At 46.0% G+C, this 576,716-nt stretch overlaps 2 protein-coding genes and 1 long non-coding RNA gene across 3 annotated transcripts in view; 1 reads left to right on the forward strand and 2 right to left on the reverse strand.

The window, feature by feature from the left end:
• The first annotated feature begins 67,846 nt into the window (after nt 1–67,846).
• Nucleotides 67,847–433,113, forward strand: LOC144762123 (cystine/glutamate transporter-like). Its single transcript, XM_078647254.1, has 11 exons — nt 67,847–68,255; nt 106,485–106,613; nt 108,378–108,503; nt 215,130–215,229; nt 275,697–275,741; nt 355,141–355,264; nt 359,997–360,100; nt 368,436–368,532; nt 383,263–383,412; nt 388,474–388,651; nt 430,438–433,113. Exons 1-11 carry the CDS (start codon nt 67,847–67,849, stop codon nt 430,500–430,502), a joined length of 1,527 nt encoding a protein of 508 aa, XP_078503380.1. The 3' UTR covers nt 430,503–433,113.
• On the reverse strand, nt 283,425–336,758 carry LOC144792818 (uncharacterized). Its single transcript, XR_013602634.1, has 3 exons — nt 336,654–336,758; nt 322,336–322,465; nt 283,425–283,855 (listed from the first exon to the last, which is right to left on the reverse strand). It is a non-coding gene; the product is annotated as an uncharacterized LOC144792818 (long non-coding RNA).
• Nucleotides 433,114–508,416: 75,303 nt separating the features above from the next.
• KDM7A (lysine demethylase 7A) overlaps nt 508,417–576,716 on the reverse strand; it is a 351,499-nt gene continuing 283,199 nt past the window's right edge. The window contains exons 13-20 of the mRNA XM_078668115.1: nt 554,840–554,961; nt 544,437–544,594; nt 543,084–543,181; nt 541,641–541,762; nt 541,356–541,558; nt 539,926–540,011; nt 509,712–510,060; nt 508,417–508,649 (exon numbers count right to left, since the gene is read on the reverse strand). Of these exons, the coding sequence (XP_078524241.1) occupies nt 508,555–508,649; nt 509,712–510,060; nt 539,926–540,011; nt 541,356–541,558; nt 541,641–541,762; nt 543,084–543,181; nt 544,437–544,594; nt 554,840–554,961 (1,233 nt within the window). The 3' untranslated portion in view covers nt 508,417–508,554. The remainder of the gene's footprint in view (nt 508,650–509,711; nt 510,061–539,925; nt 540,012–541,355; nt 541,559–541,640; nt 541,763–543,083; nt 543,182–544,436; nt 544,595–554,839; nt 554,962–576,716) is intronic.

The raw sequence follows: 576,716 nt of genomic DNA on the forward strand, positions 1-576,716 counted from the left end.
AAAGTGCTCACCTCACATGTGAATAAAGTGTTAAATATGAATATAGCTTAATTCGTTGTAGCGTGTTGGAGTCCTAGTTGCCAGAACGGGGCTAGGACACTTTCATTGTTATAATCAGTTCTACCCCATGCTATTCCACCAGGTAGAGGAACGGCTGTGATGTTCACCGATGACAGGTCTCGTTGGTCACAATGAGATGATTTGTGTGGCTTCAGTAGCAAGTTGATGTTCTTACTTCCTGTGTCCATTTTACTATATTTTCCATCTATCAGCTTTCCCAAACTTAAAACAAGAATGAGCCATAGTAGGAGATAAAATACGCCTAACCCAATACAAAATTCAACCCATGGGGAAACCAGATATGTGTTTGCAAGCTGGTGAAAAAGTTTTGTTACTTGTTCCTTGAAAGTTTTGTTTGTTGGCGTTGTTTCAGGTTCACTGGGATCCTCAGAAAAGGTATCGAAGTTGAAGAAATGGCCAGATGCAGTTCTGTCAATTGTTGGTATCGCATCCAGATTATTTGAAATCGCTGGAGCTGCTTGTTCCCTCGACATGTTTGTATAGTCAGATGCTACATCATTGTAGACGGGAGTTTCTTGATGAACTGTTAATTGGGTTTCAAGAGTCACAAGTTCCATGGCTTTGTTGCATAGTCCTTCTTTTCTTACTGCAGATTCTTCAAAGGTGATGAGTCTTTCAGTTTGAACCTCTTGGATAGTAGCAAGATTTGGTCATCTGCTACATCTTGGGAATTCACTGGGCCTACTACTTATTATTGGCCACATGATGTGGTTTTACTAGGTCAATTGATACAGACCGGTTCTCCTTTCTTCCAGCAAGGGGCGGCAGTAACACTTTTCTTGATCCGTGAACCGCTAGTACAGGTACTTGTTTTCTGTAAGAAGGCCCAAATTCCTTCTTATCCGCTATTTTCTCGCTGACCAGATCACCAATCTTTGGAATCCAGACAGGTCTTCCTGGCACAGGTGGTTTTTCTTCAGTGGTCGTTGGCTTTTGTATTATGTTGCTCAGACTTCTTCTTGTTTCATTTAAGTACTGTAAAACAGCCAAACGATCTTTGATATCAAAGGGTTTTTGTTCTACCACTGAAGTATGACGATCGAGGTCTTCAAACATCATTCTAGTACCAAAAAGGATTTTATATGGAGTGATTCCACCCAGAGAATTTCTTGGTAGGTTAAAAAGACTACGTTGGACACTTATTAGATGTTTGACCCAACTGTCACCCGAACCTAATACCCTAGCTGTTATAGATTGCTTTATGTCACTTTTTTTCTTTCCACAACCGAATTTCCCTCAGGATGGAATGGACTCGAAAACCGCAATGCAACGCCCAAGCTGGCCATGGCCTCCTTGTAAGCCCGAGAGCTAAAAGCAGGACCCTGGTCAGAATGTAGCGTGCCGATTGCGTATGTGCCGATAAAGACTCGCAAATCTTTTATAACAGTTTGGGCGTCAGCCGAGCGCTGGGGCCACATCCAAATGAATCTTGTCCTAGTATTTGTGGGACCGCTTTTGTCCATGGGGACGTTTGAGATTGGATAGTCTAATGCTATCTAACAATGGTGTCTGTACTGGGCTGGCTACACTGTAGTCAGGAATCTGGTGGCCTTCCAAGCTGTGATCTCTGTAACAGTCATCGCAATTAATTCCGAATTTGTAAATGTGGGCTTTCATCCCTGGCCACCAGTACATCTCTTGTAATTTTAATAGAGATTTTGAGATCCCTTGATGTATCAGACCCTCTCCCATATGTGCTTCGTGAATCAAAGCACCTCTCCGAATCCTGTTTGGGATTACCCTATCCCCCACTCCAGGGATTCGAGCAAAAGGAACAGAGTTGGCATCAATTATGTATGTATATTTATTTATTTATTTATTTATTTATTTATTTTTTTGGGACTGTGTCTCCTGAGGCGGAAAGCCGGGAGAAGTAGCATTTTGTATTTTAATTGTGTGTACAACCTTGTTTTTAAAAAACCTGCAATCAGCACTTTTGGGCGCCGTGCAGCGGAGCTGTCGCTGTCACGGGACCCACCTTCTACTCGGCACCTATCGCCGACGCACAGCTGCTGACCACGCCCACTTTTAGGCCACGTCCCCTTCCCGCCCTCTCAAATCCTTACTTCAATGCGCAACTTTAGGACGCAAGCCCGTCTGCGCCCGTCCGGTATCAGGACGCGACAAGCGCGGACCACTCTGCTCGGTTTCTCTCAAGGCTTTGTGTCCCCCCCCGCTTTATACTCGTGAGACCTTGCTCAATCTGAGTATGCGCACGAAGGTCATCTTACTTTTACTGACACTGCCTTCCCACTGCATGACTTCGCCAGTAGGAGTCTGCTCCTGGGAGGACTTCTCAATGTCAGATCATTGCCAAAGCACGCCAATGAAATTCAATTACTAATTGACACCCATCACTTAGACGTCCTTTTTCTAACCGAGGCATGGACCCATGCCAACTGTGACATCGAACTAGACTGGGCCTGGCCACAGGATTTTAAAATCTTGCATCTCCCGAGACCCAAAGGACGCGGTGGTGGAGTAGGTATTATCTACAGAGCCTTGTGGCGCGTCACCACCTTAGACATGGATTCGGTCGCTGGGATCGAGCTCCTCGGCCTCTCTATAAACAGTCACACTGGAGCTACTTTCACGGCAATTATCTGTTACCGCCCTCCGGGGACTTTTAACTCCCAACAACAACAATTGCTACTCACCTCGTTCAGCAACATGGCGACCTCCCACAACAAGCTAATCATCTTAGGTGATTTCAATCTTTGGCCAAACGGTATTTTAGATACCGGACTGCACAACCTTTTGCTCTCTTGTGAAAGCGTGGGACACCATCAACTGGTCAAGGAACCCACTCATAAAGCAGGGCACCGACTCGACCTTATCTTCTCTACCCCTCAGTTAGTACACCTTAATGATATCCTGCCTATGGGCTGGACCGATCATGCTCTTCTCAAATTCTTTATCACCAGTAAGGGGGCTAGAATGCCGGCACACAGCACCTCTTCGGAATTCATGTACAGAGATTGGAAAGCTCTGGAAAAGCTGAGTACTACTGGTGCCGTGTTCCAAGTGGAAGACAGTTTTTCCCCCGATAATCCGGTAGAGAAAACTACGAGGCCTTTTGTATGAGGATATACTCAACTACTGACTCCCATGTTCCCTTAAAAAGATGTAAGCCTAAGGGCAGAGTATCAGCCCCCTGGTTCGATGACTCTCTGAAAGCCCTTAAATTAGCCTGTAAAGAGGCTGAGAGGAAATGGAGGCAAGGATACTCCGATACCAATAAGCTACTCTGGAAAAACAAACTCCTGGAATACAAATCTGCGATTATTAAATGTAAATCTACCTACTTCTGTTCCACTATAGTTACTGCCGCCAACAGCTCCAAAAGCATTTTCCATATCCTTAATAACCTCATCCACCCAGAATGTGCCAAAAAAACAATCCCTCCTTCTCAAGCACTCTGCGATAATCTCGCACTGTTTTTCAAGGACAAAATTGAGACCATTATCCATAACCTGAACACCTCTCCCTCACTGGGCCGTCTCAACGGCCCCGGGGCTGTCACTACTGACTTTGATTCGGTGAACCCAGGGTGCCAATCCATGGATTGTTTGCGGGAATTTCCCCCCATCTTGGAAGCGGACTTCGATGGATTGGCGCATCGGATCTCTTCGGGTTTCCCTCTCGACCATTTGCCCCCTAAAACCTGGAAAGCTTTCGGAACAGAACTCTTCTGCACTCTTTGCAGGATCTGCAATCAATCCCTGCGTTGCGGATTTGTTCCGACTCCCTGGAAGCAGGCTCTTATCACTCCGCTGTTGAAGAAACCCTCCTTGAACCCCGAGTGTTTATTGAACTATCGGCCTATCTCTCTGTTACTATTCCCGGCGAAAGTTGCCGAGCGCTGGGTGAGCTCTTGTCTCTCTAAACATCTGGAGCAGAATCGCATCCTGGACGAAATACAATTTGGCTTTCGTCCAGTCCATGGCACCGAAACAGCTGTTCTCACGGCCATGGAGGATCTTCGTATGCGTGCAGACAGGGGCCAGGCAGTAGCTTTGATCTTACTGGACTTGTCTGCCGCATTCGATACGGTCAATCATGTGATTCTGCTGAAGAGACTAGGGGAGGCTGGGGTTGACGGCACCGCCCTGCTTTGGTTTCAGTCCTACCTGCGGGATAGGAAGCAGGCTGTGTCCCTTCCCCCGTTTCAATCTGCCTTCTCCTTAGTACCCCACGGGGTGCCTCAAGGCTCGTCCATCAGCCCCATTCTTTTTAACGTTTACCTTAAACCTTTGGTTACGTTAATAAAATCCCATGGGCTAAAAGCCATAAACTACGCGGATGACACCCAGCTCATCCTCTCCTGGGAGGGGGAAGAATCGATTCCTTTGGAATCGTTTCATGACTGTCTGAGAGATACAGCCGGTTGGCTGCACAAAAACTCTCTGCAATTTAACTCCTCCAAAACCGAGGTTCTGTTTTGTGCTGGAAGCCGGATTCCTCGCCTGTTCCCAGCCGAATTTTGGCCCCCGGAAGCCCCGGAAAAGCCACAGCCGGTCACCACTGTCCGCAACCTGGGTGTCATGATGGACAATAAGCTTAGCATGGAAACTCAGGTTGCGAAAACAGTGTCCACTTGCTCGGCTTTATTGCGCTCCCTACGCAAGATCATGCCACTCCTCCCCTCACAGGCCCGAGCGTTAGTAGTCAGGTGTACTATTCTTAGTCGCCTTGACTATTGCAACGCTATGCTGCTCGAGGCCCCAGCTGTACTGTTAGACCGACTCCAAAGAGTTCAGTCGGCCGCTGCCAAATTGGCCCTTGGCTGGACTAGGAGATCTTCGGCCACAGCGGCCTTGGCCGAGCTGCACTGTCTCCCTTTGAGGCAGCGAGTGGCTTTTAAATCACTCTGTCTTGTTTTTAAAGCAGTGCATGGAGTCGGGCCCAGATCCTTGCAAGCCATGTTCACCTGGTACATCCCAACCAGAGCTCTCCGTTCCTCCTCAGCCTGCCTTGTCACAGTACCTAGATTCAACAAGGTCAGGATTGGGGGAAGATCCTTTAGAGTTGTAGCTGCAAAACTGTGGAATAGCTTGCCCCTTGACATTCGCCAAACATCGCAACTTCTTCCTTTAAGAAAGCGGATTAAAACCTGGCTTTTCCCTTAATTGTTTACTCTGGCTTCCTGCTCTCAGTTGTTCCCCACTGCCTTCCACCTTAGGAGAAATTTCCAGCGCCAGGATACCTGCAAGGTGACAGCCGCGCTATATAAGTGTTTTAAATAAATAAATAAATTAAATAAATAAATAATATTCGAGTGGACAGTTTAGAGGTAACGCAGCTCCGCTGCCTTTCCTTGTGGCATTGACAGCTAGCAATGTTTCACCGTCTATTTCTGTTTTTGAACGAGTGATTGCAGCTACGGAAGCCATTTGCACAGCTGCCTTCACGGCTTCATCAGCCAATGAATTCCCTTCAACGTAAACGCCATCACGCTGATGACTCAGTGTATGGATCATGTGAGTCTTTTGTAGTTCTCTCTGTAAAAGAACTACTTGTTCCCAAAGCATTTTATGCTTGATTGTGCCACCTTTTGTGTCTTTTAATCCATTTTGAAACCAGTTCTGCAGATATCCATTGTAAGACTGGACGCAGTAATACGAATCGCACACTATGAGTGTGGGGAATTCGCAATCAGTATTTCCAAGCGCCATCTTGAAAGCCTGTAGTTCAGCTCGCTGAGCCGTACAGTCCCCTAGGCATTGAGTTTTTGTTACCATAGGTCTGAATTTACCATCTCGCCAGCGACCTTTAACAATCGCGCACGCTGCACTATACGCTTGTTTTCCCCCAATTGCGGGCTGTGCTGATCCGTCTGTATATACTATACAGCCGTAATGTTCTAGAGGCAGAATTTCAGTGGGCAGAGGACATTCTTATTTGTATTGGAGAAATTCTTGTGTCTTCAAGTAAGGGTCAAAAACGTATACAACATCCGTTACAGCAAGAGAAATAATGTTATGTTATGTTATGTTATGTTATTTATTCTTTTGTATAGCGCAACGGTTACTCAAAAAGAGTGTCCCGGCGCTTTAGGTAAGGAGAACTGATTCACAATAACATAACACAGTAAAAAGAGAGTACAGAGCAAACAAGTAAAAAAGGAACTGCTGGGAGGCCTACTGGGTGAACAACCAGGTTTTAAGACCTCTCCTAAAGTCAAGAAGACTAGTAGCCCCCCGAAGTGGGAGCGGAAGCGAGTTCCACATCTGTGGAGCCAGCAAGCTGAAGGAACGGCCGCCCAGGCGCGCTCTCTTCACTCGAGGGACAACCGCCAGGAGTAGAGATTCTGACCTCAGAGAGCGAGCCGGATGGTAAAAGGCCAGCCTCTTTTGGAGATGCTTTGCTCCCACAGCGTGGAGAGCCTTGTAGGCCAAAGTCATAGCCTTAAAGGCGATCCGTTTGCGGATGGGTAGCCAGTGCAGCGTCAGCAATAGACCCGAAACGCTGGCACGTCTATTTAGACCAAAAATGGCCCTGGCCGCCGCATTCTGCGCGACTTGAAGCCGCTGCAACAGGTACTCTGGTAGGCCCAGGTAAAGAATGTTGGCATAATCCAACCTGGAGCCTATCAGAGCCTGCACAGTCAGCTTCCTATGCTCCTCCGACAAAAGAGGCAAGAACCTCCGCAGCATCTTTAATAGACCGAAACAGGTGCCGGTGACCCCAAGGATCTGGGCTTTCATCGTCAGCCCCTTGTCCATCTTGACCCCCAAGTTCTTAGCCATAGGGGAAGAGCAGGACGGAAGGAACATATCGATGGGCCACCAGGCCTGCCAGCTGGGCTCCGTGTCGCACCCGAAGAAGAGTACCTCGGACTTATCGGAATTGCACTTGAGGCTGTTCAGTTGGAACCATGTGAACACAGCCCCAAGGCAATTCCGGATACTCTCCCCGTCAAAGTCTGCCCCTCTCTCACAAGAAAAGAGGAGCTGGGTGTCGTCGGCATAAGATACGATCCGGGCACCAAACGACTCCGCCACCTCCGCCAAAGGGGTCATGAAGATGTTAAAGAGGGTCAGGCTCAATATAGAGCCCTGAGGGACCCCGACTCCCAAAGGCGGCATCACGGCGGTGTCAGGCGATGTCCAGACCGTTTGCCGGCGGCCAGCTAGAAAGGACGAAAACCAGCTGAGCACCGTCCCCCGAAGGCCAATCTCATAGAGTCTTGCGAGAAGGCCATCATGGGGGACGGTGTCAAAAGCCACCGACAAGTCCAACAACACCAACATGACTTTGCCCCCGGTATCCAACACCCCTTTGATGGTTTCAGAAACCTCAAGGAGCGCGGTCTCGGTGCTACGATTTGAGCGGAAGCCGGACTGGGTGTCATGTAGGATCTCGTGGGTCTCCAAAAAGTTGGAGAGCACCGACTGAACGTGTTTCTCCAAAATTTTTACGAGAGCCGGCAACAAAGAAATCGGCCTATAATTGGCTGGGACCTTCGGGTCAAGACCCGGTTTTTTAAGCAGCGGGATGACCAACATAACATAACATAACATAACAAGATAATGCCTCATCATCGTACGTTTGTAGTAACTCTGTTACTCTGACTGAAAATAACCCAGGACTTTTCTTGAATCCCAGGGGGAGACAACAAAAGTGTCATTATGTCCCCATTATTGAGAAAGCTGTCAAATACCTGCTTTCATGTGCAATGTTTTGACAGAAGAAACCGTTCAAAATATCTAATGTAATTTTGTATTTTTTGCGCACAATGTTATTCATCAGTGCTGCACTACGTGCATTTTGTACTGCAAACATTTTGCAACAAGAATTTAAATGTCTGTAGTCCAAAACTAGACGATAGGTATTGTCTGGTTTGGAGACAGGAAACAAAGGATTGTTCATGGACGAGGTGCATGTTTCAATCACCCCTTGGTATTCAAGTTGATCTAGGATCTCCCTGACCTGTTTCTTTGATTCTTGTTTAACTGGATACTGCTTGTGAGCAGTTGGTTGATTTTTTAACTGGATTTTGTGGTGAGGAGAATCCTCATCCCATCCCACATGATTTTTATATAATGCTGGAGCCTGGGCCACAGCCCATTTTCTGTCATGAGTGTATTTTTTATGAATAGAAATATGATTTGAGAAGGCTGGCATAATGATCTCTTCGCCATGTGGGCACTCCCTGACAAATTCAGGTGGACAGTCTTTGTCAGCCAGAAGTATGTCATAACCCTTAGATAGTTTTTACCAAAACAGTGCTTTTATTTTCCTAGTTACGTCCCCCTCTATCCGGAGTGTGGCTTCATATAACTTATGTGGTACATGAACCCTGGTATCTGCTGTTTCAACCTGAATGCATTCATTCAGGTCTACTGTCCCCAGATGATCCTTCAGGATCTTGCGAGCCATGGTAACCTCTGCTGCGCTGTCCAGCATTGTCTGGGCCCACTCCCCGTTCTTGAGTTGTGTCCTCAAGATCCTCGGCATGTCTGATTTTTAGACTTGCTGCCTTATTTTTGGTGAATTCAGTTTTCTTATTTTTACGGAACGTGTTGATCGTCTTTGGACTTCACGTGCTCTTCCTTGTGTTCTTTTGTTCTTTTGGATTTCTGCGAGGAAGTCTGAAAGGTACGAGAGGAACGTGTATCAGTATCTTGATATCTATCAGGTTTTCTCAAATTATCCCTGTTTCTGAGGTTATACCTCTTTTCAGAGGGCTCCTTTTGCAGAGACCTACCTCTGGATTGAGAATTCTTCTCTTTAGGAAGTGTTTGTCTAGTATTTTCCCATTTCTTTTTAGGAGTGGTGAGAATGTTTTTTTTCTGTTAGTTCGGGCTTTACAGGTTTCCCTTCCAAACTATCTCTTCCTAGTTCTTCATAGGATTTTTCTATTATTCCACTACTGCCCCAGCTGTGGCCAAGGCCCTCCTTTGTATCTTTACATGGGTTGGTTTTCCTAAGGAGGTAGTATCAGACAGAGGAACAAACTTCATGTCTGCATACTTAAACACACATATAGGTGGAGTGTGGAGTGACGTATTAGTTCACTCCCCCCTAACACTCACAAACCAATTTCCTGGTTGAAAGATTTAACCAAATATTGAAAGACATGATTGGAGGACTCCCTGAAAATCTCAGAAGGAGATAGGATGTTTTACTTCCATGCCTGCTTTTCACCTACAGGGAAGCTCCACAGAAGGGAGTGGGGTTCCTCCCTTTTAAACTTCTGTTTGGGCATCTTGTTAGATGTCCCATTAGTCTTGTGAAGGAAGGATGGGTAAAACCTCTCAACGAGCCAAAATAAGAGATAGTGGATTATGTGCTTGGTCTACATTATAATATCGCTGAGTACATGGAAAAAACAATCCAAAACTTTCAGATCAGCTACAAGATTAAAAAGCAGTGGAATTACCAAAAGATTGCGATGGTTGAGTTGCAATGTATTGAAGCCTGTGGCCCCCAGGGCCCTCCAAGACAAGTGGAGTGGACCCTACACTGTCCTTAAAATAAAGGGGGAGGTCACCTATCTGGTGGACCTTGGTAGTTGCAAATATCCCAGAAGGGTTATGCATGTCAACCGCCTGAAGCTCTACAATGACAGAGCTGATGTGACCATGCTCACTAAACAACTGCAGGCTGATTGCAGGCAAGTCCTCAATCAGTATGCTAAGCTCTTCTCTCTCACCCCTGGTCAGACTAGCTGGTGTACCAATGATGTGGACACTGGTGACAGCCTGCCTGGCAAAAACAAAATGTACAGGCAGTCTGAACATGTCAGAGAAAGACTCCAATCTGAAGTATGCAAGATTTTGGATTTAGTTCTCATTGAACCCTCAGAGAGCCCCGGGGCCAGTCCAGTTGCCTGAGTCCCCAAACCTCATTCCAAGGATGAAAAGAAAGAAATTATGTCTATGTGGACCATAGGGGGTCTCAACGCTACTATAAAGATGGATGCAGATTAAATTCCTGGAGCATACAAATTGAATTACAGATTAGGGGTAGCCAAGTATCTGAGTACCTTTGATCTCACATCAGGGTACTAGCAGATAGGTCTGATCCCCTGGAGCAAAAGAAAAATGTGCGATCTCCCCTTTTATTGCACACATCCAGTTTACTGTAATGGCCTTTGGCATAAAAAAATGCCTCTGCCACCTTCCAGAGGTTGGTGACTAAAGTCCCTGCTAGATTACAATCCTTTTGTGCAGCCTATCCAGATGATATTGCTGTCTACAGCACCACCTGGCAGGATCACTCCGTCCACCTTGAGAAGGTCCTTGAAGCTCTGAGAAGTGCACGCCTCGCTAGCAAGGCAAGCAAGTGCCAGATAGGGGAGGGAAGGGTTGTATACTTGGGCCACCTGGGAGGTTGAGGTCAAGTTCAGCCACTCCAACCCAAGATCCAGAAAATCCAGGACTGGGAGACTCCAATACTCCAGACCCAAGTCAGGGCATTCCTTGGTTTGAATGGGCATTACAGGAGGTTTGTCAAGAATTTTGTATCCAAGGTGACCCGAATATGCCCAAGAAAGTGAACTGGACAGGGAGCTCTCTAAAAGCTTTTGACACTCTGGAGGATGCAATGTGCTCTGCCCCGGTCCTGAAAGCTCCAGATTACTCCAAGTTGTTCATTGTGCGTAGACAGATGTCTCTTAACATGGCATTGGTACAGTCCTAGCCTAAACCAATGATGAGTGACATGACCAACCTGTTGCTTTCATAAGCAGGAGACTACTCCCCAGAGAGCAACATTGGAGAGAGGGAAGCCTTTTCTGTGGTCTGGGCCCTGAAGAAGTTGAGGCCATACCTGTGTGGCACTCACTTCCGAGTTCAGACATACCATAGCAAAATCTTTAAGCAACACGTCAGGGGTTGCTTTTATGCATTTCAGGTTGGCGTGGGTGGTATTTTACAAATCCAAAGCTGTAATAGTGTGCCTGAAGTTGTAAAAGGCTTTTGTCATATTATAGCTTGGCATAGATAGCATCATGCTAATCCTATGCTCAAATATTTTGCTATATGAGTGGCAAAAGGATTTGTCCCTTTTTAGCTCGGCGTGGATGGCACTGTGCTAATAGAATGCTTACCAACATTGCTAGAAAAACAAACATTTGAGGTGATCAGATTCCGAGTGTTGCTGATGTTGACGGGTGCTCTATGTAGGAGCTGCTGTTCACCTAAATTTGGGAACTCCCCAGAGTTCTCCTCTTCCTATTTTGCGTTAACTTAATCGGCACTCTAAGCCTGAAAGGGTATTCTTTTGACTTATACTGGGAGCCCCCTTGTGTCTGGACAAAATTATACCACTCTGAAGAGCTATAAAGAGAGTGCAACATTTGTCAGGGGTTGCTTTAATGCATTCTAGGTTGGCTTGAATGGTATTTTACCAATCCAAAACTGTAATACCGTGCCAGGAGCAGTAAAAGGTTTTTGTCATTTTACAGCTCAGCATGCCTAGCGCTTTGTAATCCAATGCTTAAAGGTTTTGTGCATAAAAGTCATGAGGCTTTGTCCCTTTCTAGCTCAGTGTGGCTGGCACTCTGCTAATCCTATGCTTAAAAACTTTTCTAGAAAAACAGACATTTGAGGTCAGCAGTTTCGGTGTTGCATGTGTTGCAAGGTGCTCAATATAGGACCTGCTATCCACCTACATTTGGGAAATACCCAGAGCTCTCTGCCTCCTATTTTGCATACACACACATATGTATATATATAAAACCTTTTCATTATGATGATTTATTTAGAACATAAGCCTATTCAGACAGCTAAAACATTAGAAAACGGTCTGAAGGCCAAATCTAAAAAAGTCATCAAAAATTGGAAACATTATGCAATGTACTGCCCACCTATCGCTTCTGCTCCTCTTTTGATTATTTTTTATATGTTTAAGGATAGCATTCTTCTTTGTATCTGCTCTACTGGTGCTTTTATCCTACCTTCTTTAATCAACTCTCTTCCATTTGTCACACCAAAGACTTGTAGACCTGCAACAATTTTGGGCTAAAAATTTATTTTTGAATTTCTTGTTTAGGTGCTCTTTCTTATGCAGATCTTGGAACAACTATCAAAAAGTCCGGGGGGCCTTATATCTACATCTTGGAAACCTTGGGGCCGCTGCCAGCCTTCCTTAGAGTGTGGCAGGAATTTATCTTGATACGGTAAGAAAAATATTAGCACCACATGATTGCGTAACCAATTTTCCAGTTCCAGAGAGGGAGCAGTGCCAAACAAAGAATTGTATGCAGTTGGAGAATCTAGGAAGAATCAATTTCTGATGGGAATGGATGAAAAACAGCACCAGTTTTAGGGTTCTATTGGAATCTAGCTTCCTGAATCTATTCTACCATTTCAGTGCTTATGTACTAGACTCTACACATTTGCAGAAATCCACCTACACTCACCATCACCATTTCTGTGCTTTGATAAAGCAGAGCGATCAATCTTTTTCATATCACAATGTAAACTTTTGGAAATATTTGCCAGAGCTCTGTTCTGTTTTCCTCATTCTTTCCTAGGCTGCACAGATCACTAACTTCCCAATCCCTGTGGCAAGCAAGATGTCTTCTTTCCTCACCCTGCTTAAATACTTTTCTTCAGCATGGTTTCCTCTTCAGGAAAACCCATTTGTGATATAGCCTTTTCATTCAAACCTGTTCCTCTGATCAAACTCCATGTTAGCTAGTTTCCTTGACCACACGTGCTCTACGCCTCTTTTGGTGAACTTTCAGTCAGATATCTTATTTGACCAAATAACAATACACACATGGCCTTGGCCCCAACCCTCTCAGTGTTTTATTCATCTTATTCCTTTTCCTCAACAGGAATTTCCTCTGCAAATAATATGAACAGACATATGAGTAAGGGGCAACTGAAAGAACAGACTGATGGCAACACATGTTTGAAATTATAATGTAACTTTTTGTGACTTGTCTTGTATTTTGCAATAGGTTACAATTCAGACTTTCTAGTCACAGTGGTTTAGAGAATGACCTCTCTAATTAATATTAATTAGGCATGTCACTATTTTCAACCTCCTGTGATTGGTTATAAACATGGGCTTGTGGCCTGTCAGAAACAGCAGGCCATCTCTGAGTGTGCATTAGTAGATGGGATTTTTTTTCAATTGGCTTATGTTCCGAAAATAAACCAAAGCTATATTACAAACTGTTTTCCTTTGACCACTGCTTGCTCCCCACAAGGCTGCACAACCTGATTCACAAAGGGAGAACGAGTCCAAAGTGATACCTTCCCTTTTGTACCACCACCGTCTTCCAGTTGTCACAACTGATCCATGGCTTGCAGCTGTGATATCAGTTGAAACCATTATTGGAACATTGGAATTTTTGGAGCTTCATTGAAAACAATAGAGTGCTCCGGGCTTCTAATGGCCTGTAGAAGCCCGGAGCTCCAACATTCCAATATTTGTTCACAGCTTTCAGATTTCAGTCCCTTGGGGCTCTGTGAGGTCTTTGTTTTACAAAATAGAACATTCTGTCCTCTAGGGGTGGAATGTTCTAACAGCCTTCGAGCCCCCCGTAGGGGAATGTTGAGCTCGCAATTGAAAACAATGGAGCAAAAGAGGTTTATATAGACTGGTAGAGACCCGCCAATCTCAGAATTATAATGCCCTAATGTCCTCTGCCTTTCTCTTTACCCTGTCTCTCCAAAATATATGGATTGGGCAGGGGAATGGCAGAGTCTGTGCAGCAGGACACATCACCCTTCCCTCCTCCTGTAGCTCAATGTCACTGGGGCTTCAGGAAGAGAAAGGTGTGAATGCATCTAAGCCCCTGGGTCCCCCTGTCTTGGCTGATCTATGAAAAAGCAGTTTATCTGAGCCAGAGAGACCCAGGGGCTAATTTCTGATAGAGTGCTTTCATAGCTCTTCCTGTGAATGATCAACAGTTATCAGCTGTGGCCCGCACACAGTAGTTAATACTTAAACATTCAAAGCAAGAGCTGTGAGACAAAGGCTTCGGAGCCAAGGGTCATTTCAAACCCTTCATGGGATGGAATTTTCGAACAGCTTTATAGCCTGCTGTAAGAGGACTACACGAGGCACTAAAGGTCAACTCACTTGTTAAAACCCTCATCTTTGACTCAAGCCTTTAACACTGGGGTGGGCCTTTCATAACTGATAAAGCCTGCTACAGAATGCAATAAGTCTAAAGTTGCAACTCATAGTTAAGAGAGGATGCCCCTTTTGCACTCCCTACCAATTCAAATTCTGAAAGGTCGCAAAACCAATTATGCGAGTTGGTAAGGCTTTTCCAACTTGTTACTGTGTTAAGTACATTGCAACTGCATAAGTCTTACGCTCAAACCAAATGGTTTTGTGAATTGCAGGGTTTGCAAATGCAAAAGTTTTTATTACATTGGGCCTTAATTTTCTAATGACTGTGTAGTACTTTCATTTTTCTTACAACCAACAACACTTCTACAGTACAATTTATTGCGTTGTAGCTCTCGCATGCCCATCTCTTGTGGCAGAAATTATCCTAAACATGGTGCTCTACTTGTATTATGGTAGCTCTGCCTTAATAATAATAATAATAATACTGAGTTTATAAAGCGCCTGGTTACACTTGTCAGTGTGTCCCCGCACTATACGTGGTCAGGCATCATTCAAATAGTAGCCCGGGCAGGCAGCACTTAACATTTTGGGAACAGGAAAGTTTTCCTTCCGGAACACCAGCTCAGAGGTCTCCGTGCGGAGTCTGACTGGAAGAGTGTTCCAACTACGGGCAGCCAGTGAGCGGAAAGATCTTCCACCCATTCTAGCCCTGCTAAACCTGGGGACATGCATCAGACACGCACCCTGAGACCGCAAGAGCCGGTATTTGATCTAATTTGAGCAACATGACTTACATTTCCTTGCCATTAAAAATACAGTGTTCCTTGCACCACACTTCAGGTAGTAATTTGATTGTAGCTGTAATTTGAGTAAACAATTACTTCATGTTTAATACATTAAATTGAATTAAAAATATTTTTTCAAGTTCAAATTGAAAAATAAATTCTCCCTAGTTTAAACAAATATATTTTTATGGAATAATATTTATTAAAAATGGTGCATAGAATCATCTAACATTAGTTTAATTATAGTTAATATTTGTATTGTTACATTATTTTTTAAATGCAAAATGGTATTAAAATGTGTTATAATCAAATACAATTATGTATTAGTTTTATATTTTTAATATTAAATAATACTTACTTATAATTTTAGATAATCTAATTAATCTACTTTAAAAATAATTCCTAATTTTTCCTAAATTTTATGTCCCTACCGCAATTGATTTCTATAGGAAGGTGTTGCAGTATTAGTGGTTGGCAACGTGTGGTGCTGCACTTACTTCAGCTCTGTGCATGAGTAATTTACTACTGTTTAGGCTCCCCTTTTGGCTGTAGAAACTTCAGAAGTGCAGTTTGTGAATTGCAGTGGGCTGTACACTTCCCTTTCTAAACATCTCCTTAACCCTCCCGTAAACACTCCTTACTCCTTCCTAATGCTCTCTCGTTTGATAGTAAGTATTCCCAATTATCCTGCCACTCTTCTCTGTCCCTGCCACATTTTCTACTAAAATGCATTATTACATAAATGAAGATGCCAAAGTTGGGATGAAGATCTCTGTGTAGTAAAAGAGAAGAGTAGCAGAGGTGTAAATTCTACATAAAGGTTTGTGAATAGCATTTTGTAGAATGTGTGTGGTCCTATTGTAGTACTACAAAATGCAGTTCATGGACCCCCATATCCATTGCTGTGTCCCAAATAAAGGATCAATAGAGAAAACTAAAGTTGATCTGTGACATTTTTTGGTGTCTTTCAGACCTGCAAGTGCTGCTATTGTGTCATTGGCTTTTGGACGTTATGTAATCGAACCTCTTTTTACCCCCTGCCATGCATCTATCTTGGCTGTAAAGCTCATCACTGCTCTAGCAGTCTGTAAGTATGTCTGTAGACGTGCTTGTTTGTGTCTGTGTGTTTGTGTGCATAACATTACACACCCTTAACACTTGCGTTACAACTGATCTAGCTAAGTATACCAGATCACTACAAATTATAGGTAGCAATTAAATGAGGACAAAGTTAATTAGGTCACCCTCTAACTTGAGCCAATTTAGCATTCATTGTGATTGGCTCAGTTTGCAAAGGTTGAAGAGTTTACCAACATCGCTAACATGCTTGCATTAGTAATATGCCACCATTTTCTGAGGATGACATCTGCTGTAGTTAAGGACAGCACTAAAGCATACATAAAAAGTGATTGATGGAATGCTTTAAATAATCTCAGCCTCTGGTAATTACTCAGGCCGCATCCTATTTGATTGTTATTTGGAACTCCTCGCCACCGCAGTTTTGACCAAACTATATGCAACTCAGTATTGATTTTGTTCCAATGGAAATTATCCAGACCGAATGCATAGGCCAGGTCCTCCCTAAAACAAAACATAAGCAACCCAGGACAGGTTTTGGCCAAGTTAAGGCTTTTCAGCCAGGTATAGCTTGGTTTCAGTGGCCTAGTGTGCACATGACTCCCATCTGGGCATACCCATCACTCTTAGGGCAACACCCTAAAGTAGAAAAAAAGTGATAGATGGAATGCTTGCACTAATCTCAACCGCTGGTAATTACTCGGGTCACATGTCAGTCCATTGTTATTTTAAACACCAAGCCACCTCCGTTTGGTTCCAGCCATACACAAATCAGACTTGATCAGCTCAAATGGAAACAGTCCAGCCCAAATAGCCTTCCAGGTGGTGAATGCCAGTAACAGGACCAACACTGTGTGAGTCTTTGATTTTAACAGGATATTCTTGACTAAGTTGGGATGGTTCCTAAATTTATGGTGGAGGACATGGCCTTTAGGTGTAAAAGGGTCAGCTCTTGCTTGAAGAGAGCAACAGCTTCTCCAAATGGATCTCATGCACAACTGATTTGATTGTATTTATTTATATCGAAAAATGCATATGAAGCATGACAATGGCACAGCGATGTACATTGGGTGAAGACAGGGAATTGAGGATGGAAGAAGTGAAGGTCAGCGATGCTGAGAGGATGGCAATATGGTATCTCAGTACTGGAGACACTGGGATGACAATCATGTTAGATTAGCAGGTAAAGCCAATGCTTGATATAGTGTCACCATTGTGGGAGCCAAAGATTGGACACCATAAAATGTACCATATTTTGTTTTCCACCAGTTTACTGGATCGGAGACAGTGTTAAGCCTAAATTTTTATGAGGCAGTGTGCCCCTGCATTTAATCCAGAACATCAAATTAGCAGAGTAAACATTTTTCAATAATGAATGAGGTCCACTCCAAGTTCTAGATCGATGAAAAGTTAAAGGTTCTTACTACAAACATTCAAAGCAGTACATAGTCAATGCCATAAAGGCTCTCAAATGGAAATGTATTCAGAGTCTGTTGAATTGGAAAATATTCTAAGTTAAAATAAGCAAAAAATCTAAATTTGGAAAGAATCCATAGTAGAAGAGGAACGTCTTCTGATTAACCCCCCGTCAAGGGTTTCCTGTACACAAATCTTGCTTAGCAAATTATTAATTTAGCAAAATCATCATGCCGTGAGCAAAAGTAGCATTTCTTTAGCAAATCAGAGGACAAAACTAATACATGTCTTTATCTTACCACATAAGCACCGCCACAATTCTAAAAAACTAATTCAACTCCCTCTGTGCTAATGTCATCCGGAAATGTTTGAACAAATATGAAATATTAGACAAAAAGACATTCTATTAGTGAATGTTTCCAGTGAAGAAACAAATGCGATAGATATGTGTTGCAATGTTACAGTGGCACCATACAAAGTTCCTTGTGAGCAAAACAATTCAGCTATTAAATAAATTAATATAACCTCAATTTTAACTGTGCTGCGAAGCCTGTGGGGTGAAGATGTAGGTAGAGAGGAAAACACAAGAGTGAGTGATAGATATGGTTTCCATTTTGTCCAAAATGGCTGCTAACATGGGAATGTGGAATAAATAAAACATATTAATAAATGCACTTCTACACATTAATTTTGTTTCAATTGCAATTGTTAATTTAGTCTGTATATGTAAAATCACATGCAAAAGGAATACATATCATAATTTTTAATGTACAGATTATAAACTCTGGAAAATCATTCCACAAATCTGTGTTCTGATTATTTTATAATCACTAACAAAAATGAATAAACTTTCTTAATCAGGAATTCGTTCAGTCCGCATCTCTTTCTACTTCTTTCTAGAACTCTCCTCCACCACCTTTAACTGGTTGTAAACACTATCCTTGATGTGGTCCATCTCAAAACTTTCAGACCACTTCCTCTTTAATGGTCTAGTCTCAATTTTTAGCCAGACACTGAGAGAATTTTAACAAGTAAAACAAAATAACTGCCCAATTCATTATAATTATTATAGGGGCGAATATATTATGTAAGGCCTCCCCACCCAAATTATTGATCAACTCACCAACGTTACCAAAAACGCTTTCCATTATTACTAACCCAGGAACATATAACTTCCCACAAGCCATGCTCTTCAAAAGATTGAAGTTCACAAAAGTTGGTAGTCCGGTTTATGATCTAAGAATAAATAACATACCTATTATCAGGAATGCAGTAGCTTTAATCTTTCAGGATGATGGAAGCAATCCTTCGTGAGGAGGTTATCTAATCTGAAGCAATTCATTTGAATAAGCACTCCAGCCCTACTTAAGTCAAGTCTGTCCACCAATGTAGATAACTGTCTAAATTTCACATTATTGATTGCCCCACCCATAGGAGGAATAATAGCTCCTGATTTATCTAGAACAATCTGTCAAAGCCTTATTTCACTCTTTTCAAACCTAATGCCTCATTTCTTTCACTCATCCAATAAACTCCAGGAAATTCTAAAGCAAGATAAAAAGATCCATCCCAATTATGCAGAAAATGAAGATAGGAATTCTTACCAATCAGATCATAAATTCCTCTAAGAATCAGCTCTCCACCAATGAAATAATCTTAACTGTCACCATAACTCCATGGACACTCACTCTCTCCCATATATTTAGACTTACCACATTTAAGAGGTTCACAACACACCATACACACTTCACCTCTCCTTTCTTGTTCTTGTTCTATTCTCAATCTAAGATGTAGATTTGACAATCTAAATTCTTCTCCTTTAATTTGTTTTGGTATTGCCTTTTCATCTTTCTAATCTATTTATTTATGTATTTATTTAAGAGTTTTGCGCTGGCCAGACCTGAAGGTATCAGAGCACTGTACAACATTGTCACGGCGAAAGTCAGACTAAAATAAGTTCATAAAACATCAGTGTTGGTAATAAAAACTGGAGATGACCTAGAGGGAAACACAGACAGAGGAACCAACAGACTGGGGTGTAGAAGACAACATGCGCAGGGCAATTGTTCTCCATCTGGATGAGATGCTGGTAGTATGGGCGATTGCTGATCTGTTGGTTGTGGTGCTGATTAAGGAGGAGATCTTTTAACTGTCTCTTGAAGTTTATGAAAGATGGGTTAGTCCTGATTATACTGGGATAGAGTTCTAGATATTAAGGGCATTGCCTCAGAAGGAGCATTCCAGTGTTCATTGTTTGTGATTTTTTGGATGAATAAGAAGCAGGGTGTTGGTGCTTCTTAGGTTTCTTGTTTGACCGGCCTTTTTTAGTTTGGACGCAGAGTATGCTGGTTTACCAATGTGAAGGACTTTGTGAGTGAGGCATGCAGTTCTGAAGCTGCATCAGGCTTCAATTGGGAGCCACTTTAAATCTTTGAAGGAGAGGGAGATGTGATTGAATTTTTTTATTCCTGTGACGATCGTCACTGCTGCATTTAGATAGGGTGTTAGGGGGGCTAAGTGGGACGTTGATGTACCTGTTATGTTATGTTATGTTAATTATATTTTTATAGCGCACAGATGCCCCAGCCAAGGGGCGTCCTGGCGCTCTAGACAGGTACTATAACATAACACACAAAGGGAAGGAAAGAACAGGGGGCGGCTACTCGGAAGCGGGGAACAGGAAAGTTTTAATAGCCCGCCTAAAGGTGGATAAATCATTCAGAGCTCGGATGTGTACCGGGAGCGAGTTCCACAGTCCTGCAGCAAGCACCCGGTACGAGCGACCACCCATTCTGCTAAGTTTAAAACGGGGGCAGACTGCTAGGTGAAGAGCCTCTGATCTTAGTGATCTCGGAGGGATATAGGGACTGAGCAGGTTGGCAAGTGCCGGCGGCAAAGAAAGTTTCATAATTTTAAAGGCCAGACAGAGCACCTTAAACTTGATCCGCTGTCTGACCGATAGCCAATGTAGGGCCGAGATGGTACCCGACACAGAACAATGTCTGGGAAGACCCACAATGGCCCGCGCCGCGGCATTTTGAGGGTGTCAATTCTGTAGTCCATTCTGGACAGAAATAGTGCTTGCGTTGCAGATTAGAGATCATTTGGTAGGATGAAGGGTTTGATTTTGTTCAGACGTTTTAGGTTGTAGAAGGCACTATGTGCAGAATACTTTATTTGTTTGTTCAGGTTCAATCATGGGTCCTTTGTGATTCCCAGAGTTTTGGCAGAATCAGCGAGGGTTAGATTTCAGTTTAGAGCATCAATTGAGTTTAGTCATTCTTGCATATGAGAGGTCAGTTCATTTTTATTTGTTGCAAGCGGTTTTGCAGAAAAGATTTGATCTATTAAAGGACCACCCCGTTTGCTCTGATCTTTTTTGGTAGGGAGCTTGAGGGAAGCTCATGGTGGACCGTGTCAAAGGCTGCCGATTGGTCTATCTCCCATTGGATAACATTGCTCCTCAGCACCCTGCACCCGGCCACCCTAGTGCCTCTGAGGGTGCTTTGAGAGTGCATCCTTGACACTGGGGAAACCCTTGTTCTAACCCCAGAGAAACAACTCGAAAACCTAAGTACTTACCGTTAAACAGATAACCTAGTTTTCTCCCATAGAACTGCATTGACTGCTTTCTTGTGAAAACTTTTCAGTGTGGAGTTGGTTTGTATAAAACCTTAAGAAACTGCATATGTGCAAAAACGTATTGACTTACCTTTTATCTAGAAATGTCCCAGTGTGATATCTGGGCATATCGCACTGAGCAGAAAAAGTAACTTAAAATGTAATCTGAAAAGTAACTTGAAAAGTAATCTGAAAAGTAACTGAAAAGTAATTTGAACTGGTTTTATAAACAAATGACTTGCATTCCACCAATTCAACTGCCTTTAAACTGTATTTAACTGCACAATTAATGCAAAGTATTATTATACTTACCTGTACCAGGACTGGCTTGATTCTAGAAAAATGAAATACAACTAAATGATATCTTTATACACATAAAATGGTCAGAGTCCAGTCTTTGAGTGTGTGAATTCATTTCTTGCCTGAATGTGTACAATAAATGCTTAACACTACCCTCCGATAAACCCTTACTGCTCGCCCATACTACCACAAATTGAGAGTAAGGTATTATCTACTTTTACCTCTGCCTACCGTTTGGGTTCCACTGGACTCTGCACACTATATCTTACTTTGGTATAGCATATACAAAGCCAGATTCTTACAACTACTACTTAAAACAATCTTTTTCAATGCAATAGAACTCGCATTTTTGAGAGTTAGAGCTAATGGTGTTGAAATGACAATCTATTTTGGTTTGGAGTGTAGTATATGTAGGAACATAGATTCAGATGCAGCACTGTCCATGAATAAGGAATTAACACTGGGACCAGAGAAGCAGCTGCAGCACTGCCTAGACAACTTAGAATGAGGAAGTACCTATGCGACCAGAGAAGCAGCTGTAGCACTGCCTAGAAGACTTAGAATGGGGAAGTATTGACGGGACCTGAGAAGCAGCTAGCAGCACTGTCTAGAGGACTAAGAATGATGAATTACCACTAGGAGCAGACACAGCTGCAGCACTGCCACGAGGACTTAGAATGAGGAATTACCACTGGGACCAAAGAAGCAACTGCAGCACTTTCTAGAGGACTTAGAATGAGGAATTATCAACGAGACAAGATAAGCAGGCAGCTGCACAGTTTAGAGGTCTTAAAATGTGTGAATTACCGACGGGACCAGAAAAGCACCTGCATCATAGAATGAGGAATTACTGATGAGACCAGAGAAGCAGCTAGCAATACTGTATAGAGGACTTAGAATGAGGAATTACCATTGGGACCAGAGAAGCAGCTAGCATCACTGGCTAGAGGACTTAGAATAAGGAATTACCACTGACAACCGAGACGTAATTGCAGCACTGCCTTGTAGACGTAGAATGAGTAATTACTGATGAGACCAGAAAAGCAGCTATCAGCACTGTGTAGAGGACTTAGAATGAGGAATTACCACTTTGACCAGAGAAGCAGCTGCAGCACTCTCTAGAGGGCTAAGAATGAAGAATTAGCAATGGGACCAGAGAAGAAGCTAGCAGCACTGCCTAGACAACTTAGAATGAGGAAGTACCAATGTGACCAGAGAAGCACCTGCAGCACTGCTTAGAGGACCAAGAATGACGTAGCTGCAGCACCGCCTATCAGATGTAGAATGAGGAATTACTGATGAGACCAGAGAAGCAGCTAGCAGTACTGTATAGAGGACTTAGAATGAAGAATTACCAACGGGCCCTAAGAAGCAGCTAGCATCACTTCCTAGAGGACTAAGAATGACGCCTTATCACTGGGACCAAAGAAGGAGCTAGCAGCACTGCCTAGATGACCTAGAATGAGGAAGTACCGATGGCATCAGAGAAGTATAGGGAACTATATTCCTTATAGCTTGAACAAACCTACAGCCAATACATGGGATATAGCCACTCAGCTGCGGCAGATTTTTACCTTCCAATACCCGACATCTCTGGATAAATGTGAGTAGGGGGGTCTTAGAGAAAGCATGACTGAACTACTCAGATTTGACCTTTAAATAAGAACCAAACCAACGTTGGTGGCACCAAGTTGTGTAGTTCCTACAGATCTATAAAGGATCTATATAGGATCTGCAAGTTTAGAAAACATGAACTAAGGGATTGGTGTCCAGACTGAGTCCAGACACCCCCAGAGTAAATGTTAGTCTGTAGACCAGCTAGCTCACAGTGCCACTATGAGTCCCTCTTACCAAGGGGCAAATAGTTTCTGGCAACTATCGAACATGACAACCTGGACCCTTCAGGGAACTTGGAAACAGTACAATACTTTCGCTCAGTCACCCATGCTCTCTTTGTCTCAGAGATATACACAGAGTAAACAGTGGGGATGTTTTCAATAATTATTTATTGAACCAGCGTCATTCTGATATAATACACATGTGCTGCAACAACCATGAGACAGATACAGATATATACGGTTATGAGCACCTGCAGAGTAAAGAAAAGATAGGATTCTACCATAGTGCTAAAACAGTGAATATATGCAGGCATATAGATACATGACAATAATATTGCACACCTCTACGATGCAACCCTAACTAGAGGTACCTAAGTGTACCTAGCATATTTGTAGGTGAATAGCCAAGAATACCCTTAGGATAGAGTCAACCCCATTACCTGATGTGGGAGAGCGTAGGTCCCCGTCTTGGTTTCGGGATGGACATCCATCCGAGGGATGTCAGACCACTGCATGCTGGAGTGTCTGCTTGTAGGGACCTCAGCCTCTCATGTCAGCACGGAAGTCTTTCTCCACTTGTCTGCTCAGCAAATATGTGGTGCTTATATACCCATAAAGGGAACCTCAGGGGTTCTACCTAGATGTGTCCTGGTACTCTGGGCATGTCAGCCAAAGACGATGATAGTGATGACCCTTACATAGTGCTATTATGAAGAAGATGTTAATACTGCTGTCATACTGAGAATCCTCATGCATAATACCTGGGGCTAGTTTTCGGAGAAAACCACACAACATTTTTGAACCGCCTAATTAGGTAAAAGGACAGCACCAAGCCTGTTATGTAGAACAATGATAGGGCAAATGTAGGCCTATATTGGGGTACACTGGGGTTCAAAACAGGAAGTTGTAGTTGGGAATTCACATTTAAAAAACCTTAGAAATTCACTGAAAAAAAACAAAGGTTACAGGCATGTTATAGTTTGGCTCAGGTTTCACTCATACAAAACCAGTGAAATTCAGCTGTTATAGTTAGTGACTATAACTTGCAGCCCAACAATGTACCCCTTATGACCTCATATGTTAAATTACTCATATCATGGTCACTTACATCGCTGATGAGATACCCACTGTCACCCTATATAACCATTAATACACCAACTCTAACTTCCACACTACCGTTCTCAAACCCATTCATATGCCCTTTCCAGTACTTACACAACCACTCACTGATTCATAGATCAACATATACATCGACCTACTTACCCATACAGCAACTCATACACCCACTCACTCCCTAATATAACCACTGACAAATCTACTCAAACACCCACACAGCCACTCACACACTGAGTCAATCACCCATAGATCTACTCATACACCTACTCACTCACCCATACAGTCAATCCCTCAGCCACTTACTCCCCCACATAGTTACATACAAACTCACTCACTTACGCTTACAAATACTAACACATATTTATTCACCTATACAAGCACTGACACAAGCACACACTCACCCATGAATGTGTGATGTTATATTTCATACTCTACAATGCATGCTATTACAAAGTAGTTGTTACAATGACCACGTTGTTACAACGCAAGCCATTACATCGCAAGTCATTTCAACGACTTGCTGTAGGGGGTGCGCTGGACTTAGGAATAGTATAATTTACTATTCCATCTCCAGCATGTGTAACAGTAGGGAAGGTGTTGGAATAGTAAATTATACTATTTATTTATAATTCCTTAGTTTTGCGCGCCCCCTACAGCAAGTCGTAGAAATGACTTGTGATGTAATCGCATGCGTTGTAGTGCATTTGATGTAAATGCTGTTTCCTGTCACCCATACAGCCACTCTCACAGTCACTAGCTCACCCATACAGTCACTAACATACCCCATCACTTACCTATGCTGCCTTTCACATACCCAGTTACTCACCCATACGCCTCTGACACATGAATTCCTTCACCAACACAGTCATACATATACTCACTCACCCATTCATTCCCTCACAAATGCACTAACTAACCCATACAGATACTTACTCACCAACTCACTCATCCATACAGGCTGTCACATATCCCCTCATGCACCCACACAGACACCAATAGAGGTACTCAGACAACCAATCTCTTATCCATGCAGAAACTCATGTACCCATTCGCACACCCATTCTGCCACTTAGACACCAAGTGACAGACTATTACAGATATTCACACAACCAGTCACTCAGCCATGCATTCACTGAGACACCTAATTTTCACTTATACAGTTAGTCGTAAACCCACTGAATCATACCTACAGGCACTCGTTCATCCACTAATTCACCAGTACACCTTTGTATATATATTTAACAGTCATAAACCTTCACTTAGCATGTCATATGTAAGGTCATAAGCAGTGCACCCTGACCCTCTTGGGATTGCTGGGAGGAACATGGCGGCGGGCTGACGCCGGCCGCGGGAGCTCCGTTCAGGCTGGGAAATGTCGTAGATGCTCGCATTTAGTTAGGAAAACGGTGAGAACGGAAAAATTATGTGCCGCAAGTGAGTTTGTCTAAATACTTACCCCAAGTGTGCTGTTTATCTTTCCCTGACTGAAAAAACGGTATCGCTGAGCTGCGGGACCCAGGGGCAGTCTCGGATGAGCGCTGGGACGCCTGCGCTGACGGAGGGGAAGGAGGAGGAGGAGGGGCTCGGTGAAGGAGTCGGAGCCTGTTGTGCACGAAGACGAGCAAGGCTCTGGTGCAGAATCCGGGCGGCTGCAGCGAGGATTAATTTCCGACCAGCGAATGGGGCCGTGAGTCGGGTTCAAGTCGGGACTTCTGATTAAGCATGGGCGGGTCTAGCGGATCTCGCGTACGCGAATTTGCGGATTTACGGATTCGCAATCCGCGAAGATACACGAACTCTCACGGATTTGCGGATTTTCCCGTTTTTTGTGTTGGCGAGCGTTCGCGCCGATTTTGGGACAATTTCGCAATTGCGAACTTACTTTTCGGCTCGCAACGGCCGCGACTATGTTGTTTCTACGTCTGGTTTATCATCACAGGTTCACAGCACCCTCTGTTTCACCACTGCCACCCTCTGGGACACCCATGCCACCCTCTGGTACATCCTCACTGCCACCCATTAGGTTTGTTTATCACTGTAGTTTATGGGGGGTGAAAAAAGCAAGCACACCTCCCCTACTTCAACTGCCATGAATTAATTTGGGGTTGATTAATGTGTCAGTTATTTAGAAAGTTCCAGTCTGGCTGGCACTTGCTTCCTTCCTTATCTGTAATTTGCTTTCTGTTGCAGTGAAATTTTTTTCACAGGACCTTATTGGTCTACTTGTAGCTATTCTATGAGCCTGCTGTTTGGGTCATAGCAGGGTCATAGAAATAGTTGCAAACTCTGGAGGGGCCCCTCAGGAAGCACTACAGTGAATGTTACTAATGTTAAGTTTGAACTTTTGCACCTGCTCATTGCTTTCAGTTTATCAAAAATCGCTTTTTCTGCAATTTCGCTCGTTTTTTGGGGCGCGAATCCGTACGAGATCGATTTCGGAAGCCGCGAATGCTTGCGAATACACAAATTTTTTTTTTGCGACGTGTATGTTCGCGTGATTTTGTGCGTGTTCGCGAGGCGCTTGTAGCTATACGTTTGCCAAGTTACCCTAGCGGTCGTACACGGGCGCGGCCATCTTGTTTGCGTGACGTAATTCCGTTTCCGGCCGCTATGTGTAATCTCGCAAAGTGTGCTGCTCGCTAGTACAATTTCGCGCGTGCTCGCGAGGAAAATCTCGCGCGAACTTACCCACGCGGTCGTGAACGGGCGCGGCCATCTTGTTTCTCATTCATTGCTATGGTTCTGGGCATGCTTTCTGTATCCTCTCTGAATCTCTGCCATCCTTTGCTTGTTTGAAGTTTATTTAATCTGTTTTACTTATTATCTATCCCTCTATTTTTCTAGCTGTATATTTTTGTGTTTTCTGCTACTTTTAGTTACTTTTAAACTACTTTTTTAAACTCTTTTCTTTTCTTCTTCACTATTCTATTTCTTCTTTATCATTTAACTTTATTTCTGCCCAGACCATGGTAAAGGGAGCCGGGAAGCACCCTGAGAAGGGGAAGGGTCCCGCACCCCGTGCCCGGCTCCCGTGCGGGCGTTTGAGGGGGGAGCAAGTGGTGCCACGGGAGATCTTTAGTGCGGAGGAGGTGGCCGCACTCATCTTCCACGTCCAGCGCCGCCTCCCCAAGACGATCCTGGGAGGCGGCAAGATCGCAACCGGCTATGGCATCCGGGAGCGCCGGAAGCGGTGGGAGAAGGTGTGCCGGGCCATGTATAAGCTCTCTGGGGTCCGGCGCACATATAACCAGGCCACCCACCGCTGGACAGATGTCATGGACCGGGAACGGGACTTGCTGGACGCGCTCGGCGTAGAGGTCCCCGGGCTTGGTGAGTAGTAGTAGCTATTCATCACTACTCTGTTTTATCCGGCTCTGTTATTTGCAAATCTTTGTTCTTTACCAAGAGCAATAATGCTGCCGATTACATTGTAGGTAAATTATATTTCAAAATCTTCTACGCATTTCAGGTGCACTGCTCTCCTTCTCAGTAGCCTTGCTTGCTACTATGCTTATTTGTTTTGTAAATTGTGTTCATTTCATTGGCCTGAGAAATTATGTATGAGTGTAGTGTAAAGATAAGAACTGCGTAATGCTAGACACTAAGGGTCATATTTTCAATTACCGGCGCATCCCTGCAAAGTAGCAGGGATGCGGCAGTAATTGTGTGCCATGCCACCACCACCCATTGGCCCAAAACGTCACAGAAGCCTTACGCATCTGTGCCGTAAAGGTGGCGCATTGCTGGAGTTGCGTGCCAACGATGGCGCAGCTCCAGCAATGCTCTGGGGTACCCTATCTCCCCAATGCTGCATCAAGCCGTATGTCGGCTTCAAGCGCGCAGGGTTTGAGTCATGCATCATTGTCTTAAAAGTGACTGATTGACATCTTGTAGATTTCCCTCAGCCACTTTTAGGATTCGTTCCTGCGCAGGTACGCCCTCCCTTGCGCCGGAACGCCCCCTGATGGCGCAGGGCTTTACAACGTGATGCATCGCCCATAATTTTTTTTTTTAATATATACGCCGCACCAACACCATGGCGAGTCTTTTGTTCTGCCGCTGCGTCACAAAAGTCACGCAACAATGGAGGAAAATGAGCCGCAAGGGACTTCTAAATCAGCCCCAACAGACTGAAGTCCAGTCCTTCCTTTAGACACATGGCTATAAGAAGAAATAGTGGTGGTGGTGGGTGGATTGATAGTTTGAGTATTCACTGATCTGCAAGCAGGATGGACTTTGTCTGTCACTTCGCGTGCTGCGGACTGCTGCCTGCCAGGCCTAGGCAAACCTCTTTAGTAGTCTGTTTATTGAGTTACATAGGAACTTTCTAAGTCAACGGTCCGCAAATCAGGCAATACGAATAACGTAGTATACCACATGAGATAGATCCCGTGGAATAGTTGTCTATCTATTTGCTATTTCTCCAAAATATTTTGTTATTGTTGTTTTGAAATGGTTGATTTGGTTGACAAATCTCATCCATGTTTTCTGGTCTTTCTTTCTTTCATGTTGTACATCAGCTCCCCCCAAGGGCAAGAGGACACAGGAGGAGGAGGGTGCTGTTCAGGAGGATGCAGGCCAGGATCGGGCAGGCGAGGGCTCCTTTGCTGGCCCCAGTAAGTTTTAATTGTAATAAAGAGTACCTATTTTTTCCTAGCGTTCCTCATTCGATTTTTTCTAAATCGTCTTTGATCTTCTTGTAGACTGGATATAAATTCTTATCCTGCCTCGAATATGACTCCCTGTGGTATTACTAGATTATTCTTATTAGTCTGTCTGTGTAGCTAACTAAGATTGGACATTTGGCAATTCCATTGGACTCCCATTCTATTCAGCAATAGCTCTATGCACTGTCTCCTTACTGACTAGATAGTGTGGCAGAGTCATTTAGCTCCCGAAGTCACCGATGATTGATCCCCAATGATCTCTAGATTATCGTACGCAGGACAAGAGTACGGAGTCACAGTCAAGAAGTGTCAGAGGCACTCATGCTTGCAAAAATTCCAAAACCTTTAGCTCATACACTCTAGTCTGGAGGACCAAAAACCACAGAGTCTATTTAAGTTTAAAAGCTTTATTAAAAGTAAACACATTTATTAAAATCTACTTTGTCATAAAACTATTTAACTGAAAACGGAAAAGTGCTTAGTGCTGACGATTAATTGGACACATTTCTTGTGGTCGAGCCGAGCTCTCACCTGGTTTGAACTTGATCCTGGTCGTGTTCTTAGGAGTCAAGCTTCTGTCTGTTAGGAGAAAAAGTGGTGCGTGTTAAAAATAAAAAGCAAGCATTCATCAGTTGTGCATAAAAGTACAGCAAGACAACAGCCTTCCCTGGAAAAAGGGACATTTTTACTTTAGAGTAGACAGTCACAAATTATTACATTGTATTCTGTTTTTTTAACATTTCTTTATTACTCCTAGACCAAATATTATATAGTAGTGAGTGGTGTATTCTAACATTCTTAAATGTACTTTGTAGGTGGAACATCTGGTGACGGGGCCAGCGCGGAGGTGGCGGTGTTGGGCGAGGACTCGGAGGACTCTGGGGAGGAGGCGGTGCAAGAGCCGGCGGACGGTCCTGTGGGGGTTCGCACGGTGGTGGCGGGAACAGGTAAGCTATATATTCCTTACTTATTGAGATTGAAGACTGCATAGTGTGCTTTCTGCACGGGTGTATTACAAATCAACCAGGTAGTAGCCTCCTCGAAATGTACTTCGACTTAGCTGTGAGGTTTTTGGTGAGAAGAATCCCAATAAGTTCTTAGATGAACGTGATGGATGGGATGAACGAAAAGCGAAAGAAGGGTGTAAGTAAGTGGGACGCGAAATTGTATGATGGCTGGCAAAGAAGAACGATATGTGTTTGCTTGGCCCCCAAGGTGGCTGGGAAGGAAAGAATATGGTATGGTGCATGGCTGGGTCAATGATGAAGCAAGGATGGGTGGAAGGACAGCAGCCTGGGTGGGTGAAACAGAAACTGTATGTGTGCGTATACTTTGAATGAATGGATGCCTGGAGCATGGTATTCTCTGACTCTTAGATAGCACATGTGTATCTAAAGAGAGTAGATGGTCGCTGGATGAACTAAGTGTTACCTTGAAGAGCATGTACCACCGCACCCGCACGTCCGTTCCAGTGTAGGGAAGGCAAGGAAAAGAAATTGTAAATGTGTCCAATACTACCATGAATAGTAGCAGTACTTTGTATTGCAACTGCAAGCACAGCATATATCTGGTTATTACGGTGGACACTCCGTACCTCTCTTAATAACTTTAGTTTAGTTGTAGTACGTCATTCATGTGTGGGTGTATCACTGTTCACTCAATATTAAGCAAAGCACCTAAAGTCATCCCATATGTCATCAAATACGTCCCATGTGAAGTGATAGATAATCAAATTATTTAGCTTCTTCATTTTCCTTTTCTAGTACTCATTTGCACTGTAGGGTGAAAGGTAAATTAATTAAGCAGTAGCCCTTGTAACAGAGGCATTCTCAGTGCCACCCGTAATAGAAAAGTAATAGCTTCACCACCTGCATGTACTGGACCGGTACAGTAACGCAAGTCTGTCTCACTGCAACTGTTTTTCTCGGGTGCAAGTTCACTGTGCTGCCATTCTGCCGGCTTGCATAAGATAACGTACCAATTTTCCTAAACAAGAGAGAAGAAGAAGAATAAGACTGGTGTACTGTCATAGTCGACTGTAATGGAAGTCCATAGTGGTCGTAGAATTTGTTCATTAAACTACCACTAATGTTAGAGCAAGGATGCAGAAGTGGGAGGTTACATAGATACTGTCCTCAATAGTTATGTACTGTGCTTTCAATTTGCTACTTGTACTGTGACCCAACTTTCGGCTCAATCACTTTGTGTTATTAATGCTAAGGAGCATTGGTTACAGACTATGTCTTTCTTTCTTCATATAGTTGCTCCTTCCAAATCGACATCACGGAGGGAGCAGGCTCGAATGGCCCGGCAACGGAGGCTGGATGCCACTGTCGCCGAATATCGGTGGCTGGTGGCCCTGGAGGAGGAGGAGGACACGCAGTCGACTGGTGCAACAACAACATCCTCGACTGGGACAGCTGCATCCTCCTCCGTGACCCCACGGGACGCCAGCATGCGCAGTGCTCCAGCGGGACCGAGCCGGGCTAACAAAGCCAACCGCCACCGCCAAGCAACAGAAAGACCAGCTGCCCCCCACAGGAGCTGCAAGGCACGCCAACGCCGCCTAGGAGTCCGAATGTCCTACCTGGAGCAGGAGGTCCATAACTATAAGAACTTGGTGGAGGGCCTCCGCTTCGAGCTTGCCACCCTCCGCAAGGAGTATGATGCCCATGCCGCAAAATGCACCAGCACCCTCCAGTAGTGGAGTGTCCCTTGCCCTTTTTTTAGAGACTTTTGGGGGGTGGGATTTGGGAGTTGGGTTCTTTTTGGGACTTTTCAAAGACAATTGTTGGGGTTAGGGTTGGTCTTGAGGGAGATTATTTTGTTAGGGCTACATAAATATACATTTTTAAACTTTATCTGACCATACCTGTTTTTTACTGCTTTTCAGTCTGGTGGGTGGGGGACGGGGGTGTAACAGTAAGTTTGTTTTCCTGAACAGTCGTAGGACTTTAGTAGTACTACCGTCAATCTCTCGTCTAGTCCTAAATAATACTCCATTATACTACCTCCCACCAAACGCTTATCTTACCTGTAATTTGTGTTTGAAATTAGGGCTAGGCCCAGGGCTGGCTCCACGTGAAATGGGGATTAACGTTGGCAATCCTGGGCGGGTGAAATTTCCTCATTGCGGTGGTACTAGTGGTGTGACACAGTGGCAGTTGCATGCCTATGGAAAAAAAGAAAACGAAACCTGGTTTGTCCTTACTGTAGCATTACAACGGTTACGGTACGATCGAGAATATAGCAGGTGACAGTACACTAGAACAGTGCCATAATGTAGCCTAACAAATGGTAAAGTATTTGCTTGCAAGTATAACTAGTACTTGCGTTGAATTTATTTGACATTGGCTCCTACTACTAGAAGATATAGTACTGAAGCTGAGTAAGTCTAGAAGATATCCTCGTATTCCTTCACCAGCCTGTTGCTATGACCTTATCCTCCCCAGCAAGTGTGTGGAATTATTGATGTCATTTTAGTCAGACATCAAGCAAAACAACACAGCCCGGGGGAAGAGGGTTAGGGTTTTAAAAATGGATGGGAATGGGGGTTTCTTTTTGGGTAGGTTTTGTTGAGAGAAGAAAAAAAAAGCACAGCCTGGACAAACAATAATTGAAGATAAAGAAATCTTTGGGTACAAACTAAAGCTAAGCACATGCAGTCACACTCATAGAAGAAAACAATGGATACTGTATCTGTATTCTGTATGTTGTTGGAGTTGTCCTGTTGAATTTGGTAAGTAAGTTGCATGCAGCAAACAATTCCTCTTATTAGCGGCACTCCTCCATTCCAGCTGACGCTTCGTCCATCAATGTTGGTGACCACTGACAGAAGACACCCTGTCCACTGCCTGCCTGGCGGATGTTGACTGAAACCCGGCCTGTAATTATTGAACGGAAAACAGGAAGTGCTATTACAATACCACTGATAAATAAATGAAAGGTATGCACGCTGTGTGGTGCAAAAAGTCACACTTTGATTTCCCTAATAGACAGTAGAATATTTTTGAAATTGCGTGCTCTGTCTGAGTCACCTTTTTTTTTTGTTCAAATCTGTTTTTTATTGTGAACACAGCGATAAGCCTACAACCCCGTTTCGGGGCCGGCCGCGCAGAGAAAAGCCAGTAGGTAGTACTAACCAGGGGAGGTGGAACCGTTAACACAGCGCCCTGCCTACAACCCCCGGAGGGGGCCGGCCGCGTGGCTTAGGGGAGAGTATAGCAAGAGGCGGCCATATGCTGGCAATGCGTCGTTGTGCGGGGGAGGCGCGTATGTGAGGGAGAGCAATGGTGTCACATTTTCAAAGGCCCAACAGGGACCAAACTGCCCCAAAGAGGGGCGGAAGCCAGAGTGGCAAGTAGGAAAGAAGAAAAAGTCGGAAGAGGAATGAGCAGTGGCGAGGTGGAGAGGGGTCTGGGGGGTGCGTCTGCAGTCGCCAATAGGAGATGGAAAATGCAAATCGGCACTGGGGGAAGTGACTAAGAGCCTAGCCTGCTCGGGTCAGCAGGGATGAGGGCATCCTCGAACAATTTCAGGGCGCGAAGCCTGGGAGGCATGTGGCGGGCATAGCTGATGGAGCACAGGTAGCGCACGAGAGGGTCCCACACTGCCTTGAAGCGTACCCCCCTTGATTGTATCCGCGCCGTGAGCAGCTCCATAGTCAGGACTTGCCAGAGGCGCACGAACCAGGATGCTATCGGCGGTGCCTCAGCCCGCTTCCAGTAGAGAGCAATGAGTTGCCTGGCAGCACCTAACATGTGAAGGGTGAGGATCCAGTCGCTGCGCGTGAGGGCCCTAAGTGTGGGGGGTCGAATGCCCAGCAGGAGTGTGCAAACCTCTTCAGGGAGGGGAAAACCCAACACCTTCTTAATGTGACTAAGGACCTCCTTCCAAAAGACAGCTAGGGTAGGGCACGACCACCAGATGTGTACGAAGTCACCAGTCGCAGTGCCACACCTCCAGCACAGCGGCGAGGAAGTGGGGAACATTTTGCTGAGTCTCAGGGGAGTGTAGTACCATTGCGTTAGCATCTTGTACGCGTTTTCCCTCTGCGGGATGCTGCGGTAGATTTTGGGGATGTCGTTCCAGAGCCGAGTCCATTGAGATGGCGTGATATCAGCGCCAGTCGCCGACTGCCACTGCCTCTGATAGGGATGTGCGGGCGGAGCGATGGGGTGTTGCAATATGTTGTAGATCTGGGAGATGAGCCGTTTCAGTCCCCCGAGGGAGCGCGCCAACTTCTCAAATGGGGTATATGCCCTGGTAGCAGCCTGATACATGTCGTCTCCCGAGATCCAGTGGCGCAGCTGCGCATACTGTAAGCTAGCAGTTAAAGGGAGGCTAAATTCTTCCCTGCAGTCCAGCCATGATTTAGGCGACCCACCAAGAAAAAGATCTCCTGCAACCCTGCAGTCACCTTGTGTCCAGCTCTCGAAAGCTCGGGTCTGGGCAGCGGGGGGAAAGTGCGGGTTACCTGCAATGGGGGTGTGTGGAGAGGGGAACGTGGTTAGACCCTTGGACACTGCCACTCTGTCCCATACTTCAAGAACCGTCCTCGTGGGGACCGCCATATATGCACTTCTGGAGCACGCCACACGCGGTAACCAAGGTAGGTCCCATATGGTGCGCCCCGTGACCACTCGGTCCATGTGGAACCAGTGCTTGTCGCTTTCGCGTGCACCCCATTCTATCACGAACCGGAGATGCACCGCCCAATAGTAGTGGAGGAGATTCGGGCAGGCCAGGCCACCTCTGTCTCTCGGCTCCATGAGGACTTTCTGCGAGAACCGGGGCCGTTTGCCCCCCCATATGAAGGACGTGAGGTCGCGTTGGAGGGTTCTGATGCAGTGAATCGGGATCGGGGTGGGGAGGCACTGGAAAACATACAGAATGCGGGGGAGGACCGACATCTTGACAGCGTTGAGCCGCCCCAGCCAGGAAATCATCAAGGGTTTCCATTTCCGCAGGTCCGCCAGAACTTCCTTGCGGCAAGAGGCCCAGTTCCTCGAGGACCACGAGTCAAGGTGGGGTGTGAGGTCCAGACCCAGGTATTGAATGTGGTCATCCGCCCAACGGTAGGGTGTGACCCCCTTCAGGAAGGAGACCTCCTCATCGGGGATGGTGAGGTTAAGCGCCCAAGATTTGGTGTGGTTAATTTTAAGGCCGGACGCCTGCTCAAACAGTGAGAGGGCTTTGTGCACCGCTGGGAGGGAGACCCGAGGGTTCGTAAGAGTAAGAATCAGGTCGTCCGCAAACAGCGCTACCTTGTTAGTGCGCCCTCCGTGGGGGATACCATGAATGTCAGGAGCGCGCCTAATCAGCTCCGCCAGTGGCTCGACCGCAAGAGCGAACAGGAGCGGCGAAAGCGGGCATCCCTGCCTCGTGCCCCTGTGAATCGAGAGCGGCGATGTCAGTTGGCCGTTGACCCGAATTCTGGCCTGCGGCCCAAGGTAAGGGGCCATGCACCTGGAGATCATGGTAGGGCCAAGACCTAGTTTCTTGAGGACCGCCCGCAGGAAGGTCCAGTCGACCCGGTCGAAGGCCTTTTCTGCGTCCAGCGAGAGGAGGCAGGCCGGGATTTTCCAGTGGTGCACCTTTCCCACTAAGTGCGCCAGCCTGCGAACATTGTCGGCTCCCTGACGGTCCCGTATAAATCCCACCTGGTCCGGGTTCACCAATCCCGGCATGTGCGGGTCCAGCCGCTTGGCCAGGATCTTAGTGTAGATCTTGAGATCGGTGTTAAGGAGGGCGATGGGGCGGTAGGAGGCACATAGGTCGGGGTCCTTCCCAGGCTTGGGGATCAGGGCAATTTCTGCCAGGCCCATATCAGGGGATGGGCCAACGGTGTCAGAGAAGGAGCTGTAGAGCCGCAGCAGATGCGGGTGGAGCTGGGTCAGGAACAGGCGATAGAAGGTCAACGGCAGGACGTCCGGCCCCGGGGTTTTCCCCACGGGGAGGTCTTTGACAGCTTCTGTTATTTCCTCCTCCTGCAAGGGGCCCTCTAGCGTGGCTGCACACGCCGGGGACAGTGGAGACCCCCCGAAGTCCGCGAGGACGGCCTCTCGTGCCTCCGCAGAGGTGGGCTCCTCAGCATACAGGGAGGAGTAGTAAGCGACAAATGCGGCCTGCTTGGCCGTCTCAGAGGTGGCACTGGTGCCATCCTGCCGCTTGACATTGGCAATGTGGGCCCTAGCGGCACGTGCCCGCAGCCTGCCGGCCAGTAGACGACCAACCTTGTCCCCTCCCTCGTAATACCGTTGCTTGAGCGCTAGTAGGGTTTGTCCTGCCTTGTTGGTGCGCAGGGCGCGGAGTTGCCCCCTGAGATTGGCGAGAGTTCTCTTTGACGCCCGTGAAGGGGAGTCCAGGTCCCGGGCCTCCGCCAGTTTGATCTCGCTAGCCAGGTCGGTTTCCATCTTGAACGCTTCCTTCCTCCGCGCCGCCGCCAGGGAGGTGATGTGGCCCCGAATGGTGGCCTTGAAGGCATCCCAGACCGTGTGAAAGGGCAGGTCAGGGGTGTCGTTAACGGCGAAATACGAGTCTATGGCGTCACGGATGCTGGCGACGTCATCCGGGTCCCGGAGGACCCTCGGCGGGAGCGCCCACCTGCGTTCACGAGCGGTACGGGCCAGGGGGTCCTGCAACAAAAGCTCCACGTGAGCGTGGTCCGACAGGGAAATGTCGGAGATAGCGGCAGCTAAGGAGTCTCGGGCCAATTCAAGGGAGGTGAAGAGATAGTCGATTCGGGAGTATGTCCGATGGGAATGTGAATAGAAGGAGTAGTCCCGGGCCCCCGGGTTGTGGTAGCGCCACACGTCCACGAGTCCCAGGTCTGTAAGCTGCGTTCTAAGGGTAGAGGACATTGCTCCCGCGCCGTTAAAGGGGGCTCCCGCGCGATCTAGCGCAGGGTCCCAAACAAGATTGAAGTCGCCGCCCAGGATCACATTAGTGTCGCCCGATGGGAACTGCTCCCGCAGAAGTGCCTGGAGGTATTTGTCCTGCGACTGGTTGGGTGCGTATACACACCCTAGAGTGAACTGTGCACGTCCCATCTGTACCGTGGCTCGGAGGAAACGCCCGTCAGCGCTTTTGAAGGGTTTCACGGATCCCCGCCTAATGCCAGCCCTGCAGAGGATCGCCACCCCCGCTGTCTTGGTGTCAGAGGATGCCCAGAACTGTGTAGGGTATCTAGGGTGCGCCATGCGTTTGATGTCTCCCCTGAGAAGGTGTGTCTCCTGGAGGAGGATAATGTCAGGGGAGTGGTGTAGGAGGTAGCGCCATATCTGCTTCCGCTTGTTGGGGGAGTTGAGCCCTTTGACGTTGAGGGAGAGGACCTTCAAGGGTGTAGGGATGTTCGCTGTCATAGCACTAAGGGGGAGTGGAGTCGCGCAAGACCCAACATAGCAGACCCTCCCGCAGACAGGACAGCGGCAGCCTCAGCTCGCCTCCAGCGCGCCAACCCCCGCAGGACCCACCCCGCCACCCCTTCGCAGGCGCGGGGAGAGAATAATGAGAGAGGGCAGCGTAAGGGGAAAGTAGGAAGAGGAGAGAGAGAAAAAAGAGAAAAGGCGCAGAGAAGAAACAGAACCAAAACAGGCCAACAGGGCCAGTGTACATTGTCCCAGGTACCGGACATCCTCTACCCAAGGGTTTGGATGAACTCAGGAATGTCACTTCCTACGGGACAAAGGGGGGGAGCGGAGATCTGGGTAAGTGGAATAAGATCAAGTCGTCTCAGAGCCCATCCACCCCGCTGCTTCAAGGTAGTCCGGGGGTGCGTCGGGCCGTGGGGTCCACATGGTCCGTTCAGGCGCCGATGGGGCGCTGGGGCTCCGTGATGCAGTACATGGCCTGGAGGAGGCAAAGGGTGTCGTCCATTCCTTCAGACCCCCGCGGGTGGGGGGGGGGAGAGCCACGGATGCGGCCCGCCAGTGAGAGGGGGGAGCCCCTCCCCCAAGAACAGTGGGGTGAGGTCCCCATGGTGCATGAGGACACATCAAAGTGCCCAGTGGGCGAGCGTGTGCTCAGGGCAGCTGGAGGCAGCTGGAGGCACAGTAGCAATGGTCAGCGTCCTTCCGGAGTCGAGGGGCGATCCCCACCCCCAGATCCAGAAGCGATGAGCTGGGAGGCCTGTTCCTCACGGTCGCCCTCAAGGGAGCGGATGTGTGCGATGATGTCCTGTTTGGTCTGTGAGGCAGAGAGTGCGTCCACCGGAGGGGACCATCGACGTTTGCGCACAGTGGACCATTCTGAGCGTGGAGGGGCCTTCTCCGGGTGGGGAGGGTGGGTTGGACTGTGATCCGGGGACTCCGGCATGCCTAGCAGTTGTGCCGCTTCTTGGTAGGACCTGAGTGCCCTGCGCTTGCCCTCCCACCTGAAGATGAGCGCAAAGGGATGGCCCCACTGATAAGAGATGTTGAGGGTCCGGAGTCTCTCTGTGATCGGGCGGAAGACCCTTCGTCTGTAGAGGGTGGTGGGGGCCAAGTCCTGGAAGATCTGGATCTTGTGGCCGTCGTACCTCAGGTCCGGGTTGTCCCTAGCCGCCTTCAAAATGGCCTCCTTCTCAGTGAAATAATGAAGCCTGGTGACGATGTCGGGCAGGAGACCCGCTTTTCCTCCCGCTCCAAAGACTCGGTGTGCGCGGTCGAGGCGCGGCGGGGGGGCGTCTTCCTCGCCCCACACCGCTTGCAGGAGTAGGGCCACATAGGCCATGGTATTAGTCCCCTCTTCTCCAAGTGGCACACCCCGTATGCGGAGGTTGTTGCGGCGTCCCCTATTTTCCAGGTCCTCCTGCTTGATCTGGAGCTGGATATGTTGTTCTTCGAGGGTCGCCACTCTCCGCCAGATCTGCTCTAGGTCTTCGGTGCGGGAATCGACCGTTTTTTCCAGGCCGTCGACCCGGTCGCCGAGGTCGGTGACTTCCTTGCGAAGTTCTTTGACGCACGTATGGACCTCCGACCTGAGGGATCCAATCTCAGTCTTTAGATCAGCCATGAAGGAGGACATGAAGGCCTGTGTCACCGGTGGAGAGTCGGCTGGCGGTGGGGGTTTCCCCCCTGATGATGATGGGGGGCCCCCGGAGGATGATGGCGATCCCGCCTTGCCCCACATGGAAGCCACTGATGCTCCTCTGGTCGTCGTGGGCGGGGGGTCCAGCTTGGTCCCCTTGCCGCGGGTCATGGTCCACTCAGGGCGGCAAAGGGCAGTGGGGGGCAGGGCCAGTTGCTGTGCACGACCCCTGGTCTGTGGCGGGTGATATGCTGTGGGAGGCCGCGCTGGCGCCCTGTGATCCAGCTGCCCGGGTCCCACGATCAGGGGCTCAAGACCACGAGGCAGGAGATGGCGGTGCGCGCCGTGGCCCTCACGAGCCCGAAGCCGGATCGGTCCGCCAACAGAACGCGGGGCACACTCAAGCAAGAGAAGTCCAGGATGTGAAGGGGCCGCTGGAGCGGGGGTAGATGGCGCAGCCGGGGAGGCAAGGCAGCGTGTAGGTAGAGGAGGCGCCAGGGAGGCGATGGCAGCAGGTGTTCCACGGCAGGCAGGGCCTGGGGCCGACAGGCGGAGGGCCTCCGATGGCTCGTGGCGTGGCGCAGCCTCCCGGTCCCGTCTGGGTCAGGGCCTACCCCCAGCGCGGCGCCCAGCCAGCCCCGCAGCGACGGCCGAGGAGTGTCCAGGAGGGCCCTCCCTAGTGTCCCAGCGTCTCAGTAGCAAGAGGCCCAGGGTCAGGGGGTAGACGATGGCGGAGGCCCCCGGGGTCCCTGTATGCTCGCGGCAGGGTCGTCCAGTCTGCAGCCCACCAGGCTCGGCAGGGCCGGGTTGTAGCGGAGAGGCGGCCAGGGGATGCGTCCTGTTGAGCTGGGGCCCACCGAGGCTCAGGTCTCGCCAACACGCAGCATCTGGTCCGCTCCCCGGATCGCTGCCTATGTGTCCAGGGCAGCAGGGAGCACTCAAGTAGGGGCCGTCTGCACGTGAGAGTCTGTCCTCCACCGAGGGGGGAAGATGGCGGGCAGACCAGCGGTCGAGCCCCGCTATCGCCGGGCCCCTCCGGGAGATGGAAAGGGGGGGAGGGTGGCGCGCTGCAGCTCACCAGATGGATCCAGCGACGGGCGATGGAGCCGTGGTCAGGGCTCGTGGGCAGGGGGCCTCCGGCGACCCCTCCGGTCTGGGCCTGCTGTTCCCGCCAAAGCCGGGGGCTCTCGTAGATGCGGCGTCCAGGCCGCTGCTGTGCGCCCCGCCGGTGGCAGCCCGGCTCCGGCAGCTTCAGCGCGTCGCAGCTGGTGCCAGGCTGGTTCCGCTGGTGGATTGGAGCCGCAGGCGGGATCAGGGGTGCTCCGGAGACTCACCCGGGTCGCAGTGCCGGTCCCCTCCTTGAGAGCCAGTCCAGATGTCTCGGCAGCGGACCCCGCGGCAAGATGGCGGCCAGCGGCCGAGCTCGGGGACCCCGGAGCTTTGTGCTGCGACCGCGTGAGTTCTCACAGCCGCGGTCCGCCGCCAGGAAGGATCACCAGCAGGGTCGGCAGTGCACCGGGGGTCCCCAGGAGTGGATGACCCCCGAAACTACGCTTAAACAGGCTTAATAGAGCAGCGGGGCAACGGAGCTCGCTCGAGACACGTCTGCTCACATCGCTGTCTCGGCCACGCCCCCTGAGTCACCTTTTTAAGGATGAATAAGTATGGCCAAAATATTATAGCGGATCTTTCCCCTCAAGGTAGGTGTACTGTAAACTGTGTTTTAGAACAAAATTTGACCTTCCCAGCAATGCTCCCACCAAGACCCTTACTAAAGCCAGTCGCAAAAATGTAGAAGACCCCCAATCAGATCTCCAAAAACGATGCCTAGCAGAAAAATGGAGACAAAACGTACTTTGAAAGTAACAGTAGGCCCAAATACAGACCGTGGATTGTATTCAAACCACTTGCAAGCAAGCAAAAGTATCCATAGCCAGCATCGCTCCAACAGTGCTCTAAAACCCCAGAACTGCGTTGCAATAGAACACCCCGAAACACATGCAAACCTGCTGCTAGGGCTAACCCTAACGAACCCTAACTTACAAAAAGTGCCAAAACTGGTGTTTCCTTTTGGATTTTGTCCAAAACACTTCTATCCGGTATTAGACCTTCCCAGGAATGCCCCAGGCAAGACCCGCCAACCCACCCGCAAAAAGCCACGCGACAACACCCCCAAACAGCGATCATCAATCATCATAACTCCTGTTTTCCACCACGGATTTCCTGAAAAGCAAATGCAATCAAGATTAGACTGTCGCAGCAGTGCTTCGACAGAGACCCCGGCCGCAACCCACCCACGAACAGCAGGAAGCCCCCCAAAACGCTACATTGAGCAAGATGTCAGAAGAAATAGCAAAAAAAAGGCTTTTCCTTAAGGATTTTGTCCAAAACACTTCTATCCGGCATTAGACCTTCCCAGGAATACCCCAGGAATGCCCCAGCCAAGACCCCCCAACCCACCCGCAAAAAACCACGCGACAACACCCCCAAACAGCGAAAAAGCTAAATCTCATACTTACAATATCTCTCGGCCTTCGGTCCAAACGCGCTGTGCAGCTAGGTCATCATCAATCATCATAACTCCTGTTTTCCACCACGGATTTCCTGAAAAGCAAATGCAATCAAGATTAGACTGTCGCAGCAGTGCTCCCAGACCCCAAAACTCACCCACAAACACCCGGAACCCCGCCAAAGAGCACCTCAAAGGCAAGCAAGTCAGCAAAAACGGCAAGAAATTTCCACCTCATATTTGGTCCAAAACACTTTTATCCATTATTAGAGCTTCACAGCAATGGGCCCAAATCCGTCAACTCACCCGCAAAGAAGTAGAACACCCCCACAAGTGCTGAGTCTTTCTTCATTGGGCGTAATCCAGCACTCTGCTTTGAGGGAAATCGCAGTCTGGAGGAGGAGGATAGAGGAGCATGTTCTTCAGAACTTGTGAACCTGAGGAATGTAGACTGCGGCACCTTCAAATCAATAAGCAAACAAGTGAAGACAGTTCTGCTGATGGTCTTGTTTTTGGGATTAGGTGATTAAAGTTTGAATTAAATTAACTGTGCAAAACAAAGAAAGAGAGACACACAGGAATAAAAGTGAATAAGGACGAAAAAGAAAGTTATTGATTCATTGTCTCATTTTCAGGGCTCGGTGTCAGGGAATAAGAAGAAGATTTCGTCATCATACTCTGCGAATTCAGGCAGGATGAGGTCAGTGCCACCGAACAGAGAACAAATCCCCTCATCTACGTTGCCGTCCTCCTCGTCTTCATGCGGCGTGCTTTCTTGTACTTTGTAATCTGGTGGTATGAGGTGCTGATTCATCTTGATCATTGTCAGCCGCTCCACATTTTTGGGCGAGAGGCGGCTCCGTTTGGGAGTTACAATGCCACCAGCAGCACTGAAAACACGTTCAGAAGACACACTTGCGAGTGGGCAAGACAAATAGTTTATAGCCAGGTTGGAGAGCTCTGGCCACAATTGTTTTTTCCCATGCCAATACTGCAATGGCTCATCATTAAGAAAGACCTCTGTTGAGTCATTCAGATAGTCCTGCACCATCGACTCAAGGTCCTCAACGGTTCCTCCACTTTGCTTACTTTTTGCTGTGCCTGTGACCTTTTTTCGAGTACCATACCCAAGCAAACTTAGCCAATCCTCTTCAGCAGCCACTGTTACTCTTGTGTGTGGTGCAGATGATCCGGTTGCCGGTGTCTTTAACGGCTGAGAGGTCACTTGTGCCCCAGCCACAGGTGCAGAAGTGGATTCTTGTGACTGGGGATGGCCTGCTGATGCTGATGCTGATGTACTGTCTTCTCCTTCAATAACCTGCCGTTCTTTTTCAAACCTCTTGGCTGACCAGGCTAACCAATGTTTGTACTTTTGAACATCTGCATCAGCAAAAGGAAAGAATGCTTCGCCTGCCAGCGCCTTTTTGTAGCGTGGATCCAGAATAGTAGCACAAATGTAATGCTGTTCTGACTTGATCTTTTGAAGACGTTCATCACCACGTAGGCGCTCTAATAATTTCTCAGACAAAATAAAATGGTCTTTTTTTTTTTCATCTTTTTCAAACTCAGAAGACACAGTTGGTGCTCCAGCATGCACAACAATGGGATAGCTTTTCCCAAATTGCAGTCCTCCTGGCTGACTGCACGCGTGAAGAACTCAAAAGGACGAAGCATGTCTGTCAGGCTTTTAACTATGTCCCATTGCGCCGCACCCATCCGCATGTCCTCCTTCTGAGATGTACCCTCTGTGAAGAAATAGTGATCGAGTACCGTATACTGCTCATACAGACGCTCAAGCATGTAGAAGGTTGAGTTCCAACGTGTTGCCACCTCCTGGATGAGTGCTTTCACTGGTATTCGACTTTGAAGTAGCAGCCTCCTCAGATGCTTCCGGGCTTTAAAAGAATGGCTGAAATGGTTGCACATTTTGCGGCAGGTGGCCATTACCGCGAACGCTGCACTGTCTCTATCACTCAAGAATTTTTGAACTACCAGGTTGATACAGTGCGCCAAACACGGCACTCTAAAATAGCGACCCAGCGCCATGGCCTTAACTACATTGGCGCCATTATCCGTGGAAACATAACCAATCTGGCGTTTTTTGGGGGATAGCATTTTCAAGACCTTTTTGTCAAACTCGTCCAAAATGTTTTGGGATGTGTGACTTTTCTCCAAGCCAAACATGGCTAGTGTTGCATGTTTCCGAGCAGCTTTGAAAACTTTGTCCGGGTCAACACCTGCGTTTAGCTTTGTTTTAACACCTGAAAAAGAGACCCAGTGTGCAGTGATGCACATGTAATCAGCGCCTGCGCCACTGGTCCACATGTCTGTTGTCAGATGTATTGTGTGAACAGCACTCTTCTGCAAAGCTGCCCCAATCGCCTCCAGCACATCTTCATGTAGTGCTGGAACCGCAACTCTGGCAAAATAGAACCGGCTAGGAACCTTCCATTTAGGGCAGAGCGTTGCCACTAATTCTAGAAAACCTACCGCTTCTACAAAAGAAAAAGGGAGAAGGTCCACAGCTAGCATTTTAGCCAGCTTAGTGTTATACAGACGCGTCAGTGGGTGGTTGCGTTCATATGGCACGTCTGAAGTAAGCATTGTTCTAATGTTGCCCTGGACCAAGCATTTACGGGCTGATAATGACTTCGTTGACCCAATTTTGCTCGCTGGTGAACTTTTGTGCGTTGGTGTCTCACTCGCTCCAACACTCTTAGTGTGCCTCACATTGGGTGTGCTGCTGACAGGGGTACTGGGTGTAAGGGAAGTGTTTGACACGTCTTCTTCCTCCTCGTCATCATCAGATGCAACATCAACTTTTCCTTGAATTCGGCCTTCCTTGATCGCATCTAGGTGCGCAAACCATTGGACAGTGTGCTGTCTCCTAAGATGACCTCTCTGGCCTCCGGTACCATAGTTGGTACCTGGCTTACCACGACTAACTGCAAGCTTACAAAGGGTACAAATGGCAAACTTTGGATTTTTTTGACAAACAGTAAAGAAGTCCCAAACTGGGGACTTGAAGTGTCTGTGGGACCTGGAGGAGGCGGCGATACTGGTGGTGGTGGTCATGAAGCTAATGCCAGATGAAGTGGAGGATCTGGATTGCCCAACTTTTGTACGTTGTGCACTTTCACCGCCACTAATTAAGGTCGAGGTGGATGGAGGTCTCTTCTTGCCAGAAAGAAATATGGAAGCGGGACGAGTTGGTGTACTACTTAACTCCAATGATTGTGGTGTTTCCACTGCCTCCTCATCGACAACATCATCATCATCACGCTCAGCAGCTCTTCGGGCTAGGGTCAAAATGTCTGTTTGCTGCATGCCCGCTGGGGCTGCAGTGACCTTTATGATGACTGGGTCGTCGTTGGCAGAGTCTTCATCAGCAGCAGTATCCGCCACTTCTTGTTGAGCCTCATCACACTCCATAACTCTGAGACTTTGGACGAGCTTCCTTTTACGCTTAACTACCTTTGTCGGATCATGGTGTGCCTCACTCTCAGACGGCAGTGGTGCTGGTTCCCAAGTTTGATCCGTATCATCAGAAGGAGGTGTGCTTGAAGAAGATGTAGACACCACCCTTGATCTCTTCCTTGCTAGGGGTGTGGAAGACAATGAAGGATCATCAGGAGGAGTGGCTTCCTCAAATGATACCTCGCCTTGATTGTCGATTTCCTGATGTGCCCCTACTTCGGGAGGAACAACTATTGTGGGCACTTGTGACCCTCCATGCACCTCTGCTTGCGCATCTCCTTGCGCTGCCTCTCCTTCCACATGTACTTGGGCTTGTACTTGCACATGTGATTGTTGTTGCGGCTGTGGTTGTTCAACACTCGTCAGATGAGCTACAACAACCTGTGTTGATTGAGGGACATTGCTGCTGCTTTCTTGCGATGAGCCAACATCACTGGTCGATGGTGATTGAAGAACTATACTGGCTGCCTCTGCAGCACTCAAGGGCTTGGACTTAAGTTGGCGTGGTGGTGGTGGTGGCACTGAGCCCAATGGAGCGGGGGTGCTGCTGCCAGCTTGGTCCCCAGCAGATCCCGCTGCTGCTGCAGGCATACTTTTTTTGTTTACTCCCAAAAAAAGGGGCGGGTGGCACACCAGTCTCCTTGGTAACTTGCTTCTTCTGCTCCTTACTGGCACCTTTCTTGCTAGAGGAGCTACGGGTTACTTTTTTTGGGGCCATCTTCTTCAGAGCAGGTCAGAACAGCAGGCAGCAGTTGCACGAGTTGCAGAGTTGTCTGTGTCCAGACGTGACGTCGCGTGACGTTATGCTGCACACACACACCGCTGCAGGACTTCTTCCTGGCACTGGTGGTTCTCTTGAGTCTTGTGCACCTAAAAGCAATGGAAGACAGAGGAACATCAGTTCAGTTATACACCCCAAAAAATCGACAAAACACAGAAAAATGAGCACAATCCCATGCCATCCATGATGTTTATATTGAAGACACCCCACAGAAAGACTAGGGCCATGCAAGTATGCAACACTCACTACCCCTGGGCATAATGGATGAAAAGTAGGCAAAATAAGTGCAGGCCTCAGACACTGCCTCTCTTCAAAATGGCCCCTTACACCCCAAGCACATGTTGCCTGTACCAGCCAGGACTCAAGATGGCCACCACCACCACCCACATGGCCAGTCCACATCAACAGTACACCCCCAAAAAACAGAAAACCAGCCAGAAATCACCACAATCCAATGCCATCCATGATGTTTACATTAAAGAGAGTGAAACCACACTACAGGCACACTCAGTCCATGCACCACTACCCCTTGGCAAAAGGCCCCACCAGCAGCCCCAAAAAAACGACAAAAAACAATAAAATCAGCACAATCCCAGCCCATCCATGGCCTCAATGGTGTTTAAATTCAAGAAGACACCCCTCAGAAACACTAGGCCCATGCAACACTCACTACCCCTGGGCATAATGGATGAAAAGTAGGCAAAATAGGTGCAGGCCTCAGACACTGCCTCTCTTCAAAATGGCCCCTTACACCCCAAGCACATGTTGCCTGTACCAGCCAGGACTCAAGATGGCCACCACCACCACCCACATGGCCACAGTCCACATCAACAGTACACCCCCAAAAAACAGAAAAACAGCCAGAAATCACCACAATCCAATGCCATCCATGATGTTTACATTAAAGAGAGTGAGACCACACTACAGGCACACTCAGTCCATGCACCACTACCCCTTGGCAAAAGGCCCCACCAGCAGCCCCAAAGAAACGACAAAAAACAATAAAATCAGCACAATCCCAGCCCATCCATGGCCTCAATGGTGTTTAAATTCAAGAAGACACCCCTCAGAAACACTAGGCCCATGCAACACTCACTACCCCTGGGCATAATGGATGAAAAGTAGGCAAAATAAGTGCAGGCCTCAGACACTGCCTCTCTTCAAAATGGCCCCTTACACCCCAAGCACATGTTGCCTGTACCAGCCAGGACTCAAGATGGCCACCACCACCACCCACATGGCCACAGTCCACATCAACAGTACACCCCCAAAAAACAGAAAACCAGCCAGAAATCACCACAATCCAATGCCATCCATGATGTTTACATTAAAGAGAGTGAGACCACACTACAGGCACACTCAGTCCATGCACCACTACCCCTTGGCAAAAGGCCCCACCAGCAGCCCCAAAAAAACGACAAAAAACAATAAAATCAGCACAATCCCAGCCCATCCATGGCCTCAATGGTGTTTAAATTCAAGAAGACACCCCTCAGAAACACTAGGCCCATGCAACACTCACTACCCCTGGGCACAATGGATGAAAAGTAGGCAAAATAAGTGCAGGCCTCAGACACTGCCTCTCTTCAAAATGGCCCCTTACACCCCAAGCACATGTTGCCTGTACCAGCCAGGACTCAAGATGGCCACCACCACCACCCACATGGCCACAGTCCACATCAACAGTACACCCCCAAAAAACAGAAAACCAGCCAGAAATCACCACAATCCAATGCCATCCATGATGTTTACATTAAAGAGAGTGAGACCACACTACAGGCACACTCAGTCCATGCACCACTACCCCTTGGCAAAAGGCCCCACCAGCAGCCCCAAAAAAACGACAAAAAACAATAAAATCAGCACAATCCCAGCCCATCCATGGCCTCAATGGTGTTTAAATTCAAGAAGACACCCCTCAGAAACACTAGGCCCATGCAACACTCACTACCCCTGGGCATAATGGATGAAAAGTAGGCAAAATAAGTGCAGGCCTCAGACACTGCCTCTCTTCAAAATGGCCCCTTACACCCCAAGCACATGATGCCTGTACCAGCCAGGACTCAAGATGGCCACCACCACCACCCACATGGCCACAGTCCACATCAACAGTACACCCCCAAAAAACAGAAAACCAGCCAGAAATCACCACAATCCAATGCCATCCATGATGTTTATATTAAAGAGAGTGAGACCACACTACAGGCACACTCAGTCCATGCACCACTACCCCTTGGCAAAAGGCCCCACCAGCAGCCCCAAAAAAACGACAAAAAACAATAAAATCAGCACAATCCCAGCCCATCCATGGCCTCAATGGTGTTTAAATTCAACAAAACAGTTGTATCATGCACCCCACACCAACCCTGGTCCTACTGGATACTGTGGCTACCAACAATATAATTTATTTAATGTTCTGAAAAAGTTCCAAAATTGTACTTGCAGCAACTGTAATGCCCCAACAAACTTACTTGTGAAAGTTGATTTCTAATCCAAAAGTGATCCAAAGACAGTCAAAAAGGCCTCAAATCCAAATATCCAGCAGCACCCACAAAAAGTAATCCTTCCAGCTCCAGATCCAAATGAAAGTGACCAGGAGATGGACAAAGCACTGGGAGGAGCCTGCTGGACAGGAACAGGAAGTTGGAGACTGTGGGGCACTTCCTTCCCCCCCCCCCAAAAATGGACTCCTTGCAAAAAAAAAAGGCCATGCAAATGTCAACCTGAGGAGTGATTCTGATAAAAATCATAATTTTCTGAAGGTTTATCCTGTTTGCTGGTGATTTTCTTGTGCAGAATTGCAAAATCTCTATTTCGCGAGTGCGAGATTGTTCCTTTCCGCCGCAACTACGTGTTCGCAATTGCGAACTCTCGCGAGGTATGCTGTGCAAGGTGGCAAGCCGCGATTACGTATTCGCGGGCGCCAAACTCCCGCGGGATCACGCAGCAAGATCCAAAATGGCGCGGCACTCGCTAAATATGATCGAGAAAAACAACTCGGCAAACGCTTAATGACGGAAAGTGAACGCCGTGCACCACGCCGCGCGCCGCAACCAAGCAAAAAATCCGCCGCGAGCGGATTCACGGATTTTCGACAAATTCGCGAGAGTTCGCGGATTGCGAATTTGCCAAAAAAACGAAAAATCCGCGATCGGAGCGGATTTTACGCCCATGCTTACTTCTGATGCACGGTCAGTGACGGGGGGTCGGAGGTGGAGAGGCGAACATCGCATTGTAGGAGTTGCTGGTGTCAGTGCTTTTGAGGCCAATAGGAACTGTGGAGGACTTGTTGGGTGCTGGTTCAAGGTTACTGTGTGGCGTGGTAGCAAGAAGAGCGAAGGGATGGACATTGATTTAGAGCAGGTCAACACAACTACCTCTGAAGAGCGCTCCATTAGGCAGAAAGTATATCAGAGGGGGAAAGTAGCAGGGGAGGATATTGGAGGGAGTGAAGGTGAAAAACAGCCATCTGATGTACACTCCGCCCCCCCCAGTGGTAAGAAACAGATATCTCCTCCGCTCACAGGCTGAGAAAGAACAGCTATTCCCTTCTACCGGTAGCACAGGAGGGGTGGTCCCTCTAACTCCACGACAAAAAAGGAGGGAAAGGAGAGACAGAAGCAAGACAGGGGAGGTGAAGAAACTGAACAATTGCCTAAATCTATTAAAACCTGCCCCCTCACTTAAGTCTTACTTTAAAATAATGGAGAAAGTGACTGCTCCCAAGACCCCCCTACTACCATTACCCCTGTCCTCAAGACCCCCTAACACCACTACTCCTGCCCCCACTGTAAGTGCAGATATGGTAGGCAGGCAGTTGGGTAAGCAGGCGCCTCCCCTCGTAGCCCCTCATGTATCAGTCCTACTTGAGAATAGGAATTCCCCATTGCTTTGAGAGCCGGAGGCAGATCTAGGTGTAGATTCTACGTCTGCTGTGGAGGCAGAGGAAGGTTCTCTATCCCAGCCATCACCCCAGGTATTACCAGTGCATAGTCCCCAGCTCACGGCTAGGTCTTCTTGTGATAATTCTGCAACAGACTCTCTGGGGGCTCAAGCGACAGGGAAGGGGTCTAATCAGTTCCAGCTCGAACTACTCCCCCAATCCTTACGTGAAGACTTGCTCTCGAAATTACTCCCCAAATTTGAAATCTCTGAGGGGAATCAGAAAGAGATCAACGAGAAATGCACCAGTCTGGAGAATAAATTAGACGAGATCTGTACTAGGACGGAGGTGTTAGAAGGGGAAGTCGCTACCCTCTCCCGAGTCTCCCAGGCCCACTCTAGGGATATAACGGAGTTAAAAGCACAAAATAAGTCATTGCAAATGGACATGGAAAGATTAGAGATCCATGCCAGAAGGAACAATTTAAAATTTCTGAAAATTCCTGAGGGAGCAGAAAATGGTGATGTAAAATCCCTGGTGTGTAAACTATTGAGAGGAGTGTGGAAAGACAAACCAGATATCGATCTTGAGGGGGAAATCCAGTGGGCACATTGGGACCCATTGAGGCAACACCCAGATAGGAAAGATCCAAGAAAAATATTGGTTAATTTTCACACCTACGCCATAAAAGAGCTGATACTGGGTAGGGCCCTAGTGGATCCCTCTCTCCAGATAGACTCCACTAAATATCTCATTCGCTCTGATGTAGGTAGAGTTACAGCACAGAGGCAGTGAGAGTTGGGGTCTCGGATGTAGACCTGAGAAGTCAGGGAGCCCAGGTGATGGTGAAATTTCCAGCAGCATTGAAGGTGGTGTGGAGAAATAAAACATACAATTTCACCTCCCCTCAGGAAGTCGATACATTCCTAATCAGTATGAAGGAGACTCAACGCTGAACTTCATGTCCTGATTGGGCACTAATAGGATCTCTCAGATTATACTTTTTTTTTTTTGCACCTTGCCCACTTAGTCCACCACTGCCTATCTCCCTGAGGAAAAAAAATTAAAATAGGGGGCAGCGTGATAAGACTCGGAGTGGTAAGCACTATAGGGTATAACAGGCTAAATATTGGTTTAGTACACAAGGGGTAGTCATACATTCAAGTAACTAAGTAACTAAATTAAAGAAAGGGGAAAAAAAGAAAATGGCGTGTTATTCATTTCTTTTTCTTTTCAGACGTAGCGAGTAGAGAGCACAGTTAGACCTATAGGTTTCCTTATATCTTTTTGACACAGAGGCAGATCCCAAGCCGGAACCAAGGATTCCCAACGGGCGACAAGATCGCCAAGGTTCACAAGGGGGGGTTCCTCAAGGGTGGTGGATGGGAGCAGGGGGGTGGGGGTAATAAAGGGAAAAAATATTCCTCATGTAACCATGAAGGCTAAGAAAAACAAGGCGCAACTTCCCAACAGGAAAAAGATCCGGGATAATTTTGAGTTCTCTTCTGGATTCCCTTACCCATGACAAGTACAATCAATAAAATAGAAATAGTAAGCTGGAATGTTAATGGGTTGAGGGAAGCTAGGAAACTCTCCAGAGTCTGCGAATTTCTGAATATATCAAAAGCTGACATTTGTCTTCTAGAAGAAACCCACTTAGAGCCACAAGAGTGCATGGCAGCATTTAGGAACCAAAGATAGATTCAGGATCTCCTTTGTTCTAATCAGAGAGGAAATACAAGGGGAGTGGCAATCATAATCCGTACAAATAGCAGGATTAGGGTAGAGAAGTTCGAGACGGATTGTTCAGGCAGATGGCTGACTACATCCCTGGTTGTGGATAGTTCACAGTTGGCATTATGGGCCCAATAACGATTTCCCAGGGGCACTGTTAAGTCTAAAAACTAGCCTCTTGGATTTGGAAATACCCATTATAATGGGAGGAGATTTCAACCTGATCTTCGATGCAACTTTGGATCGCACTTCTAGGGCCAAGTTTACCCCTCCACGTAAGTCACAAATTGAGCTTAAAAATATCATGAAATATTTAAATTTACTGGATATCTGGAAGGTTAAAAATGGCAATGGAAGAGATTACTCTTTTTATAGTCACAGATATAGGCATCACTCAAGAATTGACTTCTTTCTCCAAGTCCAAGCATTACTGCCTACTGTCGACACCATATTATACACTCCAGCCCCTCTATCGGACCATTCTATGGTGGAATTAACAATCAAGCTCAAGCAGAGGGATCAACTTAGAAGATAGACTCTTGATAGATCAATACTTTTGAAAGAGGAGGTGAAAGCCGATCTGGAGGTACAGGTAGCCGAGTAGTTTAGGATAAATTACGGTACCGCAACTGATCGAACTGTATGGGTGGCCTTTAAGCCTGTGTGAGAGGATTTCTAACTACTCTAATGATTAGGGGAAATAGATCTAGAAAAAAAGCGGAAGAAGATTCTCTCTTTAAAATAAAACAAAAAGAAGAGCAGCTACAGAGGGCCTCGTTAGACTAGCAGGTTAAGCTACCTGTTATACAGAGTGAGCTAGATTCCCTTCAGGCTGAATATCAGGCCAATCTTGATAAAATAATTAAAGATAGGTGGGATGCAAGTAAATTGCAAAATTTCTCCTATGGGGAAAAATGTGGACGATTTCTTGCATGGAAGGCAAGGTCTGACAGGGTAAGAAACCAGATCAAGGGTGTGATCGTGCGTAGTACTGGGACCATCTCCCATGATTATGTTGTGATCTCTGATGAGGCTAAACTGTTCATGCAAAATCTTTATACAGAAGAGAATGACCGTCCAGCTCAAAGAGCAGAAGACTGGCTAAATCAGCTCGAACTACCACAGTTAACAGAGGCAGATAGAGCATTCCTGAGTTCAAACATTAAAGAGGGAGAAGTCCATAATCAGATAGAAAAATGGCCAAGGGAAAGGCAGCCGGCCCAGATGGGCTCCCGGTAGAGATTTATTAAATAACCTTGCTTAATAAGATACATATGTCAGGTGAGACTATTCCACAAACCTGGTCAGAAGCCACAGTCACTGTGATCTTAAAACCTAATAAGGACCCTCTTATTATTGAGTCCTATAGGCCAATCTCATTGCTAAACACCGACTATAAAATCTTTGCAGGAGTTTTAGCGGCGAGATTGGCTAAAGTCATTAAATCTATAGTTCATAAAGATCAGAGAGGCTTCATCCCGGGCAGACAGCTGAATGAACTAACTTACCAAGCTATTGCTGCCATAGATTTTGTCACTGATAAAAAACTCCCCTTGATCATCGTAGCTATTGATGCCGCTAAGGCCTTTGATCAAGTAAATTGGCCATACTTATGGTCGGCACTATCTGGCTTTGGAATTCCAGAGAATATTATAACATCAATTAGATTACTCTATTCCAGACCTAGGGCAAAAATTCTTATAAACGGACTCCTTACAGACTGGGTCCGTATATCGCGTGGAACTAGGCAGGGGTGCCCCCTTTACCCGCTTTTGTTCAACTTGTATATTGAACCCTTTGTCTGTCAGCTAAGATCAGACCCCCTAATTAAATCTTTTAACATCGCAGATCAGGCTTTAAAATTTGCCCTATACGCAGATGACCTCTTAATGTTTACCTCTAATCCTGAAGTGGCTATCCCCAGGTTATTTGATCAGGCGGAGTCCTTTGGGGAAATTTCAGGATATAAAATAAAGAAAGAAAAAACTGAGATCATGCAATGGAACCAGGAGGTGGTGGCCCCGGGTGTGAAGTCAAGTATGAGATACCTTGGAATATATTTGGCTCAGGATATCTCAGAGATATCAAAAATAAATCTAAATAGAGTTTATAAGGATGTCTGTGGCCTTCTGCAACGCTGGTCAGGCCTCCGGCTGAACATCTTTGGAAGAGTGAATCTAATTAAAATGATCATCCTACCCAAAATCACTTTCCTTTTCACTCAATACCATTAATGTTTAGTCCCGTTGACATAGCCAAAGTACAGGGGAAAATTGGTTCTTTCATCTGGAACACAAAGACACCAAGAATCTCTTGGAAAAAATTGAGGGGAAATCTAAAAACTGGAGGGTTAGCTCTGCCGGATCTACTCACCTATTGTCATTCTTTTCACTTTAAGAACTTTAGACTTTTGGCAGATAAGGCTGTTACATCCTCCTTAGGTCTATTTTTCCAGGCACTACTCCATGGTATTCCACAAGGGCATGAATACTTTTTGTTTAAGTACGGCGATCCGAGGTTCTATAAGAAGGTGAGGTTGAAGATCCTGGGTGCGGCCCTGAAAAATTGGATATTTATTAGGAAAAGGCTGGGAATTCCCTACATTGCGCCTCAGGCCCCGAAATGGGACTCCCCAGGGACGCCAGATTGTCTCAATGATCAGCTATCACGCCCTCTTAAATTAGCAGGAATAACACTCTGGCGTGACTTGCAAAATAATTAATTGCTTTTGGATTGGGAATCACTATCTGGACTGACAGGCGGGACGCTTACTAGGTTCAAGTACTATCAGCTGTCAGGTTGGTGGGCAACTATGTCATGGGATTCTAACGCACCAGAGGTAGTGACAGGACCTGAACTCCAAAGATTGTGGGGCAGTGTTATTGATTTAAGCCCTGATAATCTAACGGACCTTTGGGTGGACTCTTTACTATGCTGAATGCAGTGGTCAAGCCAGCCCCTCTTAAAAGAAATCATCTTTTTGCAATGCACAGAGTGTACATATCACCCAAAAAGTTAGTTAAAATCACGAGTCTAGAACATCATTGCCCAAGATGCAAACTCTTGGCCGCGGAAGATTTCTACATGTTTGTAGAATGCCCAATGCTAAAATATTACTGGTCTAAAATACAGGATTTTCTGGTTGATGTATTGGGTATACAACTGGTGGTTACCCCAGGGTTGATTCTGTATGGGCTAGCCACAGATTACCATCTCAATGAGATGGCGACCAAATTAATTTTTTATGTTATCATACTGGCAAGGCGAGAAATATGTAGGGCCTGGAAGGATGAGAATTCCCCCACTTTTGCAGAGTTCCTGAAATACATTATCTACACAAGCAAGTCTGACATGGCCTGTGATAGTACAAGCTATGGAAAGATCTGGGCACTGTTGGTTCTATGCCTCCAAATCACCATATGGTTATCCAGATAGAGGGGAATGGAGTGGATTAAAAAAAAACAGTAGCTACTGGAGGGGTTTTCCCTTTCTCTCTCTCCGCGGGCCACAAAACAACGGAACTGGAAAATCTCGAGTAGAGGAGAGAGGTTGGGATTCTCTACCCAGAATGCCCATATTGGTATATGAGGAATACAAAGAAAAATAAGCAGTGCACTGCAGGGCGTGATTTATAGTTTCCCACTAACTATACAAGCTAATTTTCACTTGTTTTATATGAGTGAAACCTGAGCTCAACTTTAACATCCCTGTAAACTTTACTTTTTTCGGTAATTATGTATATTTCCTACCTACTGGAGGTCTCCAGTAGGTAGTTATAGGTAGGATCTAGTTCAGATAGGAAAAGCATTTTTTCACTTGCCATGATTTATGGGACCAACCAAACACATCTCTCACGTCAAGTGTCAGCGATAACATTCCTTGTTCCCAATTGACTTTTACAATTTTTCTTAAAAAGTCTCCCATATCCTGCACATAGGAGGGTAATGATTGAACATACGGTCTTAAAAAATAATCAATATACTTTGAAGTATTTTCATACATGCTTCCTATAGAAGACACAATTGGCCTACCAGGAGGATTACACTTATCCTTAAGGACTTTAGGCAATAAGTACATTGGAGACAACTTTGGGTAGTCACAGTTTAAAAATTTAAACTCATCATTAGATAATAGTTGTTCATTTTTCCATTTCACAACACGTTCCGTGTAATTTCCATTGCTTGCCTCATAGGTTTTTCTGTCACTTTTGACATAGCTTGCGTTATCACTTAGTTGTCTTTTACCTTCATCTAAATACATTTTGAGTGACCAAACAACTACATTGCCTCCCTTGTCTGATTTTTTGATGACCAGGTCTCTATTATTCTGCAGTTCTTTAAGAGCTGCTTGTTGGCCTGAAGTAAGATTGCTAAAAAAATTACTTTCCGACTTGCTAGTTTTAAAAATTCGTTTTGCACCCCCTTCTCAAATACATCAATAGCTTCATAGTGTATCTGTGGGAGAAAGCTCGACTTGGATTTAAAACCACTTGAGCTTGCCAGATCAATGATAACGTCTTTTTGGGCTAGACTTATTAATGGGTCATCTACCCAATTATCTTCTCCACCCAATTCTCTAAGTGTGTGCAAAGTCTCAATGTCTTCAATGGCTAAGTTAGAATCTATGTCTTGAAATCAAACATTTTGGTGGGACAGAAAGCTAAACCTAGGGATAAAACATTGGTTTGATCACCAGTTAACAGAATATTAGAAAAGTTCAATACCGTGAATTTGTACTTCATTTTGATGCTGTTTTTCCTCTTGTTTTCATTCCCATGAAGGTTTGTATACTGCTCTGTTGCTTTGCGCCTTGCTTTGTGCCTCTGGCGCCGCGACCTCAACCTCTTGCTGCTTGGAGACTTGCTGATTCCTGTCTCCCTCTCGCAATGATGTTGAATTCTTTTAGAAATGCTGGATTTTACCACTGTTGATTCATCCTTCTCTGGGGTTCTATCACCTAAAGTCCCGGCAGGTGCTGCTTCTACCCGCACCATCAGTGATGTGGTGGCCACTTCATTCGCACCAACAGGATTTCTGTTAACTGTATCTTGTACTGTCACCGGATGTATGACAATACAAATGTAAATGTAAATGTATTGCGACTTATATAGCGCACGTATCACCCGAAGGCATCAAGGCGCTTGCTTAGGGAACCCGTCCTGGTATTCCCCTGTGAGATACCCCGGCAGGGTATCCACAAGGTGAAAGCCAGGCATCCCGCCGCGAGGGGCCGTAGTGGAGATTAAGCAAGCTATTGCCCAGAGTCGCAGAGTGTGACCCCGTGAGTCGAGTAGGCACCGGAGCGAGAATTGTCGAGTCCGTGGAATTTTTGAGCCCGAGACCCTCCGAGGTGGGGAATCGAACCCTGGTCCACGGCCGATCTCAGCTTCCGGGTCTGCCGCCTCTAACCACTGAGCCACGCTTCTCCACTCCACAACGCATGCTATTACAATGCATGCCATTACAATGCATTTCTTACAACTCGTATACTGTTACAATGCAATATTTTACAACGAAAATCATTACTACGCAACATATATATGAAGCATTAAAAGAACCATTGCAACGCAATACAATACTACGCATAACATTACAACACATTTTTTAATAACAATATATATATAAAATAACTCTTGGCATGGGATGCAGGGAAATTAGGGGTTTTGGGTGGGTAAGTGTATTAAAATGTGTAGAGAAACATACCTTAAAGAAACATAATTTTTAAAAAAAGACTTCATAATCTAATTGAAGCAGAGCACCATATGTTGACCTAGGGTCAAAAACAAGTCCTACTTCTGTTTCAATGACATGAAATACATCAACTACGAAACAAAATGGAGGACAAAACAAACATAAACCATTGAAACAAGCATTTTCTACAACGATAATTAAAATACATGCTTCCACACGATTTTATCAAATAAAAAATTAGAAACACCATAGTTATTTTATTTCCAATTATGGTTATACACTAGAAAATGTATAAATAGAAGCCGACCACCATTTTGAAAACAATGGTCAACTGACTACCAATGAGAGCAGACGCTGTTAATGCCGACTCTCTCACTGCGACTGAGAAACTTGCTTCGAAACAACATTAGAGCCTCAGATAAACAAAAAGTAAGTATAATAAAATGAAAATTAATATATAGTGAATTAATTTTAACCCCTTGCATGCTGCTGCGATTCTGCGCCTGTGCGTCAGAATCGCAAGTGGGCGGGTTAATGACAGCCCCCAGCCGTCATCAGCACGCGAGCCCCATAGTGCATGACGGATGGGGGCCGTCCTCAGCATGCAAGGGGTTAAAAAATAAACAGTAATTTTAAATATGTTTTACAATTTTCAGTCAAATACAAACGATAAATATCTATTGCCAAGATAAGTCTTCAAGCAATACAAGCCCAAAAAATCATTCACCGTATTTGCACAATAGTATTTCTAGGTGAGTTACATTTTTAAAAAAAAGATTTCCTCCAAATAATAAGCACAATATGAACATAGAACATTTAATTTTTTTTTAATTAATCAAACGGAACTGAAGAAAAAAGAAACTCTTCCTTTTAACACGAAGGAAAAGACAGTTTATAAAAAAAGGTAATATTCTCGAATAATTATTCGTAATATAATCTGTCTTTTATTGAAATGTATATATTTGAATATGATAATGGCTTGCAATTTGATTTTAAAATGATTGTTGAAGTACCACATATTTTAAACAGTATTGAAAATAATATTCCCTTCCTAATCGTATTTTTTTCAAGATCATGTGCAAAGTAAAAAAGGTATATATGTGTGATGTTCTTCATTTTTGGAACATATCTCTCTCTTTTTGATAAGTTATCAATTTATGATGAGAAGGCAAATAATGAAACTTGTAATGAATAAAACAATGAAAATTAATGCATTATTTCTTTAAAAAAACACATTTGTACATTTGAAAATTTTGATAATTTATGTTTGTTTCAGTAATTCAGTATTCTTAACTATTTTATTTTTCTTTTGCGTTATTAATGCATTTTTTAAAATATAAAAGAAATTCCAAATTCCAAATCTTATAAAAGGTATGTTTCATACCTTCCCACAGATTTCAAGCATAAAAAATAAATCAACTACTTCTCCAAGCCTTCCTTCTAAATTTTCATCCTCTTCATAACCTCTAAAAGAATTAATAAAGGTAAGTTCTTAATTATAATGTATATTTAAAAATAAATTAACACCATTGTCTCCTTAACAACCAACATATATAAAATATGACTAATAGATGTACGAAACATATATTCTTTTCGATTCCAGATTTAAAAAATCAAGACAATACCAACCTAAAAAAATAACAACAGATACCAAGTAGAAACCAAAACAACAAAAGCAAAAGGTATATTCTGCATAATCCAAAACTATAAGATATTTTTTGTAAATTAATCAGTTTGCATTTTCATAAGCAGGTAAAAATCAATGAAACTATGTAATGTTCCAACTTCACTAAAATTATTTTCATTAAAAAAAATGTCATTTGTAAAAGTTAATGAATGAAGTAAAATATATTTAAACGTACGACATACTTTTTAAAATCTTTTCAGAAAATGTCAACAATTCAAGTAAATGACATGACAGCACATTACATCTCTTCCAGCAAAGGACACCGCCTTTTAAAACATGCAGGGTACATTTATTGCAAGGAGAGACTAACAGAACCCAGGTGTCATTGGAGGTGTGTGCAATTCTACTCATCTCATTGCACAGGCAGAGCGGTTACTCTGGGTGACTCAGTTTTAAGAACCACAGACCATAACCAATCTGCCTCTGCAATGGAGATTGAGGGAAGAGAAACTATAAATGAAATGAAGATTATTGCATGCACCTGCAATGACAGCTGTGGTTCTATTTTGAGAGAGGTTGCATAACATGTTCCAAGTCATGTTGCCAACAGTATGCCCATTATACCCAATCTGAGACGAATTATACAACGAAAAAAACAGGCAAGTAACCCACAAAGAGTTGCTCCCCAAACCTTTTCTGACATTCTTATTCCTCCTGAGCTCTCTGTATCTATTTCTAACGAACCTTTCTTACTACATGACAACCAAAACCCTCATAAACGAATACTCATCTTTAGTACTCCATGTAACCTATTTAAATTGGATAATAGTGATATTTGGATGATGGATGGGTTGTTTAAAAGTGCGCCCCATCCTTTCATCCAAATATACACTATTCATGCCAAAATTTCTAATACATTATTCCCCTTAGTATACAGTTTGCTACCTGATAAGCAACCCTCAACTTACACTGAACTTTTAACAGTGTTAAAATCTAAAACATCCAACAAAAGTCCTAAGAAAATTATTATTGATTTTGAATTTGCAATGATTAATGTTATTTCCAAAACGTACGCTGGTATCCAAATTCAAGGATGCTTTTTCCACGTGATGCATATGGTGGAATACTCCTGTTTATTTCGGCCATCTTAGAGTGGTGTTTAGCGGCTATATATGTTATATCTACTATTATTCCTATATTTGAAGAATTGTTTTCCACCATATGCATCACGTGACTAACAAAGTGAAATCTTGTGACCGATCCAGAACTCTTTAAAATCAGGCAGCGAGAGAAAATCGGTTTACTTGACACCGACCGCGGCACCTACAAACAAGGAAGCACCAGGTAAGGAGGGGAAGGACTCTGGGTTTAGTTTAACCTTAGGAGAAATAGGCGGGAGACTCTATGCGTCAAAGAGGGTTTTTTTTAAAAGTGAAAACTCTCTGTGAAAAAAGTGTAAAACTCCATAGCGAGAATAATAAGAAGTAGCTCGCACCACGGAGTAAGAGACTAGACCGAAATTATAACCAGAATAGAGGTCGCTTAACGCTGTATATTAAGTACATAGAGATCTTAACTTCAGTTTATGATGACCAACATCTTACGAAGTTTGTATTCAGTTTAACAGACTGGATAAAAGCAGCGATTATTAAAAACATGAAACACTCGATTTATAAAAATGAGAGAGCTTTTGATGAAGAATGAAAAATTTGGAATAAGCAAAACCACATCATGTTAATAATAGTTTGTGCAAAACGATGTGGAGATAAATAAGGCTTTTGTAACTAGTCAGCAAAGATATTATTAGAAAAAACAGTGCCACAACCAAAGGCTATGACACATGTTCTTTATCCAATTTCCTTTGAACATCAGAACGCTAATTTTGGGATAATTGAGGAAGTCCCGAGAGAAAGCGTGAAAAGAAATGGAATAACTGCCCGACAGGAGGAATGACAGATTGAAAAATACTCTGAATTAATACTGGTAAGCTCTAGCGATTGCTATATATAGAAACAAATGTGGAAATAATGTAATAGCAATATCCTGAAAATCCTGTGTACTGTCTTTTTATAAAAAAGGTGCCAGTAGGTACTCCTAAGGAGAAGAAAAGCGTGCCCATATTGTAGAACAACACTGGAAATGGAATAAAGGTTTTTAATAAAAACACACCATAATCTATCCAGTAAGTATAATGCACAAGAATAGTGAGGTGCATATGAAAGATTAGAACAAGAGTGAAATAAATGTGATCTCTATCTTACTTCAACATAGGATAAAGAAAATTCAACTGGTTGGAATCGGCCTCCTATTAATCAACGGGCCAATAAGTGAATACACTAAAGGTACGCACACTGAATAGGGTTATACACTGTGTATGGATGAACGTGAATCACAGTGTGAATGAGGATACTTTAATATGGATGTCCCGCACCTGGAACACAAAACCAGCACAGGGAAAATGCCTAGTATAACCATAAAGACCTATGCTAGAATAATAATCTGAGGATGTAAGACATCAAGTCATAAAGAATCCATATTCGCACTTTCGAGTATGATGTTTGAACTATCAAAGCAATATGCAGTATAAGTCCCCTCAAGATGGTAACTAACCCCCCTATATAGAGGTTTTAAATTGTTTTAACATGTTTTTAAGGTTTTGTAAACGTATGCCGAGGATGGGTAGTGACATTGGTTTTTTAAAATTATTTCCACAGAATTGATTTTAATTGTCCTGAGGAAGGTGGTGCGCATTGCAAGATCCACCGAAACGCGTCGACTTGGATTTGATTGTATTTTTAAGTGTATTTTGAATATATGGTGCAAATTTATAATTTTTGTGAGTGTTATGACAATAGGCATGTATATCTTTGAATAACTGTATGCAAATATACATATGAACATCCACGAAGCAGAGATATATATATTTGTTTTTAAATGTAAAAATTGTTTCTTATAAATTCTGAATTTCTTTTATACAAATAAAATATTTTGGAAATAATACATACACCTTGGCTACCTAGTATATATAATTTTAGAATGTAAGTGCTCTTTTGATGGTTCCACTTGAGACAGAAGTTGTGAGTGCATGGAAGATTATGACGGTTGAAACACAGTAAGCTTTCTAGTGAATACGTTTGGAGATCTTTTAACTAAATTTAGAACTCCATAAAAACTTAGAGTTAGGAACTCAAGGGAACTTTTTGCATTTGTTGAGGGACAATTCCTCCACCATAGGGGACTCCAGGAGATGGTGAGGGCGACTTGGCTGCAGTTCCCGGAGGCGCCTCCGATGTCTCACACCCTCAACATCCTCCTTTCTTGCGGCCGAGGACGACGGCTGATCACATTGCTGTATCCGGCCATGCGGCGGGACTCCAACCCGCCGGTTTCAGCATCCTGGGCGGGCTGGGTAGCGGATCTCGGTGTTGCCCTGGAGCCCGGACGCGCAAACGCATCGGAGCTCTCACCCGTAAGGTATCGTGCAACGCGAGGTTTAAATTAATTCATTTCAATTTTGTACATCGCACCTATAGCACCCGGTCTCCTTGCGGCGCATCTCTGGAGACAGACGGGACGACTGCCCTAGGTGTGGGGTGGAGGGGGCGGGATTTCTGCACTTGGTCTGGGAGTGCCCGCTGGTCGGGGACTTCTGGAGGCAGGTGGTGGAGCACATTCGGAATGTTACGGAACTCCGGATCACCTTGACCCCTCTTTATTGTTTGTTAGCTTTGGTCCCCAAGCCCAAAAAGAGAAATTTATCCTGTAAGATGTTGCAGCTGCTCCTGGTGTTAGCACGGCAAAGGGTGGCTATTACCTGGATGCGACAAAGAGCCCCTGAGATATCATTGTGGCTTAGGGATGTCAGGGAATGGTCCTTAGCTGAGGAGACACACATGCAGCACACCCGTAGGGATGAAAAGCTGCAGGAGGACCTGCTTGCATGGAGGATGATGTGTGCAGTGGGGTCATCCTGTAGTGACTCGGACGCCACCAGCGCTGAACTATTCACCCCGGAGGAGTCGGAATCCGAGGGAGAGGGAGGCGGGAGCGGGGATGGGGGGACTGTCCTGGGGTAGTGCCCTGCTGATAACGCATGTATAATCACTGTTGCAATTGTGATTTGCTTTGTTTCCCAAAAGTTTGCTTAGGATTCTGCTGCCTGTGCTCGAATGGGCCCTGATGAGATGAACGTACTGTACACACATGTTTTGCTAATGATGCCTGGTTTGGGGGGGGGCTGTTTCGATGTTCCTAAAAGTTTTTTACCGATAAAAATTTCAAAACGTGATGATACCATCTCCTGTATGTTAAGTGGTTATGGATGCGGAGCTCCTTAGCTCATTACCATATTGCCGCCCGGCCCTCGGGATGTGGGCTGAATGGCTGTGCTTTATCTAGGTCTTTGGACCAAGTCCCATTGTGTGCTGTGACCTCGTTCCACTGTATATTTTTCATCACAATAAAACCAAATTAAAAAAAAAAGTATCATTCCTGATTCCAGCTGTCTTAACAACACAACCTTTCTCTAACCCCTCCTCTCCGAAGTTTGGGAATGGCAAGCCACAGGATACATCATTATTTACAATGGCTCACAGATGGTGCAGTATTCTGACATGCACCTGCAGCTTTGTACTTCCCACATATCTCAAGCCAGTGGTGCATGTCAGAACATAGACCGCAAACTGATATCTGCAGTTGAAGCTGCCCTTGATGATAATCATATCAGGGCTGAAGGCGGTCTAGTTGTGTGTGGTGTTCTCTCCAAACTAGCATGCTCTGCATAAAGAGCTTTTAGAGAACCCTTGTCTAGGTTGTAACCACATTTTCGCTGCTGCTAACTCTGGAATGTTCTTAACAATCTGTGTTCTCATAGAAGGACCTTTCCTGTATATGAAAGTAGGTTGCGCAGGGAGTCTTGGAGCAAGCACTCCATCCGTTTGCACTATTGGCCAATTCTGCCGTATTATTGACCTAATCTTCCTTTCTTGTTGCTTTATATGCATTTATCAATCTGGGGGCATTATTAGCAAGGTTGGATGCTCCTTTTATCAAATTGGTGATAAACAGGTACCACATTTTAATCTCATCGACAAGCATGATCGAACAGCCTAGTGCGATAACAGGTAACAGAGCCGATCTTCAACACAATCAAAATTGGGGGAAATCCCTAATTAGTACATTGGACCAGGCAATAAAGGCACTAAACTTCCAATCAGACAAAATGGAAGTACAAATAGATTTGATAAACATCATTGCCGAGCACATTTCCAAAATAAGCTCTAAAGTCGACACAATACTAACCACATTATCCAAAAAAGAAAATGGGGGTACCAACGTAAACAAAAGCAGAAATCGTACAAACTCAGGAAACGGACCCCAAACAAAAAATGAGACAAAACTTAGTCGCTGTAACTGTGGCAGCATAATTGAAAAACTGGCCACCCTACCAGAGATACTAACTGATATCCTGGGTGTAGTTAAATCAACCGGCGAACTAAACAGAAACCGGGAACAAACGAACGGTACACACAAGGAAAGAACTCCAATCGGTCAACCCGGAAGACAAACCCAGGAACAACCCCCCAATAGGGTAGAGAAGAAAATAGCTAATGGACAAGACAAAGGGTTGTTGGAAAGCCAAGAAGAGCAAATTAACGAAGGCTTGCCAACCCTTTTGACCGAACATCAGGATAAATTAACAAAACGTCAACGAAAAAGAGCAAGGAAGGCTCGGCCCAAACAAAACAAAAAAATCTACCGGTGCCCTGGACCATATCTTTCCAATGTTTAGAAAGAGACCAAGCCAAGATTCTGAAGAACAAAAAGACAGGCACAAAAACCCGGAAAGTACTCTAGACCAACAAAACCCGGAAAGGGTAAGCTTTTCCTTTAAAAATTCCGCAAAGACGGAAGAAACACAAAAAACAGAATCAAAAACTCCTAACGGGCCAACAAGACCCAAACAACCAATTGAAGACAAAACCAAACCCAGACGCAATACCAAAGAATCCCCAGGAATAGTATCTTATGCTGACCACGGCCTAATTGCCAGGGACAAAGATAAGGTCATCCATACCATCATTGGCAACTTACATCCCACTTTTTCAGTATCCGAATCAAAAGAGGATGAGGAAACAAGTAAACTGGATAAAAAGCACCAGATCAAAAACGCAAGCATGGCCGTAAGAGAACAAAAAACCTTACAACACGATCATGATCTGAGAGCTTTAATGATTACGACTAACGCAATAGGCAGGTGGGTCACAACAAAACAAGATCTTCGCGAACCTGTGGAACCAGCTCAATGTACAGGAATCAGATTAAAGAAGCAAACAAAAACCAGTAGGGAGACATTAATAGTCCACGAAACAGAAAGTGACCTAAAAGTAGGGACCCCAAGTGCAAAAAATACCACAGAACCTCAATCGAACAACATGAGATTAACATCAGAGGAAATTGAAGCAGTAATAACATTCATGCCAGAATTTGAAACAAAGGGAAAACACGACATCCTCAACAGAGGAAACATCTTAAAATTGTTCAAGGAAATTCCAGCCCTAAAGGGAATTGTTTCCCAAGACATGGAAACTGTAGAGTTCCAGCAAAATAGAGCAAGGCCAGGAATAGAAAACTCAGTTACCACTTGGAAATCAAAAGAGTTAGCAGCACAAATCTACGCACACAAAGAAACATTTGAGAACTGGGGAATTAAAATATTTCAACACAAGCAACCAAAATACCCTTATCCTTTACAAAACCGCTTGGATTATCAAAAGGTCAAGGAGCCCCAAAGGCCTCAAATGAAATCATGTTTACAAGCAGCTAGAGCAACCTCCCCAGAAAAAGGAACAAACACAAAAACCAGATTAAAAAATCAGACACTCATTTACCGGCACCAAGGCGGTATCCAAGACTGGTCTTGGATTCCATCTGTACTAAGCGAAAAGGGCTCCTAGAACTGACAAAACAACTATACTCAGAAAACAAGTAACTGGCAGACAAAAGTATAATACAAGTGGAGACCAAATTAAACAACTCTAACATTTTTCGACAAGTCGGACATAATACTTTTACAAGAAACATGGAACTTATCACAAATAGGAATCCCAGGTTTCACGGACCATCATATACTAGCAGAAAAGCATGCGAAATATGGTCATCCCCGGGGAGGATTATCAATCCTCATCTCACAGAAATAAACTGGATTCAAGAAATAATGGATGTTGGACTAAACTGGGTTCAAGCCATAAAAATCACAACACAGCCCCGGCAACAACTGCTAATACTAAACATTTACATACATCCAGATCAGAAAACAAAAAAGGAAAAAATGGAAACACTGTTAGCCCTGATCAAAACCTTACAAAAAACCACTAAACAATGCTCCATGATAATTTCAACCAAAACTTACACAACACCAAAACGACCAAAACGAACAGAGATAAAGGGGCAGCAGAAGCGACCACTCAAATTAACCAGAGGAAAATAGAAAAAATGGGCCTATCAATATTAAAAAGTAAAAAAAAGGAAGGACTGACTCAACAGTGCATCACCTATGTGAGCGGTAACGTTAAATCAGTACTGGACTTTACACTAGTAACAACGTACCTGACAAACTTAAATGTAAATGTAAATGTGCTGGATTTGTAGAGCGCACGGCTGCCCGTAAGCGTCCCGGCGCTTGCTTAGGGAACCCGTCCTGGTATTCCCCTGTGAGAAACCCCGGCAGGGTGTCCACAAGGTGAAAGCCAGGCATCCCGCCGCGAGGGGCAGTAGTGGAGATTAAGCAAGCTATTGCCCAGAGTCGCTGTGTGTGACCCCCGTGAGTTGAGTAGGCACCAGAGCGAGAATTGTCGAGTCTGTGGAATTTTTGAGCCCGAGACCCGCCGTGGAATACACAATAGTCCAGCGCCTGGAAAGTGATCATTATCCGCAAATTCTCAGGTTGAATATCACTGCACCCAGAGCCGAGAGAACGAGGTCACTAAACCAAGAAACAGAAAAATTCAACCTACGAAAAATAAAATGGAGGGGCGAGGACACACAAAAAATCATGACTACGGCTACCAACTTCATGCTGCAACACGGGAGCCTTGACAACGGTGATCCAATAAAAATCTGGGAAAATTTGTTGGAGGTTTTAACTGAAAACCACTCCGTGCATCCGAGAGGTAATAGAAAGCAAACAAGAGCACCAGCGCCCTGGTTTAACAAGGATCTAAAACAAGAAAAAAAGAAACTAGCAAGGGTCCAGCGAACAGCAGTAAAGAGCCAATATACAAACATAGTAGACCTCAGAAATATGAGAAAGGAATACCGGCGAAAACTATGGGCAGCAAAAGGCCTATATAAAGAACAGTTATGGACAAGGCTACTGATTTCCACCAAAAAACCCTTCTCCAGAGAGTTCTGAGTAATCATTAATGAACTAAATCTGGGACAATCACTACAACAGGATCCCGGGATCAGCAACATTGAATGGGAGAACTATGTAAAGAATCTCTACCTAACAAAGGATCCCAAAAGAACAAAAAAAAAAGAACAAGGGAGCCTAAGGGAGAGCGAGGATTATAGTACAAACCCACTCGTCAGTGTCACCACAGAACCAAATTTTAACCAGGAAGAACCAACGATAACCCAAGCCCAAATAAGAAGGCTACTACAGAAATTAAAACCAGAAGGGTCCCCGGGGCCAAATGGCATCCCAACCGCAGTCTACAAAACAGACATGGATTTCTGGGCGGATCTATTAACTACACTATTCAATAACATCTTGAAAAAAGGAATCCTTCCAGAAACATGGAGAGGTAACATCATCCAGCCAATTCACAAGAAAGGGGATCGGAAGGAGCCTGGAAACTATCGTTTAATTTCATTAATTGACGTAGAAGCAAAGCTGTATGCCTCATGCCTGTTGAAAGAACTGCAGGACTGGGAATCCTCATCAAAAATAATACCAAGGTTTCAAATCGGATTCAGAACGGGGATGGGGACAACAACCAACCTGGTTACCCTGTGCTTACTAACCGACAACGCCAAAAAAAGAAAACACAACCTATATGCGTGTTTCGTCGACATAAAATCAGCATTCGACCACGTAAGCAGGCCCTGATTGTGGCGCAAATTAAGAGGTTGGGGGATGCCGGAATATCTAATAAACGCAATTTCAAGACTATACAGAGAGACATGGGCCATGGTCAAACTAGGTAACGGTAGCAGCCTTTCCAACAAAATTGAAACACAAGACGGACTAAAACAAGGCTGCGTCCTCGCACCCAGTCTCTTTAACCTATATCTTGCCGACATCGGAAGAAAAATAGATGGAATAGAAAGCCATGCACCGAAACTAGGCAACGTTCCGGTACCTATTATGCAGTACGCCGACGATATAGTCTTACTAAGCAAAACACCGGTCGGGCTGCAACGCCTAGTGAATATGCTGGTAACGTACTTAACTGAGGAAAACCTGGAGCTGAACAAAAACAAAACCAAAGTGCTTCGAATTACGGAGCGTAAGAAATTGAAATACACATGGACAATTAATAATTCTCTCCTCGAAGAAGAGGACTCGTACAAATACCTGGGGATGACCATCGAGCGGGGTAATACAAAAAAGAAGCACATTCACGTACTAAGAGGGAAAGCGCAATCTTTAATATACGCATACAGGGAACTGCAAAAGACTGTGGGTGGTCCAAACTATACCCACTTACTAAAAGTCATGGCCGCCCAAATAATCCCTACTTTGTCTTACAGACTAATCGGATGGCTTGGGAGCGAATCGGTAATCTTAAACAGCCTTCAAAACAAAATATATAAAGTGGTGTTTGGGTTGCCAAAAACAGCATCTGCAGCCCAAGTTCGACTAGAATTTGGTTTACAAAACCAAGACATTAGGTCAAACTCCACATTTGTAAAATGTTGCCATAAGATCCGATCCGCACCCAGTGACTCCTTGGACAACATGTGCTGGGAGGAAATAAACCTTTTAGTAGAAATGCCTAACACCACACATTGGGGAGAATTCCTTAACCAGAGTTTGTTAACCTTGGGACTCCATGAAGTGTGGAAAAAAAACATCGATCACAAGCAGTTTTGCAAAATAGCAAATGGTGCGGCAAAAAAGATCTCCCTGGTCAAAGACAAAATAATTCTAAGCAAACGGAGACACGCCTGGACAGTAATAAACTCTTATTCCATCCAAAAACCACAAGTTTACTTAGGCCAACACTACTGTCTGCACTTAAAAAACCTCTAATAGCGTACCGTCTGGGCATGCATTTCACAAAAGACCTAATGCCTTCCTGGAAACGAAAAAAAAGAAAGTGCAAAATGCAGACTATGCGGATACAAGAACGAAACAGTGCAACACATACTATGTGTATGTCCCGCACTGCAAGCCTTAAGAAGAAGATATCTGCGGGCAATCTTCAACACACTGAAAATCCGCACATGCAGACAGGCGGTCATACGATGGTTAAGGGGTGCCTCCCCCACACTATCATGTCGGGGAATCAAATTTATGGCCATGGCAACAAAACAGATATTAGAAAAGGAACAGACTTAAGGAATAAATAATGACTAAACTGAAACCAACAGACTTAATACGCTGTGTCCGGGGACCATGACAACCATAAAGACTATTGATAGACAATTTTCAGACTCTACGACATTTTTTAACTCGTATTTTAAAACCTGTTGCGGTACTGTTGTTTTTATTATCTGTAAACATTGTAAAGATTTTAATTAATCTAGCAATAAAATCATGATGATGATGATGGTGATAAAAAGGGATTCCCTAGATCTCTCATTCATGGATGCATGTCATTACATCACATAGTAATACCACCCGTGCCATTACAACGCGGGTATTACTACGCAATGTCAATGACAACAACATGCCATAACATCGCATACTTTTACCACGAGTAGGCCTTTACCACGCATGCCATTACAACGCAAAGGCATATGTGGTAAAGCTATACTTGTAGTTAAAGTTTGCAAGGTAAGTGACAGCCCTACCCCTACACCTGTACAACACACTACTCCCAAACCCTACACTACCCCTACCCCAAAACACTACGATACTACAACACTACCCACACTACTACCACCCCTACACTGCCCTAAACCCTAAAACACTACTACACTACCCACACTACTCCCACCCCTACACTGCCCTAAACCCTAAAACACTACTACACTACAACACTACCCAACTACTCCCACCCCTACACTACCTTAAACCCTAAAACACTACGACACTACAACACTACCCACACTAATCCCTCCCCTACACTACCCCTAACCCTAAACCACTACTACCCTACCAAAACCACTACCCACACTACTCCCACCCTTACACTACCCTTAACACTACTACATTACAACACTACTCCCAACCCTACACTACCCTAAACCCTAAAACACTACAACATTACCCACACTACTCCCACCCCTGCACTACCCTAAACCCTAAAACACTACAACACTACACTAAACACTAAAACACTACACTACACAAACACTACTATACTACACTAAAACCTAAAACACTACATTAAACCCTAAAACACTACACAAACCCTACTACACTATCCTAAACCCTAAAACGCTACACACACTACTACGCTACCCTTAGACACTACACAAACACTATTATACAACACTAAACCCTGAAACACTACACTACCCTAAACCCTAAAACACAACACTACATAAACACTACTACACTACCCTAAACCCTAAAACACTACACTACCCTAAATCCTAAAACACTACACTACACAAACACTACTACACTACCATAAACCCTAAAACACTACACTACCCTAAACCCTAAAACACTACACTACACAAACACTACTACATTACCCTAAAACCTAAATCACTACACTAAACAAACGTTAGAACACTACTTTTACACTACCCTAAACCCTACAAAAGTAACCCCCACCCCAAGCTCAAACCTCCTTACCTCCCTCTTCTCCAGCATCACCGTCTCTGCTCCCGGTTACTGCTTCATCCTACCTGCTTGGTGCACGTAGTTGTGAGGAAACAGCCTAAGTTTACTCATAATTACTTGGATAGCCGCCGCCGCCATTACACATTACATCGCATGTGTTGTAAAAGTGCATGCGATGTAATGGTATGCATAGTTTTTACCACGCATTGTAACATTGCATGCGTTGTAACGCATGCAGTGTAATAGCAGCGCGTGGTAAAAACCTTGGTGTAATGCCTGTTCCCCCAAATTCACTTTGCTGACTGCCTCCTTAAGAATTGCCTCACTGTATCCTCTCTTTTTAAATCTAGTGAGAGCCTTCTGGATACAAATATTGAGGTCCTCCTCTGTACTGCAGATTCTTTTGAGGCATAAAAGTTCACCAAATGGAATGTTGTTGATAAGATGTTTCGGGTGTGCACTGCTGGCATGGAGTGTAGAATAGCCAGCAATGACTTTTCTATGTAGCTTAGTAGCTATTTTTCCATCTTTCATGTACACTTTTACATCCAAAAACTCAATGCTCTATTTGCTGATCTGCGAAGTAAATTTGGGGTTCGCAGTATTTGTATTGATGTTGTGAATAAAATCAATGGCACTCTTTTCGTCCCTTCTCCACATAATAAAAACATCATCTATATACCTTGTTCTACATGATTAGCATACTCAGTGGAGTGTCTGCGCTTAAGGACCTGTTCCTCCCACCAGCCAACATGCAAACACGCAGAGCTGGGGGAGAAACAGGTCCCCATTGCCACTCCCCTCATTTATAGGGAAATGTTGTTGCCAAATGAAAAATAGTTGTTATAGAGACACCATGAGACTAATCTTAACCACATCATATTGTGGTTATAGCCGTCTTTGGGCTAGTGTTTAGAAAATGTTCGGCTGCATTTAAACCTGTAGCATGTTCGATACTTGTATAAAGTGATTCGATGTCCAGAGTAATGAACATCAAAACTTCTGTCCACTGGACATCATGCACTTTTTTAAGAAAGCCCCCTGTGTCCTTTACATATGTAGGGAGCTGTTTTACAAAGTCCTGCAAAAAGAAGTCCACATATTGCATCGCTTGTTCCCCCACACTATTTATGGCTGAAATAATCGGTCTGCCAGGTGTTGGTGAGGTCTTTTTGTGGACTTTTGGAATAAAATATAGCCTCGGTAGTATCGGATGTTCAACATTTAAAAATCTGTATTCTTCCATGGAAATGGCCCCCTTTCTTTTCTATTCAAGAAGATTCTTTTTTAACGTTTCTTTGGCTAGATTGTATTGCTTATAGTTGGTTCTTTCATAGTAGGACTGATCATCAAGGTGTCTGCGGGCTTCCAATAAGTAATCTTTTTGTGGCCAGATCACTATATTGCCACCCTTGTCGGATTTTGCAACAACTACCTCATGGTTGGCACTTAATTTTTTCGTCAACGTGGCATATTGTAATTCTTGGTATCTTTTATAATGTTTTCTATGTTTGACTTGATGATGTAACTTTTTGATATCCTCCGTGACCACCTCATGGGAGATATCTATTGCATCCTTTGTCATGGCTGGAATTAAATTGGATTTGGGCTTGAAAGGGCTCATACCGGCTCCTCGTTGTCTGATTTGGCATTAGACAATCTTTCTTGTGTTGACTGTCCAAATATAGAATCCTGATCCATCATGCTGTTATTGCTGCTGAGATCATGCAGAGCGAGCAAAGTTAGAACATCAGATACTAGGAGTTCTGTACTTAGTTGCATTACTTTGTTATGTTACTTTACGTTCTCCTTTGATGGCAAAGAACTTTTTAGGTCGAGCCTAGAGCAGCGCATGCACTGCTTGCTCGACTTTAGTAAGGAGCTTTTCAAAGTCCTACCTGCCAGCCACCAGCTTGGGGTTACGTGCACAAGCACTCACGCCTCGCTCCGCCTCTCCAATCATTGATGCGTGTGCATCCCTCGCATGCTTAGCACGTCATCGCAATCACTTTTGTTTTTACCGCGATCGCGATGATGTGCTAAGCACGCAGGGATGTGCACGCAGCAATGTCCCCTGAAATTGCTTTACATTGTTAGAAGGCATAACAATGGTATACGCGGGGAGCTGTGTATTTTTAGGGACGTCTCGCCGTTCGTGGCAGGTGACATGCGCCAAGATGTAACCTGCTGCAAGGGTTGGAGCCCTTTTGTGTTTATTTAGCAATGTGCAGCGATGACGTCACTGTTACACACGTCAGGACATCTGAGGTGGCCTAGGGAATACGAGCACTTGTACAGGACTCAGTGTACTGTTCTGTCATTAGCGGACACCGTGTACCTTTAAGTACGGTTATTACTTAGACAAATAAATAAAAGTGCTGGGGCCCAACGTATTTCTTAGAAGTCTGCTGCTGGTGCCGCCGACTGAAAAAATTACCAACTTGATTTCTTTCACACTACCCTACACTTCCCGTCTGTATCACTGGTGCAAGTTCTCCCTCCCCCTCCTTATCCCTTAGTCAATATTTTTCTATATTTCTGTTACTCTATTTTCCGTCATTCACACTCTTGGTCGGGATCAAAGTCTGATGATGAAAAATAAGTCCAAGTGCCACCTTCCACGCCCCCCCAAAAGGGCGGTGCCCATCTCCGGCATCAACAAGGACTTACTAACCAATACTCGAGGAAGCACATTTCATAAGAAACACATGCTGGCCACTGTTAATGCTCACATTTGATTACGAAATCTAGTTACCGACTTGGATGAACCAGTTTATTTTCTCCTTCCTGATAACACCGCTGCAAATATATATATTTTTTAATATAGTGCTTGATATGATAGAAGGGATGAGGTGGGGTTCCTAACAGCACACACATTTCAGGGATGAACCAGCTGAGGTATAAGAAACCAGAGTCACACAGATCTAATCTAGTATGGCATTAGTGCCAGAACTCGTGTCTGTTGGCTCTAAAGGCAACAGCTCACATCTCCTCTCACATGTGGGTACAAAAATTGTACGCAAACTACGAAGCTTGTGCAATAAAGGCATTTTTTTGATGATCCATTTCTGCCACTCACACAGACCTCCTCAATGTCCATCCTAAGAAGGGCTGGTGTAATCAGCAGCAATGGATCAGCCCAGCAAAAGGCAATTCATTTCAATAGCTCTGTGTAGTGATGAAAACATCAATTCAGCTAATTTGCATGAATGGTAGTTGAGACAGACAGCAAGCAGCTCACTTCCTGCACAGATCCCGAAACCCACATGTGCTTCAGACATTCAAGCCCAGATGTGAGACCGACCAGAAGATGTACAAGGGTACGTAAATCAGCTGGATGTGAACATGGCTCAGGAAATGCACCCAGAAACAGAATTCACACAGACTTTGCTGTCAACGGTGCAGCTGGTGCAGTGGCACCAGAGTTCAAAGCCCCACTGCACCCCAGTTACGAACATACCAGGGACACATTTACCCTACTCCAGCCAAGGCCTCCGGATGCCTTGCTAGGCTACTGGCTGAGCGCATTGATCCTTTTGTTTCCCCTTTGTCAATATTAATCTGTAGCGCAGCAGGAGAGGGAGGTTCCAAAATGAGCATTTGCTTTTTTTTTAATATTACCTTTTGAAGTTGTGTTTCATGTTACTAATTAAATACAGCGCAGTCGCTTTCAGTTTTGCAGCCACGCTTTGTCTTTTTCTTGTTTTGCCTGCAAAGAACACACCTCCCAGGCAGCATCGAGCAGCGCTTGCTGTTTGCCTTTTAGCAGCGCCAGTATGCTTTCGTTTTCTTCTTTTGCTTTTTATTGGTCAGTGCATATGAATTTTACTTTGCCTTCATGTGTTTCTCCCTCAATGGAGCATGGAGTAAGTACTGATTAATTGCTGCGTTGAACACCTGGTCAGACATAAAATAACGATAAAATGGCGCAGGTGACATGACACTTAACTGAAGATCGGGGGTGTTTGCATTTTTACTACATTATTATCCTGAAGCTCGGCTCCTGTGTTTATATTCCGATCCAACTCTGGCACCAAAATGGTTTATGCCGAGCGCGCTGCTTAGCACAATGATTCCAACGTATTTCCTCTACGAATAGCTGTTTACAGGCCGCTGCACACCCGTCAGATGGTATTTTGACTATAACAAGCAGAAAAGGACCTGTATTGTGTTCCTTTCACATTCCGCTATAGTCTAAGAAAATACATTAAAACTTTTGAAATAAAAAAATGTAAATAATGTAGGACTTTTTTACATGTCTCACACAGTGGGTTGGGAGCCCCACGTACTCATGCTGGAGCGTTCAACAAAGAAATGCTTTCTGGGATTTGTAGTATCCGGTACTTTTGAAGAAAATTAGCACACTTGAAAGAATAGGTTGGGAACTGAGTGCCTTGCGACATGGAGTGATCTGGTGGCTTTACTCACAATTCACATCCGACATCCCAAGAGCTCTGCTGTGAAGCCCTTATTTTTTTGTTGGATGACAGCCAGGGATAGACACATCTTGTGAGGATTTATCTCTGGCCTCCCATGCAAGCATATATATATGTGTGTGTGTGTGTATATATATATTCACTGAAAAAAACGTAGGTTTCAGGGGTGTTATAGTTTCACTCGTCCAAAACCATAGAAATTCCACCGTTATAGTTAGTTCAGCTAACTATAACTTGGGCTCCCGCAATTCACTGCTGATGATGTCACATATTATATCATTCATGACATGGTCAGTGACATCACTGATGACATGGGACTGACAAGAGGATTCCTAGGCTGCATGGGTACTACTTCAGTATTTAGTGCAATGTACCAATTGTATGTATCTGGTTAGAGGTCTGCAGGCATTGTGCACAGAACATTTTAGGTGTACTTGTGTTAGTAGCTAGGCCACTCAATAAGTACAACACTAGTAATTGGAATAATTACAGTGCTGCAAACAGATTGCATGGTCAAGTTATAAGTGGTTAGGTATTGGCGTAGTGATAGGATAAGAAGATCATGCTGGATGGGTGATTGAGAAAGTGTATGGGAGTGACAGGCGGATTGCTAGGCTACATGGGTACTAAGTGGGTATTAGCAAGAGTGTAGCAATAGTATGTACCTGGTTAGAGGTCTGCATGCATAGTGCATAGAATATTGTAGATGTACTTGTGTTAGTGGCTAGGCCATTCCATAAGTACATAACTAGTAACTAAAATGATTACTGTGCTGCAAACAGAGTGCGTGGTGAATATATAAGTGCTTAGGTATTGTCAGAGTGATAGGATAAGTAGATAGTGCTGGATGAGTGATTGGAGAAGTGCATGGGACTGACAGGAAGATTCCTAGACTGTATGACTACTACCTGGATATTTACAGGAGTGTACCAATAGTATGCACCCGGTTAGAGGTCTGCATGCATTTTGCACAGAATATTGTAGGTGTACTTGTGTTACTGGCTACACCATTCCATCAGTCCATCACTAGTCACTAGAATGATTACAGTGCTGCAAAAAGAGTGCATGGTAAATTTATAAGTGTGTAGTGTGTAGTTACTGGTGGAGTAGTAGGATAAGTAGATAGTGGTGGATAAGTGATTGGAGAAGTGCATGGGATAGACAGGAGGATACCTAGACGGCATAGTTAGAGTGTTGGTAGTTGACAGCAGTGTGAGTATTTAGTGCTTATGTTTTAGCACAGTGATTAGATAAGGACATGGTCTTTCTGGATGATAGCAGGAGTGGACAGAGAGTGACAGTGTGATTGATGAACTGCATGGCTACTACCTTCGTTTTTGCAGAAGTGAATCAGTAGTCTACAGGGGGTTCGGGGACCACATAGATTATGCAAATTTGACTGTAGAACAGCGTGTCTTAATGCCTGAGTCATTGTACAAGTGCATGGACAGTGACTGGCTAGTTAGAGTGCTGGTAGTTGACAGCAGTGTGAGTTTATAAGTGTTGTGTTACAGCGCAGTGATTAGATAAGGACATGGATCTGTCAGGGTAATTGCAGGAGTGGAGAGAGAGTAACAGTATGATTGCTGACTTGCATGGCTACTTCCTTCATTTTTGCAGGGCTGAATCAGTAGTCTGCAGGGGGTTAAGGGAGCACATAGATTGTATACATTTTACTGTAGCACTGCATGTCTTAATGCCTGAGTCATTGTACAAGTGCATGGACAGTGACTGGATAGGAAGAGTGCTGGTAGTTCACAGCAGGTTGAGTTTATAAGTGCTTATGTTTCAGCTCAGGAATTAGATAAGTACATTGTTCTGTCAGGATGATTGCAGGAGTGGACTGAGAGTGACTGTGTGGTTGCTGACTTGCATGGCTTCTACCTGGATTTTTGCAGGAGTGAATCAGTAGTCTGCAGGGTGTTAGGGGACCAGATAGATTGTGCATATTTGGCTGTAGCACTGTGTCTCTCAATTCCTGAGGCATTGTACAAGTGCATGGACAGTGACTGGGTACCTAGAGTGCAGGTAGTTGACAGCAGGGTGAGTTTATAGGTGCTTATGTTTCAGCACAGTGATTAGATAAGGACATGCTTCTGTGAGGATGATAGCAGGAGCAGACAGAGAGTAACAGTATGATTGCTGACTTGCATGGCTACTACCTGGATTTTTGAAGGAGTGATTCAGTAGTCTGCACGGGTTAGGGGACCACATAGATTGTGTACATTGACTGTAGCACTGCGTGTCTTCATGCCTGAGTCATTATACAAGTGCATGGACAGTGAGTGGATAGGAATAGTGCTAGTAGTTCACAGCAGTGTCAGTTTATAGGCGCCTATGGTTCAGCTCAGGAATTAGATAAGTACATTGTTCTGTCAGGATGATTGCAGGAGTGGACAGAGTGACAGTGTGATTGCTGACTTGCATGGCTACTACCTGGAATTTGGCTGTAGCAGTGATTATCTTACTGACTTGTTGTATATTGTTTTAGATTCCGAATGGATTTTCCTGATTCATGCCCTTATATAGGTACAATTCACGTTGCATAGAAATCAAGCCCTTATTTAGGCATAGTCCATGCTACCCAAATACAGACATGGCTACTTCCATCCATTCACCAAACGTCACAACGATTTCTTGGAAAACCAGCTGAAGCCGTTAGGGACTTCCCCTTGCTTGAATATTGATTCCTCCAACAACTTCGTTAGTTTTACAATGAACAACTTCCCCAGGGGTTTATTCATGACGTTTGTATGCCCGACTTTTCGTCAACTATGGCATTCCTAAACACCTTCAAGATATAAATATACCTTCACTTGCTATAGCAAACTATGGTGTTCGGAGCAGTTTGACAAACTACTTGCCCGACGCAGCTCGCTACAGCAAGTGCCGAAGGAAGCCGACTCTCCAGCTGACGCACTGATCAGGAAGCTGCCCTGCTCTGCTGAGAAATCCAGCTCCAGTGTTTCTGACTTCCCTTACGGGGTGTTGGGAAATCGAGTCCCGAGAAAGAGATACCAGACCTCCTTCATTCTAAAGGTATGGAGCTGATTAGAACCTAGAGAAACCTTTGGTAGATTCATGGCAAAACTAAACCTATGCAAAAGATAATACTTACTTCTTCCCACTTAATCCCACCCAATCCCTACCTACACATCTGAAACCCCACAGCCTGAGCTCATACACTATTAACTTCCCTCCCCACCCCTCTACTAAAATTAGACGAAACTTCAAAAAGAAACTAATCCGACAACACCGAGAAACCCTATTTACAGACATCTACCACTCCTCCTCCAAAGGTCTCATCAAGATGGGCATAATTTTCCACACGGAGAGACCAGAAGACTGGAGCCCAACTTTACATCGCCAAAACCAAATCCACACCTCACAGCAGCAAATTAACATCCCTGCTCCCTAATCGCCCATCTAGAAGAGGGACCACATTCCTGACCATCTTCACTAATGGCACTATACTCATTCAGGCAAACAACGAGAACCTCAAAGCTTTTGACTCCCTCTTCCCCTCACTCCGATCCGCTCTCCCCCACCTGCCTCGACCCGCCTCAACAACTAATCAGCCCCAACAGGAAACAAAACCCACACCACCACATGCCCACATTGTCCACCCATCCCGAGTCTCCACACAACACAGCACCCCTATCAAGAATGCGCCACAGCTCCCTAAGGAAAACACAACCTCACTCCCCTATTTGATCCACCCACCGCAATCTCACGAACGAGCCCCGCCGACAGTGACCCCTATCCTCACTAGCTCCGGCACAGATCTCAGAAACTCTAATTCTTTTCTCGACCCAGTCCACCCCCTCCCAGGATTTAAAAAAGGGGCAACTTGTCCTACACAATGAGTAAGAGCCAACACTCCATCAACCCGACCTACACCACACAAGGCGAACCTCCTAAGATGGCCCCAACTCCTCCCACGACTCAGTGGCGCAGTGACTCACCTCACTAGAAAACCAGGTAGACTCGATCTCCCGGGGCCTGACCGACATCCTCTCCAATCTAGATAAAGCACGCAGACCCCACCAATCCCCTCCCCGGGTTCCCCCACTGCCAACACCAACAGCTACAAGAGCCCCTCCTGGCCATCAGAAACCCATGAAACTCAACCTCAGAGACCCCCAAGACTGGTCACGGAACCCTGGCCACAAAAAGCCACAAGAATCGCAGCCCTTCCCACTAGGGCGCAGAGACGCTCCAATACTGATACAAAACCCTTGATCTCAAGACCCACTAGAACAGAAGCAGCCATGTCCGACAATGAAACAACCGTTCCAGCCTCCTCCTACGACACACCCTTCTTTGACACCCGTAAATTCAAAATCCAAGTGATCACGGGCCTCCAAAAAGACCCTCCCTGCACAAAACCCCTGAGACCGCGCATCCTTACCAGCCTACATAGAGCCCCCATAGAAAAGACCACCAGCAACAAAGAGTTTTTCACCAACTGATTGCTCGTCAACTGCAGGTCGGCTTCTCTGCATGCAACTGAACTAGCAGAGGCCATCCTCTCACATGACATTGACATTGCGTTCCTCATTGAAACCTTGCTCAATGAGTTATCCCCACCATGCTTAGACATGCTTGTACCTCCAGGTTTCGCCCTCATAACTAAAGACAGAAAAGACCAGCGAGGGGGAGGGGTAGCTATCATCCATAAAGACAACACGGTCATTACGGAAATAAATTCATACGACTACAACACATTGAATGTCTCTCAACCAACATTAAGACCAAAGATAATGGATCTTTACATTGTCACCTTCTCTATCATCCTCCAGGCAAATTCGCATCATTCGGAGAACAATTATCTGACATGATAGCTCACGGGGCACTCGGTGATGCCAACAATCTAATTCTAGGCGACCTGAACCTACGATGGAACGAGACCAACAACCCGATAATCCAATCGCTATCCAGTCTCCTCGGTGATAAGAATCTAACCCAGTGCTTCACAGAGGAGACGCACTATAAAGGAGCCACCTTGGATGCCATCATCGCTCAAAGAAACACCATCACTATCAATCATATACTCCTCGTCGACTGACCACCCCATGATCCTATTTCACGTCAACCGACTAACTCTCTCTCAAACTCCTTTGCATGACCCCCCAAATAGTTGAGAAACTTCTCTCAGGTTCCCATAGGAGCCCTTGAAGAAAAGATAAGCTGACTTATCCCCGACACCAATGACCACTTCTCCCTTAATGACCTCACCGAATGTTACACCGCAAAACTATTGTCCATGCTTGACAAAATAGCTCCTCTAAAGCACAAAAAGAGTAGAGCCATTCATCCAGATCATGATTCAACCCCGACCTCAACTCTGAAAGGAGAGAAATAAGAGCCAAAGAAAGAAAGTGGAGAAATAACCCTACCTCCATCCTCCGGGATCAACTCAAATCCGCCAGTAGGAAGTACAACAATCACATCAAAAACAAGAAATCCAGCTTTTTCCACTCGGCACTAGACAGTGCCAAAAACAGACCCAAGGAACTATATAGCATCATCAGACAACAAACCTCCAAGCCCGTGCCCTCCCCCGTACAGGCGTCCAAAGAACTATGCGATAACTTCGCCTACTTCTTCTATGATAAGATCACAAAAATTGAACTCTCACTGGACGTCAACAACATGCACCCCATGAAGAGCATCGCAGCTGGGTCGCTTGATCTCTCTCCTGATTCCTCTCCCAATTCCTGGCTTACTTTCCGACCCATTCAAGAAACTGAGATAGTCACGTTGATCTCCACTTCCAAACCCTCAGCTCATGTCCTAGACCCCATTCCTCCCCTACTGACCAAAAAACTGAAGCACGCCTTAGCCCCGCTTTGGAGCACAATCATAAATAGTTCCTTAAAAAATGGAGTGGTCCCAGACTGCCTTAAAATGGGTCAAGTTACCCCCTGTTGAAAAAACCCAGCCTAGACGCGACGGATCTGAACAATTTTAGACCTGTGTCAAACCTCCCCCTTCTTTCAAAAACTCTAGAAAGATGTGTACTACATCAGCTAACCCAGCACCTGGACAACATCAACCTCCTAGACCCCCATCAGTCTGGTTTCAGAAAAGGCTGTAGCACAGAAACCGCGATTCTTAACATCATCGACTATATCCATGGATCACTAGACTCTGGCCAATGCTGCCTCTTCAGTCTCCTTGACCTCTGCAGCATTTTCATACTGTAGATCACAAACTCCTCATAAGGGCTCTCCAAGAAAGCGCTGGTTTTGGCGAGGTAGTCCTCAAATGGTTCTCCTCCTTTCTACACAATCGCACACACAAAATAAAAATCAAAAGCTTCACTTCGACCTCCAGCAAGTCAACAAGGGTGTCCCTCAGGGCTCGGTGCTATCACCACAACTCTTTAACATCTACATGGAACTACTCTCCAAACTTCTCAGAAAAGCCAACATCCGCTTCAATCTCTACACTGATGATACTCTGATCTATCTGGAAACTACCTCTCTCAAAGACATACTAAGACTTAATGATGTACTGAAAGATGTCCAACACTGGTTGACAAGCAATCACCTGAAACTAAATCCTGATAAGACGGCGACTCTCCTCATCTTGAATAAGGAAGATAACCCGCAAATTGCCGAATGGTTAAAGGCCATCAATGCGCTCAACAGGAATCTCACTCTAGCAGACTCTGTCAAATCTCTAGGCATCACTCTAGACTCAAAACTGAACATGACAAGACACATTAAGAACTCGGCCAAAAGTGCTTTCCTTAACCTCAGACTACTGAACAAAATGAAACCCTACTTTGCGTCCAATGATCTCAAACAGGCCATCCAATCTCTGGTACTCTCAAGACTGTACTATGGGAACGCAGTCCTCTCAGGAATTCCAAAATCACACCTGGCTCCCATAAAAACAACATTGCATGCGGCCGCCAGAATGATCACCGGTATCAAGAAATTCAATCATATCTCTCCTGCACTCAAGGAACTTAAGTGGCTTCCAGTCGAAACGCGGATTAGCTTCTGAACAGCCTGCCTCCCCCATAGAGCCCTTCACACCGGCAGTCCTGAGTACTTGGCGAAAAAACTCATAAAAGCCGGCCAGACCAGGAACCTCAGAAGTTCTAACTCCCTACTACTCATCCCACCAATAACTAAACAAAAAAAAACTGTGGACTGATCTTTCACTGGAAGCGCTCCCAAAATTTGGAACTCATTCCCCCTCACATCAGAACCATTACCTCCTTTGTAGAATTTAAAAGCCAACTCAAAACCCTGTTCCTCAACCGCTCCGTAGGGAATGGATAGCTCGGGCAACTACCGGACTTTGTGCTCAGCTCCAGCACTAAGACTCCGAAGGACTCGGAAGGAAAAAACTGTCCTGCACTACAATATGTTGCTCTTTATTTTTGGGTGCTTATGTTGATATGTCACTCTTCTATCTTGTATCTGATGATTATCTGTTATGTTCCCATTGTAAAGACCTCCGGTGCCCCTGGGTCTGGCCAGCGCTATAGAAACCTTTTTAAATAAAATAAAAAATAAATAAAATAAAAAACTTAGGTTAGGTACGTTGGGGTAGGCATATTTTAGAAGCACCAGTTGAGTATTTTAGTCTGTGTATTTATGTATGTATTTTAATATGGCTTAGAAACCATATGTGAGAAGTTGGCCTGATAGGTGATGTTTCCAATTCTGGAACCACCTATTATCAGACCAAACAATCCCTTATGGTGTCAGGTTGTAAATCAACCTTGTTAGACAAGCTATCCTAGGGGTAGCATGGACTAAGCAGCCTAAAGGCTTAACTTAAGAGGTCGTGTTAAGCGAGCTGTTTTACCACATACAATCCTGTAATATCAAATGAAAGGACACCACACAAGTATATATTATAAAAATATATGTGTTTATTACTAAAAACAATCCCCAGTATTCTTTATGAATAAAGGGGCACAAGCGTTAAATCAAAAGCACAGTTTAAACATACAAGTTGCACAATTATGGATGAGGGCGGGTGGCCACTCAAACCATATACTAAACAAGTGGTATAAGAGATACCAATCGAACAGTGGTTAGGCCTAGGGCCTAGGGAATCGCTGGGAGCAGTCAGGACAAGCAGTGCTGAAGTCGGGAGAGGCCCACGGGATTCAGGAGCAGTGCGGAAAGCGCACGCCTGCACCAATGTTAACCAATGGTGCGTAAAAGTTACAAAGTTAAAGTTTAAGGACACTTCCGCTGAACCTAGAGGAACAAAACTTAAGACACAGACCCTAGAGATGTGTACCAGTGTGGGAACACCGGCGGAGCAAAGTTACCTCACCCACAGGAAGCGGGTGCACAGGGTCGAAGTTGAGTCGGGTTTCGTCACGCAGGCTCTTGGTGCTTGAAGCTGAAAGGGCTGCAGGCGGGGTGAAAGAGAAGTGTCCGGTGGAGTCCAAGGGTGGACTCAAGTCGAAAAGTACCTGAAAGCAGAGGGGACAGAGTCTGGGTCACTCAGCAGTGACCAGGGTGGAACCAGGACGGAACCAGGCAATGTCGGGCGCAATCAGGTCGCTGTCGAGGTGCTTCTCTCCGCTGTCACGTGGGCTCTGGGGCATCTACGACGTCCAGGAGCAGGTCACGATCTGTCCCACGCAGGCTCTCGCCGCCGGCGCTGTCGGCTTCAAGATTGGAGCAAACAACACTTGGCAAAAGCAATCCACGCGGAACCGGGAGATTGCTTCTCACTCAAACCAGGAGGGTCAGGGTGGGGGCTCCTTTTCAGGGGAGCTGGTGTAAATCTGGAGCAACCAGATTCACAAGTCGATTTCAAGTTTTCGTCGGCACAGGGGCCACTAGCCGGCTGGCAAGTGACCGGGCCAACGCGTTGAGCCAAAAGTAGCAGAAGGGCCCCACGCAGCACTCGATGAGTGTAGAGGGGTGAGCTTCGGTGCAAGAGTGGCTCAGGGTTGGGGCTTCTCAAACCCCGGTGTACAGCTTCGAGGGTCACTCGTGGGCTGCACAGTCAGCGTCTCGTGGTCAATTCAAGATGGCGTGCCCCACGCTTCCGGTCGCCTCCACGGGTCTCAGCTCTGCAGGGACTGTGGATCGGGCTGTTGGAAAGCAGGCAGGCTTGATCTCGTCGATCTCTGTCGCTCGAGTTCCGGCGGGAACTGCAACAAAGTAGACGTCGATAGCTGGATGGTGCCTGTTTGCACAGGGTGGTCACTCCTTGACCACAAGGGAGATTCTTCGGGCTTCTACGTCGAGTAGGATGTCGAAGGGTCCAGAATTTCGTTTCTTATGTTTCTTCAGGATAATCTGAAGTGCATTGGCACTGCTCCCACTCTTATTCGAATCTGGGGGGCGTGATTACCTGCTAGGTCCCCCCCATGGGTGGGACCCAGGAAGGGGGTGGATACACCCCTTTCCTTTGATCCAGGCCGCCCTGGCATGAGGGCTGGAGTGCCCCAGAACCGGTTTGGCCGGATTATGCAAGGGGCAGCCTTGTGCGCCCCAGGCAGTGTCTGGTTTCTTTCAGACCTCCCTGCTACAATCCACTATCCCCTGTCTGGAGGGTGGTGACACCCTCCTGCGACAGGAAACCCTTTGTCCAGGCCCCATTTGGCTGAGTTTCGGTCAGCTGCAGGGGTCCAGACTCTTGTCTGTGGCAGAGGCATCCATTTTGTGGATCTAAGGCCCTTTTAGAAATTAACCGCATTTAAGTAAAGTAACATGTCTTACCCCTCTAGAGGGGTGGAATGCTATCCCCGTCGCCAGAACTGGCGAGGGGATAGTATTCCAAATCGTATGACACCTTACACAACATGTTTTGATAAAGCCAAACCAGAGTTGCTATATAACCGCGAGGATTATAAGGCACTTAAGAGTATATGGTATGGCATTATCCTGAAACAGCTTAGGGAGTTGTTCCCGACAGCTGCAGACAGGCTCAGCTCATGCTAGAGCTCCATCTCACATGAAACCACGCACTCTGCCTCCAGGATTAATGAGGCCTTCCATAGGAGTGGCTCACAGGTTAATATGTGTCCAGATATAGGTTTAGATATAGGTATACTATATCTAAGCAAGGGGTGATTGCACCACCTTACCCCAGCTGAGTGATCAGCCAGTTGTGTCAATTTAAGAACCAGCCAGGGGTGGCAAAAGATATGCTGCAGCCCCTGGTAGGCCTTGGTGGCCCCTATGCCCTGGGCACCTATAGTGCATTATACAGGGGCTGACAAGGAGTCCATTTCCAATTGTGGTATGTACCTAGGGTACATGGAATCCATTTTACAGAGAGAGCAGATGGCCTGGGGCCCTGATTAGCAGGGAACCAGGTCAACTAAGTCAAAACACCAGCTAAACACAGGCAAAAAAATCTGGGGTAACCATAGTCAGGTAGCCACCTTCCTACATAACCCCCCCCCCCCAAACGAAAGGAGATAAGGCTATCCTTGGCCAGGTAAGCCTATATTGCCTGAGTGGCCATATAAGGAAGTACCTGCACTAGCATGGGTACCCCCTGTCTCATGGTCTACTAAGCAGTCCCTCACCCTTGGGGTATTAGAGGGTCTCCACCATAGGGAATCACTACCGTGGGTGTGTTTATGCAAAGTTAAAGGCTGGTTTGGATATGGAGTATTGAAGTGAGGCTCTACTAAATTAGGGCTTAGCTTCCTCCAATTATCTTCCACCATGTGTGCCTTTCTTTCTTTAACTGAGTTGCACTGTGCTCTCAGGGTCAACCTCTGGCTACCTAAAGCTGGAGACTGGGTCCCTCTGTTTGGCTTGCTGGGGGGACAGTTCAGGTTTGGGCCCTTTGGGTCCCAGGTTTGGCTGTGCCCAACAGAATCCATCTGTGGGAGGTCCCTAACTGTTTTTAAGGGGGCTCCCTCAGGAGTTTTTAAAGTTTTCACCTCACTAGGGCTACTAGTTTTGGTGCCCCTAATCTGTTGATGGGGGTACTTTATTTGACAGGGGGCCCTCTGGGTCTCACTGTCCTTCTTGTCCTCTGCAGCCCTGGGCTGGCTAAGGCAAGGGAGAGAGGGGCAGGTTACCTGCTCCAGACTGGGTCCCACCTGAGAAGGGTCCACCGCCATCAGAGGCTCTGTCAGGCCAGGCCTAACAACCTCTGGGGCAGTTCCTTCATCAGGGGTAAGATCAGTTCCCTGAGGAGGCTGATCCTGTCCTAAAGTCTGGTGAGGGGGAGATTTCTCTTCCTCCTCCATGCTCTCAGTTTGTGTGGAGTTATCCATCATTTCAGGCTTCACAACGCACATATCGGTTTGAGTTTGGGCTGTGGCCATCACAGCCCCACCAACCTTTTCAGGAGGAGACTCGGTTTGGGTTTCTGCTGTTATCATAACAGCTTTGCTATTCTGTTCAGGAAGAGCTTTTGCTAAAGATGGGGCAGAGAGTTTCTCAGCCCTACCAACCTTTTCAGGAAGGACATCTTGGATTGGGGCTGTAGCCATTACAGCCCCACTAACCTTTCCATTGGAATTTACCATTCTAGAATGGATTTCCTGTTCAACCTCAGCCCAGGCTGAGATTTCCAAATCATTACCAAGTAGGCAGTCTACAGGCAAGTTTGGTGACACTGCCACTCTCTTTGGGCCAATGACACTGTTGCAGGGTTTCTGTACTCACACAGAACTGTGCACAGAGGAGTGGAACCTCGGCAAATTAGGGTGTCCCAAAACTTACCTTAGCAACCAACTCACCCCTTACCGAGCTAGCTGCAGTGTCTCATTGGACATATCAAACTCCCAATGTTTAGACAAACCAGAACATGAACTTACAGTACCTCAGGGTACGTGGGACTCATGAACACTCTTTCGTTATATTATCATTACAAACCAGAACATGGAGTAAAGAAGACACATGTGCATTTGAAATGTTTATTTACTAATGCCGTCTTCTCAGGCGCAGTATCTTAGATAATACAAGTATACTTATTATCAGTATCAAAAATATCAGCATAGTTACTAAGACATAAAAAGCGAATGGTGACAGCATGTTAACATGCTGTAATGAATAAGAGTTAACAACACTTATATCTCACCCTCCCTAACACATATATTATATTATTAGCTAAGAAGGTCTCTTTGGGTTGTTTTAGGGCGGGCCCATACCTTAGTGTCCTAGCATGAAGGAATCACATCAGCATACACCAGCTCTCTCTGCATGTGCACCGCATCAAGTGTGTTAACAATTCTCGTGCAAAGCAATATCAATCCCGCCTCAACCCCAAGTTGGCAAAGGCTGCACTTGTGTTATGACTATGAAGGCGTGGAGATCAGACCTCATAACAATTTCATATCGTGTTGCTCCTGAAACTTCAGCACTCTCCGTGCAGACATGGTTTAACAAACAAAACTGATATCAGAGCAATAACATATTATTCTCACATACACCACGGCAAACCACTAGGTTGAAAGCTAAGTCAACAATTAAGGGTCGTGTGCAGAAGTTGCAAGAAAGGAAAAATGGCGTTTAAATCTCAAATGTACCTATGCTAACTTAACACGATATAAGGATATATAGGAGCTATACAACACCCCCCCATGATCCGAGAACGGACTAAATAAGATAACAGAAGTGCCATCACATGAGAGCAGAATCCAATTATAAACGAGCATGAATAAAAATTCAATTTTAAAAACTAATGCTAAAAAATAGCCCACAAGTATAAGTGGCTCAAGCCAATAGGCAAGAAAAAAAATGTCTTGACTAAAAGTCAATAAAATCAAGGAAATGCTATCAATCAGCATGTCAATTTGAGGCAGTGTCTATGATAAGACTGTATATGAAAAGTAAGCTGCAACAGCCTCCAGGAGGAAGTCACTGTCCTCATCCGAAAACAGTTCAGCCATCCAATTTAAAAGATGAAAGGAACATACGTGATCTTCCAGCACCGGATCCTCTATAACCATCAGAGGACAGCTCGGTGGGGTTTCAAGAAAACTTCATTCCAAGAAATTTTGCGCTGCCGACAACACATCCCAGGGACCCATTAGTCCATGTGCCACCGCCAAGGCCATAATCCTTTCGTCAGAACAAACCAACTCGTGAGCAATGATAGGACTCATCAGTTGATCAAAATCGACGTCAGAAGATATTGGTCCGCAGAGACACAAATCAATGGCCCAAAGGAAATCACAGGTCAGGCAGCGAAATACAGGCTGGACACAGGTGAAATAGGAGAACCGAAAAGATAATCCAAACGCCGTGCTTAGAGTCGCCAACGGCAGTGTGCCATAATAATCAAGCATGCGGTTGCGAAACCGCGTCAGTAGCAGCTGAGCGTGGTCTTGCACAGGAAGGGCATCCATATTTAAAAAGGCAGAAAACCACCAATGCGCCAGCCGCTAATGCAAGTAAAAACGGGAACCCTCCAAATAAGGATGAAAAAATAGAATGGAAGAAGGCAGGGATGACTCCAAAAATCTTCTCAAAGGAAGTCACGAGACCACCGCTAACAACTTTAAAAAAATGTGCTAGGCCCGTTGTGGAGGATGCGTTAAAGATAGAACGGACCATGGCTCCGAAATGCAAAGGCAAATCAGTATTTAAAAGAGCCTGAACCTCCGTACGGGTGTTAGCAATGTGAAGCACGAAAGTTTCATGGGCCGAGCTCAAGGCCACCTCTTTCTGGGACAATAGAGCTCTTATTCTAGCCATGCCGCTGAATTCTGCTCCCAAGGTCGGTATCTGTGGCCAAATGGAAGACTCCCTATGTTCACGTGTGGGAGGATAAAGAACATTTCTGCAGCAAATAACTCGCTCACTAACTGTTACTATGAAAGCTATACCTTTAATTAAACCACAACAGTTTTCATTATTGAGCATTAAATAACTACCATTCTCTAACAATTTAAACGTGGGGATGATAGCAGGAACTGGCGTGCCCTGTAAAACGCAAGCCATATTCGGTCGGTCCTTGTTACATGAACCGTGTAACTGTATGTGTCTGCACATTAAAGAATGATCTGGCGTCTCAGTACACTCATCCCCTGTTAGATAAACTTCTTGTTCATCCTTGAAACATCTGTATGTGTATGGGAGTGACCAGACCTCATGAAGGAAACCGCTACCTAAGGGTTCAAAACGACCTATTGGCACATATTTCATACAATTTGAAAACTTATATAAAGCAAAAGGCAGTGTTATTAAACCGTGGATAAGCCACGTAGCAGTAGTGGCTTCTGCCACAGAAAAAGGTAAAGATTCCAACCTTTCAATATGGAGCATAGAAAAGGAAGCATCACGCATTGAAAGCAAGCGTTGTTTGTCTGTCAAATTAAACGGTGAAAATAAAGAGGAAACGTTCATGTATCCCCAGGGAACTTTACCCATTTTCAGAGTCTGAAGTGTCCATGCAAACTGCATGATTGACCGTAATTGATTTTGACCATGGTATAATACTGACACTTCATCATGCACAATATCAACAACAGAAGACACAATATTATCTAATGTGTAAATTCTAGAGGAAAGCACGTTAATGCTATTGTCAACAACTGCAAGCACTTTCTCAAGATTTGCCTGATCAATAGCCCTAAGGCGTGAAGCAGCCTCAATCTGTGAGAGTTTCCAAATTTCATTGTAAACCCCATATAACCACCTTTTCGACCTGCCACTAGCTGGGCCTTTAATGAAATCATTCAAATCCACGTCTGCATTCAGTTTGGAAAGGTGATACTTAACCGCAGGTAAAGTTGAATGTTTCAGCCAAGCTTGACACAACTTGCCCACAGAGTAAGAGGTGACAGTATGACTCAAATCAAACCGGGGATCAGATCTAACAGTCTTAAAGCCGTCAGATATATTTAAAAATCTTTTTTGGCAAGAATCAGCACTACGGTGCCAAAGCAGCCAACCCTTGGGATTCATACTGGAAATGTTAAAGGAGGAATTAAGAAGCAGAGCCTGTATATCTTTAATGGACAACCGAGTAAAATTACTCCAATTCTCATATTCCTCCAACTCCGGGAAAGACGGGGTGTTTAACCTTTTAGATGTAGCCAATCCAAAGCATGTGGTCTGGGAAATGGTGTCATTTAAAAACAACATATGATTCGGGATGAGACATGCACGGTGCAAAGCCTCAGTGCCTCGTACCTGCCAGGCCCTTGAACCCCAAACCGATTTAAGGTCTATTGTTTCCTTCCATAACTCATAGCCCCCAGTAACTAATTGATCTAGGAAGGCCTTTGAGTACAACAATTTGGTATCGGTAAGTCTAACCTTGGACAGTGGCTGTTTGTGAAATTTAAAATAAAAGGACTCGGGATTGGACTGGTTAAAGTCAGTGAAATAAGTATACTTTTTAAGAAACGTTTCTGAACTCCCTTGTGTAGGAGCTGGGCAATGTTCCCACTGAGTAAAATTAACAGCATCCCTTCGGGAAGATGTTTTGTGTAAGAAGTGATTGCCATAATGTTGGTAACAGAACAATTCACCATAATTAGCAGATTCTAAATATAAATCCTCAGCATCAAAAGCAGCATAGTATTTCAAATCAGAAAACAAACTTTCCACAGCATTAACATCCCAATCATCAGAACGAATGTTTTGTTTCACCACATCCCCCATATTAACTCTTAGTACATTAGGAACATTAACGACTTCCGTTGGGCCATGAATCTGAAAACGAACTGCATCCCACGCGATTCCATCCAGAACAGGCCATGCTGTGATGTTAACCAAAGTCAAGTCTCTTTTTAATCTGTGTGTAGAATGTGAAGAGGAAAGTGGGGCCAATGTTCCATTTAAATGAGTAATGCAAGTTCTCTCCTCGACATAGTGTCCATTCATAATCCGAAAAAAATAAAACACAAAACCAATTGACATAAAAAGGTAAACCGAAAAAAGGACCAGCCAAATGTATATCCAAGGAGGAATCAAAAAATGTTTTTTAAACAGGCTAGCATATACCGCAATTTGAGAGGGTTTTTTCGAGGCAAGGGAAGCAGAGTCAAATGAAAATCTGGATTCCGTGGCTAAACGAGCTTGCAGGTCAGGCATGGACAAATCAGTGGGGTATGTATAGTCTGTCTCATCAAGATTAGTTCCGGGCATATTATTTAATAATGGACTGGAAACAGCAGGTAATTCGATGGCCACTTCAGGTTCAATATTAGAGGCAGTGGGCATAATTGAATTTCTCACAATGGAAGGACAGGAAACAGCCGGTGTCATGCTAAGAAGAATCGGCCACTCTGTGTATCTTGACATTGTCAATAGAAATAAACCTGTTTTCCTTACGACCTGGAAGTGGTGGTAAAATGACTGTTCTTGTGCCCTTCACTCCAAGCACTGGGACTGGAGCTCGATAGGAGGGACCAAACTCTTTCTTGTTGTCGATCTTCTCTCGAACCAGTTCTCCAACTTGGGGTAGCCAGCCAACTACCGGGATCTGCAACGCATCATCCGATGTGGAGGGCAAATGTTCCTTTGTAAGACTGTCTCTGGTCTTTTGTAGATTCTGTAAAACATTGCAATGTTCATCTGCGTCAAAGGAAGTGGCGCGAACCACAGAGTCTAGACCGTCAAGGTCAGGGACGTACATCTTGATGCCAAAGAGCATTTCGTATGGGGTCCGCCCACCCAGAGACCTTCTAGGGAGATTATTAAGAGCACGCTGCATGCCATAGAGGTGAGCCAGCCAGTTTCTGCCAGTGCCTATAACTCGGGCTGTCAAAGATTGCTTTAAATCACGGTTCATTCGTTCAACTACACTATTACCCTCAGGTCTGTAAGGTGACGAAAACTTGACTTGGACCCCCATCGAAGTCATGGCATCCTTATACGCCTTAGAGGCGAAAGCCGGACCCTGATCCGAATGGAAGGTACCACAGGCAAAAATCCCTATAAAGATACGCAAATCTCTAATGACAGTCCGTGAATCAGCGCTGCGATGTGGCCATACCCACACAAAGCGTGTGCATGAGTCAACTGCTACTAAGATGTACTTATACGCAGTATCAGATGAAAAAGGACCGCAGTGATCTAAATAAACACAGCCTAGTGGTTTATTAGAAATGTACAACTGAGTCTGTGGCGGACGCGTAGCAGTTGAAGGTTTAATCTGCTGGCATATGTCACAAAGAAGGACATAATCACGCGTCTGTTTGTACAGTCCCCGCCACCAGAAACGTTGTTGTAGCTGCGTTACAGTGGCTGAGACGCCCGCATGCGCAGACGCCACACCTTCATGAGCCGCTGTAATCAAGTCTGTTCTGCGATCCGAGTTGGGAATCAGCCGTTCCCCAACATCAGGAATTGTCACAAAAGGAACCTTTTCGGGACTTAAGTGGTATTTATACTTCGAAGGGAATCCCGCAGGATGTTTACTTCCCTTCTCAGAGGCAGCAATCGCTGCCAAGATGTCGCTATCAATCTTGGTTTTAGACCTAGTAACTGCTGCAACTAAGTATGTAGATACTGCTGATTTCGCTGCTTCATCAGCAAGCGAGTTGCCAACAGCGTGAACTCCTACGCGCTGATGACCGAGAGTATGAATCACATAAACGAGTGGCAACATAGCCTTAAGCTCTGCCACTCGAACCCAGATCATTTTATGTTTTATTGTGCTACCCTTGGAATCATGAAAATCATTTTGAATCCAAAAGAACAAGTTTTCATTGTAAGATTGGACACAGTAGTAAGAATCACTTACAATTAGAGTAGTAACACTTGGATCTGCGTACTCCAAAGCTAGTAAGAGAGCACGAAGCTCTGCCAATTGTGCGGTGCAATCGCCCAGGGGCAACGTGTGTACCTCCCTGGAAATGAACTCATCATTCAACATAGCACCGACCACAATGGCGCATGCGGAAACGTAGGCATGTTTAGAGCCATGCGCAACCTGCGCCGACCCATCAGTGTAAATGATGCAATGGAAGTCCTCTAAAGGTCGCAACGCCAGAGGAGCAGGAAGAACGAACTCATACTGCAAGTACTCCTGCGACCGTAAGGAAGCGTCAAAAATAAACATGACATCCGTGGATGACAATGACGCAGCCCACTGAATCCACCGAGGGTGCAAAGCCTTTGAATTTGGTACACTGGCTTTCGTGACTGCCTCCAAATGAGGACAGGGTGTTACCACTAGCATGCGTTTCCCCTGAGACAGTGCTCGTTCTTTTAGAATTGCCATCTGTACAGCAGTTAAAACTTTTTCCACTGTGGGAAACCGCATCTCAGCCGAAGTGTACAAGTGTGACTTGTAAGCGATAGGTACTGTGTCACCTTCATTAAAAGTGAGGTATGTGAAACCCACCGTCCCGGGAATTATTCTTATTACCAGGTTGGTGTGGTTATCACGAGTCAGTAAATATTTAGAAGCGAGCAGATCAGCCTGCAAGGATTGCAAAATGGCTGAATGCTCAGGCAGCCAGCATGATTTTGAGAAAGTTGGTTGTATCAAAGCATACAAAGGCTTGATACGCTGGGCATAATCCGGAATGTAAGTTCTGCCGAAATTCAAAAAGCCCAGTAAAGATTGTAATTTTTTCAGTGTTGTTGGAGCGCGCAATTGTGCGCACTTCTCTAAGAAGTGAGGAGCCAAACCTCTACCTTCATTGTTGAGCTCATAGCCCAAAAACAACACTGTGTGTTCTGCAATGTGCGATTTAGCAAAATTAAATTTGTAACCCATGTCTGCAAAGGTACAAATTATGGAATTCACTCGACACAGATGCATCCAAATTTCGTCGTCTGTGAGATAAATATCATCCACATAAGAACATGCATCCGGATCGATTCCCTCCAATAGTGTGACTATTCTGGAGGTGAAGACCCCAGGACTATTTTTGTAGCCCATTGGGAGTCGCCGGAAGCATTTTTGCACACCAGCGGACGTAAAACTTGTCCATTGGGAGCTAAAGCCATCCAGTCTGTGGGCATAAAAACCATTGGAAATGTCAAGCGTTGTCTTGAAACGCTTACGCACTAGACTATCCACTAGGGCAGAGCCGTGAGTATTCTGTACTGCACAGTTACGGCAATGCGAGTTCAAATGCCGGTAATCCAATACCAAACGATATGATCCGTCAGGTTTGGTCACAGTAAAAAGGGGATTATTCATTGGTGACACACACGTTTCAATAACTCCCTGATATTCCAATTGTTCAAGGATTTCTGCGACGGCCGCTTTAGCTTCACGCCGTATGGGATATTGAGGCTGAGGCTGCGGCTCAGACCGCAAAGGAATTTCGTGGCATGGGGACAATTTGTCCCAACCACATTGGTTGCGGTAGAGAGCCGGTGCAAGAGCACGAGCCCACTCTTCTGCAAAATGCTGCGCATGCTCAGTTGAGACAGTGTGCGCGAAACTGGGAAGGATTACCTCCTCCCCTCGCGGCGCTGCGAGCACAAAAGGTGGGGGCCAGTCAGCCTCGGAAAGCAAAATGTCGTACGTAGACGAAAGGTTCTCCCAAAATACCCCTCTGACAGTACGCTGTATGTCACCTTCAATTAACAGGACAATTTCAAAAAGTCTTTCAGGGGGAGCCAATCTCGTATCGGCTGTTTCTATAACAACAAAAACTTCAGTCGCTGTCACCCTCAGTAGTGGACGGAGCGCCTCTCTGACTATGGTAATCTCCGCCGCGCTGTCCAGCAAGGTCAGAGCCCACGTCAGATTCCGAAGCCGCGTTCTCACTATCTGTGGCATATCTATGCGCTGTTAAGGCCACGACTTTCTTCTTCGCAAACTGCGGGCGCTTAGGCGTAGAATCCTCCTGCTTCACTGCGCCGTCTGTCTGGCGGGACTGACCACGTCCTTGCTGGCCACCACGTCCACGTCCACCCCCTCCTCCACCACCGGTCTTCTGTGCCGATGTTTCCTGAAAGGAACGAGGAGAGCGTTGATCAGAACCCTGAAAACGATCAGGTGATTTAATCATCGCGCGATCGCGCAAATCATAAACTCTGTCTGCCGGCGCAGGAGCTTGTATTGCAGGAACAGAATCCTGAGTTTGCCTAGTCTGCTTCCCCTGTGTCTGTTTTTTAGGCCAATTCTGTTTTTTGGACTTGGGCTGGACATCTGTCACTGCAGATTGTCCCTGAGGTTGTTTTTTATCCATCACTGGAAAATATTTCAGACCTCTACTTGTGCGGCCAATTGTCTTATAAGCGGCCACCACAATCTTTGCTAACTGGCGGGGTTTGTCGGCATCGGGCAGAGCAGCCAAAGCATTCGACACCTGAAAGTTAACTGCATCTCCTTTAACATTGGAGAGAATGAGATCACTTACAATCTCAAAAGAACCACACAGGCGCATACCCAATTCAACCGCTGCCTCTGGACCGTGATCATTCTGAACACGTCTAATGATTTCAGGCAGAGCATTCATAGACGGGGTGCCGAAGCACCTCGTATAAACTGCCGCAAAAGTTTTTCCCCAGCTTTCACAGTCAGCAAGTTCAGGAGTAATATCCTTCGGTAGAGTAATCGTTAACATTCTATGTTTATCAGCAGGAGTAGAATTCGGAAAAACCGCCTCCAGTTGATCAAACTTCTCTGCTAGCCAGAATGGGAAGTCATCGTTGTCAACAGGACGCGCACCAAAAACCGAATTAACCATCACTGGATTGAGACGCATTCCGCCTCGTTCCATGGGAGCGGCCGCACCCCCCTGGGGACCACCAGGAAGATGTCGACCGATGTATTGCACTAAAGCACGAATCACGGAAATGGAAACAACATGTAGCCTGCGAATTTCTGCCAGAGTACAAGCCCCGTGATTCGGGTGCGGGGTAAAGCCACCCAACGCAGGCCAATTTGTACCTGGAATTGAGAGTGGACCTAACCTCGCAGCGGACAAAGAGTGGGGGAGGGCGCCATCAAACCAAACTCGATGCTGCCAATGATCAATAGGTATTTCCAATGCCCTGTACGGCGTATATTCAGCCGGGACATCCGAGGCGGTGTAGGAGTGGAACAAACCAGAATTAGCGTCCACAGCCGGAAACGTAACCCAAGAGTAAAACAACTCGTAAGGAAACGCCGGATCTGCACATACCACGAAAATCACAGCCATCCCATCTACTGGGACTTGGTACGTCTGAAGATGATTGCGTACCGCTACGCGACTATGCTGCGCAATAGCCACCGCCGCCATGTCAATACTGGAAACAAGAACACACAAAGAATACTTTGTAGCACAACTGGGTAGTAATTCAAAGAAACCGTTTGAGAAAGAATCAAGCTTGAATAAAGACCTATTTCAAAAAATAGGTAGGTTTCACCGACACCCCGTTTTCCGGAAACGGATGTGAAGGGGTTAAGGCATGAACGATAAACTACTCGAGTGTCATGATTTAAGACCACCGAAACCGTTGGGCGCCATGTTGCAGGGTTTCTGTACTCACACAGAACTGTGCACAGAGGAGTGGAACCTCGGCAAATTAGGGTGTCCCAAAACTTACCTTAGCAACCAACTCACCCCTTACCGAGCTAGCTGCAGTGTCTCATTGGACATATCAAACTCCCAATGTTTAGACAAACCAGAACATGAACTTACAGTACCTCAGGGTACGTGGGACTCATGAACACTCTTTCGTTATATTATCATTACAAACCAGAACATGGAGTAAAGAAGACACATGTGCATTTGAAATGTTTATTTACTAATGCCGTCTTCTCAGGCGCAGTATCTTAGATAATACAAGTATACTTATTATCAGTATCAAAAATATCAGCATAGTTACTAAGACATAAAAAGCGAATGGTGACAGCATGTTAACATGCTGTAATGAATAAGAGTTAACAACACTTATATCTCACCCTCCCTAACACATATATTATATTATTAGCTAAGAAGGTCTCTTTGGGTTGTTTTAGGGCGGGCCCATACCTTAGTGTCCTAGCATGAAGGAATCACATCAGCATACACCAGCTCTCTCTGCATGTGCACCGCATCAAGTGTGTTAACAATTCTCGTGCAAAGCAATATCAATCCCGCCTCAACCCCAAGTTGGCAAAGGCTGCACTTGTGTTATGACTATGAAGGCGTGGAGATCAGACCTCATAACAATTTCATATCGTGTTGCTCCTGAAACTTCAGCACTCTCCGTGCAGACATGGTTTAACAAACAAAACTGATATCAGAGCAATAACATATTATTCTCACATACACCACGGCAAACCACTAGGTTGAAAGCTAAGTCAACAATTAAGGGTCGTGTGCAGAAGTTGCAAGAAAGGAAAAATGGCGTTTAAATCTCAAATGTACCTATGCTAACTTAACACGATATAAGGATATATAGGAGCTATACAACAACACCTCCCCAGCTGAGACTTACTACTGCCATGGGATGATTTGTTTGGATTCCATCAATGTTTGTAACCTGGTATGTGACACCAGGTAAAAGTTGCTTAGAGGGGACTATGCCATCAGCCACCATGGTGATGCTAGCGCCTGTGTCTCTAAAAGCTTCAACTTTCAAACCATTGATGATGGGTTCTTGTCTATATTTGCTCAAAGTATTTGGGCAATCAGAGAAGTTGGCAAACCCCATGCCAGTCTCATAAACAAGATTATTTGGGGAGGGGGACCTGGATAGGCCAGGGTCCTCCTGGGCTCCAAAAGTAAACCCACCCAGATTCCTGGGTGTGCTCCCACTTCCTGGGGGATTACTGCTGACAGTAACAGGAGGTGTTGGAGCTGGCTTTGGAGGTATATTCTCTTTATTGTTATTCTTGGGACAACAGTTGTCTGTTTTGTAATGCCCAACCTGTTTACAGGCATAACAATAAGGCTTTTTCTCAGTTGAAGAAGTGTCTTGGGACCCACCCCCATTCTTGGAGTTTTGGGGCCCTGGGGAAGTCTTTTCTTTATTTTTATCCCCACCCTTATCTTGAGGCTTGGTAGACTCCTTCTTCTGGTTACTGTCCTGATTCTTAGGCCTAATCCTGGTTCTGACCCACTTGTCTGCCTTCCTTCCCAATTCTTGGGGAGAGGTTAGATCAGAGTCCACCAGGTGCTGGTGTAAGAGCTGGTTCTGACAATTACTTAGGATCTGCTCCCTCATAATCAAATTACACAATCCTGTAAAGTCATGTACTTTGCTGCCATGTAGCCAACCCTCCAGAGCCTTAGTAGCACAATCTACAAAATCAGTCCAGTCCTGTGTCTGTGTCTTCTGGGTGTCTCTGAACTTCAACCTGTACTGTTCAGTGGTTAAGCCAAACCCATCTATTAAGACACTCTTCAGGACTTTGTAATTGTTTGCATCCTCATGTCTGACAGTGAGGAGCCTATCTCTCCCTTTCTCTGAAAAGGAGTACCATAAGATTGCTGCCCACTGTTCCTCAGGAACCTGCTGTACCATGCAGGCTCTCTCAAGAGCAGTTATCCACTTGTGGATGTCATCCCCTTCCTTGTAGGGGGGCACAATCTTTGTCAGGTTTCTACTATCATAGGACCTGGGTTTCTCTTTAGGAATATTGCTGCCACCAGTGGCATCTAAGCCACACAATGTTTGCTCTCTTGCCAAGGCAAGTCTAGCTTGAGCCAAGGTAAGTTTAGCTTGAGCCAGGGCTACCTCCTCCCTCTCTATTTGGAGCTTGACAGCCCTCATTCTGGCCCTATGCTCTGTCTTCTGAGAAGCAGTCATGCCTCTCTGAGATTCTCTAGAGGCACTAGAAATATGAGAGTCCCCTGAGGGAGATCTCACTCTTCTGTTGCCTGGGAGAATGACATGGTTGGATCTGGGGAGGTGCTGGCCCTCTCCATTTCCCAGTAGGTCTAAGTTGGCCTGGTTAAGCCGGGCAACTTGAACCTGGCTACCCCTCTGATCCTGATTCTCTGGGTCCTCTACATCTGAGTCCTCCTCCTCCTCCTCTTCTTCCTCTTCTTCTTCCTCCTCTGGAGTGGTATCAGTTACAGGGGGGTTCACTCCTTCTCCTGATTCTAAGGGGGGTTCATTTCCCTTCTCTAAGTCATCCTGCTCTAGAATGGCTATCAGGATAGGACATGTGGGACTTCTGCCCCTTTTTAACCCTCTTGATATGCACAAGGCTATCAAGTCCTTTCGGGTTAGTTTGTCATAGCTGGAAGTTGCCTTGGTAAGGTCAACTGTCACAGGAGCAGACCCTGAGGCTTTTCCTGTGTCAGACATGACTGCTAGTGAGGTGTAAGTGGTGCACTTACCTACACTAAGTGTTTTCCTACTGTACCTTGCTAGTGAGTTGTAGTCAGGGTGTGCTAATCCCTTTAATCTACAACTACTAAGTTCAGTAGAACTTAATATGCTAAGCTTTTGATTTATATGTACCTAGAGGTACTTGATGTGATCTTTCAATTTGATAAAAGATTGCAATGGTAAAACAACAGCAAGCTCAAATCCGCACCGCTGCTCACCAATGTGAGAAGTTGGCCTGATAGGTGATGTTTCCAATTCTGGAACCACCTATTATCAGACCAAACAATCCCTTATGGTGTCAGGTTGTAAGTCAACCTTGTTAGACAAGCTATCCTAGGGGTAGCATGGACTAAGCAGCCTAAAGGCTTAACTTAAGAGGTCGTGTTAAGCGAGCTGTTTTACCACATACAATCCTGTAATATCAAATGAAAGGACACCACACAAGTATATATTATAAAAATATATGTGTTTATTACTAAAAACAATCCCCAGTATTCTTTATGAATAAAGGGGCACAAGCGTTAAATCAAAAGCACAGTTTAAACATACAAGTTGCACAATTATGGATGAGGGCGGGTGGCCACTCAAACCATATACTAAACAAGTGGTATAAGAGATACCAATCGAACAGTGGTTAGGCCTAGGGCCTAGGGAATCGCTGGGAGCAGTCAGGACAAGCAGTGCTGAAGTCGGGAGAGGCCCACGGGATTCGGGAGCAGTGTGGAAAGCGCACGCATGCACCAATGTTAACCAATGGTGCGTAAAAGTTACAAAGTTAAAGTTTAAGGACACTTCCCCTGAACCTAGAGGAACAAAACTTAAGACACAGACCCTAGAGATGTGTACCAGTGTGGGAACACCGGCGGAGCAAAGTTACCTCACCCACAGGAAGCGGGTGCACAGGGTCGAAGTTGAGTCGGGTTTCGTCACGCAGGCTCTTGGTGCTTGAAGCTGAAAGGGCTGCAGGCGGGGTGAAAGAGAAGTGTCCAGTGGAGTCCAAGGGTGGACTCAAGTCGAAAAGTACCTGAAAGCAGAGGGGACAGAGTCTGGGTCACTCAGCAGTGACCAGGGTGGAACCAGGACGGAACCAGGCAATGTCGGGCGCAATCAGGTCGCTGTCGAGGTGCTTCTCTCCGCTGTCACGTAGGCTCTGGGGCATCTACGACGTCCAGGAGCAGGTCACGATCTGTCCCACGCAGGCTCTCGCCGTCGGCGCTGTCGGCTTCAAGATTGGAGCAAACAACACTTGGCAAAAGCAATCCACGCGGAACCGGGAGATTGCTTCTCACTCGAACCAGGAGGGTCAGAGTGGGGGCTCCTTTTCAGGGGAGCTGGTGTAAATCTGGAGCAACCAGATTCACAAGTCGATTTCAAGTTTTCGTCGGCACAGGGGCCACTAGCCGGCTGGCAAGTGACCGGGCCAATGCGTTGAGCCAAAAATAGCAGAAGGGCCCCGCGCAGCACTCGATGAGTGTAAAGGGGTGAGCTTCGGTGCAAGAGTGGCTCAGGGTTGGGGCTTCTCAAACCCCAGTGTACAGCTTCGAGGGTCACTCGTGGGCTGCACAGTCAGCGTCTCGTGGTCAATTCAAGATGGCGTGCCCCACGCTTCCGGTCACTTCCACGGGTCTCAGCTCTGCAGGGACTGTGGATCGGGCTGTTGGAAAGCAGGCAGGCTTGATCTCGTCGATCTCTGTCGCTCGAGTTCCGGCGGGAACTGCAACAAAGTAGACATCGATAGCTGGATGGTGCCTGTTTGCACAGGGTGGTCACTCCTTGACCACAAGGGAGATTCTTCGGGCTTCTACGTTGAGTAGGATGTCGAAGGGTCCAGAATTTCGTTTCTTATGTTTCTTCAGGATAATCTGAAGTGCATTGGCACTGCTCCCACTCTTATTCGAATCTGGGGGGCGTGATTACCTGCTAGGTCCCCCCCTATGGGTGGGACCCAGGAAGGGGGTGGATACACCCCTTCCCTTTGATCCAGGCCGCCCTGGCACGAGGGCTGGAGTGCCCCAGAACCGGTTTGGCCGGATTATGCAAGGGGCAGCCTTGTGCGCCCCAGGCAGTGTCTGGTTTCTTTCAGACCTCCCTGCTACAATCCACTATCCCCTGTCTGGAGGGTGGTGACACCCTCCTGCGACAGGAAACCCTTTGTCCAGGCCCCATTTGGCTGAGTTTCGGTCAGCTGCAGGGGTCCAGACTCTTGTCTGTGGCAGAGGCATCCATTTTGTGGCTCTAAGGCCCTTTTAGAAATTAACCGCATTTAAGTAAAGTAACATGTCTTACCCCTCTAGAGGGGTGGAATGCTATCCCCGTCGCCAGAACTGGTGAGGGGATAGTATTCCAAATCGTATGACACCTTACACGACATGTTTTGATAAAGCCAAACCAGAGTTGCTATATAACCGCGAGGATTATAAGGCACTTAAGAGTATATGGTATGGCATTATCCTGAAACAGCTCAGGGAGTTATTCCCGACAGCTGCAGACAGGCTCAGCTCATGCTAGAGCTCCATCTCACATGAAACCACGCACTCTGCCTCCAGGATTAATGAGGCCTTCCATAGGAGTGGCTCACAGGTTAATATGTGTCCAGATATAGGTTTAGATATAGGTATACTATATCTAAGCAAGGGGTGATTACACCACCTTACCCCAGCTGAGTGATCAGCCAGTTGTGTCAATTTAAGAACCAGCCAGGGGTGGCAAAAGATATGCTGCAGCCCCTGGTAGGCCTTGGTGGCCCCTATGCCCTGGGCACCTATAGTGCATTATACAGGGGCTGACAAGGAGTCCATTTCCAATTGTGGTATGTACCTAGGGTACATGGAATCCATTTTACAGAGAGAGCAGATGGCCTGGGGCCCTGATTAGCAGGGAACCAGGTCAACTAAGTCAAAAAACCAGCTAAACACAGGCAAAAAAATCTGGGGTAACCATAGTCAGGTAGCCACCTTCCTACACCATACAATGCCCTTGCAGTATTATTTTATACTACTATTCTCGCTGTACGCATTGCAGTCTGCCTAACGATTGTAGCAGTTCAATTCTTTTGCATGAGAAAGAAGACTGTTCAATAAACCTTTCATTGAGAAACACCCGTCTCTCTATTTCTCTGCAACTCTGTAGAAACTAAGCATGCACGATTGACTGAGAGAAATACTTATCTATTGTTTCCATGACTCTGAAGTTACATTTTATACTTGGGGAAACAAAGATGTCATGTTTATGCGGTTGTCAGAAACGAATCCCTTCTTGTGAATTCGAGAATGTTTCTAGTGACCTCTGAGCTAGCTAGCACTCACAATTAAGTTTAGTATATTCGATAGAGACCTAGTTGACCTAAGTCCTACATCAAATCTATAGGATATATTATTCCAATGCGCAGAGCATATTGGGAATATAGGAACTACACTACATGGTGCCCAACGTTTGGTAAGGCACTAATTTAACACTAGATACTAAAGTAACTCAGTTGTGCTTTTCTCAGAGAGCCCTTTTTCCATAATACTCCAATAGACGTTTGGAGTGGGTTAAGGGATAGAATATCCGCCATAGCTGAGTAGGACGAAAATCCTACATATTAGCTTTTTGGTTTAATCAACATTGAAGGATACAGTGTTCCAAAATATTGTGCAGCTTATCTTTGTTTCCTTGAAACTTGCTCTGCAATTTTAATTTCACAATGACTGAAAACGAGGACAACAACTCGATTGGAGCTGCAGACAACAACACCGTACAAGCTTTTGACACAACAGGCTTTAATGAAGCAGACGTGGATGCTATAAGCATTCCTGAAAATTTAAGGAAAGCCATCACTATAAAACGTATACGATATGGCCTATCAGCAAGAGGTGGTAGGGTAGTTTTTGTGATAGAGGCACACGAATATCACCAGACACAGGTATTATTTATGGATAGTCTTCCCTGAAGCAAATCCAGTAACAAAAGTGTTTCACTTCTATGAAGAAGATGAACCACCAGAGGAATACATTCCTTGCGAGGATATTGAAATTCCAATAACATACCAAGAGCATGAGCTCTGGTTCAAAAGTGCCCTAAAACGTATAAATCACATTACCAGGCTCGGTCCACTAGGTAGACCAGGAGCAACATGGCCGGTATTAGCCAGCTATACACCACACTCTGAAATTAATATAATGACAGATGCGGAACTACGAGCTCATCTCAAAGAACTAATCAAAATCTATAGACAATTGGTCCAATATGTCATGTGGACACTAACAGTCCAACCGGCAATTAGGATTCCACAACACGCCCCTTATCAGGAGAACATAAAAACAATTACACCACAGACTCTATATTCAGTCGTTGGTAAATTACCCACAAAACGGGAACAAATTCCATTCTGGATAGCTCAAAAAATTGCATAAATCGAAGCAGTATTTCCTGATACTACCCCTCATGAGAAACACAGAATTCTAACAATCTGTTTACCAATGGGAATCGCACCACATCTAGAGGACTGCGACACAAGGGGTACAGTCTTTGCTGCAAATCTACATCAAAACACATGGAGTTCCGTCTATGGCGGTAATACCAGATGTCCTAGAACAGATTCAAAATGAATACGGGGCAGAGCCTGCTTTAAATCTAGGTATGAAGTTACTGAAAGATTTCAAACAGGTCTCAACAATAATATTAGCTAATATTAAAGGTGAAGCAGCATCCATGGCGATCCGCCAGAAATTATGGGAATTCGATGTAACTGAGCAACCTCAAGAACTTGGCAGACTAATTAAAAAATACTATGAAGAATTAGGCAGGAACGGTTTGGGTGATAAACCAGTTAAACCCCAACTGACTGAAAATCCTGAAAAGGACTTTAATAAAAACACTCCTACTCTTCCTAAAAAGAAGTGGGAGAACACTAAACAATCTTCTAAAGAGAAGCGTTCTCATTCCAGGGGTATGTCTCCTCAAAAGGAGCCCTCTGAAAGGAGGTATAACCTCAGGAATAGGGATAATTTGAGAAAACCTGATAGATATCAAGATACTGATACACGTTCCTCTCGTACGATTCAGACTTCGTCACAGAAATCCGAAAGGAGAGGACTGTCAGTACATAAGGAAGAACGCGTGAAGTCCAAAGACAATCAACACGTTCCGTAAAGCAAGATAACTCAATTCACCAAAAAGAAGGTAGCAGGTCTAAAAATCAGACATGCGAGGATCTTGAGGAAACAACTCAAGAACGGGGAATGGGCTCAGGCAATTTTGGACAGCGCAGCAGAAGTCACCATAGCTCGCAAGAACTTGAAGGATCATCTGGAGACAGTGGACTTGAATGAATACATTCAAGTTCAAACTGCAGATACCAGGGTTAGTAATCCACATAAGTTGTATGAAGTAACTCTCCGGATGGAGGGAGATATAACAAGAAAAATAAGAGTACTCTTTTGGAGCGACTCTCTCAGGGTTATGACATTCTTCTCGTTGAACAAGACTGGCCACCAGAATTTGTCAGGGAGTGCCCACATGGCGTAGACCTCATTATGCCAGCATTCTCCAACCACATTCCAATTCATTTAAAATATACCCATGCCAGGAAATGGGCAGTATCCCAGGCTCCAGCATTATACAAAAATCATGTAGGATGGGATGAGGATTCTCCTTGCCATAAAATCCAATTGAAAACTCAACCAACTACACAAAGGTAGTATCCAGTTAAGCAAAAAGCTAAAAAACAGGTCAGGGAGATATTAGATCAACTTGAATACCAAGGGGTGATTGAAACATGCACCTCGTCAATGGACAATCCTTTGTTTCCTGTCTCCAAACCAGTCAATACATATCATCTAGTTTTGGACTACAGACACTTAAACTCTTGTTGCAAAACATTTGCAGTACAAAATGCACATAGTGCAGCATTATTGAATAACATTGTGTGTAAAAAATATAAAACCACGTTAGATATTTCTAACGGTTTCTAAAAGCAGATATTTGACCGCTTTCTCAATTATGGGGACACAGCATCACTTCTGTCGTCTCCCTCAGGGATTCAAGAATAGTCCTGGGTATTTTCAGCAAGGTTAACAGAGTTACTACAAACATATGATGACGAAGCTTTGTCATATGTAGATGACATCTATCTAACAAACGATGACTTGGACAGGCACTTGAACAGAGTGAACACCATTATACTTGGCTTCGCCTATGAAGGTTATAAGTTAAATTTCAAGAAATCGAGAATTGCCCGTCTCAATGTCCTTTTCCTCGGATACGAATTATCAAGTGAAAGCAAAAGCCTGGCAGCCAACTTTTTAGAAAAGTGTGCGCTGCTCCAACCTCCAACAATGCTGAAAAACTTACAGTCGATTCTAGGGTTCCTGAACTTCTTAAAAACATACATTCTAAATTACGCAGAAAGGGTTAACCCTCTCAACGAATTAATCAAACCTGATTTCAAAACAGTTAATTGGACTCAAAAACACACAGAAATGTTGCGTCCAGTCCAAACAGATATGTTTGCAACTAAACACTTGTAAACTAGCGTAAACATAAGCAACTTAGTGATCCGAATCATTCCAGGACGATGCGGATTCACATACTTAACCTTTAGCGAAGGGGAAAAAGTACCAATAGCTTACAAATCACACTTGTACACACAAGCAAAAATGAAATTCACTTCTACAGAAAAAATTCTGACAGTGGTTCAAACTGCAATTGCAAAAGAGAGAGCCCTTGCACAGGGTAAGCGCATAATGGTCGTTACACCTGTACCTGCCTTAGAGGCAGTGACGAAAACGAGCATTCCAAATGCTAAGGCGTTACATCCAAGATGGATACAATAGGTTAATTCTCTTGCTGCAACAGACGTTGAATACATTTTTTACCCATATCTGAAAACACAAAAAATTCTACAATATGAGCAAGAATATCCTCTGCCTACTGAAATTCTGCCTAGAGAAGTTTGAATGTATAATTTATACTGACGGATCAGCACAGCCCGCTACGGATGGTGAACAAGCATATAGTGCTGCATGCGCGATCATTAAAGATCCCTGGCAAGATGGCAAATTTCGACCAATGGTCACTAAAACTCAATCTCTAGTAGACCGTACAGCTCAGCGAGCTGAACTCCAAGCATTTAAGATGGTGCTTGAAAATACTGATCGCGAATTCCCCACACTTGTAGTGTGCGATTCGTATTACTGTGTTCAATCTTACAATGAATACTTACAGAACTGGATTCAATACGGCTTCAAAAATGCAAAAGGACAACAAAACACTCATGTGATAAATACAGTCATCAACGTTATGGCATTCACGTTGCAGGGAATTCATTGGCTGATGAAGCTGTGAAGGCATCTGTGCAAACAGCTTACGTAGCTGCAATCACTCGTTCAAAAACTAAAATAGACGGTGAAATAATACAAGCTGTCAAAGCCACAAGCAAAAACTGTGGTAAAACATTACCAAAAGGCTTTCCACTCAAATACTCATACATAACTGATGCAAATATTGTTCTGTTTGCTCGAATCCCTGGAGTGGGGGATAGAGTAATTCCAAATATGGAACATAGATTAGGACTAATCCTAGCAGCACATGAAGTGCTTGCCTCTGCACACGCAGGTATTTCCGCCATAGTGTCATTATTAAAACAGAGATACTGGTGGCCGCGCATGAGGAAACAACAAGAAACTATGTTTTGGAATGTGAAATATGCCAAAAGATGAAAGTCTCTGTGATACGTCCTGCACAGATGCCCCTGTTAATTTCAGATAAACCATTAGCTTGTGTTATCCTGGACCACTGTGGTCCCTTACAGAAGGATGGTAACTAAAAATATATCATGGTCGCAGTGGATTCGTGTTCAAGATTCATTTGGATGTGGCCTCAGCGCTCAGCTGACATTCGAACTGTTATAAAAAATTTGAGAGTCTTTATCCGCACATACGCAGTCGGCACGCTTCATTCTGGCCAGGGTCCTGCGTTTAGCTCTCGAGCTTACAAGGAGGCCATGGCCAAGGCCAATCTGGGTGTTGCAGTGTGGTATTGTAGTCCATTCCACCCTGAGGGAAATTCGGTAGTGGAGAGAAAAAAAAGCAATCTATAACAGCTAGGGTTTAAGGCTCGGGTGACGGGTGGGTCAAACATCTAATAAGAGTCCAACGTAGTCTTAACAATCTGTCAAGAAGTTCTCTAGGGGGTATCACTCCATATGAAGTCCTTTTTGGGACCAGAATGATAATATCGGACATTGATTGCCATGATTTCAGTGGTAGAACAAAAACCCTTTGATATCAAAGATCGTTTGGCTGTTTTGCAGGACTTCAATGAAATAAGGAAAAGACTAGGGGGCATATGTAGTTAATTTCCATTTTGCGATTCTCAAATAGCGATTTTTAAGGAATCGCTATTTGAGAATTTGAGAATTGCAAAATGGAATGTAGGTAATAATTAGCAATTTTTTTGCTAATCTCTAACATTCCTTAATTGCGATTAGCAAATTGCAAATCGCAATTAAGGAATGAGTGTCCCATTCATTCCTATGAGCCAAGAGGTAAACCAAATTAGAAGAAAAAGCACACCCAACTCAATCCAAAGTTCAATCCATGGTGAAACCAGCTAAGTCTTTTCCAGGTTGCTGCTACTGGCTGATATGTGGACAAAATGTAGACATTAAGGGAGATAGATTTGTGGTGTGTGTGAGTGAATGGAATTCAGATTGAAAAGTTGATGACTTTATCAAGGGAAGACAAGGTGTACTTGATAAAGCCGATCGTTCATACTATAGTAGTACATCAGGCTTCTCCTGATGTTTGTACTAATGATGCTTTTGTAATGTTGGGCGAAAGATCAGGTGGATTTATATTTAGCAGCAGTCATTGAGAAGCAATGGCCAGGGTGAATGACCCTGGTATAATTTGGCATCAAAGAGTACACTCAGAATATAGGAATAAGGATGTGCGATGCTATAGAGATTGGGTTGTTTAGTAAAGGAGGCTGAAATGTGATGTTGCTGCAGCAATTGTCATTTCGGAAAGACTGTGGTTCTATTATTAATTGAATTTTGCATCTTTTTTCTTGAAACACTATGTTCCTATGTTTTAAGTGATTAATAGTTCTTCGAAAGTGAAAATATATTTAAAGTGGTATTGAAGCTCTTAACGTCAGTCCATCATGGAAGCTCTGTCAGATCTGAACCATCTCTCTATTTACCCACAGGTCTAGTTATAGCATTGAATTGCTGGAGCGTTAGCTGGGCTGCCAACCTACAAACTGCTCTTATGTTTCTAAAACTTGTGACCATCACTCTGATTATTGTTCCTGGAATGGTGGCTCTCTTTTTAGGTAAGACAAATAGGATAAATGTGTGCACATTGAGAGAGTGGAAAGAATAGCAGGGGTCTGAGGAATTCCTCCTGCTATGAGAGTTTGCTCTAGTTATTTTATTTTATTTGTTACATGAGCTCTCTATTTTTTATTGTATTTATTATTATGTAATGCTCTTGTCATAAGGTGGTTGGAATATCTGTCTCATATGTGATGGAGTATTCCGTCTAAATCGGGCCCTTCATTGCCTCTGAAACTTCTAAATGAACCCAGAGATATGAGTAACCTCTCTGTCCCTCAGCACCTCTTGAGTAGCAGGGAAACAAACGGCTTCCTACATTTTGGTTGCCAAATACTCACTGCGAAAACATTGCGCATTAATTGCACCCGGGCGAGTAGCTTGATTATTAATGCATCCGCATTGGTGTGGGAAAGTAAGTCAAATGTTCTCCTCCCTATAATGTGTCATATATTCAGGATATGTGCCTAGTCTGGCAACAATGCTGCATCGCACTTTCCTTATATGGTTATTGCCAAAAAAAAACTTCTGTGTTAGTGATAACTATATGAATTTTGTCTGCGTCCACTAATTTGTCACTAGACAGGGTCCACATTTGCAAAGAAAGCTTTTCTGACTAGTTTGATGTCAGAGCAATGAAAGACAGTACAATTTCCTTGTTTTTTAGTTAGGTTAAAAGGTATATATGGCTGTCTGTGAGAAGAAGATCTTAATTATCCACTGTGTTCTATTTTCCCTGATTTATACTCCTAAATATCAATGTAAATTGTGTGTGTGTGTGTGTGTGTGTGTGTGAGTGGGTGTGCGTGTGTGTGTGTGTGTGTGTGTGTGTGCGTGTGTGCGTGTGTGCGTGTGTGTGTGTGTGTGCGTGTGTTCGTGTGTGGGTGTGTGTGTGTGGGTGTGTGTGTGTGAGTGTGTGTGAGTGTGTGTGTGTGTGTGTGTGTGTGTGTGTGTGTGTGTGAAAACAATTCCCTTGCTGGCATAGAGTGATGCATACATTATGCAAAAAAGAAGGTCATAACTCTTGGTAGTTCCCAAGTTTACGTGGAAGGCAGCTCCTGTATAGAGCACCCTCAAAACCAGCGACACACTAAATTTGCTCCTCCCAAATGTTTGCTTTTCCATCAGAGTTTTTAAGCATAGGATTAGCACAGTGCTATCCACGCCAAGCTGTAAAATTACAAAAGCCATTTAGCAGGAGTGTTAGTGGAGATGATGTTTACCAGAACCTACTATTTTCACCCATCAGGTTGGGAGGAGTTCTAAGCAGAGAGTTAAGTTTCTCCCCACACTCTTCTACAAACACCTGTCACACAACTGAGGGATCTCAGCAGAAAGGTCAGTCCCTCCCCACTCCCTATCATGCAAATCCATCTTCTGAGAGAGAAGTCTGAAAGGAGAGGCCAGTTCCTCCTCACACGCTACTACACACATCTGTCATCTGAGAGAGGGGTCTGAAGGAGAGGCCAGTCCCTCCCCACACACTACAACACACATCTGTCAAATAAGCGAGAGGTCTGAAAGGAAAAGCGAGTCCCTCCACACACACTACTATGCGCACCTGTCATCTATAGGAGAGGTCTGAAAGGAGAGGCCAGTCCCTCCCCACACCCTACTTCACACACCCATCATCTGAGAGGGTTAGAAATGAGAGGCCAGTCCCTCCCAACACCCTACTATGCACACCCACCATCTGAGAGAGAGGTCTGAAAGAAGAGGTCAGTCCCAATCCATACCCTATTACATACCCCCATTATTTGAGAGAGAGGTATGAAGGGAGAGGCTAGTCAATTTCAGTGAAAAGAAACAATGGTTAAATTAAATGTATAGTTAAGTGTGATAGCAAGATCTCTTTTATATATAAAAAACTTTTTAAAATCTCTGAAAAAGCCCAAGGTTAAAGTAGCTTTATAGTTAGGTGAATTTGTCTTAACAACTTTAACGTTTGAACTAAAAAAATAAAGTCACAGAATTTCACCAGTTATAGTTAGGAGTGCCTGCAATGTCATGTCAAGTCAAGTCAAAAGTGCTTTATTCGAGTTGTTACTCATAAAAGCATAATATACACCAGAATTTTAAAAACTAATTAAATTTACAATCCAGCACATTGACACAACACTATAGGTTACATATAAAAATACATTCGGTTAAAAAGGATTAAAACATTTGATAAAAATAATTTTCAAGATGTGAAACGCCGGAGTCTAAAAGCAATTATACAAATGCAAAAAATCAATTGATCCAGACAGAGAATAGTTAATTATCTAGCAATCTCTATCTTGATACAAGGTCATTAATAAATAAAAAGCAGTAATGTCAAATTCATGAGGACCAATTTGTCACACAGAGAATAGTTATTTAACTAGCAGTCTCTGTCTAAATTGTCAGGCAGAGAATAGTTATTTAACTAGCAGTCTCTGCCTGAGCATCCATGCCCAACCCAGGTATTTTGCTGTAGCTATCAGGATCCAAGAAACTTGAGTCGTACAAATAATTCGCATAGCTACAGAACTACTTGATGTCCCAAGGTTCCTACACATAGGAGCTAACCATACTCGTCTTGGAATAGCATATGATCTGCATGAAAACAGAAAGTGACCCAGAGACTCATCCCCCAACCCACAAGCTGGGCAGGTGTTATTTCCACCTGAACCCCATTTAGCTGTCAATATTTTTATAGGAAGTGCACCAGCTCTCAGTTGGAATAAGAGCTTCCTATCACCTGGTTTGGAGATGATATCCCAATATGGTTCCAAGACTGGATACATTTTAGCCTCAAGAAAATGCGAAGACATGGACCCAGAGCTTGAAGCATTTAAAGTTTTAGTAGCAATCCATTCCCAAAAAATATCTTTTAAGACACGCTTAGAAGGGAAAGATGCCCCAGCAGGGTCCTGCCATAAAGAACTCAACCCTAGCTCAAACAATATAGTTTTCAATGATTTAAGCCAGCTTATCTTGTGAAAGCCATCAGCCTTGATCACATCCACAAAACCCGCGGCATAATGTGAGAGCTCAGGAGTGGTCCAGAGTCTGCGCCAATACAAGATCGGGCGTAATCTGGCCAAGTCCTTGATTTGTTTCCTTCCTAGATCGTATCGGAGAGGCAACAACGGAGTACTTTTAGGTGTACCGGTAAGAGTTCTTAAAAATTTATTTTCAGAGGCTTGCAGAGATGTAAGATTTTCAAAGCCCCACATTTCAGCGCCGTAAAGTGCAGACCCAATAGCCTTTGCTTCATATACCAATAGGGCTGGTTTAACAGGTTTGGTTAGCGACTTCCTGTGTTCAGAATTAATTGTGCCAGCTATTTGTTTGTGTCGCAGAATAGCAATATTTATATGCTGGCTCCACCTGTGGTCATCAGCTATTTGGATACCTAGGTATGTGAATGATTTAACTAACTCTAAAGGCCCACCACTCATCATAATTTTGGACTTAAAGCTACGCTGCGGCTTGAAGCTCATTAGTTTAGTTTTCGTAGTATTCACCTCCAGTCCATGTTCCCCACAAAAGTTCTCAAAAATTGTCAGAGCACGCTGTAGTCCACTAGGGGTTTTTGATAAAATTAGCGTGTCATCCGCAAACATTAGTATGGGGATTTTTAGTCCTGCAAGAGAAGGAGCATCAACATTCGCAGTTACCAATCGAGAAACTACCCCGTTTATGAACAATGTAAATAGAGTAGGAGCCATTGAGCACCCTTGTCTGACCCCTTTTTCAACACGGAAATCAGGAGTGACCATCCCGTGACCGCCCCACTGAATTTTTGCATAGTTAGACTCGTGGAGGCGCAGTATCAGGGTTAGCAACTCATCGGAAACCCCCAAGCTATGCAAGACCTGCCACAGTTTTGCACGCGGGACCAGGTCGAATGCAGCCCGCAAGTCGACAAATGCCGCGTACAGGCTACACCCCCCCAGAACCACGGTTTTCCACTGTAATAATTGGAAGTGGAACACTTGATCGATCGTGCTTGTTGCCCTTCTAAAACCTGCTTGGAATGGAGATAGGATATTAAAATCCTCAGCCCAGTCGAGAAGCCTATTGACCACCACGCGACCCACGATTTTTTGCACAGTGTCAATGAGGCTGATAGGCCTATAGTTACAGGGCTGAGCTCGGTCCCCCTTCTTGTACACGGGGATAATAACTGCTCCCCTCCATGAATCAGGGACAACTGCTCCTTGAGCAATTGAATTAATAAGCAAATGTATATATTTGCACCAGCGTTCACTATCGTTTAAGAATATATCGGCGGGCACTCCATCTTGACCTGGAGCTCGCCCACATTTTACTGCACAAATTGCAGACATAATCTCTTTATAATTAAAATTATCATCTTCAAAAAACTTCATAACCGTACTGTCCTCAACTGAGACCCGGGTATTAAGAGTGTATTACGAACTAAAGAATTTAACCCATGCCTCCTGTGAGACGTTATTACTTGGTGACTCTTCAGCTCTCTCAGAACCCCATTTTACAATATTCCAGAATACTCTGGAATCCTTCCTGTCACTGGCCATTTTCAGTTTGCACCAGTGTTGCTCGTCCCAATCCTTCTTAGCCTTAGCAATGCATACTTTATATTCTTTCCTAGCTAGAGGAACAGACACACAGTCTCGCTTCTTGATTGCCCGGCCAAGGTCGAGTCTTGCCTTCCTACAATCAGAGTTATACCATCTAGCATCTTTTCTGGTAATAACCCCCTTATGCTTATCAGGTCTTAGAAAGTGCACCTTGATCTTACCAAAGAGGGTATCATGTATTTTGACCACTTCCCCCAGATCCTTAGGAGAGGCATTAGCCAGTTCCATAGCTTGAATGGCTTGATCAGTTTCACTGTTGATAATATCAATAGCCTGCTGATTTCTCGCTACAGTGTCCCAACGTAGCCTACGCATATTGTTCTCGGGGATAATGGATGGAGGAACTAATTCTTTCGTGCAGCTAGAGTTTGATTCAGCAGGCCACCATTTGTGAGTCACACATAGGGGGTTATGGTCACTCTCAGATCTTATAATGACTTCCATATCACAAAGGGCAGGCCACAAATGCAAACTGCAGATCACATAGTCAATTCGAGTTTTGTGCCTCCCATTGTCGAAAGTTGGTGAACCAATTCTATCCCTAGCTGTTCTCCCGTTCGTAGCTCTCAAGCCTTTTTCAAGACACAGTGCATTAATAGCTATAATGTCCTCTGTCCAACGGGAGACTGGTTTCAGTTGCAGTTCAGGGATGCCCCAAAAGGAATCCTCATCAGCACCAGTGAAAGCATCTCCCGCAACCAATGGCTCAAACGTCCTATTAAGGTCTCCTGCTATAACAATGTTATTTTTGATGGAGTGCTCCTCGATAAGGTCGGCCAAGGTTAATAATGTTTCAGATCGACCTTTGGAACTCCTAATATAAATATTGTAAATATCAAGTGACCCTGTTCTATCATTAGAAATCCTAATAAGCAGGATATCATTATGTCCAATAGCTATGTTTTTAACTGAGAGATTTAGTGCCTGTCGAATCCAGATAGTAAGCCCCCCCATAGGTCTGCCTTTCGGACCCTTGACGGCTGACACATAAAAATTCAAATAGCTTAATACAAAGACAGGATCGCATGCCCAAGTCTCCTGGAATATACAAATATCAAATTGGGTAACAAAACCAAGCCAGTCCCCACAATCGAGCTTGGATGTCAGACCAGCTATATTCCAGGAGAGTAGGTTAGCAACCCCTGACAGACGACCCTGGTGTAATCCAGGAAAAAAGTTTGGTACACCAGCCTCACCATCTGCTTGGACTAACGAGTTATTCAACAAATCATTGGTAAGGCAATTAACATTCTGAGTAGGTAAGCTATCCAAATTTTGATCCCCATTAGCTAGTGGTACTGGGCTTAGTTTTATAGAGAGTCAATCACAGTCATCAAGATTGGAAAAGGCTGAAAATCTATTCTCTAGATTTAGACCCCACTCTGGCTGCTTCACTTCCCTCCGCCCTTTTGTTGGGACAACGTTCCACTTAGTTTTTAGCATTGTTTTATTAGAGACCCTCCCACTACACTGATAGAAAAAGTCTAAAGTGAGTGGAATGATTTCAGTCGATCTCCGCTGCGGGGGTAGAAGGTTAGGTAGAATATTGGTCAAAACCTCTGGGTCAGAAAAATGTAGGATGACACAGTCACCCAAAAACTTCTTTGTGCTATTACCTATCCACCTCACCCTTCTAGCCTTTACTATTTCGTCAGCCAATTGGTGCTTACCCCTAGAAGTTATTACCATATTATTTGTTAACCAATAAAGTGCTTTAGACAATAGGGATGAGGTAGATTCTTCCTGACCAGACTGCAAGAGAGGAACATTGGCTAAAACCAAGACCAAAGGAGAGGCCTCAACTATCAGCTCTACCGCACCATTTACAGATTCTGGAGCGGAGGATGCATCTGGAGGAACATCTTTATTCTCTGCACTATCTAATATGGATATCAAGGGAGCCACCGAAGGATCTGGTAGTGAGGAAGCCCCACCACCCACCAAAGAAGAAGAGGCCTTACTGGACTCAACCCTACTAGAAACAGCATCTGGTAGTTTGCCTACCTCAGATAAGGTTTGATTCAGTAAACCCCCAAGGCGATTCACTTCTTTAGTGAGTTTATCAATTCTGCCTAACAGCGGATTAACAATGTCCTTTATCTTAGTGTCTATCATACTCAATAAATTCTTAAATTGACCACTAGTAAGAGACAAAGAAACGTCATCCAGAGTGTCATTTTCTTCCCTAGCGGATTTGCTAGGGGGCGATGCAATCTTTTTGCGGCTTGATCTGAGCCCAAATCGTTTTGGCTGTGGCTGTGGCTTTTTAGCCCCTCTGGTGGAGCGTGGAGCAGGCACCGGAGTGGGGGCTTTATCCTCAGGTAGTTGTTGATCAGTCTCCGTCTCACTCTCGCTGTCTAGCTCAATCAGAACCGACCGGTTCATTACAGCGGTATCTGCTTGATCAGATTCACTTACAGGTGGACAGCAGGAGCTAGGTTGCTCTGAGGACTCGGCAAAAACTGAAACCGGCGAAGTTGGTGAACTCAGGGCAGACGGTGAACTCAGGCCAAGTGAAGATCTCCTGTCACTATTGATTTTGGCAACTACCTGAAAGATATAGTTGTCCATAGTGTTTTTTGCAGGGGATAACTTTTTGCCGGGCATATTTCACAAACAAAACAATGCTTTTCAGAAGCACGGGGTAAAACAGGTGCTCCAAGAGTCAACAATTCAATTCAGTAAATAACCCCCAGCTATAGCACAGGCTCACCTCCTTAGATCAGGTTTTCGAGCAGAGTAACGGGCCCAACCCAACCTTGTCCAGCCTCGGACGGCCTCAGACGGCCCGCCCTTTGTCCGGGCTTCGTCCGGGCGTCCCGCTCGCGTCCCGCGACGCGGAGGGAGCAGCGTTTTTCTAGCGCCTCAGGGCGCGGTGACCCCGCTGGAGTGGGTCCGGGTCGCTGGGCAGGCTGGGAGTTGTAGTCTCCCTCCGCTCGGCGGCCGCTAAGGTAACTACAGCGGCGGCGGGAGGGAGACCGGGGCACAGCAAAGCAGGAAGAGATGTCAAGTCAGGAACGACCAGCAGCGAAGAAGTCTCCTCTCGAAGGACAGAACACCCGCTCCGCCGAGGGAGCAGCGTTTTTCTAGCGCCTCAGGGCGCGGTGACCCCGCTGGAGTGGGTCCGGGTCGCTGGGCAGGCTGGGAGTTGTAGTCTCCCTCCGCTCGGCGGCCGCTAAGGTAACTACAGCGGCGGCGGGAGGGAGACCGGGGCACAGCAAAGCAGGAAGAGATGTCAAGTCAGGAACGACCAGCAGCGAAGAAGTCTCCTCTCGAAGGACAGAACACCCGCTCCGCCGAGGGAGCAGCGTTTTTCTAGCGCCTCAGGGCGCGGTGACCCCGCTGGAGTGGGTCCGGGTCGCTGGGCAGGCTGGGAGTTGTAGTCTCCCTCCGCTCGGCGGCCGCTAAGGTAACTACAGCGGCGGCGGGAGGGAGACCGGGGCACAGCAAAGCAGGAAGAGATGTCAAGTCAGGAACGACCAGCAGCGAAGAAGTCTCCTCTCGAAGGACAGAACAATGTTTATATGTGTAAGTGCTTCCAGTTGAGTTTCAATGTAAACCTCATTTTTTCCAAGAAGAGTTCACAGTTTTGCCAAAAATGTCTAAGCAACTGGAGTATTTTCTACTGGTTAATTAGTAAGTGCTATCTTGTTTGGTAAATGGCAAGTACATATTCATCACTACAGATGTGTAAAGGACCACAGGATAATGTCTCCTGTGAATTTGTGTGCATGTAATTTTGGAAATGTGATTGTTCATGCAACGTCTTCATCCAAAAATCTGTGAAAACATGAATCCTCATCATAGGGTAGAAGGACAAGACTACAAAGGGGTGACTCTCCACAAAACAAAGGTACTACCTGTTAACTATATGAAGTTAGTGCTTGGTTGTTCGGTGGAGTAGTTCTCATATTCATCTTCATGAAGAATGCATCACAAAAATCAGTGGAAAAAGCCCTTGGGGTCCTTTTAGTAAGCTGTCCATTAATGTGATAAAAAGCGGGAAGACCTGCATACTAGTAAGGTAAACTGGGTGGGGCCAAGCAAGCAGAGCTTGTGGGCATTTGCATACTGAGGGTAATTGAAAGAGAGAACTATGCTCTCTTGTTTTGTTATGTTTCAAGGGGAGGTTCGATTTTAACCTCAAGGCCCCCGGTGCACAGTTGTTGCTTATGAGGGGGTCCCCACCCCGCCAATATATTTATAAAGCCCTGGGGAGGTGGTGCTTGCCCTCGAATTTAAATAAGAAACAGCCTTCCCCGGAGAGGTGGCAGTCCCCGGGTAAAAGATTGGCCATGTGGAGGGGGTCCCCATGCTCCCACTCACCATAATATTTACAAAAATAAACCCCTGGCACCTGGCCTAAGCTGGGGCTCAACTAGCAACACACGTGTTTTTTTTCTTCAATTTTGCTTATAAATTCGCTAATCCATAGCGAAATTGCTGCAAACTTGAAAAAAAAGCCATTTTTACCCAGGTGCCTCGGGGACCCAGCATCAGGGCATTTAGGTATTCCTACAATGCCCCTTCTCTTATGCTTAGCTTTTTGTTTGAAACTCGACTGAGACCAAGTCTGAAGATGGCTACTAACCTAACACTTCCTGGTTGAACGGTTGCAGCCAATCAGATCTCTGCACAAGATTGAAAGGGTTCGCCTTTAGATATATAAATGTGTTTTTTTAATTTCTCCAAAACTACAGAACAGATTTCTAGCTCATAACAAAAAGGCTCTTTCTGCACCAGGAGCTATCGTTCTGCCAAAGCCATAGTCGTGTTCAAAATCCCTATGGGAATTAACATGGGAAACACGCTTTTTTTTACCCCCCTTCTTGTCAGGCCCCTGCTTGACGGACAACCAGAATCTTTCCATGCACAATAAGACACAGCAGCCTACTTGTTTTGGGAAATTATATAAAGATTCGTCAAACGACACAAAAGTTTTGGGCAAGTTAAAAACTTTTCTGATGGAAACTAGGTCCTGACTATCAGCGACCACCAGAAGTATATATATATTTTATGTATATATTGATGACATTTTTTTTTTTACAGAGACGTTTTTAGAAAATAGAATTAAAAAAACAAAGACGTGCCAGTTTGAAAAAACTGAGATGGGATATTTGGAGCATGTATCCCACAACAAGAAGCTAGCCTGACTAGGGGGCCTACTAGGATGGCGATCGGAAAACCACCCAGACTGACATGGAAGCGGAAAGCAACCGCCCGCCGGTACCATGGAAAAACTGGCGGTCAAATTAGGATCAACCACCAAAGAACTCTGACAACGGCAGGACGGAGCCAAGAAAAACTGCCCCGTAGCGGGTGGGGATGGCCAAAACCCTTCCGCGGCAGGATTCACGGTGGAAAAACACCAACCCGCCACAAGTATAGCAGAGACACCGCATGGAAAATTATTATATCCCCGATGGTCCTGCGGTATGTTACGCTGTTTCCGACCGCCGCTGTCACATACAGTCAAGAATGGGAAAGCCGGCGGAAGAGCTGAATCATGACCACCGCTGCGGATGCTCAGTGACAAATACAGCGTCCGAATGAAAAACACCACAATAAGGCCACAAAGTGCACACAGCAAACTAGCCATGCCCCCCAAAAACACAAAACACACCACAATGACACAACCACATGGCAAAAATAAAAATCCCAGGATAACCCACAGAACACACCTGATAACACTCCCCCATTTGGACAAACCCACATAGCTGAGTATAAAACCAGACCCTTCCCTGACCAGAATCCTTTGCAATACTCCAGAAATGAAGGGACATACACAACAGCAGCTGAAAGGAGAGACAAATAACACAACATCACTAGCCACACCACACACAGCACCACCAGCACTTCCACACCTGCACTACTAACTCCCCTGCACATCACACACCATACACATCACTACCACACCCACCACTCACACCCCTGCACCGACAACAACTTTGTACACCACACACCATGGCAACACATAAAATGCCCAAATTTACAGGGAGTGAGTTTAAGGTTATAGTAGATGAGATAGTCAGAGTGGAACCACAATTGTTTGGTAGTCTGTTCCAACAGAACCGCAGGAACCGAGAGACCTCACAGACGGGCTTGGACAGATGCCTGCATGCTGTCGTTCTGCCTGATCACCGCCAGAGGCCTTCACAATGGGGGCCCAATGCTGACCTGGGTAGGCGGGGACTACGGCCTGGTTGAGATCTCCAGTACCTGACCTAGCCCCCGGGCCTCACCGCGGCTGCCTCGGGGAATGCTGACGGCTCTTTCCGGATCTGGAGGTGCGGCGGCTTAGTCACTGAAAGAGGTTTGCAGGTGATGCGCCGGCCGGGGGACACCCGGTCGTCTGCGGACACACCCGCCATTTTGTCTCTCCGGGCCGCTGCCACCCCAGAGAGGCGGACATTGCTATTGCATCGGTCTCGCTGCCCTGATTCTGCTGGGGACTCTTGTTGCCTCCTGGCGCACCCTGCAAGTGAGGTGCTGGGGGCAGCATGGGGCTACGGCTGCTTCCTGAGGGGGACCTGCCTTGCTGGTTTCCTACTCAGTAGCCATCACAGGACTACGTGGGACTTCTCTGGCCCCTAAATCGGCGGGGTGCCCGAGGTGGGAGCGGCCCCTCTGACTTTTAGCCCTGCAACCTTAAGCATGCTGCAGCGCTTCCTGTGGACTCCCTGCTCCGGCAAGAACCGCCAGCCTCCTTGGACGCCGACTGCCCCAGGGAAGGAGAACCACATAAGTAGGGGCCTGTGCTGCTGCTCAAACGGTTGGGCTCCCGGTGGGAAGCAAGTGGGGTGTACTTGTACTTGTACTTGTAAAGCGCACTGCGACTCCATGGAGTATCTTGGCGCTGAAGACCGCTGGGGAACCCGTCCTGGTTTTCCCTGTGAGATGGTCCCTTTCTGGGTATCTCCAAGGTGAAACCAGGCATCCCCGGCATCTGTGGGGGGCCGTTGTAGAGATGAGGCAAGCTTAATGCCCAGAGTTGCCGAGTGTGTTCCCTGGTTAGAGTAGGCACCGAGGCGAGAATTATCGAGTCCGTTTTGACCCAGGTCCACGACCCTGCCGCGTCGGGAATTGAACCCTGGTCCCGGGCCGTTCTCTGCTTACGGGTCTGCCGCCTCTAACCAGTGAGCCCCACCACTCCACTCCCAAGTGCACCCGCCCGCCATCTTGTGACCTTGGAGTGGGGAGGGATCCCGGACACACGGCGCTGTCTACTTCTTGCCACATTGAGACTGCGACACGCGTCTGGTGCTAGTCTGGGCGGCGGACGTGTGGGGGCCCGGGACGCAACGGCCGTGGTGGTGGTGGTGTGCTGGAGCCACGGAGAGGCCCCCACGGCAAGCGCAGCAGCATTCACGCAGCCCTGGGGACAGCGGGCCCCCAGCACAGGTGCGACAAGGCCGGCCATAGAGACAGTGGGCTGCCCTGAATGGTGGAAGGCTATTGGCGGGGCTCCGCCGGTGAGTGCGGGGGACTGGCCCTGAGATGCGTGCGCTGCGGAGGATTGCCCTGAGGTGTCTGGTGGGTGCACGGCCTGTGTGGCTCTTTCAGGACTGTGGTGGGTTCAGGCAGTGGATGCGTTCCCTTCTACGGCCTGCACTGTGGTCTCCTGGGGCCTGGAACTGATGACTGGAATCCCGCTTGCTCCGTGAGACTCCTGTGGGGCGGGCGGTGGACAAACTTGTGGCAGGGACCCAATACGCATGCCCCCACCCACTGAGACATCGAGCCTGGGTTGTGCCCAGGACATTGTGCTCCCCATCAACGAAGAGCGTCTTGGCCCATCGGGGGTCTTGGGCAACGGATACCTTGGCCGCTGTGATTCCTCCTGGTGGCCCTTAAGTTGGATGCCCCACAAACTCCCTGGTCGCCAAACATTATTGTGGACACTGTTGCGGACCCTAGCCGCTTTGGATCATTGGCACACTGAAGGGGGCCTACCGACTCACAATGACACACTCTAAAGGGGGCAAGGACGCCCTGGAGCGATCCCCAAGGACAACTCAGTTGCAGCAATGTGGGGCAAGGCGAGCGTGTCTGCTCCGGCCGAGGTGGCCCCGCCGCCCTGGGGGGACTAGCCGCCAGCAACGCAAGCATTTATGGCCTCATTTATGTCCGAGCTGAAGACCAAAATTGGCTCCCTACGCTCCGAGATGCACTCCTGCATCCGGGAACTCAGAAAGGAAGTAACTGACCTGGGCAAACGGGTGGATGGGCTGGAAAAGACTGTTGGTGCCCTGCATGGAGGACCAGGAGCAACTTTGGTAATGCTTGGCCACCTTAGAAGAGCAACATATAGAACTGCAACTAAAACAGGAGGACCTAGAGAATCGGGCCGCCGGAATAACCTCTGTATCAGGGGGATTCCTCTCGGAGCGGAGGGGAAAGACATCATGACATATGTGTCCCAGCTCCTACATGAAGTATAGGGGGATGACGATGCCTCACCGCCGACCCTGGACTTAGTTCATCGGGTGTCGGGACCCGCCGGGAGCCCAGGAGTTCTACCGGACATCCTCACCAGAGTCCACTTCTTCACAGAAAAGGAAGCCATCCTTAAGGCGGCTCGAGCTAAGCAGGACCTCACATATGATGAGCACAAGATCCAGATTTTCCAGGATTTGGCACCCAACACCCTGCGAACACGACGGGCCTTCAAGCCCGTAACGGACAAGCTGCAGGGCATGGACATCCCTTATCAATGGGGACACCCGTTTGCCCTCATCTTTGCGTGGGAGTCCAAGCGCAGGGTGATGCAGTCCTACAGAGAGGCAGTTCAACTACTCTGACTGCCGTCCTTGCCGCTGGCCAGCCCCACCCGATCCCCAGCTTTGGCACGGATACCTGCTAAACTGACATGGTCCACTGTGCGTCGCCGCAGACGATCCCCTCCCCTCCCCTCGACGAGCAATCAGCATCGCAGGCCAAGCAGGACATTATAGAACACATTAGGACTCTGGAGGGGGACACAACTGAGTCTGCTCAGCGTCCATCAACTTCCTGATAGCCGTCTCATGCATCCACACTGTGCTCTTTGACCTGCCTCGGGGGCCAATCCCGCCCCTGCCGGGTTGGAGGATTTAATTAACGCTCCAGACATTGTACTAGCCACCTGATTGCAACGTAGGCGGTGCCGGAGCTATTCTCCCAGATGAACTCGTAAGCAGTTGCAGGCCTACCCCCAACTGTTCTTGTGAGAGTGACATCTCTGGGACTATCCAAACCTTGGGGTGTACGATGTCCCGTTCCTGCAACAGGACCTCATGGCCCGGTTGGCCACTGTTGGGTTTTTCTTCTTTTTCTCTCTGCCTTCTCCCCTTTCTAGCCTTTCTTTCCTACCTTTTGTTGTCTCTTGGGTGTGGCAGGTGGGTGGTCCTGTGGCTGCTGCGCGTTCTCTTGGCTGAAATAGATAGGCCTTCCTGTGCCCTTGCACCACCTCCGAACTCGCTTATAGGGTGGCAGGGCGGACTAATTTGGACTCAGACATGACTGCGACTCTCCCTAGCCACTTGGAAAGTCTTATCACTTAATGTTAAGGGCCTCAATTCTCCCAATAAATGGCGGCAAACATGGCGCTACCTTCTCCAGCACAACCCTGACATCATATTCCTCCAAGAAACCCACCTCCTAAAAGTTGATGTGCAGCGCATGGTGCATCCTAAATACCCCCTTCAAGTTTGGGCCGCAGCGGACACCAAAACGGCAGGAGTGGCAATTTTGTGCAGAAATTGCATTAGGCCGGGAGGCCAAACCCTTTCGGAGCTCGGATGGATGCTTCATTAGAGCGAGTGTTGGGATTGGGAGACGCCTCTCCACATTGTGTAATGTTTATGCGCCCAACCAGATGCAGGACAGCTACCTCCGGACACTCATGCGGGATTACATGCCGCAGAGTGATGCCTCAATGAGCTTGGCGGGGAGGATTTTAACCTGGTATGGGCCTCTAGAGTAGATGACAGCGAAGCCTCCTTGAGTGGGACGGGGCCCATGTCCTCAACAGTTCGGAAGCAGATAACGGATTTAGGCCTACTGGCTACATGACGGTACCACTCTCCAGAGGTGCCGGACTATTTGTACTATTCCCATGTCCGCCGCTGGTACTCGCGCATCAATTATCTGTTTATCTCTCATGCATTGATACGGGACATGCTGGTGGCATCTATGTCTACCATATCACTCTCTGACCATGCCCATATTGAGCTTCTCCTGCAGGATCCGGCCGCTTGCCCCACCTGTGTCCCGTGGTGGCTTTTGCCACCTAGAATCCTCTGGGACCCAGCTGATGTGGAAAGCATACGGTCTGCCGTTGACTCTTACTTTGTAAGTAATGATATCTAAGAGATGCCCTTTCCTGTGGGGTTTGATGCCTTCAAGGCCACGATCCGTGGGCACATCACCTCTCTTTCGATTGCGAGGGCATGGGAGGCTCGGCTCCTTGAGGACAACCTCTCCAAAGACATAAAACTAGTAGAAAAACAGGATCAGGAATATTCTTTGCTTGCGTCTCGGCGGCGGCTTGCGAACCTCCGGGGGCAACTCCGCATCCTGCGTACTAACGAGTTTGAAAAGTCCCTGTTGGCTTGAACAGAGATAATTTGAAGGGGGAGATAAGGTGGGCAGGCTACTGGCGAAACGTCTGAGAGCGAGGGCAGCAAACACCCACATAGCTTATTTTAAAAGGCCAGATGGAACAAGCATTACATCGGAGCGGGACAAATGCGAGGCGTTTAGGGCCTATTATGCCGCCCTTTATTCGGCGGAGGCGCCATAGCCAGGCCTAATAGCGGACGTTCTGACCCAGTGGACGCCAGAACCCTAGAAGGCCCTCTAACTGCGGAGGAACTACCAAAGGCCCTAAGAAACCTCCCTATTGGGAAGACGCCAGGCCCGGATGGCCTGCCCATGTCCTTCTACCGCATGTTTCAAACACAACTCCGGCCTTATCTTTTGCTGCTGTACAACTCCTTCTCTGACACGGATTGATCAACGCCCTCCATGGGTAAGGCAGAGATAGCACTTATACCTAAGCCAGGCAAGGACCCAACGCTTTGTGCTTCCTACCATCCCATAGCCCTGTTAAATACAGACCTGAAAATTTATACCAAAATACTTGCAAAACATCTAGATCCCCACATGCCTGATCTGGTGGAGCCGGACCAAGTTGGCTTCATCCGCAACCGCCAGGGAGCATATAATGGGTGTAGAATTGCACACTTGGTGGGGAAGGCACACCACTGGAACATACCAGCCTGCCTTCTGTCACTTGACGTGGAGAAGGCGTGCAACTGGGTGGACTGGACTTTCCTCCGGGCGGTCCTATAAAAAGTCAGGCTAGACCAGAATATGGTCCCTAGGATCATGGCCCCATTTCTCGCCCCACAGGCAAGGATTAGGGTAAACGGGTAACTTACTGAACCCTTCTCCATCCATAGGGGTAGTCATCAGGGTTGCCCTGTGTCACCCTTGTTGTTCGCCCTTGTGGTAGAACCCCTTGCAGAGTTGATCAGGCAGACAGCGGACATACATGGCATCTCGCTTGGGGGCCGGCAGAACAAGGTGGCTCTCTTTGCAGATGACCTCATCCTCACACTATCGCACCCCCAAGTGTCCCTCCCAGCACTTCCCTCTCTGCTGCAGACTTTTGAGCGGGCCTCTGCCTTAAAATCAATCACGATGAATCTTGGGCCCTCAACCTTACCATTCCACAGGAGGAGATACCACTTTTAGAGAAGCTCACCCCATATCAATGGGCCCCAAACGACATCCGGTACCTCGGCCTCCAGTTGACTCCCTCCTTAGATACATGGACCCAGGTAAACTGGTGAGAATGTAGGAAAGCTGTCCTAGAAGAACTGAGGGGGTGGAAGCTGGAAGCCCTTGATGATGTCATGGCTAGGCAGAATTAATGCCATCAAGATGTCGATCCTCCCTAAAATTTTATATTTATTTCAATGCTTCCTCACTTCTATTCTGCAGCATCAGATACAAGGCCTCCAGCGTGAGGTCACCATGTTTATATGGGGCGGGAGTGTTCTCCTAAGATCCATATTTTACCACAAGACTGGGGGGGCTGGCCTGTCCCAACCTCATGGACTACTACTGGGCCTCCCACCTCCGCTTTGTGGTTGAATGGACAACAACTGAGAATGAGTAGCTCTGGCTGCATATGGACAGGATGGTAATTGGGCGTACTATTTGGGAACTCACATGGCTCCATCGAGCGGCACGCTCCAGGAGCGCCTATGTAGTGGTGCCCACTAAAACGGTCGTGGATATCTGGGACAAGGTGCCTGTGCGCAGCGGTCTCACGACATTCCCCTCACCACATGCTCCACTAGAAGGGAATCCATTATTCCCTCTGGCTTACCACACACAAGCCTTTGTTAAATGGGCGCAAGGGGGTGCAGAGTGATCGGTGATCTGTACGAGGGGGGCACGCTCAAGACATTTGCTCAGTGCAGAGAGGAGTTCCGTCTCCCACTGGGGCAGGAATACAATACCCGCAATTACAGCATTGGGTTTTTGAGTTGGAGATGCAACAGGCGCCTACCCGCCCATTCACCCCCTTTGAGCGGTTGGTCCGCTCCTTCGACGAGTCAAAGGGCCTCATATCTCAGATTTACCAGATCCTACAACACCCCCCGACAACACCCTCCCACCCATACCAACGTCAATTGGAATTGACATCCACCGCGGAAATCACGCCCTCGCAGTGGAATCGCTTATGGCAGGATATCCCCAAGATCTATTGTAGTATCCTAAACAGGAGAATGCATACAAAATTATGACACAATGGTACTATACGCCCGAACGACTGCACAAGATGTTCCCTGCCTCTTCCCCCTTGTACTGGAGGTGTTTGACTGCAGCTGGAGATTTTATGCACCTTTGGTGAGCCTGCCCATCCCTGACCCTGTTCTGGAAGGAGGTCCTTAGCCATAATAAAGGGGTGTTGGGGTTCCCCCTGCCTGAAGCCACAAGTACCATCCTTCTGGGCATTAGGCCTGCCAGCTTAAAGGCACCGCAGTGACGGGACTCTAGCGCTTCATATGCTTGGAGCTGCTAAACACCTCATAGAGTTATACTGGAAGACAACTGAGGCCCCTCCAATTGCTGCTTGGTTTGTGTGCTTATGGCATGTCATAACCATGGAACTCTTTACAGCGCGGCTGCAAGCGCGCAACACTTGTTTTAAGCCTGTCTGGCAACCTCTGATTAAATTCCTTTGCGCAATAGAGCATGCGCGTTACATGCCCGTCAAGCTTAGGACTCTGCGACTCTTTGACGATGCTATAATTACACATGACACCGGCAGATTACTCCCATAACTTGATCACCTGCACGCGTAACCCCCCCATAGATAACAGGTCTTTCACTAATATGTGCTGATATGCCCTTCTTCCCTGCCCGCACACACCACCCTTACTCTACCTGCTCTTTACTTGCCCTTCCTCCTACTCTCTTTTTTTTCCACGTCTCCCTATCCACTCATCTCTGTATGTTTGTTTTTTGGGCCTCTTGCCTGTGATATCAAGTTACTGTTTTTCAGAGGTCTTGTGCAATCCCACACCAAACCGATATAATGCTATATAATATGCTATGCGGCCGCCCGCCCAGGGGTTGTAGGCGACATGCTGTGTTCATACTTGCCCCTCATGTTGCCTCCCTATGTAACCAGAGAAACACCTGCAAACGTGGCCGGCCCTATATAGGGTTGTGGGCTTAACTCTGTGTACATCTGGACCTATATTCTGTGTTTTAAGTTGAAAATAAAACAGAATTTCAACCAAAAAAAAAAGGGAAATCATGAAGCGGTGGCATGACTTGAAGAGGTTATCAAAGAGAGGAGGTGCAAGAACCGTGAGCTGGCTGACAGGACTCTCGATAGCCCTCCCATTCCACCAAAACCATTCACCCCATGGAAGGAGAAGGTGCTTGCCATACTGCATCCAGAGAGTCTCACAGGAGTACCCGGGAGAGTGGAGGCTGGTAAGTACAAACAAATGACTAACACCACACTGCTATGTACTGTCTTGCATATCTGCAAAGCTACACCACCTAAGACAAATTCCATTCATCTGTACCATACACTCCCAAAAACAAGTTTCACATATCCAACATTCACTCCCTCCCACTCACCCCAAACGTAGCTAGCAACATTACCATGGGGGCATGTTTACAGGCAGCCAGCACTACAACTCCCACCAGGTCCCCTTGTCCCACAGCATCGGGTAGGTAGGTAGCCATCTTCCCTGGGAGGGCTGTTTGGGGGTGGGAGGCCTGTACCACTACTACCACCATGCACCCTTGTCCCACAGCCTAGCAAGATGGAGCCCTCACCCCACCCCACCCAGAAGCATGTGCCAGCCATTACATTACCCTCATCAAACTAACAGGTAGGTAGCCATCCTGCCATGTAGGGCTGTTTGGGGGAGGGAGGCCTGTACCACTACTCCCACTATGCCCCCTGCCCCACACCTGCTTAGGATGGAGCACTCCCCCACCCAGAAGCAGTTGGAAGCCATTGCAGTTCACCAAACAACCTGACAGGTAGATAGCCATCTTCCCTGGGAGGACTGTTTGGGGGTGGGAGGCCTGTACCACTACTCCCACCATGCACCCTGTCCCACACCTGAGCAGGATGGAGCACTCCCCCAACCAGAAGCAGTTTGAAGCCATTGCAATACACCAAACAAACTTACAGGTAGGTAGCCTGGGAGGGTGTTTGTCGGAGGCCTGCAACACTACCGCCACCATGCACCCTTGTCCCCCAGTACAGCAAGATGGAGATCTCTATACCACCCAGATGCATGTGGCATCTAATGTATCACTACAAATAAACTAACAGGTAGGTAGTCATATTATTCTGTCTTGTGCCACGACTGAGCAGGAAAGCCTCCACCATGCACACACAGATGTGTCACATAACAAAGTCAAATGTGAAAACGTAACAGGTAAGTAGCCAGTATGTGCACCTAGCCATTCATCACAAAAACATGGTGCAATATGACATCAGCCCTCTCATTGCACAAATATGCATACCGATCCTATTGCCACGCACAGTGTGCACACAGCTAAGCAAAGGAAACTGTTCCCAGCAACCAAAGTGTGACACACCAATGCACATGTAGAAGAAAGTCTGTACACAATCATGCACAGCACTGACATGAACAGTGCCATGGGGCCAGACAAACAAAGACCATTCGAAAAATAAGAAAGCATGGTTGGTGGTACATATCCAGATATGCACATGACAAGACAAAGGTATGCAGGAGATGACACTGGCCAGTCCATGCCCAGATGTGACGTCTGCCAGGTCAGACAAATCAACAAAGAGTCCTCACTGAAATAATATGTTGCGCTAGTCCCTAGATATAAACATGTCCGTGTAATCACAAATTATGCATGTGGCGCATGGTATGTATTGACACCTCACACCATAGACAAGTAATGCATGTACCACAGCATCATGTCAGGAGGCACAGTAGCGCACAATAGAAAACAATGTGATCAGTCAACTGTGTAGTATACAAACAGTGAATGGCACACAGCTAACACAAAGCTTGCGGGGTGCACTACAATGACCATTTCCCATCTGACCCACAGGTGACCAAGAACTGGCTGCTGAGGACAATACCAGCAACCTGCAGAGCCAGTCTCCCTCCCCCCCCCTCCCGGAACATCGACTCTCGGATGTTGACTCCCAGGATCCTTTGGACGAGGAGTCCAAAGCCGGCCCATCTGTGTTTCAGGGCGCACTAGGTCCCAGGACCCCATCGTCCCCCATCACATCTGCTGCTTCAATAACCTCCATGCAGACCCCTGCTGCTACGGCCACTGCGTCCACCACCACTACCAGAGCAGCCTGCTACACTCTCCATGTCCCACAGGATGACCACCCTACCCCACTGACTGAGGAGGGCAGAGAGAAGATGAGGGTTCCGACAATGGAGAGGCAATATTTCCATGGCAGCAGGGCAGGTGGGAGGGGCAGGGTCACCCACAGATGACCAGAGCCTGGGACCGAATCCCTGGAGCACATACACAGAGTTCTTGGGGCATATGAACGGGCCCAGGGACAAATGAGCCGGTCAGAACAAGATTCTCGTGAGGTACTCCTGCTGATGAGGTCCATGGACACCCGCATGGGACAAATTGCGGCCCTTTCGGGCCAGCTAGTGGCCGTACTGAGGGACAGGCCTGCGCCACAACCAACACCTCCCCCACCCACTGATGGGCCGCAGAATGACAGTTCACCATCCTCCCCTCCGGCCACAGAGAGGGGTGAGTCCTCGGACCCCACTAGCCCCCCAGCAGAGGCGCCGCCTGCCAAGCGGCAAAGGGGCCATCCGAAGAAAACCCTGGGAGTATCTGTTGGCAAAGCACCTGCCAAATGGCAGTCAAGGAGCCAGCCATGATGGCAACCCTCTTCCCCACTGCATTGACTTTTTGGACTGTCCTTCACCATACTGCCTTGTGAATGGCATCTGTCTGGTGGACTGGGTCACCATATCTATGTGGTGACTCCTCGATTATCTCATGTACCATAATTGTCAACTCACAGCTGCACTAATCACCTCACTGTAAATGTTCACCCCCTCACATGTCACCATTTCAAATAAATAACTCATTACACACATGTTGTAGTACCTGCTCCGTCTTTATTCCAGGATCTTCAGTCTTCACCATGATTACAATGTACCAGGAGTCTGGAGCGTATGTAGACAAGGAGAGGTTGAAGGCACCTAGGAAAATACAACAGAACGATATTCACTAGTCTGGGTGGGGCATCACAGATGTTGGACTTGGCCCTTCTGGCAGTTCACCCCTAAACTTTTTCTTTTAATTGTGACCTGGTGTTAGTGATTTTTGGCTTCTGCGCACTTTACCACTGGGTCCCAGGTTAAAGTGCGTGCGTGTGGTAAGGTTGGCCTGCCCTCACATAGGAATGCATTGGGGAATGTATGTGTTCCTGGTAGTTCCTGATGCGTGGATAATGCAGGGTCGAGTTTGGTATGTGCGGACTCGTGTAATTAAATGCTGCGTGATGATGTGTAAGGTGTTCATGTGTCAAGTGTGGAAGTGCCACTTCTAGAAGTTGGCATGTCTGTGTAATTTATGTGAATTGGCTGTCTGGCTTGTGATTGGCTGAAGCTGGCTGGTGAGCATGGCTCCAGGAGTCTGGATGGGTCTGTCCCGGTGGTGAGTGGAGAGATCTGCATGAATGATGTGAGGGAGGAGTGCACCTGGGACCTGAATAGGGCTGGGCTTTCCCCACACAATGCTGGCTCCGCCCCCTGTGGTGCGACTGATGACCCTAGCCTGGCCAGTGAATGGGAAGAGGGGCGAGCACATCAGAGTGCTCCAAAACCAGCTGCGACTGGTTTTTCCTCCACCCTGCAGACACAGACAAAGGATTTGTATGTATAAAAAGGGGCTGTGACCCCTTGAAAGATGTTCTCTTCCTGATCCTAACTTGAGGGGGGCCTGCTGCTGCTGGGCGCCAGGAGGAACCGCCACTGGGGACTGCCTCCCTGCCTGGAGGGCCCTGTGAGCTGGCCCCTGGGCCCAGCCTTTGCCCCCCCACCTTCTTAAGGACTTTGCTTGGACTGGTGACTTTGCTTTTTGTAGTGCCTAGGGAGCGCTGAATCTTCACCTCCAGGGGAGCGCTTTATTTTGTGGTGCATAAAGAGGATTGCGCTGTCCTGAAGGGCCGCGCTTCTGATTCCCCGCATCTTTGCCAACTTTGAAATCCCTGGCGAGTGCCCACCCCGCCAGGGACTTTATGCCGAGTTTTGACCCCTGACGGGTGCCCACCCCGCCAGGGACATCGTAATTACACGGGAGCCCACCCCGTTTATTTGCCGTACTCTTTAAACCTTTTTAGCAGGTGCCCACCCTGCAGAAATTGCCGCGCTACATTTAAATTCCTTCGAGGGAGTCTACCCCTCATTTTGTGGCCGATTCCCCGCCGCATCCCGGGACAGCAGTAAATGACCGCCGCCGGCCCGGGGGCTCAAAGTGAGGGCTGCGCTGCCATTGGTGGAGGCATTACAGAGCCGAAGGCTCGACGCCTGGGCCCGCGCTGCTATTGGCTGCCACCAGGAGAGGTGAACAGGAAGTGGACGGGAGCCCACCCGGCGCTCCTGTGGTCGAAAGCAGCTTGCCGCGCCCTGACCCGGACTCCCAAGTGCGAGGGGGAGCCCCGGACTGCCTGCGTGAGCCGGTGAAGCAGCCTGTGAAGAGCCCCGCCCAGCCAAACCCCGAGAAGAGCACCGGCACCGAGAGAAAGCAGCCGGTGAGTGTCGACGGGCCGGAAGGGAAGCTCCCTGCCTGTTCGTAGTGCCTGAGAGGCACCCTTGTAGTTAGAGCCCACGAGGGCTCCGGGGGCCATTGGTTCCGAGTCCCCAGAGGGGGGACTCCAACGAGGGGCACAGTCATATTCAGAGCCCACGAGAGGCTCCTGGGGGCATTGTTGTGGCAAACCCACAAGGGCTCAGAGGGGCCATTATTTCACGAGTCCGAGTGGGACTCCAACGATTCTGGGGCATTGTAGAGGGTAGAGCGGCCCCGGTTGGCAACAGGCCGCTCCTCCAGTTTGGAGGGCACCTTTCATTTGAGCCCACAAGGCTCCTGAGGCCCCAGTTGTTTGTTTAGAGCCCATGAGGCTCCCAGGCTCCCACGTTCTTTTGGCCCTATTGGTTATTGGGACCCTCAGAAGAGAGCCAGGAGGCACGCTGGTGCCAGGCTCCCTGCTACAGCTGCCCAGCACTTAGTGGGCAGCAGCTACGTTTAGGCTTGTCCCTCTGGAGCATTTCTGTTGGGTGCCCGCACAGCCTGCCCTAACATTTTGGACACAGGGCGTTTCAGCCCCTGAGAGGCCAGTTGGCCTGGGGGACAGTTCCATGTGTTGTGCCCTTGCGTGGGGTACATGTTTTGGCCCTATGTGATCTTTTGCGCAAATGTGATAACCTGCCTAATGTGATTTCTGCATCATGTATAATGCTTTATGCCTATACCTCTGAATGTATGTTTATGCTTAGGAGGTTGTTTTTCCTAGTATAGGTTATGCTAGTGAGTTCATGGTTCCCTGCGTGATATTTGCCTAAGGTGTTAAAGATTGCATAGGTGGTACTTACCTTCTGCCAGTGGTTACTGGTTGTGTGTTACATTTGCTATTTGGTGCTACAGTTATTATATGTTCTATGTGCTAAGCGTTATTCCTACAAAGTGCTAACTCTACCAAGTGCTAGTTCTAAAAGTGCATATTCCTGACAGTGGCCCACGTGGCCCTGTCCCATGTATATAGTCTCTGTAAATTCTGCCCGTGCCTATGGCACATTGTAAAGTGTGTGTTTATTATCTAATGTGTTTGGTATAATACACAGGCTATTTTTATATAATACCTTGTGTGGAGTTTCCTTTTGTGGGGGGGCCTGGGATGTTGTTGCTGGTGGGTGCGTGCGCAAAAACGTAACTTACATTGCCTCCGGGATAAGCGTTACTGCTCGTGTCACGTTACCTAGAGGGTGAGCAGGGGTCATCTTTAACGTGTAACTCCCTTGCGCTGACTAGAGTGGTGGTTTCTGCCTGGCTTTTGAGCAAGCCTTAGCCAACCGGAAATCCCATTTCTAACAACAGACATCACACAACACTTCACAACAAGAGAATCCCACATGCACACATCACAATGGGCAACAAGTGCCAACATACACACCCTGTAGATGTTCCTAAATGAACTGTCCCAGAAACATTGTCAGCCACCACTGAGTCTACAACCAGCTGCTGTCACAAATCTCACATACACCTTCACAACAACAGCAACATCATCAGACAATGGGTACGTTGTATATTGTCACCCACCTTCAAGTGAAGTAGCGGGTGATGAGCTGTTGACAGGTCAACACCTTCCTCCTCTCCACTATCCTCATCACTGGACACGGGTTGGTTTGCAGGCAAGGGCCTTGGCTGCTCATCATCATCCAGGATCAGGGGAATCTCCTTGCGAATGGCTAGGTTGTGGAGCATGCAACATGCCACTCTAATCTGACACACCTTCCTGGGCGAGTACATCAGTGCACCTTTGATCTTTTCCAGGCAGCGGAAACGTGACTTCAGCAGACCAAAACTACGCTCCACCACACGACGTGTCATCCCATGGGCATCATTGTAGCGGACTTCAGCCGGGGTACTGGGATTCTGCAGTGGGCTCAGCAACTGAGGACGGTTGGGTTTGGAGAATCACCTAGGTATGACAAACGCTAATGAACATTGCAATGTCGCTGTGGCAAAGGGCAGCAAGTCACACACAGAGCACACCAATCCGTGTATACTCACCCACAATCCATGCACGCTCTGAGAGCAGATTAGCCATTAGCTGGGGTACAATGCTGTTATGCAGGATGTATGAGTCATGGGCTGAGCCTGGGAATTTGGCACACACGTGTGAGATGATCATATCTGCCTGACACACCTCTTACACATTTATGGAGTGGTAATGTTTACGATTCCTCTAGATGTGCTCAAGTACCTGTGGTGGCACAAGCCCAACATGGGAGCAATCAATGGCACAAACAACATGGGGGATGTGTTCGAGGGGATAGAAATCTCCCTTCACAGGTGCCAATTCAGGCCACCTGGGGAAAGCAATATATCTGTCCTTGTAGATCATCCTAGCAGACAGAACGTCACGCATTCCAAGCTGAACATAGGTTGTGATATCCCACCTGTGCTGGACACTGTGTGCTGGAAAGATCCAGTGGCAAAAAAATGCAGGGCCGCCATCACCTTATACGTCGGTGTGAAAGCTGTTGGATATGTTCTGCGAGGCTGCAGGTGGGGCTCCAACATCTCACAAAAGATTTGTAGGGTGGCTCTATCCAGATGGCATTTACGGATGATTGCCTCATCCTCCATGTGTGCCAGCACTGTCAAGTGACAAAGCAGATTTGGTCTCCTCCTAGTTGAGATGAAAGTGGACAAATGTCAATGCAAGACATCATGAGATGAGCACAGCACCTTGCATTCTAGCTGACACAACGCCAACAATGACTGTCATCAAACTTGACTTTTGAAAAAGGGAAATATAGCAAACAATCAATTAATTAAGCATGAGCGCAAAATCCGCTCCGATCGCGGATTTTGCGGATTTTCGGTAAATTCGCGATCCGCGAACTCTCGCGAATTTACCGAAAATCCGCAATCCGCGAGCGGCGGATTCCTGGGTCAAAAGTTGAAGCCTAATTTACTATGGCGCCGGCAAGCTGCCAGCGCCATCCTCAAATAGTTACTTAATTAGCTTCAACAGGAAGCTCTAATAGATAAGATAAAGCAGGGGCTCGAGCGCCTGCTTTATTTTACCAATTGAAGCTTCCTGTTGAAGCTAATTAAGTAACTTTTTTACGATGGCGCTGGCAGCTTGCCGGCGCCATCGTAAATTATTTACAGCAGGGGCACAAAACGGTGGTGTCTTCTTGAATAAATATGAAGGGCAGGGTTCATTCTGGCACGATGGTCCCGGCACAAAAATTAAACCTCAACAGGAAGCACTTACAGATATCAGTACAGCACGTGCCCAAAAACAATCGTGAGTGTCAGTTCAATGGGATGAAATTTACCCTTCAATACCAATTGATTTTCTTTTCTGGCCTCTTTTGGAAAATGACAATAAGATGCCAGCAGAAGGCAAATAAGCTGAAATTGTAGCTAAAAGACATGAGAGATTTCCAATTCAAACCCTTTTCACCTCCAGTGCAAGTCATAATTGTTCCACAATCGCAAATCTCTTAACAGCCTTAAAGTATGCCAGGAAAAATAACTTATTAATTTTATGCATCTTCTAGTGTAGAAAGGCTGCAGCACACTCTAGGAAGGTTCAATTTGTTTAACCGAGGATTAATTGGCTGACAGATTTAGACGATATAACTCATGCATTTCATTCTCAGTAAATCTAAACGAACCTCGATTCAGAAAAAGAAAGCCTTAGCAGAAAAGGAGTTTTCAGATCTAACACAAGGGGGAAGAGAGGACTCACAGCGGAGACGAAATGGAAGTATGAATGCAGATTGTGTTGTTGAGCTTTAAATTCGCATATCTCAAAAGTTTCTCTCTCAGGCGCCGTTGCATTTGTCACGAAATTGTCAGGGCCGAAATCACCTATTCTGTGTGCGGTGGTACCTGTAGTATTTGACTTTGATACACTGGAAAAGATAGGGCTGGGGAAGCGTCCACGAGCACGTATACACCTCCCCCCAAAATATTGGTATTGCCCATTCAGGGCATTATCTAATGCAAGACATGGGGTTATATGGGTTCTAGAACACTGCTATTTAACATTAGAGAACACCCTACATACCCATACGCTCTTCCTCACCTTCTGCGAGTACTCTTTGATTGCCCATTCACGGCGTGATTATGTAAGGACATGGGAGAATAATTCTTTATATTGGAGAATTTGCAAGATATGACATTGCCATATAACTGTGAGCGTTGTGGAGGCTGGGCAGCTGTGCCCTCTTCCCAAATATACCGTCGAAAATCAGCTGTGACGCTGGACAAAGGCCTTTGCATCTTTGACCTTCACGAGCGCAATCCCCGTGCTGTTATGTGACCACTGAGCTTCTGTCTCTACATCTACTGCTCTGATCAGTCTCTGACCTTTTATACACACAAGAGGCATGTGCACTCGCATGGAAGCCCCGTCCGTTTGGCCCCGCCCACACACTCGACGAAGCCCCGCCCCCAAATCCGCCGATCCGCAAAATCCGCGGATTTTGCGGATCCACGATCCGTGAATTCGCAAATTCGTGAATCGTGGATCCGCAAAATCCGCCCATGCTTACAATTAATAGATGCCATCTCTCTCAGAAAAAAACGGTTATAAATTACATTAAATATGTATCTTCTGCGACCATTAATGTACTATTATTGATATAGCGACACATTTGTATCTTGATGTATCAAAAATTATTTTTTATTTATTGATTTGTTTAGTTAAGTGATTATATCGCATATTCTTATTACATTTGATATATTTAATTACAATTTTAGTAGCAATTCAAATGAAAATACATTCATCATATACAATTCACAAAAAAAGACATGAAACTCAAAAACATAATTACAACAAGTCACACTGGACCGGTCAAGGTTTTATAGTAGTAGGCAAAGCGGTTGGTTTTGACTACGCGCGTTTCGGCAGGTTGCCTTCATCAGGTGACCGTCATTCGCACAACAAACTGGACAGAAAATGCTTTAAGAAAAAATGGAAATACAAAAAATATATATATATATATGTACATATAATTTAAAAACAAGGGCATAATAAGGTCGCAAATTGATATGTTACATTCTTATATACAACTATAAATGAGAGAGAACAGGTCATTCATTATATACAAAATTTAACACTATATACAATGCAGCTCAGTTTTAATATCTAATGATATATATCCACAGAAAACCAGATACCTAATTTCAGTGTATATCAATTCATAATGCTCCGCATATTTTAACATTCTACTGATTGACCTATGTCTATTATATATATATAGACAGACTGACCTAGATCGTTTTGTTAAATACAGTTCGTTGAACATGACATAATACGACATCTACTCTTATATTTTATGTCTTTCATATGTACAGACCGACTAACCATACTTGGTTTCTGCAAGGCAGTTCGGTGGACATGACATGAGATGGTATATCTGCAATTGTTTTCTCAATCATATTTGACTCTGTATAGTTTGATAAAATTCTGGAGACACTAAAACAACATTGTTGAAGTTATCTAATAATGGGTATAGTTACTGTCAACTATATTTTGATACGTCATAAGAAAGCATGTCCTTACAGCCAATGGGAACCTTAATCGCAGTAGCATGATGCAATTTTGAAAATTGCGGTTGGCGTGCTCCGCCACTGCGGAGCCGGTTATTGGATGCATTTGAAAAAGGCAGGACTGTTACACCAATTGCTGCTGCTTGGCACTTTTGAAACAACCCTTGGTGTCTATATATGTGTGGGAGGGAGCCTCACATTCCCACTGCTCACAGAGCCTGCTGCCAGAGACTCCTCACCTGCTGCTGCCTCCAAGGACTGCTGCCAGAGACCCCTCTTCTGCTGCTGCCTCCAGCGACTGCTGCCAGAGACCCCTCACCTGCTGCTGCCTCCAGGGACTACTGCCAGAGACCCCTCATCTGCTGCTACCCCCAGGGACTGCTGCCAGGGAGCCCTCACCTGCTGCTGCCTCCAGGGACTGGTGCCAGAGATCCCTCACCTGCTGCTGCCTCCAGGGACTGCTGCCAGGGACCCCTCACTTGCTGCTGCCTCCAGGGACTGCTGCCAGAGACCCCTCATCTGCTCCTGCCCCCAGGGACTGCTGCCAGAGACCCCTCACCACCCAATTCAGCTGCTGTTGTCTCATGTCCAAAGTGATGGCAAGGACTGAGAAGATCTGTGCCAGTCCGTTCACAAGGGAGGAGCTGGAGGTCTTGGTGGACGAGGTGCTCACACAGTACCCAAGGCTATATGGTACGCCAAATGTTGTGGTAAGTCCTCAACAGTGGGAGGGAGTGCAGGGGGGCACGCATGTAGTTGGACAGATGCAGTATGTGCCTGCAAGTGTGGGGTTGTGTCATGCACTGCCTAACATGCTGTCTCCAGGGGGAAGGTGGGTGTACCCTATGCCACAGGTTTCCCTGCCTGCACATGTATGTTTGAGCGACCTGTGTTGTGTAGTCATCCATACAGTGACGCAGCGAGTTGTTCATGCAGGAGTCACGACAGTGATTGCTTGGCTAAATGGCTGTGTGTGCCCCTGTTGTCCATCTCAGTGTGAGTCCAGCTGGCCTGCACAGTCCCCGCCCAAAAATAAAGGACACATCACTTCACTTACAGAGTATTACATGTGTCTTTTCTCATTGCACTCCAGCTATGAGCCATCTCAGCACTGTAGATTGCACATGACTGGCCTTATGAGAAGGAATTATTGATTTATGAAATCATGCCCCTCAATGTGACATCCATGACACAGTTACGCATTCACAGGGCAGGGGCATTGAGGGCTGCGCAGTCTTGGACACAGTGAGTCTAACCCCAAACACAAGTTGATATGTGGTGTATGTCTTGCTCAACCTAAAAATGGACTGGAGATGTGGGCATGCTACACAGGGCTTTCAGTGCTGGCATCCTGCATGTGTGTGAGATGTGCAGGGACTGTGTTCCCCCTCACAACTGCATGCATTTACATTAGCCTTTCACAGGCAGATGTACCATGTGAGATGTATTCTTGTCTCTGTTAGACATATCTGTGGATTTGGGATGAGTTTGTATCATGCTACTGTACTGAGAGATGTAGGTACATAACAATGTCACTGATCATTTCCCCCTCATGTGTCCCATGCCTGCAGCTCAAGGTATACCAGCGTAAGGCCGTGTGGAGGGCCATTGCAGACAAGGTGCGGGCTTTGGGTGTCTCAAACCGACGGCGCACCCACTGCCACAAGAGGTGGGATGACATCAGCCGGCTGGCAAAGAACGTGGCAGAGATGACCTTGGGGCTGATTCCTCACACTGGGCGGTTGGCACGGCGCAACATGACACCACTCATAGGCTGAATATTGGCCGTGACACAGCCTGAGCTGGATGCACGTTTGAAGGAGCATCAGCAGCAAGCCAGGGGTGAGCATTCTGGGATGAATTTGGCAGGGAGTGGCTGCATGTGTACAGAGCCTGTGCCAGCGCTGGCCTATGTGATGTTGGTGGTGTGATGCAGTGGCTTGTAAGTGGCTGCTGGGCTGTGTGCAGGTGTTTTGCATTTGCCCTACTTGTACTTACTAAGGTAATTTGAGTACTGTGCATTCCCATTCCATTCTGAGTCTTGGTCTTCAGGTATAATCTGCATTGGGGTAGTCTGGGGAATCCCAGGGGAGGGAACGGCAGTGTGCCAGATCTGAGTGTGGCCTTCATCAATGCGTCGATTGCCTAAACTCAGATTTAGGAGGCTTAGACATCTGACACCAATGTGCACCTGTCGTTGGGCCCCAAAGTACAACATGGTGGCTGCCATGGGCTCATGGCCATTGTAGAATGTCTTGTTGTAGTCTGTGTCTGTGTTGTCCACTCCTGCTTCATCCAGAGCTGTCAGTGGCAACAAGTAGTGTGCCTCCATCATGGCCCTAGGTGTGCTCAGATCTAGTTGTGTGTCTGGTTGAACAGAGCCACTATCATGGTGTAGTGCTGTATGGCATTGCATGGCTCACTTATGCCTAAATTTCCAGTTTCCACTCAGTGTTTGAGTCATTATAGGGAGTTAGCACAATGTGATTGCACAGGGTGGTGTGCAACATGTAGATTTAGTCATCTTTTGTGATCCTTTGCTTGCATATGTTTGTTATGTTGCTGGCACTGAACTGACCCTACATTTCTCTCTCTCATGCAGCATCTCGTGTGGTCACGGAGGGATAGGAGACAGACACCAGTAGGGGTGAAACAAGCACAACAGCTGCACAGGAGCCCAGTGACACAGATGTCACCAGCGCCTCAGAGGGGAACAGGAGTCTGCTGGAGGAATCCCAGCCTGAGACGCAAAGTCCCATGTCTTCTGATGCCAGCGGTGATACATCCATGCTGGCGGGCACAGGGGCTCTACATCATCGTCTACCACACAGCGGCCAGTGCCCACCCTCCCAGCCACTTCCTCTGGTGCTGCCTGTGTTTGCCCCAGTAAGAGGGGAAGAGTGTCCTTCACCCCGGGCACCACTGCCCCTGTGCCCCCTGCTGCCATCAGTGATGAGGCCCGTGGACCTTTTGCGCCAGCTGTGTGTAGGCCAGACAGCTCTCCTCTATGCCTTAATTGACCACGACAAAAAATTGGCGCAGGTGGTTGCTTTCATGGAGGATATTTATACAGACGTGGGTGGGCTGCATCGGCCTGTCCAGTCTTTGTCCTCCACAGTGACGGCAGCCCTTCAACAGGCACATACTCACAGTCCAGCTCCGGTCCCTTTGTCCACCCCCTGGCAGTGGCCATGTCTGACTATAGTGACCACGCTCCAAAGACCTCAAAGTCACAATACAGCACACGAAGCACACAGCAGCAACAACCCAAGCAGTCCCGGCCGCAGACACCACCCCCACAGCAGACCAAAGCCACCCCAGAGTGCAAAGACAAAAGCCTGTCAGGCGACACCAAGGGCCAAAAAGCAAAGAAGCAGACCTCAGGCTCACATGACTCAGAGGCATCCCCAGCCAAGGACTCTCCTGTCCCTAAAGCATCTCACAAAGAGAAGCATACAGTTTATGTGCCCACTGAGAAGGAGGTGCATGCCAATGGGAACACCTAAGAAGGGCTCCAAGGCTGATCCACCCACCACCTCGACTCCCATTCCAAGCCCAGTGAATCAAGGGAAGGAGGGCGCTAAAGGGGTAACACCTAGTAAACAAGGGATGGAGGGGCAAAGGCAAAGCCAGGTGAAGCGTTCCGCTAGATCCAGCACATCCCCAGAGGGAGTGCCAGCGTCTGCACCTAATGCAGCTTTGGTGGTGAGTGTGCCTGTTGTGTCCACAACACTTGTAATTGACCCCAAGGCAGGGAAGCCACTTAGGATCCCCAAGAAGTGGAAAGGCAGCCCTCTACAATCTCCCAGCCACACTGCATGAATCCGGCTCCAAGTGCCACTACACCACCTGGTCCAAACAGCACTGCCAAGCCACTGATAGCTCTACCTCAGCTGGGCCTCTCTCTCCCCGGTCAAGTGCTCCGACTGTCCCCGACACACAGCCAACTCCAAGTCTGCCTGACAGCCAAAACTAAGTGGTAGTCACCATTACACACCTGTCTCTCACACAGGTGGGCCTGTACTGCACATTGTTACCCCCTGACTGTGTTGCTGACCATGGAAAGGTACAGTCACACATATTCCCTGTGCAGCTTCACATGTACTCACTCTGCACTTTGCCCTGCCCAATGGCCTTGTCCTTCACTGCTGTGTGGCCCTTGCCTGTGCAGCTTCTCATGTCCTCACTCTGCACCCTGAATTGGCCTCTAGCCTAGCTGCTTTGTCCTTGCCTGTGCAGCTTCTCATGGACATACACTTCACTTTGCCCTGCCCATTGGCCTTGTCCTTCACTGCTGTGTGCCCCTTGCCTGTGCAGCTTCTCGTGTATTTACTCTGCACTTTGCCCTGCCCACTGGCCTTGTCCTTCACTGCTGTGTGCCACTTGCCTGTGCAGCTTCTCATGTACTCACTCTGCACTTTGCCCTGCCCACTGGCCTTGTCCTTCACTGCTGTGTGCCCTTTCCCTGTGCAACTTCTCATGTCCTCACTCTGCAACCTGGACTGGCCACTGGCCTTGCTGTTTTGCCCTTGCCTGTACAGCTTATCATGGACATACTCTGCACTTCGTGTTGGTCACTGGCCTTGTTGCTCTTTGCTGTGTTCAACTATTCCCTGTGCAGCTTCTCATGAACATACTCTGCACCCTGGACTGGCAACTGGCCTTGCTGTTTTTCCCTTGCCTCTGCCCATTGGCCTTGTTCTTCACTTCTGTGTGCCCCTTGCCTGTGCAGCTTCTCATGTATTTACTATGCACTTTGCCCTGCCCACTGGCCTTGTCCTTCACTGCTGTGTGCCACTTGCCTGTGCAGCTTCACATTGACATACTCTGCACTTTGCCCTGCCTACTGGCCTTGTCATTCACTGCTGTGTGCCCCTTGTCTGTGCAGCTTCTCATGGACATACTGTGCACTCTGGACTGGCCACTGGCCTTGCTGTTTTGCCCTTACCTGTGCAGCTTCTCATGGACATGCTCTGCATTTTGTTCCTTGCTCTTCTCTACTCTTGGTGCCTATCTGTGCAATATGTGAATAAAGACAGTTGCTCCTGTTGCCTGTTTTGTCAGTGTCCTTACTGAATAACGTTCTTTTGTTGTGTATAAGTGGGTTACTGTGCCACATGCTCTGTGTGCCACTTCAACATGGCCAATGTCTTGGCTCACTTACTCTATTTTTTAGAGGGGTGACAGGGACTTCAGTTCTTCCTGAACCTGATACTTGTGAGGGCAATGCTGTCAATTTTAAATGGACTGCTATTGTCATTTTCTTAATTTGTCCATGTTAGCTATATTGTACACGTCAGGTTGGGTGGCACTGCCAGCACAGAGTGGGATTCTAGCCACAGAATTGCAGGCAAGCTGGCCAGGGTCATCATGTATGTGTGTTGTTCCTTAATATGTGCCCAGTAGTAGTGTATGTGTGTGGTCATCTTGTGATGGCCAGTCATCCTTGTCCCATGGCTTACTTTCAATGCTTGCTCTTGGGTGGTCAAAACGTGTGCAGTGTGAAGGGGTGACTTTGTCGGGAGTGTTGATGTGTGTGTGCCCCTGCATTGTCAACTGCACACATGTGTCACCCAGGGGTTGAGTGCCTGTTGTTTGGATTGTTCAGCCCTGTGGATGTGGTTGTATGCACATGTGTGCATTGTATGTTGTCCACTGTGCAGTGTGTTGGTGTGTACTTGCAGTTCTGGCTGACTCCTACTTGTTGATTTTGTCACTTGTGTGTATGCTCCATGTGTGACTGGCAAGTCAGTGTTTTGTTTTGTTGATCATCCATGTGTCTTAATACTGTTTGTGGAGACTGTGCAAACCTGATGCTCCACACTGCCATTGTGGTTGTGTTTTCTCATGCATTGCTGTCACTAGGTGCCTTTTTGCCTCCAGTATGGCATGTTGTGTGTGGTGCTATTCCATCCCATATCTGTGCTTTAGATGCCCACCAATTGTGAGTCTGCACTCCCTCTATTTGTATATGGTACACTCCTGCCATGTCCCCTACTGACATGCAAACCACTTCAATGTGATGTCAGCTGTCTCCTTGGTTTACATGTGAGTGTGCCTCCCCATCACTTCATTTGTGACACTGTGCGTTGTGGTGCAGTTCTTTGGCCAGGAGCAACGTGTCACTCAGGACATTTCCCCAATGGGTATATGTGATGTTCTTGTGCTGTTTGGCAGTCATGGTTGCTCATATGCACTTCAACTGTGTGTGCTGCCCAGTCCTTTGGTCAAGTTGTTTTGTCCTTTCTGTCCCAGACTTGTCCATCTGTTGGTGTTGTGGTGGATGTATGTGTGTTTGCTGTGGTACTGCTTCACTTCCTTGGTAGGATGTTGTCTTGATGCTGTGCTGATTGGTGTTGTGTGGGTTAATGTTATGACACTCATATCTGTGTGGGGATGGTATGCTTGGTGTGCACTCACTGCTTGTTGTGCTGTGGGTGTATGTTACCTTGTCATTGCCTGGTGTGCATCCGCTGATGTTTACTATGTGATTTTTTTGCCTGCACATCTGTTGTTTATTTGATGTGACTGTGTTTTTCTGTTATCGTGCACTTCTTGTCTGTGTTGTGGTATGTTGTCTGTGCATTGTTCCTGACTGATGAGGTTGTGCACTCCTGTTGTGTCTGTGCTCCCATTGCCTTTCCACAGTTTGGCTGCACCGGGATGTCTGTTCTTGTTGTGGTCTTGTGTGTGTTTCTGTTGGCTTATGTGTTTGTCTGTTGTTTTTGTGCAGACATTTGTTCTGGCATCCCTGTGCATGTGTGATGTTTGTGGCTACCTCCAGGGTGTTTGATTGTATGTCTGTGTATTGACTGGAAAATACTGCCACCATGCAGTGTGTTTGACATTGGTATTGTGTGCTGCTGGTGTGAGGGGGGTATGTGTGTAGATTCCTACCAGTGTTTGACAGTCATGGAGTGTGTCAATGGGCCCCGTGTGTTGTGCTGCTGGCATTCTCCTGTGAAGTAGCTGTATACATATGTGTTGCTGTTCACAGTTTGACTTCAGGGTCTTCCTTCCATCCTTGTGCCTACACATGGGTTGCCTTGCGGTCTCCCTGGGTTGTTGCACTGCACTGTCCGTGGTTTGACTCCACTCACTGTGCCAGCCATGTGTGCTTTGATGGGCTGAAGGTGTTTTTCTATGTTCCTTGTCTTGCATGTGATGTACACATGCTTGGTGGTTGTCTCCATGGCCTTCCATTTAGGTGCACCTCACTTTGGCTTTCCTGTTTGTTGTGCTGCATTGCTGGTGGCATGTGGTCTGTGTATGTGTCAGTATGGGGTATGTCTGTGTGGCAGGTTGTGTATCCAGTAGGATGTTTGTTCCTTGTATGTGTGTGTGCTAATTTAGTGTTTGTACTTGTGTTGCGCTGGCACTGTGCTTCTGTGCTGTGTGTTCCTCTGCATCCACTCCTGCTGTGGCTGTCTCCCTGGTTGTTTGGTGTATGCTGCAGGGTGTGGATTGACCTGTCTTTTTGTTGTGCATGGGGCTGCACAGAAGGGGCACATGGCATGTCCCTTCGGGGGCGGGCTAGTGTGTGGAGGGTGGAGGTGTGGTCCTGTGGTTTTTGTGCCCTGCCCATGCCTTTGGCTGGCCCTGCCTTCTGCATTGTGCGCATGTGTTACCTTGTCTTCACCACTGCGGTGAAGTGACCGGGACATTGCTGCATGATCGCGGAAAATGTGTGTCCTGGATACGGAGGGGTGACTTGGTACCAGGTGGGTCATGTTTGGGTACACTTGTGGATGTGTTCCTGTCCCCATCAGGGTGTCTGATGTGGATTTGGACCCTGTATCAGCCCATGAGTTGTGTGTTGTGGTTGTGTTATTGCGTACCTGCGGTGGTGTCCGTGGCGGTCCATGAGTTGTTGGTGATGTATCAGGTACAGCACCGGAAAATATGTAGGGCTGGGTCCATTGCGGTCGTGTCCGGGTGGTGTGGACCGGGACTCTGGTTTTGTGCTTCGCTGTCGCGCTTCTGCCATCTCTGATTGGGTGGTTTCTCCGCTGCGTTGCGACTGCTTGTTTGGGGCATCCTAATTTGTGGAATGGGGCGGACTTCATTCTGATGAAAGTAGGTGAGCAGAAGAGGAAAGACATAGAACAAAAATGAATCACGGTATTTGCCCTGCTAAAGGAAAAGAATAATGCTAGATTATGTAGGTACATCAATCGCCTGAGCTCTCAACCCAGGAGCAAGGAGAAAAATATTGAAAGCAACGAGTGGGAAGAGTACGATAGGGGATTAAATACCAAAGGTACACTAGTTACCCAGCACGACCCTCTGAACATTCGGGAAACAGACTCCCACATAGCCACTCTCCCTAGGCACACAGAAGAGGGAGGACAAAGGATGCTTGAGGACGAGGGATTTATGGAAGCCGAAATAATGATGGAGATTAAGAAAATTAGGAATGACGGGACGCCAGGCCCAAACGGCATTCCAACCATGGCCTTTAAAACAGCCCAATCATTATTTTACCCCCTTATACAACTTTTCTTATGCAACTGCAACAATTCCACACTCATGGAAAGGATCCATCCTCTTCCCCATTCACAAGAAAGGCGACCACTCTAACCATGCATACTACAGGCTAGTAGCCCTGCTGGATGTAGAAGCCAAAGCGTTTGCCAAACTACTACTGAGAGAGCTAGAGGACTTGGATAATAACAAAGAAATTCTTTCAGAATGGCTTCAGGAAAAACAGTGCAATAACTGATAACATCATGGTCCTAGCCTACCTCTCAAAACGTGCTGTGAAAGTCAGGCATCCTCCACTGTTCTGCTGTTTTATTGACTACAGTACGGCTTTTGATAAAGTCGATAGGGGCAAACTCTGGGGAAAATGTTATCCTGGGGGGTACCTCCCAAGTTATTGAAAGCCATCATATCCCTTCACGAGGGGACCTGGGTACAAGTCAAATTAAGCCCCACAGCTCTATCTGCAAAAGTTGAAACCAACAACTGACTGAAGCAGGGCTGCGTCCTGGCCCCCCTATTATTTAATCTTTATACAGCAGATATGGGGGGAGCCCTGAAAAAGGCAAGCCTAGTTCCACCGAGACTGGGCACAGTGAGAATGGCAATTCTACAATACGCAGACAATACCTAGTGATGGACCACACAAGAGTGGGCCTCCAAAGAGCACTTAAAGAGTTGGGGGAGTACAACAAGGAGAATCATGTGACAGTTAATCAACGCAAACGAAGATAATGATATTTGGCAGATACCCGCACAAAAAACAAGCAGTCTGGAAGTTGGGAGCTCACTAAATCGGGACCGCTACAGCCTATAACTATCTTGGTGTTTGGCTAAATGAGAGGCCAACATCGGCAGCTCATTCAAAACATCTAATCAACAGTGTAATTTTTATCAATGAAACACCTGAGTCAATGCTGGACCAGCCCCACAGCAGACTTGACTGCTCAAGGTCCTCAGGGCAAACTAATCCCGGCCGATAACTACGGTCACTTGGTATTTCTAGGAGCTTTAGATAAATTTATAGCAGCAGCGCAGGTCAAAGCCCACAAGATTGTGCTGCAAGCACCAAGGAATGCAAGGAACACGAGATTACAGCTGGACCCAAACTGGCCCTCCAGGCAGATCTAATAAAATACTATATCAGAGTCCTCAAAGCACCGCACAACTTTCTAAAACACCATCTTATAACAATTTTGTAGTGTTCTGAGTTTAGTGTTTATATTACTGCACTTCTCTGCATCTAGCTACTCAGCCAGTGTGAGTGTTCCAGGTTAGAATGTGAGTGTGATTGACATGGATGGAATGCTTGGGTGACTGGTGTGAGGTTTGACAGTTGGAGTATGGGCTGAGTAGCTAAGAGGCTGCTCCTGGTGGGGCTGCTTGTTCCAGCATAATACTTCTTGTAAAGCTACTTATGATTAAATAAACCTACTTCTCAACTCTACCTCATCTGCCTCGGCTACATCTCTTCATGTATGTATGACTTAAATACTACATTATTCTTGGCGACGATCTGGAGACTTTCCTGCGCAAAATCTGGCTATTTACAAGAGTTGGGAGTATCCTGCAACTGAAGAGGAACAAGCATCTATCATCTAAAAAGTAAGGAACCTCTACAAGCACGTGAAGTAGCCCCACCAGTGCCGAACACACCAGGCAGCCCTAGCAAAAGTGTTCTGTCAAGTCATCTTTATCAAGGTTTCTGCGTAGAAAATCATCACTCAAGCTGCCTATGTTACGCAGAAGAAACAACGTTTAACACAGTGCCTTGGAAGCAACAACCTTCAAAGACACAAGAAACCCAATGCTACTATAAGAAAAGTTTGCTGACTTAAAGTAAAGAAGGTAAACAGGGGCTTTGTGTGTGATATTGCCACCTGTTAAGAGTTAAAAAGTAGTTTTTGGGTGGAAGGCATCCACTTTACAAGTTGTTGATTGTACATAAAATAGACTGTCAACCCGGGATCAAAGATTAAATGGAAGCGTGTGAAGTAAAGAAAATATCTAACTACAAATCTGAGCTTTACTGAAGTCGAGTGATTATTCATGGATGATACTGTTAAGAATTATCACAGTTAAATACAATAATAGCGCTCGAGCAGCCAAGTGTGAAAAGTATGAGCAAGCTCAGTGGAAAAGAAACTGTCATTTAATACTTAACAAGCGTGAAAGAAACCAGAGGCAAATCGGAAAGTGAACTCAAGCTGTCAAGCATGAGAGTAATGTCTTTGTGAAAGAGAATTGTCATTTCATGTTTTTACACCTTTTAAAATATACAAGCCTCATGCTGCAAGCATTGACGTGTTGTTTCTGCTTCGTTTTTGCCGTTTCTGAGCCAAGGCGATTAGTTATGTTTCGAATGACACACAAACTGTAACATACCGCGGAATGCCAGAGTTTCTGCTTAACTTTGTGAGGAACATTAATTATCATTTTTTCCTTATGCCTAATTGGAATTTCAGTTACTCATTGAATTCATATTTGAAATTGGCTCGCGCATCTTACCTTCTCAGTTGCGTCAGCCATCAGCCTCACATGACGTCTTCGAGTCTTCTGGAACTACTATGCTGCTTAAGGACGTCTTGATGCGTGTGCGCGCCGAGAGCCACTCGGTATGCGTCCTCCGTACGTCCTGTCATTTTGTCTCCTGCTCACCGTGAAAGGTTATTCCTTCAACGTCGGAAGGTCGATTTCTCCCTCGAGTGTTTGTGCTTTCAACTAACTGTCATGGCTTTACACAAAAATCACCTTTTATTTAATAACCAACATGTTTGTGTCGATTTCGTTTTTACAATCCTACAGTCTGCAAGATATGTAAAAAAACCTTCATCTCTGCTTCACTCATCGTCCGACACAGTGACAGACTGGAATGTCTTTTCAACAAATCTTGCCTGTCTGCAGCTTTACTCGGTGACAGGCACACCTATGACTGTGATACATTTTTGTGCAAATTTTTTTTAAGATACAGTATGTTCATTTTTGAAATGTACAAGAAATGTATTGTTTAATTTATGATGGGTTTTCTCACCCTTATGTCTACACTGGATTATGCTGGTGTCACTTTTCATGTGTTTACGCATAAGTTGTTTAGGGTTCTCTCACCCTCATTTCACTGCTTTGGTTTGGTACATGTGTTCTCCTACACATGTTTACGCAAGTTTTTGTTGAGGGTTCTCTCACTCTCATTTGCATTTTTGTATCCCTGTGCTTGGGATGGGTTTAGATTGTGATCCTATTTCCCCTCATGGTTTTACCATATGTTAACCCTTATGTCTGGGTTATAGGGTTCTAGTCTTTGTTTAGGACTTTTACCTTCTCTACCTGTGTTGGACACCTTATGTACGTTATTGTGTGCATGTCGCACTGTGCGAATCTCTTTTTAGTGTCCAGTTTTGGTTATGGGTAACCCCATATTTTCTCGGTTCCTCTCATGAGTAGTGGAAATTTTGCCACATTGTGCTGCACCTGTTCGTGCCGCGGGTGTTTTAGGGTTTGTCCTTTTAATACTTTCTTTCATGGGTAGCCCCATATTTTCTATGTTCCTCACATGAGGAGTGGAATTGTTTTGCCACATTGTGCTGCACCCTTCCGTGCTGCGTGTGTTTTCTTGGGTTTGTCCCTCGTTACACCTTCACTTATGGGTGAATCCCATGTTTTCTTAGTTCCTCTCTTGAGGAGTGGCTTTTATTTGCCACTGTCTACCTTCGTGAAGACGTTTTCTTCATGTTAGGTCTTTATTTTCTTTCTCTTCAGTATTGAAGGAGGAGGATGGTGTCAGTGCTAGTAGTTACTGTCTCTTTCTTCCTTCTTCCCTGGTTTTTGTCTGTTTACCCTCTCGTGGTGTGAAGTCCTTCTCATCCCTGGGTTCACGGATAAATATTACTACTATATATTTTGACTGTAGATAGTTTTCAAATATTACTACTGTATACTTTGATTGTGAGTAGTTTTCTTCTTCACTCTCTGATTTTCTTTTGTTTTCAATTTGGAGAGGGAGAGGATGTGTAGTGTTCTGAGTTTAGTGTTTATATTACTGCACTTCTCTGCATCTAGCTACTCAGCCAGTGTGAGTGTTCCAGGTTAGAATGTGAGTGTGATTGACATGGATGGAATGCTTGGGTGACTGGTGTGAGGTTTGACAGTTGGAGTATGGGCTGAGTAGCTAAGAGGCTGCTCCTGGTGGGGCTGCTTGTTCCAGCATAATACTTCTTGTAAAGCTACTTATGATTAAATAAACCTACTTCTCAACTCTACCTCATCTGCCTCGGCTACATCTCTTCATGTATGTATGACTTAAATACTACAAATTTTCAGAGAAGAGGACTCCCCCTGGTTTACCAACCTGGGTAAAGCAACAGAGACCCTAAACATAGATTCCAACAATCTTTCCCTAACAGACATCCCGCTTAAGGCTTGGTCAAACATTATGAGACGGAAGGTCTGCTCCATTTTGTTTGAAATGGATCTAACTGCACTCCGACACCACACCTGTACGAAGGCATTGGACGAATCTTACATCTTGGGGAAAGACCAACCATACCTAAGAGAAGCACTAGGGGCCCAGGCACGCAAAAAAATCCTTTTTACGAGGCTAACGTCACTTAGAATTGGGGGCTTCAATCCAGCATGGGCACGAACAGATGGAGTCCGTTTTGTGCCGCCTATGCAATTACCAACGGGAATCCAGGCTCCACTTACTATGCTGTTGCCCCAAACTCACCTGCAACTGACAGAGGCTGCTTCGTCTCATTTTCGGAGCTCTTGGCATTAGAACTTGCAAAGAGGCATCAGACTGGTGCTTTTCAGAAATAAAAACACACCGCCTGGCAAGAGCGGCAAAATTTACTTACCAGATTGGTCAAGCACTAGACACTAGAGTATAATCATTTCCTCAAGCCCATGAAAGTCAGAGACAGATTAATGTGCCATCAAGGTGTCACTGTAACATTCATGAGCAAAGAAGATCTTGGCCGCCACCTCAAGTACTATAACTGGAACATCGCCACACTAAAATTAAGCTCCTTGACTAATGGCAGAAAGTTCCCTGCAACACAAGTTTGACTGTTGGAAATGGGGTTTTTAAATTTCACAGGAGGCCATGGGAGGTGGTGGGGGGGAACAGGTGGGAGGGTAAGGAGGGCTGGGTTTTAATTTTAGATTTTACTGTAATGGTTTTAAATAATCGAACGGTCAAAAATAAAAGCAATCAATCAATCATTCCGCACGGTGATGAGTCTCCATTGGCTCACACCGCCGCTGTAGCGAGCGCACTTTGATGGCGGTTCATGTCGCACCGCGGCAGACGAGAAATGGGCTATGTTTGGCCTTACTAATATGGCGAGCATGAAGTCCGCTGCTCGCGGGCAGTAAAATTCATTTTTCTGCACCACTAGAGCTGCGGTAGTGCCACTGCCCGCCATCCTAATGGACCCATTGGTATCCGATTCTCAGTGAGATATGAGGTGCCAATAAATTATGTTGTGTTGGGCATAACAAAAAAATTTAAGGACTGTCCTCACACACTAGCTGGTGTCATGCGTCCTCGCTCTTTAAAAACCGTGTTTAATAAAGAGCAGGCCTGGAGACAGGGAGGTGCTTCTATAACTAAGTGCGGGCCCGTGCTAAGAAAGTGAGTGAGTGATGTTAAAAACTGATGCAAATAACTGCATGTGAACTTCAATAATGCAGAATGTGCCCAGTATTAGGTGTCTAGGGGAATTAGTACTTCATCTCCAACTGTGTTGCCAACATGTTTCTGCCGTGTCGGCCAGGAGGGTCCATGGCATTCATCTGGGCTTGACAGAAAAGGCTCCTATCTTGTCTCTAAGAGATTAAGATTAATCCACTTGGGTAAATTGACCTCTTTCCAACTCTACCATCAAATTTCAGAAAAACCTGTTAAGATAAATATAGCACAGCATAAGTGAAAAATCTGACTCACACTGGCAAGGAAATAATCAGACTGAAAACATGCCTGGAGTACATTGAGGCGCATGTGGTTGTGACCACATATGTCGCTACATATGTGGTGCTCTAAAGAATAAAACAGATGTGGGACCAGCTCATATGCTTACCCCGGGTGAGGGGTAGGGATGTCCCATGGGAAGGGAGGATTTAAGGAAACCCTGTAGTCACACTTTACAGACCAGGTTTGAAAGAGATCACAAAACAAAAGTAAATAAAACATGTATCTGTGCAAGATTTCAATGAAGCTTATGATACTGGAGACGGCAGCCTGGCCGGGACACGTGGGCTCCGAGACTGAGACAGGCCCAGTGGTGAATGGCGTGCACGGCCCTCGCAGCGAGGCAGCAGTAGGCGGCCCCCCGGTGAGCGCCTGTTTGCTCCCGCACTGCTACTGCTTGCGGACGAGGTACCAGGTCCCAGTTCAGCTGAGGTTAGGTGCGATGGGGCGGCGGCCATCTGGGTACGGGACTCGGCATGTGTATCGGCGGGCGGTGTGGAGAGGGGGGCCTTGCTGACTGACTGTGTTGCCGTCTGCAGCGGTGCCCGCGCTGCTCCCCATTTGACAGGGGACCAGTGCTTTAGAGCTGTGGACTGGGCCTTTCTCTTCTATGCTGGATTTCACTGGGAAGGCCGCGCTGCGAGACTCCCTTTTAGCGGGAGGGCCTGAGGAGCTGAGGTGAACGTGGGCGCCCCCCTGAGCAGCCGTTGACTGGGCCCTGTTGTGGAGCTGGGGAGAGGAGCTGCTGAGTGACTTGGGCCTGCCCTCGGCCCGTGAGTCGGCGGGCGGCAGGTTTATACCCCAGTGCTGCACTCTGACCCGCCTCTGTGCTTCGGCGGGCCGCAGCGCTGCCTCAGGTGGGGCCTGATAGCACGCTTTCCTGTGTGCGCTGTGGAGGGGGAAGGTAGCGGAGGCCTTTCACCCACCCTTCGGGGGTGTTAGTTGGTCCGTATATCGGCGGACAGAGTGGTGCGATGTGGTGTGGTGCGGAGGGCAGTGGCAGCGGTGATAGCCGGGGGACCCAACTGTGAACATTGTGGGGTGCTCCCTATCTGTGGTGCCCCCTTCCCTCCCTCCACTCTATTGCACCTCAGGGACTGTATTCCTCGTGTGGTTTTCCTGGATATTAGAGGGGGGCCTTGGATCGTCAGAGCAGTGGAGGCCTTGGATTGGTTGGTGGAGGCCTGGCCTGCCTCAAGCCAGCGCGCGAGGCGTAATTCTGATGGTGAGTCTGGCACTCTAGCTTCCCCTTGATAGCCACTTTAGCCGTGAGGTGCTGGCGGCCTGTGGCTCGCTGCCTGGAGGGTGGTCCCTAATCCCACCATGGACAGATCCCATTTGTGTCCCTCGTGGGGCCTGACGCGGCCCTGCCTTTGTGACGCGCAGCTGCAAGCAGGCCCCTGCCTGAAGCGCCATGTCTTCCTCCAGGAATAGGAAGGACAAGCCCCTGAAAGATCTCCTGCAGAAGCCAACGCAACAATCCGCCTCTCAGCAGGAATCTAAATCGCCACAACCTGAGGACAATGATGCACCGGCGACCAAAGCCTTTATGATCGAGCTGTTCTCAGCCATAAAGGAAGACATCTGAAGCTTTGCTCCCAGCTCTCTTCCGACCTCAGAGAAGTCTGTCATGATGTGGACGCCATCGGAGAGCGTGTGGAGACCTTGGAAGAGCACAATTTAGGATGGGAGGACGACCTCCATCAACTCCAGCAGGATGTGATCTGCCTCAGGGAGCAGAACCTGGATCTACAGGCCCATGCTGAGGACCTAGAAAAGCGATCCAGGCGAAACAATATCAGAATCCGGGTGGTTCCTTGGAAGGGAGAAGGCGATAACCTTCGTGCATACGTCTGCAACCTCTTTCGTCAGATCTTGGATGAAGACGGGGATCAGGAAATACAGATGGATCGTATTCACCGTGTAGGCTTGCCACGTGGTGCTAAGGCTCCACCTCCGGACATACTTGTCTGTGTCCACGACTTTCAACTTAAGGAGCGAATACTGCGCAAGGCCTGGGATCTCCATCCGGTGCAGTTCTGTGGGCATCAGCCGGTACTGTTCCAGGATTTGGCGGCCTCCACCTTGACCAGACTTTAAGCCCATCACTAACCATCTTTGGGAGCAAGGCATTTACTACTCATGGAGCCATCCATTTCGCCTCATCTTCAAGCACAATGGCAAGCTTCTCCAGGTCCACTCCTTGGAAGTTGCTTACGATGTATTGGGACTGGAGCAACCTTCTCCTCAGCCTGGGACCAACGGCTCTCCTGCACGGCGGCGCAGGTGCTCCACTGACTGACAGCGTGTCGGAAGATCTCCGTCCGTCAAAACCGGACACGTCCACTAGACTGTTGGAGAGATTGTGGCACAGGTGATGAATAATTCAAACGTCACCTTGATCTGCACACGATTGGCATCGGTTCGGCTCATTTTTTGGTGGGGATCTGTCTGGTGGGGAGTTGTGCCATCACTCACCTTTGTGCGGTGGACTTGCTCTGCACCAGGCACGTGACTTGATCCAGGATGGTGCCATGGCCCCCTAACCATTTGACTTACAAGACAGACTGTTGTCGCGGTGTTCGACTTTCGAGTTTTCTTTCCTTTTCTGGTTTATTGCATTATATGTTAGGGGATTGGGTACTGTGGGTTTTCTGGCGTTGTTTTTGGGGCTCTGCACCTGGTCTCAGGCAGGCAGGGCAGGTATCCGGTCCGAGGTCAGTGACTCCTTATGGTCCTAGTATTATTGGTGTTGGGCAGCTAGATGTCTCTTTCCCCCTCCCTTGGATGCTATGGGTAGGGATTTAAAAAATGTAAGCCTGCATGTCAGAGGGTTAAATAGCTCAGTCAAGCGCTCTGCAATTCTTCCACTCTTAGAAAATGCTGAGGGCGATATATGACTGCTTCAGGAAACCCAGTTTTATCCAGTTTAGTGGTTTGGTATAGGCTAACTGGCGCCACTTAGACAGTCTCACAGTTTTATCCAGATGCAAATGTTTATCTTTCACGGTGCTACAAGGTAGAAGGAACCACCTAATCCTTCCAATAACGAGCTTAGGCTTCAAATAGAAACAGACTTCTTAGCACACGTATATCACAATATAGTTCTATATTGGTGTTGCCACCTCAATTGACACAATTACAATATGTAGTCCTTGGTAATACAGGTATTCAATTTTATTCTTCTGTTATAATGTCCACTCTATTATGTCCAATGGACTCCACTTCACACTTTGGTTAAGTTTGGCTGAAAGAAAGTTCAGTATCCTGTATTAGTATATATTAAGATGCCATTAATATTAAGTAAACTCTTTTATTTCCTTGTACTATTTAAATGGAAAAGATTCCACCCATTCCCGGAAGGATCCCCTCCTTAATATTCCATCTCCTGACAGGTTATCGATATTTACCCGAATAACATAGCATTCGCTAAAACCCATATATAGTTATCTGTAACAATAACTATTTTTACAGTGTTTCCCTATTATACTTCGGCCTTATGAGAAATGTCCACTGGAGTGTTAACACGCACTTGTCCTTATTTAACAGTATTGGTGCCACTAGTTTCTTTTCACCCGCTAAGGAGTATCCATTTTATATATTTAAACACCCAAGTCACTGCGGTGTATAAGCGCATTCTTCCCTTAGTACTCGCTCCGTTCCGCTTACCTTTCGCCTCGATAATTTTTTTTCTCCGGTGCCCCCGTTCAGGATTAGCGTGTTCGCTCAATCATTATTCTTTTCGAATGCCCCGCGTCTTTATTTAGAAACACTTCCGTGTTTCAAGCAGAGGTACCCGATTGGTTGTTACGGGTCATATGATCCCCGTTTCACACATCTCTATCAATTGGTCCAGAGTAGTCTCGTGGGTCTATCTAAACATAACTTTCCGTGGTGAATTAAGGCGCCATCTTATAATATTCTTTTTGAATAGAATTTTGATTGTAGACATGTAGTTAATAGAATATATCAGTAGTTATGAGGTTTTTCGAGACATACCTCATAGTTTCTATTAGATATTCTCAATTATCCTATCCATCAGATTTATTTAAATGGTTTGATCGTTTAAAACGAGTTTTAGTTTATACTTATTCGTTTTCTTATTGTACCCAATTTATATGTAGCACCACTCATTTTTATGAAAGACATTTTGGCGACTAATTTAATTAAACTAAACGGATTTATTTAGGTTGTTCTTTTAAGTTCAGTCAGAAAATTTATTTATTCCTTTGGTTCATGCGGGCCTAATTAGAGCTATTAATTATTTTGTACATTGGATCAGTTTTCGTGTTCTATAGAAACATTGAGTTGTCATATTCTTCGGGTTTCACAGAAGCACGCAATCGTGTCCCGTGCAGTAAAACATATTATGAGAGGCCACGTCCCGGTTGATAAATGAGATGAATTACGGACCGCTTATTTTTATGTCATGCATATTACCCACGTCGCCCCTATAATTAGTGTGCTATTGTGAGTGTTTTGTTTGGGTGATGCTACTTCCATTCAATACTTACCAGTATTCTCAAACGTGTATGATTAAAACAAGTCGTAAAATGTGCCCATATGTGTTCATAAGTGTTTCTTAGTGAACTATTGATCTCTCCAACATGTAGGGTCAGTACATGGTCATGGTACTCACATTACCGGATAGTTATTTTGTCACATCTCATATACATACATCATCAGGAATACATTTTTTATATACATTGGAAACATAAGTGACATTATCAGGAATCATCTTCTATTTTATACTGTCCCCATATATCTATTATGTCCCTAGAAAGTAGTGTAGCTCATGGTCAATATTTAAACCATGTTCCACACTGCGCATTTTCATGATCCAGAGAGCCTCTCTCTGTCTCAGTGTTAGCTCCCTATTTCCGCCTCTAGGGTGTCTAGGTGTATGCTCTATTCCAAAGAATTCAAACATTCGATGTGTTTTTTGTGCGGGGCAGATTGACATATGGGCAGCCACAGGGTATCGCATATCCCCCTGTTTAACCGCCCTGATGTGTTCATTGATTCTTTCATTTAACATCCGTATAGTACTGCCAATTTATTTTTTACCACATTTGCAGACAAGGATGTATGTCACGAATTTTGTCATACAGTTGATATTGGTGTGAATGAGGTATTTTCTCCCAAAAGGACCCTCAAATTCTGTCACTTTTTTGCAGGCCCATTTACACGCACTGCAGTTGTTACAACCATAAAATCCTTTTGAATGTTTATCCAACCAACTGTCTTGGGTTTTTACATTTGGATAACTTGGGCTTAGTAAGTTTCTGATTGTTCTCCCTTTTCTATAAGTCAGTGTTGGTCTTTCAGATATGTAATCCTTGACGACAGTATCTGTTCTAAGCAGATGCCAGTGTTTGGTCAAGCTTTTCATTAGTATTCCAGACCAGTTGTTATAGCCTGTTACTAGTCTTATCTTGTCATCTTTCTTTGTGTTCCTTGACTGTTCTTTTAAAGTATCTGCTCTTTTGATTTTATTTATCCTTAGTTTGGCTTTTTTTAAGATTTTCATATTATAGCCACGGTTCTTGAATCTGTTCAGAACTCCCTTTTTATTGTGTTCAAATTCCTCATCTTTACTGCAGTTGCGTCTGGTTCGAATAAGCTCACCATACGGAATAGCTCTTATTTGGTGTGCAGGATGAGCACTAGACGCATGCAGGAGTGAGTTGCACGCTGTCGGTTTTCGAAATAGTCTGCTGTGGATTTTGTCATTGTCAGCAAAGAGTTCTATATCTAAAAAAGGTATTTTAGTGTTACTTGATTCCATTGTGAACTTGATGTTAAACTCATTGCTGTTTAGATACACATGAAATTCAAGTAGTTTGTCTGGAGTTCCCGTCCAGATCATGATACAGTCGTCTATGTACCTGCCCCAGTAAAGAATTGAGTCATTCTATTCTGTGCCCAATGAGCCCCAGATCATCAACTCCTCGAACCAACCCATTACTAGGTTCGCATACGAGGGTGAAAACCTGGAGCCCATTGCTACACCTTGTTTTTGTCTGTACCACTTATCTTTGTATAGGAACACATTATTGTCCAGTATAAGTTCTATCATTTCTACAAGCATCTCGGTATGTAACCAAGAGCTGGCAGATCTTTTGCTTAACATTTTCTTAACTGCCGTTAAGCCTATTTCTCTTTTGATGCATGTATATAATGATACCACATCTAAGGTAACTAATGACATGGTATCTTCCCAGGCTAAGTCGGCCATTATACCTAAAATATGTTTTGTATCCCTGATGTGGGATGGGAGATTCCCTACCAGTGGTTTAAAAAAAATATCTACATATTCAGATAACCTTTCTGTGGGTCCACCAATACCTGATATGATCGGTCTACCCGGGGGAAATTTGTCTGTTTTATGTACTTTGGGGAGGGTATATATACACGGGTACCTTGGACGGTCAACTCTAAGGTACATGTGTTCATTATCGTCCAGGAGACCTGAACCATGCCATTTTTTTAGATGTAAGTTGATGTAGTCAGTGAGTTTCCACATAGGGTTATGTGATAATTCTTCATAGCATTCAGGGTTAGCTAATTGTGATAATATTTCTGTTTCGTAGTCACTAGTACTCATGACCACCATGTTGCCCCCTTTGTCTGCTTCCCTGATCGTTAGAGTTTCGTTCTCACTCAGTTCCTTTAATGCTATTCTTTCCCTATGTGTTAAGTTGTCTCTTTGTATGTGTGATGCTGTTTCTTCGACTTCATGTTTATCCAAATCTGCAGATACGAGCTTGTGAAATACATCAATGCTATTTCCCGCAGTTATAGTCGGTGTCCACTTGGACTTATCTTTAAGATTGCTTGATATATTGTAATCCATATGTATGTCTAAATCTCTCATTACCATTTCCATTGTGTTAACCTCATCCTCACAATTAGCAATGGATAACAGTAATCTAGTGTTTTGAATATCCTCAATTGATTGATCATTACATATCAATACACCAAGATTTGGTTGCAGATCTTTATTTGTAGTCTTATTCAAATCAAAATGTTTCTTTAGTTTAAGACGTCGGATAAATTTAAACAAATCTATTTTAGTGGTACACAGATCCCCAATACTATTAGGACAAAAGCTCATACCCTTCTGCAATACAGAGATCATATCCTCAGTCAAAACAGCATCACTTAGATTCATTACAGTAACATTGTCTATTTCTTCTGATTCGCATTCCATGACCTGGTTCTCATTCCTGGTCGACCTGTATTTGTTTCCCCCTCTCCTGCCTCTCCTTGTCTTCCTGGGGTAGCCTGTCTGCGGTTTTTCTGTTCCCTGTTTTTATTCTGCGTATCTCCAATAAAAAATTATTGGTTTCATTGTTGGTGTTACTAGCACCACCTGCATCTTCTTGTTCACTTCCACTAATATGTACAGTGTTTAAAGATGAAGTACTAGAGCTGGCAGATCTATTTGCTCCTACATTTTGGGTGGTAGATTTGCTGACTAAATGATCATACTTTTTTGCGAAGGTAAATATTCGACCACTGGTATAGTCTTTCTCATCCCTTCTTAATTTCCTGCTCTTACGTTCCTTAATGTCAGCAACATGACGCTGTAAAATATCTTTTAAGATTGCATAGTTTTTTTCAGTTGCGTCAGGTAAGTTTAAATCTTTAATCTCTGACTCCAGTTTCTCTATATCCTTCTGTAAAAGAGTGACTTTTCTTTCACAGTTAGTAATCAGTATATTCATTAATCTGTTAGAATTGTCCGTGAGTTCCTTTTCCCAATCTAGAAGGAGGTCAGGCTCCAAATCTTCGTATGTGGGGATAATTTGAGATCTTAGCCCTCTAGGGATGCGTTTAACTTTAAAGTATTGTTTCAAGGTAGCCGCATCCCCCCACCTTGACAACTCGTTCATTCTGAGTCTCTCTAATCTGATGAATTTTTGTTTTAGACCTTCATTTCTTGTAGATTGTCCTCCCTGTGCTGATGTACTCGGGCCACGTTGGTCTATATTATTAAACAGATCCTCCGCTTCCTTGTCTCTCTGGTTCTTATCATTGCTGAAGCTATTCATCGTGATTCTAGGGCTGCCACCTATTGATACACAGTTTTATCCAGTTTAGTGGTTTGGTATAGGCTAACTGGTGCCACTTAGTCAGTCTCACAGTTTTATCCAGATGCAAATGTTTATCTTTCACGGTGCTACAAGGTAGAAGGAACCACCTAATCCTTCCAATAACGAGCTTACGCTTCAAATAGAAACAGACTCCTTAGCACACGTATATCACAATATAGTTCTATATTGGTGTTGCCACCTCAATTGACACAATTACAATATGTAGTCCTTGGTAATACAGGTATTCAATTTTATTCTTGAATGTTGCACGTTCTCCACACAGCCGACACGTGTTTCGTCGTGACCGGGAGTATAACCCAACGACTTTTTCAAGGCTGTAGAAGTTCAAAATAAACAAATATGTAGCCATTTCAAGTACACTTCCTTTAACATACGTTATACTATTATACCAAAATTGCACAACTCATGTGGCCCTTGTCATGCAAATTTCTGCTCTTAAGTGTCCAGTTTGGTACCTTACAAGCCGTATTATACACATTTTTTCTCCTCAGTGAATAAGTGTGATCCACATCTTGATAAGGTGTCACATTGACAATGTCCATATATCCACATATCTTTGGAATAAAATCATTTTTTGTTTGAGTATCATTTGAGTAATAGTTAACACATAAAGTACCTCATTATCTTTATAGAGGTCTATGATCCCGTATGATCTGGAGAGATCTAATATCTATAAACCTTATTAAGGCGTGGGTTTCATATCTAAATTTGTGTCGTGACCGTCATGCTCTTGATGTGTATTTAGAAACACCCCGGACCTACACCATGTGTCAGGTATTCTCTTCTAAAGTACCGTGAGGTGATTCGTGCCTATGGTTGTCTTAAGTTTACACAACATGTGGTGGTATGTGATTGATATTCCAACCATAAATACCTATTTTCAAATCCGTTTTCTTTTACTGTAAAATAAAGTCATTATTTTGAATTATATATATCAATTTTATAGATGAGTAGCATATTACCATTAATTTTACATTTATTCGCAATGATTAACTTACTTAGTATGCGGTGATAATTCCAACCCGCATAGGGGTTCTACGGGGGTCTTCTGTTATAATGTCCACTCTATTATGTCCAATGGACTCCACTTCACACTTTGGTTAAGTTTGGCTGAAAGGAAGTTCAGTATCCTGTATTAGTATATATTAAGATGCCATTAATATTAAGTAAACTCTTTTATTTCCTTGTACTATTTAAATGGAAAAGATTCCACCCGTTCCCGGAAGGATCCCCTCCTTAATATTCCATCTCCTGACAGGTTATCGATATTTACCCGAATAACATAGCATTCGCTAAAACCCATATATAGTTATCTGTAACAATAACTATTTTTACAGTGTTTCCCTATTATACTTCGGCCTTATGAGAAATGTCCACTGGAGTGTTAACACGCACTTGTCCTTCTTTAACAGTATTGGTGCCACTAGTTTCTTTCCACCCGCTAAGGAGTATCCATTTTATATATTTAAACACCCAAGTCACTGCGGTGTATAAGCGCATTCTTCCCTTAGTACTCGCTCCGTTCCGCTTACCTTTCGCCTCGATAATTTTTTTTCTCCGGTGCCCCCGTTCAGGATTAGCGTGTTCGCTCAATCATTATTCTTTTCGAATGCCCCGCGTCTTTATTTAGAAACACTTCCGTGTTTCAAGCAGAGGTACCCGATTGGTTGTTACGGGTCATATGATCCCCGTTTCACACATCTCTATCAATTGGTCCAGAGTAGTCTCGTGGGTCTATCTAAACATAACTTTCCGTGGTGAATTAAGGCGCCATCTTATAATATTCTTTTTGAATAGAATTTTGATTGTAGACATGTAGTTAATAGAATATATCAGTAGTTATGAGGTTTTTCGAGACATACCTCATAGTTTCTATTAGATATTCTCAATTATCCTATCCATCAGATTTATTTAAATGGTTTGATCGTTTAAAACGAGTTTTAGTTTATACTTATTCGTTTTCTTATTGTACCCAATTTATATGTAGCACCACTCATTTTTATGAAAGACATTTTGGCGACTAATTTAATTAAACTAAACGGATTTATTTAGGTTGTTCTTTTAAGTTCAGTCAGAAAATTTATTTATTCCTTTGGTTCATGCGGGCCTAATTAGAGCTATTAATTATTTTGTACATTGGATCAGTTTTCGTGTTCTATAGAAACATTGAGTTGTCATATTCTTCGGGTTTCACAGAAGCACGCAATCGTGTCCCGTGCAGTAAAACATATTATGAGAGGCCACGTCCCGGTTGATAAATGAGATGAATTACGGACCGCTTATTTTTATGTCATGCATATTACCCACGTCGCCCCTATAATTAGTGTGCTATTGTGAGTGTTTTGTTTAGGTGATGCTACTTCCATTCAATACTTACCAGTATTCTCAAACGTGTATGATTAAAACAAGTCGTAAAATGTGCCCATATGTGTTCATAAGTGTTTCTTAGTGAACTATTGATCTCTCCAACATGTAGGGTCAGTACATGGTCATGGTACTCACATTACCGGATAGTTATTTTGTCACATTTAATAAATCTGATGGATAGGATAATTGAGAATATCTAATAGAAACTATGAGGTATGTCTCGAAAAACCTCATAACTACTGATATATTCTATTAACTACATGTCTACAATCAAAATTCTATTCAAAAAGAATATTATAAGATGGCGCCTTAATTCACCACGGAAAGTTATGTTTAGATAGACCCACGAGACTACTCTGGACCAATTGATAGAGATGTGTGAAACGGGGATCATATGACCCGTAACAACCAATCGGGTACCTCTGCTTGAAACACGGAATTGTTTCTAAATAAAGACGCGGGGCATTCGAAAAGAATAATGATTGAGCGAACACGCTAATCCTGAACGGGGGGCACCGGAGAAAAAAAATTATCGAGGCGAAAGGTAAGCGGAACGGAGCGAGTACTAAGGGAAGAATGCGCTTATACACCGCAGTGACTTGGGTGTTTAAATATATAAAATGGATACTCCTTAGCGGGTGGAAAGAAACTAGTGGCACCAATACTGTTAAATAAGGACAAGTGCGTGTTAACACTCCAGTGGACATTTCTCATAAGGCCGAAGTATAATAGGGAAACACTGTAAAAATAGTTATTGTTACAGATAACTATATATGGGTTTTAGCGAATGCTATGTTATTCGGGTAAATATCGATAACCTGTCAGGAGATGGAATATTAAGGAGGGGATCCTTCCGGGAACGGGTGGAATCTTTTCCATTTAAATAGTACAAGGAAATAAAAGAGTTTACTTAATATTAATGGCATCTTAATATATACTAATACAGGATACTGAACTTCCTTTCAGCCAAACTTAACCAAAGTGTGAAGTGGAGTCCATTGGACATAATAGAGTGGACATTATAACAGAAGACCCCCGTAGAACCCCTATGCGGGTTGGAATTATCACCGCATACTAAGTAAGTTAATCATTGCGAATAAATGTAAAATTAATGGTAATATGCTACTCATCTATAAAATTGATATATATAATTCAAAATAATGACTTTATTTTACAGTAAAAGAAAACGGATTTGAAAATAGGTATTTATGGTTGGAATATCAATCACATACCACCACATGTTGTGTAAACTTAAGACAACCATAGGCACGAATCACCTCACGGTACTTTAGAAGAGAATACCTGACACATGGTGTAGGTCCAGGGTGTTTCTAAATACACATCAAGAGCATGACGGTCACGACACAAATTTAGATATGAAACCCACGCCTTAATAAGGTTTATAGATATTAGATCTCTCCAGATCATACGGGATCATAGACCTCTATAAAGATAATGAGGTACTTTATGTGTTAACTATTACTCAAATGATACTCAAACAAAAAATGATTTTATTCCAAAGATATGTGGATATATGGACATTGTCAATGTGACACCTTATCAAGATGTGGATCACACTTATTCACTGAGGAGAAAAAATGTGTATAATACGGCTTGTAATGTACCAAACTGGACACTTAAGAGCAGAAATTTGCATGACAAGGGCCACATGAGTTGTGCAATTTTGGTATAATAGTATAACGTATGTTAAAGGAAGTGTACTTGAAATGGCTACATATTTGTTTATTTTGAACTTCTACAGCCTTGAAAAAGTCGTTGGGTTATACTCCCGGTCACGACGAAACACGTGTCGGCTGTGTGGAGAACGTGCAACATTCAAGAATAAAATTGAATACCTGTATTACCAAGGACTACATATTGTAATTGTGTCAATTGAGGTGGCAACACCAATATAGAACTATATTGTGATATACGTGTGCTAAGGAGTCTGTTTCTATTTGAAGCGTAAGCTCGTTATTGGAAGGATTAGGTGGTTCCTTCTACCTTGTAGCACCGTGAAAGATAAACATTTGCATCTGGATAAAACTGTGAGACTGTCTAAGTGGCGCCAGTTAGCCTATACCAAACCACTAAACTGGATAAAACTGTGTATCAATAGGTGGCAGCCCTAGAATCACGATGAATAGCTTCAGCAATGATAAGAACCAGAGAGACAAGGAAGCGGAGGATCTGTTTAATAATATAGACCAACGTGGCCCGAGTACATCAGCACAGGGAGGACAATCTACAAGAAATGAAGGTCTAAAACAAAAATTCATCAGATTAGAGAGACTCAGAATGAACGAGTTGTCAAGGTGGTGGGATGCGGCTACCTTGAAACAATACTTTAAAGTTAAACGCATCCCTAGAGGGCTAAGATCTCAAATTATCCCCACATACGAAGATTTGGAGCCTGACCTCCTTCTAGATTGGGAAAAGGAACTCACGGACAATTCTAACAGATTAATGAATATACTGATTACTAATTGTGAGAGAAAAGTCACTCTTTTACAGAAGGATATAGAGAAACTGGAGTCAGAGATTAAAGATTTAAACTTACCTGGCGCAACTGAAAAAAACTATGCAATCTTAAAAGATATTTTACAGCGTCATGTTGCTGACATTAAGGAACGTAAGAGCAGGAAATTAAGAAGGGATGAGAAAGACTATACCAGTGGTCGAATATTTACCTTCGCAAAAAAGTATGATCATTTAGTCAGCAAATCTACCACCCAAAATGTAGGAGCAAATAGATCTGCCAGCTCTAGTACTTCATCTTTAAACACTGTACATACTAGTGGAAGTGAACAAGAAGATGCAGGTGGTGCTAGTAACACCAACAATGAAACCAATAATTTTTTATTGGAGAAACGCAGAATAAAAACAGGGAACAGAGAAAACCGCAGACAGGCTACCCCTGGAAGACAAGGAGAGGCAGGAGAGGGGGAAACAAATACAGGTCGACCAGGAATGAGAACCAGGTCATGGAATGCGAATCAGAAGAAATAGACAATGTTACTGTAATGAATCTAAGTGATGCTGTTTTGACTGAGGATATGATCTCTGTATTGCAGAAGGGTATGAGCTTTTGTCCTAATAGTATTGGGGATCTGTGTACCACTAAAATAGATTTGTTTAAATTTATCCGACGTCTTAAACTAAAGAAACATTTGGATTTGAATAAGACTACAAATAAAGATCAGCAACCAAATCTTGGTGTATTGATATGTAATGATCAATCAATTGAGGATATTCAAAACACTAGATTACTGTTATCCATTGCTAATTGTGAGGATGAGGTTAACACAATGGAAATGGTAATGAGAAATTTAGACATACATATGGATTACAATATATCAAGCAATCTTAAAGATAAGTCCAAGTGGACACCGACTATAACTGCGGGAAATAGCATTGATGTATTTCACAAGCTCGTATCTGCAGATTTGGATAAACATGAAGTTGAAGAAACAGCATCACACATACAAAGAGACAACTTAACACATAGGGAAAGAATAGCATTAAAGGAACTGAGTGAGAACGAAACTCTAACGATCAGGGAAGCAGACAAAGGGGGCAACATGGTGGTCATGAGTACTAGTGACTACGAAACAGAAATATTATCACAATTAGCTAACCCTGAATGCTATGAAGAATTATCACATAACCCTATGTGGAAACTCACTGACTACATCAACTTACATCTAAAAAAATGGCATGGTTCAGGTCTCCTGGACGATAATGAACACATGTACCTTAGAGTTGACCGTCCAAGGTACCCGTGTATATATACCCTCCCCAAAGTACATAAAACAGACAAATTTCCCCCGGGTAGACCGATCATATCAGGTATTGGTGGACCCACGGAAAGGTTATCTGAATATGTAGATATTTTTTTTAAACCACTGGTAGGGAATCTCCCATCCCACATCAGGGATACAAAACATATTTTAGGTATAATGGCCGACTTAGCCTGGGAAGATACCATGTCATTAGTTACCTTAGATGTGGTATCATTATATACATGCATCAAAAGAGAAATAGGCTTAACGGCAGTTAAGAAAATGTTAAGCAAAAGATCTGCCAGCTCTTGGTTACATACCGAGATGCTTGTAGAAATGATAGAACTTATACTGGACAATAATGTGTTCCTATACAAAGATAAGTGGTACAGACAAAAACAAGGTGTAGCAATGGGCTTCAGGTTTTCACCCTCGTATGCGAACCTAGTAATGGGTTGGTTCGAGGAGTTGATGATCTGGGGCCCATTGGGCACAGAATGGAATGACTCAATTCTTTACTGGGGCAGGTACATAGACGACTGTATCATGATATGGACGGGAACTCCAGACAAACTACTTGAATTTCATGTGTATCTAAACAGCAATGAGTTTAACATCAAGTTCACAATGGAATCAAGTAACACTAAAATACCTTTTTTAGATATAGAACTCTTTGCTGACAATGACAAAATCCACAGCAGACTATTTCGAAAACCGACAGCGTGCAACTCACTCCTGCATGCGTCTAGTGCTCATCCTGCACACCAAATAAGAGCTATTCCGTATGGTGAGCTTATACGAACCAGACGCAACTGCAGTAAAGATGAGGAATTTGAACACAATAAAAAGGGAGTTCTGAACAGATTCAAGAACCGTGGCTATGATATGAAAATCTTTAAAAAAGCCGAACTAAGGATAAATAAAATCAAAAGAGCAGATACTTTAAAAGAACAGTCAAGGAACAAAAAGAAAGATGACAAGATAAGACTAGTAACAGGCTATAACAACTGGTCTGGAATACTAATGAAAAGCTTGACCAAACACTGGCATCTGCTTAGAACAGATACTGTCGTCAAGGATTACATATCTGAAAGACCAACACTAACTTATAGAAAAGGGAGAACAATCAGAAACTTACTAAGCCCAAGTTATCCAAATGTAAAAAGCCAAGACAGTTGGTTGGATAAACATTCAAAAGGATTTTATGGTTGTAACAACTGCAGTGCGTGTAAATGGGCCTGCAAAAAAGTGACAGAATTTGAGGGTCCTTTTTGGAGAAAATACCTCATTCACACCAATATCAACTGTATGACAAAATTTGTGACATACATCCTTGTCTGCAAATGTGGTAAAAAATACATTGGCAGTGCTATACGGATGTTAAGGGAAAGAATCAATGAACACATCAGGGCGGTTAAACAGGGGGATATGCGATACCCTGTGGCTGCCCATATGTCAATCTGCCCCGCACAAAAAACACATCGAATGTTTGAATTCTTTGGAATAGAGCATACACCTAGACACCCTAGAGGCGGAAATAGGGAGCTAACACTGAGACAGAGAGAGGCTCTCTGGATCATGAAAATGTGCAGTGTGGAACATGGTTTAAATATTGACCATGAGCTACACTACTTTCTAGGGACATAATAGATACATGGGGACAGTATAAAATAGAAGATGATTCCTGATAATGTCACTTATGTTTCCAATGTATATAAAAAATGTATTCCTGATGATGTATGTATATGAGATGTGACAAAATAACTATCCGGTAATGTGAGTACCATGACCATGTACTGACCCTACATGTTGGAGAGATCAATAGTTCACTAAGAAACACTTATGAACACATATGGGCACATTTTACGACTTGTTTTAATCATACACGTTTGAGAATACTGGTAAGTATTGAATGGAAGTAGCATCACCCAAACAAAACACTCACAATAGCACACTAATTATAGGGGCGACGTGGGTAATATGCATGACATAAAAATAAGCGGTCCGTAATTCATCTCATTTATCAACCGGGACGTGGCCTCTCATAATATGTTTTACTGCACGGGACACGATTGCGTGCTTCTGTGAAACCCGAAGAATATGACAACTCAATGTTTCTATAGAACACGAAAACTGATCCAATGTACAAAATAATTAATAGCTCTAATTAGGCCCGCATGAACCAAAGGAATAAATAAATTTTCTGACTGAACTTAAAAGAACAACCTAAATAAATCCGTTTAGTTTAATTAAATTAGTCGCCAAAATGTCTTTCATAAAAATGAGTGGTGCTACATATAAATTGGGTACAATAAGAAAACGAATAAGTATAAACTAAAACTCGTTTTAAACGATCAAACCATTTAAATAAATCTGATGGATAGGATAATTGAGAATATCTAATAGAAACTATGAGGTATGTCTCGAAAAACCTCATAACTACTGATATATTCTATTAACTACATGTCTACAATCAAAATTCTATTCAAAAAGAATATCATAAGATGGCGCCTTAATTCACCACGGAAAGTTATGTTTAGATAGACCCACGAGACTACTCTGGACCAATTGATAGAGATGTGTGAAACGGGGATCATATGACCCGTAACAACCAATCGGGTACCTCTGCTTGAAACACGGAAGTGTTTCTAAATAAAGACGCGGGGCATTCGAAAAGAATAATGATTGAGCGAACACGCTAATCCTGAACGGGGGCACCGGAGAAAAAAAATTATCGAGGCGAAAGGTAAGCGGAACGGAGCGAGTACTAAGGGAAGAATGCGCTTATACACCGCAGTGACTTGGGTGTTTAAATATATAAAATGGATACTCCTTAGCGGGTGGAAAGAAACTAGTGGCACCAATACTGTTAAATAAGGACAAGTGCGTGTTAACACTCCAGTGGACATTTCTCATAAGGCCGAAGTATAATAGGGAAACACTGTAAAAATAGTTATTGTTACAGATAACTATATATGGGTTTTAGCGAATGCTATGTTATTCGGGTAAATATCGATAACCTGTCAGGAGATGGAATATTAAGGAGGGGATCCTTCCGGGAACGGGTGGAATCTTTTCCATTTAAATAGTACAAGGAAATAAAAGAGTTTACTTAATATTAATGGCATCTTAATATATACTAATACAGGATACTGAACTTCCTTTCAGCCAAACTTAACCAAAGTGTGAAGTGGAGTCCATTGGACATAATAGAGTGGACATTATAACAGAAGACCCCCGTAGAACCCCTATGCGGGTTGGAATTATCACCGCATACTAAGTAAGTTAATCATTGCGAATAAATGTAAAATTAATGGTAATATGCTACTCATCTATAAAATTGATATATATAATTCAAAATAATGACTTTATTTTACAGTAAAAGAAAACGGATTTGAAAATAGGTATTTATGGTTGGAATATCAATCACATACCACCACATGTTGTGTAAACTTAAGACAACCATAGGCACGAATCACCTCACGGTACTTTAGAAGAGAATACCTGACACATGGTGTAGGTCCGGGGTGTTTCTAAATACACATCAAGAGCATGACGGTCACGACACAAATTTAGATATGAAACCCACGCCTTAATAAGGTTTATAGATATTAGATCTCTCCAGATCATACGGGATCATAGACCTCTATAAAGATAATGAGGTACTTTATGTGTTAACTATTACTCAAATGATACTCAAACAAAAAATGATTTTATTCCAAAGATATGTGGATATATGGACATTGTCAATGTGACACCTTATCAAGATGTGGATCACACTTATTCACTGAGGAGAAAAAATGTGTATAATACGGCTTGTAAGGTACCAAACTGGACACTTAAGAGCAGAAATTTGCATGACAAGGGCCACATGAGTTGTGCAATTTTGGTATAATAGTATAACGTATGTTAAAGGAAGTGTACTTGAAATGGCTACATATTTGTTTATTTTGAACTTCTACAGCCTTGAAAAAGTCGTTGGGTTATACTCCCGGTCACGACGAAACACGTGTCGGCTGTGTGGAGAACGTGCAACATTCAAGAATAAAATTGAATACCTGTATTACCAAGGACTACATATTGTAATTGTGTCAATTGAGGTGGCAACACCAATATAGAACTATATTGTGATATACGTGTGCTAAGGAGTCTGTTTCTGCTTCAGGAAACCCATCTGATCTCCAAAGATACTAAGCGGATGAAGGATAAGCGCTTCCCGCTGCAACTATGGTCCTCAGGTCCGGTGAGGAAACATAGGGTGGCAATCCTTTTTAGCGCACGCGCACACTGCAAAGTACTCTCTCCTGTGGTAGACATTAAAGGCATGTTCTTGGCTGTCCGTATTCAATGGGGGGACACGCAAATGACAGTGGGACTTTCATACACCCCGAACGAACGACAAGAATCCTTCCTGCGCTTGGCCCTTTCTGAAGTTCTTGCATCTCCAGATGCGTCGATTTTGGTGGGTGGGGACATGAACATAGAGATGGATCCACGGATGGACAGGTCAGAGCAATGTTCACATCATACAGGCACGCTATCGCAGGGTGGGAAACAATGGTTGACTGATGGTGGATTGAGCGATGTGTGGCGCGCTCAGCACCCTAACAAACGCGATTATACCTACTACTCCGCAGCGCACAAAACCTATGCACGCTTAGATCACTTTTTAGCAACATCTTCTCTTCTCCCCCACTTGCATACAGCGGAGATTACCCCCCGGTCCCTGTCAGATCATGCCCTTATATTGGTTCTGCTTACCTCCCACGGCAAGTGTCCGCCACCGCCTGGCTGGCGCCTTCATGACTCCCTGCTACACTCGGAATCAGTCGTCACTCGAATCCGGGACACTATAGTTAACTATCTTGCAGATAATGATCAAGAGGGCACGTCTCTTGCGGCGGTGTGGGAAGCCTTGAAGCTGGTAGTGCGAGGCGAGTTCATTGCACGGCGGCATCCTTTACGCGGCTATAAAAAGAAAAGCGTGCAGAGTTGGAGAGGGAGGGGGAGCCCTAGAAGCAGTGCATGAGCGGACGGGGGCCCCAAGAGTGTGGAGGGACTTGGAAACAAAGCGGCTTATGCTGAAACATTTAGATCTAGATAGGGCAGAACACGCCCTACTGTGCTTACGTCACAAGTTTTACCTTAGCGGGGATTAGGGAGGGAGGATGTTGGCGCACAGACTGAGGGCTCGAGCACAGATGTCAGCTATCCAATCCATTCAAGATTCGCAGGTCCTTCAATATTTGGTCAGACATAGAGTAGACATTGCTGTCTTGCAGGAAACGCACCTCCCACTAGATAGCCCCATCCTTAGATATAGAGGGCTCCAGAATAATATACATGCAGCAGGCTTTACCACTCACGCCAGGGGGGTCCTCAGCTAGTTCAATCCAAAGACTTCCTTAACATGGTCGCCGCTAGTGATAGACAGTGATGGTCGATTTGCTATCATGGGCTGCCACGGCAAGGGCGCAGACTTGTGTATTGTGAACACTTATGGCCCCGACTTTGATTTCCCTACCTTCTACACAGACTTAGCGGCAAAGATCCTTCCGTAGGCTGACAAGATCATTTATTGGGGAGGGGATTTCAACCTGACTCGACATCCTGGGCTGGACAGATCGGACGGCCCAACGCGGTCTCCCTCGGCATCTGCACGGACTCTATCCATGCAGCTGCTAAATTTAGACTTGGTTGATGTCTGGCGACATAGACACCCGTCGCAGGGCGGGTTTACGCACTACTCAGCCCCACATAATATATATATACGAGAATAGACTACTGGTTTGTGGCCTCTCGATTTCTCCAGAACGTGCGAGCATGCGAAGTTTTGCCCCGAACCTACTCGGCCGTTTGCCAATCCTGGTTACTTGCTCCATGCCTGCACGATGGATTACGCCTTTTGCCTGGCGCTTTCCCCCGTACTCTTTGCTGGATCCTCTCTTTAAAGAGGAACTGCTGAAGGCTTTGGAGATCTTCTTCGATACAAATGTGGGCTCTGTCGATGAGTTTCAATCGGTCTGGGAGGCATTTAAACTATACACCAGAGGGGTTACCATCTTCAAGCAAGCAGGGGTACTGAAGTCTATCAGGGGCCGACTACAGTTGTTGGAGGGCAAACTTAAGGATCTGGAGGCCTTGAGGGCGCAGACCGGTGACGATTCAATTGATCAGGAAATAGCGAGGGTCCTACGAGACTATAATGACGAGGCAGATTCGGAAATCAAGCACCTAGGGAAGTATGCCACGGCCCGGAGCTACTGTGAAGGTGAGTGCCCGGGTGCTGAGCTGGCCCGTCTGGCTAAACGCGGCAGAGATAACACCTCGATACCGATGCTGCGTTCGGAGGACTTCGATGTTCCGCTTCCAAATGAATCTATTGCGGTACGGTTCCAAGAGTATTACGCAAAGTTGTACGCGTTGAGAAGTCCTGCTCCTGAGGAGCGTATTGTGGACTACCTGGCACATATCGAGCTCCCGTGGCTCTCAGACTTACATCGGGACTGCCTAGCTCGTCCATTTGAGCGTGACGAGGTAGCCCTGGCTTTGTCGTCCATGAAGAGTGGAAGCGCGCTGGGCAGTGATGGGCTCACAGTCGCCTTTTATAAGGCTTTCTCTGAACTTTTGATACCACACTTGCTTACTCTGTTTGACGACATGGCCAATTCGGGTATCATGCCACCTTCTATGAGAGAGGCAATCATTGTAGCGATCCTTAAACCTGGCAAGGACCCGAGTGACTGTGCCTCGTATCGTCCACTTTCTCTCATGAACGTTGACACAAAAATCTTCGCCAAGCTCCTCTCTAACCGCCTCCAACCCTTGGTCACAACTCTGGTAGCCCCGGAGCAATCTGGCTTTGTCCCAACGCACAACCTCACATATAACATTAGAACTGCATTTGCTGCGTTTCAACATACGCTTTTGGAGGTATCAGCTGTCGTAGTCTTCCTGGACATGGAGAAGGCATTCGATTCAGTGGAATGGGTGTTCCTCCATCAGGTGCTGAACAGAATGGGTGTGGGGCAGCTATTCTTGCAACTTCTGGCGATTTTGTACTCTTTTCCGACGGCACGCATCCGCATTGGCCCGCTGGTCTCAGAACCCATTGCTATTGGAAGAGGCACGAGGCAGGGCTGCCCCCTCTCTCCGATACTTTATGCGTTGGCCGCCACTGGCGTGTGCTCTTCCGGAGTATCATAGTCATCGCGGTATCCGCTTCCCGTCATATAACCTTATTGTTTCCACCTACGCGGAAGACACACTGCTTTACATTAGGGACCCCTCTACACACCTCTCTACGGTTCTGCGGGAGGTGGTTCTCTTTGGTTCACTCTCAGGCATACAGGTCAACTGGGCTAAGTCCATTATGTTCCCTTTGACGCCCTCCACAGCACAGTTTGAACCGGAGTATCCACTACAGTGGACTACTGATGCGGTCCGATATCTTGGAATACCCCTCCATACGGATTCCGAGATAGTTATTAGCGAAAACTATAGGCGCGCCATATCGAAATTGGAGGACGATGTAGAGAAATGGATTTCCCTCCCGCTATCACCTCTGGGACGTATTTCCCTGATAAAAACAGTGATTGTCCCGCGATTTCTCTTCTTATTCTGTAATATCCCGATGACCCTATCCTCCCACTTCTTTCGCAGGCTACTCTCCCTATTAATACACCTTGCCTGGGCGGGTAAGCAACCTAGGACGACCATATGCAGCGGGAGGCCTGAACGCTCCAGACATGGAACTCTACTATCGCGCTGCGCAGTGTGCTCATGCTTACTTCTGAATACATGGCCCGAGTGACGCCCCCCACGTCCGTATTGAGAAGATAGTCGCGGACCCGACTCCTTTGCCGGCACTGTTGACGTTATTTCGAGATCGCCACACAGGCATATTAGATTCCTTAAACTCTGTTATCCATGCTTGGCATCGCATGATGGAAATCCAGGCGTGCACTTTACTGTACTCCCCAAGGGCGGAGATTGAATGGTGCCATTGGCTAGCACCATGTCGAGTGAGAGGGGTTATTCTAGCCCTTCATCAACTTGGACTGCGCACCATGGGCAACTTATTTGCGGGTGGCATGGCGCGAACCTGGGACGAGGTTAATGCTACTGAGATGAACCCCACTCTGATATCACGTTTTCAGTTCCACAGGGTGCGACATGCTTTGCGAGAGCTTCTTGGCGATGACATGGAGGAGCCGGTAACGGTTCCCGCATTTGACTACGTGGTGGCTGCAAAGTCCCCTATGAAATTAACGACTAACCTCTATAGGATAGCCCAAACTGAGAAATACACTGAATACACGAAGCTGAGATTAGCCTGGCAGCGTGATTTGGGTACCGAACTGAACGAGGAACTGTGGCAGTATTGCTGCACTAGCACTATAAAGATCTCCCTAAATGGGCGCCACAGACTCATACACTTTAAATACCTGAACAGGACTTATTACACTCCAGAGAGACTTCACAGGTACCACCTGCAGGAGTCATCGGAGTACGAAACATGCAGAGCCCCAATGGCGGATTTTCTGCATATAGCTTGGACTTGTCCTGCTGTCTCCCCTTTCTGGCAGGTGATATATGGTGAAATTAACAGAGTACTGTCTCTAACCCTGGACCCGGACCCTCTGCTAGCCCTTCTGGGATATTCAAAACCCTTACGCCCAGCCCTGAGGAGATTAGTTGACATGGCGTTTCTAATAGCTAAATGGTGCATTGCTAGAACCTGGATGAGATGCCCTCCCCCTTCCCTTAATTTATGGAAGAGAGAATTAATATTCTGCTGTACTCAAACTGAATTATATAGTGATCTGATGCCCCCGAAGAATAGACCTAAGAACTTCTGGTCCCTAATACTAGATGGTACGTTAATGTCAAGTGCACAAGACAGGGATGATGCAGATGATGGAGACATGCAAAATTGTGAGCAGGGGATGACTGGGGTTGACTGTTATGACAGCACTGACATGCCTAACAGGATGGCTGCGACGAACGCTGTGACACCTCCTTAGTTTGAGCTGCTTTCTCAGCGAGGTTGGGGCGTTGGGTACTAGTCACGGTGGTCGGCTTAATTTTGTCAATAGACCGGCCTACATTGCGTGGATCTTTGTCATTTCATTTTGCTGATAACATTATGTTACTGCCCTCTTGATATCCTGAAAGATGTAACTATTCTTACGAAACTGCTGACTTTGATAGATGTAACCACTCTCATGAATGTGCTGATTGATGCTTGTGATTTGCCAACTTTTTCTGTTTTGTTGTATCTTGTTTCTTTTACCTTTGAAATTGCAATAAACAAATTAATATAAAAAAACTTTGTCCGATGTGTCCAGTGTCTCTACGCAGCCCCTCAGGCGGCGGTGCAGGTGAACAGGTGTAAATCAGCCCTCTTCCCCATTTCCAGGGGAACACGGCAGGGGTGTCCCTTGTCCCCACTGCTTTTTGTGCTCTATATGGAGCCTTTTGCCCAGCGCATACAGTCGAATCCGGTCATTGTAGGTGTCCAATATGGCGCTGACGCAAATAAATTTAAGCATGTATGTGGACGATGTTATCCTGACTCTTACACAACCTAACTCCACGTTGCGGTGCCTGGCGGGAGAGCTCCTCGAATTTTTTTAAAGGTCGCCGGGTTTAAAGTAAAACTTTTTGAAATCACAGATTCTCAATATCTCTGTCCCTGACGCTGAAGTCCGGGACCTGCAGCAGGGTTTTGGCTTCCAATGGGTGCACACTGACATTACGTATTTGGGCGTTCAGTTGACTTCATCTAACGCTATAACATCCACCCTCAAATATAAATTACTGGTGGATCAAACTACCAAAGCATTGTCTGATTGGTCCCGCCTTAACTTGGTGTGGTATGGGAGGTTAGCGGCAGTAAAAATGACTGTGCTCCCACGTATCCTCTACCTGTTTCAGATGCTCCCTCTGAGCCCTCGGCCAGGCACCCTCCGGAAGCTCCAGGGGCTCCTTAACAAATTTTTGTGGGGCAACAAAAAGCCGCGGCTCGCATTACGGAGTGGAATAGGCCCTTGTCCGGCAGGCACTGGAACATTATGGACCAAACAGTAGCTGGTTGGAATATATGGTGTGAACTTTGGCTTCCACAAAAACATAGAGCGTGGGGACTTTACTCTTCTCCGGTGACCTTGCCAACTCTTAGAGCATGGGATCAGTTAGCGCAACACAGAGGCTGGACTACGTTTCCCACCCCTATGACTCCTATCGTGGATAACCCTGATTTCCCACAAGGGTGCGCATCTGCTGATCTCCAGTCTTTCACCACTGGAGGGAGAAGAGTTGTAAAAGGGTGGGATCCCTCTTTGACCTGGATGGATTGATTCCCTTCCCTCGTAAGGATTATTATGATCTACCAGAATCAGACGTTTTTCACTACTCACAGCTTGCACACTGGGTGACCCAACCCTCCAATTTTGCTCTGATGTCCCGCCCCCTGACCACTTTTGAAAAGTGAATGGTCTGCAAAAAAGATGACCGCAAGCTCATATCTGAATTATATGCGATTATCATGGCGCACCCCAAGAAGCAGCGTACAAAGGCACAGGTCCGCTGGGAGACTGAATTAGGGCGCCCTTTGACGCACAAAGAATGGGAGCACATCTTTTACCGATCACACCACACTGCCTCCAATGCCGCAGGTGCGGAATCTGACTATAAAGTAGTTACTTCTTGGTATTATACCCCAGCGCGCATCAAAACCTGGGATGGAACTAAGTCAGGCTTATGCTGGCGGTGGTGTGGTCTCCCTGGCACCCTGGTTCATTTACTGTGGCATATTGAAATTGGTGCGATATTGGGCATCAGTTTTTGATGACCTTGATGCCTCCTTTCAGATTACATTCCCACGGGCCCCTGAGCAGGTGCTGTTGGGCCTCCCCCATACTAAGTCCTTTCCTTTGCGCTCACTGAGGGATAAATAGATAGCCTTAACTTTGCTTGCAGCGCGACAGGTGCTTCTAGCGCTTTGGGGCTCCCCGGCCACCCCTGATCCGCGGGATTGGATACAGAGGCTTTGGCACCTTTTGGCAATGGAGAGCCTCTCGCTTAGCATTGATGGGAAAGGTTTGGAATATGTAAAACTATGGGGCCCATTCCTGCAATTTCTTTCCAAAGAAATGAGGGAGGTCACGTGTCCAAAATACCTTCAAATTCTACAACTCATTCCTTTGGAACCGCTGGGGCCTCAAATGTAGCCTGAATGATTCTGGACTGAGACCAGCAGCACTGGGGCAGTAGGAGGGATGGTTAGAGACTGATGCCTAGAGGAGAGGGGGTGGAGGGATTAAGGGGTGGAAGGGTTGGGGGTTTGCTTACTTTTCTGTTCCCTTTTGTTCTGTAAAAGTGGTATCTTAGCCAGTCTGTATTTTATCGCGGGGTCGTCCTGCGGGCTGTAGACCTACAAGCTGTGTATTGACCATAACATAACGCTCTGCCGGCATCTGGATTTAGGCAGCTAAGCCTAAATCCAGATGCCTCATAATAAAACATGATTGTTTCTAAACATGTACAGCCCCGTGGGTCATGTCATGTATTTTACCAAACTATCAGGGCGCAATCCTTCTGTCTGCTTCAGAAGTTTGAGCCCATGTGGAGCCAAGGGATTTTTAATTCAGACCCTGATCACATGATTTCAGGCAGTAAACTCATCTCTGTTCACAGATGGGTAATTTCCTTTGTATATTCGGGATGCTAGGGTGCATTTTCTCCAACACTACCCACTCTAGGTCTTTGTCACAGTGTCCTAGCTCCAAGAAATGTTGTGTTAATTTTGTGTTGTTCATTTTGCACCCGATAGTGCTCTGGTGTTCGTTGATTCTTGTTTTAACTTTACAGAGTGTCACAACTATGTAAAATAGATTGCAGTGGCATTTTATTAGATATACCACATTCAGACTGTTGGAGTTTGTTAGGTTTTTAAGGACCTGTGGTCTGCCTGTGTGTATGTCGACTTCCTTGGTATGATGGGTATGCTGACATGCCACACAATTACCGCAAAAGTAGTTAGCCGACCAGTCTGTTATGGTCCCATAGGGTTGTCTGGGTCTGTGTTTCTTGTGGAGTATTTTTAGAATGGACCAGTTTGTCTTGGATGTTCGACTTTCTTTTGAAAGCGAACATCGGTGCAGGCCATTGTTTCCCTGCCCTGTTGAGTATGCGTCAGTGTTTTCGGATGTTCTGGACTTTGTTGGAAATTGAGGGGTATGTAGTAACCCATACTACTTTGTCACTTTCTTGTTTCTCATTGTGTTCCTATAATGTCTCCCGGTTGTTGTTGCAGGTTCTTTACCTTGCCCTCGTGACCATCCTTCTCGGGTAGTGCTGTTGGATTGATTTGTTTTCCAGGGATTGGGCTTGGTTGTAGTATGTTTCTAGCGATGAATAGTTCCTCCTCATGCGGAGGAACTGACACACCAGGAGATTCTGTCTCAGTGCTCTCGAGTGCAAGCTCTCGTACATAAGAAGACTGTTTTTGTCTGTAGGTTTGTTATGAACCTTCATTTTTAACCCCTCCTGATCTAGGGTGATCACAAGGTCCAAAAAGACTTTCATTCTTGTTGATGTTGTGTGTAAATTTAAGGTGCTGATCCCTCGTGTTGACCCTTTAAAGAGCAAGGACTGTCGATAATGAAGCATTACACCAGGAGGTGTGTGAGGACAGTCCTTGCATTTTTTTTATATGCCCAACACCACATAATTTATTGGCATAGACTGCCTCATATCTCACTAAGAATCAGACACGTAGTCAGGGTAGCTTCTTTTTGTGTGCTTTATGTACATTGGCGGCCAGCTTACCCTGACAGCCGCATAGCCTCTTGTTCCCTCCACCTTTTGAACAAAAGGGTTTTTGTGTGTATATATATTTGGGGCAATACCTCTCTGAAAATGTATTGTCAGTGGGCCCCTTTTAATAACTTTGGCATCTTAGACTAGCCATCTCTAAGTCCAAAGAGATCCAGAACTTCTTGGGACTGTCTAACCTTTACAGGTAGTTCATTCATACCGTTACCGATATTAGTTGGCATATATCTGCCACTTTATTAAAGGAGAATCTGACCGAAGGTGTTAATTAAGGAGAATTTGACTGAAGATTGTATTTGGACTCCTAAAGCCGAGGGGGCTTTTGTCAGTCTCAAGACGGCTTTTACATGATCCCCTATTTTCAGGCACCTTGATACATCCAGGAAATGTATTGTTCTTACAGTCACTTTGATATAATACTGATGAATGGAAAAAATATTCAAGTTCTTGAGCACAAGCTCTTGGCCCTCAACTATGTCTGTATGGAGTGATGGCATCTTTTGTGGGAGTAGTCAAACGTTTTGTGGTCCAGACAGACCATTGAAATCTCTAATTTTTGTAGAACATGCAGTGTAGAAACAGCAGATAAATTCACTGGTCCTGTTTCCTTTCGCTGTATGATTTGTATATCACTCACATCCCTAGCACACAGAATGTTCTTTTCAATGCCGTGTCTAAATGATAAATTATGGTTGATGATTCCTAGACTCCTATTCTTTTGCTATCTGATAATGTTATTTGTTTAGCAAGATTTCTTTGCAGTGCTTAAGAGGCACTTACACCGACATTTCTCCAAAATACCTTGATGACCTGCAGAGCAAAGTACCAGCAGAATCCATATTTTCCCCAACTGGACCTGCTGATCCCTGCCAAGGACCTTCAGACCAAAGACCTCAGAATGTGTCATGTCACTGCAGTGGATTTAAGTCAACTTTAGAGTTAGTCTTATGTTGTTTGGGGTGGCCTGATGTTTGCCAGGATTTAGAGTTATATACTAAGACCTGTCCTGTCTGTGTACAATGCAACACAGTCCACAATAAACCTTTTGAGTTTATCTAGCCTTTGCCTATTCCTCCACCTCCATGTCACTCTATTCCTAATGACAATATTGTAGATTTACTGCCTTCTGGACAAATCAAGTGATCATGGCAACTGTAGCCATCTCTTCAAAGATGGATGATTTTCCCTTGTTCAGGGAACTTCCATGTACCAATGGGATAGCAAGGAGGTTTTGGATTGATATATCTGCCTTCTTGGGAGCCCTGATACCAAATACATTTCAATATTCTGGTGCTCAGTTCATCCAACCCTGGGAACTCAGCAAGCTCTGTCCTGAAACCAGTAAATTAAGAAGACTAATTCTGGACTATAAGATGGAAGATAAAACGTGGTTTTCTTCAAGATACTATCCCACTCTAAAAATAAGAGTCTGGTTTCATCCTTGATATTCTGGTCCCTGTGTGATAACCAAACAGACTCTGTCTTCCTAATTCTTGGAAGATTCTCCCCACTTTTCATGTCTCCCAGCTGAAACCTTTTGTGCCTGACCCTTGTCATTGGAGTTCTGCTCCTCCTCCTGTTATGGTGGATGTGGAATCAGAATACAAGGTTAGTGATATCTGTGAGTCTTGGATTTTCAGAGGATGATTACAGTTCTTTCACTGGAAAGGCTATCATGCACGTCCACTACCATCAACCTCTCAGTCTGCACATGGAACCATCGCATGCTTCCTCAGACAGCCCTCATCAGGCCCTCACATTTGTGTTGCACAACCAACCAATTGACCATCGACCTCTTCCAGATCTGTGCTACTGCGGCAGACGTACCTGCTCATGCAGGAGTGGCCGCTCCACGTGGTAGTCTTGAGTGCCACCAGTCACTCATCTACAGCATGTGGCATTACTCTACTGCTGGTCTCCCTGGTGAGTGGGTCCCCTTTATTTCCTGAGGATTGCTCCACCCGAACAGTGTGCCCACACATTTGGAGAGCAGCGGCACCCTGGGGCTTGGTGGGGGGCTTGAAGAAACTAGAACTATTGTCCATGGATTGGAGGGGGCCAAGAGGTTCTGAAGTCATGCACCACTGAAGCACCCTCCCTGTTCTCTAATTGGTAGCCTATCTATGCACTGTCCACTACTGTTCAAGACCTCCACAAATCCCCACATATCCCTATTTCCTTAACACTGTGCCTGCTGCCTGACACAACATCCCACCTGGTTGGCCAGTGTTCCCCAGTGGCTGCTGCTGCTCCTTGTGAGGGGTGACTGGACGGATTTAACTGGAGCCCCTCCATCCTGATGTACCTGGGGGTCGATGGACGGGCCAATGTTGTGATCTCACCCCTCGGACTCTGAGGCATCACCATTGTGCTGGATCTTACCTCTTTTGACCATCAGCAACTGTACTACACAGCACATCACTGCCAAAGAGATGTCTACAACAACATGTACCAGTCAAAAACCTTCCTTGCCGCTCCAGGCACTGGACTTTACCTCTGCACCAGGCCAGGTTCAACCATCCTGAGCTCCTTCCACTAATAACCTGGATTTGATTCTTACGGCAGCCCAAGAATCAAAACAAAAATGGATACACTCTCCATAGTCATTATTCGACTCCGTGAAGATGACAGCAAAACTAAGGACAGAGTTGCACTTACTGAACAGGCCCTACTGGAGCTGTGCCCTCAGCACGTCGACGCGATTGCCGATAGTGGTTAATCGCTTGAACTACAAGGCCCACATTCTGCAACAGGCCAGAGAAAGACACGCCATCCGTAGTATCGGTTTTCCTATTATTATCTTAAGTGGTTGAGCAAAGCTGGGCATTGTTCCTAGTGGTCAAGAAGAAACTCTGAGTATTGTCCTTAAATTATGCACTATTATTACCCACTCACCCGAAAGTTATAACTGGGGATCAAACTCTCTTCTTTGTAAATGCTAATGATGCCCAGGCCTGGGTAGCCAAGGCACAAGGCCCTGAGGATCTCCCGACTACCCAAGAAACAGATGCTGGTAGGCAAAAGTGGCTGGGATGCCACAAGAGGTCCCGGCCTTTTTGAATAACCTCCCCTCACATGCTTAGGCAGGATGCCAGGGCGTCATCATCAAAACTGCTGCTGCACTTTACAATATCTTCTCCTGACTCATCATCTAGTAAAAAAATCAATGGACAAGTCCTCTATAGTGAGCTCGGCCCGGTGTCCAAGCCTTGACTCAGAACTGCCTTAATGTTATAACCAATTAATTACATGGATGATGCAGGATGGCCAGTGGCAAGCTCCCCTTCTTGTTACTGCATGCCTCCCAGCAGCAAAAAGGATTTCCTTTCTTATCTGCTTTCTGATCTGCAACTTCTTAGCTGTGTTCACCCTAATTGGAAGTTAGTGGTAATGTGGTTTAATGACTGATTTGTTACCGGCTGCAAAGTTTTTTCCCCAAAGAGTGGGCCTTAACAGGAGAAGGTCATCTTCCTTGTCTCCAGAGTCCCTGTCCATAATTCTCATGTGCCATTATTGTTCGGAGGCATATGGTCGTCCCCAGATTCTCCTGTAACTTCATCACTCATGGCCACCACAGAAATATGGGGTAAATACACACTCCTCACATGTAATGTGCATGGAGTGGGTAGTACTAAGGAATATAGCATAGTCTGATGTGAATATTACACATATTATATTGAATATGAATGGTGTTGAAATGAATTGAATTGAATTGAATTGGCATTTATATAGTGCATGGCTACCCGGGAGCATCCCAGCGCTAAGACCGTAACAAGAGGACAAATACCCTCAGGGAAAAGCCAGGTCTTTAGTTGTTTTCGGAACATCAGGTGATTTGGCTCCCTATGGAGGTTCGGCGGCAGGGCATTCCAATGTCTGGAGGCAGTGAATGAAAAAAGCTGTCCGCCAATTCTGGCTTTCTTAATCCTAGGGACCACAGCAAGGTGAAGTTCATCTGAGCAGTTTCCTGTTTGCCTTGTAGGGGCGAATCATGGCTTTGTTAATGGGGGTCCACGCCCGTCCAACAACTTATGCTCTATGCAGAGAGCCTTAAAGTTGATTCTCTCTTGCACCGGGAGCCAGTGGAGAGAGCGTAGACGTATTGAGCATCGAAAGGGGGTCTCAGTAAGTAGTCTTTATGCGCAATTTAGTACGACCTGCAGTTTTGCGGTCACTGTGTTCGGTGCGCCCAAATAAAGGGCATTTCCGTAGTCTATCTTCGATAAAATTAGAGCCTGGATCAGTAATTTTATTGCTTGGAAGGGAAGGAGAGGAAGAATGTTGAGGATCGTTCTCACCAGGCCATAGCATGTAGCAACAGTCTTCCTAGCCTGTACGATAAAGGTAAGGCCCTGGTCTAGCCAAATTCTTAGGCTTTTAATCTCTGTCCTCAGGAATTGGTACAGGATCCATGAAGGGAGGCCATATGCTGCTTGAAGGCAGACTTCGAGAGTTACCGAGGATCATGAGCTCGGTCTTTTCCCCATTAAGTTTCAAGTGGGAAAGACTCATCCCCTTGGTGATGTTAGAGCGCGCGAGGTCACCCAGCCAATAATTTCGCCGTTTCCGGCTTCAGGGCCCATATACTTTCAATTTACCATATACATTGATCGGGCGACTTCACGGGCTCTACCAATTTGTGTGAATTTCCCTACTGTTATTACTCAGCGTACCCGACTTACCATCCACCGACACGGGTACCTATGACCTCAACGGATCAGGGAGCTAGCTGTAAAAGGAAAGGCAGCAAAATACCAACCCAAAATGACATTCAATACTGTTTGTAAATGACCACGGACAACTGGAAGTTTTAAAAGCTTTATCTAAAGTTCGTTTTCGTTGAGCATTAAGTTTAAAAGAATGAGACAATCAATAATCAAAATAATGAAGAGTACATAACTATACAGAAATAAAGTCAGGGTAATCATGGAAATTGCTAATATGAGATGCAACAGGAAACGCTATGCATTTTAGGGCAAAAGATTTTTAGACAATTTAAGTAAGGCCGTTCTAGACCATATCAGAAAATGACAAACTGCAATGCAAAATATGATTTCTAAAAGGTAGGATAACATAGGAACAAGTTAAGAAAATATGCAATTGACTTTACGTTTCAATAGCTGCGGCAAAAAGCATGGAAAAATCAACATGTGCAAAGGTGTCTCTTTATTGCAGCAAAGACAGAAAAATAGAAAGGTGCAAGTTTAAAGAGTTTAGAGCAATATTTACCTAGACTGGTGTGAAAACCAAACCCTGGCCACGGGTCAGTTAAGAACAGGAAACCCTCAAGGAAGGATACCCCTCAATGGACAGCAGGTGCAGAATGGACACCCAGGACAGGACAGGATACCCTCAGATTAGGAATCAGGACAGGACCCTCAGGACAGGACAGCAAACCCTCAGGACAGGACCGCTCAGGACAGGACCACACCCGCAGTTTGGAAGCAACGCCTGCGCTCCACCCTCTCTGCAGCTATCGATCAGGACCCCGATTGGATCCGCGAACTCCCAGCAAAGTGCTTCGCCAGCACTTTAAGGTTCAGTAGAACCTTAGTCTATGGTCAATTTCGGACAGAGTGCTCCGCAGCGCTCTGTATCTTCAGTCACCTATTGAGTATGATGGGTCAGTGACAGGTCAGCTAAACCAGACAAGTCGGACAATTTCCCTAGGTGAACCCAGGGTAGATATACAGTTTGGGGACGGTGTACCACCCCCCAATGTTGCAAAGTGTCAGAATCCCTCAATTTGGATTGGTCCTAAGGTAGGCTTTGGGTAACACACCAATCATAACACACTATTTGGATGCCTAATTTGCATCTTTGGGTACCGCCTAGCAAGATTGGGGTTCCCATGAGAAACTGCAGAGAAATACAATTGACAATTAACATTGTTGCCGAGTAGGGACACATGGCTCCATTTTCCTGGGTTTTCAGGTCAGTTCTCAGGAGCATCTTGCCCATCTCTGCCAGCTGGCCAAGTTCCACCAGTCAAGGCTGTCAGTTCCCCAGATGGAGGAGCATGCGCAGAAAGGCCCTCCAAGATGGCATTCAGTTCAGTCAGACCCCCATTCCCCGCGGTACATGAAAAGTAAGCGAGAACAAATTAATACATAGAAATAACATTATGAAAACACATCACAGGGTTTGTACTTTCAACTTATCACTATAAAATATACTAATGCAACCTAAATGTATAAACAGGCACAAGAGCAGTGGCACGAGCAGTACCACGTTACTGGCAAAGCTATGTATTACGCATGCGCATCTATTTCCCTCCAACTCTGCAAACACATCAGGACACGTGAGTGTGGCTGACGCATGCGCAGTAACTAAATACAAGCAGCGGCCATATTAAGTAACTCGAGTAAATTATTTTTAGTAAAACACATAGGCAAGCGTCGGGCAACTTCGTTTAAACACAGAATAAACGTTAGTAAGACGTACAACTTATTACTGGATTACACATAGACGAGGTTCATGAATTCGGCAAGTCGCAAAATATGCGAAGCTTTGCTTCATCAATCCCCTCTTTGATGATATTTACTATCATCACAAAATAAATGGAACCAGATGCCAACTTCTCACACCTTATACATCTCTATCTCTTCCAACAATTTGCTCAACTTTTCTTTCTCATCTTTAGTAGGGTGAGAATTCTTCACCCTTTTGTATATCTGATTATTCATTTCCTCTAATTCAAGATCATCCACACTTCGTTTCACTCCTCTGGCATTCACTTGATGCTTTCCGGTGTGTTTGCGACATTTGCAACAGGCAAATATGAAAAATAGGATAAGACCTATAATTCCAATTGGCATCAGTATCTTAAACAATAAGCTTTTACCTATGCTAGCAAACCAATGACCTACATTTGAGAGACCATCTACCAGTCTCTTCCAGGCACTGTCAACCTCGAGTGGTTTGAGTTCCCTTTCCAAATTAGTAATGTTTTTCACATATCTTTTGAGCTGCACACTTTTGTCCGGAATATAAGTGCAACAATGTTGCGCCTTCAACATCCGGCAGACTCCGCCCTCCTTTGCTAATAAGGTATCAAGAGCAAGTCTGTTCTGCAAAACCATTGATCTGATCGCAACCATTTCGGTATTGACCAGCAGAAATCCATGAGCTGTGTCAGTAGACAACGCATCCACTATAGTGGACAATTTGCAAATTCTGTGAGTGTTCAGAACCACTCCCACTCCAGGTATCAGTGCACTGAAAATACTACCCATTATTTCACCTATACTTTCTCTTTTACTACGCACTAAGCCATTAGTATTTTCACTGCTTCCAGCAACTCCATTCACATGGTATATTTTCGGGAAGACAATGCCAAAATAGCAACTTCCATACCAGTGATCCGGCAATTTGAAATAAGCCTTGTCCCCACAAATATAATAAATTCCAGGAAACACAGGCTCTGACCCATTTTTGAAACCCCAACCTCCAATTACCTTGTAATTATGTTCGCATTCACTGGAACCAATGAAAATGTTATTATAATAGCTAGTCTTCTCGCGGTGAAGACATAGCTTGCCTTTCTTTTCAAAATCCAGCAACAGAGCAGGACCCGCCCCACCAGTTGAGGTGCCTTCCATGTTCTCTGCCCACCTTGGTCTTTTCTGACTTTCGTCATTTGCTTTCTTTTGTATTTTAATTCTCCTTTTCTCTGCCATGTTCAGGAACATCTTTTCCTGCTCACGCAAAGAACAAGTCAAGTTATCTCTGTGTGCGTCACCTATGTCAATATCACCAATAGTCAGAAAGTAGTCTCCCATATATCGTATTATGTCGCTTTTGGTATGTACAGGATTCAAGTTCCCACGTATAGGAAGCTCAGAAAAGATCACATCATTATTAGAGTAATAGTATTGTAACGGTCCTCTTTTGTAAAATAAACTAGCTAAAATGCTACAGGAGATTCCGTATGTCAGCGGCAAGTGATGGTATGTCACGCCTTCAGCTACAGAGGTAGGTAGCTTCATGCAGACATAGCAATCTTCAATTTCCATAGTCTCTACATAGTGTATTAACAAGTTTGCGAAAACATTTAAGCGCGTCTTATTTTTAATTCCATGATAATGTAGTTCTCCCTCATCTGATGCTTCTAAGTCTTGTTTTGTTTGTCTCAGTGCTCTCTCATGTCTGGCTACACTCTGTGTTGTCAGCTCCTCACTGTCAGTATTTACAATATCAGTAGGGACAATATTAGTATTTTTGCTCACCGCAAAAGGAATGAAAACTGTTAGTCCTATCCAGAGTAATATCAGTATAACTATACTACATACACATACCTTGCAGCATGTTCTGCAACGACTGCAACTAGGTCTACCATTCACATTTGAATCAGACATTTTGGCTCAGAAGAAGTTTCTCGACCCCTCTTTGTGTCTTTACACCAGTAGCTTACTTTGTGCAAATTCACGGTGGCTCGTCTTCTTCTTCGGCAGAGTACTCAGGGACGGGTTCTCCGTCGCTCTCGTCAGTTAGATCAAGATCTTCAAATTCTTCCAACACAAGTGTCCATTCAGGTGACTTGTACTTTTTGTTTTGTCTCTTTATTCGATCACTCCTTCTTTTGGAAGTGTCTTCTGGTTGTCCTGCTATGCGAGCACTTCTCCTTTCTTCTGCACGTTTTTCTTCTACCGTTTTTATTCTCAGTCTCAATTTCTTTATGTATCCAGGCTCAATGTGCTTTCTTTTCTTGAGTCTTTTAGTTGGTACTTGGACTTCGTTTTCTTCTCTTGCCCTTTTGTTTTCATTAGTTTGTGGCAATTCTGTTTCAGTTTCTTCCTCTTCTATCTGACTATTTCCAGGGCTAGCATCTATTTCTTCTGCCTGGTTACTATTCTGGCCTTGTTCAGGAGAATTTTGTTTTTGCTTTTCAAATGTCTCTGTTTCTGTTTCCTGAACACGTTCTTCTAATCCTATCTGATCCTGTTCAAGCACTTCGATCTCTGGACTTTCTTCTGCTCGAACTATTACGCTATGTCTAGTCTGTCCCTTCCCGATATCAGGAGTCAGTGGAGGAGTATCAATCACTTGCTCTGTATCCTTCACTTGTTCAGTCTCGAGTACTTGCTCCGTATTATTCACTTGTTCTGTATCAATCACTTGTTCTGTCCCTGTCTGACCTTCTCCTTCCTCAGTTTTGATGTGAATCTCAAGATTCTGAGGTTCTTCGCCTGTGCCTTGCTTTTCCTCTCTAGTCAACTCTCTACCTTCCCAAAGTCGCTCACTTGTTCGAATGGGGTCCTCCGTGAGATCAATCAATGCAATCCACTCCTCTGGCCATATGCTCGGCAGCTCGTCTTCAGCTACTTCTGGCTCAGCTTCTTGGACCCCTTCAGCAGGCTGGGCTCCTGGTAGTTCGTTATCAACTATTCTTGGGCCAACATTTGCTGATTCTGCAGTTCGACTGGTACTGGGCTGTACGTCGTCAGCTACTTCTGGTCTGGCTCCTGCAGAGTCCTCTGCTGGACGCCCTTCTTCTTCAGGCTCCTCGTCTGGTAATACCTTCTGAGTGTGGCTGGCGTGTACCCAGCGTGGAACCCCTGCACACTTTACTGCTGTGGTAGTTACCAGGATCACCTGACGTTTCTCTCCCCACCTTGGCTCCAGGCAGCTCTTCCGAGTATGTTTCTTTATCTTCACCCAGTCCCCCGGGACCAGTTTGTGGAGGGGAGTCGTTGGATTGAGGATGGCGTCTTCTCCGATCTGGCGAGAGATAGAACGCACTTGGTCACCCAATCTCTTGCAGTATTCAAGCACCAAATCATCAGTAATACTCAACAGTTTGCTTCCTGGCACCCATGCTTGTCTCTTCACTCTTCCCATAATGATTTCATGGGGACTTAGGCCTGTCTTGCGGTCCGGAACACTTCTGAGTCCCATCAGGACCAGGGGCAGGGCCTTCACCCAGGTCAATTTAGATGCATCACACAGTTTTGCTAGTCTGTTTTTGATAGTTCCATTTATTTGTTCCACAACTCCAGAAGCCTCTGGACGGTAGGCACAGTGAAGCTTTTGTGAAATTCCAAAGGCCTTACAGAGTTCATCGATCACTTCATTATGAAAATGTGAGCCTTGGTCTGATTCAATAGTGACTGGAACCCCGAACCTAGGTATCAGTTCTTTCAATAAACACTTAGCTACTGTTTTTGCGTCATTTTGGGGAGTAGGGAAAGCTTCCACCCACTTTGAAAATAAACAGACCATGACAAGGACATATCGCTTCCCTTCACAACGGGGCATGGTGATGAAATCAACCTGTATTCTCACAAAGGGACCCCCGGACCTCCCAATTTTCCCCAGTTCCACCACAGTCTTCTTCCCTGGGTTCATCTTTTGACATGACAGGCACCTCTGGCAGAGGGACTCTGCTACTTTCCTGAACTTTTTACTGTACCAAGTCTGTTGGAACACTAGAATCATGGCGTCCCTACCAATGTGTGATCCTTCATGTATCAACCTCGCCATTGTGCTAAGTAAGTGTCTAGGTAACACAGGCATACCAGTTGGACCTAAGATGACACCATCCACACGTCTTGGTCTACACCCATCTTCCTTCCACTTCTCTCTCTCTTGCCAAGGTGCCGCCTGCTGCCACTCTTTCACTTCATCCCATGTAGGCACTTCTTCAAACACCTGAAGTTGGCAGCTGGTTCCTGGCCCCCCTCGTTTTGGATTTACGATATACCGATCTCTGGCGCACCATTGGGCCACTCGATCACCAAAATCATTTCCCAGTGATACAGTGTCCATGCTCTTCTTATGAGCAACACACTTCACCACTGCCAGTTCCTTTGGTAACTGGATTGCCTCTAAAAGGTCTTGAACAACTTTTCCATTTCGAATTGGGGTACCTGATGAAGTCAGGAACTCCCTCTGTAGCCACAACTGGCCAAAGTCATGCACAACCCCATAACAGTACTGACTGTCAGTATACACTGTTATGCGTAGGTTCTTCCCAATTTGGCAAGCTTTTATCATAGCAATCAATTCAGCTACTTGTGCAGACTTTATGTGATATAGATAACCTGCTTCTTCAATTTTGGTTAAGGAGACTACCGCATAGGCAGCACTCAGGCCTCCTTGTTCATGTCTCAGACATGAACCATCCACAAATAATTCCTTGTCATGCACAGGCAATGGTGTTTCTTTAATGTCTGGACGTGGCTTGGTATTGAATTCTGTTAAATCAATGCAATCATGCTCATCATCCACCCCACCTTCCATATCCGTTGGGTCGGGCAGTAAGGTGGCAGGGTTCAGAATACTGCACCTAACAATGTTTACATTTGCAGCACCCACAAGAATCCTCTCGTATTTAGTCAGCCGACTAGGGGTGAGATACTGAGTTTTTGTTCTGGTCAGTAAAATTACCACTCCATGTGGGACATACACAGTTACCGGATGTCCCATGACAATGGATTCACTCTGCTCTAAACTTGCGCAGGTAGCAGCTACTGCTTTCAGACAACCTGGTAATCCAGCAGCTACTGGATCCAGGGTGGCAGAGAAATATGCCACAGGCCTTCTCGTTGTGCCATGATCTTGTGTCAGGACTGACAATGCACAATTATCACGAGTGTCACAGAATAGGGCAAATTCTTTGGAATAGTCTGGCATTCCCAATGCAGGGGCTGTACACAGACAATCTCGCAGTTTGGTGAAGGCTGTTAAGCTTTCATCATCCCATTCTACAACATCTGGTGTTCCTCTCTTGGTCATTTTTATCAAGGGCCTAGCTAGGACTGCAAATCCCAGAATCCACTGCCTGCAGTATCCTATCACACCCAGGAACATTCTGATCTCTTTCTGAGTATGGGGTAACTGCATCTTTTGTATTATTCTCACTCTTTCTGACGTCACTTTCCTGACCCCTTTCTCTATCTGGTGCCCCAGATATTTCACTGATTTTGCACAGAACTGTAATTTGTCAGGGGCCACTTTATGTCCTTTCTCACTCAGATGATTCAGGAGGGCAATGGTGTCAATCACACAATCCCTATGACTTTTAGACGCCACCAAGAGGTCGTCTATGTATTGCACTAGGACAGAGTTTCCAGGTAAGACCAAAGTTTCCAAACATTTTTTCAAGATCTGATTAAAGATAGAGGGGCTCTCTGTGTACCCTTGAGGGACCCTGTTCCAGACATACACGTGACCATTGAAGGCAAATGAGAAAAGAAATTTGCTACCTGGATGCAAGGGAATGGAAAAGAATGCATGACACAGGTCTATCACAGTGAACCACTCAGCATCCCAGGGAATCTGATACAGAATCACTGCTGGGTTCGGGACAATAGGGCAGCAGGGGACTACTATCTTGTTGACTTTTCGTAGGTCCTGCACTACTCTGTACTTGCCACTAGGCTTCTTGATGCCCATAATCGGTGAGTTACATGGGCTACTCATTACTTCCTGTATGATGTTTCCTTCTAGCAATTTCTGTATTTCCAGAGGGACACCTGCTCTCACTTCTGCATTCATCCTGTAGGGTTTAGTATTGGGGTATACTGCATTGTCCTTGATTGCTATCTGGATGGGGTCCACGTTTTTCATTAACCCTACATCTGTCCCAGTAAAGTCCCATACCTCTGGCTTCACTGCTTCTTGGAGTTCTTTGGGCAAATCTTGCATGGTCATTCGTTTAATTTCTGAGTCAGGTCTGATTAACATTAATTTATAAATGCCGTCTTCATCTGGGGTCTGAATTTCAACACCCTTTGGTGTGCAAAAGATGGTACAGTTCATTTTGCACAGCAAATCACGTCCCAGTAAATTCACTGGACTGGTGTCGCAAACGACAAATCTATGCATTTCCTTAAAGTTTCCAATTGAGATCTCCATGGGCTTGGTAACAGGAGTACTAATCAATTGATTAGATACACCCACTACTTGGATGGCTTCTCCCGAGAGGGGTAGGTTTGGAACGTCCACTGTTCTCACAGTAGAACGGGTAGCGCCAGTGTCCAACAGAAAAGTGACATCATTTCCGTCAACCTTTCCTTCAATGTATGGTCCGGACTGGTCTACCGGCAAGGAGGCGGCAAGTACGCACTCCTCGTCCTCCCCTCTCAGGCCCCGTCAGTACTGGTCATCACAAAGGAAGGTATCATTCAACAGATACTGCGAAGTTGCTGCATTTCTGTTCTCATTGCTTTCCCAGACTTCTATCTCATCACCCTCTGCGCCTTTTCCCCTATGTACTTGCTTAGGAGCTCGGGGCACCTGAACCGTTTTTACCTGTGGTTGAGTCTTTCTTGGTCTTTCTTTCTGCGTCTGTGGAGTTAAATCAGGTGTTTTGGGGTTATCGTCAGGTAAATAAGGACACTCGTTACGTCAGTGTCCAATTTCTCCGCACTGGTGACAGGGAAATTTCTTCATAGCCTCCTCCCTGCTCATTTTGGGCCGGGGCTTACCTCCTCCCCCACCCCCAGGACTTTGGTTCTGAGTGTTTTTGACCATGTTACTCAACTGTTTTTCCTGCTGTTCTGCGAGCTTCACCTGAGCCCACATGACCTTTTCCTTGAGAGCCTTTTTCTTTTCTGCCATCTCGTCCTCGCAGTACTTTGCGTACCGCAGAACCTCGTCTACCTTTTTGGTATGCCAACAGATTTTATTATCCTTTATCCACTGACAAATTTCGGGTCTTAAACCGTTTACAAACCTGTAAATGAAATGCGTCATATCCTTCATCTCGATGTTATCTATACCACTGTATGTTTTAAACACCTGCAACAGGCTTTCATAATAGGAGTGCACTGTCTCGTCCCTCTCCTGCGTGGTTCTATCTATCCTGGTCCAATCAGTTTCCTTTGCTGGCACCTTATTTTTCAAATGCAGCATTACTTGTTCGTATTTTTTCATCACTTCAATCGACGGCTCCCCTGTGCTAGAGTCCCTCGGGTACTCCTCACTAGGCCAGCCTATGGCAATTTTACACTCGGTCCATAGATCTACCGGGACCACAATGTCGAAAAATCCATCCAGGTCTTTCCACAGGCATTTTTGCACTTTTACGAACCTTTCCACTTGCCGGTACCAGTCAACTGGCTTCTCACGTAATTTCGGGAAATCGTTAGTAAAAGACACAATATCCTGTCTGGACCATGGAACGTGCACATACCTCCCACCTGGCACTTCACGCATGGGGCATAATGTTTCGCGCTTGTCTACTTCTCTCAAAGGGAACTCAGGGGTGGCTTGTCTGGATCGAGCCTCATCTTTCTTTCGTGCCCACCTGCTTCTCCATTTTTCCACATCTCCCCATTTCTGCAAAACTGCAATCAACTCTTTAATATGCAACTTTTTCCCTGACACATTCAAGTTCTCTATATCTTTGTCTGAGAATTCAGCTCTGTAAGGTTTTTGCAAGGGCTTGGATCTTGAAATATCTACCCCCATACTAGCTGCAGTGTCTGTCAACTTTTCGTGGAGCACCCTAGTACTTCTGGTAAGGCTTTTACACATAAACAGCAACTCTTCTTCAGAATAGGTGTTTAATCTGTCTAATCCCACATTTCCTGCCATCAATTCCTCTATTTCTACCCTCAGCTTGTAGAGGTCTAAAGGTTTCGTTTGCGGAGTCTGTTTTTCTAATTCACGACTCCAATTCTCAATTTCTTCCGGAGTTACCAAAGAAACACTCCTAGTACCTGACGTTGATTCTAATTTAATTTCTTTCGCATTAAAAGGATTATGCCTCTTCTGCACTCCCTTCCCGGTCTGTTTGTTTGGCAGGTCCAAAAACGCAACTTCGGACTCGCACTCACTGGACTGATCGTCTATCAGTAGGGGCTCCTGCCTCGGCGGGGCCATGATTGGGTTCATATCTGGAGGGTTTGGACTTCCTTGATTATTCCCATACAACGGAACCACTGGTCCGATTGTTACCGGAATAGTCAAAGCCTCAGGACTGGTATTTAACTGGGAGATTTTCTGAATTATTTCTGTCCTCTGTCTAGCTAGGGCCTCTTGCTTCCTTTCATCTAGTACTCTTCCTAATGTCCGGTCAGGTATCATCTGTGGGGTCAGGTGAGGGGTAAGACTCGGGGCAGTAGGATGCGTTTCACTTGGTCCCCCACCATAATTTGGTTTTGGGAACAAAGTTCCTGTGCCAAATGACCTGCGCTCCTCCCCATATGGAGGCTGCAAAAAGGGCATTCCTGAACTTAATGGCTTTTCTTCGTTTTCATAAAGAGGTCCGGGGAAAAAGGCTCTTTCACGGGAATATTTTTCCTCCGGGCTCACGGGCACTCTAGGATATATATCTCGTACCTCCGCGGGTCCAGGATTCTCAAAATGGGGCAATACTTGACCACCTCCCCCCCTACTTAGGGATCTGTCCTCCTCCTTAATAGATGGACGCTGGGGATTCCCTCCTGTACTGGAAAGTCGGGTTCCCTCATCATAAGGGGGCGGACTTCTCGTAAAGATGTCATCTAACAATTCATCATCTGACTCTCCAAGCGCTCCCCAATGCTTACTCTTTTCTGTCTTTTTCTCTCCCGCAGAAGGGGTACCTGCTGGCATCATGGGAAACAGACCCTCAACAATCATGCTCTGCCTCCACTGTTTCATCCTTTTATCCCTGGTCTCTTGTTTCAGCCTTGGGTACCACTTGGTCAGACCTTTGTCCATTCGGGGTTTCTCTCTTTCGAAAGCCTCAATCTCCCATTCCTCTAATGCCTCATACTGCGTTAGTCTCGGTCTGGGATGCAATTCATTCATGCGGGTTCTCAAATTAAATAAAATCCTGCCATTGAAAGTACCGTCTAACGGAAAAGCCAATATTCCGTCATCTTTTGTGTACTTTACCCAATTTTCCAACCACACACAGGTATTGTACCCTCGGTCAAACATCATGAACGAGGCGGGAGTATTCGGTGGCGGGACAATAACGCCCTCTCTGGACTTAATTGGTTTGTCCGTTTTGAAATAATTCTTTACCCTATTTACAAGGGACATCTTTCTCTTAGCTCCGTACATAATATCGTATCTATTGGCTTTCCACTGATCCCTTTCAAACCCTTGGTTTCTTGGATCGGGTCTAGTCTCTGGACAATACGAGTGCCACATACGATTTCTATGCTTAACTCTGTTTACAAAGTCACCTCCAATCAGACTGCGCCTTGTAGTTCCGTGCGACCAATGAGGTGCACGCGTTCAAAGAATCTCGGCCAATGGGTGCGCGGCCCCTTCGTGAGACTGTCCTCACGCTCCGGCGCTTCACCCCTCCTTTACAATTCCAGCCCCGCTACCCCCCCGCTGCTTCTACCAATCCCAGCGCGGCACGGAGTGACGTCAGAGACGCTTCGCGGCTGACTCCCTCCCTTCACAAGGTAACGGAAACTTTCTTTCTTTCTAAAGTGCTAGTGCTTGGTTATTTAACAACGAATACACATTCGCCACAGTGCTCAAGTGTCTAGACAGGATAGCGTTGTTTTACTGCAAGTAAACTACTTCCATTTACTTTTCACTCGCTGCGGGTAGATCTCTTCCGCCTACCCTTCACTCTAGCATCGGTGAACCTGTTATTCCCCTAAACTCATCCACTCTTCCGGGATATATCCGAGTCTAAGGTTTCCCAGCGGACCCCTCTGCTTTCACCCAAGCTTCGAGGAACCTGCTACTCTTCCGATGTGACCCTTACTAGGTTACGCCACTATGGGAATTTTGCCAATGAACCTCGTTACTGACATTTATTCACACACGTATTCAGAAAAACCCTAGTTAGTGCTTCCCGGTTATCCTAACCTGCACCTAACTTTTCCTTAAGCCTGTGACCTCAAGACAATGGATTCTATTCACCACTTGCCTTTTCAATTCCCCGGGGAGTTCGGACAACACTGACTGACACGATTTACAAATGCATGGATTAATACATATAACAATATAAGAACAAGAATAACAATGATAAAACAATTCATGCGTATTCATAAGGGATTGATCAGGTCCCTCGGAACGACCGCTCTTATAGCAGCATTAATGTACTAGCAGCTACCGACTTAGCTAGCCTAACTAATCCTGCCTAACCTTCAACTAGTCCCTAACCATCCTCTGCTACCAGAAAAACTGTTAGAGCGCGCGAGGTCACCCAGCCAATAATTTCGCCGTTTCCGGCTTCAGGGCCCATATACTTTCAATTTACCATATACATTGATCGGGCGACTTCACGGGCTCTACCAATTTGTGTGAATTTCCCTACTGTTATTACTCAGCGTACCCGACTTACCATCCACTGACACGGGTACCTATGACCTCAACGGATCAGGGAGCTAGCTGTAAAAGGAAAGGCAGCAAAATACCAACCCAAAATGACATTCAATACTGTTTGTAAATGACCACGGACAACTGGAAGTTTTAAAAGCTTTATCTAAAGTTCGTTTTCGTTGAGCATTAAGTTTACAAGAATGAGACAATCAATAATCAAAACAATGAAGAGTACATAACTATAGAGAAATAAAGTCAGGGTAATCATGGAAATTGCTAATATGAGATGCAACAGGAAACGCTATGCATTTTAGGGCAAAAGATTTTTAGACAATTTAAGTAAGGCCGTTCTAGACCATATCAGAAAATGACAAACTGCAATGCAAAATATGATTTCTAAAAGGTAGGATAACATAGGAACAAGTTAAGAAAATATGCAATTGACTTTACGTTTCAATAGCTGCGGCAAAAAGCATGGAAAAATCAACATGTGCAAAGGTGTCTCTTTATTGAAGCAAAGACAGAAAAATAGAAAGGTGCAAGTTTAAAGAGTTTAGAGCAATATTTACCTAGACTGGTGTGAAAACCAAACCCTGGCCACGGGTCAGTTAAGAACAGGAAACCCTCAAGGAAGGATACCCCTCAATGGACAGCAGGTGCAGAATGGACACCCAGGACAGGACAGGATACCCTCAGATTAGGAATCAGGACAGGACCCTCAGGACAGGACAGCAAACCCTCAGGACAGGACCGCTCAGGACAGGACCACACCCGCAGTTTGGAAGCAACGCCTGCGCTCCACCCTCTCTGCAGCTATCGATCAAGACCCCGATTGGATCCGCGAACTCCCAGCAAAGTGCTTCGCCAGCACTTTAAGGTTCAGTAGAACCTTAGTCTATGGTCAATTTCGGACAGAGTGCTCCGCAGCGCTCTGTATCTTCAGTCACCTATTGAGTATGATGGGTCAGTGACAGGTCAGCTAAACTAGACAAGTCGGACAATTTCCCTAGGTGAACCCAGGGTAGATATACAGTTTGGGGACGGTGTACCACCCCCCAATGTTGCAAAGTGTCAGAATCCCTCAATTTGGATTGGTCCTAAGGTAGGCTTTGGGTAACACACCAATCATAACACACTATTTGGATGCCTAATTTGCATCTTTGGGTACCGCCTAGCAAGATTGGGGTTCCCATGAGAAACTGCAGAGAAATACAATTGACAATTAACATTGTTGCCGAGTAGGGACACATGGCTCCATTTTCCTGGGTTTTCAGGTCAGTTCTCAGGAGCATCTTGCCCATCTCTGCCAGCTGGCCAAGTTCCACCAGTCAAGGCTGTCAGTTCCCCAGATGGAGGAGCATGCGCAGAAAGGCCCTCCAAGATGGCATTCAGTTCAGTCAGACCCCCATTCCCCGCGGTACATGAAAAGTAAGCGAGAACAAATTAATACATAGAAATAACATTATGAAAACACATCACAGGGTTTGTACTTTCAACTTATCACTATAAAATATACTAATGCAACCTAAATGTTAGCTACATATAAACAGGCACAAGAGCAGTGGCACGAGCAGTACCACGTTACTGGCAAAGCTATGTATTACGCATGCGCATCTATTTCCCTCCAACTCTGCAAACACATCAGGACACGTGAGTGTGGCTGACGCATGCGCAGTAACTAAATACAAGCAGCGGCCATATTAAATAACTCGAGTAAATTATTTTTAGTAAAACACATAGGCAAGCGTCGGGCAACTTCGTTTAAACACAGAATAAACGTTAGTAAGACGTACAACTTATTACTGGATTACACATAGACGAGGTTCATGAATTCGGCAAGTCGCAAAATATGCGAAGCTTTGCTTCATCAGTGACTTCCTCAAGGCAGGAATGGAGGTCATTGGTCTGCTGGTTGGGATGGCTCAGCGCTATGACCACCTGTGTGTCGTTGGCGTATGTCAGCATATGAATCCCAAATGGGGCTATAACATCCACCAGTGGTAAACATGAACCCTTTCAGTGCTCATGACGCACAGTACTCGTGTGCTCATGACGAGTTCGTCATGACACCCAGCACCGGGAATCCCCCAAAGTCTCGGGAGCTGAGGTTGAGCTTCCCCAGCTCCCGAGGCCCCCCCCCCCCCGGTTGCCCTGAAATGACGATCAGTGTGCACATCGCGCTGACGTCATTTCAATGAAACCGAAACTGAAATGAGCCAAGAGTCTCATTTCAGTTTCAGTTCCTACGTGCTCAGGGGGCTATCTCAGGAGCATGTAGAAACTCAGGAGAGGTATCATTTATAAACAGGAGAATCTTCCCTTCCCAATGGTACCCCTCCCTAGTGGATCCCTGCTTGGGGATTGCCCCAGGAGGGTGATCCCCAAGCAGGGTTCCACCCACTAGGCACCAGGGAGGGGGGAGCGGCCCCTTGGCTAAGGGCCTTTGCTCCCCCAAGATAATTTTGGGGTAATTAGTCTTTCTGCCCCTGGGGGGTTAGATTGGTCAGTAGCCCCCAATCTACCCCTCCCCAGGGGTAAAAAGCCCACTAGACACCGGAGATTTTATTATAGGATATATATTAGGGGTGGGGGCTGCCCAAAACGGGCATGTCGATGCCCCCACCCCCCTGGTCCCTTAATTACAGTCTTTCTGCCCCTCCCGGGGGGCATATGGGGCAGAAGCCCACAATCTGCCCCCCGGGGCGGCAGAAAGCCTACTAAACTCCAGGGATTTTGTTTTAGCACCATTTTTTTTGTAGGGTGGGAGCTGCCCAAAACGGGCACGCCAATGCCCCCGTCACCATTACAGCCTTTCTGCCCCCCTGGGGGGCAGATGGGGAAGCAGCACCTGATCTGGCATCCCAGGGGGGGGTAGAAAGCCCACTAGACACCAGGGATTCTATTATAGGATATTTATTAGGGGTGGGGGCTGCCGAAAACGGGCATGCCGATGCCCCCACCCCTCTGGCCTCATCATTACAGTCTTTCTGTCCCCCCCAGATGGGACAGTAGCCCCCAATCTCCCCCCCCGGGGGCAGAAAGCCCACTAACCTCCAGGGATTTTGTTTTAGCACCATTTATTTTTTAGGGTGGGGGCTACCCGAAATGGGCACGCCAATGCCCCTGCCTCTCCATTACAGCATTTCTGCCCCCCCAGGGGGCAGATAGGGGCAGTAGCCCCCAATCTGCCCCCGGAGTGGTAGAAAGCCCACTAGACACCAGGGATTTTTTATGGGATATTTATTAGGGGTGGTGGCTGCCCAAAATGGGCATGCCGATGCCACAACACCCCCAGCCACAAAATGACAGTCTTTCCGCTCCCCCTGGGGGGCAGATGGAGCATTAGCCCCCAATCTGCACCCCCGGGGGGGCAAAAAGCCCACTAGTCGCATGGGATTGTTTTAGGCAAATTTGAATTAGGGTGGGGGCTGCCCAAAACAGACATGCCCATGCCCCCACCCCCTCCCCCACAAAAATGACAGGCAAAAAGCCCTGTAGACGCCAGGGATTTTTTGGGCAAATTTTAATTGGGGTGGGGGCATTGGCATGCCCGTTTTGGGCAGCCCCCACCCTAATTAAAATTTGCCCAAAAAACTCCCTGGTGCCTGGGTAGACCTTCAGACCCCTGGGGGCAGATGGGGGCATTAGCCCCCAATCTACCCCGCTGAAGGGGGGGCAAAAAGCTCTAGACGCCAGGGTTTTTTGGGGGGGAAATTTGAATTAGAGTGGAGCAGCCCAAAATGGGCATGCTCATGTCCCCACCCACTCTCCCGAAAAAATTACAGCCTTCCTGTCCCCCGGGGGGCCAGATGGGGCAGTAGCCCACAATCTGCCCCCCTACCCGGTGGGGCAAAAAGCCCACTAGATGCCAGGGATTTTCCTTGGAGCAAATTTGAATTAGGGTGGGGCTCCCTAAACGGGCATGCTCATGTCCTCACCCCCTCCCCCGCAAAAATAACAACCTTCCTGCCCCCCCGGAGGGTAGATGGGGCAGTAGCCCCCAATCTTCTCCCGGGGGCAAAAAATCCCACTAGACGCCAGGGATTTTTTGGGCAAATTTGAATTAGGGTGCCCGTTTGGCTTGCCCGTTTTGGGCAGCCCCCACCCTCCCTGGCATCTAGTTGACTTTCTGCCCCCTGGGTCCAAGAGGTTTGCTAGGTTTCCCTAGGTGCCGGCAGAGCTAGGGTTCAAAAACTACAGCTAGGCACTTTGCCAAAAATGGTTCATTTTTCACCGCAAAATTGTTGTGTGACCACGTTGCGTTTTGCGCAGTTTCCTGTCGCAGGATCCATGCAGATTTGAGAACTTTTCACCACAGAAATGTGGGGAAAATGTGTTTATTTTTGACAATTTTTTAGGTTTGCAAGGGATTCTGGGTAACAGAACCTGGTGGGAGGCAGTCAAGTCACCCATTCTGGATGTTGTTATGATAAGGACACTTATATAGCGCTCGACTCACCCGGAGGCATCTCTGCGCTTACTTAGTGTTGAAGAGGTAGCGGAAGTCAAGGAGAGGGGTGTATTAATTAGAAGAGAAATGCTTTTAATTGTTTCCTGAAGATATTATAGGAGGGACATTCTCGCAAGGCAAGGGGCAGAGAGTCCCAGTAACATGGGGCAAGGAATGAAAAAGCCACTCCACCGGTACGGCTAAGACGTATCCTGGGGACTTTTAAGAGGGCCGAGGAGTTGGATCTAAGGGTCCGATCAGAAGCATATTTGATAAGCTTTTTGCGCAGGTAATTGGGGCCTTTCCCTCTAAGAGAGTTGCAGGTTAGGTAGCATATCTTAAAATTGTATCGCTTTCTAATTGTGAGCCAATGTAGCTTTCTCAGCAGGGGGCCTGATGGAGAGCCAGCCGGGCGATTTAGGATCACTCTTGCTGCCGTGTTTTGGATAACCTGTAGTTTGGCAGGCTGCGTTGTTCCGACTTCGGCCAGAAGAGCATTTCCATAGTCAAGGCGATTGGTCACCATGGCCTGGACCAGGATTCTGCGATGTTTAATCGGCAGGTAGGGCAAAATCTTACGCAGAAGGTGAAGACTGTAATAGCATGAGCTGGTTACGGCAGCAATCTGATCTTTTATAGTTAAAGAGTGGTCCAAAATGATTCCCAGACTCTTCACTGCCTGTTTTGGGATGGGGGCCAGTCCAAGCTGGGGTGGCCACCAGTCATCTGTCCAGACCATTGATGCTTTCCCCATAAACAGTACCTCCGTCTTACTAGGGTTCAACTGGAGACAGTTCTCAGACATCCAGTTTGAAATAGTAAGCATGCCCGCCGAAAAACGTGCTTTCTCAGATTCTATATTAGACCCAATTGTGAACATAAGCTGGGTGTTGTCCGCTTATGAAATTATTTCGAACCCAAATTGTTCCACAATTTTTGCCAGGGGGGCCATATAGACATTGAATAATGTTGGGTTCAGACAGGAGCCCTGGGATACGCCCCTGTCCAGGCAGGTTTTCTTCTAAAAGAATGGTCCCAACATTACCATTTGATGTCTATCGGTCAGGAAATTCTGCAGCCATTTTAGGGCCATGCCCCTGATGCCACCGGTGTGGAGTCTCTCCACAAGCTTTAGATGTGAGATAGTATTGAAAGCCGCGGAGAGATCCAGGAGGGTCAAGATGACAGATCCTCCAGCTTCCACTATCTGCCTCAGGGAGTCAGTCACTGGTAGAATAGCGGTCTCAGTGCTGAAACCAGGACAAAATCCAGATTGCAAGGAGTCCAGGTGATTATTAATCTCAAGATTAGAGCTTAATTGTCTGTTAATGGCTGTTACCAATTTCTTGCCCGGCAAGGGGAGTAACAAAATGGGGCGGTAGTTACTGAGTATCAAGGGGTCCGCTGTTGGCTTTTTCAATATTGGATTCCCCTGGGTCTCTAGTTTTCAAAATTGTATAGCTTTGCTAGTTTTCCCTGGGTGCCAGCAGAGCTAGGGTTCAAAAACTACAGCTAGGCACTTTGCCAATAAAGGGTCATTTTTCACTGCGAAATTGAGGTGTGACCACGTTGCATTTTGTGCCGTTTCCTGTCGCAGGCACTTGGCCGACCCACACAAGTGAGGTACCATTTTTCTCGTAAGACTTTGGGAAACGCGGGGTGGGTGGCATTTTGCGGATCCACACAGATTCCAGAACTTACCACCACAGAAATGTGGGGAAAATGTGTTTTTTGGACAATTTTTTAGGTTTGCATGGGATTGGTGGGAGGTAGTCACCTGGTGCGAGGCAGTCAAGTCACCCCATCCTGGATTCCACTGGGTGTCTAGTTTTAAAAAAATGTTTAGGTTTGCTAGGTTTCCATTGGTGCCAGCAGAGGTAGCTAAAAAACTACAGCTAGGCACTTTGCAAAAAAGGGTCATTTTTCATTGCGAAATTGAGGTGTGACCACGTTGCGTTTTGCGCCGTTTCCTGTTGCAGGCACTTGGCCGACCCACACAAATGAGGTACCATTTTTCTCGTAAGACTTTGCGGAACGCGAGGTGGGTGGACATTTGTGGATCCACACAGATTCCAGAACTTACCACCACAGAAATGTGTTTTTTTGGACAACTTTTTAGGTTTGCGTGGGATTCTGGGTAACAGAACCTGGTGGGAGGCAGTCAAGTCACTCCATCCTGGATTCCCCTGGGTGTCTAGTTTAAAAAAACGTTTAGGTTTGCTAGGTTTCCATTGGTGTCAGCAGAGGTAGGGTTTAAAAACTACAGCTAGGCACTTTGCAAAAAAAGGGTCATTTTTCATTGCGAAATTGAGGTGTGACCACGTTGCGTTTTGCGCCGTTTCCTGTTGCAGGCACTTGGCCGACCCACACAAGTGAGGTACCATTTTTCTCGTAAGACTTTGGGAAACGCGAGGTGGGTGGAAATTTGTGGATCGATACAGATTTCAGAACTTTACACCACAGAAATGTGGAGAAAATGTGTTTTTTTGGACAATGTTTTAGTGTGGCAAGGGATTCTGGGTAACAGAACTTGGTGGGAGGCAGTCAACTCACCCCATCCTGAATTTCCCTGGGTGTCTAGTTTTCAAAAATGTATAGGTTTGCTAGGTTTCCCTAGGTGCCGGCAGAGCTAGGGTTCAAAAACGACAGCTAGGCACTTTGCCAAAAAAGGGTCATTTTTCACTGGGAAATTGAGGTGTGACCACGTTGCATTTTGCGCCGTTTCCTGTCGCAGGCACTCGGCCGACCCACACAAGTGAGGTACCATTTTTCTCGTAAGACTTTGGGAAACGCAGGGTGGGTGGTATTTTGTGGATCCACGCAGATTCCAGAACTTACCACCACAGAAATGTGGGGAAAATGTGTTTTTTTTGACAATTTTTTAGGTTTGCATAGGATTCTGGGTAACAGAACCTGGTGGGAGGCAGTCAAGTCACCCCATCCTGGATTTCCCTGGGTGTCTAGTTTTAAAAAATGTTTAGGTTTGCTAGGTTTCCCTAGGTGCCGGCAGAGGTAGGGTTAAAAAACTACAGCTAGGCACTTTGCCAAAAAAGGGTCATTTTTCACTGTGAAATTGAGGTGTGACCACGTTGCGTTTTGCGCCATTTCCTGTTGCAGGCACTTGGCCGACCCACACAAGTGAGGTACCATTTTTCTCGTAAGACTTTGGGGAATACGAAGCAGGTGGAAATTTGTGGATCCACACAGATTTCAGAACTTTCAACCACAGAAATTTGGGGAAAATTCGTTTTTTGGACAATTTGTTAGGTTTGCAAGGGATTCTGGGTAACAAAACTTGGTGGGAGACAGTCAAGTCACCCCATCCTAAATTTCCCTGGGTGTCTAGTTCCCAAAAATGTATAGGTTTGTGAGGTTTCCCTAGGTGCCGGCAGAGCTAGGGTTCAAAAACTACTGCTAGGCACTTTGCCAAAAAAGGGTCATTTTTCACTGCAAAATTGAGGTGTGACCATGTTGCGTTTTGCACCGTTTCCTGTTGCAGGCACTAGGCTGACCCACACAAGTGAGGTACCATTTTTCTCGTAAGACTTTGGGAACACGGGGTGGGTGGAAATTGGTGGGTCAAGTCACCCCATCCTGGATTCCCCTGGGTTTTTAGTTTTAAAAAATGTATAGTTTTTCTAGGTTTCCATAGGTTCCGGCTGAGCTAGTGTACAGGTATACACTTCGCAAAAAAAAGGGTAAATTTTTGTTGTGAAAATGTGGTGTGTTCACATTGGGTTTTGGCCCATTTCCTGTCGTGGACACTATGCCTACCCACACAAGTGAGGTACCATTTTTATTGGGAGACTTAGGGTAATTCAGATTTGTAAAGTAACTGTTATTACCTATTAAGTTTTGATGCAGTTCTGCCTTCCAAATGAAAGACATTGTGTAAAAAATAAGTAATTTTTAAAAATGACAGATGATTCTCATGCTAGTATGAATATTCCCAGTTTAAAAAATGTGCAACTATGTACTGTTTCTAAACTCTATCGTTTATTACCAATTCAGAAATACATAGGTGTCTTTCATACCAAATTTTCCATGTTTACATTTCCCCACATTAATTGCTGCATACCCGGTACATAATAAAAAGCAATTGCAAATTGCTGCTCAGTTTTTTACTCTGGGTTCGTCGGGTTCTTGGTGAACCTACAAGTCCTATATATCCCCGCAACCAGGAAGGTCCAGCAAATGTAACGGTATATTGCTTTTAGAGAGTTGTCATATTTAGAAGAAGTTACAGGTGAACACGTTGACACAAAAGGCTGTTTTTTCCAACTAATTTTCAATTTTTCCCATATTTAATTGTTAGTTTCTATAAAGTAACCTTGATGGATCTACACAAATGACCCCTTGCTGAATTTAGAATCTTGTCTACTTTTTTAAGATGTATAGCTTTCCAGGATCCAATATTGCTTTCATACCTATTTCTACCATTAACTGGAAAGAAGCTGAAAGCACAAAAAATAGCAAAAATAGGCTATGTCCCAGGAAAAAGCCAAAACTGTCTAAAAATATTGGTTTTCTGACAAAAGTCTTTCATTCCCTAAAAGCTGAGAAAATGGTGATTTCATCCCCACAAACCCTTTTTTGATAAAATGTGCAGGGAAAAACCCAGACGCTTTGATTTTCAACCCGTTTTTCCCATTTTTCCCAAAACAAACAAAATGTTGCTGTATTATGTCTAATTTCTGGAACCTATCCAGGGGAATCCACAAACCCTGGGTACCTTTAGAATCCCCATGATGTTGGAAGAAAAGGATGCAAATTTGGCGTGGATACCTTTTTTGGTCAAAAAGTTACAGGGGCCTAAGCGTGCACTACCCCAAATAGCCAAAAAAAAGCTTAGCAGGGGAGGGTGGGGGGGGGGAAAGGCCTAGCAGCAAAGGGGTTAAAAAGAGTAGGACTCAGTGAAGTGCCCTGCCGGACTCACCACTGTAGGGGGATGGGTTGTGATTTGGCGCCGCCTTCAAAGACCTGGAAAAAAACTTCCTTCTAGGAAGTATTGTAGCCATAATAGGGCTGTTCCAGTCACTCCTATACTCCTCAGCAGTGAATCATGACACAGTGGTTCACCGTGTCAAAGGCCGCACTCAGTTCACAGAGGATTATGGCAACTGCCCCTCCTGCATAAAGAATTTTTCTGTTTTCTCCCACCACTGATAGAATGCCAGTTTCTGTCCCTTGACCGGGGTGGAAGCCTATTTGGGAGGGGTGGAGAACATGGTTGGTTTCGAGAAACTCGGGGAGAGTAAGGTTGGCTTATTTTCCGCTATCTTGCTGATTCGAGGAAGGAGCGAGATAGGGCGATAGTTGCCCAGTTCGGCTGGATCCTGGTTAGGTTTTTTAAATAGCGCCTTTACTATTGCCCTTTTCCAGTCAGGAGGGACCATGCCTATCGCGAAAGAAACTTTGATCATGCAGGTGGCAGTGGGGGCGATTGTTGGTCCGACCAATTTCAAGATGTTGGGAGGTGCGGGGTCTAGTGGCGACCCACTTTTTACTGATGACAGGGTGGCTAGGCATGATTCCTGAGTCAGCGTGGGGAAGGTCTCCAGATTCACTGGATGCCTGCCACTATTCATGTACTTGATTAAGATGTTGCTATCTTTTTGAGGGAGATGCTTAAGGATATTTTGTACTTTAGTGGAAAAATGTTCGGCCTATTCGGTACAGCGGACACCTGAGGTCCGGTGGGGCCCAGGGGCCAAGTACTTTTAGTAGCTTTTTGGCAATTAGGAAGATTTCTCTGGGGGGTTCATGGCTGACACAATATTTCCCTCATAATAAGAGGCTTGAGCCATTTTTATTTCTGCCTTGTACCGTCCGATAGCTGCCCTATATTCCAATTCTTTCTCCTGAGAGAAATCTTTCCTCCATATTCTTTCCAGTTTTTTGCACTGCTGTTTTAATGTGCGTAATTTGGGGAAAAACCAGGTTGCCCTATTAGATCCAGTTTTCATCTGGATTGAAACATTAGGGAGCACCAGATTTAGTGAGCCCTCAATCCAATTGCAAAACCTTTTATTAGCTGCCATTCGGTCAGAGACTGAGTTTGGTGTGGTCTTTTCAAGTTCTAAGGTTCACCTCTCCAACGAGAGTTTGAACCAAGGTTGAGGTTGAGAGAATACGACGGTGAGTTTCTACCCAGACTTCACTCAGTTGGTGCAGAAACAGAGGATGGGGTTTCAGGGAGTGAAGAGACGATTGAGAGACAGGGACATGAAATATGCAATGCTATTTCCAGCCCGGCTACGTGTGGTACATGGAGATCGGACGTTCTTCTTTGATCACCCTGAGGCTGCAAGTGACTGGATCGATACGCTGCCCAGGGGGCAGGAACATCCTGAACACTCTGGTGGCGCCGGGGGTGGCCCGATGGAGCAGGAATAGTAATGGGACTTGGTTCGCTGGACTTCATATAGACCTTTCAGCCGTGATTTGCGGATCCTTTAATTCGCTTTAATTGAGCTGGTTTTCCAGGGGTGGCGGAGGACGTGGGTCTCTTCCTCCTTGGGGGTTTCTTTTCGTAGATTAGTTATTTGATAGGGTGACAGGCACACTGCAAGTTGGGGGGCCTTTGAGTCTAACGCAGGGGTGCACTGGGGGGAGGAGAGGGGAAGTTGTTTTTGTTTGGTTCATTTCAAGGCACTATATTGATGGACTTTTGGACTTGGCTGTTGTGACTAATGTGGGGTGGATGCTGCAACCATGTTCGGGATGGGGGTAGGGGGCTAAAATTGCTATGTTGGAATGTTAACGGGTTGGGGGACAGGATAAAATGTGGTGTGGTGTTCCAACTCTTGAGACGTCTCTCCCCTGATATCGTGCTGTTGCAAGAGACACACTTGATAGGCAATACATGTCATGCTATGAATCGAAGGGGCTACCGTCTCCTTGCGCACTCCGGCTTCACCACTGGCTCTAGGGGGGCGGTATCCTGGTCAGGGCCTCCCTCCCCCTCGAGATCGACGTCGTCATTCTTGACGACAGGGGGCATTACGCCACCATTACTGGACGGTGGGAGGGGAAAGTCATCTCTCTGCTCTCCGTCTATGTCCCACCTGGCCTTTAGGCTACGACCTTTGCTGATCTGGGCAGGGTGATACTGGGGCTCCCAGAAGGCATTCTTGTGGTGGGCGGCGATTTCAACTCAGTGGTCTCCGGACATAGCGATCACTACCCACCTAGGGATCTTGGGAGGTCCCAGTCTTGGCTGGGTGGCTTTCTTGACACTCTGGGATTGATAGACTGCTGGAGGCTGCTCCACCCTGGACAATTGCAATACACCTTTCACTCTGGTGCACACGGTAGCCTCTCGAGACTAGACTATATCCTGATGCCCGCAACACAGTTGATTCAAGAAATCAGACACTTGGCTAGGGGTATTTCAGATCACTCCCCCTTATGGCTTGTAATGGAAACTGGGCCGGGAACTGAGGGCCGGGTAGCCCCGATAAACCCTTGGTATCTCCGTGACCCTAAGATCCGAACGGAACTGATCAAATCACTCGACCATTATTTTGTGGATAATGTGGGGTCTGTGTCATGGTCTGTCTTGCTATGGGAAGCCTATAAGACCGTCATCCGCGGTCACGCCTTATCGTTAATTAATAACACTAAGAAGCGCAAGTGCGAGGCAGTGGTCTGACTTGAAACTGAGATATCAGACATAGAAAGAGACCTGGAATCTGATGTTACTCAGTAATACGGCACTTAACCTTCGGCGTCTGCATGGCGCCCTTGCGAGAGCGTCCTCGCTGCGTGAATCGGCCATTTTGGCCTCTTTGGACGCCACAATGGCGTTTGATACCCTGGAATGGCCATATCTTTGGGTCGCCCTCGCCAAGTTTGGTTTTGGCACTGTTTTCATCAGTTGGGTGAAGTTACTATATCATGACCCCTTGGCTCAGGTGGACGTTAATGGTCGTGTCTCTGGCTCATTTTCTCTCGGGAGGGGTACTCGCCAGGGGTGCCCGTTGTCCCCCCTTCTTTTTGCCCTTGCTTTGGAACCCTTGGCGGCTTGGCTGAGGTGGGAACCGTCAATGAAGGGTATACGTTGGACCCCCGACTTCGAGGACAGAGTGTCGCTCTATGCTGATGACATCCTGCTATACCTCACGTCTCCTCAGAAGTCGCTAATTGTGCTATTCGATGTATTGACTTCATTCGGTAAAAACTCTGGCCTTGGGATCAATTGGTCCAAGTCCTGCGTGTACGTTCTCTCGGGAGATTCTCCTCTCTTGCCGCGTGGGTGCCCAATACAGGTGGTACAAGCGGGTTTCAAATACTTGGGGGTGTTTATCACCTTGGAACCTGTTGTTCGCTTTGAACGTAACCTGCTACCCCCGCTTCGGCGCCTGCGGTCCGATGTTGAGGCATGGCGTAGACTTCCGTTGTCCCCGCTCGGGAGGCTTTATTCAAGATGATGTCACTGCCCCGATTTCTTTATGCCCTCCAGAATACTTTTGATACCATCCCGGCCAGTTACTTTCGAGAGGTCGAAAGCTTGCAGAGACAACTGATATGGGGAGGGCGGTCCCGCATAGCCCTTGCCAAGTTAACACTTCCTTGGTATGACGGTGGAATCGCTTTCCCGGATATTAAGCGCTACTACTGGGCCTCCAGCTGGGGGCGATTAACCACGGCATGTACGACCCCGCGTCGAATCCCGCGTTCGAAATGGACAGATGGTTGCTGCCTGGTGGAGACTACAACAGGGCGCTTTATACGAAATCCGCTGGGAGGACGCTTACTGGCCCTACCAAAATAGCTGTGCAGGTATGGCATCGTGCCAACGATGCAATGGGATGGAAGGATAGACTCACACGCGCAACCCCTCTTTACGCTTCCGAGAGGCTAGACTCCCTGTGGAAGACGAAAGGTTTTGATAAATGGGACGTTATTGGTATAGGCAGGGTGAACGATGTATGGACTAGGGATCGGGTTAAAACCTTTGAGGAATTGAGACTGGAGTATGACTTGACTGACAATGAGTTTTTTAGATATGCTCAGATCCGACACGCGTTGATGGCGGTTTTTCCTCCGGGCACTACTGTTCCGGAGGCTTCGCCGCTTGAGGATCGGGTGCTTGACGGACACGTTCCCGACAGTACGATTTCGCTTATTTACAAGAAGTTGATAAACAATAGGACCGACCTTCTACAGCGCCTCAGGGAAGCTTGGACCGGTGATGGCTTGGAGTTAGATGACGAGGACTGGCAGTCGGCCATATCCTCGCCGAAAGAGGTTGCAATTCCGGCCCGCCTCCGGTTTGTACAGCTTAAGATTCTTCATAGGATCTATGTTACCGGTCCACGATTGGTCAGTATGGGTTATGCTTCGGATGGGCTGTGCAGGCGTGGTTGCGGCCTCTTGGGCACTTGTCTCCATATACTCTGGGAGTGCCCGGTGGTTGTTCGTTTCTGGAATCGAGTGCATGCAGTGATGGAAGAGGTCACGGGTGTTGCGTTGTTGCCTGAAGCTAGACGATGTTTGCTGAATGTTTAGGAACCTAATGACTATGATTTGGCCCAGACTCAGTGGGTGACCCTTGGCAATATGATCGCAAAGAGGGATATCGCCCAGTTGTGGGGCTCTCAGAGGCCGCCCACAGTCTTGGCCTGGAAGGAAAATATGGACTGGTGCATGTTCAGAGAGAAGACGGTGTATGTTGCACGTAGCAGGCCCCGCAAGTGGGGCAGGTTTGGGGTCGATGGAACTCCTATCGGGGAGACATCTGTACACCTCCCTTCACACACTTAGTGGCGGATCCTCCTTCCCCTTGACCCGACATTCCTCCTATTGTGTTGCTTGGATTGTCTCCGGACTTGCTATATCCCTCTTTCTTCCCATCCTGTAATGTTAATGTTTGTATTATGATCTTATGCCTTTCCCCCCCGCAGGACGCTTTGCCATTCGATTGATTGTATTGCCTTGTTATTTTTTCTTGTTTATGTTGTTAAAAGTTTCAATAAAAAGAAATATTTAAAAAAAAGGTTGAGGTTGAGTTTGTATAGATGGGGTAAGTGGCACTGTGCTTGGTGGCCCCCAAAAGAAGGGAATCATAGCGTGGTCCAACCAGGGGAGGGGGATGGACTCTTTCACTTTTAGGTCTCCGAGGTCAGAGAAAAAGGGGTCGAGGAGATGTACTTTTTCATGAGTTACATGCAAGACCTTCTGAATCAATTGATAGGCTGAAAGGTCTTGGGCTAATTAGGTTGAGGGTAGAGCTGAGGGGGTCGTCGAAATGCAGATTAAAATCTCCAAGGAGGGTAAAATTTGCTTTGAAACTGGCAAGGTTGACAACTGTTTCTAGCAAAGTTTAACACAATTTACCTATCAATCCTGGTGGGCGGTAGATAAGGATGCCTGACAATGAGAGGGTGGGTGTAAATTCAATGGAGAAATGGGGGTTCTCGCAATCTAAAAGCGGACTGTGCAACCAGCGGCAAGTCAAGTAATCTTTATAGCTAATAGCGATGCCCCCGCCCTTGCCTGTTGCTCTGTCCAGCCTCTGAATCAGATATCCCGGGGGAAGCGCTTGAACACTATCCGGCTCTGAGCTGGAATTGAGCCAGCTTTCCGTAAGAAATAAAACTTCTGGGTCGGAGTCTTTTTAAAAACATGGAAATTTCAATATGAATATGACCGATATTGAAATGAATATGATGCATATTGAAATTAATATCACACTATATAATGGATGATTAACAATGATTGAGAAACATGGTAAAATGAATGAAACCGAAATGAATGGCATGTTAAATGAACATGATATTTGCTGAAATGAATATGAAAAGTGCAAAAATGAAGGTAACGTCTATTGAAATATGGAATGTCAGCAGGGCCGGTTCAGGGGCACAAATCGAAGATCAGGGGAACTATTGTCTGATGTTACTGGAGGGACGGGGAGTATTGACTAAAAAGCAGACACCAGATTACCTCATATTAAGACCATGGGAGGAGGAAGTGTGACACGCACCGCGGACGCGGAGGATGCCGCCCGGCCTACGGGATGTGGGCTGAATGGCTGTTTGTACTAATCATTTGCGGAATTAGATTGAAGGAAAGTCTGTACTGCCATGGTCCAGTAATGATATGTATACTGTAATTTGATCTGCAATAAAAAACGTTTAAAAAAAAAAATTTCAATATGGAATGTCTGGAAGGAATACGACAGACAGCGACAGTATAGCATGCTTGGAAATGAATATAACATACCTAAATGATATGGACAACTTTAAAATAAATATGACAAATGCTAAAATCATGTTTAAATATACAATGTGTTGAAATAACTAAGACACACATTGACGTTTATTAAATGAATTGAAACAAAAATATGTGCTGAAATTAATCTTTCCCGTCTCCACATGAAAATGACAATTATTAAAATTAATGTGACCCCTGTTGACAGGAATATGATTTGCATTAACATGAATATGACATACACTGAAATGTATATGACATTTGTTAAAAGAAGAACGACATGCATTGAAATGAATAGTCAAATGTACACACACCGACACACTTACAACTACACTGCCAGAAGGAAAACTGGAAACCAAATAAACAAACATTTTTGTTCACAGCAAAGGTCTATGCCTTAACAATATGCTGAACTTCAGTTAGCAAAAGGTAACAAGGCAAATGCGCAGGCGCAATTCAATACTATAAATAAATCTGATCTGACCTTTCCTTGCACATACTCACAAAGCATATTTTGTTATGTTGAATATAATATACAGTCAGGTTGAGCAAGTCCTATAGGGCAGCAACAGCAAGAAGCAGTCCAGTACCAAGAGGCACTGGACCCCTCCAGATTGACGAGAAGCCCAGACACATTAGGAGATGCCTAAACACTATCAACATTTCTAAATACTGGCTCAATATTGGGGGCATTCAGAACTTGTTGAATACTATTGGGTTTGAAATAGATTCCATTGCACGCATTGAGACTGCCATCATGTCCATCATAAGAATATTGGTTGTGCTGTAGTGTCTTACCACCGGGTATTTTGTGTTTTTGTGTGCAGTGGGCATGTCTTGGCCTTGCCTATTTTTAGAAAGTCATTGTGAGGTCTTAACAACCCTCCATAGGTTAGTGTTGCAGTAAATAGTCTTCCCCAGAGACCTCCATCACACAAAATGTTTTCAAGGCGATGCTACAATAAATTTGGGACTTCATTTAAGTCACTGGGCTGTCAGACTATAACCATGTGGTATTAGCATAGGGCCACTGAATACATTTACTGCAATGGGAAAATGCAGAATGCAAAATGCCTTGATGATATGGACCTGGCCATTCCTAATTGCTGTGCCCATTTCCCTGGATACACCAATTATTTAGTAAATCTCTGAAACTATAGGAGTCCATATATAGTGAAAAGACACCATTGCTCCCACAGAAGACATCAACTGAGTATGTTTAACACAGCTTAACATAGACGAGAAGTGAAATATTGTCTTCATGAATGTGTGAACTAGCATTCATACTCTCCAAAATATATCAACATTAGTCTACATTTACCTACACCCAGACAAACTCACTGAAAGTAACTTACACACACATACATGATCTATGAGTGTTGCAAACTAATTCCTAACTGCCTACATAACAGGAGCTAACAACCCAAGTAAATAACAATGATCACTTTGTGGCCCTATTGGGGTTTGTCTGACCATCCCATAAAGCTGCACAAAATGTGTAGACCTCCTGCGAAGCCTGATAGGTGAGGCTTGCTGGGCGGCAATTGAAGTGGTGCAAGTCTATTGTGGTAGGGAGTGGTGCTGTTCCAGCCTAAGACACTACTAGGCAAATGGGCTCTATGGAAAAAATTTGTCTCATACCTTTCCTACGGATGTATGTGTGCCTGAAGAACAGATGTCAAAGCAAGCTGTTTATGGGTAAATTGTGTCATAAAATCCTGGATGACCACATGTCCTTTGCTTTAGTTCCTTACTGCTGCTGCTGTGCATCTCATCATCTGCCATTTGACCCTGTCTTACGCCCATTGTGTATAGTCCAACCACAGTGCAACCCTGATTCTAGCCCCCCAATGCTATCCCTCTCTCAGATCATATATGTGGGTATCAACTCTGGAAGCATTGTCCCCTGAGTTATCCAGTAGCACACTGTGATCACATTTAGCCCTTCAACATTTCAAGATGCCCTCTAAAGTCTTAGTCATGCTGCTCTCAGAATGTCAGACTCAGGAATATGCACCAGTACTTCTGCCTCATCTGCCCAAGAGTTGATGTCCCATGCGTTATTTCGCTACGGATTCCAGAGGTAATATGTTAGGAGTCCTCCTGACCAACCTGACTGACCTCTAGCTCTACTGTCTATGCCTCCATAGTAAGAAATGTGTCCATCATGCGGCTTCCAAGGAGCAGATTTGTGGGACCTGATATAGTGGCCATGAATTGGGAGGTAACCTAGGCAGGAGTGATAGCAACACTAGGGGTGGCAGAGGTTCTCCGGACTACAGCATGGGTGCTTCTGGTACCTTGTTCAGCCGCAGTGGTGCAAGGATTGGTGATTGACAAAGCAGAAGATGTTGCAGCAGAGGCAGATAGTGTGGGAACTACAAGTGTTGAAACAGAGATGGATGATGTGATGGCTGAAGGTGTTGTAGCAGCAATGATGGTCACAGCGGTGGCAAGAGGGCAGCAGAAATGATGCTTCCTTCCATATTTTCAGCCCTACAGGATTCACATGTGTGTGTGCGCTGCATAACTTGTGGATGACTCTTCCTCATTTTCAGCCTTCTACATCATGTCATCTACAGCACTAGATTTAAATTTAGTGATAGGCAGAGTATATTTGGGTAAAGTTTGCCTAGTGTATATCATCTCTGATACTGATAGTCAATATGTTTTGGAACCTATTGTCTCAATGTTTTTGACATGGGAACTCCTGTTGCTAAAGACAGTACTCTCAAGGGGTTACATATTTATCAGCTGATGGGATATTGTTGTTGCCTTCTTCTCTGGGCATCATAATGTTAGCAATTTCCCTGGGAGTTTTTGGTACTGATGACTACAGAGTCACTGGGATGCTAGCTGCATGTTCATGGGTGATATACCACACCTACTTTTGAAGCACCTTTATCAATAACATGTGCAAGGTGTATTATTGTGATGTTAGATTGGTTTACCATTAGGTCTCGTTATCAGTGTGTGTGTATGTATGTGTTCATGAGCATACTTTGGGAACATCAGCTGAAATACATGAGCATCTTTAACCTTAAATTAGATTAGATGCCCATAAATAGTTGTTCGAAGATCCGCTCAATAGCTACTTGGAGGGGGTTACCTCATATATTTGCGCTTCGTGGATGTTTACCAGTTCTGAACCAACTGTACTTCATGCATGCCAAAATGTGCATGGAGAACAATGCTACATGAACATTATTATTCTTATTATTCAGATTTGTCCAGCTCATGGCTACCCAACCAAGGGTTTCCCAGCCCAAAGTTGCAATACGGTACCATGAACAGAGAAGCAACCCCTTTGGATAGAAGAGATTAAAAGAGACAGGTTTTGAGTTTCTTGCGAAAAGCAGAGCACAAGCAACATAATTTCAACTCAGCCGGTAGAGAATTCCATAACTTTGGGCCTCGAAACAGAAGGCTCGACTTTCCTGACTGGTTTTCTTGCATGGCCTACGGATAAGCATTAACAAATGGTATAATTGTGTTTGAGTTGGTATGCGTCAACTTTTCAATATCACTGCCAATCATCTTGTAATGATGTGTCCCATTACCTGATCAAATAGAGGATAAAGCAGTAATTAATGATACGCTTCTGGTACTTCTTTATCCAAACTACACTGAACATTTATTTTTAATGACTACATTGATTGTATCATGTGTAACATATGATCTGATAGCCACAGTATGCCCTAATTAGTGTTCTTCTAAGAACAATTTCTTCCTATGTAGGACACACAGAAAATTTCCAGGATCTTTTTGACAGCAGCTCTCTGGCACTGGAAAAACTACCCTTGGCATTTTACTCAGCAATGTTTGCTTATGGTGGTTGGTAAGTGGTTTAATATGTTTCTGTCTGCTGTCACCTTATTTGTTATGTGCAGTAACCGAACTGTTTGTCTTCAGCGCTTCTGTGTCACCACTCAAGTATAGTCTTTGAGCCTGTGTCTTAAACACCATCCTGGCTAGCAAAACAACCATCAGCGACATGTCTTAAAAAAGGCTTTTACCATCTCATTTTCTTAATTCCATATTCTACAATGTTCTTGTACCTCTGGGAGATTAGTCACTTTTATCCTGGCTTTATAGTGCTGCACCTCACAAACCAGACCTCTCAGATAAGGGCAGGCTATCTTCATACAGATGTACTTCACAATTCCTGTTGTCTAATTCTACAAAACATTTTTGTACACCTCCAAATCCTACATTCACGAAGGTATTTTCTAGATCAGAGTTCCTAGCAGCAAAGCCATCTAAAAAACACAATCCAGTTTCTTACAAAGCAATTCCACCTTCTAGACTACTCTCACTGCAAAGAGTAATCCATTAGTGATAAGCTAATTTTCCTTTGCACCCCTTGTCTTCTCGAATTTTCCTGTTTACTGGTTTTACCTCATTTATCATAATACACTACTGCTACCCCCTACTCTCCTATCATCTGCGATTCTCCTACGTCCTCTGGTCCTCTCCTCTGTACTTATTTCTTCCTTGCAGTCGCTCAACTTTGCCATCTATGGCTCACTTCATCGACTGACTTTTCACTCTGAGGTAAAAGCAACATTCTCTCAGCAGATTTCCTCCAACAATTTGTCATTTGCTTATGTCTACAATCCCTATAGATACCGATATGTTTGTAATCTTCATCATCTGATCCATATAACTCTCTAGAACTTCCCTCTGCCCCTCAACACAATAAACATTTTCAAGATATCTCCACACTGTTCATCCCTTCGAACAAACTCATCAGAGTGGCTACAACAAGCACATTTCCCTGTTCTACCATCTTGAACTCCTGCTTCACCCTAAAGGCTCAAAATCAAATCCACAAAAACAGAGAACCTGATCAGTATTAAATGCACACATACCTACACCTTCTAGTGTGAGCAGCTCCCGTCCTGGCCTAATGCACATTGCAAATCAATCACTGACTTGCAAGTTTCTCAGTTATATAAAACTATCTGTGCTGATGAACATCATAAGTTAAGAGGTGGCATAGCAATCATTCACAAGGACATCCTCAAATACAAATCTAGACCCCTCACAATCTATGACACCATGACTTATCACTAAATACCTGTCTGATATTCGAATCCATTATTACTTGCCAAAAGACCATCGTTCCTCCACTTAAATTCAGGAAAAAATTTATTGTCCAGTTCCCGGAAAATGTTACCTCAAGGTCTTTTTTTAATCTTTTTATGGGACTTCAGTTTTGACTGTGACAAAGACAAGTGCAAATCTTAAACAATATTCAGTAACACAGAATTACTCCACAGGGTATACTCCCCCCCCCTTACCCCCCACGTAGTACAAGATCACGAGTATCAATCTTATCTTTGCTGATCTAGACATCATTAAATGATCCTGTCCCTTTCCAAATAACTGATCAAACCACCTTCCCATTCCCTTCCATATTCTTACTTCCACATCATCCTTGGCTAGCAATAACTCGCAGAAAATAATGAACTTACCCTGCAAGAAAAATATCATGTATCATTCTTGTCACTCCCAAATGAAGAAAATGACCAATCGGTTGCCACCAATAACTCTGTTGAAAACTAAAATGTTACCATTCATACCATAGTCTAGTCTGCAGAGCATCTCCAAATAAAAACATTGTGAAAAGAGCAAGGCAATTGTTTCTTTTGAAATCACTGTGAAATAAAAGAAGTTTGATCAGATGACCTAGGACACGATGTAACAGTCCTACATTATCACCAGGATTAGAAAAGGTCACAAACATGCTATCGTTTCAGCTAACTCCAACTTTATCCAAGACTAAATTAACACCTTACCTAACCTTTCTGAGACCCCCTTATGACATGTTTGATTTAGTACTATCCTGCTGTTGGATGTGACCCTCTCTGCAGGATCACTCCCAAATGGTTTGCCTTCACCTCTCCTATTTTTGCTAAATTCATTGACTCAGGACTCTATGTTCTTTACCACTGCTAACCAGTGCTAAAGTGCTTGCACTTGCTCCTTTAGTCTCTTCGGTGCTCAGGACGGCCCCGGCCATCCGACGTCACGGTGGGCGTGAGCTAAGGACGGCCGGGGGATGTCCAAATCCCGCCCACTTATTAATTCTCTCGCAAAGTGGGAGAATACGAGCAGCGCCGAAGGGGTAAACAGAGATGAATGATATGGATGACCTGATAAAATTGGATAACATCTCAATGGCATATCTAATTTACTTATAAATCCCTTGTAGCGTGATATACCATATACTCAGGACCTGTGAGTTAAATGCAACTAGTGGACCTGCAGCAATTGTTGTTCCATTCACTTAAGTAGCTCCTTAAAACGGTATACAACCTTTACCACGCAACTTTTACAACGACCTACCATTACCACGCATTTTTTACAACGCAGGATCCATTACAACGCATACCATTACAACGCATGTATTTACAACGCAGGTACCTTTACAACGCATACCATTACAACGTAAGTATTGGTAAGTATATCATTTTATTAAAAATATTATAAGTTTGGGTTTTTGGGTAAAGGGGTATTTTTAGGGTTCAGGGTCAGTTTTGGGTTTTTGGGTAAAGGGGTATTTTTAGGGTTCAGGGTCAGTTTTGGGTTTTTGGGTAAAGGGGTATTTTTAGGGTTCAGGGTCAGTTTTGGGTTTTTGGGTAAAGGGGTATTTTTAGGGTTTAGGGTCAGTTTTCAGTTTTTGGGTAAAGGGGTATTTTTAGGGTTCAGGGTCAGTTTTCAGTTTTTGGGTAAAGGGGTATTTTTAGGGTTCAGGTCAGTTTTCAGTTTTTGGGTAAAGGGGTATTTTTAGGGTTTAGGGTCAGTTTTCAGTTTTTTGGTAAAGGGGTATTTTTAGGGTTCAGGGTCAGTTTTCAGTTTTTGGGTAAAGGGGTATTTTTAGGGTTCAGGGTCAGTTTTCAGTTTTTGGGTAAAGGGGTATTTTTAGGGTTCAGGGTCAGTTTTCAATTTTTGGGTAAAGGGGTATTTTTAGGGTTCAGGGTTAGTTTTGGGTTTTTGGGGTACAGGGGTATTTTTAGGGTTCAGGGTCAGTTTTGGGTTTTTGGGTAAAGGGGTATTTTTAGGATTTAGGGTCAGTTTTGGGTTTTTGGGTAAAGGGGTATTTTTAGGGTTCAGGGTCAGTTTTGGGTTTTTGGGTAAAAGGGTACAGGGTAAAAATTAAATATAATTAAATTTAAATTACATTAAATTAAATTGATTAAATTAAATTAAATTAAATTACATTAATTAAATTAAATAAAATTAAATTAAATTAATTAAATTAAATTAAATTACATTATATTAATTTTAATTAAATTACATTAAAAAAAATATTATATACTTACCAATACTTACGTTGTAATGGTATGCATTGTAAAGGTACCTGCGTTGTAAATACATGCGTTGTAATGGTATGCGTTGTAATGGATCCTGCGTTGTAAAAAATGCGTGGTAATGGTAGGCGTGGTAAAAGTATGCGTTGTAACGTCATACATCCCCTTAAAACATATCCCAGGTCTGTCATTGCAGTGGGAATAGAATTTTAAACTGCCAATTCGACTTGGCACTATAAACCCCTTACCAAGCCTTAAAACTCCCTTATTATTGCATATAATTCACCCCTAAAGTAGGCCCTAGGTATCCCATAGGGCAGGGTGCATTATAATTAAAAGGTTGTACATGTATTTTTAAGTTCATATGTCCTGGTTGTAAAATTAGTGTTTACTACTATCCGTAGGATACCATTGGGTTGTCTTATTACATTTAATAGGTGCTTACTTTTGATTGGGAACAGGTGAGCATTTCATATTTGGTGTCTGAGAAATGTAATTAACAAATCTCTCAAATGGTAAGGTCGGATTTTAACCCCGTCGCTGCCAAACTCCCCCCCACCCCCGTGATAAGCCTTTTGTTTTGGCTATTTGGGGTAGTCCACGCTCAGGCATCCTTTTCTTCCAACATCATGGTGATTCTAAAGGTACCCAGGGTTTATGGATTCCCCTGGAGTGGACCCAGAAATTAGCCAAAATACAGCAAGATTTCTTTTTTTTTTTTTTGAGAAATGTAAAAAAGTCGTGCAAATGAAAGCGTCTGTTTTCCCCCTGCAAATGCTGTCAACAAAAGGTTTGTGGGGTTGAAATCCCCATTTCCCCAGATTTTAGGGACAAGAAGACTTTTGTCAGAAAACCAACATTTTTTACACAGTTTTGGTATTTTACTGGGACATAGCCTATTTTTGCAATTGTTTGTCCTTTCAACCTTCTTCCAGTTAATGGTAGAAATGGGTATAAACCAATAATGGATGCTGGGAAGCTATACATTTTAGAAAAGTAGACAAAATTCAGAATTCAGGAAGGTTTTATTTGTGTAGATCCTTCTAGGTTTCTTTATCGAAATTAACAGTTGAATATAGTGAAAATTGAAAATTTGTTGAAAAAAACTGCCATTTGTGCAAACGTTTTCACCTGTAAATTATGACAGCTGTTCAAAAGCAATATACCGTTACATCCGCTGGACATTTCTGGTTGTGGAGATATATAGGACTTGTAGGTTCACCAAGAACCCAACGGACCCAGAGCCAATAAGTGAGCAGCGTCTTGCAATGGTTTTTTATTATGTACCGGGTATATAGCAATTAATTTGGGAAAATATAAACATGGAAAAATTGGAATGAAAGACACCTATGTATTTCTAAAATTGGGAAAAAATATAGAGTTTAGAAACAGTAGATATTTGCACATTTTCAAAATTGTGAGTACCAATACTACCATTAGAATTACAGGACATTTTTCAAAGTGACTTCTTTTTTACACAGTGTCTTTCACTTGGAAGGCAGAAATGCATCAAAAGTCAATAGGTAATAACAGTTGTTCTACAATCCTGTGTTACCCCAAGTCTCCCGATAAAAATTGTGCCTCACTTGTGTGGCTAGGCCTAGTGCCTGCGACAGGAAACGGCTCAAAATGCAACGTGGACACACTTTGTTTTTACAGTGAAAACTGACCCTTTTTTTGCAAAGTGCCTAGTTGTAGATTTTTAACCCTAGCTCTGCCGGCATCTAGGGAAACCTAGTAAACCTATACAGTTTTTAAAACTAGACACCCAGGGGAATCCAGGATGGGGTGACTTGTCTGGCTCTCACCAGGTTGCGTTACCCAGAATCCCTTGCAAACCTCAAACTTTGTAAAAAAAACCCACATTTCTGTGGTGGAAAGTTCTGGAAACTACATAAATCCACAAATTTCCTACCACCCAGCATTCCCCCAGGTCTCCCAATAAAAATGGTACCTCACTCATGTGGGTGCCCCAAGTGCTCGCGATGGGCAAAGGCCCAAAATGTATAGAGGAGACAAAAATGACCTCTCACAAAACAACCTGTTTTTGCAAGGGGAGTCACATTTGTTTTTGGCCCCATGCTTGGTGGCCATCTTGGGAAATCTACCAAACCCACACATTTCTGAAAACTAGACAACCGGTGGAGTCCATCAAGGTATGGGTTGAGTGGGTTCCCCAACGTTTTACTACCCAGAATCCCCTACAAACCTCAAATTTAGCTGAAATCACTTTTTTCTCAAATTTCTGTGTGGGAAAGTTCTGAAATCTGCATGGTTCCACAAATTTCTTACCTTCCAGTGTTCCCCCACGTCTCAAGATAAAAATGTTACCTCACTCGCATGGGTGGATCAAGTACCCGCGACAGGCAAGGGCCCAAAGCCTATTGAGGCGAGATCAAAATTACCTATCACAAAGAACCTGGTTTTGCAAGGGGGGTTCCATGATTTTTTGGCCCCGGGCTCAGCTGCAATCTAGGGAAACCTACCAAACCCACATATTTCTGAAAACTAGACACCTGGGGGAGTCAAGCGAGCTATGGCTTGCATGAATCCCCCAACATTTCCCTACCCAGAATCCCCTGCAAACCTCAAATTTTGTGGGAAAAATCAATTTTTTTCTCACATTTCTGTATGGGAAAGTTGTAGGATCAAAGTGCTAACATACATTTCCTATCTATACCAAAAGGGAGTCACCGTTCCTAAGTAGAGAGAGGAAGAGGGGAAGCAAGGGGTACTCTTGTCGTGTGCTACTTTAATTGTGGGGGGCAGTGTGTCCTCATCTTGATGCCCTCACATTCCCCGAAGGATGTCATGCTTCATCATTGGGCTTTTGCACCTCGTCAGACCAGCGATGCAATGCCCTATGGGTCCCCGAAGGATCTCTTTTTCTGAGATCTTTTGATGAAGCTGTAGGGGTGTGTGGGTGTAAGTAGCAGTGAAGTCCTAGAAGGTGGTTGGAGGGAGAGTGATTACATTTTATTAAGGTGATCTATCAAAACAAAGTGGACGGTCCTGCTTTAAGGGGTATTATGTCCCTTGGTAGCTGAGTAACTAAATGTCTCTAAGGGGCATATGTTCTGGTCAACATGTTTCTCGCTCTAGTGGTCTCAAGGGTAGAGCCAGGGCGCTTTGTCAGGACCAAGTAACAAAGTTGTATCTACAGTGGCCATCTCTGGAAACCTACTAAACCCACACATTTCTGAAAACTAGACACCCGGAGGCGTCCAGCGAGGTATAGCTTGCATGGGTCCCCCAACGTTTTCCTACCTTGAATACCCTGCATACCTCAAATATAGCTGATAAAAATCACCTTTTTCTCAATTTTCGGCGTGGGAAAGTCCTGGAATCTACGTGGATCCACAAATTTCATACCACCCAACATTCACCCAGGTTTCCTGATAAAAATGGTACCTCACTCGCGTGGGTGGGTCAAGTACCTCCGACAGGCAAGGGCACAAAACGTATTGAGGAGACATCAAAATTACCTATGACAAAACAACCTGGTTTTGCAAGGGGGGTCACCTGGGTTTTTACCCCATTGGTCCGTGGCCATCTATGGAAACTACCAAACCCACACATTTCTGAAAATAAGACACCCAGGGGAGTCCACCGAGATATGGCTTGCATGGATACCCCAACGTTTTCTTACCAAGAATGCCCTGCAAACCTCAGATTTAGCTGAAAAAACACATTTTCCACATATTTTTGTGTGGAATCAACATGCCGGCACAAGTGTCCTACCCCACAGCGTTCCCCTCAGTCTCCCGAGTACAATCATACCTCACTTGTGTGGGTGGGGCAAGGGCCTGTGACTGGGAAGATCCCAAAACATAGGGATTAAGGGTATAGCACTGAGAATTCTATGCTTTGCATTTATTTAAAAATACGTTTTTAGCCATTCCTGCTATGAACATCCACACAAGTGAGGTATCATTTTCCTTGGTGCCTAGTGGGCTTTCTGCCGCCCTGGGGGACAGATCAGGGGCCACTGCCCCCATATGACCCCTCTGGGGGCCAGAAAGACTGGAATTTCTATGGAGGGATATTGTCATGCACATTTTGGGCAGCCCCTACATGAATACAAAAAAAAAACTGGTTTCTAGTGGGCTTTCTGCTCACCAGGGGGGGCGATTGGGGGCTACTGCCCTCATATGCCTCCCAGAGGGGACAGAAAGACTGTAGTTTTTGTGCGGGTGGGGGCATTGGCATGCCTATTTTAGACAGCCCCACCCCTAATTCAAATTGGCAAAAATAAACACTGGCGTCTAGTGGACTTTTATCTCCCCCTCTGGGGCAGATTGGGGCTACTGTCCCATCTTCCCCCCCCATAGGGAGCAGAAAGGCTGTAATATTTGGGCAATATACAATTACGGGTTGGAGCTGCCCAAAACGGGCATGCCAATGCCCCCACCCCTAATTGTATATTGCCCAAAAGAATCCCTGGCTTTTAGTGGGCTTTCTGCCCCCTGGCAGGGGCAGATTGAGCACTACTGCCCCCAGAAAGACTGTAATTGTTGCAGGGGGTGGAGCATTGGCATGCATGTTTTGGGCAGCCCCCACCCTAATTCAAATTGCCCCACAAAAATCCCTGGCGTCTAGGGGGCTTTTTGCCCACCTGGGGGGGCAGAAAGGCTGTAATTCTGGTGGGGGTGGGGGATTGGCATGCCCATTTTGGGCATCCCCCACCATAATTCAAATTGCCCCGCAAAAATACCTGGTGTCTAGTGGGCATTTTGCCCCTCGGGGGGCAGATTAGGGGCTACTGCCCCCATTGACCCCCAGTGGGGCAGAAAGGCTGTAATTTTGGTGGCGGGTGGAGGCATTGGCATGCCCATTGTGGGCAGACCCCACCCTAATTAAAATTGCAAACAAAAAAATCCCTGGCATATTGTGGGCTTCTGCCCCCATCTGCCCCCCAGGGGGGCAGAGAGACTGAATTTGCCTAATTTGTTTGGGGGAAGCAAACGCCCTTGTCTAAGGGGCTGCTGCCCCCTCCCTTTTCTAATGATACCTCTCCCATCTTTCTACGTACTCAGGGGGCTGAGATAGCCCCCTGAGCACATAGAAAGTGAAAGTGAAAATGTAATGAGCGACGTGCAAGGTGATCTTCATTTCCTACAAATTACGGGGGCCTCAGGAGCTGGGGAAGTTCTCTCCCAGCACCCGAGGCTTTGGGGGAGAAAAAGAAATCCCTCTGGTGCCTGCACCAGAAGGATTCTGTGTGCCATGGCATAGGACGCACATGAGCACTTATGCGTTATCATTTTGAAAATACAACTTTTACAAAGTGGGCATTTTCCTGCCCACAAACTACTTGGTGCCAGCAGACTATCCTGGGTCACATGACTGGGTGTAATTGGCAGTTTTACTTTGTTTATACCTCCCAGACAGCCACACAATAGAGGTATTAGCTGTACCTTGGAGGGCCATCAACTGGCAGGATGTGGAGCGAAGGACCTGTCACCCCTGCATTGTTCACACAGCCAGCTTGAAGCCAGCAGAGGAGTCAGGAAGCACTTCAAAGGGAATTTGCAAGAAACACCTCCTACTTCAAAGAAGGCACCATGTATAAGAAGGGGACCCTCAGACCCATTCTGCAGTTCACTTTCTAGACCTGTGGAAGGAGTCTCAAAGGACTGGGTGCTGCTGTGACCTACTGTGTACTCAACAGGACAGTTTTGCTGCACCTGGAAGGACTTTTTTGCTGCCTTGTCTGGAGTCTGCCTTGAACCCCCAAAGGCTTGTCCTGCTGCTTTAGCCTGCTTCATATGTTTAATACAGGACTACCTGGGTGACTACAAATGCTAGTTTGCTGGCCTCCTGTTCAGAGCCTAAGGGACAGGAAAGGCTCCTAACCCCCTCCCCCCCCCCCGAATCGTGTCCCTCTAATCATGGGCCCTTGTTGGTGATGCTAAAAGTGTACAGATAGACAAAAGTCTAGACTTGGGACTAGGGAAAATATTTGGCTAAAAACTGCATTGAGAATTGAGGGAAGATAGGGATCAACCTGCTTGTCTATTTGGCAAGGTGCATTGCCAGTTGACCTGACTTTGCAGCAGTTCCTGCTATGTTCTTCTCCACAGTAGCAACTCCTTTAGCAATGGGTTATCTGTCCTCATGGAACTCTTGTTGGCTACCCCCTCCTGCGTTGTCCTGCTGGACAACGCAGGAGGGGGTCCAAAATAGAGACTCAGAACGAAAGTCTTCACCACAATTCCCTGATTATGACGCTCCCTCCTAGGACACCGCCTGCAGCCTTGCCACGCTGAACTTTACCTTCTCTGGACACATTTACTCAGAATTGCAAGTGCTGATCAGGCCCAGTCCACTCATTGTATCAGGCCTTTGAATCATCAAGTTCATACATATTTTTATTTATAGCCACTACAGACAATATGGGGCAGATTTACAAGCCCCTTGCACCACTTTTGTGTTACTTTTCCCATGTTAAAAGTGACACACAAGTGGCGCAAGGGGCTTGTAAATCTGCCCTTATGTGTTTTGAGGATTAAAGGTGCTTTTTCAGGGCTCAAAGAGTCCTTCCCAATTTTCCCCTCGATAGTTGACAGACTCACATAGAGTTCTTTTTTCTTTCTAATTAGGTCACTTTCTATTCTATTCTATTCAGGGGAAACCAGTGTGTCTCTCAACATAGTGACACTGGCACCTATATCCCTCAGAGCCGCTATCTTAGTTCCATTAATCCAAGGGTATTGTAAGTATTCCTTTAAACTGGGTGGCCATGCATGAAACAGCAGTTTCATGCAACACCCATAAGTAAAGTTTCATTTAGATCAGAATAGGACTTCATATATGAGAAGTGGGCGGGTGTCACAGATATTATTTGCAGTAATGTAAGTGAGCTGCTGCTGTGCTACAATGGGTGCCAGTATGAGAACTTACGAATTATATAATGAATTCTGCCTCCAAACAAAGTAGGTTGCAACACCATTGTTCTAGCAATGCTGTACACTGGAGGTAGGGAGAGGGGCAACATCTGCTAGGAATCCTGCACTCTCACTGGCTAAAAAGGTATTTCTGTGGTAACTTGACGTATGGTTGGTATTTAGCTGATTCACCTGCCACCTTTTCACCCCAGCGTCCATGTTTGTTGAACCTGAGGCTGTGCTTCCATAAAACCCACATTGCCCTAATCCACAGAATTCCATCAGGAAACATGTTCACGAGGACGTTTCATTAGAGAGCATTTCAGATTCATTTTGACTACATCACAGCAATTTCATGGCTTGAAAATCTTTATTTATGCATTTATGCTGGCGATTTATACAGTACAGTGTGCTACTCACAGTACTGGAGCTGCATCACGACGTAAAGTGCACAATTAATCTCGCAAAGTTAGCGAGTGCACCATAAAAATCCTGAAATTGGGTAAAATGTCATTTACCACCCCAGAACTGGCTCCGGAGCAAAGGTTGCATTAGAAGCGACTGTTTTAGGTTAGCCTTGGCTGCCTTTGATGGACTTGTCAAGGGAGGTGGTCGGTGGTGTGCACTTGCTTTTGCCATACAAGGCAGGCTCACTGCTATTCGAGGCCTGCTTACATATGCGGTATCCACTTTACTTTGTGAATCCATTAAACACTGACTTAAAGTTAAGAGCCAGTCGGAATCCTCGGAGTGATATGCAGGGCTGCCTTACATATGGCAGACTGCACAGCGCATGCCTATTTTCTTAATCAGTCAATATTTGAGGCACATCTGTTCCCAATATCACCATACTTTGCTGGTAAGTGCTCCACCCAGATTTCCCTAGGGACCATATGAAGTATGCAACATTGCCTAAAACAATATTTATTATTTATTTATTTTATTTATTATTTTAGCTGTTTTGTAGCGCGCTCATATACTACCAGAGTGTCCTGGCGCGTAAAGAAAGAAACAGCAAGTGGCCGAAGGGAAAAGAAAAGTAGAAATCTAAATTATTCTATTTGCCATTAGTATTTAATAGGCCATTCTGAAAAGATAAGTTTTTAGAGCCTTCTTAAATATCAAGAAATTTTCAGTTAATCTCAGGGAGAGGGGGAGGGTATTCCAAGTCCTAGCCGCGGTGACAGCAAGTGATTGGCCTCCTAAACGAACTCGCTGAAATCGGGGTACTGTTAAAAAGTTACAGTCGGCTGAACGCAAGGCCCGAGTAGGGACATAGCGAGTAAATCTTACCCTCAGATAAGAAGGACCAAGGTCATGAATTGCTTTGAAGGCTATGGTTAGAATCTTAAAACTTATCCTCTGCGCTACTGGCAGCCAGTGTAGTTCCTTCATGTGAGTCCGAGTACTTTCTCTATATGGCACATTGCACAGTAGGCGAACAGTCGCATTTTGAATAATCTGAAGCCTTGCGATTAAAAAAGCCGGAGATCCACACAGCAGAGAGTTGGCATAATCGAGCCGTGATAAAATAAGGGCCCTCGCAACCGACTCTCTTGCTGAGGACGGTAAATAAGGAAAAATCTTCCTCATAGCTTTTAAGGACCCGAAGCACTCCCCAGTGAGTCTTTTTATGTGTGCTTCGAATCGCAGATCCTCTCCAAACCAGACTCCTAAGTTTTTAGCAGGAATATTGACGGAGCCTGGCTGGGGAAATTCGGAAGGCCACAGAGTTTCTCTGAAGTTAGGCGAGAACTGGCCATACAGCAAGATTTCTGTTTTATCTTCATTGCACTTCAGCTGTGCTGCTGCTAACCAGTTGAACACAGCGGAAAGGCATGAACGCACGACCTCAGTATTAGTATTCGCATCCGGCCACGTAAACAGGAGTTGCGTGTCATCTGCATACGCTATTATTTTTGCTCCCATTTGTTCAGCTAAAAAAATAAGAGGAGTAAGATATATATTAAAAAGGAGGGGGCTCAAAGCAGAGCCCTGAGGTACTCCTGTAGTGAGCGGTTTAATCAAGGATGAGTAAGGAGGAATCCAAACCTGCTGAGACCTATCTGAAAGAAAGGATTTCACCCATTCCAGTGCAGAGCTCACTATGCCGATGTTGGCCAGCCGTGCCAAGAGAAGTGCATGCGGAACAGTATCAAACGCGGCAGAGAGGTCCAATAAAATCAGGACCGCTCTGCCGCCACTGTCCAAACACCCCCTAATCGCCTCTGTAACCTCTACCAGCGCTGTTTCTGTGCTATAGGCTGCACGAAAGCCAGATTGGGCTGGATGTAACGCCCCTGATGTTTCAACAAAGGCATTAAGCTGGGAGAATGCAAGCTTCTCACCAATTTTAGCCATAGCTGGCAGAAGAGAAATAGGTCTATAGTTGCTTGGCACAGCTGGGTCCGCGCCTGTTTTCTTTAACAATGGCAAAAGCTTGGCCTGTTTCCATATTTTAGGGACAGTTGCAGTAGTAAATGATAGTCCTATTATTTGGGAGACTTCTGAAGCCACTACTTCGGCTGCTTCGGCCAGCACCCGGGCCGGGCAGACATCCCCGGGAGCACCAGATTTTATTGATTTAATTGCTGCCAGGGTATCATCAACCGAAGGGGGGATAAGTCTCTCCATAATGGCGATAGATGGAACCTTAGTCTCAATATTATCCATCATCTTGTATCCTCCTCCAACTGTTCTCAAACTTTGTTGAATGTTAGTAATTTTCGTAAGGAAGAAGGAGGAGAGCTTTTCACACCATTTGGTAGAAGGACTCATAGATACCTGCTCAGCACAGGGAGAGAGAAAGCTCTTTACTATCGAGAAGATTTCCCGACTGTTGTTATTAGCTCTCTCAATTCTTTTGGAGAAAAACTCTGTTTTTGCATGTTTAATGCTAGTATAGTAGTCTCGCTGGGCTGAGCGAAACACTGCTTTAGCCTGTGGACAGTAAGCTAATCTCCATACTCGCTCCAGTTTCTTGCAAGCAAGTTTCAGAGTGCGGAGGTGGGGCGAATACCATGGTTGAGAAGGAGTCATCCTATTTCTGCCTGAATCAGCCTTCTTAGAGGAAGAGGACACCGCTGCTTTCATCCATCTGTCGAAAACCTGTAACGCAGAATCCATATCTGCCCCTAAGATGGGTCTGTTCGAATCAAGGAAGGTCATCAAATTACCCACATTGATTTTTGGGGGGCCCATTGTTATAGCGGACTTAGGAAAATTAGGAAAATAGGGCAAAAGTAAGGAAATAAACTTATGTGATAAGCAAAAATGGAGGCACAAATGGCACTTTCTGTTTTTCTGCTGCATTGTCGATTGGAAATGGTGATTTCTATTTTGCAATATCTCCTTCATTCCAACCACTCAACATCCACTGTGACAAATCTGATGTGTAGTCAGCATAGACAGTCCGAACATATTCCCTGCCGGGTCGGCCTTGGTCATAGTAAGATGATCAGAAGGCGTACACACTGTGAGGGTGGGAAGCTGCTACAGGAACTGCACTAGGTATAAGAGGTGCACCGCTCTTTTTATTCCAAAAACTACAAACAGTAAGAAATAAAATACAATTTGTAAAAATATGGCCTTCAATGGGTTCTTATTATCTGGCATCCTGAAGTAATACCTGACACATTCAGCAGTCTGGCACGTATTAAGTTCTACAGCGCTGGTGGTGCCTGGTGCAAGAGTCATTCTTGGCACCTTCCCCCATGACCTCCTTCTAAAAGCACACGCTGTGTTTGGTGCTGTGTTTCTTTTGTTTTCTAAAGCGTGGCTGCGGGCTGGTTTGTGCCTTTGTTTAAAGCATTAGTGTTAATCGCAACTCGTGATGGGCTCTGCAAATAACTCGAATATTTAAACAAAAGCACACAATGAACCCCACAGCAGCACTCTAGAAAACAAAACACTTTTAGCAAGAGGGAGCACTTGCTAAACGCAGTGGTGGCACGAATGCTCTTGGGGATGTGTGCGCGCCACAGACACAGCAGTGCGTGCGGCTTCGAGGGAACACTGAGTGTGTGTATAGTCCAGGTGACCTCAGAGGTAGGCAAAGGTTAAGATTAGATAGAACCTTACTCTCTATTTGTGGTACAGTGGTCGAGCAGTTAGGTAGTATCAGAGTACAGTGTTAAGCATTTGATGTACACACTCAGTCAGCAAATGCATTCACACACTCAAGAACTGAACACTAGACCAATTGTTTTTATATAAAAAAATATACTTTTCTTTTATTTTAAAACCAAGCAAGCCTGGCACAGATAGGCATTAAATACTTTTCAGTAATAAGTTTCTGAATATAAAAGTTTGAAAATGCAACAGAAATTGTACTTTGTTTTATTTACAGGGGACGCCGTAGGTTGCAACACTTAGCAAATACAGTACATTGAAATGAATAGGCTTTTTCAGTAAATTACCGGTAAGTTACTTTTTACGTTGGGGGCCCTAGGGCGCGCCGAGCAAGATGGCCGCACTTACGTGAGGCTCCGGCAGATCGGGACACAATCCATCTGGCATCCTCTTCTAACCCAGCCCTGCACGCCTGAAACTCCACTGGAGGAGTAGCGTACGCCATATGCCATCTATTGCTGCAGAAATTTCGAAAAAATTCGACCTGTAGGTACAGAAACTGCCCCCGGCTGCTCTCCGCCCTGCTGAACCAAAATGGCGGCTGCGGTGCTTGCAGCCTCCTGAGCGCCCCGGCGCGATCCTCCAGCCCCAGCTGAACAACGATGCCGGTGGAGGGCACTGTCGTTGGCGCATCGCCTGCCTGCGAGGCGGGCCTGCTCCGTCTGCCGCTGAAAGCCTGGAGACCCATGCCGCTTTGTCGGCCTACTGCGCAGTCAGGTCTCCCCTGACGATCAGAAGACTCTGGCCTGTGGCGACCAGGGGAGTGCCAGGTGATCACGCCCTGCCTCGGCGTCTGCCGCCCTGGGGAGCCCACACTGAAGACCGCTGATGGGCACTGAGTAGCGGTCTGGAGAACACGCTGCACCCCGATTCCATTGCGGCCTTGGTGAAAGACTGGAGGCATGCGACAGCCCTATCCACAAAATGATGCTGAGGGACCTGGCCACGCCGGGAACAGATGCCCCCTGCTTCCATCGTACCTGGTGAGTCAGCTGCGGCACCCCGCAGTTCTCGTATGCGGCCCTGTCCTGCGATGCCCTGTGCCTCCCGCTGGAGGGACGCTGCCTAACAGCTGCATTCTGAGGCCCACTGCCTGTCGGCCTTTGACGGAAGACAGCTTCTACCCCAGCTATTACCCCCCCTCCACGCACCTCTGACGGCTGCCGTGACAGCTTGGGGTGACCCCACCAACCCTCCTCCTGGCGCCCAGGGAGCACTTTGACCATGGTGAATGACCTAGACTTGCTCCCAGAGGCCGGCTAGCTCTCACCCTGCACCACTGACTCGGGCCTCTTCATCCACCTGTGCTACTGCACCTGAGCCACCGGCGGGCCTGCTCTGGTACCTGCTGTGACCTGTGGGGGAGATAGTAACGCTACCTGCCAAAACTGGACTACTGCGGGGGAGATCGTTCCTGTCCACTCCGCTTGCGGCCCCCTTGCTGGCGAACAACTTGGCCACCGCTGCCAAGTGCAGTTGAGTGCTTGGCTGTGTGGCTTGATGGAGTCCTGAGATGTACCCACCATCTTGTGACAGACGTCATTGCCAGAGTCACGGCCTCGCTGCTTGGTTTAACCCCCCCCCCGCCTCGCAGGAGGTTCCACCGCTGCTGACGCCAGGCGCGGCCCTCACCTTTCCGGGAGGGGGCCTCCTCGCCCATACGCCTTTAGAGGGCCACTGTGAAATTGAAGCCGGGAGCTGAACGGATTAGCCTAGACTCCGTGTCACCTCAGCACGATGCTATCTTCCCCACGCCGGATGCCTGAGCAGATAAGAACACCCAGGCCTTCCCGACCAGCGCACTGATGGACCCATAGTCCCCGTTGCTCGGACTGGAGGAGCTGCAAGCACTGGTCAGCACACCCACTACTTAGTCAGGACACCCACTACTTAGTCGACTCACACTTGCCCTTCGACGCACAGCACCATCCTTCCAACAGCTTGGTTGCTGCCTGACTCCCGCTGACCTATTACCTCGCCATGGGCCCAACGGATGGAAAACAACCTAAACTAAAGTTCGAAGCCAGAAAAAGCACATGTACACAGGCTGAAATGGAGGGTAAACAGTCCAGCACCCTTGACCCACCTACATCCACGGATGACCTGAAGGCCCTCCTTCTCACCATACAGTCAGGCCTGTCCTCTATTGAAACCGAAATGGACACTATGAACGCCCGCATGGACACTATAATGCACAAAAGCGACCAACATGAAGGACGCCTCAAAGAAGCTGAGCAACGTATCGCAGACCTGGGCGATGCCTCCACCATTACCATTGCCAAAACACTGGATATGGAGAAGGTCCTAAAACTTATAGCTGCAAAGAACGAAGACCTGGAATCGTGCTCCTGACACAATAACCTGCGAATCCTGAGAATACCGGAATCCACCACCACCGGCAGGATGGAAGAGTACGTAGAACACATGCTCACCACCACTGTTCATCATAGAGAGAGCACACTGTTCACTGGCCCCTCGCCCCATGCCTGGCACCCCTCCTTGCCCCATTATTGCGAAACTCCTTAACTACAGGGACCAGGACGCTGCCCTGCGACTCGCCAGGGAACACAAGAAGGTGCTCTTTGATGGCATTGAAAGTATCACTATACCCGGACTTTACAATGGCTGTTCAGGAGGGGTGCAGAAAATTCCTCCCAGTACAGAAAAAGCTTCAATAAATGAACATTGAGTATGCTATGATCTTCCAAGCGTGTCTTAAGGTTACTCACCAGGAGAAGCAGCACTTCTTTACAAATCCTCAACTTCTATGACTTTCTTAAAACATTAAAGAGTGGAGAAGTGCATGCAGGCGGCTGGGGAGGTTGGTGTTGTTGCTGCGTCTGGTAACACGCTGGGAGACTGAGTGACGCAACCTCCTGCTACAGCATAGGCCCCCCCTTGACCCAACCTTTACATCAAGGGTGCCCCTGACAAGTTCTGGGTCACCTGGAAATCTGAACCCACTCCCTTATGCCTCTGAAGAAAGGCACAAACAAAGGAACAGGCAAGATATCGGATTTTCTCACTACTACTGATACTTGACCGGCTCTCAGGGGTTACTCAGAAAAGTCTGCCATGGCCCTCTCTAAGGCGGTTCTCCAGTCCATGCTCAAGGACTTCAAGTCTGAGCTGCGCAACGAGCTTGGCCAGGACATCAAATCCTCTATTGACCAGTGAGAGCTGCGCAGCAAGTAGGGCCAGCTACACCGTTTAGACTTTTTAGAGCTGCACAACAAGCAGTGCCAGCTGCACCTTGTAGGCCTTTTACAGCTTCGCAGCTAGTAGTGCCAGCTGCACCGTTTAGGCCTTTTACAGCTGCGTAGCACGTAGTGCCAGCTGCTTCGTTTAGGCCTTTTCACAGCTGGGCAGCAAGTAGTGCCAGCTGCAACATTTAGGCCTTTTACAGCTGCGCAGCAAGCAGTGCCAGCTGCATCATTTAGGCCGTTTACAGAAGTGCAGTAAGTAGAACAGTTCCCAGCTGCTTTGCTTAGACCTTTTTCAGCTGCACGGCTATTAGTGCCAGCTGCACCTTCTAAGTTACTTTTCCGTGGGGTCAGGTCTGATTAAGTTGGAGTCCTGCTGCAGGAACAGCACCATTGACACTATGGATTCAGGGCATTTGAGTCCCCCTCTGAGATGGGCAGTTGGCCAGGGAGTCTGCAAGGTTTGTAGGGTCGTCAGGCCAGTACTTATATGTTGGTGCTAGACATTGCTTTTCATATAGTATGTTCTCTGCACCCTGCTCTGAGCACCTCTACATGTGGTCTTAAGATGATGAGGCTGTTGTGCATACTTAGGCTTTGCTAGTCCCGGACGGCACATTAGCTCTGATATTCTCCCCCTAACGTCTGCATTATGTGCCCCCTTTATGCCCTTTTATTTCTCTTCTACACCGCCCTCCCAATAACACCTTCCTCTTATTCCCCCCACCCTCCTCCGCCACATTTTCCCATCATGGCCACCACTCGAGTTAAGGTTGGAACTAATTGCTTCAAAATCATTTATCCTCCCAGCCTGACTAAAGCTGCAACAAAACGATTGAAGCATAACACTATTGAACGTTTCCCGGATTCCCTTTTTGTTGATCAATATCACAATAGTCGTTTTGGGAGGCTCAAAAATGATTTCATTTTCTTCACTCACGACACTTCCTCATGGTCCACCAGCTTATACAATTCCCTTAACGTCACCTCCTCCTCCTCTATCCCTCATGGGAAACAGCTAAATATCTCCCCCTCCACACGTTTCAACGGTTACCTCACTATCTCACTCTATAACAACGGTACTGTCATTATCCAAGGCAATGACACCTGTCTCTCGCTCTTTGACCACCTCTTCCCCTCCCTACTCCCCTCCGCTGCGACCGGGTTTTCACCCGACTCTCCTTCTAGCTCTACCCATTACTCCCTCTCTCCTCCCCTGGCCCCCCTACACTCCAATTGGCTGCACTCTCAAGAATCACAGGTCGGTCCTCCTCCCGCCCCCTCCCCTGTGACCTCCTCTCCTATTCCTCCCCCCTCACAATATGCCCCCTCCCACTTTACTCCAGCCTCACCGCTAGCTAATGCGCTCCTCGTCCAATCTGCATCATCCTGGTACTCCAATCTCTTCTCCCCCCCCCATTTTCCTTCCAGTGACCCCCCTTTTTAGTCCGCCTCTCCTCCAACCTTTTCCCCCAGTGAACTATCCCTACGCTCCCCTTATACCTTCTTCCATACTTCCTGTCCACCTCCCCCACCCCTCGTTATTCACCCGGATTTTGCCTCAATCCCACTGCATCTCTCTCCTCCCTCCCACTCCTCCAGCAATGCTATGCTACTCCCTTTCTCCCCCTGGTAACCCTTTCCATTTCACTCCCTCAGGTCATACAGTACCACTTCCTTTGCCCAACTTCCCTTTCTCTCAACCCCCCCCCCCACTCTGCCAGATGCCCGTTCCCTCACAGCCTCCTCTCCTACCTGACATGCCCTCCACAACAACCTCCCCTCTTTTCCTCCCAAACCTCCTTCATTCCCATGACTCCACACAGTCCTCCCCTCTCCTTCTTCCCTACCGCTGTGTTCCGCACCCTTCTCCCCCTAAAGTTATCCCTAATTCCTCTCCTTCTTGCAACACCAACAAAGGCAACTCTCCCTTAACCTCCGAATTATTAACTCCCGCTTTCAACCTCCACCTTTCCCCACTTTTGAACCTTACACCCCAACTCACCTCCTATCCACCACCTCTCCCTGCCTTCCACCTCCAATTCCACCCCCACCTGTGCCCATCGATCCACCCAACCTTCCGTGCTCTGCATTACTCTCGCTGGAAAATAAGCTAGATTCCCTTATCACCTACATCTCCCAGCTTACAGCTGCAATTTCACTTCTAAGCTCTAAGATTTCCACCTTTCCTTGCACCCCCTCTCCGTCCCAACTTCCTACGAGATGCACCTCGCCCCCTCACCTCAATTTAGCCAAGCTCAATCAGTTGTCTGCAAACTTTGTTAATTCGCACAAGCCTTTGAACGCCGCCCTTCCTCAACCTGCATACCCTAGCAACCTTACTATCTACACTATTCCAACCATCTCCTCTGTCAGAACCAAGCAACCACCTAAACCCTCCCGAGCACCCCCACATAAGCACAACATCCCGATCACCCTTCAGAGCCCAAGTGCCCCTGTCACCAAAACAGTCCTGACAGAGCTGCGTTGTCTGCTCCACAACTGCAGATCTGCAGTAAAACACAAACTTGAAATCTCAGATACCATTACCCACCACAATATTGACATGCTCTTCCTCACAGAGACCTGGTTTAAAGATACCTCGCATTCTATGTTTGATCTCCTATTACCTACAGGCTATTCTATACTTAGGAATGACAGAACTGAAAACACGGGGGGAGGTGTTGCAGTCATCTTTAGAAACTCCCTTCAACTTAAGGCCTCTCCTATCAGCTCCTTCCTCACCTTTGAATGCCTTTTCTTTTGAGTTACAAGTGCATCACCGTTCACCCCTTAGTTTCGATGTCATTTACTGCCCGCCTCGTAGCGGCCCTGCGTTTTTGGAGAAACTCACTGACTTCATCAGTGACCAATACTCGCAAAGTGACAATCAGACCTTCGTGGGTGACTTCAATCTCCACTGGGGCTCACCGCAAGACTCTTCCGCAAACTCCCTGGCCACCTTCCTCTCTGTTAACGATCTCATCCAACACTGCACAGAATCAACACACTCTAAGGGATCAATCCTGGACCTTGTTATTTCAAAAGCAGGCATGCTTTCCGTCTCTACCCCTATTCACGTAGACTGGTCTGACCACCTCCTCATCCCATTCTCTATTCAACTATCTCACGCTATTACACTTGGCCAACCCAAGAGGGCTATCTCCTGGTTCCGTGATGTTAAAAATATTGATGTCGGTCCCCTCTGTGAATCAGCTTTGTTATCACTTCCAAGGCTAGACCCGAACCTAGATGTTGACGATCTCACCTCCCAATGCCTCACAGTTCTTGCAGATGAAATCAACAACGTCGCTCCACTCAAAAGCAAAAGGTTAAGGCCCACTCCCTCAGCACCTTGGTTCAACAAATCCCTCTATGAAGAAAGGAAGCAGCTAAGATTCCTGGAGAAACAATGGAGGCAAGTGCCCTCCACCGATAACTTGTCCACGCTTCGCTCCGCAAGATCCAAGTACCACAAACACATCTTCCTTGGGAAAGCGGCGCACTTCAAAACCCTCCTTGACTCCGCCAAAAATAGACCCAAAAAACTATTCGATCTCATCAAGAGTCCTGACCGCTCTCCCCCTTCCTCCAAGTTGGAGGATTCTGCAAAGAGAACAGCGGATTTTGCTATATTCTTCGACGAAAAAGTGAAATCACTTGTGGATCAGGTCGCTCATCCTACCCCTCCAGAGGAGTGCAAGTCCTTAGCCATTTGGCAAAACTTTGACCCCATATCTGAAGATGCCCTTTTCAAGTGCAACCTCGAAACAAAGCCCTCCAACCATCATCTGGACCCCATCCCCAGTGCCATTGCCATTGACTTTTATACCCTTTCCCTCTCCTACTGGACCACTCTGGTCAATCTCTCCCTCTATCAAGGCTCCCTTCCTGTCTCCTTCAAAACTGGGCAGGTCAACCCGCTTCTTAAAAAAACAACTGCTGATGCGTCTGACCTCAACAACTTCCGCCCCATCACTAACATACCCTTTCTTGCGAAGATTACAGAAAGATGTGTAGCGAAACAACTCTCTCGTCATATCAAGGACAATGATCTTCTTTTTTTTTTTTTTTTTTTTTTTTTTGGTTGCAGATCTTTATTTGTAGTCTTTTTTTTTTTTTTTTTTTTTTTTTTTTTTTTTTAAAAACCTTTATTTGAGCAAGCAGAAATGTACAAGGATGGGCCTACAACCACACGGGCCAGCCGCTAAAAAGGAGTAGACACATATCACATATGCCCGCAGAGGTAACCGTCAATCAACAATGCAATACTCCACATTATATACAGGACCAAAACAGGTTTTATATATATGAAAGAACAAACATACAGAAAGGCGAGAGTGTATCACTGAAGGTCAGCCCAAGGGACGCAAGGGGGGGACAGCAGCGGAGGCGCAGTAGTAATATCCTAAGCACTAAGGAGTATGGAGTGGGGGGGGGGGAGGGGGGCAGAGATCAGGAAGAAGAAGAGGGGAAGAGCCGGAGACACCAGCTCAGTCCCTATATGAAGATTCCGGGAACGCCAGCCTAAGGAGATAGGGTAATCTCGATAGTGTCCACAAGGGGAGGAGTACAAATGTCGCCACGGTATTCGTTCCATTGACCCCACACCTTCACCCATGCCCTGGGTCTACCCCTGGCCACATAGACAGTTTTCTCACGGAACATGGACCAATCCATATTATCCTCCCATTGCGAGAGGGCAGGGGGCCTGGAGGCCCCCCAGAGTTGCGCAATATCTCGCTTCGCAATCATATAGCCCAGGGTGGCCCATCTAGTCTGTGCCACCGAATAGTCCGTGGGCTCCCAAACATTCAAAAGACAGCGACGAGGTTCCGGTCGCAAGGATATCCCTGTCACCACAGTCATCAGATCAAGCACGGCCACCCAATAAGCAGCCACCATCGGGCACTCCCAAAGAATATGCAGGAAAGTAGCACGCAAACCACATCCACGCTTACACAGTCCATCGGAGGAAAAGCCCATCACCATCAGTCGCGGTCCCGTCACGTACACCCGATGAAGGATCTTCAATTGGACCAGACGGAGTCGAGCCGGTATAGCCACCTCCTTCGGAGAGGAGAGGGCCGATTGCCAATCCTCATCATCAAGTTCCAACCCATCTCCCATCCACAGTTCCCGAAGTCGGGCCAATAAGTCAGTCCGATTGTTAATCAACTTTTTATAGATCAGGGAGATAGTGCTATCAGGAAGATGTTCGTCAAGGATACGGTCTTCAAGTGGGGAAGAGTCAGGCGGAATCTCACCAGGAGCAAACACCGAAACCAAAGCGTGCCTGACCTGTAAATAACGAAAGAATTCCCGACTACTCAGGCCGTAGTCAGCCTGGAGGGCCTGAAACGGGCGCACAGAACCCTTGGAATATACATCCCCCACTTTAGAGATCCCAATCAAGTCCCAACGGTCAAAACCCTTGGAAGACCAAAGACCGCCCAGACGTTCCGAAGCATAAAGCGGCGTCGCCAACGTCAAGCGATCCTCCCAGCCCAGGCTCACATTCGCAGCACGCCACACTGTCAAAGCAGTCAAAGTAGGTCCCACAAGATGGCGCCCAGCGGAGCGAGAATAGAGCACTCTATTAAAGTCACCTCCCGGAAGCTGAAGTTTATCCATCTCAAACGCCGGATTACGACCCGGAGAGAACATAGCGTGATTAATGGCGGACAGATGGGAAGCCCAGTAGTATCTCTTAATATCGGGGAGCGCCATGCCCCCATCGTACCACGGGATGGAAAGTTTCGCGAGAGCAATGCGCGGTCGCCCATCCCAAATAAGTTGCCTCTGAAGGCTCTCAATCTCCCGAAAATAGGTCTTGGGGATAGGATCATAATAATTCTGGAGAGCGTAGAGAAACCGCGGTAGTGACATCATCTTAAACAGGGCCGCCCGACCCAGTGGAGACAGGGGAAGTTTGCGCCAGCGGGCAACGTCCAAACGGAGCCTAAGCAACGGGGGAAGGAGATTACGATCAAAACGAAGGGACGGATCCAAGGTAACGAAAACCCCCAAGTATTTGAAACCATCCCGGACCACCTGAAGAGGAAGTCTACTCGGCAACGGAGGCAAGATACCAGATAAAACGTATACACAGGATTTAGACCAGTTGATGACGAGGCCTGAGTTAGCGCCAAAGGACGCAAGAACGTCAAATAAAACAGATAAAGACTTGCGAGGAGAAGTAAGATACAAGAGGATGTCGTCCGCATAAAGCGAGACGCGGTCTTCGAAGTCCGGGGCCCAACGAATACCTTTAAGGGACGGTTCCCAACGGAGCCAGGCCGCCAACGGTTCAAGAGCGAGCGCGAACAAAAGAGGGGACAAGGGGCAACCCTGACGGGTACCCCTGCCCAAGGAGAAGGGGGCCGACACTCTACCGTTCACCACAACTTGCGCCAGAGGTTCCGCGTACAACAGCCTAACCCAGCTAATAAACTCGCACCCGAATCCAAATTTCTCAAGTGTTGCCCATAAATAGGGCCACTCCACAGTATCAAAGGCCATCGAGGCATCCAGGGACGCCAAAATGGCCGGTTCAGTCAAAAGCCCCGCCCTCGCAAGCGCGCCGTGAAGGCGACGTAAATTCAGAGCAGTGTTGCGATGCGGGATAAAGCCAGATTGATCCGGATGGACCAACTCCCCAAGAACCGAAAGGAGACGGGTCGCCAAAAGTTTAGCCAACACCTTAGGTTCAACATTTAATAGGGATATGGGCCTATACGAGGAACAGAGGTCACGCGGTTTACCCTCTTTGGGAATGACGACGATTGTCGCCAGACGCTGATCATAAGGAAGTATGTTCCGCTCACGAGATTCTAGAAACATGGCGCGGAGATACGGCGCCACCTTATCGGGGCGTAATTTGTACAACTCAATAGGCAAACCGTTCGGGCCCAGTGCTTTGCCCGAACGGAGCGATCGAACTGCATTGGCTATCTCATCATTCGTAAAAGGGGAGTCCAAAGCAAGACGGTCCAAGTCGGTGACACAGGGCAAAGAGATATCACGCAGAAGAAGGCGGGAGTCAGCAACATCCCTCACAGACACGGGAGCATATACCACACGGAAATATTCCGCGAAACGATCAACAATGGCGGTCGGATCAATCACATTCTCACCACTCGCAGACTGAATCACGGGCACCACACGATTAACTCTTTCTTTCTTGTCCAACCACGCTAGGAGTTTGCCCGCCTTGTCACCCACATCGTACAATCTGCCCTGCTGTTCACGAAACATCACCTTTGCAGCGTCAGTGACCAGAGATTTATATGCAAACTGTTTTAGACCCAGGGCATGGAGTTTCTCAGGCGTGACACCAGATTCCAACTCGTCCTCCAAAGCAGAGATCTCCCCCTCAAGGTCCACCACCTCCTTCCTCCCTGCCCTCTTAGCTTCAACAATCAAGGAAAGGGCCTGACCACGAATCACAGTTTTAAAGGCTTCCCACAGGGACACAGCCGAAGAGACCGACCCCTCATTTTCCAGGAAATATGCATCCATGGACTTGAGCAAGAGGGTACGAGTCTCAGGGGAGGAAAGATACCAAGGGTTAATGGGAGCCACTCGGCCCGCCGCCTCTACCCCAACCTCAAAACGAAGCCAGAGCGGCGAGTGATCAGAAATACCCCTCGGCAAATGTAAAATCTCGCGAACCGCCGAAGATTGGGCTGCGGGCATCAGGAAATAATCCAGCCGGGACAGACTGCCATGGGCCCCAGAATGGAAGGTGTATTGGAGCTGAGTAGGATGCAACAGTCGCCAGCAGTCCACAAGGCCAAAGGTATCTAAAAACCCACCCAACCACTGCTGAGCCTGCGGGGTATCTCTAGGGGGATGGCGATCGTGAAGGCCGGAAAGCACCGAATTAAAATCACCGGCAAGGAAGAGAGTGCTATCAGGGAGATCTAACAAAACACGGCCCAAGTCAGTAAAAGTAGAGGCCTGCAAACCCGGGGGAACATAAACATTGAAGAGAGATAGGGTGCGGCCTTCATATCTACCCACCAGGACAGTATATCTCCCACGGTCATCATGAATCACCTCATCGATAGCCAGGGGGAGGGAGGTTCGAACAAGAATACCCACACCCCTAGATCCGGAGGTAAACCCCGAGTGCGCCACAAGGCGGTAGCCCCATCTATTCATTGCATAACAAACATTACCAATCAAATGGGTTTCTTGCATGAAAACAATGTCCGGTGACAAACGTCGTATACATTTTAAGACCACACTGCGCTTAATACGATCTCCCAGGCCATTAACGTTCCAGGAAAGAAATTTCAACCCTCTACCCCCCATCCCAACCGCCCGAGCCAAGACCCCTCGTCCATGAGCTAGACATCAGAAACAGCAGCAAACACAGGAGCAACTCGCCTTGAAAACAACACACAGAAAAGAAAAAACTTCCCAACCCCCCACCCCCAAACTGAAGAGAAACACCCCCCACCCTGCACCCCTGCAAAAAGCTAAAGAGCCACCCCAACCTGCAGTGTGCCTGTCGCCCAAGAACCCCTATTCTACACAAAGACCCCGGAGGAGGAAAGGTCTCCGTTCCATCCACCCCCCGACCTAAGCAAGAACAAAAATAACAAACGAAAGACAGAGTGATCACAATGTAGAGGGACGCCGGCCAACACTCCTGAGAATGTATTCAAAATAAGACATAAGAGCCGAACAGTTAGATCTCCACACCACCTTCGGCACCACCAGGGTGAGCGGCGGAGTCTGTCTCAGGAGGACGGTCAGGCAATGAGTCCAGCCAGTCATTAACAGCATCTGGCCGATCAAAGAAAAGGGTACGTTCATTGTATTCAACCCGGAGTCTAGTGGGAAAGAGCATGGCGTAACGTAGGCCCCGATCCCGGAGACGTTTCTTGGCACCACGAAACTCCATACGTTGTCTCTGAACCTGTTGGGAAAAGTCCGGGTAAAAGTTCACCGTAGCATTCTCAAAGGCCACCGGGCCCTTCACCCGCGAGGCCTGCAGGATAGCGTCCCGGTCTCTATAATGAAAAAGCTTCGCTACAATGGGTCTCGGCGGGGCTCCCGGCTTGACTTTGCCCCCTGGAACACGATGTGCACGTTCCACCGTGAAAAATTTTGTGAGACCAGAAGGGGCCAAATGATTCAAGACCAGATCCTCAACCAGGAGATCCACCGAGTGGGGTTCAGGGTTTTCCGGTACACCAACCAGGCGAACATTGCAGCGACGCGCCCTATTTTCAAAGTCCTCCAGGCGACGGGTCATGAAGTCGTTCCCCCGACGGAGATTTCCAATCTCTGTTTGGAGCTCCGAAACGTCATTCGTAAGGCTAGAGGATTTAATATCCAGTGATTGTACCCTCTCATTCGTCTTGCCGAGATCAGCACGAATCAGATTCACCTCAATAGCCACGGTGTCAAGTTTGTGGGCCAAGGCCTCGTACTGCAGGCCAATGGATTCCCTCACGCCCGAGATGGCGCCCATGATATCCTGTAGGGAGGGCTCCGCCGACTCTTCCAAAATTCGTTCGGACGCTATACTAGAACCAGGCAGGGCAGCTCCGGGGGACCCCTTAGAATGGGTATAACGGTCCATGACATTTGATTGAACTGGAGCTCCGCGCAGAGGTGTTTTTGTCTTGCGCGTCTCTCTGTCCCCTCTGCCCGCCATTTTGAAGATGCGTCACAGGACAAGCCACCAGGTTCGACGGGCCCGACACCCAAAGTACAGGATCAAAAGTACATAAAAAGGGGGTACAACTCGGGTAGAGGTCGCCAAGCCAGCAAATAGATCACATGAAAGCCCAACAGCCGATCTGCCTCCAAGTCTCAGTCGCAACACGACATCCACGTCCGTGGCCCAAGTCGGAACGGAATCGAAACCGAAACTTAGGAAGGGGGGACCCACAAGGCCAGATCTCCTGCCGTTGTTGTTCAATTGCAGGACGGCTACAGTACCGCACCCCGTCCCGGGCGCACCTCAAGGGCGGAGCCCAAAAGTTCAGAGCACCATATCTCAGGAATACGAGATCCAAATCGATTTCTGAAAAGTGCCAGGGTAATCAGCCAAACGTCCCCTACACGAATTCTTGCAAGAAATCAGGATTCAGCCAGGATAAAATGTCGGGAGCGGCGAGGGTCCGGAGAGCGCTGTGCTCAAGCGGCCATCTCGGATGCCCGCCAAGCTCCTCCGACAATGATCTTCTTGACACATTCCAGTCTGGCTTCATTCAAAACTGCAGCACTGAAACAGCCCTACTGCAAGTGGTTGATGACGCTCTGAGGATCCTCGACTCGGGGGGGTCCTGTCGTCTAATTCTCCTTGACCTTTCTGCAGCCTTTGACACTGTCAATCACAACACCCTCCTCAACATTCTTAAACAGAGAATGGGCATGGAGGGCACTGTGCTTAAATGGTTTGCCTCCTTCCTCTCTGATAGATCACAAATGATCAAAATAGCGAACAGTCTTTCATCTCCAGTGGCGGTAGGTCAAGGTGTTCCTCAAGGCTCTATACTTGCACCCACATTGTTCAACCTCTATTTAGAACCACTAGGAAATCTCCTAAGTAAATCCGGGATCCACTATCATCTCTATGCTGACGATACTCAAATCTACCTCAAGGTTGCCTCCACTCACGATCTCTCGATCCTAAGCTGTACTCTCGACTCCATTCATAACTGGATGTTTACTCATCAACTGATTCTGAACCCCTCCAAAACCGAATTCCTCCTTTTCTCCTCTTCAATCTCTCCTCCCCCGCGTCAATCATGGATAGATCAGTTGAATCTGCTGAACACTAAAGCCATCATTGCCGACAGCGCAAAATCCCTAGGTGTCATCCTCGACAAAAAACTCAATCTAACCCCACACATCAATTCCATTGCAAAGTCTTCTCGATACCATCTGCGCCTTCTTTGGGGAATCCGTCGCTTCTTCCCGGAGCAGGGCCTTATAACCCTGGTGCAATCGCTGGTCCTCTCCAGACTTGACTACTGCAATTCTCTTCTTACTGGCCTCCCCAAATCCCACCTGCCCCCCCTTAAATCGGTTTTCCATTCAGCAGCTCGTTTCATTTACGGGGCCAAAAGAAGCGACCACATCACACCAATGTTATCCACCCTCCGTTGGCTTCCAATCGAGGCTAGAGCCATCTACAAGACTGCTTGTATCACCCACAAAGCCTTGCACTCCTCCTCTCCTCGCTACCTGGCGAATAAACTGAAACTCTCTGGAGGCTCTAGACCATCACGTAATGCGGAAAATCTCCTGCTTGAAACTCCCACTTTCAAGAAGGAAAGAACGATGGCACAATCCTTTTCAGGCAACGCGGTGAGAATCTGGAACTCCCTTCCGCTGCAGCTCCGGACCACCACCTCCTCCCAGGCTTTCAAAACTAACCTCAAAGTTCTCCTCCTTTAAAGACACTTCCAAATGTGATCCATGCCCTCTCTATTATCTGAAGGAAGCCCTTCCACTATAGAAAAATCTACTTTACATGACTATGGAAGTGTCCTCCCAGTGTGTTCTTGTGGGTTGAGAGTCTGCCATTTATTGCAGTATTATCTTTCTTCCTGTGTTTGGTACTCGTGTGTAACATGCACCCCTCACTTTCTCGTGTAACACTGTTTTCTACCTCTTACATTTGTTTATTTTCGATACCTGCACAAGTGCCACAATGGCCTATGTAACGTTTGTTCTTGTGCTTGAGTGCCCTCCATATATTGCAGTATTATACCTCTATGTTTACTTTGTACGCTTTTGTAACCTGCACATGTCACTTTTTCTTCCTGTAATGCACCGTTTGCTACCTCTTTTATTCTGTTGGTTCACGATTGTCACTTTTGTAATGCACCGTTTGGTACCTCTTGTATTTTGTTGGCTCACGATTGTCTTTTTTGCTTCATTTAATGTAACGTTTGCTTTTGTATTTTGTTCACTTGTAATGTTCTCATGTATCAGTTCTGTTCCTATTGTGAAGCGCTCTGACACCTTCAGGTAAATTCCGCGCTATATAAAAACGCACAAATAAATAAATAAATAAATAAATAAATACCTAGTGTGGCAGTGTACCTCCCCCTCCACTTGACTCACTGAAGATGATGGCACGGCTGACGAGTCTGCACAGGCATGAGGGTCCTGTGTCCATCACCATTTAGTGACTTTCATGGGCACTGACCTCCCCGAAACACTGAGCATCACACCGAGAACTGTGATGCGACTCCCGCTGGGCCTACCCGGCGGATGGTGGAGCTGCTCCCCTCATTAAACACTCGTCATCACAGTTTCTTTGGACTCGTGATGAACACTACCAATATCTCCAGAGCACCCTCGCTGAAGCATGAAGTAACTGGTTGCCCTCTTTCTACTACCCACTTAGGAAAACCCTACACTGTTTGTTTTGAAATGTTTGACACTATGCGCCCTTTATCCCTTGTTGGGAGTGTGGGGCATGAGGCCCTTGGGGAAAGCATGGGGGACACAACACTGCAGGTTTGGGCTGCTGATGTGGGGGGGTAGGGGATTGTTTTACGCCACTTTTCAATGAATCGAATAGCACATGTATGCCCAGGATAGCTGACCAGCTCAGACAGCATCCACTCTCCACCAGCACTACTCTGCACTACCGCCATGGAAACTGAACATAGGCCTCCTGCCTGTAACTTCCTGACTTGGAATGTACGCAGCCTAGGAGACCCCTGCAAAACGCCAACACATCCTCTCTGACTTAGACCTCCACAATGTCCACTGTGCTATGCTGCAGGAAACACATCTTAGCCCCACTGCACCCGCAACATTCGCTTCCCATTGGGCAAACTGCAGAAGCTTCTCCTTATATTACTCCTACGCCCAAGGCACAGCTATACTATTGAAGCGCACACTCCCTACTCCCCCATCGGATCCCACACCGACCTTCAACGCTGCTACAGTATGCTTAGGGGTAGATTGGCTGCTCACTCTATCACTCCTGTCTCCTGCTACTGACCAAACACCGATGATCTCAAATTCTTTCAGGTCATATGGGGGAAGATACTGGACATCGGGTCCACACACTTGATGCGGGGAGATTTTAATGTTACCCTGGATCCAACATTAGACAGCGCTAACCCGCAACCCCATAATTACTCTTATTCACATTACACCCTCAAACACATTGTCGAAGACTATGACCTGATCGATGCCTGGCGTGCCCTTCACCCACAACTTTAGGCGGGCTCTTGCTACTCCACTGCCCGCTCCTCCTGGTCGCAAATAGACAGTTGGCTCCTCACTAAAGGGCTAACCCCATGGCTGTTGCTCGCTTCCTACCTCTCCCATACATACTCCGATCACTCACCGGTGCTCATCACCCTCACACACCCTCACGAAGAATCGCACCTTCATGTCCTGGCGCCTGGCCCCTCAGACCCTGTTAGACCCAGTGTTCAAGACGGAACTAGAGCAAGACATAACTGATTTTTTCCCCCGTAATGACAACTCCGTCACACAATTTTCCACAGTCCGGGATGTCTTTAAAGTCACCATACGCGGAATTTGTTTCGTCAAAAGCGGAGGAGTCTTGAGGGAGATCCGCGCCACACTCCGTAGGTTAGAACTGGAGCTCAAGCAGACAGAAACACAGATTCAGGCTGCACCCACCCTTGCAGGTGCGCCTGAGTGACCTGCTCACTGACTAACAGGAGAAGGCCAAGAGAGAATGCAAGTTCAGAGGGAAATACCACCAAGCGCGCCGCTATGGAGAAGGGGAAAGACCGTACATAGCACTCGCATCCCTGATTCACCCCCCTAGATTTTCCAATACCGTCCTTGAAATCGCAGATGGGGAGGCCTGCTACACAGGAACACCCCAGATATAGTGGACGTCTTCAGAAGGTTTTACAAAACCCTGTACATGACACACACAACGCAATCCGTAGACTTCACGCCCTTCTTCAAAGATACCACAATAGCTTGGCTGGGAGATAACCAAAGAGAATTTCTCCATGCGCATCACGAGGAGGAGGAGATTATCCGCTATATGTATCAACAAACCATTTTGCATTTCCTAAATAGCGAATTTTAAGGAATCGCTATTTAGGAAATGCAAAACGGTATGTATGTACAAAATCGCTTTCCAATAGCGATTCCTTAGCATTCCTAATTTGAGATTAGCAAATTGTTAATCGCAAATTATCCCTTCATTTCCATGGGCCAGGAGGCCCATAGGAATGAAAGTGCAATTTGCAATTAGCAATTTGCTGATCGCAAATTAGGGATTTTTCCAAGGGTGCAGGGGTGTCTCAAGAACACCCTGCTGCACCCCTGAAAAAGACATTTGGGGGCATATGGCGCACATACATGCCCTAAGGGCATGTATGGGCGTCATATGGCACCTTTGGTTTTTTTCAAAAAAGCTTTTTGATAAGAATTCGCAAATTACCACCAACTAGAAGTTGGTGGTAATTTGCTAATCCTTAATGGCATTTTTTCCATATTATTTGTTTGATACATTGCATTTAAGGAATCGCAAAATTTGCAATTCCTTAAGTGCAATCGCAAAATAAGGATTAGCAAATTTTGCTATTCCTTATTTTGCATCAAACTTGTTTGATACATTCCATTTGTCTAATTAGCATTCGCAAAGGCCGAAATTCGCAGAATTTCGGCCTTTGCGAATGCTAAATAGCTTGATACATATAGCGGTAAATCCCCTATAATGCTATTACAATCTGGCAAGGTCCCGGGTGGGATGTCCTCCCGGGCGAATTTTACAAAACATACCACCATTCACTCATCCCCGTGCTGCAGCATTTCTTCGAGGAAGCACTTGAAACGGGCATATTACCCCAGACAATGCGAGAGGATCTCATAGTCTCTCTGCTGAAACCGGGCAGGTCGCCCTCGCAGTGCGAATCATACAGACCCATCTCCCTCATCAATGTCGATGCTAAGATCTTAGCGAAGTTGATCGCTAATTGCATCACGCCCCTCATGACCGCTCTGGTCCTTCCCGACCAATCGGGGTTTGTACCAAGCAGAGGCACGTCTCACTTTATGCGCACCCTGTTTGCTGTCCTCCAAGATATCGACCCTGACATGAGCGCAGCGGCCATCTTTCTCGACGCCACTAAGGCATTCGATTACCTAGAATGGGATTATCTTGTCTTTGTCCTGCAAAGTATTGGCTTTCCCGCTCCTTTTCTAGCCTAGATTAACCTGCTATACACTGGCCTACCGGCTAGCGTCTGGATCAACGGCGTTCGATCCTCCCCCTTCACAATAGCCAGAGGCACTCGTCAAGGGTGCCCTCTTTTGCTCCTTCTTTTTGCCCTGGCTATTGTACCTCTGGCTGCCAAAGTCTGACAACACTTTCAAGACCACGCTCTCATCTATCCAGAGAGACAAATACTAATCTCCTTACACGCTGATGACCTCACCCTTTACCTTCGCAATCCAGAAGAAAGTCTCAATCCCATTCTCAGGTTAATCATTGTCTTTGGTCATCTCTCCGGGGCTAATATCAATTGGGGGAAATCCCAGATTTTCCCCCTTACGGACGTCACTAAGCACTTCACGCCTGATTTTCCCATCATATGATGTGATGACACACTCACCTATCTCTGCATAGTCATCTCCCAAAATCGGAATGAATTGATGATGGCCAACTACGGGCGGGTGCTTGATCTACTAACTGAGAAAATCACCAGGTGGATAGCGCTACCCCTCTCCATGGTTAGGACAGTCTCCCTTATAAAAATGGTGGTCCTACCCAAACTTCTATACCTCTTTATTAATATCCCCTATGCCCCCAGCCGCTATTTTTTTAAAACCATTAAAACCTAACTCACTCGCCTTGTCAGGGGTGGGACACAAGCCAGGCTGTGCTGGGACACCCTGAAGCGACCCTTCAGCGCAGGAGGATTTGAGGTACCAGACCTGGAGTTATACTTCACCTGTGCTCAGGCTAATATCGCGTCATTCTGGATAAATTCCCCCCTTACATGTCCCACCTGGCGATAGAGGACGGATACATGGCCCCAACACTGTGCTCCGCCTACCTTAGTGCCCCTGCCATCCCGAGACACTTAGCCTCCACCACTGTACAATGCACCACCAGCGCCTAGCTTGACCTAGCTAGATGACTACACTGTACTCAACTTTACTCCCCCCTACTACTCCTCCACGGTAGGCACAACCTCCCGGTCACACAGGAAGACGGCTGCCATCGCCTTCTTCATAAACTGTCCATCCAGACCTGGTGGAAACTTTATGTCAATGGTACATTTTGCTTGGCATTCTTCGGCACTTCACCTCCCACCCCACTTGAACAGTTCTTCTATGTCAGGCTGCGACAGGATGCGCAAAACCTCACCCTGTGCTTTCTGCAGGAGCCTCCCATTATGTCCCCCTTCACGCCCTTCTGCAGCAAACTACCCCTATACATGTTGTGTCACTCCTATACCGCACCATCCAAAGAGACTGGAACTGGGGTCACAGCTCACTGAAGACCAATGGTCCTTCTGCTGTCGCCAAACTGGAAATATCTCCGCCAGCAGTCATTAACTACAAGTACATTCAACGCCTGTATTACACACCTGCACGCTTGCACCATCTGCACTTTCACGACAACGACCGGTGCGATTGTTGTGGTGGTGAGGTAGCAGACTTCCGGCACCTAGCTTGAGATTGCCCGCCCATACGAAGCTAGCACTTGATCAAATGACTGGGCTACATATTTCTGATGACCCCCTAACCACACTTCTGGGATACACTGAGCCGCTGGCCACCAAGGTGCGACCGTATGTTTCCCTAGAGCTCCTTCTTGCCAAGAGGTGGATCGCCTGTAGGTGGGGAAGGGGGAGAGTCCCCGGGTTCAAAGATTGGCTACAAGATCTTATCTATTGTCAAGAGCAATTACACATTCATGCTGAATTCCTACCGCCTTCCTCCCATCCACCCGATATATGGGCTCTCCTTCAAACCTACCTCCTGGAGCACACCACCGCCGCAGACACAGCCACTGAGCCTCGCACTGGCGACAATGGGATACACGACAGAGATGTGAGATGATGCATGTGGGATTTCCCTTAGGCCAGGGTATAACGACCAAAAAGGCGACAGAGTATAGGATAAAATCACGTACTAGATCATCTGTTCAGCATGATTCATCATAAATGGGTGTCTTCTCTTAAACTTGCTTAAAGTGGTAATGTTGTTTTCTCATCTGGTTCTAGATCAAAATGTTCAGGATCTTTTAATGCTACTAACCAAAATTGTCCCACCTGACGGCAGCCGGCTTGTTGTGGTTGTAGGCGGCTTGCTGTGTACCTTATCCCCGCCTATAATGCTTTACAGAATACTACTTTGCGTTGCCGGCCCGCCTAGGGAATGTAGGCATCATGCTGTGGTCAACTACTCTCAACATCAATAAAGGTTTTTGAAAACTAAAAAAAATTAAATAAATAAAAGTTTATTTTTTAGTTACTTTTCTAACTCAGTGCTGGATTCCTAGATTCAGCACTGGGACATTTCCTGCAAACAGGTAAGTAAATACGTTTTGGTTATTTGTGCAATTTTTAAAGAATATTTTTAGATTTCAAAACTCCACACTAAGAAACTTTTTGTAAGAAAAATTTCAATGTTATCCTATGGAGGAAAAACAGGTTAACAGTTCACAGGTAAGCAATCGACTGTGGGAGTTAAGGTTCTGGGGTTAGACTCAGGGGTCCCACAGGGTCAGTGATGCACTGTTGTTGCACCCTCAGCGGGACCGGGTACAGACTGTAGAGGCCCGATGTTATCCAATGGGGGATAGGGGGCATCCGGTTGGTGGCTGCAGGCAAGCAGGCCACTGGGTTGTGGTAGCAAAGCTCCTAGGGTTAAGATCAGGGCAAATGGGGTAACAAAGTAGCACAAAAGGTGCAACCTCAGCGGCACTGAGGCGGCCGGTTGCAGAGAGCTGTTTTGACATCGGGCGCCCTGTTGTTTTCTATGGAGAACCTCTGCTTTGCAAAAGCACTGCAGGGCAGGAGACAAAGGACTTCTGGGTGCGACCACCACTTGGAGAGGTAAGTTGTGAAGTTAAGGGTTGGTTAGGCCTGTCAGTTTGAGCACACAAGGCCGTGGGGTGTCGTGTGCAGGGTTGCCTTTTGGGGTCGGATATTTCTACCAGCTCCGGTCGCGGTCAGGGGGGCCTTCCGGATTTAGGCTGCAGGCATCAGCTGGTGGCTTGAGGCAGGTCAGGGGCCGCCGGATCTTGGGTCAGGATCACCAGGGTGAACTCCTTGTGGTGTTTTTCCACTCGAGCTCGGGCCGGGTTTGGCGGGTGTAGAGTGGGCCGGATTCATGGTCTCCGGCTGCTGCCAGAGGGACGCAGTCTTTGAAAGTGAAGGCAGGCAGGTCCTCCAGGATTTTCGAGGCTGCTGGCTGCAGGACACACCGGGATTTCGCAGGTTGCAGGGGAGACAGACCTGTAGGGCTGGGGCCAAGTCAGTGGATGTCTCCCTCTTGTTAGCTGGCTGCACGGCTAATCATCCCTTCTTCTTCTTTTCTTCTTCTTGTCAGTCTGGATCTCAGAAAGCTAGGTTCAGGGTGCCCCCTAAATTCTAGTTTTAGGGGTGTTACGGATAGGTGAAATGCAGGGACCAATGGGTCCCTTCCCTGGGGTGGGTACACCCCCTATCGTGCCACCCTCCAGTGGGAAGGGGGCAGGACCCTGTCCCTGGTTGGCTAGGTCACCCCATCCTCAAGATGGCGGGGACTCAGAGTTGTGCTTCACCAGGGGTGAAGTTGGCAGAGGTGGGCACACCTCTTTCCCTCACTTGTTTTTCCCACCGGTTTTCCTGCCGAAAGTGGGGGGGTAGAACCAGTGGGGACCAATTGCTGAAATCAGCAAATGCTCCAGACAGGCTCACATAGGCGGCATGCCTTTGAAGATTCCCCTTCATGATCCCTGCCCATCCTGGGGGAGGAGGCTTGGCACCTCATTCCAGGATGTGCATTGTTTCAGGCCCCCGAGACCAGCAGGCTCTCGACCCTGGGGTCCAGAAACATGTCTGTTTGTGGAAGGCTAAGCAGCCGCTCAGTCGGGTCACTAGAAGTTGGTCGAGTGTCAGAGGGCGTCTCTAAGATGCCCTCTGTTGTACATTTTACATTAAATCCCACACTGGCATCAGTGTGGTTTTAATGTGCTGAGAAGTTTGATACCAAACTTCCCAGTCTTCAGTGTAGCCATTATGGTGTTGTGGAGTTCATACTGACACACTCCCAGCACCATATTCTTTTACTGGCAGCACTGCACTTACAATGCCCAAGAATGGACTTGGGTGCTGTAGGGGCCATGCACCTGTTCCCTCGCCACTGGTATAGTGTACCCTGCCAGAGGGGTGACTGATGTATGCCAGGGGAGTGGTTTGTGGATATGGCATACAGGGATGTGTGCCATGTCGACACTTCACTTTGTTCTGCACCAAGACATGCAGCCTGCAAAGGCAGTGTGAGTGTGTCAGGGTACAAGGCCTTTTAGGGTGGCACAATAAAGGCTGCAGCCCTTGGAGGCCTTCTCTGGTCGCAGTGACATGGGTACCTGTGGTACCATTTACCAGGGGCTGACATGTGGCCAGAGATGCCATTTGGGTTTTAGGCTTCAATACAATTTTAGGGAAGGAGCATAGGCCCTGGGTACCTGATTAGCAGGAGCCCAGGGCACACTCAGTCAAGGAACATGAGCAATTAAGCAAATAGTGGGGGCATACCATGCAAGAAAGAGGACATTTACTCGCATGCACTAGTTAAACACATTAGATGTTTGTAATATTGGAATGATAATAATAATAATAATCCACATTTGTATAGCGCACAATCACCCGTTAGGGTCTCTAGGCGCTGGGGGCCGTCGGGAAGATTAAGCAAGCTATTGCCCAGAGTCGCATGGTGCTGGGCTAACCTGCAGCCGGAGCCGGGGATCGAACCCTGATCCCCAGATTCCAGCGTCAGTCGCCCTGGCCGCGGCGCCACACCTCTCCCTGGAATATAAATATTACATTCAGGACCATCCCATCATCTTCACCATTCCCCCAAATCTTTATTCGTGTGAGGGTCATGTCCAAATAATATACATTAGCGTATTTATGTATTATTTGGTGTGTCAATTGGGTGTGTGAGGAGATATGTTTTGAGGGGATCCCATATGTCCCTGGGCCACGAGGCTAATGGCAGCAATTCCGCATAGACAGGTGTTTGATCCTGTCAAAATAGCATGTCTTTAATCCAATCCTTGACTTTAGGAGCTCTGTCCCATCCCCATCTACATGCTATTATTCACTTGGCCAGTATCAGCCCTAAGGAAGTCAATCGTCGGTACCCTACCTCTACAGCCTCTGTGTAGTTCAGGAGAGCAGTTAGTGGCGAAACCCGAGTCAGGGGTGACGCCATCTGTAGCAATGCTTCAAACACTTGCTTCTAATATTCTCTGATGCTGGGGCAATTCCAAGCGAGGTGTAAAAAGTCTGCCTTTACCATCCAACACCTGTCACAACAGTTGTTATCCTGCAGTCTGTGCCTATACATTTTAACAGGTGTATGATATATGCTGTGTAAGAACTTATAATGTATAATATGTGAGTGACAACTGGATGATACCTGCTCTGTCTGTTTACAGCAGTAAAGCCACTGTTTCTCTGTTATTGCTTGTCCCATTTCTCCCCTTTATCACATCGTACCAGGGTTTGATTGCTGTATAAGTTATGGTATAGCGTAGACACCACATGTAAAGCTGCCCCATTTAGTAACAGGGTATGTAGTGGAGTAAGCATTTTTGGTTCTTGTGGATATGATGGCATGTGTTCTTTAATGCCCTGCTGCACGTTGACATATAAGAATATGTCCATGGTAGAGCATGTGGATGTAGGGAACATCTGTTGCAATGTGCCAAACCTCCCTTTCAAATATAAGTCTCCCCAGCATGCGCATGGCTATATACTGCAACGTTTTCACTGTGCATGTGACCGCTGTAGGGCCGGTTTCTCGGGGTTGAGGTGTGCACAGTATGACTCCCTCCAAGGGTATGGGATCTGCCAGACATTGTTACACTGCTACTTGCTGCATGTACGTAGGTAGGTGGAACCAGTATTGGGCATAGTGGGCTTGCGCGCAGATATTGTAAAGTTCCAGATCTGGAACATTGAACCCTCCTTGAGAATAGGGCCTAGTGAGCACATCCCGCTTGTAGGACTTGGCCTTTTTGGCTAAAGTTCCCTAAACTTTTTGCTTTCCCCCTAGACCATTTTCCTGACATAGAGTTGTCAATTTAGAGGTTCTCTGTACTTTGCTACTGTGTAAAGTGTAATGGTAATTGGTTGGCCATGATTGGTATGTTTGCCTTACTAGTAAATTCCCTAGTGATGTGCACTGTGTGTGCCAGGGCTAGTAATGTAAAGGTGCGTGGAGAAAGGAACTCAGGCCTGCAGTGTAGGGCATGCACACAGTTTGCTCAATTAGCATGTTGTCCTGACAACTTGTCAGGCCTTACTTTCCCTTTTGCGTACACAGTGGGCACCCCTGTGGTAGGTCCAGGGTAACCCCTGGGCAGGGTGCAGTGTAAGTAAAAAGCAGTACATATATTAAGGTGTGTGTTATGTCCTGACAGTGAAAAACACTCCATTTCGTTTTTCACTGCTGAAAGGCCATCCTGCCCAAAGGGCAGAATGGGGGAGGCTGGGTGTTGTGTTTGTTAGTCTAGTTTCCTTCCTATAAGTTTAAAATGAAGACGTGAAGTTTAGTATGTATGAACTCACAGTGTCATAACACATCTTTCTATGAAAGTGGTTTGGTCACTGTGTGTTCAGAAACCACTCTTTTAGAAAGTGGCTGAGTTTTGTGCTATAAGCATTTCTGTGTGTCTCTGCTGAATGTGGATTGACTGTCTGGATCTGATAGGTGATAGGAGCTGGGAGAGGTCCTGACCCAGGGAGGCGTTGAGATGGCACCAGGCTGCCCTGCATCTGGAGAGTAGGAGGAGGAGAAGTCCGGGAGTTGAAAAGGCCTGGCTGGTGCTATAAACCAATTGGCCCATCTCCTGCTGAGTGATTAAGGATCCAGACCCCAGTATCAAAGGATAAAGGTGACACTGGGAGGGAGATACCCAGAATTGATTTAGGCAGGGGTCAGGGACCCCTGAGCACAATGAACTTCAAAGACATTTAGGGATATAACTATGAGAGCTGAGGCCCCTGAACATTAGAATAGAAATGGATTAAGACTGAAAAGGCTTAGACCCATTTTGTGGTCAAGAGGAACCTCTGCTAAAGAAAGAAAAACTGAAGAAACTGCTGGGAAGGACAAACCCTTGCTTTGTAATCTGGGGCTGGTCTGTAGCTTGCTGTTTTAACCAAGGAAGAGGCTGGTGAGACTGAGCTGTGTACGATGGGTCCCCCTGCTTGAAGAAGACTGTGCTTTGTGCTGTGTCTTGTAACCCCAAGAGCCGGGGGTGAGCTGGTTCTCTGTTTGGAAACACAGGAACATAAAAGTTTCTGGAGAGGTTTCAAGTGACTCGGTGGGTGCGGGTTGTGGCAGCTTGAGACCCTCGGAAGGTGTGCCCTGTGATGTTGGATGAACGGAGGAGAAGTGAGACTCGGATGCGCTGGGAGCGTGTCATGGTGCACAGATGTTGGTGAAGAGTGCCTGGTCAATGTGTGCATTGAAGTTGAAGCGAGTCTCGGACGCGCTGGGAGCGTGTCGTGATGCACCTCAGGCGCTGGTGAAGAGCGCCTGGTCAGAGTGTGCACCGGAGGTGAAGGGAGTCTCGGACGCGCAAGATGCGTTTTGGGGCACAGGAGACATTGGTGAGGAGTGCCTGGTCAACATGTGCATCGGAAGTGGAGTGAGTCTCAGACGCGCAAGGTGCATGTCGGGGTACACCAAAGACGCTGGTGAAGAGCGCCTGGTCATCGATTGCACTGCAGGAGGAGTGAGGCTGAGTCATGGTGAGTGAGTCATAGGGAAGCCGAAGGTGTTGGTGAAGAGCGCCTGGATATCGGGGCACCGGAGTTGAAGTAAGTCTCAGTGAAGCAGTGTGCGTGCTTTGGTGCAACCTGGAACTGTGGAGGTGATCGGCTGATCATCGTGTGCACCGGAAGTAAGTGAGTCTCTGCAGCGCAGTGTGCGTGTCTTGGTGCCAACTGAGACCAGAGGAAGGAGTGCCTGGTGAACGTGACCTCGGAGTCGACGTGAAGTTTCATCAGCTCTGTGTGTGTGGCTTTGTGCCAGAGGAGACCCGAAGGGTGCTGTGGTGAACGTGCACCCGCAGTAATGTATTCTCAGAGGCGTGGGGTACGCGTGTCCTGCGGTCGCCTGAGACCTTCCTAACAGTCGCGCCCCGGCATCCCCAGAGGAGTTGAGCTGCCAGGCCGAGCCACTGAGGGCCTTTGAGATAGTTCTGCACGGAAGGCCCAGTTCGCTGAAGGAGAAGAGGAGAGTGGGGTCGCACCCCACTCTCCTCTTCTCCTTCAGCGAACCTGGGTGGGTGCGGGTTCGAGGGGACACTCTATCAGCCTCTCAGACCTTTTGGTGAAGTGAGCCTTTGCTTTGGCTCAGATTGAGGCCCGTACTGACTAACGGAGTGGCAGTACTGGGGCCATAGTGAGAAGCTGCACTTTATGTCATTGTGGACACGTGTGGGGGAACAACGGTTATCGAAGAGGCTGATTGTCGTAATACACTTTGCCAATATTGCTGCTAACGAACTGCTGGACTGTCTTATGATGCCTGACATTATTTATACATAACGAAGTACACGATTGTAGCGCTATGCATTGCATTATTTCTCCATTGTATAGTACAGGATTGCATTGGCCAGCATTGCCTTATTTCTTCATTGCAAAGTACATGACTGTAGCTATGCATTGCATTATTCCTTAATTGCAAAGTACATGATTGTAGCGGTGCGCATTGCATTATTTCTTCATTGCAAAGTACGTGATTAGGGTATGATGCATTGCATTATTCCTTCATTGCACAGTACATGATTATAGCGGTACGCATTGCATTATTTCTTCCATTGCAAGGTACCGTGGTGAAACGTTACACATATTATCCTTTTATTATATGTTGGCTTTTGTATTGTGTAGTCTGATCATATATCTTTTTATATAAAGTTTATACTCTTTTAATCAAACTTGTGTGGAGTCCATTTGTTGTGTCACCAGTGGGTTGCTGTGGGCGTGGTTGCACATACTGTACACACGTGCCTTGGAGATAGGGCTGGCTGCTCGTGCCAAGCTACTGGGGGGTGAGCAGGGCTATCTCAAATGGTGTCCTTACATGGCCTAACGTTGAGTGTGGAGTCCTGGGTTGTGTATTTGGTGACAGTGGTGCGGGACGGGGACTCCGGCTTCCAACACCACTTCAATCTGGGTTGTTTGCCACCCCATATTAATCTAATCATTTCGGTGTGAAGAGCTTCAAAAAATGTCTACCCGGGTCAAATGGGATGTTCATGAATAAATACAAAACCTTTGGGAGAATAACCATCTTTATTAGAGAGGGGTCACTCTTCCCCTCCATAGATAGGGGAAGAGTGACCCATCTCATGACACAGCTAGTGATGTGTTCTAAGGTTCTTCCATAGTTTAAGCGCATTAGTTCCTCCCGATCCGAAGAGATATAGATCCCCAGATATTTCACCTGGGTGCCACACCATTCTATTGGGAAGTCAGGGTCAAATGGTATCGTGGTTGTGGTTCGGGGGAAGATCTTGGATTTCTTCCAATGTATATGTATTCCTGACAATTCCCCAAAACGGCCAAACTCACGCAATATGGGATTTAGATTCTCATGAGGGCTTCTGATACACAGTGTAATATCATCTGCGTATAGGGAGATGAGTATTGGGCGCATTTGGCGCAGTAGAGCTTTATCTTGATGATGCTGTCTCACTTTGGCCACAAGTGGCTTGATTGCAAGAGAAAAGAGAAGCGGGGAAAGTGGGCATCCCTGCCTCGCGTAACAGAGAATGGTGAAGAGACCAGGCCATTAACCCGGACTTTGGCTACTAGTGAGTTGTACAGTAAACATATCCATGTCAAGAATCCTTTGGGGATACCCATACGTTGCAATATGTTGAATAATAGTCCCATTCGAACAAATTAAAGGCCTTCGTGGCATCTAAAAAGACCGCTGCAAGTGACAAATTGGAGTCCACAATATGCAGGATAGAGAATAAGGTACGAAGATTATGGATGTTGCTCTCCCTGGAATGAACCCCGCCTGATCAGGCACCACTAGTTTCTCCATCAGCAGGCTCAACCTATTAGCAAGCCTTTTAGAAAGTATTTTGGCGTCTTAAATAATTAAGGACAGCGGTCTGTAGGTATTGCATGAATCTGCTGGTTTGTTCGGTTTTAAGAGAAAGGTAATGAGGGCTTCCCTCATAGAGCTCGGGAGAATGCCTGTTTCTTGGGCTTCTTCATAGACTTCCTTTAGTATAGGGATCAAGTGATCTATATAGGTTTTGTAAAAGTCTATTGGAAGGTCATCGGACCCTGGGGCTTTACCAGATTTCATCTGCATGATGGCAGTATGTATCTCATCCGCCTCAAATGGTGCTGCAAGGAATTCTCTCCGCGTGTCCCCTAACCAACCAATAGCTACATCCTTCAGATAGTTAGAAAGGTCTAGTGGGAGATGCCTACGAGTACTGGACAAATTTGTATAATATGCAGTGAAAGTGTCTAGTATTGCTATGATGCCTCTATGTCTCATCCCAGCATCATCGTTTAATTCCACAACATAATTGGAAAAGCAGGGTTTATGGATCCGTTCCGCCAGGACTTTGCCTGGTCGTTCACCTTCGCCGTACCTACGCGCCGTGACATATTTCCCCCTGAAGTGGGTCTCCCTTTCTAAAGTAACTTTATATTCCGAGAGTGTGTCCCTGAAGGTTGCCTGGAGCGTGCCATTTATATAATTCCCCATTTCTCCTTCCAGTTGTTTAAGCTCTCCCTCCAAGCGATGCAAGTATTGCTGTATGTCTCGCAGGACTCCGAAACTCGTGACCATGCAAAAGCCACGTATTATGACCTTGAAGCCCTCCCATACTATACCTATAAGTGTGACAGTGCCTACATTCCTTTGGAAAAAATCTGTAATTTATTGTCCCATTTCAGACTTAAAAACCATTTCTAGGAGTGTTTCTGGAATCAGTCTACATCTTCTGGGAGCCATAGCTCTGGAGGGGATAATGTCAAGCAAACCGGGGCGTGATCAGAATATGTCCAGACCAGATGTTCATGAAAGTGGGGAGCGCCGGGTCGACGCTCCACTCCCAGATGCACTGCTTGAATGGATATCAAATCCACAACTTGTCCCCATTTTGCATTATACAAAAGTTTGTCCATTATAATCCGCGTTTTATCTGAAGTTATTCACATTCAAATCCACATGCGTGACAAAAATGTACTTTGGAAACTTCTCATATTTTCGTGTGCCCATCCAGGCCTCTTCCGAAATAAGATCCAAGTACCACAGGTAGTTCGAAGCAGCATTTCTTTTTATCATAAACCCAATGCATTTCGGGCTATGACATCAGCCCTTCGTCAGGGGTCACTGCAATTTAATCAATTCAGAACAAACCATCAGTTTCTGATTGCAAAGTTATCAACAATACATATTATCATCACCGTTTCAGCTACATGAGATTCACTCAGGTCTTAAAAACATCATTTGCAAATGAAATACTTTGTGAAACTTACATCACGTGATTACTCCCACACAAAACTTTAATTTAAATAATGCCACCCTCTTTACATATGGTACGTTCTGTCGAACACATTTCTCTCCGTTCAAGTTAGGTGACCTTATTACCCCATCATCTACTAAGTGTGTTTATCCCAAACTATAAACATATCTGAGCGTGAGCCCTCGTTGTGCTTCTCATCACCTATATATACTCTATCTTCCCTTGTAAGATGGGGACACTCCCATTATTGTACACATAATACAAGAATAATTACTGTTTAAACTTATACTTTTACTCTCGTAATGTTTGCGCTGACACCCATACCTGCTTGCTTCGTTTTCATCAAGCCGCTCGGCCTGCGCCATAGCTGCCATAGAGTTTCCACATGTCGGCCCGTTATTGACGTCAACTTATAAAACATATGCACTCCGCCCCCTTGTGTGCTTTTAAAGAAAACACCTTGGTGTTCGAACACTATGCATAATCATAAAAACTATAAATCCCAGCGTGCACTATTGCGATAAACACTCATACATACAACGTAATGCTGTGAAGACCAGACCAGATGTTCAGCATTAACTATACATGGCCCAGTACCCCAGGGGACTACCCAAAAGTCCAACCTAGCCCAGGTTGAATGCATTGTTGTGTAATGTGTCCCTTCCTTTTTCTCTGGATAAATATATACCTCCATGCATCTAAGAGACCATTATCAAGGCTCCAAAGGGTGCAGTCAGCGGCAGCTAAGGTGGCTCTAAACAGACCATGGAGCTCCTCAACATCCTTGGCACTGAGAGACCTTCACTGGTTACCAATTAAAGAACGGGTCAGCTTTAAATCACTATGCATCGTCTTTAGGGCGGTTCATGGACAGGGACCTTTACCACTGCAGGATAAATTCAATTGGTACGAGCCCCCTAGACAACTGCGGTCTGCTAACACTGGCCTAGTCCTGGTCCCCAGATTCAAACGGTGCGGAATGGGGGGCAGGGCTTTCAGTGTGGCAGCTGGACAATTATGGAATGGCCTGCCACAGGGCCTTAGGGTAGCTAGCTGCCTGCTGAAATTCAGGAAGGAGTTGAAGACCTTACTATTCCCTAGGGGCTAGTTTATCTTTTCTAATCTGGAACTGTAGGTATAATCGTTAATTCTTGTCTGAGCGCCAAGATACCCGTAGTGTGATAGCAGCGCTATATAAGAACACAATACATAATTACAATACATACATATTGGACAAAATACCATGGGTCTTAGTGTAGTGGTGTGGGTTTATAACCCTATTAAAATATCTTCCCCATATTACAGGTGTGGAACCTATTTCAAGAATTCTACCCCAAAGTGTAGTATAGATTTCTGGATCATCTACATTTGGGCCATAGCAGCACACTAACTTAACAGATTGTGACTCCAGCCTACCCCACATCATGCAGTATTTCCCTTTTGTGTCATACGCCATACTTTCCATGATGAACGGAGAGCTTCTCTTCATCATGATCGCCGTGCCCCTAGAGTATGAAGGATATGAGGAGAATACTCTGTGCATGGCTCATTTGCTAGCAAACACGGGGGGATGTTTTGTTTCGAAGTGTGTTTCCTGGAACACAGAAATGTGTACTTGGTGTCTATCTAGGTATGCCAGTATCTGCCTGGGTTTACATGGGTCTCCCAGGCCCCTGACATTCCATATTCATATTTTTAAAGTTTCGGCATCTTGAGGCATATGGAAAGTATCAGATGAGTGCTACAAGAAAGTGTAGATCTTGCACTGTCTGAGGTGCCCTGTGCATGTATGAACAAATCTATCCAGGTCAAGCTATATCTTACTAAAATACGAAATAACATTTCCAATCCCTCCCCCTCCCACAACAGCTACCCAACCATACCAGTATTTGTTTGCCCACGCACCTCCTATACAACAGAACTAGTCATGCAACTGTTAAAGTCCCAAATTGTATGAGGAACGCCTGGGGGTGGGGTACAATTGGGAGCAGATAAGTTTTTTCTTCCCACTAGAAGAAGGAGTAGATCAGCCCTAGTCTGGGATGGGGGAAGAGGGTAGCCCATCATTGTTCATGTTTGGTCCCGCGTATTACAGTATTTATTCACTCTCTGCCACCCTGCCACCCAATCCGCTTATCTGAGCGTAGTGTTGCATCAATGCTGTCCAAGCCCAATGCGTGTTGGGTGTTCAGTCAGGCAAGTCATCCTGAAGTGGAGTGGCATTCTTTTTGCTCATAAGAGTGATTAAAGACTTCAGATGTCTGTATAGTCACACAACAGCTCTGAGGGTTACAAATCTCTTATCACATTCTGATACAGGAGATGTTGATCTGGATGGAGTTTCCTGCCACGTGTGAGGAGAGTTCTGCCTTTTGATTCTTTTAAGGAAGTCCACCACCTGTTGCACGTTAAAAAAGAAGTGTTGTTTGCCCTGATGAATAACACGCAGGCACGCTGGATATATAGTAATGCATACTGAATTTGTGCTTTGCCTAATTTCAGGTTACTGGAATGAATTTCCGTCTCGCCTCTTGCACTACAGAAGTGAAGTCATGTATGTGGTAAAGTCATTGTCCTCGAAGTTCAGATGTCTTTTCTCTCTGGCCAGTTTCAAAGCCATGTCACAGCTTTGAAAGTTGAGGAAACGAGCAATGATCGGGTGCGGATGGCTTCCAGGGGGAGGTTTGGGGCCCAATGAGTGACGCGCCCTTTCTATTGTCAGGTGCTGCGAGAAGGCTTCATTACCGAATGTTCCGTGCAGTAGACGTTTGAGAATTCCTCCATCTTACCAGTATTGGTACTTTCTGGAAGTCCAATAATACATACATTATCACGGCTACTGCACTCTTCTAAATCCTCATTTTGGCGGCGATTACTTTAACTACCTTATCCATTTGAGCTAAATGCTCCGGCATTTGAGTCGTGTCGTCTTCGCCGTCCGAAATGCGCTTCTCCACTTCCACGATTCTTGCCTCATGCTTGTATAACTTATGAACTATGGAGTCCATTCGGGCATTCATGGATTCCATTTTGGACTCTATAGAGGTGAAGCTATGCTGCATTGCGAGCAAGAGGACTTTGACATCATCTTCCCGGGAGATCTCTGGGTCTCGTGTCCGCTCTGAACCTGCGTTATCTAGTTCTTCCACACTAGACCGTATGACAGTTTTTCTGGCTTTGAAGGGAAGCTTTGATTGCTTGCCCTCCGTTTTTGCCATGATGGGCTCAACGCGATATTGCTGTGCGCAAATCAAATTCCCAAGTGCGCGTGCCGATGTGATCGTTGATTCAGCGTTTCTCAAGCGGCGTAAGAGGATTTAGCATCCCAAAGTGACAACAGGTCTGTGGTTTAGCTATTTAGCAGATGTCTTCTAGTGTGCCAGGATCTTGCCACTGTATTTATTTATTTCAATCTGTGCTGTTAAGTGGAGTCAATTTATTATAGTTGTGTTGGGGTGCACTGTGTGGTCAATCACCCAGCTAGAAGAGAGTGTGCATGCTACAACCACAAAGTCTGAGGGAGTGACCCAAGCCCCAGTGCTCAGCACTCTCCACTTCAGGCTCCAAGCTGTATGCGCATCTACGAGGCTGCAATAGATGAAGTTCTTTGTCAAGTGTGAAACACTGCAGGTCAGCACTATATGGAATGATCCCACTCTATATGGGGCGCATGGTTAATGGCAAAGCAGGGGGTATTATACTGTCCAAATGGCTCGCTACAGTCATTAGGGCTGTAGCAAGTAATAGAGCCTTCGGGATATGGTGAGGCTTTACTGTGCAGTAAGCGTCTGCACCAGCGCTCAGCAGGCACACATTTAAAGATTATCGCTGAGGCCAGGCCTTCTGTTTCTATGTTTAGAGGTCGTGGTATCACGCAAGATCGCTGCAGCAGGTAGAGCTGCCTCAAGTGAGTTCTGGCAATGGTCTTCCCCAGGCTCCCCGTTTCACAGTTGCATATTGCGGGGAGTGGCCACGAACCGAGCATGGCGGATGAGTTCTAGAAGAGCTCCGTCCACTGCCCGATTAAATTAGCGAAATATCCTGACTTCAAGCCTTCCCTGGCCGCCCAACTACTCCCCACAATCGGAGTGGCTGCCACAAACACTCGGTGGCACCTGCGGGTCCCGGACTCCGCGGTGAGGCGAGCATGGCACCTGGCTCGAGCAGGGCCTGACATCTTACGACGGACCGCGGACTGGAGTTGTGGGGCGGGCCGGCCGCGGCGCGCGCCTGGACTCCTGCATTGAGCCGGGGACAGCTGCGCAGGGCGACACTCATGAGAGGAACGGTGGCCACTGCGGGAAGACGCGGACAGGAAGAAGACACGCACATAGGGTAAGAACCTATGCAAGACTGGCGGTGCTCCTGGGAACGGCGGCGTGAGCACCCGAGCGGATGGAGGCGCAGCAATAAGCGGCCCCACTGAGCGGAGTGGCGGCGGTGATCATACGAGTGGTCGGAGGACTCACCGACCCACTGAGAGCTGCGGAGGGAGCCAAAGGTTCGCTAAATACAAGCAGGTGATTGTCTGGGAGTCCCGAGGCTGGATTGGCAACGCTACACAGACTTCGCGGCTGAGCAGGAAGTATGGGCGCCATTTTGGGCTCATTGCGCCGGCTGCAAGACAACGCTGGCCTGAAAGAGGGCTGATAAAGACCGAGCGGGCAGCTTGGGAGGAGCTGCCGGGCGCCCCATACAAGAGGCAAGGAATAGTGCACTAGGTGGAAACGTGAATAACACTGGACTGGGGAGACCTGTTCTACCTTGCTGGCCAACACAGGAGGAGGGAACATTGCATGTGCCACTTTCGACTGGTGTAATCAGGCAGAGTACTTCTAACAGTTAGCAGCTTGCCAAACGTGAGGGCCCCAGGAGCGGGGTGTTGCATAGAGGTGGTGAGTGCCGGGACTTGGCAAGGAACCTGCAGTGAGCGGAACGCCTGTCGGACAGGGGCGGCACTGGACACGCTATTCACAATAACTGTGAACCTAACAGCTGGGGATAAGCCTGTACCCACACGCTCCGGAGCACCAATACGACCGACTGCGACGCTGGTGAGTGTGAACATTGTGGCGACGCAACGCAGAAGCTTGCACTGGGAGCAATAGGGACATCGCCGCAGCCAACCTGCTGACGGATATAATGGGGAGGAACAGAGTGAAGGCACAGGACCAGGGCGCCACAGCCGATATTCAATCCACTGGATCCGAGGACCCGTTGGCGTCCTCGAACGTGGAATTCATATCACCAACGGGCAAATGCTCGCAAGACGCCAAATTGGACCTTATCCTGGCCGAAATCAAGGCGTCCAGAGAAGCGCTGGAACTGAGGATGGACAACATGGTGACTGGCCTCTCGCTTCTCAGAGCTGACCATAACAAACTGGCGGAGAAGGTCTCGGAACACAGGATTGCCCTTGATGATCTAATACCGCAACAGACAGACCACTCCACGAAAATTGAGTCCATGGAAAAACATATTAAACTACTCTGGAACAAGATGGACGACGCGGAAGGGCGGGCCCGTCGCAATAATGTGCGAATATTGGGTATACCGGAACGAAGCGAGGGGAGGAATCCTACGCAGTTTGTCAAAGACTGGCTGAGGAAGGTGGTTGGCCCACAGGACCTTACCCCACTCTACAGTGTGGAGAGAGCCCACAGAATGCCTGCGATTCCGCCGAAACCAGGAGCGCCGCCACGTCCACTCATAGCACGTTTATTGAACTATAGGGACAGAGACTCGGTGCTGCGAGTGGCAAGGGAGAAGGCGCCGCTGAGATATGAAGACAAGACTATCTCGGTGTACCCGGACTTTACCCCGACAGTGCAGAGAGCTAGATCAACATTCCTGGGAGTCAAGCGAAAATTGCGAGACAGGAATTTAAAATACGCACTGTTGTTTCCAGCCCGCCTCAAAATAATGCATGACAACAGGTCCTTGTTCTTTGATACACCAGAAGAGGTGGCGGAATGGATGGAAGTGTCTCTGACCCCACCTGCTACACAGGAACCGCTGGAGGAGGATGGGGGGATGCAACCTTCGCGCAATGGGAATCGTCACCGCGCTACTGTACAAGGAAGCCGCGTAAAGGACTCGTCGGCAACTGGAGGAGCAGGGTCTGTCCGCTCAGGGAAATCGGCTGCGGTAGGCCGACTGACGGAGGCTGCGCTGGCTGCCCACGATGCGAGGGATACATTGACTGCGGACAGCCATTCCGGTACCCACACTGAGGGATCGGGCTCGGCTGACAGTATACAACTCTTTACTAAGATTACAGCCCAGGAGGCGCACGACTTATGAGTACGGGTTTGGAGGACTCCGATTGGTAACGTATGAGACTTGCAAGGGGGGTGGTTGGGTGGCTGGGGGAGAAGGACAAACTTGACTAAGACACGCTGAAGCAACACCAACCGGCTTTGGGCAGGATGCGTGGCACACACACCCCCAGTGCATAGCCATGTTCCAGTTTTGTCTTTGCCCCTGTTGGGCACCACTGTTTGGACCTCAGGGGGTTTCACTTGGGGACCTTGATGTTAAGGGGTTGCGAGTGGTTATGGCACTGAAGTTACCGGCTTTACAAAACACATTTATACTGGTCTGGAGTCCAACACATGTACTTCCCGCAGACCACAATGGGGACTCTTAACAACTACAAACTGTGCAGCTGGAATGTCCGAGGTATGGGGTCAATACATAAGAGACACAGGATTTTAGCACAGCTCAACAGGAGGAATGTAATGATAGCTTGCCTCCAGGAAACCCACCTAAACAGTGCAGAGGGTGCGAAACTCCTTAAGAAATGGAAGGGGCAGCTGTTTGCTACCTCATACTCCGTGTTCTCTAGAGGGGCGGCGGTATGGATCAGGAACTCAGTACCATTTAAGTTGTTGGAGGAGAGGTTGGACAAAAACGGCAGATATGCATTTGTATACGGGTTGTTGGATGGCTCCCCCGTGGTAATTGGTAGTGTTTATGCCCCGAACACGGGCCAATCAGACTTTCTGACTGTCATGAATGGGGTATTGGCGGATTGGATTGAATACCGTTGGATTATAAGCGGAGACTTCAATGCAGTACTGGACATCTCTATAGACAGATCGCACCCACCTATGCAACACACTGAGAGCAGACGACAGGCAGAAGCGCTTGCGCGGTGGCGGAGGGGTGGGATTTGAAGGATGCTTGGCGCTGCAAACATCTGAGGAACAGGGAATACACTTTCTACTCCCCACCCCATAGGCTGCACACCAGAATTGATCACGTATTCTGTACTACACCACTACTTGGGGCAATAGTACTAGCGGAGCACATGGGCAAGACTCTTTCTGATCACAATCCAGTAGAGGTTACACTACAATGGGGGAAGGCCCCGACACCTATCCCGACGTGGCGACTCCAGCCGGAGCTGCTGGAGGACCCGGTATTCCAAACATCCCTAGCTGATGCAATCACAAACTATTTTCACTCAAATGCAGGCACGGCTAGCTCGAGACAAATAGAGTGGGACGCCTTCAAGCTGTACATCAGAGGGGAAGCAATGAGCACTAAAGTGGGCATGAAACATATTGTGATGGACAGGCTTCGTGACATAGAGGGGCGTCTGGCACTGCTTGAAAGCGAGGCTGCAGGTACGAACATACCCTTTACACCACTACAGCAGGCAAATATACAGCACGCTGAATTGCTAGAAGAGCTGCGGGTGCTGGACTGTAGAGAATACAAGAGCAGACAGCATGCACAGGCGGAAAGGTCAGGACTCCTGCTAGCCCGGATGGTTCGGGATGACCCGGTACCTGTGCCCATTCTGGAAGTTCTGGATAAAGAGGGAACGCATGTTGAGACACAACTAGACATTAATAATGCCTTCAGGGATTACTATGCAACACTGTACGGCCCACACCCGCCACTATCTGAACTAGCATTTGAAGAGTTCATGGAGGGGCTAAATATACCGGGGCTTAAGGAACACCAGAGTAAGGAATTAGCTCGCCCTATCTCAATTGCGGAGATACGCCAGGCCATGACTGCACTCCCTCGTAACAAAACCCCTGGAACAGATGGCCTACCGGCTGAGTTCTACGGGGCCTATAATGATTTGCTGGCTCCACGTCTACAAGTAATGTATCAGGAAGCGCTGAAGTCGGGGGGACTATCACAATCGACGTTGCAGGCACTAATAGTCTCACTGTTGAAGCCGGGAAGAAACGGCCTGCACCTTGCAAACTATAGGCCTCTGTCATTGCTCAACACGGATTATAAGATATTGAGTAAAATTCTTGCGGCGAGACTGGCTCAGTATATCCCGCAACTGATTCACCCTGACCAATGTGGCTTTGTGCCCGGCAGGAGTACGGCTATGAACCTGCGGAGGCTTGGCCAACTCATGCTCAGCGAGCAGGTACAGTTGGGAACGGAGGGCTGTATCTCTCTGGATTTGAGGCAGGCATTTGACTCCCTCAGATGGGATTATATGTTAGCGACACTCCGGAAATTTGGAATTCCACCCGAATACATCACATGGGTCCGGTTACTATATACTCGACCGGTGGCCCGGGTCCGCACAAACATATGCATTTCAGAACCGCTGGACATAGCGAAAGGGATGAGGCAGGGATGTCCGCTATCACCGCTATTGTTTATTCTAGCACTGGAGCCACTGCTATGCAAACTCCGCACATCGGCACAACGCAGAGGCATCCGTAGGGCTGGGACAAGTCACATAGTATTGGCGTATGCGGATGATATCGTTCTTTACCTGCATGACTTAAGGGGAGAACTGCACCCCATCCCTGCACTCTTTGAAAGCTTTAGGGCACTGTCGGGTCACACCATCAATGAGAATAAATCATACGGGTTCTGTTTCGCCGCCTCTGGGGCGACCACCCAACTGCCCTTTGAGCCACAAGCCTTCCAGATGGCAGAGACAATGTTCCGCTACCTGGGCATCCAAGTGTACAGGGAGGCGAGGGACATGATAGATGGAAACCTGGGAAGGGCAGTTACGACACTGAAATCGCAAATACAGTTCTGGACTGCGTTACCATTGTCAGTGGCGGGCAGAGTGGCCATCTCTAAAATGGTGGTCCTACCCCGCCTTATTTATTATTTCACGAGCTTGTCATTCAAGGTCCCAGACTCATTGTTTGCGAGGTTAAATACTTTGCTGACGGAACTGGTGTGGGGCACGGGGAGGCGACGAATTAGCCTAGCTAAGCTGCAGCTTCCCACGTCGGCGGGCGGAATGGGGGTCCCGGACATGCGGGCGTACAGCTATGCTTGCCAAATACAGTGGTTGGCGTACTGGCTGGCGGGCCGCAACTTACATGAAATAGACATGTCAGAGGCGGAATGGAATAAAGGAAAGGTTCATACTTTGTTGCTACCAAGGGCGGAGGTCCCAGATACGGCGCCCCCACTGCTGAAACTAGCGGTTACCTATTGGAAGAAAGATGTGAAGTGCACCTCGTCTGCGACTCCCTATGCACCTACGATACTGCTTCTGGGACTTCCCCTAAGATCGGGAACGCTATCAAATAGGGCACTCACCACATGGCATGAGGCAGGGGTGTCACAGGTAGGGGACTTCTTCGCAGAGGGCCAGAGTTATGTCCTTTGAGGACTTTAGAAACACACACCACACCCCAAGGGGAACGTTCTTAACACATGCAAGGATATGCCGTTATATAGCACTGACCTAGGCGCCTCAAGGGGAGAAACCTGGTACGAACCCGCTACTGACAATGCAATACCTGATGGGAACTGGCAGTCACCTGACTAAGTGACTCACGAGTGGCATTAGAGAAGGGAGAGCAATAACACTACGACCGTTGCGAGATAGTTGGGAGGAAGATCTGGGGAGACCACTTAGGGACAATGAATGGGAGAGGATTCTTAAGTTCCCGAAGGCAGTATCAAGGAACCCCAAATTTAAATGTATACAGCTTATGCTTCTACATAGAGCGTACCTGACACTCCATCGATTACACGCCATGTTTCCCAACACAGCTGACACATGCCCCCGCTGTGGCGCGGATGACGCGCGCTTGCTACATATGATGTGGGATTGCCCAAAATTAGGATATTATTGGAAGTCAGTGCAGGATACTCTAACTAAGCTGGCCCCCTCCAAGCCCTACACTGCATTGGAATATGTTATACTGGGGTTGGGACCGGTGGAACGTAAGAAAAGTGTGGCCACGCGTTTCACTGGCCTGGCCCTGCTACTTGCTAAACGCACCATCACAATGAAATGGAAATCGGCTAGACCACCAGACCCGGAAGTATGGAGGGCGGAGGTGATACGGTGGGGGAAGGTGGAAAGCGCGACATTGCAGCGCGAGGAACGTAGGGGACTTAGGAAAAACCCGATATCTTTGGAGTGGAACGCACTGCTGGGGTCATTTGAGTCCGGTGAGGACTACACATCTGATGATTCGACAACTGCCACTTAGGCTGTGATATGTCTTGTTGGGCGGGGATGGAACGCATTCCGGATGACACTACCTCATACATAGGGGGACGTATGCAGTTCTAGATGCACAGTGTGACGATCATACTAGAAGGGAATTAAGTACAGTTCCTAGTACGGATGCGGCAGACACAAAATGTATGTTGACCATTGTGGGTTAGACCAGGTTTCATTTTTGACTTATTTAATAATGATTGAAGTGCGGGAATTAGAAGCGCCGGAAGGGGAGAGGAACGGGGAGGGGGGAAAGTTCATGGGGGTGTTCCACTTAAAAAGAAAATGTTCCATACTGATATGATACAGATATGTACAAGGAATGCGTAATACTTATGACAAAATTGAATGCTATGTACTGTGTCTTTTCATGTGACATGTGTCAATAAAAAACAAATTTTCAAAAAAATTCACAGTTGCATATTGCCTCTGCTAGGCCTGGAAGCACAATATGTTACGTAGAGGGTGGATCAAACAGCGGCCTTACTTGTGTGGCGCTGCGCGCTGCTACAGTGCGATTACTCTGGAGCAGCACTGCTCCCACGTGCAGGCCGGGGGCTCAATTGCCAGTGAATGCCGGTGTGCTGTCCAGTAGTTTGCACCGGCGTCCCCACGCTGCTAGATCTGTGGGCGCTGTCACGATCTACTCCCCTATTTTGGCATCATCGGGTGCGGAGAGTGTCGCAAATAATCGGCACGACCTCTGGGTGGATTCAGTCACTCGTGGGCAGGAAAATGCTGCTAAGCAGCAAGAGCCTCACTGCACTGCGGCCATTTTGGTCCTGTGCCACTTAGCAACCCCCCCTCACAGCTAGATATATATACAATACCAATAAGTCAATGAAAAACAAACGTACACAACTGACATATTACATCAAAATAATGTTTAAACATGTGATTAAAGCATCAAGACAACATGCATAGTGTTCTACAGTTAGTCTATGGGGTAGCAACATGTTTTAACCCTCTGCTAAACAGTCCAAAGCGTACAGTTCGGCCCTTTCTAGTGGAGGTCGGAGCACTTTATCTATTTTGAGGTGATTTTGTGGTTTATGTCACCGATATTGCGCAAATCAATATATAATCTTTAAGGTTAATGATAGCGCTTGGCCACACTCAAATATGAGCCGCCGTGTTTCGACCTTCGTGTTGATCCTGGAGTGCATTTCAATGAAGGTCTTCTTCATGTCTGCAAGACTTTTTGAGGGGACACGTTAACAAAGGAACTGCCTGCTGCTGCACTCGAGACAAGCGTTCAATTTCTTGTGTGGGTCCGTGCCATACATGAATAAGACATGTGACCCTGGTGAATTTAATGGACTAAGGATTATCCAGAGTTAAACATTTTTATGGGGGGAGAATTCTTCCCAATCTGAGTTAACGACCTCAGTCAAGTATTCCTTGCTGCCGAGGTGGCGTTCAAATTTTTCGTGGTAACCAGTCTCTCAGTCCTGAAGAAGACTTTCATTAACAGACAAATATTCAGAGGTGATAGATCCATGAGGAGAAGATGACACAATCAGGGTCTAAAGCGTGTCTGAGAAAGGGAAACGGCCAATAAGATGGCAATAGAGGACATCAGAACAACAGGAGACAGACCTAAGGAAAGACAAAGAAAATAATGAGGTTGCAGACAATAACCATAGGACAGGGGTATAAGTCAAACTAGAGTCAACACTAAGTATGTAATAAAAGCACAATGACATTATAATAAATGACAGAGCTCATTCATGCAAAAGAAAAAGATGTTAGCAAATGCATGTGTACATCTCTGCAAAAATCTAAGAATTTCTGTAGTAATTCAGGATCCTCATAAATTGTAGTCTTGTTCTTATAAGTTACTTTTAACAGACACAGATGTCACAGACTACATCTGGCTTCCATGGAGTTTAGAATAGGTCACATTGAAAGGAATCTCTTTCTTCGATTTGCAGTAAAATGAGATAAATCTTGAGAAAATGGAGATTATTGCCCAACCAAGAAATCCAACATATAATATTAGGTGTTTGAAAAACTATATGGACTTCGGTATAATCCAAAAAGAGGAGACTAACACCTCTGGGTCTTTAGGTTGGTGAACCTAGAGTATGATGACCAAATCTATGTGCTCATTAAAGCAGAGGTGGGCGGAATGTTACGTAAGGGAATTGGTGGAATTTTTGTTACTTTGCAGTACTCTTTAATGCAGAGTTCTGTTCAAATTCCGCCAATCGCCACATGTTGAATTTACGGTCAGAGGGCTGCCATTCAAGTAGATTTGCTGTCGCTTGAGTAGCTTTTCGACTCAAGCGGCAGCAAAATCAACTCGGATGACTATGCATTCATGCACAACGCATGGTGCAGTTCGCACTGATTTCAGCTATGCTAACGTGACAATGCTAAAATGTAGCGCAAGTTGCATATTTTTCCCCGGTTTGTGGAACCCCACAGAATCTGGCTGAATTTTTATGTAACTCCGCGAGTTCAGTCCATCCTTAGTAGAATGTTTTGAAAAAATGCAATATGATCCAAACCTTCTAAGCCCTCTGCCAATCCATAAATGCAAAGATTATTTCTGTGGTTATGATTTTCAAGATCTTCAGCATGTTTTTGAGATGCGCTACTTCAACTTGATAATGGTGAATATGTTGAGTAACTTCTTGTATGCCTCCAACTCTGTGTTTCACTTCACAAAAGACATCTCCCATAACGTCATACACTTCAAAGGCAGACTGGGAAAGTGATACTGCAATATCAATACAGAGAAACAGTGGACATATTGTTGCTCGCAACTGGAGCACTTGTCACCAAACTACAGGCTTCGACTAATACACTTCAACTTTCTACATAGGGTGTACCGCACGCCGGTACAGCTGTACCGTATGGGCCTATATACAGACACGACATGCTGGCGATGTGGACATCAGGATGCGACGTTCACACACTTGGCATGGTCCTGTAGACTGATGGCTCAATTTTGGCTAGAGGTAATCAGACACATTGGAGACATCACCACCGTTCACATACAACTCACACCATTGTTGGCGCTATTGGGGTATGTCCACGAAATCCCAAAGGGATCTCGTAAGTTGGTGTCAATGCTACTACTGATGGCCAAGCGTCAAGTGGAAATACACTGGAAGAGATCACGGCCACCCGCAGTTACTGGTTGGCTACATACAGTCACTTACTGTAAGGATCAATTGACCTGATATTGGGAGCTGATGCCCAGCCGATCCAGGCGAGTAGATATTTGGGAACCGTACGTGACATGGTTGGAATCGGGGGGGTGCTGATCACTGTTCTGGCACTGTTGCATGATCTGCATAACTTGGTGGTGGATTGGGCACGAGGAATGTTGTGAAGGTGTACAATAGGGATATCTCGATGCCGCCTTTGGACCCGGGATGAGGGATAGTGTTGCAGGTACCAGAGGTAAGGGACATCCATCAGACGTCACCAGATAAGCAATATGGAACCAGACATGGACAGATTGAGCGGATGTTGGCAGATGGGGTGGGGGGCGGAGGGTATATATATAAAATTGTTAGTTCTTGGTAGGGTGATATTTGTAGGACGGACCCTGACATTATTTTTGGTCACTTATTTTACTGTTATCGCCACAGATGCTTTCATACAGATTTATAATTGACTCACATTTGCTGCCGGGCCCCCGGGATGTCGGCGTTCAAGCTGTGTGTTTGATTATCGTTTGTTGATATTCCAGACTGCCGGCCCCAGGGTTGTAGGCACAATGCAGATGTGTACAGTTGTCCAAATACAATAAACTCTTTAAAAAAAACTCAGTGTTTCACTTCAGTGACTCTAGTATCAGTTAAAGTCCATTTATCATCCAGTTTCTGAAGTTGTAATGTAATGTAATGTAAATGACATTTATATCGCGCAGCTTCCACTCCAAGGAGTATCTTGGCGCTCACCAACTCAGATGGACCGGTTGGAAACGGAAAAGAATGTCCTAGTTTCTATACACACATTACACTAAGGTCCTGCAAGAGGCGTCAGGCAGAGAGAAGATCCAAGTTTTCAGTGACTTCCTAAAAAGGGCTTCTTGCGGAATAGATCGCAAGGAGAGGGGAAGTTTGTTCCAGGCTTTGGTTCCCAATACAAAGATGGATTTGCCACCCTTAGTGACGAGTTTGAAATGGGGCAAAGTGAGTAGGTTCTGATTTGCAGATCTCAAACAGCGCGCTGGATGGTATCTTTTAAACCCATTTTGAAGATAGGATGGGCCACGTTTGTAGAAAGCCCTAAAGGTGATTAAGAGAAGTTTGAATAAAACTCTTTTCCCTATTGGCAGCCAATGTAAGGTGTTCAGGGCTGCTGAGGCTGACGATTTACGAGGCAGGCGTAGTACGAGACGTGCTGCCGCATTTTGGACCATCTGTAATTTATGAAGGACGATTTTATTTGCCCCGACATAGAGTCCATTACAGTAGTCTAGCCTGGAATTGATTAAGGCTACAGCGACAGTTTTTCTCGCAGATAAAGGCAGAAGGTCAAAAAACTTTCTGATTGCTTTGATAATTTGAAAGCACATGCCTGCTACAGCTACAGCCTGGGGTTTAAAAGATAGATGGTCATCAAATTTAACGCCCAAATTGCGGGCGGATGCAATTGTGTTAGGTGGCACTTCAGCATCTGGTGGCCAGCATGCTGTAGGGGAGAAAAGGTTGAGTTTACCCATTGGTAGAATTTCCGTTTTTCCGGCGTTGCACTTCAAGTGGTTGTTGTTCATCCACTTGAATATTGCTGCAAGACAGTCCCTAAGATTCTCTTCGGCACCTGGTCGTTCCCTATCCAAGTTTTGATTTGTTTCCCCCATTTACGGTTTAAGCGCCCTTATTTCCTCTAGAAGAAGCTCGTTGTAGGAGATGTTACACGAGAAGATGTGTGTGTTTGATACGTTTATGAGCAGCGACAGAGGAAGATGCACCATTTTTCAAAACAGATTTAGTGGAATACATGCTTGTGGAAGGGAGGCTCCGACCCATTGGAAATGGCCCGTTTTATCTCCTGACCTCCGCTGAACTTCAGCAATGAGCGTCCATCTTCATCAACACATCCAGTCAGGCTACTTCCCATACCTCTACAATCATTCATTTAAAACAGATACCTCTAAATGTCTGTCAAATGCATTGTGACTAACTACTGTGTCATCTTGAGCACCATAGATGCTACAACCTACTCCAACCACTGACTGCTTAAGGTTATTCTTTTGCTGACAATAGTACCTTAGGCTGTTGTACACCAGTGGTAAATGACAAAATCAATTGTCCGACAAAGTGGCTGGGATTAATTTAGGTAATCTTCAGTTATGACACAAAATCAAACAAGCCAGCAGGTTTCTATACTTTACAAACAATATTTAAGCTACCAGTCTGTTCTTCATATCTCTTTGTTTCTAATCACTTATTACATGCACTATGCCCTAATCACTTATTACATGTAGCATGCATCTTGTTTCCTTTGATCCAGTTCTGTGCCATGCCATGCCTAGCATCCCTTCCCTATATTACAACTTCATTCACTATGCTTCAGTTGCTCTCTCTTATACTTATATTTACACCTTTCTCATTTATTTGGTCAGGTTTTTTCCAAGCTATGTAACCGAGGAGATTGTAAACCCAGAACGGTGAGTTTATTTTATAATGTTAAAAATATCATAACAGTGAATGTTTTTACTATTTCAATCAGTGTTAAGAATAATTTCACACCACTTAAAATGTATACCTAATATTTGATGAAATGTTTTAATACTGTGACCTTACAAGTTGTGTTGATAGTCAAACAAAAGGAACCTTATCACCTGGAAGGCAGGTATAGTTGGTAATTTGACAGGGAGCTGGCAAGAGTGTAAGAAAAGATTGCAGAAAGGGAAAACAATCATATAATCTGATATATACATTAAATGGTTCAAGGATCGAAAGTGCTTTGAGGACAAAGTGGAAGTTAAATGTCTCTAATGGTGTACAAGCCTTTAAGGAGAATGTCTATCTTTTCCAGATAACTAGCACGTAAGTGTAGATGGCCCCAAGCAGAGGATCACCCAGGGAGCCTGGTATTATGGTTTATCACTAATAGTGATTAATCGAAGTCACCGTTGTTGGTTTTGGATTCAACATTTTTAGTGAATGCATACGTGGAAAAATTAACAAGGGGTCTAATAAGGAACAACTTCAGTCCTTCAAAGAGGAGTTGAGAAATGTGATGAGTTTTCAATTGAATAGCTTGATTATAATAATTGGTGATTTGGATGCCAAATTTACCCTGTCAAGGTAAAGGGTAGTCAGGGAGAAAGTATGTCTGCATATAACATCCTTAAAGCATACTTCACTAGTTGTAAAATGTCATAATGTGTTAGGGACCTAACTCGGTACTTAGCAATTCAGCATTTGCTTGCTTGAACAGTTGTTTTATAACTGGCAAGCCAGCTTCCCAAACAGTTAAGTATGGAATGCAACTTTGCCAAATAGATTATATAAATGTTCTTCTGGTATCTTGCATCGATAAAAAAGGTTTAGCTTACTAAAATAGGGGGGCCGTGATCACTTTGCTATAACTGTGCTAATTGACCTATTTAGAATTAATGCTAAAAGAGTATCTTTTCCAGTATGTTTTGATTGTTCAAGAAGAATTGCAGGTCGAATTGAAGAAGAACATTTAAGAATATTTATCCAGTTTCCATTGATTATTACCCTCGTATTAGTATTGAAACCATGACGGGCCTAACTGAATGGATCAAATTGTACAGATAGTTGTAAAATGCCCAGTGTAGTAGTAGTCGAAAAATAGATTATTAGTTTATTAAAACCATAAACCTTGTAAAGGACATGCAAGACATAACATTTACCTAAAAAAATTCAAAATTCTAGTCAATCATAATCAAACCATATTGTCTCTTATATGGTGTGCCGATATGAAATTTAGGGTGACAGGCCATGAAAGTCTATATAGTTGGATCTCGCAAAGAACATACATAATAAGACATGTACCTACAAATTAAAAAATTGTTGTCAAACATCGTTTCTTATTTGCGGAGCAAATACAAAATGTACTATACATCCTATTAGTAGTTTGCAGATAAGAGCCAGTGTGCAAGATTAGGGTGACAAGCCGAGGAGGCCTATACAATGTGCACATTTTATGCAGGGAAATGGAGATTATAATAAGACTGGTGCAGGTTTAACAAGACGAGGCAGTCACATTTGTACATTTATACAGATTGCGCTGGGGGTGCAGAGCATCTGAAGACAGACATGAATGATATTTTATTGGTACATGGCTTGACGAGATGAGGTGCAGATGAGGTGCAGCTATTAATTTCCCTAGCAGCCCGACACTTAGTGGTGAGACCCCCGTGGGTTCTGGGTTGGGGCTTTCTTCACCAGTCCACCCCAACCCCACTAGTGCCAAGGCCAGTGCCTTGACCAGGTTTTTTCAAAATGGTCAGGAACTGTACTGATCTAATGTTCAACATTGTGGGCCCAATTCACATAACTAACTTAAGTTGGGATTCTGTCTTAAGTCTGTCTTAAGACAAAATCCTAACTTCTGTAGTAAGTTTAGGATTTTGTCATAAGTTAGTTCTGTGAATCAGCCCCTTTATTTCTTGGGCCCAATGACTCCATCAGTTTAGACAAATAGGTCCTGACTCCTACGTTGTTAAACTCTCTTCTTAACAGTCTTCTTCGCTCTATGGCCATGTCAAGACAAATACAAATGATGTGCTCTAAAGTCTCATTCCCCTGATGACATAGGCATCATCTCTTGCCTTCTCCTTTTCCCTCTTCCCATTTTGGAAGAAAATTTAATGTGGGTATTTTACAAAGCCTTAATGCCAGGTAAGTCTGCTTTATCTTCCAATGGTAGGTTGCTTCCGGAAGAGATGATTCTCTTAAATACTTACATTGAAAAAATAATATTTCCAATATGATAGACCCTTTGCATAACAATATAAAATATTCATATACTGGCATATGCATCAACGTTCGTAAATACCAGTCGGTAATACCGAAAAATAACGAATCGCTAATATGAACATGCAAAACGCGATGCATCAAAGTAATCGGTAAAAAATACCGAGTCGGTAATAATCGCTAATAAAGAACGAGTAAACGCCAGCGCGAGTAACAAAAACCGTATTCGGAAATACCGAGTCGGTATTACCGGATCCGGTAATAGCGGAATCGGTAATACCGAAAACGGGAAAATAACGCGACGCTTCGGAAGCAGGCTGATGACATCACAACCAGGAAGTAGGACACCCACGCTGCATTCAGTGTCCGGAGTTGCACAGAGGAGGAGGCAGAGCTCAGGAGCTGAGGTCCCACACTGAACCAGAAGCAAGCAGGAAAAAGGTAGCAGGACAGGATGGAGAAGGAGGCCCCCCAGCATGGAAAGGACACATCCCGAAAGCGAAAACGAAAGTTTTCAGATAAGGAGCTGGAAATCCTCATACAGAGTGTGAGCAGCAACCATGACCGCATATTTGGCAAGTTGTCGCTTAAGGTGCCAGAGGCAGAAAAAAGGAAGATGTGGCTGCGCATCATGGACAAGGTGAATGCCTGCGGAGTCACCCACCGCAGCATCGACGACCTAAAAAAACGATGGTACGACCTGCGTAAGAGGGCCAAGGAGAAGATTGCGCAGAGGGTCAGGGATGCTGCTGGCACAGGAGGGGGGCCATCAAACGTGACGCCTAACACTGACCTGGAGGATCTAGTGGAGGCCACCATAGAACGTGAAGCTGTTGTGGGGGTCACAAGTCTGGACACCTCAGGTGCTGCGGAAGGAGGACAAGGTAAGAGGCATGCCAGCGTAACGATGCAGCGTGTACGTAGTCCCTGCCCACTCCCCCATGCCAGACCCAGTGCACATGTAGCGTTGCCCTACACACACACCCTCACCACTGTGTTGCACCATGGGAGATGTAGTCAATACATGAATGGGTGCATGCCTGAGCCCAGAGATGAATACAGCTGCCAAGGGTCAAATGTCAGTCAACAAAAATAATTTATTGTGAGATGCCACAGCTATTGTCACATACCATACCATGATATTAACTATGCACTGTTTCACACACAGATGCATCCCCTATCGATTCAGACGACAGTGGCCACCTTGTCATCTCAGAGACGCCAGTGTTGTCAGAAGCGGAGTGCTCAGAGGGAGCTGAAGTCATGTCCTCCCCTTCACCACCACGCCGGACAACACCTCCACCGTCCTCCCGGCCAAAGCAACCACCACCGCCACCGTCCTCCCGGCCGAAGCAATCACCACCTCCACCGTCCTCCCGGCCGAAGCAACCACCACCACCACCATCCTCCCAGTCCAAGACACCACCACCACCACCACCCTCGCGGACCAAGACACCACCACCACCAGTGCTGCCCACTCCGCAGAGCCACAGAGCAGATGTTGCCGCCCTGTCCGTGATGGAGTCAGATCAATCTTCATCACACCCAAATGTTCCACGCCAGGCTGTCGTCACTCCAACCAGCCACACTGCAGGCCGACAGCGCATCAGGCAGAGGGTTGTGTCCCCGGGTCGGGCTGCTGCAAGACCGGTCGATCTGTCCGGAGGGTACGGAGTAGTGGAGGCCCGGATGCTGCGTGTCCAGCGCCTGCAGGGGAGACACATGGGTGCCATGAAACTCAGCATGACACAACTATGCAACAAACTAGGCTACATGACTGCCGCAGTGCGTGAGCACACCACTGCCGTATCTGCGGGCAACAAAGACATCAAGCTGTGCCTGCAAGAACTGACACGTGCCATACTCGCAGGCCAAAGGAGTGAGCGCCGGCGTCACAGGCAGGTCATGCTGGCAGTGAATACCACAAACAAGGCCATCAATAAGCTGTGCAACAGCACGGCTGTGCTGTCACGCAGGTCCGTGTCCCTGCAAGTGGATCTAGGTCATTTCTGTGGGGATGTGGCAAAGGCCCTTGAGAGGGTGACCACTGCAGTGGAGCAACTGCAGCCAGGGTCAGCCAGTGTCAGCAGTCTGGGGGCGGAAGAGGGGAGTGAGGCAGCCTCCAGTGTCAGCAGCGTCTCCCTGCCGGACACCAGCGTGAGGAGGCGCAGTGGCCGCAGTGCAACTGCCACTGACTCCCATCGTGTACAACCCGAGGAGTCACAGGACAAGAGACTGGGGGTACGCGGCAAACGGAAGTAAACATGTGGCATAGTCACACTGTCCTTGGTGAGGTAACCATGGACAGACCAAAGTGCCTCACGCGCCACCTGTTCTGAGAAGGGACATTGCTAGTTTTTTTCGCTGCGGCAGCAGCTTGTTTGTGTTAAGTTTTTCTGCACCAGTCAGGTGTCCATGCCCATTAAACCCTTGCAAAACTGTTCCTGTTGTCAAGTCACTCTCTTACCTGTCTCAGAAATGATTACGTGTGATGTATGCCCGTCTCCTTTGCCCTTCAGCTGTGTTGGGCACATGTGCCTGTTGGTGTTGTGGGGGGGGTTGCTGGGCACGCAGTTCTTCCTCTCCCTCCACCTCTATGTGTATCCCCCTGCGCGTGGCAATGTTGTGCAGGATGGCACACACAGCAATTATCTGGCAGCAGGTCACTGGGTCGTACTGCAAAGCACCTCCAGTCTTGTGCAGTATTCGGAAGCGGCTCTTCAGGATGCCGAATGTTCGCTCAACCACATTCCTAGTACTGATGTGTGCCCTGTTGTAGCGCTGCTCTTGCGGGGTAGCTGGGTTGAGATAGGGCGTGAGGAGATATTCACGCAATGCGTATGCGCTGTCACCTGCAGGATGGGGAGAGAATGGTAATCAGCATTAATGGAATTATACATGTGGGGAAGGAGTGGATGGGGAGTACGATGATGCAGCTATTTGTACCTAGTAGGTGTCCCTCTCCGAATTCTCCGTTGATCAGGCGCCTGTGGAGGCCACAGTGACGGAAAATGTAGGCGTCATGTGTGCTCCCGGGAAATTGGGCTACAATGTCGGTAATGATCAACTTGGCATTGCACACCACCTGAACATTTATTGAATGATACGATTTCCGGTTGCGGTAAATGTATTCGGTGGCTGATGGAGGACAGATGGGGACATGCGTGCAGTCGACACACCCGATGACATGGGGGAATTGTGCCACCTGGTAGAAATCCCGTTTGGTGCGGGTTAGCTGCTGGGGGGTTCTGGGGAAGGTGATGTGGCGATTGAGAAATGTCAGCATGGCCTCTAGGAACCGGTGGAAAAAGCGTGATAAGGCACTTTGCGACACGCCTCCTGTCTCAGCTATTACCCCCTGGAAGCTTCCAGATGCAAGCAGGTGCAGGCAGCATAGCACCTGCACATGGGCAGGTATGGCGTTGGTCCGACGGGTCTCGTGCTGCAGTAAGGGTGTCAGGTCTGCTATTAGGTGCATTATCATGGCACGGTTCAGTCTGTACTTGACGTACACCTGTTCCTCGGTCTGCCCCAGCAAAGTGATGCGAACCCTGAAGATCCTGTCCTGTATCATCCTCCTGCGCTGGGCCTGGGCGTTGATCCTCCACCTCCTAGCAAGCACGTACAGGGCAGCCATTTTGGTGTACATGTGGGGTTTCCCAGGGCATTTATGAAGGGTAACTGATTGTCAGCACCTGCTGATGGGGTTTAATTTTTTTTTTCTGTCCTTCTGTTAACTTTACCTCCTGATTGTGATTCCCCTTATTTTGCTCATGCTAAATAGCGATTTTGGGGATTTCCGGTATTAGCGACTGTTCATGCATACCATTTCCATTCGTTATTGCCTATTCGGTATTTCCGAACTATTGCTTTGTGGTTCGGTATTTCCGAATGTCTGTTTAACGATTCGGTAATTTACCGCGGGGCCATTTAGCGGTTCTTTATTTTTTTCCGATTTTCGGTTTGATGCATTGCAATTTATGGTTTTGCGGTCGGTATCGGCCTGTTTTTCCGATTCGCTGTTTTACCGGGAGGTATTTCCGTTGATGCATATGCCTGATATTTCAGTATCTGACATAGATTTTAAAAATATAGTATTGGGGTTGACCCTATTTACTTACTTGTATTATCTAGGAATATATATGAAGCAGTGGTTACTGTGGATGTGATTTAAATAAGAAATATTCGAATGTACATATTTTATTGAATTCTCAATTTGTCATAGAAGGAACATAGAATTTAAAACCAATTTTGATTAAGTATGGCATGAAGTCTCATTGGAATGCAATATATTTTTTATTTTCTATGCAATACCTTGATGTAATAATTACTTTTGGAAAGTTTCTAAAGATGATAATAAGGAAACCGATTCTTTTTAGGAATTTTTTTACAAATGTTTAATGTAAGAATAATAGGTGAATATTTAGACTTATTAACTTCAGATTTTACAAACTAATTTGAAATATGTGTTTTGAAGAATATTCATTTGTATGTGTCGATTTTACAGAATCATAAGCAAATAATGGTAATTCATCCTGGTTACTGTGTATGCTATTGTTTAATAGACTATGGGCTAGATATATCAAGCGTTTTCATGTTAGCAATTGGGCCGATTCACAGAATTTTTGTGATTGCCTATTTTGCAAATGCATTTAGAGAATCGCAATTTGCGATTCTCTAATTGCAATGCAGGAAGCGCTTTTTAAATTGCGACCCTGCTTTAAGGAATCGAAATTTAACACCAACTTCAAGTTGGTGGTAAATTGTAAATCCTTATAAAAATGCACAATTTTGCATTCTTCTAAGTGCCATGTGGCGCCACATGTGCACACATGCATATTTCAGGGGTGCAACAGGGTGTCCTTTTGCCACCCTTGCACCCTTGAAATTGCATGCGCAATTTGTGAGTAAATATTGCGTACTCGCAAATTGCGCATGAAATTCCTATTCACTCCTATGGGCCACTAAGCCCATAGGAATGAATGTGAAGGCAATACTTAATAGCGAATTGCAATTTGCGACTAGCTATTAGGGATATGTAGGAATCTCAAAATATTTTCAGAAACCTACATACATTGCATTTTGCGAGTCTATAATTCGCTGTTAAAGACTGTAATCTTGATAAACCTGACCATATGGTCCCTGTTAGGAATCAGGTTACTGAGTGGCAAAGGAATGCACTTTGTCCAAGCAGAAGCCACAATCACAGTCAGGATAATCCAGATGCACACTAAAAGATAAGCTTGGCACAGAGCAGTCAGGTTTATCTAAAGAAATGATGTGTGATTTTTTTTTTTATAACAAATGCACACACAGTAACAACATAAATACACCAGAAAAAGACTCCACACAGGTTTATAAAAATAGATTTGTTTATTGTAAACAAAACAAGACCAAAATGACAAAAAGCTCATGTATAGAAGTTGAGATATTGCATTTTAAAAGAACAAATGCAGTGAAGAGCTTAAAGCAAGTTTATATGAAAAGGTTAATTTAGGTCACACTGCACTGGGGCAAAGTCAAAGTTTGGGCCAACAACGTGGAAGAGCTGTCTGGCTACAGGACCCATGCAGGACACGGTGAACTAAGTACCTTTCCTGGTCGCAAGCAACAAGATGGGTCACTCTTCTCCACGCAGTGAAGGTGATGCTTTGGTTCAGAAAACGGGTGCTGGAGCAGAGTGGCATCGAGTGACTTTGCCACACAGTTGACAGGATGTGTCAATCTCACCAAGCTGCAGTGGCGGTGATATGCTATCCGATGCATTGATTTCTGGAGGCAAAGCACTGGTTCTGATGTGCTGATTTTACTCCGGGGCGGTGTGCTGATTCTGTTACAGAGACACAGGAGATGAGTCAAAATCTGTGTTGCAAGTGTCTGTGTCAGTGAGCCAGGCACGGGAGCAGGGGTAGAGGCTTTGATTTTAATGTGTCTCAAGCAACAGGAGGCAGGCCGACAAACCCTTGGAAATCACTTTGAGTGAAGGCAGAGTTAGAAAGCAGCAGGCAGGAGAGCAACACAAAAGGAAAGTAGACCTTCCAATTCTGCAGTCCAAAGGTGAGTCATTTAAGAAGTACAGCAGTCCTTCTGACGGAGGTTCTATTCAAGATTCAGAAGTACCTGATTTTAGGAGGTCAGAGACCCAGTACTCATACTCAAAAGTCCATCAAACTTATCAAACTTAATATTAGATGAAAAAAGTTTCAAAACCATTCAGAAGGTCTTGTTTCAATTCTCTTTATTCAAAATCTTCTTAAAAATCGACAGTAGGCTACGGTCGTTTTTAGGAAGATTTTGAATAAAGAGAATTGAAACAAGACCTGCTGCCTGGATTTGAAACTTTTTTCATCTAATATTAAGTTCGATGGACATTGAATGGAGTGCTTGATCATATTGTATCTTCAAGAATTGTAGGATATTGTTTCATAGGAGGCTTAGGGGTATTGAGCCTCAAATCCCTGGCACCCGGAGAGTAAGACTAATTACAACCCAACTGTACGATAGGTGCAGTCACAATTGCCCCATACCCTGCCTTTCCCTATGTTTGTAAACTTATACCCAAAAGTGCCTTTGATGTGGGTGGTGACTGCAAAGGAGCTTTCTGACGTGCAGAAGTTCTCATTTCAGCCCACTTCTGCCTATCAGGATATCTATGAGGGGGGCATAACAGCCCTTTGTGTGGGGACAGGACACTACCTGTTCAAGTGAAGTGTTAGCCCCTCACGTCCACCCTCCCCAGACAAGCCCATCAGAATGCAAATGTATGTAGATGGGTACTCAGATACTCATATCCTTCCTGTATTGTAGCTGTTTAGATGGAATGCACCCCAGATGTGTATTGGACACAGGCTGCAAGGCACACAGAGTAGTAAGTGCATTGGAATGTCCACCTTCTAAAAGTGGCATTTCTAAAATAGTACTGTTAAATCCAACTTCACCAGTAAGTAAGATTTATCTAAACTATTTTAAACATATGAAACATGAAAAAGCTACTCCTCTCTGCTCAGGAGTTACAGCTTAAAAGTAACTTAAGTAATTGCCAATTCTAACCTATGGGAGTAGTAGGCCCACAGTCGTGAAAAACTAAATAGGCTGTTTGTCACTACCAGGTTATGCAAAACATAAAAGTACATGTCCTACCTTTTAATTACATAGCACTCTATCCTTAGGGCTACCTAAGGCCTCCCTTAGGGGTGACTTATATTTAATTAAAGGGGAGTTTAAGGCTTGGCAAGTAGTTTTAAATGCCAATGCAAACTGGCAGTAAAACTGCACACACAGGCACTGCAGTGGCAAGGCTGAGACAGGTTTGGAAGGCTACTTAGATGGGTGCACAATCAGTCCTGTAATTCACTAGTAGTATTTAACTTACAGCCCTGGGTATTTGGTATACCACCTTACAAGGGACTTACACATAAATTAAATATGCATATTAGTATACCAATTATACACATGTTTAGGGAACAATCACATGCACTTTAACACTGATTAGCAGTGGTAAAGTGCTCAGAGTCCTAAGATTAACAAAATGATTCAGCAAAACGTGGAGACAAAAAGCGAAAAGATTGGAAGCAGATCACCCTAAGGCTAACAGATCTAACAGTCCCAATAAACTGAACTTTTACTGACTGACAGATCACTACCAAATAATTGTAGCATGCTGCAAGCAGGGGCTCTCACAGTGCGTCTGGTATTAATGTTTTGTCAGGTAGGTCCAGGCTGTATGGTTATTAGAAAATGCGTGCCTTTAGGCATAGTCTGACATTTAAGATGTATTTTTCAAATCCTATAGTTTAAGGTATGTAGTCCATGAAGGAGAAGCCCCCACTTATTGTATGACGTTAGCTTCTTTAGGTTTTCCACCTTTATTGACTATTTGTTATTTACCTTATTGAAGTCTGATGGATGACCCCACTTTTCATTGCCGGTCTGTATCAGGCATTGCAATATGGATGAGGCAATATCCAGCTCCATTAACTTGACTGTGAATTCCAAAGAATAATGTTGCATTGAGGAGAAGTCATGCCAATTGTTGAATATTCTAATTCAACCCCCACATATATTGAGTCCACAATAGGGTCTTGCACTATATTGTGAAGGTAAGTGAATGCAGAGTGTGGGAGACCAACAAAATAATCATCTAAACCCCAATATTTAGGTACCCTGAAACTTTACCTAAATAATTACTCTCTAGCGTCTCCAGTTGATCCAGCAGTTAGAGACTACATGTAGGAAGCTGGCTTTGTATATACAATACCAACATATGGTATAGTGAGCACAGAGTCCAGTGGAACCCCAAAGGTAGTCAGGGGTAAAAGTAGATAGCACCTTACTCTCTATGTGTGGTAGGGTGCACAGACATAATATCGACTCCAAAATATCGTTTGGACAGAATATCGAGTTTTAAATATCGTTTGGAGAAAATATCGACAGGACAGAATATCGACAGCCAAAATATCGTTTTTAAGGTAAGTGAAGTAATATCGACTGTAAATAATATCGAAAGTAAAAAATATCGTTTTTTATATAATATGTAATTATTTATAGTGTTTTTATGTTATAATATGTGTGAAAAGTGTCATTTTATGTTATAATTATTTTTAATTAATGATTTTTTTTTAATTATTGTGTAATTTTATTCTGTAGCGGGTTGTGGGTTTATAGGGGAATAGGGTGGGAAGTAATTTAATTATAATTAATTAAATATGTAAATTTATTAATTGGTAGTAATAATTAATTAATTGGTAATTAAATATTATATGTTAATTATTTAAAATTTAATTGGTAATTAATTTAATTTAATTGATTAATTGCTAATTATGTAAATTAAAATAATGTATTTCCTGTAGCGGGTTGTGGGTTTATAGGGGAATAGGGTGGGAAGTAATTTAATTATTATTTATTAAATATGTAAATGTATTAATTGTTAGTAATATTTAATTAATTGGTAATTAAATAATATTTGTTAATTAATTAAAATGTAATTGGTAATTAATTTAATTTAATTGATTAATTGCTAATTATGTTAAATTAAAGGGGTATTTTTAGGGTTCAGGGTCAGTTTTTAGTTTTTGGGTAAAGGGGTATTTTTAGGGTTCAGGGTCAGTTTTTAGTTTTTGGGTAAAGGGGTATTTTAAGGGTTCAGGGTCAGTTTTTAGTTTTTGGGTAAAGGGGTATTTTTAGGGTTCAGGGTCAGTTTTTAGTTTTTGGGTAAAGGGGTATTTTTAGGGTTCAGGTTCAGTTTTTGGGTAAAGGGGTATTTTTAGGGTTCAGGGTCAGTTTTTAGTTTTTGGGTAAAGGGGTATTTTTAGGGTTCAGGGTCAGTTTTTAGTTTTTGGGTAAAGGGGTATTTTAAGGGTTCAGGGTCAGTTTTTAGTTTTTGGGTAAAGGGGTATTTTTAGGGTTCAGGGTCAGTTTTTAGTTTTTGGGTAAAGGGGTATTTTTAGGGTTCAGGTTCAGTTTTTAGTTTTTGGGTAAAGGGGTATTTTTAGGGTTCAGGGTCAGTTTTTAGTTTTTGGGTAAAGGGGTATTTTTAGGGTTCAGGGTCAGTTTTGGGTTTTTGGGTAAAGGGGTATTTTTAGGGTTCAGGGTCAGTTTTTAGTTTTTGGGTAAAGGGGTATTTTTAGGGTTCAGGGTCAGTTTTTAGTTTTTGGGTAAAGGGGTATTTTAAGGGTTCAGGGTCAGTTTTTAGTTTTTGGGTAAAGGGGTATTTTTAGGGTTCAGGGTCAGTTTTGGGTTTTTGGGTAAAGGGTTTTTTTAGGGTTCAGGGTCAGTTTTGGGGTACAGGGGTACAGGGGTACAGTGTAAAAATAAAGTAAAATTAAATTTACATTAATTTAATTTAATGAAATTAAATTAAATTATATTTAAATAATTTTAAATAATTTAAATAAAAAAAAATTATTATATACTTACCAATACTTACGTTGTAATGGTAGTGCGTTGTAAAAGTTGCGTTGTAACGTCATATATCCACTGTTGCACTCTTTGCAGTGGGAATAGTAATTTTTACTCTTTTGTATTTGTACGTTAATAATATTGGCTATTATTTAATTACATTTTGTTACTATATATATATATATATGTTTTAAGAAATATGATTAAAAAAATATTATTTTTTTACTTTCATTAATTATTTAATTATTAAAAGTTATTTTAAGTATTGTTAATTATATTTTAGTAATTAATTTTTTATATTAATGTAATTAAACATTGTTTTTATTAAAGTCGATATTTTTTACAACTATATTTTTGTTAACGATATTTTGTACTCGATATTTTTGTACATACAAACTCGATATTTTGGTTGTAGATATTTTCTCGTCGATATTTTGGGTAGTCGATATTTTGGTAGTCGATATTATTTCAGTGATCCGTGTGGTAGTGTGGGTGGGTAGGAAGGCTTTATCAGAGGGAAGTGTTAAGCATTTGTTTTACACACTCAGGCACGAAATGATGTCACACACTCAAAGACTGAACTCAGACCAATTTGATTGTATCAAAAATGCCTGGTGCAGGTAAGGGAAATAATACTTTGCAATACTTATGCAATTAATTACAGCTGAATGCAGGTTCAAAAGCAGTTGGTGATTTACAGCCCTCAGCCCCACGTTCTTTAACGTCTACATGGCTCCACTCGCCCCCATCGTCAGAACCTATGGATTCAACTTTGTGTTATATGCAGACAACACCCAACTCATCCTCTCCCTAGCCAACAAACCCAACACCGCCAGACACAACTTTCAAGAAGGTATGGAAGCTGTTGCCAAATGGATGAAAGCAGCTGCCTACAACTCAACACCGACAAAACAAATGTACTCATCATGGGCCAAATCCCCGATGCCTGAAATGACACCTGGTGGCCACCCACCCTCAGAAGTCCACCCACCCCCACCGACTCCCACAGACCACGCACACAACCTTGAAATAATACTCGACTCCGAGCTCAAAATGGACCGCCAGATCAACTCCGTTGCATCCTCCTGCTTCCACACTCTCTGCCTCCTACGTAAGACATTCAAATGGATCCCCCTTGAGCACAGAAAGACCATCACTCATGCCCTCGTCACCAGCAAACTCACCTACGGCACCGCACTCTACACCAGACTAAACAAAAACTCACTCGCAAGCTACAAAACATCCAGCATGCCACCACAAGACTGGTCCTCAACCTACCAAGACACTGCCACATCTCTGAGCACATGCGCACACTCCACTGGCTCCCCATCGAGGCTAGAATCGCCTTCAAGATTCTCACCCATGCACACAATGCCCTCCACGACACTGGACCAACATACCTGAACAGCCGACTCAAATTCCACTCACCCCAAAGGACCCTACTGATGGAGCAAGGACTTGTAGAAAAGGGACTTGCTTGTAAGCAATCTGCTCCTTTAACTCACTACTATGCTAATAAATCTGTTTGTGAATAACTAATGCGCACCACATACAAACACGGGTTAGTGAACCTTGCATATGTGTTTGCTAATGTTAACCGCTCGAACGAATGACTAAAACCCCTTTAACAGAGAAATCTTTACTGCGCATGCGTCAACTGCTCCTACGCAATGTGACGTAGTAACGCTTGGAGGGAAATTCTTGCGCTTGAGCAGAAGGCACAAAAATGGAGTCTTAAAGACTTGCGTGCATGGAGTCTGCCTAGCTGAAGAGAAACCAAGCTATTTTACTAATGCTAATGCGGGGAAAGTATTAATAATTAAAGGGGAATAGAGTAGAGATGGGTGGTATACAGTGAAACCATTTATTTTTAAAAGAAACATCTGCCTTTCTGACTTTATCACTAGTGCGCATTTGGGCCTTTTGTGTGCAGCTGAAGTGAGCTGAGTCATGTGATAGTGGCGCATGACGACTGAAAGTCAACCCAGAAGAATGAAATCAGGGTCGGTAAGAGGACAAGGTCGCAGAGTGCCCGAGTCTGAGAACATACAGTGAAAAACTTAAATGAATGAGTCTTCATGTTAGATTAATACAATTGTGGCAGATGAAATGTGAATGAGGGTGGGAAAATAAAGAACATGAATACAAATCAAGGAGAAGGGTCTATTAACAATGGGTTGACTGAAAATGTGATATGTAAGCATGGTGTCTTGCCTGACCAATCAGAATTAGTATTTTACGATATTTTAAATTTAGTGGGTGGTGCATGAAGAATGAAAAGGTATAATTGAGGTCGTTTTTAGTTCGTTGGTAAGGAGATTTGCAGAATGCTGCAGAGCTCCGGGTGCTGTCGGTGTAGAGGGTGATGCTGATGCTTGGAGAGATGCTGTGAGATGCTGATGAAGAATCGAATGCAGAACCAACTATCTTAACTTAATTGAGTTAGAAGAAGATCTCGGAAGAATCTCAAAGAGGAAGAGAGTGTCAGAGAGGGGTGCAACGTAAATGTCAGTGTTAGAGAGGCCATCTAACCTGTCCTGATTCCTGTCCGTGAAGCCTTGGCTGCCTGAATTCATCCTGGGGGACCCTTACCAGCCCCTTGGCCAAGGGGTTGGTCTTCACATCATTCTTGGTAAATATAACTTAGTGTATTTGCAGATGTTTTTTTCTCTCTGTCCTCTCCTTTCTGAGCATTGATCATTGCGTGAATCTAAAGTATGTGTCTAATTGAATTATCTCTCCTGAAATTGAGGGTGACTGCACTGTGTATTTGAGATGGTTCACATGAATTTAATTTATATAAAGATTTAAACCTTTCCCGAGTCTGTGGTTATTTCATTATAATAAAGAGAGGGTTAACTTATGTAATTTCACCATCAACTAGTTCAACTAATGGTCCATCGACCAGAGGAAAGAATTTTTTGATCAGTGAAAGGTTAGTTAGGAATAAGAGGTAACTAATCTTGAATTCCAAAAAACATAAACTTCGACTCCAGCGATTTACTCAATTGTAAGTGTGTGCTGATGGGCCCAGGTGAGTATATGATATTGGAGTATCAGTTGTTGCTGCTGGATCACTACGATCAGCCCAGCTCTCCTACGCTGTGGTCTCCCGCACCAGAAAAACCAAATGGGGAGACCGCTCCTTCCTCGTGGCCAGAGCCTGGAACACCCTTCCGCTCCACCTCAAACATACAACGTCGCTCCCCATCTTCGTGAGAAACCTTAAAACCTAGCTCTTCAACAGACCTCCTCCTTGCTGGACAGGAACCTCCCCCCTCTCAGCGCCTTGAGACCCTTATGGGTGAGTAGTCATGCTTAACAAACACCTGATTGATTGATTGACAGGTAAGTCAATAATCAGACCAAAGCCATAGCTGACTTAAAAAATGACGATTCTATCATAATAAAACCAGCCGACAAAGGCGGGGGTTGGTAATAATGAACAAGGCCGACTACGACATCGAATGCCAACGCCTTCTGGGGGACAACACCAACTACAGAAGGCTAACAGCCGACCCCACCGACGACCTAAGAGTGGAAATAACTAATATGGTGGAAACAGCAGAGGCGTCAGGCCACATTTCCAAACAGGAAGCGGACTACCTCTGCAAAACGGAGGGCAAGATTCCCTACTTCTATGTAGTCCCGAAAATGCACAAAGGCAAGATCCCGCCGCCTGGCAGACCAATCGTGTCAGGCATGGGTTCGCTTTTGGAACCCTTATCTCGCTTCTGTGACCACTTCCTAAAAACTATTGTACAAAATACTGCAACCTATCTGAAGGACACTAAAAGCCTACTGACCATGTTGGAAGACATCAAGGTTGAACCAGACCACATCCTTGTGAGTCTAGATATAGAGAGTCTCTATACTAACATACCCCAAGACGCCACCATCACAGTACTCAAGCAAACACTGGACAATTCCACATGGGATTACACAACACCGAGAGAGTTCATTGTAGAGTGCGCAACCCTCGCTCTTAAAAGGAACTTCTTTGAACATGATGGCAAACTATATCTCCAAATAGGCGGGACATCCATGGGAAGTGTCTTCGCTCCCAGCGTAGCGGGCCTCTACGTGTATGACTTTGAGAAAAAATATGTCATCACCCCCAACAACCCTTACAGCAACCACATCAAATTCTGGAGGCAGTACATAGATGACGTCTTCACTATCTGGCAAGGACCGCAAGAAACGCTAATGGATTTCATTAGGTGGCTAAACACGTGTGACCCTAACCTAAGGTTCACACACAGTGTTGACAAAGACAAAATGGTCTTTCTGGATATTGAGATCGAAAGAGACACAGACAAGCTTAAAACTAAAACCCACTTCAAGCCCACGGCGAAAAACAACTTGCTGAGATTTGACAGTTTTCATCCGCGCCCCCTAAGGGAGAATCTACCCTACGGCCAGTATCTCAGGCTTAGGAGGAACTGTAGCGAATTAAAGGACTACAAAACCCAGGCAGCAGATCTGACGGAGAAACTAACTAACCGGGGTTACCCCGAAAAGATCACAAAGAGATGCCAGAAAAGGGCAAGAAACCAGCCACGACAAGCCCTGCTAGAGGACACACCTAGACCAGAGGAGGAGCTCCCACTCACATGCGTGACCACATACAATGCGGTGTCCAACCAGGTCAGCAAAAGCATTAGAAAACATTGGTCAATACTACACACGGGGAATCACAAGTGGGACAGGCCACTGTTTTCTTACAAAAAGGCACGGAGCATAAAAGACACTTTGGTGAACACCAGACCTATAAAGAATATGACAACAACCAACCAAACCATCACCAACGCTTGGGGCTTACCCCCAGTGATCGGACATTCCAGATGTGGTGACTGCAGCGTTTGCCACCTCACCAATAACAAAAAAACTTTGAACCTTGAGGAAGGCAAAATTTGGCAACAAAGATCACACACAAACTGCAACAGTACATTTGTCATTTATTTGATCAAATGCAGTTGTGACAAGCCATATGTGGGGATGACGACAAGAAAAGTCAAACAACGAATAGCGGAACATCGTAGCACAATCCGATGCAAAAAAACGAATTCCAGGCTCACTGACCATTTTCTCACAGCGCATCACACCCCCAACGACATGAGATGGACGGTAATTGAGCAGATCCAACCAGGCCCTAATGCACAAGCACGACTGTTTGAAAAAGAGCAGCGATGGATTTATCGTCTTTCTTCTCACAAAATTGGACTCAACGATAATATTCCATGGAACTCGGTGCTGAAGTGAAACTCCTTTCCCATTGGTCGCCCCGACCACTGACTAAGAAATGAGCACAGCTGCCACATGATACTCTCAGCACATATCGAACCTTTGCCATGCTGAGCCTCCAACTGAGTGTTCCTCACACTACATGGCCTCCATATGATCTACCCTAGGCTTTTTGCGCCATTTTGGCGCCCACATACATGTCTAGCCCCCACGTGACCCAACAATGTCATTAAACCCATGGGAGGCTGATTTCATTAACTGTGGTGTCATGCCGCCCTTTGACCTTATACCGGTCACACAACTAATGTCTGCTCCACTGCCAGGCCAGCGTTGCATTCCTTCCTTATCTCCTTTAAGTCACTAGGCTGTGTAATTAATTTCTACACCACATGCCTTGACGTGCATTCCTTCCTTATCTCTTTTAAGTCACTAGGCTGTGTAATTAATTTCTACTCCACAGGCCTTGACGTGTATTTCACGTTACATCTACATCGATGCCAGCATTGCGGAGCAGCCCTGCGAGCCTACCTAACCTGTCCTGAGGTTAGCCACAACCTAACCTGCTGTTTTGTTTCCCTACGGTAGCTTAGCTACCGACAGCACGCCATGACGTACTGTAAGCCCCGCCCCCATACCCGTCCAGGCCGCGCCCGAATGCGGAAGCGGCCAACTCCTCTTTACCGCGTCCAGCTGCCCTCGCAATTACTAGCCGAGCAGAGGACGCGAGGAGTAGGTCGATCCTGATTTCCCTTGCCAGTAACTGTGTAGAATCTCATTACTAGCACCCGGGTACACTGTCTAGTACCGGGTCCACGAGGGCACCGCTCACCATTCTTAGAACGCCTTGAGCGGCACGGAAATTTACAACGCCCGCGCTTTCTTTAACCTTACAGAAATATGTTACGCTATAGGCACTGACCCTACGCCCTGCCCGTTGAAGCGCTGAGAGCTCTTATCCGAGTAAGCCCAGTTTTATGCCATTTGGGCTGATGTTTGTCCCTCAGTGTTACATGTATGTTCGTCATGTATGCTAATTAAATGTTATTCACTCGCATGTACGAGTCAGATGCTGTTAAAATGCATATAGCACCACCGAGTTAGCGCTATGCCTCTGATCACCCCACCTTGTATTCACCCACAATGGCAGAGGAACCGTTATGTTACTTATCACCCTGCAATTAGCAAAGGCACCACGTGATAAATACGATCTATGTAATGCCACCCTATGTGTTTCCTCGATATCGGCACTTTATATACTCGATATAAATATCCAGCAGTGTCGTGTTTACACTGCATGCAACTCGCGTGCACCTACTCCTTGGCATAGATATTGACTAATATCTCACTCCATCACGACGGTATTATGTTTATCTGGAGACCAAACACCCCCCCCCCCTTCTTTTGGCACTATATTTCCATTTCACTGAGAAACTGCACGACGTTACAGGAGAGTAAGTGAATCACTCAATACCTGATTGCTTTTTACCCATTCTTCTCTCCCTACAGGTCTCTTTTTTGCTTATTCGCCTGCCCATTTATTGTATTGTGCAGCATTTACCACTGGCCATTTTTACCAGTAGGCACACAGGGGATCAAGGTACGGGTGTGCTTTTTAGGGAGCACGCACCTCCTGTCCCCCTGTTATTTTGGTCCTGACGAATACCGGGCAATAGCCCTTAAGGTAGAAACATGTTGACCACTCAACACATATAGAGATCCCTTTGGTCGTAACCCCCCTACCAGGATCTCGCCCTTATATTTTTAAACATTGTTCAGTTGCTCTATAATTAAAATTAAATTTTTGAGTACAACCAGGACAATTTTTAACATTTAATTTTTTTGCACCCACAGTCACAACCCGCTCCACTGTAGTCCAGGTGTCGCAGCACACCTTGGTGTCGCTAGGACGCCAAGGTGGACCCCGATGATGAAGCATGTCACCACTAGGTGGTGAGTGAGGGGTTTTAAACAAAAGGATGAATTTCCTCCTTGTTGCCAAAAACCGGTCCTCCAGATACGTCTGTTCTTCAACCTCATAGGGGATACTCCTCGCTTTGTTTTTGATACAAGTCAATAATCAGAACTATTTTTCAGTTACTTTGTAGATTACAATACTCGTTACTTATTGAATTACTTTTTAAGTTACATACGCTAATCAGTGTGATATGCATCGATATCACAATGAGACATTTCCTAGACAAAAGATAAGTAATTAACTTTTGGGACAAGTTTTCATGCAATCCAACTCCAACTCTACACTAAGAGGAATTCTCAAAGAAAAGCAGTCAATGCAATCCTGTGGGAGAAAATGAAGTTATTGGTTTACAGTACATATATGTGGCAGTTAGTTAGAACCAGGGTTCCCCCAGGTCAAGGATGCACTCTCAGAACAACTTCAGCAGCACTAGTGTGGCTGGGTGAAGAGTGCTGAGGCCCAATGCTATCCAATGGGGAATAGGGAGCTCCGGTTGGTGGCTGCACCGGAGCAGGCCACAAGGTTGTGGGAGCAATGCTCCTGGACTTAAGCTCAGGGCAAAGGGGGATCAGGTTTAGCACACAAGGTGCAGCCACAGCGGCACAGGGGCGGCTGAGTGCAGGGTGCTGTTTTGGCATCGGGCCCTCTGTTGTTTTCAGTGGGAGTTGACGGTTTTGAGTTTTGTCTGCACGCTCGTTCCAGGAAGACTTGCGGGAGGAACGAACAGCTGGACAGTGAAGTTGGAGGCCTCAGGGACATAGGTGCACCTCGGGTTCTGTTCTCCAGGGCGCATGGCGCCTGGATGCAGGGGTGTCTTTTGAGGTCGGATTTAACCTTACCAGGCCACTCGCGGTTGGGGGGGATCTCCATGTAGAGTCTGCGGGTGATGTCGAGGAGTCCTAGATGCGTCAACCCACAGTGGACTTGGATTCTGAAGCACTGGGGGACTCGCTGGGACCAGTGGGCTTGGGCTGTAGGTGTCTGGTGCAGTGGTGGTTCCAGGCATCTGGTTTTGTTGCCCTCAGCAGGCGCTGTTTCTTTTAAACAGAGCTGCTGTTCACAGAAGATCCTGTCTTTGTGGAAGGAAGTCAGTCCTCCAAGGGGTTCTGGAGGTTTCTGGCTGCAGGAAAAGGTGCAGGATCTCTGGAAAATGCAAATGGGACAGTAAGGCTGGGGCCAAGTCAGTTCTTCTCTGCAGTCTCCTCTGCTTGGTGTCTTTTTTCATACTTCTTCGTAGGATGCGCGAATCTCCTTCTTAGTTCAGGGCTGCCCCCTAAATACTGTATTTAGGGGGCATTTTAGGGGTCTCAAGGTCAGTAGTTTATGGGCTGCTGACCTTAGGGTGACTACACCCTTGGTTTGCTCACCCCACGTGGGGGAGTGGGGACAATCCCTAACCGTGATTAGAGAGTGGCTGCTATCAGCAAGATGGCGAGTACAGAAAAGTGGGCTTCATCTCGACTGCCCAATCTGAGGGGTGGAGTAGGCAGAGGCAGGCACACCTTCTGGGCTATTCTTATATTTCTCATCTGTCTTTCTGCCAAAAAGGGGGTGAGGCAGGAAGGGGGCCTGCTCCTGATAGCAAGAGAGGCTGGGGGTTGTGTTACGAAGGCAGCCATGCCTTAGAAGCTCCCCTGCCACAGATGGCACTTTCTGACATGGGGGAGGTATGAACACCTCCGCACAGGAAAGGATTTGTTTCAGGGCTCAGGGAGAGAAGGCTCCGATCCCAGGGGTCCAGAAACATGTCTCATTGTGACAGACCTTTGTTTACTAGTCAGGGAACCCATCAGAGGCTGGTCGTTTTTCAGGGGACATCTTTAAGATGCCCTCTGAGTGCATTGTATAATAAATGCCACACTGGCATCAGTGCGGGTTTATTATGCTGAGAAGTTTGATACCAAACTTCCCTGAATTCAATAAAGCCACTATTGTATTGTAATTGCATTTATATAGCGCTTCCTACCCCTGATGAGGCGTCAACGTGCTTTTTCGGCGAGTAGCACGCTACTCTGGGACCCATAGAGGATTAGTGGTGAATTAGTATAGTGAAACATGCAAGTAAATTTTAAGTGGTGGATAGGTTAGTCAGTTATTTGGATTCAGAAGGATAGCAGAGGGAAAAAAAAATTGTATTTACATAGCGCTTGTTACCCCTGATGGGGTGTTGAAGCACGCTACTCTGAAAACTTATAAAGGAATATTGCTGAATTAGTATGGTAAAAAATGAAAGTAATTTGAGTGGTGGATATTAGTCAGTAATTTGAAGTGAGAAGGATAGCGGAGGGATAAAATATGGGACCATGTGTGTTGGCATGTGCGTATACATCATTAAACTGGGTCGATTGTAGCATCATAATGCATAGATGCACATGAGGGATGATGCATGCGCATGCAAAAATAACCAAGCTGAGCTCATATATTTATAATTTTTATTTGTCGATGCTATCAGTAATAACCCTTTTTTACTTTTTACCCCAAAGCAAAGCCAAAAGGCGAGACCTATTCAATCTGCCAATGCTTGTTAATAAAAGTTGTGCTTGGGTTAACGTGGCATGTATTTTACCTCTGCTGCTTCTGCTCTCCACATCATGGTCATTGATTGGGAAGGTTTAGTCCCGGTACCGAATGTCTCCTGAATCCAACACCGTTTCATCTTCATTGTTAAAGGTAACATAGCCACGCAGCGCAACTTGCTCAATACGTAGAGTAAAAGTGGTGAAGAACGCCAAGTCCCAAGGCTCACAGTGAGCATACATAAAGGATCAAAACCTTTACCTCTGTTCAGTGTTGCAACGTCCTCCAAGCGTCCAACGTTTAAAACATGATTTAAACCAATCAGAGAAATACAAACTGTGTCCTATGCCTTAGAGAGCCTAAATATTGATCACACAGAAACTGCTACTTACCAACTCAATCCAGCAGAGCCTATACTAAACCATATTCACCGTCAAAGCAGCAAGACTATTTTAAGAATAATAAACTATTTAAAATAAGGGTGAAAATATAGATACTATCTAAACTAATTTAGACTGAGTTAAAAATAATAAAGTAATTACCATTGTCTCCTCTTTCGCCAAAAAAGCCTTGCTCACCCCGGCGACCTTGTGGTCCTGGTTGGCATATCCCAGCATGGTGCTGTATAGTTTGTAATGATAAACTCCCAGACCATATTCTCTTTAATGGATTTACTACACTTACAATGTGAAAGAATGGACTTCGACACTGTAGGGGTACAGTGCTCATGCAACTGTACCCTCACCAGTAGTATAGTGCACCAAGCTAGAGAGGTGTCTTACCTATGCCATAGGAAGTGGGTTTCAGGCATGGCACATAGGTATGTGTAGACAGCAAAGAAAAAACTGGGTTGTTCCTACAAGAATTAAGGGAAGGGAGGTGACGGTCACTAGGGAGGGGCTGGTGCTCAAATGGACGACCACCTCTGGGTATCCAATTTGTTGGATATAAAGGCCTCACACACCCTTGCGAGTGTCATGCTTCATCATCGGCAATGCTCCTCGTTGGGCAGGCGGTGCAATGCCCAACGGGCTCACCTCAATGAGGGGCTCTTTGTCGGAGATCTTTTATCCAACTGCCTGATGGTGAAGTGCGGGTGAGGGGCCAGGTAAGAGTAGAAAGTGTGGGTGAGGATAAAATGTGGCTCAAGGTACCGGAAACAATTTTATTCTGGTGGCCCCCTGCCACAAATAAAAACAAGTTCACTATCCGGACTCGGCGTGAAGGGTAGGCGTAGCAGGCTTCGGCACAGGCATTTAGAACCCAAATACATTGGCTTCATGCCCGATGCCATATCCGCCGGGTACTGTTGACACCCCTTTATTCTAACCCTTAGGTAGGAACAGTGTCAGACAGGTAGTACCACTAATGTGCCATGTTTAAACTGATACTTTGGAATAGATCATGTTTAAGTAGATTGTAGGTTTTATATAGGTCCTGAAGAATCGCAGTTAATAAACTAGATGCGAGAAACATGTCGACCACACTTTTTGCACCTTTAGCCCTGGTTCGCTCTGGGAAACTATAGTTCCCAGGAATACCGGCTATCCTTGTTTTTATTTGTGGCAGGGGGCCACCAGAATAAAATTGTTTCCGGTACCTTGAGCCACATTTTATCCTCACCCACACTTTCTACTCTTACCTGGCCCCTCACCCGCACTTCACCATAAGGCAGTTGGATAAAAGATCTCCGACAAAGAGCCCCTCATTGAGGTGAGCCCGTTGGGCATTGCACCGCCTGCCCAACGAGGAGCATTGCCGATGATGAAGCATGACACTCGCAAGGGTGTGTGAGGCCTTTTATATCCAACAAATTGGATACCCAGGGGTGGTCGTCCATTTGAGCACCAGCCCCTCCCTAGTGACCGTCACCTCCCTTCCCTTTCCTTCCCTTAATTCTTGTAGGAACAACCCAGTTTTTTCTTTGCTGTCTCCACCCTTGGGACTACGACTGTGGCTGGACCTTCCGTTCCTTTTCTTGTGAATGGTAATACCTGCCCTACTGGATCGCAATTGATCCCTCCTTTTCCCCTACTTGTTGTTACACATAGGTATGTGTGCCATGTCGACTTTTCTCTGCACCGAAACAAACAGCCTGCAATGGCAGTGTGTGTGTGTGTGTTAAGGTATAGGAACTTTAATGGTTGCCAATATGTGATGCAGCCCTTAGAGGCCTTCCCTGGTAACAGTGCGCTAGGTACCCATGGTACCTTTTACTTGGCACTTCAATGTGGCCAGAGAGGTGTCAATTTGGGTACAATGTACAGTTTTGGGAAATAACACAGGCCCTGGGAACCTGATTGACAGGGACCCAAAGCACATCAAGTCAAAGTGCATACAAAATATGGCAACATGTGGGGGGAGGTTACTGCAACAGAAAGCCAGCTTCTTGCACTACACTCCCCATCAGAATAACACAATTTAGCAGAATTAAACAGAAATAAGTATTGGAAGTACTAAGAACTGACTTCTAGGCAGACCCCCCAGGATATAGCGGCATGGATTAGCAAATTTAGCGGCACAAAAATGGAAATTTAGCGGCACAAATATGGAAATTTAGCGGCAATTTTGCGGCATTTTATGTGGCCATTTTTCCTAAAACAAACACAGATATCTTAGTTTTTTTAGTTATTTAACAACATGAAGCTATGTTTATTTGGTTTATTTACAATGTGGTGCGGTGGGTGAAGGCTCATAGCTACGGTAGGTTTCATGTCTGGCTGCCGCTAGCGTTTCCATGACCATTAAATTACATCACTCGGGTCGGAGGCTAAAGATAGCTCGCCATTCACGAAACGAGAGGCTACGTGTGTGTCTGGCCGTCACGTGTGGATCAATCCCTCCCCCTTCAGTCCCCACCCGTCTCCCACGATGCCCAGAAGTGCAGTCCCTGAGGGAGGTGCAAGTCTGCGGGACAGCAGTCTCCAGCTGATGGAAGTTAGAATAGGCGACAGGTGGCACGTGGTCTCGATGTTGCCCCTCCTTACTTTCTAGGCATTATTGTTTCAGATAGCATTGCGTTCTTTACTGCGGAAAACTGCTCTATTTGGTAGAAAAAACATTTTCCAGTGTTACTTTATAGAACCAACACGCAGGGGCGGCTGGTGACATTTGAAAGTGGTGTGGCGTAAACTAATTTGCATATTGCACCGCAGCGAGCGAGCCCGAACCACCTTGCATCCAGCCATACATCATTCATGCATCCACCCACCCACCCACCCATCCTGCATCCATCCATCATTCATTCACGCATCCACCCATCCATCCATCATGCATCCACCCATCATGCATGCATCCATCCATCCATCATTCATGCATCCACCCATCCATCCACCCATCCTGCATCCATACATCATTCATTCATGCATCCATCCACCCATCATGCATCCACCCATCATGCATGCATCCATCCATCCATACATCATTCATGCATCCACCCATCCATCCACCCACCCACCCAGCATCCATACATCATTCATTCATGCATCCACTCATCCATCCACCCACCCACCCAGCATCCATACATCATTCATTCATGCATCCACCCATCCATCCATCATGCATCCACCCATCATGCATCCATCCATACATCATTCATGCATCCACCCATCCATCCACCCACCCATCCTGCATCCATACATAATTCATTCATGCATCCACCCATCCACCCACCCAGCATCCATACATCATTCATTCATGCATCCACCCATCCATCCACCCATCCATCCTGCATCCATACATCATTCATTCATGCATGCATCCACCCATCCATCCATCCACCCATCCTGCATCCGCACTTCCTGCTTTTAACGTCATTGACTTTGTTGAAAGGGCTTTCTCTGGGCGCGGCACCTGCTGCGAAGTGCCTTCTGGCCTCTCGGCAATCCCTAGGAACTGGGAGACAAGATGCAGCATCGGAGGAGGGGGGATGATGAAGCGTGTGCGTCACAACATATCTAGGACTCGACACACAAAAAACGGGCCGGTTGTCAGAAAGTAGAACGGTAACGGAATGATAAGAAGAAAATAGAGTTAAATTACAAAAGAAAATAAGCCCTAAAACAGAGTAGACCCAGCTGGGAAAAAGTCAGCATGGTTATTAAAGATGTTGAGGAAGGCTCGTGATAAACGAGGCTAATGTTGCTGGATGACTGTCAGAACAGTTCGCCTAAGCGTGAAGGGCAGAAATTGAAGGTCGCATGCTGTATTGTAGCTCAGTGTAAATTTGAATGCCCGTGAAAAAGAACTGCTGAAGGCCTTAGTTTGTATTAGTTGTGTAGAAAATGTAGGTACTAAGACTGTAATATAGCAGTGGTCCTGGTGAGCGAGACATTGTGCAACAAGATGGACGCTGCACACCAAATGGAATCTACACACTTGGATGTATTTCAGACCCCCCAGGATATAGCGGCTTTTGTAAAAATGCCGCGCGATTTCGCCCAAAGTGCCGATTTCGCGGGCACTTTGGTAAAAATCGCGGCATTTTTACAGAAGTGCCGTTTTCGCGGCAAACCGCGAAATCGCGAAATCGCGATATCCTGGAGGGTCTGTCTAGGGCAAAAAGAGGGCAAAAGCTGGAGTTTTATTCAGAAAAAGTTAAACACGGTAAAGAGAGGATATGCTTAAACAGCCAACAAGACAAACAAGCATTTGCAATGCAATAGGGCTCGCATTAGTAAAGTTAGAGGTATTAGTATTGTAAATGACACATTTTTTATTTATGTTTTTGTTTTGAAAATAGCGAAATTAATAACTTTGTCATTTACAATGCCAATAGTAGAGGCGGTAGAGTGAGGGCGGTAGAGTGGTAGAGTGAGGGCAGTAGAGTGAGGGCGGTAGAGTGGTAGAGTGAGGGCAGTTGAGTGAGGCCGTGAGGGCGGTAGAGTGAGGGCGGTAGAGTGGTAGAGTGGTAGAGTGAGGGCGGTAGAGTGGTAGAGTGAGGGCGGTAGAGTGAAAGCTTGAGGGCGGTAGAGTGGTAGAGTGAGGGTGGTAGAGTGAGGGCATGAGGGCAGTAGAGTGAGGGCGGTAGAGTGGTAGTGTGAGGGCGATAGAGTGAGGGCAGTAGAGTGGTAGAGTGAGGGCGGTAGAGTGAGGGCGGTAGAGTGAGGGTGGTAGAGTGGTAGTGTGAGGGCGGTAGAGTGTGGGCCTGAGGGCAGTAGAGTTGTATATTGAGGGCGGTAGAGTGTAGGTGTGAGGGCGGTAGAGGGGTAGAGTGAGGACGGTAGAGTGAGGGCATGAGGGCGGTAGAGTGGTAGAGTGAGGGCGGTAGAGAGGGCGGTAGAGAGGGCGGTAGAGTGGTAGAGTGAGGGCGGTAGAGTGGTAGAGTGAGGGCGGTAGAGTGGTAGTGTGAGGGTGGTAGTGTGAGGGTGGTAGAGTGAGGGCATGAGGGCAGTAGAGTGGTATATTGAGGGTGGTAGAGTGAGGGTGTGAGGGTGGTAGAGTGGTAGAGTGCAGCGGTAGAGTGGTAGAGTGAGGGCCGTAGAGTGGTAGAGTGAGGGCGGTAGAGTGGTAGGGTGAGGGCGGTAGAGCGGTAGGGTGAGGGCAGTAGAGTGAGGGCGGTAGAGTGGTAGAGTGAGGGTGGTAGAGTGAGGGCTGTAGAGTGGTAGAGAGGGCGGTAGAGTGGTAGGGTGAGGGCGGTAGAGCAGTAGAGTGAGGGCGGTAGAGTGAGGGCGGTAGAGTGGTAGAGTGAGGGTGGTAGAGTGAGGGCTGTAGAGTGGTAGAGAGGGCGGTAGAGTGAGGGCGGTAGAGTGGTAAGGTGAGGGTGATAGAGAGGTAGAGTGAGGGCGGTAGAGAGGTAGAGTGAGGGCGGTAGAGCAAGGGCGGTAGAGTGAGGACGGTAGAGTGAGGACGGTAGAGTGAGGGGATCGAAAACCAAACATTTTCATATAAACAGACAAAAAACAGTTATACATTCATAAATGTGAACAAAGTCAAAAATATCAAAAAATAATAATTAAATAGAAAAACAACAGCAAAACAATATTACAACTACCTCGATTACATGCACGTGAACATGGCAGGTGCGAAGCCATGGGGATTTCAGCTTTGTTTCGGTCCAATTAAACCAACACGCCTGAAAACAATGATTTGTAAATGAAAAGTCCAGGACGGTGAAAATGCTGCCACAAAGAAGTGTTGTGAGGTTGTGTCCCTGCCCCAACGATTCAAATAGCTTTTGGTTAAAAAGTAAGGACTGCCTGAAGGTGTCACTTAGCAGTATTGTTTCTATAATCGGACTAAGAAAATTGGTAGAAAGCTGTAGCTGATATTAAAAGTTGAATCTAGCGCCACTGAGATGCCAAAGGGCGCAGTGTCACGTGCCACGTCTTTAGCCAGTTTGGGGCTTTTAGCCAACACAGTTTACTATTTTTGGACAGAGCTTGTGTTTAGACTTAATGCGTGTGGGCTTTCAACAGTTTCCAAATAAAGGGGTATATTATCAAGGGGTTTTATCTCCGCTTTTTTGGCTTTAAAAGGCAAGAAAGCGGAGATAAAATTATCTCCCTATTACCAAGCTGTCGCTAACACCAGTTAGCGACAGCTAATAGGAGATAGCGACCATCATGGGCCCCACTTTGCATGTCAGTGATATTTATCACTAATGATATGCAAAGTGGGCGTGCCAAGATGTTAGCGACTGGAAACAGTCTCTAACATCGCTATCTCCTATTACCAACTTTTGGAGATATTTGCGCTAAGGGCGAATATCTCCAAAAGCTAACACCTGCCCTGAGCAGTTCTTAGCCATGTTATCCAATGGGAGGTGGATAACATGGCTAAGAGCATTTGCTCGATAATGCATGAATATCGCTGACTTTTCAGCGATATTCATGCATTGCGGGCGTTTTTTATCGCATTTGCGATAAACCTTGCTAATAGCAAGGTTTATCTGCGATAAAAATCGCCGATGTGCGGCGATAATTTTTGTCTCTAAACAAGTTAGAGACAAAAATTATCGCTAGTTGTTGATAATATACCCCAAAATCTCTTTGCGCCTATCGGACTGAAACTGGCTGTCTCAATGCATTACACATGACAAGCGGCTGTCTAGCTTGTCTGTCCGGTGTAACGAATTTCTATTTAACGTGACATCTGAAAATAAAATATAATTTGAGTCAGAACCGAGCAGGGCTGGAGCAGATCGGCTGAAGCCGGAGGTTTGCATTCCTCTTCTAATCTGCGCCGGGATCTGAAGGCGTCCAAGCGACAGACGATAGACAGAAGTGGAGCAGTCCTGCGCGAGCCGAGACCACTGGCAGCAGAGACAGGAGGGCGCGCGCTCCCACAGGGGGAACGGCAAAAAAAACTGGATAGGCAACAATGGCTCACAGCGTGAGGCGCTTAAACGGACACTTTCTCACCTTGCGATGAAAAAATGTTGAAACAAGCTCATGAGCAAAAAAAACCTCTCCCCCACCTCTTTGGCATAAAAGTGACATTTGTATACCGTTCTTGGTACCTAAATGGTTAAGTAACAGCAAGGATTAAACTTGATAGCTTATTTTTTCTTATAAAGAGATAAACGTAGTGTTTACGGGGGACAATTCATAAGAAAATAACGTCAGTATTGGACATTATTTAAAGTGACGGTATCTGCACAGTTTAATCTACAGCAAATGGTAAAATGGCTTCAGTCGCATCCCTTTGTTGGATTTCGACTTGCATATGGTAAATTCCTTGCAGGCAGACACTGCAGATCGCGCAGAATTTCAAACAGTGGCCCTGTATCGGACCATCTTTGGTCAGAGCAGCGTATCACTTTCAGCATCTGCTTTCTATTTTTATTATGTACTGGCCTGAACCATCGCAGCTGACTATTCATGCTTCCGAAGTGGGTACTTAAGCACCATTAATTAGGCAAACGTAACACTATTTAGCGTGCTTAGAGGCGACACAAGTATGATGCTTAGCGCTACATAAAAACAAGTTATTATCATTATAAAACTAAATCGATAATGCCTTCACTGTGAGCCGTACCTGGGAGGAGAGGTGATGGGTGGTGGTGGTGGGGGATCGGGGGATGGGGGGGCTAGGGGTCGTGGCCGGACCAGTCCTTATTCATGTTCACTATTTTCATAATCCTCCGAAATGCACAGCCTGGAAGAAACGTTCGGAGCGGGCGAATGTGCGCTTTATAAAGCCGATGAAAGCTTCTAGCGGACGGCAATGGCTGTTTAAAGATCGCGTGTGGGGACGTGGTGAGGTTAAGAACAACTAACTAGAACAATGACCAGTATAATGCTAAACAAGTACGGGAAATGCAAGCGGCTGGGAAATGCTAGCAGCCCTCTACTAGCAGGGGTTGACAGCTGGCCTGTACAGCGACAAATTAACAATTCAATTCAATATCACCAAAGTTTATGGTATAGATTATAGACAAGTCCGGATTGTCTATGGCAGAAAATAGGAGAACTTTGCATTTCCACTATGGCTTCGATTTGGACAACAACGTTTAAGTGGACTAAACACGAAAACTCTAGAGGAAAAAATATAATTTGTGGCATCACTCCCAACTAAATAAGGAGAGGAGGCAGTGGTGAAAGGTTTTGGAGTAGTCTGGTCAGGGGAAGAAGCGCTGCATAGAGGAAACCAGGGTTGACGCTTGTGCTGTTTAACGGGGGGCTAACGAGACGCATGGGGAGCAGCAGCCTTTGATGTGACGGCCGGCCATGCAGTGAATAATTAGGAGAGGAGAAATGCCGGCCTGAGGCTGAGCGCAAAGCAACAGATGGCTTTGATGTGGAGGCAGGCGGCTCGGGCGAATTGAAGCGCGTTCACGAGACCTCATCGAGGTCTCATGCACTCGTTGAAAACCGCTTTTTGAGAGCTTAGTTTAGCTCTTAGTTTCACCCCAATAGACTCGTCCTATTCATTCCTTGCGGAATGGAATAGGACGAGCCCTAAAAAACAGAAATATAATTAAATGCAAAATCATATAACATATTACTAGTTAATAGAATACAAGAAAATATTCCACGTGCCAAACTAATAAGTGTAGAGACATGTCCCATACAGAGACTAAGTCAAATGGACAGAAGAAAAATAAAGTCTCCAGTAACAGCAGTCTTAGACAGCTATAAAATCCCACATAACCCAAGCAGGATCATTAAGTAAGCCCATACTAAACTATACCAGCTATAGTCCAAAATCTTTTATAAACAAATCACACTTTCTAGAAATTGGTTCTGCAAATTCAGCATGGCATAATTATGGATTGGGTGATATTAGCAAGTCAGGAACATTTACGTAATGAAAAAGACATTAGCACTAACCCATTGCTTAATGTAGAATGAATCTTCCATCTTCTCCCTTAGCAACCACCCTCCAGTGGACGTCCTTGAAAAGGATACTTGAGAGGGACGTTACTAGCAGCCGACGAGCATGGCCATTGCCTAAGTGACCTCCCGCATCCCCACTGACTATCCTGAATAATCCTGTGCCATCTATACTTGTAAACCTGTTCCGAGAGTGAGGCAAGACCTGAGGAACCTGTGGGGGGCGAATGAGAGAGAACAGAGCCCTAACGGAAGTGCCCGAGTGAGTTGAAGGAAAAAAGATGGAGGCTCCAACATGGTGGCATCCAGGCACCCGATGATGGCCTTCGGTGTCCTGTAGTGTTGCCGCGCCGTCACCCCACCGAGACGAGCTGCGGTGCAGCGGACCCGGCAGAAAAGAGGTGTGTGGTCCAAAATATAGCAGCGGCAGCCCGGAGGTAATGAGGCGGGCGTCCCGGGGCTGCTCCAGCAAATCGAGGCCCTAGATTTGAAGGCCTGCTAGGTCTGACCAGACCCTGGTAGAAACGAGACTCTGTGAGGGGGAAGACAGCGAAGGGGGGGCTCGAAATTTCCTGGGGGCATAAGCGCAGGCTGATGGACACCTCGCCCCCGCTCCCCACTCCCCCCTCTCAGTACAGATAGAATCAGAGACCTGGCCCTTGCGCTGCGAAACGTGAGCCATTATTAACTCGACAGAGGCCGTGAGTTGCAAGCGTCCTGATCAGGTGCAACCCCAATTCCACAGACATTCGGCTGTCCACTGGGGCTATATTGTGAAGGGCGATAACTCGGGTTGAGACTGAGCCCACACATGTGTATCATAGACAGGGAAGCTGAGACAGACACACCGGCAGACAGCGAGATCCCAGAAGACTGGAGGGATTCTGAAAACAGCCAGATTGCACTGAGAATACAGGGGTCTTGGGTAGAGAAGGAGGGTTTGAGTGAACTCCACCACCTGCGAGTGAACGCCACCGCCTGCAGCAGCACCCTCATTGAGCGGAGGGCATGGTTCTTTCCACCACCCACTTGTGCCAGTGGGGCCAGTAACCTCCAAAAAGAAGAGGAGACCACCCGGAGACAATTCAGATATAAACAAAGTTGGAGTGGTAGGAACGATATTCGAGGCACGCCACCTTGACCACCAAAGATCAGTTGGAGGAGTGGGCGAGTAAAGCGCAGCTTGCTGAGCCCCCCATTGTCGTGGAGTGTCCATAAACAGCAGGAACCCCCGGACGGAGAAGAGACCTGATTTGGGAGAACTAGAGTGAAAGGACCTGAGGGAAACCCGACAGGCCAAAGGAGAGACTACTAGACTCGCTGGGTAGGCAGCGGGGAATACCCGGGGCCGTCCGGATTCTACCATTGACTTGATGACTATAAAGGTCGGGTACGTCGCAACAACATATGAATTTTAGGAACGAGCCGAAGGGCCTGCAGCTGACCTATATGTGGAGAAATTGATAACCACGCACTTGCAACCCAGGACCCTGTTGCCCTATTTCTCGATGAAGAGGGCACATGGGGTGCCAGGAGGTAGGTCAAAACCTGCCCCCCCCCCCCCCGAGACCCCTCATCGCCTGTGTCTTTAATTATTTGGACAGAGATACCATACTGCAGACAGCAAGATCCATCCCACCTCTAAAGATTGATAACAGCAAAGTTACATTATTTCTGGGAAGTAAAATACGCCGACGGCAGAACATGGATCCTCACATCGCTGGAGGAAACGTGGGACTGGCTGGTGGGGTGGCGAAGGGTGGGGGGCTAGAGAAGAGACCGTACTGGCAGACCCAGACAGAAGAGGGGGAACGTGGCCTATTCATCTGGGGGTGGCTTCTCTTAAAGAAGTGAGAAGACGACAGAGCCTTAATAGACCTTGGGGATATGGAATGCCTGCCGGTAAATCTACGGAAGCGCAAGTATTGCTGGGGTGGAGAGACTGTTCCTAAAACTAGCACACACATGTGGCCGATTGGTGATTTGATTGTTGTATGCTTAGTTATTTCACATCTCACTGAGGGAGACTCTCCCAGGACATTTAATTGATACGGACAATGAATAGACTGTAATAGGCAAGATGTAACGTGAAACTAGCGGGGATGGGGACTGGCTAAGCCCGTGCTCTTTAAGAATTTTGGGCGGGAGAGAGGCACTCTGCCTACTTGGGGAGTGGGTAGTGTTACATCCATGAGCAGGGGGGCAGGGAGGGGGATGGGAGGAGGGAGGGGTGTTCACCTTTTCAATGTTTTGTTGATTTGAAACGTGGCTACTGTATATTGCTATGTACCGATGTCCACGCTGGTCTCAGAAGCAGGGGAAATACGCAGAGAAGAGTTACTCAGACTCAGCTGGTATTACATGACACCTATCCATTATCATTGATCTACTGTATTGCAAATTTGTGATGGGGTTGAAAGAGATCGAACACTCTATGTTCTAACCTGAAATGTGAACGGGATGGGCGATAAAATTAAAAAGGGAATCGTCCAACAGTATTTGAAGAGACATTCTCCAGGCCTTGTACTACTGCAAAAAACCCACCTGGTCGGACAAAAAAGCAAAGCCCTCACTAGGTGGGGGTACAAACTCCTAGTACACGCAGACTACACCACTGGCTCCAGGGGAACGGGTATCCTGGTGAAAAGGAGTACACCCCTTATTGTGCACAGGACGTGGGCAGACCCTGGGGGACGATTGGCTGTATTAGAAGCCCAGTGGGAGGTGAGAACAGTTAAAGTCATCTCTCTTAACCTGCCACCAGCATTAGGTAATTGATCCTGATGAATGGGGTGACCACTTCACCCCAAAACCAGTCGCACAGCTAGGTGTGAAAATACACAACGCTTTAAATTGATCCATTGTTCACCAGGTCATCTATATTTAAATCCTCTTTTTTTGCACAGCCACGCTTCATCCACACATGGAGTGTTATGCTATTTTCCAAGCTTCTTGTGTTCCTGATGTGACCATCCGGACCCCTATCAAAAACACGACCAACACATAATTCGTCTAAGGCATGTTCTTTAATAAAAACCCAATGCATTTCGGTCAACATGAGTCATTCCTCAGGGGTAACTACAAGTAAAACATTTCACAGTTACTGTTTGCTTACACATATCCCAAGATACAAGTTTACAATTTGAAAAACTGCTCAAAGATACCGTCGTATTGTGAAAATGCTTCAGTGCATTAACGTGACCCTTGCCCTTGATTCTCTAACCAAACCGTAATACATTCCCGTTCTACCCCCATATTGTGAAAATGCACCGATGCCTTAACGCGACCCTTCCCTTTGACTCTCTAAACAAACCATGATATATCCCTATTCTACCCCATTCCCCATTGCTTCGTGACTCACTTCTCCTGACCCACTCATAACCGGTGTTGTTCAACAAGCCCAAACATTCCTCTAAGCTGAATCCTCCGTGTGTCCACGTAATCGTTCTCACCCTGCGACATGTTACCTGACTCTGTTACTCATTCAGACAACTGTTCAGTTTATACGCAAATCGCATAACTTTCACTGTAGCCATGCTAACTGCTAAACATGGCTCTCACATTCCTACCGCCCCTCCCTTTCCAGTGCTTTAATCAGTTATTCTTTCCCAAAAACTCCATGTTCTATCAGCAGCCACACGTACCTGCCTGGACGATTTTAACAACTCTATATCCGTCTCATGTTTAAAAAAAAGTGTAACCTCCCCCATGATGCCGCAGGGTTTATAAACCACACCTGCTAATTGGAATCCCTCCCTGATACGTGCTTACTATGAAGACTCCTACCTCGAAGATCCCAACAGTCCCAAAACAACTACAACTCCCATCATACATGAACCTGCGTTCACTCGATTGTTTATCACAAGTAATTTTTAGGCACAAAGAGTAATGCAAATAATAACACCATGTTCTGTTATTGAGCGTGTCTCTGAAATGATGCGGTTTTCAACTGTGAAGGAAACGTCTTCGTGAACAATTAACTTTCCACTTGCCCCCATACCTATTTAAAAGAACTGGATGTTTCCGCCATAAGTGTGCAGCGCCTTACCGAAAATGTTCAATCTGCTTCAAACCATTTTGCTGATGGGTGTAACCCCAGAATAGGGCAATGTATCATGGAAAATGTTAAAAAAGGGCTGGGATGCACACCATTAATCTTTCTGTTCGTCAATGTTAGTCCTAAAGTCATCCAAGAATGTGTGCATTACTGGTATGGTGGCTTGCCCTGGTGGCACACGGATAATTAATCATGATGAATGGGGTGACCATTTCACCCCAAAACCAGTCGCACCACAGTACCCAACACAGACTATACTAATTGGGTGACATGGCCGGCAAAACCCCAGCGTGGCTGGAGAAGCGGGAACAAGGTACGAGATGGGTGCCTAGGTTGACACTACCAAGGGGACGAGATACCCATCCCAGGGACATAGCGGAGGCATTCACAGATCACTTAGAGAAGATAGACTCCCCTTCTACCACATACACGGCAGAAGACTCACGTCAGCTCCTTTCAGACAGTGATGTGCCGACCCTCTTAGGATCAGACAGAGACACCTTGGATGAAGACCTGATGGATGAGGAGATCTAAAAGGCCATTGGTCAAATTGATTCGGGAAAAGTGATGGGGCTGAATGGCACTCCCATCGAGTTTCTAAAAGATATGGCCTCTCAAGTAGCCCTGCATTTATGAGCTAGGTACAAGGAAAGCTACGAGAACGGACGGTTGCCAGCAGACCAACGTCTGGCTACCATTGCGGTTATCCGTAAGCCAGGAAAACCTGAAGATAGTTGTGGCTGGTATAGGCCTATTTCGCTGATCAATGTAGAAGCTAAAATCCTAGCGAAAGTCTTGTGGCAGTCATTTCCTCCCTAGTACACCCCGATCAATCCGGGTTTATGCCTGGGAAAAATACGGCTCTTAACATATGTCGTCTCCACAATGTGCTAGCGCGTAGAGAAATCCTGGAGAAAGACACAGTTGTGCTGTCATTGGACGCCTCCCTCTATAAATCCATACACGCAGTTCTAAACATATTCACAAACTTCGGGAAATATTCCGGATATGCAATCAATTGGAGCAAGTCAGTGTTGTTCGTGCTTCGGGGACAAATTCCTCGCCTTCCAGTAAATTGTATGATAGAAGTGGCTAGAGAGGCATTCCGGTATTTGGGTGTCTTTGTCACGTCAGACCCGGTTCTTTTTCACAATTTTAACATAGCTCCCCCGCTAGCTAGGCTACGAACAGCTGTAAAGCACTGGCAGTCCTTGTCTCTATCCCTAGTGGGCCACGCCGCCCTCTTCAAAATATTAGCTTTTCCGCGCTTTTTGTTTATTCTTTAGAACAGCCCAAACCGAGTCCCCGATGCATATTTCGAGGGAGTGGAGAATGAGGTCCGTACACTGCTGTGGGATGGTAGGGACCCTAGGGTGGCAATGCAAAAGCTAACGAAAAGTTGGTATGACGGAGGCATAGCATTACTGGACCTCAAGCTGTACTATTGGACTTCACAAATGGTAGCTGTAAATCATTGGATATATCACCCCCCTACTGATCCTGCCTATGCTCTGGACAGGTACCAAACAGACCGCTCCGGTTATTTAGGGGCCCGATATTCACGCACTAGGAAAAATAGATACTTTGGACCCACCTCACACACACTTGGGATTTGGCACCAAGTGAACTCTAGACTGGGTTGAGCTAACACTCTTATCAAGGTAACGCCACTGTGGTATGTCCAGAAACTGGGCATGCTGGGTTATCAACCTGGGTTCGACAAATGGGACATGATTGAAATTTCAGTGGAAAGGGATTTGGTTAAAAAGGGTTTGATACTTAAGTTTAAGGAACTCCAGTGACACCACCAAATGGCTCAAGGGGAAGTATTCAGTAACCAGCAAATACGACACGCCTTTCCAAACTTCAAGGATATACCAGAATCATCACCATTAGAAGATCACTTGCTAGATGGGTCAATACACTCCAAAGCCATATCGTTACCATATAAAAAACTCAGCAACAATCTGCCCAATATCGTCAGTAAACTTAGGGAGCAGTGGCAGGGAGACTTGGGACCGATTGATGATGAGGATTGGTGAACGGCCCTAGAGAAGCAGCCATCACACATCATTTAGATTGATACAGCCTAGGATTTTACACCGGTCCTATATGACAGGGATAAACTTGGCTAAAATAAGCGCAAGACCTGATTACCTCTGTTTGAGGGGTTATCAACAGCTAGCCACCTTCTATCACACTATCTGAGGTTGCATGGCTGTCCATCATCAATGGGAAGAAGCCACAAACCTCATACAGACCGCACTGGAAAAGGAGGTAGTTCTGACACCACAACTGGGACTACAAAACATCTGGGCTGCAACTGACCTTACTGATATCGAACAACAGCTAGTGATGCTAGGAAACACATTGGTCAAGTGGGAACTGGCAAGGGTATGGCGGGGTGACTCCACCCTCCACTTCCATGTGAGTGAAGGAATTAGACAGGTGAATGATAGAGGAGAAGGAGGTCTTCATAGCCCGTGGGTGCCCCAAAAAATGGGACATGAAATGGTCCAAATGGAATGTTTATCGTTGAGACATAAGCATATCCCCAATGGTGGAGTTGGAAATGCGCAGTAATGCAGACACAGATGTGATCAATTAATGTATATGCTTTGCTGACCCCTGTATAATATGCAACGGTATGAGTAACTAGTCAATTTATTAATCGCTACTGTATATATGATTGTCATCAAGTTCAATAAAAAAAAAAAAAAAAAAGAAAAATGATACTTTAGGTACATGGTGGAAGCTTCATTCACAATACCGCCATTCTAATAACATTGTACATCAACCTTTAGATTTATATAATTTACTTAGTGCTTGGCACTGATGGGAGGTGGAGAATGAGCAGGAGCAAGTTGAACAACACTTCAGACTCTGCATCCATATTAGAAATAATACTTCTTATACAGAAATATGGCATAACTATTTGCCTCATTGGGGGCGTGGCCTGACAGCATGGCCGGCTAGTCGCATATCTGCGTAGCACCTGCCCCATATGTCGAAATCCTACTGAAATCCTGGCGGAATCGTGACTTTTTGCACACAAACTGGCATCGGAACCCCCCCGACCCCAGAGGTCCCTGTCGGGGTGGAAAAAAATGACCCGCGGATGGGGAACACATCTTAAGACACCCGGAGGCACGGCAGAATGCCTATGCGCAAGATCGCACTGCCGGCCTGTCCCGACAGATAGAGGGCCTCCATAGAAGCTGCTCCAGACTGACTTCGAGACGAAGACTGGAATCCGGGACCTAACCGGAGCCCCTACCCTCACTACACCGAGTGGGGGCCCAGCAGAGGTAAAGCCAGAGACGAGGGGCTGCTGTGGATTACCTAGCCGATACGAGACCAGAGACCCGGGTGTACGATTCACGCGAGCCCGGTGCTGCATGAGTGCCACGACCAGCCCATCCAGTATCATGCTGCACACGCCCAAATTCACCACTGATGACGACACGGTGTCCACACTGCCAGGCGGCCATCCGGATTGTAAATCCAGGATTCCTGCTCTGGGGGTAAGTCTACCGCCCCTTAAGAGGACAATAGCTGAGGCGACTGGACCGTACAGACTGCGGCGGAAACCGGCGGCTGGGGTACTTGCTCCACAGATCGGTGGAGGTGCCACCTGGCCGTGCGCCTGTGGAGGTGGACTGGTGCGTGGCCCATAACGGTGATCAGGCAAGAGGTGACCACTGGCAAACCTTGTGCATTGAGAGAGGAGGACTGAGAGGTGAACCATCTAGATGAGACATATTGTCCCGGACTTGGGGTAGCACAGGGTGATTGCGCGGATATCCTTCGGTCCCGGATGTACCCTGGGCTGGTCCTTGCACCCTTATCCAGCCAGCGAGAGGCCACTGGGGAAAACCTTGCTATGTTTGTACTAGATTTGGGGAAAGATAGACCCACCAGAGGAGCACAAACCAATACGATCGTGCAATACACGGTGCCAGGCCCGACCTCCTCTGACCGCATTAGACCAGATCCTGAACATTTTTGAGGCCATAAGAGAATCTAGTGACGCTGGAGTCGAAAATGGATGGTATGGCCATGTACATCAATCATTTGCACCTGGATTTAAGGAAGGTGGCGGACCGAGTTACTACCACTGAAGGGGACCTAGGCACATTGCGGAAGGAAGTCCAGCAAATAAGTGCGACAGTATCCGCACTCCAGGACCACACTACCCGTCTCGAAGATAGGGCTGACGACGCAGAGGGACGGTCAAGGAGGAATAGCCTCCAATTTGTGGGTTTTCCAGAAAAGGCAAAGGGTCCGGCAGCAGATCTATTTGTGGAAGAATGAATAGACTCCGCCTTCCCGAGCCTCAGGCTCTCCTGGATGTTTGCAGTAGAAAGGGCCCAACCCTTCCTCGGTCCCCCACCAAAACCTGGGTCCCCACCCAGAGCTCTGATCACTCGTTTGTTCAACTTCAGGGACCGGGACATGATCCTGCAATTTATTCGTACAAACAGTCCTCCTAGGTTTGAAAATCATGACCTTCACATTTACCCGGACTACACCAAGAAAGTGCAAGACTTGCAAAACGACTTCCTAGGTGTCAAACGATGATTGAGAAACCACAATGTCAAGTACAGTTTAATGTTTCCCGGCCCGGCTCCGCATACAATATGCGGACAAGGCCCACTTTTTCAGAAATCCGCAAGAGACAATGGACTGAATGGACTCGTTGGGCCTGGATGGACAGGACTAAAACCAAGGCTGACAAGAACAGAGTAGAAGGAGTGGTCGGCAACAAAACCAATATCGCCACACTGGAGAACAACGACCCAGACCACGAGACTTATCGGACGGAGGTCGAATCATGGTGGGGCCGGATGGCACCCTAAAAACGGATGTGGAGGTGATCCCGACGCAGAACCAGTTTTCCCCATTGTGTCTGGTACAAGAAACTCAATCGGAACCGGAGGGCACTACCAGCCCAGTCGATGGTGGCTCCGGAGACACTTGAGGGCCAATTAAGGGATTGAAGCGTTGGGGTAACCGGTCATTGTTATTGTACTGGACTTGACCCTGATGGGGTTTAACTCTGCTACAGAGCACTTGAGAAGGGGCCCCCAGCCCCAGGGACTGCAGGGGGGGATTGAAACTTCATTGAGGGGGTGGGTACTATTCCGCTAATCTACAGTTCAGACACTCCAAATGTAGCGCGCTGAGGCGACCTTGCTAGACCACCAATTGGGCGGGGACGCGCGGTGCCAGACAGCTTGGCTGTATACCAGAGATTGGTTTTTTTTTTGTAAACGTCCTTTTGTCTATAGTTGTTTACTATTAAGTTGTGGGGGGTGATTTAGGGGGAGGGTGACAGTTGTGGGGCGAAATCCCGAGTCCTCAGACAGACAAGGGTTGGGTTATGAGAATGAAGTACTACTGCCTGAGGGAGGGGGGAGGTGGGATTGGGAGTTCACAATGTTATGTTTTGCAGTTTAATATCGGGAACTTACTATGCCGATTCACCAGAGATCCTGGGAGATTTCAGAACAAGGGGTCTCAATGTAACACTTTTGGGTTCCCCCCTACACATACGACGGGTGTCACTGCACCATGGGATGTCAGACTCATGCCAGGCGATAAACAGAATTATAAACTCATAACATGGAATGTTAGGGGGTTTAACAACATGGTCAAACGGATTCAGGTATCAACGTATCTCAAACGATATGGGAGAAGTGTAGCCTTTCTTCAAGAAACGCACCTCTGGGGAGACTGTCTTAAATATGTCCAACGTAGGTGGAGAGTCCAGTTTTTTGCGACCTCCTATGCCAGAAGGGCGCTTATATGGGTGGTGCCAGGAGTAACCTTTAAGGAAGTAAATACTAGTTTAGATTCAGAAAAGAGATATGTGGTGGTGGAAGGGACACTAGATGGGCATTGCATGTGCTTGGTAAACATACGGTCCGAATAGTGACGATGGTGAGTTTTTGGGAAAGGTCCTGGGGCAGTTAGATCTGGCTCCAGATGCAGAGCTGATTGTCGCAGGAGATTTTAATTGTGCCCTTGATGGGGAGCTAGACAGACACTCCCCCAAATTGGAAGCCAAACCTAAAACGAGAGAGGCTATGCGCCAGATGCTCCGCAACTATCATTTGCTGTATATATGGCAGCACCGTAACTCCTGTTGTCAAGTGTACTCGTGTCACCCACCTGCTACCAGCACTTATAGTAGATTAGACTATTTCTTCATTCAGATGGCGGCTGCTAATCGGATAGAGGAGACGCAATAACTGTCCCGCTATCTGTCAGACCACTCCCCCTTGATGATAACATACACTTTGGGCCGGCCGAGATCCAAGGTACCGTTATTAGAGACTAAATACCAAGGCTGTGACGGACCCGGTTTACAAAGATGCGATAGCGAAAGGGTTAGATGACTACTTTGACATGAATTGGAATACGGCCAGCACTAGAGCGTTTGAATGGGATGCGATGAAGGTTGTGTTGCGTGGGGTGTGTATGTCCACTGAGGTGGGGGTTAAGAGACTGCTGGAACGGGATTTACAACGCCAGGAGGAGCGCTTAGCGGTTCTGGAAAAAGAGCTTCCCACAGATATGGAGGAGTCTGCTAAATATGCGGAACAACGGAAGATAGGGGACATTTGGGACACACTGGGCAAATATAGTAGAACCACGAGTACACACCGATGGTACATGGAGGGTGACAAGAAGGGGCGCCTACTGGCACGCCTGATTAGGATGGAGACATAGCCTCACCCGATTTTGACAATTAAAACCGAGCATAGCCAAATGGTCTATTCACAACATGAGAACAATAGGGCATTTACCACCCATTTACAAAAGACATATTCTGAGCCCTGACCCCCAACCGCCTCCCAGGTTGTGGAGGCCTACCTTGCCGAGGTGGAACTGCCTTGCCTCGACCCAGAGAGTCAGGAGTCCCTGGGGGCCCCTTTCAGAGGTGATCGCCCATTTGCAGACCGCTAAATCCCCCGGGATGGATGGCTTAGCGGCAGAATTATACAAAGAATATGGGGGTCTTGATTCCTAAACTCCTAGAAATTACTGTGGAAGTCGGCGAGAACGGCATATGGCCAGATTCCATGTGCGAAGCGCTGATTGTGATGATTGCCAAACTGGAGAAGGATCCCCTGCTCCCCAGTTCATATCGGCCACTTTCTATGCTAAACGTGGATCTCAAAATCATTAGCCAAGTGCTGGCAAGTATGCTGCTTCCGTATCTCAGGCAACTGGTGCATGATGACCAGTAAGGTTTTATGCCAGGTAGGAATGCATTAAGGAACATCCGCCGTCTCGCACACGTAATGCAATCGCTGTAGGGTAGTGCCCAACAGAGTACCTTAGTATTACTGGATATCGAACAAGCGTTCAACTCAGTCCGATGGGAATACTTATGGCAGATGCTTCTAAAAATGGGTATAGGTGAAGGGTTCATAAACTGGGTGAAACTACTCTATGCTCAGCCTGTGCCGAGGGTTTGCACGGGTCGGTACGTCTCGGATGCACTGTCAATAGAAAGGGGGACATAACAAGGGTGTCCGCTCTCCCCCTTGTTGTTCGCCCTGGCAATAAAGCCAATGGCGTATCAATTTCCGGGGTGCTCCAGGGGCAGGGCATTTGAGTGGGTAGTACAGAGCATATTGTATCGCTATATGCCGATTATGCATTGGTGTACCTACGCCAACGGACCCAATCGATTCCGATACTGCTTGCGGCTTTAAATCAGTTTGCCAAGGCCTCTGAACTTTACATTAATAAACTAAAATCACAACTATATGCGATTGGGTCAGAAAACGAGAGAAACAGAATCCAGCTCCCTGAGATGGGGCTACCGTGGGTCTCAGACACACTGCGCTAGCTCGGCATATAAATAAGCAGAGATAAGGATGCCTTTTATCAGCACAATATGGGGAGAATACTCAGGGGTCTTCAGGGCAATATTACCTTCTGGAACACACTCAAGCTTCCATTGATGGGGAAGAACACCTTGATAGAAATGGTGGTTATGCCTAGATGTCTCTTCCCAATGCAGGTATTTAAAGAACTAGAAGCACTGCTCATACATTTGCTATGGAATGGGAAACACTGTCGGGTCAGCCTAGAGGTCATGAAGGGAGGTTTAGAAATTCCAGATTTAGAGCTCTATTACTTTGCATCACAATTACAGCATGCCATAGCCTGGTTGGACACAGACCACTCCTAGGAAAGGTCACTACTGGCAAACACATATGGTGACCGACAGTTAGGAGCACTCCTTTGGTGGGTGGGGGGGCTACCGGAACAAAGTCCTGCATTGGTTCGATTACTAGCTGCAATATGGAACCGAGTGGTCAGGATGCTTATTCGGGAACGGCCATATGCCCCAGATGCAAATTTCTGACTTATGCTACCCTACGCTCAAATTGAGTGGGTTATGTTGAATGACACATGGAAGGAAGGGGGTTGACTAATGTTGCCTGACCTCTACCCAGAAAACAGATTCATTACACATCAGGAGGCGGTAGATACCTTTGAGTTGAGATCGGGGCAATTTTTGCAATATGCCTAAATAGCGGCAACGGCACGGCAATTATTGCCTACGTTTCCAGAGGCCCCGGGCACACCCATACCTTGGTCACTATGATTGCCATGTTGGAGGGCGAAAGTTTGTCACCCACCTACATAGGGCATTAAGGGACAATAGAAAATGTGGACCCATAAAAAAAGAGGAGAAATGGCAGCTGGTGTGTCCGCAAGAGATTACAACACGTGACCGGGAGAAAATCCATGAAAGCGTATGCAAGGTGTCGATATGAAATAGATTCAAAAAGATACAGTATAATATAGTTCCTATAACTTACCTTTCACCCAGGCGGCTGCACACTATTGATGGTTCTAGATATCCAAAATGCCCTAGATGTCACTTTGTTCAGGCGGATTCCCCACATATGGTATAGACTTGTCCAACAATTCAGACGTACTGGACAGCGGTCCTAGAGGACCTGAACAGAATAACAGGGTGGACGATTGCCTTGGATAGGCACACTTGTCTCCTCGGTTTAATTCCCCGTGACCCTCAATGCAAGATGAGCAGGTGGTTTCTGGTTTAGGGGCTTATAACAGCTAGGCGGCGCATAGCGATTCACTGGTTAACTCAGCAAGGGCCGCTCCTGGCAAACTGGAAAACAGACTTGAGAGAGTGGGCATATGTGTATCACTAGAAGAGATGAAAAACTACCTGAGGTGCTGCTGGCGTGGGGGATGATGATCCAGGCTATAGAGGGACATGCCCCAAACTCCACACAGGCATCACTAGATGAGGAACATTCCTTTGGGGTGGTGGCCCACAGTCAGGAGGGGAGGCATGAGGAGACCCAAGGCTGATCTTAAGATAAACGGACCTCGAGTTGGTTGGACCCGGTAAAGGGGGGGGATTGGGGATTGCCTAGTTAAAGTTTGGAAAAAATGTCTGACTGGAAAGCATCTTCAAGCGAAAGTATATATCAAAATTCCTGAGTTTTTTATTGAAATGTTCATTGTGTCAACTGTTGTCTACGAGATATGTAATCGTATATGAACATGGACTATACCTTGAAAAAAGTAGTAAAGAATTTTTTTTTTAAATGATTTGCCTCATTATCTCCCCTTCTAAATGTTTTAGGAAATTAATTTTGGGTGCAACATTATTAGTTCATCAGTTACAACTCTGTGCATTATAACAATTACTAATTATGAGGAATCATTTTCACATGACTGAACATTTTCATATTTTAGAAAACACTGCCAGAAGAGTAAGAATGATAAATCCAGCATCCCTACCATGATACTATAGTGGCAGTCGATATTTCGGAGGCAAAATATCTGTAGGTTGCTATTTATGGGAAATGGTTCTGTAATCAGTTATTAATAAATGGTATTGGACAGTGATTGACTATTGACATTAAATTAACAGTACAACCTTCTTTAAGTAGGCTTTTTGTGCTTTTCATGTTTTCTCATTGTCTGTTGTCATTGCCATTGGCATGACCAATCAACTAGCTCTTACAATTGAGGCTGCTTCATTGTCTCAATGACATACTTTGATATAAACTACAGCAAGGCAGGCAGAAGCAGAGTGTGTTGTCATAGTTATTATGGTTGGTTGATCGCTAGTTAATGCCCACCCAGTCCATTATGTACGAAAGCTGGTAGTAAGATGCGATTGAAAGGCTGACTGAGTATATTGATGAATGTGTTAGAGTTTGTATGAGCCACTCATTATCTTCATAGAGTGGAACTTAAAATGTAATTGTAATGTCACAATTGTCTCTTTCTGTCAGTGTCTATCTCTATTTCCAAAAGCATGTGGCTTTAAGCATCACATTTTTCTTGTTATGGACTTGACCTGTACTAATCTATTAACGTAGTTTTGATATTCTCTGGTGAGTTGTAATAGTTTTAGAATTAAAAAGTAGGATAGCGTAGAATATTTATGTAATAAAAAATATTTTAGATTATGTAAGGTGGTATTGTATGAAAGAAATAATGTCGGCTGAACTTAAGAATGTATAGTGAGGTCGGAGCTAAAGAGTAAGGCAGTATTCCTTTAGAATTTGTTTTGTAGTCAGTATTGAAGTCAACCTTCACTTACCCTTCATTTAATTTTTTTTGTTCATCTAATTTCCTTGGTTTGCATACAGCCACATTTACAATTTGTTTATAGATATTCACTCTTCACTAACTTTACTGCTACATATCTGTTTCACAAACTACTGAGGCTATTCTCAAAGGTACGTATGAGTAAGCTACATATCTAAGTGTACTCTTACACGTTTGAGTAAAAATACTACTTTTAGATATTCAACATTTATGAGTATAAACTTGCTCAAAAGTGTACACTGAATACAAGCCTATATAATCTCTCTTTATGCAACCCGGTCCACAAACCATCAGCTGAGATTTTTTCAAGCATTCTATCCCTCATTTTTTTAATACTTTAATGTGTATTTCCCAAGGTCGGACAGGAATGCTAAGCCATGGGCCCCGTACACACTTTGCCACTGGGACCAAGTTATACCTGACTGGTGATCCCTGATTAAGACAAAACCTCCTGTAGGTTGCTTGTGCTCCAGTTGAGGTAGGACATAGCCTGGCAGTCGGAGCAGGGTCAAGACTGAGTTGGATGTGGATGGGCCCAGGCAAATGTGGCATGGTGTACAATATAAACAATGGACCTGAATGTGGCCCCAGTAATTCCAGTGGCTGAGATGAATTCAAGCATTCCATCCATCACTTTTTTTTGCATACTTCAGTGTGTCACCCTAAGTGGAATGGGTATTCCCAGACGTGGGTCATGTGCAAATTGTACCTTTATAACCAACCTAGATTTGGCTGATGAGCCCTGATTTGGGTGAAACCGGTCATGAGTTGCTTGTCTTCCGATTCACCTCGCCTCCCATTAGAGCAAGATCAAGGCTGATTTGCATATGACTGGTTCCACAATAAGGTGGCCTGATGGATAAAGAAACAATGGATTGAGTAATTATTAGTGGCTAACATTAATACAAGCATTCATTCATCGCTTTTTTGTATACCTTACATATGAATTACTAGCAGCACTTTAAGGCACAGTAAGCAAAAGTCCTGTGCACACGTAGATGAGTCAAGCAAAAGTATAGTTTATTATTGGTTATCTTGAATTAAGCATGATAACAGACAAGGTCGACAAACAATGGTTGATTTTCCTGTTTTATGTACTTTGGATTTCCTTCTAGAGGAAAATACCAAAGAGAAGCCAGCCGACACATGTTTCATCAATCGGGATTTACCTGTGACTCTTCAGGGCTGGGGATAACGAAATAAGTTATGGTACAGTTCATTTGTCCAAATGATAAATCATTCCAAAATAACATGACAAGGAAAATTGTGGAGAGGAAAAACACCTCCAGGTGAGTGGAAACCCTATAAATAATGTGGAAAGAGCAAAAACAAGTGACTCCACACAAATGGAAGAATACTGGGCCCGATTCACAGAATGAACTTAAGACTCAATCCTAAATTTACTACTATTTTGGTATTCACAGAATGCACTTACTACTTTTGGCATTCACAGAATGAACTTACTACTTTTGGTATTCACAGAAGTTAGGATTTAGTCTTAAGTCTGTCTTAAGTCTGTCTTAAGACAGACTTAAGACAAAATCCTAACTTCTGTGAATACCAAAAGTAGTAAGTTCAATCTGTGAATGACAAAAGTAGTATGTGCATTCTGTGAATACCAAAATAGTAGTAAGTTTAGGATTGAGTCTTAAGTTCATTCTGTGAATCGGGCCCAAGACCTTTAGTGGCGTGGTGGAAAACACAAAGTATACGGAAGTTATCTCTGAAAAAAGGAGGAAGAGGAGATAAAAGGAACAAAAAGAAAATAGAAAAAAGAAGGTTGGAGGAGAAAAACATCTGAAGGGAAAACCAAATGTTAAAACATTGGTAACAGTCAACAATAATAGAACAGGCTACACTGTGAATGTAGACACAAACCTCTAGGAGCGGTGAAGGTGAGTGGTAAATAAGTGAGTGTAGGCACAAGGCTCTTAGATAAAATACAGCATGATTAAATAAATGAATCAGCCAAAATGGCATCTTTGAACACGATCTGTAAAGAAGAGCAATCAATCATGTGAAACTTCACATGGGGTCATCTGTAAGAAAATGAGTAGATTCATTCATGGTATACAGCTTTTGAGATTCCTTATTATGGACGAAATATTGCCTAAAGAAAAGCAGTGAGCAGCGCCCTGTACACAAACAATCATGCACAAGAATACAATAATGTAGCAACCTGTAAAAAAAGGAGGGAAGAGAAATCTTCATGCCACAATATATCAGAGGTTCCTAAATCCTAATTGAAAGGGCCAACATTTCAGAAAACATTACAGTGATAAACAAGTCCGACTGCTATACGAATATGACTATCTGGAACGCTAATAAATGTTGAGGGAAAAAGAAGTCGAACGTAAAAAGACAGAAATAAAAGGCAGACATGAAGAAAAGAGGGTAGGACGAGCTCTAGAATAAGTGAGATCCCAAAATTAGTATAGAAATGTATGAAGGGAGAAGCTTGAAAGGGATAATACCTGAAATGTAATCAAAAGAAACAAGTTATGTGGGAGGATAAAACAAAACAAAAGTAAGGAGCAAATACGGCAGAGGGTCCAAAATGGTTTTACATCACTTTGAGGGATACAAAAAGGACCGAAACCCACCGGTGAACCAGTGATAATTCCAACCCGGTTCGAAAACGGGTACTGATGCTGGGGAAAGCCAGTAGTTGCAGAAAATATGAATAAGCAATCCTCCCATAAACCTGGAGCAGCGATCGACGGGCGAGTACAACGATCTACTGAGGAAGAACTGAAAAGCAAAATAGAAGGAGTGGGAAAGGATTAGCCAACCGACCTTTTCTCTATGAGCGTGATACAAAGCGGGTGCTTACCTGCCGGTGCGTAGGCAAAGAAAACCTCTGGTCTGTCCGGATACAAAAGGAGGACACGTTGCCATATCGCCGTCTTTTAAACATGAGAGGGAAAGTGTAAAGTTGAATAAATCAATGCAGAAAATAAAGTTGGAGTCTTTATTTTAAAAGAACACAGGAGCGAGTTAGGACACAGTCTACACAAGTCTTCTTCCCAGTCAAACTGGCACCCAGCAAGGAATATAGAACCCTGCTAGAATGCACGTGGGAAGGAAGACTGAAGGAAAATAATTCTATAAGTAACCAGCTTACCCTTCGCGTGTTGCTGCGATCTCCCAAGAAAGGAAATTCAAGGAAACTCGTTATGATACCATTCAATTTACATTGTGTCATTTTTATTGAAACTTATTCATTTTAATATGGAAAACATTTCAAAGTGTCGTCTTAATTCAATTTATTTATTCGAGTGCTTGTGGATACACGATTTTTTGTTTTTCCGTCTGGTGCGTACATCAGTATTTGAAAGATTATGAGGGCCCTGGGGGGCCGATACTTAAAAAATGTTTATTCCAGAAACCTTCTCGGGAGTGTACTCAACAACTTCCGAAAGTTTCCTGGCGATCGGATGAATGGTGTTTTAATTCTATTTATTTATTTGAGTTCTTGTGGATACAAGATTTTTTGTTTTTCCGTCTGGTGCGTACATCAGTATTCAAAAGATTATGAAGGCCCTGGGGGCCGATATTTAAAAAAAAAAATTGATGGCAGAAACCTTCGCGGAAGTGTACTCAACAACTTCCCAAAGTTTCATGGCGATCGGATGAATGGTGTCTTAATTCTATTTATTTATTCGAGTGATTGTGGATACACGATTTTTTGTTTTTCCGTCTGGTGCGCACATCAGTATTTGAAAGATTATGAGGGCCCTGGGGGGGCGATATTTAAAAAATGTTTATTCCAGAAACCTTCTCGGGAGTGTACTCAACAACTTCCGAAAGTTTCCTGGCAATCGGATGAATGGTGTTTTAATTCTATTTATTTATTTGAGTTCTTGTGGATACAAGATTTTTTGTTTTTCCGTCTGGTGCGTACATCAGTATTCAAAAGATTATGAAGGCCCTGGGGGCCGATATTTAAAAAAAAATGCATGCCAGAAACCTTTGGGGGAGTGTACTCAACAACTTCCCAAAGTTTCCTGGTGATCGGATGAATGGTGTTTTAATTCCATTTATTTATTCGAGTGCTTGTGGATACACGATTTTTTGTTTTTCCATCTTGTTTGTACATCAGTATTCGGAAGATTATGAGGGCCCTGGGGGGCCAATATTTAAAAGAAATGTATGGCAGAAACCTTCGCGGGAGTGTACTCAACAACTTCCCAAAGTTTCATGGCGATCGGATGAATGGTGTTTTAATTCTATTTATTTATTCGAGTGCTTGTGGATACACGATTTTATGTTTTTCCATCTGGTGCGTACATTAGTATTCAAAGGATTATGAGGGCCCTGGAGGCCGATATTTAAAAACAAAATCGATGGCAGAAACCTTCGCGGAAGTGTACTCAACAACTTCCCAAAGTTTCATGGCGATCGGATGAATGGTGTTTTAATTCTATTTATTTATTTGAATGCTTGTGGATACACCATTTGTTGTTTTCCCGTCCGGTGAGTACATCAGTATTCGAAAGATTATGAGGGCCATACGGGGCCGATATTTAAAGAATAATTATGGGAGAAACCTTCGCGAGAGTGTACTCAACAACATCCCAAAGTTTCATGGTGATCGGATGAATGGTGTTTTAATTCTATTTATTTATTCGAGTGCTTGTGGATACACGATTTTATGTTTTTCCATCTGGTGCGTACATCAGTATTCAAATGATTATGAGGGCCCTGGTGGTCGATATTTAAAAAAAAAATCGATGGCAGAAACCTTCGCGGAAGTGTACTCAACAACTTCCCAAAGTTTCATGTCGATCGGATGAATGGTGTTTTAATTCTATTTATTTATTTGAGTGCTTGTGGATACACGATTTGTTGTTTTCCCGTCTGGTGAGTACATCAGTATTCGAAAGATTATGAGGGCCCTAGGGGGCCGATATTTAAAAAATAATTATGGCAGAAACCTTCGCGGGAGTGTACTCAACAACATCCCAAAGTTTCATGGCGATCGGATGAATGGTGTTTTAATTCTATTTATTTATTCGAGTGCTTGTGGATACACGATTTGTTGTTTTTCCGTCTGGTGAGTACATCAGTATTCGAAAGATTATGAGGGCCCCGGGGGGCCGATATTTAAAAAATAATTATGCCAGAAACCTTCTCTGGAGTGTACTCAACAACTTCCCAAAGTTTCATGGCAATCGGAAGAATGGTGTAGTAATGCATAAAGGACAAACAGACAGACAGACAGACAGACATACATTCGTTTTTATATATATAGATAACAACATGACACATCTTCCTTCTCAGAAAAACAAAAAAAAATAAAACAATTAAAAAAAAAAACAACATACAAAATCTTCTAACCACTTGGGTTTAGAACATATAAATTTCCTAGACAAATCGTATTTAACGACTGCTTCAGCAGAAACATTACCATTAGAAGTCACAACACTATCATCAACAGATGGGAAAAGAACATTTCCAGATTCTTGTTCATTATTGTTACAAGGTGCTACAACAGGATCATTACTGTTACAAGATGTATAAACAGGAGTTACCCTCGTGGAAGAAAAATCAGTATTGTTCAATTCTGAGGTGATGATAGTTCCAGATTTGTTAATTTCACCAGATGAGTTGATTTCAGGGATGACACTGATTTCTGAGGTAACAACATCACCATGATCCTCATCATCAAAATTGATTCCAGAAGAAGATGAAACAGCCAAATCTTTAATTGAATTATTTTCATTCTTCCCTCTGTAAACAGCAATCCTCCTAATATTCCACACCTTGCCATCACTCAAAAGAACTGCATTGCGTAGAACTTTTCTGATCATCAATGGTTCAGAATATTGAGAGTCACCATTGTGGACTCTCCAAGGTTGTTTTACTTTAACCCACATTCCTTCCTTGATGTCTACAGAACCAGCACTAAACTTATTGTCAAAATTGTGCTGTAAATGTTTATCCAAAATATCATTTTTGACTTTGTTCATGCAAATGTCTAAACAAAGATTATTTTTCAACCAAACTGGATTACACTTAGTTCTTGCAGTGCGACCTCTCATAATTTCAAAAGGAGAAATTTTTAAGGCATCATGTATATTAGTTCTATACTTCCAAATGGCTTTATGGACTTGGAGTTACCAATCTAAACCTTTCATGCCTGCAATTTGGATGGCATTTTTAAGTACTTTATTAAATCTTTCACACATACCATTACCACTAGGGTTGTATAAAGAAGAGGTTCTGTGGATAACACCAATTCTCTCAAAATAGGACTTGGCTAACATGGACACAAATTGTACCCTATTATCGCTAATTATTTGAACTGGAAGACCCTCCTCAAAAAAAACTTTGGGGCAGATTTACAATAAGTGGCGCATCCCTGCATATCAGCAGGGATGCGTCACTTATTTTGTGCCATGACTCCGCCACCATTGATCCGCCGCATTTACAATGCGGCGCACCAATGGGCAAAAACGGCACAGATGCGTGGCGCATCTGTGCCGAAAAAGCGGCGCATTGCTGGAGTTGCGTCGCAAGCGCGACGCAGCTCCAGCAAGGCTCTGGGGGCCACTCATCCACTTTTAGGAGGCGTTCCTCCGCCGGAACGCCCCCCCCTGCGAAGGAACGCCTCCTTCTGGTGCAGGGCTTTACAATTTGACGCATCTCCCAGATGCGTCACGTTGTAAGTACCCCGCACCATGGCTCTTCTTTTGCGCCGCCGCATCACAAAAGTGACGCAACGGCGGCGTAAAAGGGGCGCAAGGGGCTTGTAAATCTGCCCCTTTGTCTAAAAATTTTAACATAGTGATAGTCAATTTTGACTACAATAGTAATGCTTGGCCATCTTGAAAATATGTCAATAATGGATATTATATATTTGGAATTTGCACCAATGGGATCCATAATGTCAACAGCCACAGTGTGCCATGGACCATCAGGAATAATTGGTTCACATGTCAGGCTTAAGCGTTTTAAGTGCATTATCAGTATTGGAACACACAACGCATTCTCTCACAATTCTTTCTGCACTTATATCTATACCTGGCCACCAGTACCATTTCTTGACATTTTGTTTAGTTTCTACTATACCACAATGGTCTTCATGACACAATGGTAGGACAGAGGTTCTTAATGACATAGGAGGGATGGCTTTATCCCCACAAAAAATAGTACTATCCAAAATGGACAACTCAATTCTTACCTCCCAGAAGGGTCTTAAATTTGAAGATACCTTAGATTTCTTTGGCCAACCCCGGCGAATGAAAGAAGTAACAGAAACCAACTTGTTATCTTTAATATATTCTTCATTCCACTTTTTCTTCTCTACACAAAACGGACTTTCATCATGCACAAGAGCAACTTGTAGAGAATCCCACTCATTCATGTTGCATGCATTCTTGCAGGTTTGGAGGCATTCTGGACAAAAAGTCCGCAAGAACATTACTTTTGCCAGAAACATATTCAATCTTATAACGAAAATCCTGCAGGCGCATAGACATTCTAGCTATTCTGGCTGAAGCTTTGAATAGTCCCTCAGTAGTAAGCAATTTACCCAATGGCTTATGGTCAGATCTAACAATACATTCCTTACCCCATACAAAACTGCGAAAATGTTCTAAAGCCCAAACTATAGCTAATGTTTCTTTCTCGATCACAGAAAATTTGCACTCAAGGGTGGAGAGAGCTCTTGAAGCGAACGAAACTGTGCATTCTTTACCAGACTCATCAATTTGAGAAAGAACACCTCCTAACCCCTTATTGAGTGCATGAACTGTAATTACAGAATTATAGTCCATATTAAAAGGGCTTAGTACCGGGCATGGATAATTGCATTCTTAATAAGGTTGAATTCCTTCTCACATGCTTCAGATCAAGAAAACTTGACATTACATTTAAGGAGTTGTCTGATGTTAAAAACTTTACTTGAAAACCCTTCTACAAACTTAGAATAGAATTCTACCATTCCTAAAAATGATCTAACTTCATCCTTACTAGAAGGAGGGGGTGCTTCTTTTATGGCATCCACCAATTTGGGTTTATTTGCAACACCATCAGCACACAGTACATGGCCAAGATAAGTCACTGATTTAACCCAAATGTGCATTTTGAGTGTTCTATAGTTAATCCTTTTTCCTCCAAGGTACTCAAAACTTCGTCTAGCACAGTATTGTGTTCATCACTGTCTTTTCCAAAAATAAGGATGTTGTCTTGAAAAAATCTTACTTTGGGATGTTTACCGAATAATTGATGCATGATACGCTGAAAGATGGTAATGGCGGATGCCAACCCAAAATGCATTCTCTTAAATTGAAAACAGCCCATAGGTGTGCCAAACGCAGTTAGGTGTTTACTATCTTTATCAAGAAGAATCTGATGATATGCCGAGGACAAATCAATAGTAGAAAAAAAATTGGCATCATGCACTAATGATAACATTTCAGAAAGTTTTGGTAAGAGGAACTTATCAACAACAATATTTTCATTTAAATGTCTAAGGACAATGCACAGAATAATTTTACCATTGGAGCGTCTAGCCACTACTACTGGAGAAATCCATTCAGAGGATTCAATTTGTTCTATGATGTCCTCAGTAACAAGTTTTTCTAATTCTTTCTCTACTTCTCCGCGAATCAAAATAGGAATATTCCTAGCTTTGAAAACTTTGGGATTGGAATTGCTTTTTAAAACAATATGGTGAGTCAAACCTTTGAAACTGCCAATTTTCCCGCTGAAAACTTTGGGAAATTTAGAAAGCATGGACTCACCTATTCGAGTACCTTCATCAACAACAAGGACTAGATCTGGGCTATTGGGATTCAAAATGATATTCAAATTCCCTGGTCTCTCCAACCAAGAACCGAAGGACCATGTTTGGCAACATATAAATTGCCCAAGGATTCTATTACAGGACCGGAGGCTTCAGATTATGCTTCTCACTTCTTTACTGCAATAAACACAGCAGCCAATGAAAATGGATATTTTCATAAATAACAGTGAAACAACTACATTTCCCATGATCACACATGAGTATAGGCACGCCCCCATAGTCCATAAGACCCCTTTGCGTGCTCCCATCATCCTATTTCTTTGCTGCTCACAGCAAGAGTTAAGTGCACCTATTTCTGTCCCCTTCACTTTGCTGTGGCATGGGGTTGTTTGTTTATTGTAACGTTATTGAATGATTTGCTATATATTACTTGTTTAATACGGTCCTATTGTGATCAGAATATTACATTGTTAATCGTGTAGCTGGCTTACGTGCACTTTATTCTCTCTTATTGTGGTTACTGGGCTGTTTGCGCTCTGAAGCGCTCAGGGTCTCGGGACCGGCGTCGCCGGCTGTGCACCGGCTTCCGGCGCCTTTTGGTACCCCACGCGCTTCGAGCGCTTCACTTTCGCGGTCTTTGACCGGCAGGGAGCCGGTCGCTTCATCCAGTAGGGCCCGCTACCGGCTGCGCTCGCGTGCGTTGAGGCTTCCCTGGTACGCCCCTCGCGTACAGGCCGGGTGGCTCACGGCCGACGCGCGCGCCCAAACGCTGACCAAATTGGGCTTCTTTTTAGTCGGATTTTGGTAGCGTTTGGGCGGCGCGCCTCGGCGCGATTCCCTGACATACAGAGGACGCATTTTCCACGCATCCCACACACCGGCAGGCTCCCTGTTAGATCGCCTTGGACATTGAGGAAAAGGTTGTAAAATAAAGGGCCTTAGGAGTGAGCACACGCTCCAGGGAATTGTTGGCCAGGTCTCTGACCTCATTGAATACAGCATTGCTGAGGGGGTTTGGGCAAAGTTCCGAGTGTGTCTGTGTGCAGTGGGCTGACCCCCCCCCATTATCCCTCCTGTGTGGTACAGCTAAGATCTGTCCCTGAAGCTATATATTCCAAGCTAGACAATGGAAGAGTGGGCTCAGGACCCTGAGGAATGCTATGGTGGTGAGGAGGAAGTTGGTGAGAATCAGCAAGAGGCTGTCTTGGAGGACAACATTGTGGAAGCCCTAGATGCTTCCGTCCAGGCTTCGGTGAACAAGGCCATGGAAACCAAGGTTCCTCAAACGGTGCAACAAGCACTCGCGGTAGCCCTTCGTCCCATTAGGAAACAGTTGGAAGGGTTTGCCAAGAGACATGGGTACGATAAACCAAAGAAACGTAAGGAGCAAGCCCCTTCCACAGCCACTACTTCGAAGCCACAGGATCAGTGGCCGCATTCGCAATCTCTGGCATCTCTGCCACCCTCAGGCGCAGCAGATCACGCTTATTCAGGTGGTAAGGCGAAAGGGAAACGCCCGATTCAGGTGGACACCGACACTACAACCACCAACACGGATACTGATACCGACACTTCAGAGGAGCCCCCTCCCCCGAAAAAGGCTAAGGTGGTCCCTAAAGCTACAGAGGACAAGATTAAATCACCTTTCACATTTGATCCATCAGACATAGTGCACCCCCGGTCCTCGGACTGGATCCCGCCTCCGGCGGTGTCTGAGTATCTGCATGAAAACTTTCGTAGGAGCTTCTCTAGAGAAGTCCGTAGTCGCTTGAAATCTGAATGTCCCCGTCCGGAAGTACCAGACAATGTGGCTGAAACTCCGGAAATAGATGCAAGCATGCTGACCTTCCTAAAAAAGTTCTCGAAGGACCCCAAACGTGGGCTCGATCGAGCTTGGCGAGGGTGCCAAGATAAGATGCTAGACGTCGTGGGCCCCTTGGCAAAGATACTCGAAATGGCCCAAAAGGCCAAAGAATGTGCGACTCCTGTCGATCCGGACATATTAGCTGGTTGGACTCAACGTGCAATCTGCCTCATAGGGAACGCAAATTGCGCAATTTCTGCTGAGAGACGCAGGTCCTTGCTCCTTCGGATGGACAGTAATCTAGCAGAGCTAGCGGAGGCAGAACCAGGCCCCCTGGCGGATGGTCACTTGTTTGGTGACAGATTTGTTAAAGACGTATCCAAATATGTAGGAACTTTCACGGCTTTGGACAAAGCCCAGAGCGGAATCAAGCGAGCCCTACATCAGGGTGTTTTCAATAGGGCCGGGCGAGGCGGGGGCCGCTCGTCAGGCCGGGGCTACCAGCAAGGCTCCCAGAGTCATCTGTTGGCGGATTTGTTGCAGGAAAACGATTGGATGGTCCGGTTGGACCTCAAGGACGCTTACCTGTCCATCCCGATTTTTCCTCCACACCGCAGGTTCCTGCAGTTCCTATGGAACGGCCAGTGGTACGAATATTCGGCTCTTCCTTTCGGGCTCTCCTCAGCTCCTTGGTGCTTCACCAAAGTGATGAAACCAGTGGTGGCTTATCTCAGGGAGAGAGGCGTCCGGCTGATTATTTATCTGGACGACATACTGATTCTGGCTCAGAATCAGGCCACGCTCCAACAGCAATTAGACACAACGACATCGCTGCTCCAGAGCTTGGGGTTTGTTATAAATCACGGGAAGTCGGTGATGGTACCGACGCAAGTGATAGACTTCTTAGGGTTCACAATAGATTCACAGATAGCGCAACTGTGCCTTCCGCAAGCAAAGTTGAGAGACCTAAAGAAGGAAATTCGGAAATTACTGGACAACCAGACGGTTACACTCAGGGCGATTGCCAGAGTAGTGGGAATACTGGCTTCGTCCATCCAAGCAATATTCCCGGGCCCTCTTCATTACAGGGCCCTTCAGCGTCTGAAGATCAGACATCTTCAGAAAGGTCTGTCGTACACGGACTCCATTCCTTTGTCGGAGGAGGTCCGAACCGAGTTGCAGTGGTGGCTCGGACACGTGGAGGCATGGAACGGCAGGGCGATCTTCGGATCACAACCAGAGGTAGTAATCGAGTCAGACGCCAGCAGATGGGGCTGGGGCGCGCGCTGCGGAGATATCTCCACAGGAGGCAGATGGTCAACGCAAGAGCTAGAGCTGCACATAAACTGCTTAGAACTGCTAGCAGGTTTGTTTGCGATTCGAACGTTATCCCCGAAGCAGACATCATGCTGTATCCTACTGCGATTGGACAATGTGTCCGCAGTGAGGTACATCAACAAGTTGGGCGGCACGAGATCATCCCTGCTTGTTCAAATGGCCAAGGATTTCTGGCATTACTGCCTCCAGAATCAGATCTCTGTGATAGCGGAGTACATTCCGGGGCAATCCAACCAAGTGGCGGATTGGAATTCGAGGCATCTCAGGGATTACAGCGACTGGAAGTTGCTTCCCCAGGTCTTTCAATGGTTACAGGCGATCTGGGGTCCGTTTCAGACGGACCTCTTCGCCTCCAGGCTGACCTATCAGATTCCCAGGTTTTTCAGCTGGAGGCCGGATCCGATGGCAACTGCGACCGATGCTTTTCTCCAGGATTGGTCGCAGGGGGTTCAGTATGCCTTTCCCCCGTTCTTGCTGATCCCCCGAACAATGACGCAGGTGATCAGACAGCGGGCGGAAGTGGTCATGGTGACACCGTGGTGGACGTCTCAAGCTTGGTTCCCCAAGCTGTTGCAGTGGAGCTGCGATCATCCACGGTTGTTACCGGATTCAGAGTGGTTGTTGCAGGGTCCTCGTCAGGAGCAGCATCCTCTGCTGCTGGAGGGCAGACTGTCCCTGATGGCATGGAGGCTTTCAGAGAACAGTGGCATATGCCAGGAGTTTCGAGCGAAACTTCCAACTTCATCAGGCAGGCATGGGCACCATCTACCAGAAAGCGTTATTCCGCAGCCTGGAAGAACTGGGTGGATTGGTGCGTGGGAAGACAAGTGGATCCCGTGGGGGCAGAGTTACCCCAAGTGTTAAATTTTTTGGCAAATAAGGCGGCTAGTGGCCTAGCCTATCGTTCGGTTAACAATTTCCGTTCCGCTATCTCTGCAGGGCATGCCCAGATAGACGGTAAACCGGTAGGCATGCACCCGATGGTGTGTAAACTGTTAAAGGGAATTAGGGTGGCTAATCCACCACAAACCAAAATACACAGGTTTATGGGACGTTTCACTGGTCCTTTCATTGTTCAATAGGTGGCCGGATAATGCACTTCTGTCTAGGAAACAATTATCCGCAAAACTGGCCATGTTACTTTGCTTATCAGCATGTCGGAGAGCATCGGACGTGAGAGCACTCGACGTTACAGGTAGAGTGTTTACCCCGGAAGGGGTTTCTTTCACTATTACTGGTCGAACCAAAACAATGTCAAGACACATTGATTATAATGCATTCCCTGATAATGACAAAGTATGTGTAGTGAAATGTTTGAAAGCTTATGAAGATTGTACAAAGGCCTATAGGCCGCTAGGTTGTTCACAGTTATTGATTGCGGTGCAGAAACCGTTTAAACCTGTGGCAGCCGCCACAATTGCCAGATGGCTGCGTTTCATTATGAAGGAAGCAGGTATTGATACCCAGATTTTTGGTGCCCATTCAGTGAGAGGCGCTATGGCGTCGAAGGCCTATGGTTTGGGATCTAGTATCCAGGATATCATGAGATGTGCAGATTGGTCTTCTGAATCAACGTTTAAGACGTTTTATTACAAGCCGGTGGGAGATATTACTTCGGTGGTTTTCAGTGAGCGTTAAACTAGCATAATCTGAAGCCTCCGGTCCTGTAATAGAATCAAAAATTTTCTAGCATTCGCGCCAAGAATTTTCAATTCTATTAAGGACACGGAGGCGAGGATTATCCCACCCGGCTTAACTTTACAGTATATAAGCTTACCCACCCAGTTATTCAGTGATTACGGTGGTATGTTTCTTTTCTTTCAGGATCAGATAAGAAGTCTGATTGAGCGACAGAGGACGACAGGACGTTTGGCCTGAAACCTGGTTTCTTCCACGTTGGAGGAGTTATTCATTGTTCAAGTTTTTGTTGGACTTAGTTCGCCTCAAAGAAAGAGGATGATGGGAGCACGCAAAGGGGTCTTATGGACTATGGGGGCGTGCCTATACTCATGTGTGATCATGGGCAATGTAGTTGTTTCACTGTTATTTATGAAAATATCCATTTTCATTGGCTGCTGTGTTTATTGCAGTAAAGAAGTGAGAAGCATAATCCTCGCCTCCGTGTCCTTAATAGAATTGAAAATTCTTGGCGCGAATGCTAGCAAATTTTTGATTCTCTTCCTTTGAATCTAAAAATCAGAGGTCTAACCCCAATCATGTCAATTTTTTCCTCCAGAATAGCCCTCAGGAGAAATATCAGTATTGTACAATTTGTCACCTAAATAACGTACAAGCTCAGAGTTCCAAACCTGTTCACTAACAATAGTATAAAGGTGAACCCGAGTCAGCATAAATATCAATTGAAACTCCACCTATTGACATATTACATATGGTTTTTTTTAATGAGTTTGTCAGAGGGACCATTAATATTAAAAATGAATTCTTTTTCATTGCCAATACGATACCTATCATCTTCAACAGAGCAATACATGATTTTCTTCACCATATAATCTTCATCACTTGAAGAGGACTCATGTATAACTTTTACTTTATGATTTTTTTTCCTATTACAGGCTCTAGAATAGTGCCCAATCAACCCACAATTGGAACACTTTTCCTTAATAGCATGACACAGCTTGTTGTTTGCTAAGTGAGAATCACTACCACAGCAAAAGCATTTTAAATCTGTGCCTTTTTTAAAATCTTGAGATTTGATTTTAGGAAGTAACTTTTGTTTGGAATTAGATTTGTTTTTAATTTTAAAGATAGTTTGTTCAGAAGTTTCCTTATTCTCACTCTTAATAGCTTTGGCACTGCGACCTGATAACTCAGCTTTTCTAACAATGGTTAACACGTCTTTGAGATCAGCGTCTCCATTAATCCAAAGTCTGTATTGGATAGCAAGGTCTGAAGCATGCATTACGACCTGATCTCTTATAAATTGCTCCTGGAGGTGATCAAATTTACAATCTTCAGCTATTTTCTTTAGTGCGGAAACATAAACATCAATGGTCTCACCTGGTTGTTGTTTCCTGTGGAAACATTTATATCAAGGTAAATGTCCCAGCTCGATGTGTAACCTTTGTAAAGTTTTCAATGAAGGCTTGAAAGAAAAAGCGGTGGAAGTAAAAGTAAGAATAACTTACTTCAAGTTCAAACGTGTAGAAATTAATCTTCCCGATGTAATTGTGACTGAAACATCAGCAGTTTGTCCTAGAATGGCTGCCGTAGGCTCATATGTGATCACGTGCTCATGGAAACGACGTCACGTGCACGTAAAAGAACATCACTGCGCTGTAGCTGAAGGCAGCATTAGTAATGAAAAATTTCCTAGCTAACGTAACGGAAAGTTTCAATTCTATTAAGGACAAGGAGGCGAGGATTATGCAGTCCTTTCTTCTCTTTATTACAAACAGCAAATTCAAAGTGGACCAATAAGAAAACTTTTCAGGAACTACAACTCCCATGAGCACATGGGCTACAGTGTCCATAACCCCAGCCATCCAATCACGAGGGTCTCCACTGAATAACTGGTCCTGACGTCCCTTCCTCTTCCTCTTCTTGTCTGCGAGGAAAGATCTCGAGGACGTTCATCACACCTTCTGGTCTCGTCCTAAAGCAACACAAGACAAACCGTTATCGTGTTCCCCTATCCGTGTACGGAAGCATGGAAACGCAATACGAGATAACCTTTATTTCGAAATAACATGGAATACTAGTATAATAGACATTCGAACCGTAAACATGAGCAAGCAGGAACGTCTTGAACTCCCGAGGTAGCGAGATAACATGTGAACACTAGTATAATAGACATTTTAAACATAAACATGAGAAGTAGGGAGATAACACCTGAACACTAGTATAATAGACATTTTAACCTGAGAAGTAGCGAGATAACATGTGAACACTAGTATAATAGACATTTTAAACATAAACATGAGCAAGCAGGAATGACCTGAACTCCATAATTAGCGTGAATGCTGCCAAGCAGGGGTAGCCGTTTAGATACTCAAACCCCCCTGAAACATTTACTTACCGGAATTACGGAGAAGTTGGGGTGGGAGAGACCACAGCGTCTCGGGGGGGGATAATCCTCGCCTCCTTGTCCTTAATAGAATTGAAACTTTCCGTTACGTTAGCTAGGAAATTTTTCATTCTATGTCAGGACGGAGGCGAGGATTATGCAGGTTTAAAGCCTTTCAACCACCAATTATGCGGCACCAAAAATAGGCTTGAAATAGAATTTCTTAAATGTGGATTCGGAGGGCCCGTCAGCCGTGGCTATAATCTCCTCTAGCCTGCCGCCAAGCTGCACGGCCTTAGAAGCCATTGCTCCCCTCGTGGAATGGGCTCCGAACCTGGTCACATCCGCCCCCGCCTCGGTCGTGGTCCAACGGACCCACCTGGTGAAGGTTGGAGAGGAAACCTCTTTGAACGGTTTCTGTAAAGCGAAGAGGAGCTGACGATCCCCCGGAGGGCGATATTCGAGCGTCATGTCCTCGTACACCTTAAGACACCTCACAACGCAGGTAGTGTGGGTTGAACCGGAAAAGTAGGGTACGGTACCGACCTGATATTAGTCTTGGTTCTCCTAGGCACCGTAAAAGTGACTCCATCTGGGGTGTACGCCCGAGCGGAAAAATCCAGGGCTCATACGTCCGAGACTCGTTAGCACGAGACCCGACAAAACACGATCGCCAGCTTGGCGGACAACCTCGGCCTAGTGAGGGACTGATTATCTCCCCATGAGCGGAGTAGACGGAGAACGATGTTGACATCCCAGAGACAGTCGTATCTGGGTTCTGGGGGCCTAGGCAGTCTAGCCCCTTTCATCAGTTTGCAAACCCACGGGTGCTCCCCTACGGGTGTCCCACCCACTTGGGCATGCCCCGCCGAAATGGCGGACCCGGTAAGCCAAGCCTGAATAAGCCAAATCAGCCAGAAAAAATCAAGACGTGAGTAACGTCCGCCCCCACTGGATCGGTGAGTCTACCCACACACCGAATATGTCAACTTCCCCAAGCTGAGCGATACCTCCTGACATTTCTCGGAGCCCAGGCTCGCCATGAGGTACCATGTCTCCAGGGGAATCAACGGAGGGGACTCCCCCCCAAGGGACCCTTGAGCAGCGACGGAAACAAGGGCAGTGGAATCCGACAGTCCCACAACGGTTCCAAAAGGGTGGAACCACGTTTGGGCCCGCCAAGACGGAGTCATCAGGGTCATGTATACTCATAGTCGGCAAAACAGCGCCGTCACTCTAGTCATCATCAGGGTCATGTACACTCGTAGTCGGCAAATCTGCGCCGCCACTCGAATCCTAGGAAAACGAGGGAGCGCGAATGGTAGGTCCAGCAACCAACCCGCAGGAACGCATCCCCTGCGGTAGGCGTCGGGACTGGTCTCTAGCTCCCAAACCTCGGGGCTGACAGTAGGATTGGGAGGGAAGATTCCCAGTGCACTGACCCCACTAGGTCATCAAAGCCTGGAAGGTCGTCCAATCCAGCCGCCAATCGGTGAAACGCGGAAGTTCCTGGAGTGCCAGACCGCAATCGCGGTTCGCCGTCCCGGAAGGTACACCGTCGACCCCGAAACGGCATTCCCAGGCAAAAAAATGCCAGAATTAATTTGCCAGTTCTGCCCAGGTCAGAGACCGAGGGCTGCTCCGGCCATCGATGTAGGGCACCGCCGACGCCAAGTACGTGCGTAATAGGATGCAGCCCGATACTCCGCTCTGAGTGAGAGGTCCAACCGTAAGGAACCCGCTAGAGGTTTTAGGCAGGTAAAGTGAAGGCAAAGTTCCTCCACGGATCAACGGCCCCCCCAGCCTGACCGGCTGGCATCCGACTCGATGATCAGATCCGGCTGGAGCCGGAGAGTGTTCGCCCGTTCCGCGCACACACGCGCTCGATCAACCCACGTACTTCCGTCCTCGTCTCCTCCGTCCGGGAGACGTGTTTGGGGTACGTGAGCCCTTGCTGAGGTGTTGCGCCTCCATACTTTGCAGGCCAGCCGACTCCGGGAGATGCCGTCCTTCCGAAGGACCTGAGACAGCTCCCCGCGAAACTCGGTGACCTCCTGAAGAGGAGTGTGGAGGGAGGCCGACTCTGAATGGAATAGGGAACCCACGGAGACCTGCCTCATGGCCTGAGCCCGGCTATCTGCGCATGCCGCACGCAAGCCAGAAGTGGGAGCAGAGCGGTAGTCATGTTCAAGTGTCCTGGGGACGGACCGACGAGTTGATCCAAGTTCAGGATGTCATCGAGATATCCGCTCAGCCGAGCGCCCCCTCGCGCAGAGTCCCAACCACCGGCCGAAGGAGCCTCGTCAAGCACCACGGGGCCGAGGGGAGGTAGAATGGCAGCGTTTGAGAAACGAAACCTTACCATCTCAAGGGAACTGCGAGAAAACCGGAGAGGCGGGGAGATGGGAACCGAGAGGTGCGTGTCCTGCAAGACTAGACGGACCATCCGATCCCCCAGGAGAAGGGACCGCGTCGGAAATGGATCCCCTCCATCTTGTAGTGGTGGAACCAGTCACTCCTCGAAACCCCGCGAGTTTTTGACCGGCCGAAAGCCTTTAGTTTAGGGGACCGGCCGAAACCTGTGTCCTTTTCCTTGACCAGAAGATACAGGTCAAAATCCGTAGGGTGCCGGAGGGACCAGCGGCTCGCCCCCAAGCTTAGGATCGATTGTAATGAGAAGCGACCGCTAACGTTACGTCTCCAACGCGAAGTGCGCAATGCCCAAGAAACATAGGGCGCTTTGGGCCCCAACTGCCACGACCTCTGTGGATAACGCAGACCCCGACTCTTGGCCGACACAGCCAGCTGTGACCTGAGCTAAGGGATCCACGGCATCCAGGAGGTGACCCGACAGTTACGCCAGGAGCGGTCTAAGTCTCACGTCGGGTCCTACGTGAACTTGGCAAAGAACTTGAAGAGTTTATCATCCGTGTCCGGGGTGACGGCCCCCCTGCCCTCTAGCTTCGATCGAGAGCATTCACCCCGCATGCGGGTTCCAACCTCCTTTTCTCGAGGTTTGCGAAATGTTACTCGCCACACAAGCCGCCACCTTGGGGTCAGGAAACCTCTCCGACGACCTAGGATGGTATATCCTTGTAGGGTCAAACAGATCGGAGGACTTCCCATCCCCATCCTGGGACCCCGATGAGTGAGACACCGGGCGCCATGGTCGGCCCGTGTAGTCTGCCTCAGTCGAGGAACCCCTTCACCGGACATACCCTCTCCCTCCAAGGGGAAACCATCATCATGGTCTGTCTCGAAAGCGACCTCGTCGCCACTCCAGAGCGACCTCGTCGCCATCCTCTCCGGGTGTGACTCCCTCCCGGCAGGGTACATGTATGAGCGTCCGCGCACTCTGCAGCGAGGAGACCCCCAACGGTCGGACTCCCCGGGTGCCCCGCGTGACGCTCTTCTACACCCACCCTGCGCGCTTCGAGGTCCGCGGTCCACCGACACTGGGGAACCAACCCCCCGGGGATACCCTGGGCGAGAGCGCCCACCCAATCCCTCGGAGGGGCTAGTCCAGAATCCAGGGCCAGCGACCGCGCGCAACCAACTGCAAGCGGTAAGGGTTGAGAGAGAAATCTCTTCCGCCTCCTGAATTAAGGGGCTTGCCTGGACAGATGCCAGCGTCAGATGAGGGTGAGAGCACGTATACACCTTAAACAAATACAGCAGGTAGCCCCCTCGCCAGTGCTCAAGCAACCCAGCTATCAAACTGGGCGCAGTACCTTGATGCCACCACCAGGTGTCGCTGCGCAGTAGCGCGAGTGAGGGGATCACCGAAGCCGGTGTCAGGCGAGGGTTGGTGAGGCAGAGCGGCGCTCTCCTCAGCGCGCCGCCACGCCAGCAGAAAAAACCGCTGACAGGCAGCTTCTCCGTAGCGCCGGGCGCCCCACAGAGCCGAGAAAGCGCGGGAAGCGCGCAAACACGGTCCGCGATAAGCGGGAGGATTGACGGCGCAAGCAGAGCCTGACGCGCGTCTGTCACCAAGCGACTCCTACAAGTGCGAGTCCAGCATGGCGCGATACCATAATTAACCAGCTACAAGGCTAAACAGAAGTAAGTGACAATATCGGCGTCATAATAATCACAATGAGCTTATCCAAGTAAAGTAGCGCACAGCAATACCAGACAAACCATATTTCAGTAGGAAAGCTGACGTAACTGAGACTCTATCATTAAGTAGAAACAAGCTAAACAGAAGCACGTTACGTCGTAACAATTAAAACTAAGCATATCCAGATAATAGAAATAATAATAAGCTCAACAATACGTCAGTAGGAAAAGAAGTGGACTTAACTGACGAGCAGAGAAGAAAGAGGAAGAGGAAGGGACGTCAGGACCAGTTATACAGTGGAGACCCTCGTGATTGGATGGCTGGGGTTATGGACACTGTAGCCCATGTGCTCATGGGAGTTGTAGTTCCTGAAAAGTTTTCTTATTGGTCCACTTTGAATTTGCTGTTTGTAATAAAGAGAAGAAAGGACTGCATAATCCTCGCCTCCGTCCTGACATAGAATCAAGCTGCTCCTCCGTAACGCTTCTAAGAATCTTCACGACGTCATACAGAGAGCGGCAATTGGAATACAATCGCTCCTCTGTAATGCACTCCGTGGATTTGAAGGTAGTTGTTATCTTTTGAATAAAGCAAGCATGGAACGCTAAAAGAACTAGCAGCAATAATAATTGTATATTATTTTTTTTAAAACAGAAGAATAGAAATTCCACTTCACGAAAGTCAGTTCTTTTAGTAGCTAGCGAAGCAACGAAATCTGAACACGTTAAGCTAGTGCAGCTATGAAGTTAAGCCAAAACACTCACGTTTACACAGCAAATGCTCTGTCAGCGAGGTCAAAGTAGAATGAGATCAAATCCATAAATCTTGTAAAAATCCACTTTTTGAAGACAGCAGTTCAAAAAGTCATAAGAAAATAAATCCAACGAGGTTAAATTCAAGAATAATCCATGAAGTGAGTTCAGGGTTCCTCGTGTTCTTAACGTCGCCAATTTGTAAAGTTGAATAAATCAATGCAGGAAATAAAGTTGAAGTATTTATTTTAAAAGAACACAGGAGCGAGGTAGGACACAGCCCACACAAGTCTTCTTCCCAGTCAAACCAGCAAGGAATATAAAACCCTGCTAGAATACACGTGGGAAGGAAGACTGAAGGAAAACAGTTCTATAAGTGTTGGGTTGTACATAAGTTGCAATGAGTTGTCACGAGCGCTATGTTGTTTATAGCTCGTGACAAGCTTGTGTTCTAGGGGTTGCTATGTTGTGTTTCAAAAGAGCTGGAATGTGGGGAGTTGGGTGAAGTAAGAACTGTTGGGCATTATTAACCTGTATCTTCAGACGAGAGGATGCCAATAAAACTCGTCCAACTTTAATCCTTCTTTTGATGCATTATTTCTGGTTCCTGACACTTCCTACACTGGCGACGGGCGGGATTCGTGACCTGCGATCAAAAAAAAAAGGAATTCCTTCAAAATTTCGATTTTACTGCAAATTCGTTGAGCTTAAAAAGGATTACCCAGGAGCTGCTTTAATTTTAATAGGAAGTGGAAAATACTTTTTTTTCTCCGCTGCGCTGCTAAAAGGAACCGATACTTTAAATGAGCCTTTCCTTTACGCTGCAATTTCAAACGGAACCGGCACTTAATCAAAACTACGCTGGAAACCAAAACGGCAATTGACTCAAAGAGTTAGGAGTAAAGATCTTGAAATACTCTTTAAAGATTGGTAATACTCCTTACTTTTTTTCAAGTGGCATTTTTCAAAGTTGTGCGTTGACTCGTGAACTTTCCGCTCTACGTTGGAGCCGACAACTGGAAGCTCGCGCTGGAACGTTCTTTCTCTCGCGTCATCACACGCTGAGCATCAGGAGTATTGTGTCCAACGTCATTACGTCTTCTGCACGTAAGAGCAGTAGAGTTTGAGAGGCCAGTCTCGGAGTCTCGGAGTTTCACTCCTCCGCGCAACGTGAAGACTGCTACCTGAATTAAACCGTCAGAGCTCTTACGCGAGTAAAGAATTGTTTCCGCTTGGAATGGTTCAGTGACACATACATTGCGCGTTTTGACAAATTTATATTTTGATATTTAAAAAAAAATATATATATATATATATATATTTTTTTTTCTTCTGCTTCCATCATATATGTAATTTGTTTTTCAAAGCGTATTCCTTCATAGTTACTGTACAGTATAAGTTTTAATCTTATTAGTTCCTATGGCTGGTATTGTTCCTCCCCCATCATTTCTGTCATCTCCTGGTGAACCACCTTTAGCATGGGAAATTTGGGAACCTGTATTTTTAGCATATGTAGATGTGTTGGAGGAGGGTGAGTGTGAGCCAGAGAGGAAATTGTCTCTTCTAAAACACTGTTTGGGAGGCATAGCCTTAAAAGAATTCAAAACATTACCAGTTTTAGTAAATCCAGGCAACATAAATGTGTATGAGTACGCTTCACTACAACTAAGTTTAAGATATGGTAAGAAAAAGAATATAGTTATGGAGAGATTTATTTTTTATTCACGTAAACAACGTACAGATGAACCCGTAGAAGATTTTGTTTCTGCATTAAGATCTTTAGCTGTTACGTGCGATTTTGAACATATATCCTATGAACAAGTTTTGAGAGATCAGATTCTCATGAGGACTAATAACAAGAAAGTGCAGGAACGGCTTTGGACGACATCTGACATGTCTCTTAACAATGCTATAGATATTGCAAAGTCGATAGAACACTCAGAGAAGTTTGTCAAGGAGATTAGAGGGAACGACAAGAGTGATGTTTTTAATGTATCTAAAGACCATGAGAGATCAAGGAGAAATGCCTCATCCAGGAATGAAAATTCTCCCAGGAGTGAATTTTCATATAGAAATGAAAATAAGTTCAGGAATCAAAAACCTGAAAGGAGGGATTCTAAATTACTATGTTTTAGGTGTGGAAGCGATGGGCATTTAGCTAATAGTAAAAATTGTCCAGCTATAGGGAAAACTTGTGCTAAATGCAACAAGAAAGGACATTTCACAAGATATTGCAGATCACTACCTGGGAAGATGAATTGTATACATGAATGTTGTGGAAATTATTCCTCAGATGACGAAGGGACTTTTCAAGTGAACACCGTCATTAATGTGTGTGAGGATGGGGAGTGCACAAAATTTCCATCTTGCGTAATTACTGTTGATGGCATCGAGCTGGAAATTTTTGTGGATTCTTGTGCATGGTATACCTTAATTTCTCTAAATATTTTTAAGGAGAAATTTCACAATAGGAAGTTGGTTGTATCAGATGTATCTCCTGGTGGTTACACAGGACATAAGATTGATTTAGTAGGATATTTTATTGCAAACATACAATTTGCTGACCGACATATATCTGGGAAAATCTATGTGTCAAGATCTGGATTATCACTATTAAGTTGGCCACACCAACACCAATTAGGTATGAAAATTGATCCCAGAGCGGATCCCCCTGTGTATGTTGTGCAACCACTGACTGAGTCAAGTACTCCTGAGGGTACATTTTTGCTAATAGAAAACTTACGTAAAGCTTATCCCAGTGTTTTTAGTGACACGTTAGGTTGTTATAAGGGCTTTGAACATGTCATCAAATTAAATGAGAATGCTACACCTGTGAGACATAGAGTAAGAAATGTTCCTCTATCTTATAGGATCAAACTTAAAGAAATGTTGAAAGAACTATGTGATAAAAATATCATTGAACCAATAGAATCTTCACCCTGGGTTTCCCCCATTGTAATTTCGGTTAAGTCTTCTGGTGAACTTAGGCTATGCATTGACCTCCGCAGTGTAAACTGTGCCATCTGGGTGGATTCGCATCCGTTACCAAATCTTCATGAGATGGTTTCAACGTTGGCTGGTGCACAAGTTTTTTTCATGTATTGACCTGGCCAGTGCGTACCATCAAGTTGTACTTGCTGATGAGTCTAAAAACATTACTGCATTTATTACACCAGAGGGATTATATAGATTTTGTCGTATGCCTTTTGGGTTGGCGAGCGCTGCCTCAGTGTTCCAGAGACTTATGAGAGATACATTGGAGGGGTTGAGTGGTGCTATAGCGTTTCAAGACGACATTTTAGTATATGGAAAAGATGACAAGGAACATGACAATAATTTAGAGCGTGTGATTGCTGCTTTATCGGAAAAGGGGCTTACACTTCGTCTGGACAAATGCAGGTTTAGGCAAAAAGAAGTGGAGTACCTAGGTCACACTATTAGTGGGATGGGAATCAAACCAAAGAAAAACCATGTGGAAAGTATTATAAATGCTCCTGTACCTACATCTAAGGAACAACTGGTAGCCTTCTTAGGTCTTATAGAGTTCTATGCTAAGTTTATCCCTAATTTTTCTGCGAAGGTTGATCCTCTTAGATGCTTATTGAAAAGAAATGCTAAATTTCTTTGGACTGATGTTATGACAGATGCTTTTAAGTCTTTAAAATCGTTTGTGGTGAATGCTCCGTGTCTCAAACCTTTTGTTGTGGGTATGCAGTGTATTGTTATGGTAGACGCAAGTTCTTCCGGTTTGGGTGGAGTACTCTTGCAGAGAGATAATGGAAGAGAGTGGGTTGTTGCTTATGCATCGAGAGCTTTAAGAGACGCTGAAAAGAATTATTCTGTCATAGAAAGGGAGTTGTTGGCTTGTGTTTGGGGAGCTGAGCACTTTAGATCTTTTCTATGGGGTACAAAATTTTTATTAAAAACTGACCATAAACCTTTGGTGTATCTCATGGCCCCGGGTGGAGGCAGATCTATGTCGGCGCGTCTTGCAAGGTTAGCTTCAAGGTTGCAATCTTTTCAATGCAAGGTTGAGTATGTTGAGGGTAAGGCGAATGTACATGCTGATTGCATTTCGAGATTGATTTCTGACATGAGTGGTTCTGAAGTAATTATTGAAGATGAGTGTGAGGTTGCTTTTACCTTCCATGATGTCAATTTAGTATGCGGCGAACGGTTTTCTTTGCAAGAGAATATTTGGTTGGAAGCAGTGAACAATGACTTGGAATTGTCCAATGTCAAGAAGTTTCTTGTACAGGGTTGGCCGGAACAGAGGAAGTTATCTGGAGATATGATGGGATTTTTTAAGGTTCAAGAGGAACTTGCTGTGGAAGGCGACTTACTTCTTCGTGGAGACAAGATTGTTCCACCTTTTTCTATTAGGAATACTCTTCTTGAAATTGCTCATGAAGGACATTTGGGGATATCCTTCACCAGAAGACGTTTAAAGGAGTCTTTTTGGTGGCCAGGGATTGATTCTTGTGTAGATCACTTTGTACGTGCATGTTCTTACTGTTCAAACAGTGATAAAACAGCCGTTGCATTACGTCCAGAACCTTGTCCTGTTGATTTGCCTTCTGGTCCCTGGCGGAAATTGGGGTTGGACATCATTGGTCCGTTTAGTTGTTTACCTAAACTTTTGGTATAGTGCTCATAGATTATTACTCCAAATGGCCAGAAGTCAAGATGGTTAAGGAAGTTACTTCCCATCATGTAATAGAATTTCTGGATGAGATCTTTTGTAGAGAGGGAATTCCTCAGGAAGTTGTTACTGACAATGGCCCACAGTTTGTGAGCAAAGAAATGGAATTATTTTTAGCTAAATGTGGCATTGCGCATAGGAGAATTGCGGTTTTCCATCCTGAAGCGAATGGCCAGGTTGAACGCTTCAACCGTGTGGTCAAAGAAGCCATTCAACTTTCCATCAAAGGTGGATTGAATTGGAGGGTTGCGTTACAATCCATGTTATTGGCCTACAGGACATCACCCAATTCGGTAACATTGGTTACTCCTTTTGAACTCTTAAGGGGTCGGAAGCCTAGTACAAAATTAGTACCTTGGTGGTTAAAAAAGAACTTGACTGGTTTTGAGAATTGTTTGAAAGTTGATTTTGAAGCTGTTCAACACAGGGTACAGTTATACAAAGACAAGATGAAACATGAATTGGTAAGGAGATTGGGCTCTGTGTCCGGTCGTTCTGTTGAAGTGGGTGATTTTGTTCGCATCAAGAAGAAAGAAGGTGTTAATAAAGGGTTTCCTGTGTGGTCAGCTCCTAGGAGAGTGATTGAAGTTTTTTAGAAATGCTGTGCGGGTTGATGGTGGTTCAGTGTGGAATTTGAGCAGAGTTTCTGTGTTCAATGGCCCTTGCCAGTCGGAGGAAGACTGTGATAGCAATGTTTTTTTTGGTGTTGAGGGAGAAAGTGATAAAGGAAACTGTGCACATGATGAACATAATTCAAGCAACACTAGAGCTGCACGTTCTCACCGTATGCCTGTTTGATATAATGATTTTGTGATGCATTAATGAATTGCCTGTTAGATATAATGACTTTGAGATACATTATTAATGAATTGTTTTTTATTAATGATTAGTTTTTTTTTGCTGTTTTTTTTTTGTTTTCAATTCAAGGGGGGAAGGTGTGTTGGGTTGTACATAAGTTGCAATGAGTTGTCACGAGCGCTATGTTGTTTATAGCTCGTGACAAGCTTGTGTTCTAGGGGTTGCTATGTTGTGTTTCAAAAGAGCTGGAATGTGGGGAGTTGGGTGAAGTAAGAACTGTTGGGCATTATTAACCTGTATCTTCAGACGAGAGGATGCCAATAAAACTCGTCCAACTTTAATCCTTCTTTTGATGCATTATTTCTGGTTCCTGACACTTCCTACACTAAGTAATAACAACATGACAGAAAGGCGGCGGCATCAAAATGAACTAGAGCACTGAACCTGAATCCGGTGGAACCGGAAGTGTATCAGGGTGCGCGCTACAGAGAGTAGTAAGAATGAAAGGGATCGAGCGTAATGCATCCGAGAGTTTAACAGAGTGTGTTGACCATTATTTCAGAGTTAAAGGTTGAGAGGAGGAATAGGAAATAGTATAAAGAGGCAGAAAAGCAATGGTGTAAGTAATACAAAGAACGACTAGGTGTCATTAACCTCACAGTATTGGACATACACAAACGGGATTTGACTGTGTACAATTTACACCATACATGGCAAGTTAAATCAATCTAACAGAGGCAAGAGAATAATTGAGCAGAAAGCCGGTTTGTAACATAGTGAAACGAACAAACAGAAAATAGTAACTGTCATTATCCTTAGCATATTAAATATGCGCTTATGGCATTTGACTCTGTAAAAATTACATCGCACCTGACAAAGTCTAATTCAGAGGAAAAACAATTGTCATAGCCTGATAAACTGTGCTACAAACTGTGATAAAGAGACTACAATCCAAATCTAAAGTTTTCATAATTATGATTAAAGCATTGGGTGACATAAGAAAAAAGTCATGGGGAAACAGCATAAGGTGATATAGCATTAAGAAGACCGAAAGCTAAAACATATTTGAGACAAAAGGAAACAGAAAAAATTCAGTAATAAGTCAATGGGATGTACATGAGCCTAAGAAGTATTGGAATGTGTGATCAGAATTTTGGCCATGCTTCACAGTGTGCAAGTGCATGATACAAGTCGCTTCTTGGTGCCTGAGTTTCAATTCACGATTGCCCCCTCTGACGTTGGCCTCTGTGACATCAATTCCATAGAATCGAAGTCTTTTGTGAGGGCCCCTGTGAAGGGCATGCCCCTACATGAAGTGCCATGGGATAGCGTACATCCTGCTGGTGGATTGCAGGCACATGTTCTCCGATGCCTTCCTTTAGAGGCCAGATTGTGCTCCACAAATACTGACTTTTGCAGGTGCACTCTATAATGTAGACAATGTACTTCGTGTTACAGTTTACGTTGTGATTAATAGAAAAGTTGTGTTTGTTGAACTTCGAAAGTTCTTGGTCCCATGTTTTGCCCATTTACAAACACCACAACATCCACATTTGAAGAAGCCTCTGTTGTGTTCCATTAGCCAAGTGGTGGTTCTTGTGACATGTGGTACTGTAGGGCTTAGTCTATTCTTCAAGGTCCTGCCCCATCTGTACCTGATCTGCGGTCTTGAGGTTATCGCATCTTTTAGGGATTGTTCAGGGAGTAGGACATTCCAATGCTTATTAAGGCTTTTCTTAACAATTATGCTGATGTCCTTGTAGTCCATAACGAGCCTCACTGGTTGTGTGGTTTGAGTTTGGCGCTTCCTGTTAGTGAGTGTTGATTCTCTTTTGATCTTTTCAATTATTGTAGCAGCCTTGTGAATGACATGGGGGTTATATCCCCTTTTTGGAAAATCGTTCTTTCATATCACTATGGAACTCACTTTCTTCACTACAATTCCTCCTTGCCCGCACAAATTCCCCATAAGGAATCGTCTCAATTTGGTGTATCCTGTGGGAACTCCCCGCATGCAAGAAAGCATTGCAGGATGTTTCCTTGCTATATAACCGGCTGTGTAGAACATTATTATTTACGTTCAATTCTACGTCCAGAAAAGTAACTTTGGTGGTGCTGGAATGACAGGTGAACCTCATATCCATATCATTGGCATTTAAGTGATCACAGAAATCTTGTAGTCCCTCCTGGCTGCCAGATCAGAGTAAGAGACAGTCATCGATCGATACGAGCACTAAAGGATAGCATGGCATTCTGGAGCACGCTTCCGTTGTCAGTGATGGGAAGGGTCGCCTTAATAAAGATGGTGGCACTGCCGAGGCTGCTGTATTTTTTTAGAACATTACCCATATGGATACCGAGATCCATGTTTAAGTTGCTTAATTCCATGATAGTAGGATTCCTCTGGGGATCTCGGAGACGGAGAGTGGCCCTAAAAACGTTGATGAGGCCGGAAGCAGAGGGCGGACTAGCAGTTCCTGACCTGGAGCTTTATTATATAGCAGCCCAACTACAGGTCCTTAAGCAAGCATTCGCAATAGAATTGGGGGCCCGGAGGACTTGAGAGGTACAGGAATGCCGAGACACATCCTATCCTTTATAATATTGCAACAAGAGATCTATCTCTGGAAGAGAAAACATTGAGATTATGCTGGAATCGGAGCCAGCGTAGAGCGGGAGTGATGCATCCATATGCTCCTGAAATACCGCTAGGGATGGTTACAGCATTGCCCCATGGAGGAGGCTGGACGTCCATGCTGGAGTGGGAACAGTCTGGGGGGCAGGTACTCGGGATTTATACGAGAACGGTGAATTACTGACCTACCAGGCATTGAAAGAACGATGCCACCTCCCCAGAGGGGGATTCCTTGTGCACGCCGCCCTGGGGCATGCACATCAGAAACATTGGGAGGAGGGATTAGTAGAGCCCAAAACAACGATGGCATGTCAATATGGCCGCAGGGACGTTTAAAGCAGTTACATGCCTATATTTGCGAATGTTGAATGAGGGGTTGGCTCCACTAGATACATTACTATTGAAATGGGAGATGGGCATCGGGAAGCCCATCCGAGAAACTGCATGGGGACATATTCTACGCAGGGCCTGGAAAAGCACTAGGAATGCATGATTATAGCTGGTGCATTTATTTTATACTAAGCAGAGCATATCTGACGCCTGGTAAGATTAAGAAATATTTTAAGGTTGACAGTGCTGCATGCCCCAGGTGCACAAGAGAGGAAGTGGAACTAGAACATATGCTATGGGAATGCCCGAACCTGGGGAGTTATTGGGTTGAAGTAGGAGATCTATTAAAGTCAGTTACAGATCGCCAGATAGTTTTTGACATAGCCACGTGTATATTGCATTGGTTCCGCCATACCTTCAAGACAAAGGTGACAAGTAAATTCGTAGATATGGGGTTGTTGCTGGCAAAGCGAGAAATTACAACGCACTGGAGGGCCGCGTTGATTAAATGGGCTAGCAGCCAAAGTGTTATTCGGTTGCAACAAGCGAGACGCTTGAATAACGAGAAAGAATTGGATTCGGCGAGAGCATGGGAGGGGCTGGTACAAACAGTGTCCGACCGGCAATAAGTTGTGGACACAGTGAAGGGTGGTCCCATCCAAAACAACTAATTAAATATCCATTGTGGGAAGTCCTGGTACTCAGCTATCCCGAGACGCAAGCTGCAGTTGTTGTAAACACTCTGAACACACCGGTGAAGGGGGTAGGGGGGAGGCTTTACTTGGTTTTGGGGTATATCATAGTTAGTGATGATTAGGGTTCCTCTCCAGGGGTGAGTTACATTATAATCTGTGAGCAGTGAAAACTTGACCATTCTTTCCTCTTGGGGCAGCGATTGGCCGTCCTATAACATGTATGTTGCACAGTTATCCTAGGTTCTTGGACATTTGGAGGGCCTATAAATATGTAAAATTTGTTTAAAAAAAAAAGAGACAGTTATCGATGTACCGCCCCAGTATACGATACAATCTGTCCATGGTGCCCCACGTTTGCCTCAAATCCATTCTGTTACCAGGAAGCCCATGTATAAATTGGCGGAAGAAGGCGAAAATCTAAAGCCCATAGCCACCCCCTTGATTTGCCTATACCATTGTTTGTCGTACAAGAAAAAAATGTTATCGAGGACCAATAAACGACAAAACGAATCCTCAGTACTATTAGATTTTAAGAGTTCTTGTAAAAAGGCTTAAATCAAGGTTCTGTACGAGTCGGTAGCCTGGGCGGGCTACAACGTTGTTGAAAATAACACAGAGTCTAGCAAATCCAGCGGACCGCGTCGGTACGAGCCCACTCAAATGTCGACAGACTCAGTCACAGTACCTTTTACTTGAGGTGGCCGGCACGGATGTGCGAGCCGGTTCCGGGGTTCGTCGCAGTGCAGAAAGGAAGCGTTGCAGGACGCATTGTCCCTGAATGCGGTGTGACAGAGTCGGTGGATCCAAGGCGTGCGTTGCAGGGCGAGACGGTGCTTTGTTGCGGTGCTTTGTTGCGGTGGTTGCAGCTTGCATTGCAGTGACAGAGCCGGAGTTCGGGAGCTGGCATTGATCAGTCCGGACAGCGGTTGGAGTCGGGTGGTGCGTTGCGAAGCGTGCAAGGCGATGCCCAACTCTGGTGCGGTCACAGGACTTGGAGTCAGCAGCAGGAACCGCTTTGGTCAGACCAGTACGAGTCGATGTAGCGAGGCGTTGCACGTCGCGGTGTCCACCAGTCGCGGTGCAGGCTATGGCTCATGATGGTGTCAGGACAGAGTCGGTGAGCTCAGAGTTTGCGTTGTTCGAGGCGGACGTTGCTTGATGTGGTTCCTACAGGACACCGGGCCGGTCGTGAGAGTCGGTCACAGCTCCCTGCCTCTGTAGCCACTGAAACAGTGTTTTCCGGAGCAATTCACAAAGGCTGGTCAAGTCCACTGGTCCTGGGACTTCGGTCAGGGAGCAAGCTCTCTTTCCAGCCCTTGGAGATCTTTTGCACAAGTTGAAAGTAAAGTCCACAAAGTTCTTTCTCCTCTCTTTGGCAGTCAGGTAACCACTGCAGGCAAATCCCCCAAGCAGCACTTCAGCTTGGGAATAGTCTCTCCTCAGTTTCTTCAGGTTCCTTCTCCTCAGCAGAGGTTTCGTCTTGTAAGTCCAGAAGTGATCTAATTTCAGGGGAGAGGGGCTGTGCCCAGTCAAAACCAGTCCTGAAGCACTCTGTTTACCAGACTTCTCCTTTCCTTTCACAGCGCAGGGAAGGAACATCAGACTCCCCACAGGAGGTGGATCCAGCATTGTGGAAGGCAAGTACAGTCCTGGAGCACTTTGCTGAAAGTGCAGGGCAGAGACATCAGACGCACCACAGGGGGTGGAACCAGCACTGTGGGGGCGGGCACAGTCCTATTCAGGTCCCAGGTGCAACTCCTTCCTCCCATCTAGATGCAGATCTCCCTATTTACCACCGGGCTGCCCTAGCCTGTCTCTTGGAATCCCCCAGCCCTGTCACTCACAAAACCAGACGAAGGAATACACAACCTTGCAGAGACAGGCTCAAATGGTTAGGCAAGCAAATACCTACTTTCTAAAAGTGGTATTTGCAAACACAGAATATTAAAATAAACTTCACTAAACTCGAATTTCTACCATGTTCTGTGGGTCTGCTAGGATTATAAGCATGTAATAATCTAGCAGCCCAGTCTGGCCTATTGAGAACAGGTAGCCTTGCAATAATGAAAACCGAAAATGGCTGTAATTCACTATTGGGACATGCCACACACATCAGGGCTTGTCCTACCTTATACTTACAATACACTGTGCCCTTGGGCCTACCATGGGGTGTCTGATATGAAGACAAGGTAAGGTTCAGGGACTGGCAAGTGGGTGCACTTGCCCAGTCAGCATGACAGTACCAGACTGCACACAAGCTCTGCAATGGCAGACCTTAGACACATTTTACCAGGCCGCTGCTGTGGGTGGCACAACCAGTGCTGCAAGCCCACCAGCAGCATTTGGATTTACACGCCCTGGGCACACTCAGTGCACTGTACTAGGGTCTGACAAGTAAACCAAATCAGCCAATCATGAAGTCACTAATCCATACATCAATTTACTATAGGACATATGCACTTTAGAACTGATCAGCAGTGGTAAAGTGCCCAGAGTCATAAAATAGCCAACAACAGGTCAAAAAAAATATAGGAGGAAGGCAAAAAACTCAGGGATGACCCTGCAAAAAGGACCAAGTCCAACAACTGCGATCTCCACAGCCCCCTGGCCTTCTTTCTGTCTGGCAGGGCATAAGGGGGCAGTGGAGTTCATTACTTCCCCTGAATTGTCCTCAAGGGGTATAAGGAGGCCATCCTCCCTGCCCTGGAAATACCCACTAGTCCTACAATCAGCTGCAGACAGAGTCTTTAATCCATCAGGGGGCTTGTTCTACTGCTGTCACAATCCAGGTCCACAGTAATGTTTCTCTCCTTCATGTTCTGGGGTGCGACTTTTGTGTTCAGTCCAGCTTGTGGGTAGGGTACCCCCCTTTATCTAACCTCCCCCCTCTGCGGACTTTGGCTGGTGGAACAAAAGACTGGTGTTAGGTCCCCCTGTGTGTGCTGGTAAAAGACCCATTTGATGTGCATTCAGGCTGGGCCCAATTCCTCCCCAAGCCACCTTGTCAGAAGGTCCCACTCCCTATATGCCCATGCCTTGTCATGCACTCTCTGGTTTCAATACGCATTACCCAATGCATGAGTAATTACCTTTCTAAATGAGCCATTTTAAAAATAATAATTTAAAATCCAACCAAGCCATTTAAGAGGACTTTAAATTACAATTCAAATGAGTGTAAGAAGTATTTTTCTTGCTGCTAGCAATCCGAATTTAGCATTTAATGAATCTAACAATGTTGCTCAGTGATTCTCAGTGGCAGCAGCCAGCCTTGCTCCATTGAACATTGTCTTTGGGGTTATGTCACTGTAAGATAACAAGTTCAACATTCATTTCTACATGCCCTACTTTTACATTTCTACACCGTGCCTTTATGGGCAATAGGGCCTACATATGGGTGCCTTATTAACATTGGAAATGATTACGGTTCACATGGAAACAACACGTCCCATAGTCAAGGCCTTATTATTTCTGATTTGTTGATAACATAATATCACAGAATTAATTTTCACATATCTCCCAGTTTACTTCTCGAATGTTTTACTGATCCTCAGACATTCTTATGTTACAGTGTTCCAGAAGTTGAAATTTACTGTATCTGGAGGGCAACGTGTCAGTCATATTCTCTCTTTTATTTCAGAAACATCCCAATAGCAGTGATAGTGTCCGTCTCAATAGTTACTGTTGCATATGTTCTTACAAATGTCTCCTATTACACAATCCTGTCAGTCGAGGAGGTGCTGGCATCAAAAGCTGTGGCCATGGTAAGTTGGAGTTTGTTTGATCAAATGCAGGTTCTATTTAACCCTTTTAACCTATTTGACATATTGCATCTTTCATGAGTCCTGCCAGGGGATGCTCACACATCCTGACATTGCATGGAGTCCTTTGCTGGTAAGGTATTGATTCTCGTATCAGTTGGAGAGCGTGAGGTATCTCATACACTCTAAATGACATGAAACTTGGGCTTGTGCTGTGGTTGTGAAATTTAGAGGTTCTTGGTCTATGAGTGAGCAATCTGCACAAACTGTGAGTTCATTGAGGTGGAGTATGTCCTTTCAGTGCTGGAAAGGAGGTAAGACAGTTATTGCAAAGAACATGGCTTCAAGTTGGCAGACCAAGAATCATGTGGTAGAAAACTTTAATGGCATGTCCAGAAAATAGTGAAGTCTCTTATGCATGTGATTCTTCAGATGGAGAGCCAGCATTACCTGTACCATGGTGCACATGTAGTCGTATTAAACAAAGAATGCGTGTTGTCTGATGGAGGGATCGTGTTATGTAGAGTATATTTTTGTAGACAGATGCATCATGTTCACAAGGATTATGACTTCTGATGTTGTGCATACGAAACATGATAGATATTAAATTGAGTGCCTAGTTCTATAGGAATCATTAGCAGTATGCAGAAAAGCACAATAATATTGATATAGATTGTATGAATCTTTATGTTCACTCAGATGTTTCTTTAACTGCTGCAAGTCTCCTATGTGCCCATTTAGACACACAAAGGTTAAATACAGACGTTGGTGACTTAGAGACCAATTGGAGATGATATTCTTCAGCTTCTGCCCCTTTAGGTGTGGGGTGTAGTTTAATGCACTCTCAAACAGTTGTGTTTTATGCCTCTCATAAAATGTTTATTTCCAACCTAAGGCTAGGGTTCATTGACTTCAGAATTCGGGGCCTTGGACTTAGAGATCTCACTCCTTATTTCTTCCATCTAAGCTCACTGTGAGATAAGGTGTTCCATTGCTTATTGAGGTTTTCAGCTTGGCACATAATTTGCAGCCAGCTTCCACATGTGCTCTGGATCACAGTGTCAGAAACCACGTTCATGATACCAAGGAAATTAATACAATTTTTACTTCTACCAGAAGCCAGTGGAGCTGTTTTAAGGCTGGTTTCATATGGTTGTGCTGCAAACACTTTAGGCATCTTCTAACCACTCAAATCTGGGGCCTTTGAAGCCTGCCAATGGGCTTACTTTTGAGTCTGGTGTTTGCGATGTGACAATGGTTGGGGTAGGACATCACAAAGCCTATGGTCATCTCTACCCAGCGGTGAGTTAGTAGGAGTTGCAGGATTTGCTGGCAAAAGGAGAGCTGCAGATTGATGTCTTTGTCCATGACATTGATCATGGGAATGACCAGAGCTCAAAGTAAATAACTTTGGGTTTTTAACTTATGCATTTGAGTCTTGGTGATGGAAGGTGGCGGGTTGGCATATTAATTATATTGAGGTTGAGTTGGTGTCTCATTACTGGGGTCTTGTTATGTGTGTGCTTCTATATTTTTTTTTCCTCGCTTTAGTTTGCCTTATCTGCATTTCAGACTTCCAAGGTTTTAGTCCCTGGATCATGACTTCTCCATTGGAGTAGATTTTAAATGTTATATTTCAATGTAATTTGAAGAGGAGGCTCTCACGTTCATCAAGTGTGATGGATGCGTCTTTAGCAATTCAATATTTTGGAGGTGGTGAAGCCCTTCTGAAATATTACACAGAATACAGTGTCAGTCCTGGGTACTGTTTGAATGCTTGTACATTTATCAGCAAGGAAAGTCTCATTGAGATATTTTAAAGCTTTTGTTTCAGATTTTGCATAGTGCGGTTGATTATGGAGAAAATCTATGGGGTAATAATTTGGAGTATGCCTACTGGGATCTAGATGGCTCTATTGTAAGGGTGGAAGCTAATGTTCTTAGAGTGGTTGATTGTGAGGCCTCCATCGTGAGTGACAGATTTTATGGTTTTATTGAATGTTAGGCACTCACATGTTGATGGACATTAGTATGTGGATTTGTAGGGAAGCCTTTCTTATCCTGACTACATCTTTTACAGGTTAGTGAATTTTGCTATTTGTAGCTTTTGTAGGAGTTGCAAGAATAAATAAGCATTTGAGCACTATCAATTTGATGGGCTGAGTTTTGCAAATAACAAGTGTTACTATTGATCAATTTGGTGCAGTCAGAATTCTGGTGGTTTTAATGCATAATTCTTATTTTGTTGGATACATTTGTAGTTGTTTTTATTTAGTTACTCCATATTAAATGTAATATGGTGCTGATTTCCCCTCTTTTTCTGAGACGACATATAAGTTGGCGTTTGCTAGTAGGCAATGAAAGTATGGTTTCACATCAGAGTCTTTCTCCTAATGTTCAGGTCTAGTGGGATTGTGGGGGGAGGGGCTGTTATGCCTGCCCTCAACATGGATGTGTTTCTGCTTGTGGAGCAGTAGTAGCCTTTCCTAGCTTAAACATTGCCCCAGTGCATTGTTCATTTTAATTTTGCTTGTGGAAGGCTATTTGCCGTATCTGTCAACCTCTAGTGCTGGGAAGCACACCGCCCTGTTATAAAGGGGGATTGAGGCCTGTGCTGAAGAGCAGGAAGGTGTAGTGCTGGGGAGTCCTGTGCCATAGGGCAACGCAATAAAACGCTGATATCCAGGAGAATGCTTTGCCTATGGAGCTTCATATTAGAGTGCTCGCTCGTGGGCCAGTCTTTGCTACAGAGCATCACAGTAGTGCTGGTTGGCAGGAAGGTGAATACTACAAAGCATGAGACTATTACACTAGCAGGAAAGGCTTAGGCATCATATAAATTAGGAAAGTCCTGTGCTATACAACCTTTATACCTAGTTCCGCAGAGTATAGCATCTAAGCTTGCAGAGGATCCCTGCCTAATAAAACATTAGAAGATATGCTAGAGTTCAGGGGAGTTCTGACTATAGAGTATTCAAGGTGGCACTGGAAGATATGGGTCATATAAATTAGGAAAGTCCTGTGCTATACAGTCTTCGTACCTAGTTCTGCAGAGTATAGCATCTAAGCTTGCAGAGGATCCCTGCCTTATAAACCTTTAGAAGATATGCTGGAGATCAGGGGAGTTCTGACTATAGGGTATTCTAGGTAGCCATTGGAAGGTATGGGTCCTTTTCTAAAAACAATCAGCGTCAAGAGCCATAGAGTAGGAGGTTGTGCCATCAAGCATACATATCAAGTGCTAGGGAGCAGCAATTTTGTGCTATCCAGTAACCAAACATAGTGATAAAGAATAGGAGGCCTATGCCATATAGCAACCACATTTAGTTCCAGAGTAGCCATGGAGTATCCAACAACCTCATCTACTGCAGAAGAGGACTGGTCTTCTGCTAGAGGGCAACCACATTTAGTGTAAGAGATCAGTAGATCTCTTGTATCCATTGACACCATCTAGTGATGGGGATTATAATAGCGGTGCTATAGAGAAACCTCATCTTTTGCTGGAGAGTAGTAGTCCTGTCCCTGTGGTATGCAGCAACCTCATGTAGTGCTGGAGAGCATTGGTCCTGTGCTATAGGGCAACCACATCTAGTATCATAGAGCAGCAGTCTTGTGGTATCCAGTGCCCTCATGTATTGCTGGACTGTGCTATAGAGCACGCTTATTCAGTGTTAGAGAGCAGTAGTCCTGAGTTATACAGCAACAATGTCTAATGCTGGAGAGCATTGGTCCTGTGCAATAGGCACCCACATTTGGGGCCTTAGAGCAGGAGTCCTGTAGTATGTAGTAACCATATCTACAGCGTAAGATTACTGATTGTCTTCTCTAAGACAACAAAAACCAGTGCTAAAGAGCAGTAGCACTGTAGTATCAAGTAAGCCCATCTACTGCAGATGGGGACTCGTTTTCTGCTATAGAACAACTCCATCTAGTGCCAGAAAGAAGTAGTCCCGTGGTATCCAGCAACCGCATCTAGTGCAGGAGATTATGATGGATGTGCTCTAGTGCACCCTCATCCAGTGCTGGAGAAGAGTAGACGTGTGGTATACAGTAACAACATCTAGCGCTGGCAAGCACGGGTCTTGCGTTATGGGGAACCCAGCTGGTGTCCTAGAACAGGAGCTATGTGCTATCCAGCGACCACCTCTAATGCTGTAGGTGATGAGGACTATGCCAAAGACGAACCTCATATGATGTTTTAGAGCAGCAGTCCTGTAGTAGACAGCAACCTCATCTTGTGCTGGGAAGCACTAGTCCTGTGCAATAGGGCAACCATATCTAGTAAAAGAGTGCTGATTTCCATTCTTGAAACTGTGGTGTGTGGTTGAAAGCCATTGTGAATGTATGAGTCTTACACTGAAGAAGGCACGTGAATCTTTATTATGGACGATACAAGTATTTTGAACTGTGCTTAAGAGCAGTAGAGTCCTGTGTTCTGGACCTCATAAACTCGATGTGCGTGATGACCTGAGAGACCCTCCTGAAAATTTGATGAGTCCTGTGCTTGGGAGCAGGTAAGTCTGATGCTCAATTAATGCAGAGTTCTACTGAAGAGCTGCTGATTGTGGCAGAACAACACCTGTATTTTACATAGTGAGACACGTTTTAAATAAATGCAAAACATGTATAAAGTTGTGTTCTGACTTCAAATTTTAATGTAGCATATTGAGCTAAACTACCATATATGTTCTCTGCTGTGGTCAGTGCTCTAAACATATCTTATTTTCTATTCTAGAGCTTTGCTGATATTGCTCTCAAACGATTTTCCCCAGCCATCCCCGTCCTGGTGGCATTGTCATGCTTTGGAAGTCTGAATGGAGGGATTTTCGCATCTGCAAGGTTATAAAATAGGGGTATCCTAAAAGAAATACAGTCTGGGTGCATGGATTGAATGATGGTATGAATCAGGAGTTGCAGATGTATCGTGCCTTTAGAATGGGCTTGTGGCCATGCAATTTAGCACATTTTCAGAAAAAAGTAACCTCTTGAGGGATCTATATACCTTCACTGGGGGAGTAACACTTTTTGGGATTGAGGGTGTTTAGATCTGGGTTTTGGTTTTATTTAATTATTTAAAAATGGGAAAATATCCATCACCTGAAAGAGTCTAGGGAATATTTTCATTCTTGATTGTATATGAGACCAAGAAGGTTTAAGTAGTGAAGTGGTTAAATGCCCACTTCACCCTTATACATAAGATTCCAACTCTGTTATCTCTCGAGTAATACCAGTATCAGATCTTGTACGCATTGGTCCTGATCGCAGGCTAACTAGTAATCTCAGGTCTTCTCAAACTGCCCCCTTATGCAACAATATTCTCGACCATTAGTCCAGGGATGCCCCTGAAACTGTGGCTAATTGTAAGTTATCTTTAATCATCTGATTGGTTCTATCTACTTACCTATTGGCACTCAGACAGTACAAAGCTGTGGTTAAATGAGTTACAGATAAACCTTTTAGGAAATCTTTATTCTCCTCAGAGGTTAATTGCACTTCTTTGTCTAATATTAAAGTGTTTGGTATGCCCTCCATAAAAAAATGTGTCCATGAGAAAATGGATCATCACTTTAATAGTAATGGAATAAACCTCTCTAGTTACTATCCAATGTGGATGGCAGTCCATTAATACTATCATGTACCCATCATGCCATGTAGAGTACTTAAGAGGTCCTATAATATCTACTGCTAATATGTTCCATGGTTTACTTGGTACTTGTATCAGGGACATTGGCGTTTTCCTTACTTTTTATATTTTGCCACCCGGAGCATGTTATATAGTCCTTCACTGTATTTTCTAAAAGGGTGTTCTTGTCTGGGAACCAGTAATGGGCTCTGACCTTGCTTTTGGTCTGACTCCTTCCAGGATGTCCTTCATGTGCAAGTTCAGTTATCCTATCCCATAACTTTCTGGGTGGTACTAACTTGCCTACCCCTTTTATTAGTTTACCCTCAAAGTTGAATTCCTGCCTGACCCTTCAAAAACTCTTTAAATCTTCTGATTACCCATACTGTTTGTTAGGCCAGCTGTCGGTAATGTTGTCTCTCACTCTGGTTAAGGTTTTGTCATCCTCTGTTCCTGTCTCCCATTCTTCCTTACTGATGCCTGCTAACACTACTTCCAAAGCTGTATTTACTTGACACTCTTCATGGGCTTGATGATTCTCTATAGGCAACCTTGAGAGGCAATCAGCTGCTAGGTTCTTACATCCTGAAATGCATTCTATTCTGTAGTTATACCCTTCCAGCCCAAGCACCCATTCAGAAATACCTGGTGTTGTTTTTTTGATACCTTTGGTTGAAAGAATGTGCATCACAAGTTTGTGAATGGTGCGTAGGGTAAAAGGTAGTCCCCAAAAGAAGTACTTAAAGTGTAGGATGGCCCAATAGCTGGCCAGGGCTACCCTCTCGATAGTAGAAGAATTAGTCTCTTCCCCTTTGAGTGCATGTGATGCAAATGCTGCACTTGTTCTACTTTATCGACAACTTGTGTGAGGATGGCCCATTACCCTCTAGCGCTCGCATCAGTTGTCAATATTGTCTTCCTCTTGACAACCAAATTACCTAGGGCAGAGCTGCAGCTATAGCTTCCTTAGTCTTGTCAAATGTGCCTTGCACTTGTTTATCCCATACAAAGTGTACTCCCTTTTTTAATAATTCTTGTAAAGGTGACACTTTTTTTGCAAAATTTCTGATAAACTTGTACTTTACCAGTCCTAAAAACAACTTCTTGCGTTCCTCTTCATTAGAAGGTGGAGGTGCCTCCATGAATGCTTTAATCAAATCAAATTTGGGTTTTATTCCATCTCTGGATATAGTGTGGCTGAGATCAGCGACGGATCCAACATCAATTTGACACTTATCCAGCTTTAGCATAAGGCCAGCCTCCCTGAGTACTGTCAAAACAGACCTTAAAATTTGGTTATGTTCTTCTTAGTAGTGCCATAAATCAAAATGTCATCATGGAAAATAAGAAAATTTTTAGGACCCTCCAAAATGTGTTGCATTATACGTTGGGAAACCGCTGCCGTGGAAGCTGGGCCACAAGGCATTCTTAGATATCTGTAAGCTTCAAAAAGATTTCCGACAGATGTGCAAGACCTAAAGTATGGGTGGAGCTCTACTTGATGGTATGCTTATGACAAATCAATTACACTTAAATAGCCAGCCTTCCTCAAAGTACACAATAATTCATCTATCCACCCAAATGCTAGAGTTGAGGTCTCAGAGGTTCATACGTAACCATATTCCTTTTCACCCTGCTTTATGTGTGACTGCAATTGGAGCAAACCACTCAGAGTTTTCTATCTGTTCAATTACTCCTTGTTTTACCAGTTTCCTAAGTTCCTCCCTCAAAGGTTATTCCATGAGATGAGGAATAGGTCTAACTTTGTGTATCACAGGACATGCCTTATTGTTTTATGTGATTTTGTGTTGAAAGGTTTTTAAGCACCCTAGATTGTCATTGAGCTTTTCTGGAAATTCCTTGCAAATGGCATCGCCTGTGCACAACCTCTCACATAGAAGTACTTGTTCAGTATTGTTAGGGTCTAGCTAACTCAGCAAGGGTGTCCTTGTTCACCCTTACTATTTGAGCCCTCATTAGAAAGATCGACCAAAATAATAGTATTCAGCTATGCATATCAAAGGGGGAGATACTAATATCCTTGCTTATGCGGACGACTTGGCTATTACCACCCCCAACCCTGCTGATGGCTTGGGCCAAATTGGAAGGGAAACTATCCGTTTTGGATGTTTTTCTGGATATCTACTCAATCAAAGTGAAACCCAGGTTGTGATAAATAGCTTGTTGATTATCGGGTAGCCCCTAAGGCAAGATAGCTTGGGGTGTATATACACAGTAAATGTGGAGAATATTGTTGATTTAAATTCAGGTCCATTACTTTGCAGGCTTAAAGTTGATTTTTCCCAAATTAATAACATAAAATTTACATTATAATGGAGGAGTAATGTGATTAAAATGATATTTCTTCCTAGAATTTGTATTTTTTTAGGGCCATTCCGTTAGAGGTAGAAAGTTGTTTGTTCAAATCCCTAAATCAGATATCGTCCTGGTTTTTGTGGGCTGGTCAACACCCCCGAAGGGCCTTCAAATTCCTGACTCTTCCAAGAGATCGAGGGGGGTGGGTCGTCCCTAATTTTCAATTGTATAATTGGGCATCGATGTTACAGCAGATGGCGACACTACTAACATGCGCTGGAAATGGCTCAGCGGCGGGATGCGGTCTCTATTTACAAATTAGTGATGGGCACTGAAGCTAGAGGACGTCTTCTACTACAGATTGAATACGGCTGTTTTAAAAGGGTCAGGTTCAAGGTTGTAATGGGCGCATTCAAGGTGTGGACAATCGTCCAGAAGAAATATGGTCTAGGTCGGCTAAATAACTACACTCCTCTATACGATAATGCTCTATTCCCCAATATCTTCAAAGATGGATACATGAAACAGTGGGATCAGAAGGGGTTGAGGAAGATTGGCGACCTGGTCGAGGAAGGAGGGATTCTTTCCTTTGATGCAATCAAGGATAAGCCAGGCATTGGTTATAACCATTTTTTCAAGTACCTTTCAAGTAAGGTATTTTTGGGTTAAAAAATTAGGGGGAAGTGCAGGTTTTTCTCATGTGGCACACGTTGATTTGTTGTTAAAATCTCCACCTTCTTCAGTTATTTTGTATAAATGATTAAATAAAGAAATGGTGGATGACCTTACGAAACACACGGCTCGTTGGGCATAGCTTTAGCAAGTAGGGGCGGAAGAATGTGATTATTCCTTGTATCTGGATCAGACAGCATTCATTGCTGCTAATTTACAGATACAGTGTTACAAAACTCAGCTAAATCTTTACATCACCCCAGCAAAGATTGTAAAGTGGGGGGGATTCACCAGCACTTGTCCGCGTTGTGGATGCTTTGCTGCAGATCTCCCTCACATGTTTGCAAAGCGTCCAAAGATCGAAAATATGAAAGAATATGTTGGTAAACTACTTTAATCTTAGGTTTCCGGGTTACTCTTTCCCCTAGTTTACTGGTCCTAGGAGTGAGCGATATGGGAATTTCTCTGCAACATCAGACCTTTTTCATTTATCACTGTGACCGTCCTTAGATTATGTTTGGCCACAGCTTGGTTAGATCCCGAACCACCATCTGGGCATCAATGGCTGGGGAGACTCTTAGCAATATATTGTTCTGAAATAGCAGTTCACAAACGTAGGGGACGCAGTGCACAGAGAAAGGGCATGGAAATTTGGGCAGAAGTTAGTCAATGGAATAAAAGGGTGGCAACATAGGGAATTTAGTAAGTCGAATGAAGGAGTACCTTTGGCTGTAGTATTAAATGTATTACTTCCCTGTTCTCTCTTTTGCTGTGTTGTTGCTTTGTAATAAATGCGGGATCAAATTCAGGGGTGTGGGGCTGGGCGGAGAGCAGGGCTGGAAGGAGTAATTTTAAATACTGTATTGTATTTGTAAAGAAAAACATAATTTTTGTAGTGAAATAAAAAATAATTAAAAAAATAATTAAAGCAGAGGGGATAGAGTCTGGGTTATTCAGGAGTAACCAGGGGCTCAGTAGACAAATGTCAACCAATGTCGGGTGCTTCAGGTGTGGATGGAGTTCTTGACTCTGCAGCCAGGGGGACCAGGAGGTGTTGAGGATGACCAGGAGCAGGATACGAGCTATCCCATGAAGGATTTCGAGTGCTGAGGGGTTGGTGTATGGTTGGAGCACTAACAAGCCTTAGCAACAGCAACTCAAGCAGAAGGTCGAGGATGGTTAGAGTTCAAACCAGCAAGGTCTAGGAAACGCAGGGGAGTCAGAGCAGGCCTGTAGCAACAAGGGGAGCCCAAGAAAAGTGAAATTGAGCCTCAAGTGGACCGACAGGCTGGAGGCAGAGGAGTCGCAAGAGGACCTCAAGCGATTTCACCAAACAACAGCACACGGAGCACTCGGTGCGAGGAGGCCGGAGTTCTTGGTAGGAAATGGTGCCAGAGGTTGGGGCTACTCGTAGCCCAATGCCCTTGTCCGGGAAACGCCAACAAGCATATGCACTTGCCGATGTACGCAGTGCACAGGAGTTCAGGTATTGTAGCCACAACGAAGGATTCTTACCTCAAACTCAGTGACAGGGCAGCTCAAACCTCAAGGGACATAGAAACCCACCTCCTGTGTTGCTGAAGCCTTCGTAGTCTGTAGCTCAGGGTCAGCAGTGTTGTGGTGCCTGTTAATGCAGTAGTGTGACTCCTTCACTCCAAGGGAGATATCTTCGGTTCTACTTGATGCTTCACAAGTCCTGCATGGATCCTGTATGGTGCACGGCCACAGACGATGCTTCAGACTGAGAGGGAGATGTAGTCGGGCCCAAACGAAGTCCAGCGAAGTCCAGAGTGTCCAGATGATCTAAATTCAATGGTTTCTGGTCCACATCGAATCTGGGGTCCTACAGCCAGGTAAGCCCTTTTTTACCCCCAGGAGAGGTTGGACAGATTCAGGGGACCCTCCCAGGGGAGGTCTGGACAGTGGGGAAGTTACTCTCATGTCGTTTGTCCAGTTTCTTGCCAGAGCAGGAGCCAACGGCTGCCAGGATTGGTTTAAACTGGACTATGCACAGGAACACCAAATGTGCCCCTCATGCTGACATTCGGTTGCTTGCATGCACACCCACCCAGCCCTAATACACTAAATCCTGACAGGATGTCTATTGTTCTGCCTTCCTCTCCTCTGCTTAAGCTTGGCTCAGCAGCAGAAGGGCAGAAATGTGTCTCTGGTCGGCAGCAACCATTTTGTGCTGTCCGGGACTAGAAGGCTGGTATCAGGAACACCAGGGACTCAACGAAGCTCGCTTCTGAGGGGTGGAATCATACCTGCCACACCGGTAACCAGTGTGCGAGGTATGATTCCACAATGTTTGACACCAAACACGATAGGGTTACATTCAGCTGTTTTAGAGTTGGTCATCGCGCGGTCGCATAATGCCACTTTATATGTTGTAAATGGCTGATGAACTGACAACCCGGGAGAATGGACTCCGCAGGCTGCAGGGGTATCCTGCTCATGCAGTGGCATCTTCTCACTTAGAACCAAGCACCCTGCCTTCAGGATTGTTAAGGCCTGCTATAGCGGTGACCTATACGTTTTAAGTGCAGTGACCCTTAGATATAGTAAACCTATATCCTAAGTAAGTGGTGCATGCACCAACTTACACAGACTGCAATGGCAGGCCTGTAGGTTCAATTTTTCCTGGCCTCTCCTGGGTGGCATAATACATGCTTCAGCCCATGGGAGGCCTCTGGAGTACCTATGTCCTGGGTAATGGTACCATATACTAGGGACTGACAAGGGTACCCCAGTATCCAATCTGGAGGTACCAAAGTACATAACATAACAGTTTAGGGAGAAAACAGATAGACTGGGGTCCTGATTAGCAGGATCCCAGTCCGACAAGTCAAAACAGTATCACATTCAGCAAACAGTCGGGGTAACCATGAGAAGCAGAGCCTACTTTCTACAACTGGGTTTGACTATCAGCATCTTGTAAGTTGTACCCTTTCTTAACAAATTTATCCTCATGCACATTTTTTGCAGTGACGGTGTACGGAGAACACGAGTCCGCATACACTGTAACTACTACCACATCCAACAAATTCTTACATAGGGGATATGTGTAGTGCCTCTTTTATTATCAACTTGGAAAACACATTTCTCACTACACCCTTCCTCTCTCCCTACTACATATATAGGGTTACTTTCTATGTTTCTGCAAACTTTAGCATAGTGGCACCTCTTGTTACATTTCCTACATGTGCAAATTCGGACAGGGCAATTAGCTAGATGATTAGTGTCCCACACCTATAACATCTAGAATTTCCTGTTTCTGAGTTCGTTTTGAATGTGTTTATTCCAATAGTGGTTCATTGTTTAATCTCTAAAACGGTGCCATATTTCCCCCTATCAATGTGTGCCTCCTTCACTTCTTAATTAGGACTAGGTTGTTTCATAACTTTGATACACTCAGCCGTTTGCTCTATACATTTTGCTAGCTCGACGGCTTTATATAAATTAGGGTTGCATGCAAGTACCTTTCCCTGTATTTTTATATTGTTAGTGCATGGTACCAATTTGCATGGTGCCAATTGGTCATGTATCAACGAATCACACCCCCACCACATTCAAATGTGTTAGAAAGGCTTCTTAGTACAGTTATATAACTCACAATCTTTTCATTTCTTTCCTGAATTCAACTGAAGAATTTGTGTTGCTCCAAAACAACATAAAACTTCTGTTCAAAGTGTTCTTCTAACTTCCCTATGGCTTCTTGGCACAGATCCAACTGTTCTGTGTCAGTGTCATCTTCACTGTCTCTATTGCTATCCCCTAGAGGTTGAAAAAATGTTCTATCCTGTGTTCCTAAATTATGGACTAGGATTTATTTCTTCCTGTATGGAGTGATTGTTTCCCATCTAATACTACTAGTTATGACTACAATAATTTTACCCACTCTATACAGGGAAATAATCGGTTACCTATTTCATGCTTGTAACTGCCATATTTTAAATTTACATGGGTTGTACGAATAAAACAGGCAACTGAGTAGGATGAATAATATACCTAACGTGGAACTATAATCTACTCATTATGCAGAAGTAAGGTTATTTTATGTAGCCTTGTAATGTGACACTACAAACATCTGTTGCTATATTTATTACACAAGTCAAAGTATGTCAAACACATATACTATTAAGTTGAAATGTACTATACTTACAATATGGCTTGTTCAAAATCGAGATAAATCATGTTGTAGCTTTTATCACATGACATACATGAAACAGAGGTTAAGGGTGAAGTCACACATCTAAACTACAGGTGAAAAAGTTCACTCCCTCAAAGCTCGGGTTGATCCACTACTTGCGCATACAATGAGTAACTAAAAATACTAGTGGATGTGTAGTTAATAGTGCAGAGATGTAATATGGCGCTGCTAAAGGGAGTGAATGCCGTCAGTATGAAAGAGCAATGAATTGATGCCTGCGACCAACCTAAGCAATTTCATAAGATGATTTTGTAGCCTCACAAGTGCTGTAAAGGGTAATTGCCCATCCGCACTGAGTCCCACATTTGTTTTGCATGAGTTGAGATTTCTCTTATTTTTTTCACCAACAGGATATTTTTTGTAGCCTCGAGGGAGGGGCAGTGGCCCCATCTCTTCTCCATGATCCATATTGAAAGACACACACCTTTGCCTGCTCTAATATTGATGGTGAGTAATGCTTCTTAATGCCTAAACACCTACCTTTTTCTTCCAAATCTTTAAGTTCCTTTCCATACCAAGTGTTTTGAACTGTAGCCTTATAGCCCTCCATAGTGACCAGAAATCAGTGATATGACCAAAGTGCACAGAGAACAGTTTCACGTATGAGGATTGGCTCATACGTGAGCGCCATCTTGGTCACGCCCCTAATATTTTTTTATTTTTTTTTAGTTTAAGGAAAACTTTATTGGACACAAAGAATGCAATAAAAATGATATACAGTATTACTGTCCAAAACAATGTAAATAGAAAATCAGAGGTAATAGAAAGAGAGAAAAAGGGGAGGGAGAAAGGGGGAGGGAGAGAGAAAGGGACGGGGAGTCAGCAATTAAATTACAAGACCCATAAATAAATTGTAATAGATCGGATAAACTTGCAAAATGTCCAATAAACATTATATAAAATTGAAGAAAAAAGGCACATATATAAAATGAAACCAATTCAAGCAGGTAACATATCAAGGGGGTTTGAGTACTTCCTCAGTACGAGGAGAATGCAACATGGGAGATTGAGCTGAGGAGTCTAGGAAGGTAGTAATAGGTAACCACAATAAATCACGTTTGATAGCAAGGGTAACAGGATAAACATATGCTCTATCTAGTCTATGATTAAAACAAACACCATACCACCAAGCCTGAAAGGAAATGGATGATGTGTCCTTCCAAGCCTTGGTAATTTGCTGAAATGCCACTGCTAGGAGGAGGTCAATAATAGAAGTATTAAAATCAGAGGAGGACCATATATCAGAAAGACTACCTAGAAAAATATGGGTAAGAGAAAATGGGAAATCAGTAGAAAAAATAGTGTTAAGTTGCTGCCATACTTTAGACCAAAACATACGAACCTTAGGGCATGAGAAAAGCATGTGTTTGAGATCCGCCCTTGGTTCCGAGCAGAACCAACATGTTGAAGGGAGAGAGGAGTTGATTGTATGTACTTTAGCAGGTATGATCAAAAGGCGGTTATAAATAAAGAACAAAGTTTGGGTAGTATTAGCTGCTCTAGAGGACTTCCTTATCTTATTCCATATATCCTGCCACAAAGGGATAGAAAAAGACTCATCCAAATCAAGTTCCCACTCTTGTTCAACTTTTGACTTATCTCTATCCGCAGGAGATTCATGTATTTTCTTATAAATTTGCGAGGCAGAAGAAGAGGATAACAAAAAGGGTAAATTAAGAGTAGAAGAGGGACGACGAGGAATTGTGATGGTAAGGGAATCATAACTTGTCCGAACAGCACTAATCAATAAATTATAATTAGAAAGAAAGGAAGGAAGAAGGAAGAGAAAAGCGAGATTGAAGAGTAGAGAAGGAAATACAAGTATCGTCATGAAAGAGTTGATGAACCCAAAAAAGGCCTTGGGCATGCCAAGCTTTCCAGAAAAGAGTTCTGTTGTTAATTTTAATGAGAGGATTATGCCAAATAGGGAATTGCAAAAATGTTGTACGCTCATCAAGGCCATCTAGGAAGAGGGGAAGAAAAAGTTTCCTGGATTGTTTGAGAATAGGCAACGACATCTTCTTTGGGACACGAGACAATAAAAGAAACTCTTTAAAAGTAAAAGGGAGAAAAAAGGAGGATTCAATGTCAGCCCACAGTGGAGAAGAGGCGGCGTCAAGTACTGAATCTGATAAAAAAAGAAGCCGAATGGGAAAGAAAAAAGGAAGTATGATAAGAAGAAAAATCAGGAAAGTTAACTCCCCCCAAGTGTTTGGGACGTTTAAGTTTAGAAAAAGACATTCTGGCACGTTTATTTTGCCATAAAAAACGTGACAAAATAGAGTAAATAGTTTTATAACAAGAATTTGGAATATTAACAGGAAGATTAGAAAGGAAGAATAAAATAATGGGTACTAACATCATCTTAATGGGTCTAGTCTACCCCACCAGGAGAGAAATAAAGGGTGCCATCTTGTTGTGGAATCTGTTAAAGTGGTTTGCAAATGTTTGATATTAAGGGCTACCGTGTCTTTAATTGAAGGCGTAAATCAGAGCCCCAGATATTTGATTTTGGTAGGGCTCCAGTGAAAAGAAGAGACTAGAAAATCAGCATGGAAACAGAATTTATTAAGGGGAAGGATCTCACATTTATCAACATTTAATATATAACCTGATACAGTCGCAAAGTTAGAAACTTCAGAAAGGAAAGCAGGAACAGAAATTTGAGGATTAGAGATAAAAAGGAGAATGTCGTCAGCGTAGGCAGAGAACTTGACTTGTTTTGCACCATAAGAAAAACCAGAAATATCTCCATTGAGGCGAATTTTTGTTAGAAATGGTTCAAGAGCAAGAATGAAAAGAAGGGGTGAGAGAGGGCATCCTTGACGAACTCCGCGAAACAGGGGGAAGGAAGAAGAGACAAGACCATTAGCAAAAATAAAGGATCTAGGAAATGAATATAATAAAGAAACATAAGAAAGAAATTGGGATCCAAAACCAAACTATTTGAGGGAAGACAAAAGAAAGGGCCAATTAACCCAGCCAAAAGCTTTCTCCGCATCTAAAGCTATGGCAGCCAAGGATTGAGTGGAGGTCTGAGATTTATTAAGAACATTGAAGAATAGTCTAGTATTATCTGAAAGATGACGTCCTTTGATGAAACCACATTGTTCCTTACCAATCAATTGGGGAAGAATCTTATCTAAACGTAAAGCTAAAATGTTTGCAAAAATGTTATAATCAAGATTAATTAAAGAAATAGGCCTGTAATTTTTACATAAAGTGTGGTCCTTGTTATCTTTGGGTAGAAGACAAATCAACGCTTCCTGAAAGAAGCCTTCCGATTTTTGAGAGGATATAAAGAAGGAAAATAGCTGATGTAATTTAGGAATAAAATGTATCTTTTAAAGTGTGTTTCTCGGTGGCGATCACATCTGCTCATAGGCTTGGTGTAGTTGGGTTCATTGTCAATCAGACCCGCTTATTTGACAATATTTTCTGACAGGTAAGTTGTTAAGTTGGGTCCAGGTTTTTGCCGTACCTCAGGATGACCCTGAGGTACGGGTCATCCTGACCCGTACCTCATTGTTTGATACGGGCACCATTTGGTCAAGACTGTGGGTAGCTGGAGTCCAGTGTGAGAGAAGATGGCGAACCAATGGTCCCAGATGAAGGCGTGCCCAAGGAACAACAAAGGCACATGCTGCCTACAAGAAAAACAAAGATAAGCATGAATAACTGAAGACCCATGAAAAGCTGAGGATGTAAAGTTTACCAATGGGCTATATCTACTATGTGACCTTGGAAACACATCCACTCTCTTGCAGGCATCTCAGACTGCTGTCCTATCGAATGTATGAGATATTGTATTTTCAGAGTTCTTGTCTGAGATAAGCTGACAATCCCCAGGTTGGTCTGAAAGTGTGCTCTGGTGAACTCCAAATCTTGAGTTGAGGATAGCTTAGACTTCTCCAGGTTGATCAAAAGAACACATTCGTTCTGCATACTAAAGAGATGTGATCCTAAAGAACAGTCTTTGAAGGAGAGTGGAGAAGCTAATCAACCAGATAAGGGAGGATCAGAATTCCTTGAATGTGTAGGTTGGTCACGTTAGGTGCTAGAACCTTTGTGAAGCCTTTGTGTCAAACCGAAGTGGTGACCTCCTACTGAAAACCTGATGTAATTATGAAAAGGAGTAAAAGTAGGTATGTGGAGATAAGCAACCCTCAAGCCCAGAGCTACCAACCATTCCCATGTATGAACTAGAGGGATTACCCTCTGTAGAATTTCCATCTTGATTCAAGTCTTCCTGAGAAAAAAGATACATTTTCTTAAGTTGATAGTCAGTCTGATTTGTCCTTGGGATTTTTTTTTACCAAGAATAAAAGCCCTTTCCTCATTGATATTCCGTGACCAGAAAAGCCAGAGACTCAGCTACATCTTTTGACTCTGGAACCTGCACCAAGTCAGTGTCCGAGAGAAGCTTTTCGAAGTCCAACATACAACCCTTATCCACAATCTGCACGACCCAAGCATCTGAAACAATGACTTTTCACTTCTGAAGAAAAAAGGACAGGAGCCTCCCGACCAAGACCTCAGCATAGTCAGGAATGTTTCCTAGATTATGGAGGAGGTACCTGGGGTTTTGAAGATTGGCCCTTCACGGGATAAGACTGATTTGGCCTATTCCTATTTGATGGAAAATGAAAGTGAAACCCTTGCAGATGGAATATTTTGGAATATAAGGTACCCCCAGGGATTCACCTAGGTGTCCCAATGGCAGGGAGGGTCACGTCCTTATAAGGAGGACCCATATAAAATAGTCTCTCAGGCCCTCCCCCTTGTGACGAGGGTGAGTTTCACTGATTACCTCAGACCTAGGTACTTAAGTTCTGAGTCTTGATGTGCCCAGGGCTGAGTGTCAGTCAGTGACACCTCCTCACAAAGTGGGGTGCAGTTATCAGTCTCACTGACCCCATCCCACTCTGTGACAAGTGAGGGTCTGCTGCCTTCCCTCATCAGCGAGGGAAGGCAGCATTCCCAGCCCTTGTGGGATCTCCGAGGCAGAAGTGGGCTGGTAAGTATGATTTTATTTTTAATGTTTGATGCATGCGTGCATTCATGATTTGTGCGCATTATAAGCTATATTAAGATAACATAACAATATAACATGAATATATGGGAGCAAGTGTTGTGAATGGATGTGTATGTGTGTGTGTGTATGTGTGTGGGTGTGTGTTTGTGTGTGTGCGCGCATGGATGTGTGAATGCATGAGTGATTGTTTATGTGTGCGTTTAGACTTGACCGTCCCCCCTTTGCTAATAGTACACGGCTCCAATGATGGAAATTTTCAAGATCACTTTCCCTCCCTTAGACACAGAGCCCAGCAAAGTGTCAGTTTACGAAAGAGATGGGAAGAGAATCCCTAGATCATGTCCCCAAAAGGCCCAGCCTCTCAGAGCTTACTTCAAATGTTTCACAGGATCCTATATGTGATGGTCCTGATGTGTGATGCGTAGAGCAGAGAAAAAAACAGGTAAGAGGCGTATGGAAGGGGGATAGGGGTGTGCTTTCTTGATGCACTTTCTTGATTGACTTTAGCTAAATCACATGATGCCTGGGGGGGCTCAAACACCTCATCTAGTAAGTGGGTAATGGGACATACACTAAACAAAGCATCAAGATAGTGGTGAAGCAACAAAAATTAGAAAGTATGAACTAAATCAAGTAAATGCAAAACGGTGAAAGTAGATATAGGTTTGTCTTCAGTACTATATATGAAGCATCAAAATTGTGCTTGCAGGAGGTGCAGTGTCTTCGCAGGACTCTGAACAGCACCCTTATTGAACCCAGAAGTGACCTCAACCATTGTAGGCCTGGATGTAAGGAGGGATGAGGTAGCCAGACCCGAATGAGTAATTCATAAAACAAGCAATGGGGTATTTGGGTGTTCTGTACGGAGTGGTTGTGGTACAAGTATAAATGCTTTGGAAGATTCCAGAGATTCATCTTCTTTCCAGGTCAGCAGACAGACATCACAGAGATTGCAGGCAAGCAGTCCATAGGGCCTGAAATCCCTCGTTGTTGGGAGGGTGGAAAGTGGATCTCCCTTCAAGAGGACAATGAACCACAAGAAACTTTTGAGGGTTGCAGGACCATCAGTGTTGGACTATCTGCCACTAGACTAGGACTGAGCCAAGAGCTGGCAGATTCCCTATTGCCATCATGGTCCCCACACATTTTCACAAGGCATCAGGGCATAGTAGGTAACGAGTAAGAGGAACATGTGCAAAAATCTGACTAGACCGAGTGTGTCGAGCTGCAGGTCACCATTGATGGAGCCTCAGACCAAGGTGGGTGATTGTAGACATTGAGCAGAACCACACTCTACTAAGCAATGGTGGGGATAGCTTCAGCATTGACTTTCATCCAAATCAGTATGTTGCATGTTTCTCAGGTAGTTGGAAGTATGGACATTACACAAGCTGACATTAATTGTTTAAAATGGGAGACCAGATGTTGGACAATCAGGGTTGGAAATGGTGATGGACAAAAATTGACGGAATGATACTGCATTTGTGTGGCTATACGATTTCCAGCACTATTACGTCTTGGCAAGACGGACATGCAAACTAGTGCAAAGAAAACGCTTGTAAATGGCCCTGAGGAGCAAGCTGACAACATACAGTATGCCAAGGATTTTTCAATATGCCAAGGACATTTTTTATGTTGGTGTGTGATGTATTCCTATAGGTTCTGTATCGATCCCCCTATTCCTGACCCTGTTCTGGTTAACAAGTTAACTAGCAGCCATCCCATGATGCAGAAACCGTTATCTGATTAAGCCACACCACGGCACAGGAACGTGTTATCTGATTAGGTCATAACGCTTGCCATCTAATTAGACAAGCGATATTCCTCCAGCCCCTGATAAGGCATACGGAGTTCTCAAAACAAATCAAACCTATGACAACCTGGGAAAAACCCTGCGCCCATTGTTTTGATTTCATCGAGAACTTCAGCAAAAGAATGTGCTAACGACCAAGTCGTATGACATCCTTATTGACGTATCTATGTCCATCCTTACGTCAATCTCGGCACCTTACAGGTATAAATATTACCGGTATTGCCTTAAGCAAACACACGCGGTGGTGACAAGATCGGAGCAGCCAGACTTGCCGAAGCCCAGAGCAGAGCAGACCCCGCTGGCGCAGCCCCGCCTTCCTGACACGCTGAGAACGAGACGCTGCTTTCTCCTGCCGAGAAATCCAGCTCCGGCGCTTCCGGGTAGCCCTCGCAGGCAGCCTGGAATATCGAGACCAGAGACGAGAGATACCATCCCTCATTCATCCTAAATTCCAGGTACAGAACTGAATAACCCCTCGCAGAGAATTCTTGAGTCAGTCACTTGGCAAAACAAACTTAACTTAAACTGCTACTTTCTGTTCCCGCCCACGTATTAGGCTTAGGTCAGGTACACCGGGGTAGGCGTAGTTAGAAACACCAGTTGAGTACGATTAGTCAAATGTATCTATGTATATATCTATTTTATCCATTTTAAACCTGCATATGGCTTAGAAACCATATAAATGTTTTTACAGTATTATTTTATACTTCTGCTTTTATTGTATGCACTTTACTTAACCATAAGTATTGCGATAATATCGATCCACTTCTCTTGTATGAGAAAAGAGACTGATCAATAAATACCATCTTTTATTGAACACGCCCGTCTCTTCCTTTTCTCTACAATCTGGTGAGACTAAGAATGCACGTACTGACTGAGTAAAATAAGTTGTCTTTTGTTTTCACACGACTCTAGAGATACACTCTTGATTAGGGGAGAGCAAAGTTGTCATGTTCTATGGTTGTCAGAAACTAAATCCCTTCTTGTCTATCCAGGGAGGTTCAACTCCTCCTTGCCTATTCGAGAAAGTTTCTAGTGAACTCTGAGCTAGCTGGCAAACCCAAAACTTTAAGTCTAATATCGACAATAGAAGACCTAGTTAACGTCTGGTCTAGGCCTATACTATTGAAGGTATTATTCCAATGCGCAGAGCCTATTGGGATAATAGGAACTACACTACATGGCGCCCAAACGTTTGGAAAGGCGATAAAACTAACGCAAGACATTAGAGTAACTCAGTCGTGCTTTTTCACTCAGACCCCTTTTTTCCCTTAATACTCCAAAGACGTCTGGAGTGGGTGAAAGGTCATATCCGCCAAACCTCGCAGGAGGAAACTCCTATGTATGGTTCTTGGTTTAGTCAACGTTGAAGGATACACTGTTCCAAAATATTGTGCATCTAATCTCTGTTTCCATAAGAAACCTGATCTGCAAACAAACAAAATAACCTTCCTGACAGTAGAATGTCAGATACTGAAGAAGAAAGAGAGACAGCTAGAGTAGCAGCTGAACTCGTAGCAGCTGATAATACTATGCAAGAAGCAGACCCGGATATTATACTTATCGCGGTCAACATAAGGAAATCTATAACTTTAAAACTTATAGAAAATGGACTGACACCTAGAGGTGGCACAGTCATATTCGTAATAGAGGCACACGAATATCGGCAGACAGAGGTGTTCTATTCATGTATACACTTTCCAGCAGCAAACGCTGTAACAAAGGTCTTCCACTATTACAAAACAGAGGAACCTCCTAATGAGTACACTCCATTCGAGGAGGTGGAAGTACCACTTAAGTTTCAAGAGCACCTGCTCTTGTTTAATGGCGCCCTAAAACATAATAATCACATCACCAGGCTCGGTCCATTAGGTAGACCAGGAGCAACGTGGCCGGTCCTAGCCGGATACACACCACATCCAGACATCGATGGGATGTCTGCAGCAAACCTTTTAATACAACTAAAACAATTAATAAAAGTACATAGACAATTAGTCCAATATGTAATGCGGACTTCAACAATCCAACCAGCAATTAAAATTCCACAGCTGACCCCTCATCAGGGGAACACAAATAAAATTACACCACAGAACATACAGTCCTGCCTAGGTAAGGTACCAGCTAAAAGGGAACAAATACCATTCTAGTTTGCACAAAAAATCACCCAAATAGAGGCGGTGTTTCCAGACACCACTCCTGTGGATAAACACAGGATTCTGACTATCTGTCTTCCAATGGGAATCGCACCACACGTGGAGGAGTGTGACACTTGGGGTACAGTCTTTGCTTCCATCTACACAAAAACGCATGGTGTTCCATCCATCTCGGTAATACCGGATGTGCTAAAACAAATTCAAGATGAATACGGTCCAGAACCCGCTTTAACTCTTGGTATGAAATTACTGAAAGACTTCAAGCAGGTCTCGGCTATATTACTAGCCAACATAAAGGGAGAAGCAGCGAATGTGGCGATCCGCCAGAGGTTAAAAGAAACAGATATAGCAGACCAACCAGCTGAAATTGCCAGAATCATAGAAAAATCCTATGAGGAACTAGGTAGAGATAGTTTAGGTGGAATACCAGTAAAACCCCAACTGATTGAAAGTCCTGAAAAAATATTTATTAAAAATAATTTAACATCACAAAAAAAGAGCTGGGATGGAAACAAACAATCCAATCCGAAAGAAAAGAGATTCCAGTCCAGAGGAAGGTCTCCTCGGCGGAGAGAAAGATCTCCGGACCAAGGACCCAAGTCTCCCCAAAGTGAGCCCTCTGGGAAAAAATACAACCTTAGAAATAGGGATAATATAAAGAAACCGGATAGATATCAAGATTTTGATACACGTCCCTCTCAATCTTTTCAGACTTCCTCGCAGAAATCGGAAAGAAGAGGACGATCTGAACCCAGGGAAGGGCACGTCAAGTCCAAAGACAAGGAACCTGCTCATCCAAATAAGAAATTACAATTTCCAAAAAAGAAGGTAGCCAGTATTAAAGTATTCAACAATGCCGAGAATACTGAGGACACAACTGAAAAACGGAGAATGGGCTCAGACAATGCTAGACAGCGCAGCAGAAGTGAGCATAGCCCGCAAAGTCCTTATGAATCATCTGGAGACAGTGGACACGAATGAATACCTTCAAGTGGAAACTGCAGACACCAGAGTTAGCAAACCTCACAAAATATATGAAATAACATTACGTATAGAGGGGGATAAGACTATTTTGGGATAATCTCTCCAAGGGCTATGACATCCTTCTAGCTGAAAAAGACTGGCCACCAGAGTTTGTCAGGGACTGCCCTCATGGCGAAGAAATAATTATGCCTGCCTTCTCAAATCATATCCCAATTCATAAAAAATATACACTTGCAAGAAAGTGGGCAGTAGCTCAAGCTCCGGCTATATATAAAAATCATGTAGGATGGGATGAGGACTCTCCTCCTCACAAAATCCAGTTAAAATCACAACCTACTGCACAAAGACAGTACCCAGTTAAGCAAGAAGCTAAAAAACAGGTAAAAGAAATCCTAGACCAATTAGAATACCAGGGGGTGATTGAAACTTGCACCTCACAAATGAACAACCCTTTGTTTCCGGTCTCCAAACCAGACAATTCATATCGTCTAGTTTTGGATTACAGACACCTTAACTCATGTTGCAAAACTTTTGCAGTGCAAAACTCGCATAGTGCAACACTAATGAATAACATAGTGCGCAAAAAATACAAAACAACATTAGACATCTCTAATGGATTCTTTTGTCAAAATATAGCACCAGAGAGCAGATACTTGTCTGCGTTCTCAATAAATGGCGCTCAAAAACAATTCTGTCGGTTACCCCAGGGGTACAAGAACAGCCCAGGATTATTCTCAGCGAGAGTAACAGAGTTATTACAAACATATGATGAAGAGGCATTATCTTATGTCGACGACATATACCTAACAGATGATGACTTGGATACTCACTTGAAGAGAGTGAACACCATAATACTTGGGTTCGCAGCAGAGGGTTACAAATTCAACTTTAAAAAATCTAGAATTGCCCATCTAACAGTCCTGTTCTTAGGATATGAATTATCAAGTGAAGGCAAAAGCCTGGCTGACAATTTCCTAGAGAAATGTGCCGTACTCCAAGCACCTAGAACACTAAAAAACCTACAGTCAATTCTAGGCTTCCTAAATTTCGGAAGAACATACATTGCAAATTACGCAGAAAGGGTCAAACCCCTTTATGATCTAATAAAACCAGATTTTAAAAAAAACAATTGGACTCAAATACACACAGAAATTCTGAGATCCTTACAAACAGACATGTTAATTAAAACAAAATTAGAAACACGTGATAACACACGCAATCTTGTGATTCGAGTCATCCCAGGAAGATGCGGATTCACATACCTGACCTCTAATGAGGGAGAAAAGGTACCAATTGCATTCAAATCACACTTGTACACAGAAGCTGAAAAGAAATTCAGCATTAAAGAAAACATTGTTCATGCAGTTCAAACCGCAATAGCTAGAGAAAAAGATAAAGCTGACGGTAGACGAATCACGGTCAGAACAGCAGAATCAGCCTTTGAGGCATTAACAACCCCGTGTAATTTACCAACAACGGCATTGAATCCAAAATGGATACAATGGGTGAATTCAATTACAACGGACAAAGTATACTACTACTTTGATCCAGAACTAAAGGAATTAAAAAACCTAGAATATGAAAGAATATTCCCTCTGCCAATCGACATTCTGCCTTTATGACAGTATGCATGTGTAATCTATACAGACGGACATGCTCAACCCTCCGTTTGGGGAGAACAAGCATACAACCCCACATGTGAGATTACAAAAAAAGTGTGGCGCGGAGGTAAACTAAGACCTCTATTAACAAAAACACACTCAGTAGAAACTAATTCAGAACAACAGACTGAAATAATAGCATTGAAAATGGCGCTAGATAATGCGGATCACGAATTCCCGACACTTATAGTGTCCGATTCATATTACTGCGTCAAATCATATAACAACGATTTGCAGAAATGGATTCAAAACGGCTACAAAGATGACACAGGTGCAACAATAAAGCAAAAACTGCTTTGGGAACAAATAGTTCTGTTACAAAAAGAACTACCAAAGACTCACGTGATACATACACTGAGTCATCAGCGTGATGGCGTTCACGTTGCAGGGAATTCATTGGCTGAGACAGCCACAACGGCAGCAACTGAATCGGCTTCCGTAGCTAGGAAAAAGCGTACAATGAAATACATTGACGGTGAAACAGTGCTGGCGGTGAAAACGTCATCAAAAGGCGACTGCTCAGCGCTACCGATCAACTATCCACTCAATTATACATACATAATCGATGCAAACTCCGTCCCTTTTGCTCGAATCCCTGGAGTGGGGGATAGAGTAATTCCAAACATGGACAGGAGAACTTTGTTAATTGCAGACGCACATATGGGCGAGGGTCTCAGACACCTCAAACTAAAAGATTCTCTGGAAGAATTACAATCAGTGTACTGGTGGCCAGGCATGAGCCTGCAGCATCACATTTTTGAAAATCTACCCATGTTGCCAGCCCTCCACTCACCCCCTACCCAATGGTGGTGGTGTATTTTCAAAATGCACAATTAGTCCTTAGTGTCTGGAGTGCAGACGTCTCACGACGGGCGGAGTTAATAGAGGGTCATGTCGTTGGCATGTCATGTGGAGCAGTGTCAGAGGGTATATCCAAGTGGAGACCAAGTCACGATGGGCCAAGTCCTTAGGCTGCTTTCCCCTTGTGGTGCGCCAGCTGCGATAATAGTATCCGAAACAGGAGACAATGTCTTCCAGTAGCTAAATGGCCTTTTCTGAAATGGTACTAAATGGAAGGCGTTGCATAATCATTAATATAACTAAATAGTACAGGTTTTCTGTTTGGTAGGAACACTTGTCTCTCAGCCCATGATTAATAAAGCGGGTACGTAAGTTATTGTATGGTTTATAGTTAGTGGCCTAATAACTCCCATGCCGTAGTTGGATTAGTGGTGCCAATTTTACATACATAGACGAATAGGAAGACTGATCACTATGATAAAACACACATTGGCAAAGCCCATAGGTCTGGCATTGTCCCACAGCCTTTTGGATTTAGCCACAATTGTTTTGTTCTTCCGTGGTTTTTGCAAAACGCTATAGCTGGGGAAACTGCCAGGTACTCATCAATCTAAAAAAAATTAAAAAACACTGGCTTAAAGCAAATATATATTTTTGGTATAAAAAAAAGAAGACATTACCATTGTAGGCCCTGGCACTGAAGGGAACTACTTTGTGTGTCAATGTGCTCTTTGTGAAAACTCAAAGTGAAGTCAGCCAATGGTTGAAGTGCAATGAGCCATGGTGCTTGTTGAAGTGAGTGGAAGAAAAATATGAATAACGCAATAACAACTAATATATTAAGTCTGGTTAAAAAAAACTATATTTAACTATGTTCGTCTGGCATTAACTGTTTTCCTTTTGCCTTTGCTAATGCTTTTTGGTAATGTTTTGTACATCTTTACTTCAAATAAATGGGTATAGTGCACCCAGTTTATGGGGTGGCTGATCCATGCTAGGACGGTGGATTGTAGGCATGGCACTCTTCACTTTGTCTGCACCAAAACACTCAGCCTGCAAAGACAGTGTGTTTGTAAAGGTACAATAGGGTACGATAAGTGCTGCAGCCCTTAGAGGCCTTCCCTGGCCTCAGTGCTTCTGGTACCTATGGTAGCATTTACAAGACACTGCCCTTTGGCCAAAGATGCCAATTTGGTTTTGTCCTAATGCAGTTATAGGGAAATAACATAGGCCCTGGGTACCAGTTTGGCAGGAACCCAGGGCACACTCCGTCACATTACATCAGCGGTTAGGCAAAAAGTGGGGGCAACCATGCAAAAAGAGGGCACTTTCTTACAGAGACGGGAAAGAATAAAGCTGAAAAGTGGGCTGTGCTCACATCAAAAACATAATGAAGAGCTGATTGAAAGCCTGCCAGGCTTTAAACACAAAGGCAACACTAAAGTAACAAAAATTATATCTTGTGTGCAGATGTGGTCCATATGAAGAGCAAAATGCAGTCCCTCAAAGTGAAGTTAGCCAGTGGCTAAAGTAGACTGAGCCACTGCCCCATGCTATATGCTGTAGTGGATGGAAAGAAAATGTGAATGGCACACCAACAAAACAATGGAATAAGAGAGCTGGCTGAAAGCCCCTTTTATGTTAGTATATTATGCATATATTTTAGTAAAATCAAAGATATTGGCTAACACCAGACCTAAAAATGTAGAGTTACACAGTCCACAACGTGAGAAATGCTTATATGTCCACAAAAGCTAAAGGAATATGAAGCCTTCAATTCATATGTGTGCTCCATAAACTTCTAATATTGTGCCCTGCTTGATACATGTCTACAGTCAATGGAAATTGTGATTGCTTTGTAGTGTTTTAAGTGTCTACATTCACTGGCTTCACCTTGCTTGTATTCACTTGTTTCTCTTCATGTTCCCTCTCGTTCTTCTCACTGTATTGTTCCTGTACCATTGCCCTGATGTGTCCTTGCATTACTTGTTTCTTTAAATTCAATCCCCATTCTATTGAATGCATTTCCTGTTCCATCTTCAATGAACTATTAAAGGTACACTTTGTCCTATATTGACTAACTTTTCAAAAGAACACAGCGCAGCATCCATATTTGTTGTACACCATTGATTGAAGGAAAAAAGCAGCTCAGACACATCTGCTACTTCTGGCCTCCCCATTGCTGTAGCACATACAGGTTGCCTTCCATCTTGCGTGAGCTTGCATTATGGCGCAGAGGTGATTGTGTGTTGTCCAGTACCGCGTTTGTACTTGAACTGTACTCTTTCAGGACAAATTCCTATGTATGGACAACAGCAAAAGGTGTCAGACGTATTTAGTGTGTTATGGACTGTGGCAAATATGTTGGGTTGCTTTTTCTGACAGATGAACACATTCCCCATGCTTTTGCCTGCTTAAAGCATGCATTAGTTTTTGATGCAAAGTCAATCTGCCTATCTTAATAGATCAAATTGTGTGTGTGTGTGATCCACCCCAGTAATGCTTCGCCCCCTCGACACAAGGAGATGCAAAGCCTAGTGCTGTGAAAAGGCCCCCTTTCCAGCAATAAAATTACACCACTTGCATGGCCTTGGGTCATGCTATCTCTGTGGCGAAGCCTTAGTAAATCTGGCCCTTGGGTCATTATGCAACTCAACAGATCCTGGATTACTGCCTTGTAGTTTTGACTCTATCCACCTACTTTAATTGTGTTCATCTTTTGCTTTCCAGTTACCTCTGATATTGTTGATGGTATTGATTGGAGATCTCTATGGCCTGTTGAATTTCTTTAGCTGTTCTAGCTGGCTTTTCATTGCACTAGCAACTCTAGGTCTGGTCATCCATCGATTCAAGTATCCGGATCTACCTAGGCCATTTAAGGTAATGGGAAATGCTCCTTATACCTTTAAGTAATATAATTGTAGCATTCTATGCTGTTTTAGTGAGTTTTATTAATTACTTCTTATGGTTTTAAAATTTAGCACCATAGTTTTAGTCAATTAATATCTTAGGGGCATATTACCAAGCAATAGCGATAATTATCGCTATGCATGGTTAGCGGCTAAAATTATATCGCCGCGCTTCGACGATTTTTACCGCTGAGATACTTTGATATTATCAAGGTTTATCTCAAAAGTGGTAAAAATCCTGCGAAATGCATGAATATCGCTGAAAAATCTGCGATATTCATGCATTATCGTGACAATGCTCTTAGCCATGTTATCCACCTTCCATTAGATAACATGGCTAAGAACGGCTCTGGGCAGGCGTTAGCTTTTGGAGATATTCGCGCTTAGCGCGAATATTTCCAAAAGTAAGGCTTTGTTGATAATTGGAGATAGCGATATTAGCGACTGTTTCCAGTCGCTAACATCTTGGCACGCCCACTTTGCATGTCATTAGCGATATATATCGCTGACATGCAAAGTGGGCCCCCAGATGCTCGCTATCTCCTACTAGCTGTCGCTAACTGGTGTTAGCGACAGCTAGGTAATAGGGCGATAAGATTATTGCCGCTTTAGAGGGAAAAAGTCCCGCTAAGGCGGCGATAATGGCCCTTGGTAATATGCCCCTTAATTCTATCTGTGATAGTGATCTACAATCACAAATATTTCACTTATATCTTTGTGCACCAGGCCAGCCTTAAGGAATGATGTTCTCCATGTTCTTTGTGTTCTAATATTGAATGTTATTAATCATGGTACAGTTAAGTAAAACCTTACGTCATAAAACTGTGAGCATAAAAGCAAGAGAAGGATAAAAAGAATAGACAAAAAAAATGTGACTAGTCAAAGGGGAACTTTAAAAAAATGCTAATTGCAGTCTCTTCAAATACTGAAAAATCAGTTAATGCTAACTATTGTACTTGCTGGTTGGGCATTCAAGTGGTGACAGCCGTTGCCATTGTGACATTGCGAGGATTATCCAGTGATGGTGCGATGCCACACAATTATATAGTCAATACTGAAAAAGTGCAAAAAAGGCATGGTGGAAAGGCCAGCAGGGATTCTTAGTTCCAAAGTGCACTCAAGAAAATTCGGGATACGTGATAACTGCTCTCTCGACTGATTGTTCATTAGGGTAGTGGGCCTCTCTGCCATTGAACTGTTTCAGCAGTCATTCGATAATGGTGCGACAATTAAAGTGCCAGATGCTTGAAAAGTGCAACAGATAATGCGTAAAAAAACCAGCTATGGGTCTTGGTTGGGTCATAAAGTGCATTCAGGTGGGGTCTAAGGGCCCGATTCACAGAATGAACTTAACACTAATTTCTGGAAATTCCGGCCCGAGTTCGGACTTAGAGTTAGTAGTCTTAAATCTATTCTGTGAATACCGAAAGTAGTAAGTTTATTCTGTGAATCCCGAAAGTAGTAAGTTCACTCTGTGAATCCCGAAAGTAGTAAGTGCATTCTGTGAATACCAAATAGTAGTAAGTTTAGGATTTAGTCTTAAGTTCATTCTGTGAATCGGGCCCTAAATGTCTAAAAGTGTACTGACACTGGCGAAACTTTGAGGGGGGCCCTGCAAAGTGCTACCTCCGGACTTACTCAGGAGCGCTCAGGCCAGGGTACATTGCCGAGGGGAACTCCCGGAGCTCAGGGGCCCCCCGTACTGTGGGGGCTGCAGGGGCCTTTGTTACACCAGTGGCACTTAAGTGAAATCGGGATGCATAACACCTGCTATTCCGACTGTTCGTTGGTTCCACTAGTGGGCGCCGCCATCAAGCAGTTGCAGCGGTTATCCGATGATAGTACGGTGCCTCGCGATTAAAGTGCCAAATGCTTGCAAAGAGAGCCCCCTAAATATTTGTAACTGGAACATTTTTTAATCAAGTTGTCTCCCAGATGCTATGTTCTTGTTGTGGCTGCCTCCAAAAATTACTTTTTTACCCTTAGATTCACAGTCATGCAGTTGTGTGTACTCTACAGCACAGGGACAGCGCTTTCCTCAAATGTTCAAGCCATTTGGAGTTAAGTTTCAGCAACCTTACGTCATCTGCAGCACTTTCAGCAGTTGTTTTCCTTGTTTTGGGGGGTGTGAATGCACTTCATCCAATAGTAGTTTGTAGTAGGATGGCGTTAAAGATTCTTAAATCGATGTCAAATAGTGCAATCATTTGATAACTATCTGGTTTGAGATGGGGCTTTTTTTTTGTAAATGGGATGAGGAATGGACCCACGCCAAGACTCAGGTATGTTGCTTTTCTGGAGGCAGAAGTTAAACATTTGGAGGAGTTGTTTGCTCCACTGTCCAGGATCATAAATGTAAATCAATGCTGGTAGTCCATTTGGGCCCGGAGCCCCATTTCCTCTGATTTTATTTACTTAGGACATTATATTGTCTGTTGTTCCTTAATCGGGGAATCATGTTGCTGTGGACCAGCTATCTACTACCCTTTCCTGTTCACTTGCGATCACTGTGTACACCATTTATTTTCATCATTCTTTGTGAAAAGCTTTGGAAACCTTTACTTTTTGCTTAGAAATGCCAATAACAGAGGAACAACCCAGATTTTCTTTTTTTTTTATTCTCAGAGTACATCATAATGTAGCAGGTTGTGTTACAGTGGTATACATGTGCAATCGGAAAAGAATTTGTTTACACAGAATAATGACATGGGGGACTTCAGTCCATCAGTCTTTGACGCACTGTGAGTGCAAGGGGGAACTGAGGGAAGGAGGAACAACACAGATTATCATGAAATGGATCAGTTAACATTCATGTCCCCCATCAAAAAAAGAAAATTATTACATTATCACAAAAATGGAATTATAGATACAAACCATGTAGCAATAGATGTTCTAGTTCCGAAATTCAAACTAGACAAGGGGGCAATCAATGAGAAGCCAATAAATGCCCTTGAATTTTTAGCTTACAAGGTAGAAGTGCAAGTAGATCCTGTGTTTTAATTATAGGCCTAAGTGAGGAATCTGACAACTAGATTATTTAGACCCAAAGATTCCCTGCATACCTATGCTTCCTTTTTCATGAGCACACTCCCTGGTGCAATTATGCTGCTAACGCAGATCTAACCCAACATAAATTAGGCGTTCTCATCAGGACCCAGAACTTCAGGACACTACAATGGTTAAGAAACAGTGAAAAAAGACAATTAGTGGTTACTCTTATGTGAGCTAAAAAAAAATCTAGCAACAACACCCTTCTTCTGCTAAATGATGTTTTCGTTCCTTAATTTCATCCTGCTCAAATACTCTTCTTTGATTAAAGTAAAGTATCTACTTGCAGTCCTAGGTTGTAAGCCAAGGATTGAAGGACTTTTATTGGCTTCTCATTGCTAACCCTTGACCCAGAGACTGGTGGGCCATTGTGGTTCCGGGTACCTATTTAGGATGGGGTGACAACCACTTGATTACCATACCTGGGAACGCCATGCTGGTTAGTGGAGGACTGCCATCTTAGCGTGAGTAGTGAATGTGTCATCACATGGCTGCCATTTTTAACTGTCAGTTGTCTAGTTTTTTTCAGTACCCAAAACATGTATGGAGGCTGGTCAGTTTTTAAGCGCCCCAGCACTGTAGTAATTCTATGGGAAAGCAACAAGTCCACTGCATGTTTGTCAAAGGCAAGTCTGTCTGCACCATCAGCACTGAGTTTAGTGGTCAGTAAGGGATATTGCTTCTGATTCTACCGGAAGACATCTTTTGACCAACAAGTACCCTGTGCTCTAAACACATTGGACTTCGTCCAAATGCTGCCACTCTGCTTCATGCAGTAAATGGTTTATCACATGTGCAACCCCATTGTCGTGAGGAGAGCCCTGAACTTTCATCTAGTGCAAATTCTTAGCAGCAGATGACCGTGCAGACTTTCACCTTAATTAATACATTCTTCCTTTGAAACATATTGAGAATCCTCGGAGGTTAGGTTGATAACATGTGGTTGATTTCATGGGATCGGAATTTGTTATTCATCACGGAGACATGATTACGTGAAGGATCAGGCCCCAATCATTCAATAGCTGTTCCTAATGGGTATGAAAATCTATACCTTAATTGCTGTACAGTGTGAGGGTGTTGGGGTGTATTACTTTGATTAGGCCTGACCCTGTGCACCCCTTGGCAAGATAGGACTCACAGATCATGAGTTCAAGGTTTTTTTGAGCCTTTTGCCCCTGAGGCTCTAGTCTGGAGGCCAGCTACCTAGTCTTTGGAGTTACTCTGGGGGCCTGTGTTCAACAGATGCAGATGCAGTCCTTCCCACCCAGGAGGGCAGCAGGTCAGCACAGCAGGGCAACAGTCTTTCAGAGCAGCAGTCCAGCAGAGTGGCAGTCCCATTAGCAGCACAGCAGTCCTTCTTCCTGGCAGGGGATCCACAGGTCCTGGTCTAGAAGGTGTAGAACACAATTTGAAGGAGTACATTTTCCATTATGGCATAAATGGAGAGTAATAGGGAATATTATTTCAAGAAATGCGTAAACATGTGAGAAAAACAATATTATTCAAACCACACAGATATATATATATATAATATATATATATATATATATATATATGTATATATATATATATATATATATATATATATAGGAACTGCAAATTATTGTTACTGTAAAGAAAAAGTTAATATGAATGCTCATATAAATGTCAAGGTTACACAGTAGAGAGCACTTTCTGTAACTGTTCAAGTCCATTACATTATGTTACTAAGAATACATCACAAAAGTACATAAGGCCATACATACACATGCATGTGGCTTAATTAAGCCCAAAAGGGTGAAATCTAAATTACGCTGCTTCAATAGCAACAGATGTTAAATGTACGCATAGCAAATGCAAATATTTTGTAACAAAATTCCAAAACACTACTTTGAATGTTCTTATATTTTTACTTCTAACCTACAATGTTGGTACTTCTTATTTGACCAATTATCACTTGGCAGGTTTATCTTTTACCCTTTCTCCCTTTTCTTCCACTATGCAGGTTCCTATCTTTATTCCAGTTGTCTTCACTGTGATGTCTCTCTTCATAGTTGGAATGTCCCTGTACTCGGACCCTTTTAACACAGGCATGGGTTGCGCCATAGCCCTCAGTGGGATACCTTTGTACTACCTGATGGTTAAAAATCCCAGAGTCCCAGAAAAATGTATGGCAGCATTCAGTAAGTGAGGGCCTATCACCTTTATTCTTTTAAATGTGAGGATCTCTGAATAATATAGAATGGGCACATTCATAGGAAAAGTAGCTCTGTACTTTTGATGGAGTGCGCTCTGACAAAAATCTACTCTGACTGACTCTGTTAACTTTTTATTGACATATTCAGCTGATCAATGATGGATTGATTGTGGATTTATAAGAAACCTGTTTTTGAGTCGTCTGTCACCATAGTGTTGTTCTACAACCTGCAAGGCATGGTGAATTTAAGGTATTTGCACTGCCCTCATTGAAGCTAGCTGGCAACCCTGTAGAGGGTGAAGAAGTTACCCATCCCTAATTACTAGGTTTACAAAGCATAAAGATGATCAGAGTAAGAAAGGGTTACTTTGAAAAGGTGTCTACATGCCCGATGGCCTGCTCCAGTGTTCCTGTGGGAAGAAGAGATCTTCACACCTGAAGAAGGACTAGAGCAGGAAGCGACCTTCAGCTTTAACTGATCCTTTGATGCAAGAGTGCTAATCATGTCAATGCATCAAACTGATACGTATCCTCTACTTGTAAGCAACCAGAAAAAAGGGAAAACAATCCTGCTCAAAATAGATTTTCCAAATGAAATTGATTGTTGCATCACTGATGTTTTAAAGAAAACTTTTGTACAAGATCCCAAACATGAATTCCCTATAATACATCTTCTCCAGAACTCTCCCATTTTTTTCTCTTATAATTTGTGTACATTTCCCAATGTAAGCCCATAACACCTCACTGACTTTCCATAATTGATCCCGAAATATAATACCTGACTTCTTTTGCATATTGTAAGAAATTGGGCTGTGGTTGACTGGGTGTGAGCCCTGATCAAGCAGCAACTACAGTCCTTGTCAGGGTAAGGCACAGGCAACCTCAAATTAACTTGTGCTCACCCCCTTGGTAGCTTGGCACAGAGAAGTCAGGCTTAACTCAAAAACATTGTGTAAAGTATTTGTGCAATGCTTCAAACAGTAAAACTGTGAATACACAACACAAACAGAACCCACAACAGGTTTAGAATAATAGGGTACACTTCAATAAACTAAACAAAACCAAAATGACAAAACTCCAATCAGTAGAACCAGAGTTATGGAATGTTTAGGTTTTTACAGAAATTAATGTCAAAAAGCACAATGCACTAACTGTGAATATCTGGTCCGGCCGGAGACAGAGTCACAAGCTCCGGCTGACTACAATGGAGCGCAGCCAGCTACATGGACACAGTTAGGCACAATGAAAAAGTACCCTAAACCCTGGTTGTGGCGCAATACGAGGATCTGCGTTGATTATGCGCTGCACAGCTAAGGTGATGCATCGCCTCTGAGATGCAGCGAGGCTGCAGTGTGAGGCCCCCTTGCACTGTTATCAAGGATCCTGTCAACGGGGCCTGCAATGTAAAGTCTGGCGTATGGGATGAGGCATGCAGTCAGGGTGATGGGTTGGATCTGAGCACTACTATGCAAAATCCGTCGTCTAGGCTGCTCGATAAGAGATGCAAAGGCCAATGCCGAGGATGTGCTGCGCCATCGGGGTGATAGGTCCGTTCTGAGAACTGCAGAAGTAATGGAGAATTTTGCGGGCAGTCCAATCTATGCAGCAGCAACAGTGCATCGGTTCTTCTCGGGGATGCGTCGCTCAGCAGATGAGATGCGTCAGATCTGCCAGTAAGCACCTCCGGCCTACTTTCAAGGGTTCAGGGCTGGGCTAGCACCACTTGGTAGGGTAGACTCCCAGATTTCAGAGAGCAGGTGTAAGGTTAGTGGAAGCCTGCTATGTCCTTGAGGTTTCAGATCGAGAGAAGGCCAACTAGCCCTTGAAGTCACTCTGAGTTCTGGGTCCCAGGGACGCGGGTCCAGTTCATCTCACTCAAGCAAGAGGACAGCAGGCTATCACTTCATAACAGGAGTCCAGCAGAGTGAAGTCCAGAAGAATGGCAGTCCCACAGTTCCAGAAGTGTGCTGAAGAGCTGGTGACTCCGGTCCCCTTTTTATACCCTATTGCCCTGGTTCTAGAAGGTGGGAGAAGCTTTTAAACAGTGTATTTGCAGTGCATCGATGCCCTGACTTTCCTCCACTGGCTCCAGACTAACTACAGGTGTATGCAGCCCTTTGTTTGTACACCGCACACAACCTATTCAGGTGCAAGATATGCTAGGCCCAGCTCCTCCTGCTCATCCCAGCCAATGACAGCCCATCCAATCATATTGGTCCTGACAAATGCCCATGACCCCGAGAGGGTGTAGACGGGCTGAAACATGTAGACCATTTTGTATGATGCATATATTTCCCTACATGATGGGAGGGACACATAGTACATCCCATATAACATCTACTTCACTTTTTAACCTTCCACTTATCTAAATATTCCATGAAATCACGTTTTCTAAATAAGAGGTCATTTTAAGTCACAGTCCCATATCTCTTGACCAGAGAGATTACCTCCTGGTGGGGGAAGTAAGACACAATGATGACGCTACAAACTATAAGTACGTCAATAGCAAAGCAAATACCATTGATGGAAAATAGCTGTTGAGGGTCCCATAGAATTATTTCTATTGAGATCCTTCCAGCTGAAGCAATCCCACTTCCAATTTAGTGTGTAGGTGGTTAGAGGACTGCATGCATAGTGGATAGGCGTTTGAAGCAGTCCAAGTGCTAAGGCCTGGCTCAGTGCAAGAGTACTTGGGTACTGATTGAATGATTAGAGTACTGCAAGGATAGTGCCTGGGTGTATTTATAAGTGGTTGGGTTTTGGCGCAGGGAATGGATTGGTACATGGTGCTGAATGGGTCACTAGAGAAGTGCAAGGGGAGTGGCAGGGTGTTTGCTGGAAGTGTATGGATACTGACTGGGGAATTGAAGGTGTGAAAGACAAGTGTGTAGGTGGTTAGAGGACTGCATGCATAGTGGATAGGCGTTTGAAGCAGTCCATACGCTAAGGCCTGGCTCAGTGCATGAGTACTTGGGTACTGACTGAATGATTAGAGTACTGCAAGGAGAGTGCCCGGGGAAATGTATAAGTGTTTGGGTTTTGGTGCAGTGAATGGATTAGTACATGATGCTGAATGGATCACTAGAGGAGTGCAATAGGAGTTACAGGGTGTTTCCTGAAAGTGTATGGATACTGACTGGGGAATTGAAGGTGTGAAAGACAGGTGTGTAGGTGGTTAGAGGACTGCATGCATAGTGGATAGGGCTTTGGAGCAGTCCATGTGCTAAAACCTGGCTCACTGCATGAGTACTTGGGTACTGACTGAATGATTAGAGTACTGCAAGGAGAGTGCCTGGGTGAATTTATAAGTGGTTGGGATTTGGAGCAGTGAATGGATTGGTACATGGTGCTTAATGGGTCACTACAGGAGTGCAAGGGGAGTGACAGGGTGTTTGCTAGAAGTGTATGGATACTGACTGGAGAATTGAAGGTGTGAAAGACAAGTGTGTAGGTGGTTAGAGGACTTCATGCATAGTGGATAGGGCTTTGAAGCAGTCCCGGCTCACTGCATGAGTACTTGGGTACTGACTGAATGATTAGAGTACTGCAAGGAGAGTACCTGGGTGAATTTATAAGTGGTTGGGATTTGGAGCAGTGAATGGAGTGGTACATGGTGCTTAATGGGTCACTACAGGAGTACAAGGGGAGTGACAGGGTGTTTCCTGGAAGTGTATGGATAGTGACTGGGGAATTGAAGGTGTGAAAGACAAGTGTGTAGGTGGTTAGAGGACTGAATGCATAGTGGATAGGGCTTTGAAGCAGTCCATGTGCTAAGACCTGGCTCACTGCATGAGTACTTGGGTACGGACTGAATGATTAGAGTACTGCAAGGAGAGTGCCTGGGTGAATTTATAAGTGGTTGGGATTTGGAGCAGTGAATGGATTGGTACATGGTGCTTAATGGGTCACTACAGGAGTGACAGGGTGTTTGCTAGAAGTGTATGGATACTGACTGGAGAATTGAAGGTGTGAAAGACAAGTGTGTAGGTGGTTAAAAGACTGCATGCATAGTTGATAGGCGTTTGAAGCAGTCCATGCGCTAAGGCCTGGCTCAATGCATGAGTACTTGGGTAGTGACTGAATGATTAGAGTACTACAAGGAGAGTGCCTTGGTGAATTTATAAGTGTTTGGGTTTTGGCGCTGTGAATGTATTAGTACATGGTGCTGAATGGGTCACTGGAGGAGTGCAAGGGGAGTGACATGGTGTTTACTGGAGTGTATGGATACTGAATGGGGAATTGAATGTGTGAAAGACAAGTGTGTAGGTGGTTAGAGGACTGCATGCATAGTTGATAGGCGTTTGAAGCAGTCCATGCGCTAAGGCCTGGCTCAATGCATGAGTACTTGGGTAGTGACTGAATGATTAGAGTACTACAAGGAGAGTGCCTTGGTGAATTTATGAGTGTTTGGATTTTGGTGCTTTTTTAATAATTTTTTCAGATGGGTACTGGTGGTAACTGACTCTGACTAACCAGTCCTAGAGCCAGTGCTACGCTAAACGACACTTAGAATACAGTTAAAACTCCTACATTCACTAGGGAACACTATGCCCCTGGTACATAATAGGGCTTGGGGATTAAAACTAACTCTTAAAACGTCCCACGGGGCGCATTTGCACACTAGTGAGGGGGGCTGAGCTGGCGAGTGCAAACAAGCCCTGTGGCCATTTTAATTTGGGGGATAACGTCCCCTTGAATCCTGAGTGTCCCTTGGGTCCAACTAGCCCACCAGGTATCTCCAGTTAGCGCCACAGAGCTGCATTGCAGAGAGGTGTAAAAAGTGGCATGGCCCGGACCACCTCTCTGCAACGCAGCGCAGGGGCGCTTACTGGAAGCACCTGGTGGACTAGTTGGCCCCAGGGGCCCTCGGGATCGAAGGCAAATTATTTCCCCATCTTAAAATGCACCACAGGGCATGTTTGCACATGTCACCTCAGACCCCATCCCCTCCCGTCACCACTGTGTAAACGCGCCCTGTGTCCGTTTTAATTTGGGAGATTAAGTCCCCTTAAATCCTGAGTGTCCCTAGGGTCCAAGTAGCCCACTAGGTACCTCTAGTAAGCCCCACAGAGCTGCGTTGTAGAGAGATGTAAAAAGGGGCACGGCCTGAGCCACCTCTCTGAAACACAGCGCAGTGGCGCTTACTGGAAGCACCTGGTGGGCTAGTTAATCCCTAGGGGCCCTCAGGATTGAAGGGGAATTATTTCCTCAACTAAAAACGCGCCACAGGGCGTGTTTTCACATGTCACCTCAGGCCCCATCCCATCCCTTCACCACTGTGTAAATGCACCCTGTGGCCGTTTTAAGTTGGAAGATAAAGTTCTCTTGAATCCTGAGTGTCCCTTGGGTCCAACTAGCAAACTAGCCCACTAGGTACCTCCAATAAGCGCCACAGAGCTGCGTTACAGAGAGGTGTAAAAAGGGGCACAGCCTGGGCCGCCTCTCTGAAACACAGCGCAGTGGCGATTACTGGAAGCACCTGGTGGGCTAGTTGGCCCCCTGGGGCTCTCAGGATAGAAGGGGAATTATTTACCCAACTTAAAACGTGCCACAGGACGTTTTCACACATCACCTCAGGCCCCATCCCCTCCCTTCACCACTGTGTAAACGCGCCCTGTGGCCGTTTTAAGTTGGGAAATTATGTCCTCTTTAATCCTAAGGGTCCCTAGGGTCAAACTAGCCCACTAGGTACCTCCAGTAAGCGCCACAGAGCTGTGTTGCATAGAGGTGTAAAAAGGGGCGTGGTCTCTGAACACCTGTCTGCAACGCAGCTCCCTGGCGCATACTGGAGATACCTGGTGGGCTAGTTGGCCCTCTGGGACCCTCAGTATTGAAGGGGAATTAATTATTCCACTTACAATTCGCCAGGGGGCGCATTTGCACAATGTTGAAGGAAGGGGGCGGGGCCTGAGGTGACATGTGCAAACACGCTCTGTGGTGCATTTTAAGTTGGGGAATTTTTTTTTTCTTAGACTTATGGGGAGGGGGGCCGCGTGGACCCTCTCCCGGGCCACTCGGGAGCCGGCATTGCTTTTCCACATGGAGAGCTGCTAAGATTTAGCTCCCCGTGTGGAAAAGCAATCTGGTTTGAAAGAGAGAGCAGGTTTTCCTGCTCTCTCTTTCAAAATCCAAACCAAGTTTGCTATCGCAGGGCAAAGCAAACAGCAGTGTCCCGGGGGTGGGCACCCCGAGACACTGCAGGAGCCTGCCCAGGGGGGTGGCTGTCCCCAGGGCCATCATTGGCTCCAGGGGGGCCGCACGGCCCCCTCCCACTTAATACAAAGCCCCAGGGGGTGGTGGTCCCCGGGGCTTGTGGGTCCGTAACGGACCCCCATTTTAAATATTTAGTGCCCCGGGGAGGTGGCCGTCCCCGGGGCTTGTGGGGGGCCCCCCCACACAGGTAGTTTTTAATTTTAAAACAAGCTCCGGGGGTGGCGGTCCACGGGGTAGCGGGGGCCATGAGCCCCCTGCAAATATATAAATAAAGCACGGCACTTGGGGGGGCCTTTCAAGGCCCCCACCCATTTAATTATGTAGCCCCGGGGGTGGTGGTCCCCGGCGCTGGGGGGGGCTGAGTGCCCCCCACATAATTTGATAAACCTCCCCACATTGCCCCAGGGACTTGCCCCCCCCCCGGCGCTAATTTGAAATGAAGAGCGGGAGTCCGCCCTTGGTTTTTTTTTTCGGCAGGGGGATGTGTGGATCCTACGCGCATCCCGTGATTTTTAAAAAATCCCTGAGCAGGCCTAGGGGATCAGGGTGTTTCTACCCTGCCCCCTTTTCATGTTTTACGTGGTTTCTTTCACTGCTCTCTCGCGCCTCGGTGGCTGCCAACACTTCCTGGTTTGAAGTGTTGACAGCCAATTAGCATAAAGCTTGTGCTCGGGAGGATCCACGGCCCTAGAAATATATATATGTTTTTACTTTTGAATTTCTCAGCAACTACTGAACGTATTTACACCATTTCACATAAGCCACGACTCTGAACCAAGGCCTACCTTTTTGCCAAATTCGGTGTAATTCCGTTCAGCAGTTCGGGCTGTAGCTGTGACTAAATGTTCCTATGGGAAATTGCATGGGGAAAAAATGTTTTAGAATCCCCCTTTTTTCTCTGCCCCTGCTTGACGAATCACCGTGAAACTTTTAGGATAGGAGCGGACTGGAGCTGGCCATAAGTTTAGAAAAATAGGTCCTAACTATAACTACCTACTGGCGACCGCCAGTAGGTAATATGGATATATGTGTATATATATATATACACACACATATACAGTTGGTATTTGGAGACCAGAAACTACTTCAACATGTATTCCAAATCATAGGAAGTAGCGAAATATTGGTGCATCTAAAGAGAGTGCATAAAGCGAAGTAGGACAGAGCTGAGTAAAAGGTCATACTCTGGTCCATGACTAAGTGTACCCTAATATTCAGTTGAGGTAAAAGACATGTTGAGAGCCAGGGTCATGTTAAGCTTCCAGTGTGGTGGCTACAGCTAAACAGATACTGAGTGCTTTTATACTTCTTGAATTCTCTATGACTAGAATAAAGTTTATCTTCAGTGGTGGGGATCTGTAAATGGAAATAGTAGCTGCTCAGAGTGTTGTTTGTGGTTAGAATTGGTTAATGTATTGCTAAGATATGTCTGGAATTGTATTGTTGTTTATGAAGTGCATGAATAGGTCTATCTATTACCCTATCCGTCTATTTCCAAACCTGCTGACCCTACAATTTAATTTTATATTTGAGACATGCCTGATACAAACACAGGTTCCAACAGAATTCAAGAGGTTATTTGAAACAACATTGGTTAGTGGGGAAGGTCAAACTGGCAGATGTTATAAAAAGAATACCTCAATCAGGTCTGGTCAAGGGTTGGGATACAGGTCTTTAGTGGATTGAAAATAAGAAAGAAGGTGTAGTTTAAGGCAAATCTGGTTTCTGTTGAATGCAATGCCAGACAATTTGCAAGATATGGCTTGAATGCATGTATAGCTGACGTTACATAATGACTCTATATCATGAATGATCAGTGGACCACTTCTGCAGTTTAGTTTACCAGTTTCAGTGTGTGCTGGAATGTGTTGATCACTTCTGTTGATCCAGTTAACCTAAACTCTAAAAACAATGATTCATATTGTAAATAACTTGGACAGGAGTATTGTGTCCATAGTGACATGGATTAATTCAGTAACCTTATGCTTGATGAGGGGAGGAGTTATCATACTCATGGCTATTTATCATGTCTAGGAGTAAAAGGATACCATGATGAATAGAGTAATAGACTAATTCTAAGTGGGAATTAAGACTAGAGATAAAGCTGAGAGTAGGGAAATTCTCATTTTATACAAATACAGAAGTAATAAGGGTATCATGGATATGATGAGAATAGAGTCATGGATCAATTGTACAAAGCTGTAGGAAACTGGAATCCTGAGCTGTCTTTATGTGAGGCTTGAGGTGAGCTGTGAGTGAGTTCTGACAATGCTCAGACTGCTCATAGAATTAACCTTATTTCAAGAAGGAATCCTTAGCTCACCCTTGGTAGCTTGGCTGAAGTTAAAGAGAATTACTCAGAGAATATTTATGTTGTATGACGGCAGCAGTTATTGAAGTAACACTACAGTTGAGACAGAAAAAACGTAAATATCTAAATCAAGTCTACTGAAAATAACATGGGTAGTTAGAATATCCTAATTAATCTAGAAATCGTGTTCATTTTGAAGTCCAGTTCACAAAAAAAATCAGTTAAACATCACTTCCTTACTATTTAAAGTGCCGTCTAATCTAGTTTATGTGAGTCAACTTGGATACTTAAAGATGCTGGATGCAGCCACATCGCTCTGCTTTAAAGTAGTTAGGCCACCAGTTGGAAAATGTCACTTGGCACAAACTGGCAAACAAATGTGAATAGTGGGCTTTTTAAATAACATCAACTCTAGCATTGATGGATTGTAAGCAAGGCTACTTTTATTTCCTTGTAGACACACTGTGTCAGCTGTAGGAGATGCCTAGTTTCTTCTTCCCGCGTGGGGACCATACTGCAAGGGTTTGCACCATCTTTTGATTAATATATGATTTTCATATCTCACACGTTTTGATTAGTTTGTCTTTGTTTCCAAGTACATTCCTTTCACATGGGAGCCTGTGTAAAGGAATAGGGGTTGCTGGACTCCAGTTTGATTTTTAATTCCCTCCACTTGTTTTCTTATTTGGGTAGAGGACACTGTGAGAACAGATTCTAAAGATAAGGACAATTCTTGCCCTGTAGAAATATTAAAGGAAGGTAAAATAATTGACACACTTATCAATGCAAGATCCTTAGTTAAAAACAAAATAGAATTTGCTGACTTTATTGAAAATCATACACCTGAAATTGCATTTTTTACTGAAAGCTGGGTGGACAAGACCTCTGACCAGATGTAGTTTCTACCATTCCAATGGGCTACTCTTTATTCAGATGAAACTGAAGCAGGGAGGGGGTTTAGCAAATATTTACCACAACCACAGGACAGCCACATTTCTGCCTGTTTTCCACTGATAGCGAAGTTCGTTCTATTAAAATAGAGTTATCTAAAAGTCAGTCTCTTAACAGAACTTGAAAATACCATTCCCCTGCACTGAAGGCCTTCTTTGTACAATCATTGAGCTCTTTCATGTATTCCTGCCTACATCTATCTTATGTTACCCAATAGGGATTTTACCTTTATTTAGAAGCCTTAGCGGATAGGGACTATAAATATTTAGTTGACAATATATCGAGTCTGGGCCTTGGCCAATTAGGATGTGCTTCTACACACTCAGCTGGTCACACTTTAGAAGGTATTTTGTGAACAACCCATTATAAACAGTCACGCCCACACGTGAGAACACCATATAAACTGCCCCTCATGAGCATACCACATCAACTTTGGAATTTAATGCCAGGCACAAAATTCAAGCAGTTAAGCTTAGCCAGATTCTATAAGAAACCCAACCAGACTGCATGAGCGATCTAGATTTAGCAACATCAAACTATACTAATTGGGTTGGCTATGGGGTGGACCGGCTAGCCCCTTTAAAGTCTCATAGATACCATAGAAGCAAACTTACAGCTCCATGTTTATCTAATAAATTATGAACTCAAAAACAGCTCTGTCTATGACAGGAACTAAAATGAAGGAAAACCTATAATATCAGCGAGAACAATAAATACAAAACATTTACCCGGGACTAAAAACCATAATCCAGTCTCAAAATTGACCTACTTTAATAATAATAATCAATTGGCTAAAAATTCAGCCAAAACACTTTTTCAGACGGTCAACTCGCATAAGAACTTGAATAACAAAAACACCTCAGGCAGTAAGCAATACTTTTGTGATCATTTTGCTAATCACTTTTAAACAAAAGTCGAAGAGGTCTATAATGAATTTTTTTGAGCAACCAATCTAATCACTGTCACTAAACATATATGATCCCCATAATAACTGAGGCATATAACAAATTCAACCCTCTAATGGTTGAGCAAGTAAATAAAAAACTGATGGATTCAATAAAAGTGGGCTCTCCGTCTGCTCCCTCTGCTGAGGCAATAATGCATCTTGCCCTTAGAGAAGGTAGCTCCACATCTTACTAACATCTTCATCAAGATGTTTAGATCTGGTTATTTTCCTAAATCCTGGAAGCAAGCGTTTGCTCTACCCTCAATAAAGAAACCTATGCCTAATCCTTAGGAACTCAGTAGCTAAAACCCTATTGCTCGCCTACCAATGATATTCTCCTTGTCAAACTATAACCATCTGTTATATTCTTCTCAGTTTGGTTTCACAAGCAATCACAGTACTGAATAGGCACTGGCTTTGTCACTGGATGAATTCAGGATGATACTGGACAATGGTGGTAAAGTGGCACTTATTCTTCTAGCTCTGTTGGCTGTGTTCAACACAGTCATTTATTGTGTTCCAATAATACTTGTTTTATTTTGAGAACCAAGCAGGATTTAGTACATGTAATTAGAATATACTTTCAAATGCAAAACTTCACAAGGAAATGCAATTGTGAATGGAATTGGAATAGTTACCTATTTATTTATTCGAAATGTTTTATAAAGCACGAACATGAACCAATAGGTTATCAGAGCGCTGTACCTCATCAAACGCTTGTTTAGGTTAGAGCGGGAAGGTATCATCAAAATTAACGTAACAAAAAGCAAAAGTAAAAGCAGATTACAGACTCGGGTAGATCGACATCAGTGAGTTGCGCAAAAGGTAGCTTGCAACGAAGGACAGGTAGAACATAAAATGTGAGCAGCATTTCAAAATGTAAGTGGTGTTACAAAGCTATTGACTCACAAGTCTATTCATGATCGAGCCTAGGGTTGCTGACCCGGTCGGTACTGGAGCAATGTACAACGACGTCTGCTGGTTGAGCTTTAGCAGGCAGAAAACCATAAATAACACTATGCAAAAACATTAAAAGCATTAAAGGCAAATGGAAATGGACATCAGCATATTGAACAGTAAACGGATTGCATCGAGGTGGGAGAGGACAATGAAAGGTCATTTCAAAGGTTTAAGAAGTTACAGAACTATTGTCTCCAGTGGCTGTTTATAAGCAGGCATTTGACTTCTTTTTTAAAAGAGGAGGACAAAGGGATTGTTCTGATTTCTGGCAGGAGAGCGTTCCATATTTGCGGTGCAAGACCAGAGAAAGTTCTCTTTTTTTAGGGCTCGGACTCCATCCCCTGAAAGGGGAGGAGTTAGAGAACTAATGTTAAAGGAGAAAAAAAAAGAAGAAGAGGGCCTTGGAGAGAGAAATTCCAGACATTCCTTAGCGTTTTATGTCATGTGGCCAGTGATTCGTCTTCCTTGTGTTTTCTTTTTAATAGGCTTGAAGTGATAGGGTAAATGTAGTTTTGTTCCGCCATTTTGAGGCATATTTCGTGCGTGCTCGCGCAAAGAAGTACATTATTTATAATTAGGAGCTGTCAGGGTGCCTCCGTTAGTGAATCCAGATGGCCGGGCGCGTTCACAAATCTGCAGCGCTCAGCGCGCGCAGCTTCCTTTTCTGTGATGCTGCCGGCAGCTACAGGTAGCTACAGGTGGGGGGCCGTTCACTGCTCACCGAGTTGCACCCCTTGGCTTGCTTGGCGGGAGAACGGCCGCGGCGGACAGTTAGCGGTGGTTGTGGCGGGGACGAGTGATGATACGATCTCCGCTTACCGCTTGCTGCACTCCGCTCTCTCCTTTGCCGGCGGGCTGTGGTGGGCTGTGGCGGCGGCGGCGGTGACGGTTCTGGTCACCGGCCCCCGGCTACGGCTCCAGTTCTTGTTATTAACTCGCCAGTGTTATTTTGGCATCGAGTCTCAAAGCTTACTAGAAGGAATGCCGTGACTGGAGGAGCGCTCACATAATGTTACATAACAATTCAAGCATCATAAAAGTGATCATGTGCTCGGTGTATACGGAAAGGCCTCCTCGGGTGCGCAGTTTATCAAGGCAGCTGTTTGACTCCCTGACTTTGGCGCGAGCCAGCGTACTGCTTGGCCCTGGGGTTAGATAAAGGGGGAGGGGGGTTAGTAATAAAGACTAGCTTCTGAAAATTCTTGGCAACTCTTTCCTTATTTAAAGATTCCAGAGGTTGTGACACATGCATAACTATCTTACCGCATACCATTTCGTCTTGATTAATCCTGCAATTTTTCTTGGTGCAAGTGTTGTGTGCCTGGTGGACCGGTAATGTTCCTGAACATGTTCGACTCACTAGCACTGTTCTCTGCCGGGTCGCTTCTGTGAGATCGTGCACTCACCCAGGCATCTCGTTTGGGGAGCGGGAGCATCAATACCACACGTTGGTTCTGGCGGTGAATGGGTCGTGCAGGAGGGCACCGAGGCAGTGGCTTTCGGAAAGGAAACAATACTCCACTGTGCACGGAGTAAGTACAAGGACATCCTGAGCCTGCGAATCTATTCCACCATCCACCCACTGGAATGAGGCGGATGTGGCGGGCCAACGGTGCGGCAATCAGAGCAGCCATTTAAACGCAGTATTGTGCGTTAACGTAAACTTAAAGTGTCAGATAACACTCCCCCTGCCCCCCTTCGTCAGGCCCTACATACTGCAGTAAAAAATAAAAAATAGTTTGGAGTGTTAACAATCGACACTAAAATGTAAGTGCAAGCACAAAGTGTCCTGGTGTTTTAAAACGAGTGCCGGTTCGCCACACCGGCGCAAATAAAGCACTGCTTCCTCCCCCGAAAGAGGCCCTCGGGTGCCATGAACCGCGAGGCTTTTGTTATGAACGCTTTCTGTAGCAGGTGTGCTGCTTTCCGTCTGCCTTGTGCGTGCGCAGACGAACAAGACTATCCGCATTGTGATGGATGGAGGCTTGACATCTGAGATGTCTCCTCGGTGCCAGGACCCGTCTGAGGGATGCGAGGACTACATCCGCACTGTGAGACCGACATCTCCTGGCTGGGACGCCCAGGGGATGTAAGGACATTGTCAAACTGGTCAGTGCTGTCTGTGAGGTGGCAGGCCTCGACGAAGGGAAGGCAATGCCAGGGCCCGGCACTCAGCAGAGACTGCTGGTCAGACTAACATAAAGTGGCCGTCGTTTGCACGGTGAAGCAGGTATTGTCAACCACGGCGGAAACTGCCTGCAGGTCACAAGAGGGGATGGATTTCCCTAGTGGGAAAGGAGGTCTCTTGCCATTACAAACGCTCGAAAAACCTTGCCAACCGAAGGAAACTGACGATGCTTGGACGTTGTCAGAGGGACTGAAAGTGCCTGGTTTATAAGTGCTGTGTCAACAGAGGGGAACTCTGGCCATTGCACAAGCTGTAAAGGTGTTTTCAGACTGATGGGAGGTGTTTGTGGATGACACCGCTTATAGAGATACTATCGGGCCGAGAATGGCACTGTCTGTTATTCACTGCAAGTACATCTCGGCCCCGGGAGTCAAAGCAGGGTTCTACTGCAGTGAGGTAAAAATGCTCACTTCTGGAGACGGCGCCTTCCTCCTTCAGACCACGTTTCTTTCTTTCTTTAAAATACCAGAATTAGAAACACCTGCTCACAATATTAGACCAGGCCAGCCTGGAACCGATTTCCGACAAAAAATTGTGGATGGATAACTGCGAATAAAGGTGATTTTTTTTTTCATCCACAGAATCCAGTGACAGTGTAGACCATGCCAGCTTCGATCCTGTCCATTTCATGCCGCTCAGACTCCTTTGGCGAAAAACATCCCAGTATCCACAGCTATCCAAATATAATTCTGAACCTCAGACTGACAGGAATTGAATATTCATTACGAGAGACGCAGACAGGTCTTCGGCTGAGAAGGGGGATTCTTTTTTAGTTACTTGCAATTTGGAGACACTATCAGCAGGGCCACTCGAATTATGTGGCGGGGAGCACCAAATTATACTGCAGGGTTAACTAAATTATGTGGCAAGAAAAGGTTAACTATGCGACATAATGCAGCACATTTTTGGTAGCATACCATCATGATTTTGTAATTTTTACACCTGGTAATACATTCTGGGGATAGATTTTCACCTCATTAGTACCAGTTTAACAACCAAATATAGAACTAAGCAGCTGAAAGATGACCAGTTAACCTTTTTGTAAAGTGCTTTCCACTGTGGACAAATGTCACTTTATTTTAGAACACTTTTTATTCAATTTGGCATAGGTTTCATCATGAAAGAGAAACAAAGCAATAACTGTACATCTATGGTGATTTTCTCCCCAATCAAAGGTTGTATAACAAAACCACGCATGCCTAAACCACGCAGTCTTTACAGCAACCGCGTCTTTACCACGCATGCCTTTACCAATCATGCCTTTGCAACACATTTTCTTGTAAATGGCATATGTAGTAAAGATCCGTCCCCAGTCGCCCCAGCCCGGAGCCCTAAAGTTCGGCCCAACTTACCAAGCTGTGTCCCGGTCCTTCTCCCTGCTGCGATCATTCCGGTTCCTCTCCCCGCCCATCTGCTCAGACAGCTAGAACACCAACTACCTAAGGCACGCATTCACGTGTTTAAGGCATATGCATAGTTAAGGCACGCGTTAGCAGTGTGTCAGTGTGCAGGGTCAGCAGTGTGTGAGTATGCAGGGTGAGCAGAGTGTGAGTATGCAGGGTGAGCAGAGTGTGAGTATGCAGGGTGAGCAGTGTGTGAGTATGCAGGGTGATCAGTATGCGAGTATACAGGGTGATCAGTATGTGGGTGTCCAGGGCCAGCAGTGTGTGAGTGTGCAGGGCGAGCAGAGTGTGAGTGTGCAGGGTGAGCAGAGTGCGAGTATGCAGGGTGAGCAGAGTGCGAGTATGCAGGGTGAGCAGTGTGTGAGTATGCAGGGTGATCAGTATGCAAGTATACAGGGTGATCAGTATGTGGGTGTCCAGGGCCAGCAGTGTGTGAGTGTGCAGGGCGAGCAGAGTGTGAGTGTGCAGGGTGAGCAGAGTGCGAGTATGCAGGGTGAGCAGAGTGTGAGTATGCAGGGCCAGCAGTGTGTGAGTGTGCAGGGCGAGCAGAGTGTGAGTATGCAGGGTGAGCAGAGTGCGAGTATGCAGGGTGAGCAGAGTGTGAGTTTGCAGGGTGAGCAGAGTGTGAGTATGCAGGGTGAGCAGTATGTAAGTATGCAGGGTGATCACTATGTGGGTGTCCAGGGCCAGGAGTGTGTGAGTGTGCAGGGTCAGCAGTGTGTGAGCATGCAGGGTGAGCAGTACGTTGGTGTCCAGGGCCGGCAGTGTGTCAGTGTGCAGGGTCAGCAGTGTGTGAGTATGCAGGGTGAGCAGTGTTTGAGTATGCAGGGTGATCAGTATACGAGTATACAGGGTGATCAGTATACGGGTGTCCAGGGCCAGCAGTGTGTCAGTGTGCAGGGTCAGCAGTGTGTGAGTATGCAGGGTGAGCAGAGTGCGAGTATGCAGGGTGAGCAGAGTGCGAGTATGCAGGGTGAGCAGAGTGCGAGTATGCAGGGTGAGCAGAGTGCGAGTATGCAGGGTGAGCAGAGTGCGAGTATGCAGGGTGAGCAGAGTGCGAGTATGCAGGGTGAGCAGAGTGCGAGTATGCAGGGTGAGCAGAGTGCGAGTATGCAGGGTGAGCAGAGTGCGAGTATGCAGGGTGAGCAGAGTGCGAGTATGCAGGGTGAGCAGAGTGCGAGTATGCAGGGTGAGCAGAGCGTGAGTATGCAGGGTGAGCAGAGTGTGAGTATGCAGGGTGAGCAGAGTGTGAGTATGCAGGGTGAGCAGAGTGTGAGTATGCAGGGTGATCAGTATGTAAGTATGCAGGGTGATCAGTATGTGGGTGTCCAGGGCCAGGAGTGTGTGAGCATGCAGGGTGAGCAGTACGTTGGTGTCCAGGGCCGGCAGTGTGTCAGTGTGCAGGGTCAGCAGTGTGTGAGTATGCAGGGTGAGCAGTGTTTGAGTATGCAGGGTGATCAGTATACGAGTATACAGGGTGATCAGTATACGGGTGTCCAGGGCCAGCAGTGTGTCAGTGTGCAGGGTCAGCAGTGTGTGAGTATGCAGGGTGAGCAGAGTGCGAGTATGCAGGGTGAGCAGAGTGCGAGTATGCAGGGTGAGCAGAGTGCGAGTATGCAGGGTGAGCAGAGTGCGAGTATGCAGGGTGAGCAGAGTGCGAGTATGCAGGGTGAGCAGAGTGCGAGTATGCAGGGTGAGCAGAGTGCGAGTATGCAGGGTGAGCAGAGTGCGAGTATGCAGGGTGAGCAGAGTGCGAGTATGCAGGGTGAGCAGAGTGCGAGTATGCAGGGTGAGCAGAGTGCGAGTATGCAGGGTGAGCAGAGTGTGAGTATGCAGGGTGAGCAGAGTGTGAGTATGCAGGGTGATCAGTATGTAAGTATGCAGGGTGATCAGTATGTGGGTGTCCAGGGCCAGGAGTGTGTGAGCATGCAGGGTGAGCAGTACGTTGGTGTCCAGGGCCGGCAGTGTGTCAGTGTGCAGGGTCAGCAGTGTGTGAGTATGCAGAGTGAGCAGTGTTTGAGTATGCAGGGTGATCAGTATACGAGTATACAGGGTGATCAGTATACGGGTGTCCAGGGCCAGCAGTGTGTCAGTGTGCAGGGTCAGCAGTGTGTGAGTATGCAGGGTGAGCAGAGTGCGAGTATGCAGGGTGAGCAGAGTGCGAGTATGCAGGGTGAGCAGAGTGCGAGTATGCAGGGTGAGCAGAGTGCGAGTATGCAGGGTGAGCAGAGTGCGAGTATGCAGGGTGAGCAGAGTGCGAGTATGCAGGGTGAGCAGAGTGCGAGTATGCAGGGTGAGCAGAGTGCGAGTATGCAGGGTGAGCAGAGTGCGAGTATGCAGGGTGAGCAGAGTGTGAGTATGCAGGGTGAGCAGAGTGTGAGTATGCAGGGTGAGCAGAGTGTGAGTATGCAGGGTGAGCAGAGTGTGAGTATGCAGGGTGATCAGTATGTAAGTATGCAGGGTGATCAGTATGTAGGTGTCCAGGGCCAGGAGTGTGTGTGTGTGTGCAGGGTCAGCAGTGTGTGAGCATGCAGGGTGAGCAGTACGTTGGTGTCCAGGGTCAGCAGTGTGTCAGTGTGCAGGGTCAGCAGTGTGTGAGTATGCAGGGTGAGCAGTACGTTGGTGTCCAGCGCCAGCAGTGTGTGAGTGTGCAGGGTGAGCAGTGTGTGACTTTGCAGGGTGAGCAGTGTGTGAGCGTGCAGGGTGAGCAGTATGCAGGGTTAACAGTGTGTGAGTGTGTAGGGTGAGCAGTGTGTGAGTGTGTAGGGTGAGCAGTGTGTGCGTGTGTAGGTTAAGCAGTGTGTGACTGTGCAGGGTGAGCAGTGTTTGAGTATGCAGGGTAATCACTATGTGAGTATTCACACACACCACCAGCCGTCACTGCAAGCTTTCACCAGGCACACACACACACCATTAACCATCAGTGCACACTTTCACCAGGCATACACACACCACCAGCCGTCAGTGCACGCTTTCACCAGGCACACAGAGTAGTGAGTGCAGAGTAGTGAGTAGAGTAGTGAGTAGTGAGTAGTGAGTGCAGAGTAGTGAGTAGTGAGTGCAGAGTAGTGAGTAGTGAGTGCAGAGTAGTGAGTAGTGAGTGCAGAGTAGTGAGTAGTGAGTGCAGAGTAGTGAGTAGAGTAGTGAGTAGAGTAGATTAGTGAGTAGTGAGTGCAGAGTAGTGAGTAGTGAGTAGTGAGTAGAGTAGTGAGTAGAGTAGTGAGTAGTGAGTGCAGAGTAGTGAGTAGTGAGTGCAGAGTAGTGAGTAGTGAGTGCAGAGTAGTGAGTAGTGAGTGCAGAGTAGTGAGTAGTGAGTAGTGAGTAGAGTAGTGAGTAGTGAGTAGAGTAGTGAGTAGAGTAGTGAGGTGAGTAGAGTAGTGAGGTGACTAAAGTAGTGAGTGCAGAGTAGTGAGTAGTGAGTAGAGTAGTGAGTAGTGAGTAGAGTAGTGAGTAGAGTAGTGAGGTGAGTAGAGTAGTGAGGTGACTAAAGTAGTGAGTGCAGAGTAGTGAGTAGAGAAGTGAGTAGTGAGTTGAGTAGTGAGTTGAGTAGTGAGTAGAGTAGTGAGTAGAGTAGTGAGTAGTGAGTGCAGAGTAGTGAGTAGTGAGTAGAGTAGTGAGTAGTGAGTGCAGAGTAGTGAGTAGAGAAGTGAGTAGTGAGTTGAGTAGTGAGTAGAGTAGTGAGTAGAAAGTAGTGAGTTGAGTAGTGAGTAGAGTAGTGAGTAGAGTAGAGTAGAGTAGTGAGTAGAGTAGTGAGTAGAAAGTAGTGAGTTGAGTAGTGAGTAGAGTAGTGAGTAGAGTAGAGTAGAGTAGTGAGTAGAGTAGTGAGTAGAGTAGAGTAGTGAGTAGTGAGTGCAGAGTATAGTAGTGAGTAGAGTAGTGAGTGCAGAGTAGTGAGTAGTGAGTGCAGAGAAGTGAGTAGAGTAGTGAGTAGTGAGTAGAGTAGTGAGTAGAGAGTAGAGTAGTGAGTAGTGAGTAGAGTAGTGAGTAGAGTAGTGAGTAGTGAGTGCAGAGTAGTGAGTAGAGTAGTGAGTAGTGAGTAGAGTAGTGAGTAGAGTAGAGTAGTGAGTAGAGTAGAGTAGTGAGTAGAGTAGAGTAGTGAGTAGAGTAGAGTAGTGAGTAGGACATCACAGGCAGCAGCTGTGCAAGCTTCTTACACTCACAAGGAGACCACAGGCAGCAGAGGTGCAAGCTTCTCACACTCACAAGAAGGACATCACAGGCAGTAACGGTGCAATATTCGCACACTCACAAGGAGATCACTGGCAGTACACACCACATGAACACACTCCATAACACATAGCAACAATACATTGGCATTTACAATGCCATTAGCTCAAACTCAAATAAATCCGAGCCCGATTGCATTTCTAATGCTTGTTTTACTTTGGGGGTTTCAGCAGTATAGTGTTTGTACTTCTTAGAGCCCGATTCCCACCCAAAAGTTCTATTTAATTTGCTTGGTATGAGGGTGTGTTATGGTGCAGAGGTGTGTGAGTCAAGCAAGCTTTCTTATATTTGATTCTTGCATCTATGGACAGCCAATTCAGTTGGCATAGATTAGGTGTGATGTGGCACGCTTTCTTGAGCCGGTGATAAGTATGTTTCAGGTTTGTATTTGCTTTTAAACTGTTTAAAATACAAAGGAATTACTTTAGATTATGGGTAGATTACTATTCAGTTGCTTTAACTACTTGGGGTGATATGCTGGGATATCACACAATGGATCTTACAAAATACAGGTAAGTACTACAGTTTTTGATTCAAAGATAGTTACTTTGGTTTTCATACAAAAAGTCAGTTCAACACAGAATATTTTTGGGACAGAAATCACATCATTGGTTCCTACGGGAGAAAAGTTGGTTATCAGATTGCAGATAAGTAAACAACCTGCAAAAATAGATTTTGGGGGTTCGAACCAAGTGTAGGAGAGTAGGATCTGCTTCTTATAGTTACCCCCACATTTTGCTGATGTTTCTCTGTTTTCCGACTTTAGTCTGGCTGGGGTCCTGCTATCCAGGACCCAAGCCTAGCTGCTTCCTCTCTAAAACTTTAAGTACACCACAGATTGGATGCTGGGGTACCCTTATAAGTCCCTAGTATATGGTATCCTATATACCCAGGGCTTAGGTACCACAGAGGTTTCTCATGGGCTGCACCATGCATTATGCTACCCCTGAGAGACCACTCAAAATTACACAACATGTCTGCTACAGCAGCCTGTGTAAGGTGGTGTATGCACCCCTTACTTAGATATAGGTTCCCTCTATCTATTTTATATCACTGCACATATGAACCTATTAGTCACCCCTATGGCAGGCCTTATCAATCCTGATGACAGGGTGCGGGGTTTTGTATGAGAGGGTGCCCATGCATGAGCAGGGCCCCTCTGCAGCCATCAGAATCTATTATCCGGAGTTGTTCTGTGATGCAGCCAAACCATTATAACCTCGCGGAAAATGCTAACTTTGGAATGGCTCCAATGAAACATGTTGTGTTTGGTGTCAAACACCTTGGAATCATACCTCTCCGCCAGTCCTGGTGGGGGAGGTATGATTCCACCTTTCTAGAGAGAGAAATATGACTACACCGGTACACCCGGTACCAGCTTAACAGAATCCTGACATCACAAAATGGATGCTGCAGCCACAGACACGAGTCTGCCCTCCTGCTGCTGGAAAAAACTCTGGCAAAGGAGGCTGGACAATAGGTTACTTGTCATAGGGAGGTGTAAGCACCTCCCAGACAGGCTTTAGTGTATTGGGGCTGGGTGGATGCACTCCAAGAGTGCTTTGATGTCTGCACTGGGGGCACATTTGGTGTCCCTGTGCATAGTCCAGCTCAAACCGGTTGCAGGCGCTACCAGCCCCTGCTCTAGTGCAAAACTGGACAAAGGACATGGGTGTAACCACCCCTCTATCCTGACCCTCCCATAGGTGGGTCCCCAGAGTTTGTCCCATCCCTTCCTTTGGTATAAGGTAGGTACCCCGGACTACAGGACTTTAGATTTACCTGGACGAAAGTCGGCTACAGAATCCCAGAACTTCAACTGTCTACACTTCATTGGATGACCGAAGAATCTCCTTTGGAGTAAAGGAGTTAGTCCCCTGCAAGGCAGGCACCAAAGACGCATCTGTCCAGTTTGCAACTACGGAGTTTCTGAAGGACTCAGAAGAGTATGCAACATAGGAGGTGGGTTTCCAAGCTTCCTCGAGTCCGATACGTGCTCTCAGCAACCTGAGATCCAAAGCCCTCGTGGGGACCGTGCAACTCGAACCACTGGACACGTGACCATTTGCAGCTGCATATGCTTCTTGGCGATCCCTGAGGTTGTGCATTGGTCTACTTGTAGTCCAGACCCAGAGCAGTGATTCCACTGCAAATTACTGGCTTACACTCCACTTAGTGACCGATGGGCTAGTATTTAGTGATTCCCCTTGAGGTCCCATCTCGATCCCTTGTCCGTCGACTTGTGGGTCCCTGAGAGGGGTACTGTAACTCTGAATGGGCTTCCCTGGTTACTTTAGACGTGCCCTGACTCTCCATCACTTGGGGAGTCCCCTAGACATTGCTGGTCAATCCCGAAGCCTTTTTACTCTTGGGTTGCTGTTGCCAAAGCTTGTTGGTCTCTGATCTGGACACCGACCCCCCAGCACTCAACATCGTTTGTGGGACAGCTCACCTGCAGACTCTGGTCATCATCAATGTCTTCTGGTCCCCGTGGCAGCGGAGTCAAGCTTCACCTCATCGCACCTGAAACACCCGACATTGGTGGGCATTGGTCTACCGAGCCCCTGGTCATTCTGAAGTGACCCAGATTCTGTCCCCTCTGCTTTCAGGTTTTTCACATCTCCAATCCAGGCTTGGATCACATCAGACACTTTTCCTTTCCAAGGCAGCAGCACTTTGCCGCAACTCACCCAGCTTCCCTGGGTGAGGTAACACGAGTACTCCAGTGCTCATATGGGTGCTGGCCATAGAACCTTTTAAGTCTAAAAGGGTTTGCTCCAAGTCCTCTCCGAAGTGTCCTTAATCTTTAAAATTCCAACTGAGACTTTCCCTAATGGATCGTACAGAGCTCGCGACTGTGTTCTCACACTGTACGTTTCCCCCGTGGGTGCCCTGTGTCACTACCTTGGGTAGTTCCTTGGGGTCCCAGCAATTCTACGTGCTCTAGGCACTGTGTCTAGTCGAGTCTGGGTTCTAATACCACTTTCTTAATATATGGTTTGGTCTCCCCCTGGGGCCCATTGTATATTGTGCTATTTACTTATGTTCTGATGTGTTGATATTGTGTATTTTGTTCTCTAATCTCATAAAGAGGTTAGTAGAGAGTATTTAGTATTAAATACATATATTTTATATACATACCTTGTCTGATTCCCATTTCATTTGGTCATTCAAGAGGTTATAATCTGGTAAACCAAGCTGCTTTACACTCCTTTAAGACTTAGCCTGAAGGCTGCTCTCCATAGCTACCAGTAGGATAGCTTTCAATAAAGGTTGTCTTAAACCTATCATCAATAAGGGTTGTTTGGACTGGTGCAAGGTGCCCACTATAACTACTTAACTTAGAGTTGGGTAAGTCAAGAGTCTAGCACACCCTTTCTCCAACTCAAGAGAGAGTTTAGTAGTCCCATTAGAGTAGGTAGGTGCGGACACCACACCACACTAGTATGTCTTCAAAGGCTGAAGCCCGTGGCTCCAGATTAACTAAGTATGACCATGTCCTATTTCCGGAATTGATGTACATGTGTGCATCTAGGAAATTGAAGACAGGGAAAAACCCTACAGCTCAACGCCTCATAGAGGTATTGCTTTTAGATGACCTCAGAAAGACCCCAGGGTCTGATGAGGCAGGCAGATTGGGTAGGGGAGCAGAAGAGGAAAGGCAAGGAGGTGAAAACGTCCAAGACCTAGACCTTGATGCTGACCAGGAGGATCAGAATAATTCTAACCTGGACAATCCAACTCTCCCTGTGGATGAAGAAGAGAACCCAAGTGGTCCTCTCTTCAACCCAACTGGAGGAGTTAACAGTATAACTAGAAAATACAGATCTCCTTCTCAGGAGTCTAATCATTCTGGTACATCTGTAGGGACATCTGTCGCTCATAGGTCCTCAGCCTCCTACAGGAGAGAGTCCTCCTATAATAAAAAGTGCAGACTGCTCAAGTTTGAAGAAGCTAAGCTTAGGATCAAGAGAGAGCAGCTAGCCTTAGATAGGGAATCCCTGGAGCTCCAGAGAGCTTCTGGAAAAGAGGGGCTAGAGCCACATGGGGGCAGCTACAGTGTCCCTAGAGGTAGAGAACATACTCATGACCATAGGAACCTGAACAAGATTGTCCCTCCCTACCAGAGTGGGGATGACGTCCACAAATGGATAACTGCACTTGAGAGTGCCTGGAAAGTCCAGACGGTCCCTTAGGAACAGTGGGCAGCAATCTTGTGGCTCTCCTTTGCAGACAAAGGCAGAGACAAGCTCCTCACTGTACGAGAAGAGAATGTTGATAATTACAGTGTCTTGAAGAGTGCTCTGATTGATGAGTTTGGCTTAACCACTGAACAATACAGGATTAAGTTCAGAGACACCCAGAAGGCACAGACTCAAGACTAGGTTGACTTTATAGATTGTGCTGCTAAGGCTCAGGAGTGCTGGTTACTTGGCAGTAAAGGTGTGTGATTAATTATGAGGGAGCAGATCCTTAATAATTGTCAAAACCAGCTGTTGCATCAGTACCTGGTGGACTCTGATCTGACCTATCCTCAAGAATTGGGTCAGAAGGAAGACAAATGGGTCAGAACCAGAGTGAGGCAGAAAGTTCAGAACCAAGGTGACTCCAAGATAAAGATTCTAAAAACTCTGATAAGGGTGGGGAAAAGGGTAAAGACCAGAAGTCTTCTCAAGGGCCCCAAAAATCTGCATCTGGTGGGGAGTCACAATCCAACAAGGGAAAAGGCCAAGAGAAGCCATGGTGTAAAATCTATAAAAAGAAAACCTATTGGACAAGTGATTGTACAAAGTCGAAGGACTCATCTCCAGCCACCATTGCCCCTAAGGCAACTGTTCTCCCAAGTTCAGCTCCAAGTGGTGGTGCTCAGAATCAGGGTGTAGTAGGGTTTACCCTGGGTTCTGATATGGATGCTGGCCTAGTCAGAGTTCCAATTCAGGCTGTACTGATCTGTGATGGAGGTGAGGTTCCGTGAATTCTGACCCTGGGTCATAATGGTCGTGGTTCTGTTACGAATTTGGTAACAGCGAACCGTAAACAGTGAGCTCAGCAAGCATGAGTGTTTCCGTCATGTTACATTGATGGATTCACTGTGTATTTGACGATTTCGTTCTGAAACCCTTGGGTTCCATTTTGTGCATGGCAGCCATTTTGTGGTTGCCCTCACATAGGCCTATGACTATGGCTGAACAAGTCTCTGGGACACGTGCACCTTAGCTTGAGTTCGTGCTGACTCCTGTTTGACCTGAAGTGAACTGACCCTGCTGCCTGAAGCTGACCTTGCCAAACCAGTTCTTGCCCTTTAGCTGGTCAAGATAGAGATCAAAGAGCAGGACATTGCTGATTTTATGGTACACGCACACACCTTTCTATCTTGCTTCTCATCTGTTTCTGTTCCTTCTTTTATGGCCTATTTACGATTTGGGTTGAGTTCTTTTATTATGGGTTTGTGTCCAACTTGTTCAAAAGAAGAATGTTTATTATGGGTTTGTTTGATGATTAATTTTTGGCTGGACAAACTGACAAATGGGCTTGTCATCATGCTCCTGCTTTTGTCGTGGAAACATGTGAGTGGCCAAACTGTAAATAAGGAATGTTTGCCTCAAGCACAATTTTTTGTATAAAAAGGGATGGCTTGCTTTGTAAAGTTGAGCAGTCTCCTGAGAACATACACCGTGTTGTACTTCTAGGATCTCTGTTACTGGCTGCAGCTAATAAATTTGATCTTTGACGTCACCAAGAAGTACCCCGAGTCTCTGTATGCCAAGACAGGTGAACTCGGAGACATCGGACGTTTCCCCTGGCGCCGCCTGTTCTAAAACCCGGTTCTTCTGAGACATTGATATGTCTTCCTTTGACAGTCCCAGTAATCTGGGCAAATAGAAACAGCAGCCTTTGATAAATGGAAAATAGGCCTTGGCATTCAGGGACACCAGAGCAAGTGTCACAATGGTGACAAAAGATCTTGTGGCTCCTGAGCAAATCATACTTGGGGAGATGTACCAAGTGACCAATGCTGGCAATGTCAGGACAGACCATTTCTTGGCAGTTGTTAATTTCACCCGGGGAGGGAAAAGGTTGTAATAAGTATAGACCTCCCTGTTGAATGCTTGTTGGGCAATGATTTACAAACTTCAGCTTGGGCTGAAGTGGAGCTCAGGACTTATGCAGAAATGCTGGGCATCCCTGCAGATGTATTTGCTATGACTAGGTCACAGGCAAAAATGTCACCCACTGAAAAGGTCCTGAAACCTGGAAAAATGGGCCAGGCACCTTCCAAGAAAAGGTGCAGTAGGGGTAAGGAAGTGTCTTCCTCCCTGAATCAGAGTACAGATCAGTCTCTTAAGGGAGAGGATCACAGTCCTGAAGAAGGAACTGTCCCAAAGGAGCTTGAGCCTGATCAGGTTGAGTTCTTGGGGACAAGGGGCCATTCCAGGGCAGAGCTGAGCCAGGAGAAGCTGAGCTGCCCTTCTCTTAAACCCCTCAGACAACATGCTGTTGCTGAGGCTGCTGGGAGTGCTAGTGGGTCCCATAGGATCTACTGGGATGATGGACTCCTTTACTCAGAGAATAGAGAGCCCGAGCCTGGTGCAGCAGGAGCTTTGTAATACCTCTGAAGTTTAGGGGCTTTCTATTGATACTAGCACACGACATCCCTTTAGCAGGTCACCTAGGCCAAAACAAGACTTGGGACAGAATTGTCCCTTAATTTCATTGGCCTCACATGTCTGCAGACACAAAGGAGTTTTGTCCCTCTTGTGTCACCTGTCAATACAGTGGTAAGGCAGGTGGTACAACAAAGGCCCCCTAATACCACTACCTGTGGTGGGGGTTCCCTTTGAAAGGGCAGGGATTGACATTGTTGGTCCCATGGGTCCCCAAACTGCATCTGGGCAGAGATTTATACTGGTGGTGGTGGACCATGCCACTAGGTTTCCAGAGGCAATCCCACTTAGGACCACCACAGCTCCTGTGGTGGCAAAGGGCCCTCCTCGGAATCTTTTCCAGGGTGGGTTTTCCTTAAGGAGGTGGTATCAGACAGAGATGCAAACTTCATGTCTATTTACTTAACTGCTATGTGGAAGGCCTGTGGAGTAAATTATACATTTACCACCCCTTATCACCCACAATGCAATGGTTTAGTTGAGAGATTCAACAAAACCCTCAAGGGCATAAATAGAGGTCTCCCAGAAAAGCTTAGGTGCAGAAGGGACATACTTTTGCCCTGCCTTCTATTTGTCTACAGAGAGGTTCCACAGAAGGGGTTTGGTTACAGCCCATTTGAACTTCTGTTTGGACATCAAGTTAGGGGTCCTTTGTATCTAGTGAAGGAGGGATGGGAGTTACCTCTCAAACCCCCTAAACAGGATATTGTGGACTATGTACTTGGTCTCCGCTCCCGGATGGCTGAGTACATGAAGAAGGCAACTAAAAACCTTGAGGCTAGCCAGGAATTACAGAAGGCCTGGCATGACCAAAAGGCTGTGCTGGCTGTTTACCAGTCAGGGCAGAAAGTATGGGTGTTGAAGCCTGTTGCTCCAGCAGCCCTCTAAGACAAATGGAGTGGCCCTCATACTATAATTGAGCAAAAGGGAGAAGTTACCTATCTGGTGGACCTAGGAACTCCCCAGAGTCCCCCTAGGGTGCTCCATGTCAACAGGCTCAAACCATATGTTGACAGGGCAGACATGGGCGTGCTCATGGCTACTGCTGAGGGACGGGAGGAAGAGAGTGATCCACTCTCTGACCTGCTCTCACAAAACCCTGATGATGGTTCAGTAGATTGTGTAGCCTTGGCAGGCAGTCTCACTGACCAGCAACAAACTGATTGCAGAAAAGTTCTACAACAGTTTAGATGTATGTTCTCACTGACTCCAAGTCAGACTACCTGGTGCACTCATGAAGTGGACACCGGGGACAGTCTGCCTGTTAAAAATAAGATTTACAGGCAACCTGATCATGTCAGGGACTGTATCAGGACTGTAGACCAAAAGATGTTAGAATTGGGAGTTATTGAACCCTCAGATAGCCCTTGGGCTAGTCCAGTAGTATTAGTCTCCCAACCTCACACCCATGGTGACAAGAGAGAAATTAGGTTTTGTGTTGACTACAGGGGTCTCAATGCAGTCCCTAGGACAGATGTTAATCCAATTCCAAGGGCACATGAGCTTATAGATACTTTGGCCTCGGCCAAGTTTCTGAGCACATTTGACGTGACAGCTGGCTAATGGCAGATCAGATTAGTTGATGATGGAAAGCCAAAAACAGCATTTTCTACCCCTAGTGGGCACTACCAGTTTGTGGTGATGCCCTTTGGTTTGAAGAATGCAACTGCCACTTTTTAAAGGTTGGTGAAAAAAGTCCTTACAGGCCCAGAAGACTATAGTGCAGCATATCTAGATGATATTGCTGACTTTAGCTCGACCTGGGAGGATCCCCTGGTCCACCTGAGAAATGTTTTGGAGGCCCTGCAGAAAGCAGGCCTAACTATCAAGGCCACCAAGTGCCAGATAGGGCATAGTCAGGTTGTGTACCTGGGCCACTTATGGGTGGAGGCCTGGTTCAACCATTGCAGAGCAAAATCCAGACCATCATGGACTGGGTTGCTACAACTACCCAGACTCAGGTCAGAGCTTTCGTGGGCCTGACTGGGTACTATAGAAGACTTGTCAAAGGTCATGGATCCATACTGACCCCTTTGAATGACTTAACTTCTAAAAGAATGCCAAAGAAAGTTCATCGGACAGTTAGCTGTCAAAAGACATTTGATGACCTGAAGCAGGCCATGTGCACTGCTCCCATTCTACAAAGTACTAACTACGCCAAAGAATTAATTGTCCAAACAGATGCATCTGAGTTGGGGGTAGGGGCTGTGTTATCACAATTGAATGATGAAGGTCAGGATCAGCCAGCAGCTTTTATTAGCAGAAGGCTGACCCCCAGAGAGAAATGTTGGTCAGCTATTGAGACGGAGGCAATTGCTGTGGTTTGGGCTCTGAAGAAGCTGAGGCCATACTTGTTTGGCACTCACTTCACTGTTCAGACAGACCATATGCCCCTCTTATGGCTAAAACAGACGTAGGGTGAAAACCTCAAACGTTTGAGGTGGTCTATTTCCCAAAAGGGATGGACTATACAGTGGAACATAGACCTAGGAGTAACCATGCCAATGGAGATGGACTCTCCAGATATTTCCACTTAGAACATGAGACTCAACTGGTCAAGGTTAGTTTAATGTCCTTACTTTTGGGGGGTGGGGTTGTATAGGAGAGTAGGATCTGCTTCTTATAGTTACCCCCACTTTTTGCTGATATTTCACTGTTTTTCGACTTTAGTCTGGCTGGGGCCCTGCTATCAAGGACCCCAGCCTAGCTGCTTCCTCTCTAAAATGATTGCATGTACTTTAAGTGCACCATAGATTGGATTATGGGATAACCTTATAAGTCCCTAGTATATGGTATCCTATACACCCAGGGCATAGATACCCCTTCGGCCTCTCAGGAGCTGCAGCATGTATTATGCCACCCCTGAGAGACCACTCAAAATGACACAACAGGTCTGCTACAGCAGCCTGTGTAAGGTGGTGTATGCACCCCTGACTTAGATATAGGTTCCCTATATCTACCTTATATCACTACACATATAAACCTATCAGTCACCCCAATGGCAGACCTTATCAATCCTGAAGGTAGGGTTCCGGGTTTTATGTGAGAGGGTGCCCATGCATGAGCAGGGCCCCTCTGCAGCCTTCAAAATCTATTATCCGGTGTTGTTCTGTGATGCAGCCAAACCATATATTCTTAAGTGCATTATAACCTCGTGGTAAATGCTAACTTTGGAATAGCTGCAAGGAAAAATGTTGTGTTTGGTGTCAAACACCTTGGAATCATGCCTATCCACCAATCCTGGCGGGGGGATGTATAATTCTACCCTCCTAGAGGGAGAAATATGACTACACCGGTACACCAGCTTAACAGAACCCTGGTATCACAAAATGGATGTCTGCAGCCACAGACACGAGTCTGCCCTCCTGCTGCTGGACGAAACTCTGGCAGGGTAGGCTGGACAATAGGTTTCCTGTCACAGGGAGGTGTAGCCACCTCCCAGACAGGCTTTCGTGTATTGGGGCTGGGTGGGTGCACTCCAAGAGTGCTTTGATGTCTGCACTGGGGGCACATTTGGTGTCCCTGTGCATAGTCCAGCTCAAACCAGTTACAGGGGCTACCAGCCCCTGCTCTGGTGCAAAACTGGACAAATGACATGGGTGTAACTACCCCTCTATCCTGACCCATAAGTCAGGATAGGTGGGTCCCCAGAGTTTGTCCCACCCCTTCCTTGGGTATAAAGTAGGAACCCCGAACTCCAGGACTTTAGATTTAGCTGGACGAAACTCTGCTACAGAATCCCAGAACTTCAACTATCTACACTTCATTGGATGACTGAAGAATCTCCCTTGGAGTAAAGGAGTTACTCCCCTGCAAGGCAGGCACCAAAGACGCATCTGTCCGGTTTGCAACTACGCAGTTCCTGAAGGACACTGAAGACTTTGCAACACAGGAGGTGGGTTTCCAAGATTCCCCGAGGACAATCCATGTTCTCAGCAAACCTGAGATCCAAAGCCCTCGTGGGGACCGTGCAACCCGAACCCCTGAACACCGTGACCATTTGCAGCTGCATATGCTTCTTGGCTATCCGTAAGGCGAAGCATTGGGCTACTTGTAGTCCAGACCCCGAGTAGTGATTTCACTGAAGATTACTGGCCTACACTCCACGAGTGAACCGTGGGCTGGTATTTAGTGATTCCTCGCGAGGTTCTTTCACGATTCCTTGTCCATTGACTTGTGGGTCCCTGAGAGGGGTACTGTAACTCTGAACAGGCTTACCTGGTTGCTCCAGATGTGCCCTGACTCTCCATCGCTTGGAGAGTCACCTGGACCTTGCTGGTCCATCCCGAAGCCTTTTTACTCTCACCACGTGGGTTGCTGTTGCCAAGGCTTGTTGGTCTCCGATCCGGACACAGACCCCCCCAGTACTCTAAATCCTTTGTGGGACAGTTCGCCTGTAGACTCTGGTCATAGTCGATGTCTCCTGGTCCCGTGGCAGTCAAGCTTCACCTCATCGCACCTGAAACACCCAGCATTGGTGGGCATTGGTCTACCGTGCCCCTGGTCACCCTGAAGTGACCCAGACTCTGTCCCCTCTGCTTTCAGGTTCTTCACATCTCCAATCCAGGCTAGCATCACACCCGACACTTTTCCTTTCCATGGCAACTGCACTTTGCAGCAACTCTCCATTGAAAACAGCGAGGATTCCCAACACCATTTTGCACCAATCACCCGGCTTTCCTGGGTGAGGTAAAACGACTATTCTGGTGCTCATATGGGTGCTGGCCTTAGAACCTTCTAAGTCTAAAAGGGTTTGCTCCAAGTCCTCCCTGAAGTGTCCTTATTCTTTAAAATTTCAACTGCGACTTTCCCAATGGATTGTACGGAGCTCGCGGCTGTGTTCTCACACTGCACACGTCCCCCGTGGGTCCCCCTGTGTCACTACCTTGGGTGGGTCCATGGGGTCCCAGTGATTCTACATGCTCTAGGCACTGTGTTTAGTCAAGTCGGGGTTCTTATACCACTTTCTTAATATATGGTCTGGTCTCCCCCTCGGGGCCCATTGTGCTATTTCCTTACGTTCTGATGTGTTGATATTGTGTATCTTGTTCTCTAATGTCATAAAGAGGTTAGTAGAGAGTGTTTAGTAATATATACAAATATTCCTTCGATACCTCTCGCCTCCTTTCTTTTCCCAGCCGAAGTCACGGCACAACAGCAGGTAGGTTATCTACATTATTTTATTTTTCAAAACACCTTGTGCAAAGACGTGCAAGATAGGACGGCCTACGCGTTTCGTCTACAATTAGCCTTCAACTGGACCATAGAGTCCCAAGTGTCTAGTAAATTTATAAAAAGTGCTCAGTGATAGTACCCTTCTTTGTGTTCATTAAACACTAGATTGTTAACCTCATTTACAAACTATGGCTCAACAAAGTCGCCATTTTGTTTTGTTCTTCTTCCATTCCTGTAAAGTACTCTTAAAGTGCTGTGTGCGAGAAGATGATGTCATTTCCTCATTCATTGCAATAAATTATTCTATCACAACAATTATATATAATCTATAAATAGTGCATTTTACAAGGCCTTATAGAATTATCTCCATTTGTAGCAAGTCATAAATTATGTAAACATTTCATTGTAAAGTACTTTTTCTTGAAACTGACATAACGTGACTTCCTACTCATTTTCTACATATTTACAACCCTGTTATTTACAATTATTTATCATTTCTAATCATTGTGTTGTTGTAGTGCATCTGATAACGGAACCCATTCTTGCCAAGACCATTCGGTTGTGTTGAATTCTATGGTAGATATATTCTCATGTACATGTCCTTAATCCTCAGATGTTTAGTATATTTGAAGTTATAATTGAAGTTATAATGTGGCCCTCATGGTGAAGTACCAGGCCCCACATTCCACTTCTTAAAATTAATCCTATATACAGTTAATTCAGATTCCTTCCATGGGATTTTAAATTACAAGTTGTGTACATAGAGTTAGTATCCGCTTTTCGGATTTCTCATGCCTGGTCTTGATTCTCATGAGGATGTCTACTACGCATATGCACTCATCTACAAATTTCCAGGGAGGAAGGGATTTCTATTTATACCCTATACACAGCTATATACAAAAAGGTTATTACATTCTTGATTTTTGAGCGGAACCTGTTCAGATTCATTTACACAGTCCTTCAAATTCTGTTCTTATTTACAAATGTACATACAGTTCAGCATCCAGGTTGTGTCTGTGTGGGTATTCTGTGCCCATCCCCAAAATCATACTAGACTCCATTTTCCGAAGTTTCAATGTACGATCACCTCCTCTTTCTGATGGTTTTATGATTCTAATCCCAGAATATTTCAACTTACTGCAATCCTTTTGGTGCAATTCATGATAATGTATTTGTTGATGGTACTCCCTATGTAGTACTTTCCACAAGGGCATGTCAACCTGTAGATCACAAATGTTGATTCACATGTAATGTGATCCTTAATTTTCTCAGTTCTCCCATTCTGTAATTTGTATTCTGTGATGTTAGAACCCTGTTCGCAAGCTTTACACTTGGAGCATTTCCAAAAACCTGGTGTTGTCAGCCATGGTGTCTTTTTTTGGTGGTTGGATTTCTAGGTGACTCTAAGTTAAAATAACTCGTAGAGATGCCGTTTTTCTATATGTTATACTTGGAAAAAATGTTAGGTTTTCCTTCAGAGTTTCATCCAGTAACAGAATCTCCCAGTTCTTCCTTATCACCTTCTTCAGCTCCTTACTTTGGTTGGTGAAATCCATGATCAAACGTGTTGTACCCTCTGTTTCTGTCATATTCTCATGTGTCGACCTGACTGCATCCGTCGCAGGGATTAAGAGGTCCGATCGTTGTTTCAGGTTCATCCAAGATTTTGCCATTAGGATTACTTCCAAAGGATATCCTCTTTCCAGAAATCGACTACTCATCCTCTCGATCTCCATTTTCAAGTCCTCCATCTCTAAACAATTTCTTTTAGCTCTAAGCATCTGACCATAAGGTATTCTCCATTTTAGTTTCACTGGATGGCCACTGTTAGCATGAAGAATGCTATTACAGGATGTCGGTTTCCGGTGCATTTTAGTGCACAGTCTCTTGTTTTTAATAAAGACCTCCACATCTAGAAAAATTATACTGGTCTCGCTTATAGATGATGTGAAATGGAGGTTGTAATCATTTTCTTCCAGAGAGTCGATGAAGTTCTGTAAGTCTTCGTGACTTCCATCCCATATGACGAATAAAACGTCGATAAATCAACACCATTTTTTTTATTTTCGAGTGCTTTTTGTTTTCTTCCTCCACGACTTTGGTTTCCCAAAGCGCCATCATTAAGTTTGCATAAGTTGGGGCAAAAGACGTCCCCATCGCCGTGCCTTGTTTTTGTAAATACAGGCCGCCAAGGAAGAGGAAAATATTATGTTCAAGACAGTAGGTCAACATGTCGATTAAGAAGGCTGAGTGTTCAAGGTGGCTGATCGATCTTTTTTCTAGAAATTTCTTGATGGCTCTTATTCCGTCTTCATGACGTATCGAGGTGTAGAGTGATGTTACGTCTATTGTGGTCATCAAGTATCCTGGGTTCCACTTAATTTTCGATATTTTGTTTAGGAAGTCCATGGTGTCCCTTAGATACGATGGAAGCATTGTTACGTAATTCATGAGGAAGATGTCAATGAATCTTGAGGTTGTTTCCAAAAGCGATCCTATGGAACTCCCTATCGGTCTGCCAGGTTGTCTCTCAATCGATTTATGAACTTTCGGCAGAAAGGAGATAGTGGCTATGACCAGATTGTCTGTTTTCAGGTAGCAATATTCATCAAAATCAATTAGGCCTCTTTCTTCCACCCCAGCAAGAGTGTATGGTATTCATTTGTCCATTCCTTCATTGGGTTATTGGCCAATAACTAATAATGATCTTGGTTCTCCAACTGTCGCTTTGCCTCAATAATATAATCGGTAACATTTTGGACCACAATGTTTCCTCCTTTATCCGAGGATTTGGTTATTATTATAGGGTCATTTTTTAGTTCTGTGATTGCCTGATATTCTTTTGGCGAGAGGTTCCACGTTTTTTTGTTGTTATTTTTATTCCAATCCATGTTCTTGTTGGCAATGGATCTGCTTGACATCTTGGTAACTTCTTCTACCATTATTTCATAGAATAAATCAATTTTATTCCTGGGTGGCATCTGTGGACAGAACCTGAACTGTTTTCTTAGTCCACTTTCACCTCCTACATTTGTTGTCAGTCCGATAGTGTTACAGAAGTTGATATCTGATGTAAACGAGTCTTGGCTTGTCTCTATATTTGATGATTCATCCTCTCTCAATGATGTTAATGCTCTATGTGCTAGTAGATCTTTTTGTGCAATTAAGGATGGATTTGTTTCCTCTGGTTGACAGACATTAGGTTGAGGTTTCTTCTCCACAAAGTATTTTTTAAGTTTAATTTTCCTACAGAACTTGTAGAGATCAATCCGTACATTGGGGATATCCATGTCCTTGTTGGGGCAGTAGGATAGTCCTCGATTTAATAGTTTGATTTGAACGTCCGTTAGTTGTTTATCGGATATATTCAGGACCAAATTGTTATCTTGATTTATTCCGCATTTTTTCAGGATTATGTTTGCTTTCCTTTTCCTCTCTTTGGTTTTGCTCCTTCTTCTGCCCCTTCTGCTTGTGGTTTTGGTTGTCCTCTCCCCCACGTGTTGATTCTGCCTCTTCCTTTTTGTCGCGTTATCATTTGCGCCAATTGTATCCCCCCGTGAAAATCCAGTGGAGTTATTGCTGCGTCCTCATCAGCTGAGCTGATTTCTGAGCTGTCTATTGTGTCAGTATTCACTGCTCCAGCGCACTTGTCCATCACAACTCTACTTCTTAAAGTGTCGTACTTGCAGGCAAACGTATATATGCGCCCATTTGCATAATCCATCCGGTCCCTCGTGAATTTGTTTGCTTTTCTTTCTCTACCTCCATTTCATGTTTGTTCAATTTTTTCTCCATATTTTCAATTAATTCCTTGTTTTCTTCAGATACCGGGATTTTCGCTAACTCTTGTTCCAGTGTTTGGATTATGCTCGTAATCTTCTCCAATTTCCTCTCAGCGTGTATGATTAAAGTAAAGTCCACATTTGTAAAGCGCACAATCACCCGTAAGGGTCTCTAGGCGCTGGGGGCCGTCGGGAAGATTAAGCGAGCTATTGCCCAGAGTCACATGGTGCTGGGCTAACCTGCCGCCGGAGCCGGGGATCGAACCGTGGTCCCCAGATTCCAGCGTCAGTCGCCCTGGCCGCGGCGCCACACCTCTACCTGTCCTCATGAGTTTAAAGGAACACTCATTGGTGTCCTGTTGCCATAATTTTATCAAATCCGGGTCTAAATCATTCAATGTGGGCATGATGAGTATCCGTAGCCCTCTGGGGACTCTTTTAAACTCTATGTATTTTTCTAATGTCGTTTTTCCCACCATTTGTTAATTTCCAAGATCTGGTTTTGTTGTAATTCTCTTAGGACGTTTACTATTGTTCTGTTATCTTTTTCTTTTCCTTTTCCTCCTGCTGTTCCTCTTGTGTTTGTACTAGATGAGGAAGTTGTTTCATCATCATTGAGTAGTTCACTCGCCCTTAATTAGCGGTTCCTGGTTTTGTCTGCCATCTATGTAAATGAGGTTATAATTTTCACACTTTCTTGTTTATAATTGCTTTGGTGTTTTGTTTGTTTTATTTCAGGATTCTGCAGTCTGCTCCCAGATTAGTTCAGAATCCCATTGACCTGCTGCTCCTCTTACTCCCCACGTTCGAGGAATCACAATATACCAAGCTGTCTCTTTAATGCTCAATCCCTCTCATTTGGCTTCTTCCGGGTTTTTTGCAGAGACTGTTCTTGCCTGTGATTCAGAAGTCGAGAACGCAATGTCAAGCTTCACCTCATCGCACCGAAAACATCCAACATTGGTGGGCATTGGTCTACTGTGCCCCTGTTCACCCTGAAGTGACCCAGACTCTGTCCCCTCTGCTTTCAGGTTCTTCACATCCCCAATCCAGGCTAGCATCACACCGGACACTTTTCCTTTCCACGGCATCTGTACTTTGCTGCATCTCAACATTGAAAACAGCGACGATTCCCGACACCATTTTGCACCGATTCACCCGGCCTTCCTGGGTGAGGTAACACGACTATTCTGGTGTTCACATGGGTGCTGGCCTTAGAACCTTCTAAGTCTAACAGGGTTTGCTCCAAGTCCTCCCTGAAGTGTCCTTTTTCTTTAAAATTCCAACTGCGACATTCCCAGTGGATTTTACGGAGCTCGTGGCTGTGTTCTCACACTGCACGCGTCCCCCGTGGGTCCCCCTGTATCACTACCTTGGGTGGGTCCATGGGGTCCCAGTGATTCTACATGCTCCAGGCACTGTGTTTAGTCAAGTTGGGGTTCTTATACCACTTTCTTAATATATGGTCTGGTCTCCCCCCGGGGCCCATTGTGCTATTCCTTACGTTCTGATGTGTTGATATTGTGTATATTGTTCTCTAATGTCATAAAGAGGTTAGTAGAGAGTGTTTAGTAATATATACATATATATATATATATACCTTGTGTGATTCCCCTTTCATTTGGTCAATCAAGAGGTTATTGTTACCTTTACCATCCGACTATGCAACGCTGCAGAGGCGAAGAGTAACCCAATCCTCTATCCGAAGTCCTAGGCCGTATACCGGTTAGAAATACAGCACACTACCACAGGAGCACAGGGAGAGGGTGGGAGGCAGACACAAACCAGAGAAGATAAACTGGAGTTCCGGTGAGCTTTCTGAAGGCGTGAATGCTCCTGCTGCTTGCTGGTCTCAGGCGTAGCGAAACAACCCACAACCAACCAGATACCTGGATCCAAGGATAAAAGCACACGATATTTTGGGGTAAATATGGGGCACCACCAAGAACCAGCTGTTTCTTTACTCATGTACACACAAATCCCCCTTCTGTCGTACAAACCACCCTCTTACCGGCAGTGAGATCTTGGGACGTCTTCTGAGCTGACCGGCAGGAATTGCAAGGCAGAGCAGCAATAAGGTTCTGTATGCTCCAAGCTCCAAGCTCCAAATAAAAAATGAAAAAGGCTCTCCCACCTCCGTATTCAGTCAGGGGAAAAAGTCTAATGACAGAAAAAAAACCTGTTTATCACACTTCCACAAGGTGTAGGGTACTAAAATTCTGACGTAGCGCGATTCGGTGGTCACCGACAAGCTCGGGCTTCAAACACAATCAATATCTCTTCTAAGGTTGCCACAGCCCAGAAAAGACACCAAAAACCTCACACAACGAGGCTGAGAGGTTCACAAAATACCAGAAACGGGGCTAGTTTCACTACGCAGCCGGGTAAGAAAGTGTCAGGAAATGAGAAGGAAGAATGAAGGCAGGCAGGGACGCTACACAAAAAGCTCTCCAGAGCGTTCCCAAGGAAAGGGTTACCAAAACCGGGACCGACAGCCGCCGGTCCCGAAAAATCACCGGGAGGAATGAAGGGAGCAAGGAAGGGTCACGGAAGGCTGACGAAGTCACAGGTTCCAAAATCCAGGCGAAGGCAACCGGAAGCAAAACCAAGCGAGGAAACAAAGGTAGGAGCAGTCTTTATTTCCCATGCCCGCCTACTCTAGACCAGGTGACCGGTGTACATAAAATAAAGAAAGAGGAGGAGACCCTAAATGGGACCTAATCCCTAACAGTTATAATCTGGTAAACCAAGCTGCTTCACACTCCTTCAAGATTTAGCCTGAAGGTTGTTCTCCATAGCTACCACTAGGATAGCTTTCAATAAAGGTGTTCTAAAACCTATCATCAATAAGGGTTGTTTGGACTGGTGCAAGGTGCCCATTATAACAAGTGGACTGCATATGACAGGCCAACTTCTCACACCAAGGTTCCCGTAGGCACTCAAATGTCCCTACCTGCTTATGAGCATGCCACTCGATTGTGAGAGCAAAGCTCCTGGGGTTAGGATCAGCACTGCAGGGTCCAACAATCAGCACATGAGCTGCACCACCAGCAGCACATAGGGGGCTGGATGCAGAGTGCAAAGGAGACGTCAGGAGCCCTGTGGTTTGCAATGGAGATCTCTGGTTTGAAAATAAGTTTCAGGCTCGGTCAAGGGGGCTTCCTGAGGGCGAATACTGGCAGGGGAAGTAGGTGATTCTTGGAAGATGCCTGGACACTGTTGGTTGGGCCACCCAAGGCTGTGGAGTATCGAGTGAAGGGGTGTCTTTAGGTGTCAGATCTTCTTAACAGCTCCAATTATGGTTGGGGGACTGCTCAGTTTGAGACTGCAGGCATCAGCTTGAAGCTTGATGTAGATCAGGGATCACCAGATACCAGGGCAGTATCACTGGGGAATCCTCTTTGTTTGTTTGTCCTTGTGTGTTTGGGCCACTTGAACTCGGGCATCGGGTGCAGAACCGCAGAGCCACCTGGATCCAGGTTCTGTTTTGGAGTCTTGGATTGAGCCTGTCCGGTGCTCACGGGAGACAGAGTCCTTGAGATGAAGGCAGTGCTGGTCCTCTGGGCTCGGTGGGGGGGGGGGTTGACTGCTGTACAGAGTTTTGCTACAGGCAGGTTAGAGTTTGGACAAGCCGGGAGGGCTCGGACAAAAACAGTCGGAGTCCTCTTGTTCCTGGGTCAGCATGGCTCTTCGGCCCTGCTTCAGTCTTCCTCTAATCTGAGGAGGCAAGGTTCTAAATTTAGGGGTGTTTACAATGGTGTGCAGGTCAAAACCAATAGGTCCATTCCTTAGGGTGAGTACACCCCCTATTATGCCACCTTCCAGTGGTAGAGGGGCATGATCCTCTCTAACTGGCTGGACACCTCATCTTCTGAGATATGTGCTTCACCTCGCCTCCCCCCACCTGAGGGGTGGGGTTGGCAAAGGTGGGCACACCTTTCCTCCTAACTTGGTTTCTCACCGGTTCTCCAACCCAAAGTGGGGGTCAGAACCAGTGAGAGCCAGTTGCTGGGGGCAGGGATAGCTTACATAGTCAGCCGACCTTTGAAGCTTCCCCTTCATGGACCCAGTTCATCCTGCGGGAGAGGTATGACACCTCTGCCAAGGATGGGCTTTGTTGTTGGACCGAGAGAGTGGAGGACCTCTACCCAGGCAACCAAAAACCTGTCTGGTGTGGCAAATGGTGGGCAGACATTCAGGAACCACACCAAGGCTGATTGTTTTTCCGTGGGCATCTCTAAGATGCACTCTGAGTGCATGTTGCATGAAAATCCCACAATGACATCAGTATGGGTTTAATGACCCATGACCCATGACGGTAGAGAAGTTTGCTCTCAAACTTCCCAAGTTTCAGTAAAGCCATTATGGAGCTGTGAAGTTTGTAATGATCAACTCCCAGATCATATACTCTTTATGTCTAAGAATGGACTTAGACACTGTAGGGGTACAGTGCTAATGCAACTATCCCCCCCACTTAGTGCACCCTGCAAGAGGGGTGACTTACATAGGCCTCAGGCAGTTGGTTGCAGGCATAGCACACAGTGATGTGTGGCCACGGGACTTAAGAACTCTTCCAACGCTGATAAGGAAAGTCAGGAACTTGGGGATTATATTTGACAACAAGCTAACCTTCTCGGATAAAATCAACTCAGTCATTTCTGACTGCCATTCATTTCTGAAACCAAATAAATCATCTTCTAGGGACCTGCTTTGGACTCATGCGCAGCCTCAGGAAGGTCTTCAAGTGGATTCCAGTGGAGGCCCGGAAACCCTTAGTCCAGGGTCTTATCATAAATAGAATGGACTATGGGAACGCACTTTTATTAGCCACCAACGAGCACCATCTGAATAGACTCCAGGTCCTTCAGAATACCGCAGCTCGACTTGTGCTCAACCTTCCACGAAGATCTTCATCGGCCCCCTGTTTAAAGAACCTTCATTGGCTCCCGGTAAAAAAACAAATCCTGTTCAAAACACTATGCTTAATTCACAAACATATGTACGGAAACAGCCCAAAATATTGGTCTCATAAGTTAACATGGTACCAGCCCTAAAGAGAATTGCGATCTAGCTCAGAGTCTCTGCTAACATCTCTCAGGATACGCACCTCCAGAAATGGAGGTCGTGCCTTCTCGTTTCTTGCCCCCACCTCATGGAACAAAATGCCCCACGACCTCCGCAATGTCCCTGAACATAGCTGCTTTTGTATAAAGCTGAAGACATGGCTTTTTGCAAATTAAGATCCATCTCTCCCCTGTCAGAGCCGTCTGCAAGCGCCATGAGACTCTTTGGACGTGATATGTGCGCGATACAAATATCCCTGACTTGACTTGACTTGATTTCTTCCTCTTTCCATACCCTGAAGATAATAAAAAAAATCTTCCCTGCATCCTGTTTGAACTTCAGCAATAGTGACCCTTTTGCTAGCCAAAACTGATTGCTGTAATACCCTATACATGAATATCCAGCAGCGACTGTTCCAACCAGTCTTCCATGCATTGCCTAATCTTCACTGGTTACTGTTTCGAGACTGGATTGCATTTAGGGGACTCTGTATTGTCCATGAGGCTCTTCATGAGGCTGCCCCAGAATACCTAAAGCATAGCTTCGAATGGCACACTCTTATTAGGAAGCTTTGTTATGCCTTAACTAAAAAGTGTTGAGGTCCCAAAAATTAAACACACATCCTGGGGAAGCAAAAGTATCATCTGCTGCACTGCTAAATTTTGGAACAACCTTCCTTTACATGATAAATCTCTGACATTTTAAGAAGCACTAAATACATGGTTGTTTTCCACCCATTAGTGGACCAGTGATCTTTCCTGACAATTGCCAGCACTAAGATGCCCCTGGGCATTTGTGCACTTTATAAGGATAAATCCTATATCACATCATATTATATCATATCATGTATCATACTGTTTGCAGAGTCTATGACTTGAAAGACACAGGAAGACTCCGAGCTTTTCAATTTTATGCATATAATGAAAAATTAGCTATATAGTTGACAGTATCTTTGGATATCGTTCTACTGAAGTTCTCTTTATCAAGGTACCCACCAAGCCTACACTTCCAGTAATTAGCATTAATCCATACACTTAGAAGGAGCATTTACATAGGCGGCATTAAAATGTTCTCTAATCAAATAATTGCAGGTTAAGGTGTAATGTGCCACTGTGCACATAAATGAAGGACCACCTCTTCTATGTCTACATCTAGGTGTATCGATGTGAGGGCCTGATTCACAGAACTAACTTAAGACAAAATCCTAAACTTACTACTTTTGGTATTCACAAAAGTTAGGATTTTGTCTTAAGTTTGTCTTAAGACAGACTTAAGACAGACTTGAGTTAGGATTTTGTCTTAAGTCTGCCTTAAGTCTGTCTTAAGTTTGTTTTAAGATAAACTTAAGACAAAATCCTAACTTCTGTGAATACCAAAAGTAGTAAGTTTAGGATTTTGTCTTAAGATAGTTCTGTGAATCGGGCCCTGAGTGTTTATTTGTACTAGAGTACAACATTAGAAAACACGTTTTTGTGAAAATGGACTGATTTAAGTGGATGTTGCTGATTGGGTATTTACTATGACTGATGTTACTCTTACACTGTGGTATGTGTTGTGATCTCTTTTGTCCATCATATTATTGTAATCTACATTATATTCAAACAAATTATTTACAAATAATACCCATTAATAGTGTAAAGATGGTGAATAAAGTTTAGGTAGATTTAGAATTCAAATTAAAGCCAGGCTTTAGGTCATGATTATTGTAGTAATAGAATTATGGTTAGAGCCATGTCAGGGGCGTGGTTAGGGTATTAGCCACATAGTGATTCTCCATTGTTAAATGCTGATATAGGAAATGAAACTTCTGTAAGACATTACCCTCCGGCTACTGTCTGTTACACTGATTTTGCAATAGTAAAATATGTTTTCTGTGTTTGTTTCCAGATTCCCTGACAATGAAGCTACAGGTTTTGTTGACGGCGATTCCACAAGAAATACAGACCTTCTAAATAGGAGGATTCAGAATTCCAAACACCTGTGTATAGGAAAATACGCACATCACTGTGGCATCACATGACTATTCCCTTCTGCACCATAGTAATTAACCTCTCCTTACATATAGTGGGGCTGAAACATCAGTGTGATTTTTGAGCATCCATAGAACAGCAGCACAGAGTCATAAAGGAATGTAGCATATTATCACCAATCATGTGCTCTAGAACACAGCACCACCAGCAAGATACCAGCTGAACGCTGCATCTTAATGGCATCATTTACACTGCTCAAAAATTGTATCATAGACAACTAAATAAGAAAGGAATGTAAGCACCTCACAATAACATGACATTCTCCTCTAACATTCATCCTCGAACCCAGTATCTGCTCTACCACTGTAGAATTATAGCAGGCAACACCAAATTACTGATATCAATGATTCACCATTACACAATTACATTTCAGGATTTCTTAATTATGTTAGGTTTACTTTACTTTCAGGGCATTGTAAAAATGACGCAAGCATGTAAAGTTGGATTTGTATTGGCTCAGCCCACAAATTGAAAGTCATGATGTTTCTCAAACCATGGACCATCTTCATAAACCAAGGAGTAAACATTTTTTTTCATAGATAAATGAACAGCTTTTCTCAGGATCACAAAAGTGTGTTACACATACAATATATATCATATACATCATTGTATGGGAAGCCTCCAGGCTTTTCAGGTGCCCTATTTTAACTAACCTGTAGGAAGACACTCAACATTGTGCCATTTACTTAAAGAACCCTACCTTGTGTATCTCTCTCTCTACAGATCTGTTTTTAGACTACCATATATACTTTAAGGGATGACACTGTGGTGGCTGGTGAGCTCTGAAAGTGGTGGGTTGTGAGCCCAAGTCATAAATCTGCCTGTGGGAGCCAGGACAGCAAGTGCGCATGACTGGCCTAATGGGTGCTTAGAAGGGATTTACTTTGGCTCTGGCATTAGCCAAGACCTGCAGATTTTACTAAGATTACATGTATGATATATATCTATATATCTATATCTATATCTCAAGATCTATATCTCAAGATCTATCTCTATAGATATATATATATATATATTTCAGCCACCTCGCTTCATCCATTGGTCAGTTATTGCGCCATTTCAATGTTGCTTCCACCCACTTCAGCCGGGGGCAATGCGTAAACCTAATTTAATCACTGGTTAACCTTACCTTGAGTGACTGCATTATGCTCTCTCACAATGAGAACATTCACACACAAGGTAGTTCCCTTCAGTGCAAGGCTTTTTGATTTTTCTTTGTGTTTAGAGTCTGAGATGAAAGCAGGTTGTATTATACCAGATGTGAGCACAGGAAACATTCCACGCTTTATCAGTTCCTGTCTCCTGCAATGCAGTTGTAAATTCCTTCTGAAGTGTCTGACTACTGATATTTCACAACATACAGATTGGGTCCATTTGGAACCGTTCAGTATTAAGTTGTCCTCTTTTTACTTGTAGCACAAACTAAAAGCTTCAATATTATAATTCTGAATCCATAAACAGACAATTCTTCAGAACACATTTATTCTGAACTTAATTTCACCAGTGGTCCTTTATTATACATTGCCCAGGAAGAAAACTAGCCTTTATTGTGTTTAATTTGATGCACTTTTAACAATTTTCTAAATTTCCTTTTTTCCTACCTCTTTTCTTTGATTCTCCTTTTCTTTCTCTCTGTCTTTATTGCTTTCTTTCTTTTTTTCTTCTTTCTTTTATTCCTCTTGTTACTTGCTTTCCTTATTTATTTCCTGCTTTCCCTATTTATTTATTTCCTTCTTTCTTTATTTCCTTCTTTCCTTCTGTCTTTCTGTCCTTCTTTATTTGCCTACTTTCTTTCCTTCATCCTTCTTTCCATCTTTCTATTCTTCTTTCCTTCTCTTCCTTTCTTACTTCTTTCTTTTCTTTCTTTCTCTCTTTCTTTCCTTTCTTTTGTAGTTCTTTCTTTATTTTTCATTTGTTTCCTTTTCTTTCTTTCTTTTCTGTCTTTCTCCCATTCTTTTTCATTTCTTTGTTTTTTATTTCTTTCCTTCTTTGTGCCTTCTTTCTTTCCTATAGTTTTTTCCTTTCTTTCATTTTTTCTTTCCTTCTTTTTGTGTTTTCCTTTTTATGTTTCTAATTTCTTCCTTCATCTTTTCGGTTTCTTCCTTCCACTTTCTTTCCTATTTTTCTTTCTTGTTTTCCTTGTACCCTTCTCTTTTCTTCCTTTTTTCCTTCTTTTTTCTTTCTTTCTTAAAGGCAAGAGGGTGGCAGCCAATAGCAGGACAATTGGCTGTTTTATGTCTGTGTTATCCAAGACATTTTGAAATTACTAGCACCTCTATTACATAGTTGCTTATAGGGGTTTTCAAATACATTTCATCAGTATGTCTGTGGTTTTGTCATTCACATTTACCTCCAGTGGTGTTAAACGCCCTTTCACAAGGTGCTCATCCACACACAAAGTAGTTCCTTTCTGTTCAATGTTGTATTCGTTTTTTAAATGGACAGAAGGAATTTAGAGAAGCTCCAACCTTCCTATTAAAATATAAATTTTTAATTTATTGTTTGTGAATTAAATAAAGTATTTTAGCATTTGTGTGTTTGGTTAATGTTTGTTTCCATTATTTCGTGTATTGTTTGGCTGTTTAAATGATCAACATTTCTTAGGTTGGGTTACCCAGATTTCAATAATGACTTAGTGGGGAGTCCCTAGATCCCAATAATGATTAAGTCAGGGTCCACAGAAGTCACAAGGTTAAGGACCACTAGTGTAGAGCTTAGGAAGAGGTCATACTCTGGTCCGTGACTAAGTGGAAACTAATATTCTGGTAAGGTAAAAGACAAGTTGAAAGCAAGAGATATGTTAAGCATGGAATGTGGAGGCTGTAATGAAATAGAAAGTAGATGCTCTTTTTACTTCTGGAATTCTCTATGACTGTATCAAGGTGTACTTTTGAGGTTTTCTTAATGGAAAACGTGGTGGCACAGAGTGTTGTTTTGATGGTTAGAATAGTTTTTTTTGCTATGATATGTATACATTGTGTATTGCTGTTTGTTTAGAGCATGAATAGGTGTATATAGGAACATATCTGTGTATTTCCATACTTGCTGTACATGGCCGTACAGTGGGCATCCTAGTGATGTTAACTTTTAAGAAATGTTTGCTGCAGGCACAGGTTCCAACCGAAGAGAGTATTTGAAACAGTACTGGCTATTGGGGAGGTCAGAATGTCAGAGGATAATTCCTAAATCAGGTCAGAACAAGGCTGCCTGAAATACAGATCTTTAGGGGACTGTGCAAGAGTCTGGTTTCTGCTGAAAGCAATGTCAGACATTTTGCAGAAAATGGCTTGGATGTATGTATAGTTGATGTTACAAAGTGACTCCATATGATGAAGGATCATTGGACCTCTTAGTTTCCCAGATTAATGTGTTCTGGGGTTTGCAGACCACTTATGTTGATTCAGTTGATCTAACAACTAAAAACAATCATTCATATAGTAAATACCTAGGACAGGAGTATAGTGTCCATCGTGACATGGATTCATCCAGTAACCTTTTGTACGATATGGGGAGGAGTGATCACAAGCATGGTTATTTATCATGTCCAGGATTAAAAAAATAACACGCTGAATAGAGTAATTTGGTCATTCTTAGTACAGAAGTAAAACTAGAACTAAAGCAGGGAGTACGGTAATACTTATAGTATCAAATACAGAGGGGTTAGTGTAATAATGTATAGGATAAGAATAAACTTATGTAACCAGTCTCTCCTCCAGTGCTTAATTTGAGACAGTTGTATTCAGTGCTCGGAACCAGCACTTAATTGTCAACACTGGCACCTGTTACAGTCCACCACATGGTGGCGCTGTTTGTCTAATTACTAAATGAGCACGACAACAGTTGAATAATTTAATTTACAGTAAAAATTTGTAATACCTGGTAGCCAGGCCATTCTTATAGCTTTGGATGGCCTTGAATAGCGTGAATTGCCACATGTGTAGGATTGTGATGGTTGGTAGTTGTGTTGGAACTGTCATTGGCAGTGCAGGCAACTTGCACCTGCCATGGCCTCCTGGCGAGGGCCCTGTCACCTATTTATTTATCTAATTTTACAAATTAAGCACTGCTCTCCTCCACCTAAGAGTAATGTGGTGGAAAGAAAAAAGTAGGGAGAGAGATGGACTATTCCACGGGAACAGTAAGAGCACTTTCAGCAGAAAGGAAGCAAAAGCCTGTACCTCCAATTAGAGAAGGTGGTGGAAGACGAGGGTTGTAGCTCCCTGACAGTCCACAGCACAATCACAATGAGGAATACCATTTTAATGGTCAACAACCTCAATGAACAATTGTGCGTAGGCTCGAAAGGCATGCACATCAAGAAAACAAGAAACAAATTCAGATACCATGGAGACATTAAAAAGGGCAGCGGGGGACGAATAATTAAGACTTGCATAACAAAGGCTGCTCAGGCACAGGCAGAAAGGCTAAACAAATAACCTTGAATGGTTCCCCACAGCTAAGCCTTGCTAAGCTAGTGAAAAAAAAAAGAACATCAGAACATCCAACAACTTGGTCTGAAGAGGTTCAATCCCTACTGTCTCCCACCAGCTAACAAATGTCGCCCTAACACCAAAATAAATGGATTTGGGAGATGGACACTGAGCCGCAGTGATATCAGCTACTACTTCTGCAGGCAGGTCACACCCAGTCAGCTGGTTCCAATCAAACTCCACGCATGAAGGTGTAAGTTATGTAAATTCGGTGCAGAACCATGCCCAGTTCCTGGGACCGAAGGTCCTCCCAAAAAGTTAGAATGAGCAGACAGCAAATGCTGAGCAGATTTGGGTACTATAATCTTTTGGCCCAGTCCAGGAGGATGAAATGGGAGTGGTCCCTACTAACCTTCTGCAGAACTCTAGGCAGAGGTGGAAAGGTATGGAAGAGACTTTAGACTCCCACTACAGGGAGAATATGTCTCTCGTGGAGGCTTCAGGAGGAAATTCAAGTGTGCAATAAACAACCAGTTACCTGTAAAAATGGTTGAGCAACTTGAAGCTCTTCTTGATTTGTGTTGATCAGTGCTCATCATAAATAAGCATGTTCAGCTGGTTGTGCTGAACCTCCGGCTTAAAGCCAGAGATACAGAGCCAGGCGTGTCTGCGACATAGAATACTGAAATATATTCCCATGGCAGGAGTGTTGGCTGCATCTAGGCCACAGCGAATAGAGGTATTGGAAATCAGCTTGCGTTCAGAAACTATCTTTTGTCCTCTTTTTCTATGTTCCTCTAGGTGGTACTGGAGGAACTCCTCCAATTCGTCCCTGTGGGCACGATCGTACCGTGCGAAATGGCTGACAGAATTAGCTAGGCGCCAGTGGTTAGCTAATTGTGCAGCCACCAAAATTCTTGCCGCATCTATGCGTTTGCTTCCATTCTCTGGTGGTGCAGAATCCCTGCTGGCCAGGGAGTTGGCTCGCTTTTGGGCAGCAGTGATTACCAGAGAATCGGTGGGAGATGACCGCGAATATAGAAGGAGTCAGAAGGGGAGGCTTGATATTTCAATATCCAACCTAGGTGTAATAACTGTAGATCGGACAAGGTCTTTAAAAATGTCAGGAGTGTGGTGTAACATGCCCTTGAGCATGGTGAGGCACTAAGTGTAGGAGTGAGTGGAGGAGAGGGTTTCAAAAATGAAGTCCTCCACTAAGGGCTCAGTGTGGAGTTCCACCTTATGAAAGGAGGCGGCCCTTCCTATGAGTTTCTGAAAAGTGAAATAATCTGGCAGGGAAGGGCAGGCAGGGTAAAGGTTGGGTCTGTGTGCCCTGGTGGGTCTACTTCATATGAGTCCCACAAGTCACACTGCGGAGGAGTTTTAAATGTGTCATCACCCCCATTCCCAGCCACATCAGAGTGTGGAGATCCCTGAGGTGTGATGATATCAAGGGGGTCCACTGGAGAAGCAAGTGGGAGGGGGAATGCTGAGGAACAGGGCGATGTGATGGCGGTGCCTGGGGAAATGGTCTAGTAGCCTTATCCACTTTGTTGTGTTGTTTTGACATAATCGCCATATCCAAGGCTTCCTCAAAGGACAGCTGACATATGGAGGGTGGAGCAGCAGGGTCTGAAGGGTGGTCAAGGAAGAGCCCATGTGGGTGTGAATAACCAGGTGTTTCTGCCTCAAGTCTTGCTCCTCCTGCAGTTTATGAAAATTCGGCTCAACTACGCCTGTGTCAGACACGCTGGTTGACGGCAAAGTTCAAGGGTGCCTTCGATCTTGGCGCCGAGGTGGATGTGGTCGGTGCAGAAGGTCGGCTTGGTGCCAGTGTAGCCGGTATTTAAGCGGTCGGTCTCGAAGGCTTCTTCGGTGTCAAGCCAGATCTGGGCTGGCCGTCTGAAGTGGTTTGTCAGTGCAGACCATGGCGCAAAGTCAGTGGCGCTCCGAGAGCCTGTTTCTGGTGCTCCAAAGTGGCTGAGTGCCCTATGGCTGAAAGTTGCTCGAGTTTAAAGGCAGTGCTGAGGGGGAGGGGCGCCATAATAACAGACTGCTGGGCTGGTGCTCGATCTCCAGGTCAGAGCCAGAACTTTCTTTAGGGGGGTATCTGCAGCCGACAGCTGTGGGTGTTGCTCCCCTTCAATGTCCTTGGGATCAAAGAGGCCTGGCGATTTTTGGTTTCCCTTATTAGAGTGGTGTGAGCAATAAATGACCTATGAAGTCCGATGATTACGCCATCCTTGCCTCACCTGGTCATTGGGTCCCCCCCTGCCTTCCATTTTGCGTTTTGGTGCATGAGGGAGAGCAGAGCAGGGGCGTAACACAGGCCCCCGCAGCCCACAGGGTGCGGGGGGGGGGCCCGAGCTCCAAGGGGCCCCCTCTGCACTGAACTTTGGCCGGGAGAGCTCCTGATTGAGCCCGGAGGGAGCCCCCCTAAGTACCGTGCAGGGAGGCCCCCTCACTTTTCGTTACGCCAGTGGAGCAGGGGGCAGATAAGAGAATACAGGATGGAAGATGGTGCTTCAAATAAACAAGGCGATACAAAAGGGGATAATGGACGGAGCGTTTGAGCAAATCAAACACTCACCCCCAGTCAACTGATCTGGGTTTAATCCATCACCATTCTTTAGCTTACTCGGCCACCCCAGTTCAGACATGGCCATATGCAAATCAGTCTGACCCTGTGCCTCATGGGAACAGTCCAGCCCGAACTGCCAAGCCATGTCTTCCCTGGACCGGAAACAAGCATCCTGGGACCGGTTTCGGATTCATAATCCTCATCAGCCAGGCTATCTTGAATCCAGTGGCCAAGTGAGCAAGAGACTCATGTCTAAGCATACCCTGCCACACTTAGGGCAAACAAAGCGATACAAAAGGGGATGATGGACGGAGCGTTTGAGCAAATCAAACACTCACCCCCAGTCAACTGATCTGGGTTTAATCCATCACCATTCTTTAGCTCACTCGGCCACCCCAGTTCAGACATGGCCATATACAAATTAGTCTGCCCCTGTGCCTCATGGGAACAGTCCAGCCCGAACTGCCAAGCCATGTCTTCCCTGGACCGGAAACAAGCATCCTGGGACCGGTTTCGGATTCATAATCCTCATCAGCCAGGCTATCTTGAATCCAGTGGCCAAGTGAGCAAGGGACTCGCGTCTGAGCATACCCTGCCACACTTAGGGCAAACAAAGCGATACTAAAGGGGATGATGGACGGAGCGTTTGAGCAAATCAAACACTCACCCCCAGTCAACTGATCTGGGTTTAATACATCACCATTCTTTAGCTCACTCGGCCACCCCAGTTCAGACATGGCCATATGCAAATCAGTCTGACCCTGTGCCTCATGGGAAAGGTCCAGCCCGAACTGCCAAGCCATGTCCTCCCGGGACCGGAAACAAGCATCCTGGGACCGGTTTCGGATTCATAATCCTCATCAGCCAGGCTATCTTGAATCCAGTGGCCAAGTGAGCAAGGGACTCACGTCTGAGCATACCCTGCCACACTTAGGGCAAACAAAGCAATACAAAAGGGGATGATGGACGGAGCGTTTGAGCAAATCAAACACTCACCCCCAGTCAACTGATCTGGGTTTAATCAATCACCATTCTTTAGCTCACTCGGCCACCCCAGTTCAGACATGGCCATATGCAAATCAGTCTGACCCTGTGCCTCATGGGAACAGTCCAGCCCGAACTGCCAAGCCATGTCTTCCCTGGACCGGAAACAAGCATCCTGGGACCGGTTTCGGATTCATAATCCTCATCAGCCAGGCTATCTTGAATCCAGTGGCCAAGTGAGCAAGGGACTCACGTCTGAGCATACCCTGCCACACTTAGGGCAAACAAAGCGATACAAAAGGGGATGATGGACGTAGCGTTTGAGCAAATCAAACACTCACCCCCAGTCAACTGATCTGGGTTTAATCCATCACCATTCTTTAGCTCACTCGGCCACCCCAGTTCAGACATGGCCATATGCAAATCAGTCTGACCCTGTGCCTCATGGGAACAGTCCAGCCCGAACTGCCAAGCCATGTCTTACCTGGACCGGAAACAAGCATCCTGGGACCGGTTTCGGATTCATAATCCTCATCAGCCAGGCTATCTTGAATCCAGTGGCCAAATGAGCAAGGGACTCACGTCTGAGCATACCCTGCCACACTTAGGGCAAACAAAGGCGATACAAAAGGGGATGATGGACGAAGCGTTTGAGCAAATCAAACACTCACCCCCAGTCAACTGATCTGGGTTTAATCCATCACCATTCTTTAGCTCACTCGGCCACCCCAGTTCAGACATGGCCATATGCAAATCAGTCTGACCGTGTGCCTCATGGGAACAGTCCAGCCCGAACTGCCAAGCCATGTCTTCCCTGGACCGGAAACAAGCATCCTGGGACCGGTTTCGGATTCATAATCCTCATCAGCTAGGCTATCTTGAATGCAGTGGCCAAGTGAGCAAGAGACTCACGTCTGAGCATACCCAGCCACACTTAGGGCAAACAAAGCGATACAAAAGGGGATGATGGACGGAGCGTTTGAGCAAATCAAACACTCACCCCCAGTCAACTGATCTGGGTTTAATCCATCACCATTCTTTAGCTCACTCGGCCATCCCAGTTCAGACATGGCCATATGCAAATCAGTCTGACCCTGTGCCTCACGGGAACAGTCCAGCCCGAACTCGGAAGCTTCTTTCCGGTCCAGGGAAGGCATGGCTTGGCAGTTCGGGATGGACTGTTCCCATGAGGCACAGGGTCAGACTGATTTGCATATAGCCATGTCTGAACTGGGGTGGCAGAGTGGGCTAAAGAACGGTGATGGATCAAACCCAGATCTTTTGACTGGGTGTGAGTGTCTGATTGGTTCAGATGCTCCGTCCATCACCACCCCCTTTTGTACCGCTTTGGCCGCCATAAGTGTGGCAGGGTATGCTCAGACGTGAGTCCCTTGCTCACTTTGCCACTGGATTCAAGCAAGCCGGGCTGAAGACGGCTGGAATGCCAGAAACCGGTCCTCGGAAGCTTGTTTCCGGTCCAGGGAAGGCATGGCTTGGCAGTTCGGGCTGCACTGTTCCCATGAGGCACAGGGTCAGACTGATTTGCATATAGCCATGTCTGAACTGGGGTGGCAGAGTGGGCTAAAGAACGGTGATGGATCAAACCCAGATCTTTTGACTGGGTGTGAGTGTCTGATTGGTTCAGATGCTCCTTCCATCACCACCCCCTTTTGTACCGCTTTGGCCGCCATAAGTGTGGCAGGGTATACTCAGACGTGAGTCCCTTGCTCACTCTGCCACTGGATTCAAGCAAGCCGGGCTGAAGACGGCTGGAATGCCAGAAACCGGTCCTCGGAAGCTTGTTTCCGGTCCAGGGAAGGCATGGCTTGGCAGTTCGGGCTGGACTGTTCCCATGAGGCACAGGGTCAGACTGATTTGCATATAGCCATGTCTGAACTGGGGTGGCAGAGTGGGCTAAAGAACGGTGATGGATCAAACCCAGATCTTTTGACTGGGTGTGAGTGTCTGATTGGTTCAGATGCTCCGTCCATCACCACCCCCTTTTGTACCGCTTTGGCCGCCATAAGTGTGGCAGGGTATGCTCAGACGTGAGTCCCTTGCTCACTTTGCCACTGGATTCAAGCAAGCCGGGCTGCAGACGGCTGGAATGCCAGAAACCGGTCCTCGGAAGCTTTTTTCCGGTCCAGGGAAGGCATGGCTTGGCAGTTTGGGCTGGACTGTTCCCATGAGGCACAGGGTCAGACTGATTTGCATATAGCCATGTCTGAACTGAGGTGGCAGAGTGGGCTAAAGAACGGTGATGGATCAAACCCAGATCTTTTGACTGGGTGTGAGTGTCTGATTGGTTCAGATGCTCCATCCATCACCATCCCCTTTTGTACCGCTTTGTCCGCCATAAGTGTGGCAGGGTATGCTCAGACGTGAGTCCCTTGCTCACTTTGCCACTGGATTCAAGCAAGCTGGGCTGAAGACGGCTGGAATGCCAGAAACCGGTCCTCGGAAGCTTGTGTCCGGTCCAGGGAAGGCATGGCTTGGCAGTTCGGGCTGGACTGTTCCCATGAGGCACAGGGTCAGACTGATTTGCATATAGCCATGTCTGAACTGGGGTGGCAGAGTGGGTTAAAGAACGGTGATGGATCAAACCCAGATCTTTTGACTGGGCGTGAGTGTCTGATTGATTCAGATGCTCCGTCCATCACCACCCCCTTTTGTACCATCAAATAAACAAGGGCACAAAAGGATGAAGCCGATATCCTCCCTTTCCTATTCTCTGTCTCACTGTTTCCAGCACAAAAGGGCACAGTACTCTATTCACGGGTACAAATGGAACGAAGCTTTTTCAGAGGCAAATGAGAAAAAAAAAAAAAAGAGGCCTGGGTGAACTCTCCGCCAACCAATACTCGAGTTGATAAGCATACCGGTCACAAGGTGTCTTCTTGGAGAGGAAGGATCAGCATGTGTCTCAGGCAGCCTCGCTGTGTTGCGGCAACAGGCACAGATTGCAGGCCTGATGGAGATCGGTCCAAAAATATTTAGAGTGGCAGCAAGGACAATATCGTAAAGGCATCTGTTCTTTAACCGTCGAGGCATGGTGGAGAGAAGCAATGGAGAAATGAGTAGGCCCAGAAGAGTGAGGCCCAGGAGGGGCGGAGTAATCACACATCGACCCAAGAAAAAGTAAGGAACACAATATCAAAGTACAATACCGTCAGAGGGAAGGAACTGGGTGAACTGAAAGGAGCACTGTGACCATGGTGACCCAGAAAACACATCCAAACCGGACAGCAGAAAGAAAACAAGCTAGTAATGGAATTGATGACCATGCACATTATCACCAAGAGAAGGAGTCAAAGCACCTGATGACTTGAAAGAAAAAAACAACTTGCACATGGGCCCAACACTAGATGGCAAGAGTATGCACAGCATGTGTATCCACAGCCACACATGACTCACACACCTCGTTAAGGCAGGGTCAAGACAAGAGGCAATGCCATGACTGGGATCAGCCCTCCACGTAACTCAGTACTTGCCACCCACGCTCAAAACACCTGTAGATGGATGGATACATGATTTTCTTAACAGCTGGGTAGCCATTACAAATGGGAGTTATATCAAGTCAAGCACAGGTATTGCATATATTTTCAAAACACAATAGTACCACCAAAACAACAAAGATACTAAAAAGACCAGATGCGTGAACTTCAAACAGAAGATCAAGCCACTATTTAGAGGAATTACGCACAGTATGAGAATTTAGAAGAGATTTAGCATTGGAAAAGTGCAACATCGAGCAGTCAGCAGAAGCACAAAGATCCATCCATGGGATGACCCAGGTGGACCGCCTCCAGGTGCTGGCACAATTTGTGTTCCACCAGGCATCATATGCTGAGCTCATCCCCTTATCAGTGGCAGAGCCCCCCAAATGGTTGGCCATCAGAGAACACCACCTAAAGGTCCAGCCACCCACTAGAATCAGTGCGCCTCCTGATACAGTACCCACTAACTCACACCACTCTGCTTATTGCGGTACTACATGGTAGTTGTGTTCTTTGCCAGGACTTGGACCGATGTCCCCCTGATGGATAGAAGAAAGGTCTTCAAGGCCAACCCAACGGCTCAAAACTCAAAAAGATTAGTATAGTTCTTTGCAACATTGCATACCAAAGGCCCCCAGACTTCCATTTTGTCCTTGTGGCCGCCACGAGCTAAAGAATATGCATCCATTTCCATAGTGAACTCTGGGTGCAGTGGGGAGACCGCCCTGCCATAGGTCAGGTTGTCTTCTGTCAGCCAGGCTGCCTCTTTAGAAATACAGATGCTATCAGAGGCAATTCCAGGGCCGGGCCCATTGAAGATGAACGTTCCGCCACAGAGTCCACTCGTGCTAATGGGCACGAGGGACCAGCAGAATGAAGGACAAGAATCCGAGCCTGAACCTAGGAGCAAACCTGAAACTGAAAAGTTGCTGCTGGGTGCAAAATCCGAGAAAGCCACCCTGCTTAAGATGGCTCCTACCTTGCTCGAAGAAGCATGAACCACCAAGCTCTTAGGAGTCAGGAGCAGGGTCAAAAAGGCCGGGCTCCCAGGGGTAGAACAATGAAACTTAGCAACAGGGCGACTTACAAGAGAAGCTAGGCATGGTTTAGACAAGGTTGCCATCAAGGTCTGTCAACACGACATTAAAGGGCAGCAAAAGCTGAGGAGTAAGATCACAGTATATATGCCTGAGTACTTCGGTAACAGCCTCAGGTAGGGGGCACAGGTGAGAAGTCCAACTCTGTTTCAGGGGAAGTATCTAGGCCACTGGCAATCTGTAAAGGTAAATATAGGCCAGAATCAAAGTAACGAGGGAGGAGTAACAAAATGGTTTATTATCTGAAGTCCCATAAGTAGACTTGCATATGTTATGAGAGGTATGCAGGAGGCCATTTTCCCCACAGGCTTAACTTAAGAGAATGACCCTTCTGGCATCAGCGAGTTTCTTGCAGCAATGACATTCTTCGCAAGGGTAGACTCATCCATCTATTGAGCCGAGTCATGCTCAGAGGAACTGCTTTTCTCATTCCATTTTTCTGTTTAGAGAAACCCAGATTGTGTAGCATTGACATCACAGCGTCTATGTGTTCCTTGCATTTGTGCTGGGAATTTGCTTTTACCACCCAGTCGTGTAAATAGGGTGTACATGTATTCCCAGACTTCTTGAATGTGCCACAACGGCTGCCAGAAACCTTGTAAACACTTTGGGTGCTGACTTTATTCCGAATGCCAGGACCTTGAACTGATAGTGCTCTCCGTTTACCAAAAAACATGAGTATTTTTTGTGCCTATGGTTCATTGGAATGTGGAGATACACATCTTTTAGATCTATTCTCATCATAAAATCCCCTTCTCACAGTTGTGGCATTAACTCCTGTAGAGCGGTCATTTTAAATTTCTGGGTCTTGTGGAAGTGCTTAGCAATCGGGTGAAAAGATCCATTCTGTTTTGGTAATAAGAAGTTTGTGGAGTTGATTCCTTGGTTAATCTCATTTTTGGCGCTTATTCTATTGCATCCTTCTTAAGAAATTCCAATACAACATGTAATATGTTCTCTTTTGTATGCACCACGTTCTTTGGGCCTTTTACTCGTAGTTTATTAGATCCATATAACTGCCAAATTGCATGATATTTGGTATACATTTGTATGTTATCTGCTCCCATTCTTGAAAGAAGTCCTTTATGCTCCCTCCCACAGGTGGGGTATGTGTGAGGGGCCCTGCTGTGTTAAGTCACTAGATGGTGATGCTGCTCTCCTTTGCGGCCGTGGTCTCCTTATCAGTCTCACTCGACCTCAATTGAGTTGTCGTAGGGTAGACTGGTACCTCCGTTGCTGCACATGTGTCTGTGCTTGGCTTGAACTCTGTAGCCCTTGATGTGTGGTTGCGCATAGGAAATCACCTCTCCCTACAGGTCTTCTTGTAGGTGTAGATCCTCGTCTTAGGTTTCCCCTGAATTGCAATATCCCCATGGATTTTGCGGTTTTATTGTCCTTTTTCAGCTGCCAAAGAGTTCTCCATCAAACGGGGTGTTATTAGCCTGGACCCCGCTCTTAAATCCGACACCCTTAGCCAAGTGGGTCATCTTAGGGTGGTTCCCACCAGCATGTGCCTGCTTGCTGTACCTACAGCATCTAAAGCGGATTTAAGACACATATTGGCTATATTTGTTCCCTCCTCTGTGAGGGGTGTCATTCTTCTCTGGTATTGCTCAGGGAGGTGCATTATGAGTTCTGCCACTTTCTCATAATATCGGTAAGCATACCTTCTTTAACAGTGCGTTAAAGTTTGCAATGCACCACTGAGAATCAACTCCCCTCAAATTTTCTTTCCACCATGTCCATTTTCTTGCTCTTTGTCCGAAGGCAGGCTGGATGTTGTGGGAATATTTGCTCTCTTTCTTTCTGTTGCTGCAATAATAAGAGCCTGCTGGTACTGTCCCTCTAATGTATGGCAGGTCCTTAGACGAATGGTCATGCTTCTTTTAAGCCCTTGGAGTTACAGACCTGCACGTTGCCGGTTCTTTGGTTCTACCTTGGCATGTTGCGGGTTCTTTAGTTCTATCATGGTCCCGTATACTTGGCAACATAGGGAGTTATCGACTTTTACTTTGAAATAGTAGTAAATTCTCCAATAAAAAGAATGACTGTGCTTTTTCTTTATCCAGCTGTACGTTGCACTTATCAGCAGCCCTCTTAATAACCTGATATACATGGCCATGTTGTGGGACAATGAGGCTGTGCTGGGCAAGAGTCTATCCCCCTCTTCTAGGGAGTCTGTTTAGAGGTATTGCAACTGGTTCTCGAGGTATTCTGACCCTCTGTGTCCTGAAACATGTAATGTGAATCCATGTCTTCCCCTCCCTAGAAGAGGATCTCTTGTTCTTCCTCCTCCAAAGGTTCTGTTGTTGTTGGGGCCTCGAGTTCGTAGACATCCTTTTCTCCTTCCGTCTGTTCCGTAGAAGCTTTTGGTGGGAGTGTGAACTTCTTGAGAGGCGTCAAAATCTTTATTATTAAGAATTACAGCCATCTCGGCTTCAAGATGCCTTTACTTGCATTCGATTTTGGCCGAACGATCTTAGGCTTCAAGCGGGGGTGTAGACTTTCCTTTCAACGTTACCACTTTCTGTGGTCAGGTCCCCCTCAAAGGCATCTTTGCCTTTTCTCGACTTCTTTGGTCCCTCGGTGCCGTATCCCTCTCTGAAGCTCTTCCGCCTGCAGGGTCCTTTGAAAGGGAAAAGAGGGGTTCCTTTGACTTCTGCTTGTTCCCGGTCAACAAAATGTTTGAGGCCAGGGCAGCTTTTATAATTTTTTGGTCTGATGAACTAGACTCGCCCCTGCAACAGTTTCTACTTCAACTTGTGATATTCTATCTAGAAGTTGAGGATCTTCATCTTGACACCTTCATCTTCGGCCACCTCAGCGATATCTTCCTCCTCGCTCGACAGCCCCAGATCTTTCAGCGACAGAGCTTCTTTCTGGCTTTGCATGGAGTAGTGTGCCTGTCACAGTTTCTCCCTCACCTTCAGTCTTGAGTTTGAACACACCACACAGGAGTTGCAGTCGTCATTTCGGGGATCTATCAGGAGACAGAGGTTGGACACTTGGTCGCTATCCTTCCTCACAAACGTGTGGTGACACCTGTGGTAAAAGCATGCTTCCCATGTCACATGAAACGGGGGCCCGCTGCCCGAACATTTTCTCTTTTTTTTCCCGTGTGTAGACACTCCATGATCTCATCTGATGTTTTTCTCCAGTCTCATCTTCTTACTTTGAGGAACTTTCAATGCGAACTTCCATCTTTTCAATGCTTGAAAGCCTTCAGCTATGCTTCCAGACCCAACGGTTGAAAATAATCTAAAGACCACATGTGGAAGCTTCCAGGGAGGGATTATGAAGTCATGAAAAACTAGATTGAACACCAGATAGTAGGATTGTCTATGCCTGTAGTACCTGTTCCTTATTACAGGGTTATCCCTAAACCTTTTGCCTTCTTCCCCTCTTTTTCTGACCTTTTTGTTGGCTTTAGGACTCTGGGCACTTTACCACTGCTAATCAGTGCTAAAGTGCATGTGTTCTCTCCTCTAAACATGGCATGATTGGCATTTACTTTTAAGTCCCTTGTAAAGTGGTATACCATATACCTAGGGCCTGTAGATTAAATGCTAGTAGTGGGCATGCAGCACTGCTTGTACCACCCAAAGAAGTAGCCTTTAAAAAACTATCTCAGGCCTGCTATGGAAGGGCCTGTGAGGGCAGTTTACTGCCACTGCAACTTGGCATTCAAAACTACTTGCTAAGCCTTAAACTCGCCTTTTAGTACACATAGGTCACCCACAAGGTATGCCCTGGGTATCCCTATGGGCAAGGTGCTGTGCAAGTGAAAGGTAGGATATGTGCCTTTATTGTGTGGCATGTTCTGGTAGTGACAATCAGCTTATTTTGTTTCTCACTGCTGTGAAACCTACTCCTCTCAGAGTAGCTTTGAGAATTTGCTCATGTACGTATCATAAGCCACCATATTTGGATCGCAGGTGATTCCAATGGGGCAGCAACGCTAGTTCCCTGAATCTCTTTGAGACCTGCCCTTGGTGTACAGAAGATCACACTGCTCCGGTGGCAAATCACAGGGTAAGGTGGTTGGAATGGAGAGAGAGAGAGCATGGAGAATCAAAAGGTGCTGTAGCTCGTCGACTCAACTGCAACAATGTAGCAGGCATTCTCACCAGTCTGATGAATGGTGCTGGCAGATATGTTATCTATAAACACACAAATGATAAGGCTTTAGTCTAGTATTAGCTAGATCTTTTAATTTCTCACCACACAAAAGCTTGTTCTATCCCAACAAAACTTTAGCTTTATGGTCAGTTGTTTTTAAGACAGTCCACAGAGGTTCCTTCCTCAAAGTCTTGAAACTGTAGTGAGTATGATTCCAGCATCAAACCCACAAGCTAATTTGGATAGGGTTAGCTTCACCCAAGTCCTTTCCGGCAGACCCCTGCCAATAGAAAGTACAGGCTGAACAAAAACACTGGTTACCTTGGCTGCAACCACGATGTTGCGACAGAGCTCAGCACATAGTGAAATCAAGTCTGTTAATGCGTCTCCTTTTCTTCTTGCTTTTCCATCCAGGTGCGAGACTGATGTGGGACGTCTTTTGCAGTGAGGTCGAAGTGGTAGTAACAATTGAGCTGGCAAGACAGTATTGAAATATAGGAAACAGCTAAGTGGCAGGTGAAGAGGCTAAGCAAAAGGGAGGAGTGTAACCAGTCCTTAAATAAGACTGCTTTACAATGTTCATATAGGTCACATTCTAATTGTTTGTAACAAGAAACAGGTGCAGATAATTAGCTTTATGAGGCTGCCTTCATGAAAGCTGCACTGGAATGTTCACAAAAGTCATGTTCCAATTGCTTATAGCAAGGAACAGGTGCGATGATTAATTTGATGAGGCTGTCTTCTAGAAGGTGTTTTAGAATGTTCACAAAGGTCGCATTCTAATTGCTTACAGCAAGGAACAGGTGCAGGGCATTCATTTGATGGGGGCTGTCTTCTGGAAGGCTCATGTTGAGGTCATCTATGTTGGTTGATTTATGCTTATTCTGGTGGATTTTATGGATGTTTCCGTGGTGCCTGAAACCTGACCTTGCATATGCATGGCAAAACATTTGTAAAAGTTATTTAGCCTTTTCAAAGCAACCGGGGACCACCAGCTGAATCTATCTATTCCTAACAGCATGCAAAATGTTAAAAGGTCAGGGTAAAAGGCGTCTGTTCATTCATAAGTGTTAGGAGGAATTATATGAGTCATGCAAGTATATTGTGATAGTCCAGAGAGGTGAGCTGTGGCAGGAATCCTGACAACACGTACGTTTAAGTGGTAATTCCTGATCATAAAGGAGTGGAGTTGTCATGTTTGGTATGTTTAGAATAGTGGTGATAAATCCTGCTTACTGGTGTAGTTGGATTTAACATTACGGTTTCAAAAACGTCACTTTTAGAAAGTGGGCATTTCTCTGTGCTTACGACTGTGCTTTGCAGCCTGATTCCAATCTACAGCTTGCCGGGGTGACAACTACAATTTGTGCTTACTTTCCAGACAGCCACAACACAGGAAGGGCTGGGTGTGACAGGGGACACATCTGCATTTATCTGCATACTGATAGTCTTCCTGGGCTGGGAGAGGTCTTTCACACTTTACATGAGTATAGGTTGTGTCCTGCCCTCACACAAAGGGCTGATTTACCCCCTACTGATTGTCTAGAGTCAGGGCTATGTGCAAAGTGATTGTTGGACACTTCTAAAGGGTACATTTGAAGTCACTCCTACATCAAAGACAATTTTGAGTATAATTACAAGAGCTCTGACCCCATGTTTTTAGACACTGCATGCAATTTGTAACCAGACACTGCATGCAATTTGTAACCAGACGCAGCTGGCTCTACATTCTGCACATTGCCAGAGGACTGCGGTGCTGACAGGAGGAACTGACCTGAGGATTACCTGATTTGTTGTACTGGCCTGTTGGGCTGCAGGAGGGACTACCACTTTGTCAAGAACCTTCAGGTGCTGGCCTGCCTATCTGATTCTCCCTGTGTGCCTCCCAAGTGTACCCCAAGTGGCGAGCACTGGTTACTGATATTTGTGTTTTACAGCCAATGCTAACAGACAGCACTCCTCAGTTACTGCTGAGTTGTATTAGAGGTGGGAGTGCCGTGTTAAGGGACCCACTTCCCTGCAAACATTCCGCCATTGTCAGCATTTGCTGAGCGCCCTTCATTATTGCAGAGCGACATTTGAAGCAGAGGTGTTTTGTCGAGACACTCACTCCCTATTCATTGCATCACCATTAGCGCAAGGGAAATCCCTCACCAGCACTGACCCCCTCCCTTCCAGCAACGCAAGGTTGCCGATTGACACCAATGTCAGCAACGCCCAAAGGGCCTGACTGCGACCACAGCACCACACCCACTCTGCTGCACCGGTAACACGATTCTGTAGCGGAGGCCGCAGACACCCCCGTGGCCCCATTCCTACTCCAGGACCGTTATTGGGAGCATCGAAGCCTCCAGAACAGACCAGGTACCTTGTGTGCACACTGCCGTGGGCAGGCCCGGACTCCTACCAGCTTGCCCAGCCCAGAGGCCGTGTGACAAAGTGGTTTACTGAGTTTCCTGGCTTGGACCTCAGCGGTCCCAACATTGCTGGGTTTCTGAAAGACCTTGCAAGTCTGCGGGGTCACAATAGGTTCCGGACTCGCTACTGCGTGTTGGGCATTCTGTGCGTCATACCTTGAAACCACACACCCGGGCATTTCAGAGCTCCACCCTTGGTTGCACAAGTAGGTGCCTCCTCCCCTTTTCTAATGTGGTGATGGGACCGTGGGGGCATTGCTTAGACCTACTCAGGAGTGCCCTGTTTTGGGGCTTGGGGGACACTTACTGGATTGTCGCATTAAGGGGCGAGTCTTTGAAAGAGGCCCCCCAATCAGGAACTTGCCACAGTTTGGGAAATTGCCTGAAATTACTGTAACACATTTAGTAGTCGCACAGGTGTTCCAGCGCCCTACACTGTTTCCTAATGCACTCATTTCAGCTAGGCCATAGTGATTATTGTAACCCTGCTAATAGAAGGGCAGGTGTATTTGGATACATGTTTCCTTACTGTTACCGATGTGCTTATGGTGATATTTGGTGATTTATGCATTTTTTCCTAACCTAACTGATCTTATGATGCAAACCATTTTGATTTTTTGCAGTGTTAAAGATAACTAGTACTACACAATAGTCACAGTTTTTGGTCTATGCTATGCACACTATACTAGATATTTTTATATAATCCTGTGTGGAGTCTTTTTTGTGGTGAATATATTGTATTTCTGTGTGAGTGTGTCGTGAAAACTTTTCACGCACTGCATCAGAGGATAAGCCTGACTGCTCTGCGCCAAGCTATCAGACAGTGAGTGTAGGAAACTGGTAATTTGTTGCAGTACACGCCCACTTTTTGCCTGGTTTTTGATGCAACTTTGACTGGAGTGCCCTGGTTTCCTGCAAACCAGGACCCCAGTACCAGTGTTCTTTCACTAAAACTGTACACTTGTTGCCCCTCAATTGACAATGCCTTTAGTAACCTCTCAAAGGTACTAAAGAGGGTCCCCCCCCCAAGGGCTGTAGGATGAATTGTGCCATCCTAAAGGACCCCTCACCACACTTATGCATGGCTGCTATCACAGGCTGTGTTTAAGGTGCAGACAAAAATTTAAACAGGACCCGACACCCATGCCTGAGTGCAAGGGCCCCTAACAATACAAGTTTTGCTTGCAAGACACCCCTACTGCAGGCCTTACAGCCCCCTAAGGCAGGGTGCTTGGCATTACATATGAGGGCATACCTGCATGAGCAGATATTCCCCTGTGCTGGTCAGTCCAATTAATGCCGGTGCAAGTGATCAGGGAATCAATCTTAAGACGTGCTGGATACTGGTAGAAACGAATTCCCCAGCTACTTCACTGAAAATAAGGATGTTTGGTATCGAACAGCTCATATTTACAAACCCACTCAGAGTCCAGTGGTGGATTTGTAAATACATGCACACAGAGGGCACCTTACAGGTGGCCTATGAAAACCTACCTGCCTCCGGTGTGTTGGCTAACTGGTCTCTGCAGCCTGCCACATGAGACAGATTTCTAATCTCCTACGGTGAGGGCATTTGCTCTCAAGAGGTCAGAAACAAAGCTTTCAGAGGAAAAGGGTGTTTACACCCCCTCTCTCAGGATGAATTACTAATTAGCACTCCTAGGCCGGCAAGCTCCAGCCTTTGAAATGCAAATCTGGCTCCCCCCACAGGAGAGCATTTCGTACCCCCTTTGTCCAGAGCCCCTTGGCACCTGGACAGGCAGGAAATTTGCTTGGCAGGCGTGCCCATTCTTTTTAAAAAAACATTTTTATTAGTTTCATGACAGCGGATAGTTATACATAATACAATTCATCATGAATAGAGGTATACAGCACCAGCAGAGCATCATTTCATCAATAAAACAAGAATATATTCAGAAAAAAAAACAAAACAAGAGAGCAAGAATGTAATATAAATTGATAAGACATAATTACATCCAGTTACAAATTGGAGCCCAAAGTTTTTGGCCAAATGATTTTCTTTTCAGCCCCTTTAGTTTATAAACAGCCTTTTCGAGTTGATAGATATTTAATAATTTGGACTGCCAGTGATGGAAAGCTGGAGGATTTACATCTAGCCAACGGGAGGTTATACAGTATCGATATACAGACATGCAGATAAACAGAAAACCTTCTTCTTCAATCGTTTTTGTGCCTGCTTGATCTGATTGGATTCCAAATATGACCAATTCTGCAGATAGTGCAATAGGTGTTCCTAAAATTTTATTTAAAGAACATTGTACGTCCATACTAAATTGGGCTAATTTGGGACAAGCAAAAAATACATGAATAGAATCTGCAGCAAAGTAGTTACACCGGCTACACTTATCTCCACTTTTGGCTTTCCATTTTGCCAACTTCGACGGGGTATAATATAACTCAAAGATGGACATAAAGTGTTGGCTTTTAAGCGGTCCATTAAATAATACCCTACTAGCCAACTCTATTGATCTAACTAGATTAACATTCCCAATTCCAAGTCTTCTTTGCCATTTGTCTGTATACACATTTAAATCATCCTGCATTCCATTTACCATCATCTGATATATTACACCAGTTCTGCTGTTCTTCCTGCAGCATTCCAACACACTAATCCTTTCCATCTTATTTGACTTTAACAGATTTTTTGCCTCCAAAAAGCTCCGAATTTGCAAATACTTAAAAAAATCTATTCTCAAAAGGTTAAATTTTTGCTGTAGATAAGAATAAGTAGCACATTGCCCATCCTCGTAAAGATCACCTAATAAACGTATTCCGGAGCAATGCCATCTCTGCATAATGTGGCCTCTAAAAATTTCAGGCAAAACTGGGTTATTCAAGAGAGGTGTATAGTAATTGAGATCTATGCACCAGTTAAATCTCTTTTTAAATGTTTTCCAGATTTGAAACGCGGATATAACAATTTTTAATTTGTTTTTTTTATAATAGCTGGGTTTGATTATTCTCATCAGACATTGTCGAGCTTCTCCCCCCAGAGCCATTTCATAAATTGATGGACTAATTGATTCATCCTTTATAAAGTCTTGAAAAATTAAAATTCCCATACATCTCAATGAGACTGCCCAATAGTATAGTTGAAAATTCGGCACCCCCCAGCCTACCCTAATCCTAGGTAGAGTACACCATTTAAGGGATCTTCTAGCTCTCCGGTAACCCCAGAGGAACCTGGAGACAATTCTATTCAACTTGCTAAAAAAAAATAGAAGGGAACAATAAAGGTATAGTACGAAATAAATTTTAAAAAATGGGAAATATAATTTTCAATACATAAGTACGGCCATACAGGGATAAATGTAAGTTGTTCAGTCTCTCCAAGGTCCTATTAGCTGAGTCAAGTCAAGTCAAGTCAAGAGATTTATATAGCGCGCTACATACCCATAGGGTCTCAGGGCGCTTGAGGAAGGGTGGGGAATTACTTGTCGAATATCCAAGTTTTAAGTTGCTTTCTGAATGCTAGGTGGTTCTGAGTAAGGCGAAGGTGAGTGGGAAGTGAGTTCCAGGATTTAGCTGCCAGGTAGGAGAAGGATCTACCTCCCATGGTGGTTTTGTTGATGCGAGGTACAGTGGCAAGGGCTTGGTTGGAGGATCGTAGCTGACGGGAGTGGGTGTAGAAGGACAGTCGTGTGTTGAGGCATTCGGGTCCAAGTTCGTAAAGTGCTTTGTGTGCGTGGGTTAGGAGGCGGAAAGTAATCCTCTTATTTACGGGGAGCCAGTGGAGGTTTTTCAGGTGACCAGAGATGTGTTCTTTACGCGGGATGTCTAGTATGAGCCTGGCTGAAGCGTTCTGGATGCGTTGGAGTTTTTTCTGGAGTTTTGCGGTGGTACCGGCGTATAGGGTGTTTCCGTAGTCCAGGCGGCTCGTGACCAGTGCGTGGGAGACCGTTTTTCTAGTTTCGGTGGGGATCCAGCGAAATGTTTTTTTGAGCATGCGAAGAATGTTGAAGCAAGATGATGAAACGGCGTTGACTTGTCTGGTCATCGAGAGTGAGGAGTCCAGGATGATGCCCAGGTTCCGTGCGTGGTCCGTCGGGATGGGTGCTTTTCCAAGGGCCTCTGGCCACCAAGAGTCATCCCAGGCGGAGGGGGAGGTGCCTAAGATGAGGACTTCTGTTTTGTCTGAGTTCAGTTTCAGATGGCTGTGCTTCATCCATTCGGCTACTTCTTTCATTCCTTCGGGTAAGTTGGTTTTGGCGGTGTTAGGGTCTTTGGTGAGTGAGAGGATCAGTTGAGTGTCGTCAGCGTAGGAGATGATGTTGAGATTGTGTTGGCGAGCGATGGTCGCAAGGGAGCTCATGTATACGTTGAAGAGGGTGGGGCTGAGTGACGATCCTTGTGGCACGCCGCAGATGACTTACATACACAGTCTAACATAGGATCTGTGTTGAGCCTCACGATGTCCTCTATTTTGGCAGATAATGTTACACCAAGATATGAGGTTTCGGGCGAGAACACCATACCATCCGGTCTACCCTCAGTTGAATGGATTAGCTGAGTTTTTAAAATAGTGAGGTTATATCCCGACAGCTCACCAAATTCCTGAGCTAGTTTTATAATTTTAGGTAGTGCAGATTGGATGTCTGAAGTGACCACAGCAACGTCGTCGGCATATGCAAAGACTTTATGTTCTATTTGATGAATCTTGACGGGGGAAATACCAACTTCTTAGAAAGAATCTTAGAAAAGATCTTGCTATCAGCAGTTATGAGAGAAATTGGCCTGTATTACCCAAGCTCGGAACCCTCCTTTCCTTTTTTTTTTAAACACAATTATTGTAGCCAGGGACCAGGAGTCAGGTGGGTGCCCCAGAAATGCCTGCTGGTACATCTTAAGTAATTCTGGTTTAAGCATGCGGCGAAAGGTACGATAAAATTCCAATGGTATATTGTCTGGTCCCATCGCTTTCTCCAGGGCAAGACTTAAAATGGCTGATTCGATCTCTTCCCATGTAATAGGAGTGGCTAATACAACCTTATGCATTTCCGAGAGTATGTTAATGTTAATGTTAATGTTAATGGGTGTCTTATATAGCGCTCGGCTACTCCAAGGAGTGTCCCGGCGCTTTAAAAAAAAACCCCAGCAGACTCAGAGGGCAGGCAGAAAAGTAGAGAAGAAGCAAGCGGATCACTGTCCATAGAGCCACGTCTTCAGACCCTTTCTGAAGGCCAACAAGTTCGGAGTACAGCGGAGCGACAGATGGAGGGTGTTCCAGAGCTGGGGAGCCAGACGTGTAAAAAAGCGTCCCCCGACCCTTGCTTTCCTAACAGCAGGGACAATGGCCAGACCAAGAGATTCCGATATAAGGGATCTAGTTGGTTTGTAGAAAGCAAGACGTTTCTGAATATATTTAGCTCCCACTGCATGGAGAGCCTTATGCGCCAGCGTTAGTGTTTTAAAAACAATCCGCTTCCGAATAGGGAGCCAATGGAGGGAGTGTAGTAGATCCGAGGCTCTCGCTCGACGGGGTAGGCCAAAAATCGCCCGAGCCGCCGAGTTTTGGACCACCTGAAGTTTTTGTAGTAGGTAGTCTGGAAGACCTAGATATAAGACATTAGAATAATCCAGCCTAGAACAAATAAGGGCCTGGACCGTAGTCTTCCTATGCGCCAGCGGGAGCAGGGGAAGGAACTTGCGTAACATCTTGAGGAGACCATAGCAAGTGCCAGTCAGACCAAGGATCTGAGACTTAAGCGATAGGCTGTTGTCAATTTTGACCCCTAGGTTCAGAGAGTACAGAATTACTAAGGTTCAACAAATATTCTGACGCGTCACTTATTACACTGGTACCATCATTTGACTTATTGTATAGTGTCTGATAAAAATCACGGAACGCCTTTAGTATCCCGACTTTAGATTCCTGGGTTACTCCTGCCTGATCAATAACTTTTATAATATCATTAACAGTAGCTTTCTGTCTTAATCTTTGTGCTAACATACTGCCAGTTTGTTCGTTTAATTCATAACATTCAGTCTTATACTGTTGGTATTTAAGTGCTACCTGATCAGCTAAATAGGAGTAAGCTACAGCACGCTCTATAGTTAAAGCACGTTGGGCTTCTTCAATATCTTGACCAGATTTAATGCTGGCAGCCAGTTTTAACTCTGCCTTCATCACTTTATCCAATTCTTTCTTAAATTTGTACCGTTTGTTCTTCTGCTGGAAATTGGAATAACTGATCGTTTCTCCCCTTATAATAGACTTAAAAGTATCCCAGACTATTTGGACAGATGCCGTCTCATTATTACATAAAAAAAACTCGTTGATAAATTTAGCCATATGTGAAAGATAATCCTCGTCTGTCAAAAAATTCCTTTGAAACGACCACTGTCTATTAAGACCTTTGCTTTGGGAGAATAATTGTATTTCTAATACAACAGGGTTATGGTCCGACACGATTTGTGGCATTATGTCAATGTTAGCTTTCTCTATAAGGTCTGAAGAGATAAAAAAAATAGTCTAAGCGCACAAACTTTTGATGCGAGACAGAAAAAGAAGTAAATCCAGGATCACAAGGTCACAGTCTATTCCACACATCAATCAGCCCATTCCCTAATACTAATTCCCTAAAATCTCTATAAATCCTGGTCTTGCGCCCCTTATAGTTCCAGCTTGTCCTAATATTAATATCAGCTTCAATATGAATGTTTAGGTCGCCACAAAAGATTATTGGTTGACACCAGGCAGCAAGCTCTAGGTTAACCGAATTCATTACCTCACTATCGTCTAGGTTTGGGCCGTACAAAGAACAAGCAGTGAACTTATTACCATCAATAATAATTTCTGCCAATCCCCATCTCCCCCACTTATCTGCTAAAGTTCTAACACATTTCCGGAACCCCTGTTTCATAAAGATAGCAACTCCTCTTTTTATCCCAGTCTGTTTAGAGCATACTAAAAGTTCAAGACCTAAATTTTTTAACAGAGTCCGCTTTTCCCAAGAAATATGTGTTTCTTGTAAACACAGGATATCAATTTGTAGTAGTTGAATTATTTTACGTAAGATCCCTTTTTTTAAAAAAGTCATTAACCCCTTGTATGCTCATGAGGAGCTGAGCTCGTCATGGCACGCAGTGCTCGGGTGCTCATGACAAGAGCAGCTCGTCATGAGCCCCACCCGCAGGGGGAGCGCCAGCGCTCCCCCGTGGGTGCCCGATCTAATTCGTTTGTACGGGGGAGGAAGGGGAAGACCCCTGCCTCCCCCCGCCCGCGCTGACGTCATTGGAGGTTCCCTTTCTCCTCCGACGCGCAGGGAAGCCATTTGTTTCCTGTGCTTCGGAGGAGAAAGAGGTAAGTTTGGGGGCTGAGGCGGGGGGGATTTAAACTAAAGAGGCATCGGGGGAAAGGAAAGGGTTTTCCTTTCCCTCGATGCCTCTTTAGAGCATTCCTGCTGCACGATCGTGCGATCGTGCAGCAGGAATGCCCACTAGACACCAGGGATTTTTTTTTTTTTACATTTGGCAATGTTTGTTGGTTTGGGGAGCGGCCCCTTGGGCAAGGGTCGCTTCCCTTTTAGGGGGCATATATTTTAAGTTGTTGGCCACCCGGGAGGGGGCACAGCTTAATTTTTTTAAATCTTAAAAAACGGGCATAGTTTTGGAGAGTGGCCCCTTGGGCAAGGGCCACTCTCAGAGGGGCCATTTTAGGTGCTTTGTGTAGTTTTGGGGAGTGACCCCTTAGGCAAGGGTCACTCCCCTTTAGGGGGCATATTTTTTAAGTTGTTGGCCACCCGGGAGGGGGCACAACTTTATTTATTTAATTTTAAATGCCTTAAAAATCGGGCATTGTTTTGGAGAGTGGCCCCTTGGGAAAGGGCCACTCTAACGGGGGCCATTTTAGGTGTTCACTTTAGTTTTGGCGAGTGACCCCTTAGAGGGCATATGTTTTAACTTGTTGGCCCCACGGGAGGGGGCACAACTTTATTTATATTGTCAGTTAAATTTATGAAATCGGGCATTGTTTTCGAGAATGGCCCCTTGGGCAAGGGCCACTCTCATGGGGGCCATTTTAGGTTTTCACATTTTTTTTATTTACCCCTTATGCAAAGGTTGCTCTCCTTTAGGGGACATTTCGTAAGCCTTTGGCTACCCCGGGGGGAGTCTAATTTTTGAAAAATTTAAAGGATGTGCTGGGGAGTGGCACCTTTGGCATTGGTTACTCCCCTTGGGGGCCATTTTAGGTAGCCCACAATTGTTTTTTGTGTGTAGGGGAGCGACCATCTAAGACTAGGGTCGCTCCCCTCTTGGGGGCAATCTTTTTTTTAATTTAGGGATGTGCTGGGGAGTGGCCCCTTGGAGAAGGGTCACTCCCCTTGGGGGCCTTTTTTGGATGCCCACATTTTTTATTTTTGTTTTGGGGCCCATCCTTTTAGCTTTGTTTGCACCCTTGGGGGGTGGGCAAATTAAAAGTAATAATAATAATAATTTTTTTGACACGCTGTGCCAATTGTGTAAATGTAGTGGGGAGTGTCCCCTTGTGCAAAGGTCACTTCCCTTTTTTGGCACAAATATTTTGCCTTGCCATTTTGGTATGCCCATGATGTTAGATTGTTGCTCACTGCAGCACCCCAGTTCAGACATGGCCATATGCAAATTAGTCTGACCCTATGCTTCATGGGAGCAGTCCAGCCCGAACTGCCCAGCCATATCTTACCTGGCCCGGAAACAACCATAATGGGACTGGTTACTGGCTAATCAGCCAGGTTAGCTTGAGTCCCGTGGCAAAGTGAGCAAGGGACCCACCTCTGCCAACTTAGGGCAAGGGGTCAGTCTGATTTGCATTTGGCCATGTCTAACCTGGGTTGGTGAATTGAGCGAAATAATGATGATGGATTAAACCAAGATCAGTTGACTGGGGTTGAGTGTTAGATTTGCTCCAGGGCTCCGTCTATCATCCCCCCTTTTGGTGTTGTCTTGAAGGGCAGTTTTGCTGGGTTTTTTATGGGTCACTAGGGCACCAGGGTTTATTTTTATGTTGGAGATCCGCCCCTTGGAAATAGGTCGTTCCCCCTTTATGGGAGGATGAGTGTGGCCTTTTCTGCCCTCTTTGAGTGGCAGAGTAGCAGTCTCATTTGTTCCCAAGGGGGTCAGAAGCCAGTAGACATCAGAATTTTTTAAATGTTTGTCTTTTTGGGGGTGGCCTCAAGGGCAAGGGTTGCTCCCCTATTGATGTTATACTGTTAGGCCCACCTACCCCTTAACTTGGCATGTTGGACTAGTGTATTTTTTGTGTATGTGAATCTGTTTGTTTTTTCTTCTTTTTAAATCTAGTCTAAAGCTTTTGATTCCTGTTTGCGGTTTCGACAGTGGTTGTTCTGCAGTTTTGTGTATTTGCATTTTTGTAGGTAAGAAAATTATTTTTGTTGTATGTACTCCAAATGAGTAATATTGCAATGTTTGGATTTTGTTTTGTAAGTGGAGTCTTAGTGGCATTTTGTTAGTGTTTTGAGCATGAACATTTTTGTGATGTGTTTTGCATTGTCTTATGTCTATTTTTTTTCTCTTTCTTTTTTAGTGGGATATTGTTGATCCATACTGTGTCAGTGCAGACTACGTGGTGGTGAGTTTAGTTGCTTCTGGCAAGTGAGTGGTATTGTTTTGCACTGTGTAGTTATTTTTGATAAAGGTGAATTTTGTTCATTGCTTATTTCACATAGTGATTATAGTTGTTGACTTGTGTGTCAAGTTACCTTTGTTAGTAATCATATGGCTAGCCGTAGAATGACTGTTCAGCAGGTGGTAGGTATGCTTCTTGAATCTTCCTCTGAGCCGGATTATGACACTGACAGTGCGTCTGAGGGAGAGGAGGGAGGGGAAGATTCTGGCAGTGAGTTTTCTCTCCACATGGAATCATCGGATGATGAAGGTACTCTCAGTGCAGATGAAGGGCCTGTGTTAGAGGAGGACACTGCTGTGCCAATGGTACAAGAGGCGATTCAGAAAAGGGGGTGGTGATGAACAGAGTGTCTGAATTAAGCAGACCACTCTTAACCAGTCCAAAGATCAGGGCTTGATCCATCACCGTTATTTAGCTCACTGCCCCATCCCAGCTCAGAACCTGGCTATATGCAAATTAGTCTGTCCCTGGCCCAGTGCATCATGGGAACAGGGCAGACCAAACTACCAAGCCAATTCTTCACCAGAAAGGATACAAGCTACCGGGGACCGGTTTCTGGCATTTCAGCCTCGTCGGCCCGGCTTGCTTGAATCCTGATGGAGCAGTGAGCAAGGGACTCAAGGGACTCATGTCTGAGTATACCCTGCCACACCCTTTTCTGAATCATTTTGTCCACCATAAGCGTGGAAGGGTATACTCAGATGTGAGTCCCTTGCTCATTGCACCATCAGGATTCAAGCAAGCCGGGCCGACGACGCCTGAAATGGCAGAAACCGGTCCCTGGAAGCTTGTTTCCTTTCCAGTACAAGAATTGGCTTGGTAGTTTGGTTTGCCCTGTTCCCATCATGCACTGGGACAGGAACAGACTAATTTGCATATAGCCAAGTTCTGAGCTGGGATGGTGCAGTGAGCTAAAAAACGGTGATGGATCAAGCCCTGATCTTTGGACTGGGTAAGAGTGGTCTGCTTAATTCAGGCACTCTGTTCATCACCACCCCCTTTTCTGAATCATTTTGTCCACCATAAGCGTGGAAGGGTATACTCAGATGTGAGTCCCTTGCTCATTGCACCATCAGGATTCAAGCAAGCCGGGCCGACGACGCCTGAAATGGCAGAAACCGGTCCCCGGAAGCTTGTTTCCTTTCCAGTACAAGAATTGGCTTGGTAGTTTGGTTTGCCCTGTTCCCATCATGCACTGGGACAGGAACAGACTAATTTGCATATAGCCAAGTTCTGAGCTGGGATGGTGCAGTGAGCTAAAAAACGGTGATGGATCAAGCCCTGATCTTTGGACTGGGTAAGAGTGGTCTGCTTAATTCAGGCACTCTGTTCATCACCACCCCCTTTTCTGAATCATTTTGTCCACCATAAGCGTGGAAGGGTATACTCAGATGTGAGTCCCTTGCTCATTGCACCATCAGGATTCAAGCAAGCCGGGCCGACGACGCCTGAAATGGCAGAAACCGGTCCCCGGAAGCTTGTTTCCTTTCCAGTACAAGAATTGGCTTGGTAGTTTGGTTTGCCCTGTTCCCATCATGCACTGGGACAGGAACAGACTAATTTGCATATAGCCAAGTTCTGAGCTGGGATGGTGCAGTGAGCTAAAAAACGGTGATGGATCAAGCCCTGATCTTTGGACTGGGTAAGAGTGGTCTGCTTAATTCAGGCACTCTGTTCATCACCACCCCCTTTTCTGAATCATTTTGTCCACCATAAGCGTGGAAGGGTATACTCAGATGTGAGTCCCTTGCTCATTGCACCATCAGGATTCAAGCAAGCCGGGCCGACGACGCCTGAAATGTCAGAAACCGGTCCTCGGAAGCTTGTTTCCTTTCCAGTACAAGAATTGGCTTGGTAGTTTGGTTTGCCCTGTTCCCATCATGCACTGGGACAGGAACAGAATAATTTGCATATAGCCAAGTTCTGAGCTGGGATGGTGCAGTGAGCTAAACAACGGTGATGGATCAAGCCCTGATCTTTGGAATGGGTAAGAGTGGTCTGCTTAATTCAGGCACTCTGTTCATCACCACCCCCTTTTCTGAATCAATGGTACAAGAGGCAGCTGGATTTCAGCCTGAGGCTGCTAGTCTTCCTACTGGAAGTGTTGGGCTCTGGGTTGATCCGAACATGGTGCAGCCAGTGTTGTCTCCCTTTAGAGGTGATGCATGGTGTAGAGTGGATTGTGAAAACTTTTTGCCTTTACAGTATTTTCAGTTATTTATGGATGATGTGTTTTTGGATGAGATTGTTGAGCAGACTAATTTGTATGCTGAACAGTTTTTGAGGGTCAACAGTGACAAACTTAGGCCCCACTCTAGAGCTACCCGGTGGACTCCCACAAATCTGGAGGAGCTGAAGAAGTTTTTGGGATTGACTTTATTGATGGGTTTGTTAAAGAAGCCGAACCTGGCTTCATCTTGGTCTACCAGTCCTTTGATGGCAACAGCCATATTTCCAGCTGTTATGACTCGTGATCGGTATTTACTTTTGCTACGCATGTTGCATTTTGTGGATAATTCTGAGGCGTTGCCACGTAGTCACCCTGACTGTGACCGTCTTTTTAAGATTCGGCCTGTTCTTGATCACTTTGTTGATCGTTTTTCAGAGATTTACATTCCTGGGAAAGAAATTTCTATTGATGAGTCTTTGGTTTTGTTCAATGGTCGTTTGGTTTTTAGGCAGTACATCCCTAGCAAGAGGGCACGCTATGGAATTAAACTGTATATGTTGTCTGAGAATAAGACAGGGTATGTTTTTAATTTTCGTGTGTACACTGGTAGAGATTCCACTATTGACCCCCCTGGTTGTCCGTCCACTTTTGGAGTGTCAGAGAAAATTGTGTGGGATCTTGCTAGAAGACTGATCAACAGAGGCCACCATTTGTACCTTGATAACTTCTACACTGCTGTGCAATTGTTTAAAGAATTGTTTAAAGTGGACACTTTTGCATGTGGCACACTCCGCTCTAACCACAAAGGTTTTTCCAAAGGAGCTTGTTTTCAAGAAACTTCAGAGGGGTCAGTGCAGTTCCTTACATTGTGGCGAACTACTAGCTATGAAATTTGTGGACAGGAGGGATGTGTACATGCGGAGTACCATTCATGATGAGAGTACTTCACCGCTGCCAGTTTGGGGTCAGGTTGCTGAAGTGCACAAACCTGTGTGCATTCAGGAGTACAGTAAGTACATGGGTGGTGTTAACAGAGTAGATCAGAGGTTGGAACCTTACACTGCTATTCGGAAGGCTTATGTTTGGTATAAGAAGTTGGCCATTCATTTTTTCAACTTAGCAACTTTCAATGCTTTTATTGTGTTCAAGGCGTGTTCTCCTGGGTCAAAGTTGACCTTTCTTCAGTTTCAGCACTCTGTGATATCTAGCCTTGTTGTTGTAGAGCAAGTAAGTGTTCCTAGATTTGGAGTGGTGGAGGATTGTGGCTCGATTGAAAGATCGCCACTTTCCTGATTACATTCCTCCCACATCTACAAAAGACTTTCCCCACTAGGAGATGTAGAGTCTGTTGGCGAAGAGGTTTGCGGAAGGCGACTCGTCTTTACTGCCCTGGGTGTCCTTCTAACCCTGGGCTGTGTGTGCCTACTTGTTATAGAGCTTACCACACACAAAATAATTTTTGGGATTATCCATGAGTGATAAAATGTACTGCCTGGTCTGTGTTTTTTAAATAATTTGTATTCTTTTTTAAGGTTGGTATTTGTGCAATGTTTTTAGTTACAGAATTTGTGTTACTAAATTTTTAACTATTTGCAATTATTTTGTTTGTTTTGTTAAAAAAAGTTAAAAATGTGATGGTGTGCGTAGGCTGGCGGTGTGGGCGGAGTGGTGCTTGGCTGGCGGTGTGCGTGGCATGGCGATTGGCTGTCGGTGTGCGTGGAGTGGTGCTTGGCTGGTGTTGTGCGTGGAGTGGCGCTTGGCTGGTGTTGTGCGTGGAGTGGCGCTTTGCTGGTGGTGTGTGTGGAGTGGCGCTTGGCTGGTGGTGTGCGTGGAGTGATACTTGGCTGTCTGTGCACGGAGTGGTGCTTGGCTGGCGGTGTGTGTGGAGTGGCACTTGGCTGGATGGTGTGCGTGGAGTGGTACTTGGCTGTCTGTGCACGGAGTGGTGCTTGGCTGGCGGTGTGTGTGGAGTGGCGCTTGGCTGGGGGTGTGCGTGGAGTGGTGCTTGGCTGGCGGTGTGCGTGGAGTGGCGCTTGGCTGTCAGTGTGCGTGGAGTGGTGCTTGGCTGGTGGTGTGCGTGGAGTGGTGCTTGGCTGGTGGTGTGCGTGGAGTGGCGCTTGGCTGGTGGTGTGCGTGGAGTGGCGCTTGGCTGGTGGTGTGCGTGGAGTGGCGCTTGGCTGGTGGTGTGCGTGGAGTGGCACTTGGCTGGTGGTGTGTGTGGAGTGGCGCTTGGCTGGTGGTGTGCATGGAGTGATACTTGGCTGTCTGTGCACGGAGTGGTGCTTGGCTGGCAGTGTGTGTGGAGTGGCGCTTGGCTGGATGGTGTGCGTGTAGTGGTACTTGGCTGTCTGTGCACGGAGTGGTGCTTGGCTGGCGGTGTGCGTGGAGTGGCGCTTGGCTGTCAGTGTGCGTGGAGTGGCTTTTGGCTGGTGGTGTGTGTAGAGTGGTGCTTGGCTGGTGGTGTGCGTGGAGTGGTGCTTGGCTGGTGGTGTGCGTGGAGTGGCGCTTGGCTGGTGGTGTGTGTGGAGTGGCGCTTGGCTGGTGGTGTGCGTGGAGTGGCGCTTGGCTGGTGGTGTGTGTGGAGTGACGCTTGGCTGGTGGTGTGTGTGGAGTGACGCTTGGCTGGTGGTGTGCATGGAGTGATACTTGGCTGTCTGTGCACGGAGTGGTGCTTGGTTGGCGGTGTGTGTGGAGTGGCGCTTGGCTGGATGGTGTGCGTGGAGTGGTACTTGGCTGTCTGTGCACGGAGTGGTGCTTGGCTGGCGGTGTGTGTGGAGTGGCGCTTGGCTGGCGGTGTGCGTGGAGTGGTGCTTGGCTGGCGGTGTGCGTGGAGTGGTGCTTGGCTGGCGGTGTGCGTGGAGTGGTGCTTGGCTGGTGGTGTGCGTGGAGTGTCGCTTGGCTGGTGGTGTGTGTGGAGTGGTACTTGGCTGTCGGTGTGCGCTGAGTGGTGTTTGGCTGGCGGTGTGCATGGTTTGGTGCTTGGATGGTGGTGTGGGTGGACTGGCGCTCGGCTGGCGGTGTGTGAGTAGTTACTTTCTGATGGTCACTACACACACTGCTGGTTGAGTGACACTCCACGCAGTCCATCATTTTGTGTAGTTGCAGTGTCAGGAATGTGGGCGTGTGAAAGTGATGGGCCCTTGAATGGCACTGTCTGCTGGTGTGAGTGTTGTAATGTGATGGGTCCGCGGCTTGCGGTGTGAATGTTTTGTATGTGTCACACGTACGAAAGGTGTATGAATGGCCTGTAAAGAGGTTGGTGCCTTGACGTGGCTTTACAGCTCATGAGTTGCGAGTCACTGGTTCGGTTTTTATGCATTTATTTATTGACAGAGCATTTCATTTTGTTGAAATATTTTGTTAATAAAATTTTATGTACTGAACCATCACTCGCCCTCGTGCCAAATCCAACCTGTATGTGTGTGTCTTTGAGGAATAGATAGCCGTGCTTGAATGTTTGACTTTTGAGTAACTCTGTTAAGGTGTACATTATAGCTATAAATAACTTACAAAATTTTGATATTATTGTTAAACCATGGGAGTATATGGTCATGTTTTTCTGGTGCATTCTATTTTATCCACAATGTCCTGCAAACTTGAAAATGTCGGTCACAATTTCCATGCAATATTGTCCCAAGAATCACACGCTCTCAAATTGAAAACTTTATTCATTCAAAACAATTTGGTTTTGCAAGGGGGTTCCCATGAGTTTTTGGCCCGGGGCTCGGTGGCCATCTTTGGAAACTACCAAACCCAAAGAGTTCTGAAAACTAGACAACCGGGGGAGTCCTGGGAGGTATGGCATGCGTGGGTCTCTCAATGTTTTCCTACCCAGAATTCCCTGCAAACCTTAAATTTAGGTTAAAAAAACACTTTTCCATAAATTTTTGCGTGGGATCTCCGTGCCGGCACAAAAGTCCTACCAACCAGCGTTCCCCTTGATCTCCCGAGTAAAATGATACCTCACTTGTGTGGGTGGGCCAAAGGCCTGTGACTAGGATGACCCCAAAACAGTAGAATTCTCTGTGCTTAATTTGTCAATCCTCAATGCTACAATTTCTATAAAATACATTTTTGGCCTGTTCTGCTTTGGCCCACCCACACAAGTGAGGTATCATTTTACTCGGGAGAACAAGGGGAACGCTGGGTGGTAGGACATTTTTGCCGGCACGGAGATCCCTGCAAAAGAGTTTGGAAAAGTGATTTTTTTTTAACCTAATTTTAAGGTTTGCAAGAAATTCTGGGTAGGGAGACATTGGGGGACTCACGCATGCCATACCTCCCTGGACTTCCCCGGGTGTCTAGTTTTCAGAACTGTTTGGGTTTGGTAGTTTCCAAAGATGGCCGCCGAGCCCCGGGCCAAAAACTCAGGTGCCCCCCCAAAAAAAGAAGGTAGTTTTGCTATAGGTTATTTTAAATTCTCCACCGTACCATTTGCGCTGTTTCCTGTCGCAGGCACTAGGCAGACCCAGGCAAGTGAGGTACCATTTTGTTCGAGAGACCTGGGGGAACACGGGATGGGTGGAAATTGGTTGATCCACACACATTCCAGAACTTTCCACCACAGAAATGTGAGGAAAATGCGTTTTTTTTGTCCATTTTTTAGGTTTGCAAGGGATTCTGGGTAACAGAACCTGGTGGGATGCAGTTGAGTCACCCCATCCTGAATTCTCCTGGGTGTCTAGTTTTCAGAAATGTATAGGTTTGCTAGGTTTCCCTAGGGGCCGGCCGAGCTACGGTTCAAAAACAAAAGGTAGACACTTTGCCAAAAAAGGGCCCGTTTTCACTGCGAAATTGCGGTGCGAACACATTGCATTTTGCGCTGTTTCCTGTCGCAGGCACTATGCCTACCCAGGCAAGTGAGGTACCATTTTTTTCAGGAGACCTGGGGGAACACGGGGTGGGTGGAAATTTGTTGATCCACGCAGATTCCAGAACTTTCCACCACAGAAATGTTAGGAAAGTGTGTTTTTTTGTCCATTGTTTAGGTTTGCAAGGGATTCTGGGTAACAGAACCTGGTGGGAGGCAGTTGAGTCACCCCATCCTGAATTCCTCTGGGTGTCTAGTTTTCAAAAAGGTATAGGTTTGCTAGGTTTCCCTAGGGGCCGGCCGACCTACGGTTCAAAAACAAAAGGTAGACACTTTGCCAAAAAAGGGCCCGTTTTCACTGCGAAATTGCGGTGCGAACACATTGCGTTTTTTCCTGTCACAGGCACTAGGCAGACCCAGGCAAGTGAGGTACCATTTTTATCGAGAGACCTGGGGGAACACGGGGTGGGTGGAAATTCGTTGATCCACGCAGATTCCAGAACTTTCCACCACAGAAATGTGAGGAAAATGCGTTTTTTTGGTCAATTTTTTAGCTTTGCAAGGGATTCTGGGAAACAGAACCTGGTGAGAGGCAGTTGAGTCACCCCATCCTAAACTCCCCTGGGTGTCTACTTTTCAAAAATGTATAGGATTGCCTAGGTGCCGGCAGAGCTAGGGTTAAAAAAACTACAGGTAGGCACTTAGCCAAAAAAGGACCAGTATTGACTGCGAAATTGAGGTGCGACCATGTTGCGTTTCGCGCCGTTTCCTGTCAAAGGCACTAGGCAGACTGAGGCAAGTGAGGTACCATTTTTTTCGAGAGACCTGGGGGAATGCAGGTTGGGTGGAAATGTGTTGATCCACGCAGATTCCAGAACTTTCCACCACAGAAATGAGGAAAATGCGTTTTTTTGTCAATTTCTTTAGCTTTACAAGGGATTCTGGGTAACAGAACCTGGTGGGAGGCAGTCGAGTCACCCCATCCTGAATTCCCCTGGGTGTCTACTTTTCAAAAATGTATAGGTTTGCTAGGTTTCCCTAGGTGCCGGCAGAGCTAGGGTGCAAAAACTACAGCTAGGCACTTTGCCAAAAAAGGGTCAATTTTTAACTGCAAAATTGAGTTGTGACCACGTTGCATTTTGCAGCGTTTCCTGTCGCAGGCACAAGGCCGACCCACACAAGTGAGGTACCGTTATTATCGTGAGACATAGGGTATTTCAGATTTGTAAATCAACTGTTATTACCTATTGAGTTTTCATGCATTTCTCCCTTCCCAATGAAAGACATTGTGTAAAAAAAATATATTTTTGAAAAATGACCAATAATTCAAATGCTAGTATGAGTATTCCCAATTTTGAAAATGTACAAATATATACTGTTTCTAAACTCTATAATTTGTACCCAATTCAGAAATACATAGGTGTCTATCATACCGATTTTTCCATGTATACATTTTCCAAGGATAAGTGCTCTATACCCAGTAAATAATAAAATACCATTGAAAGTTGCTGCTCAGTTTTTGGCTCTGGGCTCGTCGGGTTCTTGGTGAAACTAGAAGTCCTATATATCCCCACAACCAAGAAGGTCACACGGATGTAACGGTATATTGCTTTCAAAGAGCTGTCAAAATTACAAGAAGTTATAGGTGAAAACGTTGAGACAAAAGGCTGTTTTTTTCAACTAATTTTCAGAGATTTACATTCCTGGGAAAGAAATTTCTATTGATGAGTCTTTGGTTTTGTTCAATGGTCGTTTGGTTTTTAGGCAGTACATCCCTAGCAAGAGGGCACGCTATGGAATTAAACTGTATATGTTGTCTGAGAGTAAGACAGGGTATGTTTTTAATTTTCGTGTGTACACTGGTAGAGATTCCACTATTGACCCCCCCTGGTTGTCCGTCCACTTTTGGAGTGTCAGAGAAAATTGTGTGGGATCTTGCTAGAAGACTGATCAACAGAGGCCACCATTTGTACCTTGATAACTTCTACACTGCTGTGCAATTGTTTAAAGAATTGTTTAAAGTGGACACTTTTGCATGTGGCACAATCCGCTCTAACCACAAAGGTTTTTCCAAAGGAGCTTGTTTTCAAGAAACTTCAGAGGGGTCAGTGCAGTTCCTTACATTGTGGCGAACTACTAGCTATGAAATTTGTGGACAGGAGGGATGTGTACATGCGGAGTACCATCCATGATGAGAGTACTTCACCGCTGCCAGTTTGGGGTCAGGTTGCTGAAGTGCACAAACCTGTGTGCATTCAGGAGTACAGTAAGTACATGGGTGGTGTTGACAGAGTAGATCAGAGGTTGGAACCTTACACTGCTATTCGGAAGGCTTATGTTTGGTATAAGAAGTTGGCCATTCATTTTTTCAACTTAGCAACTTTCAATGCTTTTATTGTGTTCAAGGCGTGTTCTTCTGGGTCAAAGTTGACCTTTCTTCAGTTTCAGCACTCTGTGATATCTAGCCTTGTTGTTGTAGAGCAAGTAAGTGTTCCTAGATTTGGAGTGGTGGAGGATTGTGGCTCGATTGAAAGATCGCCACTTTCCTGATTACATTCCTCCCACATCTACAAAAGACTTTCCCCACTAGGAGATGTAGAGTCTGTTGGCGAAGAGGTTTGCGGAAGGCGACTCGTCTTTACTGCCCTGGGTGTCCTTCTAAACCTGGGCTGTGTGTGCCTACTTGTTATAGAGCTTACCACACACAAAAGAATTTTTGGGATAATCCATGAGTGATAAAATGTACTGCCTGGTCTGTGTTTTTTAAATAATTTGTATTCTTTTTTAAGGTTGGTATTTGTGCAATGTTTTTAGTTACAGAATTTGTGTTACTAGATTTTTAACTATTTGCAATTATTTTGTTTGTTTTGTTAAAAAAAGTTAAAAATGTGATGGTGTGCGTAGGCTGGCGGTGTGGGCGGAGTGGTGCTTGGCTGGCGGTGTGCGTGGAGTGGTGCTTGGCTGGTGTTGTGCGTGGAGTGGCGCTTGGCTGGTGTTGTGCGTGGAGTGGCGCTTTGCTGGTGGTGTGTGTGGAGTGGCGCTTGGCTGGTGGTGTGCGTGGAGTGATACTTGGCTGTCTGTGCACGGAGTGGTGCTTGGCTGGCAGTGTGTGTGGAGTGGCACTTGGCTGGATGGTGTGCGTGGAGTGGTACTTGGCTGTCTGTGCACGGAGTGGTGCTTGGCTGGCGGTGTGTGTGGAGTGGCGCTTGGATGGCGGTGTGCGTGGAGTGGTGCTTGGCTGGCGGTGTGCGTGGAGTGGCGCTTGGCTGTCAGTGTGCGTGGAGTGGCTTTTGGCTGGTGGTGTGCGTGGAGTGGTGCTTGGCTGGTGGTGTGCGTGGAGTGGTGCTTGGCTGGTGGTGTGCGTGGAGTGGCGCTTGGCTGGTGGTGTGCGTGGAGTGGCGCTTGGCTGGTGGTGTGCGTGGAGTGGCACTTGGCTGGTGGTGTGTGTGGAGTGGCGCTTGGCTGGTGGTGTGCATGGAGTGATACTTGGCTGTCTGTGCACGGAGTGGTGCTTGGCTGGCAGTGTGTGTGGAGTGGCACTTGGCTGGATGGTGTGCGTGGAGTGGTACTTGGCTGTCTGTGCACGGAGTGGTGCTTGGCTGGCGGTGTGTGTGGAGTGGCGCTTGGATGGCGGTGTGCGTGGAGTGGTGCTTGGCTGGCGGTGTGCGTGGAGTGGCGCTTGGCTGTCAGTGTGCGTGGAGTGGCTTTTGGCTGGTGGTGTGCGTGGAGTGGTGCTTGGCTGGTGGTGTGCGTGGAGTGGTGCTTGGCTGGTGGTGTGCGTGGAGTGGCGCTTGGCTGGTGGTGTGCGTGGAGTGGCGCTTGGCTGGTGGTGTGCGTGGAGTGGCACTTGGCTGGTGGTGTGTGTGGAGTGGCGCTTGGCTGGTGGTGTGCATGGAGTGATACTTGGCTGTCTGTGCACGGAGTGGTGCTTGGCTGGCAGTGTGTGTGGAGTGACGCTTGGCTGGATGGTGTGCGTGGAGTGGTACTTGGCTGTCTGTGCACGGAGTGGTGCTTGGTTGGCGGTGTGTGTGGAGTGGCGCTTGGCTGGATGGTGTGCGTGGAGTGGTACTTGGCTGTCTGTGCACGGAGTGGTGCTTGGTTGGCGGTGTGTGTGGAGTGGCGCTTGGCTGGTGGTGTGCGTGGAGTGATACTTGGCTGTCTGTGCACGGAGTGGTGCTTGGCTGGCGGTGTGTGTGGAGTGGCACTTGGCTGGATGGTGTGCGTGGAGTGGTACTTGGCTGTCTGTGCACGGAGTGGTGCTTGGCTGGCGGTGTGTGTGGAGTGGCGCTTGGCTGGCGGTGTGCATGGAGTGGTGCTTGGCTGGCAGTGTGCGTGGAGTGGCGCTTGGCTGTCAGTGTGCGTGGAGTGGCTTTTGGCTGGTGGTGTGTGTGGAGTGGTGCTTGGCTGGTGGTGTGCGTGGAGTGGCGCTTGGCTGGTGGTGTGCGTGGAGTGGCGCTTGGCTGGTGGTGTGCGTGGAGTGGCGCTTGGCTGGTGGTGTGTGTGGAGTGGCGCTTGGCTGGTGGTGTGCGTGGAGTGGCGCTTGGCTGGTGGTGTGTGTGGAGTGACGCTTGGCTGGTGGTGTGTGTGGAGTGACGCTTGGCTGGTGGTGTGCATGGAGTGATACTTGGCTGTCTGTGCATGGAGTGGTGCTTGGTTGGCGGTGTGTGTGGAGTGGCGCTTGGCTGGATGGTGTGCGTGGAGTGGTACTTGGCTGTCTGTGCACGGAGTGGTGCTTGGCTGGCGGTGTGTGTGGAGTGGCGCTTGGCTGGCGGTGTGCGTGGAGTGGTGCTTGGCTGGCGGTGTGCGTGGAGTGGTGCTTGGCTGGCGGTGTGCGTGGAGTGGTGCTTGGCTGGTGGTGTGCGTGGAGTGTCGCTTGGCTGGTGGTGTGTGTGGAGTGGCGCTTGGCTGGTGGTGTGTGTGGAGTGGTACTTGGCTGTCGGTGTGCGCTGAGTGGTGTTTGGCTGGCGGTGTGCATGGTTTGGTGCTTGGATGGTGGTGTGGGTGGACTGGCGCTCGGCTGGCGGTGTGTGAGTAGTTACTTTCTGATGGTCACTACACACACTGCTGGTTGAGTGACACTCCACGCAGTCCATCATTTTGTGTAGTTGCAGTGTCAGGAATGTGGGCGTGTGAAAGTGATGGGCCCTTGAATGGCACTGTCTGCTGGTGTGAGTGTTGTAATGTGATGGGTCCGCGGCTTGCGGTGTGAATGTTTTGTATGTGTCACACGTACGAAAGGTGTATGAATGGCCTGTAAAGAGGTTGGTGCCTTGACGTGGCTTTACAGCTCATGAGTTGCGAGTCACTGGTTCGGTTTTTATGCATTTATTTATTGACAGAGCATTTCATTTTGTTGAAATATTTTGTTAATAAAATTTTATGTACTGAACCATCACTCGCCCTCGTGCCAAATCCAACCTGTATGTGTGTGTCTTTGAGGAATAGATAGCCGTGCTTGAATGTTTGACTTTTGAGTAACTCTGTTAAGGTGTACATTATAGCAATAAATAACTTACTAAATTTAGATATTATTGTTAAACCATGGGAGTATATGGTCATGTTTTTCTGGTGCATTCTATTTTATCCACAATGTCCTGCAAACTTGAAAATGTCGGTCACAATTTCCATGCAATATTGTCCCAAGAATCACACGCTCTCAAATTGAAAACTTTATTCATTCAAAACAATTTGGTTTTGCAAGGGGGTTCCCATGAGTTTTTGGCCCGGGGCTCGGTGGCCATCTTTGGAAACTACCAAACCCAAAGAGTTCTGAAAACTAGACAACCGGGGGAGTCCTGGGAGGTATGGCATGCGTGGCTCTCTCAATGTTTTCCTACCCAGAATTCCCTGCAAACCTTAAATTTAGGTTAAAAAAACACTTTTCCATAACTTTTTGCGTGGGATCTCCGTGCCGGCACAAAAGTCCTACCAACCAGCGTTCCCCTTGATCTCCCGAGTAAAATGATACCTCACTTGTGTGGGTGGGCCAAAGGCCTGTGACTAGGATGACCCCAAAACAGTAGAATTCTTTGTGCTTAATTGGTCAATCCTCAATGCTACAATTTCTATAAAATACATTTTTGGCCTGTTCTGCTTTGGCCCACCCACACAAGTGAGGTATCATTTTACTCGGGAGAACAAGGGGAACGCTGGGTGGTAGGACATTTTTGCCGGCACGGAGATCCCTGCAAAAGAGTTTGGAAAAGTGATTTTTTTTTTTAACCTAATTTTAATGTTTGCAAGAAATTCTGGGTAGGGAGACATTGGGGGACTCATGCATGCCATACCTCCCTGGACTTCCCGGGGTGTCTAGTTTTCAGAACTGTTTGGGTTTGGTAGTTTCCAAAGATGGCCGCCGAGCCCCGGCCAAAAACTCAGGTGCCCCCCCAAAAAAAGAAGGTAGTTTTGCTATAGGTTATTTTAAATTCTCCACCGTACCATTTGCGCTGTTTCCTGTCGCAGGCACTAGGCAGACCCAGGCAAGTGAGGTACCATTTTGTTCGAGAGACCTGGGGGAACACGGGATGGGTGGAAATTGGTTGATCCACACACATTCCAGAACTTCCAACCACAGAAATGTGAGGAAAATGCGTTTTTTTTGTCCATTTTTTAGGTTTGCAAGGGATTCTGGGTAACAGAACCTGGTGGGATGCAGTTGAGTCACCCCATCCTGAATTCTCCTGGGTGTCTAGTTTTCAGAAATGTATAAGTTTGCTAGGTTTCCCTAGGGGCCGGCCGAGCTACGGTTCAAAAACAAAAGGTAGACACTTTGCCAAAAAAGGGCCCGTTTTCACTGCGAAATTGCGGTGCGAACACATTGCATTTTGCGCTGTTTCCTGTCGCAGGCACTATGCCTACCCAGGCAAGTGAGGTACCATTTTTTTCAGGAGACCTGGGGGAACACGGGGTGGGTGGAGATTTGTTGATCCACGCAGATTCCAGAACTTTCCACCACAGAAATGTTAGGAAAGTGTGTTTTTTTGTCCATTGTTTAGGTTTGCAAGGGATTCTGGGTAACAGAACCTGGTGGGAGGCAGTTGAGTCACCCCATCCTGAATTCTGCTGGGTGTCTAGTTTTCAGAAATGTATAGGTTTGCTAGGTTTCCCTAGGGGCCGGCCGACCTACGGTTCAAAAACAAAAGGTAGACACTTTGCCAAAAAAGGGCCCGTTTTCACTGCGAAATTGCGGTGCGAACACATTGCGTTTTTTCCTGTCACAGGCACTAGGCAGACCCAGGCGAGTGAGGTACCATTTTTATCGAGAGACCTGGGGGAACACGGGGTGGGTGGAAATTCGTTGATCCACGCAGATTCCAGAACTTTCCACCACAGAAATGTGAGGAAAATGCGTTTTTTTGGTCAATTTTTTAGCTTTGCAAGGGATTCTGGGAAACAGAACCTGGTGAGAGGCAGTTGAGTCACCCCATCCTAAACTTCCCTGGGTGTCTACTTTTCAAAAATTTATAGGATTGCCTAGGTGCCGGCAGAGCTAGGGTTAAAAAAACTACAGGTAGGCACTTAGCCAAAAAAGGACCAGTATTGACTGCGAAATTGAGGTGCGACCACGTTGCGTTTTGCGCCGTTTCCTGTCAAAGGCACTAGGCAGACTGAGGCAAGTGAGGTACCATTTTTTTCGAGAGACCTGGGGGAATGCAAGTTGGCTGGAAATGTGTTGATCCACGCAGATTCCAGAACTTTCCACCACAGAAATGAGGAAAATGCGTTTTTTTGTCAATTTTTTAACTTTACAAGGGATTCTGGGTAACAGAACCTGGTGGGAGGCAGTCGAGTCACCCCATCCTGAATTCCCCTGGGTGTCTACTTTTCAAAAATGTATAGGTTTGCTAAGTTTCCCTAGGTGCCTGCAGAGGTAGGGTGCAAAAACTACAGCTAGGCACTTTGCCAAAAAAAGGTCAATTTTTAACTGCAAAATTGAGTTGTGACCACGTTGCATTTTGCAGCGTTTCCTGTCGCAGGCACAAGGCCGACCCACACAAGTGAGGTACCGTTATTATCGTGAGACATAGGGTAATTCAGATTTGTAAATCAACTGTTATTGGAAAAACACTCTATTGCAGGGCTAGAGGGATGTTTAGAGACCAAGCCTAAGTGTTACCCCCCATAAGAAACAACAATCAACAACAAACTTAGGGGTCTAGTTAGGAATCCAAGAGTGATCCTCTACTTATAGTAACTTTGCCAATAGTACAAGGGTACAATGATAGTAACACTAACAAACCAGATCACAAGATGTGAAGAACCAGTAACGTAAGTCACCCCTGGTTGAGGATTCCCATCAAAGGTCTTGTATGAATCAATATTATCATTTGGTAATCCTTATCGGGTATTGTGTCTCTAGATCATTGAGACCAGCATACCCAGATAGCCAGATTCGGGGTAGCGACCCACAATCACTCGGTACTACCACATGATGTTGATGTGATGGGAAGTGCAGTGTAAAACAAAGATAAGTGGTGATCTAAAAAAGGAAAGGGAGCTCAACCAGAAATAATTTTAATAATTGTTGGCCCCTTCCCTATTAAAAACAAGAACAGTGTAGTATCGTCATCGCAGTCCACACAAATAGCTGCGAGGAGACCAACATGTTTCAGCCACTAAAGGTTAACTCCTCAGGCTTTCGTCAGGGTCTCTGTTCTGTAAATATACTACTGCTTATAAGTGAAAAAAGTGTGAAAAAAATTATACAAAAAAACACACACAAGTGAGAACCAGTAAAGGATATAGTGTTCCTTCAACTGTATCAACTCCTCTCTTCGGCACCTGGTTGGATAAATACTGTATAAGGAGGACAAACGTACAAGAAGATCACAATCAGCTACCCTGGTCCGTAGTAAACATAATGCATTGTTTCACAAAAATTAAGCAACTTATTTACTCACCCAGAGTGTCCGGGGAGTGGACCTCACCTCTTCCTGGACCTGGCTCAGGATATGTGAGACCCCGCTCTACAATAACAGAAACCGACTCCGTAAATATCAAAGACCGAGAGGTCAGACGTTAATCTACTCTGGCTATGTGCATACTACGTAATCAGAGGTCTTCTGTATATGGAGCTCATTAACAAACATCAAGAGATTCACTAGTACACCCTCTGTCCACTTCACTGTCAACTCAAGGCTAAACAAACAGTAGTACTCTAAACTACTTAAAGCCAGCAATCAGCTAGCAACATGAAAAAATGCCTGGTGTAAGGCTAATAAAAACGGTAGAACTATGTTCCTACCTGTCCGTCGTTGTCTCAAGCAGTGACTGAGTCAGGGGGAGGCACAGACACTCCTATAGTCTGACTACTTCACTGATCTGGTAAGGGAAAGCCACCCAATCGGTACCTGTGGAGGAGGGGCTGACCCGGTCGCCGCCTGTGCGAAAATGGCTGTACAGATCTGCCTGGGTGACTTCTATAAAGCTGTCACCTTCAGTAATCACCACCGCTACAGTCAGGATTTGTTTCATGCCCGGTGTTTGCTAGAAATCGTTCCATGTCTCAATGCCGGCCTCGCGCGCGTAATCTCGCGAGACTCGTCGGTATAGAACTACAACGTGACGTCACGTCACCCGTTTGTGTAGTTTCTTCATATTAACTTCCGCCTATCGATATTTGCCGGGTTCCTTGGCAAAGAATAGCAACTCCCAGATGACGCAAGCCTGCGTCGATCGATGGTTATAACGGGATGTAGCCCACCCACGCAATAAGACTGTCTCAACCAGTTCCCAAAATAAATACCGACCCTAGGCTAAGGTCAATTATTGCCGGGACTAGATAAGGTTTGTTGTTTATTTCTAGGACCCAACAAAAAAATACTGTTTGTACCGCCCCTCTCACAGGGTGGTAGGGCTCAGATTAATAGCGAGCCTAGGGGCAATAAGAGTATCTAAAAATTACCCTGACCTCAACTGTTATTACCTATTGAGTTTTCATGCATTTCTCCCTTCCCAATGAAAGACATTGTGTAAAAAAAAAAAAAATTTTGAAAAATGACCAATAATTCAAATGCTAGTATGAGTATTCCCATTTTTGAAAATGTACAAATATATACTGTTTCCAAACTCTATAATTTGTACCCAATTCAGAAATACATAGGTGTCTATCATACCGATTTTTCCATGTATACATTTTCCAAGGATAAGTGCTCTATACCCAGTAAATAATAAAATACCATTGAAAGTTGCTGCTCAGTTTTTGGCTCTGGGCTCGTCGGGTTCTTGGTGAAACTAGAAGTCCTATATATCCCCACAACCAAGAAGGTCACACGGATGTAACGGTATATTGCTTTCAAAGAGCTGTCAAAATTACAAGAAGTTATAGGTGAAAACGTTGAGACAAAAGGCTGTTTTTTTCCACTAATTTTCAATTATTCCAATATTTAAATGTTAGTTTCTATAAAGAAACCTTCATGGATTTAGACAAATGACCCCTTTCTGAATTCAAAATGTTGTCTACTTTTCGAAAATGTATAGCTTTCCAGGATCCATTATTGCCTTCAAACTCATTTCTACCATTAACTGTAAGGAGGTTGAAAGCTCTAAGAAAATAGCAAAAATAGGCTTTGTCCCAAAAAAATGCCAAAACTGTGTGAAAAATGTTGGTTCTCTGACAAAAGACTGTCATTCCCTAAAAGCTGAGAAAATGGAGATTTCAGCCCCACAAACCCTTTTTTGATAACATTTGCAGGGAAAAACCCAGAGGCTTTCATTTGCAGCCCGTTTTTCCCATCTTTCTGAAAAAAACAAAAATTTCACTGTATTTTGCTTAATTTCTGGGACCCCTCCAAGGGAATCCACAAACACTGGGCACCTTTAGAATCCACATGACGTTGGAAGAAAAGGACGCAATTTTGGCGTGGATACCTTATGTGGTCAAAAAGTTACAGGGGGCCTAAGCGCGCACTACCCCAAATCGCCAAAAAAAGGCTTAGCACAGGCGGGGAAAAGGCCTAGCAGAGAAGGGGTTAAGGCCGTTGATATTCAGCAAACACAGCTTTACTTTCTTATCCATTGGTATACCTCAAGAGTGACAAGGATATTGCTTCTCTTCTTTGATTCACACCACACTAACATAATGAACAAAATACTATTATCTGCTCTGCTGCACATTCAGGACTAACTACCACTGTCTTACACCCCCCCCCCCCACCACCACCACCGACACCACCACCACCCCCCCAAGCCTTCAACCAAACTCCCACCCCAACCACCTATCCCACCACATGAGGCATTGGGACCATTAGTCCCTGGGAACCCAAGGTGCCCCTCTGCTCCCCTTGAGGGTTAGAAAAAAGAGGACTATCATTAGGCAGTGTCCATCTACCTCCATTCGCCGATGTTCACTTAAACGAAATAAAGCTAATAAAACTAAATTTTCCGGAGTTGGGTTATTCAGTAGAAAAGTAAATTGAATGTTAGCCACATATCCTAAGCTCGTTAGGGGACTATCAGCCAATGTCATAAAGTACATTTGAATATAGCCCCTTTTTTCTCCCCCCCCCTTTTTTTTTACAATGACATCAGATACTCCTTAGCCAATGTCTCTGAAAAAAAAATGTGTTTGTCCTTTCACAGTTACTTTCAGCTTCGCCGGATTTTGTAAATACACAGTAGCTCCTTTCTCCTGGAATCCTGCAATCAGTTGCCGCAGGTGCCAATGTTTGGAGACAGTGGCTGGGCAGAAATCTGGCCACACAAAGAAGGTGCAGCCCTTTGCGGACCTTGGTTTATCGGGCCTAACCAGGTCAAAGACTGCCTCTCTGGCCAGAAAGTTATTAAAGCGAATCAAAATTGCTCTGGGCCATTCAGTGTCGGATTGTTTGGGTTTCCTAATTACAAAAGGGAAGCGGTGTGCACGTTCAATAACAGTGGGCCAGTCCCAGGAGGTCAGCTCTGGAAAGGCATCCCGAAATAGTTTGCAAACAAATTTCCGTACATCAGGGCCTCCCATTTCTTCTGGGATCCCTAAAATGCGCAGGTTGCTCCTACATGATTGATTTTCCAGCTCCATAAGCTTAAAACGTATATTGTCCCATGAGCTTTTAAAGCATTGAGCTCACTTTTTTGGGCAGCAACCACATCCTCTAATGCAGATATTCTATCCTCGGCTTCGGTAACTCTAGAGGAGATATCTGAGCAAATCTTAGTAACGCGCCTGACGGCATTTTGCACCTTTCTGCACGTAGCTTGTGTGCGGGAGATTTCCATTTTTGATTCTGCCCTATGAGCTAACATCGTATTATAAATCATAGCTAATGTCACCTCAGAGTCATTATACAGCTCGTCGGACTGGCGGATTTCGGAAACAGCCTTCTTGGTGTATAACTCCTGGCAACGCACCCACAGTCGCCCCCCCAGTATCAGGTGTTTTACCCTTTGTGCCTGATTTCCTGGTTCTGCGCCTTTTGACAGTTGCTGCAGACCCTGGCGCAGTCTCGCTTACTCTAGAGTCTTCGTCCATGCTGCCGTCATCCGGATAATCATCCGGGTATTCTGCCCAGGCCTTATCAATGCTCTCATCTGAGGTATGGTCCGACATGGAATAGAAGTTATCAGCAGTTTCTTGTGAGACAAAGGAATTAATACCATCAATATCCACCTCCGGGGGTGCTATTATCTCCTCCAAAGAAACATTTAGCTCAGCGGGATCGATAAGATTAGAGCCAGCCACCCTTGGGACTTCATCTACCATAATGCAGGCAGCCGGATTTTTCTTGGCAATGTCTAGCGGCTGCACTTCTACGACATCTGAGACCACAGTAGCTGATGTTACAATAATACCGTCCTGATCCTGACGTGGCTGACCAGACATCACATTGTCTGCAACATCTTGTAAATTATTACGCTTTACTTGTTTCTCAAACATTTCAGGGAGCGTTTGTAACATGGCATTTATATTGTGCGTTTTCTTTCGCTCACCTCCCTTTTTAGAATTCAGCTCCAGTTCTGGGTGCAGCCCACTCTATGGTGTTGTCTCCCCCACGGTTTTCTCCTCTACGCCAGCTTTCATTCTGCCGCTTCTGGTAGTCAGGGGCTTCAATGGGGGTTTCGGTGGCATCCTCATTTGCGAGCTAACTCCCCCGCACAGTTATGCTGACGACCCCAGAGAGGCGGGAGGAAGCCGCCACACAGATACTCGGGGGGAGCCGAGGCAAAAGAAGGGAGTTATCATAAACGCAGAAAAGCTCCCCCGGTTGCCGAGTGAAGCCGCCAGCATAGGCGTGCAGCTGGTGTATAACACTGCTTTCCACAACACAACCGCCGACTGCCAACAGAGCTCTCGGCAGGCTATCAGCAGAGCCAGTCCTCCATACTCCGGCTATTGGATTCAAATATAGCAGAGCCCACGTCTGTGCATTCCATGAGCAAAGTCAAGACTGCAACCTGATAAGCGAACATCTTAGATTTTCTCCTCCATCTCCAACCGAGAGGAGGGCAAGCACCTTACTCGGCCACTACAGCGTGCCCATTCCTCAGGCTAGTACCACCCCCCAGGTGACCTAACCTGATGTGGGTTTGATTTTTAAGAAGTGGCCATCATGGTGTTGGCACACTTAGGAACTCTGGGACAGGGTTATGCCCACTTCCCACAGGAAGTGGTCATATAGGGGGCATAGTAACCCCAAGGGTAAGTAGCCCATTGGCCACTACCCTACACTCCCCTAATGCCCTCAAATTCAGTATTTAGGGGAGCCCCTGGCACCAGGAAATCAGATCCTGCCAACCTGAAAGCCAAAGAAGGGAATAAAGAGTCGCATTTTGCAAGAAAGGAAGACCCAGCAACTGACCTGGTACCAACCATGCCGACCTGCCTGTGACTTAGACAATTGTGACAAAAGTCAACTTGTCCTGCAGCTGCTGAGTTTCCCAAAGTCTGCGAGGCCCGTCGGCACTTCACTTAGGAAGGAAGAAATCTCGAGAAGTAGCGGACCTGCTTCCCTGCAAACCTGCAGGCATCCAAAGACTACTGTGAGACTCTGTGACCGCAGAAACCAGATGCTGAAGGAACCACTGCACCGTCACTCCAAGCCGGAGTAGAAGTGGGCCAACGGTGTCATCATTGTTTACCAGCCCTCCAGAAACTGAGCCCACCATGGTTATGCACCCAGTGAACACCCAGGCCCCCTCTACTGACTCTGCTCCTGGTAAGGAAAACCAGACACCATAAGACACCTTTGCACTTGTCGCCCATGGGCCGTGGAGAAGAGGACTTGAGCTGCCCCTAAGCACCCGCGCATTGCGAGACTGGAGTACCCCTGTTGCTTCAACCTGACTGGCCTCCCATTCCAAGCCTGCATCCTCTTTACACGAAGCCCAACCCTCATGGTGTAACATTGGCCACCCAACGTGGATTTGCACCTCTGTACCCGGCTACTGTCACTGGTGGTGTTCTACTGGTGCTGCCATGGGCCTTGCCCATGACTCACCTTAACTCCTGGAGATTGGTCCCGAAGGTTGCTGTACTATACTTGAATGCCACAGTGACTTTTCCTCCCGTAGGATAACATTACAGCTTCCAGAAATTGAACTGTTGACTTTTTGAACTAAAAATAATTACTATTTAAAAACGTACTTACATGCTCCTTCTTGAGTCGTGTGTCTCATTTAATGACAACTGTGTGTATTTTCAGATGTCTTGCACCCCTCTGTGATAAGCCTATGGCTGCTTGACCACACTAACCCCTAGAATAGCACCATGGGATTGCCATAGCAAGCTCCTGACCACTTATAAGGGAACCCCAGGACGATTTAAACAATACATATTTGTTGTGTATAAAGAACCAGCTTCCTTCAGTGAGCATAGTTTATCTATGGTGTATAACTTACTTGCCATGACTAGAGTAGTAGGTTCGGCCTGGCTTAGGTGCATACCCTTGCCAATCAGAAACCCAATGCAGGAAGTTGTCTCTGTATATTGTATACCACTAGGTGGTTATACCGTGCACAGAGTCTAGAGATTACCCCAGAAGTGTACAGGGCTCAATGCAAACCCAAAGTACTCTATTTGTGGTAGTGTGGGTGAGCAGCGTTAGGCCATTTGCTCTGCACACAATGACCAATAAATAATATACGACTCATTCACCCATTCATAAACAAGAGGTATTAGAAGGGGCTTTTAGTCAGGTCCAGCATATTTGCCCGAGTGATGAGAAACAGAAAGGGTATGCAGTTCCTCAGGGGGTCACCATAAAGGTGAGTACAGAGAGGTAAGAACTGTTCAATTCCCTTTGGGACATCGTATCATTCAAAGGAAAAAGACGGAGGGGAAATTCCTCCTTTCGGAACTAGGGCCCTCACACACCCAGCCAGCTAGGTGTCATGCATCATCATCTGGTCGGCGCTGCAATACCAGACAGGCACCCAATGATGGGGCTCTTTGGCAGAGATCTTTTGTTCCTTGCCGTTTGGTGAGTTGTGGGGGAGCGGCCTAGGGTAGTGTAATGAAGGTGAGATTTAAAACAGGCCAGGTAGTCCAAAAAGTTACTTTAATAAGATGGCTCCTACCTGATTAAAATAAAACTAGAGTGGCAAATTTTATCTAAAACTATTAGTTCAAGATTCTAGCACTCTGCTCTACAACGGTCAACATGTTTCTTGCCTAAGTGTCTGAAAGATAAGACTGCAATTCATCAGGACCAACGTGCAAACTATCTACATATACTGGTAGTGATTGGCACAATCTACCTACCACGTTTATTTTTAGGGAAAGTATCTAAACAAAGTTGCAGGTCATCTAAGGAAAAAAGAAAAGACACCATGATCAATTGTATATGGTTACTGTGCATCCTTGATAACACTGTAGCTCTCTGTAGAATCTAAAATTGATCCAATGTGCTTGCACAGGTGACTTACAACAACACTGGTGGTGGTGTAGTGGCAGGCAGCATAAGTGGTGACACATACATAAAATGTTAAAAAAACTCAATATTACGCAATGCAGTAATGTTTAAAAACACTAATTTATCGTATCTCATGGAGGTATTAGGGTGTAATGTTGACAAACTCACCCTAAAAATCCAATGTGTATGCCTCAACAGTAACAGCGGGGCTAGGACACCTCAAGGATTAGTGTCCTAAATAGAAAGTATCACAAGGTTTGTAGGGTTACCGAACCAGATATTTGAAAGATATTTCAGCCATCGATTAGCAGCTGGATACCGGTGGGACCCCGGTGCAAATGGAAACCCCCAATGCACCGCCGTACTTATCACTAGCAGCAACCCAATAGCCGGGGGAATCATTGGAGGAGAGAACGAGCAGAAACCAACACGTCATTGCTGCTCGGGTAGCGGCGTGTGAAAGACTGGCTACGCCGGTTCCTCTCCCCAAGTCCTTACCGACATGAGAAAGTGTCTGCTGAAAGAAATAATAAAGTTGGCTGCATTGTCGAAGTCTAAAATGCCCCCGCGTGGCCCTAGTAGACTCACCAGTAAGCATCGCTGAAAAAGGGTGGAGGAGCGTTTCAACAAGCTTGGTTGGGGGCGGCCATACTCTCCTGAACTCAGCATCACTGCGCGGAATGACCTACCCCTGCCGCCGGTCCGGGTGGTGATGTGCTCCATTGCGGGAGTAGAGTTAAACTCACCGGTTCCTGCACAGGAGGCGGGGCTAGGGAAAAACCAGAAGTAGCACCCGTAGAGTGCTAACCGAACTTACTATGGGAACAGGAGGTGTTCCTGTTTGAAATCATGGCGGACATCTTGGAACGTGTTATTTGGACTGATGAAGTATAGCCACCCCCAACCATGGAGGATGAACAAAACCACCTACTGAGAAGGAGGAGGAGGACGACGGAGCCCCGCAAGAAGACACTGAATGGCGGAGTCCACATGAGTGGTAAACAGAAGGACCCCGTCAAAGGGTATATCAACCAGAAGTCCCCTGATATTTTCAGGAAAAAAAGCATCACGCAGCCAGGCATGGCGACGTAAAGCCACAGAAATGGCCATAGCACGACCTAGGGCATCAGCAGCATCCAAGGCCGCACGAAGAGTTAATGCAGCCTACTCCCTACCATCCAACACATGGCTCCGTAGGTCAGCATGGGCACCCTCATGAGAACGACGGGACTCCACAGAGTACCACAGACTGGAAGTAGCCCTGGTCAATACACACAAAGTGTTAAGCGCACGCAAGTCAGCACTAGAAGCGAAGACATTACGCCCCGATGAATACAACCACCGGGCCTCCCGAGTCGGAGGAAACAACACCACAGGCAAACACGGAAAGGCATTCCGCAGAAGAGAGCCTTGAGTAGAAGGGTGCAAAGAAATACAAACAGGGTCCTGCGGAGCAGGGTGGTGACTATGCAGAAGTGCCTGAGGCACCGGTTAACCCGTGGCAGGGCGCCCCCATAAGAGAATTGTGGAGTGATACTTCAAAGGGAAGGGACAACTCCCGTCCACCAGAGCCCTGGTGGAGAACCTCCAAAAGGTTGTCTGTAGGAAACGGAGTGGCAGGCTCACCCATCTGCAGAATACCAGCGGCTGAGGAAACGGCCCGAACAAAGGCAACACTAGCCTCCGTAGGGTGCAGCGGAGGATAAAGTAATTCCTCCGTGGGCAACGGCTGCAGGATGAGCCGCCCATCCCCAGGTCCAGGGGGAAGCGGCCAGTCCCAGAATAGTAGGGGGATACACAAATGAATGAAGAACCTGAGGAGACTCAGAAGGCCGAGAGGCCGAGGAAAAAGCCATGCGCGAGCCACAGAAAGGAAGGTTCGAGGATTTAGGCCATGGAGACAGCGAGGAGCCCTCCCTGGAAGATGCCGACGAAAAGGCAACAACACGGCACCCTTTCTCCAGGGAAGAACACACCAACAGATGGCCGACCTCTGGAGAAGAAGTGACCTCAGGTGACTGAACCAGAACCCAATGGCGGCGCGGCTCAGTGGAGTCTGCCACCAGCGCCTGATCGGCGTCAGGCTGCACCGGGCCGACTCCTGCCACCACGTGCTCACCATGAGGGTGGGGCAGGGTAGAAAATTCCGCCGCCGGCAACTCCACGATAGACCCAGCGCGAGGCAAGGGATCCACAGACGTCTCAGGAGGTGGAGGAAGGGCCAAAGAAGCCTGCAGCACCACTGCGCAGGCTGTCATTTGGGCCCTAGTCGCCTCTACGCCGGGAAACGGTGGGTAGGAAGGAGACAGGCGGGGGCACATGTTCCGGGGGAGCCGGCGCTCACCGCGGCGAAAGACTATGTCGCAGATGAAACCGGCGGTTCCTTGCTTCCGAGGTAGGGGACGAATGCTGGGATGACACAGACCTAGACAAGCACGCCAACAGCAACTTCATCCTGCGCTCCTGCTGTGACTTAGGCTTACGGTGTTGGCAGGCGTCGCAGCTCTCCGAGTCGTGGTGCTCACCCAGGCACCACATGCAAATTTGGTGAGGGTACGTCGCCGACATGGGACGAGCACAGGAGGTACATGTTTTGAAGCCCGCAGGCATTTGCACACTGTTCCACTTTAACGCCAAAGCGTGTAAAAGAATAGAAGGTCCGAAAACAGGCCAGGACATAATTCGGATCCGCGTTGCACGCGGAAAAGAGAAAAAACTGATCTTCGCTGACATCACAGACATGTACGACATCAGGGCGGAGTCACTTGGTGCCCTCCACCCCGGGGCAAAAAGTTTTCCGGATCCAGTCTCACGCCTGGGGATAATTCTACGTCAAGGAATCTGCGGCTAGTGGTCTCTATCAGATGTAACTTTTTGGACTACTTAACCTGTTTTAAATCTCACCTTCATTACACTAGCCTAGGACCGTCGCCAAATGGCAAGGAACAAAAGATCTCCGCCAAAGAGCCCCATCATTGGGTGCCCGTCTGGTATTGCAGCGCCGACCTGACAAGGAGCAGACCCGATGATGAAGCATGACACCTGGCTGGCTGAGTGTGTGAGGGCCCTAGTTCCGAAAGGAAGAATTCCTCCTCCGCCTTTTTCCCCTTGAAGGGTACCATGTCCCAAAGGGAATTGAAGACTTCTCACCTCTCTGTACTCACCTTTATGGTGACCCGCCCCGCCCCCGAGGAACTGCATACAGTTTCTCAAAAAGGAGATCACCACCAAATTTATAAAAATAAGGTGTGCACCAGATTTATATCTGAAAGAGACTGTAATTATAGAATCCTTACCTTTAGACATACCCCCAGGTGTCAGACTGGATCCGGATCCCAGCGCGTCGGTAGGTGGCATAAGTCTACTCCGTGTTCATCATCGGTGTCATGTCCACGTGTCTATTTGGACGCCGCCACTGCGCGCTGCCGTCAGTTCTTTTTCCACACCAGCCTAGTCTGTGATGTCATTCTGGCAACCAGGCGTCCCTCCCGGACTTTGCCGTAGACCAGAGTCCTCTGATCTCTGCCTCCCATTCCAGTAGTGATGCATCGGTCAACACTGTGAACTTTGGTTGAGGAAGGGAGAGGGATCTGCCGTCGACCCAATCCTGGTCAGTTAGCCACCACTGCAATTGGTGTGCAGTGCCCTCCAAGATTTGGGCACAATCGGAGAGGTTCCCCTGGTGTTGGGCCCACTGAAACGTCAGGTCCCACTGCAGAGCGTGCATATGCCACCTGGCATGATCTACTTGCACGATGCAGGAGGCCATGAGGCCCAGCAGCCTCAGGGTCATTCTGACCGAAACCTGGGATAGAGAGAAAAAACAAATAGGAATTATAGCTCGAATATCCCGGACTCATGCTCGGGAGGATAAGCCTGAAACTGCGTTGTGTCCAGAACCGCTCTGATGAAAAGGAGCTTCTGAGAGGGAATCAGGTGTGACTTCGGCATGCTTACAGTGAATCCCAGAAAGTGCAGGAGGTCCGCTGTAGTCTGGTGGTGGGAGACGACGACCTGGGGCAAGCCAGCATTAAACAGCCAGTCATAGAGATAGGGGAAGACTGGAATCCCTGATCTGCGCAGAGGAGCTGCGACCACAGCCCATCACTTTTATTAACACCCGAGGGATACTGGTAAGACCACAGGAGAGAACTGTAAACTGAAAGTGCTTGTGGCCTACCGTGTACCACAGGTGGGCCGGCAGGACAGGTATGTGAAAGTAAGCATCCTGCAAGTCTAACGCTTTCATCCAGTCTCCAGGGTCAAGGGCAGACAGGACCTGAGCGAGCGTCAACATTTGGAACTTCTACTTCCGGAGGAAGCAGTTGACGTTCCTGAGATCCAAGATAGGAAGCAAGCCTTTGTCCTTCTTGGGCATCATAAGGTAGTTGTAACAGCAACCACGACCTGCTTCTGGGAAAGGAACGTGCTTAGTGGCTCCCTAGGCAAAGAGTGCTGAAACTTCCTGCTGGAGAAGGGCCAGATGATCCTCCGACATGCGAGGGTACTGTGGTGGCGTGGATGGAGGGGCAGTCTCAAAGGGGATGGAGTAGCCCCTTCGGACTATCTGCAAAACCCACCTGTCCGACGTGATGGTGCACCAGTGGGGGAGCTGATGGCAAATCCTGACGCCCAAGTGGCGCTTGGTGTCCCTGAAACGTGGAACTAGGAGGATTTGGAGGCTGCTACAGAGGGGGCTGTGGTGGACTGGCCCGCCCGCTGGCCCCCAGAACCACGGCGCTGGTTCCCACGTCCCCGGTTCCCACGTCCCCGGCCACGCAGAGGCTGAACCGCTTGCGCCTCCCTGTGGCTCTAGGCAGAACGTGGCGGCGCACCCCTTCCATAGCCACGAAAGGGGCGAAAGGCAGACTGCGCAGGGCGGGTGGTGGAGAGGCCCAAGAACCTGGCAGTAGCTCGAGAGTCCTTAAAGCGCCGAAAAGGCGACGGCCATCAAAGGGCATGTCCATAAGAGTGGATTGGACATCCCCCGAAAAACTAGTCTACCTCGACCAGGTGTAGCATCGCCCTGCCTAGTGAGTCGGTGTTATCCAGCCCACAACGGATGGTAAACTTTTCTGCATCTCTCCCCTCTGCGACTGCCTCCTCCGGGCACTGGGTCAGCACCTGCGCTACCGTATCCCACAGAGAGTCTCCCAAGCTGGAGTTCGAAAACATTTTCTTCCAAAGGTGGTCCAGCTTTTTGGATTGCCTATTGGGTGGTGTGTTAGGGAATGCCCCTTTGGACGTGGAGGCTGGGTCCACCAAGCTCTCATAGGTGGGGTGTTGGGAAAGGAAAGTGGGGTTGCCCAGGGCCAGGCGTTGGGTAATCCTGTCCACAGGAGACCCTGTGTTAGTCTTGGTCCAGGTGCCCAAAAGGACGTCTGTGAGGGCTTCATTAAACGGGAGCAGGGGCTCCGAAGAGTTCGCTGCTGGTTGAAGCACCTCTGTCAAGGTTAGTCCTGACTACCACCGTAGGTAGCTCGAGGTGGAGAGCCTCGGCTGCCCTACGCAACACCACTGCGTATGTCACTCCCTCCTCCATAGCTACGGTAGGAGGAGACAACAAGGTATCAAGACCACAGGCATCCCCCAGTTCATTTCTCGAGTCTGGGTCATAACCTAACTGGTAGGTTAAAGGGTCCCCAGACCCCTCTCAGTCCTCCTCACCCTCCTCTGGCTGCCAATCTGGTCTGAAAGAGCCAGGGTAGAACAGGGTCACAAAAGTACCCATCAGCGTCAGATCAGGCGTCGGTCCGGCTCTGTGCCTACCTTGAGGAGGAGCCCAGGGTCGGTGTTAGCTGGGTACATAGCTGATGCTGGCTGCGGACGTGGTGTCTGTGGAATCGGCATCGGGGGAAAGGTAACCAGGTCGACTGACACTGATCCGGATCCAGGCCTGGGTCCAAGGGGACCATGCAGCGCCAAGGCTGAAGCTGCCGGCGTCGAAGGCTCCCAGCAGAGTCCGCAGGGCCCAAAGATGGCATGAATCGCTTCGTAAAATTGGCGAAGCTCGGCAGGGTCGCACCAAGTCCCATAAAGGGAGGGATACCGGAGTCAACCCGTCGAGCTCCGCACGCGGAGCCGAAGGAGGGGCACCACCCGCATCCATCGTCGCATCGTACAGGGAGAAATCGAAGAGCGACGATGCTTCTTCGACTTCTTCTTGTGCTTCCGATGCCACCTTCCGACGCAAAACTTTCCGGATCCAGCCTGACGCCTTGGAGTAATTCTAAGTTAAGAAATCTATAATTAACTGTTTCTTTCAGATGGTGTTCACTATCAACGTGCATAAGTCACACCTGCCTCCCTCTTAGAAGCTCTTTTTTATCTGAGCAGTTCTGGATACAGCTCAGTTTGGGGCTTATCTTCCTGAGTAGCGAGTCTGGGATATAGTTGGGCTATGATACCTCTATCCCGGATTTTAGTGAGAATGACCCCAAGGCTGCTGGGCCGCATGGCCTCCTACATCCTACTGGTAGATCAAGTCCCACTGCAGAGCCCGCACATGCCATCTGGCATGAAGTTCCAATGGGCGCAGCATCAGTGGAATCTTACCGACTACGTCCAGATCTCAGAGGGGACTGTGCAATAACTGCAGTGGTGGCAAACGAACCAGGCTTGAGTCAGAGGCAGATCCTTCTCCCTTTCCCAACCACACTTAACAGGGGTGACAGATGAGTCACTCCTGGGATAGGGTGATCATTCGAAAGAGATGGAGATCAGAGGCGTCTGGTCTCCGGTGGAGTCTGGGCTCCATATCAACCTGCTGGAGCTCCGGGCATCAGGCACTGAAGGCATTCCTTCCCTCTCTCAAAGGCAAGGTAGTGCAGGTGTTTACAGGCAACACTACCGCCATGTGGTACTGCAACAAGTAGGGCGGGGTGGGGTTGTGGACCCTATGTCAAGAGGCTCTTAGTCTCTGGACATGGCTGGAACATCAGGCGATGTCCCTGGTGGTTCAGCACCTGGCAGGTTCTCTGAACACCAGTGCGGACAAACTCAGCCGCCGGTGCCTGGTGGATCCCGAATGGAGTCTACACTTGGAGGTGGTGCAACATCTGTTTCAGCGGTGGAGAAAGTCATGGTTAAATCCGTTATCGACCTAAGAGAACGAGCAATGTCAGCAATTCTGCGCACTGGAATTTCTAAGGCGGCACTTGCTCGTGACGCATTTCATCGCAAGTGGAACTGTGGCCTCCTGTACGCCTTTCTACCTGTATCACCTCTGCCCAGAGTGCTGAAGATCAAGCGTGACTGAGTCCAACCACCTGCCCCGCAAGCCACCCAGCCTCTGTGGCTGCGGAACCCAACGATGAGGGCATTCTTGTGGCTCCAGACTGGGCACAAAGAGCTCTTGAGAATTGCCATCGATAATCCGATCAGACTGCCCCTTCAGGGGGGATCTTCTGTCGCAGCAGCAGAGGACAGTACTCCACCCCAAACCTGTCCAGCCTCCACCTCCTTGCGTAGAGATTTAGTGCTGACAGTTAACAGCTTTTGACCTTCCTCCTGAAGTCGGTAAGTTCATCTTGGCAGCCAGGCGTCCACTAAAACTGTATACGCCTGCAGATGGAATAAGTTTGTGGCATGGTGCACAGCAAAGGCTGTGGATCCCCTTTGTGCACCTCTTTCGGAGGATCTCTTGTATATGCTTTCTTTGGCCCAGCAGGGTTCTGCCCTGGGCACTCTTAACGGCTACCTTTCGGTCATATCTGCCTTTCCTCGCCTTCCTGATCAGCCTTCTCTTTTCAAGTCCCCTATTATAAACTGATTTCTAAAGAGCATAACTCACCTCTTTCCTCCTTCTCTGCTCATAATGCACTAGTGGTACTTGAGCCTGGTCTTAACCTATCTTTTGTATGCTCCCTTTGAGCAACTTCACAACTGTCGTCTCTCTGAAGACAGCTTTCCTTGTTGCCATCACCTCTGCTCGCAGGGTGAGTGAGCTTCAGGCTTGGTCTTCAAAACCTCCTATTCTTGCTGTTCACCCAGACAAATTAGTTCTTCTCACTAGGCCCTCTTTCTTTCCCAAAGTGGCTACCTCTTTCCATATAGGTAGGCTATCTGGTTTTAGGTGTAAACCTATAATAACTGATAAAACCCCACTGAAATGTAGTTATGGATACCTTACCTCCACACCCATCTGTCCCATTCTGCAAACTGACTTCTAGGGATCGGGACTCCTTTCGAGGGTCCCAGTTATGTGCACCAGTGTCTTGCATGGCTCTGCGCTTCTGCTGTGGAAAATTGTCTCAGAACGGATATGCAGGGGCAGCATCTAAATAGAGACAACGTCATCCAGGTGAACACGACGCTGGACGCGAAGTTGACAGACGCCACCTACTGACGAGCAGGGGTACTGTTAAAAAAAAAAATCTCCAGATCCAGTCGGACACCTGGGGGTAATTCCAAAGGTAAAGAATCTATCAGTTACAAGATGGCCGCCTGGTAGGAGCTCCTGTGAAGAGCTCCTAGTGCTTGGGATCCCATTTCGGGCTTTATCCCGGTTAGCACCCACCAGCACGACGAAACGAAAGCAGAAAAAGTAACTGGAATAGTCAACAAGTAACTGGATTACCACAAGTAACTGGATCGCTGACCTGACTGACGGAGGTTGGAGCCTGTGGAGCCCGCGACCTGCCACTGGACACTCGCCTTCGGGCGCCCACATCGCGTCACCGGGACTGGGTGGCTGGGGCTCCGGGAGCCTGCAGAGCCAGCGCTGGTTGACAGGTCAGGCTGTTTGGCGGAGGTGCGTCGCCGGGACTGGGCGGCTGGGGCTCCGGGAGCCTGCAGAGCCAGCGCTGGTTGACGGGTCAGGCTGTTTGGCGGAGGTTCGTCGCCAGGACTGGGCGGCTGGGGCTCCGGGAACCTGCTGAGCCGCACCGTGGATTGTCCTGAGATCGGCCCGCACCACAGGAGAGGATTCGCAGCGGCCCTGGGGAGCTGAGGGAGGCCCCTCTCCCCCCGCCCGCTCCACGGCAGAGGCGCGAGTTGTTGCGCCGGTTGCTGCGACCGGCGGGGATTGGCAGAGCGGAGCCGCCCGCACCACAGCAGAGTAATCGCGGCGGCCTCGGAGGACCGGGAGGTCCCCCCCCCCGCCTGCTCCGGAGACGCGGGCTGTTGCGCCGGTTGCTGCGACCAGCAGGGATCACCAGTGAAGCAGTGCCGCCGGCTTCATAGCGGTGGAATCGCGGCGGCATTGGAGGGCTGGGAGAGCCCCCCCCCCTCGCCCGCTCCACGGCAGAAGGGGGCTGTTGTACCGGTTGCTGCGATCAGCCCACACCTCAGACGCGGCAGACTAACGGGACCAGGTGGGATCAGGAGGGACGTCGGATGAGTGGAGCCTGCCACCGGAGGCTGGAGGGACAGAGACATCGGAGGGCTGAGAGAGAGGCCCCCCTCCCGCCCTGTACACACTCTGATTAAACATTGCAACAGCAACCTGACAAACTCTGCTGGCAAACTCAACATGCACACGGTGCAGCTGTTATACAAGGTATTTATTTCACCCCACCCGCCTGCTCACATTTTAAACTATCTCCTTTGTTCAAAATGGCTGGGGCCATAAAACTGTAGCAATAAATCCCACCGATGCCTCTGATGTCCACGAGGCTCTTCAGCTTAACTCCCCCACACAAGTCCACCAGAAGTAGAGATAAGCCTCCCTCTCAGCATGCAGTGCTTGCTCTAATTGAAAGTGAAACTGCCCTTCCCTGTGCTCAAAGTAATAGCAGCAGACAGAGGACTAATTTCTGTTTCTCCCCTATCGGTTCGGCCATCTTAGACTGTCTATCCTTGGCGACCATCATGGACTAGTCATTCCTCACAATAAAATGTCTGCCTTTCTACAGTGGTACTTTATGTATATGCCTAGTTGTATCTTGCACATCTCACTTTTTCTTCAACTGTAATGCACCGACGCTACCTCATATATTTACATCATATGTTTACACGCAAGATTATGATAGGGTGTCTGCCTTTTACGGTGGTATTATATGTCTATACTCCTAATGGTATCCTGCACATCCCACTTTTTCTTCACCTCTATGCACCAATTGCTACCTCATATATTTTGGTTGCTCACTAGTGTCACTTTAGGTCTCATATAATTTTTGGTTGCAATTGTATTTTGCTTCTGATTCATGTACCTCATTATTTTTGACTACTCACTATTGTTATATAGCATATAACTTTTGTTGCAACTCTATTTTGCTACTGATTCATGTACCTCATTTATTTTGGAACACTCATTTTTGACTACTCACTATTGTCACTTTTGATTCAGGTATTTTACTGTCTGCATCGGTATTTCAGTCTAGTATATCGTCAGTATTATACCTATATTTTATTCTGTACATGTTTGTAACCCACAACGACTTCACTTTTTACTCTTGTAATGCACCGACTAATTGCTCATATAGACCTGTTACATTTATGTAACCTGCTCCCATTTCAAGTTTTATTCCTGTATGCATCAATTACTACCTCATATACTTTGGCTGCTCATTAATGTCACTGTTGTTCCATGCAACTGGGTATTAGTGTATGTGTTTGTATTCTGCTCCCGTATATCATCATTATTGTGCACCCTACACCTGTGCAACCCGCACCCACTACAATTCTTATCCCTGTTTGCATGGACTACTACCGCATACACTTTGGCTGCCCACTAGTGTCACTTTCATTCCATGCAACCAGCGATTACTGGGCACCCTCCCACACCTACCGACTCCGTCACCCCAGCATGGAGCTCATCGGCAAGCACACATACAGAATCAACTACCCACCCACACTCACCAAAAAAGCCGCTAAACGCTTTAAACACAACTTACTGAGGTCCCACCCTGAAACGCCCTTTGCAGACACCTACTTCTCACCGGTCAATGGTGCCGTAAACATTGATATCATCTTCCACACCGCACGCAGAGCTCAATGGAGAAAAACAATGCTCTCTTTACTCACCGTATCCAATTCCAGGAAATCCGCTCATGGCCGAACACTCTCCATCACACCATCCCAACTCTTCCCGGGCAGAACCTCCATCACTATCTATAACAACGGGATTGTCCTAATCCAATCCACAGACAGGAACCTGGAACTACTAGACAACCTGTTCCCCACTTTCTTACAGCACCTCTCCAATCCGCGGACCCCCACTCATAGCACTCTCAGTCCGATCACCCTTGACCGCACAGCCCCCATACATAACGATGCTAACCCAGCTCAGTCCCTAAACGACACGCACCTCTCCTCTACCACCGGCACCGTCGTCATCCACCCAACTACTGCAACCACCTCACACTCCTCAATCACAGACCTAGATCTCTCCCCGACATACACCAGCCGCACCCCCTCCCCCCCACCAACACCTTGACCTCCATTCATACCACTCCCATTCCTTTCTCCCCCGACACCACAGCCCCCAACCACAACGCCTCTAACCTACCTCAGCCCCAAAACGACACGCACCTCTCCTCTACCACCGGCACCTTAGTCATGCACCCACCTACGGTTGCTACCTCACACCCCTCAATCACAGACATAGATCTTTCCCCCACATACACCAACCGTTCCCCCTCCCCCCTTTCACCAGCCCATATTCCCATTCTTTTCACCCATGACACCACAGCTCCCACCCACAATCCGCCTAACCGAGTTCAGCACCAGACCGACACGCACACAGACAAACCCCACCCGTTATCCCCCCCATTCTCAGCCCCCACTTCCACCCATTAACTAACCACACTGATCACGCCTCTATCAACTCAACTCCGCCTCCTCAAAAAAGAACCACATACAATCCCACTCCCCCCCCATTCTCACCCCCCACTACCCTACATGCGCCCCCATCACCACTAACATACGCCCATCCTCCACCATGCACTCTCCACCTACCACCAATACCCTTCTCCATACCACCAACCTCCCCCCTATGTCATCCTCCCCCCAACCCTCCAATCCCCACCACCAACACACATCCCACACTAGACTACGTTATGGCCTCCCTCCTCCAGCTCAAAGAAGACATTCACATCATCAAACAATTACTCTGCACACACCCCAGACACCCTTCACCAGCACCACCCTTCCTAACAGGACCTCCACCCGGTCGGCTGACTCCCGCACTCAACGCCCCCCGCACTGGACCTCAATCCCTGTTCGCAATCGTGAAAACCGTCCCCATCGCTCCTGCAACACACTATCGGACCTCGACACAGTCACCCTCCTCCGCTCCTACGACCCAGCTCCCCTTAACATACCCTCCACCCTCCGCGCCATTCCAACGATTCACCCAAATCCCCTTAGACCCCCCACGCAAAACAGAATTTCTATCCTTAGTAACCTGAGAAAAGTCCCCCTCTCTCTAGAACCCCCTTCCACCCTCGACACACCCCGTCTCAAATGCACCCTCCTCAACTGCAGATCGGCCTCTAGGCACTCCTCTGCAATCGCTGATCTCATCTTATCACTGGACCTTGACCTAATCATCATGACTGAAACCTGGCTAACTGAATCTTCTACACCTATAATGGACATACTGGTTCCCCCCAACTACCACATCACTAGACTAGACAGGGTTGGTCAAAAAGGTGGTGGAATCGCATGTATACACAGGAGTAACCTCTCTTGTCATGAAAGTAACCTCTCCCTCCCTACCCTCCCCAACCTCCTGTGAATACATTTGCCTCGATATTATCAGTGAGGGCAAACCGATATGCTCTCTTCACGGCATTTACCACCCACCAGGTGACAACCTTACCTTCTCGCAACAAATCATGGATTTGATCACAACCAATTCAGGGCGACAACTCACACAAATATACCTTGGTGACTTCAACCTCCACTGGAACGATCATAATGACGCGGTGGTAAATAGTCTTAAAAACTTCCTCGACGCCCTTGACCTCACCCAAATATGCAACAGCCCGACCCACGAGAAAGGCTCTATCATCGACCTTATCATCTCCAAAGAGGACTCTATCCAACTCTAATCTATCCAACCCTGTGACTGGTCAGATCATCATATTGTCACATTCTTCATCAACGAAAAAGTCAAATTTCACCCGGTTCAATCCTTCAAGCCCAAAGTCTGGAAAAGAGACCTGAAAAAACTCAACCCAAACTCTCTACCCCCCAACAGCTGCAATCTATTACTTCCTCCTACTGGCGTTACGGATGTCCAATCCTTGACGGATCACTATCTCAACGCTATGACCTCTATAGTTAATGAAGCTGCAGCTATGCAGCTAAAAAGAGCATCCACAGAAATGTCCAATCCTTGGTACGACGGGAGTCTCAATGACGATAGACGGGCCATGCGAATGGCAGAGCGCACCTGGAGATCAGCTCCCTCCGTACTGCACTTAAAAACACTGAAGAAAAAGAGAAATGCCTACTTCAGGAAAATAAAACGCTCAAAATCAGATTTCTTCAGCCGTCAGCTCGACCAAGCCAAAAATCGTCCGAGAAAGCTGTTTGAGCTAATCAGAACACAATCCAAGGAACAACCCCAACCACTCAGCACTTTGGGCGAAGCTCCCTCCTGTGAAGACTTCGCCTCTTTCTTTATCCAAAAAACCGACAACATACAGAACGATCTCCTCATTGACGTAAGTCTCTACCCCAAACCCCTCTGCACAGCACCCACTGAACCAAAAAACAATGCTACATGGTCATCCTTTGTCACCTACTCGGAAGAAGAAATTGGTAGACTGCTCAGCACTGTGAAACCAGCCAATCACCTCACGGACCCACTTCCTGCCAACGCTGTCAAAGACCTTACCCCGTCGCTCCTCCCAATCTGGACTAAAATTATCAACAGCTCACTTCAACAAGGGACCATCCCGAACTCCCTCAAAGTTGGACAAGTCACACCTCTACTAAAGAAACCTACAGCTGACCCCTCTGATCTAAATAATTACCGTCCCATTACCAATATTCCGACTCTTGCCAAATTGTTGGAACAATGCGCACAAACTCAATTGACTAAACACATCAGTTTGATCTACTCAACCCTCATCAATCAGGCTTCAGAGCAGACCATAGTACAGAAACTGCTATGACTCACATAATTGACGACGCCCTTCAAATCCTAGATCAAAACGATACCTGCCTCCTTATCCTTCTTGATCTCTCTTCTGCATTCGACACCGTCAAACATGAGAACTTACTCGATCTATTAAACACAAGAATGGGTATATCTGGAACTGTGCTCAAGTGGTTCACGTCCTTTCTACACAACAGATCGCAGAAATTCAAGAGTAACAACTTGATGTCTTCTCCAATACCGGTATCGCTAGGCGTCCCACAAGGATCCTCCCTATCCCCAACTTTGTTTAACCTAGTTATGGAACCACTCACCACCTTGCTACAAGCATCCAATGTTCACTTCCACATGTACGCCGATGACACCCACCTTTATCTCAAATTACAATCACCCAAAGACATTATGCTCTTGAATTCAACGATCAGAAGCACCCAATCATGGCTGGCCGCTAATCATCTCAAACTCAATGCTCTTAAAACAGAGTTCCTCTCGATCTCACCTCCTGCGAAGATCACTACCACTCAGATCTGGCTTAAACACCTAACCGCACTCAATGTGCATCCCACCATCGTGGACTCAGCAAAATCTCTAGGCATAACACTTGACACCAACCTCAACATGCAGGAACACATCAACAAAGCAACTAAGGGTGCGAACTACCAGATCAATACCTTAAGGAAACTCAAACCCTTCCTTCCAGCCAAAGATTTCCAAACTGCGGTACAAGCTCTAATCATCCCTCGAATAGATTACGGCAGCATCGCCCTCTGCGGTCCCCCCCTAACTACCACGGCACCCATAAGAGCTTCTCTAAACGCCGCAGCGAGACTCATCACTGGATCAAAAAAACACTCACACATTTCCCCTGACCTGAAAGCCCTGAACTGGCTGCCTTTTGAAGCCAGAATACATCTGAAAATCGCCTGCATGACGCACAAGGCTGTCCACCTGAGCTCACCCGGAAACTTCGCCCAGAAGCTGACGATTTCTGGAGGCTCCAGAAACACTAGAGGCACAAACAATCTCTTGCTAAAGCCCCAAAGATTCCGCAAGGAAAAAACGTATAAACGCTCCTTCTCAGGAATGGCACCCAGGATCTGGAACTCACTCCCCCCTGAAATCAGGCTCATCTCCTCGACCATACTTTTTAAGAAAGAAGTAAAAGCTATCCTCATGGCTAAATACACTTGAATTATTGCTGGGGATGATATTTACAGACGCTGTACCATTCAGTTCTACTGATCTTTTTTTGCATGACTCGTGTTATTGACCTACCTGAGTGTTTACGCTATCACTTATTTGTACTTGTATCATTATTGATGTATCTGGCTGACTATGCTCCCACATGTACCTTCCCCACCCCAATTATTATTTACTCACACGTTGTACCTTTCGTCTGTAAAGCGCTCTGATATCTGCAAAGATCTTGTTCGCGCTATATAAAACTTTCAAAATAAATAAAATAAATAAACCACATATCTCTTATAGGTACATCGTTACCAAAGGTAAGTAACCTTCTCGACTAGGACCTTGAGGGACGTGGAGCTGATTGTCCGGCCTCCAAAAGCTTTCGGGACCGCTCCCGCAAAGGAAGTCTGAACACTACTTCGGATTGTGTTTGCGCTCCAGGCACCAGAGGCACAGTGGGTGTGGCTTCGTGATGAATATCAGCTTGTGACAGGAGTCACTAGGCTTGAATCCGGTTCGACAAAGGAACATCCCTCGTGCACCTGGAGTAGAGGACTCAAAAAAGGCTTTGACAAAAAGTCAAAAAAGATTAGTCAAAAATTGAGTAAGGGGCATGCTCTCTCCGGATCGGTGCTAGGCTGGCGCGGAAAAAGAAAGAACAGACATCAGCACGCAGGGGCGGTGTCTAAATAGACACCGCAATGTCATCCCAGCGAACACGACGCAGACGACGGACACGGAGTGCCGATGCCACTTATCGACGCTCAGGGGTACTGCTAAAGAAAAAAATCTCTGGATCCAGTCTGACGCCTGGGATAATTCTAAAGGTAAGGAATCTATAACTACAGTCTCTTTCAGATATGAAGTCCAGGAGGGGTCAGCCAACACTGGACTTGGACTCAGGATCGCTGGGGATCCTTTTCTGGATCAGTAGGCCACTTGGACAAAGGCCGGAGAAGTCAGGTGCAAATTGCGGATCCCCGATGCGCAGAATGCCCACAGCTGTGAACACCGCGTGTGAGAAGACCGCATCCGCCAGGCCCCGCGGTGGAGAAAGTAGCTCCTCCATGCGTGACGGCTGCAAACTAAGGCGGCCATCCCCGAAGCCAAAGCGGAACAGGCAAGGGCCAGATCTGGATGTCAGAAGGAGCCAAAGAATGAGGGACCTGCCGCTCCTCCGACAAACAACTCTGCCTCAGGAAGGGCGGGGAGCCGCCCTTCAACGCTGCCGGTGAAAAAGACACCACACGGCGACCAGTCTCCAGGGTGGACGACACCAATATACAGCCTGTCTCCAGAAAAGACGGAGCGTCCGCAGACAAATCCGCAGCATGACTCCTGCGCGGAGCCATAGAGTCCGCCGCCTGAGGCAGAGTGTCGGCACCACCCGGCGTCACCGGACAGGGTTCCTCCAAGTTACACCGCATCGGGGACCAGAGCCGAATAGGCGCCGTAGCGATGCCGGCTCGACCCCCCGCAGAGGCACCCGCCTGCGCGGAGGCACAAGAAGGCCCTGGGGAGAGAGACAACCTTCTGCCAGCCACTGTCCAGAATGTAGCGGAGATCGCCCGGCAACCCATGTGGCGGCGCCAGGGTCGATTCAATCTCCAACTCTCCTTCCGACGAGGCAGCTGCCCGTTGGGAGGGATGAGAGGGTCCCGGAAAGGGACGAGGGGTCCTCACTCAGCCACAACCCAGAGCGGCATGAGGAGGGTCCACCGACCCCTGTGGCTTCGCCCGGTCCAGCAGTTGCCGGTGCCGTAGCGGTGTCACCTCGGACTTAGAGAGGACCACCTTGTCAAACAACGAGAGCGGCTCGGGGATGCAACCAGACCCCCGGCGACCTTCCGCGACACCACAGGGACTCCCGCGGGAGTTTGCGGCGAGGCAGAGACGCCGTGGCCTGATGGAGGTGCCCCAGAGGAGTCACACCCCAACAGCACCACATACTCCAAGCCTGGAACAGAGCCAGTCGGCGCCGGGGCCAAACCCGCTGGCGGCGCCGCAGAGGGCCCCGCACAAGGCAAGGGATCTGCCGATGCCCCAGGGAGAGGGAAGGAGGAGGAGGAGACAGCAGCGAGGCCTGCAAAGCCACCACGTATGCCTCCATCTGGACTCTCGACGTCCCAGCACGACACGCGGGCCACATCACCTGTGGAGAGCACACGCCCCGGCAGGCCAGAAACCAGCTGCCAGGGACAAACTGACACTTCCCCACCGGGGAGCGACGCTCACGTGACATCGGAGAAGGGCGAGGACGACGAACACAGATGTATCTGAAGCCGTCCGCCGAAGCAGACCGAGGGGAGGACGTCGACCTGGAGAGACGCGCCATGAGAAGTTTCATCCGGCGCTCCCGATGCGACTTCGGCTTCAACTGTTGGCACGCCGAACAATCAGTGGTGCCGTGATCCTCCCCAAACACCAAATACAAATGAGGTGGGGGTCCGTCGCCGACATAAGGTGCTCACACGACGTGCAAGTCTTGAAGCCCGAAGGCATTCGCACACTTTCCACAAAAAGAAGGGACAATGAAGGAAAAAGAAGGCCCAAACAGGCCTGCAGCAATAATCGGATCCGCGTTGCACGCGGAAAAGGAAAAAACAGACGTAGGCGCGCCGGGGTGGGTCTTATGTGACCTCGCAGTCACGTACGCGGACGCCACCTGGGCGGAGATCCAGCCTCATGCCTGGGGATAATTCTACGAGAAGGAATCTGCGGCTAGTAGTATCTATCCGATATGGCCTTCACTGCAGATGTAGCGGTATGGGCTGGGTGGTGGTCAAACAGGGGCTAAATGGAGTAATTTAGCATGAGGGCAGGACTGGAATGCAGAAATGTAACTCTAGGCCCATGCGGTTCCATGAGGCCCTACTGCTCTCTAGAGGTAAATGATGTCACAAGGAAGAGGTGCGGCATAGCCTTCTTAAAGGTTTTTACTTCTAGCAGGGTTCATAAAGGCCCAGGCAATGCTAATACATTGCAGAGATGATCCAGTTCAAAACCCAGAGATAGGCTCAGAGTGAGATGAGGGGGTGGAGAGAGTGGAGTCCTTCTCCAACAGAATATGTGCCTTTTCCCTACAGCAGTGACAGAGAAGTTCCACTTGGACTTCTTTTGTTTATGGCTGAACTTTTTCTCAGGCTTTGCCTTGGACTTGCCAGAGAACGGTGACTTGGAGCAGGATCGAGTCTGTAGCTTGGAGTGTGATCTGCATCATAACTTGAATGACATAAGCACATAGGAGACCACATGTCGGACGAAGAAAAGCAATCATTACCATGATAATCAAGTCTCATGAAGGTGTACATCAGCTAAGGATCTAATGTTGAAGTATGTGTCGCTGCAGGAAATAACATTAGTTAAAACAGAGGCTTTTACTTTAAACTGATATGGTCAAAGTTTCATAAAATTATAGGTGACTAGGATGTATAGCTTACTTTCTACAGATATGGAAAAAGTGTGATATTTTACTTGGCATAAGCGACAGCCAGTTTGGCAGTGGTGTCCATTTACGTTTCCTTCGTAATTCTTTCGTCTTTTCACTCTGCTTGTGCTATCTAGTTCAGTTGACTTCCTGACTCAGCTAAGAGCAATGTACGTGGAGGGTTGTAGCTGCCAGTGCACCTGTTTACTGTCAATCAGTTACTTCTGCCAACAAGTGGTTATTCATCTGCCCTTGTTTGCTGAAAACTATTACTAAAACGTGTTCTCTCTATTTCTGTTCACATGCTTACAGTGCAGAAAACATGTATAAAAGACCTGTGTTCTGTGAGTTCAGAGTACTATCTCAGGCAGCACTTGAGTGATGTGTGGATGTGGTCCCACTCATGAGTGATTAATAAACATGTTATTTATTTCCAAATCCAGTACTGATCTCCATTTTGTTGGTCTTTGAACCCATGGACAAAAGGGTGACCCTGCGCAAGTGTAACCCTAAAAAGGTACATTTCCACACAGAGGTATTTCGTATTTATGAATATACTTGTATAGATAACCCAGGGGTGTGGAATTCCTATAGCCTGACTTCCAGGACACATTGTTTGGGGTCAAGGTCAACACTTTCCATGTTTATTTTGCCCTTGGGACAAGTAGGCCCAACATCCTGCAGCACAAACCCTTTGACTAACAGTTTACAGTACCACATTATGGATCAGAGAAGGGCAATATCAGCAGTTAAGGAAATATTGGTGCCCAGATGTTAATGCTGTTTGAACCTACATTCATGGTTCATCAATGCAAAGCCTTTATTATTAGGGCGAGCGCTCCTACAAAATATTGTAAGCTCTGAATGCATTGCTGACAGTGGTCCTGGTGTGAAAATGTGGACACACGTTAACATGTTTAACAATGAGGCTACGTATAATGCTCCCAGAATGCCCTCTGCTTAGATGCAAATATGTGCTGAAGAAATTCACTTGGGAAAGAAAATGTTTTGCTAAACTACTGTGAATTTTAAGGTACCATTTAGTTGAAGCATCATCTAGTAAAATATGGTGATGCATGCTAGTATTCCCAAAAAATATTCAGAATGCAAAATCAGTGCAACCAGTTTCAAGAAGAGTATGAGAAACATGAAAGTAAGCAATCATTGGGAAAATAAACAATAATTGGCAAAAGTCCAATAGGTCGGACATTGGTGGTCAGCCTATTGTAAAACGTTGTGGTGGGACCTGCCAGGGCCTCACCATTATAGCAAACATTCGCAAAAATCAATAATATTATTCCATTTTAAAAAGCACACATTGCCACAGCAGTCCCTGGGACTTAACAGGGCTGATATGCTCCTTGTAAACGAAAACAGAATGCGGTCACTCAAACTTAAGCCAGCCTGCACATAGAGAAAGACTTAATAAAAACAAAAGGTCTTGGTTAACTCAAGACCTAATTTGAGGCCCAATTCTTAAATTACCTCACAAAAGCGTACCCATGGTATATGTACTTGCAGTAATGTAGATTTACAGCTTTCATGAATTCACAATAATTTACAGAAGCAGGCCAGGAAATCTTACTACTAGAAACTATTTGCACATTGAATTTTAGCACAAGCAAACATGCATGTGGAAAATTCTGATTAGCTTTTACAAGTTCACTTTCCCTACAACCAAGTTTGTCCCCCAACCCTGGAAGAAGTTTTACTTCTGCCCGTGTCAAGAGTACATTTCTAACCTTTCTAAATACGGGGAAATGTTAGAGAAGAGCTGCTGAAAACTCCTATAATTTGCAAGTTAGTAGGTTTGCACAGACTCAAAAGGGCATTCAAACCCAGAACTATTAACATTATTTCCAGCACCAAAAAGGCAATTGCTAGAATTCAAACTCTACTATCGTATCATCCCTGGCATAATCAGAGAGGCTATTATCAGAGCTCTTAGATAGGGAGATGGCAGCCATAATTTGTAGCGGCACTCCGTGGCACCAAAGGGACAAGTGGATTTTATTTATAGGGGAGAGGAGTTGGCCTAACGGCTAGGGCGCTCGACCTCGGACCTGGGGATCTGGGTTCGAGTCTCGGTAACGACGCCAAAACCTCCTGTGATTCTGGGCAAATCACTTAATCTCCCCGTGCCTAAAATGAAAGTAACTGGAAAACGTAAAATGTAATGTAACTGGAAAAATATGTAAAGCGCTCTGATACCTGATTCGGGTCTAGTTCGCGCTATATAAAACTCTGCAAAAAATTAAAAAAAAAAGGACAAGTAGATATATTAAGCAACCTGTGCCTTGGACAAGTAGATATTTTATTACATTCCACACCATCGCAGACAGTATTAGCAGATAGATCAGCACAGATGTTAATTTAAGCATTGTGGAGCAAATATTAATGGGCTTTAATGTATAAGATGCTTCCACCTTACACTTAAAATTTGTGGAAGGGTCAGGTACTTCAATGACTTCTTTTTTATAAATTGTATAGGACGCTGGGTTATTTCAGCACAACTTTAAATAGGAGGCTCTGAGGCAATAGCCTGTTTGTGGCAATTAAAACAATTATTTAAACCAGTGTTGCATTGCAGGGTACCAAAGAAGGATGGCAAAAACCTACTTGAAAATAATAGAAAAAGTACAAAAACATAGAAGGACTAAATGTGATAAGCCGCTCAGCCCACACCTGGCAAGGGATCTCATCTTTGCACAAAATGGGAACACTACTGCTTAAAAGGTATGACACTTGCACTGCGCCACTTGTGAATTCACTGTCTTTGAAAAGCAGTTTCTGGTCGTGACACTCAGTGATAAGGTAAACCTAGAGTTGTAGCTATGAAATACCCTGGACATAGGAAAACAACTGATATGCTTAATATTCAGATTAAATGACAAACCATCAGACCAGAATTTCCTTTGAGTTTTCAGACTAGCAAATAATAATGAAAAATAAAGAATACAACTTTGAAAACCAAGAGGAACACAACATTTTAATTTCAATATTTAAAAGTACAGAAAACTTGTGAATATTGAAAACAAGCCACTTGACCTCAATGGGCCATTCAGTGTGCGCTTCTACTGTAAAAACATACAAAGCAATTTGTTTAAAATCCTGTACATATGCTTTCCCTGCCTGCAGGCAAACAAGGGGAAATACTGTTCATTGTAGGAAAAAATGCTCTTTGAAGCTGCTGGCAGCGCCCTCTTATCCAATTAAGGAGATGGGCCGTAGACAAGGCAAGCCACTGTAGTGTTCAACAAGCCAGCAGCATGGATAACAAAGTTTTCTTTTTACCAGAAATAGTTGCAGTGAGTGTGGAAGAGCAACAGATACAAAGCTGGCAAAAAGCTGCTAGAAAACGAGTACAAAATATTGAAAAAAACATTCTCTCTTTTCAAATAGCAATCTTTAGGTAGAGGAGGAAAACTATCACAGTCCTGAACAGATGCAAAACCCAAAGAGATAAACGTGGCAATTGATGTAGATTGAGCACTTGGAAAGAGCTAATTTTTTTTACCATCTCCCCATTTCATGTTTTCCAAAAGCACAAGAAAATTATGGCTTAAGTTTCAACATAAAATACAGACTGTGGGCTTGTTTTGGGGTCCAAAACTTGGCTGCTGCTCATGAAATTTCAGAAGTCAACATTCAGCCACATGAACTCCATTCCATGATAGTGAGGGTGCAGCAATGATAGCTTTCAGCGTTGAAGTGTGTGTCATTGTATTACTGACTTATTATGTTCTTCCAGTCACTGGGCTGCATGGGTTTACCTTCTGCCCATAAAGCCTCAGACCACTAGTTTTTTTTTAATTGGAACATTTTGACCAGAGTACAATTCGCACTTTTCTAAAACTACAAGAGCTAGGGAGGGTTTTGGATGTCAACCTCCCACAATCACTGAATGCTTTTCTATTCACTGCTCTGGTAAAAGAAGATAGCCAGATTTCACGACAGGCTTTGGGAATAAATACACAGCCAACCACAGTGCTACATTTTCATTCACTTGCAATACTCCTGTACCTCTCAAAAAGGTGTGGGTGGGGGACTGTCCAAGAGGATTAGCTATTATAGTTGAGCCCCTTCAGAATTCCATAACTGGGAATGCTGCATGAATTCAGAGGAAGAAAGCACTAAACAAGATTAAACAGGAGTTATTAAGGTTTTAGTACACATTTCAAAGGAATGGATGTATAAACATGGAATTCCACAGGTTGCATAGGTAACTAACTCCAAGGTCATTCAAGCATTATTGAATGACCTCCCTGGAGCTAGAGTGCTAGTGGGCAGAAGGCTGTAATGGGTTGTCTTCAAGTTCTTTCCCGAATGTCCTGCTTATGAGAATCTCAAGTGAATAAAAGAAGAAATGTAGTAAGAAGACGCAAGAGGTGAAACAAGAGGCAGGTCAAACATTTCATCTTACATCCTTATCTTGCAAAAAGCAACCTTCCAAAGAAAATCATAACACCTGCAGATTTGTTTTTGTTTTAGAACTCACAAGTGCAGATATAGGACAATCAACATCACCAATGGTGCACTGGAAATGCAGTTGCCCCTCCATGATCTTGTGCCTTTAGAAAAGTAAAAGGGGGATGAGAGCTCATCCTCTCTACTTTCCAGCAGTTATACAACGCCAGGCCCAATCCAGTTCCCACCTGTAAGTTGATCCACAAACCTCAACACATCTGTGCTTTAACAACACAACAAACATGCCCAACACGAGGGTGCACAGATGAGGTAATTTCTCCTTCAAAGAGACAATCTTTGGGCAGTCAATATCCAACAAGCCCTTTTCGCCATTTCCAGTCTCGGAGTTTGATTTTATATAGCAGTGCTAATTTCTCAGGCAGACGATAGGTTAGAGGGAAGAAAACTAAGGCGGAAGAAAGAAGTATCCTGTTCATTAGCACATTTAAATTACAGTAAAACACAGTGGAGAGCCACCAGGGACATGGGAAGGAAACTGAATCACATAGCTAATAAGCAGGTCACTGAGCTAGGCACTTTATCTGTCAGGAAAGGTACGGTCAGCGACATCCTTGCCCTTCCAGATAAATGCCATTCCAACCATTTAATAAGAGGTTAGCTCTAGAACGTTGGGGCATTCAGCCACTGGACACTATTCTGAAGAGCACCCCCATCAACATGGAACGTGAAACCCAGTTAGTTGCTCCACACACACAGTCTGATCCGTCTATTTCAGCTCCCACTTTTCAAACACCAGAGAAGGAACAATCTCATGCAGATGCTTAATTGGTGTCGTAGCCCTAAAGTCGGTCCATAGGAGAAACTGAACAGCAGAATCAAAAGGTTAGAGTAGCTACTGGTCCACCACCACTCATACATCCCAGTCTTCTAAACTCGTTTTAGCTTGTTTACAAATAGGAGTTGATTACCAAGTGCATACATAAGAAATAATATTGTGTTAAAGACTTCGAATTTGGACCAAACTGTCTCTTGGATCTCTTTGTAGAATATGTGGGTTATGCACAACGAACACCACATAAGTGTGAAACCAATGTAGATTATAGAAACGTAAGCGTTATTTGGGTCTATTTTAGGTTTAAAACTTTTTGACAAAAATACAAACCTTCATAGGTCAGATACCAAACTGTCTGTAAAGGATAATCAATCAGCCCAGGTAAACAGCAAACGTTTAAGCCAACACCTGAAAAGACTAACTATTGTTAAGAAAATCTAAGTCACTTAGAATAACAATTAAACTGCAGGGTTCGGTGCTTAAACTGGAAGATCCTTGTAAATACAAGGCATCTACTATTCTACCGTAATATACGCAATTCCGAATTTATAAAGGGCATGCAGAAAGCCAGTTATTTTTGTTCTTTTGAAAGTGCAACTTACTTGCAAGACGTCACGTATAGTAATCCTGCTCTACGCCTGCTGTCAGTGGTCTTGCAAACCATTCCCATGCATTAACGGATTCCCATTGTTTTCACACTTTGTTCCGTCTACCCCTTTTCCCCACTTCCATCCCAAAACAATCAATGCCCCATCAATATTTTGCTATAGTGTTCCTCTGTGACAAAATGTACTTCTGGGTTGATTTTCGAGAAGTGAACTTTACTTATCCATTACAAAGTCCATTTTGACTGTACTGCAAAAAACACAATTGCAGAAAAAATTGGATTGATTAAAAACAAAAGAATTATTAAATTTTATATTACATATACATACAAATCTAGAACTGGCTATTTACAAGTGCTTCAGAACCGTCATTTGCTACAAGGTGGCTACAAAGGCTAAACGGTGCCTTCGCAGGTACCCATGGGAATGAAACGGGGTCTTATTGGAGTATGCTCAATCTTGTGAAGTGGAAATGTCCCCCCAGACAATATCTCTTGCCTTGCTGAATCACGATGAAGGCACAGCTTATTTACCAAATGATCCTCCGAAGATACAAGGCGCACTCTAAGACTATCAGAAAATTAGTATTAGGCCTTTTGAAAAAGCAAGTCTCATCTGGCCAAGTTCAATCTTTAAGTTGGTCTTTCCCAAAAACCTTAAAGGCAGTATTTAGCTTATGGATATTTAAGGATTACCTCACTTAGCTTAATACAGCCACAGCTTGGTTTCTAGCTGCAACTGAATTGTGTTTATAAAATATGCAAGAAAATACAACTACGAAAGAACTCTGATACTGTCTCGGTGCTTTATGGGGACACTAACTCAAATAAGAAAGGTTTGCCCTGTGTAAAAGTTGGTGGGAAGCAAGACCAAACGAACAGAAAAACTGATTGAAGTTCATAAACTATTGTTCCCACTTGAGGATTGGATTGCTGCCATGTTACAGTAACAGCAGAAGAACTCATTCTAGTAAATTCACTCCTTTTGAAATTGACTCGCAGCTTGCATGCACCATTCACAACAGTTTAAAGAGACTTGAAGGGGCATCATCATAACCTCTTTCAAGACACAAATCTCAGCAACTGCAATGATGCACAGGCAAATCCATCTGTTTTGGGAGGAGTTTCCATCTTCTGTACAACTATTATGAGGTATGGAGAAGAAACCCTAAACTAGGGCTTGAGCACAGTGCACAACTTACAGGGCAAGTTCGCAAACAGTGAGTTTATATATATATAGATATATATACATATATCTATATATATGTATACGCACACATACATATACACTTCAGAAAATGCCTTGATTTAAAATAGAAAACTGCATCAAATCCCTGCTTAAGACTAGAACCTGAATAACAAGTGTATGCTAATCCTGCTGCTGTGGCTCTCCACTCCACTAAACATACATCAGACCAGCACAAATAAAAGCCTTCACATTAAAGTCCAAAATAAATGACTCTCAAAAAAAAGTCTTCCAAATAAATAGATGTTTCAAAAACAAAATGAATTAAAAAGGTCAATTAAAATATTTTCCAAATAAATTACTGATGAGAACGAACCCCTCATCCCCTCCAAATAATTAGCTGAGATGCTACTGGCAATAAAAAGCTCTTGGGACCCTGAGGAGAAGCTGGCTTCAGTTCCTGATTCCCCTGGCCCCATCCTTATTGCTGAGAGGGTGTGGCACAGTGAAACACGGAGTCCTCTTCCCTTTGTTCGTCAAGCAGTGTTCCATACGCAAGAGTGAAGCATGGCCGTCCAGGGCCGAGGCGAAGCAGCAGCTCCAGGCTCTGCCGGCCACAAGCTGGTCTGCGCAGGACACGCAGCGACTACATTTGCAACGTTACACAAAAAAACGCGTTTGGCTGTGGCGGTTCAGCTTCAGGATCTTCCCGAGCCGCTGCTTGGCTGTTGCCATTCCTTTCTTTGGCCGTTTGCCTGTAAACAGAAAGCGCGTTGTTACTTCAGAGGTAAAGGGACAAGCGGCACTGCAGGACAAGGACGTTAAGAAACTACATTAAGTCAAATGAACAGAGCAATTTGGCACATGAAAACCCATGTAGACTAGCAGCGCTGGGTCATTTTATAGACACCGAGTTATCAAAATGTGTAAGGCCTCCTGTGCTATCTATGCCTGTGTGGGCCCGGAGGTCAGGGGCGGAGCTTCATGGGAGGAGCTTGGGGTGTTAACACCACCATAAAAAAATATTCTGTAGTAAATAGATGGGTACCAGTGCTTTCAGTTGGGGATGGCGAGGTGTTTGTCGAATTTCATCTTGCATTTTCACATACACAGACAAAACACACTCACTCTTTTGTCTCAGTTTTGAAGGTCTCAAAAAATGTTGGTTAGTTTTAAAAATAGTGTTTCAAGTACTCCTTAAAACACTGCCCCTTAAGCTCCCTCATGCCCGGCTTCTCATATAATGTACTTTCACAAGAGGCTCCAGCGTGATTGTTGGGAAATCTAAAGTTTACACTTTCCAATCTTGCTGACTAAACTACGCCCCTGCCAGAGGTCCTCACAAAGCCATAACACTCGGTCTTTCGGTTACTCATCTTTGCTGGACTTGCTATTCAGCAAAGATGCGGACGACAACTTCATGTTGTCCTCTCCAAGAATTCCATCTGTTATCCTTAGTGTACAGCAGCTTGTTGGGTGGTGGATTTTGTTCTAAGGCAATTATATGAGAATAGGGGCATGAGGGGGCTTAAGGGGCAGTGTTTTAAGGAGTACTTGAAACACTATTTTTCAAACTAACCAACATTTTTTGTACCAGAGCAGGTACCTATAGCGTACCATGCAAAAATGTCAAGCTTAATTTGAGGTCAGAGATAATTCAATTAAACACATTTTTGCAGCTGATCCATAGCTGCTCACTTCTCCATCTGTATACTATGCCACTGAAATACCATCTAGTGTACACTGGAACAAAAAAATGCAAGGACCATAATCCGAAAGGTGGATTAGGGTCAGCTGAAAAGAGATAGAACCAATACCTTTTGTTGCTTGGTTGCTGATGGGGGGTGGGTTTGATGCAGGTCTCTTGGTTGGGTGGAGAGGTACTGTCAACGAGGTCTCACTGTAGAGCCTATCAGGACTGAGACTTCCCTCACTGAGTCGGTCACTGCCACTACTCTCAATGGAATCTTGAGTGCATTCACTGTTGCCAATTCGGTCTCTGACCCGGCAATCATCTGTACTCTCCATGGAGTCCTGAGTGCATTCACTGTTGTGCGGGCTACAGCCATCCCAACTCTCGCTCTCAGCATCACTTCCAGTTTGTCTTGCTTGTCTTGTTCTCTCAGTAAAGTTTCCACATGTGGATATCTTGTCATTACCGGCATCCTGTAAAGGTGACATGAAAAACGTTAGACACTGCAGAGTATTCAACTTTGTATACACTGTTATTTTCGTTATGAGGGTTTCGATACATTTGAATGACCACAGATATAATAAAAGCAATTTATGGATTGGTAGCAGGATAATAAATTGGTAACATTCAAAATGGGAAGAATATAATTTATTAAATTGTTATAAGAGCTTTTGGATATGGTTTCTAGCAGAAAAGGAAAATTTGACTTACCCAGTAAGCATCTGTTCTTGGCACGTAGAGCTATAGATTCACATAATTTGCATACTCCTGCCATCAAGTGTTGGGCCCGGATGTTTGCAAGTTGTTTTTCTTTGAAGAAGTCTATCCAGTCACAAGGTAGGTGACGACTCCTTTCGGTGATAGTGCGCATGGGCATCGATTTCATTGTTAGATTGTTTTCCCGCAGAGGGTGAGCATGGAGTTAGTAAAGGTGGAATAGAGATGTCCATGCGTATGTATATAAGATAAGAACTGCAATAGGCATAGGTACCCGGGGAGACGGGTGGGCACAAGTGAATATACAGCTCTACATGCGAAGAACAGATGCTTACTGGGTAAATAACATTTTGCAGCGTGAATCTTTCTGGATTCACTATGCTGTGCATATTCCGCAATCTGGTGGTTGGGTCCGGAATCGTAGTCTTTTTTCTCTTTCCTCTTTTTTTTGTCATAGCCCAGGTGGGCGTCGACGTCCCACCATTTGGTGTACCTTTGGTGACGTCGGCGTGCTTCCGGCAGAAGCTACCACCCTTGGGCGCCATCTTCAGATTCTTTTTTCCGCCGTTGGGTCTGGATCGTCGCGTGAAGCTCCAGATGTTTTGGAGGAGAAAAGAAGGAAATACAGCAACTCTTCGACGGTAAAGACCTGAGAAGATCGGGAGAAGAGGACCATCAGAGAAGAGACGACGAAGAAAGGAAAGAACTTCGAGATCTTCGACGTCCTTGGAGGAATGCGCACACAGGGGGCCCCCTGAGCGCAGGGATGTACAAGACATCCTTTAAATTCTGCAAAAACTGCCACCACAAGTTCGCGCAGAAGGACCAGCACCCGGTCTGCAACCTCTGCCTGCCAATCGACCACGAGAGCAGAGACTACAACGCCTGCTCCGTCTTCAAGCCGAAGACACTCAGAGTTCGAGAGAGACAGAGGACAGCTCACCACACGATGCAGGGCAGGGCCAGGCCCCGACGCTTTACGAACTGGGCCTCTCCACCGACGACAAGGACAACATCGCCGAAGGTCCAGATGACTTCACGGTCGCAGAGACCAATGAGAAAACGCCTGACAAGGTAGGAGAGTCTACGACCCCGAAAACCCCCACAGGGTCTCGAAAGCCAGAGGCAGACTCTCGAAAGTCAGAGCCTCGAGAGGAGCACCGGCGCCGAAAACTTCGACGACCGAAGCTGCATCCTCCGAAAAAGCGCCCAGCGGATCCTTCGAGAAGGACTCCCGGAGGCCGAAGACCAGCGAAAAGCAAAGGTCATCGAAGCAAGCCCCTGAAAAAGGGTCTTCGACTTCGAAGGAAAAGGAGCCGAAGAAAGTTTCGACAACGACGACGCCGCCGAAAAGAGCAGCCGAAACGCTCGACGACGAGCATGCCGCAGAGATGCAGAGAAAGAAAAGAAGGCTCGAGGCAGAAATTGAGAACATCCTTCAGAGAAAGAAGGACTTCGAAGAAAAGATGAGAAGTTACAGGATCCCCTCGAAGCAGACACCGGCCGTCGCTGAGGTACAGGAGCACGAGGAGTTCGAAGTCGAAGAGACGCCGTAAACGTCGTACCCCTCGGAGCATGAAGAGGAAGAAGACCTCTACTACAAAGAAGGGGATTACGGGGAGCAGCAGTCAAGCTACGGCTCAGGTTCCTCGACGGCCCAAGACCAGGAATGGCAGGACATCGAGACCGAAAACCCGGAGGAGGCTGTAGAGACATACCCCTCGAGGCCTTTGCCACCAGATGACATTGGGGCATACAATGAGGTGGTCAGGAAGGCGGCAGCAGCTTATGGAGTTAAGCTGGAAGAGGAGAAGCCAAAAGCAGATTTCCTGCTGGAAACATTGCTCCCCAGGCAGACAAGAAGCCAGTTCTTGCCCATGCTAAAGAGTATCACAGACCAGGGGAAGGAAGCCTTAAAGGACCCGGCTACATGCAGATCAGTAACGCCGAGGACGGAGAAGAAATACAAATTCTCCTCCCAGGACCCTGCTTACATCAAGGGATCCGTCACAGCAGATTCAATAATCGCTGCAACGGCCAGAAAAAGGGCAAACGTCCCAACAACATCTGGACCCCCACCTGACAAGGAAAGCAGGAGGATGGATCTAACTGGCAGGAAAATAGAGAGGAACGCCGCAACGCACTGGCGGATGGCGAACTCCAACGCCCTCCTGAATAGACATCAATACCAGCATTGGGATGAGATGGGCCAATTGCTCAAGCACCTCCCGGAACAATACCGTGAGAGGGCATCACACCTTGTGGAAGAGGGGAAAGGCATCGCTAACTCGTGCCTGAAGACAGCCTTGGATGGGGCAGAAACATCCAGCAGACTGATGGCTACCGGCATCACAGAGAGAAGGCAAGCCTGGCTCAGGATCTCAGTCTTTAAGGCTGAGGTTCAGAACAACATCCTGAACACACCCTTCAACTGTGAAACACTGTTCGGAGCCCCAGTTGATGAGAAGCTCACCCAACTAAAGAAGGACAACGAGACGGCAAGTTCAAGTTCAAGAATTTATATAGCGCGCTACTCACCCAGAGGGTCTCAAGGCGCTTGAGGGAGGGAGGGATATTTATCGAAAAGCCAGGTTTTTAGCTGCTTTCTGAAGGAGAGGTGGTTCTGTGTAAGGCGGAGGTGAGTGGGGAGAGAATTCCAGGTTTTGGGCGCTAGGTTGGAGAAGGATCTTCCTCCCATGGTGGATCTGTGGATGCGTGGAATTGCGGCGAGGGCTTGATTGGATGATCGTAGTTGGCGGGTGGGTATGTAGGACGACAGTCTTGTGTTGAGGCATTCAGGTCCTAGGTCGTAGAGGACCTTGTGCGCGTGGGTGAGGAGACGTAACGTTATTCTCTTATTGACTGGGAGCCAGTGGAGGTCTTTCAGGTGACCGGAAATGTGAGCTTGACGAGGGATGTCCAGTATGAGTCTGGCTGAGGCGTTTTGCACGGCAAGGTCCATGGGGGCCCTGCAATTCAGGGGGATGAGAAGGGGCACTCCTACACGGAGGCCGAACGGCAGGGGTGGAAACCAGCAAGGGCAATCACACCAGGCATTCCACCAGGGACAACAGAGTGACAACCAAAGTCACCAGGGCCAGCAAAGGCAAAACTGGAACTACCAGAGCAGGAGCCAGTCCTTTCGATCAAGAGGAAATGGACGGGGCCAGAGAAGGAGAGGCGGTGAACAACCCCCCTCTAAGTGACTTCACACGGAAAAAGGTGCTCTCCCACTCGAACCCTCCGGGGGAGGAGCACGGAAAAACAAAGAGGAGAGGGCTACACGGACAAGACACAAAAGAACATGCGACGCCAGTAGGGGGAAGATTGAGATTTTTTCTCCAGGAGTGGAGAAAAATAACCACAGACAAGTGGATACTCAACATTATGCAGTTCGGATACTGCATAGAGTTGGAAAAGAGACCACCAAACAGAAAACCAAAGAAAAGAGAGAACTCGGGAAGAGAGCTGCGATTACTCCAAGAGGAAGCTCAAGAACTCCTCCTCAAAGCGGCCATCGAACGGGTTCCATTCAAAGAACGGAACAAGGGAGTGTACTCAAACTACTTTCTGGTGCCAAAAGTGGACGAAAGTCTAAGACCCATCCTGGACCTACGGTTCCTAAACAAATACGTAAAGACTCAAAAATTCAAGATGACGTCCCTACAAGAGGTCATCCCGCAGATAAAGGCCGGGGACTTCTTGTCCACCATAGACCTCAAAGATGCATACCTGCACATCCCCATGAACAGGATCACTACCAATTCACAACCCTGGCATTCGGCCTAAAGTCCGCACCAAGGGTGTTCACCAAATGCCTCGCGGCAGTGGCTGCACATCTAAGAAGGAAGGGGATACACGTGCACCCCTATCTCGACGATTGGCTCGTAAAGGCAAGCTCTTACAGGACATGCAAAGATCATGCAGAACAGGTCACAAGAACGCTAGCAAGCATGGGATTCTCCATACACTGGGGAAAATGCTCGATGGAACCAGAGTAAGTGAAAATCTTCCGGGGAGCTCAAATTGACACCGTCCAATGCAGGGTGTTACCCAGCGAAAAGAGAACACTCAGCCTACTGAGGGAGAAACGTCACTACCAGAAGGGGCGAGCTCTGACAGTGAGGACTGTGAGCAAGATCTTGGGGATGATGGCGTCATGCATACACCTGGTCCCCAATGTACGCCTACAAATGAGACCACTCCAAGAGTGGCTGCAACAGCAATGGTCACAAGCTACAGGAAGTTGGGAGGATCTAGTGGTTGTAACGCACAGGGTGCAGGAAGAAATAAGGTGGTGGACCAAGGAAAGAATAACAGTAGGGAAACCTCTAACACCACCGGACCCAACAGTGACCATCACCACAGACGCATCCCAGAAGGAATGGGGCGCACACATGAACAGGCTCAAAGTGAGGGTCTGTGGAGCCCTACAGATGCAGTCAGACGCATCAATTACCTGGAATTGAAAACAGTGTTGCTAGCCCTCAAGGCTTTTCAGAAACACCTGTACAACCAGAAGGTGCTAATACAAACAGACAACACCACAACGATGTTTTACATAAACAAACAGGGGGGAACTCAATCATTCCCTCGGTCAAGCTTGGCACAGGAAATCTGGAGATGGGCTATACCACTAAAAATAGACCTGCTAGCCATACACCTGCCAGGGAAGGACAACATATAAGCGGATTGGCTCAGCAGGCAGACTTCAGCGTCCCACGAGTGGGAACTCAATATTCAGGAAACAGAGACTATTCAGGAGGTGGGGCACACCAACAATAGACCTGTTTGCAACAGGCCGGAATGCAAAATGCCAATTCTTTGCATCCAGGCAACCAGAGGCACTATCACAGGGGAATGCCCTATGGATAAGTTGGTCAAAAACATTTGCCTACGCTTTTTCCCCCCCGATACCACTGATCCCCAGGGTTCTCAACAAATGCATGACAAGCAACATGACGCTCATCCTTGTAGCACCACAATGGGCCAGGCAGACCTGGAACCCATCCACAAAGCATCACTGCAAATGCTAACAATGAAAACGGCCTTTCTGGTAGCAATCACCTGGCTACGAAGGGTGAGCGAACTGCAGGCACTCACACTGCAGGAACCCTACATCCAGATACACAGTGAAAGGGTCGTGATGAGAACAGACCCACACTTCATGCCAAAGGTGGTGTCAAGGTTCCACATGAATCAGAGTATTCAGATTCCTAGCTTCTTCCAAAACCCCACTACAAGCACCGAGAGGTCGCTCCACACTCTAGACGCAAGAAGGGCTGTGATGCACTACATTGAAAGGACGAAGGGACACAGGAAAACAAAACAGTTCTTCGTATCCTTCGCAAACAGTTACATGGGTAAACCAGTGACTAAAAACACCATAGCTCGATGGATCGCACAGACGATACAATTCTGCCACAAACAAGCGGGCCAGGAGCTAACAGGAGGAGCACAGGCCCACTCCACCAGGAAGAAAGGAGCAACAATTGCTTTTCTGGCCAACACACCAATTCAGGACATATGCCTGGCAGCAACATGGGCTTCAGTGCACACGTTCACTAAGCACTATTGCGTGGATGTACAAATGAACAAGGAGGCACAAGTAGGACAAAAGGTGCTTCAACATATATTCAACAACCAACGCTCATCTTCCACCCAACCGCCACAAAAGTAACGAAAACCGCTACAAAATCTATGCACAGCATAGTGAATCCAGAAAGATTCATGCTGCAAAAGAAATGCGTTACTTACCTGTAACTGCAGTTATCCAGTATTAGTGTCTTTCATAGATTCACATGCCTGAATCATTCCCCGTCGTCGAGACGGGAGCCCCCATTATATAAAAAAGTAATGTCCTAGAGACATACATAGAAAAGAATAGGCCTAAGGGTCTCACCTTAGTAGCCTATCCACGTCCTTTTGCAGGAAGGACCAAACAGAGCAGGCCCCAGGGGTCCCACCTTGATGGCCTATCTGGGTCCTTTTGTAAAAAGGACCAAATAAAGAAAAACAGCCAATCAGCTACTACCTCCTTCTAGAACCTTCCTGCCAGGAGCCCAAGTCTCTCAGATTTTCGTACGCACCAAGCTAGTTAGGCGTAAACTCAGAGAGAAAGGTGAGCCCTGCCAGGGGAGGCGGGAGGGTGCATGTGAATCTATGAAAGACACTAATACTGGATAACTGCAGTTACAGGTAAGTAACGCATTTCTTATCCAGTATTTGGGTGTCTTTCATAGATTCACATGCCTGAATCAGAGTAGCGAGCAATACATTATGCACATTCTGTATGGAACATCAGGTATGAGTATGTAGATAATACATATCACGTGACTATAAAGCACAAAATGCAATGGCATATAACTACAGCAAGAGAATGTGCATACCAGTAAAGGATGGAGGGATGTAGGAAGGCTCACCTCACTGGAATAGATGGCGAAGCACTGCTCGGCCCACTGCTGCATCCTTCATCAGCTCAGTATCCAGGCAGTAGTGCCTGGTGAAGGTGTGCGGGGACTTCCAGGTCGCCGCTCTGCAGATGTCCAGTATCGGCACTCCGGCGAACAGCGCCGCAGACGTGCACACGGCTCTTGTCGAATGAGCTTTGGCTCGTGAGTCTAAAGGCCGTCCGGCCTTGTCGTGACAAAAGGTGATCGCAGAAGAGATCCATCTTGAGATACTCTGCTTTGTCAGGGGCATGCCTAGCCGTGGTCTACTAAAGGCAATAAAGAGTTGGGATGACTTCCGGAAGTGTTGTGTCTTATCGATGTAGAATTTAAGACATCTCTTCAGATCTAGTGAATGCAGTGTTCTCTCGGCTGCAGTGGTGGGATTTGGGAAGAATGATCTAAGCACCACTGGTTCGTTAAGGTGGAAGTCCGAGGGGACTTTTGGAATGAAACGAGGGTTAGTCCGCAGAATGACTCTGTCTTCCCTGAATTGCAGAAAGGGATCTTGGATGGAGAGAGCCTGCAACTCACTGACCCTTCTGGCAGAGGTTAACGCCAGGAGGAGGGCCGTTTTCCAAGAGAGAAACTTGATCTCCGCCTTATGGATGGGTTCGAAGGGATGCTTCATCAGCTGATGAAGAACCACATCGAGGTGCCACGATGGAGGAATTGGTCGTGGTCGTGGAAAGGACCTGAATAGGCCTTTTAGGAATTGTTTGATGAGTCTGTCCGCCCACAGAGATGGGCCCGTAGCCGTCCTTGTGAACCTTGAAATCGCCGCTAGATGCACTTTGATGGATGCATGTGCAAGGCCTGATTGCGCAAGATGCAATAAGTATGGCAGCCGCTGCTGTGGAGTGGCATGGAAGGGGTGCAAGCCATTATCCACACACCAGGAACAGAATCGCTTCCATTTTAGTGAGTAGGTTTTGTTAGTGCTGTCAGCTCTAGCTTTCGCAAGGACATCTCTGCACTCCTGCGGGATGTTCAGGTGGCTGAATTCGCGGTATACAGGAGCCAGGCTGACAACTTCAGAGAGCTCAGATTCGGGTGGAGGACCTGCCCTTGGGACATCGTGATCAGGGACGGTAACTGCTGCAGGCGAAGAGGGGGCCGGGCAGAGAGGTGATGAAGCTCTGTGAACCAGTGCTGCCTCGGCCAGGATGGAGCAATCAGGATCAGAGTGCAGGGTTCTGATTTCATCTTCCTGAGAACCCTGGGTATCAGTGGGAATGGCGGAAAGGCGTACACAAATACGTTGCGCCATGCGATGGAAAATGCATTCCCGAGGGTTCCCGAGTGGTGATGCCTGCTTGCGGAACTTGGGCATTTGGCGTTCTCCCTGGTGGCAAAGAGGTCTATTTTCGGGGTGCCCCACTCCTCGAAGATGCTGTCCAGCACCCAGCACCTCCATGTCCAGTTCCCATTCGTGGGAAGGAGATCTCTCCCTGCTCAGTGCGTCCGCCAAGACGTTGTCCTTGCCCGGGACATACTCCGCTTTCAACGTTATTCCATGTTCCAGAAGCCAGTTCCAGACTCTTTGCGATTCTCGAGATAACGAGATCGAACGTGTACCCCCCTGTTTGTTCAGGTAGTGCATCGTCGTGGTGTTGTCCGTCCTGACGAGCACTGGGGAGTTTCGAATGCGTGGTAGAAACGCCTGTAGAGCCAGGAGGACTGCTCTTAACTCCAACAGATTGATATGGAGCTTGGTTTCCTGTGTCGTCCATTTGCCGTTGATCTGGAGTTCCTGGAGGACTGCTCCCCAACCTTCCAGGGATGCGTCCGTAGTTATTACGTGTGGTTCTGCAGGGAGCAGGAACGGCAGACCCCTTGACAGATGGTTGAGTGATGTCCACCATTGTAAGTGGTTGATAATGGGTCGAGTGACTCGTATGCGGTCCTCGAAAGAACCTGTGGCTTGTGTCCATTGCTTTGTCAGTTCCTCTTGGAGTGGACGCATTTTCAGGCGGCAGTGGGGAATGAGCAGTATGCATGAAGACATCATGCCGAGGAGGGACTTGGACGTGCGGACCGGAAGTCTTCCGCGAAGCCACTGCCTTGGCCAAGGAGATGAGTTTGACCTTTCTCTCCTGAGAGGGGAAAGCTTTGACACGCTCCGTGTCCAGAGTCGCTCCAAGGAACGTGATGACCTTGGTGGGTTCCAGAGTCGACTTTTCGGTGTTGAGGGTCAGTCCCAGGCGGTGGAAAATATCCAGACAGGCGCTGGAGGATGTGGCTGCGGCGGCCGCTGTTGGTCCCTTTACCAACCAGTCGTCCAGGTATGGAAACACCTGGTGGCCTTGCTGATGAAGGAATGCTGCCACGGGTGATAGGCATTTGGTAAATATCCTCGGGGCAGACTTGAGGCCAAATGGAAGGACACGAAATTGGTAGTGGTGTCCTGCCACCGCAAACCTGAGGAACTTCCTGTGCCCTTTGAGAATAGGTATATGGTAGTAGGCGTCCTGAAGGTCTAAGGACGTCATGTAGTCCCCTTTCTCCAAAAGACCAAGGATTTCTTGCAGAGTCACCATACGGAACGATTGTTTCTTTAGGAACACGTTGAGTGCCCTGAGGTCCAGGATTGGCCGCCACTTCTTTCCTTTTTTGTGGATTAGGAATAAGTGAGAGTAGAAGCCTTTTCCCTTGCGGGCCCGTGGAACTCTCTCTATCGCTCCCTTCTTTAGCATGGAAGCTATTTCCTGAAGAAGTAACCGTAGGTGCCTGTGGGATCGTTGGCAAGGTGGTGTCGTTGGGGGGATTGAGGTGAATTCTAGGGAATGTCCAAATCGAATGAGTTGGAGTACCCACCGATCCGTCGTTATAGTTTGCCAATTTTTTAGGAAGTATGTTAGCTTTCCTCCAAGTCGTAAAGAATGTAGTGGTGGAGGGGCTAGCCGGGGAGACAAGTCATTGTCTGTTGCCAGCAGGTCGTTTTTGGCCCTTTCCTCGGTAATTGGATTTGCCGTAGGAAGACTGGCGTCCCTGTTGTGGTTGCCGCTGTTGAAATTGCGGTTTGGACTGTGAATATGAGTAGGAAGACCGATTTTGATAGGAACCTCTGTACGCAGGTTGGCCTCTTCCCCTGTTGCCACGAAAGGACTGGGTCCGGAATTGTAGAGTACCCAGAGCCTTGGCGGTGTCCGTGTCTTTTTTAATGGTGGTGAGGGCCGCGTCGATCTGTTCACCAAAGAGGTGCTGGCCATCGTAAGGCATATCTAATATCCTGGTTTGCACCTCCTGGCGGAAAGTGGTGGCCTTGAGCCAACCCTGTCGTCTCAGGACTGCAGCCCCTGCCAGTTGCCGGAAACCAGTCATGGCGGTGTCAATGGCACAGTCGATGAGCTCTGAAGCAGAGGTCTGGCCTTCTAAGAGAAGTGAATGTGCTTCCTCTCTGAGATCTTCCGGCAGATTCGAAAGATAGGGCGCAATGTCCGCCCAGAGTTGGCGATTGTAACGGCCCGGTAGAGCAATTGAATTAGCCACTTTCACCGTCATGGCCGACGTGGTAGTGAAGCGTTTGCCAACGGCATCCAGTTTCCTGCCCTCCTTGTCAGGAGGCGTCGACAGAGGCGAGGCTGGATTTCGTGAGTTCTTCTGTGCCGCTTGAGTCACCACGGAATCTGCTTTAGGGTGACCTGTCAGGCATGCTGGTGCCGATGAGGTGGCCTTGTATTTTTTATCAAGCCTGGGCACTACCACCTGTATAGAAGCAGGAGTTTGCATGAGTTGTTTGCCCTGCTTCCATATAAAGTCAATGATTGGGATTGACCTTGTGGACTTCTTAGTGGGCTCCTTGAAATCGTAAAGGAAGCATTCAGTTTCCTGAGTTTCCATGGACATATGGAACCTCTTGGCAGCCCGCTCAATGATGTTGTGGAATCCACCGATGTCTGCGGGTGGAGACTCCGAGGTCTGTGGATCCGGAGAGGCTGGAGAATGTGCCACATAGTCCTGGTCTGCATCCGGGTCCGACTGGTCGTCATCGACTTCACCTTCCTCCTGTTCCCTCTCCTCTTCATCAGATGAGGGAGCGTCCTGAATTGGTACCTGTGCCTTTTCAATGACCAGGGGAGCTGGCTTATGGCGAGATGAAGGAGCTGGCGCCTGTGCAGCTGGAAGTGCAGGCGTAGAGGGTTTCTCCGGGAACCTTTCCTTATAATCCTTTATGAGGAATTGTAGGTCTGAGACAATGGATGCGGGGAGACACCATAGGAGTAACCTGTGTCTGGGATGGAGGTTGGACCGGTTGTTGTACAAGGTCTTCCTCCTCTTTCGGCTCCTCGTCTGTGGTTTGGCACTTCAGTACCAGGTCTGATGGACTAGTAGCTTGCGTAAAGGAGTCCTCGTCCGACTCCTGACCTTGCAAAAGACAGGCCGGAGGTAGTTGTTGTACCCTACCGGGCGACGTCTGAAGTGGCGTAATAGGCCGTTTAGTAATTTTGACCGTGACATGGCTCACTTGCGGTGGAAAGGCATCCATGGCGTGTGATAAGAGTGCAGACTCCTTCCATGGTCCTGTAGACGTCGACGCTGGAGTCGACGGCGCCGTGGCAGGTTTTTTCGCCGACGGTAATTTACTCGTCGTCGACGGTGGTTGCGACGACGGTGTCTTCATCGACGTCATTTTCGTCGACGGCAAGGTCCCCGCCATCGACGGCGCACCCGTCGTCGACGGCTTTCCCACCGTCGACGGGATGTTCCTCGTCGACGAGGTAGACTTCGCCGACGGCGTTGTTTTCGTCGGCGGTGTCGTCTTCGGTGTCTTCGACGATGGTCTCGTCGTCGACGACGATATCTTCGTCGTCGATGGAGTGACCGGGATGGTCGACGGCCTAGGTCTACTCGCCGACGATGAAGGCGTTGTCCTCGTCGTCGAGGAGGAAGCCGACGATGCCGTCGTCGTCGACACTGTCGTCGTCGAGACAGTTTTCTGCGCTGAATGAACCATCGACGCTGTCATCGTCGGGACCAGCGGCTGCTTCCTGGGGACAGGAAGGTCCTTGCCAGACACAGATGTCTTGCCCTCTGAGGACTTGTTAGAAGTCTTCATAGGAGGGGTGTCTGTGGGGCTAGGGGAAGAAACCCTTGGCCTCTTCAAGGAAAAATGCGAAGCTCCAGACACACTCTCACCTTCCGACACCAAGTCATCTGTCTTGGTCTTGAGTCTGTTGAGCCATAGTAGTAGTTGTCCTTCTCGGTCCTTGAGGGTCTTGTTCGAGAAGGTCCGACATATTTCGCAGTCCTTTGCCTGATGGTGAGGGTAGAGGCAATATAAACATGTTTCATGCTTATCCTCTATATGAAGTCTTTTTTTGCTGCCGGAGGAACAGGCCCGGAAAAGACCTTTCTTCTGGCTATCAGACATAACTTTAGAAGACAAAGTCGTTTGTGAAGAAAAAGAGAAATTCCTGAGGAGAACTCAGGTGGAGACTCCCTAGCACAACGTGCGGTAGAAAATCTGAGAGACTTGGGCTCCTGGCAGGAAGGTTCTAGAAGGAGGTAGTAGCTGATTGGCTGTTTTTCTTTATTTGGTCCTTTTTACAAAAGGACCCAGATAGGCCACCAAGGTGGGACCCCTGGGGCCTGCTCTGTTTGGTCCTTCCTGCAAAAGGACGTGGATAGGCTACTAAGGTGAGACCCTTAGGCCTATTCTTTTCTATGTATGTCTCTAGGACATTACTTTTTTATATACCGGAGGCTCCCGTCTCGACGACGGGGAATGATTCAGGCATGTGAATCTATGAAAGACACCCAAATACTGGATAACGAATAGTTTCTTACCTGTCGGTGTAGTTTTGCAGCTTGAAGATCTTTCTGGATTCACTAGCGAACCCACCCGCCTCCGCCAGAAAGATGAGGCTGGAGAGGAAGGTGGAAACACATAGAAAAGAAAGCAAGTTGAAGCCTACAAGATATGTGAAAAGATACGTGAAAAGAATTACGTTGAAAAAACGATTAACAAACATAGCCATGGATTCACTACAAACACAGAAAAGAAAAAAGAGACAGAAAAAAGAATCCGAAGATGGCACCCAAGGGTGGTAGCTTCCGCCGGAAGCACGCCGACGTCACCGAAGGTACACCAAATGGTGGGACGTCGACGCCCACCTGGGCTACGGAAAAAAAAAGAGAAAAAAAAAGACTACGATTCCGAACCCAACCACCAGATTGCGGAATATGCACAGCATAGTGAATCCAGAAAGATCTTCAAGCTGCAAAACTACACCGATAGGTAAGAAACTATTCGTTTTCCGTTCGAGGTATGTGAGCTGTAGATCACATGCTTTGCATAGACTATACAGCAGTATTCTCCCAAAGGCGTAGCTAACCTGTAGCTGTTGCTGTTGTTTGTTCTACAACAGTGTTCGAAGTACTGCATGGCCTACATTAACTTGTTGTCTCGCTAACACATCTACACAATAGTGCTTTGTGAATGTGTGTGGTATAGACCATGTTACAACCTTAAAGATGTCAACTATGGGAATGCTTCCTAAGAAAGCCATAGTAGACCCTATTTTGCTAGTGGAATGCGCTCTAGGGGGTATGAAAGTACTTTTTGCTTTTGCATCACATGTTTGAATATATTTAACAATTCAACTAGCAATACCGGATTTGGATATAGGATTACCTTTGTGAGGTGGAGCAAAAGCAACAAAAAGTGTTTTGTCTTTCAAAATGACTATGTTCTTTCTATGTAATATGACATCTAAAGTGTGTAAAGCTCATCTGCCACTGAATCTGGTTGGGGAAAGAACACAGGTAACTTAACCAACTGATTGATGTGAAAGGCAGATGCTACTTTAGGTAGAAATTGAGGGTTGATACGAAGAACCACTTTGTTTTTATGAAGCTGGAAAAAAAGGGGGTTCTATGGTTAGTGCCTGTAGCTCACCCACTCTCCTGAGTGAAGTGATTGCAATGAGGAAATACATTTTCCATGAGAGAAATTGCAGTTCACATTGATGCATGGGTTCAAAAGGTGGGCCAATTACTAGTGTAAGGACTATGTTAAGATTCCACACGGGGGCAGGTGGGAGTCTTGGCGGAATAACTCTTTTAAGTCCTTCCATAAATGCTTTGATAACTGGTATTCTAAGGAGAGACCAGTGCTGCCTATTGTGAAGGTGCGCAGCTATTGCAGCAAGATGTAATCGGATGTCTGTGTAAGCTAATTCTGACTACTGCAAGTGTAATAAATAACAGATGCTATTTTGTATGGAAGCATCCAGAGGATTGATATTGTTATTATTACAATAGATAACATATCGTTTCCACTTGGCTGCATAACCAGCTCTTGTAGTGGGCCTTCTGGCCCCTTTGATAATGTTCTTACAGTCTGGTGGAAGATTTAGCTAACCAAACTAAGACTTCAGGATGCTGATCGCTAGGTTGAGTTCTTTGGGATCTGGGTGCCTGACTTCTCCATGGCTCTGTGTCAAGAGACTGGATGTGTGGTGTAGCTTTTGATGTGGAACTATTGTCAGTTCCAGCAGGGTGCTGAAGCAAGGTTGACGGGCTCATAGCTATCAAAATCAGTGAGAGGGATGTTAACCTGAGTTTCCAAACCACTAATGGAATGAGTGGGAGAGGCAGAAAAGCGTAGGCAAATATCTCTGACCAGTTCATCCATAGTGCATCGCCTTTGGAGAGCGGGTGTGGATACCTGGAGGAGAAGCTTGGGCATTTTGTGTTTCCGTGTGTGGCGAAAAGAACAATTTAAGGAAAACCCCAATTTTAAAAGTACGGAAGGAGACATTGAGGGTGAAGTTCCCACTCGTGAATCTGCTGCCTCTGTCTGCTGAGAAGATCGGCAACCAGATTGTTTACTCCTGGATGGTGTTCTGCTAGGAGATATATTTTGTGGTGTATAGCCCATTTCTAAATGGCTTGAGCTAGGCGTGACAGATCGAGTGTGTGTCCCTCCCCTGTTTTTGTATATAGTACACAGCTGTCATGTTGTCGGTTCGGACTAGGACAGCTTTGTATACAAGGTGAATTTGAAAAGCTTTGAGCACTAGAAACACTGCTAGCAGCTCTAGATGATTTATGTGGAGAGCCTTTTGCTTTTGATTCCACAAGCCTTGAATTGTGCGATTGTGGAGATGAGCTCCCCAAGCAGTGAGCGATGAGTCTGCGGTCCGCATTTCCTGAGGAACAGGGTCTATGAAGGGCCGTCCTTTTGATGAGTTTAATGTGTTTCACCACTGCAGAGAGCGAGGAGTATGGCCGTCTACCAACACTAGATCGGTTTAGAGACCCTGCGACTGGTTCCACCAACTTGCTAAGCATTCCATAGCCTTGCAGGGGGAACAATCATTGCGCTTCGATGCCACATCAGGGGTAGTAAGTGATAAATAAATGCAATTACAATTATGCAAGAGGCCATCATTCCCAGCATACACACCCGAGCTGGAAGTCAGTGAGGGGCTTAAACAGACCAATTAAAGACTGAATATTGCGAATTCTGGCTGCATTGGGAAAAGCTAGAGCTTTTTGAGTATCTAAAGTGGCTCCTAGATAGCCTAGAGTGTTGGAAGGTTGTAGATGAGACTAACACATTGACTGTAAACCCCAGCTGGTGCAATAATTGCAGTGTTATGCGAGTGTACTGAAGACACTTAAGGTACATATTGGCTTTGATGAGCCAGTCGTCCAAGTACGGGAATACATGAATGTGTTGTCTTCACAGGTGAGCAGCTATTACTGCCAGGCATTTCGTAAACACTCTGGGAGCAGTGATGATTCCGAAAGGAAGCACTTTGAACTGGTAATGCTGCCCGCTACTACAAATCTGAGATATTTGCGATGAGCGAGATGTATTGGAATGTGGAAACATGCGTCCTTTAAGTCTAGAGTAGACAAAGTTGCCTTGTTGTAAAAGTGGGAGCACTTGTTGGAAGAGTCACAATGTGAAAAGGATTTGATTGTATGTAATGATTTAACTCTGTGGGGTCTAAAATGGGGCTGAGAGAGCCGTGCTTTTTGAGTATTAGAAAGTACAGAGAGTATATACACCCAACCCATGATATTGTATTGGTATGGGCTCTATGGCTCATTTTAAAAGGAGAGACTGAACCTCTTGTTTGAGGAGGTGTAGATGGTCTGGTGACAATTTGTGTAAACGCGGAGGGATGTTTGGAGGATTGTGGTAAGTTTCAGGCAATAACCAGTTTGTATAATACCTAGCACCCATTTGTCTGTAGTTAGTGATTGCCAGGTAGGAAATTGTGAAATATGTCTACCGACAGGTGTTGAATGATGGGGGGGGGGGGATGGGGGGAAGGGAAGTGTAGGCAAGTCACTGTTTGTTATTTGAGAGGGAGGTGGTGTGTTGGAACCTCTACCTTTGCCAGTATTGCCTCTGTAGTTTCCTCTAAAGAAGCCTTTTGAAAAAGAGGGCTGGTTGTTGCCATTGTACGGTGCAGAGGCAGTGTTTGAAGAGATACTCTTGGACCTCTCACGATAGAAGGTGCGCGAAAGGAACCACGAGTAGAAAGGGACTGTAGGGCACCCAAAGACTTTGCCATGTCTGTGTCCTTTTTCATTTTCTTTAAGGACATGTCTACTATAGGACCAACAAGTTGTTTCTTGAATGGTGAGTTGAGAATGGAAGCCTGAACTTCAGGGTAAATCCCAAAATTCTTAACCATGCGTGTCTTCTTGGTAACACATGGTATTGATGGCTCTAGCTGCAGTGTCAGATGCATTGAATGCACACCTAACGGAAGATTTAGGTATGAGTTTTCCTTCTTGCACTAAGTCTTGAGCTTTGGATTTATGCTCATCGGGTAAGAACTGGAGTAATAATTTGCAGCTTGGGAGGCTACTCTTACCAGAAGCGTTTATGAGCTTAGACTTTGTCCAGAGGTGGAGCACCCCCGATATGAATTGGCCCATTTACGGGCAATAGAAACCACTATGGAGTCTAAGGGTAACTGGCCCTTGATGAAAACAGGTTTCTATTTTTTGTCTATCTTGGGAGTGAGAATGAGTGCACGAACAGGATAGTTAAATAGGCCATCCACATGTCTCAACATACTCTTGAGCATAGGAAGTGTGTGGGTGGATCTTTGGGAACTACTAAGGGTTTCAAAGAGGAAATCCTCCTCTAGGGATTCCTTATGTAATTGCACCCAATGGCATTCAGCAGCTCTACTTAGAAGCACTATATAGCCTACATTGTCATCTGGTGGAGAAGGCTTAGTAGGATAAAGGTCAGGATCATTATCTGTGGGAGAGTCTGTATTATAGTCCTTCCTGGGGTCTGTAGGTGAAGGATCATTGCCCTCATCCCCATCCTCCTGATCATCAGGTGAATATGGCAAATTAGTAGTAGTAATTGGTAAATGCTGTGTTTCTGGGGTAGGAGGTTATGTGGGTGGGTGGGGGGGAAGAGGAGGAGAAGGGTTAGTAGCAACATGTTTCCTTTTCAAAGGAATGTGATAAGTGTCCTCCGACTCAGATCTGCTTTTATGTGGCAATCTGGTTGCAACATGTCCAGTGTTTGGATGAATGTATAGTTCTTCGTTTCGGATCCAGTTTTGCAGGAGGGACATCGAAACGGGGCTCCTTTGGTGGGATCAGAGCATCTTTATTTTTCTGTGCCTAAGTTTTCGGTGTCTGTGTCTTTGGTGGAGGATTTTGGTTCCGAAGAAGGTTTTGGTGTTGAAGGAGTTGGGCCTGAGACAGGTTTCGACCTCGAAAGTTTCCGTTTGGTGCCCAAGTGTGGACGACTCAATCTAGAGCTAGAAGGCTTTAACATGTGTTTCTGTGCCGAGCTGGCAGTCGAGGAGTTGGAAACATTTTCTCTGTGCCAACCGCGGCCTGAAGGCAGAGGTGGAACCGGAGCCTTTTTCTTGGGCTGAGTAGGACTTGAGGGCGAGGGAGGTTTGGTACTCACGATACGCTGACCTTGCGGAATGTCTTTATCCATATCAGAGCAGGATTCGGAGACGGATATAGGATCCTCCGGTTCTTCCTCGGCCCCTAGTGCATCGCTGGTGTCTTGTTTGGAATCCTCTCCGTAGAGGTCCGTAATGGATCTGGCGTTTTGGGTCTGCATGTCGTGACGTCGAGCTCGACGGTCGCTGAGTGTTTTCCCTTTAACTTAAAGATTTACACGTGTCGCAGTCCTGGTTGTTGTGGTCCAGAGGTAAGCAAGTTGCACACTTCGTTGGTGCACAGGAACTTTACGTGGCACCGAAGGCAGAATTCAACTGGAGTCTGTTCCATCAACTGCGAGATGGACGGACGTGGGTAGGCCAGACGGCCTTCCACAGGTTTCCCGATCAGAAAAAGCTTTGTATTTGATATATGTGGAGAAAGGAGAATACGCGATCGAAAACAATACCGTCGAGGGTAAGTGGATTGCACACAGAGGGGAACCCGAGAAAATGTCTTCGGAGCGCAGCAATACGCGTCTGAACCCGATGGCGGAAAAAACCCCAATCTAACAATAGAGTTGATGCCCATGCGCACTATCACCAAAAGGAGGAGTCACCTACCTCGTGACTGGAAAGACTTCTTCAAAGAAAAACAACTTGCAAACATCCGGACCCAACACTAGATGGCAGGAGCATGACAAGCACGTGATCTACAGCTCACATGCCCCGAACACAGGTTTTTCAACTAAAGTAGAATCGTCCCCAGGATCTTTACCTGTCAAAGACCCAAAAAAGTAAGAAAACACCCTTACATTGAAAGTTCATTGTGGAGAGGGGCAAGCTTTCTTCTGATCAATTAAGAATGCTCCAGCTGCTGTAATTAATTTAGATCTCAAAATTTAATTTTAGTGGTAGAGCAGCATAATTCATGCACATCTGTAATTATTAAGATTAATCTCATAAAAGCGAATGGTAATCATTGGCAATATTGTTAACACTGACAAAGATCTAATAAAGGTTCGATCTGATCTCCTATTAAGGTTTCCCGAAGACCGCAGTAGCCATCTCTTGAGAAACAAGTGCACAATGTTTCAATTGTGAAACCCTACATGCTGTCAACCCCTGCGCCTCCTGTGTTGGATATTTTCTAAAGATTCACATGTTAATTAAACTCACCTCTTCATTGAACTGCAAATTAATTCCATTAATTCCAAAAAAGTAACTCCAGAAGGAAAATGTTATGTACCCTTTAATCATCTACTCAGATTATATTGCTCTGCATACTCGTGTTATCTAGTGATGAGTGTGGGCATGTGAAAGTTTTCTTTTCTTTGAAGTTTCCGCTCACAAGACTATTTGTTACTCCAACTTTAGACCACAATACACCTGGACAAAGACTCCAAGCTCAGAATGTTTTCTTCAGCAGGCGAGTAATGTTGGTGAAGTGTAGGAATAAGACATAATGAATTATCCTGTGTAATAAAATCTGTTACACTCTTGCTAAAAAACATTTTTTTTACAAAGCACCTGAATGAATAAGTGTTTATCACATGACAGCAAAGTCTTCCACAGCACCGTTGCGGAGTACCTGTAGAAAACAAATTCAAAGTAGTTGCATGGTCCTCTCTGCATACCTTTGCTAAGCATTACTATTTACACTCTGGTGACAAGAGACAATCACCTTGCCCGCTCTGTACTTCAAGATTTGCTAATCCAAATGGCTGTTTCTCGACACTCTCCTCCGTCTAGTTACTGCTTGAGTATTTATTCAAAAGGTGAGGAATCTACAGGTAGAATTATCCATCAGAAGGAAAGTTACTTACCTTTAAGAACAATCTTTCTGGTGCGTACTCTATTCCTCACTTACCCAGCCACTACCACTCTTATGAAAACCATTGAACCTTCCCCTTTTTAGGTCTCGGCAACGAGAACTATTGTCGCTGAGTAAGCTTGCAAGGGAGTACAAAGCGGTGCACGAGCCGACCAGGGTCTGTGGACGCGCACACACAAAGGCAGGCAGGCAGGCACACACCAGACACACACAGACAGACACACGCACGCACACACACACACACACGCACACACACACTCCCTCTCTGCCCACTCCCTCTCTGCCGCCCCCCCCCCCTCTCTACCCCCACTCACCGGGCTCTTTCCCTCTGCAGCGGGTCGGTCATGGCAGCAGGCAGGCTCGGTGTCTTCTCCGGCGATCTTCAGCTGATGTGCACGCTCACGCTGCGTCTCCTGCGCGCCCACCACGCTGTTTCGCGCCCGTTGATCCTGAGCTTGTGATTACTACTCCTTGTAACCCGGATTCTAAATTACTATTTCTTGGTTCTCTAACTCCACTCTGTTGATTCGTAACAAACTGATATTCAGCACATTTCACAGTCTCGCTTTTGCTCCTCATAAATACAATAAGATTATTTTAAGCAATGTCTACCCTTCTTTTGGTTCTGTGCCTATTATGCTTCGGACTATAGAGTTTTAGAAAGTGTGGTGGAAGATTCCATGATATCAGTGGTGTGCACAGTGCAGAGTACTGAGTGTGCAGAGTGCAGAGTAGTGAGTGCAGAGTAGTGAGTGCAGAGTAGTGAGTGCAGAGTAGTGAGTGCAGAGTAGTGAGTGCAGAGAGTGGGCAGAGAGTGTGCAGAGTAGTGAGTGCAGAGTGAGTGTGCGCGCAGAGTAGTGAGTGCAGAGGAGTGAGTGCGCAGAGTAGTGAGTGCGCAGAGTAGTGAGTGCGCAGAGTAGTGAGTGCGCAGAGTAGTGAGTGCGCAGAGTAGTGAGTGCGCAGAGTAGTGAGTGCGCAGAGTAGTGAGTGCGCAGAGTAGTGAGTGCGCAGAGTAGTGAGTGCGCAGAGTAGTGAGTGCGCAGAGTAGTGAGTGCAGAGTAGTGAGTGCAGAGTAGTGAGTGCAGGTATGTGCAGTGCAGGTATGTGCAGTGCAGGTATGTGCAGTGCAGGTATGTGCAGTGCAGGTGAGTGCAGAGTAGTGAGTGCAGAGTAGTGAGTGCAGAGTAGTGAGTGCAGAGTAGTGAGTGCAGAGTGAGTGGGCAGAGAGTGTGCAGAGTAGTGAGTGCAGAGTGAGTGTGCAGAGTGAGTGTGCAGAGTGAGTGTGCAGAGTAGTGAGTGCAGAGTGAGTGTGCAGAGTGAGTGTGCGCGCAGAGTAGTGAGTGCAGAGTGAGTGTGCGCGCAGAGTAGTGAGTGCGCAGAGTAGTGAGTGCGCAGAGTAGTGAGTGCGCAGAGTAGTGAGTGCGCAGAGTAGTGAGTAGTGAGTGCAGAGTAGTGAGTAGTGAGTGCAGAGTAGTGAGTAGTGAGTGCAGAGTAGTGAGTAGTGAGTGCAGAGTAGTGAGTGCAGAGTAGTGAGTGCAGAGTAGTGAGTGCAGAGTAGTGAGTGCAGAGTAGTGAGTGCAGAGTAGTGAGTAGTGAGTGCAGAGTGAGTGTGCGCGCAGAGTAGTGAGTGCGCAGAGTAGTGAGTGCGCAGAGTAGTGAGTGCGCAGAGTAGTGAGTGCGCAGAGTAGTGAGTGCGCAGAGTAGTGAGTAGTGAGTGCAGAGTAGTGAGTAGTGAGTGCAGAGTAGTGAGTGCAGAGTAGTGAGTAGTGAGTGCAGAGTAGTGAGTAGTGAGTGCAGAGTAGTGAGTGCAGAGTAGTGAGTGCAGAGTAGTGAGTAGTGAGTGCAGAGTAGTGAGTGCAGAGTAGTGAGTGCAGAGTAGTGAGTGCAGAGTAGTGAGTGCAGAGTAGTGAGTGCAGAGTAGTGAGTGCAGAGTAGTGAGTGCAGAGTAGTGAGTGCAGAGTAGTGAGTGCAGAGTAGTGAGTAGTGAGTGCAGAGTAGTGAGTAGTGAGTGCAGAGTAGTGAGTAGTGAGTGCAGAGTAGTGAGTAGTGAGTGCAGAGTAGTGAGTAGTGAGTGCAGAGTAGTGAGTGCAGAGTAGTGAGTAGTGAGTGCAGAGTAGTGAGTGCAGAGTAGTGAGTAGTGAGTGCAGAGTAGTGAGTGCAGAGTAGTGAGTGCAGAGTAGTGAGTAGTGAGTGCAGAGTAGTGAGTGCAGAGTAGTGAGTAGTGAGTGCAGAGTAGTGAGTGCAGAGTAGTGAGTAGTGAGTGCAGAGTAGTGAGTGCAGAGTAGTGAGTGCAGAGTAGTGAGTAGTGAGTGCAGAGTAGTGAGTAGTGAGTAGTGAGTGCAGAGTAGTGAGTGCAGAGTGCAGAGTAGTGAGTGCAGAGTGCAGAGTAGTGAGTGCAGAGTAGTGAGTGCAGAGTAGTGAGTGCAGAGTAGTGAGTGCAGAGTAGTGAGTGCAGAGTAGTGAGTGCAGAGTAGTGAGTGCAGAGTAGTGAGTGCAGAGTAGTGAGTGCAGAGTAGTGAGTGCAGAGTAGTGAGTGCAGAGTAGTGAGTGCAGAGTAGTGAGTGCAGAGTAGTGAGCGCAGAGTGCAGAGTAGTGAGTGCAGAGTGCAGAGTAGTGAGTGCAGAGTAGTGAGTAGTGAGTGCAGAGTAGTGAGTAGTGAGTGCAGAGTAGTGAGTGCAGAGTAGTGAGTGCAGAGTAGTGAGTGCAGAGTAGTGAGTGCAGAGTAGTGAGTGCAGAGTAGTGAGTGCAGAGTAGTGAGTGCAGAGTAGTGAGTGCAGAGTAGTGAGTGCAGAGTGCAGAGTAGTGAGTGCAGAGTAGTGAGTGCAGAGTAGTGAGTGCAGAGTAGTGAGTGCAGAGTAGTGAGTGCAGAGTAGTGAGTGCAGAGTAGTGTAGTGAGTGCAGAGTAGTGTAGTGAGTGCAGAGTAGTGAGTGCAGAGTAGTGAGTGCAGAGTAGTGAGTGCAGAGTAGTGAGTGCAGAGTAGTGAGTGCAGGTATGTGCAGTGCAGTGCAGGTGAGTGCAGAGTAGTGAGTGCAGAGTAGTGAGTGCAGGTATGTGCAGTGCAGGTATGTGCAGTGCAGGTGAGTGCAGAGTAGTGAGTGCAGAGTAGTGAGTGCAGAGTAGTGAGTGCAGAGTAGTGAGTGCAGAGTAGTGAGTGCAGAGTAGTGAGTGCAGAGTAGTGAGTGCAGAGTAGTGAGTGCAGAGTAGTGAGTGCAGAGTAGTGAGTGCAGAGTAGTGAGTGCAGGTATGTGCAGTGCAGGTGAGTGCAGGTCAGTGCAGTGCAGTGCAGGTGAGTGCAGTGCAGGTGAGTGCAGTGCAGTGCAGGTGAGTGCAGTGCAGTGCAGGTGAGTGCAGTGCAGTGGAGTGCAGGCCAGTGCAGTGCAGTGGAGTGCAGGCGAGTGCAGTGCAGTGCAGGTGAGTGCAGTGCAGTGAAGTGCATGCGAGTGCAGTGCAGGTGAGTGCAGTGCAGTGAAGTGCATGCGAGTGCAGTGCAGGTGAGTGCAGTGCAGTGAAGTGCATGCAAGTGCAGTGCATGCGAGTGCAGTGCAGGTGAGTGCAGTGCGAGTGCAGTGCAGGTGAGTGCAGTGCAGGTGAGTTGAGTGCAGGTGAGTGCAGTGCAGGTGAGTGCAGTGCAGGTGAGTGCAGTGCAGGTGAGTGCAGTGCAGTGCAGGTGAGTGCAGTGCAGGTGAGTGCAGTGCAGGTGAGTGCAGTGCAGGTGAGTGCAGGTGAGTGCAGTGCAGGTGAGTGCAGGTGAGTGCAGTGCAGTGCAGGTGAGTGCAGTGCAGGTGAGTGCAGTGCAGGTGAGTGCAGGTGAGTGCAGTGCAGTGCAGGTGAGTGCAGTGCAGGTGAGTGCAGTGCAGGTGAGTGCAGTGCAGGTGAGTGCAGTGCAGTGCAGGTGAGTGCAGTGCAGTGCAGGTGAGTGCAGTGCAGTGCAGGTGAGTGCAGTGCAGGTGAGTGCAGTGCAGGTGAGTGTAGTGCAGTGCAGGTGAGTGCAGTGCAGGTGAGTGCAGTGCAGGTGAGTGCAGTGCAGGTGAGTGCAGTGCAGGTGAGTGCAGTGCAGGTGAGTGCAGTGCAGGTGAGTGCAGTGCAGGTGAGTGCAGTGCAGGTGAGTGCAGTGCAGGTGAGTGCAGTGCAGGTGAGTGCAGTGCAGGTGAGTGCAGTGCGTGCAGTGCAGGTGAGTGCAGTGCAGGCGAGTGCAGTGCGGGCAGTGCAGGTGAGTGCAGTGCAGGTGAGTGCAGTGCAGGTGAGTGCAGTGCAGGTGAGTGCAGTGCAGGTGAGTGCAGTGCAGTGCAGGTGAGTGCAGTGCAGTGCAGGTGAGTGCAGAGTAGTGAGTGCAGAGTAGTGAGTGCAGAGTAGTGAGTGCAGAGTAGTGAGTGCAGAGTAGTGAGTGCAGAGTAGTGAGTGCAGAGTAGTGAGTGCAGAGTAGTGAGTGCAGAGTAGTGAGTGCAGAGTGCAGAGTAGTGAGTGCAGAGTAGTGAGTGCAGAGTAGTGAGTGCAGAGTAGTGAGTGCAGAGTAGTGAGTGCAGAGTAGTGAGTGCAGAGTAGTGAGTGCAGAGTAGTGAGTGCAGAGTAGTGAGTGCAGAGTAGTGAGTGCAGAGTAGTGAGTGCAGAGTAGTGAGTGCAGGTATGTGCAGTGCAGGTGAGTGCAGTGCAGGTGAGTGCAGAGTAGTGAGTGCAGAGTAGTGAGTGCAGAGTAGTGAGTGCAGAGTAGTGAGTGCAGAGTAGTGAGTGCAGAGTAGTGAGTGCAGGTATGTGCAGTGCAGGTGAGTGCAGGTGAGTGCAGTGCAGGTGAGTGCAGGTGAGTGCAGTGCAGGTGAGTGCAGTGCAGGTGAGTGCAGTGCAGTGCAGGTGAGTGCAGTGCAGTGCAGGTGAGTGCAGTGGAGTGCAGGCCAGTGCAGTGCAGTGGAGTGCAGGCCAGTGCAGTGCAGTGGAGTGCAGGCGAGTGCAGTGCAGTGCAGTGCAGTGCAGTGCAGTGAAGTGCAGGTGAGTGCAGTGCAGTGAAGTGCATGCGAGTGCATGCGAGTGCAGTGCAGGTGAGTGCAGTGCAGTGAAGTGCATGCGAGTGCAGTGCAGGTGAGTGCAGTGCAGTGCATGCGAGTGCAGTGCAGGTGAGTGCAGTGCAGGTGAGTGCAGTGCAGGTGAGTGCAGTGCAGTGCAGGTGAGTGCAGTGCAGTGCAGGTGAGTGCAGTGCAGGTGAGTGCAGTGCAGGTGAGTGCAGGTGAGTGCAGGTGAGTGCAGTGCAGTGCAGTGCAGGTGAGTGCAGTGCAGTGCAGGTGAGTGCAGTGCAGGTGAGTGCAGTGCAGGTGAGTGCAGTGCAGGTGAGTGCAGTGCAGGTGAGTGTAGTGCAGTGCAGGTGAGTGTAGTGCAGGTGAGTGCAGTGCAGGTGAGTGCAGTGCAGTGCAGTGCAGGTGAGTGCAGTGCAGGTGAGTGCAGGTGAGTGCAGTGCAGGTGAGTGCAGTGCAGGTGAGTGCAGGTGAGTGCAGTGCGTGCAGTGCAGGTGAGTGCAGTGCAGGTGAGTGCAGTGCAGTGCAGGCGAGTGCAGTGCAGGCGAGTGCAGTGCGGGCAGTGCAGGTGAGTGCAGTGCAGGTGAGTGCAGTGCAGGTGAGTGCAGTGCAGGTGAGTGCAGTGCAGGTGAGTGCAGTGCAGGTGAGTGCAGTGCAGGTGAGTGCAGTGCAGTGCAGGTGAGTGCAGTGCGTGCAGTGCAGGTGAGTGCAGTGCAGTGCAGGTGAGTGCAGTGCAGGTGAGTGCAGTGCAGTGCAGGTGAGTGCAGTGCAGGTGAGTGCAGTGCAGTGCAGGTGAGTGCAGTGCAGGTGAGTGCAGTGCAGGTGAGTGCAGGTGAGTGCAGTGCAGGTGAGTGCAGTGCAGGTGAGTGCAGTGCAGGTGAGTGCAGTGCAGGTGAGTGCAGTGCAGGTGAGTGCAGTGCAGGTGAGTGCAGTGCAGGCGAGTGCAGTGCAGGTGAGTGCAGTGCAGTGCAGGTGAGTGCAGTGCAGTGCAGGTGAGTGCAGTGCAGTGCAGGTGAGTGCAGTGCAGGTGAGTGCAGTGCAGTGCAGGTGAGTGCAGTGCAGTGCAGGTGAGTGCAGTGCAGTGCAGGTGAGTGCAGTGCAGTGCAGGTGAGTGCAGTGCAGTGCAGGTGAGTGCAGTGCAGTGCAGTGCAGGTGAGTGCAGGTGAGTGCAGTGCAGGTCAGTGCAGTGCAGGTGAGTGCAGGTGAGTGCAGTGCAGGTGAGTGCAGTGCAGGTGAGTGCAGTGCAGGTGAGTGCAGTGCAGGTGAGTGGAGTGCAGTGCAGGTGAGTGGAGTGCAGTGCAGGTGAGTGGAGTGCAGTGCAGGTGAGTGCAGTGCAGTGCAGGTGAGTGCAGTGCAGTGCAGGTGAGTGCAGTGCAGGTGAGTGCAGTGCAGGTGAGTGCAGTGCAGGTGAGTGCAGTGCAGGTGAGTGCAGTGCAGTGCAGTGCAGGTGAGTGCAGGGCAGGTCAGTGCAGTGCAGGTGAGTGCAGTGCAGGTGAGTGCAGGTGAGTGCAGTGCAGGTGAGTGCAGTGCAGGTGAGTGCAGTGCAGGTGAGTGCAGTGCAGGTGAGTGCAGTGCAGTGCAGGTGAGTGCAGGTGAGTGCAGTGCAGTGCAGGTGAGTGCAGTGCAGGTGAGTGCAGTGCAGGTGAGTGCAGTGCAGGTGAGTGCAGTGCAGGTGAGTGCAGGTGAGTGCAGTGCAGGTGAGTGCAGTGCAGTGCAGGTGAGTGCAGTGCAGTGCAGGTGAGTGCAGTGCAGTGCAGGTGAGTGCAGTGCAGGTGAGTGCAATTGAGTGCAGTGCAGGTGAGTGCAGTTGAGTGCAGTGCAGGTGAGTGCAGTTGAGTGCAGAGTGGTGTGTATTGACAATGTAAATGACAATGCCATTTATTTATGATTTAAAGAAAAAAAAATGTCATGAGCAATGCCAATAGCTCTACCTTTAATGATGCCGAGACCATTGCATTGTAAATGCTTGTTTAATAAGCTACGGAGTTAGTTATGGGCTACACCAATAAAGTTGCAGTCTTCTCAAATACGCTGCAAAAGTTGTGCAAAAATAGAGCAGAAGTAATGCTAGGGCACTATTTTTGAGGCTTTATCACTCCGATTACATCATCAGAACTTTACCTCTAATGTCGGAACAGAACTGACACCTGCCGATGCCAGGCAGCTACTGCAAAAGCTTTCAGGATCCAATCTATGCATTGGATATTCAAAGGTGAGGAATGTGCAGTTAGAGTATCCACCAGAAAGGATGTTACCAAAGGCAAGTACATTTTCATTATGGGGCTGTCATATTAGGGGAGAGGAGTTGGCCTAACGGCAGGGGCAGTCAACCTCTCATCTGGGGAACCGGGATCGGGTTTCAGCAAAGACGCGCAACATCATGCGATTCTGGGCAAATCAATTAATCTCCAAGTGCCTAACAAAAAAGAATGTGTCCTTATGTAACGCAACTGGTGCACGTGTAAAGCTCTCTGAACACCCGATACCGTAGGGTCAAGTTTGCGCTATATAAAACTCCATAAAGAAAAAAAAAACATTTTCTCAAGCCTGGGAGTGTCTTTAAAGTTCTCTGCATTGGTCTTAGGCATGCTTCTGAGCATGAGAAGAAATTGGACATTTTTGTCCCAACTAAAATGTTGTTGGCTACATCATATTGTGTTTTACCGTGTGGGGTGGTGCTTCTCGCTGTAGTACTGCTTGGTACGCAGTGGTAGTGTTCAGAGGGGAGACCTTTGGGATTCAGGTCAGGATCGTTGTCAGGGTCAGCTCGATAACCTTTGGGTTATCCCCTTTCATGGATGTGACCAGGTTAGAGTCAGAATATGAGTCTTTAGGATAAAAGGGACTGCCTTGGTCCAAATCAGTCTGGTCTGAGTGAGAGGATGACTGTGATGATCTAAGAGGTGGAGGAAAAACGGGGAGTTATAGTGTGATTGGGACCTCAACTCCATTCATTCTTTGTAATCTATGCGGGTTTCGTTTCAGACTCAAACTGGATTTCTGCTCTGAGGCTAACCCTTTGTAATCTTAGGGTTCAGTTGGCATAGATCAATGGTACTGCTTGGGGCTTCGCCAGGCGTTTACTAGGGGTCAGACTGAGTCTATGCCTGGCGCTGCCCCTAAGGATCTGTTCCTCCTCAGGCTAGTCTCAGGGCTATATGCCCAACTCTCTCGGGAGTGATACTCAACCTCGATCTTAGGGCCCAGAGTGTAATCTGTCCCGTGTCCAGTGTTGAGGCATTAGAGGAGAAAACCTCTGGGCTCTGCACACTTAAAGACCCAAGTTCTTCTCCCTCAATGCTTAAGATGGCCTCAGGTGCAATAACGTCCAGTGTTTCAAGAGACCCTAGTGTTTTGCATTTTGGGGTGAGCTCAATAGCGTTCACATCAGTTCCAGAAGGCTTTCTTGCACCTAAGCTCTTTACACGTGAACAGGTTACCTTGATAAAGTCTGACAACAGACTGCATACCTGGAGTGGATTGGACAGGGGGAAATTTTGTTTTGCATCTAGAGCAAATTGGCAATGTGTCCACTCCATAATAACTCCCTTCCCCCACACACATACAGACATTTCCTTGAGCTACCTACTAAAGACCAGCCCATCACTATAATCGCAAGCTCAACGACAGGACGGCAGCTGGTGTCCTGTGAAGTTCTGTGTTGGAGTTGAAGTCACGATGGCCAGTCTCAAAGTTCACTACAAAAAAAACAGGTTTCTGAAGCTCGAAGCTGACACAAGAACATCTGAACTCTATGGCAAAAACTAAATTGAAACTATCTGAGGTGGGCTTTTTTTCTGGTGCATTGTGGACTTAGGATGGAGTCACAAGGAGACGTGTGACTCTAAAGTGCTTCAGAGAACAAGCATTTGAATAGCCAAAGGGTCGCGCAAGAGCAATTGGCTATTACAAATGTCTTTTAGGTAGGTTGGAAACAAAATGTCTACAAGCAACAGTGCATGCGCTGTCTATGCAAGACCTAAAAAGAAGAAAATAAGAAATAACACTGCAAAAAGAAACATAGAAGATGTGTGACCAAATAACGTTAATCGCTGTGGGGATTTACTTTTAGGTAAACCGCATAGTTTTTCCCCCAGTCTGCATACTTTGAATCCCTTTGAAACCCTGCTTTAGGTGGACACAGCCTCGGTGGCAGCCAGCCATTCTATGAACCTGCTTCTGTGAACGGTTAAGTAGTGACAGCAGCTCTTTGGTGGCCCCCTACCAGAGCTGCTTGGGGTTGGGGAAACGGCACAATAGCGTTCTGCACATAAGACCATTCTTCTCAGACTCGTGCAGTCAAATGTAGGACGATTAGAAAACAAAAAAAGCTGTGTGAGCAGCACGTCGTGAAAACACGCTGTTATGCATCCAAACATTCATTCATCCCATGCAGCTCCTTCGCAGTCTCCAGTTGTCTTAGCAACACTCACCAGCCGCTAATACTTTTTTATAAAGCCCTAAGTCAAAGCAAATCAGTCGTCCCTGCTGCTCGAATTAACACTGCTTTCACATTAGCCAGCCTGTCACATGGACCTGCACAACTAATTGGGGAGGGGGCAGGAAGAAACATGGATGAGCGGATGGGGAGAACAAACAGACAAGAGGATGGGTGGGGGAAGAGGGATCGGGATGGGTGGACGGATAAGATTAAACAGGGGCAAGGGGGAGGGAAGTAACAACGGGGGTAAAAAACACAATCACTCATGTGGAGTGCTTGAAAACAGATTAAAAAAATCGAATTGGAGTTGGGAGGGAAAAAAGCACCATGCCTAGGGATATGGGAGTGCTTGAATACACAAGTGATTGAAAGAAAAAAGGACGCTCCAAAAACGAAAGCCGTGGAAGGACATAAAAACTTAGTGGGACAAACTCAAGAGATAATATGACGCATGCATGCTATGTCACAAAGAAAAGAAGCAAATGCAAACAACTCTAAAGCAATGGTAAGCCTATAGGCAGGATATATCCCACTAACTGTAAACATGGCTAGAAGAAAGAGCGCTTCAGTGGTCTATGCAAGACCTACAAACAGCTTACGAACGTCCACCACTAGAATGCAGGATTATGTAGAACAAACATTTGCGCATGCTACAAATGCTATTTCAACAAATCTTTCGAAAGTAAACCACAATACTTTAAAATATACCACTTAATTTGATCTTTTAGCTGCCACAGTCAGTACTATCCCCAATTTATAATGATGCTCAGATGGGAGGCCCAAAAGGACATCTGGTCGCTTTTCTGCTATCCTATTGACACAAGGCCTCAACACTAGGAGCTTCAAATTAACCGTTGTACCATTACAATTTCTCTTCAATAGACTGGTAAAATTACATTATAAGGAAACACATGAAACACCTACCATTGGATAGTTATAAGGGGAGTGCTAGAGGAACTCAACGTACCAGGGCATAATCAGTCTTAAAAAACTGAAAGAAAACTCACCTGTGGGATTAGTCTGGAAGCTGCCTCCATCTGTCTGACCCATACAGATGTCACTTCAGGAACTAGCTCCTCGTTCGCATGACCTTCTGAGGAGAGAAAAAGAATGCGAGATGGTATTTAACAGGGGCTGCAACCATATCATAGAGCACCAGTAGAGTGAGTAACCTAACCTTCAAATAGAACTAGAATGTAGACCATTTTTAGGGAATGATTCTTATGTGCTTGCTGCTCTTGACCTTACTGGACCAACAAGTACAATGCAATACCAGTCTCCTGTTAAACCATCTCCAAGATAATGTGCCTACTGGGACATGTGTGATCTGAAAGTTGAGGGTCTCAGATGTGATGAATGTCAGTAATATTAGACCCACAGAGTTTGAGATAATATGTCTGCCCAAAGCACACAGACTGGTTGTGGTCATGTACTCTCCTGGTATCCAGTCCAACCTCCCAGAATAACTCATTACCTGAGCAGAATGGAATCAGGTTGCAGCCCTCTGACAACATGCACCTCTGCAGCATCACCACAGAAAATACTCCAATAAGTTGCAGCATAACCTGCCATGTCAGCACATTAACATGCTGTGATACCACATTTCATTTCAGCATCGCAGAGAGGAAACAAGAGGTCTGCACAGATGCTCCACTCCACCAAGCACCTTTTAATCAGTTGGATTATCTATAGTGTGAAGGCATACAGACACAAACGTTAACTTCTCCACTGAACTGTGGTCGAACCTAGACTTAACCACTACTATCACCATAGCACAGAACAAGGGCGTCCCCTACCCAGACCTACTGTTCACCATGGCACACTGTAGGATTACCCAGAGCCTTAATTCCATGACACACTACTGTTGTATAAAAAAAACAGAGTACAAAGCCACTGTAACAGATAACATGGGAGGTCTCACCATGCAGATTCACTACACTGCACACAGCGTTATCGGATATTAGCATTGCTAGCAGACAACAAATCCTAAGTTACCAAGGGAAGCTAAAAACGTTTCAACCCCTCAATGCTCCTCTATTTGCTAAATATAATCGCATATTGTCAGGTTAATTTCACAGTACTATGTCAGAATTCCAAAGACCTACAAATCACCTCATCCAATTCCACTGTGCAGGAACAATGCATACCTAACAGCAGTACTTGAAGACCAGGGGTATCAAAACAAACTGTGCTGCTATAAACCCAGGTAATGAACTAACCAAGAGCATAAGACAAATGTAAAACTTTTTGGGTGTTTTTAATGTTCTGGTAAAGAGTTGACTCTGGCATTAAGGGAATTTCAACAGTGTTGGGTAGCTAATAAGGTTGAAGATTTAAGTTAAGACTTCCAGCCTTATCTCTTAAGTCGTCTAGATATTGCTCCTTTCAGACATTAAAGGAGATAGGGGTATGTTCAGGGTATAAATCATTCCCATACCATCCTCAACACACTCCTCATTTTTGATGCGATGGAAGGATGCCCTTTCCTCCTGCTTCAGTGGAGAAGCATTGCTGCAGCCCTGAGGGGACGCTCTTCTCTCCATGCAGCTGTTGGGTAAGCATGTGGTGTAGCGCAATCCTGCCATAGACAGCATGCCCTGAATAGCTTCTTCTTCCATGGTGGTGGACGCGGGACAATGCCTGAGGAATAGATCAGAAGATGTCAGCTGGCATCAATCACAGCTTCATGAAAAGAGAGCAGGAAAGAATGAATCCCTCCCACCTGGTATTTGAGGTTTCATTCCTAGACTGCAGCATGCTGGTGTCTGATGGGTGTCGCTGTGCCGGGGGCTCTGGTTTAGCTTCATCACCCGAGCTATCAGATTCGTCTGTAGAGGAATCCTTCTGTACAAGGAAAGAAGCAAAACAGGTCTACGCTTTACACAGATCACGATTTCTCAGATCATCACCTGCTCCAGCTCTTTAGAACTTTCAGACCCATATACATTAGGAGACATGTACATTTCTAATTCTCCAGCTTATGCCCCAAGAATGGCCTGCTTTACCTTCTATTTCAGAGCCAGGCAAACGAACTTTGCATTTCCGAATTTGCATGCAACCTCACTTTGACCACATACGCTCCTTACTATCCACTGCAAATTATACCTTCTCTTGTGTGGGTGATTTGTAAAAATGCCTTGGCTTATTGAAATAAAAGTCAAACACTCCCCTACAGTATCATTTACTTAAAGAGGATCTGGTGCTCATGGAAACTCCTGATTTTCTTCTTTACAGGTTTTAGATCAATTTCGGTATGTCATAACCAAGCTTTTTTTCACGTCTCTAGTCCTTTGAGCACCTACCCGCCTGTGCCAAAAGAACTGAGGGACCAACACCTGTCAGCACCAAGAGAAGAAGGCAAGCTTTGTCTGTCATGCTGCCACTACAATGTAGCATGACACCTTTCCACTCAGCATCTTACATGCGTTCAACATCTCCGGAGTAACTGCAAAACCCCGACTTTAAGAGGCTTGGCTAATTTATGATCTTCCTTAGAGTTCTTTCTAAAACACTTTAAAGGAGTTCCTGCTCTCTTTAGCCCATCTTTCATCAGCACTGATTTAACGTGACACCACAAATGTAATTAACAGTGGATAGCACTTCTGGTTAGAGTCTTGTAACACCTAAAATCTTTGTTAGTGGTAATCGGATTTTCTTACACACTCATGTGCGCTCCTCAGTATCCTTTTTAAAGCTTTTGCTGCGCCGCTAATTCATGGTGATTGTTGTTGCACACCGATGCAAATAGCATCCAACCTATAGTTTAAAGGCCAAAAAATTATTTTAACTTAATCCTAAGTGTCATCCAATTAACTTCCCTCGCTTCATATCACTTTCTCCTTAATAAGCAAAAGTATTTCCATAGCTCCTCAATATTTCACCTCTTTTCGCATCCAATAGGTCCCCATAATATCTGCTATTTGGAGCACTAGCTCTCTCTTGGTCTTCCTCATTTGAGTTCCATGTTCTACCACATTCCTCCATCCCTCCCCAAAGTGCAATATTCTATTCACCAGTTAATTCCTCGCCTGGTAAATTTATTTGCCTTGAATATCACCCATGCAAAATTCTCATACTTCATCTCTCTCCGACATTCTGCTCCAATATGGGGTTCTCTATCATCCATCCATACATAGTCCAACTTCAGCAACTCTCATAATTTTACCTGGCTAGTGCAAGTGGCATCCGAAACCTCTGAATCGGAAATGTCAGAGTATTTCAAAGATCCATTCCTGAGGTCTGGTTTCACTTTCTCAAAAAACACTGCAAGACAAACAGCGGAGTCAGATTACAAATATTTTCACATTTGTTTATGCATTTAACAGGCTACAGTTCTGCAGTTCCCAGTGACTGAACGGACTCAGTCAGCACCCAGTCATAGCTACTGCCAGATAGCTCTCATTCCACAAGACAACCTATAAAGGATCTATCATGCCTAGTCCACAACTAAGCTCAATCCTCTCAATCCAATTTGTTGCAGCAGTGCAGTGCATCTACCTGCTTCAGAGTACACCTGTTGAGGTTTATGCACTTACCAGCGACAAACATGTTTGCAATCTCGATTTGCATTCATAATATATATATACACATACATACATGCATATACATACACATATACATGCACACACATACATGCACACACACATACACACACACATATACATACATACACACAGATATACATACATACACACAGATATATATACATACACACACAGATATATATACACACACAGATATACATACATACACACAGATATACATACATACACACAGATATACATACATACACACAGATATATATACATAATATACACACAGATATATATACATAATATACACAGATATATATACATAATATACACACACAGATATATATACATACACAGATATATATACATACACAGATATATATACATACACAGATATATATACATACACAGATATACATACATACAGATATACATACATACACACACAGATATATATACATACACAGATATACATACATACACACAGATATACATACATACACACAGATATACATACATACACACAGATATATATACATAATATACACACACAGATATATATACATAATATACACACAGATATATATATACATAATATACACACACAGATATATATACATACACACACAGATATATATACATACACACACAGATATATATACATACACACACAGATATATATACATACACACACAGATATATATATATATATATATATATATACACACACACATATACACACACACACACACACACATATATATATATATATATATATATATATATATATATATATTTACCCAGGACTATTAGGGATACCATATACAGGATGGTGCAATACATGCAGATAATCACCCCTACCCTGAAATATTGCACCATAAAATGTGCTGGTCACTAGATAGTTGTTTCATTTCTATGCTGCCCATTAAGCATGCCAGAAGTTACTAATGCAGCTCACGAAGGAGTGCAGCAAAGTGAATACTAACAGTTTAGTGGCTTCTGGATTTCATCTTTTCCTTCGTCATACGACCCTGAACACGCCTCTTCCACCTTTATGTCTTCTGTTTTCGCCCTTGTTCGGCCATCCTCATCCTCGCTGTCTGCTGTGTACAGGCTGCTGTCCCTGAATGGATTTCTTTCATCACTGTGGGGACAACACAAAAGATTCCCACATTGGTGCCCATTTCCATTCACAAATAAAATGTCAGTCTATGGGCAAAAGACGTCAGACGCTGCTACATATAATATTGAGGATTAATGGGTTCTGCAGCTGAATGACAATGTGCCACTGACTACTGCACAATGAGGCTTTAGAATGGGCTTTGGCAGCAGCTTCAGAAGCAAGATAGACGTGGGCCAATGGGCCCTGGATGGAGTAGATTATGCGCTACTGAACTATGATGCAGAACAAAGTACTTCAACCGGACACGATCGAAAATTCCATCCCACTAGATCCTTCTTTAAAACATATCACAAAAATGAGACAGGCTTTGAATTTTTAACAAACTAACACTGCTGGCTAAAAGCGCAATAACTAGAGAAAGAATGATGCAGAGCAATACCATATTTTCTTCCCTTACCCGCATGCCATTTTCCATGGTTTTGATGTCTGGAAGTAGGATAGTTGCACACAATCATTTGCACTCCCACCTCACATTTTATTTCCTTCCCACCATCAGAGCGAGACCCCCCCCACCCCCTCCCCATGGCCACCATGATTAACATTCATACACCAGCTATCATGAGGCGAATGCATTAAAATGCTGGAAATTATGTAACTATGGCAGATTTGCGAAACAGTACATTACTGACAGATCACTGGTCAGTTGATCAGCATTCTCCAAACTGTTCACAAGCTGTTTGCAAGTCTTGAAAATTATGAACTGTGAACCATTCATACTACGAGGTTGGGGGCCGGTGAACGTGTTGTGGAAGCTAAAGGTGCCTGATTTTAGGTATTCCAGAGCCATGCTCCTAGGATTGTGGCAGGCTCTGGATAAGTCTCCTGTCTTGCATTGGTATTAGGTCCTGCTTTGAACTTCTTGGTAGGATCTGACCTCTGGAGATCTCCAGCAGATCTGAGTGCCATGTTTGTCTGGCCCACTGTGGGGGATGTAGGAAGCTGTCTCTGTATATGGTATGCCACCAGGTGCTTTTACCGTGCACAGAGTTCAGGGGTTCCCCAGAAATGTCAAGGGCTCAATGTACAAACCAAAGTGCTCTATTAGTTGTAGTGTGGGCGAGTTACTTTGGGCCTATCACAGAGGAGTCTAAGGCGTTTATTGCACAACATTGACCAATAATGTACACACGACTCCAAAAGGAGATCCACACCAATTTTTTGAAAAAAATAAGCTTTGTTACTAATTTATTTCAAGACCAAGATCTTTTCAAAAAGGTAAGTACATGTTTAAATAGAAACACTTTTCACTCTCCAAAGTCGATGCTTAGAACAATTTCTGAACAGTACAAAGTTATCCTAAGGAGGAAAATAATAAAAAGTGGTTTTACCGGTAAGTATTACACTTACAGTTCCAGTCTTCGGGACTAAAGGTTAGCTAAGGGCATGGGTCAGGAGAGTACCACAACTGCACCACCAGCAGCACAGGGGAGGCTCGGGACAGAGGTCAAAATCGGAGTTCAGCCCAAGGTGTTTCAATGGAGACATGGGGTGCTCAAAGCCCACAATGCTTGCAGGTAAGCAAATCGGTTGCAGCGGCCACGCTTTGGGGGTTATGTCAAGCACAGGGGGGCCACCAAGCAGCACAATACATACACCACCAGCGGCAGTCGAGTGAAGGGTGCAAATTCAGGGTCAGGCACCCAATGCTTTTGAATGGAGATTCTGTTTTCAACAAAAAGGCTGCAGAGCGAAGTAGAGATGTATGGGGGGTCGTAGGGGCACCGTCCAGTCAGCTCACCAGGACGTAGGGGTGCCTTTAGATGCCAGAGTCTTCTTACCAGAGCCGGTTGCGGTCAGTAGGAGCCTCTGGATTCAGGCGTCGTCGTGGAGTCCAGGAGGGGTCCAATGCTGGACTTGAGGTCAGCAACTCAGAGAAACCTGTTTTGGGTTGGTGGGCCACATGGACATGGGCCGTAGGAGTCAGGTGCAGCGTGGGCAGGACTCGTTTATCCGCTGGGCACCAGAGTCCTTGGTGTTGAAATCTTGGGGACAGAATTGCTGTCCTCCTTGGGTTTCTGGAAGTCGCTGGCCGCAGGACAGGCGTCATCTTCAAGCAGGGTCTTTGAAGCTAGAGACAGGCCTATAGGGTTGGGGCCAAGTCCAGCGTCGTCTTCGTCCTTCTTAGGTCGCAAGTAACTAGTTTCTTGGGGAGCCTTGTAAATTTAAGGGGCGTTTTAGGGGAGTAGTAGGTAGGGCTAATGAGCACCTTACCTGGGATGATTACACCTACTTTTATGTTACCCTCCTGTGTGGGTTGCTTAGACCTAGCCCGGATGGAGGAGTCCCCTCATCTTCCAGGGGTGGAGTTGGCTAGGGTGGGCCCACCTAGCTTTTCTGAGTTTTCTCACCCAAAGTGGGGTTGTAAACCGGGAGCTACCATCGGCTGCTAGCAGCAGAAGCTGGGGGTCACATTACAAAGGCAGCAGGCCCTTGAAGCTTACCCTTCGAGCACTGGCCCATCCTGGAGGAGGTGTGACACCTCTGCCCAGGAGGTGCAGTTTCTGGCCCCAGAGAGCAGAGGCCCTCCACCCAGAGGTCCTGAAACATGCCTGTGTGGCAGGCTGCCTAAAGTCAGTCAGTGCCCACACCAGGGTCGGTAGTTTTTTTGTTTTCTAGGGGATACCTCTGAGGTGCCCTCTGATGCCAGTGTGGGATTTATTGTAACATGTACTTAGGGGCCGATTATGATGGCGGACGGACCTGAGTCCGTCCACCACCATAGAGTAGGAGGGACCGTCCGCAGGGGCTGCGGTGGTCCCTCCGTGCAGATTAGGATGCTCAATCTTTAACATTGCGGCGGGTGCAGCTTCAAGCTGCACCCGCCGCAATGTTAAAAATGCATACATTGCATTTGTATGCAGCAAGCGGCAGGCACCGTGCGGTGCCTGCCGATTACTGCATACAAATGCAGGGGGGTACCATAGGTACCCCCCATGTGCACCCCCCACACCCCCTTCACCCAGGGGGCCCGCAAAGGGCCCCAGCAGTGAAGCTCCGTATGCTTTTCCACAGCGGAAAACCTGCCGTGGAAAAGCATTTCTTTTCGGGCATCCTAATTTGGCTGACGGTGTCTAAGAGACACAGTCACCATATTAGTGCTTTTCCGCCGCAGTTGTAAGCCAACCGCGGCGGAAAAGCTGCGGACGGAAACCAGGACCCACCAGCCATCCTAATGTGGCGGTGGGTCTTTGGTGGGTCCGCAAAGGATTTTCCGCATCCTCTGGGCCGGCGGTGGCTTCCGCCGGCCCGAAGGATGCGGAAAATCCTCCATCATAATCGGCCCCTTAGTGTGGGTTTATTGTGAGGAGTAGTTTGCCAGTTCAGTGAAGCCATCATGGCGCTATGGAACTAGAGTTGTCCAGTTTCCAGCCCATGTACTCTCTACGGCTTCATTGGCACTTACAATATTAAGGAATAGACCCCAATACTGTAGGGGCATATCTGCTCATGCAGATGTTCCCACACCTGGGATATAGTGCACCCTGCCTTAGGGCTGTTAAGGCCTGCTAGAGGGGTGACCTACCTATGTCTTAGGCAGTGTTAACTGGCATGGTACACAGGTAATGTCCCATGTCAAGATGGTCATTTTATCTGCATCAGGCCCATGGTACCCAGGTAAATTTTACTAGGGACTTACAGGGGGCCTGAAGGCCCAATTAGAGAACAGTTTTTAGGGTAGAAGCACTGGCACAGGGGACCCGATTGACTGGGACCCTGCGCACTACAATCGAAACCACACCAATGTCCAGGCAAAAAGTGGGGGCTAACCATGCCAAAAGAGGCACTCTCTCACAGGGAAGAGAAGTAAGAATGACATCCTTGATTGTCTGGCCTTGTCCATTACTGCTGGGATCAGGGGAATCAACGGAAAGCACTATGCAAATCTCACTGTCCAAACGATCGACATGGCAGTCCCTTTGGACTGGGCTTGTGGAAATTTGACAGCGAAGTCTCAGCATTATTCTGGGATTGTCAACAGACCTATGGCAGTGTCTGAACAAGCTCGCTAGTATCTCGTTTTATCTCCCACTCATGGGTGATACTTTGTCTGCTTAGTCTTCTGTGTTCTGTTTTCCTGTGAAAAGCATCGTTACCGGGGTTGTGTTCCATTTGAACGTCCACTTCCAAATCTCCTGTGCTAGTTCTGACAGTGGGAATGATTTTAATCCTCAATTTTTAGGTAGAACATAGTCATCATGTTGTCCATCTGGATCAGCACTGTTTGCTCATTTACATGTGCCTGCAAAGCCTTCAGTGTTAGGAAGACTGTTTTGAGTTCAAGAACGTTTAAGTGCTTTGCCACTTCTGCTGAACACGCTGTACTCTATACACGCTCCAAGGCCCTTGTGAGATGTGTCTGTTGTTATGGTCACAGTGGGAGCTGGCATGTTGAAGGGTTTACCTATCCACAGGGTCACTGGGTTCCACCAATCTATCTCCTTCTGAACCGTTGCAGTGACAACCTTTAAATCTTCCCAGCTATCCATGGCTTCCGTTGTTGCAGAGCCATTTCTGTAGGTTTCCATATGTAGTCTTGCTTGTAGTATGAGGGGTCGGCACAATGCCCATTAATTTAATGACAGTCCTTACTGTCAGGGACTCAACCCTTCTGGTAGAGGCAAGCTTGCTCGGTTATTGCCTTCGTCCTTCTGGGGACTTGCTATGTGTGCCGTCCTCCAGTTCAGTGTCACCCCAAGGAACACATACATCTGCTCTGGGTGCAAGGATGATTTTTCGTGGTTTATGGAGAAGCCAAGCCATTGCAGCGTGTCGATGATAGTTTGTATGCCTTGGTGGCACTTTTGCCTTGTGTTTGCCTTCACCAGCCAGTCATCCGGGTAGACACGTACACCCAGTCTTCTCAGGTTTGCGGCTATTGCTGCCCCGTCATTTTGTAGAACAGTCGGTGCTGATTTTATGCCGGGAGGGTAACACTCTGAACTGGTAGTGTACCTTGTCTAAGACACAACTGAAGTACTGTTTGCGTCTTTTTGCTTCATTGGTATGTGAAGGTAGGAGTCTTATGTCTATGGGAGCTATTTATTACCCTTTACTTAGGAGTGAGGTCGCTTCTTGTAGAGTTGTCATTTTAAAGAGTTGTATTCATATGAACCGGTTTAGGTGTCTGAGGTCTGGTATTGGTCGGAGTGTCAAGTCTACTATACTAGGAAGTGCACAGAGTAGATACCTCTTCCGGTCTCCCTTGGAGGAACTCTAAAGCTCACTTTTTTTAATGATCTTGATCTCCTGCTATAATTGTCGGAGTTCCTGTTCTCTTAATGGTCTTTTCTTTGGGGGAACTGGAGCGGTGTCTTGAGTTCTGTGTAGTAACTGTGTTATTATATTTCAAATCCAGTTATCGGAGTTGATAGACCCCCATTGCTATAGGAATCCTCCTATTTTCCCACCCATAACCGTCCCCCAGCTTTCACCAGCCCTGCTGTGGGGCTGGTGAGAAATCTCCCCCGCTGGTTGGCCACCTGTTGGGCACCCCCTGAACTGCAAAGCCCAGGCATTTCATTGTCCTCCTTTCACTGTTGAAGTGCTGTGAATACAGCAGTCCTGAAGCGGGCTTCCCCTGTGAAAGGCATGTTGATCACGGATTCCTGCCTTGAAATCAGAGACACTCACCATGCATGCTTCTTGAGGGTGGTATCTGTCTGCTGCATCCTATGCTGACTCGAGGCAAGAGTTGGCGATGTTCTTGCCCTCCTAAGATCACTGCCGCCTTGGTTCTCTTTTTATACTCCTTTGGAAGGTGTTGCATGAGGCTTTCGATCTCCTCCCATTGTTGGTGGCCATAGCAGTATAGCGGTGCGTTCAAATTCACAATTATCCATTGCATAGTTGCTTCTCTTTCTATCCACCAGCACCATACTTTTGGTTTTTTTCTTGTAGGGCGGATTCTTTGGATGCTTCCTTAACTTGGTCCAGGATTCTGGGAAGCATAAGCAGAAAAAGGGGTGCCTTCTGTCTTGGATGGCACCTGTGCTTTGAGGAGGAAGTTTGATTCCTCCCTCGCTTTGTCAAGTTGGACCATGTATGTGTCTGCTGCCCTACTGAGTGCATTATACATGGATAAGTCATGTGTAGGTGAGGGACATGAGGGATCTGTGTCGACACCCTCTTCAGGGAATTAGACGTTGAGATCATGAACGTGTCAAGCTGTCCCTGTCCTTCACGTGCAGTGGATTCATCCTCTTTGTAGTCGGAGAGATCTTCCCCCTCCACTTCATGGGATTCTGGTGTCGAAGGGTGCTTCGATCTTTGGTCGGTCGTCAACCATCTCCCTTCATTTCAAGAGTTTTGGGAAGATCAGGAATCCTTTCGAGGAGTCAAATCCTTCCTTTGAAGGAGGGCTTCTATCTCTGCTTCAAGTCAGCATTTTTTAATTTAACCTCAAATGAGCCATCGGTGTCTTCCAAAGTGGTCGTCTCCCTCTATGGTCACCGGTTCTTTGTCTCTCATTTGTCCCTTCTTTAATGCCCACTGGCATCGAGGGTTGCCCAACAGGTTTGCCCCATTGGTCTCCTTTGGTAAGGAACCATGTAACACTTTGTGCTTGTGCCGACCTTCCGTTGTCTAGTATTTCGTCATCAACACAGCTTTTGAAGATCTGGTCTCTATGCTGTTCTACACCTTCTACATCTAGGCATCTCTCACTGCTCTCCTTGCGGCCTTGATCCTAAACATGAAGGAAACCCTCTTCGGTCTCCAACTTTCCACTCTCTGCCAGTTCGGCTGCTCAACTTTGCCCTCCTAATGTTCACTGGAGAGGCCTAGTTCCCTGACTGTTTCCTGGCTACTTTGAGCATCAGTCACGGCGTGGTGAGACAGTTCTTATTTGAGGCTGGTCTTTAAAATTTTCAGGACAAGTGCCTCACAGGCCTTGCAGTTTCTGGCGCTGTGATCTTTCAGGAAAAACAAATTGCACACCTTGTGGGGGTCCTTTGTGTGAGCTTGTGATGGTAGCTGGGACAAAATTTAAATGGGGTGTTCTCCATTACTATGCATTCTCTGACCATGTGGTGCTCACTGGTGGGGTCCCAGTCTGGGTCGGGAAGGTTGCTTCTCTGGCCTTTGAGCGGCATTCTTCCTGGTGATTTTTTCAGTGTTTCTCAGTATACAAAGGGAAAAACCTTTGTTTGAGGCTTGAAGAAAAAAGAATCTTCGAAGCTCCTCCATTGGGCTTCCAGGCCCAATGATGGAATTAAGAATCTGAAGATGGTGACCAAGAAACAGAAGACCGACAAGACAATTCCGAACCAAATCAATAGATGAACAGCATGTGAATATAGAAAAGGAATCATGTTGCAAAATATTGTGTTCTCTACATAGGTGCATCATCTTGACAATACAGGGATGTCACTCCAGAACGTAGGTGCAAAGATGTATGACTGAATCAGGTTAGCTTCAATTTTTGCACTTCAACTCCAGTTGGATGATATCCTGGCTGAGAGTATCTAGAGCCAACAGAGGTGGTAAGTTGGTCAGCCAGATAGGAAATGGTGGCGGTCACGATGGATTTGTAGATACTACTTCTGGTTTTAAAGATGGATCTGGCAAAGGCAGTCAGTAGAGTTTTATGAATGTAGTATGCCCTTAAGGGAAAAAGAAGCACTATCCAGATGAAAAATGCGAGAGCCTAGACAGTAGTTCTTAAGTAGCAGTTTGAGAGGAATGGTTACAATTTCTTGACTAGAGAAAATTTGGACTAGGATATCTTGAGTTTATTGGTGAGGTGTTCCGAGGGCAAGGTCAGTTTCCAGGGTAAAAACAGTAGCTTTGCATTGGGTGGAAGTTGGGGTTTCAATCCCTTAAGGAGCACATTGAGCAAGATTGGATCAGCTGTTGCATATATTGTAAATGCTGTGGCGCTTACTAGGACTGTTAGAAATGGGATTCCTGGTTGGCTGCGGTATGCACCCAGGTAAGACAAACTACCACTCTAATCAGGGTAAGATAGATACACAAATGAGATAACCTGTACTCACCCTCTAGTAACTTGGCACAGAGCAGGCAGGCTCGCTCATAAAAAGAGACTATGTGTAAAGTATCTGTGCAACACACATCTTCACAATGAATAAACCACAAAAAGACTCCGTACAGGGTTTAGAAAAATAGGGAATATTTATCTGATTAAAAAGAGATCGGATCGATAAAAATACAGTGAATACTTTGTAGGATAGGCATGTTTTCAAATGCAGGTAAAAAATAAGCCTTTATTAGGTTATGAGCATATGAAAGTACAATTAAATCAGTGTTCTAGGGTTTTGAGCGTGGGCGTACACTCACATTTTCGTAGGGTATGTGTGGTCACTCCGACCGGGTTGCATTGAGTCCGGTCTCGCAAAACAGAGGCTCTGGTGTTATGTGGCTGGCAAGTAGTGGTGCAAGTCATGCCCAATAGGCACAGGAGATACTTAGTGAGGCCCTTGGGTCCGTATCGGTCCTATGTACACAGTACCTTCTCCAGGCGCTCAACTCCAGCAGACGAACCGCTGACTAGGGATTCTCATAAACGGGGCTCAAGATGCAGCAATAGTCTGCCTGGGCCCATGCAGAGTCGGTGCGTGTGCGGAACTGCGGCAGTCGTCTGAAAGGTAGGCGGAACCCAGCATTCCCTGGCGACGCTCCATACCACATGTTGTGTCTCTTGGCTGCAGAAGGCACAGGCTAGGAAAGGTGCTGAGCTCTCTCCCAACAAAGTGCATGGTTGGAGCACAGCACAAGCGGTCGATCAGGCACCGTCCGCTGTGAACACAAAAAGGGTGCCGATCTCTCTCCCTAATTGTCTGATTACAAGTCCAATGAAGTGTCTGATTAGATGGGGTAAGAGACCTAGTACTTATAGGCAAAAGTGCCTTTGATGGGGGGTGAGGGGAGCATTCAAAAGAACTCTGAAGTGCACAGGTCCCGTTTTAGTCCAGTCCTGTCCTGTCTGCCAGCATAGCCATGGGAGGTAAATCAGCCCTTTGTATGGAGACAGGACACTACCCATTCAAGTGAAGTGCTACCACCTCTCTTCCCTCCTGCCCAGGAAAACCCATTGGTAGGCAGTTGAGTGTCCTGTGTTGAGGCATTCTAGAGGGAATGCACAAATGTAGCCATCACCCAGCCCAGAAGTGTATTGGAGACAGGCTGTAAGGTGCACAGAGCAGTAAGTGCAGAGAAATGTCCACTTTCTAAAAGGGGCATTTCTAAACCAGTAAAGTTAAATCCAACCTCACCAGTAAGTAGAATGTATCAATACCATTCCAAACATATGAAGCATCAAGAAGCTACTGCCCTCACATCAGGAATTCCAGCTTAACAAATAAGGAATTCCCAATGCTACCCTATGAGAGGGGTAGGCCTCACAGAAGTAAAAACCAAAATGGGCTGTTTGTCACTACCTGGACATACAAAACAAAAAGGTACATGTCCTACCTTTTGCTTACATAGCATCCTTCCCTTAGGGCTACCTAGGGCCTACCGTTGGGGTGACTTACATGTAATAGAAAGGGGAGTTTAAGGCTTGACAAGTAGGTCTTAAATGGAAAGTTAAAGTGGCAGTAAACTGCGCACACAGGCCCTTGCATTGGCAGGACCGAGACAGGTTTGAAAGGCTACTTCGGTGCGTGGCACAATCAGTGCTGCAGCCCACTATTAGCATTTAACCTACCGCCCTAGGTATATAGTCTACCACTTTACAAGGGGCTTATAAGTAAATGATATATGTCAATCGTGTATGCACCAATTACACACACCACACCAATTACACATGTTTAGGTATGATTAGCAGTGCTCAGAGTCCTAAGGCCACCAAAAAGATACAGCATAACATGTATGTAAAAAGCAATAAGACTGGGGGAAAACCACCTTAAGTATACCAGGTCTAACATTTTCCAATTCCATTGATACAGAAGGCTTTACAAAGTAAAGTAGTACTGGTAATGTCCGCAAAAAGGGTAGTGCTATTCATCACAGTTAACTTGGGACTGGGCTGTAGGTAGTGGGAGGCTTGAAGAATGGCCAGGGAGACCAGAGGTCTCAAAGCTTGGTTATTCATAGATTCAATCCCATTTGTTTTTGTTATTACTTTGGGACACCCCAAAGGTTAAAAGAAATACACTGGGACATACACTACCTCCAAGCAAATAAGCCAACTAGTTCCTGCATTTTCAAATTATTTTCAAATTACCAGCAATGAAAGTCTCTACTAACCGTATTATCTTTCCATTTGACAACAGCAAACGAAGGTCATTGGCCTGCAACCTTTGTTCTGGCACAGTTGAAGGCAGTAGAGGCCTGTTAAACTTTCCAATCAGTTTTGAGTTTGCCAAGTCCTGGAAAAAAAGCATAAAGTACAATTAATTATAAACAAGGTAAATATGACATAAGTCTTAGAATGCTGCAGATTAAAATAAAAAAAGCTGCCATTAGATACATTACTGACAATATTCGGATTCTTCCTTAAAGTAAACAGAATGGTTACCCATTCTAGGACTGTTCAAACATTAGCATGAGAGCCCCAACTAAGTGCCCCCTTGCTCCACACTGCATGTAATTCGATCCATGGCCTCACTCCAGACCCAGAGCAACCAGTACAACAATGATATTCCCCCAAACAGCTGCAACAGGAGACAAACACTTTGTGCCATTGCTTTTAACTAGTACATGAAAGGCCATTGTCACAAGCATTGCCCTGATAGACCTGCATATGCTGGAGTATGGTAGACACTGATGGATGGTTGGCAAGTGTTTTTAAATTAAATTTTTTTAACTAAAATGTTTTCTTTCTAGAACTACACGATTATAATTGCAATGTACAAAGACACTACAATGTATAATTTGATTACTTCAAGAGCTAAATCACAAATATTACGTCTAGGTAGACTAACTTATTGCTCTTAGTTTGCCTCTCATTACCAACAAGTAGGCAGAACCGCTGCTAAATCTCATTAGCTCTTACATGTACATCCTTCAGTCCCATTTTCAGTAGGTGGAAAAAAGTTAAGACAGGAGAACAAGCATTTGCAAAGCCAAACTGTTCCGCTTTCGGGACCTACTGGATTTGCTAATGTCTTTTGGCAATGCTGTACAGTGTCTGGGGGGTGGGCTAAGGGGGAGGTGGGGTAATGGGTGTGGCAGGGACCAAAAAGCACAATAGTGCACATTTAGTGTTGCAATGGAGGTGTGGTAGGAAGCAGCTCACAAGTGAAACAGCTAACACAGGGCAGGGTGAGAATCATATGAGGGAAAGAAGAACACAGGTACGGAGAGACGATAAACACAAGTGAGAACAACATTGGGTACGTGGAGAAGCAAATGAAGGGCGAAAGCATTGTATGGGTAGAAGCATCTGAGGGCGTGAGTAACAGCCCAAGGGTGGAGGTTAGTATAAGAGAGCAGAACACTAGTGAGAGCAACAGATCATAGGGGAGAGGGTATTTGGTGAGGAGCTCACAAAGGAGAGAGCTAGAAAACATGCACTCATGGAGTGTTTAATGGAAAGAAAATGAAAAACGTTACCTAAAATTGAGCAGTGGAAAGATACAGCTATTCAAAGATATGGCAAATAGGACATGCTCCAGAAGATGGACAAACAAGATAAGCCATCGAGTAAGAAGAAAGCAAATGAGTGACAAAGCCAACCAATGGTAAGCAAAGGGTGAGATGCAAGCCACTTTAAATTCAAGGGAAGACAAAAATTCCTGAGCACATATCTCAGTATCTAAATCACTGCAACCGAAACTTTAGGAACCACTTCACTGCCCTTTGAAGTAATTCTGTACAAATACTTCAAAAGGAAGACTTTACTTTCAGCGGGATATTTCTGGCTTGCCAGGCCACACCAGCAGACACCCCATAACATAAGAGATGGTCCGAAAAAGGCTGAGCACTAAGCAGATGCATTAGTGATATGACTGTACCACGGAAGAGCAGTGCTGGGTACTGCTGGTTTTTAACATTTATAGATTTGAGGTAAATAAAGGAAAATGTTATTCACCCTCTAAGCATCAGCTTGTAGCATGTTGCGGTGTAGATTCACAAGCTCTGCACACTCCTGCCACACATAGTGTTGGGATTGGATTTTTGCAACCTTTTGTTGTTCTATGAAGTCTTTTGAGTTAAGAGGGATGGTGACTCCACACTCTTAGTTGCCAATGCCCATTGGCATCGGCTTCATTGTTAAATTGTGTTTCGCTTAGCTGGTGAATGCACTGATGAAGTGTGTAGGACATTTTCATGACCAGGAGTAAAAATGTATAAAGGTAAAGTAATCTACAGCAAATACTGGCTCCCAGGGAGATGGGTGGGTGCATGTGAATCTACAGCACTACACACTATGAACAGATGCTTACATGGTAAGTAACATTTTCCATTTGTAGCATGTGTGGCTGTAGATACACATGCTCCATGTAGACTGTAAAACAGTGCACCCGTATTTATTTATTTCATTTTAAAGGTTTTATATAACGCTGGCTAGACCCGGAGGTATCGGAGCGCTTTACATGAGCATCAGGTCATAGTTACAGGTTACATAGTTACAAAAGTTACACAGTTATTAGAGCATGGCAACATAGTTACTTGTAAGGTCAAGATAAACAATAAGCACAAATACGAAAGGGGAAAAGCAAGCAAAGGGAAACATTCAGGGGAGGGGGTAAGGAGCAGGGGAAGTAGATAGATAATGAAGGCGGGAAAGAGGAGGGAAGGGTGAGAGACAGCATGGGGAGAGGAGGGGAAGGTCGACAAGGACACAAACCGGTAGACGAGTCAAAGCAACGTCCAAAGTCCAGTAAGCTGTGATCCCAGGGTAAGTAGTATCACTTCCCTATCTCTGTTGCGGGAGGCTCCCTTTACACAGTGGACTCTCTCAGAGGGCTTTCAGACTCCAAGGCTTACATACTGGATACTTCCACAAAAAGGAGAGAGGGAGAGCTTTGGCCAGGGGGGCCATACAATACCTCAGCTGTGAGTGGCTCCCTTGGCACAGTGGAATCTCTCAGTGTGTACGCTGAGATTCCACAGTGTAAATATTGGATCTTTTCCCAACAAGGGGAGAAGGAGTGCTTAGTCAAAGGGCACCAAGTACAGGGGGCTTGGCAGACTAGCAGGCAAGGCGAGAGATTCAGGGGAGAGTGGATAGGAGCTAGGAGCTAGGGAGACGAAGGGAGAAAGAGTACTAAATTGGAACAAATTTAAATAATGAATTATATAGCGCTGGCTAGACCCAATGGAATCAGAGCGCTTTACATGAGGGACAATAATGTTGCAAATTACATCAGTTAAAAGTTACACAAGTATCAAGAAAAGCATGTAAAGAACATAGGGGACAAGGTGAATGGAGCAGGAAGGGTAAGGGGATAGGGTAAATGGGTTGGAAGAAGACCGGACGTAGAGACGAGGGAAAAATAGTTACAAAAGATACCAGAAAAAACTTTTTAGGAGCATAGAAGAAAAGGAAAATGGGTTGAGGAATGGAAACGGGGTGAGGGCAAAAGGGGTAGTGTATTGATACAGCGGAGAGACGAAGGGAAAGTTTGTCCAAGGTCCGGCTGGGTAGGTGATGGCCGATGGGGAATCCGCGGCCCATCGGGCAAATGGCTAGGTCTCAACAGAAAAACTTTAAAGGGGAAGAGGGCGAGAAGAAGGGAGTGTAGAGGGGGAAGGGGGTGAGGTGAAAGGGTAGGAGGGGGAAACGACAGAGACGAAGGAAAGTCTGCCCAAAATCCGGCTGGGTAGGTGACGGCCGAGGGGGAATCCACAACCCATCTCCTCTTCAGCTAACAGGTAGCTCCACCGAACATTGGTCAAATAGCAGGGTCTCTACGATCGAGGGAAGGTTCAGAGTACATGTCCAGGAGGGAGAGCAGGATCAAGGTCAGGTGAGGGATGTGGTTAAGTTCAGGACGCTGACCAGTTCTATTGTCCGGGAGCGTTAGAGCATTGTGGAGAGACAAACTGAGGATGCCAACTTGAGGTCAGGCAGGGGGGTTGAGACCTTGGTGTTAAGTTCAGTCGGTCCCCAAAATTCACAAAGCATAGGGGATATAATCTATGCCGTGAAGCGGCAGGAGGACAGGGCCAGTGTCCGCATGTCTTCAGAGGGAGTGAGTGGCAGGTCTGGCGTGGCGTCTTTAGAGTCATTCTGCAATAATCAGGGAGCCCTTCCGTTCTGCAGTCCCATCGAGCATACCAACTCCTCGCGTACATATTACATCAAAGAAGCCGGTAAGACTGACCCCACAATACACACGTAGCCACCATTTTGGGGTTAGGTCACGGATATAGAAGTTAGCCACAAAGTCCATCTTTTGGTTATAACGAATTAAGTGACCTCTCAACAATGTGAGAATACAAATGTTTACACACCAGAGCTGCATCGCACGTTACCACCGCAGACAACAAAGCTTCCTGTCTTCATGGAACCACCATCTTAGGGTCAGGCATTATTCTTTAATAATTTCGCCAAGTAGTTAATGTCAGTCTCTCTGAGGAGCACTTCACTTATGCCCCTCGCGCTGCAATAACAGCGCAAACACGCGCCCGGTCTTCATTACATATCCCCACTATAAACAGATCGCCGATCTCAACTCTGAATTCATGGCTGACATTTTTAAGGTCAGGCCTCGTCACGAAGAGAGCACCGCAAAGTCTAAGAATATTGGCATAATTATCTTACCGGAAGGTGTATCCGGGCAAATGCTTGCGAATCAGGTGCTTGAGTAAACCTTCATGGGCATAGATGTGGTCGTCTGCACTGCCCCACAATGCTGCTGTCCTAGCCTGGGGGACTGCCTATGCCCGCCTCTCCAGAGGTCCACTCGACTTCCTCGGCTTCTGCGGACCGGAGGTCGACGGAGCCGACGGGGTGACGGGCACCGACTTCTTCACAGGCACGGCAGCCATCTTAGGAACACTCGAGTCCTTTGGTTTCAGTTTCGATTTCGGGTCGGCCATTTTAGGTGTTGACGACCCCGACGGTTTCAGTTTCGGTTTCGAAACATCGTGCCCAGCAAGTGAGTCCGAAGCCGGGCCTGAAGGCGGGGCTGTGGCTTGCGGCAACGGGTCCAGAGTAAGGCCGACAGGCGATCCCGTGTCCCGGTCGTCCTCGAAACTTTCGGGGCAGAGCTCGTCCGCAGAGCTGTCCGCCGCGGCCCCATAAATTTCATCGTCGTCTCCTACCTCTTCGACGTACTCGAGGACCGGACCCGCGACTCCGTCGTCGTCACCCGGATCCGCCTCGACCTCCGACTGTGAGGGGGAGATTTGTAGAAGGTGACCCTGGATCTCTTCTTCCGGGTCGCCGAAGATGTTCTCCGGATCCGGGGCCGCTTGCCTAGCTTCCAAGCGCACCGCGCGCCGAAGCTTGAGAGTTTTCTTGGAGCGGAACTGTGCACAGGCCTTGCACTTGCCGTCGTCGTGGTCCGGCGAAAGGCACTTGTTACACACAGGGTGTAGATCGATGTGTGGGTACTTAGACCCACAGAGCGGGCAGTACTTGAACGGGCTCCGCTCCATGTCCGTAAAGGCTTGCTGTCGTGTCGCGATGAGAAGGCCTCAAAGTTTAGAAAGCGAAGAAAACTCCGCTTATTCCGGCTTCAAGAGACGGAAGACTCGAGACCGAGCGCAGACAATACCGACGCAAGAAAATCGAGGCCTTTTGGCCGGTAAAAGATACTTTTACTTGGTTCCGACAGTAAGACGTCGAAACCACATCCGAACCCAATGGCGGAAAAAAACAATCTGGGGATGGAGCCGATGCCCATGCGCACTGTAGTCCAGGGGAGGAGCCACCTATCTCAGGATACTTCGAAGACTCTTCCAGGACAACAATGTGCAATCATCCGAGCCCAACACTAGGCGGCGATCTAATGCTAAGATATGAATTTAGCAGCCCACATGCCTCGAACATTGGCATAATTATCTTACCGGAAGGTGTATCCGGGCAAATGCTTGCGAATCAGGTGCTTGAGTAAACCTTCATGGGCATAGATGTGGTCGTCTGCACTGCCCCACAATGCTGCTGTCCTAGCCTGGGGGACTGCCTATGCCCGCCTCTCCAGAGGTCCACTCGGTCCAGGCACAGGGTCTCTTCCACGACTGCCGCCTCGCGGTCCTGAGATCCGACAAGGCCTCTTCGCCGCACCTCTCAATGCGGTACTCCCGCTGTCACTGGCACCTCTCCGCGCCACTCCCCACGCCAAAGGTCCATTGAGCCTCTGCCAGCACCAATGCCTTTGAGCACCGTTATCGCAGTGAACTTCTTCCTTCAGCAGCTCCTTGTGGCGGCCTCCACACAGCCCCAGTCACAGCTGCCGCCCGCAGCTCCGGCATCTACACAGCAAAATGTGGCAGAATCAGGGAGGCTCCCACAGACCCGCACCATCCGCTGACGTTCAGGGCCCCCGGAGTCAACTTATTCTCTGCCTCTGGGGTCTCAAATATGCAGTTTGATGCCTTTTGTTGGCCTCGGCGAGCAGAGCTCCGAAGAAACGGTTTAAAACAAAGTCCTTAAAACGGTATAACCAACTTTAGCTTATTGGTGAGCTAAGACGTCCATACAGTAGTGTTTAGTGAATGTGTGGAGTGGACCATGTAGATGCCTTGCAAATGTCACTGTAGGAATGCTTCCCAGGAACCCAAAAGTGGCTCCTTTCTTACAGGTAAGAAAGTGGTCTGTGTCTAGCAGCAAAGTTATCTTGGCTTGGAGGTAGCAAGTTCGGATGCACTTGACCATCCACTTGGTTATATTCACATTGGACAAAGGGTGACCTTTGTGGGTGTTTGGAAATGCAATGAAAAGAGTTTGTGTTTTGCTGCAAGTCTTGGTTCTGTAAATGTAGTACATAAGGGTGTTTTTCATCAAGGGTGTGAAGCCCTTTTTCTGCTACAGAGTCTGGTTGAGGGGAAAATACCGGGAGCTCAAAAATTTGAGCTAAGAGAGATAGAACTTTGTGGAGGAATTTAGGGTTGGTCCTAAGGATGACTGTCAGTATGGATCTGAAAGAAATATGTACCCCCAAAGAAAGGAGAGGGCCTGTAGCTTGCTAACTAGTTTTAGGAATAGTGACAAGGGAGGTGACCTTCTGGGAGAGAAATTCTAAGGGGGATTAGAATAGTGGCTCAAAAGGAAGGCCAAAAGCCTCGTAAGAACTAGATTAAGGTTCCAGACTAGACAAGGGGAACTCTAGTTGGGATGTTCCGTTTGAAAGCCTTGATATAAGGAATCCTAAACAAAGACATATGCTAACTATTTTGCTTGTAGGCTGCAATGCAGGCCAAGTAAAGGCATATGGAGGTGTAAGCTAAGGAATATGCTACTTACCAGTATGCATCTGTTCTTGGCATGTAGGGCTGCTGACATTTATATCTGTGCATAGATCGCCGCCTAGTGTTGGGTCCGGATGATTGCACATTGTTGTCCTGGAAGAGTCTTCAAAGTATCACGAGATAGGTGGCTCCTCCCTTGGACTACAGTGCGCATGGGCATCCTCTCCATCTTCAGATTGTTTTTCGCCATTGTGGCAGAGATGGAGTGTAATACAGTAAGTGATGACCATGCCTGAGAATGATTCTGAGTGCTACAGCTGCGACAGGCACCGGGGAGGAGGGCGGGCGATATAAATGTCAGCAGCCCTACATGCCAAGAACAGATGCATACTGGGAAGTAGCATATTCCGTTCGAGGCATGTGGGCTGCTGAATTTATATCTGTGCATAGAAAAAATAGCAGTATCCTCCTTAACGGCGGTTGCCCGTGCCAGCTGCAGCAGTCTGAAAAAGAGTTCTGAGAACAGCCTGACCTACAGCAGCTTGCTGTTTGGAGTGTACATCCACGCAGTAGTATTTGGTGAATGTGTGTATGGTGGTCCATGTGGCTGCTCTACATATATCCTCTAGAGGAATGTTACCTAGGAAAGCCATGGATGCCCCTAACTTGCGTGTGGAATGCGCTCGTGGGGGAACTGTTAATGTGCGTTTAGCTTTTTGATAACAGATTTGTATGCACTTAACAATCCATCTGGCTATACCTGACTTGGAAATGGGGTTGCCTTTGTGTTGTGGAGAGAAGGCAACAAACAGTTGCTTAGTTTTCCTGAAATCCTTCGTCCTGTCTATGTAATACAGGAGAGCTCTTTTAACATCTAGTGTGTGCAGTGCCCTGTCTGCCACCGAGTCTGGATTTGGGAAGAAAATAGGCAGTTCTATGGTTTGGTTAATGTGGAACTGCGAAACCACCTTAGGCATGAATTTCGGGTTGGTACGCAGCACCACCCGATTAGCATGAATCTGTATGAATGGCTCCTGAATAGTTAGGGCCTGAAGCTCACTAGCTCTCCGTAGCGATGTTATTGCTACCAGAAAAGCCACTTAACATGTTAGAAACTGTATCTCACAAGAGTGAAGAGGTTCAAAGGGTGGTCCCATTAGTCTGGTGAGAACTATGTTTAGATTCCAGACAGGTGAAGGAGGGTGTCTGGGAGGAATCACTCTTTTGAGTACTTCCATAAAAGCTTTAATGGCTGGCACTCTAAAAAGAGAAAGATGCTGTCTGTTTTGAAGATAAGCTGCCATTGCGGCCAAATGTATCCGAATGGAACTATACGCCAGATTGCACCTGTATAGGTGCAACAAATAACATAATGTTTTGCGTGGATGCATCTAGCGGATTTATGTCATTATTAGAACAGTAAATGAGAGCGCGCGACGCGGCGGACAAGATGGCCGCCCCTCCCTGAGCTCCGCGATTTCTGCGGCGCTGCATTTACGGAGGTCCCGCTTTCAGACAGCGTTTCAGTTCGGAAACGGCGGAATTCGATGTCGGAACTGCCCCCCACCACATGGGTATGTTCCTGACTGTGAACATGCATCCCTGGTGTCCGAATTATGCATACATGTCGGCACCTCAGTTCCGGCCGCCATTTTGGTTTTTTTCTTTTAGTTTTTCCTCAAATATTCTTCCACTGCTTTTTCAGCTGCCTGTGACTTTTTCATGAACTTTATTTTACTGTTCCAGGAGGCATTTGTCTTTCTCTGAGGCGTCTTGTGGTATTCTGGCACTATTTTTGGCGTTTGCTCCTGCCCTTGATTTAACATTGTGCCCGCCTGCCTGGTGCTCCACTACTTCAGCTCTGTGCGCTATTCTCTGCCACGAAGATACATTGTTCATTATTGGGGGTGTTCCGGTCTCCATTTCTGCAGTTCACCTTGCTTTTATTCCCCCCACTGCCTGGTAGGCTGCTTCGCTCTTTACCCCACGCTGCTCTTTCGCCTCAGTCACCATGCAGCAGGCACACAACACTAAAGCCTCCACCGCAGCTTCTTCGACACGCAAGGATCCTACAACAACAGGCAAGCGTCTTAAGGCGGATCCCCCGTCCCCTTCTAAATCTCCGTCTCCAGTTACCCTTGAAGACCTTATGGATGAGCTTCGTCTAATTCGTCCCTTTATTGCGGATACTACTACTACTCTGCAGAGGTTAGACGACAAATGGTCCAGCCTAGATCAAAGGGTCACCCATGTTGAACAAACAATCAGTGACGCTCAGGATGTCGTCGCTAAGGTGGATCTCCTCACCAAAGAAGTTCAAGTCCTCGAGAAAACGACCGAGGATTTGGAAAATAGGAATAGACGCAATAACCTGCGTATTTACGGCGTTCGAGAATTCAGAAGGGTCCGACATCATCCTCTTCTTGAAGTCACAACTCCTACCAATAGTTGGCTTGCCTGAACATGTTGACCTGAATATTCAAAGGGCACATCGTCTTGGACCAAAAAATTCCTCTTCTTCTTCAAAACCTAGAGGCATTATTGCTTACTTTCTTCTTTATTCTGACCTCATGTCTGTTTTGCATTCAGCCAAGCAACACAAGCAACTACTTTGGTCAGGACATAAACTTTTTTTCTCTCAGGATGTCTCCAAACAGACTGCGACGCGTCGAAAGGAATTTCTGGATATGCGGCCTACACTACGCTCCATGAATGCTAGATACGGACTTATTCATCCCTGTTTCTTCAAGGTAACATACAAAGAAAGGTCTTATAGCTTTGAGGACCCGGCAGATCTCCGCAGATTCATCCACTCTCGCAGAGAAGACTCCATGAAACAAGGCGTCCCTTGATTTCTTCATGTCTTCCTCTCTGTGCTTAGAATATCGTTGGGTTGTTTTTTCTTTTTTGTGTTTTATTTCGTATGGTCTAATTGGTTTCTTGTCTTCCGTTGTCTTCTAGGTTCGACGTCCTATGTTCTGGTTGTTTGCCCCTTCATCGTACTGTCCTGTCTTCGTCTCCAATATTCCAATTCGCTGTTGTTCTTGCCTAACTGTTCGGTAAGTCTTCTCCATTTGTTAATATTGTCGTGCTCGGTCTTGGGTTCTATTTCCTTTATTCCTTGTTCTTATTTTTGTCTTTCTCTTTCATGTTCCTCGGACCGGGCTCTTTGACATTTTCCCTTCTGTGCGGTCGTCTTTCCCTGCTGCTCCCGCTCTCACTTCATTGTCTCTTTTCTCCGTTACTTGTTCTGTATGGCTGGAACCTTTTTGGTTTCCCTTGCCATCCTTCTTCTTTATGTCTTTTTTTGGGTAGCGTTTTGCACCCACTTCCTTTTTCCTTATCCTCTCCTTTCCCTTTCTTTTCCTTTTTGGTATCCTTCTCCTTTTTGGTCTCTCTCAGCATCCTTTACTTCACTCATCTTTCCTTTATTATTCTTCTTTCCTCTTCTCAGACGCATTGGTGTTTTTTTCTACTCTATCTACCTTAATCTCCCTCTTTTTTCCTCTTCCTTTTGGCACCACGTTAGTACTCAATTCTTCTCTTTCTCCTCCATTTATATTCATTCACTTCTCCTTATTTCACCTCCCTATAATGGCTTCCCTCCTATTTCTTTTGCTCTTTTTACTTGGGGTTCTTTACTACCTCCACTGTTCCTCTTCTTACTATATCTGGCTTGTTTTTACCTCTCCTTGCCACTCTTTCTATATATTTTCCCTTTTTACCTGTCTTACTCTCTCTTTTTACTTTTCCCTTATTCTCCTCATATGAAAGGTTTCCGACTCATTTCTTGGAATGTTAAGGGTCTTCGTAACCCTATCAAGAAGCAACGTGTTTTATCTCATCTTGCTCGTTTAAAATGTCAAATTGCCTTTTTACAAGAAACACACCTTTCTACTCAAGAGTTATCGATGTTACGCAGACAATGGGTTGGGGATGTTTTTTGCTCTCCTGCTATTAATCACAAAAATTGTGTTATTTTATTTCATAAAGCGTTGTCTGTTCAAATTTTAAATAAAACTATTGACTCTAATGGCAGGTGGCTGTCCCTTGACTGCATTGTTAATGACATTCATCTCTCTCTCTGTAATGTCTATGGTCCGAATGGCATTGATTCTTCCTTTTAGAATGATTTCTCCTCCCTCCTCTCTTCTAATGCAAATGATGATCTGATTGTTGGGGGAGATTGTAACCAATTGATGGACCCTTTTTTGGACCGCAAATCTCAAGCTCGCTACATTCCCAATAAAATGCAAAAGTCCTTCCACAAAGCTATCTCCTCCAGAGGCCTCATAGACTCATGGAGGTTGTCCCATCCTGACTCTCTAGAATTTTCCTTTTTTTCTCCTGTGCATAATTCCCTCTCCCGTATTGATTATATTTTTCTCTCCCACCAGGCTTTCCAATTTATGAGCAACTCAGAAATAGGCTCTATCCTCATCTCAGATCATGCTCCAATTATTTTAGATATGGACTATCCCTCTCCCACGCCTCAGACCCGCAGATGGCGCTTTAACAACTCCCTTTTACTTGACCCTGCTTTTATTGAACACTTTACTCATTTCATGGATGATTTTTTCACTACTAACTTACACTCCACCTCTGACTTTCATTTTCTTTGGGATGCTTTCAAGGCCACTGCTCGGGGTTGGATTATTGACTGTTTCGCGTAAAAAAAAGAAAGTGCTATTCCAAGCTTCCTCATATTTAAAACGCATTAAAGAACTAGAGCATCTTTACTATACTTCTAACTCTCCTGATTCCCTTTCCTCTCTCATTTCCGCGAAACTGCAATTTAATAAACATTCTTGGGAATCGGCCTCCAATCACCTTCTTCAATTTAATACAAAGGTATATGGTGGTCGCAATAAAGCTGGTAGGGCTTTGGCAAATTCTCAAAATTAAAAAACAGAAATCGAAAATAGTCTCGGTTAAAGATTCACAAGGCTTGCTTCAGTCTTCTGATGCTAACATTCTGGATTGCTTTGTTCAATTTTATTCCTCTCTTTATACTCCTGAGTCTTCTCCCTCTGCAGAGCAATTAGACTCTTTCTTTACCTCTGTCCCCAAATCTCCCAATCCTTTGTTGGATCTTTCTTCTCTCGATGTCCCGATTTCAGAAAAGGAAATTCTGGCTGCTCTCTCTCTTCTCCCCAAAGATAAGACACCTGGCCCCGATGGCTTTACAGTTCGTTTCTTTCTCCACTTTAAATCTATCTTGATTCCTCATTTTCTTCAGTTAATTAATCACTTTCTCTCCTCTGGTGAATCTAAAGGTTCTTTTTCGCAGGCTATGCTAGTTCTTCTCCCCAAGAAAGATAAAGACCCTTCCCTATGTAAAAATTATCGACCCATCTCCCTCATTAATACTGATTGTAAATTGTACGCGAAAATTCTGGCCCTGCGGATTAATTCTATTGCCCCCAATTTGGTTAACATTCATCAATCCGGCTTTAAGGGAAGATCCATTACAGACAATTCTAGAACCCTTCTGAATATTATTCATCTTTCTGCTAAAATGGATGTTCCCTTGGCTGCCATTACTCTGGATGCCGAGATGGCATTTGACCGTGTCAACTGGGATTTTATGTTTGGCGCCCTTCGCTGGCACGGTTTCAGTCCCACTTTTCTTAAATTAGTTAAGTTGCTTTATTCTGCCCCTTCTACTTCTATATGGATTAATGGTATGCAATCTGACTACTTTCCCCTTCATAGAGGTACCAGACAAGGCTGTCCACTTTCCCCCCTTCTCTTTGTTTTGGCACTCGAACCTTTCCTTGAAAAAATTAGACAATCCCCTTCCTATTCTGGCTTTCTCTATAAAGATGTTGAGATTAAGTTTACTGCTTATGCTGATGATATTTTGCTTTACATTTCCAACCCTGTTGTTGCCCTTCCTGCTTTTTTTTTCTTTATTACGTGATTATTCCTCTGTTTCTGGATACAAATTAAATATTGATAAAACTGAAGCCCTTCCCCTTAATAAATTTTGTCTTCCTCACATGTTTCAGGGTTCTGGTTTCCAATGGAACTCTGGTTCTATCAAATGTCTTGGCGTTCTATATGCTAACACTATTAGAGAAACTATCAAAATTAATCACTCCGATATCATTCACAAGCTCTCTTCTCTTATAGAACGTTGGTCCCCTCTTTTTCTTTCCTGGTGGGGTCGTCTCTCTACTATTAAAATGATGCTCCTTCCTATTGTGAACTTCTGTCTCTCCATGCTTCCTATTTCTCTACCTCATTTCTTTTTTAAGTCTATCAATAGTCTCTTTTCCAAATTCCTGTGAAATAAGCGTAAGGCCAGAGTCTCTCTCCTCCGTCTTCAACAACCCAAACATCTTGGTGGTGTCAACTTCCCCAACATCTCACGCTTTCATTCTGCTTTTACTCTCAAGCAAATTTGGCCCTTTCTTCTTGAAACCTCGTCTCCCCCTACTACGGCTTGGAGCTCTCTGGAATTGGCTCAACTTCACCCCTTTACCTTCCTCATTGCCTCCAATCTCACACAACCACCTCCTAAGCTACTTTCTCCTATTTTTAAACATTCCAAAGCTTTAACACTCGCCCTTTTTCGTTCATTCTCTGCACCATCTATTCTTCATATGAATACCCCACTTTGGTATAATAAGTCTCTTAAATTACGCAATCGCGCGCTCTTTTGGAAGGAATGGATTGACAAAGGAATTCTCACTTACCAACATCTTCTTTCTGACAATTCCTTATTATCCTTTCCAGCACTTCGCAATACTTTTGGTATCTCTAACAAATTCTGTACTCGCTTTCATGAACTTCTGCCCAAACTATCCACTATTATCCTACACAATATCCCTTCGTCCTCTTCACCTCCCTCCTTGCCTCTCCACCTAACTTTCAGGTTCCTCTTAAGGCCTCTGCTATTTACAAATTACTCTCTCCCTCACTTACTGATAGGCCTAAAACTAATCTTGAACTTATCTGGGAATCGGACCTCAATCAAACTTTCCCCTCACTTACTTGGGATTCTATTTGGTCCAAACTTCACTCCACCTCTCGTTCCGCTAGTACCACACAAACCCTTTATTTTTTCTACAATAGATTATTCTATACTCCCTGTGATTTGTTTAAATTTAAATTGTTAGACACCAAGAAGTGTTGGTCCTGTTCATGCACTCCTGGTGACTTTGTTCACATGTTTTTTCTCGGTCCCAAGGTCCAACGCATGTGGTCCCATATTTGGGCTACACTTAATAAGATTTTATCTACTAATGTTCCCTTTTTTATTTCTTATGTATTCCTGGGTGGTTTGGCCCCAGTTTGGGATGTCCCACTCCATACTCGTAAGTTTATTGATCTTTGTATTGCTATTGCTTTTCAAATTATAACAACTAATTGGAAAGACACTACAAACGTGGTTTATAATGCTTGGTGGAATTTGCTCTCCCATCATCATAGACTAGATCGTGCATGTGCTTCTTCTATTCCATGGTTGATAAAACGTGATTTACTCTGGTCCCCTTTAACAGATTTTAGATCTAAAAGTGCCTCTTGATCACATGTTATTGTTATATTTATTATTACTGTTATTATTATTACTGTGAACTTCTCCATATTTCATACCTCTTTACTTCTCTTATCATAACTTTTTCTATTGCTGTTCACCTTCTATTCCCTCCTTTTTCTCTTTCTTCCCTCTTTCTTTCTCTCTTTCCTCCCCACAAAATGAAGTCATAAAAGCATTTTTTCCTTTGTATAGCGCTTTCCCCTTTTTGGGGGTCTTTCTTGTTTCTTGGCACATTATTCTCCACAATTATGTTATTCCTACTGCTCTTAATTTGTGCTATTGTACTGATGTTTTACATTGTTGCTTCAACTTAATAAAGCTTTTCAAACTTAAAAAAAAAAAAAAAGAACAGTAAATGACAAACCGCTTCCATTTGGCCGCATAGCATGCCCTGGTTGTAGGTCTCCTTGCCTCTTTGATGATGTCCATACAGTCAGGGGGCAGGTTGAGGTAGCCAAACTATGACCTCAGGAGCCATATTGCAAGGCTCAACTGTTGCGGATCTGGGTGCTGAATGTCTCCACGGTTCTGAGTGAGGAGACTGGGCTTGAGGCGCAGCCGTTGGTGAGGCACCACTGAAAGTTCTAGGAACGTGGTGTACCACGCTTGCCGTGCCCACGTTGGAGCAACTAGGATGAGCGTCATGGAGTGCTGCCGTAGTTTGCGTGCCACCAGCGGTATGAGCGGTGCTGGAGGCAAAGCGTACGCTCTGCCTGACCAGTTCATCCATATCGCATTGCCCTAAGACTGCGGGTGTGGGAACCTGGCGGCGAAGGTTTGGCATTTTGCGTTTTCCTTTGTGGCGAATAGGTCTATCTCTGGATGACTCCACTGCTGGAAATATGGTTGGAGCACTGAGGGGTGTATCTCCCACTTGTGCATTTAGTGGCTGTGCCTGCTGAGCAGGTCCGCCATCTGGTTGTCTTTGCCTGGGAGATGTTCCGCCATGAGGAACATGTTCCCTTGAATGGCCCACTTCCACATGCTCTGGGCTAGAGGAGACAATTGTGGAGAGTGCGTGCCTCCCTGCTTCTGGATGTAATACATGGCAGTCATGTTGTCCGTCCGGATCAGCACGACTTTGTTGCACAGATGCAGTCTGAAGGCCTTCATTGCCATGAAGATCGCCATGAGCTCCAACAGGTTGATATGCATCTTTTGCTGCTGCGCTGTCCATAGTCCCTGCACTGTGTAATGGAGGACATGCGCTCCCCAACCCTGGAGAGATGCGTCCGTTGTCAGCACTATCTGTGGTACAGGTCCTTGGAACGGTTGTCCCCTGCAAAGGTTTTGTGTGTTCCACCAATGCAGAGAGTTGTATGCACGACCGGTCACCAACACTAGGTCTTTTAGATGTCCGTGAGCCTGGTTCCACTGTCGTGCTAAGCACTCCTGAAGCGGACGCATGTGTAGCCGTGCGTGAGGGACTATAAAGATGCAGGAGGCCATCATACCCATCAGCTGCATGAATACCTGCGCTGGGAGCAATTGTTGGGGCCTGAATTTCTGAATGAGCAATTGCATGCTTAAAACCAGAGATACGTAGCCAGGCATGCCTTCTAAGCATCACACTTGTGTTTATGGCCCTAGCTGCCGTGTCTGCTGCATCTAGCGCACACTTGATGGACGCATTTGAAATTAATTTCCCCTCTTGTATCAGCATTTCTGCTCCTTCCTTATAAGCCTCAGGCAGGTGTTGCAGTAGCTGCTCTAACGTGTCGTAGTGTGCCCTATCGTATCTGGCTAATAGGGCCTGTGTATTGGAGTTCCTCCAAATATTTGCTGCTTGAGCCGCTACTCGCTTGCCAGATGCCTCAAAGATTTTGGATTCTTTGTCCGGAGGGGGAGCATCACCACAGGTTTGAGAGTTTGCCCTCTTACGAGCATTAGCCACGACGAGGGAGTCCAACGGGAGCTGGCCTTTGATGTACGTAGGGTCCACAGGTGCAGGCCGGTACTTCTTTTCAATCCTCTGGTTTACAACCCGTGCTCTTGTGGTCTCCTTGAAGATGTCAGTAGCGTAATTAAGGACACCCTTTAGCATAGGCAATGTTTTTACTGATCTTTCTGATGTTAAGAAAGTATCAAACAAAAAGTCCTCCTCTACTGGGTCAGCATGCATGTCCACATCATGGTTTTCGGCTGCCCTTTCAATTAAAGCGATAATCGCAGCCGTATCCTCAGTAGGCGAGGTTTTGATGGTATAGGACTGAACTTCAGGTGTGGTGTGTGGCTCACCAGGGTCATGCCCGGCTTGTTGGTCATCCTGATCTGTGTCAGCAGGATATTTGAACTCCTCTTCATTGTATCCCTCCCCTATATCCTCATAGGTGCGTGTGGGGGAATAGGAATAGTCTTGTTCTTAGGACTCCACAGGCTCGGAAAGAACAGGTGAGGTTGCAGAGGCTCTTTCTTTTCAGAGGGATTTTGTATGACTCCAAAGGAGTCTCTGGAACTATTTTCCGTTTGTAAATGGTGAGTCTACCAGTATCTGAGTCGATGAACAGTTTTGACTGATTGTCATAGGAGGGTGGTTGGAACATTACATCCTCCTCAGTGGACTGAGTCCTCAAAACTATCGACACTTTCTTGGTAGTGTCGGTGCCCTTTTGTGGCTCTAAGGTTTTTGGTCGAGCGGTTGGGGGCAGTCCATATTTAATAGGTTGTGTAGATGAACCGACCTTTTTTTGAGGGTGTTGCAGTGTTCGATCCGACCAACTTTGTCTGTTCACTGGGCTGCTTGCCGCTTTGCGTCGATTCGAGCTGTCGGTGCGCAACAGGTACGCCTTTGTGCTTTGACGCGACGTGCTCTTTCGGGCCGGGTGCACTTTTCGACTCGAAGGCCTTGCTGGAAATCGGCGCCGGAAGTTTCGGATCAACAGTCTTCCTAGCCTTGAGTCCTTTGCCAGTGTCGCCATCTTTGGGCGTGGACGTCGACAGCGTCAGCGTGACGTGCTTGACGGCAGAGACAGGCTTCGGCGTCCCGTGTTTCGGGTCGATGCCCCCTCGTGACCCCGAAGGGTTGATGACACTCTTAGATTGGGGTGGAGTCGACGAATCCGAAGCTGTCGATCCTAGGACTGACTTCAGCAGTTTCGGTACAGTTGCTGTGGGTTTCGGTTTCAATTTCGCCGCTGAAAGTGGCAGATTGACCGATGGCTCCGTAGAAGTATTCTTAGCCGGGCTTGGACACGGGGCTATAGAATGCGTAGAAAGATCTTGGCTAAGACCTTCCGGCGATGCCTCGACCTGAGCCTTAGAGAACATAGTGTCAGTATTGGGCCCCGCGATTGCGGAAGGCCCTTGCTCATCGCCAGAGTCGTCATCGACGGCTCCGATGGCTTCTGCGTCGTCTCCTACCTCGACGATGTCTTCCTCATGGACGTAGTCTTGTTCTTCGTCCACACTATAATGTGAGTCGTGCTCCGATGCAGGGTCCGACTGCTGGTCAGGATCCTCTTGATCGCCGCCCTCGATGTCGTCTGCCTCGAAGATATCTTCTGGTTCTGGCGCTGATTGCTGGGCCAACTGCCTCACGGCGCGCCGAAGCGTCTTCTTCGACCGGAATTTGGAACAGGCCAGGCAGCTGGCCTCGTCGTGGTCCGAGGATAGGCACTTATTGCACACCGGGTGCACATCGATGTGAGGGTACTTGGAGTTGCAGACGGGGCATCTCTTGAACGGGCTCCGTTCCATCGTCGACGCTCGTTGGGGCCTAGATGTCGAAAGGCAATACGGCCTTCGACGTCCTGTTCGAAGAACTGGATGAAGTACCGGGCACCGAACGAGAGACAATACCGACGCCCCGTAGGCCTTTTGGCCTTGCGAAAAGTGTTTTAAGTATAATCCAAACTTGAGTCGAGAAGGTACATCCGAACCCAATGGCGGAAAGAAAACAATCTGAAGATGGAGAGGATGCCCATGCGCACTGTAGTCCAAGGGAGGAGCCACCTATCTCGTGATACTTCGAAGACTCTTCCAGGACAACAATGTGCAATCATCCGGACCCAACACTAGGCGGTGATCTATGCACAGATATAAATTCAGCAGCCCACATGCCTCGAACATTTGATTTCAGTAATTAAGGAAACTAACAGATAATATCCTGAAACGCTGGAGTGAGAGGTCCAAGCATTTTGAAATGCAATAGTTAACAAACCTTTCCACTTGTAGCGCAAAAGGCATGAGAAGTTGGCCTGTGTGCTTCCTTTACAATGTCAATGCATTCTTCAAGGAGAATGATATAACCAAACTCTAGGACCTCAGGCACCAAATGTAGGAAGCTGGCTCTGTATTTACTATACCAAAGTGAGGTATAGTGCGTACAGAGTCCAGTGGAACCCAAAAGGTAGGCAGAGGTAAAAGTAGATATAACCTTACTCTATTTATGGTAGTGTGGTCGAACAGTAAGGCAGTATCAGAGGACAGTGTTAAGCATTTGTTGCACACACTCAATCAGCAAATGATTTCATACACTAAAAGACTGAAGTTCAGACCAATTGTTTTTGTATACAAATATTCTTTTAGTTATTTTATTTCACAGAACCAAGAAAGCCTGGCACAGGTAAGAGATAAATATTTTGCAGTAATACAGTTGTAATAAAGTGTGGATTAGTAAAGGCATATGCACTTTGTTTTGAGTTACAGTATTGTTTCAGAGAACTGCAATGCTTTGTAAAAACAGTACATAGACTTGAATGGGCTTTCAGTAAAATACGAGGCAAGTTACTTTTTAGGTTACTTTTCTTACACAGTGTAGTATACCATAATACTACACTGGGACATTTCCTGTAAACACGCAAGTAAATGCGTTTTTGTTAAATAGTACAATTTTAAAGAATGTATTTAGGTTTTCTAACTCCACACTATAAAACTTTTCCAAGAAAAACAGTCAATGTTATCCTATGGAGGAAAATAGTGTTATCGGTTTTAAGGGAAGTAGTCGGTAGTGGGAGTTGAGGGTCTGGGGTAGACTCAGGGGTCTCCCAGGGTCAAGGATGCACTCTTGTTACACCCTCGGCGGCATGAGGGCAGCCAGGTGCAGAGTGCTGAAGCCCAATGTTATCCAATGGGGGAATCGGAGGCCTCCGGCTGATGGCTGCTGACGAGCAGGTCACTTGTTTGTGGGAGAAAAGCTCCTGGACTTTAGCTCAGGGCAAATGGGGAAACAAAGTAGTACCAAAGGTGCAACCTCAGCGGCACTAGGGCGGCCGGCTGCAGGGTGCTATTTTGCTGTTGAGTGCCCTGTTTGCAATGGGGAACCTTCGGTTTGCAAGGCACTGCAGGCTCGGGGAGGAAGGCCTTCTGGGAGCAACCACCACTTTGAGAATTATGTTGGGATGTAGGGGGTTGGTTAGGCACTGCCGGTTTGGCCACCCAAGCCCTGGGGGGCGTCGGGTGCAGGGGTGCCTTTTAGGGTGAGATCTTCTTACCAGTGGCCTTGGCTACACCCGCCGGATTTAAAGTGCATCGGGTTGATCGCCAGGTGGGCAGAGGCGGTGGCCTAGCCATTTGGTATAGGGAAGACTGGACCTTCCGTAGTGAAATATCCACCCTTTGAGGTGATTGCGAGGCTCTGAACTTTAGCCTACAATTATCAGCCCATTTTACTTTGGGGGGCTCCTTGATCTATCGGCCCCCTGGGCCTGCAAGGAACTTTTTGGCTGCTTGCGGAGACGCGATGGCTGAGCGGGCTCTACGCTTTTCGAAGTTTGTGCTTCTTGGGGATGTCAATATCCACCTTGACCACACTGAGGAGGTGGACTCTATAGCTCTCTTGGATACCCTCCATCTAGCAAATCTCTCTCAAAGAGTTCTGTTCCCCACCCATTTGGGTGGGCATACTTTGGACATCATTTTTGCTAATTTCCCTGTATTAGTGATAAAGCCGTGGCTCGTGGCCTGGTCGGATCATTTTCCCATATTTTTTTCATGGGTTTTGAAAAACTCTTCCCAGCAGGCCAACTGCCGTCGTCATCCCGCTTTTAAGAAAATGGACCCAGGTCTGCTAAGTGCATCCCTTGCCGCTACCCAGCCTTCCCTATTGGGGGGGTCTGAAGATAATGTAACTCAATTTGCTGATTGGATTGCAGGCTCAGTGGCTAATGTGTCGACGCTGTGTCAGTCAAGGCTGAGGCGAGAGTCCCCTTCTAAGCCATGGTTCACTCCCGAGCTGAGGACTCTGAAACATGCTTGTAAAGTTGCAGAGAGGGCCTGGCGCACCAGTGGCTACCGCCCTTCTGACAAAAACATCCTCAGAGCTAAACAAAAACTTTATTATACAGCGATAGGAGAGGCCAAAGGACAGCACTACGCCGCTCGCATTGAGCGGGCTAACAACAACTCCAAGGAAATCTTTGCAATTGTGCAGAGGTTTTTGGCCCCCAGCGCCCAGGTGGCGGCTGCTCCTGCTACAGAGGCCTGGTGTAACACCTTGGCTTCATTCTTCAGGGATAAAATAATTAGTATCCAGGAGACATTTTTGTCTTCTCCCAGGAACTGTGGCACTGTGCTGGCGCTGCATTTGCCTAGGGCTGAACCGGTCTCCGTCCTCTCTGAATTTAGTCCCGTTGACCATGCCAGCTCTCTCAGAATCCTTAAAGCCCTTAAGTCCGGCTCTCCAAACGATCCTTGTGTGGCTAGACTATTATCTGACGTGGCAGACACCATTAACTTAGAGGTGAACCTCATGGTTAACAAATCACTGCGTGAAGCGTGTGTGCCAAAGGCATGGAAACATGCCTTGATTCTTCGATTACTTAAGAAGCCGTCACTCGACCCATTGGTCCCGGAGAACTACCGCCCTATCTCGCTTTTGCCAAGTTTGGCTAAAGTATGCGAGAAGGTAGTCACGTTTCATCTTACCAACTTTGTTGAGGGGGCAGGTTTGCTTCATCCGGCTCAATCTGGCTTCCGTGCTACTTATAGCACGGAGTCTGCATTGCTCGAAGTCACAGAGTCAATTCGGGAGTGTTTGGATGTCGGCGGGAGAGCAGCATTGATTATGCTTGATCTCTCGGCGGCATTCGACGAGGTGCCTCATGCCATGCTCCTTGATCGCCTATTTGAAATAGGAATCTATGGGACGGATTTGCAATGGATTAATTCCTTCTTGGAAGGAAGGCTGCAGCCGGTTTGGCTCCCTCCGAGTGCCTCTGTGTCCATGCGGGTATCCACTGGGGTGCCGCAGGGTTTATTTAACATCTACGCGACTCCGCTGGTTTACCTGGCGGAGTCGGTGGGGGCTAAAGTGATGGCCTATGCAGACGACACCCA

This window comes from Lissotriton helveticus, chromosome 1_1 (genome assembly GCF_964261635.1).
Source record: "Lissotriton helveticus chromosome 1_1, aLisHel1.1, whole genome shotgun sequence".
In the NCBI taxonomy this organism is placed as follows: domain Eukaryota; kingdom Metazoa; phylum Chordata; class Amphibia; order Caudata; family Salamandridae; genus Lissotriton; species Lissotriton helveticus.

What these genes read in the sequence shown, in the direction of transcription:
- LOC144762123 (XM_078647254.1), top strand. Translation starts at nt 67,847, where the DNA reads ATGGTCAAACTAGGTAACGGTAGCAGCCTTTCCAACAAAATTGAAACA. An exon ending in GGGGATGACCATCGAGCGGG is followed by an intron (nt 68,256 to 106,484) that starts GTAATACAAAAA and finishes TTCACGTTGCAG; the next exon opens with GGAATTCATTGGCTGATGAA. An exon ending in ATCTACCTAGGCCATTTAAG is followed by an intron (nt 383,413 to 388,473) that starts GTAATGGGAAAT and finishes TCCACTATGCAG; the next exon opens with GTTCCTATCTTTATTCCAGT.